The following is a 555,645-nucleotide window of genomic DNA, read 5'->3' as shown; positions in this document are numbered from 1 at the left end:
TTATTTTTCATTCCCTTCCTAATAATTCCTAACATCCTGTTTGCTTTTTTGACCACCACAGCACATTGAGCCGATTTCAATGTAATATCAACTATGATGCCCAGATCTTTTTCCTGGGTGGTAACTCCTAAAATGGAACCTAATATTGTGTACCTACAACATGGGTTATTTTTCCTTATATGCATCACCTTGCACTTGTCCACTTAATATTTCATCTGGCATATGGATGCCCAATCTTCCAGCCTCGCAAGGTCCTCCTGCAATTTATCACAAGCCACTTCTGATTAACTATTCTGAATAATTTTGTGTCATCTGCAAATTTGATTGCCTTACTCATCATAGCTCTTTCCAGATCATTTATAAATATATTAAAAAGCACCGGTCCAAGTACAGGTCTCTGAGGCATGCTACTGTTTACCATTTTCCATTGTGAAATCCTATTCTGTTTCCTGTCTTTTAACCAGTTTGCATTCCACAAAAGGACATCACCTCCTGTCCCTTGACTTTTTAGTTTTCTTAGAAGCCTTTCACGAGGGACTTTGTCAAACATCTTCTTAAAATCCAAACACACCACATCTACTGGTTCACCTTTATCCGCATACTTATTCACCCCTTCAAAGAAATGAGGGAGATTTGTGAGACAAGACTTCCCTTGGGTAAATCCATGCTGGCTGTGTCCCATTAAAACATGTCTATATCTAAATGTTTTGTGATTTTATTCTTTTTGACAGTTTCCATGATTTTTCCCAGCCCTGAAGTCAGGCTCACCATTTTATAGTTTCCCGAATCACCTTAGGAGCCCTTTTTATATATCGGGGTTACATTGTCCATCTTTCAGTCTTCAGCAACATTTAGAAATTGCCATGCTAAGGGGAGGAAGTGACGTCATCCGACGTGATGGCAGCCTGAACCCTGAGCTCCTTCCCCTTCGCAACGAAATCGAACTACATCTAGCTCCAAAAATAACGCAAACTTGGCGAAAACTCCTACCCTGATCCTGGGAGATCTCTAGATGGCAACGAGAAAGAAAATCGCGGATCTGAAGCAGTTTTTGTTCACAGCCGCGGTGGAGCAAATTCGAGCCAACATGGCCGACCACAAGGAGGGAGAAGAAAGCGCCAAGCTTCCCCCTGCCGCTAAGAGCAGCAGTAAGCCGTGGGAGGAAGAAGAGCCCAAAATCACTCGTGCTGACTTCCAGAAGTGGTTCGGTGAGCTAAAAGAGGGCATGGGAAATTTAAAAAGTGAAATTCAGCAGATAGCAGCTGAGCTCCACCGCGAATTCGCAGGACTGGGAGACCGCGTGGACTCTCTTGAGATGCAGGCAGAGGAGCAGGGAGAAGCATTTACTGCTTTACAGAAAGAAATGGTTCAGCTAAAGCAAGGGGCTGACGAGCATTCCTGTTGGCTGGAAGATCTAGAGAACCGTTCTAGAAGGGGAAACTTACGCTTCAGGGGCGTTCCAGAAGGTGAAGGCTTTCAGGACTGCACAAGAATTATTCAAGATATTTGTGCTCAGATACTGCAATCCCAGAACACGGAAGAAAACCTCCCTGCAATCAAACTGGATAGGGCACACAGGGCCCTCACTAAATTGAGAGGAAATACACCCAGAAATATAGTGGTCTGCTTCCATGCCTACGACCACAAAGAAAAGATCTTACAACAAGCAAGACAGATCACGGACTTTCAGTGGTATGGAGCCAAAGTGGAAATCTTTCAAGACTTATCTCCCATCACCATAAGAAAAGGCGCGAATTTCACAAAGTACTCCAGGTTTTACGGGAAGGGAACTATCAATATAAGTGGTTATTCCCTTTTGGACTCCAATTCACAATACAGGGGAGGGGGTCTCATCCAGAGTGAAGTCCATTACCTGCTATTAATTAAGTTGACTTAGATAATAACCACTGCCATTACTAGCAACTGTAACATGGAATAGACTTAGTTTTTGGGGTACTTGCCAGGTTCTTATGGCTGGATTGGCCACTGTGGAAACAGGATGCTGGGCTTGATGGACCCTTGGTCTGACCCAGTATGGCATGTTCTTATGTTCTTAAATCCGTGGAAGAAGCCTCCAAATTATTAAGAGCTGCTTGTCTATTGAAACATCCACTGGAAACAGATAAGATCCAAAGCACGGGCCCCCCAGTGGGAACCCCACAGAAATGGCAGAGAGTTCAGCATGGGGGAAATCGGCTCAGAAGACAACTGGATGACCAGAGATTCTCCAGGGACAGTGTGTCGTGAGCTAAATGAGACTGTTTGCCATATTACTACTACTCAGCTAGCAGCTGGGGGTTAGGGGATCTAGGTGATCTGATATCAGGATGTACTGTTTGCTTGGACTATATGGCACATGAGTTATACCAGATTATACATAATACTGAGAACAAGTTATAATTGAAAGTTAAATGAGTTAGGATGTTCAACATATAGCATCGACTAAGGCGGGGAGCGGTGGACCATTCAGGTGCCGGACAGGTCTTGAGTGGCGTTAGTCCTCCTGGAGCGATAGACACATACATAGGGGGGGAAGGGGGAGGGTTAAATGACAACAAGCAGTTCTATCAGATACCATCCATCAAAGGAGGGAGGAGGAATGATTGCTATGCATTCTTGTGGGGACATGAGTTACTTGGATACTCTGAGAACTGCAGTATATCACAGGAGGGGGTGGAGTACCGATCATGATGGGTGAGTTACGAATGATGTCCTGGAATGTTAAGGGGCTCAACTCCTTTTACAAGAGAAAACGATTGTTGCAGGATGCTATTAGGGAAAGAGTGGATATTCTCCCTCTGTCAGGAGACACATCTTAGAAAGAAACATGAGAAATTGGTCTCTCAGCAATTCCCTTCTCAATTCTTTGCTGCTGCAACAATGGGACACAAATATGGGGGAGTGGGAATACTGTTTTCAAAAAATGTGACAGTAGATATTATATCCATAATGCGCGACACAGAAGGTAGATATATCATAGTTAAGTTTAAATTAGGTAAAGCCATTTATACTGTTGTAAATATCTACGCTCCTAATACAGGACAAGGTCCATTTTTTTAACAACTGGCTACAACATTGCAACAATGGGTAGAGGGATCCTTAATAATAGGGGGGGGGGGGAGGAACGACTTCAATCTAACCCTGTATCCCTTTTTTAGACACCAGTGGGGGAGGAGGTAGTCATTCACGCCGTCACAGAAAAGGTCTGAGAGCTCTTATGAGAGATTGGAATTTAATAGATGTGTGGAGACTTTCCCACCCTTCTGAGCATAATTACACTTTTTATTCAAAAATACATAAGACGTACTCAAGAATTGACTACTTCCTAGTGGACAAGGATCTAACCAATAAGATTAAAACTACAGCGATCTCTCCCATAACATGGTCAGGTCATGCAGCCATCTCACTCACATTCTACAAGTTGGGCATTCAGTTCGGAGAAAGATTTTGGCGTCTAAACGATAGTCTACTAACTGATACTGAATTTTGTTCTGAACTCAGAAAGGAAATGGAGACGTCCCTAGTGGAAAATGATACAGGGGAGATATCAGCTAACACTTTATGGGATTGTTTTAAAGCTGTGGCAAGAGGCAAATTAATAGCACGGGCATCCTTTGTTCAGAAAATTAAGCACAATAGGCGAACTGAGATTATGTCCCAATTGAACAAACTTGAAATTTGACATAAACAATATGGAGATCAGGGGGTCGCAGACAAATTAGAAAGATTGAGAGAGGAATTGAAAAATCTATCCATGGGAGAGATAGTGTTCCAATTGGACAGAGCTAAACAGGAATTTTTTGAGGGAGGAAATAAAGCTGGAGGTTGCTTGCTAGAAGGCTAAAGGCCCGAGACACTCAGAACCAAATTTTAAAAATCAGATCAGAATCCGGTGAGATGTTTTCGGACAATGAGAAAATACGTCAGAGATTCATTCAGTTTTATCAGCAACTTTATTCTCAAAGGAAGGACATTTCACAAGGGGATATAGATTCATACCTGGGGAATATTCACTTACCACGAGCAGAGCAAATCCAACAAAATTATCTTAATAAACACATTTCGGAAGAAGAAGTTTCAAAGGCTATCAAAGGCCTAAAAATGGAGAAGTTACCGGGCATAGATGGATTCACTGCCAGTTTCTATAAATCATTGAGTACCATCATAACTCCTCCCTTAACAGCGGCTTTCAATAATTTGTGACTAGAAGAGGAGATTGCAGTGAATGCCAACAGAGCGGGGATAACTATCTTGATGAAACCAGGATGGGATGTTACGCTATGTGGATCCTATAGACCAGGGGTCAGGAACCTATGGCTCGGGAGCCAGATATGGCTCTTTTGATGGCTGCATCTGGCTCGCAGACAAATCTTTAATGAAAAAGTAAAAATCTAACAAAATCCCCACCCTCCTGATGCCCCCCAAGACCTCCAAAATTAATTTACTACAACCCCCATCCTCCTGACCCCCCCATGACCTGCCAAAAGTCCCTGGTGGTCCAGCGGGGGTCCAGGAGCAGTCCGGGAGCAATCTCCTGGACTTGGGCTGTCGGCTGCCAGTAGTCAAAATGGCACCGAAGGCCCTTTGCCCTCACTATGTCACTGGGGTCGACCAATGGCGGCGGTAGCCCCTGTGACATAGTAAGGGCAAAGGGCCGTTGGCTGCCAGTAATCAAAATGGTGTCAACGGCCCTTTGCCCTTACTATGTCACAGGGGCTACCGCCGCCATTGGTCGACCCCAGTGACATAGTGAGGGCAAAGGGCCGTCGGCGCCATTTTGACTACTGGCAGCCAACAGCCCAAGTCCAGGAGATCGCTCCCGGACCCCCGCTGGACCACCAGGGATTTTTGGCAAGTCTTGGGGGGGTCAGGAGGGTGGGGGTTGTAGTAAATTAATTTTGGAGGTCTTGGGGGGCGTCAGGAGGGTGGGGTTTTATTAGACTTTTACTTTTGTATTAAAGATTTGTTTGCGAGCCCTGGACCCCTGCTTGATCACCAGGGACTTTTGGCAGGTCTTGGGGGGGGGGGTGTTAGGTGGATGGGGGGGTTGTAGTAAATTAATTTGGCAGGTCTTGGGGGCATCAGAAGAGTAAGGGGTTGTAGTAAATTAATTTTGTAGGTCTTGGGGGAGTCAGGAGGGTGGGGGGTTGTAGTTAGTATGGCTCTCACGGAATTACATTTTAAAATATGTGGCGTTCATGGCTCTCTCAGCCAAAAAGGTTCCTGACCCCTGCTATAGACCCATATCACTTATTAATTTAGATCTGAAATTGTTAGCGAAAATCTTGGCCACATGTCCATCCAGACCAGACGGGTTTTGTCCCTGGCAGGCTGGCGGCAGACAACTTGAGGAGAGTAATTGATTTAATATGGTATGCTCGGACCACTCAACAACCCATGATATTACTCACCATAGATGCAGAAAAAGCGTTTGATCTTGTCCACTGAGAATATCTTTTCTCTGTTCTGCAAAGAATGGGCCTGGGTGGTAATTTTCTGACTTGGATTAGAAAATTATACTCCAACCCCAATGCTTGTATAAAAGTCAATGGGGGATATTCGAAGTCTTTCCCGATTGAAAGGGGGACCAGACAGGGCTGCCCCCTTTCCTCACTCTTGTTTGCTCTTTACTTAGAGCCTCTAGCCACGACTATCAGAGCTTCGCCAGCTATTCAGGGAGTCCGTATAGGGGATCATGAATATAAACTTTCTTTATTTGCCGAAGACTTACTCTTTACCGTTGTACAACCCTCATATTCGCTCCCACATTTGGTGCAGGAACTGGGGTGTTTCAGTGGTGTATCTGGATACAAATTAAACATGGAAAAATCGGAATAGTTAAATATACCTTAAATCCTAACAAAGTAAAAGCTTTGCAACAAAACTTCCCATTTAAATTAGTCAAGAAGTCCATCAAATATCTAGGAGTCAGAATTGGTTCTGAAATTGGGGATCTATTTTCTTTTAATTATGACCCCTTGTGGAAAACCATAAAGGACGACCTACAAAAATGGGAATGGTTGGAACTCTCTTTCTCCTCAGTCCATCAGCTCCTGGTCACTGAGGAGAAATTTCCATCATGACATCTTATTATCTAAGCTAGTTTCTGTCCGCCTGCTATATATCAGGAAGACCACAGTATTTACATGTTAAATTTGATCCCAGTTCCTGTAACCCTTGTTTGATGTAAGGCATTTGTTTTATGCTTCCCTTGTTTTGCTGTAAACCGATATGATATGTACTGTTTTGCATATGAGTGTCAGTATATAAAAAAAAAAGTTCAAAATAAAAAACTCGTGATTGGGAAGAATTTCCACCGTAAAAATGAATATATTACCAAGGTTAAGCTACTTATTCCAAACCTTACCAATCCCAGTCTCAGTTGTCGATTTACGTAATTGGCAAAAACACTTGTTTCACTTCCTATGGAAAAGACGGCCTCCCCGGGTTAGTGGCAAAGTTCTTTACCTTGCTAAGGCAAGAGGGGTCTGAGGGTCCCAATCTTGCTGTTTTACTATGTAGCAGCACAATTGCGCTTCATCATTGACTGGCATGCAGAGGACCAAAATAAGCGTTGGGTACAATTGGAACGGGATTTGTTAGAGGGCATTCATCCTCAATCCTTAGTATGGCTACCACTCAACTATCAGAAACTACTGAAGTGTATAGCTCCTGCTATAACACATACCTTACACACTTGGGATAGATGGAAAAAGGAGATGATAGGTGATAGAGCCTTATTTTTCAAATCCACAATTTCCTATAATATGGCATTTCAGCCCGAAAACTCCACAAGCATAGCTCACCGGTGGGCCCAAACAGGGTGCATTTGCATTGAACGTGTGGAGTAGGGGGGAAATTAAGGAATATCTGAGCTTGCCGAGGAATTTAAGCTTCCATCGGCTGATAACATTTTCTATCTACAATTAAGGCATTACTCGTCACAAAAAGCAGTGCGAACTGACTTAAACAGGGGTAAATCACTCTTTGAGGGTTACTGTGACCATGCAGAAAAGCTTAAAAAGGTAATTTCTAAAATATATATATTCTTCTCAATAAAGATATTGAATCTCCGCCATTTCATATTGTTCAATGGGAGAAAGACTTGCAGGTTAAGTTAGAACCTCAAGAGTGGTTATCATGTTATAACTCAGCTAAGAAAGGCTCAATCTCCACTTTGATAATGGAACAGAATTATAAAATGTTGTACCGTTGGTATTTAACCCCGGAGAAACTACATAAATACTATCCCTTATCAACAGATATGTGTTGGAGGGGGTGTGGAGATAGGGGGACATTTTTTACATATTTAGTGGGATTGTGAAACTATACAGGGATATTGGAATATGATACTAGGTCTTATATATGACATAACGGAGGTACATGTCCCTTTGCAGCCAAAAATATTTCTCCTCAACATATATCCTTCTAAACTTTCTGAGCAGAATAATTTATTTGATACAACAGGTTATCCAAGACGCTAGAGCAGAGATTGCAGGCTCATGGAAAAAGCGGGAAGCTCCATCTCGTGCAAGGGATCTACAACGATTGACAAAAGTATGGTATCTCAACAAGCTGAAGCCATTAGAAGACAGCTACTTAAAAAGCATCTGACCCAATGGAATCGATTTGAATCTTGGTGGAATAAACAGACGTATCCATCTACAATTGAAACTATTAACCCTTCGTGAACCTCCATTCTTCTTCATTCTCCCTTCTTCTTCATTCTCCATTCTTCTTGAACTTTGGACTGTTAGGGGGTTGGGGCCTTGGGGATGGGGATAAGGCTTAAAATCCACATACTGTTTGCATTGTTTGCTGTTGCTATACTTCTATGGCAGGATTTATTCTGTTTATATACTGCTACGCGAACATATGTTGTTTGACTTGAAAAATTACAAATAAAAAAAAAAGAAATTGCCATGCTGGGTTGGACCAAGGGTCCATCAAGCCCAGCATCCAGTTTCTAACAGAGGCCAAACCAGGCCACAAGAACCTGGCAAGTACCCAAACATCAAGAAGATCCTATGCTACTGATGCAATTAATAACAGTGGTTGTTCTCTAAGTAAACTTAATTAATAGCAGTTAATGGACTTCTCCAAGAACTTATCCAAACCTTTTTGAACCCAGCTACACTAACTGCACTAACCACATCCTCTGGCACAAATTCCAGAGCTTAATTGTGCGTTGAGTGAAAAAGAATTTTATCCGATTAGTCTTAATTGTGCTACTTGCTAACTTCATGGAATGCCCCCTAGTCCTTCTATTATAATGGATGACTTTAATTATAGGTTACAAATTACTTGTAATATGTCTGAAATTTCACTTTTTTTTTCTTTAAGAACTTTGGGATGTGTAACATCCGGTCCAGGTGATTTGCTACTCTTCAGTTTGTCAATCTAGCCTACTGTGTCTTCCAGGTTCACTATAAATTTGGGTCATTTCATCTGAATCCAACACCCTTGAAAAACGGCTCCAGAACGGGTATCTCCCCAACATCCTCCTCAGTAAACATTGAAGCAAAGAATTAATTTAATCTTTTCGTGATGACCTTAGCTTCCTTAAGTGTCCCTTTAACCCCTAGATCATCTAACAGTCCAGCTGACTCCCTCGCAGGCTTCCGGCTTCAGATATATTTTTAAAAGTTTTTATGATGAGTTTTTGCCCCTATGGCCAATTTCTTTTCAAATATTCTTTTAGCCTGTCTTATCAAATTTTACATTTAACTTGCAAATGCTTATGCTGTTTCCTGTTTTCTTCAGATGGATCCTTCTTTCATTTTTGAAGGAAGATCTTTTGGCTATAATAGCCTCTTTTACCTAACCTTTTAACCATACCGGCAATCATTTGGCCTTCCACCTTTCTTAATCAGTGGAATACATCTGGACTGCATTTCTAAGATGGTATTTTTTTTTTTTTTTAACAGTCTCAATGCTTGTTGTACACTCTTAACCTTTGTAGCTGTACTTTTCAGGTTTTGTTTGTTTGTTTTTTTTAACTATTTCTCTCATTTTATCAAAGTTTACTTTTTGAAAGTTTAGTGCTAGAGCTGTGGATTTATTATTATTATCCCCCTTCCAGTCACGAATTCAAATTTGATCATATTATGATTACTATTACCAAGTGGCCCCACCACCGTTACCTCTCTCACCAAATCCTGCGCTCCACTAAGAATTAGATCTAAAATAGCTCCCTCTCTTGTCAGTTCTTAAATCAATTCCTTCATAAAGTTATCATTTATTCCATCCTGGAACTCTCTCTCTCTAGTATGTCCTGATGTTAAAAAATACAGAGATAGAGAAGGAGGGTTTCTTGGTGTAGGGTTTCCTCTTTCCCCCGGTCTTCGTGCTCGGCATGCCATTCCAACATTCATCTCGCTCCGTGGGAGGTTGAGAGACATGGGCAGCCTGGCAGGTTGAGCTGCCTCTGTAGGCTAGGCTCCGCTCTGAGTCTTTTTGCTGCTTGCTGCGTGGTGGGCTTCAACAGCGTTTCTCATGCTTTCTTTAGGCTGTTCTCTACAGGATTGTCGGTTCAGTGTGTGCATCCAAGTATGCATCCAAGTTGTGTGTTCAGTTTTTGGATGCTTAGGCAGACCTAATAGTCTGTGTCCAAGTTAAGCAGTGCCTTAAGCATCCGCTTACTTGTGTGCACAAGTTGTGTTGATGTGCGCTTAACTTTTTTACGGCACCTATACACCTAAGTGTTGGACGCCTAGAATTTTTGGATGCCTTTAAAAAAAAAAAAAAAAAGCTAGACGCATGCCTCTGGCCACTGATCAGTGCGCTGCCAGTATAATGGCACCTATATCTAAGAAACCTAAGCGCCTTTCTCTTTGCACTGCCTGTCATATTCAGGCATCTCAACCAGGAGTGCCTGCTGACTGGTGCCAACAATGTTTGGAAGCTCAGAAAGAATTATCTTCCTCTGATTTCACTAGGCCTGGTTCTTACCAGCCGGATGTAGGTTTGGGTAAAGATGTTTCAGGTGGAGCACCTGATTTTGGAACTCCCCTAACTGGTTCTTCAGCAGGGGAAGGTAGCTCAGTGAGTACGCCTCAGGTACCTCCTGCTTTGGATACTTCTATATTTTATGGGTAGAATTTTTCCAGGGATTGCAATCCTTTCTTCAGGTGCATCCTCATCCTTGTCCAATGCTCCCAGGAGGGAGTCGCAGGTGCAAACCTTGTCTGGACCTACTGTTAAGCACCGCAGTACTCCTAGAGTGGCAGTGGGTCTGCCTGATAGAGATCTGGATGGCACGGATGACGACGTCGATCCCATCTCTCTTGAGAATGGTGAAATTCCTTAAGGATTAGAACAGTATAGGACTATGCTACAGTTCTTCCATAGACATGAACTGGTGGCCCTGATTTCCCAGACCTTGAAAATTCGAGGAGTGCCTGGGGGAAATTCCATGTATGAGCCAAAGAAAAATCCCATTTTGGTCTCTCTGCGAAAAGCCTCTTGTTTTTTTTTTTTGTTTTTTTTTACCTGTGATGGAGGTCATAATTGGTCATGAGTAGGGCGCCCCAAAAGCTAATTTCAAAGGAGGTAGGGTTTTGGAAGGCCTGTATCTTCTGGATCCAGAGGTGAGAGAGCATTTACGTTTTCCAAAGGTGGATGCAGTTGTATGTGCAGTCTCCAAGTGGACGACTATCCTCGTAGAGGGAGGAGCGGCCTTGAAGGATGTGCATGATAGGAGGATTGAAACTATCCTTAAGCAGGCTTTTGAATCAGTGGCAATGACTTTACAAATAGCGTCTTGTTGGTCCCTGGTGGCTCGCTCTTGTTTATTTCTCTCTCAAGAGGTTACATAGAAACATAGAACATAGAAATGTCGGCAGAAGAAGACCAAACGGCCCATCAAGTCTGCCCAGCAAGCTACGCACTTTATCCATTTTTTTCCCCTTTTTCTCTCTCCCACCTGTTACTATTGGCTTCCAGTACCCTCCAGCCCTAATTCCCCACCACTCCACCACCAATTTAGAGAGCAGTTCCGTATCTGCATCCAAGTGACATCCAGCTCAATTAGGGGTAGCAACTGCTGTAACAAGCAGGCCACCCCCTTGCCCCATACTCTTACCTACCCCTGTTTTTATTTTATTTTTTGGAGATAGCAGCCCTTCATCCTTCCGCTCCGTGAAGGTGGAACACTAACTACTGGCCACTGGCATCCCGCTCCGTGAATGCCTCTGTGGCTACTGCCGATCCGTGCAGTGTTTGAATGCCTCTGTGGCTACTTCCACTCCGTGCAGTGTTTTGCTGCCTCCACTTTATTCATGCCCTCTAGACTTGATGGATCCACAGTGTTTATCCCACGCCCCTTTGAAGTCGTTCACAGTTTTAGACTTCACCACTTCCTCCGGAAGGGCATTCCAGGCATCCACCACCCTTTCCGTGAAGAAATACTTCCTGACATTGGTTCTTAGTCTTCCTCCCTGGAGCCTCAGCTCGTGACCTCTAGTTCTTCTGATTTTTTTCTGACAGAAAAGGTTTGTCGTTGTCTTTGGATCATTAAAGTTTTTCAAGTATCTGAAAGTCTGAATCAAATAAATAAATAAATAAATATCACCCCTGCTCCTCCTTTCCTCCAGGGAGTACATATTTAGGTTCTTCAATCTCTCCTCGTACGTCATCCGATGAAGACCCTCCACCTTCCTGGTTGCCCTTCTCTGTACCGCTTCCATCTTGTCCTTGTCTCTTTGTAGATACGGTCTCCAGAACTGAACACAGTACTCCAGGTGAGGCCTCACCAAGGACCTGTACAAGGGGATAATCACTTCCCTTTTCTTACTCGATATTCCTCTCTCTATGCATCCCAGCATTCTTCTGGCTTTTGCCAGGTTGATGACTCTGGGGTGAATTCCAGGGCAGTTATGGAGCTAGCGGCCGTCTTCTTGGCAGATGCAGGCTGCAGTTTAGTCTGCACCTCAGCCAGAGGGGTGGCTTCAGTAATAGCGGCCAGGCATCTGCTATGGCTGAGAAATTGGTTAGCTGATGGAACCTCCAAGGTTAACCTCAGGAAATTGCCCTTTAAAGACTCACTCTTTTTTGGGATTGAGTTGGAGAAACTAGCCAGTAAGTGGGGCAAATTACTGGTTCCTTGATTACTGGGGGATAAGAAGCAGATACCGCAACTCCTTTGCCATAAGAGGTCTTGCTAGGGGGATCCAAGCATTTTCAACCCTATAGAGGAGCAACCTTTCAGAAGATTTGACCTTTTGGTAGGTCTCAGTCCTTTCATCCCAGACAGCCCGGAAGGGGCACGGGCTTGGGTAGTAGATCCTCCCAATGAAGATTTGCCAACTCCCCCGGGAACAGGAGATAGAAGAGAGAGAGGCATCCCTGTATCAGAGGTGGATTGAGATCACATCGGATCAATGGGTCCTGGAGGTGATACAAGAAGGATATGCACTGGAGTTTCACAGTATTCCTTGGAATGTGTTCATGATCCCTCCCTGCCAGTCCCCACAGAAGAAGCAGGCAGTAGAGGATACATTAGCAAGGATCCTCAGTCTGAGGGCTGATTCCAGTGCCCACGTCTCAAGAAAATATGGGGCGATACTCAGTTTATTTCATTGTGACCAAGAAAGAGGGATCCTTTTGTCCCATCCTGGATCTTAAAGGTGTCAGCTGTCATTGGTGGGTGATGCATTTTTGCATGGAGGCGTTTTCTCAGTGATAATGGCCATGCAGTTGGGGGAATTTCTGACTTCTTTGGACCTGTCCAAAGCTTATCTTCACATTCCCATTCGGCTAGAGCATCAATGCTTTCTGTGGTTCGCAGTTCTGGGATGCTATTATCAGTTTCGGGCACTGCCTTTTAGTCTGGCCACCCTCCTAGGACCTTTTCCAAGGTAGTGGTGGTAGATGCGGCAGAATTGAGAAAGGATGGGATCCTAATACACCCGAATTTGGATGACTAGCTGATTCAAGTCAATTCACTGGAAGAGAGTGGCCTGGGACTTGCAAGGTGATCTTCCTGTTGCAGGAGTTAGGCTGGGTGGTGAACCTGGCCAAGAGCAGTCTTCAGCCTGCTCAGTCATTGGAATACCTTGGGTTTCAGTTCGATGCGAAGCAGGGCAAGGTTTTCCTGCTGGAAGCTCGTATTCAGAAGTTGATGGCACAGCTACATCTACTGATGAACACTCTGTGCCCGACTGTATGGTCCTACCTGTAGGTACTTGTTTTAATGGCAGCAACTCTGGAAGTGGTACCGTGGGCAAGAGCACATATGTGTCCTCTTCAACGCTCCTTGTTATCTTAGTGGAACCTACAGTCTCTGGACTATTCGATTCAGCTCCACCTGCCTGTGGAGGTCTTCTCCTGACTGTAGTGGTGGCTACAGCCAGTCATCTAAGGAAGGGAATTTCCCTAGCACCACCAGACTGGCTAGTACTGACAACAGATGCGAGCCTCCATGGTTGGGGAACTCATTCTCAGGAGTTAACAGTGGAGGGGCACTGGGATGCAGAAGAGTCTCTCTGGAACATCATTTGGAAGCTAGGGTAGTCCAGCTGGCATGTTTGCAGTTCAGTGACAGGCTGCAGGGTCGAGCAGTCTGGATAATGTCAGACAATGCAACGACAGTGGCTTACTTAAATCGGCAGGGAGGAACTAAGAGCCAACAAGTGTTGCAGGCGATCAACTTATGAAATGGCCCAAACTACATTTCCAGATGATCTCAGCCTTGCATGTAGCAGGAAAAGACAATGTAAGAGCAGACTCTCTCCGTAGGGAAAGTCTGGACCCAGGAGAATGGGCGCTATCAAACGAGGCGTTTCAGCTAATTTTGGATCGCTGGGGTCTCCTGTTTTTAAGTCTGCTAGCAACTTCTTGCAATGCGAAATTTCTGCGCTTCTTCAGTCGCAGAAGAGACCTGAAGTCATTGGGGATAGATGCCTTGGTGCAGGAGTGGCTGGAAGACTAGTTGCTGTATGCTTTTCCTCTGTGGCCCATGTTGGGCAGATTAGTCCGAAGGATTGAGTGCTACAGAGGGATGATGCTCTTGGTTGCTCCAGGTTGGCCCAGGAGACCATGGTATGCAGATCTGCAGCGGCTCCTGGCGGATTCACCCCTTCGGCTTCCGGCGCACAGAGATCTGTTGCAGCAGGGTCCTATTCTTCATGAAGATCTGACTCAATTTTGTCTTACAGTATAGCCCTTGAAAGGGCTCGTTTGCTGAAACGTGAATACTCTGCGGCAGTGATTTCCACCTTGCTAAGAGCTAGAAAGTTCTCCACTTCCTTGGCCTATGTGCAGGTTTGGCAAGTGTTTGAAGCCTGGTGTGAGGATCAAGGTACTCTTGTTCGGTCAAGATCCCGCTCATTTTGTAATTTTTGCAGGATGGCTTGAATAAAGGCTTGGCACATAATTCTTTAAAGGTACAAGTAGCGGCTCTCACCTGTTTTAGAAGTCAGGTGAATGGTGGATCCTTGTCGGCTCATCCTGTGGCGGCCCATTTCCTGAAATGAGTGAAACATCTCCATCCTCCTTTGCGGTTTCCAGTACCCTTATGAAGTCTTAATTTGATGTTGGATTTCATAGTGGACCCTAAGTTTAGACCGATGTGTAACTTGACCTTGCAGTTACTGACCTTGAAAACGGTGTTTCTTGTAGCAATTTGTTCTGTGTGTAGGATTTCCAAAGTGCAGGCCTTGTCTTGCCAGGAGCCAAGCCTCTGGGTGACTCTAGGGGCATTACTTTTCTACTGAAGATGGTCACTGACTTTCACTTGAATCAGTCTTTCTCCCTGCCATCTCTAGACAGAGAAAGGGATGCAGAGGAGTATCATCTGTTGCAACCCTTTGATGTCAATCGACATATTGTCCGGTATCTGGAGGTTACTAAGCCTTTACGGAACACAGAGCGCCTGTTTGTCCTTCATGGCGGTTCTAGGCAGGGAGAGCTGGCCTCGTGGGCTGCTATAACTCACTGGATTAAGGAGGTAGTCACGGCTGCATACGTTGATGCTAGGTAGCTATTACCTGGTCAGGTTAGGGCTCATTTCACTAGGGCTCAGGCAGTGTCATGGGTGGAAGTGAAATTGTTGTCTCCTGTCGACATTTTCCGAGCTGTGATGTAGTCCTTGTTACACACTTTTTCCAGGTATTATCATCTGGATGTGCAAGCCCGGGAGGAGACAGCCTTTGCACGTGCGGTTTTGACTGGACTGTGGGCAGCTTCCTGCCCTATTCCAAAGTAGCTTGGGTACATCCCACTCGTTCTGGATCCATCTGACTAGACGCTAAAAAATGAGAAATTACTACTTACCTAATAATTTCCTTTTTTTTTTTTTAGGACAGTCAGATGAATCCAGCTTCCCTCCTGTAGCTGCTGAATGATTGTACTATGGTCCTCCTCCATGGCTACATGTTACAGGGATTACTGGTAAGGGTTCGTCCAGTCCCTAGACTAGTGTTAATACATTCTTGTCTGAGCTCAGTGTTGGCTGAGTATTGAAATTGTTATCTTTTTAATCCAGTTTTGTTAGTCTGTGCACAGTTACTTTTGAAGAGAATACTGATAGGGGTATATACTCGTATACTGTGACATTAGTTTGCTCCTTCTCCATCTGCTGATAGAGGTACATAACCCACTTGTTCTGGATTCACCTGATTGTCCTAAAGAAAAGGCAATTATCAGGTAAGTAGTAATTTCTCATTAGTAATGTGCATGCAAGGTTCCAAGTTCACTTTCCCAAGGCAGTGGAAAAAGCAGAAAATAGACAGAAACAGGTATTTATATAATGAAATTTTTTAATATAAAATATAAGCTTGTTACAAATTTTATATTATAGAGAATTGTGCAGCTGTTATACCAAAAGAGAGAAAGGGAGAAGGTGTGATAAGAATGAGTGGTGAGGATGATAATATAGGATTTGTTAGATTGCCATGAAATTAATTGGAGGTCAGGTCTTTGTGTCTAATGTGAATGTCCTTTTTTTGTTTCTTTTGTTTTTAACAGCCCCAAATGGTTCAGTGATGTAATTAAGAGAAAAAGGGATGAGATAGATATTTATTTATTTTTTTTTACTTTTTTTTGGAAAAAAAGATCATATGTGTTTCCTTCAAGTTAAGATCTGTCTTTTGATTGTTCTTGATGGTTTTAACCTTTGTTAAACTAAGGCTGTAATTAGGTCATTTTGTGAGTCTTTGTAAGCCTTTTAGCATATAGATGGTTCCTTTAGAACTTGTTTAGTGTCTCATCAAACAAGCCATTATCTCCCACTAACGGGCCGATGCAGTATGGTGCGCTCGACCGAGCGCACCATTTGGCCGCGCGTTTTCGACGTGCTATTTTTACTCCTTATACAGTAAGGGGTAATAGCGCATGGAAAAGGCGCGGCCAACCCTCCCGAAACCAATAGCGCCCGCAACATGCAAATGCATGCTGATGAGCCTATTAGTCCTGTGCGATCCAGAAAGTAAAATGTGCAGCCAAGCCACACATTTTACTCTCAGAAATTAACTCCTGCCAAAGGCAGGAGTTAATTTTGGCCAGCACCAGGAAAGTGTACAGAAAAGCAGAAAAAACTGCTTGTCTGTACATCCTCTAACAGCCCACGGGTTGGAAAACAGATGCTCAGTTTTGCCGGCATCCATTTTCCGAACCGTGGCTGTCAGCGGGTTCAACAGACGCCGGTAAAATTAAGCGTCGGCTGTCAAACCCGCTGACAGCTGCCGCTTCTGTGAATAAGGAGGCGCTAGGGACGCACTAGTGTCCCTAGCGCCTCCTTATTACCATGGGCCCTAATTTGCATACCTTTGCTTAGTGAATCGTGCGCCCGGGAGAGTGGCCTGGGCGCGCGTCAGGAGAGTGGGCACTCGCCATCTCTCCCGCACAGTTTACCGTATCGGCCCCTAGATAGGAGCCAATGAGTCAGAGTTTTTCTTGTGCAATATTTTTTCAGAAGCATCAGTTCAGGCCTGATTAGGTCCAGTTATGTATATATGTATTGTTACTTAGGCCTTGCTGAATTACAATGTGGATATGTACAATACTCACATTTCATGCTTTTGTATGTGTGGGAGAATGCAAAAGCAAATTATTTGGTATCTGTAACAGAGAATTAAAAGACTAGATTGCCTTGCATACAGCAGTGGTCAATAGCACAACACAGCGCTTGTGTCATACTTATGATACCTCTAACAGTCCCAATAATATGTACCCTACTATTTTAGCAGGGTCCCCTGACTTGCACAATATATTCCCCTTAGCCATAGAGGTAAACAAGTCCCATTATGAGTCCAAACCTTGTATCTTAGGTAGGGCAGCCACTACAGGGCAGGGTAACCCAATATGCCACCTCAGCGCCCATCAGAGAGAATAAACAGTACATAAGGGATGTAGAAATTTTCTGATGAAGCTCAAGGATAATGGTACTCATGGTGCATGAGTGAGGGTATGTTGGTATGGCAAGTAACAATATATTAGGGCTGAATCCGTGAAGAGATAAAACTGGACCATGCCTGGATTCAGTGGCAGATGCTAAGAGAGACAATAACTAATCAAAACACAACGTAAACTATAAGGCAGATGATAACCTGTATAACATGTGTTGCAGGGAGATGTATATCTGTTTCATCTTACACCACAAGAAAATCGTAACAGTGCATAGTAGAATTTGTATAACAATCAAAATACTAGGAAGAATGAGAAATTTAAAAATATGATCTGCAGTAGGTAAGTATTCAGACTCTCCTATGCAGGAGCATGTGGATCCTGTACCAAGTTTACAACAGTTTGTAAAATTCTGAAGATGATCATTATAGACATACAGTTCTGTAAAGTTTAACAGTTTGTATAATATCTTTTCTCCCATCCCTACAGGAAGCAGGTGCTCAGCACAAGAGCTAGTCTGGAAAGTCAGTAGAGTCATTGGTAACAAGAAGCATGGGATATAGTTTTTGGATACTTACCAGGTACTTGTAACCTGGAGCCACTGTTGGAGACAGGATGCTGGGCTTGATGGACCCTTGGTCTGACCCAGTATGGCAATTTCTTATGTTCTTATGAATACATTGTGTCATCAAAGTAGCTGAGGACAGTGGAGAATTGCTGCACCAAGTATCATTCAGTACTTAGTAGCATTAAATGTCCTTAGGAAGACCAAGGCCATATACTTTGAACAATAGAAAAGGAAACATTCTGGGGAGAAAATAAATGAAAATGAGTATCCAGGTCCCAGAATAAAAAATATGTGAGGTGGTGGGTGAGGATGAAAGTTTTTGTAGCTATGATCTAGTGCCTGTACCTATGTGAGATATTGAGAGGGTACTCCATTATTTACAAGAGGGTAAATAATAATATTTGGCCTGACCTTATAGTTCCTCTGCACTCAGGCAGGCCAATCCCCTACCAGCAGATGAAGATGGAGTAAAAGCTGATGTCATGGATATATAGCTCTGCCCTGACATTAGCTCGCCAGTATTCTCCATCTCTAGCAGATGGTGGACATGCATTTCCCTATCGGGGATTATCTATAGTAAAAAAGAAAAAAAAAAAAAAAGGATTATTGCACTGCTTGTTCTCCTGAGGTGACACCAATGGGTCCCCTCCCTCAGTTGAGTGCCTTTGGTCCGGTAGCCTTTTTCAGGCACGGACTTAAAATAAATAAATAAATAAATAAATTGATGAAGTGGCTGTAGGACCAGGGAGGATCGGCAGTGAAGAGGAAGCGACTGACAGACAAGGGAAGCTTAGCAGTGAAGGTTTTCACCCTCTCCCCCTCCCCCCTCCCCATAGCCAGAGACCCGGTCGTACTCTCAGCCAGGTAAAAAAAAAAAATAAATTAAAGCATGCGAAGATGAGCAGAAGGCAGAGAGTAGGGAAGTTTTATTCCCCTATTCCTTTTGTACTGGGTCTTCTTTTCTCTCTCTCACTTCTCTGGGGAGTTTAGTGAGGTAAGAGGCATCGTGGGTTGAGCAGCCTCTGGCTAGGCCTCGCTTCCACGCTTGTTTTTTCGAACTGTGTGGTAGGCCACAGCAGCACTTTCACACACTTGTTTATGCACATGATTGCTGCATGGCAGTGTGGTGTCAGATGCACATATGTGCACCTATTGGTGCGCACAAGGTCGTGCCTATTTGAGACTGAGTGAGTACCTACCTGAGCGTGCATTGAGCACCCGCTTGAGTGCACATTGAGTGCTGTCTGAGCGCATATTGAACGCCTGAGTGCGTACTGAGCACGCACTAAGCGCCTACTTGAGCATTTGCTGAATGCCTACCTGAGTGTGTAAAGAGTATCTAATTGAGTGTGTACTGAGCACTGACTAGTGCACGCTGACTTGGGAGCGCACTGAGTGCCTACCTGAGTGCGTGTTGTGACTGTGCTTGAACACGCTTTTTATTTGGGTCCCCAACTGAAGCGAGGCACTAGGGTGACAAATGTGCTGCTTGCCGTATAAGGGCAATACAGCCAAGAATTTCTGCAAGTTTATGCCAGCGCTGCCTGGCTGCTGGGCCGACCCCTTGGTCAGGGGGGACTGGAGCTGAAAGTATCCCCTTCTTCAGTTGACCCTAGGATGGAAACATTCGATATTCAATCTGAGGGTAACAGATTGAGGCCTATAGGGCCTCCTTTAGGCCATCTTCCTTTCTTGGGTGGGATTTTCCAGGGAATATGTACCCAGTGGTTGTTGCCACATGCAAGCTCCATGGTGCAGAAGTCCCTGATGATTTGTAGGAGGATGTGGATACAGATGTTTCTGGCAAAGATGTGGGTTCTCCACTCTGGCTGAAAGGGAAATCCCTCTGGATTTGGAACCACATAGATCTTTGTTCCGTTTTTTTTATGCTGATGAATTACCGAGCCTGCTATTTATTTATTTTATTTATTATTAAAGGCTTTTATATACCGACTTTCTTGATACAAATCAAATCGATTTACATCGAACTAGGCAGTAACTATAACCAACCAATCAACAAGAGACAATTTGAAGGAGTATAAAGTTACATTATAACAAGGATGCCTTAACTGGGAGTAGGAAACAAGAAAGGGGGAACGAAGATAAAGTACAATATACAAGAGTGTGTGAGGGAGGCAAGGAGCTGTCCTCATGATAACTTGTAACATGATTTAGCGTTTATTTACATAATTGCTGGAACAATTATGTAAATAATTGTTCCAGCAATTATTCAGACTCTGAAGCTGCTTGGCGTGACTGGGGGTGTGTGTGTGACTCTATGGGTGCGCAAATGACACAAATCCCTTTTTGATCACCCTATGCAAGCATCTTGCTTCTTTCCCCTCATGGATGCAATTCAAGAACTGATTGCCCTTATATGGGACACTCCAGAAATAAACCTTAAAAGGGGACATGCTTTGCTGGACAGTACCCCTCAGAACTCTTACATTTTCTGAAGGTGGAAGTGCTGGTGTGTTCTGTGTCTAAGCATCTTTCCAGTAGAAGGAAGCGCAGCTTTAAAAGATGCTCAAGATAGGAGAATTGAAGTTATCCTTAAGCAGGCATAGAGTGTCACATGTATGATTTTTTACCCACCCGTAAGAAGTTGTACATGTGCATGCGATGCAAAAAGCTCCTGGCTCTCAGAGAACGAGTCCGAGCTCTGGAGTCTAGAGTGGCAGACCTGGAGGAGCTGAGGCAGACAGAGAGGTATATAGATGAGACCTTCAGGGACATAGTAGTCAAGTCCCAACTTCAGACTAGCAGCCCTGGTGCTGTCTTGGAGGAAGAAGGTCTCATGATGGGAGAGCACCAACCAGGTGCAGCAGGAAAAGATCCTGTAGCAAGGACCTGCTCTCCAGGTGATGCATTGTCCTTTCGCACTGAGGATATCTCCCCAAGGCCTACTGCCCAGGAGGGAAGGGTTAGGTCGGCCGTCATAGTTGGTGATTCAATTATTAGGAATGTAGATAGCTGGGTGGCTGGTGGGCGTGAGGATCGCCTGGTAACATGCCTACCTGGTGCGAAGGTGGCGGACCTCACGCGACACCTAGATAGGATTTTAGACAGTGCTGGGGAGGAGCCGGCTGTGGTGGTACATGTGGGCACTAATGACATAGGAAAATGTGGGAGGGAGGTTCTGGAAGCCAAATTTAGGCTCTTAGGTAGAAAGCTTAAATCCAGAACCTCCAGGTTAGCATTCTCTGAAATGCTCCCTGTTCCACGCGCAGGTCACCAGAGGCAGGCAGAGCTCTGGAGTCTCAATGCGTGGATGAGACGATGGTGCAAGGAAGAGGGATTCAGTTTTGTTAGGAACTGGGGAACCTTTTGGGGAAGGGGAAATCTCTTCCGAAGGGATGGGCTCCACCTTAACCAGGGTGGAACCAAACTGCTGGCGCTAACCTTTAAAAAGGAGATAGAGCAGCTTTTAAACTAGAACAAAGGGGAAAGCAGACAGTCGCTCAGCAGCGCATAGTTCGGAGAGAGGTATCTTCAAAGGATACTAATGATGCATTAGAATTAGGGCATCCTGACAGTGAGGTTCCAATAATTAGAAAAATAGTCCAAGTGCCTGTAACTAAACACTCACCTGAGCTAAAAAATTCTAACTTATCCCTATCAATTAAAAAGCAGAATGAAAATACAAACAAAAAACAAACTTTGAAATGTTTGTATGCTAATACCAGAAGTCTAAGAAGTAAGATGGGAGAATTAGAATGTATAGCAGTAAATGACATAGACTTAATTAGCATCTCAGAGACATGGTGGAAAGAGGATAACCAATGGGACAGTGCTATACCGGGGTACAAATTATATCGCAATGACAGAGATGAGCACCCGGGAGGAGGTGTGGCGCTTTATGTCCGGGATGGCATAGAGTCCAACAGGGTAAACATCCTGCATGAGAATAAATACAAAATTGAATCTTTATGGGTAGAAATCCCTTGTGTGTCGGGGAAGACTATAGTGATAGGGGTATACTACCACCCACCTGGTCAAGATGGTGAGACGGACAGTGAAATGCTAAGAGAAATTAGGGAAGCTAACCAAATTGGTAGTGCAGTAATAATGGGAGACTTCAATTACCCCAATATTGACTGGGTAAATGTATCATAAGGACACGCTAGAGAGATAACGTTCCTGGATGGAATAAATGATAGCTTTATGGAGCAATTGGTTCAGGAACCGGCGAGAGAGGGAGCAATTTTAGATCTAATTCTCAGTGGAGCACAGGACTTGGTGAGAGAGGTAACGGTGGTGGGGCCACTTGGCAATAGTGATCATAATATGATCAAATTTGATTTAATGACTGGAAAAGGAACAGTGTGCAAATCCAAGGCTCTCGTGCTAAACTTTCAAAAGGGAAACTTTGATAAAATGAGAAAAATTGTTAGAAAAAAACTGAAAGGAGCAGCTACAAAAGTAAAAAATATCCAAGAGGCGTGGTCATTGTTAAAAAATACCATTCTAGAAGCACAGTCTAGATGTATTCCACACATTAAGAAAGGTGGAAAGAAGGCAAAACGTGGAGGTGAAAGAAGCTATTTTAGCCAAAAGATCTTATTCAAAAATTGGAAGGAACCAACAGAAGAAAATAGGATAAAGCATAAACGTTGGCAAGTTAAATGTAAGACATTGATAAGACAGGCTAAGAGAGAATTTGAAAAGAAGTTAGCTGTAGAGGCAAAAACTCACAGTAAAAACTTTTTAAAATATATCTGAAGCAGAAAACCTGTGAGGGAGTCAGTTGAACCGTTAGATGATCGAGGGGTTAAAGGGGCACTTAGAGAAGATAAGGCCATCGCGGAAAGATTAAATGATTTCTTTGCTTCGGTGTTTACTGAAGAGGATGTTGGGGAGGTACCCGTAATGGAGAAGGTTTTCATGGGTAATGATTCAGATGGACTGAATCAAATCACGGTGAACCTAGAAGATGTGGTAGGCCTGATTGACAAACTGAAGAGTAGTAAATCACCTGGACCGGATGGTATACACCCCAGAGTTCTGAAGGAACTAAAAAATGAAATGTCAGACCTATCATTAAAATCATCCATTGTACCTGAAGACTGGAGGATAGCAAATGTAACCCCAATATTTAAAAAGGGCTCCAGGGGCGATCCAGGAAACTACAGATCGGTTAGCTTGACTTCAGTGCCAGGAAAAACAGTGGAAAGTGTTCTAAACATCAAAATCACAGAACATATAGAAAGACATGGTTTAATGGAACAAAGTCAGCATGGCTTTACCCAGGGCAAGTCTTGCCTCACAAATCTGCTTCACTTTTTTGAAGGAGTTAATAAACATGTGGATAAAGGTGAACCGGTAGATATAGTATACTTGGATTTTCAGAAGGCGTTTGACAAAGTTCCTCATGAGAGGCTTCTAGGAAAAGTAAAAAGTCATGGGATAGGTGGCGATGTCCTTTCGTAGATTGCAAACTGGCTAAAAGACAGGAAACAGAGAGTAGGATTAAATGGACAATTTTCTCAGTGGAAGGGAGTGGACAGTGGAGTGCCTCAGGGATCTGTATTGGGACCCTTACTTTTCAATATATTTTTAAATGATCTGGAAAGAAATACGAGTGAGAATCAAATTTGCAGATGACACAAAATTGTTCAGAGTAGTTAAATCACAAGCAGATTGTGATAAATTGCAGGAAGACCTTGTGAGACTGGAAAATTGGGCATCCAAATGGCAGATGAAATTTAATGTGGATAAGTGCAAGGTGATGCATATAGGGAAAAATAACCCATGCTATAATTACACAATGTTGGGTTCCATATTAGGTGCTACAATCCAAGAAAGATATGTAAGCGTCATAGTGGATAACACATTGAAATTGTCGATTCAGTGTGCTGCGGCAGTCAAAAAAGCAAACAGAATGTTGGGAATTATTAGAAAGGGAATGGTGAATAAAACGGAAAATATCATAATGCCTCTGTATCGCTCCATGGTGAGACCGCACCTTGAATACTGTGTACAATTCTGGTCGCCGCATCTCAAAAAAGATATAATTGCGATGGAGAAGGTACAGAGAAGGGCTACCAAAATGATAAGGGGAATGGAACAGCTCCCCTATGAGGAAAGACTAAAGAGGTTAGGACTTTTCAGCTTGGAGAAGAGACGGCTGAGGGGGGATATGATAGAGATGTTTAAAATTATGAGAGGTCTAGAATGGGTAGATGTGAATCGGTTATTTACTCTTTCGGATAATAGAAAGACTAGGGGGCACTCCATGAAGTTAGCATGGGGCACATTTAAAACTAATCGGAGAAAGTTATTTTTTACTCAACGCACAATTAAACTCTGGAATTTGTTGCCATAGGATGTGGTTAGTGCAGTTAGTATAGCTGTGTTTAAAAAAGGATTGGATAAGTTCTTGGAGGAGAAGTCCATTACCTGCTATTAAATTCACTTAGAGAATAGCCACTGCCATTAGCAATGGTAACATGGAATAGACTTAGTTTTTGGGTACTTGCCAGGTTCTTATGGCCTGGATTGGCCACTTTTGGAAACAGGATGCTGGGCTTGATGACCCTTGGTCTGACCCAGTATGGCATTTTCTTATGTTCTTATGCCTTGTGACCATAGCAATGAATTTGCAAATTGCCTCTTGTTGCTCCCTGATGGTTTAGGCGAGTCTTTGCCTCTTCTCTCAGGAACCTGAGGGTGTGGGGTCGAATAGCAGAGGATTGTTGCAACCAGTGCCGCTTTCTTAGCAATCTCATAAGTTTCTTCCAGGCCCATTGGATAGGTTGAATCAGAGCACACCTAGAGTCACCCATGCCTCTTCTATGATGGTGCGTGCAACAAATATTTCAGGTTTAGTGGCACAGTCAGATTTATCTGCCTCCAAATTTATGCAATCTGATTTATCATACAGCCAATCACGCAAAATTCGGAGTAAGCTAATAAAATTATACTCCCTTAGATCTAGTAATGCTAGGCCTCCACACTCCCACGTATCTTTCAGACACCCAGGGGGAATTCTTGGCTTCTTACCTTGCCATAGATATTGTGTTAATCAGTCATGAACCTGTAAATCTTTTTTTAACAAATGAAATGGCAAGTTTTGGATAACAGAGCCATCTTGGGAAAATGACCATTTTATATAGATTAACTCACCCTACCAAGTTGAGCAGTAGACCCTTCCATATTTGAAATTTATGCACAGCATAATACCCCATTAGCCCATTTCAAAGAGAAAGTTCCTGCCCACTGATATTTTTTTTTTTTGTAAAATATATTTTTATTGCATGAAAACACAATTAACACTACAATAAAAGAGTAATATAATAAACATTTCTTATCCCCACATGGCATCAGTGTCACTTTTTAAACTTTTAAGCTTAGTTTGGTATAACCCTGAAACTTGTTCATCTAAACATATGGTGATACTACATCCTCACTTCTCCCCCACTTCCCCAAGGATAAGGTGATCCGAATAACATAATACAGTGGTGACAAATAGCATCCGGCCATCCACAGTGAATTTCCCCCATAGCTCATGCTGCTGTGACCAGATTAGGAGTAATTAGCTAGATGTCCCAGACTTTACTCAAAGGATCAGATCAGAGGATAGGAATTATGGCCTTCAAGTCCAACAGATTCCTTAAGGAAGCCACCACTGGGATAGTATTGGATTTCCATTGAGCCGCTAGCTCATATCTTGCTATTATAAATATAAGGTGTACTAATCTACTTATCGGCATGGAGCTCTCTAGGTAAATTGAGTAATGCACATTCGTGTGTACATGTCACTGACTGACAGTATTTCATGTATGACTGTCGATATCTCCCAAGACAGATATTTTGGGGCATTCCCACCACATGTGGGAATGCCCCAAATGCACCCCTTCCAACATAAATCAGCCCTCTGAGGATAGGCCTTTTGAATTCTTTTAGGTGTGAGATACCATCGTAGTAAAACCTTGTAACTATTTTCAGATAGTACAGTCAAGAAGGAACATTTCTTAGTATTATACAAAAATCCTGTCCCATTGGTCCTCTGACAGAGAACAAATCCTACTCCCAAGCTTTGACAAATGTTGACTTATCCATCAGGTCTGCGTTAAAATACTTATTATAAACAAGAAATCAGGCCTTTCATTCTATATGCATGATCACACCAGTGTTCAAATTGTGTTCTACCCAGGGATACGTCTTTTCCCATTCCTTCTGCATTCAGAAAGTGGCGAATTTGAAGATTGGGGAACACATCTGATGGGGGTAGATCAAATCTATCTTTAAGAGTGGAAAAAGCTAAAAGAGTGCCTGATTCCCAGAGCTGACCTATTCGGGTGAGCCCTTTCTCTGCCCAGGAGGAGAATGAACCAGTATCCCATCCTGCTGGAAAGACAAGATTATATTGAAAGGCAGAGCTAAAGAAATATCGTCGAGTGCCCACCAGTCTTGCTTGTTTCTTGGCTGCTGGAGCTATTGGCGGCAGTAAGCGTGTTCTGTCGGCTCGTGCTTAAACTTTTATGTGCACAGATTTCGGGCACCTAGGTGGGATGTAGCGAGGCATATGCACAGCCTGTGCACCCAGCTTTACCTGTATTCTGCGCTTAGTAGGTTGTGTGCGTTATGCGCACAGCCCATGCACAAAGCCAACATACTGCATGTACCGATGGTTATATGGAGGGCAATATGGCATGCACAGATACATGCAAGATGGCGCCGATGTGGCCTTCTACATGGTGTTCCGGCCAAGCCTAAAAGCAGGGCCTAGCCCACCGGAGGGCCGCTCAACCCGCTCAGAAGCCCATTTCCCCTTACCCCAACAGGATCGGGAATGACGTCGGTACGGTGGGCAGGGAGGTAAATCTTCTCTCTCTTTTTTTTTTTTTTAAACTTACCTGGGCTCTGCTGTGTGGAGAGAGGGCTTTGGCTGGTACTGCTGTGCTCGGCTTCCTGCAACTGCTGCCTTTCAGCTGCTTAAGCAGCAAAGTCCACGCCAGGAACCGGCTACCGGACCAAGGCACACCTCTAAGGGATCTTGGAAATCACCTCAGGAATTCTCAACTGAGAGAGGATCCTTTAGGTATCACCGCAGAAAAGCGGGGATCAATTTTTTCCTCCAATTTAAATGTAGAATATTTCCTTCCAAAAGGTACAGCAATTCTCATAGGGAGAGGTACGTCCATCATGTGTTGGAGACAGAGAAATACTGCAGGGGTGTATATAGGGTGAAATCTGACTCCGTCTCCATCTGCTGGCGGGGGAGCATAACCCATTGGTCCTGAATCCATCTATCTACAGGCTAGGGAAGCTTTTAAATCTTGCTCTGCTAGTCGTCTTGATCACATCCTCTGGCAACAGATACCACAGCTTGATTGTACAGAATGAAAGTATTTTCTAGGATTTGTCTCAAATCTGCTGGTTGTTAGTTTCATGGCATATCCCCTTGTTTTAATATTATTTGAAAGGTTAAATAACTGCCCTCTATTTACCTGGTGCACTCCACTCATGGTTTTATAAACTTCTATCATATCCCATCTCCGCTTTCTCTTCTGCAAGCTGAAAAATCCTATCCTGTATAGTCCATCATTGGTAATGGTTCCTGCTGCTTTATCATTTTTGTTGCTCTCCTCTGAACTTTTCCTAGTTCCGTTATGTCTTTTGAAATGGGGTGACCAGAACTGCCCACTCAAGGTCACTCTGTAGATTGATATTGAGGCAATATGATATTTTTTGTTTCATTCTATTCCTTTTCGGATAATTCCATTTGCTTTTTTAACCACTGCTGCACAATGTGCTGAGGATTTCAATATATTGTCCACAAGGGCTTTGAGGACCTTTTCCTGGGTGGCAACTCCTAATATGGCACCCAGCATTGTGTACTTGTAATTGTGACTATTTTTCACTATGTGAACCCTTTTGCACTTTTCTACATTAAATTTCATCTGTCCAGTCTCCTTGTCTGAACAGGTCCTTCTGCAGTTCCTCACAATCTGGTGTTTTTTGTTTGTTTGTTTTTAATAACTTTGATTAATTTTATCACCTGCAAATTTATCTCATATATATTCACTGCAGATATCCTGAAAACAAGATTGGTTAATTGTGCCTCTAAGACAGAGTTGGAAAACACTGATATACATGCACAGACCAGGAACCATAACAATGAAAGCCAATCTTGACACTTTTGGTTAATTACAAACTTGCAGAATTCTATAGTTCATACTATATTCATCAGATGGTTGCAAAATGCAACAAGCTTAGTCCTATTCAATGCACTTGGAGCTCTATTAGCAGTTAAAGCTCAGAACTGTTATATTTGTCCAGCTGAGTAATGACAGCAACAATGGAAAGGAATTTCATTAACTCTTACTGATCTGTGTTAAGAAAATGAGCCTTTAGTACCACAGTAAATCCATAACATTTTTTTTTAAAGTATGCAAACTTCCAGATGTCAAAAATAAAAACCAAACACATCAAAGGATCTTTCTGACCCAAAATGTTTATTAAATAGTTGTGAAGACAAGTATATAAACTTTTTATTAACCAGCTATGGGGTTCAGCGACTATGACTGGGCCATCACTCTGCCAGTATCCAACATCACAGTAAATTTATCGGGTATTTACCTATAAAGAAATGTAAAAAAAAAAAAAAAGAGAATTTTCTTTAAAAATTACATATCACCAATTTGTATTTTATGCCTTAAGGAAATCAAGAGTTTTGCATCTACAATATCACTTGCTAAAACTCAGATACTGAATTGTTAATGTTACGTCTGGAGACAAAATCACTGTTCTATAAAATGTTTCAAGGGAAAGTAAACAACCAAATAAGAGACACAGGAAAGTGAAAAATCTAAAAAAAAAAAAAAAAATGTTTTCAGAGAGCTAAAAAGAAAATATTGCCATTTGCACCATTATTGTCAGCATCCTCCGAGATTACAAGTCATTGCACACCTCTTATTAGGAAAGAAAATTCAGGGACACAGCAAGCTCTCCTTACACAGTGATTTTAAAAGCAAACTATTCTCAACCATGTGCTCTGTAGCATTTCCAAAGTATTTATAACAAGCAGCAATACTTGAAATGAATTGTTTCCTTTTAAATTATCTGAATTCTTTAGCTTGCTTCCCTGTACTGAGATGCTCGCAAATGACACTGTAAACACCTATCTGACAGCTCCCAGGAATTTGAGTGTCATTTGGAACTTTTGCAAACATGTCAACTCCCAGAAGTAAAAAGTAGTTATAGGAATATTAGCAACATCAATCAAGACAAGCAAAGTTGCTTATTTGTAACAGGTATTCTCTGTGGATAGCAGAACAACCCGACACACAAGTTGGATGAGGTCATCTGATGGCACCGAGTCAGGTTGCTTTATCTCAAAGCCCAGAAATTTTGATATTGCTTTTTCAGCATGCATGGGCCTTCTCGCACTAGCATCCCTATGTGTGCGTCTCCTATTCTTTTTCAAAGCTAGGTAAACTTCCCAGAGACGTATGGCTGTTTGTTCCGTTTTCCACAGGGAAAGCAAGTGTTGCTTACCTGTAACAGGTGTTCTCACAGGACAGCAGGACGTTAGTCCTCACATATGGGTGACATCATCAGGATGGAGCCCAATCACGGAAAACTTCTGTCAAAGTTTCCAGAACTTTGACTGGCCCCTACTGGGCATGCCCAGCAGGGGTCCCCCTTCAGTCTTATTTGATAGCTACAGGCAGTGCCGAAAAAATAAAACAAAACGTTACGAACCCAACACCGTGGGGCGGCGGGCGGGTTTTGTGAGGATTAACATCCTGCTGTCCTGTGAGAACACCTGCTACAGGTAAGCAACATTTGCTTTCTCACACGACAAACAGGATGGTAGTCCTCACACATGGGTGAGTACCGAGCTGAGGATGTCCAAACATGCACCAAATGTACCCAATGGCGTGCAACAGGCACAACAACTGGGGTAGAATTTGGTAGAGGGCATCCTGAACCCCACCGGGCAGGCGGAAGGGTGTTGGTACGTCACGTTGGAAATAGGTTACGCAGGACAGATTGGCCGAAGATGGAATCCTGTCTTCCGGCTTCGTCCAAGCAATAGTGGGCTGCGAAAGTGTGGAGAGAGCTCCAGGTGACAGCCCTGCAAATATCAGGAAGCGGCACCGATCGTAGGTGTGCTACTGAAGTCGCCATGGCCCTCACAGAGTGTGCTTTAACACGGTCTTGAAAGGAATGCCTGCTTGCTGATAGCAAAAGATATGCAGTCCGCCAACCAGGAGGAGAGAGTCTGCTTCCCCACAGGTTGCACTAATTTGTTGGGATGGAAAGAGACGAATAACTGAGTGCTCTTCCTGTGGGCAACTGTAAGGTCTAGGTAGAACGCTAGAGCCTGTTTACAATCGAGGGTATGCAGAGCCTGTTCCCCTGGGTTGGAGTGGGGCCTGGGAAAGAAGATAGGTAGTATGATGGATTGATTAATGAGAAACTCCGAAACTACCTTAGGCAAAAACATAGGGTGAGGGCGGAGTACCGCTTGGTCCTGCAGGAGTTTAGTGTAAGGCGGATAGGTAACTAGGGCCTGTAACTCACTAACCCTGTGAGCTGAAGTGATAGCCAAAAGGAAAATCACTTTCCATGTGAGATATTTTAGGTCACAGGAGTGAAGAGGTTCGAACGGTGGTTTCATGAGCCGCCCAAGAACCAGATTAAGGTTCCAAGAAGGGGCTGGAGGACATAAAGGTGGCTTGATATGGAGCAATCCTTTAAGAAAACGTGTTACGAGGGGTTGCACTGATATAGGGACATCCCCGACACCTTTATGGAAGACGGCTACCGCACTGACATGCATTCTGATTGAAGAGTGCGTCGGTGATGTGGACAATGGTTGACAGAGGCTGAGTCACTTGAATCCATTGTGACCTCAGAGTCCAATGCATGACTCTCATCGCCAGGCGGGCCATTGGAGTGAGATGGACTGAGGACGCCATGTGTCCTAGAAGGACAAGGAATTGCCGCGCCATTGCTGTATACTGAGACTGCAATTAGTGAGCGAGAGACACGAGGGTTTGCACTCATTGAGGTAGAAAGGCTTTTGCCTGTAAGGTGTCCAAGTCTGCCCCAATGAAAGACAAGGTTTGAGATGGGGCTAAATAGGATTTCTTGTAATTGACGAGAAATCCTAGAGAGATTAGAGTCAAATCCAGGGATGACCGAGCGGCTTGCTGGGATGGGGCCCTGATTAACCAGTCGTCTAAATAGGGGTAGACGTGAACACCTTCTTTCCTGAGAAAAGCTGCGACAACTACGAGACATTTGGTAAAGACTCGTGGTGCCGATGCTAGGCCGAATGGAAGCACCCGGTATTGATAGTGCCTTGGGCCTACTAAAAACTGGAGGTACTTGCGATAAGCTGGAGATATCGCAATGTGGGTGTATGCGTCCTGGAGGTCCAGAGAGCAGAGCCAGTCTCCTCTTTGTAGAAGAGGTAGAAGCGAGCCCAAGGTTACCATTTTGAACTTTTCCCGCTGGAGGTACTTGAGGGCACGTGGGTCCAGAATTGGACGAAGCCCCCCGGATTTTTGGGGGATCAAAAAGTACCAGGAATAGAACCCTAGGCCTTGTTGTGAAAGAGGAATGGTTCTATTGCTCTTAACTGGAGAAGAAGGGAAACCTCCTGCTCCGGAAGGACAGAGTGGTCAGTTACTCTCCACGCTTGTAGAGGTGGGGAGTCTGGTGGAACAGCAAGAAAATTCAGATGGTAACCCTGAGCAATGATTGCTAGCACCCATTGGTCGGTTGTGATTGATTGTCATATTCCATGAAAGTGGCATAATCGGCCTCCCACTGGTATGCTTGGCAGAGGGATCAGGCTGCTGCTCTCCAAGTGAAAGTCAAAAACCTGAAGCAGGCCCCGGCTGGGGAGCTGCTTGTGGCTTTTGCTTCCGGGGCTGGCGAGGCTAAGATTTTTGATAAGGCCTCGTAACTCGGGACCTTGTTGGTGGGGGATAGTACTTCCTTGGACGGAAGAATGACTTCTTGGAGTCCTTCTTGAAGGGCTGTCTAGAAGGGAAGTCAGAAGGCATCGATGAGAGCTGTTTGAGGGTCTCATGATGGTCCTTTAACTCAGCCACAATTTGCTGAATTTGTTCACCGAATAGATTATCTCCTATACAGGGCAGGTCAGAAAGCCTATCTTGTACTTCTGGGCGAAGGTCAGAAGACTTGAGCCAGGCCCAGCATCTTGCCGAAATGGCAGTTGCAGACACTCTAGTGGAGGTGTCGAAGATTTTGTAAGCTGTTCGTATCTCATGCTTCCCTGCCTCAAAGCCCTTGTTGACAAGGGTTTGAAGATGTTCTTGGAATTGGTCAGGCAGGGTTTCAGAGAAGTCCTGTATTTGCTTGAAAATGACCCTATTGTATTGGGTCATGTACAGCTGGTAAGAAGCAATTCTGGAGATGAGCATGGCCCCTTGGAACACTCGTCGACCAATATTGTCTAGGAACTTGTGTTTCTTAACAGGAGGGGTAGAGGAGTGTGGCTTCGTCCGTTTCGCTTTCTTTTGAGCTGATTCTACCACAACTGAGTGGTGGTCAAGCTGAGATTTTTGAAAGCCCGGGGCTGACTGTACTAGATAAGTAGTGTCAGCTTTTCTGTGTACTGGGGCAATAGATCCAGGATTTTCCCAGTTCTTTTTGAGGAGGTCAAGAAGAACTTGATGAATGGGAATAGAAGTGATCACTTTAGGGCCAATTCCGACATTTCCTTCACAAAGTTAATGAAAGAGAAGTCCTCTGGAGGAGAACGCTTTCTACTTTCAGTAGGAGAAGGAGGTGAAGGTAAATCATCAGTGTCTGTGGAAGTATATTCACCCCAGGTGTCATAAGGATCAGCTGACTGACCTGTTGGACAAGAAGGGGGTTGAATACCTGACAGGCCCGGCTGAGGCTCCGAGAAAATCGAAGGAATCGCCGGGGGCACCGCGGATGCCCTGGGGGGCATCGGTGCTGGCATCGAAGGCATCGATGTGCGTATCGCCCCTGATGAATGAATGGGTGGCGAGGGACGACATGGCATCGATGGCTGAGGCAATACCCCCGAAGGAGGAATGCGGAAAGATGTTTCTCCACCCGATGAAGCAGTCATCGGGGAGCGCACCGGAGCCATCGGAGACCCGGGAATCACCGGAAGGGCTGTCATGAGCACCTCCATTCGGGATAGCAGCGGTGCCAACGCTAGTTTCTGCCCAAGAAGCTGCTTGCGCTCTGGTAGAGTGAGCCTTGACCCGTAGAGGTGGTGGTTTTCCCGCATCTACGTAGGCCGTCTTGATAACTTCTTTGATCCAGCGGGCGATAGTTGCCCGGGAGGCCGCTTCCCCTTGCTTCTTCCCGCTGTGAAGGACGAACAGGTGGTCCCGTCTTTCGTACTGCTTCTGACATTTCCAGGTATCTGGACAGTAGCCTGCCAATGTCGAGATGGTATTCGAACTTCTTCCGACTTCTTCAAACCTTCCGTGGTAGGCAAGGTATATGGTTTGGTTGAGGTGGAAGTGTGAGACTACTTTGGGTAAGAAAGAAGGAACCGTGCGAAGATGGATAGCCCCGGAGTGATTCGGAGAAACGGATCACGGCAGGACAGTGCCTGTAGCTCTGAGATGCGGCGTGCTGAGCATACAGCCAGCAGGAACATCATCTTCAAGGTTAACAAACGGAGGGACAGGCCTCGAAGTGGTCGGTAGACGGGTCCCGCTAGAAAATCCAAAACTAGGTTGAGGTTCCACAGGGGCACTGGCCACTTCAGTGGCGGGCGAATGTGTTTGACTCCTTTCAGGAAACGTGAAACGTCTGGGTGTGTGGCAATGCTGTTGCCGTCACTCCGGGGACCGTAGCAGGATAGCGCTGCCACCTGAACCTTGATGGAATTGAGGGACAGACCCTTCTGAAGTCCATCTTGCAGGAAATCCAAAATGATAGGGATCTTAGCGGCATGTGGATTGGTGCTGTGAGTTTCGCACCAGGCTTCAAATACTCTCCAGATCCTTATATAAGTTAGCGATGTGGAGAACTTGCGTGCTCGGAGGAGTGTTTCTATTACCGGCCCCGAGTATCCTCTTTTCTTCAGTCTAGCCCTCTCAATGGTCAAACCGGAAGAGAGAATTGAGCTGGATCCTCGTGGAGGATGGGACCTTGCCGCAGCAGGTCCCTGTGTGGAGGCAGGGGTAATGGATTCCCTGCCAGTAATCTTCTCATGTCTGCGTACCAGGGTCTTCTTGGCCAGTCCGGGGCCACTAGAAGAACTAGGCCTCTGTGCCGCTGAATCTTGTGTATAATGGCTCCCAGCAGGGGCCATGGAGGAAAGGCATATAGCAGGATCCCCTGAGGCCATGGCTGTACCAGGGCGTTGATCCCGTGGGAGAGAGGATCTCGCCTGCGACTGAAGTATCTGGGTACTTGCGCGTTGGACCGGTCCGCTAGTAGGTCCATGCCCGGAGTCCCCCACTGATCCACAATCATCTGGAAAGCTGTGGGCGACAGCTGCCATTCCCCTGGGTTTAGGCTTTCTCTGCTGAGGAAGTCTGCCGTGGTGTTGTCCTTCCCGGCGATGTGGACGGCGGAGATGTCCTGGAGATTTGCTTCCGCCCAAGTCATCAGGGGGGCTATTTCTAGGGATACCTGTTGGCTTCTGGTTCCACCCTGTCGGTTGATGTATGCCACCGTGGTGGCGTTGTCTGACATCACTCTGACCGCTCTGTTGCGAAGTCTGTGGGCAAATCACAGGCACGCTAGCCTGACTGCTCGTGCCTCTAGTCGGTTGATGTTCCATCCTGACTCTTCTCTGTTCCACTGCCCTTGGGTGGTGAGTTCTTCGCAGTGTGCTCCCCATCCGTTCAGGCTGGCATCTGTAGTGAGCAGGGTCCAGGTTGGGGAGGACATTCTTGACCCCCGGTGCATGTGGCCGGGCTGCAACCACCACCGTAGCTGATTCCGCACTCTGGCTGGTAGAGGTAGGTGTACGGTGTAGTTCTGTGATCGTGGGCTCCACCGAGATAGGAGGGCGCGTTGTAATGGTCTCATATGAGCCCGCGCCCATGGTATCACCTCCAGAGTAGATGCCATAAGGCCGAGGACCTGTAAGTAATCCCAAGCTGTGGGTCAGGTGGCGCTCAGCAGGCGATTCCGGAGCTTTGATCTTCTCTTGGAGGTCCGACTGACCTTGTCTTTCTGGGTGTCGAATTGAACTCCTAGGTATTCCAGCGACTGAGAAGGCTGTAGGGAACTCTTGTTCAAGTTTACTACCCATCCTAGGCTTTCCAGAAGAGATATAACTCTGTTGGTTGCCTGGTGGCTCTCCTCTGGTGACTTTGCCCTGATCAGCCAATTGTCCAGGTAGGGATGGACGAGAATTCCTTCCTTCCTGACGCCGCCACTACTACTATGACCTTGGTAAAAGTTCGTGGCGCGGTGGCTAACCCGAAGGGTAAAGCTTGGAACTGGAAGTGTTGATTCAGGACTTTGAAGCGTAAATAGCGCTGATGATCCCGATGGATTGGGATATGCAAGTAGGCTTCCGACAGATCTAGGGATGTGAGAAACTCCCCTGGCTGTACTGCATTCTTGACAGACCGCAGGGTTTCCATGCGAAAGCTGGGGACCCGTAGGTGTCGGTTGACCGACTTGAGGTCCAGGACGGGCCTGAAAGTGCCCTCCTTTTTGGGCACTATGAAATAAATGGAATAATGCCCAGAATTTATCTCCCCTGCAGGCACTGGGATTATGGCTTTTAGGGACAGGAGCCTCTGCAAGGTAACTTCTAGTGCCGTCCTCTTGAGGGGTGAACAAGGAGATTCCACAAACTTGTCCGGCGGGAGTCGAAGAAAGTCCAGGTAGTACCCTTCTCGGATGATGGCGAGGACCCACTGGTCCGAGGTAATCTCGACCCACCTGCGGTAGAAGAGGGTTAGCCTGCCCCCTATGGCTGCTACCCCCGGATGGGTCGGCTGATTGTCATTGTGGGGTACGGCCGGGACCCGAACCCGAGCCTGTTCCCCTCTTATTGCGCTTAGTCCGAAAGGACTGGTTCCTGGCCTGCGGACGAGGTGCTTGGTAGCGAGTCCTGTAAGGGTTGAAGCGCTGAGAGTTTCTACCTCTGGATGGTCTAGGAAAAGGGCGCTGGCTCCTCCTTAGCCTGTCTCCTGGCAGACGGGGTAATGGAGAGGCGCCCCATTTATTGGCCAGTTTCTCGAGGTCGCTGCCAAACAGGAGGGATCCCTTAAAGGGCATTCTCGTGAGACGTGTCTTGGAAGAGGAGTCGGCCGACCAATTACGTAGCCAGAGCTATCTCCTGGCTGCCACTGCGGAAGATACTCCCTTGGCTGCCGTAAGAACTAGGTCGGAGGCTGTGTCAGTGAGGAACGAGAGAGCTGATTCCATCTCTTCTCCCGGGGTGTTGTTCCTAGCCTGTGATAAACAGGAACGCGTCACTAAGGTGCAGCAGGTCGCAATTCGTAGGAACATGGCTGCCACCTCAAAGGCTTGTTTCAGAATGGCGTCCATGCGCCGGTCATGTGTATCCTTGAGGGCCATCCCCCCTTCCACCGGAATGGTGGTGCGCTTCACAATTGCGCTAACTATGGCGTCTACCTGAGGTCATGCCAGCATTTCTTTAGCTGCCGGTTCTAAGGGGTACATGCCAGCCAAGGCCCGACCCCCTTTGAATGAGGCCTCCGGCGCATTCCATTCCAGATCGATTAGCTGCTGTGCTGTTTGTAGGAGGGGTAAATGGTGAGTCATTTGACGCAGGCCCTCTAACAGGGGGTTCATTCTCGGTTCCCCTGGGGTGTCATGGTCCGGAAGAGCCAGTTCCGACAGGCATTGAGAGATCAGCCTGGGAGATCCTCTTTCAGAAAGAAGCGCCTCATGGTCCGATATGGTTCCGTTAGAGTTTGGAAACACGCTCAGCGAGCGTGAGGTAGCTCCAAACTGCTTTGGAGACGGAAATTACTGAATTGCTGCACTTCCTGCGAGGGTATATGTACATGTGCTGACGTCAGATCCGTCTAACTGCTAGCACGAGCACACTATACCCACTTGTTTTGAGTCCATCTGCTACACGCTAGGAAATCCTTCATTTCTTTGTTTATTTATTTTTATTTATTTATTTAGGTTTTTTATATACCGGCATTCGAGACAGCAGTCACATCATGCTGGTTCACATAAAACAGGAGTGCATAATAAACTTAAACTTAAATGGAGAGGCGTTACAACCACTAAGTTACAAAGTCCAGTTTAACTGGACTTTGTAACTTAGTGGTTGACTGAGTTGGTTCCACTTGCTTTTTAGATGCCACTGTGCTCGTCTCATTTACAGTCGTGCTACTGGCGTTACATGTATTGTTGAAGCCATGTGTCCTAGTAGTCTAATGAACTTCTTGGCAGTTATCTATTTCCTCAATTTCACTTCCTGTGCTAAACTGATTAGTTTTTTCACTCTTCATTAGAAGACATGCTTTTGCTTTTATCATATTAAACTGTGCACCTATGAACATCAGATACTGCCTTGGCCCGCATGTTGATTTTTCGTAACTGACGAGGCATCAGAGTTATTGCATTGTTCCTATAAGTATATTTTTTTAATCTTCGATTGAGTCTTTAGGATGGGCTCAATATTAGCTAGTCTAAATATGGAAATACTAGTAAGTTCTGTTTTTGTAGGTAAATTGTTACCATTGCTTGGCATTTGTTGAATACCCTGGGCACTGCTGCCAGACCAAAAGGTAACACCTTGTTCTGGTAGTGATGGTCTTGCAGGGTGAACCGTAGGTATTTTCAGTGAGCTCTGTTTATTGGGAGGTGCACATAGGCATCTTTTAGGTCCAAAGATGCTATCTGGTCCCTTTTTGTAGTAGTGTCAATATAAATACACATAAAACAAATTGTGCCTACTGAATTCATCTTGAACTTACTTTTTTTTTTTTTTTTTACCATAGATTTTTTTGTATTTTCTACAGCAATTTATATTCCGCCTAGAATACTTGTTCTTGGCAGATTATAAAATATCACATGAAATATATACAGGGAGAGCATCATATATAACATAACCAGTTATAAAACATAACATTTATAACAAAATTACTTTCAATACAATACATTAATTCAGCATGACAGCCTTTAAAATAGATCAAGAAATAGCAAAAGCGCAGTCAAGAACTGAATTTAAAATTTGTATTCAAGTTAAAAAAGGCTTCTTGATAAAGATGCGTTTTCAATGTTTCCTAAATATTTTCACATCTTCAATCTGATGCAGTGATAGTGGAAGAATATTCCATAGCACTGGAGCTATTCTCTGAAAAACTCGATTACAAGTTTCCTTCAGTCATATATTTTTAACTCCAGGGACAGATAACTGGGAATTTGCTGATTGTAAAACATGGGCAGGCTAATACTGCTCTAATGTTTTTAAATAAATAGGATCATCATCATTTAAATCCCTGAGATCTAATATTGGGTGAAAATCTCCTGGGGTTTTGTTTTTTTTTGCAACCAGGAAGTATGTGGAATAAAAACTTGCTTCCTTTTGAGAATGGGGTACTGGTTGAATTGCTTTTATTTGAAGAAGCAACTGATGTTTTTTCTGCAGTATGGTAAGCTGATCTACTGAATGTTGCTGGTAAATCAGGGGATTTGCTCAGGGCAAGCTTTTGAAGTTTAGAAAATAGCCTTTGTTTATTATTTTCAAAACCCATTTGTCCGATGTTATCAGATTCCAGTTCTTGAAAAACTGAACTCTTCCCCCTAGGTATAGGTCTGGAAATGGGGTTTGTAGGTATACTTGATCAAAGTCAAAAAGGATAGAGTGGATCTCAGGGGAGGCTGGTTGCTTTGCCTTTCCTGAGATCTGTCATGATTGCAGCTGTTGCTGCAGGATTACAGGATGATGTCTGCAGAAATAGTAAGGGTTATACCTTGTACTTTTGTATGGTTCTTGTTTCATTCTTATGTGGAAGTGCCTTAATGAGATGAAGTGAGAGACTGTACAGCGGTATTCTGATTTATTGCATCAAATGCTTTTACTTTATCTCCAAATAAATTGTTACCTGTGCAAGGTGTATTCGCCAATTTTTCATTGATATGATCTGAGGCTCGACATCTTTAGCCATGCTAAGTCTTTTCACTACAATAGCTATTGCAGATACCCTGTAGCCGTGTCAAAGGAGTCATAAATTAACCAAATCATATTTCACACAATCTAGTATTTGGCAAGATTTCATTGAAAGGTTGTTCTTTGTCAGACAACTTTTTCAATCATTTTTTTAAGTTTCTCTGTTATTATAGAGATACTGGATCATTTGTATCTGATGTGCACCGATTCTCACTTGATATACTCTTTCCCAAGAATTCATAGATCTATATTTGGTGGTGAATTGGAGTAAGATTTTGTCTTTTTAGCTTTTTTTCCAATGTAGATTCCACAATAATGGAATCATGAGGAAGCTGTACTCATGTCCTGGACATTTTTATATCCTGTATTTCACATCAATATTTTTTGCTACCAGTGGTCCAAAGACCACTGGTCTAACGGAGGTTGGATGAATCTTAGGACTCCTTGTAAGTCACTTACTTCTGCATCCTCTTCTAAGCTGAATGGTATTGCTTCTGACATCTTCAAAAAATCTGGGTATGAAGAATCTTCCGGTGGTGTTAAACTCCAGGGCTGTTCTGATGATGGATCTGGTGATGGCACATCTGATTGTATTAATAGGGAGTCATGTGAACTACATGAATCGTCAAATATAGTATGTGTACATGAAGCCGTTTCTGATATATGCTTCTATTTTCCTCTCTTCTTAAAAGAAAAAGATGGGAGTTTTAATTGTAGGTGCTCTTGCAATTTCTCTAGTATGAGTTGAGTTGAAGATTTGGTTGATTAGGCACTTGCTTCATGTGTGTATTTATTAAATCTGCCCATAATCTCTGAATGAAGGCATGACATTTCTGTACAGGCTGCTGTGGTAGGATTTCTAGATTTATTTTTGTTGATTCTGTGTGAGGCTCCACTGTATGAGGTTAAGTCATATTCATGTTTCTGTATGTTCTCTTTTTTGTATGCTTTTTTCCTACTTTAATATCTGAGAAAGAACTTGATAATGAAGATCTACTTTGTGGCGCGAAAGCACATCAGTGGAGAGGTTTTGGCTCTGAATTGGAACATTTTTCCTGTGCTTGCAATTGTCTGTACGAATGCTTTGCTCCTGGTGAATCTCAGCAACCATATACTGTATCTATTGTTCTGTGCCGAATTCTTTCAGCACTGGCGACTCATAGCTCTGATGTTTCGATTCGGAATCTATACTGTGCCTCTTTTGAAGATGGTTCTCAGCTCCAATTGACTCAGCAATCTGCCTCTTAGGCATAGGTGCGCCTCCGCTTTTGGCATCACTTATTACTCCCAGTTTCCCTGGCATGGAGTTGTTTTTGAACTGTTTTTTGATTTACTCTGTTTCAATGAGCTTAGGTGCTTATATTTATAAACTAGCATTCTTGGTGATATACATCCATAGGTGCCACAGCTAGAAGAATCATGATTTGGTTCCAAGATTTCAGACAAAGGGAATATAAATCTAATACAGACATTTTTGTGTCCATATTGCTGACATTTTTTGAATGGGTTTCTTTCTTCTCCATAGACATACTGAAATTTTGCAGTCATGCTGAAAGAGAGACTATGTCCAACTGTTTGCTGTAAAGGACAAAATAAATGACTCGCACATAGGGATGCTAGCGAAGAAAGGCCTGCACGTGCTCAGAAAGCAAAGCTGAACTTTCTGAGAAAACAACCTGACTTGGCACAGTCAGATGATATCACCCAACTTGTGTGGCAGTTTGCTATGCTTGTCCACTGAGAAAGATCACTACATGAAGTAGTACTTAAAATGCAATGCAGGCTGGTCCAGTGGAAGAGCCATTGGGAGGACCTGGGTTCAGGTCTTCTGTTCCCAGACTGGCTGGTGCTGGGGATACTGCAGAGGCAGCATTAACAGGCTCTGAGAGAAGCAAGTCTCCACTATTGATCAACAGTGATACCTACTGGTTAGAATTGGAATTCACACATACCAGGATCTAATGGGAGATGTGGTTTTGGTCCCTTGACTGAGAATTGATGCAATGGCAAGGGGATGGGGGGGGGACGGGACGGACGGACGACAAGAGGGCATGTAATAAGGAAAAAACACTTGGTAGTTATGAATTAAAACTCATGGTGCCGTAACCTCCCACCCACCAAAAAAAAAATAAAAATGCAGTGCAAATATAAACTACAAATACATCTTTTTATAAGATGAATGTAAGTTACAGGAAGAATACCAACCACATCATCAATCTTGAGAATACTGCGCACAGTTTCTGTAGCTAGTGTCAGAGCACTGACAGATACCAATAAGGGTTGCACCACTAGCTCCTCCAGAATGTTAGAAATTCCACCCTAGAAAACAGAAGCATTAGGTTATCCCCTAGCCTTTTAGTACATTTTCTTTAATTTTATATAGCAACTGTTCCCTAATTGCCACTTTATAAAAACACAGAAGGCATTTTCATAATTATAGTTATAAAGCACTGTTAATGTACACAGACCCACGGGTATCTGTGCATTCTTCAAATGTATTTATAAAGATAGGATAAAGTAGGACAACTGATAGCACATATACTGCAAGTATAAAATCTTATCTACTAGTGTGATTTTCTCTTCACTATATATTCCAGGCCACACCACGACATTTTCCTTTAACGTTAATGCATCTATGATTGCTTGTTTGATCATAACAAATTAAAATTTCTAAGGTCCAGCATCCTCTTTTCTGGTGTGCTGCATAGCTCCTCACACTGGGGCAGGCTAGGTTGCTATTGGCTAGCCTGGAGGGACAGGGAAGGTGTCGCCACCCACAGCTGTAGGCAGCTCAGTCTTCAGTGTATTAATCGGTTAACGATTTATATTTTTGTAGTTATGGTGTTTAAAATATATTTTTTAAATCATTAGCCAAATTGAGCAACTTAGGGGAGGTCATTGTTTTTCAAACATACCTGGGAGGAAAACCACTTCTATTTTATATCTTTTTTCACTGTAGGTCCTTTGAAATGGCAGCTTTCTTTACATTCTCACTCCTGTTGTAAATATGGTTCTGGCATGCATAGTATGCCACTGACTTATACTTAAAAAGACCTCATTACATACCACTGTCAACATGCTACCAGGTCTCCCCCCCTACCCAACACTGGGCCACCAAAGAAAAACATACCTGCAAAGCATCCCTTCCGAACCACAGGCTGATCTCTGCAGTGCCTTGCTGGCTTGTTTTTTTTAATTGTTCCCATCTGACCAGATGGGCAAAATTTAAAGGCACCATAGCTGCTCAAAGGCAAACCCCCCCCCCCCCCCCAAACAATATAGGATGACATTGTAACATAGAAATAACAGCAGAAAAGGACCAAAGGGTTCATCCAGTTTGTTCAGCAAGCTTATGGTAGTATCTGCCACGCCATGCAGGTTACCCCCATGTTTCTCTTAAGGATAGCAACTAAGGTTGGTAACATCGGATGTTTTAAGTCCATGTCGGATAAATAAGAACACATTACACCAAATATTGTGTTTTTATGAACAGTTTGTTTGTTTTATCAATATATATATATGAATGGATGTAGTGAGAATGGATGTGCACAATGTATGTAAGTCATTATTTAAAGGCAAGTTTTGCCATTATTTTCCAACTTCTTCCAAAGTTTTGCCTTCAAATAATGACTTATATGGGATAAATATTAGAAGTTGAAAGAGAAGAGTGGTTTGATTTCAAGGTTGACAACAGGGAAACGTTTGTAAGCAGTTTGAAAATAACGGCAAGATCAACCTTTTAATAATACCACTCACAAGGATAAATATTAGAAGTTGGAAGGTTGGTAACATCAGATGTTTTAAGTTCAAGTCGGATAAATAAGAACACATTACACAAATATTGTGTTTGTATGAGCAGTTTGCTGTTTTTGGAGATCATTGTTTGTTTTATCATTTTATATATATGTGAATGGAAGTGGTGTGAATGGATGTGCACAATGTATGTTATGGAGAAGTTGTATATGTGATAATTTTTTATATTTTAGTGACAATAATGTTTCATAAGATTACAAATTTTATGTATTAATGCCACTTAGTTTACAATATATATAGTGTCAATAAATATTGAAAAGAAAATTTTCGTTCCTGTAGGTACCACGGATCAGTCCAGACTCCTGGGTTTTGCCTCCCTTTCAGCAGATGGAGACAAAGTTTTGACACTCTGCTTTATATGCCAAGGTGCCACCCACAGTCTGCCAGTATTACTCAGTGTCAAAGCAGAATGGTTCAAAACCAAACTATATACAGGAATCATAAACTCAAACCGGATCACTAACCCCCAACTGTGAACCAACTCCATTAACCAGGATAAATAAGATTGATCTGCAGACTCGAAGGAAAACAAATACTGAATGAGCAGACTCTCCATTACCTCAATGCGCTAAGCGGGCGGGACTCTGGACTGATCCGTGGTACTACAGGAACGAAAATTATCAATTAAGAACCAATTTTCTTTTCCCTGTACATACCCGGATCAGACCAGACTCCTGGGATGTACCAGAGCTTTTCTTACCTGGGATGGGATCCGGAGAGGCCTGCTCTCAACACACCTACTCCAAAATTTCCGGCACCCGGAGCCTGGACACCCAGCCTGCAATGCCTCGCAAAGGTATGCAAGTATTTCCAGGTAGCCGCTCTGCAAATCTCCTGTGGTGAAATCTGTTGACATTCCGCCCAGGAAGCCGCCTGAGAACGTGTAGAATGCACCCGAAGCCCCACTGGTAAAGGCCTACCATGTAGCAAATACGCGGAATTTATCGCCTCCTTCAGCCACCGGGTTATCGTGGTTTTAGACACCATATTACCTCTTTTTGGACAGCTCTAGAGTACAAAGAGGTGATCCAAGACCTGAAAACTGTTGGTAACTTCCAGATAACACAGCAGAGCCCTGCGAACATCCAACTTCCTTAGGTCCCTAGAGAGCAGATCCGACCTGTCCAGATCGAAAAAGGACGGGAGCTCCACCGATTGATTCAAATGAAAGGAAGAAACTACCTTTAGAAGAAAGGAAGGAACCGTTCGCAAGGACACCAGAATCTGAAATTCTTAAGAAGGGCTCCCTGCATGACAATGCCTGAAGCTCGGACACTCTACAAGCAGAGGAAATCGCCACTAGAAACACCACTTTCAACGTTGCCCTTTTCAAAGGCTCAAAGGGCGCCGCACACAAAGCCGTAAAATCCGCATGAACGTTGTCAACCCCGGCTATGTGGGATGCCACTATGCTGAGTAGGTTCTGCGTCACCCAGCTGATTAACAGGTGACCTTCCACTGCTACTGGCTGGCTCTTGGTTCCTCCCTGGCGATTGATGTAAGCCACCGTGGACACATTGTCCGACAGCACCCTGACCGACTTCCCCTTGATAAGCGGGAGGAAGGCCTGCAATGCCAGCCATACCGCCCTGGTCTCCAGACGATTGATTGACCATCGAGACTCCTCTGGAGACCACTGCCCCTGCACTGATTTCCGCAGACAAACTGCTCCCTAACCAGAAAGGCTGGCATCCGTGGTGATCACCATCCATTCCGGTACAACCAAGGGAACGCCCCGGCTCAAATTGTCCAAGAGCAGCCACCAATCCAGACTGGACCGTGCGGACTCAGTCAGCGGCAGGAGCCGATGGAATTGTTCGGAAACCGGATTCCAGCGGGAAAGCAATGCAGATTGCAAAGGCCGCATGTGAGCGAAGGCCCATGGAACCAATTCCAGAGTCTAAGTCATGGAACCTAGAATCTGCAAGTAATCCTTCGGAGGATGCTTGGACAGGAATACCCTCACCTGTCCTTGCAATTTGACAATGATGTCAGATGTTAGGAAAACTCTCCCTTTTCAGGTGTCGAACAAAGCCCCCCAAAATTCTAATGATTGGGAGGGGATTAGATGACTTTTGGCCATGTTGACCACCCAGCCGAGCGCATTCAATAATTGCAGTACACGCTGGATCACTGCCTGGCAAAGCGCTTCTGACTTCGCCCTAATAGCCAATCGTCCAAGTACGGGTGCACCAACAATCCTTCTCTGCGTAATTGCGCTGCCACCACCACCATTATCTTGGTGAATGTCCTGGGGGCTGTAGCAAGGCCGAAGGGCAGAGCTTGACCATAATGTCTCCATGCGGAAGTGGGGTATCCGAAGACATCTGTTGACCCACTTTAAATCAAGGATGGGCCAGAAAGACCCCTCTTTTTTTGGCACGATGAAGTAAATGGAGTAACAGTCCTTTCGTTGTGCTGAGGAACAGGAACAATTGCGCAGAGATTGAGAAGCCGCTGTAATGTCTGCCTTACCGCTCGACGCTTTGTGGCATACCCGCATGGTGAGATCAGAAACCGATGGTGGGGTCGGCGTGCAAAATCAAGCGTAGCCGTGTTTTATCACAGATAGAACCCACTGGTCCGATGTGATTTTGGTCCATTCCTTGTAAAACAGAGACAGTCTTGCCCCCTACCACTGGAACCGAGGAATGGACCGGCTGCCCATTATAGTGAAGATTTACCGCCTTGGGTAGACTGGGAGGTACCAGGTCTACTGAAACGTCGCCCACGAAAGGGCTGAGACCATGACTGCTGCTTGCCAGCATTCTGCTGAAAGGAAGACGTGGGCGTTCAGGCGCTCGAGATCTTCGACCCCCACGAAAGCGGGACCTAGAAGAAAAAGATCTTTTTGACCTTGGTCTGTCTTCTGGTGGCCGATGAACCTTATTCTCGCCCAAGGACTGAATCATGTCTTCCAGCTCCTTTCCAAACAGCAGCTTGCCCTTAGAAAGGCAGGGAACCCAACTGGGATTTGGAAGAAACATCCGCAGACCAGTTTCATAACCACAATAATCTACATGCCGAGACAGCGGAGACCATGGACCGAACGGACATCCATAAAAGGTCATCCGCACTATAAGCTACCACCGCGTCGAGGCGCCCTGCCTGAAGAGCTTCTCCCTCAGAGATTCGTTGGCCTGTAACTGTTGCACCCAGCGGAGCCCTGCTCCCAAAGCAAAATTACTACACATCGCTGCTCTGACTCCCAGCACAGAGACCTCAAAGATCTTCTTAAGCTGCAGTTCCAGCTTCTGATCCTGCAGATCCTTGAGGGCCGTGGTCCCCGTGACTGGTATAGTAGTCTTTTTTTGTGACCGTGGACAATGCTGCATCCACCTTTGGAACTCGAAGAATCTCCAAAGCCTCCTCTGGCAGAATATAAAGCTTGTCTATTGCCTTTGTGACCTTCAACCCCAAATCTTGGGTGTCCCATTCTCTGAATAGCAGGTCCGTAGCCGAGAAATGGAAAGGGAAAGACGAAGGAGGACCCCTCAGGCCCAAAAACACAGGGTCCATAGATCCTAAGCGAGACTCTTCCTGAGGCGCCTCTATCCCCAATTCCCCCAAAATGGCAGGAATGAGGGGGTCCAAGATCCTCTTTTCGGAACAGGCAGACCACTTTAGGGTCAACTCCCGAGCAGCACTCTTTGCTGGTTCCCCTTGCCCTCCACCCCCCTCGGGGGCTGGGCTGGTAGGTCCTGACCATCCGGGTCTCTGTGTTTGAGGACGTGTCCGAATCAACCTGTGGTGCTATAGTCCTTAAGGGGCGCTTTGTTTTTGAGGACCCCCCCCCCCCATGTCCCTCAGACCGGGGTCGCTTTTTGGCCTTAGAGAGTGGTGCACAGAAATTCACCGTGTTAACAGACTGCTTTTTACTGGCCTTCCTGGCCCTAAAGGCCTTATGCATTAATAAAATAAAGTCTGAAGAAAACGAAGATGAAGATCCATCAGAATCCGTCCCCGTATCATCCCCTGTGCATTTGAATCTGAAAATCACAGGAGATTTAGGCCACGGAGCAGGCTGTTGGGGAGACAGCGGGGGCGGGAGATTCCCCTCCCCCATCGCAAATTGAGTCGCCACGGTGAAGGAGCCTAAAATGGCGCTGGTTCCCGCACTCAGCGGGAACGGCCTGGAGGAAGGAGCCAGCAGGTCTCCAAATGCGAGCGACACCGACCTCCCACGAAGAACAACCCCCCCTGGTGGCCTCGGAGGTTCTCTCGCCTCCAGGGATGCAGACTGAACACAGCCCATCTCTCGGGAGGCGCACGCGCGACTGGAGCTGCAAGCTCGGCACGACGCTCTGCGTGGCATGAGAGAGCCAGGAAAAGGAAACATTTTTTTTTCTTTTAAACAGCAAAACGACGGCAATAAAATATCAAACGCTCCCTGACCGCCACGGCAGAGAAGGAAAAGGAGAGCCCAGGGAAGAACGAAAAAACAAAACTGGTTAGCCAAAAAAAAAACCGCTCCCCCCCCGTCCCGTTCGTAGGTCCTGGTCCTGCTGGGGTGAGTGATCCGGACTCCCCGGTATCACCCCAAGCTCTGCTGCACTGTGGTAAAAGAAGGGTCCTCGACCTTTAGCCGCAGCTGCCTCACACATCAGGGGGGGATGGTCCCCTCAGGACCTGCCAAGCCCCTGGGAAGCTGAAGGATGCTCTCCTTCTGAGTCTGGTTTTGTTTTGTTTTTTTTAATGTAAATTAACTTAAAAGAAAACCTGAATAAACTACTGTCTTCTTTTTTTTCCTTTATACGATCGAGGTCCTCACCCAACAGCAGTTTCCCCTGAAAGGGCAGATTACAGAGCTGCAATTTTGATGACAGATCCGTTGACTAGTTGCGTAGCCACAAGTGTCGTCTGGACACCACCACCGACACCATAGCGCGGGCCGTGGTTCTCACCAGGTCATACAAGGCATCCGCGCCATAGACAACCCCTGCCTCCAGGCGGGCCGCCTGGACTGGGGAAAGAGTCCCGGTGGCCAACTGCTCCTCTGGCTTCTGGGCCCAACACAAACAGGCCCGCTGCATCACCCTTGCACATACTGCCGCCGCAGGCCGAGCCCCAGGACCTCAAAAGCTCGTTTGAGATGCACTACCAACTTCCAATCCTGAACATCCTTCAGAGTGGAAGCTCCAGCCACTGGAATAGTGGTCTTCTTAGTGACTGCTGAAACAGCCACATCCACCTTTGGGAGCTTGAGAACGTAGAGATGGTCCTGCAGAAGCGGACAAAGCTTGGACATCGCTCTGCCAACTCGCAGACTCGAGTTGGGGGAATCCCACTCTCGGTTGATCAATTTCTGGATTTTCTTTGGAATTAGGAAAGTGCTGGGGGGTCTCCGTAGGCCATCCAGAACCGAATTAACCCCTTCCGCATCTGAATCCTCCAGGGTAAGCTTAATCCCCAGCTCCTCCAACACCTGAGGTATAAGCGGGCGAAGCTCCTCTCTCTTGAAAAGCCGGATCACCCGCAGATCAATCGCCTTCAGCCTCCGGACCCTTCAAGGGCCCCTGTTCAATTTTAGAGTCCCCTGGGTCTAGAGGGGGACCCCCAATCGGGTCCCCATCCTGATCGGCCTCCGAAGAGACCTCATCCTCCTACTTAGATTCGTCCGAATCTTCTGAGTTCTAGCCATACCTCGGGAGGCAGAGTTTGTGGGTCCACGGAACCTTTAGGGGTGACCTTCCCCCGCTTTGCCGAACCCGTCGGGCCTTCTGTGACACCACACTTACCTGCGCCTAGCCAAGAAGGCCTCGTGCAGTAAAAGTACGAATTCGGGCGAAAACCCCCCTCCCCCCCGGGGTCCCCGAACGGTGCTTGGGGCTGCTAGGGCCTGAGACATCTGGACCTTTTTCCCTAGGTCGATCCATGGGAGACAGGAGCAGCGGCGGGGAGACAGGAGCAGCAGCAGCAGCGGCGGGGGGGGGGGGGGACGGACCCCCCCCCCCCCCCGGGGAAGAAGCCCCCCTATCCGGCTCTGCTTCTGTGGTCATAGCCACTCCCCTCCTGTGATCCCAGCACCACCACCGCAGTTCGCGAATGCCTCCGCGGCTTTGCTTGCCTTTCAGACCCCCCCCCCCTTCCCAGCACACTCCGTGCAGAGGAGGTGGTCATTCAGACAGACTGACAGGCTACCACAGGCCCTGCAGGTCTCTCTGAGCTGCCTGTTTGTTATAACAAGCACCAAGAGACAAAGCAAGGCAAAATAAAAATCCAAACAGGCAATCCTATGCTTGCCGCACTTCCACGTGGCCCTGATTGTGGCCCTGAAGAGGGCGTACTGCCCCGAGAATTTCCCACCGGCGCAGTGAATAGGCCGCTGCTGCGACTGAAAGCCGCACGGCTCATTCGGGAGTACAGCCAGCCCCCACCGGAGTGAATCTGTCCCGACCAGGATCACTCCGAATGATCCCCCGATCCGCCCACTTACTGCCCGGCCTGCACCCGACGATCTCGCCAAGGATTTCAGCCAGCCAGGCCGCCCAGCCTGCCAGGCCACACAGCCTGCCACATGCTTCTGCTATTGCATTCAGCCTACTAGGCCGCACAACCTGCTTAGATGCGGCTGTTGCAAAAAAAAAAAAAAACCAGCTGCCGGTGATTTTTTTTTTTTTTTTTTACAATAAATGTTGAAAGGCCCAGACACACAGGAAAGCACAAAATAAAAGTAAGGGTACTTCCCTCTCCTGGGCAGGCGGCGGGGCTTCGGGCCCCCCGAGGGAACCAGACCACTGGCTGTCAGGGGTCCAAGGCTGAAGCTGGCCAGGGGCATCCAATCCCCCATTCGCCTGGCTTAACTCAAGGGATGACCCTTCTTGCAGGAGCCTGTCACCTCGGGGAGCAATTTTCCTTAAAATATCCAGTTAGGACTGCAGGGTTAGCACCTCTACCATCTGCTGGAGGTAGAGAAATACTGAGGAACTGCAGGTGGCACTCTAGTATTTGTGGCAGTGCCCAAAGTTTTGTTCTCTACCTCAGTCTGCTGGTACGGATGAATAAAACCCGCTTGTCTGGACTGATCTGGGTATGTTCAGGAAATATATATTTATGTTAATTGAGAGTTGTGTGTAAATCCACCTGGTTATTTTTTTTTTGATTGGCCTTTACAGATTTTCTGATCTGGGTACGTACAAGGAATTACTGTTTTCTAAAATGACCCATGCTCTTGGCTCTGATCTACCTTAATGACTGAGTAGAAGTCTTCAGTGTGATTTTAAGTGTCAGCAAGCTACAGAAATGTTACATAAGTTTAAAAATTGTTGGTAGATTCTCTTGATCTTTGAAATCATCATCATGCTTTTTAAAGACAAATTACCAAATTGCAAATCTAATTTCTTAACAGTCGTTGGCAGATGTTACCTTTCGCACATTAATGCCAGCAGTTTTCTCTCCTTGGGCATGCCTGTTTCTCAGTTCCGTTACAGTGGAAATAGGGTTAAGGCCTGCATTTTCTGCCAGAGTAGAAGGAATGATTTCAAGGGCATCCCCAAAGGCCCGGACACAGTAGGAGTCCATACCACTCAATGTACGTGAGTATTCATTCAAACGAAGGGCCAGTTCTATTTCTGGAGCACCACCGCCTGCAATCAGAGCTCTGAAATTCAAAACATGTGGAAAAAGAGCTGGCTGAATACAAAATGGTTTTTGGAAGGAAAACATGTTCAGTACAAAATTGTGTTATTCTATACTATGATATACCTTTTTTTCACTAAGCAGCGAATGACACACAGAGCATCGTGAATGGAACGCTCAGCTTCTTCGATCACTAGTTTGTTGGATCCACGAACCACAATAGTAACAGTTTTTCCAGGGTTTGTACAGCCTGTGATCTATGGCACAGAAATACTACAATCAGACTATGAAAGACAAGAGTTTGCTACTTAATGACTGGCAGAATGCAACCTTACCTTCACCAGCTTGCCAGAACCATTTAAGCTGACCTCCTCTGCCAGCTCAGCAGATCCCAACATATCAGGTGTGAACTGCTCAATATGTGCAATTGGTTTGGTTCCGATTGTCTGAAAAATATTAATATACTTTATATCAATTGCTGGCAATAGATCATTCTGATTTTTCAAAATGAGACTAGAAACATAAGAGCAGAATACAACATATACCACAGTTAAACTGCAGAATTTAAAATAGAACAGTACAGAAAAAAATCTTTCAGCTTTTATGTGGTTTAAAACTGCAAGAATTAAGAACAAGTGTTCCTAATAATATATACATACACATATACACATGCATGCAATTAGTGTCTCAATGTTCTATTAAATCTAACATGTATAATGAAGATGTAGCAGTTTTTTTTTTACCCAGTTTCCTCCTGGATCTTTAGGCTTCTCTCTCAAATCGGAGTCACAGCTGAGATCTGACTGTATGAACCTATCTACCTAGGGAGTTGACCCCCTTATTTTATGGTTTCCTCCCCTTACTTAGTCCAGCCAATGCAGTGAACCCTCAAATCATGAGCCTTATTTCTGGCTAAAAGTTGTTGCGATTGCCTCTGCAGCATCCCTAGCCCATCTGGGGAGCGTAAGACCTGAGCTAGGAATCAAACCCAATCCTCTGTATGGCAATGCACAGCACCAACACCGAACCACCAGGCTGGCCCCAAATTTTTCCACACTAAAATATAAGTTAAAGAAGAAAAGAATCAATTTTTCTTGAGTTCTTTATTTTCACAAAACTGGATATTTAATTCCATTTTTATGGAAAAAAAAATGCAAGTACACAAAACATTCAAGTACCCAGCTGTGGATATGAAAAGTGAGATAAAACTATAAAATGAATGCATGGTCTTACCTTACAGATAAATTCAATATCTTCTCTTTCAATATCTTTGATCACCATGATCTTCATTTTATTCAGAAAATGCAAAGCCAGATCACTGAGGGCATCCCTAGAAAAAATTGCAAGGCAACACTGAACACACAGATCTGAACCCAATTAACAAGAGAGATTATCTTATTTTTGTGTGCTCCTTGTTTTTATCACAGACACAAAATGGAGAAATTACTTACCTGATAATTTTGTTTTCCTTAGTGTAGACAGATGGACTCAGGACCAATGGGTTATGCTCCCCTGCCAGCAGATGGGGACAGAGTTAGATTTCAAATCTGACATCACCTCAGATACACCCCTGAAGTGACCTCAGGCCTTCAATATTCTCTTCAAAAGCCACTGTGGACATACTATTGAAAAAAACTTGATTTAAAATATGATTAAAAACAGATAATCATAATTGTACTCAACCAATTATAAACATTGAACCCCAGTAAGAATATAGATGTCCTGATCTAGGGATTAGATGACGGCTTACTCGTAATCTCTTAGAATCGATATCCACTCCACAGGTGAATCCTTGGCACCGTTCTTGGGTAGCCATGGGCAGGATGCCAAGTCCATCTGTCTACACTAAGGAATATAAAATTATCAGGAAGGTAATTTCTCCATTTCCTAGCATGTAGCCAGGTGGACTCAGGACCAATGGGATGTACAAAAGCTACTCCCGATCGGGGTGGGAGGCTGCTCATGGTCCGGTTAACACCACCCTTGCAAAGGCTGAATCCTCTTGGGTCTGTACATCTGTACGTCTGTACATCCGGGAAACTACAGACTGGGTAGCCTGACTTCAGTGCCAGGAAAAATAGTGGAAAGTGTTCTAAACAAACATATAGAAAGACATGGTTTAATGGAACAAAGTCAGCATGGCTTTACCCAGGGCAAGTCTTGCCTCACAAATCTGCTTCACTTTTTTGAAGGAGTTAATAAACATGTGGATAAAGGTGAACCGGTAGATACAGTATACCTGGATTTTCAGAAGGCGTTTGACAAAGTTCCTCATGAGAGGCTTCTAGGAAAAGTAAAAAGTCATGGGATAGGTGGCGATGTCCTTTTGTGGATTGCAAACTGGCTAAAAGACAGGAAACAGAGAGTAGGATTAAATGGGCAATTTTCTCAGTGGAAGGGAGTGGACAGTGGAGTGCCTCAGGGATCTGTATTGGGACCCTTACTTTTCAATATATTTATAAATGATCTGGAAAGAAATACGACGAGTGAGAATCAAATTTGCAGATGACACAAAATTGTTCAGAGTAGTTAAATCACAAGCAGATTGTGATAAATTGCAGGAAGCCCTTGTGAGACTGGAAAATTGGGCATCCAAATGGCAGATGAAATTTAATGTGGATAAGTGCAAGGTGATGCATATAGGGAAAAATAACCCATGCTATAATTACACAATGTTGGGTTCCATATTAGGTGCTACAACCCAAGAAAGAGATCTAGGTGTCATAGTGGATAACACATTGAAATCATCGGTACAGTGTGCTGCAGCAGTCAAAAAAGCAAACAGAATGTTGGGAATTATTAGAAAGGGAATGGTGAATAAAACGGAAAATGTCATAATGCCTCTGTATCGCTCCATGGTGAGACCGCACCTTGAATACTGTGTACAATTCTGGTCGCCACATCTCAAAAAAGATATAATTGCGATGGAGAAGGTACAGAGAAAGGCTACCAAAATGATAAGGGGAATGGAACAACTCCCCTATGAGGAAAGACTAAAGAGGTTAGGACTTTTCAGCTTGCAGAAGAGACGACTGAGGGGGGATATGATAGAGGTGTTTAAAATCATGAGAGGTCTAGAACGGGTAGATGTGAATCGGTTATTTACTCTTTCGGATAGTAGAAAGACTAGGGGGCACTCCATGAAGTTAGCATGGGGCACATTTAAAACTAATCGGAGAAAGTTCTTTTTTACTCAACACACAATTAAACTCTGGAATTTGTTGCCAGAGGATGTGGTTAGTGCAGTTAATATAGCTTTGTTTAAAAAAGGATTGGATAAGTTCTTGGAGGAGAAGTCCATTACCTGCTATTAAGTTCACTTAGAGAATAGTCACTGCCATTAGCAATGGTTACATGGAATAGACTTAGTTTTTGGGTACTTGCCAGGTTCTTATGGCCTGGATTGGCCACTGTTGGAAACAGGATGCTGGGCTTGATGGACCCTTGGTCTGACCCAGTATGGCATTTTTCTTATGTTCTTATCCAGGCGATAGAACCTGGAGAAGGTATGTAAGGAGGACCATGTCGCCACTCAGCAGATATCGACAGGAGACAGCAGTCTAGCTTCTGCCCATGAGACCACCTGAGCTCTAGTGGAATGAGCATTAACCTGAAAAGGTAATTGCTTTCCTGCCTCTACATAGGCTCCCGTGACACCTCCTTATGGCAAGCTATGGCAGCCCACAAAGCTGGTACGCCCAGCTTCCTTCCACCGTGAAGGACAAACAGGCAGTCCGTCTTTCGGACCAGTTCTGAAACTTCCAGATATCACACCCAAGTCTACTGACATCCAAGTAACGGAGGAGGTGTTATTCTTCTGCATCATTGAGCTTATCTAGAGATGGCAACAAAATGGACTGATTCAAATGAAACTCCGAGATTACCTTGGATAAGAAGGATGGAACAATACGAAGCTCTAACGCTCCTGGAGTCATCCGGAGGAATGGTTCCTGACACGACAATACCTATAATTCAGAGATGCGACATGCTGAGCATATAGCCACCAGGAACACCGTTTACAAAGTTAATAAACGCAAGGAAAGACTGTGCAGCGGCTGAAAGGAGGGCCCTGCCAAAAATTCTAACACTAGATTAAGATTCCACAAAGGAACCGGCCACGTCCAGATAGGCTGACAGGCAGGTTCCGTTCACCTCGCCCCTGAAACAGGAAAGCGCTGCTACCTGGACCTTCAAGGAGATAAGGGTCAAACCTTTATTCAAGCCATCCTGCAAAAATTCCAGAATTAGTGGGATTTTGACCGCCCAAGGGGGGACACAGCGTTCCTCGCATCAGGCCTCAAATACTCTCCAGACCCGTATGATTGAATTGTAATTTCTTTACTGTCTATTTATTTGTATTGTAAACCGCTGTGAAGGCTTGCTGAGACAATGGTATATAAATGATAATAAACCTTAAACATATGCTAGGGAGGTGGAGAACTTCCGAGCGTGGAGTAAGGTGGCAATTACTGCCACAGAATATCCTCGTTTCATCAGAAGATCCCACTCAAGGGCCAGACTGTAAGACAGAATCGAGTTGAATCCTTGTGAAGGACCGGGCCCTGCTGTAGCAGGTCCCTGTACAGTGGGAGGCACAGGGGGGTCTCCACCAGGAGACTCCGCACACACAGAATCAGGGAACCTTCGCATTGTGAGATGTGGCCAGCAGGTCGATGGATGGGAGACTCCAGTGATCTATCAGCTGAAAGGCTATTACAATTAATTGCCTCATTGCTTTCAAATGCAAGATACATCTGCCTGATAATTATACTGAGTGAATAAATACCTTTCCTACTCTACTACGGTTTTTGTGCCTGTAGATGATTCATCTGATCTGACACACCTCTGTATTATTTGGAATTCTCTGTTGGTGTGTCTTGCTTTCCACTTGTCTGGTGGTTTTCCACCAGAAAACCTGTCTTCAAGGTAAGCAGCTGCAAGGAAAGAGTACGCAGCAGTAGAAGAGTCAGACCAACCAAAAACTTAAAATCCCACAGAGGCACCAGAAGCCGCAATGGGGAGTGAAGATGTTTAACTCCCTGCAAGAAACAAGACACATCTGGATGGGAGGACAAGGTCCTCCAATGGCTCTTCCCCTATAACAAGCTGCGACTTGAATCTTCAAAGTGCTAAGGGTCAAACCCTTAAGCAAGTCATCCTGTAAAAATTCCAAAATCAAAGGAATATCTACCTTGAGCGGATAAGTACCTTGCTCAGAATACCAGGCCTCAAGACCCTCCAAACTAACCTAGGCTAGAGAAGTCCAAAGAAAAGTAGAAATTGCAGCAGGTGAAAAACTCCGCTTCAACAGCCAAGCCATTTCAAAGGGCCAAACCGTAAGAATTGCCCCAGATCCTCTTGCAGAATGAGCCCCTGATGTAAAGGTCTGTTCGAGACAGTAGCCTGAGAGGGCTGGCCACCATTCCAGAAGTCCACTTCTGGAGTGCAAACCAGAAGGGAAAGAAACAAGAAGCCTTGCATAGGGTGACCAAAATAGGAACTTTCTTCTGCCTTCTCAAGGAGTCAGTCCCTGCCACTCCGAAGGTCTTCAATAACAGAGACCAAACTTGGCAAATTATCTCTAAAAAGGAAAGAGTAGAGTTCGATTTGGCTCCAAAGGTGGGTAAAATGTTCCCCATCACCGGGACCGTCATCGGTATCATTTTGATTCATCTGCATTTAGTCAGGCCGCATTGTACCAGACGGGGGATCACTTGGAACACACAGACCAACCTTAGTAGGCACTGGCGATTCAGAAGACCAGCCCTGTAGAAACGTCTACTAACCCTGGAAGAATTCTACCCAGAAAAAGAAAGTCGGTCCATTCCAGGCCTAGCCCCACAGGCTCAAACATGGTGTCCTGAGAGCTAGTGGCTCGTGATGACTCAGTCCATGGATCAACCAAAAGGAGGTGATATCCTCATCGCGTTACCTTCCGTCCCAGTCCCCACAGACTGCAGAGATAGACCACGCCCGGCAAAATCAGAAGGGGGTAAATCACCCAGAGCGTTCAAGCAGCGCTGACACAGGCCTAAAGAAAGCTGTGGCTGAATGACCCTGAAGTGCCACGCAGCACAATAGATAAGTGTTTAGGCTTCCTCGCCACGGGCACCATAGTTATAAGCAAGCTTAACTGTGAAAGCTCGTGCCTGGAATATGTGCACATAAAACCTGTGCCCAAAATGGGCACCCAAAAAGTGTGCATACACATGTACATGCATGAATATGCGCCTAGGCCACACACCCAACTAGGCGCCCAATCTGGGTGCCCAGTAAACCAAGGCACCTAAGCAGAACGCACAAATGGTTGTACGGGGCACACGCCAAGCAGCCCACAGCACAAAAAATGGGTGCAAGAGCCTCGCGATCTATCATGCACTCAGAAAGGAAGAAGCCTGCGAGCGGGGCCTAGCCACATGGCTGCTCAACCACCATGCCTGGACTGTTTCCTCTGCTCACAGAACTCTCCAGAGACGTGAGCGGGCTAGCCTATGATTTTTTCTCTCTCTCTTTTTTTTTTTAATAAGAAAATTATTCACCTGAACCCAGCACTCCGTGGCTGAGAGTAGCAACAGGTCCCCGCTACGGGAGAAAAGAGCTAAACCCTCATCTCTCAGCCTGCAACCACTAAACGCACTTTAGGTCCAGGCCCCTCAAGGCTACCAGACTGAAGCACTCTACTTAGGGAGGGCCCCACATGGTATCTCTCAAAAGGCAAATGGTGCTATAGCCATTTCATCCCAAAAAAAGATGTCAAAGTTGGGTGCACAACTGGGTACGCAGGAGTGCACAGATTCCCGCAGTAAAAAAAAAAAAAAAAAAAGCGCAAAATCAATTTGTGGCCTATTGTGCACCAAAGGAAAAAACCTGGAAGCGAGGCCTAGCCAAACAGTTACTTACCTGCCCTGCCTGCACTACCTCCTCACCTCAACGAACTCCCCAGAGATATGAGCGATACAGGCAAACGTCGAAGTTATAGACTCTTTCTCCTGTTTTCCTCTCGCTGTTACATTTTCCTTTTTTTTGTTTTTTAGGTAGCCAGCTTTCCCTGGCTGAGAGAAAAAAACAGGACCTGGCTACGGTGGGGGGAGGGCTAAAGCCTAGACTATCTCTCTGCTTGCAACCGCTATTGGATTTCTGCTCCACGGCAGTCAAGGCTATTGGACTAAGGGCACTCTACTTAGGGAGGGAATCGCACGATATCACCTCAGGAGGCAAGCAGTGCTATACAGATGTCTTGACTTTCTAAAATCTCCTTTCGATTCATTCTTCATCATTTTTTTTTTTACTCACAGGCAATCCCCCGAAGGGAAATGTATGTCCACCATCTTCCGGAGATGGAGAATACTGGCAGGCGGATGTCAGAGCAGGACTATATGGCTGTGACGTCAGCTTTAGCTCCATTTCCATCTGCTGGCAAAGGTGCCTAACCCACTCATTGGGACTGACCTACCCGAACGCGAAGGAAGCAAAGACTGTCACCTCATTCATTCAGCAAACTCTTCAAACAGTAGGCTTCATTATATTTTCAAAAACTAAACCTGGATTTAACTCAGTTGAACTTCATAGGGACCTCACTGGACATTATGAAAATAAGTTTTTGAATCATGGAAAGTAATACAAGTTCAAACTATCAAGTAGCAAGGTATACGTTAAAGGAGAGGAACTGCTAGCCTTTACCAAGAGACATGCAAAACATGAAATGTGACAGTTCTTCAGAGAATACTCTTCACTGTAATTCATTTTCTGGGCAAAGAAAATTTGGCAGACTCCTTAAGTTGCTGCCTTCAACCACATGAATGGTCAGATGTCAGCACAGTAAAAATTCTTTTTTTTAGCAAGAGTGATTCTTATTGGCCATTTCAAATATAGCTCTTTTGGCACCACAACCTAGCAGCTGCTCTACCTATCTACTCAGAAATTTTCCCAGACTTGATCACCCAACACAAGGAGTCCCTTTCTACACCCCAGCCTTCCATCTCTCGCACTTACAGCTTGGATATTGAAGGAACATTAATCCAGGCTAGAAGCCTTCCTTCAGAAATACAGAAAGTTATTCTAGCATCAATAAAACCTTCTATAAGAAAACAAACATTTTAAATGCAAGTTTTTTCCATCTGATGTACAACATAAAATGAGGATCCATTCTTCTGTCCAGTTTCCCTCAATCTTCAATACTTGTTATGTTTACGATTCTGAACTGAAGATATTTGATGCTTATACTAAACGTTGGAGGACCTCCCAGTATCTTTTTGGTGGCTAAACTCATGAAAAGCCTGCATTACTTGCATCCTCCAATAAAAAATCAACCTACACTGTGGATTTTGAAGTTGTCCTGGCTCAGCTTATGAAACTATCTTTTTTTAAAGCCTTTAGTAACAGCAGACCTAAAATATCTTTTTTGGAAAGTATTTTTAATAGTAGTGGCTTTGGCATCTCAAGTGAATGAGTTACACAAATTTTCAAGAACAGGGTATTACTAAGGACATTCAAAGCTTCTACCTACAGTGGTCTCAATTTAATTTAAATCACTTATACTACCTTCTTTTCCCTCCCAAATCATATTCTAAATAGACGAACAAACACTTCATATCCTAGACTGCAGAAGAGCAGCTTTATTTAGAAAGTCATCTCAGCTGTTTTATTTAATCCAGTAAACAAGGAGACTCAGTCACTAAACAAACTGTCCACATAGTTATCAGACTGCATTTTGTTCTGCTACACTAAATCAGAGCTCCAAATTCACAAAGTGAAGGCACATCAAGTTCGAGCCACTTCAACTTTACCAACATTATCTTCACTCCACTTCTAACGAAGAAATCTGCAAAGCAGATACTTAAACATATATAGAAACATAGAAATGACGGCAGAAGAAGACCAAACGGCCCATCCAGTCTGCCCAGCAAGCTTTCACACTTTTTTTGTTCTCATATTTATCTGTTACTCTTGGCCCTTATTAGCAACGTTTTGGTTCTAGTTACCTTCCACCCCCGCCATTGATGTAGAGAGTAGTGCTGGAGCTGCATCTAAGTGAAGTATCTAGCTTAACTGGTTAGGGGTAGTAACTGCCGCAATAAGCAAGCTACTCCCACGCTTATTGGTTTACCCAGCCTGTGCAATTCAGTCCTTGTTGGCTGTTGTCTGAATATAAATCTTTTCTTCATTCCCCCTGCCGTTGAAGCAGTGAGCTGCACTGGATATGTATTCCAAGTGAAGTATCAGGCTTAATTGATTCGGGGTAGTAACCACCGTAACAAGCAAGCTACACCCATGCTTGTTTACCCAGACTAATTAATTCAGTCCTTTTTGGTTATTGTCTGAATATAAATCCTCTTTTCTTCATCCCCCCTGCCATTTCCTTTCTACTGTCATGTTTCCATGTTCCTAAATTAGAAATGGCTTCTTTAAAGTTTATCTACCAGGCAACCAAGGTTTTAAGATAATAAATATTGAGCACACATGTGGCGTAACTATTTTGCCAATACATTTGTACATACCTGAGAATGGATTTCTGAATGAGTAGTACATTGCAACCAGCTTTCTTAATCTGTTTAACCAAGTTTAGGATATAGGCTCTCTCTTCACGCAGTACTCTGTCCATTTGAGCATAATCCGAAACGACAATTTGATTATCCATCTGCAACAAAAGAACCCAAATAATAAAATAAAGCAGGTCAAGTTGAAGAAGAGATCTCTCTCGAAACTGGCAGTGTATGAATTTGCTGCCAAATGCTATTGTTGAGCTCAATGTACTAATGATAATAGAAAAAAAAAAGGAAAAATATTCTCAAAAGATCACCTGATTTTGCACAGCTTTCTTGAAATTATGAATGAGATCTCTACATTTCCTTATATCTTGATTACAAAAACATTCTCTCTGGTCTCTCCAAGTCCTAAATCTCATCTCTGCAATGCCCAGAACATTCCTAGCCATCTCCTCACACATTATAACGGGAAATTACTTCTTACCTGATAAATTCCTTTCCTCGAATACAGTGGAGTCAATCCAGGCAAGATAAATGGGTTATGCAAGTCAACCAGCAGAAGGTGACAGATCACCAGGCTCCTGATTTCACCTCTTATATACATACATCTGTTCTGACATAGCCTGCCAGTATTCCTGTAAACAAGCTAAACTGTGGGCAATTTCAATATTAAAAAAAAAACAAAACTTTTTTTTTTAAACTTTTGTTTAGGAGTGGTAACCAATGAACTTCCAGAAGGAAAGTAGAAAACAAAGGAAGAATTTTCAAACAGTAAATAAAACATGACTCACCTGCAACGAAGTATAAGGAGAAATTACTACTTACCTAATAATTTCCTTTTCTTTAATAAGGACAGGTGGATCATGCACGTCATCCAGTCAGACCAATCCAGGCAAGAAAAATGGGACGTACCCAAGCTGCTCCCTAATAGGGCAGGACACTGCATGAACCCCTCACACCATCACCGAAGCAAAGATGGCTTCCTTTCTAGCCCTGACATTCAATCGGTAAATGCTTAGTAGATGTATGCAAAGACAACCAAGTCACCACTTATAGATCTCTAAAGGAGAAACCAACCACAATTCTGCCCATGAAGTTGCTTGCGCCCTTGTGGAATAAACTCATACCTGCTTCGGCAAAGGAGCACCAGAATCCACATAAATTGCGGTAATTGTCTCTTTAATCCAATGTGCCACTATAAATAAGAAACTGCTTCAATTCTCCAAGTTACACCACATAAAACAAAGATGATCGGAATGCCTGAATGCGCTAGAAAACTTAAGATATCATAACATATCTCCTCAAGTCTAAGGAACACAGGAGTGCATAGTCTTCAGAATGTGCTCATTTGCTAAATGAAGGCCAATTCAAATGGACTTCTGAAAGCACTTACGGTAGGAAAGAGGGAAACCGTACAAATCTGGATCTTTTCTTACATAACCAATAAAAAAGGCTCCCTATTAAAAAGTGCGTGCAATTCAGATACTCTTCAAGCCGAACAAATAGCAACCAGAAAGACAATCTTTAATGTGAGCAGTTGCAAGAAAACAGTCTTAAGGGGAGCAAATTGTGATTCTGCCAAAAAGGACAAATCCAGATTCAGATTCCAAGGCAGGACCAGAATCCAGAGTGGAGGTCGAAAATGCTTTATGCCCCTCAAGAACCAAGAAACATATGAATGAGAAGCCAGTGTCTACCTTGAATACAACCTCTATAGTAAGAGAGCTGCCATGTGTTTTTTTTTAAATTTAATCTTTATTGAATGGCTGAATAAATATTTATACAAAAAAGGCAATCATCCTTATTTAAAGATACATAAAAATAAAACCAGAAAATAAACAACCCCCACTCCTCCCCCACCATATGCTAAGTGCACATTTAATGTACTAACAGCCAAGCCCTTACAGAGACACTCTTGCAAAAATTACAGAATGAAAGGAATCTGCATTATGCCAGGGGAACACAAATACCCAGAACACCAATCCTCAAAAATTCTCCAAACCCACACACAAGCTAAGAAAGTGGAGAATTTCCTAACTTTCAGGAGTGTAGCCATCATCCTTGGAGAAAAGAGTCAAGGAAGGATCCCTAAAGGCTAGAAATAAAGAAAAAAAAAAAGAGTGCATGGGGGTAACTTGTTGGTGTAGCAGTTGCTACCCTTAACAAATAACAGTATCAAGGCTTAATGCGACTCCATCATTGCTCTCTGCTTCAATGGCAGTGAGTGAGAAAAGGGGAATTGGATTCAGACAGCAACCAACAATGGCCCCAACTTTTACGGTTTGGGGAACAAATGAACATGGGAGTATCTAGCTGTTGCGGTGCTTACTACTCCTTAATAACTAATCCTGATACTTTTGATGCAACTACAACATTGCTCTCTGTTTTTAAGGCAACGGTTAAGGGAAATTGGATTCAAACAGCATCCGAAGGCCCTGACTGGTAAACTGATAAGCATGGGGGTAACTTGCACAGTGCAGCAGATACTGGCTTAAGCTTGCTGGGCAGACTGGGTGGATCATTTGGTCCTTTTCTGCCATCATTTCTATGAAGCGTGCTCTCCTAAGGGCCAAACCATAAAGCAAAATAAATCCAGATTCTCATGACAAACATCAGACCTTGGGAGAGGGAACCTTAGAAGGCAGATGTCAGAGATATGCATACCATAACCAACAATGCCAATTTGGGGCAACTAGTAACACCATCCCTGGATGCACAGCTATTCTCTGAAACAGTCTGCCTATCATGGTCCAAGGAGGAAAAATGTCCAACATCCTTTCCATTGGCCATTCCTGAACCAGGGCATCAATTCTGCATGAATGCACTTCTTTCAGCTGAAAAATCTGCTCATCTTTACATTCTGGCTGGACACCATCATATCTAAATCCAGCAGTCCCTATCTGGTGAGAATCAGATTGAAGAAATCTGCTTGAACAGTGTTTGCGCTGGCTATATGAAATGCCGACAAGGCCTGAAAATTCCTTTCCGCCCAAGGGAGGAGCAAGTCATTTTCCAACTAGGACTCAGTTCCCTCTTGATGATTTATATATGCTACTGCTGTAGCATAGTTGGACTTTACACGAATCAGCCACCAGACCAGATTCTCTTGCCGAGTCTGGTAGCAGCAGTCTCACAGAATAATCCTGGAACTGGGGATTCAACCTGGAGGACAAAGACCTTTGAAGAGGATGCATATCACTCTCACCCATGGCCCCAGATCCAAGACTGCCACCATAGATCAGAGAGTCTGATTCCTGCCTATCTACAACATCTGGATTTAACCACACAACTTCTGAACTCTATGTCCTGAGACGTATCGATCTACCTCCATATTGAAGTAAGCACCCAGATATTCCAGAGATGGCTGAAGATTGCTCTTTGAAAAATTAACAATCCACTCCAAGTCTTGTAACACTTGAATTCTCGCTGTGAGGCAGAGATGCTTTCCTGAAGGGACTTCATTCTTATTAGCCAATCATCCAGATACAAGTACAATAAACTAACTTCCTTGTGCAGCGTCACTACAACCTCCACCCATCACCTTTGAGAAAGTCCTTAGGGCCATGGCCAACCCAAAGGACAGGGCCAGAAACTGTGGTACTGGGCCGACATTTTCAAAGCACAGGAAGTGCCAATCCTTTTGGATTGGAATGTGAAGATAAGTTTCCATTAGGTTCAAGGATGTCAGAAATTCAACTTTCCAGGAAACACGGAACCCAATCCAAAGTGGCACAGAGCAACCAGGAAACAATGATCGGTAGAATAAAAGATTCCTTTATTGATCTAGTAGCAGTAGGAGCCTGACTCTGGCCGAGTTTCGCTCATTCAAATGAGCTGCCTCAGGGGCAACAATGATTTTTAATTAAAAACAAGTAAAATAAAATGTATAAATACATAAAAAATGACAAATACATAATTCAAATCATTAACTTAAACACATTTATAAACATATATAATGGCAAAATCCCAAACTTAAAATAATAAGATGCACACTTATCAAAAACAAAGGCACAAACAACTGCACGCTGAGAATAACAGCTTTCAACTGAATGAAGCTTTGTGCAATGTGAGGTTATCATTTATATCTACCTGTAAAGCATCACACTTGTTTTCTTAGTGGTTTAGCCACAATCAATCTTCCATTGTTAGAAGATACAAAGTTGTTCCTGCACATCTAAATTATTATATTATAGCGGATAGAAACATGGTATCAACATTCATAAACTTTTTATATCAAATTCCTTTAAAAATAGAAACATCTGTTACGTGAGGTGAATTTGTCATAATCCGTAAAAAACAAATAGCCACTCACAGCCCGATTTTACCTGTCAGTCTTATGGTGCTTATTTTATCTAAGCAACGGGCCGGATTTTAAAAGCCCTGCACGCGTAAATCCAGCCGGATTTATGCGCGCCAGTGCGCCTATTTTGCATAGGCCGCCGGCGCGCGCACAGCCCCGGGACGCACGTAAGTCCCGGGGCTTCGTAAAAGGGGCGGTGGAGGGGGCGTGTCCAGGGTCAGGGGGCGTGGCGCCGGCCTGGGGGCATGGTCGAGGCCTCCGGACCAGCCCCGGGTCGGGTGATGGCGCACCAGCAGCCCACTGGCGCGCGCAGATTTACGCCTGCTTTTAGCAGGCGTAAATCTGCCAACAAAGGTAGGGGGGTTTTTAGATAGGGCTGGGGGGGTGGGTTAGGTAGGGGAAGGGAGGGTGGAAATAAAGTTCCCTCCGAGGCCACTCCAATTTCGGAGCGGCCTGGGAGGGAACAGGCAGCGCGCGCAGAGCTCGGCGCGCGCAAGTTGCACAAATGTGCACCCCCTTGTGTGCGCCGACCCCGGATTTTATAAGCTACGCGCATATCTTATAAAATCCAGCGTACTTTTGTTCGCACCTGGTGCGCGAACAAAAGTACGCGCTCGCGCAAATTTATAAAATCTACCCCAGTGGTTTTTAAGCTTAGAAGAAAAATTACTGAGCAGCATACTAGGGCGCAAGAATTGAAAGTAAAATAATAAAATATTTAGGCATGCAAGAATATCTATGGAAATGATTTTTTTTTTAAAGTTTGATATTTCATAATTAAAAAAATTAAACGGAATTCATAAAAATCACTGAAATGATGGTGACAATGTTGCAGCAACTATACATTTTAATTATTTTATTTTTAATTTTTTAGGCAAATAAGTTGGAAATTACTTTACAAGTGAATAATAAACCCCTATATAGATGAATAGCACTACTTCCATAAACAATTTAGCATTATAAATTCCCATTTTTTAAAATAAAAATGTGTTTTTAAGTTTTCAAGTTATGTGTTGGCGTTTTATCAAACGCCAACCGTAGAGACCACATCACACCTACCCTAAAAAATCTGCATTGGCTTCCTATAAGCTTCAGAATCTTACACAAATATCTCACCATCATTCACAAATCAGTTCACAACCAAACCCCCATCAATATCCAATACCCACTCACTCTACACACGTCCCTAAGACCGATCAGAGAAGCCTACAAGGGATCGTTTCACCCCCCCCCCAGCCAAATCCACACTGCCACCAAAGAGAGAGCCTTCTCGACAGCGACACCGAACATTTGGAATTCCATGCCCTCTGACCTTAGATTAGAACCCTGTCTACTGACATTCAGAAAAAAAGTGAAGACTTGGCTATTCCAACAAGCCTTCCCTTAATCTGGGACCTCCCCATCTACAGACCCACTCCAAGGCCCTCTAGTCATCGCTTCCCCCTGGACCGCATTTGTAAATATTGCTGTATTGATATGGTTTAGTTCCGAATTCTTCTGCCATCTGGCTCCTCTTATTCCCAGTTTGAGTACCCCTGTTTTATTGTAACTTTCGTTTATTCTTGGATATGTTAATGTTATTTCCCCATGTTCCATGTAAACCGATCTGATTTGATCCTTATCAAGAATGTCGGTATAAAAAAAGCACCAAATAAATAAATAAATAAATAAAATAAATGTGTATCTTCAGGAATTGCTGTTTTTTGTTATTGATTTTTTAGTTTTATTTTTTATTTTCTTGCCTTTGAGATTAAGATCATTGATAATAAGTGATCTCTTGTAGAGTATAAGTTTTTAAGAAAGAAAGCAGTAAGCATAAATTAAATGAAATTTTGCAAATAATACATTTGACTCCTCCCGTCTGTCCATGTAAGTGTTTGACGGAGGAATAAAGTTATTTCAAATTTAAGGTATATAGGGCTTACAAGTGGAAGCAAGAAGAGTTCTACTTCTGCTTTTGGCAGAAGTCGTTATGTGCTCATTCTGACGATACACTGTTGTAAGTACTTCTTAATTTCATGTACGAGGCTATCTGTTTAAAAATCAACATAATAAAGAGCATTCTTGGGTGGACAAAGCTCGTAAACCCTTTGCCTCCGTTCTGAAACTATATGCAACATATTATTAAAAATTACTAGATATGTCTAGCGGTTGATTCAGATAAAATGTTCTGGTATTTAAGTACAAATTACAAATTGTAATAGCGTTTTGTTAAGCCGTATTGCCTGCCTTCATAATTTTATTTTTTTTTAGCTGAGAGGCAGCATAATGTAAGTTCTTGCCACATGACGCTAGATTTGTTTAACTATATTTTAGTGCAAGACTTATCTGAATCCCTTACCCAAGACTAAATCAATAACTGGAGACAGACATAATTTACATGCTTTTAAAGGTGCTCCAAAAGAATCAATGTTGGGAGTTCAAAGCAAGGGTACAACAATTATTTAAGAATCCTCAATTTGTCTAAACATAGCCCATGCATGCAGACGTAGCACTAAAATAATGGAAGAAAGTATAAAAAACAACTCATCGTGAATAAATAGGGCGAGTTTATTTCTTTTTATTATTCCTTATGCTATACATATTTTTATTTTTTTTATTTTTTAATAAGTTCAAAACCAAATTGTTACTCACCTATCACAGTTGCAACAAGATTTTTTTTTTATACTTTAAATTTTCATTAAAAAAATGTTTAACATAAAATTACATAATTATAACAAATAATCCATAATAACTGCATTCAAAATCCATAATTGGGGGAAGTTCAAATAAACATATTTGTTTACAAATATGGTAAAAAGAAATTAATCACAGAGAAAGAGAAGAGGGTATTATTACATTCTTTATTGGTCTCTTCCATCTCCTATGCTCTTATCAACCAAAAATGTTTCTAAATGATGCGGATCAGAAAAGCTATATCTTTTCCCCTGAAAGTTACAAAACATAAACAGGGATATTTAAGAAAAAAATTTGCCCCTAGGGCAACTAATCTACTTTTCAGAGACAGGAAATGTCTCCAGGGCCACACAGGCCAGAAGGAGACATCTGGAAACATATATACTTTTTGTCCGCAAAAATTCACATCTCTAAACTGAAAATAATTTTAAAATATTTTCTCTTTATCTGTTTCAAGTTGGAAAGAAAGTATTTCTATTTTCAATTATATCAACTGATTCTTCAAGAAATGTAGTTACCCCAATGCTTGATATTTCAACAGCTTGCCCATTTTGATTCTCAATTTTTTTCTCAGTTCTTTTAGGGAAATAGAAAATTTTTGAAATTAGCGGTAAATCCTTTTCATTATATAAAAGGATCTCCTTCAAATACTTTTCAAACATTTCCACTGCTGAGAGTAAATGGGTTTGTGGGAAATTCACTAACTGTAGATTTTTTATTCTAATCATATTTTCAATATTTTCTAGTTCCTTATGGATAATTAAACTATCCTTTATATGAGTTGTCTCAGTTTCCTGTAACAACTGTACTTTTGATGTCAAGGTGCCAAAATCTCTCTCTATATTAGAAAACTTAACTTGTCCATCAATCAATAACTTATTTTTATTAACAGTAGATGTTAATGTGTTCATTTGAGAAACATTTTGGTCTACTTTTGATAATATTTTCCATAAATCTATAAGGGATACATTGTCTGGTGGGTTGGCAGGCATTACTCCTTGCCTATCCATAACCCGACTTTCAATTTCACTCCTCATAAGCAACACTAGATTAGTTGTTACCTGACCAGTCCTTGGGTCTGGGCTGTCTTTCCCAAGAGCCCCCCCCCCCCCACTTGCTGGTACATTTTCTAATGTCTGTTTATCTTCATTTAATGATGTCATCAAAGGTTATGGAGAAGATGACAGCCCATCGCCGGGACTCAAGGAGGCAGCAAATGATGCCCCCACTCCATCCTCATTTGGCATTTCCACCAGCCGTAGTACATGATAGTCCATAGGGCCCTTATACGCTACTGGTGAGGATGCAACAATCTTAGCTTTCCTCTTTCTCCCCATCCCTCAAGGGAGATAGGTAAAAGACAGTATTTGAGACCCAAAAAAACATTCCTGAGAAATGTCACCAGCTCACCTCACAATCAGCTCCAGCTGGGTAGGCAGAATCTGCAGTTTTTTTTTCTCTAGCTGTGCTGTTGCTATCGGTACTGGACAACCCTCCTCTCCTCTTTCTCCAGCTTCCCCCACAACAAAAGTTTTAAACAGACATTAGCGTGTTTTAGTTAATTTTATTTTTTATTTATTTTTAATCGCATCAGTATGATTGTTTTATGTTTAATATTAACCCATTGGCTCAACTGTATTAAATTTTCCACTATTATTTTTATTATTAAATGTCACCATAAGACTAAATACATGTCCTTATAAACTTTCATTTTATAACAAATTAGCTAATAAGAGTGAGGTCCCGTGAGTAAAGCATCTCATGTTGCACAAAGCTTCATTCAGTTGAAAACTGTTATTCTCAGTGTGCAGTTGTATTGTGGTACTACAGGGACGAAAATTAGCAGGTAAGAACCAATTTTTCTTTCCCTGTATGTACCCAGATCAATCGAGACTCCTGGGATGGACCATAGTTTCCCTAAATGGGGTAGGATTGTAAGTGTCCCGCTCGAAGCACATTTTCACCAAAGCCCATGGCTTCTGGAACCTGGACATCCAAACAGTAATGCCTGGCAAAAGTGTGCAATGATTTCCAAGTAGCCAACCTACAGATCTCTTGCGGCAAAACTTGCTGACGCTCGGCCCAGGAGGCTGCTGGGAACGGGTAGAATGCGCTCTTAACCCGCCGGAACAGGGCGACCTTGACAAATATACACAGAGCTAATAGCCTCTTTCAACCACCTCACAACCATGGCTCTTGACGCTTTAATGCCCCTTTTTTTGCACCACTCCAATGCACAAAAATATGGCCGAAGCAACTTTCACCCTCCCTGAGGTGCCCTCTCCTCAGAGACACATCGAGAGCATCAGCCCTCAAGGGAGAGACATGTGCGCTTCTCCACAGACCAGCACAACCTGCGCGGCATGGAAACGTGGAGCCAAGCTGCGGCAAAGTAAAAAAAAAAACAAAAAACACCTCCAGAAGAATGGAAAACTAAGAGTAGAGCCGCCTGATCATCTGTGAGGAAGAACCAGGGCAAAGCTTGCTGTCCCACGGCAACCCCTTCCTTTCCTTAGTCTTTAAAAAAAACCAAAAAAAAACCAGGGAATCAAAGAAAAATCAACACTTCCCTTGACCAGCAGCAGGCTCTGTTCCTCCTGCAGGGTTGGGAACTAGAACCTCCAGCTTTCAACCCTGTCCGGTGACAAAGGACCGAGCAACAAAGGGTCTCCAACTCACTGGTTGTCCGCCTCACAAACCCTGGCGGGATAGCCCCAACAGGACCTAACGACCCCCTGGGAGGCAAGCAAACCTGGATGTTTGAGGTTTTTTTCTTTTTTCCCCTAATCTGAGACTGCAGGTTTTACATCTGCACCATCTGCTGGAGACAGAGAAATACTAAGGAGCTGCAGGTGGTACTTCTTAAGTGGGAATGTCAGTAAAACTGTCTCAGTTTCCATCTGCTGGAGGGAAGGCAAAACCGAGGAGTTTGGACTGATCTGGGTATGTACAGGGAATTACTTTTTTCTGGGTTCTTAAAAGTCTCTATAATTTGATGGATTGGCTATTTGGAAAAGCACAGTGGATTAATATAAAAAAACATTTTAGATTTTGTACAGTTTAGCAAGCATGTGTTCTGAGTTGCTGTTATCTCAAGAAGTGAATGTACTGTTAGATTTTGTTTGGACACCTTGTTGTCAAAATACGGAACGGGCTACATGCTGACTTGAAGGATGGATTGTGCAATGTTGCATCAGACTTTGCAACTGACAACTAGCATGATATAATTGATGACACCTAGTATGTACAAAAAATGGGTGTTGCTTCAGTATTCGGACTTGGTTACAATGGGACAATAAATAATTGGCAGTAGACCCTAAATTAATGAAACATATTAGGGATGAGCCCCAGAAGCTAAGGGGGAAGATCAGATTAATAGAACTGTGCCATAGCCATGTAGAATTTTATCTCTAATAAATATAATGAAAGATGAAGTGTTGCACATCAATTTTTTTCTCCTCTGTGAAACGGAAACTAAAAGTTGCTTGGTAGAGATGTTTAACAGCCAGGTCCTCCCACAGCTGCGATTAGGTTGGGAGGTTATTTTTTGTTTGGATTATAAATTCAACTAGTACATCAACCACAGGCAGTTTTATTTGGGATTGTATAAGGATCATAAATTCAACAACTCACACTGGGCCATGGAACAGACCTTACATACTCTAGATGCACTGCCTGCCTGCAGTTATTATGGCAGTTAGTGCAAGGTGCAGTTTTTCTCCTGCACTCCCCTGATGGCGCCATTTTGCTTATGCCTGTCCACCGTAAGAACACAGTTCCTGGGCAAAACATACAAAACTTTCCCCAAACTTACTGGGGGAATACAAAAACGCCATCCCCAAAGACCAAACCCAGTGTTGAATCACTGCAGCGATTCATAGCCACTGAGCAAGCAGACCTCCGTTCACAGCTGGGTTTTTTTTTTGTCCTTTTTAGGGAGGGAAGAAATGCGTCTCCAAAGCCCCTGGGTCCTATTTGTTCAACAAAGGGAAGGCATAAAAGAAAATTAGGTCTTACCTTTGATAATTTTCGTTCCTGTAGTACCACAGATCAGTCCAGACTCCTGGGTTTTGCCCCTCCTCTAGCAGATGGAGACAGAAGTTTACAACCAAAACTCCGCCTTATCTAGGCTGGTGCCACCTATAGTCTGGCAGTATTACTTAATGTCAAAGCAGGATAAAACCCAACTAATACACCAAACTATATACAGTAACCTAACAACAAGAACCAGCTCAACAAACCCCCAAATGGGAACCCGAGCCAACGATAACAGGATATAGGACAAATGATCAGAGCCTTCAACAGCACGGACTATCCTATGGCCTTGCAGAGTAAATGGTCCGGATCAGTCCAGACTCCTGGGATGTACCAGAGCTACCTCACATGGGATGGGATCCTGAGAGTCCCGCTCTGAGCACCCCTGCACCAAAATCCGAAAGTATGTAAGGACTTCCATGTCGCCGCCCTACAAATCTCCTCTGGGGATATATGGTGGCACTCCGCCCAGGACGTATCCTGGGAACGCGTAGAATGCGCCTTGACACCCATTGGGAAAGCCTTACCCTGCATTAGATATGCAGAACAGATAGCCTCCTTCAACCAGCAAGCAATCGTAGTCTTAGAAGCCGCATTACCTCTACGAGGTCCACTCCAAAGCACAAACAAATGGTCTGAGACGCGGAAAGTATTCGTAACCTCCAGGTAATACAACAGTGCCCGATTGACATCCAATCTGTGCAAATCCCTAGACAAAGGATCCGCCCTATCCAAATCCGAAAACGAAGGCAGCTCGACCGTCTGATTGAGATGAAAAGCAGAAACTACCTTCGGGAGAAATGAAGGAACCGTATGAAGAGACACCCCCGTATCCGATATTCGCAAAAAAGGTTCTCGACAAGACAGTGCTTGAAGCTCAGAGACCCGTCTTGCCGATACCATGGCTACCAAGAAGACCACCTTCAGAGTCAAATCTTTCAAGGTAGACTTGCGAAGGGGCTCAAAAGGAGCGGCACACAACGCTTTTAACACCAGGAAGGACAAGGGTTACGTAACGGAGGCCGTAAATGTTTAGCCCCCCAAAGAAATCGGAGAACATCCAGATGCGAAGACAAAGGCACCCCGTGGACCAGCCCTCGCAATGACGTCAGAGCCGCTACCTGAACCCGTAGCAAACTACACGAGAGGCCTTTTGCCAAGCCGTCCTGGAGAAACCTTAAAACCTCGGGCACAGATGTGCGAGTAGGCCCCATGTCACGCGCCACACACCACGTCTCAAACACTCTCCAAACCCGCACATAAGCTAAAGACGTAGAAGTTTTGCGGGACCGTAAGAGGGTGGTTACCACTGCATCCGAATAACCTCTGGCCTTCAGCCTTCTCCTCTCAAAAATCATGCCGCTAGACAGAAGCGGTCTACCTGGTCGAAACAAACGGGACCTTGCTGTAGAAGATCCGGAACACACGGAAAGCGGAGGGGCTCCTCCACCGCCAGGTTCAATAGGTCCGCAAACCACGGGTGACGAGGCCATTCCGGGATGACGAGCACCACTCTTGCCGGGTGCGACTCTATTCGCCGTAACACCCTGCCGATGAGTGGCCAGGGAGGAAACACATACAGAAGCACATCCGTCGGCCACGGCAATGCTAGAGCGTCCATGTCCTCTGCTGCAGTCTCTCTGCGACGAGCAAAGAAACGAGGAGCTTTCGCATTCTTGTAAGTTGCCATCAGATCGAAGGCGGGAGATCCCCACCGAAGACAAATGAGACAATACGCCTCTTCCGCGAGCTCCCACTCTCTGGGGTCCAGGGGATTGCGACTGAGAAAATCCGCATGAACATTCTCCACCCCGGCGATGTGAGAGGCCGCTATGCTGTCCAGATGTTCCTCCGCCCATGCGATTAAGAGCCGAGCTTCGGCCGCGACTGGTTGACTCCTGGTTCCTCCTTGACGATTGATATATGCCACCGTGGTCGCATTGTCTGACAGTATCCTGACAGCCTTCCCACGAACTAGCGGGAGAAAAGCCTGCAGAGCTAAACGAACTGCTCTGGTCTCTAGACGATTGATGGACCACGATGCCTCCTCCGGGGACCATTGCCCCTGCACAGACTTCCGCCGACAGACAGCTCCCCAGCCGTATAGGCTGGCGTCCGTAGTGACTATCGTCCAAGACGGGATCTCCAGCGGCACCCCGCGACTCAAGTTGGTGGGACACAACCACCAATCCAGGCTGTACCGAGCAACCTGGGTCAATGGCAACGGAAGATGAAAGTCTTCGGAAACTGGGTTCCAGCGGGAGAGCAATGCGGACTGTAATGGACGCATAGGAGCGAAAGCCCAAGGAACCAACTCCAACGTGGATGTCATTGAACCCAATACTTGTAGATAGTCCCAAACTATCAGTTCCTGTTTGGCCAACAATCCTCGAACTTGAGCCTGTAACTTGCACATTCGCTCCTGCGTCAGGGATACCATCCCTCGACGGGTGTCTAACAAAGCTCCCAAAAACTCCAGTGACTGTGACGGTACTAGCCGACTCTTGGCTAAATTGACTATCCAACCCAGATTGTGTAACAACTGAAGAACCCGTTGCACAGCCACTTGACAAAGCATCTCAGACTTGGCGCGAATCAGCCAATCGTCCAGATATGGGTGTACCAGCAGGCCTTCCCTGCGGAGCTGTGCAGCCACCACCACCATCAGCTTGGTGAAGGTCCGAGGTGCTGTCGCCAGGCCAAACGGGAGCGCCTGAAACTGAAAATGCTGTCCCAGCACGGCAAACCGAAGGAACTGCTGGTGCTCTGCCCGAATGCGGATGTACGCTTCCGTGAGATCCAGAGATGCCAAAAACTCCCCCTGTCTGACGGACGCGATCACGGAACGCAACGTCTCCATCCGAAAACGCGGAATCCTTAGACAGCGGTTGACCCTTTTTAGATCCAGGATAGGACGGAACGTTCCTTCCTTTTTTGGTACCACGAAGTAAATGGAGTAACGGCCCCTGCGGAGCTTGTGGCTTGGCACGGGAACAATTGCGCTGAGTTCTCGGAGCCGGTCCAGAGTTGCCCGCACTGCCCGGCGTTTGTCTGAAAACCCGCAGGGCGAGACCAGAAAACATGGGCGCGGCCGGCGAAAAAAAATCTAAGGCGTAATCGTGTCTTATCACATCTAAGTCCCACTGGTCTGACGTGATCCTGATCCATTCCCCGTAAAATTGACTCAGCCTGCCCCCGATTTTCGGGACGGGGGAATGGACCGGCCGCATATCATTGTGCAGGCTTGCCCCCCTGCACAGACTGACCGGTTCCCTGACGACCGAAACGGCGCCAGCGAAAGGACTGCGAATAAGATTGCTGTCTGTTGGCACTGTGACGAAAAGAGGACACCGCTCCCCGAGAATTCCGAGACCGATGGCCGCCGTGAAAGCGAGGACGAGAGGTCTGACCTCCCCTGGACTTTGGTCTGTCCTCTGGCAACCGATGCACCTTGTTCTCACCAAGGGACTCAATAAGATCCTCCAATTCCTTGCCAAACAACAACTTGCCCTTAAAGGGCAACGAACCCAACCGGGCCTTCGATGTCACGTCCGCTGACCACTGGCGAAGCCACAGCAGGTGCCTCGCGGAAACCGCGGATCGGGCCGAGGTACGAAGCAGATCATAAAAGGCGTCAGCACTATACGCAATCACCGCCTCCAAACGACCCGCCTGACGTGCTTCCTCGGGAGATAGAGACTCGTTGGCCAGCAACTGCTGCGCCCAGCGGAGACCAGCGCGCAAGGAAAAGTTACTGCAAATGGCTGCCCGAACCCCGAAGGCCGAAACCTCGAAAATTCTCTTTGAGTTGAACTTCCAGCTTCCGGTCCTGTAAATCCTTTAGCGCTGTACCCCGTCACCGGAATGGTTGTCTTTTTGGTGACTGCCTCCACCGCCGAATCAATCTTGGGCAACCGTAACAGCTCTAAGGTGTCCTCCGGTAGGGGATAAAGCTTATCCATAGCCTTGGCTACCTTGAGTCCTAACTCAGGGGTGTCCCATTCCTTAAAGAGCAAATTGGATGCTGAAAAATGCAAGGGGAAGGCCAAGGGAGGACCCTGTAAGCCCAATACCACCGGATCCGTTGCCCCCAACCGGGACTCCTCCTGTGGTACCAGGATGCTCAACTCCTTCAGTATTTCTGGAATGAGGGGACCCAGCTCGTCCCTGCGAAAAAGACGAACCACTTTCGGGTCATCTCCCTCCGACCCATGGGCCCCCCCGAGAACCAGTGGACAACAAGTCCCCGTCAACCCCCCTCAGGGGCTGGGACGGTCCATCCGTATCATCTGGCTGTTCATCAGATCCATCCGTGTCCGTGGTAGAATCTGGTTCCCCCCGGACTACCCTAGGCTTACTAGGTTGAATGCTGTCCACACCCCCCGAGGCCGGATCGGGATGAATTTGCTTCCCCCGACCCCCACAGGGGTCCGAGGCGGGGACACCGCGGGACCTCTTCCTTGCCAGGCGCCGGGCCTTGAACGCCTTGTGCATCAAAAGGACAAATTCTGACCCAAAAAAAGAATCAGAAGAGCTCTCCTCTGGATCCCCCTCAGGGACCTGAGAATCTTTGCCAGGCTGGTGCCCTGCATGCCCGTCCCCTTCAGGGACCCTGTGCTGGGGCGATAGATGCGGTGGGGGAACATCCTCCCCCCGCTCCGACCCCGACTCGGCACCCGCGGCCCCCCGAGGCAACAAAATGACGGCCGTTCCCAGGTTCCTTGGGAACGGGCCTTCTACCTCAAGCGGCAGCTCCCCTGGACCTTTGGCACGCGATCGCTGTCGGCTCCGCGGGCGAACGGAGCCCGAGGACCCCCCCCTCGCCGCCCGACAGGCAGGAGGAGCAGAGGCTGTCTCGGGACAGCCGAGCTGATGAGGAGCCGCAGGCTCTGCTCCGATCCCTGCTAACAGGAGCGCTACCCGCGAAACTCACAACTACTCCCCCGCCGGCGAAAATGGCGTTCGGCCTCCCCCCCGCGGCAGAGCAGAAGAGATCCCTACAGACAACGAAAACAAAAGAATTTTTTTTTTTTTTTTTTTTTAAATGCTACCGGTACCTCAGGTCCTGGGCCAGCTGGAGGGCGTGAGCCAGGCTCCCCAGTGTCACCCCCAGCTGCGAAGATAGGCTGGTAAGTGGGGATCCCCCACACCTCAGCTGCCTTGGAAACCAGAGGGGCTGGTCCCTTCAGGACCTCGCAACCCCCTGGGAGGCACGAAATTCCACCTGCAGGCAAGCCTCTGCGGTGCGGAGAAGACGGCTAACCCTATTTCCCCTATTTCTTTTTTTTTTTTCCCCCGAAACACCTAAACCTAGGCCTCAGCTCAGACTTTAGGTTTTGCACCCTCTCCACCTGCTAGGAGACAGAAGAATACTGCCAGACTGTAGGTGACACCAGCCTAGATAAGGCGGAGTTTTGGTTGTAAACTTCTGTCTCCATCTGCTAGAGGGGGGGGGGGGGGGGGGGGGGCGCAAAACCCAGGAGTCTGGACTGATCCGGGTACATACAGGGAACCACTATCACTTCTGTCTCAATGCTTTCCTTGTTTAGCCTAAAGGCCTGAGCCCACAGCAAGGGATGTTTGTCAACCAACCTGATGTGGGTGCTAAGGGCCTTAATACAGTCATAACATCTGATGGAGAGTGGTGAAAAGGCAATGAAACACTTTTTGGCATGCCACAGAAGTCATTATTCTTGTTCTAAGTTTTTGATCATAAATAGCTTCATAATTATTCATAAGTATTCTATAGCATTTATGCTTAAGTTTTGGGCATTGATTTTGCTAGACAGATGTTAGATACAAATGCCGCTTAAGATAGAAAGTTACTGGGCTACAGTATTACAGTTATATTTAGAATACATCAAGGCAGATGCTGACACTTCAGTTTAGCTGCAAGCTCAGATAACATTTGCATACTGAGCAAGAACGAATTTACATATAGCCACTTGGACTGTTTAAATAAATTAAATAGTAAATCATAGAAATATTTTGACAATTGTGTAACCCGAATCTATTCTAAAGTATTAAAGCCAATATTCAAAATCATTCATTCTAGTAACACAGGTATGATAGATAAGACATTACAACCTCACACACTGCAGCAAACACTAAGATCCCAAAACATAGGACTACTAACTGTTCCCACAATATGAAGCACACACCTGACGCATGTAAGAGATCGTGTGTTTTCCAGAGCAGGTGCAAAACTTTGGAATTGTTTACCTGAAATGTTATATTTGATTCCAGATAGAAAGATTTAAATGTGAACTAAAAACATGGCTATTCAAAAATGCATACAACCTAACAAAACAACAGAATGTAGAGATCTACAATAAACAAGTAGGACAAGAGATACTATTTGATCCATGAGAAACAAATTAACGAGAGATTGTAAGAATCTCAATACAACGCACAGAATATGTGAAATTTATTATTTTATTTATTTCTGTGCTTCACGCATTATGTCCTTGATATTTATTATGTATTTGAACAATTCAATTGATAATTGTTAACATCTGTTTATGAATACCTGCTATATAGCCCGTCATTATTGATGATTTATACCTATGAATGTTATTGTAAACCGTTGTGATCTTTACATGGAACGACTGTATATAAAATGTCTAAATAAAGTGTAAACCTTTTATAATGCCTGGTATCAGTAAAATCATCTGAGAGAGAGCTCCATACTGGTGCTTGCATGGCACTCTGTCATACACTCTCTCCATAAGGTATACTTTATTATATTATTTGTAGGCTATTTATTAAAGGATTTTTCTCCTCAGCTGCTGGCTCTAAGCGTTTGAGCCACAACAATCTGCTGGAGAAAAAGAATACTGGAAGGCTATCAGAACAGATGTATATAATAGGTGCCAGGGAGCCTGTTGAGCTGGTTAGCATACATCACTGATTTGTCTTCCCTGGATTGGTCTAACTGAATGAGAAGGAAAAAGCAGAGTCATACCCTGAATCCCAACATAACTATACTGACGACCTCTCACTTTTAGAGTCCACTTAAAAAAAACAAAACCAAAACACACACACACACACACTCCTGCTTGCTTTCTAAATGCATTATGTACATACTCCTGCCTCTCTTTCATACTGCCTTCCTTCCTATGAAGCATTCCTCCTCATTCTTTTGTCTTCTCACAGTCCCATCACACAAACTGTGGGTTTGTTATTTATACTGTTGGTATTTGAAAAACATTAATTAGCTAACTAGCTGGCCAACCATAGTTGGTGGCAGACCTCTATCTGCTGTTACTAGCTGCAGGTATCTATTATTTCTTAATGTCGCCAAATGCTTCCTCACAGGTCTTGAGATGTCTTCTTTCTTGCTAATCAATGCTAATTCTTATTCTAATCTGCAAGTGTAGGGATGATACATTTCACTCTAAAAGCTATATAGATGTAACTGAAAATTTGGGAAATTCTATATGAAATATGATTTATAAAAATACATTTATTTTTAATTTTGGATGAACCTTACAAAATTCAATATTACTATTTTGGGAAATATACCCTATTGCTTGCTTGTTTTTTAATCTATAACTTCTCAGGAAGTCAGTTTACTGATGAGAAGAAACACCTCTTTTCAAAGTTAGAGGCTGGATGAAGAACAAAATGCTAGAGAGGTGATGCTGTGTGTTAACAAAATAATAAAACAGATAAATGCTACAGTAATTCTAACACTATTTCTAGAAACTTTGACCGGCACACTGAGCATGCCCAGCATGCCATTAACTAAGCACCCAACAGTGCTTAGTTAGTGGCATGTCTCGTAACATAGAATTACAAAAAAATAAAATAAACACAGGAGAAACCCAACTCTGCAGGGTGGTAGGCGGGTTTCGTGAGGACGAAAATCCTGCTATCCTAGGAGAACACCTGTTACAGATAAGCAATTCTGTTTTCTTCTAGGACCAGCAGGATGGTAGTCCTCACACTAGTGAATCCCTAGCTACAGGTTTACCCCGAAGACAAAACGACCAACAGACACCTAACCACGTGCCAAAGGGCACAACAACAGTTGTGCTGTTGGTAACAGACAGCCTGAACCCGAAAAAAGGGCTGTAAGTAGGAAGAGTTGGGTTTTACAGCTGAAAGATTCCGAAGGTCAGACTGGCCAAAGCTGCTGTCGTGTTAGCCATCCCTGTCCAGAAAGTAGTAAGAGGCGAAAGTGAGGAGAGAACTCCATGTTGAAGCCTTATCTCGACCACGGGGACTGCTCTCAAGTGGGCCACTGAGGGTGCCATGGCTCTGACAGAATGAGCCTTGACACGGCCCCCAAGCTGCAGGCCCACCTGAGTATAGCAGAAGTCATTGCAATCTGCCAGCCAGTTGGACAGGGTCTGCTTAGCAACCACAATTCCTAATCTATTTCTATCAAGAAGAGATAAACAGCTGCGTATGGCCTGCTGTTCGCTCCAAACAGAAGGCTAAGGCTCTCTTGTAATCCAGACTGTGCAGAGCCTGTTCGCTTTAACGCGAATGAGGGCTGGGAAAAAAGGTGGGCAGGATGATTGACTGGTTAAGATGGAAATCCGTCACCACCTTGGGCAGGAATTTAGGGTACGTGCGCAGAACCACCCTGTCGTGGAAGAACTTCATGTAGGGTGGATACGTCAACAAGGCCTGAAGCTCACTGACTCTGCATGCTGATGTGACCGCGACCAAAAATCTGTCCTTCCAGGTCAGCTACCTGAGGTCCCAAGTATGCAGTGGCTCAAAAGGAGCTTTCATGAGCTGAGCCAACACCACACTGAGGTCCCAGGACACAGAGGGTGGCCGCAGGGGAGGCTTCAACTGCAGTAGACCCCGCATAAAGCGACCCACTATGGGCTGCACAGAGATGGGCGAACCATCCACACCTTGATGGTAGGCACCGATCGCACTCAGGTGTACCCTAACAGAGTTGGTCTTTAAGCCAGCATCCGAAAACCGCGGGAGGTAGTCAAGCAGTTTCGGTGTGGAGCAGAACAGGTCCAAGGCGTGGCGCTCACACCACATGGAAAACTTCCTCATGGAAGGCTTCCTGGAAGCCACCAGGAAACAAGACACATCATCCGACAGGTCAAGGGACTGTAGAATTAACTTTTCAACATCCAGGTCATCGGGGACAAGGCCCTGAGGTTGGGATGGGCAGCCTGCCCTGATCTGCGTGATGAGGTCTGGGGAAGTCCCCAGACTGAATGGGTCCCAGAGGGAAGGATCCTGCAGGAGCGGGAACCAGATCTGCCTCGGCCAATGAGGGGCTATGAGGATCATGGTCCCACCCCCCCGGACCTGTCGGAGCTTCAGGAGAGTCTTCATCACCAGAGAAAGCGGAGGATATGCATACAGAAGTCCCTTGACCCAATGGCGGGCAAAGACGTCCGAGGCTGGCTTGCTGTCTCCTTGTACAGGAGCAGAACTAGTCCACCACCTTCCTGTTGCAAGGGAGATGCAAAGAGATCCATGTTTGGGGTGCCCCAGAGACAGAATATCCGATCTGCCACCTCCTGATTCAGGGACCAGTATTGGGGTCAGAAGGCCCGATTCAGCCTGTTCGCTACCACATTCTCTGTCCTGGCTAGATACATGGCTCTGAGCACCATACCCTGGGACAGAGCCCATGACCAAATCTGATCTGCCTCCTGGCACAGGAGGAATGACCTTGTAACTCCCTGCTTGTTGATGTACCACATCACCACCTGGGTTGTTGGTCTGGATCAGGACCGCTTTGTTGGTTAGCATCTCTGAATGCCCAGAGCGCATATAAGATCGCACGGAGCTCCAGGAAGTCGATTTGACACTGTGCTTCCTGTGTAGACCATAGACCCTGGGTACGGAGTCCTTCCACGTGGGCACCCCACCCCAGGGTGGATGCATCCGTAGTGAGCACAATCTGGACAGGGGGTGCCTGAAAAGGAACCCCCTGCTCCAAATTTGGCAGTCTCTCCCACCTCGACAAGGAGTCCCGGAGAGGCGGAGTAAAGTGGATGCGAACATAGAGGTCCTGGGTGGCCTGCTGCCATGGGACCGCAAGATCCATTGAACTCTGTGCATATATAAGTGAGCGAAGAGGGTAACATGGACAGTTGGGCCATGTGACCTGGGAGCCGAAGCATGCAGTAAGCAGAGACCCGCCAGCTCCATTGGACCACTCCCACAAGGGATGCCAGCCCCTTGAGGGAGTGGCCCCGATCACGAGGGAAGAAAAGCTCTGGCTTGAGCAGTGTCTAACGGGCACCAATGAAGCTCAACTGAGGCAACGGAACAAGCTATGACTTCAGGTAGTTGATAAATCCCAGGAACTCCAAACACCCAAACGGTCAAGTGCAGGTATCGTAGCACTCCCTCCTGGGTGGTGCTTCTGACAAGCCAATCGTCCAGGTACGGGAACACCTGCATCCCCAGTCTGCGGAGGTGCGCACCCACCATGGCCAGACACTTGAAGACAAGTGGGGCTGAGGTGAGACAGAAGGGCAACACCCAGTACTGGAAATGCCACTCACTCATGACAAACCGGAGATATTTCCAGTGACCACGGAAGATCTCGATGTGGGTGTACATGTCTTTTACATCGAGGGATCAAAGCCAGTCCCCGTTTTGCAGGAGGGTAATCAGGGTGCTCAGAAAGACCATCTTGAATTTTTCTCTTTTTAGAAACTTGTTCAAGGCTCTCAAGTCTAGAATAGGATTGACTCCCCCAGTAGAAATCAAAGATGGTTTCTTCAAACTCCACCGAAATGAATCCCCCATCCAAGTCCCCACCATCTTTTCCCACCCAAATCCCTCCCCAGCTACAATGTCATTTTTTCTAAATACCCTACTTAAGAAACAACCTATACAAGTTTCCATGTTACTATATTTATTTTAATAAAGTTACATTGATTATTTTATACAAGTTACATTGTTTATGTTATACAATTTACCATGTTCTCCACATTACCCTGTTACAATGTAAAAAAATGTTTCCATGTTATCTTGTTACAATGTAAAATAAGCAGTTCTGGTCTTATTTGTTTAGTTATATGTAAACCGATGTGATATCTTGATCGAATGTCGGTATATAAAAGCAATTAAATAAATAAAATAAAATAGAATCCCCGCCTCCGCAGCGGAACAGGCTCGACTGCCCTGGCCATTACGAGGGCAGAGAGCTCAGCCACAAGTATTTCCTGATGTGAGGACAGACCCCAAAAGAGGGACAGGAGAGTCCGACAGGACACCCAGGAAGTTCAGCAGATACCCTCGAAGCACGATGGACAGAACCCACTGGTCCGAAGTGACACTGGGCCAACAGTCCACAAAGAACCGCAGCCAGCCTCAGACTGGGGATTCCGGCGTCATGGGCACAGGCAACTGGCTGATACTCCCTTGCAGCCAGTCAAAACCCCGTAGCAGGGCTTGTCTGGGGATCTGCTGCTGTCTAGGACAGCCCCTAGAGCCCATGTGCTGGGAATGGGCGCGAGAGGCAGCAGGATAATGGTTTTTCTGGCGATAAAAGGACCTCCTTGAGCCTTGTTGAGAGGACTTCCTGGCCGAAGGCAGGACAGACATACTGGCAGAGAGTTGTTGTAGGGTCTCATGGTGATCCTTCAATTTGGTTGGACAACACAGTTCTGAAGGAGTGATTCCCCTGAGGCAGGACCCCTTGGTGGTCCGAAACGCGATCGTGTTGGGACTGAGATTGAGACACCATTTGCGACGAGTATCATCATATAATTTAGTTGAGACTATTATTAAAGCTTAAAATAAGAGCTACTGAGGAGACGTTATATTTTGAAGTTCAACAGCAAACTTTACTTAAAAGATAAAATACAAAAAAATAATGTAAATAAATTAAAGTGACCTGATACCATAAGAAGAGTCTGTTACATTGTACTGACTCTAGGAGTAAGGGTCCTACAAAATTTGCAGTTTGAAGGTGGATGGCTTTATAATACATGTATAAATTTAGATACCAGTTTAACCATACATTGGATATCTTTGATCCTTCAACTGAGCCTCAGCATCCCTCACCTTGTCACCAAAGAGGTTTTTGCCAGTACACGGCAGGTTCGCAAGCTTCTCCTGCGCCTCTGGCCAGAGATTAGAAGTTCAGAGTCAGGCCATCTTGTGGGCACCAATTCTCATGGCTGCTACCCTTGCCGCCAACTCAAACATATCATAGGTGAAGTGCACCTCATGTTTTCTATATTCAAGGCCCTGTTGTACAACCACCAAAAAAGCATCCTGCTGCTGGGGAAGGCTCTCAGACAGGTCCTGGATCTGCTTCCAGAGATTGAGAATATTGCATCATTTACAGCTGGTAAGAGGTGATACGGGTGATCAGCATGAAGCCCAGAAACACCTTCCTACCCAGCACACCCAGAGCCCTGTGCTCCCGTCCTGGAGGGGCAGAGGCATGGATGTGAGAATGCTTGGCCTTCTTAAGAGTGGACTCCACCACAACTGACTATTATGGGAGTTGACTCTTCTCAAACCCCAAAGTGTGCTGGACCAAGTAAACCGCATCAGCCTTTCCATTCACTGGAGGCACAGAGATGGGATGTTCCCAAATCTGAAGGAGCAGCTCCTTAAAAGATCTCATGGATGGGAACAGCCACCATCTCCTTCGGAGCATCCACAAACTGGAGAACCTCCAGCATCTTGTGTCTGGCATCCTCTTGTTAGCAGATGGAACAGAATGGTTTCTGCCATGGCCTGCATGAACTCAGCAAAGGTTAAGCCCTCAGGTGGAGACGGGTCCAAGGGAAGGTCACCGGAGTCATCGGAAGAAGACTCTAAGTATCATCCCCCCACGGATCATAAGGGAGGGTCATCATCACGGAGATTGCCCAGAGACACCAGTGAAAGGCCCCTTACCAGGACCCGTGGCTTAGGTGCCAAGGGCATAGAGGGCCCTGAAGGACCCAGAACAGGACCAGGCAACGCTGGACATGAAACCAAAGGCCTCGACGGTGCCACAGGCTTCGAAGGGCCTTCCTCCTTAGAGGAACCCACAATGGGGATAGCATCAGAAGGAGGCAGCAACGGTGGCCGCCAAGGTATCAATGGACCCCTGGGCACCGCCAGCTTGGGGAGAACACAGAGGACGACGTCAATGTGATCCAGCAGCAGTGGCAACAGAGGGCGCAGGCTCTGGCACCAGTGGAGCCAGTGGCTTGATGCCCCGCAGGGCTCTGACAACTTCCAGTTGCACCCTACATTCCAACTCCTCCTGAAAATCCGATGACAGGACGGACGGAGGAGGGGGAGGCATAACCGGATATCCCCTGGAGTCCCGAGAGAGATCAGTGCCTGATACTGGAATCGGTGGGGGCACCGCCCTCCATTGATCCCGGGATCAATGGAGGGCGGTGCCTCCTCACCTCGGGGTCATCACAGCAGGCACCAGTGCTGACCTGAGCCCAGCAAATTGTGAAGAGAGAGACTGATGGCGATGCTTCCTGGGCTTCCCACGGCACTTGGCCCTGTCTTTCCCCATCGCCAAGGAGGAAGGAGACAATCCAGAAGTCCTTGAGCGAGAACAAACAAACAAAGGCCGATCCCCAGCACCCCTCTCTACCGAGGGTCCCGGTGAAGGGGTGGAGATCGAAGCCTCTGTGTTCATCGGTTCCCCCTTGGTCTTTCAGATTCGATGCTCCTGAAGCTGGAGTCGAGGGTTCAGATTTCTTCGACCCAAAGAGCTTCTCCATTTTATCCAGGAAGGCACGCTGACCCTTGGGGGGTCATCTGGTCGCAAAAATGACACTCCCAAACATCATTTTATTTATTTATTTATTATTTTTTATATGCCGACATTTGATCTCAATCGGGATATCACATAAGAAAATTATTCCTTACCTGCTAATTTTAGTACCATGGATCAGTCCAGATGGTGGGTTATGGCCCCGTCCAGCAGATGGAGTCAGAACAAAAACTTCTAGGGAGGTCCTACATAACCTCACCTCCCCTGCCTCAATTCTCAGTAACTGGACTAGCAAAGCCAAGAAGAGAAGAGACAGAGGGATCAAGAAACAAATGCACTCAATAACGGTTGTCAAACTAAAGACAACAACTGTATTTGGAAACAAAAATCCTAACTGCGAACAGAACTGCGAGCATAAAGATCCTGGCGCACCAGGGAGTACAGGAGGAGACAGGTAAGCAGGGATGTCCCACAACAAACCCCCAGACTTAGGGAGGGTGTCTGGACTGATCAATGGTACTACAGGAACGAAAATTAGCAAGTAAGGAATAATTTTCTTTTCCCTGTACGTACCAGGATCAGTCCAGACGGTGGGATGTACCAAAGCTTCCCTATTATGGGCGGGCCGTAGACAGCCCTGCGCGATGACCCTGTCCCCGAAATGACCGCCCATCTGTGCACGAACGTCCAGGCGATAATGCCTCGCAAAAGTATGAAGCGTCGCCCTGCAGATCTCCTGTATGGAAACCAAAGTACTCTCTGCCCAAGTCGTGGATTAGGCGCAAAGGGAGTGAGCCTTAATCGCCAGCAGCGGGGACTTACCCGCTCCAAGATATGCAGCGACGATCGCTCCCTTCAGCCGAGCGATGGACAGTTTGGAGGTCATACGCCCTTTCTTGGGTCCCGACCAAAGGACGAACAAGTGGTCAGAAAGACGAAAATCATTCGTGACCTCCAGATAGTGCATCAGGCATCGCTTCACATCTAATTTGCGCAGGTCACTGGGATCAGACGAGGAAAAAGAAGGCAGCTCTACCGATTGGTTGAGATGAAAAGCCGAGACCACCTTGGATAGAAAGGATGGTACTGTGCGCAGCGAAACTCCGTCAGCCATAAATCGGAGCTATGGCTCTCGGCAGGATAACGCTTGAAGTTCGGAAATCCGTCGTGCCAAGCTGATCGCTACCAGGAAGATGGTCTTGATTGAGGATGACGTCCTTGATGGTGGCAGCACGAAGAGGCTCAAAAGGTGGACCACAGAGGACACGGAGTACCAGGTTCAGAGGGACAAGGCAGTCGTATCGGAGGCTTCAAATGTCTCACCCCTTTGAGGAAACGTAGGACATCCGGATGGGAAGAAAGTAACACATCGTTCCCGCTGTGAAGGAAAGCCCCCAAGGCCGCCACCTGAATCCTGAGCGAGTTATAGGCGAGTCCCAAATCCAGACCCGCTTGTAGGAACGAGAGAATCTGCGCCACCGAGGCATGGGTCGGCTGAATGGTATGTGACACGCACCACTCCTCAAAGACCTTCCACACCCGGACGTAAGTGACGGAAGTGGATGTCTTACGTGCCCGCAATAGATTCGATATGACGGGCTCAGGATACCCGTGATGTCTCAACTTGCGCCTCTCAAAAGCCAAGCCGCAAGACAGAAGCGATCTGCCTCCTCGAAAAATATTGGTCCTTGACGGAGGAGATGAGGCAGGTGGCTGAGCCGGAGCGGACCCTCCGTCGCCAGGTTGAGGAGATCTCCAAACCACGGCCGACGGGGCCACTCCGGCGCCACCAGAATTACCGGACCCTGATGAGCCTCTATCCTTCGGATAATCTTTCCCACTAGGGGCCACGGGGGGAAGACATACAGTAGGCATTGACGTGGCCATGGTAGGACTAGAGCATCGACCCTTTCCGCACTGTGCTCCCTTCTGTGACTGAAGAAGCGAGTGGCCTTTGCATTTCCGGCGGTTGCCATGAGATCCATGTGTGGGGTCCCCCAACGATTTACTATCAGATGCATTGCTTCCTCAGAGAGTTCCCACTCTCCATGATCCAAGTGTTGTCGGCTGAGGAAGTCCTCCTGTACATTGTCCACGCCCGCAATGTGAGAGGCTACCAGGCGCTGCAAATGGAGTTCCGCCCATTCCATCAGCTTGTCGGTCTCCAACGAGACGTGACAGCTTCTCGTGCCCCCCTGGCGATTGATGTATGCCACCGTGGTCGCATTGTCTGATAGAATCCTGACTGCCCGATGGTGTACCAATGGGAGGAAACCTTTCAATGCTAGGCGGACCGCCCTGGTCACCAGCCGGTTGATGGGCCACCGTGTCTGCTCCGCCATCCATCGACCCTGGATTGAACTCTCCCGACAGATCGCCCCCCATCCGGCGAGGCTGGCGTCCGTGGTGACTATCACCCAGTCCGGGACCTCCAGGGACACTCCCCGAGCCAAGTGACGAGGGTCCAGTCACCAGCGGAGGCTGAACAGAGTTGGCCTCGGGATTGGAAGGACCGCCTGGAAATCCCGCGACACCGGTTTCCACCCGGATAACAAGGCCCTCTGGAGAGGCCGCAGGTGCGCAAAGGCCCACGGGACCAGCTCGATGGTGGAGGCCATGGTTCCCAGGACCTGCAGTAGTCCCACACGGTGGGGGCCTCGAGCGCTATGAACCGGTGAATCTATTAGAGAAGCGCATGCGCCTGCTCCGGACGCAGGAACACCTTGCCTTCCTTTGTGTCAAAACGCGCCCCCAGAAAGTCCAACGACTGGGATGGGATCAGATTGCTCTTGGCATAGTTGACGATCCACCCCAGGGAGTGGAGCAGCTGCACTACTCTGTCGACCGCCTGGAGACCCTGTATCCTGGATTTCGCCCGTATAAGCCAGTCGTCCAGGTAGGGATGCACCAGGATTCCTTTCCTGCGTAGTGTAGCCGCCACTACCACCATGACCTTTGTAAAGACCCGTGGAGCTGTGGCCAAACCAAAAGGAAGAGCCTGGAACTGAAAATGCTGTCCCACTATCTTGAAACGAAGACAGCGTTGATGGGCCTGGTGGATCGGGATGTGAAGATACGCCTCCGTGAGATCCAGCGAGGCCAAGAATTCCCCTTGGTGCACTGCAGCCAACACTGAGCGGTGAGTCTCCATAGGAAAACGAGGAACTCTGAGGGACTTGTTGACGGTCTTGAGATCCAGAATAGGACGGATTGTGCCTTCCTTCTTGGGAATCACGAAATAGATGGAATAATGACCTCGGCCCAGCTCAGAGGCGGCAACCAGCACTATCGCGCCCAGTGATAGGAGACGGTCGAGGGTCTGCCGGACGGCCCTTTGTTTGTGAAGGGACCCGCAAGGGGAGAAAAGAAACCTGTCTCGGGGCGTGCGCACAAAATCCAAGGCGTAGCCGTGTCTTAGAATATCCAGAACCCACTGATCAGACGTGATTTGATCCACTCTAAGTAGTGTACTGAGGACGCCATGTGTCCTAGCAAGACCAGAAAGTGTCGTGCAGTAGAGTGCTGTCGAGACTGCAGCTGATGGACAAGAAAGGAGATGATGAGAGCTCGTTCGAGGAAGAAATGCCTTTGCCTTGAGGGTGTCCAAGTCTGCTGCTATGAATGACAGGGTTTGTGATGGGACCAAGCTGGATTTTGGATAATTGATGAGAAACCCTAGAGAGACCAGGGTGTGCAAGGTGAGATGTAGAGACATCAAAACAGCATGCTGCGTGGGAGCCTTGATCAACCAATCGTCGAGATAGGGGTAGACGTGGACTCCTTGAGTTGAGAAACGTTGCTACTACGAGGCACTTGGTGAAGACTCGTGGAGCAGAGGCTAGGCCGAATGGTAGCACTCTATATTGGTAGTGCTTTGGGCCTATGAGAAATCGCAGAAATCTGCGATGAGACGGAGTTATTGCAATATATGCGTAAGCGTCCTGAAGGTCTAGAGAGCAGAGCCAGTCTCCCCTTTGTAGAAGGGAGAGGAGGGAATCCAAGGTCACCATCTTGAACTTTTCACTTTGGACAAACTTGTTTAAGGCCCGAAGATCTAGTATCGAGCATACGCCACCTGACTTTTTTTGGGATTAGAAAATACAGAGAATAGAATCCGAGGCCCTGTTGGGAGTAGGGCACTGGTTCTATCGCTCTGGACTGGAGGAGGAGGGACATTTCCTGTTCCAGGAGCGGTGAATGGTCTGATGTTCCCCACGTCAGTCGAGGTGGGGAGTCTGGTGGAATGGCAAGAAAGTTGAGATGATAACCTTGAGTTATTATGGTGAGCACCCACTGGTCTGTGGTGACTGAGTGCCAGATGTGGCTTAAGTGGCACAATCGGCCTTCCACTGGTACATGCTTTAGTGGAGTCTGAATGCTGCTCTCTAGAAAAAAGTCAAAAACCAGATGCTGGACCTGGTTGAGGAGTTGTTTGCGGCTTTTGCCTGCGAGGTTGCATGGACTGGCCTTTCTGATAAGGCTTAGTAGAGCGAGCTTTGGACGGAGGAGGATAAGATTTCCTTTGGCGGTAAAAGGATTTCTTGGGCTCCTTTCTGAATGTTTGCTTAGTAGGATATTCAGAAGGTAGCAAGGAGAGTTGGCGAAGAGTCTCATGGTGATCCTTGAGTTGCGCCACTGTCTTTTGTATTTGCTCACCAAAAAGATTATCTCCATTGCAAGGCAAATCAGATAGCCTACCCTGGACCTCAGGCCGTAGGTCAGCCGACTTCAGCCAGGCCCATCGCCTTGCAGAAATGGCTGTTGCTGAAACCCTGGAAGCGATGTCAAAAACGTCCTAGGCAGATCTTGTCTCATGCTTGCCTGCTTCTAAACCCTTTTGAGTTAGGGCGTGTAATTGGTCTTGAGACTGTTGAGGTAGGGACTCAGCAAAGTCCTGTATTTGTTTAAAGAGGACCCTGTTGTACTGGGTCATATAAAGTTGATAAGAGGTGATGCGGGATATAAGCACAGCCCCTTGAAAGATATGACGACTATAGCATCCAGGAATTTTTGTTCCTTTCCTGGAGGATAGGAAGAATGAGGCTTGGATCTTCGGGCTCTCTTTTGGGCTGACTCAACCACCACTGAATGGTGGTCCAACTGGGACTTCTGGAAACCAGGAGTTGACTGGACTTGGTATGTAGTGTCAGCTTTCCGATTGACTGGTGCCACAGAACCAGGATGTTCCCAATTTCTTTTGAGAAGATCCAGGAGGTCATCATGGATGGGAATAGATGTTAGTTCTTTAGGAGCATCTAAAAATTGAAGAAGCTCCATCATCTGATGTCTATCATCTTGTTCTGTCTGAAGTTGAGAAGGAACCACTTCAGCCATTTCCTTCACAAAATTAATGAAGGACAAGTCCTCTGGCGGAGAACGCTTCCTGCTTTCAGCAGGAGAGGGTGGCGATAGCAAGTCATCGGTATCCTGGGATGAATCGTCAGTCTAGGTATCGAAGGGATCATCTCCAGCACTCCCAGTGTCCTTGGAGGGATGAAAAATTGGTATACCTGAAGGTCCCGGGTGAGGCACCGAAGGCATCGATGGACGGGATGGTGGCACTGATGGAAACAAAGATGCAATTGGTGAAACCGATGATCTAGGCATCAGAAACACTCCCGATGGCGTAAGGAATGGTGTTTCTTCTTCATCTGCCGATGAAAGAGGAAATCGGAGAGGAAGGCACCGTGTCCATTGGAGGAGTCAGCTCCCTCGGAGGAAAAGCAGCTATCAGCGTTTCTATTCTCGTGAGTAACGGTGCTAGCGCTACTGGAATGGGATCGGCTACCGGTTCAGGCATCGGTATAGGCATCGTTGGAACCTTGAAGCCTTGCATCGCTTTGCTGATGGCCTCCTGAATCATCTGATCCAGTTCCTCCTGGAAACCTGGAGCATGGAGCCCCGATGCTGGAGGAGGAGGCGGCGTAGCCGGAGGGACCACCGTTAGAGGTGGAATCGTGGCTCCTATCACCAGTCCTGGTGAAGGTTGCCTCGGTGACCCTGAACCAGATAGGGAAGGTGTCTTTTCTGGACGGGCTTTCTTCGATGGCGGTTCAGATGATGATGACTTTGAGGCCTTGCCTGCATCGACGGTCTGAGACCTGCGATGTCGATGCTTTTCTCGGTCACCTCTGTCCATTTCATGAGTGGGAACAGAGGGTGTTGATGGCCGTGGAGTCGTCAATGCTGGTCGGATACCGGCTGGTGCCGGTTCAGACGACGTCGATGCTATGGACGGCGTCGGGGTTTTTGACCAAAAGAGAAGTTCCATTTTCTCCATACTAGCCTTGCGACCTTTAGGTGTCATAAGAGCACATTTGGTGCAAGTAAGGACATCATGCTCACTACCCAGACACATTATATATACCTAATGAGGGTCAGTAATGGACATTGTGCGGGTGCAGTCTGGGCATCAACGGAACCCTGACGCCATGGCCTGTGAAAAAATTTAGCCGTGGTGTGGTCGATGGCCAGTAGGCCATGAAGGCCAAACTCGAAGGGAATCGACCAGAATTGGGTCAAAAAAAAAAAACAAGAGCGGATGACGTCACCGCGCAGGCGAGCGGATGACGTCACCGCGCAGGCCGGCAGCTTGAATCCTGGGCTGCTCAACCCCCGTTCTTAATCGCATGCCATCGGCGTTTCCAGGCCTCGTTTTTTGCTGAAAAACCGCCCAGCCGCAGCCCCAGGAATAAGGATGACGGCTGCGAAAAAAAAACTGGATCTAAAAAGATTCTCCTTCGCGGCTGCCGCGGCTGAAACGGAGCCGGAGGAGGGAGCCAAAATGGCGGACGGGCCGCGCTCTCCAGCCGCTTCGGCGGAAGAGGTATTGCCGGGGCCCCTGGGATCAGGGGATAATCCGATCCCCACTAGAGAGGAGTTTAAGGCATGGTTTGGGGCCCTTCATGAAGAAATGTCACAGTTTCGTCGGGGGATGGAGGACATAGTTGCGGGCATTAAAACAGACGTCACTGAGCTTCTGCACCGTGTGGAGGCCACAGAAGATAGTCTGGAGGAACATCAAACTACCGTTCAAGCTTTAAACACTGATTATAAAAAAATGCAGGACTCACACGAAGAACTGGCCCGGCATGTGGAGGATATGGAGAATAGACTGCGCAGATCAAATCTTCGGTTTCGGGGCATCCCTGAAGAAGCGGCATTTACTGACAGTGCTAAGGTGGTACAGGAAATATGCATTCAGCTGCTAAGGGCCAATGACAGCCAAGAAGATGTCTCCAGTATTTTGTTAGACAGGGCACACAGAACACTTGGAGCGCCGAGGAACAATCAAGCCCGTGATATAATTGCCTGTTTTCATAATTTTGCCATTAAAGAAAAGGTGATGGGGATCGCCAGGAAGCAAGGGTCGGTGACCTGGAAAGGCCACAAGGTTGAAATTTTTCAGGATCTCGCCATCACCACTATCCAGAAACGGCGTGAGTTCAAACCCGTGGTCCAGGCGCTCCGTGAGCAGAACCATCGTTATAAATGGCTTTTCCCCTTTGGACTCAGCTTCACTATCAATGGGATAACTTCAAGGGTCCAGAAATTGCGGGAAGCAGAGGACATCCTGAGAGCGGCAGGCATTTTACATGGGGGAAATAGCTCCTCTGCGGCGGAGAGCATGGATACTACGCGCCCACGAGAATACCCCCGGTGGCAGAGAGTACCCAAAGGAGGGAAACGGCTAAGGAGGCATCCAGAAGAACCCGCCACTTCTAAGGGCCTCGGCTGAGGCGAAGGGACACTTGTGAGCTTATGAGGGCTCAGGTCACATATGGACTTTGAGTAAGGTTCTAAAGGTGAATCTTTAAGGGGGCTAAGATTCGGTTTTGGTTAGCATGGTTTTCAGCAACCAGTTACGCGACTGTTGAAAGGTTTATATAGGTTTGGTTACAAAAGGGGGGGATGGGGGGGGAGCCTGCCCGCTGACGTCATCGCTCTCGATAGGCGCGATCCACGGTTGGGTGCGTGGATCACTTTGGGATGGGGAAGGGAAGGGGGGGTGTGGGTGGGGACAGGGCAACACATCTCTCGTCATGGCAACTCGGGGGCATACATATGGAGCTTGTGGCGTGGGACAGGTGCGAATTGCAACTTCTTCCCACAGGTTTGTTTTTCAACCAACCTGGGGGTCAGACCAGTGCGTTTTCTGTTCTTATCTAGGTAGATGGCTAGTCTGAAAATAATATCCATAAATACTAAAGGGTTAAACAACCCGAGGAAAAGGAAAACATTTATTCATGATATGAAAACGCAGGGGGCAGATATTATATTCTGTCAGGAGACCCATATGGCAAAAAGATTTGAGAAACTTCTGACTTCTCAGGAGTTCCCCCAATATTACCATGCAGCCGCCGCAAAAGGCGGTAAATATTGTGGAGTGGGCATAATGCTATCCAAGCATCTAACCGCAGAGGTGGGAACGGTTCTCAGAGATGTAGAAGGTAGATATGTTTTGTTGAAGGTGACCATACAAAACACACTATACACACTGGTTAATATATACGCTCCCACCGGTGACCAGATGGACTTCCTCCAAAAGATCTCTAAAATAGTTGGGGAATGGACGGAGGGTCACCTAATTTTAGGAGGGGATTTCAATATCACCAGGAATCCCTACCTGGATAATACAAGCACGAGACATGGAGGGGGTCAAAAGGGGAGATCAGCACTACTGCATCTTATAGATGATAGGGGACTCACAGACATCTGGAGGTTACTTAACCCCTCCACCCGAAACTACACTTTCTACTCCCACCCACATCAGTCCTATTCAAGAATTGATTTCTTTTTAATAGATAAAGCGCTGGTGAGCCGAGTGCTGGAAACTGACATCGGCAGTATTACCTGGTCGGACCATGCCCCGATCTGGTTAACATTGAGCCAGGCGGGAGAGAATCAGGGGACACGCTTTTGGAGACTTAATGACCGCTTACTAGATGACAAAGATTTTGTAGAGGAGATAAAAAAGGGCATACAGGATTTTCTAGACACTAATGATGATGGAGAGGTAGCGCCAGGTACGCTTTGGGAAAGTCTTAAGGTGGTATTGCGGGGCCTCTTTATATCTAGGGCCACTCATGTTAAACGTGAATCGGCAAAGAAAAGATTACGTATTTTGGAATCCATTGAAGCCCTTGAGCTGCGCCACAAGCAGCGTAGGGATAGCCACGTCTTACAGCAATTAAAGGAGGCTCGTAGAGAGTTGCAAGATTTGGAGCTGGGCAGGCTTGCATATCAGCTTGATTTACTTAAACAGCGCCACTTTGAATTTGGGAATAAGGCGAGCAAACAGCTTGCAAGGAGATTAAAGGAACAAGAGGCTAAATCCCAAATTACCAAAATCAGAGATGTAGATGGCCAATATATCCATTCCCAGGGGAAGATTGGGGAACGGTTTAATAGATTCTATCAAGAACTGTATGACTCGGATGGGGCGATATTAGATTCGGAAGTTGCTCACTATCTAGAAAACTTAAATATCCCTGTACTTGATGGGAAAAATAGTGAGCTCTTGGATAGAGAGGTGACAGTTCTAGAAACGATGCAGATCATCAAAGAGCTGAAAATGGGGAAATCACCGGGACTGGATGGTTACATGGGGAAATTTTATAAGGTTTTTAGTCAATCACTTGGGGCTCCTCTCACACACATGTTCAATGGCTTAAGGACCACAGGACGGATATCCCCGCAAGCTAACACGGCAGGGATCACTGTTTTGGCTAAACCGGGACGTGATCACACTCTCTGCGGGTCATACCGTCCAATATCACTCATTAATATAGACCTGAAGATCTTGGCCAAAATTTTGGCCAGACGTCTGGGCCAGGTAGCACCGCTTTTAGTTGCGCCTGATCAGTCGGGATTTATACCGGGCAGACTAGCGTCTGACAATGTCAGACGAGTGGTTGAGTTGGTTGAATATGTCCAGATGAATCACATACCTGCCACTCTTCTATCTGTAGACGCTGAAAAAGCCTTTGACAGGGTGCATTGGCCATTCCTTTTTCAAGTCCTTACCAAGATGGGCCTAGGGGGTCAGTTTACCAATTGGGTGGCTAAATTATACGATCACCCCCCAGGCACGAATTAAGATTAATGGCGCGTACTCATCTCCCTTTGAGGTCAAGAGGGGAACTAGGCAGGGATGTCCGCTTTCCCCACTCCTGTTTGCCCTCACATTGGAACCCCTTGCTGCACAGATTAGAAGCTCCCAGGCTATTCGGGGTATATCCGTGGGGGGTAGCGACTATAAAGTCTCTCTTTTTGCGGATGACCTGCTGTTCACCATCACTGCACCTGAGATGTCCTTGCCTGAATTGACCCAGGAAATTAGGACTTTTGGAAAAGTGTCCGGATTCAAAATGAATGAGGACAAATCTGAACTGTTGAACATTTCCATGGATTCGGTCCAATATGAGGAGCTAGCGGGACACCTTCCCTTTAAAAGGGCTAAATCGTGGGTTAAATACCTTGGGGTTAAATTATGCTCTAATATCACACAGCTGTACGCTTTAAACTTTGACTCACTAAACAAATCTATTCAACAGGATCTAGGCAGATGGGATAGATTGAATTTATCCTGGCTGGGGCACATAGCTGCTGTAAAGATGTCCGTTCTACCCAAATACTGCTACCTGTTTCAGACGCTCCCTGTTAGGGTCCCGGATAAAGCCTTGAAAGTGTGGCAGAGAAAGCTGTTCTCCTTTATATGGAAACGAAAACCTCCACGGGTGGCTCGCACTGTCTTGTACAGGGACAAGTCGCGTGGCGGCCTGAACGTTCCTAACCTATCTTGGTACTATTATGCTAGCCTTTTGGCGGTGGTGGTTAGTTGGCATGGTAGAAGTTCCCCTAAACCGTGGATATCGATAGAGCGGACCCTGGTGGGGGACCCTCCCTTAACCTCTAGAATTTGGTCACCCCAACAACTACGAGGGACGACCCTTACCTCTTTTACAGAGGTGGTGCTTCAAGCATGGGAGAAATGGAGGAGGAAACTTATTGGGGACAATGTTTTCCACCATAATACTTCCTTTCTGTACAACCCTCTATTTCCCCCAGGGATGGAAGGGCCCTTTATTAAGAGATGGCAGAGCAAAGGAATCACCACACTTGGTCAATTGTGGAAAGACAATAAATTTGTATCTTTTAGTGACCTGCAGGCTAGATACTCTCTTGAAGCGCCAGACCACTATGCATATGTGCAACTCGCGCATTTCTTTTCCACTTATCGCCTAGGCACAGTGCTGGGCCAGGAGAAAACCCCGTTTGTTAGGTTTTGTGACAATGCTGATCACTTTGGGAAACCCATTTCCAATATCTATGCACTTTTAAATGGACAACCAGGAGTAAAACCAGTATATCAGGTGAAATGGGAACGAGATATTGGTGTCCCTTTACCGGCCCCAGTCTGGGAGAAATGCCACCTCAGTATAGGCCGTAGCTCCGTCTCGGCATCACTCAAAGAAAATGGTTATAAGGTATTATATCGATGGTATCTCACCCCTGATAGGTTGTATCGGATGTCCATTCGATCAGATGACAAGTGTTGGCGACAATGTGGGATGGTTGGTACCTACCTGCACATGTGGTGGGATTGCCCTGCAGCGAAACATACATGGCAGGGGGTTCAGAACTACATTCAGCATACTTTAAAGATATCAGTGGTCTTAACGTCCCGCACCTGTCTGTTGCAGGATGTCTTGGCTGGGGGTACGCTTTGTCAAAAGCTGTTAGTTGCTCAGGTGATCTTAGCCACCAGGTGCGAGATAGCCTTCTGGTGGAAGAAAGTTGAGATGCCGACCCTGAGTGATGTGCTAGCCAGGCTAGATAAAGTATATCATCTGAACCACCTCACAGCTATTCGCAATGACCAATTGCCCAAATTCCAAAGCATATGGGAACCATACCTTTCGGGGAGGCACACGGCATCACAATCTGGGGGGAGTAGTATTGCGGATAACGCCGGAGCTTCTGTGTGAGCTCTCTATGGCGGGAGGATATTGTATTTCATTGGGTACACAAGAAGTAGCCCTCACTGCTTCAAATCTATGAGGTTCATCACTGACACACCCACACTGGTTGATTAATTGCTTTACCTGTTGCAATCCTACACTACTATTGCTCTTTTATATTTTGTGTTACTGCTCTTGAGTTGCGTTGGTCCTGCTCTCATAGGAGCAGAGGGAGGAGATGATTATTTGCTAGAAGCTGAGAGACTAGGGAGGGGGGGGGGGTTTTCGGGGGGGAAGGGAAGATCGGGACGGTTCCGCTATGTAGTATCACTGGATTCATTGCTGGTACCTACTCAGTCGTCGGCTTGTTTACGATATGTTTACTAAGCAGTACCAGCACTATAACAGGCTCAATCACATTTTTATGCTTACATCTTGTTTGCATTACTATACGGATACTGTATGTTTGTATATCCTCATAATGTCATGCTTTGTAAGATTTGGTACCATGATCCAAATATTTATCTGCTTTTAGGGCTTTGACTGCTGTTTATTGCCTGTATCTGTTATGGTGTTGTGTTGTGGTTCTGTAATGTTTTGCTTGATATAAGACTAATAAAATCATAATTTACAAAAAAAACAAACAAAAAAAACAAACCAAAAAACAACCACAAACTTACCGGACCACTGCGGACGTAAAAATGAAAGTGGGGGGGCCCTGTGGGGTAAAAAGTTGTATAGTAATTCCGTGAGTAAAATTCCTGTCAGGAATCTCTGTGGAGCTCCTTAAGCCGATTGGCTACTGCTGCGCGAAAAAAAAGAAGACTGAAGGGGGACCCCTGCTGGTTGCAGGGTTAGTGCCATCCTGGGCATGCCCAGTAGGTGCCAGTCAAAGTTCTAGAAATTTTGACAAAAGTGTTCCGTGATTGGGCTCCATCCTGTGATGTCACCCATATGTGAGGACTACCATCCTGCTTGACCTGTGAGAAAGTAGTCTCCACCAGTTAAAAAAGAAAGATATTCCTTTTCCTCTTCAAAATTAGGAGTAACAATTTTCATGCATGTTTTCTTAATAGTCTCCTATATGCATGCACTATTCCACAGCCATGTCTGCATTACACAAAATGAAAACACTATTTCTGCAACCTGATGAAGTCTCTTATTTTGACTTCTTTTGGAATGTTCTGTTTTTTCTGATTTATTAGACTTAGCTTCAGGAATACTGTTTTAAATTATATTCTTGATGGTACATAAAAAGGATCTGAGGATATCCCAGAGAGCTCTCTCAGCAACAAAGGCTGAAACAAACAAGGTCTGTCAAATTGCAATAGGGTGTTGATCACAGCACAGGTCATCAACCAAAAAGAAGTTGAGGTAGGTATAAATGGAGTAGAAGCAGTTTAACATTGAAATTAAATGCATTCTTGATACAGAAAAGTTATTTCTTGTGCTGCAGAGCAGTCCCCAAATATCTGGTTTACTTACGTCTGTCTTTGGAGCAGACAAGCAAAACTGAATGAGACCAATCTTTGCCTTTTCAACACGGGTTACACCAGTATTTGCCACTTTCTGAGTGAGGACTAAACCTTCAATCAATTCACAATCATCAATTGTACCACTAAAAAGAAGGTAAATCAGAGAAGTGCATCTCCATTAGCAATTTAGGAAATGGGCTAGGTCAGAAAAACATATTTAAAGTTTATAGAAAAAAAATAGATAAGAATAAGAAGTGTAACTTTCAAATAAGCATTTGAAAGGCAAAATATTTTACTTTACTTGGAAATGCCTCAAGTACAGATTTCTCACCCAAGCTTTTTAACAATTTTAATGTCTCTGAGATCCACGCTGGTAGATGTTAATGGGTCAATCACCTTCATCACCGCATCAACACTTATTGGAGAAAGCAGACTGGAGTACTGAGATACTACCTAAATCATTTAAAATAAAGAGCAAACATGAATATCTGATGTATTAGGAAACAAAATGGTGCATTACACAATACCTGAAACATTCCCAGAAACAGCAATAAAAAGGAAAATTAAAACAAACACATTATATATCAGTTATGACATTAGCTAGAACAGCACAGGACATGCATTTATACAAAAAATATATCCAACAGTATCTAAAACCAAGGGTCTAGTGAAGTTTAAAAGGCACAGTAAAATGAATTAGGTGCTCTCATTGAAAACCATCTTACAAAATGGGCCACTTTTGTACAATTAGATGCCCAAGGCTGAGCTGCTTCTCTGCAGTAATTGGGGGTGGGAGGAATTCCAAATCAGGCACTCAGATCATCAGTGAGGAAGCTGCCCAACCACATTAAGGGGCTGATTTATTAAAGCGCAATGATGCATGTTAATGCACTTTAGTAATTAGACCCCATGCTGTAGGCATCTTGCCACAGATCTGAGGTTAACTGGAAAAATAACTGACAGTAAAACAGATATGGTCAACTCCAGTCCTCAAGAGCAAACAGGCCAAGTTTTCAGGATATCCACAATGAATATGCATGAGATAAATCTGCACACAATGGAGGGAGTACATGTAAACCTCTCTCATGTATTTTCAATGTGGATATCCTGAAACCTAAGCCTAATTTGTGATTCTCAAGACGAGAGTTGGCCACCCCTGACAAAGCAAAGAAGGAATCGCCAGAGTGGAAGTATTAAAACTGCATTCTTTTCATATATTTATTCTACATCATTTATTGATTGCTTAATGCTAGATTAAAGTTATAACAATTCTGGGGAGAGATTATGCCACAATATTTTATCATGGAATGGTCAATATCATGGAGGGGGGCATTCCCACAATATTTAGCCCCTTCCCAGAAAAATATTGCGGCAGTTTCCCATGATATTTATCACCACAAAAAAACCCCCAAGATGTCAAAAAATCGCAGGGAAAGGCTGACATGTGATGGAGGCCCACTTCACCCAGCCGCCATCGTCTTAAAGGGTCAAGTGGCCAAAAATAATGTCCCCACACTGTTCAAAAACACCTCCCTGGGGGCCTACCCACCCTCCTGCTGCCTACTGAAGCTCCTCAGCAGGTCCAAAAGTTTAAAAAAATTTAAATTTTATGTTGAGTGGCAATGCCCTGCCCCACCTTCCTAAACCTCTCCTCTTTATTCAAAGTTACATCTCACCCCACCAAAAACCATAATCCCTGGTAGTCTAGAAGCCCCCCTCCCCCAACTGGTTACATAGAAAAGTGACTCTAGTAGTAGGAAAATGATATCAATTGACCCGACGTGAAAGGGATCTCTGGGCCACCACGGATTAATTTCTTAGATAAGGTGAGGGATACGACTAAGTAGGGAGATTGGGGATCAGACACTCCCCTAGACCACCAGGGTCTATTTTCTATGTAAATGGGGTGGGAAGGAGGAGGGCCACTAGACCACCAGGGATTATGGTTAATGTTTGGGGGGGGGGGGGGAGGGGGTTGTCTTTGGTTAAGGCAGGGGATAATTCTGAACAAAGACAAGATGTGTGGGAAGAGCGCTGCTGCGCAACATTAAATCATTTAAAACAAAAAAAAAAAACCCAACAACTTTTCGGCCTGCTGGATTGCCTCAACAGGTGGGTGGGGAGGAATGGAAATGAATAGAGGTCGACTCAGACTTTGGAAGAGGTTTTTTTGAACGGTGGGAGGGTATTATTTTTGGGCCATGTGGCCCTTTAAGAAACATCTTGGGTACAACAAGATGCGCATTAGTGTCCCAATGCACCCGAAATCTTATCTACAACTTCTGAATTTGTATTAAAATAACATGGCTTGCTCTTTTTGAGGCAAACCGTGTTACTGTATTTGCACAGAATTACCTATGCATTAGTTACTTTGCATGCATTAGTGTAAATTGTATGCATGCAAAAGCAGCTAATTTCAATACGGGACATATTTTAGGGGGAAAATTGGGTATATCACACTATAATGGGATAGTCCAAGTACTGACCATACTAGACTAATGGTCAGTCCTTTAAAACAGGCCTCAGTGGAAAGGTCATTGACCCCCCCGACCCAGCAATCATAAGATCTTTGTTAATATTTACAGAAATAAGGAAGGTCACTGAACTTGTGAAACCTAAAGTTGTGGTTAGGCTAAGGGAGGGCGATGCTTCTCCCATTCCTGAGCTGCAGCTATTTTTGTACCGAGAAAACTGTATAAAAATGGTCAGAACTGTGATCTTTTTAAGCAACAGTCTTCTGGAAGGGGCAGAGCCAACCGATTCCTTGGGCTCTAATCAAACTTTGTAATGAATGCTTTGCTTCATATACAACTGTATTAAATTATTATGACTGTTGTATTTATCTGATTATTGCAATCAACCATTTAGTGTTGTTTGTAGCGACTCCCATTGTCTAATTATTGCTATAAACTCATAATAAACCCACTGCTATTTCCATGGGATACAGAGGTGTTTCAACTTGGTGTGTATATGAGAGAGAAAGTAGTACTAAGGTAAGACCTGTCACAGTGATCCTAGTCTCTCGGTCTGAACATGATAAACGCTTTTTTTTTTGTAAGTTATAAGCCTTATCGCACCTTAGCAGTTCTCCTTACTGGATTGCAAACCTTTAGATAAACTGCAAATGTAATTGAATTCTTTATAAATATAAAAGTATTGCAATTTAAGCTATCTGCAAATTTCACCCTGGCTATTCCATCTCTGTTTTATATTTTTCAGTAATTTTTCCATTTAATCCTCAGTTCTGCAGAGGGATTCCCACTCAAGCCATGTTAAAAATTGACTTAATTTCAGGAGTTATAGCAACTGAATTTTAGCACAGCTTAATAAATGCACCCCAGTTTATTTTTTATTTATTTGGCATTTTTTTATATACCGACATCCGTTTGCACATCATATCGGTTTACAATTAACTTAGAACTAATAGGCGAGGCCTTCACATGGAACGGATGTACACTGCTTTGATGTACACTTCACAGTGTACATCAAAGCAGATTACATTCAATTACTCTAGGTATTTCCCTATCCCCACAGGACTTAAAATCTAACCCTTTACCCCTTCGTTAGAGGCTGCCAACCTGAAAAGAAAACATAATACTATCTCATCTGTTCTTTCTTTAAAAACATCTAATGGTGACACCTACCTTTGAATTCAAGGAAGTAGTTGCACTGTTAAGCAAGGTTTCTCTATCACTCAACTGAACAGGCTGGCTCATGCTGATTAATACTTCTATTCCTTTCTCTAGTGCCTTCTGGAAGGACTCAGAAATGGTGGTGGGATGAATTCCTAGCAAAAATAAATAACATTTTAATAGTAGATCTTTACTGAATCATTAACATTTCTCTTTCATGGATAAAACTTAACATAAAGGATATAAGAAAATTATTCCTTACCTGCTAATTTTTGTTCCTGTAGTACCACGGATCAGTCCAGACGGTGGGCTATGTCCCCCGTCCAGCAGATGGAGTCAGACAAAGCTTCGAAGGGTGCTACTTTATAAACCAGTGCACCCTCTGTCAATCCCCAGTATGAAGAACATCAAAGCAGGAGAGAAAAGAGGTGGATGGATCAAGGAAACCAAACACGTTTAACTTTGAACCGTGAATATGAATACACAACAGGCGCCAACAAGCAAACTTGCAAAAAGAACCATTACATAGGTTACAACAGACTTATGTGAGCAGAAAGGCAATTTCAAAAGTATTCGAAAGTATTTGAGCAGGAAGACAGAGTATATCCCAGAAAAATCCCATATATTCTTAGGGAGGGCGTCTGGACTGATCAGTGGTACTACAGGAACCAAAATTCCTTGTACGTACCCGGATCGGTCCAGACAGTGGGATGTACCAAAGCTTCCCTACACAGGGTGGGCCCCGGATATCCCTGCTCGAATGACCCTATTGCCAAACAAACCAAAGGACGTCGACTGCAGATTCAAATAATAGTGCCTCGCAAATGTATGCAAGGATTTCCAGGTTGCTGCATGGCAAACCTCCTAGGCCAAAACAGACAGGCTCTCCACCCAGGATGCTGCTTGCGCACGAAGAGAGGGGGCCCTGATGTCCGCGGCCACTATGGCGTCTTTCAGCCACCAAGCAATCGTCTTCGTAGCCTTGGACCCCTTCTTTGGACCAATCCAGAGAACAAACAAATGATCCGACAAGCAAAATTCATTAGTGACTTCCAGATAGCGAATCAAGATACGCTTGACATCAAGCTTGCGGAGATCTCTGGGATAGGCAGCTGAGAAAGATGGAAGTTCAACCGTCTGATTCAAATGAAGAGAGGAAACCACCTTGGGAAGGAATGAGGGCACCGTGCGCAAGGTGACCCCCAAATCTGTGAAGCAAAGGTAGGGCTCCCTGCAGGATAACGCCTGGAGCTCCGAAATCCAGCGGGCAGAGCAAGTGGCCACGAGAAAAACAGCCTTGATGGTGAGATCCCTGAGGGATAGAGGGCCGCCCAAGATCCGGAGAACTAAGTTGAGGCTCCAGGAAGGACAAGGGGCCTGAACTGGGGGTTTCAGGTGTTTCACTCCCTTGAGGAAACGGACGATATCCGGGTGTGAGGAAAGAGGCATTCCTTCTCGTTGATGGACTAGGGATCCAAGTGCAGCCACCTGTACCCGTTGCGAATCGTAGGCTAAGCCCTTCTCCAGGCCGGCCTGTAGAAATGAAAGAATCTGCACCACGGATGCAGTTCGTGGGGATGCCGCTGTGGAGGCGCACCACGATTTGAAAACCTTCCAAACCTGGACATAGGCGATGGATGTAGAAGTCTTCCAAGCCTTAAGGAGTGTCAAAACTACGGCTTCAGGGTATCCACGTTGTCTCAGTCGGCGCATCTCAAAAGCCAGGCCACAAGACAAAAGTGATCTGCCTGGTCGAAAAATACTGGACCCTGATGCAGTAAGTGTGGCAGATGACCCAGGCGAAGCGGCTCGTCCACCGCAAGGTTGACCAAGTCTGCGAACCACAGACGATGGGGCCATTCTGGCGCCACCGGTATCACTGGACCGTGGTGCACTTCTATTCTCCGGAGGACCTTGCCCACGAGCAGCCATGGCAGAAAGACAGAGGAGAATGTGACGTGGCCATGGGAGGACTAAGGCATCTACTCCTTCTGCGCCGTGCTCCCTTCTGCGACTGAAGAATCGCGGTGCCTTTGCATTGCGGGAGGTGGTCATCAGATCCAGGTGAGGGATCCCCCAACGACGGACGAGAAGGCTCAGCGCTTCCTCGGAGAGTTCCCACTCTCCGGGATCCAACTGTTGTCGACTGAGGAAATCGACCTGAATGTTGTCTACGCCTGCGATGTGAGAAGCAGCCAGCCGAGATAGGTTGGCCTCCACCCAAGCCATCAACTTGTCCGCCTCCAGCGAGACATGACGACTCCTCGTGCCCCCCTGCCGATTGATGTACGCTACCGTGATTGCGTTGTCGGAGAATATCCGAACCACTCGGTGAAGCATGAGGGGGAGAAAACTCTTCAGCGCCAGACGGACCGCTCTGGTCTCTAAGCGATTGATCGGCCAGGTGGCTTGTAACCTCGTCCACCACCCCTGAACCTAACTCGTCTGGCACACCGCTCCCAGCCAGAGAGACTGGCATCCGTGGTGACAACCACCCACTCTGGAATGTCCAAGGGCGTCCCCTGTGCCAATTGAAGCGGGTCAAGCCATCAGAGCAGACCGTCCTTGACCAGTTGTGGGACTAGGACAATCTGTTACTCCTGAGACACCGGCTTCCAGCGGGAGAGTAAAGCTCTCTGTAAAGGACGCATATGCGCAAAAGCCCAGGGTACCAGATCGATGGTGGAAGCCATGAAGCCCAGTGCTTGTAGATAATCCCAAGTCGTGGGAAGGGAAAGGCAAGAGAAGCGCTGCACTTGCACTATGATCAACCGGACCCAGTCTGGGCACAGGAAGACCATGCCTGCTGTGTCGAAATGTGCTCCCAGGAAGTCCAGAGACTGAGATGGGGTAAGGCTGCTCTTGGTGAAATTGACAACCCAACGTAGGGATTGGAGCAGCCGTAACACTCCTTTGTCCGCCCAGTGACACTGGCTCAAGGACTTCGCCCGGATGAGTCAGTCGTCCAGATAAGGATGAACCAATATTCCCTCTTGGCGAAGAGCTGCCGCAACCACCACCATTATTTTCGTGAATGTCCGTGGAGCGGTCGCCAGGCCAAAGGGCAGCGCCTGAAATTGGAAGTGCTGTCCTAGGATCTTGAAGCGGAGGAAGCGCTGATGCGCCTTGAGGATGGGAACATGCAGATAGGCTTCCATCAGATCCAGGGATGCGAGAAATTCTCCACGGTGCACCGCCGCAATCACAGAGCATAAGGTTTCCATCTGAAAGTGGGGTACCTTTAGCGACTGGTTGACCATCTTGAGATCCAAAATAGGGTGGAAGGAGCTCTCCTTCTTGGGAACCACAAAGTAGACTGAATAATGGCAGGACCCGACTTCTGTTGGTGGCACCTCGATGATCGCTCCAAGGGTGAGGAGTCTGTCGAGCATCTGCTGCACGATGATTCGTTTTTGTGGTGACCCACAGGGGGAGAAGAGGTATCTGTCCCTGGGGGGGGCGGGGGGAGGTGTCGAGCAAATTCGAATGCGCAGCCGTGCTTTAGATTATCTAGGACCCACTGATCAGACGTGATCTTGGCCCACTCCTCGTAGAAGAGGGAAAGCCATCCCCCTATCCTGGGGATCAGGGAATGGGCCAGCCTGGCATCATTGTGAGGACTTGGGTGGATGTCCCTGGGGTCGGGCCATCACGTGTCTGTCTCCGGCCTCGAAAGGAATGGGACCAGGACTGGGAACGTGAAGAAGGCGGACGAGGGGTCATATATGTCTTGTGGTGCAGAAACGTCATTGGCTGCGGAAGCAGCCTCTGGAGGCACTGAATGTCCTAGCAGTCCGCGGCCGATCTTCCAGAAGCCTATGCACCGCATTCTCTCCGAGGGACTTGATAATCTGGTCAAGGTAGTCTCCAAACGGAAATTTGCCTTTGAAAGGTAGTGAACCTAACTGTGATTTAGAGGAGGAATCCGCCGACCAGTTGCGGAGCCAGAGGAGGCGTCTGGTCGAGACTGCAGAGACCATGGATCTGGCCAGAACTCTGAGAAGGTCATACAGAGCACCCACTCCATACGCTACGACGGCTTCCAGGCGGTCTACCTGTAGCGCCTCGTCTGGAGGCAGGTCTTGGGAGTTGAGGAGTTGTTGAACCCAGCGAAGGCCCGCTCGCTGCGCTAGGGAGCTACAGATGGCGGCTCAAACTCCCAGTGCGGACACCTCGAACACTCTTTTGAGATACACTTCTAGCTTCCTATCCTGCAAATCAAGCAGAGCTGTACCTCCCGTCACCGGAATGGCTGTTCTTTTCGTGATGGCTGAAACTGCCGAATCCACCTTCGGAACCTTTAGCAGATCCAGGAAATCATCCGGGAGGGGATATAGTTTTTCCATTGCTCTGCTGACCTTAAGGGAGGCCTCAGGGGAATCCCATTCCCTGGATAACAGTTGAAGAGTAGGATGGGTAGGAAAGGACTTTGATGGAGGGCGTAAACCTGCCAGCAAGGGGTCTCCCTTCTTCACCGGAGCAGTGGGCCCAGGTGGTTCCTGTGGGGCCTCAACATCCAACTACTGCAGGATATGCGGAATAAAGGAGTCCAGCTCGCCCCTCTGGAATATATGCAGAACTCTGGGATTGTCCCCTTCCACCTGCGCCATAAGTAAAGGATCCTCCTGGTCTGGATCCGGAGCGGTATCAACACCCCCCACAGGTGGATGAACCAAACGAACCCATGCAGCCCCCTGAGGGGCCGCTATGGTGCTCCTGCCCCATAGCCCTCGACTCCCTGGGTGGCCCCCATGGGAGGAGGATCCGCTATCCTGATGATTTTGGGAGGAGGTGGCCCTGCCGCTGGATCCAGACGATGGCTCATCCTGGCCAAGTAGGCACTGTGCAAGAATAGCACAAAATCCGTGGAAAACAGAGGAGGCCCCAAGGGAGGTAAAATGGAGGGATCCCCTGCCAGAGGACATGGACAAAGAGGCGGCACCAGCGTTAAAATCGGCAGAAACAGCGAAAAAAATCTCCTCAGGATCTCCTCCTGGGTTCGCAGGAGCAGCTGGCTCTGTATCCAAAATGGCCGCCGTTCCCGCTGCACATCAAGATGTGCCTGAAGGTGCGAAACTGAGCGCCCCCGCCAGCTGCGAGGGGCTCTCCCCACCAGGGAGGTACCTTGTACAAACCCCCTCGCGGGAGAGCCGCGATCCGGGTTCCCCCGCACTCCAAACATCGATAAGCTCTTGGCATGGCAGGAGAGGGGGAAGCCCCGAGGAAATAAACTGCAAGTGCCGCGAGTAGCAGGAAAACATCTCCGCTTGAAAATAAAGCAATCTCCCTCACCGACCCAATAAGGAAGGAGGAAACCCCAGAGGAATGTACGTCTCTGTAGCTGGCTGCCCCAAGGAAAATGGCATCTCGGGGCAGCGGCAAAAGGGGAAGAGGTTGGAACCTCCAACATAAACCCCCGGGAGAGCAGAGTTAGCGAGCTAAATCTGTGAAGGAAAGAAATACCAAAACATACCCAGTACACAGTTAAAAGAGAAAGCAGAGAAGGGAGACTGCGAGAAAAAACAGTTCAGGCTGCAAGTTGGAAGCTGTTAGCTTTTTTTTTTTTTTTTTTTTTTTTTAACTACAAGAACTTGATCCATCCAACAAACAAAAACAAGTAAGCTTAGAAATAGAGAATAAGTCTAGCTTGAAGCTATGCCCTGGGGGGAGCAGAGGTTCCCCCACTCCTATCTGCTGGAGTCAGAAACATACTGGGGATTGACAGAGGATGCACTGGTTTATAAACTAGCACCCTTCGAAGCTTTGTCTGACTCCATCTGCTGGACAGGGGCCATAACCCACCGTCTGGACTGATCTGGGTACGTACAGGGAATAGAATTTTACCCTAGGAAAGTATAACATTTCTACTTATTAGTCCCTTACTAAATGCAAGACACTATTCGACACTTCCATTACAATGAAGACTTAGGCTCACCAAAAGCCAAGTGAATTTACTGGAATGTATGTCATATTCAATCATTTCCAAATTTATGCATGTGAACCGTTAACAAAACATACCTTTTTGGAGCAATTTAGAGCAAGCATCCAACAGGGCACCAGCAATAACAACAACAGATGTAGTGCCATCTCCAGCTTCAATATCTTGAGCTTTGGATAATTCCACCAACTAAAGAACATAAATTAGAAGAAAAGAACAATGAAAACTATAGGGCAGAGGCAGATAAAATATTGGTGTGAGCAGAGTACTTTGGCTTAACTATGGATTACCTAAATGTCAAAACTGATTTTGAGCTCCTGTCTCACACCATTGTAGTTTAAGGCAAGATGTGCTCACAGACTACTATGTCTTACAATGCAAAGCCACCATACAATTTAATATGAGTTTCAACTTCAGCAATAACCTTGTTTGAAAACCTAAAAACATGTTGTAGATCAAAACAAAGGTGCACATGCAGAACTTTCCTGGGTAATTAGCAGAAATCCATGTTTCCATGTGTGTGGCCAAGCATGCTGCACCTCATGACACACCTGATCCAGGTGGAACCCATACTACTGCTGCTGCTGTCACCACTTGGTCCCATTTGTGCTAGCCTGCAAACATGTTCAACACTTGCATGCTAATCTCACAGTACACAAGCCGTCAGCATAGGCTTTCGCTGTTACCGTGATCTCCCCTGTTTCCACCACTTGATTCAGCTACAGACTTAAAAATGACATGGGGCTGCAATTTAAGAGGGGCAGTGCCAAGTAAATAAATTAACTTGAGCCACTGGCTCACACATGTATAGGTGAAGGAAAGCTCAGCAGGGAAGAGACAGGAGGAAGATGGTGGGGTATGAAAGCAGGGGAGAAGATACTGAGGACTGAGGAATATAAGTTCAATGCTAGGTCAGACCAATGAGAAATCCAGCCCAGCAAACCATCTCTGACGGTGGCCAATCTGGGTTACTTGCCTAACAGAGCCTAATGGTGGATCCCTTCCCTGTTGCTCGTTCCCAGAAGTAAAAGATAGCTAACTGCAAGTCTCCTTGGCTAATTATTAATGCATCAGTTCTTCAGATACGTGTCCAAACTTTTTAAAAATCTAGCTACATTACTAGCCTTGACCATATTGTCTGATAATAAATTACAAGATTAAAAAGAAAATTATTCCTTACCTGCTAATTTTTGTTCCTGAAGTACCATGGATCAGTCCAGACCATGGGTTATGTCCCCCTTCCAACAGATGGAGTCAGAGCAAAAACTGAGAGGGCGGCCCCTCATAACTGGTGCGCCCTCTGTAAACCTTCAGTATTAAGAATATCCAAGCAATAAGGAAAAACACCTTGGATGGATCAATACAAAACTGAATATTAACTGTAAACAAGTCTAAGCAAAAAACTTGCAACCTGAACTCTTAATCAGTCCCAAACCGATCCTGAAATAAATTACACAGTCGAGCTGAAAGATTATCCCAAAGAACCCCTAACAATCCGTAGGGTGGGCGACTGGACTGATCCATGGTACTACAGGAACGAAAATTAGCAGGTAAGGAATAATTTTCTTTTCCCTGTACGTACCAGGATCAGTCCAGACCGTGGGATGTACCAAAGCTTCCCTAAGTAGGGAGGGCCACTGATAGCCCAGCTCGAATGACCTGAGCCCCAAAGGAGCCCACGATCGGTGGTTGAAGATTCAAGCAATAGTGACGCGCGAATGTGTGTAACGACTTCCAGGTAGCCGCTCTGCAAATCTCCTGCGGAGAGGCCTCTTGGCTTTCTGCCCAGAAGGTGGCTTGAGCTCGGAGAGAATGAGCCTTCATACCGTCTGGCAGTGGACGCCCAGTGCCAAAGTACGCCATAGAAATTGCTTCCTTTAGCCTGCGAGCAATGGAGGTTTTAGAAACCTTGTTTCCCTTCTGGGGACCACTCCAGAGGACAAGAGGTGATCAAATAAACGGAAGCATTGGTAGCCTCCAGACATCAAAGGAGGATGCACTTGACATCGAGGCGTCCAAGCTCTCTGGAATCCTCATCCTGGAAGGACAGCAGCTCCACCAACTGATTCAAATGAAAGAACGAGACCACCTTTGATAGAAAAGATGGTACGGTACACAAGGAAACCCCTGAATCCGTAAAGCATAGATAAGGCTCTCTACATGACAAGGCTTGAAGCTCCGAAATTCTGCGAGCAGAACAGATAGACACCAGGAATACTGTCCTGAGAGTGAGGTCTTTGAGGGTAGCTCTCTTCAGAGGTTCAAACGGTGGACCGCCTAGAATTTGAAGGACCAAATTCAAGGTCCACATCGGTGGCTTCACATGCTTTACTCCCTTTACGGACCGGACTATGTCAGGGTGCGATGAAAGAGTAGTTACATCCTGATGATGGAGGGCACCAAGGGCTGCCACCTGAACTCTGAGGGAATTGTAGGCTAATCCCATCTCCAGACCTCGCAAGAAAGATAAGATCTGGGGTATTGTCGCACGACGTGGAGAAAGTTGTGTGGACTGGCACCAAGACTCAAAAACTTTCCAGACCCGGACATAGGGCATGGAGGTGGAAGACTTCCTAGCCTTGAGAAGAGTGGCGATAACTGCCTCTGGGTACCCTCCTCTTCTCAGCCGGCGCTGCTCAAAAGCCAGGCCACTAGACAGAAGTGATCTTCCTGGTCGAAAAATACTGGGCCCTGTCGGAGAAGGTTCGGCAGATGTCTCAGTCGAAGCGGGCCATCCACCACTAGGGTTGAGCCAAGTTTGCAAACCACGGCCGTTGAGGCCATTCCAGAGCTACCAGGATCATGGGCCCCTGGGTGACTCTATTCTTCGGAGCACCTTTCCCACTAGGGGCCAAGGCGGAAAGACGTAGAACAGGAGGTCCCGCGGCCACAGGAGGACTAAGGCATCGACGCCCTCTGTGCCTTGTTCTTCTTCTGTGACTGAAGAAGCACGGAGCCTTTGCGTTCCTTTGAGTGGCCATCAGATCAAGATGGGGAGTCCCCCATCGCGTGAAGAGGAGTGACACTGCTTCCTGGGACAGCTCTCTCCCCCCAGGATCTAAGCGTTGGTGACTTAAGAAGTCCACTTGAACAGTGTCTATGCCTGCAATGTGAGACACCGCCAGATGGGACAAATGGAGTTCCACCCACGGCATTAGCTTGTTCATCTCCTGAGCGACATGGAGACTCCTTGTCCCTCCCTGACGGTTGATATCGCCACTGTCGTTGCATTGTCAGAAGACTCGGAATGCTCGGCCTTGGACTAGAGGCAGAAAGTGCTTCAGCGCCAGACAAACTGCTCTTCTCTCCAGACAGTTGATGGGCCACACTGACTGAACCGACTTCCACTGCTCCTGCGTCGATCGGCGTCCACACACAGCCCCCAAGCCGGCGAGGCTGGCGCCTGTCGTAATGATCACCCACTGCAGAACCTCTAGGTCCACTCTTAGCAAGTGATCCAGGTTGAGCCACCAGGTCAGGCTGTCCTGGGCTAGAGATAATAGCGGCAGAAGTCTGAAATTCCCGAAACACCAACTTCCAACGGGAGAGTAATGCTCTTTGCAAGGGACGCATGTGGGAAACGCCCAAGGCACTACATCTATAGTGGAGGCCATGGAGCCCAGCACCTGGAGATAGTCCCAAGCAGTGGGAAGTCGGAGATTCCGAAAGCATTGAACCTGAGAGAGGAGAGATTGGGCCCGATCCAAACAAAGAGAGACTGTGCCCACTTTGGTGCTGAAATGAGCTCCCAAAAAGTCGAGTGACTGCGCCGGAGGGAGGCTGATCTTGGCAAAATTGACGATGCAGCCTAGCGACTGGAGGAGACGTAATACTCTTTCCACTGAGTGCTGGGACAAATCCATGGACTTCGCCTGGATGAGCCAGTCGTCCAAATAGGGATGGACCAGAATCCCTTCCCTCCGTAGGGCCACCGCCACCACACCCTAACTTTGGTGAAGGTGCGAGGAACGGTCGCCAGGCCAAATGGCAGGGCCTGGAACTGAAAAAGCTGCCTTAAAATCTTGAAGCAGAGGAAGCGCTGATGCTCCTACAGGATGGGGATATGAAGATAAGTCTCCATGAAGTCCAAGGACGTGAGGAACTCTCCCCGGTGTACCGCCGCAATCACTGAGCGCAGGGTTTCCATCCTGAAGTGTGGTATCTTGAGAGTCCTATTGACCATCTTGGGGACTACGAAGTAGACGGAATAATGACCGAACCCTTGTTCCGGTACCGGCACCAGGAGAATGGCACCCAAATCCAGGAGCCGATCCAGTGTTTGTCACACTGCACACTGATGAGACCGCACGGAGAGAAGACAAACCTGTCTCTGAGAGGTCGAGCAAATTCTAAAGCGTAACCGTGCCGTAGAATATCCAAGACCCACCGATCTGAGGTGACTTTGATCCATTCCTCGTATAAGAGGGAAAGATGTCCTCCTATCCTGGGAACTGAAGAGTGGACCGGCAACGTTTCATTGGGTAGATGTAGCAGAAGCTCCGTGCGTAGAGGAGTTCCGAGCCAGTCTCCGGCCTCGAAAGGAATGAGACCTGGACTGCGACCTCGAAGAGGGAATCCTGTGAGGCAAGGGTCTAGTCTGACAACAATGCCATTGGCCTCTGAACCGGGTCCGCGTAGTGACGATCTTCCGGCAATTTATGCACCTTATTCTCTCCAAGCGATTTAATGATCTGGTCCAACTCGTCTGGGGCGGACTCAATGATCCCGTTTGCATCCCCAAGGAGAAGATCCTGCGACCCAGGATCTGGCAGATTAGAAGCTAAAGACCCCGAGGAATTAACAGCTGTCCATCCTGACTGTACCCTAGAGGGATCCAACACCCCTGATGGCCTGGGGACCTTTGCTGGTATAAGTCCCTCCTCCTGCCATTCAGCCTCCGCTTCTAAAAAAAAAGCTTTGTGCATTAAAATCACAAACTTAGAAGAAAAGGCCTGCTGTCTCTTTAAGGTCCCCCCCCCCCGTCCCCCCGGGGGAGAGGCCGCATCGGGAGGAGAGGCAGGCTCTAAGTCTGCTGGTTGCACAGGGCTTAAATTAGGTGTAATGAAAGTACAAAATCAGTAGTAAAATGAGAATTCCCTTCCCCCATCTGACAAAGAAACATGTGCAGCAGGCTGGCTCTCAACATGTGGATACAAAATGGCAATCGAGGCATCAGGAGGGAGGGGGGGGTGAGGAGTTGCCGCAGGAACGGCAAAGTCCTTCTGTGTCTGGCTGATGCAAGCGGGAGAGAGAGAAAACTGCTCTGCGCTCCTTCCCCCGTAAGCTGCTGGTCCTCGTACAGGGTACGGATTAATAAAAAGTAAAAACCTTTCCTCTTTTTCCTTTCCCCTCCAGACAGCCGTGACAGAGGAATTTTACTTCTCTGATGAGAGACCTAAGGTATGGAGCTTCTCAGGGGTCTCCACGGGGAAGGGACTGAACCACCCCTCCCCCTGCACCCAGTTCCTCACAGGAACAAGAAATTCAGAGCTGCTACCTGTCAGAAATGACCCGCTCTCCCGTTCAGTCAGAGGAATGGCGCGTCTCTAACTGTAAGGCTGCCCCCGAGGAAGAAACGGCATCTCAGGGCAGCAGGGTGTCATGGGGGAGAGGTTGGACCACCAACATTCACCCATAAGGCAGCTGAATACTGGCTGTAAGAAATAAGTAAACACTTACCCCCAAAACAACAGAATAACATAAGACGGCATGTACAAAACAGATCTGTCACTGAAAACAAAGTTCTGCCTGCAAGTCTCCAGAGAAGCTGAACACTTTTTTTTTTTTTTAACTTTATAAAGAATTAGAGGAAAAACAAAGAATAAAGAAATTCTGTAAACTATCCTCTAAATGAACTAGGGAACTGAAGGTGCAACTGCCATCTGCTGGAGTCAGAGAAATACTGAAGGTTTACAGAGGGTGCATCAGTTATGAGAGGATGCCCTCTCAGTTTTTGCTCTGACTCCATCTGCTGGAAGGGGGACATAACCCACAGTCTGGACTGAACCTGGTATGAACAGGGAACTGTGTATTGACTGAAAAAGCACTTTCTGAAATGGAGAAATTACTTACCTGATCATTTCGTTTTCCTTAGTATAGACAGATGGACTCAGGACTCAGGACCAATGGGTTATATGCTCCCCTGCTAGCAGATGGAAACTGAGTCAGGTTTCAAAGCTGACATCACATTAGAGACATACCCCTGCAGTGACCTCAGCATTTTCTTCAAAAGCCATTGTGGACATACTCTTGACAAAACTGATTACAACTAGAATAAAACTTAATAAAGGATAACTGTACTCAAGTAAACAAATGTTGAATCCCAGCAAGAATATAGATGCCCTGACCTAGGGATTGCCTGAAATCGAAATTCATATCACGGACGATACCTTGGCCCCGTTCTTGGGCAGCTGTGGGAGGGATGCTGAGTCCATCTGTCTACACTAAGGAAAGGGAAATTGGTTCTTATCTGCTAATTTCCGTTCCTGTAATACCACAGATCAGTCCAGACTGCTGGGATGCACTTCTACCATCTGCTGGAGATGGAGAAATACTGAGGGACTGCAGGTGGCACTCTCGGTTATGTAGCAGTGCCTCAAGGTTTTGTTCTCTGTCTCCATCTGCTGGTAGGAATGCATAAACCCATTTTTCTAGACTGATCTGGGTATGTTCAGGAAAACAAAAGTATCAGGTAATTTCTCCTAGCATGTAGCCAGATGGACTCAGGACCAATGGGATGTACAAAAGCTACTCCTGATTGGGGCGGGAGGCTGCCCGCGGTCCGGTTAGTGCTGCCCTTGCAAAGGCTGCGTCCTCTCGGGCCTGAACGTGAAGGCGATAGATCCTGGAGAAGGTGAGTAAGGAGGACCACGTTGCATCTTGGCAGATGTCAACAGGAGACAGCAGTCTAGCTTCCGCCCAGGGTACTGCCTGAGCCCTTGTGGAATGATCTTTAATCTGAAGGGTAATGGCTTTCCTGCCTCTACATAGGCTCCCGCAACTACTTCCCTGATCCAGGGAGCTATGGTAGCCCGCGAAGCTGATTCAACCTGTCTCCTTCCACTGTGAAGAACAAATAAGCGGTCCGTCTTGTGCATCGGTCCTGAGACTTTCAGATACCGCACCAAAAGCTTAGACATTTAAATGGCGGAGGAGACTGTATTCTCCATGTCCTCGAGCCTATCTAGGGACAGTCCCAAATTGAACTGATTCAGTGAAACTCAGAGACTACCTTGGGCAAGAAGGATGGAACAGTATGAAATTGTAAGGACTCCTGGAGAGATCCGGAGGAACGATTCCCAACACGACAGTATATCGATACCAAGAACACTGTTTTCAGGGTTAATAAGTGCAAGGAAACACTGTGCAGCAGCCGAAACTCCAAAACTAAATTAAGATTCCTTAAGGGAACCAGCCACCATAGGGGTGGCCGGAGGTCCTTCACCCCTTTTGGAAAACAGGCATGTGGTTCCTTTCACCTCGCCCCTGAAACAGGAAGAGTGCTGCAACCTGGACCTTGAAGGAATTAAGGGCCAATACTTTTAGTCCTGATGGAATTCTGCGCTGATGTGGAGCGCAGAATTCCCCCCCTGCGCAGAATTGCCAAATTCTGTGCACAAAATGTCAGAGGAGACCCCGGCATGCTGCGAACGGAGCGTGCCGTTTGCGGTGAAGGCGGCGGCCCCTGGTGCGCCATTCGCAGCAAAGATGAAGGCCCCCCCATGCCTTGGGACCCGCTCCACTTGCAGCAAAGATGAAGGCCCTAGTGAGAGTGAATGTGTGTAGAGAGGTGTGTGTGAGGAGAGGGGTGTGAGAGAGGGAAAGGGAGGATGATAGAGGGGAGGGTGTGAGAGAGAGAGAGAGTGGGTGTGTGTGGGGGGGTGCTTGAGTGCAGAGAGAGGGGAACCTATTTGAGGAGATTGTGAAGGAGTGTGTGAGAGAGAGAGAGAGAGTGTGCGTGTGGGGGGGGTGCTTGAGTGCAGAGAGAGGGGAGCCTATTTGAGGAGATTGTGAAGGAGTGAGAGAGAGAGAGAGAGAGAGACTGGGAGCTGGTGTGTATGAAAAAAGGATCCTGTGTATGTGAGGGTGCTGGCCTGTGTGAAGGGATTGTGTATGTGTGAGAGGGAGCCTGTGTGAAGGGGGTGCATGACAGAGAGACATACATAGCCTGTGTGAGGATGTATGCGTGAGAAAGGGAGCTTCTGTGGGTGTGTATGTATGAGGGGATGTGTGTGCGAGAGAGTGAGGGAGCCTGTATGAGGGTATGTGTATGTGTACTAGAGAGAGGGAGCATGTGTGTGAGAGAGGGAGGGACAGAAGGAGCCTGTGTGAGGGGCAGTACTAAGAATGGGGTCAAAATCTGGGATTGGCGATAGAGTGGAAGGGGTTGAGCCTAGAGGTGGAGGGGAGAGATACTGGTAGCTGGAGGAGTTGGCCAAGGGAGTAGAAGAGCGCGTGGAAGGGACACTATTACAGTGAATCTCTAAGTAATAACATTTTTCTGTATTAATTTAAAATGTAATTAAAGACTGTCATGTAAATTGTGTTATTCTGACCCATATAAAGTTTGCAGAATTTTACTTTTTTTTTTTTTGCGCAGAATTCCCCCAGGAGTACCCTTTATTCAAGTCATCCTGTAAAAATTCCAGAACCAGTGATATTTTGATGACCTGAGGGGCAAGACCGCGTTTCCTTGCCCCAAGCACCTTCCAGAGACGTGAAAAGAAGACACAACCTTAGGCAAGAACGACAGTACCATCCTAAGGGAGACCCCTGGATCAGAAAAACGGAGAAACGGCTCCCTACAAGACAATGCTTGGAGTTACGACACCCTCCTGGCGGAACAGATAGAGATGAGGAAAACGGTCTTGAGAGTCAGATCCTTAAGCGTAGCCCGCCGGAGGGGTTCGAAGGGTGCCTCGCAGAGAACCCGAAGCACCAAGTTAAGGCTCCACGAGGGACAAGTAGCCCGGACAGGCGGATTCAAGTGCTTGGCCCCCTTGAGGAATCGAATGACATCCGGAGCCGCCACCTCGTAACCATCGATACTACCTAAGAGAGACCCGAGAGCGGAAACCTGTACCCGTAAGGAGTTGAAAGATAAACTCTTAGAAAGGCCATTCTGGAGAAATGAGAGGATCTGGGATACCGGAGCCTTGATTGCCGGCACTCCGAACTCAGCACAGACACTCTCAAAAACTCTCCAATCCCGGACGTGAGCGAGAGAGGTAGAAGGCTTATGGGCCCGTATCAGAGTGGATATAACTGCTTCTTTATATCCCTTCCTTCTTAGTCGCTGCTTTTCAAAAGACAGGCCGCTGGACAAAAGCGATCCACCTGATCAAAAAATAGTGGACCCTGCCGGAGCAGGTGTGGAAGATGGCAGAAGTGAAGAGGACCATCTGTTGCGAGGTTCACTAGATCCGCGTACCATGGTCTGTGGGGCCACTCGGGTACCACAAAAATGATGGGTCCCCGATGAAGTTCTATTCTTCTGAGGACTTTTCCCACCAGAGGCCAAGGGGGAAACACATACAGGAGACCATGGTGAGGCCAGGGAAGAACCAGGGCATCCACTCCTTCCAATCAGTGCTCCCTTCTGCAGCTGAAGAACCTGGGAGCTTTTGCATTGTTCAGAGTGGCCATCAAGTCTATGTGGGGGGGGGGGGACCCCACCTGCGGACGATCAGCTCCATCGCTCCGGACAGCTCCCACTCTCCGTGGTCTAGACGCTGATGACTCAGGAAGTCGGCTTGAACATTATCCTTCCTCGCAAAGTGGAAAGCTGCCAAGCGATCCAGGTGACCCTCCGCCCAGGTGAACAGCTTACTGGCTTCCAGAGCCACCAGGCGACTTCTGGTGCCCCCGGTTGATGTAAGCCACCGTGGTGGCATTGTCCGAGAGAACCCGCACCGACTTGCGACGGATCAGAGGAAGAAAGACCTTGAGGGCCAACCGGACCGCTCGGGCCTCCAGACGATTGATGTGCCAGTGGGATTGGGCTGGGGACCAGCATCCTTGCATAGATTGTGTTTGACACACTGCTCCCCAGCCTGAGAGGCTGGCGTCCGTCGTGACAATGATCCACTGAGGCGTCTGTAGAGGCATCCCCTTCAGGAGGTGTGCGAGTGAGAGCCATCATTGCATGTAGGCGATGGTGGAGTCTGAGCGCGGGAGGAGCGTCCAAAACTGTTCCGACACTGGCTTCCAGCGGGACAGTAAAGCTTTCTGTAATGGACACATATGCGCAAAAGCCCAAGGAACCAGATAGATAGTGGAAGCCATGGACCCCAGGACCTGAAGGTAATCTCAGGCAGAGGGTAGCGAGAGTGATAGAAAATTGTGCACTTAATCCATAAGTTTGATCGCCCGAGCGTCCGTCAGGAACACCTTGCCGACCCAGGTGTCGAAGCATGCTCCCAGAAATTTTAGAACCTGGGAGGGCTGGAGATTGCTCTTGGAAAAGTTGACTATCCACCCAAGGGAGGCGAGGAAAGCCAAGACTCTGTCGACCGCCGACCTGCAGAGAGCCTCCGACTTGGCTCGAATGAGCCAATCGTCCAGGTAAGGATGAACCAGGACCCCGTCCCGGCGGAGAGTGGCTACCGCCACTACCATGACCTTGGTAAAAGTGCATGGCGCCGTGGCGAGCCTGAACTGGAGAGCCTGAAACTGGAAGTGTTGCCCCAGAATGTTGAACCGGAGCTGCTTCTGATGGTCTCGGCATATCAGTATGTGTAGGTTAGCCTCCGTTGAGTAAGGCCAGGAATTCACCTGAGCGAACCGCCGCTATCACCGCCCTCAGGGTCTCCATTCGAAAATGGGGAACCTTGAGGGCCCGGTTGACTCTCTTGAGGTCCAAGATAGGACGGAAGGATCTGTCCTTTTTGGGCACAATGAAGTAGATGGAAAACTGGCTGGTTCCTTGTTCCTCCAGCAGTACTGGGACTATAGCTCCGAGCTCTTGCAATCTGACAAGAGTCTGGCAGACCGCTGGACGCTTGCGGTTTCCGCAGAGAGATTATGTGGAGGTCTGAGAGATCCAGAGCAAAATCTAAAGCGTAACCTCTTTCTATCACCTCAAGGACCCACTGGTCCGACGTGATTTTGACCCATTCCTCGAGAAACAGGGACAGACGTCCGCCTAAGTTGGGAACGGAGGAATGGGTCGGCCTTATTTCATTGGGAAGAGAGCTTTGCGACAGAGTGCTGTGGGTTTCCCTCCCGGAAGGGAATTCAGCCATGAAAGGAATGAGACCAGGACTGGGATGTGGAGGAGTTACCTCTAGGAAAGGAACCCTTCGCTCTGCTATCGAACTGGCGCTGACCTCTAAAACAAGAACGTGAAGGAAAAAAGGACTTGGACTGCTTCGGGCGGGCTTCCGGCAGCTTATGAACCTTGTTCTCTCCTAAAGATTTGATAAGCTGTTCAAGATCCTTCCCAAAAAGCAACTTGCCCTTGAAGCGACTTAGAGGAGGAATCCGCAGACCAATTGCGCAACCAGAGAAGACGCCTGGGTGACACCACTGAAACCATGGCCTTGGCCTGCACTCTGAGCAAATCGTATAGGGCATCCGCCCCATATGCCAATGCTGCCTCCAGTCGTTCTGCCTGCTCCGCCTCTGCAGATGGGAGATCCTGGATGCTGAGCAATTGTTGAACCCACCTAAGGCTTGCCTGCTGTATGAGACTGCCGCAGATTGTCGCCCGGACCCCTAATGCCAGGACTTCAAAGATTCGTTTGAGATAAAGCTCGAGCTTGCGGTCTTGAATATCTTTCAGTGCCATCGCCCCCACCACTGGGATGGTGGTGTGTTTGGTGATCATGGAGACGGAAGCGTCCACCTTGGGAACTTTAAGAACATAAGAACATGCCATCCTGGGTCAGACCAAGGGTCTATCAAGCCCAGCAACCTGTTTCCAACAGTGGCCAATCCAGGCCATAAGAACCGGGCAAGTACCCAAAAACTAAGTCTATTCCAGTTACCATTGCTAGTAATAGTAGTGGCTATTTTCTAAGTCAACTCAATTAATAGCAGGTAATGGACTTGTCCAAGAACTTATCCAATCCTTTTTTTCACACAGCTATATTAACTGCACTAACCACATCCTCTGGCAACAAATTCCAGAGTTTAATTATGTGTTGAGTGAAAAAGAACTCTCTCAGATTGGTTTTAAATGTGCCACATGCTAACTTCATGGAGTGCCCCCTAGTCTATTATCCGAAAGAGTAAATACCCGTTCCAGACCTCTCATGATTTTAAACACCTCTATCATATCCCCCCTCAACCGTCTCTTCTCCAAGCTGAAAAGTCCTAACCTCTTTAGTCTTTCCTCATAGGGGAGCTGTTCCATTCCCCCTATCATTTTGGTAGCCCTTCTCTGTACCTTCTCCATCGCAATTATATCTTTTTTGAGATTTGGTGACCAAGCATTGATCAGGGAGGGGATACAGCTTGTCCATTGCCCTACCCACGTGGAGTCCCACCTCGGGAGACTTCCATTCCCCAGAGGAGCAGTTGCCTGTGCATAGGGTGAAACGGGAACAGACGTGGAGGAGTCCTAAGACCCGTCAGGACCGGGTCCACGTTAGCTGCTAAAGAGGGAGTAGCAGAATCCTCCGGTGACACTTCAATGTCCAGCTCATCCAAAATAAAGGGAATGAGCAGGTCCAGCTCTTCCCTTTGGAACAAACGGAGAACACGCGGGTCATCACCCTCTAGGGGAGGCCCTGGGAGCAAATCAGTCCAGATCAGGATCAAGGAGTGCAGCCGGTTGGGGGGGGGGGGGGGGGGGCGGGGGGCTCCCGGCACCACCCTGACTCTGACGGAACCCTGGCCATCTGGAACAGCAGGGAGCTGTGAAGCAGATACCCGAGGGGCTTTAGCTGGGGGGGGGGGGGGGGGGGGGGGGGGGAAATCATCCTCTTCCTGCAGGCTAGCTAAATAGGATTTGTGCATTAAAAGCACAAATTCAGTTGAGAAATGAGGTTTAGGCTTCTTGGGAGGGGGGGAGGTAGGGTCAGAAAACCCCTCCGGAGAGTGAACGGGGAAACAGTTAAATCGGGTTCTCCTTCCCGCCCTAAATATGAGGTAAAAACCTCCCCCAAAATGGCCGCCGTTCCCGCAGTTTTTCGGGCAGGGAACGGCCTAGCCACGCGCCATCGGTCTTGGCGCTGCTGCGGAGGGACCTTCCCTACCTGGCAGGCACCCGGAGCAGAGCCTGTCGCAAGGAGAGCCGCAAAGCAGGCTCCTCGCAGGCTAGGCAGGCAGAAGAACGCGGCATGATCAAAGGGAGCCGCCACTGAGACATTCAGATGAGCCGGGCTGCAGGGGTAAGCCTATGAGGACGAATGAACCCTGCACGCAACCCCTATGAAATCAGAGCAGGGAGAAATTAAACCTGCTTTGTCTGCCAAGGTAATTGCTGTTACCTTTTGAGCAATTGCATGGGAATTAATCTTCCTTGCTGGGAGACCAGAGGTATTAGCTTCTCAGGGTCAGTGCAGCCAGAAAAGGGGGAGTGACTGGACCACCAGTATCGCCCCAAACAGCAAACAGGTCTCTGGGAAAGGGAACCTAGGCTGAATAATCAAGGAGCAAGCCCCCTAGGCTCCCAGCAGAGCGAGGAGACAGAGCTGTCTCCGTTAGAGCAGAAGTTTTGAATGCAATCAGAGAAACAGTGCATAAAAACAATTTGGATCCTTTTTTTTTTTAATTACAAAAAGGATAGTGAATACTTGCTTGATCTTGCAAAAAAATCTGAGAAGAAAACCCCAAAGGGAAAGAGAAATTGAGGAAAAGAAGGGAACCACAGGGTCTACTGTCTGAATCTGCTGGAGACAGAAATACTGAAGGAATGCAGGGTAGGCTCTGTCCTGATATAGGATACCCTTTCAGTTTTTCTGTGTCTCCATCTGCTGGACAGGAGGCTCAACCCACTGTCTCATACTGTCTGGACTGATCCGGGTACGTACATGGAAATAGGCTATTGTGGGCAGAAGGGAACATCTTTGGTGGCTCTGTCAGTATCCTTTTTCAGGCTGCAAAAACATTTTAATTTTTGTTAAAAACTTCACCATGTCTGCTTTTAAGACAGTTGTCATGTGGGTTTGCTGCACTAATTCACCTTACAGAGACCAAAAAGAATTAGGAAGAATTCAAGTTTCAAGTGATATTCATTGAATGCTTGCCCACAAGCACAGCAAAAATTACAATTGTGTAGTTAAAACCCTGACAGATCTGTCTTTATCTTACTAAGTACAAAAGCCCAAGAGGAGAAGTACCTGGGAAAGCAAATGTGGTATAAAACACTTAGGCTTCAACAAATACTTTTAGCAGTAAAAGCTGACAGACAGTGTATCAACCAAATCACTGCAGTGCAATGGTCTTCTAAATTCTGCAGTGAGCACTGTTTTTCTTGGAAATTGCAGAATTTGTGTTTTATAAATAAATAAATAAGCATGAGGGCATTTTGCCTGGATATTTATCCAAGTCTGGTGCATTCTGAAATGTTCCCTCCTCATACAGATAAAAAAAACTCCCAAGCAATTATCTCCTTTATGACACCCCTACAATCCAAAAGGTACAATCATATAACACTCCTACCATCCATCCTTCTCTCTACCTTGTGACCTACTGACTTGTTTATTCTTGCCCCTTTTGCCTCTCATCTAGACTTGTATTAAAGTCCGTTAGCTGTGCTTTCTGTCTTCTCAGCTCAATTTCTTCAAAATTCAGCAGCTGGTCTTTTCCAGTTATCTGTCTTCTCCTCCCTCCTGTTCATCTTTAACTAGTCACCAATTAAATAAAGAAATCAATTTAAGATTCCAGTCATTAAGTGTTTTCTTGATTTGGTGCCCATTTACCCATGCTCTCTTGGTGCTCACTAATTTCCATCTTGTTCTTTATGTTCCTAATCCCAGATTTTCCTTACCTTGCCTCATAACCATTCCTTCTCCTTCTTAGGCCTTCATTTCTGCAATAGCCTTCTTACACTCCTACAATATTGAGGACTCTTCTACTATACCCACAATCTGCTCTTACTTGAGACAAACCAATCTCCTCATACCAGATCTACAGCATTTATTGTTTGCCCTTTGTACCGTCTACATTGTCTTTTCATGCTGTTATTGTGATGTCTCTTGTGAAACACCAGGTTGAGAGTGCTATATAAAGAAAGAAACTTACCATTTTGGCTGCAGGGTGCAGAACTTGCATTTGTTTCAGAATGGTAGCACCATCATTTGTAATGGTCACATCTCCTTTTCCATCTTGGATCTGAAAAATATGTTTCTAAATGATTACTAATTCTCATAAAGCAATTGCTTGTGACATTAGAAATTTAACAAAAACGACTTATGGACAGCTCCTTACCATTTTATCCATTCCTTTTGGTCCAAGGCTTGTTCTAATGGCATCAGCAACAGCTGGAGAAAAACAGAGCTCCTATTATTTCTAGCTCTACAAGATGTTTATTTTTAGCGCCCAATAGGCCTTTTCACGTCGATAAGCACGATTTAAACAGAGAAAGAACGTTTGCTTACCTGTAAATATTGTTCTCCATAGACAGCAGGTTGAATTGGCATTATGCGAAAGTGATGTAATCTAACTGCACCAACGCAGATCTAGCCCTGAGGCTAGCTGTTTGGAGTACAGTTAGTTTCCCTCCCCAATTTAAAATAAGTGGTCATAACATTAGCTTATTGCCTCAGGAGTTTAAAAAAAAAAAAACTAGCTTGTGTGTTAGCAAAACTATGCACTGAATTTCAGCATAGTTTGAACACTCAGCTTTCTAATCAGCCACTTAATGAGATGTGCCTAGTTTAGTGCACCTTTGTTTTTAATACCTTTTTAACACACCATTTTATCGGTTAAACTTTACTCGTGACTTAATGAGGTTTATAGCATGCAGAAAGGTACACTAAAAAACATAGGTAAAAATGTGTGTTGAACTTTTTGCATCTCTATGCAAATCTCATTTTAGTAATAGATTAGATATTGCTCCCCAATGCAGTCAGGGCCATTAGATCTGGAAATTTTACTCTTGGTTCAGAAATGGAGAAAAGTTCGGACACATTTCTGGTGTGTTAATCTATGGTGCTGTGCCAGTGTGGTCCTGAACCTGGGGTTCCTAGACTCAGATGCCCCAGGTCTAGGGTGGATACCCAAGAGTAAAATTTCTGACATAACCTACACCCTGCCAGGTTTGGGACCCCTGAGCCAACCCACTGTCTCACACCGTCTGGGACCCCTGATCCCACTCCCCAATCTAGGCACTCTACAAGACCCCATATTAACCCAGGAGTAGGTAACTCTAGTCCTCAAGAGCCAGAAACAGGTCTGGTTTTCAGGATATCTATAATAAATATGTAAGAGATATTTGCATGCACTACCTCCATTGTATACAAATATAGCTCATGCCTATTTTTCAGGATATACACAATAACCAGACCAGTTTACAGCACTTAAGGGCTGCAGTTGCTTACCCCTGTACTAACCTGTACTGTAGAATGACTGCTCCTTTTTATGCTGCCAGCAATTTAAAAAATGTCACTGATTCAGCTGAAGTCAGTACCATTTTTTAAATTGCCAGCAAGATAGAAAGTAGCAACCAACCTACAGGTTAGAATATGGGATCCTGAAGGGTGCTTAAAGAGGGGGATTATGGGGGAATGGGAACATGAGTTAGTGGATATGCAGTTAAGTGCGTGGAGAGTTGGGGCCTCTTTGGTCCTGGCAAAAAGTCCCTCTGACTTGGGTGTCCTGTTAAAAACGACATTAAAGTGCAGTGTTACTTTACTACCATTTTTAGCACATCTTTTGTTTTAAGGCACTTATTTATACTGCCAATGCATTTGCATACCATTTTCTTACTGAATTGAATGAGAAATTACTACTTATCTGATAATTTCCTTTTCTCTAATGAAGACAGGTTAATCCACATCAGTGGGTTATGCACCTCTACCAGTAGATGGAGTCAAAGCAAAGCTAAAGTCACAGTATATATACCCCTGCTCTGACATCAGCCCACCAGTATTCGCTGCAAAGGTCAATTGTGGACAAACTAGCAATACTTGATTATAACCATTAACAGACAACCAATCAAGCACTCAGTAACAGGAAATACTGAGCTCAGAAAAAGAGTGTAACATCACTAATCTAGGGACTGAAATGACACTTACCAGTTATCCCCAGAACGCAGCCACTCAGGACAATATAATCAACTGGCAGCCAGGTAAGTAGTAATTTCTCAGCATTCAGAAAGGTTAATCCACATCAGTGGGATGTACCCAAGCTACTCCTGAAAAGGGAGAGAGGCTGACCACAGTCCAACCAACACTGCAAGCACAAAGGCTGCATCCTCCCAAGTCTGCACATCCAGACGGTAATATCTGGAGAAAAGTGTGTAAGAAAGATGTCACCGCTCGGCCAATTTTGATGGGAGACAAAAATCGAAGTTCCGCCCATGACACTGCCTGAGCCCTAGTGGAATGAGCCCTAACCTGCAGGTCTATCCAGTAAAGTGCGGCCGCGTTTACCCCGCTCCTAACCCACGTTCTACTCACTTTCCGGCCGCGTTAGCACTTCCTGCAATCCCCAATCCCCTTTAACCTACTCCTACCGCATCCTAAAATCCCCGGGCAACCCCTTCCGCACGCGGCATGTAAACGAGCGAATTAGCTATTCCCTACCATCCAGTAACGCGCGCCCCGACTATCCCTTTTTTACCCTGCCGTTTTGCCGCGCGTTTAACCTGCTAACTTACCGCCTACCCCTACCCCTGCGTTAGAGGCAGGGGTAAGGGTAGGCAGCAAACTTTCCCCCAGCCCCTGCTCTCCTGCCCTGGCCACGTCCATGGGTGCTGGTCTCCGGGGCAGCCCCAGTCCTCTCCCCTCCTCCCGAAGCAAAAAAAACAAAAAAAAAAGTTGCAAGAGAGAGAGGGGAGAGGACGGGCAATCCTACGCTCGGGATTGCCAGTCCTCCCTCCCCTCCTCCCGAGGCAGGCGCGAAAAGCAGCCTTGCTCCGGGAGGAGGGGGGAGGGGACTGGCAGTATAAAGCAACTTACTTTTTGCAGCTCCCCATCCGGACATCAGCGAAGACGACCGTGGCTCCCCTCTCCTGCCTCCAGCTGCTCAGGAAGATGGACGTCACGTCTTGAGCGGCCATCAGCAGAAACGGATCGCGGCTCCCCTCCCCTGCCTCCCGGCGAAGATGGACGCCTGCACAGGGGAAAGCGGCCCCTGTGCGTGCAATTGGCCACTCAAGACGTGACGTCACATGCCGTGATGCCAAACGTCGTGACGTCACGTCTTGAGCGATCAATTGCACGCACAGGGGCCGCTTTCCCCCCTGCAGACGTCCATCTTCGTCGGGAGCAGCGATCCGTTTCTGCTGATGGCCGTCTCCTCCGGAGGGCTGCAAAAAAAAGTAAGTCGCTTGGTCGCTTCACACTGCCAGTCCTCTCTCCCCTCCTCCCGGAGCAAGGCTGCTTTTCGCGCCTTGCCTCGGGAGGAGGGGAGAGGGACTGGCCATCCCGAGCGTATGATTGCCCGTCCTCTCTCCCCTCTCTCTCTTGCAACTTTTTTTTCGCTTTTGCTGCTTCGGGAGGAGGGGAGAGAGGGCTGACAATCCCGAGCGTCGGAGAACTGTCCACTTCCTGGTACCTGTCATTTCAAAGTAGGCGTGCGGAAAGAACAGACTGAGGAGAATCTGTTACTTTCCTGTGCGGGAACACGCGCGCAGCCGCAGAGACAAAAAACTAAGCCTCTGCTTAACAAGCTCCGCCTCCCGGATCTGACTGACAGATCCCATGACAGCATGGCTAATTCAGCCCTGCTATCAACGGGAAATCATCTCTTCTTCAAACTAACAAAAAAACCTATAACCTTTTCAGCCTTTCATAAGGGGGCCTTTTCCACCCCTTCATCATAAGAACGTAAGAAGTTGCCTTACTGGATCAGACCGAGGGTCCTTCAAGCCCATCATCCTGTTTCTAACAGTGGCCAATCCAGATTACAAGTACTTGGCAAGTATCCAAACATTAAGTACGGTAATCCCACGCCACTAATGCCAATAATAGTAGTAGCTATTCCCTAAGTCAACTTGACTAATAGAAGTTAATGGATTTCTCCTCCAAGAACTTATTCAAACCTTTTTTAAACCCAGCTACACTAGCTGCCCTAACCACATCCTCTGGCAACAAATTCCAGAGCTTAATTGTGTGTTGAGTGAAAAAGAATTTTCTACAATTTGTTTTAAATGTGCTACTTGCTAACTCCATGGAGTGCCCCCAAGTCCTTCTATTATCCGAAAGAGTAAATAACTGATTCACATTTACCCTCCTAGATCTCTCATGATTTTATAGATAACTATCATATCCCCCCTCAGCTGTCTCTTCTCCAAAATGAACAGCCTTAATCTCTTTAGCCTTTCCTCATAAGGGGGCCATTCCATTCCCTTTCTCTATACCTTCTCCCGTGCAACTATATCTTTTTTGAGATGCGGTGACCAGAATTGTACACAGTACTCGAGGTGCAGTCTCACCATGGAGCGATAGAGACATTATGACATTTTCCATTTTATTCACCATTCCCTTCCTAATAATTCCTAAACATTCTGTTTGCTTTTTTGACTGCCGCAGTACAATGAGCCAACTATTTCAATGTATTATCCATTACGACGCCTAGAACCTTTTCCTGGTGTTAACTCCTAATATGGAACTTAACATCTTAACTACAGCATGGGTTCTTTTTCGCTATATGCATTACCTTGCAATTGTCCACATTAAATTTCATCTGCCATTTTGGATGCCCAATCTTCTAGTCTCACAAGGTCCTCCTGCACATTATGACAATCTGCTTGTGATTTAACTACTCTGAATAATTTTGTATCATCTGGAAATATGATTACCTCACTAGTTGTATTCCTTTCCAGATCATTTATAAATATATTGAAAGCAACGGTCCAAGTACAGATCCCTGAGTCACTCCACTGTTTACCTTTTTCCACTAAGGAAACTGACAAGTTAATCCTGTTTCCTGTGTTTTAACCAGTTTGTAATCCACGAAAGGACATAATTTCCTATCCCATGACTTTTTAGTTTTCTTTGAAGTCTCTCATGAGGGAATTTGTCAAAAGTCTTCTGAAAATCCAGATACACTACATCTATTGGTTTACCTTTATCCACGTTTATTAACCCCTTCAAAAAAGTGAAGCAGGTTTGTGAGCCAAGACTTCCCTTGAGTAAATCCATGTCTTTCTATATGCTGTGTGCTTTAGAATAATTTCCAGTATTTTTCCAGGCACTGAAGTCAGGCTCCCCACTCTATAGTTTCCTGGATCACCCCTGGAGCCCTTTTTAAATATTGGGGTTACTTTGGTCACTCTCCAGTCATTTTTGCTGGCCTTCTATATATCTTTTTTTGAGATGAGGCACTTCTGCCTTCCTCCTCTTTCTGCAGGCATGGGCCAAATTCTGTGAAAAAAATACATAATTCTGTAGCTGCACAGGAATTCCCAAGAGCAACTAGCTTTCTTGATCATATTCATCTGAAGGAAGCTGTATGATCTGAAAATTTCATACCCTACAGCATACATTTTTTATTTTGTTCAACAAGTGGGCTTTTGTATACTTGTACATCTTGGGCTGCCCAGAAACTATTTTATCTACAGTGTGGTCGGTTTCTCCCAGACCATAAACAATTATTAGCTAGACAGACTTGGGGGGAAGCCACTTTTCCTGGAATGAACAAGGAATGGATCTACTCTTTAGGATTTTTCGGTTATTTCCTAATAACCTGGCCTGGCCACTGTAGGAGTCAGGATGCTGGAATTGACGGTCTTAGGTTCTTAACTAGAGGGAAACACCTCACCAAAATTGCTAATTCATAGAAATATAATTTTTTACCGACAGTCTTATACTGACACGGCGTTGCCATTTTATGCACAGCTAACCTTAGAACACTAAGATTTAGTAGTAATTCCCCCCCCCCCAAAAAAAAGTACAAGTCAAGACCAGCTACAATGAGGGAAAGAGTAAGGTTCCAGATCAGCGACCTTGGTTCTCCGTTTTACACCCCCAGACGCAGTCCACAAAGTCCGAGTCTTGCAGCCTGAGGCCACTGTATAGGAAACAACCTTCGCCACACAAGACATTTCTACTGATGTGAAATTATCTTTTACTAACATGTCATTTTTGTTGCTGGTTTGTTTTTTTTTTCTTCAACTGGCTGTCAGCAAGATTACTGAGAGATGGCGGTTTATGTGAAAGGGAAATGAAGGATGCCGACTCCTTCTTCCTTGGGCCTTGCTGGGAGAAAGGCTGCGACAAAGAAGGTACTGGCGGGCTCTGATCTACTCAGCACCCTCCCCGCTCCTTACCTTTCCCCGCCGTGATATTGCTGAAACGTATCTGAGCCGGTTTGTCGCGATCCTGGTAAGCGCTTTTATTCTTGGCGGTGGTAGCAGCCACCAAGCCTTTGGGAGCGGCATTTTCCGGCATCTCTGCTCTGCCGCACTTACAATCCGAACGTCGGTACTGCTTGCGTGGAATGGATGGCTAAGGATTCGCTGCGGCCAGGGTTCTCACGCAGAAGCTTCCAGAGCCAGACGCCGGTTGCAAGAGGGCCTAGCGCAAACTTTGGCGGTGGATGATGATGTAAGACTAACGTCTTGCGCGGCGCCTGCCTGCATCATTTCCGCACACTATTTCATGTGTAGGGATAGTAAATAAAGAAATGTCACTTTATCTCAATGAGGAAGAAATATACTATAAATATGTGTGTGTTTAAAAAACGAAATCAATGCATTTAGAAAATTGACCCTGCCATCTTTTCCCAGACAGAGCCAAATAAGGAGACGATTGGCGTGGAGCCCTGACGGTTACCATGGCAACGATTGCGCTCATTGCCCTCACCCTTCAGACTGTAGATTTCACTCCGTGCATGGGGCTGAAAGTGGTACTGCAGGAAAACATTTTTTTATAAAGATTAGTAGGAAGTAGATATTGTTACGATAATTCTTTTTCGTTACGATTTGTAGTTATTGTTTGAGAAGATATATTTGTGTTTAAAGCTTTGGAAAACCTTATCCTGCTTCTTTGCAATCACCGACTTGGAGGTACTGGAGGGAGCCACATGTGTTCTACATGCAGGAATCCCGCTGATGATCTTACAGTACGACTAGAATGAACAACTGAATCATGGACACAAATTTAATCCGCCCCACCCACACACAGAGCCTATGACTTTAGTAAAAATGTCACACTATAACTATAAAAAATATATTACTGCAAAATCCTCTTAATGAAATATATAAATAAAAATCCAGAGAGAAAGCAGTAGAACAAGACAGGACTTCAAGTACTGCAGCTTTACTGTTTTGCTGTGAGAAGTGTAAACCTTTTTGGTGATACCCCCAAGATACTGAGTCTTGCATTATGCTTCTTAGATTTCAATTATATTGGTACATCTGGGCTGTAACCCCACCTAAAGGGGGGGGGGGGGGGGGTTTACAGCCTAGACAATTCAAAGCGAATTAAATTCTGATACCTAGCCTGGTCATTGCTATGATAGTCCTCAGCCAGGAGTCATGCACCAGAGGGCTTCTTGCAGAACTCTTTCCCTGTACGTACCTGGATCAGTCTAGACTCCTGGGTTTTGCTTTCTCTCCAGCAGATGGAGGCAGAGAAGTTTTGACGGACTCTGCCATATATACCAGGATGCCACCTACACTCTGTCAGTATTACTCTGTCTCCAGCAGATGGCGGATGCAAAACCTACAGTCTGTGAAGTTACTTAGTGTTGGCTTAGGGTTAGGTATAGCCCAGTCAGTTTTAAGGTAAAGAGGTATTTGATCTTAAGTTAAAAAAAAAAAAAGAAAAAGTTTGGGCTACAGGAGACAGTCTTCAGCCTCCCAGGGGGTTGCTAGGTCCTGAAGGGACCATCCCCTCTGGTTGTAGAGGCCGCTGAGGTGCAGGGTTGAGGACCCTATTTCCAGCTAAGTACAGTACTGGGGGTGATATTGGGGAGCCCGGCTCACTCCCCCCAGTAGGTTCAGGACCCGGAGGCTTTGCGGCAAGTAAAAAAATTTTTTTTTTTCAAATTTTGCCTTTTTCATCTCTGGGCTATTGCGTTCGTGCCTCTTCTCGCCCCTTGCTCCACCCTCTCTACCTTGGGAGTGACTTCCTTCAGCTCTGATGGACAGTTGCAGCCGCGGCTTCTCCCTGCCTCTTGGTCCCGATGTCCCCGGGCTAGCTTGACGCTACGGATCCACCATATTCCTGATGATGTAAGGGCGCGCGCGCTCCAGACTTGTACCAGCAAGGGCGCAAACCTCGGGGGCGTCTCCCCGAGGTGAAGTCATCCATTTTCACTTTAAAAGGTCTTTGTTTGCTAACCTCTAACGAGTTAGCAAGGAACTCCAATAGGACTTGCTTCGGCAGTCCACGATACTTGCAACAACGATCCGAGTCAGTGAGGGGAATCCTTCCCCACTGCTCGGCCTTTTCAAACTTACCAGGAGTACCTGCTCCATGGGGGCTCCGCTCTCTCTTCTTGATTTCAGATTGCCTGTGAATACTCAGAAGACTCCTCATTGCCTGGAAGTGATCGCAGACGTGAACACAGTGAGTCCTATTGTAATAGGAATCAGTACTCGCTCCTTGAGGGCCTACATTCCTATAGCTCTGAAGACTCCCTTCCGTCCTAGACGTTATCGCAGGCACAGGAGATCGTGAGTTACATTGGCAAGATTGCAGATAGGAACCGGTACTCACTCCACGAGGGCCCATGTTCCTAGAATCCTTTACAGATTCTCTTCTACTCTAGAAGCCATTTCATATACAGCTATTGTGAGTTTTTATTACAGACTGTTTGTGGGAACCAGTGCTCGCCTATGGCTCCTGTTCCTAAATATACTGAAGACTCTCTGTGGCATAGAGACCATCGCAGACATCTCCTATTGTGAGTGTACCATCTTGTATCCAATATACCCTGTCTACTCACTACTTCTAGTCTCTCTCTACAGCTCAGCAACCCAGAGATTATATTCCAGTATCAGAAGGACTTCAGCCCTGCCGAACATATCGACTCACTACTGCCACCTCTGGTGGTCCAGCTTCCAGCCTAATAAAGAACTATTTGTGTTTATCTCATATTCTAGCCTAGCCGGTGGTTCCTCTCAGGATCTCCTCCTGGGGGCGCTGTCATCTACCATTGGCCCAGGGATTCACCATTTCCTCTATGTGGTCATTTCTTACACTACTATCACACTGTGGGAGCCAACCACTACAGACCACTAACACCACTTACGGAAGTATTATATATATAGCTAACTTCTCTTTCTATGGGACTTGCCAGCAGCCTATATATAACAGATTACTACTCCGTAGTGGAGGCATGATAGATTGCTATCTCTGTAGTGAAGTACAATATACCTATTGTTAGCTCCTCTCCACAGAAGAGTATCATTGAAGAGATTACCAACTCCTCTTCACTGGGGAGTTGACCCATAACAGATTGCATCTCCTTCCCTTACAGAAGCATCTACAGCAGTTCGCTACTAGATTACTAACTCCGCCCTCTGGGCAGGGTAAGCACTAACTCCTCCCTTCTGGAGGAGCAGATCATGACAGATTGCAAACTACTCCCCCTTTCAAGAGAAAAGCCAAACAAGATTGCTAACTCCACCCTCCTGGCGGGGTGAGCAATAACAGACTGCTAACTCCTCCCCTCTGGAGGAGGAGAGTGTAATATGGGCTCTCCCTTTCCCTTTGATCGCTTTTGGGCTTCCCTCGCTCCATTTCGCCGCATTGTCGTCGGGTTGTGCTGAGGAAAGCTTGGGAGTTTGATTCTTAGGCAATGCCGAGGAGAGCCATGTGTCAGGCTTGTGGCGCCGCACGCGCGGGGCTCTCAAGGGAAGGATTACAGTGGGCTCTGGTAGAATTAGACCTGTGATGCGGAGACACACACTGTATCAAGTGCAACAAGTACAAAAAGCCTTCTCTGTATTAAATACTGAAGAAGTTCTTGAGAAAAAGATTGAAGTGTTAACTGAAAAGAAAGAAGAAACCCAATGCATACAGAAATTCCATAAAACGATCAGTAACCAAAGGAAAAAGCTCATTGTGCTGGGTGACTCTGTCATCAGAGGCACTAATCTTTTCCTTTGCACAAAGGGAAAGGGTGAAGTGGATAACAAAACTCAACTAAATAAGTCACAAAAGGAGTCCAGGAAAAGCAGTAACCTGAATGAGAAAAGCTGGAAAGCTATGAGCACAAATGCTCATAGTCTGGGAAATAAAATCCCAGATCTGCAAGCCCTAATGGTGGAGGTGGACTTGGACATTGTTGCTGTCACAGAGAAGTGGTTCACGGAATCTCATGATTGGGATACAGCAATACTGGGCTATAACTTGTTAAGGAAGGACAGAGAGGATAGGAAAGGGGGAGGAGTGGTTCTTTATGTCAGAAACAATATCCAATATCCATGTGGTGGACTATGATAATGAAGTGTTACGTCAGTTAAATGATCCTCAATTTTATATTGAGACAGATGAAATAACATGTAGTAATGTGTGTCATGTGATTCAAGACCAATTGAAAAAAATGGTAAAAGATAAAATTATTACTAGAAAAGAATTCCGTTACTTATATGTGACACATCCTAAATTGGCTTACTTTTACATCTTACCGAAGGTGCATAAATCGCTTGTCAATCCTCCTGGGAGACCAATTGTTGCAGGAATGGGCACGATTTTGGAGCCATTGGCTAAATTTCTTGATCGATTGTTACAACCGAAAGTCGAAGCTATAAGATCTTATGTTAAGGATTCAACTGACTTTATTAGACAGCTAGATTTGTTACCATGTGTTCAAAAGAATTGGATCTTAGTAACAGCAGATATTGTATCGCTTTACACTAATGTTCCCCAGATATCAGCTATGCATATGATAGAAGTGGAATTGAGGAAGATGGACTTGTCAGAGGGGAGATTACAATTTTTATTGTATATTACATCGATGGTATTAAACAAAAATTTCTTTACATACAATGCTCGATACTATTTACAGATCAAAGGTATCCCAATGGGATCGCCAATATCCCCTAGTGTTGCATGCATGTATGTAGCTACATTTGAAGAAAAATTTGTTTATAATTCCAACTGGTTTATTAATGTAGTAACCTGGAAAAGGTACATTGATGACCTCTTTTTTGTATGGCAGGGTAGTCTGGATGATTTACAAAGTTTTTTGATGATGTTAAATTCGTCTGATGTTAATCTTAAATTTACAGTAAATCACAGTATATTGGCAGTAACCTTTTTGGATATGATGGTGTATATTGATAAACACAGATTAGTGACAACGGTTTATAGAAAAGAAACTGATCGCAACACGTTGTTGCACTACCAGAGTTTTCACCCTAAACTATTGAGGAATAATATTCCCACCGGACAATTTTTGCGGTATCGCAGGTTGTGCACCTCTGATAAGGAATTTGAGGTGAAATCCCGTCAATTATCTGAAAGATTTATGGAGAGAGGGTATAAAAGGAAGGTGATCAAGAAGGCATATAAGAGGGCACGGTTTGCAAACTGGGACAATTTACTTATATCACAAAATAAAGAGAGAATAGAACGGGTGGTGTGTACCATTCCAAACTCCTCAAAAGTTTCAGGGATTAAATCGAGTATTCTTAGACACTGGCACATTTTGTCATCGATTTCGGGTTTGGTGGATAAACCTGTGTTTGCAATAAAAAAGTGTCAGAATTTAAAAGAAAAATTAAAATATCGCCCTCTACAACGGAGTAAGGACGTAGTACTTGGACAAACTAGTTGTGGAACTTGCTCTGTATGCTGTCATGTGATTGAATGTGTGGAATTTTGTCATCCATCATTGAAGAAACCATTTCATTTGTTGGGGTCATTTTCATGTAATTCAAAAGGAGTTGTTTATGCGATCCTGTGCCCTTGTAATTTAATTTATATTGGCCAGACTGCCAGGATGATTCGTGTTCGTATCATTGAGCACAGGAGCAGAATTAATGGTTGTGTGGAAAATGCCCCACTTGTAAATCATTGGATTGAACAGAAACATTCTGTAAGTGATTTGAAATTTGTGGTGATTAAGGAAGTACAGGCTTCTAATGGTGGTGATATATCGGCAAAATTACGGAGATTGGAACAGCGTTTAATTTTTCAGTGGAAGACTATGAGTCCTTATGGTTTGAATGGACCTATTGAATGGCAAGCCTTTTACAAATAATTTGGAGGTAATTGGGTGGTTGAATATATTAATTGGCTTTGGATGGCTATAAAATTTACGAAGGTAGAGCGGTCCGTCACCACGTTTGAACATGTGATTGACGTCACGTTGCGTATGCGCCATTTTTGATGAGTGTGAGTAGTGACGCTGGTGGGGGTTGGAACGGCTTTAAGAAAAGGTAAATTGTAAGAGAAAAAAATGGTCTTTATGTGGCTTGTTGACTTGTTATCTTGTAGGGATGTATGCGGTGGCATACTCTATCAGAAATTATGAATTGAAGCTGTTGTTTGGGAATCGTAACATTGATGAAATTAAGGAGAAGACTGTTAAATAAGTAATGTGGAAAATTTGGGGTAGGTATCTATCTAGAGCAATGGGGGATGGGAATAGATGTGATTTGTGAAGAGCTGAAGGATATATGTGTTTAATTCTAGAAGTGAATATTGGTAATCGATAACGGAGGAGTGGATTACCGTTAAGCGATACATGAGTCCCTGAGGAAGCCCCAAGAGGGGAGAAACAAAGATCTTTTGTCGGACATATTGGACATATTTCGGGTGGAATTAATATGAAGGAAAAACTTCAGTTGAAATAAACATTGTTAATGGCGAACAGTAAATAATTTTGAAATAATAAATGATGTTGCTGTAATTGAGAGTTATACAAATTGTTAAATATTTTCTTCGCAATCACGATGTATGGAAAATGTTTTTAATGTGATTTTAGGTGTGAATGAGTGTGTTGAGTGAGTTAGTGAGTATTTTATTGTCTAGATAGATTGAGAATACTAATAAAAAGAATTTTTTTTGCACATAAATTTGTAAAATCAGAATACTCCTTTTGTGTATGTAGAAACAATATCCAAGCATCTGAGATGCAAGGAAGATGGGGCAATGAAGAAGCACTATGGGCCAACCTAAAAAAAGATGATGGGGCATCCATTTTTATTGGAATGGTTTACAGGCCTCCAAATCAAAAGGAAGAGCTTGACAGAGATCTGGTTGAAGACATCCAAAAGATGGGAAAGAAGGGATAAGCGTTTATCGTTGGAGACTTTAATCTGCCGGATTTAGACTGGAGAATCCCTTCTGCAGAATCTAACAATAGTAGAGAAATAGTGGATGCCCTGCAAGGGGCTCTGTTCAAACAAATAGTAATGGAACCCATGAGAGAGGGAGCTATACTCGATTTAGTGCTCACTAATGGAGATAATGTCTCTGACGTCCAGGTGGGCGCCCACCTCAGCGTTCAGCGTGACCATGCGAAGCAGACTCCAGGCGAAGAAGTGGAACTTGAGACTGGAACATGATGAAGATTCAGTAGAGGCCTGCACCGGGGCGTGCCCTACACAGCCAACTGTGGCTGGTCGTGGACCACACTGAAGCGGAGCAGGTTCTGGCAGAGTCTTAGGCATGGACGGAAGCAGGCACAAGGGTCTCCAAAGACCGGGACAGGATTCAAGACTCAGGATTCTCAGAAGCAAAGCATTAAAAACAGAAGTCTTCCGGAGGCTTGCGCTGCAGATGAGAAGAAGGCCTTGTACCATGAGGCTCCCTATACAGCCCCCAATGGGCTGGTCATGGACCATGACGGCCACACGCCAGGAAAGGTGGACAGACGAGGGACCTGGGAACTGGACGAAGAGCTGAAGATGAGATGGATGGAGTCAGGACAGGAACATCGGACATCAGGAACAAGGAAAAATGGCACCTCTGGACACGGGACATCAGGACATCAGGAACATGAGACAGGCGACGAGGGAGCTCCAACGAGGGACGAGACCAGGAACATCAAGGATACGAAGTTCAGGAACATGAAGAACAAAGATCCATCAAGGCACAGGAAGACCACGGAGGACCTGGATCCATAGAAGAGCACAGACACTGTGACGACTGGATCCGAAGGCCCTGTGGAACAGAAGCAAGGCCCTTTTAACAGGTTGATGACATCACTGACGAGGGCCGCGGGGCTTTTCCCACCGCTGGCCCTTTAAATATCAAGGAAAGGCACGCGCCCGCGCCTATGGACACAGGCAGTGGCAGAGGCAGCTTCCCTGCTGCTCAGATGGAGGACCCCGGCAGCAGCACCAGCCGCAACGGAGCAGGAGCGGCAGCAGCGGCTTCAGCCGCAAAGGAGAGCTTCCAATGGCGGCACTAGGACCGTGGGGGAGCCAGGATACAGCGGCATGGCCTGCCGTGAGGAACCTGCGTTGGCGGCCTGGCTACCCATGGAAAGGTAGGGGACTGCCTGCGGCTCGGCCAGGAGGCAGGATCCTAACACTCTGAGGTCAAGTTTGGAGAAGATCTTCGCCCTTTGGAGTCTGTCGAAGAGCTTGGAAATGAAAGGAAGAGGGTAACAGTCCTTCTGAGTGATCTCATTCATGCCCCGGTAGTCAATGCAAGGACAGAGTGAACCGTCTTTTTTCCCAACAAAAAAAATACCCGCTCTGGCGGGAGACTTGGAAAGGTGGATGAACCTTTTGGCTAGGTTCTCGCGGATGTAATCGGACATTACCTGCATCTCAGTTAGGGATAGCGGGTTAATCCTGACCGGAGGAGGCTCTGTATTGGGAAGTAAATTGATGGCACAATCAAAGGCTCGGTACGGAGGTAGGGTGTCAGCAGCCTTCTTAGAGAATACATCAGCAAACAGTGCCTATTGCGGAGGAAGGCTGGGAGGCAGAAGTGAAGTATTAAGACAAAGCTGGGGAGAAACAGGCTCCAGGCAGTTGGAGTGACAGGAAGGCCCCCAGCGAGAGAGTTGCAGTGTGGCCCAGTCGAACTGGGGAGCATGTTTTTGTAGCCACGGTAGGCCCAAGACCACTGGGTGAATGGCTTTGTCCAACACATGAAAGGAGATGGATTCCATATGCAGAGATCCCGTTTGAAGGTGGAGCAGGGCTGTAATATGGGTGACCTTGCCAGGGCAAGGGTTCTCCGTGGATAGAGGAAAGAAGCAGAGGCACCAGGGTAAGGACGGTGGGGATCCGAAGGTGTTCTGTGAGTTGCTTCAACCTAAAGTTGCCTCTGGCTCCAGAATCCACCAAGGCCAAGGTATGGAATTCTTGGTTGTCAGTTTTAATTGAGACCGGCAGGATTAGTGGAGGAGATGGAGAAGTCAGGCCTGCCGAACCTAGGCCCGAGAGTTTCCCGGACGCACGGGACAGGTGGTTAATGCATGTCCGGAATTTCCGCAGTAAAGGCAAAGGCCCGACCGCTGGTGTCGGCGTCATTCTTCAGATGAGAGCTTACACCGACCCATTTGCATGGGCTCCTCTCCTGTTTCGTTTTGGGGAAGTGAGTCCACCCTGGGAGATGAAGAGCGGTGAACACAGCGCAAGCTCGCCGTAGGTTTCTGGCTTGCTTGGAGTTCCTGTGGAGACACCAATCGATATGACCAGCGAGGTCAAATAGGGAATCAAGAGAGGAAAGCAACTCACGGGCCACCAGCTCGGGTTTGCTATTTTATTTCATGCGTAATATTAGAAACATTTCTTGAAATACTGAAACCACTTTAACATCTACAGTTGAATGTTTAGAAATTCAGATGGTTAGCCAGAAACAAAGCAAAATGCCTGTTGATGATAGGCTCCTCACCACTATGTATCAGGGAGGGTTGCATAAGTTCAAGAATCTTATGCGGCACACCTCTCCCGAGAGAGGTGAGGACTGTGAGGTAACAGTAAATGGAAAATAATATATATAAGACTGGGATTTTTTTCTGCAGTAGTTGTCAGTTGTAATGGTCGAGTGGTCTAAAGTGCTGAACTTATGTGTTTCTTCTTCTCTGTGCTTGGTGTTCTGTTTCCTGATGGAGTTGTGGGTTTGAATCCCACTTCTGATGTGCTCATTTTTCAATTTGTTTCCTTGATCTTTCAATTCATTTTATTTTCTAATCGAAAAAGTAGAATTCTTAAGAGCCAAAGACGGTCCCTTCCAACTCCAAACATAATGAAAAAATCCCTTCTGTGGTGCTCCTTTCCAGACCTAAGAAGTGGCAATCACCAGGACTGCCTGCCTACAAGTTCTTAATGGACCTGTGCTCAAGAATCTTCTCCACAGCTTTTTATTTTTAAAACTGTCAGAGGGATATCCCATCCTTGCCTACTGGCAGCCCCAATCCCGATCTCAAATGGATACTCAGCAGCAACCACGAATTGTATGACAATGACAGCAACTCAGGAACCAGAAACCCCATCAGAAACCCAGATGCCAACTCTGTCCACTTATTAACCCAGACAAAACCATCATAGGACCCTACAACATCCGGGCCTCATTCACGGCTCTTCTCCCAAAGTAACATATGCCGTCACCTGTCGGCCATGTCACTCTGAGGTCTACATAGGACAAACAAGTCGATCTATAAGGAAAAAATAAATGGACATAACTCTGTCCTTAGAAATGGCAACATTGAGAAACCAGTACCGGAGCATTTCAACCTTCCTGGACATAATCTATCTGACCTTAAGGTGGCCATACTCCTACAGAGAATCTTCAAAGGAGAATTCCAGCTGAAATGGAGCTCATTAAAAAATGTAACACCATCACCCTGGCCTCATGACTCACTACAACTATCTGTGAACTTAACAGTTTTCAGCTCCTGCTGTTTTTTCACAAATTGTACAACAATGACAGCAACTCAGGAACCAGAAACCCCACCAGAAACCCAGATGCCAACTCTGTCCACTTATTAACCCAGACAAAACCATCATAGGACCCTACAACTTCCGGGCCTCATTCACGGCTCTTCTCCCAAAGTAACATATGCCGTCACCTGCCGGCCATGTCACTCTGAGGTCTATATAGGACAAACAAGTCGATCTATAAGGAAAAGAATAAATAGATATAACTCTGTCCTTAGAAATGGCAACATTGAGAAACCAGTAGCAGAGCATTTCAACCTTCATGGACATAATCTATGTGAGCTTAAAGTGGCCATACTCCTACAGAGAATCTTCAAAGGAGAATTCCAGTGTGAAACTGCTGAAATGGAGCTCGTTAAAAAATGTAACACCATCACCCTGGCCTCATGACTCACTACAACTATCTGTGAACTTAACAGTTTGCAGCTCATGCTGTTTTTTCACACTTACTTCAGTTGTCAGTAGGCTATTCTATAAGGCTGTTAGCACGCTGTCCATATCACTTCCTGTCTAATCCAATGCCTTCTCTTTGTTCCATATATATTTTGTCCATCTCATTGAAAAGCGTATTCACTCTGGAGCACTGCTGTATATCAGTGTGCAGCCATGACTCTTCGATGGCCTCTTCCGCTGTTGCAGACATAAGGAGGGCTAACAGAATGAATCAACATTTATTTATTTATTTAAATTCTTTTTCTATACCGACGTTCATGACACAAGTCATATCACATCAAACGGAGGTTTACATCAAAATAAACTGTGAAACCGGGATCAACCGTGAGGAAAGCAGAGATCGCAAGCAGGTGAGTTCCCAGTGGAGAGTGTCTCTGAAATGTGATTTCTAGAAACTTTATTTCTTTTGCTATCATGTCAGCTGTATTGGCTTTCTAGCATGCTAAGAATCACCATGATTAAAAAGGCCCTTGAGCACCACAGCAATGATATCAGCACGTCCACTTTGATCTGTGCTGTAAAGATCGAGGCTTTGTTAGACTTAAGTCCTGATTGCTTACATCATATCTGAACCTGATGGTGAGAGAGCAAGCCAGAGATGCAGAGCAGGATTCTTTCAGCTCTAATCTCTGAAAGGTATGTTATTTGCATATTTGGTTACTAGGGTTTCATGCGGGAGTTTAATCCCTCCAGAAAGATGACTTGAAGGCAGTGAAGGTCCCAGTGCAGCTCGGAAGCCAGAGTGCGGAACTCTATGACGTAGTCAGCTAAGGACTGGTCACCTTACCGGAGATAAAGAAGCGTGGATCCGGAGACGGAGTGTCTGCCAGGGTCGTCGAAGATGGAGTGGAACAAGACAAGAAACCCGGGGAGATCTTTGAGGATGGATCTGCATGCTCCCAAAGTGCAAAGTCCAGGCCAAGGCCTTGCCACCCAGGAGGGAGAGGATGTAGGTGGTTTTTGTAATGACGTCTGGGAAGTAGGCTGGTTGCAGGCAAAAATGCATATTACATTGATTTAGGAATCCCCTGCACATCAGAATGTTCCCAGAGAATCGAGGAGGTGCCGGGAAAGGATCCGTCAGTCGTGTATCCGGCATGGAGGCCGAGGTGTTGGGTCTAGAAGATGGCGTAGTCACTGCTGCGGCGGCGTCCAATCAGTTACTTAAGTTCTCTACTGCAGCCGCTAAGCACTCCAGAATCTTCTGCTGTTCAGTGATCTTTTGTGCCAGGCGGGGAATGGCCTAAATTGCCAAGGCCTCCGCCGGGTCCATGGACTTGGCAATCTGTTAGGAATTGTGGGCCCTTGGCCTGAGGTGGGGTTGTTGCTACCTGAAGGGTTGGGCCCCACAGGTCCCCACCGTTGGAAGGCGAGGCTGGCCGGAAACAGAGGCAAGCTGGAACTTCACCTGTGCCGAACCTCGTTCCCCTCAGGTTAAGCCCTTGGGTGCCGGGGCCGGTAGGACTTAGGAGTGCCCCTGTGTGGCTGGTCCCGGAGAGGGTAGGCGAGCGGGTGCAGAGAGTGTCAGAGAGGCTAGGCACAGTTCGAGACAGGAGCACTCTCGGAGGGAGGAGGAGAATGAGTCTCAGCGAGTGCAAGGCCACTGCAGCACTGAAGGGAGTAGAGCAGGACCACGTGAGAGTAGCCTTGAGGAGAGAAGGTGCAGCTGCGGAGCCACAAACTGTAACGTGCAGGAGGAGAGCTAGAGCGGGTAACCCACTGTAGCCGATGCCTGAAAAGTAGCAGCGCAGGGGTACTGCCTGGGGCTCGGCGAACCGGTGGTAGGACCTTCTGTAGCAGCAGCGTAGAGGGCTACCCTGAGGAGCGGGGCTCCGAGGCCCAGTCTGAAAGTGTACTGCGCTGAGCCAACTCCCAGAGAGAGAAGGCACTGTAGCAAATGTCCTCCAGGAGAAGTACCATGGGAATTCCCAGGAGCCACAGGCACTGCTGTTGGAACTCCCAAATAGGCTGGCGCTGAGCCTGGCCCCAAGGAGCGGGAAGCACTGGGAGAGAGTCCTGATAGGTTGCACTGAGCCAGGACCCACAGAGCGGGAAGCACTGAGAGAGAGAGTCCTGTTAGGTTGTGCTGAGCCGGGATCCGCAGAGCGGGAGGTGCAGAGAGAGCATCCGGGTAAGGTTGCACTGAGCCTGGCCCCGAGGAGCGGGAAGCGCACAGAAAGAGTCCAGTTGGATTGCGCTGAGCCAGGACCCGAGGAGCAGGAGGTGTAGAGGGAGAGTTCGGATAAGGTTGCGTTGAGCCTGGCCCTGAGGAGTGGGAAGCGCTGAGAAGGAGTTCGTTTAGGTTCTGCTGAGCCAGGACCTGCGGAGCAGGAAGCGCTGAGAGAGGAACCCGGAAGGAGAAGTGCAGAGGTCCGATGACAGGAACAATCGGTCCGTGGAGAAAGTATGGCACCAAAAGGAACCATGAAACTTGTTGCCAAGTTGGTTAGTGAAGGCTACAGGAAGGGCTTAAATATCCCAGGTCCATGATGTCATCAGGCGGGGACAAACCCGGAGTTACCGCCAAGGTCCCTTTAAAAGTAGAGCATGTAGCACGTGTGCGCCTAGAGGCCCAGGACTGGAGCGCTAGTTGGTGGCGTCCCGGCCGCCACATGGAGTGCAGGGAACTGGGAGAAATGCGGCGGTGACTGGCCACCGCTGCGAGAGCACCAGAGGTGGAGGGCCAGGTCAGACATGCGGTGAGATGGGCTTGCTGCGGCCGGTGGTCATAACACTACCTTTCCCTCTCATAGCTCCCTACATCTCTCCTCGTGATCTCCATTCATTGAGAAAACTGTTCTTATCTATGACCTTCTCATCCTGTTATGGTTTTGAGGTATTTGGTGGATTCTTATGTGCTGCAGTGATGGCTCCACCCACGGGGAGGAGCCCCATGGGGAACTGCAGTACCGGGTTAGACTCAGATGCACAAACACAGAGATAGTCTTTATTGTACAGCTTGTAGAATTCACCAGAGGTGGCAGTAGTGAGTAGATTCCTGCAGCAGCAGTCTTGGGTCCTCGGCTGAGGAGACCCGTCCCACAATGGCGGAATAGGGAGCTCCAATGCAGATATCCAATGAGGAGCTGTAGGTGAGACAGACTGGTAGATGTTAGATTACTCACACTCTTGTAGTTGTAATGGTGGAGTTCCCAGCAGGTAGAAGTAATGGTAGCAGGCACCAAGGTAGACAACTCAGGCCCTCGAGGAGCGAGTACCTGGATACTGGATAGGCACCTGGAAAGAAGCATAGGGCCCCCGAGGAGCGGGTACCCAAGTTAGTAAAACCCCGGAGGGTGGAGAGAGCTTCCAGCAGCAGCAAGAAGCGGCAGAGCAGCTTAGACCGGATGAATCCAATCCTTGCTAACTCTAAGTCAGTCAGCAAATGGGCAGCCTATATACCCGGATGATGTGACGTCACTCGAGGGGGACGCCCCCGAGGTTCGCACCAATGTTGGAATATAGACATGGGTAGCGCGTGTGTGCGCACCCTAGGAGGCCCTCAGGTAAATCATGGCAGAAAGCCTTGCCATAGCCATTCTGGGGATGCCGGAGAGTGCGGCAAACAAGACGCGGCGGTCGCCATTTTCCTGAGGCTGGTGGAGAAAGCGAATATTGAGGTGAGGCATGTGGGATGAAGCTGTCTGAGTCCGACAGATGCAACACATCCACTGCTAATTCTAGACTCTGCACTTTCTATCTTGTGGCACATTTGCCTTGAATTGCTTCCTGAGATGATCTCTCTTGCTCCTTCTCTGTCCATATTCAAATACCACCTAAAAATCCACCTATTTGAGATTCTTTTAAAGCCCAAATCCTGGCTCAGATCATTGCCTTTCTCACTTGAAATATTTGTAGCAGGGATCCCCAAACTTTTAAAAGCAAAGGGCCACATATGACATTTCAAACCACGGAAAGAACTGGGTGGGGCATCCCTTGGAACTTTGATGATAGTGGTGGGTACCCTTTGGCTTGTGATCTTTTTGGTGATTTGACATTTTGAAATGTTGAGAAAGGGGGAGGTAGGGGACAGAGTTCTCACAGAAGTATAGCATGTAGGGTATCAGTAAAAGTTTCTAAGAAGTTGGCAACTGTGCCACACCCCTGAAAACCCTATCACCTGTGTCCCCCTTCTTCACCTGCCTCTCCCCTTCTCCTGAAAAGCAGCATGGAATCTATCAATCTTTTGGGATATTGCCAGGTACTTGTTATGGTTTTGAGGTGTTTGAGTGGATTCTTGGGTACTGTGGAGGTGACCACACCCATGGGGAGGAGCCCCGTGAGGAACCACAGTACTAGGCTAGACTCGGGACGCACAAACACAGAGATTTGTTTTGTATTATACAGCTAATGTATACCACCAGAGGTGGCAGTAGTGAGGTGATCCAGAGGTAGCAGTCCAGGGACCCTTGGCAGAGGGGACCCATCTCACAGAGATAGTATAGGGAGATCCGGATGCAGGTTCCCAGCGCAGCAGAGCTGTAGGTGAGACAGACTGAGAATGTTAGATTATTCACTAAATTGGTAGCTGTATAGGTGGTGATCCCAGCAGGCAGAAGTAGTTGCACACAGGCACCGAGCCTGGGAGAGCAGGCCCTCGAGGAGCAAGTACCTGGGCCCAGATAGGCACCTGAAAGAAAGCAAAGGGCCCCCGAGGAGCGGGTACCAAGGTTAGAGAAATACCCTGAAGGGCAGAGAGAGCTTCCAGCGGCAGCAAGGAAGCGGCAGAGTAGTTCAGACCGGAGGCTTTCCATCCATTCACCATCCTTGCTAACTCAATGAGCTAGCAAATAAGGGCAGGCTAAATACCCAGATGGTGTGACGTCACTCGAGGGGGACGCCCCCGAGGTTCCCGCCATGACGTGGATAAAGACGTGGGTGGCGTGCGCGCGCACACCCTAGGAGGCCCTTAGGAGAAACATGGCGTGAGGCTTTGCCATAGCCGTTCTGGGGACGCCGGAGAGAGCGGCTTGCAGACGCAGCGGTAGCCATCTTCCCAAGGCTAGCGGGAAGAGCAGAGAGATAAGAGTGACACAAAAGTCGAAGCCATCTGAGACCGACGGATGCAACATCTTATGTTCTTATGCATCTGTACCCTGGAGGAGTGGGGTGGGTGTGTTTTTGGCACACTCTCTCACACACACCTATACACTTTTACTATCTCTCTACTTCCCTCCTGTTTCTTATCCCTTCTTTTCTAACCCCTATTTTTAACCTGCTCATGAAATGTCACTCTCATAGGCACTAGTTGGGTCGGTATTTGAATATTTATTTATTTATTTGTAGTTTTTTATATACAGATAACCGTTTTCACATCGTATCGGTTTACATGGGACATGGAAACAAAATGCCAATTGCATGGCACAACGAGTACATGGCACAACGAGTACATGAAATACAAAAGAAAAAATAATATGCTCCAAACTGCTGCCAGCATTACTGCTTTTTAACATAGTATTACTAGGGATATGCAGTATTATACAGACATGTACAAGAGACAGTCCCTGCTCCATGGAACAGAGTTCCCACAGAGGTATAGCATGTAGGGTATCAGTAAAAGTTTCTAAGAAGTTGGCAACTGTGCCACACTCCTGGAAACCCTATCACCTGTCTCCCCCTTCTTCGCCTGCCTCCCCCCTTCTCCAGAAAAGCAGCATGGAATCTATCAATCGTTTGGGATTTTGCCAGGTACTTGTGATCTGGATTGGCCATTGTTGGAAACAGAATACTGGGCTTGATGGATCTTTGGTCTGACCCAATATGGCAAATCTTATGTTCTTATGCATCTGTACCCTGGAAGAGTGGGGTGGGTGAATGGCAAGGGTGCTGTTTTTGGCACTCTCTCTCCCAAACACACCCATACAATTTTGCTATCTCTCTACTTCCCTCCATCCCTTCTCTTTTCTAACCCCCCTCTGACTCACTCCTTTTGACTCCTCTCTCTCACACATTCCTGTTTTCTCTGCCCCTCCTTCTCCCTCCTCACATTCCCTTCCTCTCATACCCCTCCTCTTCCCTTATATAACCCTTTTCCCCTTTTCTCCCCTCTCACTCACATTGCTCCCTCCTCACCCCATATAGGGCTTTTGCTGGGCCCAGCTTTGTAGCCTTTAGGGCACTGTGGGACTTCCACATCAGCTGGCAGGGGTTGGGGACTACATTAGCATATGTTGTCAGACTTCATCTTCTGCTGGTACCAGTACCGAAGCCTTTACCTCTGCCATGTATGGGCAAAAAAAAAAAAAAAATCCATTGCTCCGCAGGTCGACGTGGCCACGGGCAGGGAAAGCTTGGCAAGCTGGGAAAGGTTGTTCTGAGGGCCTTAGTTTGGGGTCTCCTGGTTTACAATTGTGATTAATATAAATTTGTGTTGCTTGTCTCGACTGGATTGTTAAGTTCCATGGAGCAGGGACTGTTTCTTGTACATCTCTGTACAACACTGCATATCCCTAGTAATACGATGTTAAAAAGCAGTAATGCTGGCAGCAGTTTGGAGCATATTCAAATACCGACCCAACTGGCGCCTATGAGAGTGACATTTCATGAGTCAGTTAAAAATACTAAAGAGAACTGCAGTGGAAGGAATTGAGGATGCAGCTCCTAGGATGCTACTGTTTACATGACACACTGATAATAAAATCTCATATTTTGCAGCTGCAGCCCCTGGGTTTCCATTTGCATATCCTAAAGCTTATGGTCTGAGAAAACATTCTAGCAAAACTTAAGCCTGGTAGTACGATATGCATCCTGGTGCAGAGTACATAGATCAGCCTGAGCGTTCCCTACATCAATTGTTGCAAGCAGCGAAAAAAAAAAAAATACACACGCAGTTAGCCATCATTAGTGCGCACGCGCACACTCACCATGTGCCTGAGTTTTGACGGCAGCAGAACAGCGACCGACTCTAGATGGCAGATTCACGTGACTTGATCTCATGTGATCTGTCATCATGGCGGAACTGGATGGCTCCAAAACTTTGAGCGCGCTGCTGAAAGGGATCGCGCAGTGCAACTACTTTAACAACCCGGACATTAGCGAAGAAATGCTTCAACGTGAGCTCTATCCGCAGTTGCCTCCGCACGAGTTCCGGTCACTGTTGGAGAAGATGAGGGGCGTGCTTAAGGTAGGTTGGTTGGTCCTACATTACATTAACTCTTCTGGTAAGATCAGGAACTCCAAAGAAAGCTGGTGTGGAGGGTGCTATTCCTTGAATAGTAGAGTGTCCTTGTCAAAGTGATTTTCTGCCACCTTATATGGACCGTGCTGCAGATTAGAGAATGCTACATAAAAGAATCAGGTCAGAGAGTCGACTGAAGGATCTCATGGAGTAAAAAAAATTACAGAGCGTAGCCGTGTTGTCTGATAGAAAAGAAAACAGAAGAGTCCATTCATCAGAAGGTTCTCAGTGCTCTTTGAGAAATGGCAGATTTAAATATTCATTAGATTTATAAAGATATTGCCCCCATTCAACTTCCTGGTTTTAAAACCCCCTTTAATATCGTTATTTCCTTTTTTCTTTATAAATAGTAAAATAAGGAATGTTATCACCTTATGCACTTGAATATACTGTTAGCTTTCCCTATTGCTTTATGGAATGACTACTTTGAGATCATCTGAGATTATTTCTAGCTTTTTCTTGTTTGATAGATTCTAACTTTTGTCCTTGTAATAAATGACTATTGAAGTTTTGCCTCCCAAATGCCTAATTACTATGTATTGCCCTGAATAAAAAAAAAAAGGAAATCTGATGCACATGGGAGTATTTATAGACTTCTTCAACTCTGGGGCAAAAAGGTGGATTTAGGCATGATAAGAGGCATCACCAGGATGGAATACAACAAATGAGATGTCCAACTTGTAGATGACTAATCTACTGCATCTAGACTGTACCTACCTATTGTAATGTCAGCTAAGAGTGGAGAAGTCTTAGATGCCTTCAGGCAACTAGTAGAACAATGTTCTCAAGTGGAAGCTACCCTGGATCTGGTACTGACTAAATGAGACAGTATCATTGACCTTATGGTAAGAGAAAATATAGGGTCTAGTAATCATTGTTTCTCAACCACTAGTTTGTGGACTGGTAAAGGTCCCTAGCAGCATTTCTGCTGGTCCACAGAGTCGCACTCATTGCAAGAGAAAGTAGATGCTTGCTGGACATGTCTTCTGTGTTCGCACAAGTACAGGCTTCTACCTGTTTGCTCTCAGCTATGAGTGGGACATTCTCTACAGGTCAAAATGTTCTAATAGCAGCTTCACTCCAGACCCTACAGAACTGCACATTGCTGATACTTCTAGGTGTAGAGATGCACTTTCCTGCGCTTTACTATCACTGGCACTTATCAGTTGATCAGACCAGCAGACTAAACATGAACATTGGGTTCAATTAAGTCCTGGACTGCCCCCACTCCAGCTCTGTAAATAAAGAAAAAAGGACTGTTGGCTTTACAGCCACAAAGGCTGTTGCAAGCACCAGACCTTTTAAAGGGGAAGCTTCTAACTCCACTGCTTTTAAACTAGAACAAGGGGAAAGCCAACAGTCACTCAGCATGTTAAAAGTGTACAACAGATGTTGACATTGTTTAAAAATACCATGTTAGAAGCACAGTCCAGATGTATTCCACACATTAAGAAAGGTGGACGGAAGGTCAAACAATTACCAGCATGATTAAAAGTTGATGTGAAAGAGGCTATTTTAGCCAAAAAAAGTCCTTCAAAAATTGAAAGAAGGATCCATCTGAAGAAAATAGGAAAAAGCATAAGTATTATCAAGTTAAGTATAAAACATTGATAAGACAGGCTAAGAGAGAATTTGAAATGGTAGACTGTAGAAGCAAAAACTCTAAATAACTTTTTAAAATGTATCTGCAGCAGGAAACCTGAGAGGGAGTCGGTTGGACCGTCAGATGATCGAGGGGTTAAATGGGTTCTTAGGGAAGATAAGGCCATTGCGGAAAGACTAAATTATTTCTGTGTTTACTAATGAGGATGTTTTTATTTATTTATTTATTTAACTTTTTTGTATACCGACATTCGTTAAGAAAACACATCGGTTTCCATCGAACAAAAAATTAGCCAACAGGGCTTCACAATGAAACTGATAATGTAACAGGGGGTGGGGGAGGAATTATAAGAGACCAGGAGGTTTACAGTACAATCATTAGATGCAATGCAAAGTTAAATAAGGGTAGGAGAAACTGGGTATATTTACAGTACAAAACTGGGTATATTTACAGTACAAATTATTAAATGCAATATATAGTTAATTACAAAATGTTTTGGTTATATACATATGTGTGTGGGGGGGAGAAGGGAGGCGGGGGATGAGGGAGGAGAAGGTGGGAGGGGCGAGGAGCGGGGGTGGCAATAGTGAAAGGGGGCTCATGTGTAGGCTTGGGTGAACAGCCATGTTTTATTTATTTTATTTATTTAATATTTTTTAATATACCGATGCTCAAGACCATGTCTTATCGAACCGGTTTACATGGAACTAGGGTAAAAAGAACTGCAAAACCAAATGCAAAGGAAGATAAAAAGTTACATTAAACAGGGAGAAAAAACATGGGCTTCGGAAGACAGGAAAGAATATAAACTAAAACAACTGGAGTGACATAATGTTTTGAGGTTTTGTCTGAATTTCTTGGTGCATGTCTCAAGGCGTAGCTGGGTGGGCATTGAGTTCCATAAGGAGGGTCCAGCAAGGGAGAGGGCGCGTTGTCTGGTAGCTGTTAGATGGAAGAGTTTGGGGGAGGGAGTTTGAATGGTTGCTGTGTAGGGCGTTCTGGTGGGTCTGGATGAGGAGCGGATGTGTAGAAAGTCTGAGAACCAGTGCAAGTCTGTTGGGGAGATACCAGTTCCAGAGACAGTTTTCAAGGATGATGATTCGGATGAACTGACCCAAATTACAGTGAAACTGGAAGATGTAGTAGGCCAGATTGTCAAACTAAAGAGTAGCAAATCACCGGGACTGTATGGTATACAACTCAGTTTTCTGAAAGAACTAAAAAATTAAATTTAAAATCTGTTAGTAAAAATGTGTAAGCTATCATTAAAATCATCCATTGTACCTGAATACTGGATGGTAGCCAGTGTAACCCCAATATTTAAAAGAGGCTCTGGGGTGATCCGGGAAACTATAGACGGTGAGCCTGACTTCAGTGCCAGGAAAAATAGTGGAAACTATTCTCAAGATCAAAATCACAGAGCTTGTAGAAAGACATGGTTTAATGGAACACAACATAGATTTACCCAAGGGAAGTTTTGCCTCACAGATCTGCTATGTTTATTTTGAAGGGGTGATCAAGCATATGGATCAAGGTGAACTGGTAGATGTGATGTAATTGAATTTTCAGAAGGTATTTGACAACGTCCCTCATGAGAGACTTCTAAGAAAACTAAAAAGTCATGGGTTAGGAGGTGATGTCCTTTCATGGATTGCAAACTCATTAAAAGAAAGGAAACAGTAGGATTAAATGGTCAATTTTCTCAGTAGAAAAAGGTAAACAGTGGAGTGCCTCAGGGATCTGTACTTGGACTAGTGCTTTTCAATATATTTATAAATGATCTGAAAAGGGATATGATGAGTAGGGTGATCAAATTTGCAGATGACACAAAATTATTCAGAGTAGTCAAATCACAAGCAGATTGTGCTAAATTGGAAGAGGACCTTGCGAGACTGGAAGATTGAGCATCCAAATGGCAGATGAAATTAATGTGGACAAGTGTAAGGTAATGCATATAGGGAAAAGTAACCCATGATGTTAACTCCTAATGTGGAACCTAACACCCAGGAAAAAGTTCTAGGCGTCATAGAGAAACCGTTGGCTCAGTGTGTTGTGGCAGTCAAGCAAACAATGTTTAGGAATTAGGAAGGGTATGGTGAATAAAACCTAAAATGTCATAATGTCATAAATGGTAAGACCGCACCTTGAGTACTGTGTACAATTCTGGTCACTGCATCTCAAAAAAGATAATGTTACACTGAAGAAGATATAAAGAAGGGTTACCAAAATGATAAAGGGGATGTAATAGCTCCCTTGTAAGGAAAGGCTAAAGAGATTAGGGCTGTTCAGCTTGGAGAAGAGATGGCTGAGAGAGGATATGATAGAGGTCTATAAAATCATGAGTGGTCTAGAACAAGTAAATGTGAATCGGTTATTTACTCTTTCGGATAATAGAAGGACTAGGGGCACTCCATGAAGTTAGCAAGTAGCACATTTAAAACACATCTTGGAAAATTCTTTTTCACTCAATGCACAATTAAGCTCTGGAATTTGTTGCCATAGGATGTGGTTAGGGAAGTTAGTGTAGCTGGGTTTAAAAACATTTGAATATGTTTTTTTTTTTTTATAATTTACAATTTTTATTGAAGGAAAGCACATGTAAGCAAACATCAGAAAGGACAACCAAAATGCTCTGATCATAAACAGATCCTGACAGTAGCATGGGATAGACTTAGTTTTTGGGTACTTGCCAGGTTCTTGTGGCCTGGATTGGCCACTGCTGGGAACAGGATGTTGGGCTTGATGGACCCGTGGTCTGACCCAATATGGCATGTTCTTAGAAAGGGACACATATGCCACCTTAAGATATCAATACATAGGGGAGGGGTCCAAGATGGCCGACAGGACCGGATATGTGTAACTTGGGCTCCGAGGGTAAATATATTCCGCAAGGAAAAGGACAGCAAAAGAGAGAGAAAGTTTGGGAGCAATATCGGAGGGTCGAATTCAGGGCCCAATGGATTCACATGTAATACGGGAACAGAAACCGGATGGCAGCTTGCAGCGGGGAGAGCGAGTGGAAGAGGGAACCGCCTCCCCACATGAGCTTCAGACGACCTTATCCCCGGTTTTTCGGATGCCCCCAGAAAATACCGCGGCCTTACGTGAGGTGGACGGGAGCGGTCTGTTTCGGAGGAGTGAGAGCAATACCGCCGGAGGGTCATCGGAGGATGAGGAAGGCGGAGGAGAGAAACAGCTGACGCTGTACTCAGACGCAGAGACCGGCCTGGGAGACGCTGAAGGCTGTACGGAACAGCTGCCAACAAAAAGGAAAGTACTTTTTAAATTACCTAAAAAGAAGGAATTAGTAAAACTGGAAGCCTTTTCCCTAGAGAAAATTTGAGAAGCTGTGCAAACAGTCAGTGATAATCTCTTCAATTAAATTAACCCGTTGGCCTCTTTGATAAATAATACCATGGAAAGAGTTTGTAAGGTAGAGGATGAACTGAGAACACAAAAGGTTAAAATTGAAAAGGTTGAGACGGACGTAAAAGAAATGAGAAATCTTCAATGTAATATAATCAAAGCAAGTACTATTCTGATGAATCGTATGGAAAATCAAATAAAGGGGAGAAATTTATGATTAATAAATTTCCCAAAAGACCCTTTGGGGATCCCACGAGATATGTGGAGACAATGGGGTAGATTTTCAAAAAACGCGAATAGGCGTACTTTTGCTGGCGCATCAGGCGCCAGCAAAAGTACGCTGGATTTTAGTAGATACGCGTGGAGCCGCGCGTATCCACTAAAATCCTGGATCGGCGCGCGCAAGGCTATGAATTCTGTATAGCCGGCGCGCGCCGAGCCGCGCTGCCTACCCCCGTTCCCTCCAAGGCCGCTCCGATTTCGGAGCGGCCTTGGAGGGAATGGGGGTAGGCAGGTGTAGGCAGGGGGTAGGCAGGGAACGTAAGGGAATCCTCTAACGCCCTCCCCTCATCTTCCCCTCCCTTCCTCTATCTAACCCACCCGCCCGGCCCTGTCTACACCCCCCCCTTACCTTTCTCCGGGGATTTACGCCTCCCGGAGGGAGAAGTAAATCCCTGCGCGCCAGCGGGCCTCTTGCGCGCCGGGCCGCGACCTGGGGGCGGGTACGGAGGGCGCGGCCACGCCCCCGTACCGCCCCGGGCCGTAGCCACGCCCCCAAAACGCTGCCGACACGCCCCCGAAACGCCACGACGACCGGGCCCGCCCCCGACACGCCCCCCTCAGAGAACCCCGGGACTTACGCGAGTCCCGGGGCTCTGCGCGCGCCGGTAGGCCTATGTAAAATAGGCTCACCGGCGAGCAGGGCTCTTAAAATCCGCCCCAATATCTCTTACAAATATTGAAGGTTCCTGAAGCAGTGATCCCCCCAACATCCAGGGCCTATTATATACCTTTCTTTAAGAAAAAAGAGAAAGAAGGGGAAAAAGACTTTCAAGTGTTGACTCCCGTGATACCAGTAGTATCAGAAACTCCAAGATTGGATATAACAAATATAATTGAAACATCACAAACGGAGCAAGTGAAGCCAGCGACATTGATAGTAATGTTCCTCCTTGAATCTGATAGAGACTGGATTTTAAGATCATACTTTCGAAATCGAGCTGAATTATTCTTGGGGTTAAAAATTAGGATATTCCCAGATTTGGCTAGATGTACTCAGCTTAGAAGGAAGCAGTTCTTGAATCTGAGATCTCAAGTTCAAAAGTTGGGAGCTATGCATATTCTAAAATATGCATGTAAATGCAGTATAAAATATAGAAATATTTCATATATATTCTTTCAACCTGAACAGCTAGAGAATTTTTTTAAAAAGTACTCTCTTGAGATATTAACATCTTCTCCATTGTTGGAAGGCTAAAAGTACTAAGAGCTTTCAGTTGGGTCCGTATAGAAATATATAATACTTCAGTATAGGACCTGTCTTTTCTTTATATACAATGATGTATTTCCTAAGGTTGAGTAAAGAATCTCCCCATAGACGAGGACTTTAAAAGCATAATGATATGGGAGAGTATTTTTATTGTGTTTATAACATTTACTGTAAAATGCTTTCTACACAAGATTGTTTTCTTGATGTGAAAATTGATAAATAAAAGAAAAAAGATAACAATACATAAACTCATACCACACAAAAATTGTCATTCCACATACTATATTCCTTACGGCCCTAGGACCTTATAGTTTTAGAACAGCATGTGCAACCCTCATTTCAATATTTTCCATAACTCCCTTCAGAATACCCCGACCCCTCCGCCAAACAGTATTGCTCCTTAGAATCTCAAGAAAAGTCCTTGCCAAGAAGGTTGACACCCACCAGGATCCACACTATCGTAGGCTAGGCTCACAGGAACTCTGAGGTATCTGATGATATAATTCACAGTCACCTAAATCCCTTATTTTCCTTTCCAACCTATATAAAAGACCCATATTTTCTCAATTTTACCCAGAATCTGCCATTTATAAGCTGTTATCCTACTCAGGAGATGTATCACATTTAGACGATTAATAACCATAGCAATAGTTGGGGTCTTGGGCTCCCTCCAAGCTGATGCTAATACGCACCAAGCTGCCAGTGCTACTTGTTGAATAAACAATTGCATATTCCTATCAGCTTGCTTCACTGGTAGGTTCAATAACACATTTTTGGGGGATAGAGTAAAAGTTGATTTAGTAATTCAATCAACATATTGACCTCCTTCCAAAAATCCTTAAATTTACACTCCCACCATATATGAAAGAATGTCCCCACCTCATCACAGCCTTTCCAAAACCAATCCACAACCTCAGAAGAGAACTATGTAAATGTTCTGGAGTTAGATACCATCTCATAAGCACTTTGTAACTATTCTCCATTAGATTGGCCAAAATGGAGCATTTACCTTTGCGCAGAATGATTAAATCCCATTCCTCTTCAGGAAGAACTTCACCCAAATAATTTTCCTATGCTTAATATGGGTTGGAGAAATATTTTTCATATCACCCATTTGATACTATCAACATTGCCATACATGGCCTCAAAATAAGATTTCCCCATGGCCAGGTCAGCTTTTAAATTCAGTGAACCAATAAAATGTCTAAGTTGCAGGTAGGGAAAAGCCTTATCAGGGGAAGCCCATACTTATGTTCAGCATTTCAAAATCCATCAGTCTCCTGTTGACCCAAATATGCTTTACTTTATGTATCCCATCATATTTCCAATGACGAAATGCACTTAATGGCAAACCTGGAAAGAAGAAAACATGAGGAAATAAAAAAGGACTATAAAAATACTCCCAAGACCCAACCAAATTGTGCTTCCAGTGCGACCAAATGTTCCATGAGTTTTGTAAAGAAGGAGAGGTGTTACCCAAAGGTCTCCATAATTTTTTGGGTTGCCAAATCAATGCAGTAATGGGCATTAAACACAACCTTGCCTGCTCTGTGTGAATCCATTGTATTAACTCCACCCTCTTATGCCAATCCACAACTGCTTGAAGTTGTGCTGCCCCATAGTACAAAGAGATATTGGGTACCCCAAGCCCCTCCCCTGCTTATTTTTGGCTGATATAAAACTCTATGTGCCACCCTAGGAGGCTTTCCTTGTCAAATATACCACATTATTCTTTGTTGCCACTGTTTCATCAAACCGTTAGATACTCTGACAGGCAATGTTTGAAACAGATAACTTAATTTAGGAAGAAGAGTCATTTTAACTGCAGCAATTCTACCCAGCCAGGAGATATGAAACCTGTTCTATTCTTCCAAATCTTTGATAACAGAAGACCACAAAGGGGGATAGTTAAAATGGAACAAATCCTCCAACTTTGCCCCGATATTCACTCCTAAATATTCGATCTTCTACTTGGCCCATTTAAATGGGAATTTTTTCCTCATACTCTGTTCATCAGCTGGCTGGACAGTAATATTTAAAATTTCAGATTTATCCCAGTTTATCTTAAATCCTGATACCCCTGTAAAATTCTCAAATTTCCTTCACTATACCCTCCAAAGCAATTACTGGATTCATAATGGTGAAAAGAATGTCATCCATAAATACTGTCAACTTAGAAGAATAATCACCGATGCCAACTCCCGTGACTTTCGAATTCGCTCGAATCGCAGTTGCAAATGGTTCTAAAAAGATTGCAAATAATAAAGGGGAGAGAGGGCATCCCATCCTTGTACCCCTACCAACCTGGAAAGTATCTGAATAACCACCATTAATTTTAATACAAGCTTTGGGTGCCTCATGTAATTTCCAAATCCTTTGTATAAAAGAACCCCCAAATTTCATCTTCTCTGTTTTGAACAGAAGAGGCCAATGAACCATGTCAAATGCCTTCTCTGTGTCAACAGCCAAAAAAAGAGATGGTATGTTTTGCTTTCTCACCCACCACATATTATCTACAATTTTTCTTGCATTATCAACTGAGATTAATCAAGGAAATCGGGGTATAGGACCCGCAAAATGAGGGATCTCTACCAGATTTGGCCGAGATGGTTATCTGGTAAGAAAGAGCAATCGGTTCTTAATAATTAAACATATTTGTCAGAAGTGGTATAAGACAACCAGAAAAACATTGAGAAAGTTTGGCAGTAAATCTTTCCAACCTGGGAGATTTTCCCAATTTCAAATTCTTAATGGCCTCAGCCACCTCCAGCTGCAAGATTTCCCTATCCAAGCTACCTGCAATGATTCTGACAACATTGGTAAGTTAATATCCTTCAAGTAATTATCTATCCCATTCTGCTTAATGGGATGACAATCTGTACCACAGAGATCAGAGTAAAACTGTAAGAAACAGGATCTTATATCCTTATTAGCAGTCAGCATTCCCATTAGAATCTTTAATTTTGACTGCGTTATTCTGAGCATTTAGTTTCTTTAGTTTACAGGCAAGCACTTTCCCAGCTTTATTACGCCCCCTCAAAAAAGGTTGTTGTACCAATTCAAGATAATGTGCTATATTATCAAAAGTGATGGACCAACGAAACAAGAGGGTAGGCTATCTAAAAAAAGCCGTGACAACATATAAAGAATATGTCTCCACCCAAAAAAGATTCGTATCTGACAACCCCTTGGCGTCTAACCTATATTATCAGAATCCAACTCCATAAGTCTTCCCTAAGACTAGATAATTGGCCGTTCACTGACAGATCTAAGGAACTTTTATGTATCTGTTCCAGCCTTCAAAACATTCCTGGTTTTATCCTTCTCCTTTCTTTTAAATGAGGCTCTAGATATAAATTTTCATCTGGCTTCTGCCTTTAGGCAGTCCCAAATAACCACTGGACTATTTTCTTTATTATCATTAAACTTCAGATATTCCTGAATTTCCATCTCAGCTGCGCTTCATAGTGCTCGTCCTCTAACAGAGAATCATTTAAATGCCAAAATATTTTTCCTTTATTGTAATTATTAAACTCAATAGTTACCCATACAGGCACGTGATCCGACCACATGATTAATAAGACTTGCCAAACTGGGTCAGACCAAGTATCCTGTTTCCAACAGTGGCCAATCCAAGTCTCAAATACCTGGCAAGTACTCAAACATTACATAAATCTCAAACTACTATTGCTTATTAATTAATAGCAGTTTATGGATTTTTCATCTAGGAACTTATCCAAACCTTTTTTAAACCCGGTTACACCAACTGCTATAACCATATCGTCTGGCAATGAATTCCAGAGCTTAACTATGTGTTGAGTGAAAAAGAATTTTCTTCGATTTGCTTTAAATGAGCTACTTGCTAACTTCATGGAGTGCCCTCTAGTGCTTCTATTATCTGAGAGATTAAATAACCGATTTACATTACATTTTCAAGTCCTTTCAAGATTTTGTAGACTTCTATCATATCCCCCCCTCAGTCGTCTCTTCTCCAAACTGAACAGACCTAACCTTCTTTAGTCTTTCCTCATAGGGCAGCCATTCCATGCCACTTATTTTGGTCACCCTCCTCTGCACTTTCTTTAGTGCAACTATATCTTTTTTGAGATGCAGCGACCAGAATTGCACACATTATTCAAGATGTGGTCTCACCATGGAGTGATATCAGGCATTATGACATCAATTATTTTATTTACCAATCCCTTCTTAATAATTACTAATATTCTGTTTGCTTTTTTGATTGCCACAGAACACTGAGCTGATGATTTCAATGAATTATCAACTATGACACCTAGATCTCTTTCCTGGGTAGTAGCTCCTAAGATAGAACTTAACATATAGGGTTGTTTTTCCTATATGCATCAATTTGCACTTGTCCACATTAAATTTCACTGCCATTTGGAAGCCCAATCTTCCAGTCTTACAAGGTTCTCCTGCAATTTATCATGTGGGAGAAAGAGATAATTTGAAAGGAAGTGACTGGTGTGTGTGTGGGAGAGAGACAGGAATGGAAAGTGTCTGAGTGTTTGGGAAAGACTGACTGGTCAGTGAAGTAACTGGTGTGTGTGTGTGTACGCAATAGACACTGGTCAAGGATGTGTCTTGAGATTTAACTGCTCTGCATAATTTTGTATCATCAGCAAATTTGATCACCTCATTTGTCGTACACCTTTCCAGATCATTTCTAGATATATTAAAAAGCACCAGTCCAAGTACAAATCCCTGAGGCACTCTACTGGTTACTTTTTTCCACTGTGAAAACAGACCATTTAATCCTACTCTCTGTTTTCTGTCTTTTAACTAGCTTGCAATTCACAAAAGGACATCGCCTCCTATCCCATGACTTTTTAGTCTTCTTAGAAGCCTCTCATGTAGGACTTTGTCAAATACCTTCTGAAAATCCAAATACACCACATCTACGGGTTCACCATTGTCCACATGTTTATCAGGGTTACATTGGCCATCTTACAGTCTTCAGGTACAACGGATGATTTTAACGGTAGGTTATAAATTAATTGAAACAGGTATGAAATTTCATTTTTTAGTTCTTTCAAAACCCTGGGGTGTATGCCATCTGTTCCAGGTGATTTACTACTCAGTTTGTCAGTCTGGCCTACCACATCTTCCAGGTTCACTGTGCTTTGGTTCAGTTCATCTGAATCATCACCCTTGAAAACCGTCTCCGGAACTGGTATCTCCCCAACATCCTCTTCAGTAAACACCGAAGCAAAGAAATCATTTAATCTTTCCACGATGGCCTTATCTTCTTTAAGTGCCCCTTTAATCTCTCGATGATCTAATGGTCCAACTGACTCCTTAGCAGCAGGCTTTCTGCTTCAGATATATTTTAAAAAGTTGTGAGTTTTTGCCTTCTTTGCCTACCTCTTAATCTCTATTAATCTACCCCTTATCCACCAAAAAAAATGTATAGTTCCTCACTTTTGGTTTGCGAGACCGCCATATATCAATTAAATTCCACTGATCAATAAAGAGTTTAGTTTACCACGTGCCAACTGTGAATCTGAAGTGCGCCCCATTGAGTTATCCAAGCAAGGATTCTTAGTGAGATTAAAATTACTCCAGTCCCTTGGATATGTGGAGATTGGTTGCTAAGGTTGAGAATAATTTATCTTATTCAGTGCCCCAGATTCATATCTTTTCAACAGAAGTTATAACTAAGATGGAAGATCAAGAAACTAGGATTAAAAGCATAGAGGGTTCTATTTCAGAAATTAATTCTCGGTTAACTTCAGTGCAAAATGCTTGTACATCCTTTATTAAGGATAAGTTTATTGTTAATAAGCAGCTTGAAGGATTAGAAAATGAAATGATATCTTGTATTCTATGCTTTTTAAACTTTCCTATTTCTAGGATACTTTCTCCTAGACTAGAGAATTATTTAGGGAGTATATTGATGAGGAGTTAATGTTTGAAGAAGATAAGGTTCCTGCTCTTTCTAAATTGTTATCTTTCTAAAGGGGAACAAGGAAGGAGAAATGGATGCCCAGGATAGTCCAGGGATTTCTTCTTTTTTAGAAGATTCAGTTGACAATATTCCAACTAGAGCTACTCTGTTAGTTTCCTTTTCTTTTAAATGAGATAAAGATCTAGTCTTTCATAAATATTATGAATGTAAAGATTTTTCCTTTTGTGGGCCAAAAATTCAGATCTTTCCTGATGTTCTAGGGCTATTCAAGTCTGTAGGAAACATTTTCGCTTTTTTAAATATTTTTTATATAAGAAGATCTTCCCATTTCCATACCAGACGGCTGCCTTGCAATGTTCTGTATGCAATCTTTTAGTGAGTATCTATGAAAATATTCTATTATGTCTTTAGGCTTATTCGGGACCCTCTGACCCATAGCGCAGTGCACTTTTTCCAACTCGATGGACAGATCTTTATCCTGATTTACTGAGTTATCCAAAAGAAGAATAGATTTACAAATGCTGATCACCACAGCTGTGCAGTTGCCATTTTTTAGGAGTCTCTGGCACTCCCCGGAACCGCAGGTTCAGCTAAGTTATCTATTATTAAGGTCCTCTAACTTATCCTGCAGTTGCACACATTCATCTGTAATATCTTTCTGGACGTTTTTCATTTTAATTATAGAATTGGCCTGGGCTTCCACTCTGGGGTACATTTTCAAAAACAGCGCATGCGCGTACTTTTGTACTTTTGCGCGCAAGGGGGTGCACATTTGTGCAACTTGCGCACGCCGAGCCTGGCGCGCGCTGCCTGTTCCCTCCGAGGCCGCTCTGAAATCGGAGCAGCCTCAGAGAGAACTTTCCTTCCACCTCCCTTCCCCTACCTACCCCCCCCCGGCCCTATCTAAACTCCCCCCCTACCATTGTCGGCAGATTTACGCCTGCCTCTGGCAGGCGTAAATCTGCCGCACCAGCGAGCTGCTGGCGCGCCATCACCCGACCCGGGGGCTGGTCCGGAGCCCTCGACCACGTCCCCGGGCCGGCGTCACGCCCCTGAGACGCCTCCCACCCCGCCCCGAAATTTGCGCCGCCCACCCGACATGCCCCTGACACGCCCCCTTTGTAAAGCCCTGGGACTTACGCGCATCCTGGGGCTTGTGCGCCGCCGAGCAGCGGCCTTTTAAGAGGGTTACACGCATAACGAATGCGCGTAACCCTTTTAAAATCCGGCCCTCTATTTTCAGTTTCCTCAACCCTTTGGCCTAATTCCATCATCTCCTTGAAATCCACCATCATTTCTAAAATTTTCTTTTTATTATTTTTTAATGTCCTGGCGCAGTTCGCAAAACCAGCCTCTAAATTCTGCATGGGTACTGCATCTTCGGGGCCTCCTTGGGAGTTCATTTTCCATTGATAAGTAGGCTGAATTAGCCATGCTATTTGAGTGACATCATCAGACATTATCTCTTCAAAGACAGAACTTTGATCTGTTGTGCCTGCGTGGCACTTCCCACTCGTACTGCATCATCAGTCTCCTCAGGCTTCTTTTCCATGCTCATGCACAGCCTTTTTTTTATTTTCTTATTTCTTTCCATCGTGTCTCCTGATTGAGAATTCTTCTGTCCTTTTCGTGCTAGTGATACTTCAAACAGCACTTTTCAGTTCTCACCAAACATGTCAAAGAAGCCGAGGTTTAAAGTATTGTCAGAGCGGATATCTGTCCGCCACTAACAACCATAACTACTGCTACCTCTGCCTCAGCTGAGATCATGACTGGGCATCGTGTCGGCACTGTGGCTGCATGTTTCCACGAGCACAGAAGCAGAGGGCAGTGAAGATAGCTCTTCTCTCTGACAAGGAGGGAGCTTCTTCCCCTTCAGGGAGTTATACCCCCTCCCTGAGGCACTCAACTCACTCTTCCCTGGGCCCTAAAACCGTGCCCCACGATGTCCTCAGGAGGTCTTCATCGATGGAGCCTCAGGTAGAGTCCAAAGGCAAGCACTTGGCACCAGTGGGTGACGAGGTTGCTTCGACAGTGGGGATGTGATCACGCACAAAGCGTCTATGTGATGGGACAAGCTTTCAACAATACACCGTTGCAAAATTAAACCCCTGAAGAAGTCCACGAAACACAGACGTGTCGGGTTCATGCCGGTGTTCTTAGAAAAGCTGTCACCTATGCACGCTAAGCATACAACGATAAGTGATCGGTTTCCATCTTATTTTTTACTAAAATGTAAAATTTTCAAAAAATTGCAAAAGTATTGTTAAAATTAAGTGATTGGTGATACCAGTGATTATAAACAAAGAAAGTCTACACAGCGTATAACCTTGTTCATACATTGTGGTTAACGCTTGAAACGTGACTTTGTCTTACAAGAGAGCACCCTCTGACAAACATTGAGAGGCTCTATACGTTTATGAGGTATCACAATCTCACACACAGCCTTTATTTATGATGTTCTTTTTGAAATAAGTATTATTATATACATCATTATCATACAGTTTTTTCGGTCTATCTTGTATTATGAGCATTATTTAGTAGAGATGTGAATTGGAACCAGAATCGGTTCGGATTTCAGTTCCGATTCACATCTCTATTATTTAGTACTGATGTTGTCTTACAGCATATATATGAATGTTGTTTTATTTTTGTACTAGCGAAAACTGCCCGGCATTGCTCTGGTTGTTTAGTCCATAGCAACTATAAATTTCATAACTGAACAAAAGTGAAAACAATAAATACGGTATTGTTTTATTGAAAGTATTTAACAGCAAGCATGTAGAAACTTAGAGAACTTTTCCATAAACAACATTGACAGTATATTAAGATGTCTCATTGCCCAACTCTAGTGAGTTCTAAATAGCATTTGTTATTGAAGAAGATTAAAACGCACCGGTTCCAGCACAGATCCCTGGTGCATTGCACTATTTACTATCCTCCATTGAGAGAACTGACCAATTAGCCTTACTCTCTGTTTCCTGTCTTTTAACCAGTTTACCATGGCCCATCATCTTAAGGCTCTGGGTCATGCAATCGGGGTTGCCAGACACCAGAAGAGGCTTGCAGGATTGCTACCATGGTTCCCATCCTGCAATGGCCACAGAAGGAGAGGGCTGCCGTGGACCTCATCCCACAGCAGCCAAAGGAGGAGTCTGACAGTGCCTGAAGAAGACATATTTTGTGTGTGTGAGTGAATGGGAGCCTGTGTGAGTGTGTGTATGCACATATGTATGTGTGTATGGCGGGGGGGGGGGGGGGGGGGTGCCTGAAAGACAGGGCTTTGCAGACAGAGCATATTGTCCTTGCACAGTGCACCTTACACTGTTCAGGGTACCACTTGATGGTCACAGAAAGACATGACAGTGTGACCGACCGACTCAAGCCTTTTATATATTTTATAGATTTGTCTGACAGGATCTTCCCCTGGTAAATCCATGCTGCCTCTGGTCCAGCAAGTCTCCTAACTGTAGATAGTTCACTATTCTCTCTTTCAACAGTGACTCCATTACTTTTCCCACCACCGAGGTGAGGCTGACTGGTCTGTAGTTACCAGCCTCTTCTCTGTTCCCACTCTTGTGAAGAGGGACCACCACCGCTCTTCTTCAATCACTAGGCACCACTCCCGTTTCTAAGGATCTATTGAACAGGTCACACAGCGGAGCCGCCAGCACATCTCTGAGCTCCCTCAGTATCCTGGGAAGAACCTCATAAGGCCCCATGACTTTGTCCACTTTCATTTTCCCCAGCTCTTCCCATACATTCTCTACTGTAAATGGAATTACATCTACTCCATTCCCCTCCAGTTTCTTGTTAACTAGCGACGGTCCTTCTCCAGGGTCCTCTTTAGTGAACACTGAACTGAAGTATTTGTTTAATATTTCTGCCATTTCTTCATCTCTCGCCACACATTGATCCTTGTCATCTTTTAATTTCACTATACCACTTTGGACTTTTCTCCTTTCACTGATGTATCTGAAAGATGTTGTCACCTCTTTTTACCTCTTTGGCAATCCTCTTCCGCTTGACTTTTTGCCGTCTTGGTTAATTTCTTCGTCTCCCTCAGTTCTACCAGATATTCTTCTTTGTGCTCCTCCCTTTGGGATCTTTTATATTTCTTGAACGCTGTTCTTTTAGTCTTTATTTTGTCAGCCACCTCCTTTGAAAACCAGATAGGTTTCATTTTTCTTTTTCTTTTCTTTACTTTTCTAACATATAGATTAGTTGCCTTGGTAATTGCTCCTTTTAGTTTGGTCCACTGTTGTTCCACATCTCTCTCGTTCTCCCATCCTACTAGGTCGTCCTCCAGGTACTTCCCCATTTCATCAAAGTCTGTGTTTTTGAACTGCAAAACCTGGGTCTTTGTGCTTCTTTTCCGTATCTTTTTTGTGATATTAAACCATACTGTATGATGATCACTGGTGCTGAGGTGGGCGCCCATCTGGACATCAGAGACATTATCTCCATTAGTGAGTACTAAATCGAGTATAGCCCCCTCTCTTGTGGGTTCCATTACCATTTGTTTGAATAAAGCTCCTTGCAGGGCATCCACTATTTCTTTACTATTGTTAGATTCTGCAGATGGGATTCTCCAGTCTACATCTGGCAAATTAAAGTCTCCAATGATCACCACTTCTTCCTTCTTTCCCATCTTTTGGATGTCTTCAACCAGATCTCTGTCCAGCTCTTCCTTTTGGTTTGGGGGCCTGTAAACCACTCCAATAAAAATGGGTGTTGGGTAAGAGTATAGTGATAGGAGTATACTACTGTCCACCTGGACAAAATGGTCAGACAGATGATGAAATGCTAAGAGAAATTAGGGAAGCTAAACAATTTGGCAGTGCAATAATAATGGGAGATTTCAATTACCCCAATATTGACTGGGTAAATGTAACATCAGGACTTGCTAGAGACATAAAGTTCCTGGATGTAATAAATGACTGCTTCATGGAGCAATTGGTTCAAGAACCAACAAGAGAGGGAGCTATTTTAGATTTAATTCTTAGTGGAACGCAGGATTTGGTGAGAGAGATAACGGTGGTGGGGCCACTTGGCAACAGTGATCATACATGATCAAATTTAAACTAATGACTGGAAGGGGGACAATAAGTAAATCTGCAACTCTAAAACTAAACCCTCAAAAGGGAAACTTTGATAAAATGAGGAAAATAGTTTGAAAAAAACTGAAAGGTGCAGCTGCAAAGGTTATGTTATGAACGCACTGCCTGCGGGTGTTCCCGCGAGCAGGCTTACTCACCCATGCTGCTTTTCTTCACCCGACGCGGCAGGCCGCCGCCGTCGGGCCTCCCACACGCCCGGAGCCATGGACTAAATCACTCTTTGCGGCCTAGAGGCCACCTGTGCTGCTCCTCTTCACTGCGGCCGGAGCCGCGGACTTCCCTGCTTCCATCGCGGCCCGGGACTGCCGCCAATGTCAGCGTCTTCTTCGTGGCACTAGGCCGCAAGCCCCGGTCCCATCTGGCGGCTGGAGCCGCCCCCGGGGCTCCCTGCAGCGGCTGGAGCCGCTGCCAACGTCGGGCCTGCTCCTCAGGCTCAGCCCTGCGCTCCTGGCATCTGATGTCGGTGCAGGCCGCTGTCCGCGGTCCTGTACAGCTCTCCTGCTGCTCCTTAGGCACCGGCGCGCGCCTCTCTTCTGGATTTAAAGGGCCAGGCACAGGAAGTGTGCTGGCCCCACCTAGGGAGTGGACTTCCTCTACCAGCCCTATAAAAGGGCTGCTCCGTCAGTCTGTATTTGCCTTGCATCGGAGTTGCTTCACTCTGGAGGCTCCTGCCTGCCAGAGCTCCGTCAGGTCTTCTTCGTGGAGCTCCTCTTCGTTTCGTCTCGCCATGTCAAGTTACGTCTTCATGCTATGTCTTCGTGCCTGAGGTCCTCGTCCTGGTGTTCGTCTCCTGGTGTCCTTCCCCCTTGGTGTTCACATCTGTGCTCCTGATCCTTCTGGTCCTGTCGGTCCTGCTCCCTCGGATGACGTCTTTCCCGGGTTGGAGAGGCCTGCAGGTGGACTGGTGTCCTGAGCTCCTGAGCAGTCCCGTCCTGCTAGCCGTGTTGGTGCTTCGGATGACATCGGCTTCGTCGTCGAAGTCCCACCTCAACTGGATCCTTCCTGCGCTTGTCCCGCTCCCAGCGTGGTCCGTGACTAACCTCCTCGGGCTGTGTAGGGCGCGCAGTGGGACAGGGTGGTCCGCGACTCAGTCCCGCGGGTGGCCTGAATAGGGCGCCCTGAGAGACGGTGCCAATGTCCTCCTGCCCAGCGTCTTGTCTTGTTTGGATTTCAAGTTCCTCGTCACGTCTGCATTTCAGAGTTTGGTTCCTGATGCCGTCACATCAACCACTGGTCCGGGATGCCGTCGCATCGACCAGCGTGGTCCAGGATGTCCTCGCATCAGCCTTGATGTTATGTCTTCCATAGTCTTGGTGTCATGTCTTCAAGAGCCCTGGTGTCACGTCTTCACCTTCGTCATAGTGTCACGTCTTCGTGTCAAGACCCGTCTGCCCTCATCCTTAGGCTAGGCCTGCTGCTCCATGTCGATCCAAGCGGCAGGTCCGAAAGGGCTCGGAATGGTCGGAGGACAATTCACATTCCAATATCATCCTGTTGTTGGCCTTGGGAGCTTGCAGGCCTGGTGGAGGGTAAGACCGTGTTCTGCCATGCTGGGACACGCTGTCAACCCTCGGTTCGGCCCTGGGGTCGGGCCGAGGCCCAAGGGCACACTAAAACACCCATTTCTCAACAGAATGCAAGGCCTTTCGAGGCCCTTTCTCAACAGGCATGGACATTGTTTAAAAATACAATCCTAGAGGCGCAGTCCATATGTATTTCACACATTAAGAAAGGTGGAAAGAAGGCAATACGATTACAATCATGGTTAAAAGGTGAGGTAAAAGAGGTTATTTGAGCCAAAAAAAATCCTTCAAAAATTGGAAGAAGGATCCATCTGAAGAAAATAGGATAAAACATAAGCATTGTCAAGCTAAGTGTAAAACATTGATAAGACAGGCGAAGAGAGAATTAGAAATGAAGTTGGCCATAGAGGCAAAAACTCATAATAAAAACTTTTAAAAATATATCCGAAGCAAGAAACCTGTGAGGGAGTTGGTTGGACCATTAGATGACCGAGGGGTTAAAGGGGCTCTTAGGGAAGATAAGGCCATTGCAGAAAGACTAAACAAATTCTTTGCTTCTGTGCTTACTAATAAGGATGTTGGGGAGATACCAGTTCCAGAGATGGTTTTCAGGGGTGATGAGTCAGACGAACTGAACGAAATCACTGTGAACCTGGAAGATGTAGTAGGCCAGATTGACAAACTAAAGAGTAGCAAATCACCTGGACCAGATGATATGCATCCTAGGGTACTGAAGGAACTCAAAAATGAAATTTCTGATCTATTAGTTAAAATTTGTAACCTATCATTAAAATCATCCATTGTACCTGAAGAGTGGAGGGTGGCCAATGTAACCCCAATATTTAAAAAAGGCTCCAGGGGCAATCCGGGTAACTATAGACCAGTGAGCCTGACTTCAGTGCCGGGAACAATAGTGGAAACTATTCTCAAGATCAAAATCGTAGAACATATAGAAAGACATGGTTTAATGGAACACAGTCAACATGGCTTTACCTAGGGGAAGTCTTTCCTAACAAATCCGCTTCATTTTTTTTTGAAGGGGTTAATAAACATGTGGATAAAGGTGAAACGGTAGATGTAGTGTACTTGGAATTTCAAAAGGCGTTTGACAAAGTCCCTCATGAGAGGCTTCTGAGAAAACTAAAAAGTCTTGGGATAGGAGGCGATGTCCTTTCGTGGATTACAAACTGGTTAAAAGACAGGAAACAGAGAGTAGGATTAAATGGTCAATTTTCTCAGTGGAAAAGGGTAAACAGTGGAGAGCCTCAGGGATCTGTACTTGGACCGGTGCTTTTCTATATAAATAAATAAATAAATAAATGATCTGGAAAGGAATATGACGCGTGAGTTTATCAAATTTGTGGACGATACAAAATTATTCAGAGTAGTTAAATCACAAGCGGACTGTGATACATTACAGGAGGACCTTACAAGACTGGAAGATTGGGCATCCAAATGGCAGATGAAATTTAATGTGGACAAGTGCAAGGTGTTGCATATAGGGAAAAATAACCCTTGCTGTAGTTACACGATGTTAGGTTCCATATTACGAGCTACCACTCAGGAAAAAGATCTAGGCATCATAGTGGATAATACTTTAAAATCGGCTCAGTGTGCTGCAGCAGTCAAAAAAGCAAGCAGAATATTAGGAATTATTAGGAAGGGAATGGTTAATAAAACGGAAAATATAATAATGCCTCTATATCGCTCCATGGTGAGACCGCACCTTGAATACTGTGTACAATTCTGGTCGCTGCATCTCAAAAAAAGATATAGTTGCGATGGAGAAGGTACAGAGAAGGGCAACCAAAATGATAAAGGGGATGGAACAGCTCCCCTATGAGGAAAGGCTGAAGAGGTTAGGGCTGTTCAGCTTGGAGAAGAGACAGCTGAGGGGGGGATATGATAGAGGTCTTTAAGATCACGAGAGGTCTTGAACGAGTAGATGTGGCTCGGTTATTTACACTTTCGAATAATAGAAGGACTAGGGGCATTCCATGAAGTTAGCATTTAAGACTAATCAGAGAGAATTCTTTTTCACTCAACGCACAATAAAGCTCTGGAATTTGTTGCCAGAGGATGTGGTTAGTGCAGTTAGTGTAGCTGGGTTCAAAAAAGGTTTGGTTAAGTTTTTGGAGGAGAAATCCATTAATGGCTATTAATCAAGTTTTCTTAGGGAATAGCCACTGCTGTTAATTGCATCAGTAGCATGGGATCTTCTTAGTGTTTGGGTAATTTCCAGGTTCTTGTGGCCTGGTTTGGCCTCTGTTGGAAACAGGATGCTGGGCTTGATGGACCCTTGGTCTGACCCAGCATGGCAATTTCCTATGTTCTTATGTACATGTTTTTGGGTGCCAAAAATGAAAGGGACAAGAATGTACAGAGGCCTGGATGATTTGTCTTGAATGTCCTGCTGGTGTACCCCTCAGGGACTGGATTTTTGGGGTCATAGGCAGGACCAGAGAGCAGGGATGGAGAGCATCAGAGTGCTGCAGCAGTGACCCTTTTGTAATGCTTGGCCCTAAAGAAAGGGGAAGCAGGCTTCTTGTTGGCCTGGATATTTGGCATCCCTGGCAGTTGTTTATATCTAAATCTGGGCCTGGCACCCTTTGGGAGATTTGAGGAGAGGCTGCTGCTCTGCTGTAGCTCAGTCTCTATTGGAAAGCTACATGAACTACTTGCTACTTTTCTGGGATAACGTGGTATATAAAAATTTTAAAATAAATAAATGATGCTGATGGGAGCCAGAGGCAAGAATTCCATGGGATGAAGAATACTCACATTGGAGGAATGTAACAATCTTCCAAAACCACATTGCCAAATATCTGGTTATCATCAAGTTAAGGATTGGAGCCCAAATTTTTTCTCCTGTCTGTTTTTGAGAGTTTAATTGAAAATCCTTTTTTTAGCTTGGCTTTTGCAGATTCTGCATTTTATTTTCCTAATTTGCCATGACTCCTCCTTCATTCCAGTGCACATGCTGACCATGAAATAATTTAGAATTTAAGTTTACCCTGAAGAATGATTGGAAATTAGGAAACGTGAGCCAGTAGCTTTTTAAATGGTTTAAAATAATCCCAGGCCTTCTGCATCAATTAGCTTTTTAACTAATCTAATAAAAGCAAACTGATAGAGAATGCTTAAAGGATGTGCAGGCTTTTAAATGGCTAGTGGTTATTGCTGTGAAAAATAACCATGCCATAAAGTTTTATTGTCCTTAGGGGGAGAAGAGGCACTGTGTGTATTCTCAAGACAAAGAACTGCCTGACAATTGAGACTTTTTTTTGCAGCTGACTGGCTGTGAGTTTTTTTGTTTCTATATATAGAAACATAGAAATGACGGCAGAAGAAGACCAAAATGGCCCAACCAGTCTGCCCAGCAAGCTTTCGCACTTTCTTTTTTTTCTCATACTTATTTGTTACTCTTGGCCCTTAGTAACCTTTTGATTCTATTTCCCTTCCACCCCCTCCATTAATGGAGAGAGCAGTGTTGGAACTGCATCTAAGTGAAATATCTAGCTTAATTAGCTAGGGGTAGTCACCGCCGCAATAAGCAAGCTACACCCATGCTTATTTGTTTACCCAGACTATGTAATTCAGTCCTTGTTGGTTGATGTCTGTATATAGATCCACTTTTCTTCATTCCCCCCCCCCCCCTGCCGTTGAAGCAGAGAGCTACGCTGCATATGCATTGAAAGTGAAGTATCAGGCTTATTTGGTTTGGGGTAGTAACCGCCGTAACAAGCAAGCTACTCCCCTGCCCCCTTTTTTTGTGAATGCAAATCCTTTTTTCCACATTTCCTCTTGCCATTGAAGCTTAGAGTAATATTGGAGTCGCATTAACCGTGTATATGTTTATTGAATAAGGGTATTATCTCCAGGTAGTAGCCGTCATTCCCGCAAGCCACCCACTCTTCATTCACATCCTCTAGACTTTATGGATCCACAGTGTTTATCCCACGCCCCTTTGACATCCTTCACAGTTCTGGTCTTCACCACTTCCTCCGGAAGGGATTCCAGGCATCCACCACTCTCTCCGTGAAGAAATACTTCCTGACATTGGTTCTGAGTCTTCCTCCCTGGAGTTTTAAATCGTGACCCCTGGTTCTGCTGATTTTTTTTTCCAACGGAAAAGGTTTGTCGTTATCTTTGGATCATTAAAACCTTTCAAGTATCTGAAAGTCTGTATCATATCACCTCTGCTTCTCCTTTCCTCCAGGGTGTACATATTTAGATTCTTCAACCTCTCCTTATAAGTCATTCGATGAAGACCATCCACCTTTTTGGTCGCCCTTCTCTGGACCGCCTCCATCCTGTCTCTGTCCCTTCGGAGATATGGTTTCCAGAACTGAGCACAGTACTCCAGGTGAGGCCTCACCAAGGACCTGTACAAGGGGATAATCACTTCCCTTTTCTTACTCGATATTCCTTCTCTATGCAGCCCAGCATTCTTCTGGCTTTAGCTATCGCCTTGTCACATTGTTGTGCCGACTTCAGATCGTTCGACACTATCACCCCAAGGTCTCTCTCCTGTTCCGTGCACATCAGCCCTTCACCCCCCATCGAATACAGTTCTTTCGGATTTCCACACCTCATATGCATGACTCTGCACTTCTTGGCATTTAATCTCAGCTGCCATATCTTTGACCACTCTTCCAGCTTCCTTAAATCCCATCTCATTCTCTTCACTCCTTCCGGCGTGACCACTCTGTTGCAGATCTTAGTGTCATCCGCAAACAGACAAACCTTACCTTCTATCTCGTCCGCTATGTCGCTCACATAGATATTGAACAGGACCGGCCCCAACACCGATCCTTGCGGCACTCCGCTTAACACCGCTCTCTCTTCAGAGTAAGTTCCATTTACCATCACACATTGTCTTCTGTCCATCAACCAGTTTGCAATCCAGGCCACCAACCTTTTTAAATGTATTTTATTTAAAAATGTTTCTATACCGCTTTTCCAAAAAAGGTTTAGTGAAAACGGTGTACAAAAGATACAAATTATAAAAATAACATAACATAATTAAAAATTGCACAAATCTTATAATAGAATAAAAATACTATAAAACAAGTTCATAAGTTTTTAAATTTCATCAAATTAAACATAACAGAAAACAAGATAAGTGCCAACTTCTACAATATAGCGGTATATGAGGGGAAAAAACTGAAAAATGGATGGTTATGTGGTGTGTAAAGTGATTAATGTTTGTTTGAAGTAATTTTGAAAGCAATCTGAAACAGGTGGGTTTTTACGGATTTCTTGAAGTGAATTGGATTGGATATTAATCTTAATGAATCTGGCAATGCATTCCAAAGGATGGGACCAGCTACTGAAAAGGCCCTTTTTCTTGTGATATCTAATCGTGCTTGCCGAGGTGAAGGGGTGTCTAAGAAGTTTTTTATTAGCGATCTCAAATGTCTAGTGGGTTTGTAAATATGGAGTAGAGAGCAAAGCGAAGTGGAAGAAGAGTTATGGATGAGTGAATGGACAATGGTAAGGATTTTGTACTGTATTCTAAATTTTATTGGTAACCAATGATAAGTCTGAAGTATTGGAGTGATGTGATTTCTAATGGAAGTACCTGATAGGATACGTGCTGCCGCATTCTGGGCTATTTGTAATGGTTGGATGGTGTTATCGGGGAGACCTAGATAAAGAGAGTTGCAGTAATCGAGACCTGAAAAAATAAGAGATTGAAGGATAGTACGGAAATCCCGAAAGAAGAGTAATGGATGAAGACGCTTCAGAAGTTGTAGTTTGTAGAAAGAATTTCTTGTTACTTGGCACTAACTCCTAAGCTTCTCATTTTATTCACCAGCCTCCCGTGCGGGACCGTATCAAAAGTCTTGCTGAAATCCAAGTAGATGACATTGAGTGCTCTTCCTTGATCCAATTCCCTAGTCACCCAGTCGAAAAGGTCAATCAGATTTGTCTGACAGGATCTTCCCCTGGTGAATCCATGCTGCCTCTGGTCCAGCAATTCTCCCGACTGTAGGTAGTTCACTATTCTTTCTTTCAGCAGCGACTCCATCACTTTTCCCACCACCGAGGTAAGGCTAACCGGCCTGTAATTACCAGCCTCCTCTCTGCTCCCACTCTTGTGAAGCGGGACCACCACCGCTCTTCTCCAATCACTCGGCACCATTCCCGTTTCTAGGGATCTATTGAACAGGTCACACAAAGGACCTGCCAGCACATCTCTGAGCTCCCTCAGTATCTTGGGATGAACTTCATCAGGCCCCATGGCTTTGTCCACTTTCAGTTTCCCCAGCTTTTCCCACACATTCTCCACTGTAAACGGAGTTACATCTACTCCACTCCCCTCCAGTTTCTTGTTAACTAGCGATGGTCCTTCTCCTGGGTCCTCTTTAGTGAACACCGAACTGAAGTATTCATTTAATATTTCTGCCATTTCTTCGTCTCTTTCCACACATTGATCCTTTTCACCTTTCAGTTTCACTATACCACTTTGAACTTTTCTCCTTTCTCTGATGTATCTGAAAAATGTTTTGTCACCTCTCTTTACCTCTTTGGTAATCCTTTCTTCTGCTTGACTTTTTGCTGTCTTGATTACTTTGTTCGTCTCCGTCAGTTGTACCAGATATTCTTCTTTGTGCTCCTCCCTTTGGGATCCTTTATATTTCTTGAATGCTGTTCTTTTATTCTTTTCGTTTTTATTTTGTCAGCCACCTCCTTTGAGAACCAGATAGGTTTTATTTTTCTTTTCTTTACTTTTCTAACATATAGATTAGTTGCCTTGATAATTGCTCCTTTTAGTTTGGTCCACTGTTGATCCACATCTCTCTTGTTCTCCCAGCCTTTTAGTTCTTCCTCCAGGTACTTCCCCATTTCATCAAAGTCTGTGTTTTTGAATTGCAAAACTCGGGTCTTCGTGCTTCTTCTATGTATCCTTTGTGTGATATGAAACCATACCATTTGATGATCACTGGTGCTGAGGTGGGCTCCCACCTGGACATCAGAGACATTATCTCCATTAATGAGCACTAAATCGAGTATAGCTCCCTCTCTCGTGGGTTCCATTACCATTTGTTTGAACAAAGCCCCTTGCAGGGCATCCACTATTTCTCTACTATTGTTAGATTCTGCAGAAGGGATTCTCCAGTTTACATCCGGCAGATTAAAGTCTCCAACGATCACCACTTCTCCCTTCTTTCCCATCTTTTGGATGACTTCAACTAGATCTCTGTCATGCTCTTCCTTTTGATTTGGAGGCCTGTAAACCACTCCTATATAAATGGATGCCCCATCATCTTTTTTTAGGTCGGCCCATAGTGCTTCTTCATTGCCCCATCTTCCTTGCAGCTCAGATGCTTGGATATTGTTTCTCATGGAGTAGAAATTCTGCTAAGATAACTCTTACAGTGTCATATATTGGAGATGTGTATGACCATCATATCTTGTCTAATGTAAGTGCACAATATATGATTACAATAAGTGCACCATTCGATTAATTTATAGTCATAGCTACTCTCAGCCGCAATAAGAATACTTTCAGTGAATGACCGATGATTAAGCTGGGTATTGTGCTCTAAGGCCACACAATAAGGGCCAAGTGCACCACAAACACCAGGTCACTGTACCAGAAAAGGCTTTACCGAAATAGCCATTAGTACAGTAGACATGATATGATGGTCATTCACATCTCCAATATATGACACTGTAAGAGTTATCTTAGCAGAATTTCTACTCCATTGTTAACACTAAAGTTTCTGCTTTTTTTGGGGTTTCTATATCTCTGGATATTATTTCTGACATAAAGAGCCACTCCTCCCCCTTTCCTATCCTCTCTGTCCTACTCCCCACCAGGCCTACTCGAACAAAACCCCTCCTCCCTCATTGAATTTATCACAGACAACATTAAATCTGACACTCCTGCTATCATATTAGGGGACTTTATTCTCCACGTAGACTCCAGCCCTCCCACCTCCTCATGTGACACAATATTAAACTCCCTTAGCGCACTCTGTTTTAGACAACTCATAACTTCCCCCACACACAAAGCAGGACACGCTTTAGACCTCATATTTGTTAACTCCAGAATACTCTCCCCTAACTTCCCTCACTGCACCCCTGTCCCTTAGTCTGACCACGCCCTTCTCGAAGCCTTCCTCTCCATAAAGACCATAACTCCTCACAACCCCCAACACAGTAACACCATACAATTCAGACATCCTGTTCCAAAAAAGAGTTAGCCTCATCCCTCTCCAATACCTTCTACAAACTGGACCTTTCCAGTCCCGATACGGCAATCTCATCCTGGAATAACTTCACTAACAACATTGCCAATGACCTATGTCCAATTATTAACAAAGTAATACGCCACTCCCACAATTCTAAGAAACCATGGTACACCATAGAACTAAAAAATCTTAAACTTGATCTCAGAACAAAAGAGTGAAGCTGGCGCAAAGACCCCACCCCCAAACAATCCACCATATACAAATCCATCCTTCACACCTACAGAAACACCATACAGAAGACCAAACGTGATTACTTTGCTACCAAAATCCATGACTAACAGTTCAATACAAAGGCCCTCTTCGCTATAGAAGCAGAACTCACAAAGATAGGCCCCCCCCCCAATCCCTGACAAGGAATCAAAAAATAAATGTGAAGAACTTGCACAGTTTTTTAGCAACAAAATTGAAAACCTATTGCTCAGTTTCCGCTCAGCCACCCCCCCTCACATACTCCCTTCCAAAAAACCACAACGCCAAACTAGAAGCACTCGACCTTACATCATCCAAGGAAATAGAATACATCCTTAAGAAAATTAAACCAGCCACCCACCCATCCTATACCATTCCCATTAAATCCCTCTTATCTATCCCTAATACTATCTCCAAACATCTAGCCGGAATAATTAACTGTACCCTCTCCACTGGCAATGTCCCAGACTCTTTGAAACAGGCTGTTGTTAAACCCCTCCTCAAGAAACCTTCCCTTCCTGTCCAAAGTCATGGAAAAGGTAGTTAATTCACAAATAACAGACTGTTTAGAAAATCATAATTTACTATATCCGTCCCATTTCGGATTCCGTAAATTCTACAACACTGAAACCCTTTTAATCTCCCTTTCTGACACCCTCCTTAAAGGTCTCGACCAAGGTCAATCCTACATCCTTGCCCTCCTAGACATCTCGTCAGCCTTTGATACTATATGCCACAATATCCTAATGAAGCAACTATCAGACATGGGCATCACTGGCTCAGCCCTCCTCTGGCTCATATCCTATCTAGATAACAGAACCTACAGAGTCAAAATTGGTAATGTGGAATCCACACCCATCCACTTAACCAAAGGTGTCTCCCAAGGATTCTCCCTCTCCTCCACGCTTTTCAACACATACCTTATGCCCCTTTGCCAACTCCTCACTGACCTTGACCTCATACATTATATTTATGCAGACGATGTTCAGATCCTCATTCCTATTCAAGAATCCTTACCCAAATCACTCAAGATCTGGGAAAACTGCCTCTCAGCCATAAATTCCCTTCTCACCAACCTACACCTGGCATTAAACACTTCTAAAACTGAACTTCTAATTATATCTCCACAAAATAACATACTGCCTCCCACTGGCTGTGACCTCCCCCCCCCCCCCCCCCCCCCCAATCAATCTCCCACACAGTGTACGAGACCTCTGTGCCACCATCGACCAATAATTCAACATGAAAAAACACATCAATGCCACCATAAAAGATGGGATCTTTAAATTACAGGTTCTTAAAAAAACTTTAAACCCCTGCGTCACTTCCATGACTTTCGCACTGTCCTTCAAGCAACCATCCTCTCCAAACTGGACTACTGCAACTCCCTCCTACTCAGCCTCACTTTCACCACCATTAAACCCCTCCAGATGCTACAAAATGCAGCAGCCAGAATACTTACCAACACACGCAAATCCGACCACATTACCCCTGTCCTCAAGGAACTCCATTGGCTCCCCATCTCCTCACGCATAATCTACAAAACCCTCACCATGATCCATAAAACTCTACACACTGACAACATCCATTGGCTTGAAAACTCCCTGCACTTTCTCTCCTCTGACCGACCCACCAGATCCGCCTACAGAGGCTGCCTATTCACTCCCTTCCCTAAGACCACACACTTCATCTCCACGAAACAATGAGCTTTCTCCATCGCAGGCCCCGCCCTTTGGAACTCCATGCCACCCGACCTCCGCTTAGAGCCATGCACACACAAATTCAAAAAGAAACTTAAGACATGGCTCTTCAAGCAGGCATACCCTGAATAGACTCCACTTTACCTCCTCCCCGCCCCCTTCCCCCCCTCCTTCCCCCTGCTTCTCCCCCCTCCTTACCCACTGTACGATACCCTGTTGATATCCTCTCTATTCCTCCTATCTCTTATCCACCTCCCTTCCTTCTACCCTGCATACCCGTTTTACATTAGATTTTCATTCTCCTCTGTATATAAAATGTATTTCCCCTTATTTCTTTTAGTTTCAGCATGCTGTGTTCCTTGACTTCCCCTGTTCTCCCCACCCTTGTTTTTTGTAATTTCTTTTAAGTTCTTTGTAAACCGATATGATGTACCCACGAATATCGGTATAAAAAAACTGTAAATAAATAAAATCCTGTTTCCAAGAGAGGCCAAACCAGGCCACAAGAACCTGGCAAGTACCAAATGCTAAAAAGATCCCATGCTATTGATGCCAGTAATAGCAGAGGCCATTCCCTAAATCAACTTGATTAATAGCAGTTAATGGACTTCTTCTCCAAGAACTTATCCAAACCTTTTTTAAACCCACTGTTACGCCTGTTGGTCGCAGACAGCTGCGACCTCTCATGCTCACCTCTTTTTTTTTTTTTTTTTCTTTTTTCCTTCAATTCTGGGAAGAGTGGCAACCTCCGCCAGTCAACGCCAACCTTCCCGGCATCCCCGGGACGGCGTGGGCAATGCCAATCGCCATCTTGAACCTGGAATCACCTAGGCGCACGAGGGCGCACTTTGTACACGTCATGGCGGGAACCTCGGTGGCGTCCCCTCCGGATGTCGTCAGCCTGATGCCATACTTAAGCCGACCAACCCTCTACACAGACGAGTTAGCAAGGAGTTTCATCATTGCTGAATCCACTCTACACTGGAGTTCCTGTTCCAGACTTCCCTCTGGGTAATTGGACACTTTGAGGAAGGGCCCCGAGGAGTGGGTACCCATTCTCGGCTATCCGCTCCTCAGAGGGCCTTGCTACCCTGGGAACTCTCCTGTTCTACCATTGGACTTCTCTTGGACCTCCACCTGTGAGTACTTCTCAGACTTCTACGAGTGAAGCATTCACTGAAGCCTTCCTGTGGGTTACCCCGGACCACTACCACTCCTGCTTCGGTGAAGCCTATTACTGCATAGCGTGACCTATTGGATATCCATTCTTTAGCTTCCAGTTCCGGGTTCTACATCTCAGTCATCTCATCATCTGTGCAGATTCCTTGGCGTACCCCGCTCCGTGGGCCACTACCGGATCATCAGCTGTGGTATTTCATTGATATACCTTCTTGCTCAAGTACTGTGTTTACTAATAATCCCGTTTCGCGGGTTCTACTCTCTCTCCTCATAATAAAGTCTCTAACTATAGCCTTGTCATACGCTGTTGAGACCACACCTGTTGCTGGTGAGGCTCACAGGGCTCCTCTCTGTGGGCGGAGACAACGCTCATCGCAATCCAAGGGTTCACATCTACCCATAATCATAACACCCAGCATCACTAACTACACTCACCACAGCGTCAGTCAGCACATGGGATTCGAGGTATCAATGTTAAGGAGTACCAAAAGCTCAAACCATGCAGATACCTGCTGCAGAATACCAGGAAGGCTAAGACCTATCTCTTTGGGGAGGGGGAAGGGGGGAAAAGATAGTCCAATGATGATACCTTCACAGCTGCAGGCTTGGGTCACCCAGCCCAATGATAAGCAGTAGATCTGCCTGTGATGATACCCATAGGCAGTCACTGATGACATTTCTACACAGATGAGACCAACATTATTTCAATCCAAGGAGTATTAGACTTCATTTGAAGAGGCTACTCCTTAGAGTTGAAGACCCTGGTTTCACAGGATTTAATGACTTAACCTTGTGTGTCTCCGAACAAATGGGAGATGATAAAAGCCACATTAGCAAGGCTTTAGGACAGGTCTTATCAAACCTGTATTGGGAACTCCACAGTTAGTCAGATATTCAGGATATCCAAAATGAATATGCATGAGATAAATTTGCACATCATGAAGACTCTGTATATGCAGTTTTATCTCATGCATATTCATTGTGGATATCCTGAAAACTCAACTGGCTGTGGGGTCCCTATAATTGGTTTGGGAAGCCCTGTTTTAGGACCTTCAAACTATTGTCCCAGGCCCCATTGGGAACAAGGTAGTGGGACATAATCAATTGCTGTAAACTGTTGTGATTGATAACAGAATAACGGTATATAAATATAATAATAAATAATGCAATTTCATCTATGTCTATACGGCAGGAGGAATTTCTAGCATCCCTTGGCCTGGCAGAAGCATATTTTCAGTTTCCAATATGGGATTCCTATTAAAATTTGATTCATTTCAGCATGCTGGGCAGATAATTTAGTTTCAGGCCCTGTCTTTCAGAATCGCAAATGCCTCAAGAACCTTCTCTTAGGTAACAGCGATAGCAATGGCACTGCAGAAGCAGGGCATATTAGTCCACCCTTATCTGGATGACTGGCTTATCATTCTAGGAGAACCAGTGGCCCTTCAGTACAGTTACAGCACACGGGATGGTAAACTATGCAAGGAGCCAATTGCGTCTTACCCAATCTCTAGAATTATAGGGTGGGGATCTCTATAATATAGTAGAGAGCTGAGTAATCTTTATGAACAAAAGAATGGGAAAATTGATATCTTAGGTTCAGAGTTTCCAGGATCTAATGGCACCCAAAGTTTGGGTCTATCTCCATCTCTTGGGGCTGATGACAGTCACACTATTCTGAGTCCCATGGATCAAAGCCCAAATATGCCTATTATAGCAATCTTCATTGTCTCTTTGGCCTCTAGAATTAAGGGACAACGAGTCTCTCCTCCCTCTATCCTTAGCAGAAGGGGAGCGCTTGGCAGGATAGGCAGATCCTATCAATTTACTTAAAGGAGTAGAATTCATCTTTCTCTCGTGGACCATCATAACCATGGTTTGCCAGAAGATAAAGTAGGCAAGCCCCATTGTGAGGGTCAAATATCTTAGGGACAATGGGCAAGGAAATGTTTTAGATACAGGTTAGAGATAATAGCTTTCAAGGAGCTCATCACTCCTTCCTGCCTTTGTTAGAAGAGAGTCCATTCAGAATCCTTGCAGACGTAGTGTACATTAACCAGCTAGAAGGCACACGTGGCCAGATTTTAGCAATTGAGACAGCCATGATATGCAAGTAGCCAGAACTGAAACTGCATTCCTTATCTGCAGCTTACACTGTGGGAGTTGAGGACATACAGTTCGACTTTCTCAGCAGAAGCAGGCTGGACTCCCTGGGAATGGGAGCTCAGCTGAAAAGCATTTTAGATAAGCTAATGGGGGTAGCCGGTGATGTGTTGAGTAACAACTTGGCTGAATGCAAAGATATGCAGGTTTTTCAACCAGTGGAAGAAACCAGGGTTCAACGGGATAGATACCTGATAGGACCCTGGACGAAGGATGCTCTGCTTTGTGTGTCCACCCTGGTCCCTGATAGGGAGCACATTGAAGAAATTGGAGGATTGTCCATCCACGATAATCCTGAGACCTCCCCCTGAAAGATGATGATCTGTGCATTTTAGATTGCATATCAAGCATAATATAAATAAGTCATTTCATCTAGGCAAGTTTGGATAAAGGGTTGTCCCTTAGTGTCTGGACATCGTCCATTTTTGCAAAGGAGCGAAGTGTATTAGACCCTCCCCCCCCCCCTTTTTGGGCCAGTAGGCTCTGAAATAGGACTTCAGTTCAGTAAGTAGGACTCTAACAGGACCTCCCTTCAAACCAATAAGACAAGCATCTTTAAAGGATCTCTTTTTCAAATCGCCTTGCCTTTTTTCCCCCAAAGTAATTTCTCCTGAATTAGATGGTGTCACTTCCGGCCTTAGGGACAGCAAGTCATGGAGGAAGCACCCTGAACTTCATCGATTGGAACTCCAGTGTATACTATTAGGGTTTCAAAGTCATGAATCCCTTCAGAAAGTGGATAGGCTATTTTTACTGCACAGAGATTGGCGGAAGGGTGAGGCAGTTTCTAACCCTACATCAACCAGATGGGTTAAGAAAGTGTCTCTTTAGTCTACACTCTCTGAGGGAAAACAGGTACCACTTGGGCTCCAGGTACATTCCACCAAAGTGTAGACATTGTCATGGGCAGAGGTATCATTGGTGGCCCCAGGTCTCTAGGGCAACCACCTTTGCATTACTTTGCCAAACATTACAGATTGGATGTATCAGCCAGGGCAGATGCAGCCTTTGGAACAGGCATCCCTGGGGGCAGTACTGTCTTCTGCCTGAGGGAGTAGTAGCTTGGATACTTCCCACAAGTAATGACTAATCAAGCAGGAAGATAAGGAAGGTGAATTTTTAATCTTATCTGATAACTTCCTTTCCTTGAGTCCAGTTGGACCAGTCCAAAGTCCTCCCTGAAATAAGCTGCTACCTAGTATGGCATAGAAACTATTCATCTTCTCCTTCTGTCTGTCTATCCAACTTCTATCCCCTCAAGGGAGATAGAAGTACCAATCTTTGTACCCTCCTTTTAAAAAAGAAAAGGGAAAGGAGTGGATTAAAACAAAAGGGATATCCTTTTATTGTACATATATTGTATATATAACACAGGGATATTGATATCGGTGGCATGGAGAGTGAATTAAGGCATCTCTCTCTCCTGCTCTCTGGGGTGTGCTTAGTGGTTGGTTTTTCACCTTAAAATTTATGTTGAGTAGTTGTCTTTCTTTCTCTGGCAGAAGTTTACTGGCAACTGCCAAAGGCCACACCTCCCTTACAGCTGACGTGACGTTAGGGTAAAGATAATGTTAATATTTATTTTTATTAAGTGATTTTCATAATGACTTCAAAACAGTGTACAAAAGCTTAAAATAGAAAAATGTTACATCAAATTGTAAACAGTTTACAGTAACTAAAGATAAAACAATACATCAAATTATTGAATACTAAGATTCAATGATAAAAAAAACCCCTTAATATCACAGAAAAACTAATTAACATGACAATTGAGACAAAAGCCTTTAACATGTTGCCAGAAATAAACATAATAGAAAGTCACAAAATCCCTAAAATTCAAAAATCCAGTGAAAACATCAGTCAAAGACTTGGTTAAAAAGCCAGGATTAGAGCAGTTTCTGAAATTTCAGGTAGTTAGCTGAATGTCAAAAATCCATGAAATGTTCATTGCCTTTTTCCTTCCAGATAAATTTCTTTTGGGGAAGGCAGTCTCAATAGAACCTTTTGATGATCTCAGACTACATGTACATTGAAAAATGATCAGCAAATTAAAAAGATAGTCAGGAGACCCTTTGAAGAGTGCTTTAAGAGCCAAACATAGAACTTTGAAGATGATTCTGCAACACACAGGAAGCCAATGTACTCCTTTAAAGAGTGGGGATATATTGATTAGATTTATAAATCCCCTTGATCCCACCTGTCCTCAGTGTTCTGAAGAAGCTGCATTCTCTTCAGAATTATTTTAGTAATACCCAAATAAAGAGAATTATAGAATAATTAATCTTTGAACTAAAGTTCATGACACACAAGGTTTTAATCTACGAATCATTCGTAAACTAAAAAATACTGACTTAGACAAACAGGAAACCTGCTTGGACATGGATAATTTATGTTCCAAGTACATCCCTAAAAAGGATAAAGAAAAGGAGGATGTATCCTCTGTCTCTGGCAGCTCGGAGAGGGAAATACCACAAATAATGACTGGTCTAGCGGGACTCAAGGAAAGGAAATTATCAAATACATTTAAATTTCATCTTAACACACGTTAGACATCTGCATCACATACTGCTGGGGAATTCTCTTCCTGTGTATAATTTCCATTTTCTGCACAGAATTTGGAGCAGGCCCCGGCATGCTGCAAGCGGACCCAGTTCCGCTTGCAGTGAAGATGGTGCAGACGCTGGCATGTTGCGAGGGAGCTCATCCTGCTCGTAGTAAAGATGGAGCAGGTCCCGGCGTGTTGCGAGCAAGAGTCCATACCACTGGCGACGAAGATGGGGCAGGCCACAACAGTCACAAGCAGAGCCCATCCTGAAAATAGAGCAGGCTCCAGCATGCCGCAAGTGGAGCCCATCTAACTCATGGCAAAGGTGGTGCAGGCCCCAGTGAGAGAGAATTAGTCTATGTATAGAGGAGGGGTATGTGTGTGAGAGAGAGAGTGCATGGGTGTGTGTGCAGAGAGAGGGAGCCTATGTGAAAAGACTATGAAGGAGGGTATGTGTGTGTGTGTGAGAGAGAGAGAGAGAGCCTGTATGCAGGGGTGTATGAGAGAGAGTCATAGGTATCCTGTTTGAGGCTGTATATGCGAGAGAGAGAGGAGCCTGTGTGTGTGTGTGTGTGTGTGTGTGTGTGTGTGTGTGTGTGCAAGAGAGAGAGAGAGCTTGTATGAGGGTGTGTGTGTACTGTGTATACAAGAGAGGGAACCTGTGTGTGAGAGAGAGGGACAGAGGGAGCCTGTGAGAGAGGCAGTACTGAGAGAAGGGTCAAACTCTGGGAGTTAAGATAGAGTGGAAGGGTTGAGCCTAGAGGGGGAGGGGAGAAATAGTGGAAGGTGGAGGAGTTGGGGGCCTGAGAGGGCAAAGAGACTGGCCAGGGGAGTAAGGAGAGAGGATGAAAGGGATACTCTTACAGTGTACTTTTATGGAAATTCTACTCAAAATATTTAAAATTCTGCAACTGTCATATATATTGCTATTTTGACTAATACAAAGTAAGTAGAATTTTGTAGATTTTTAAGTTTTGTGTGCAGAATTAAAAAAATTTTTTTACACAGAATTCCCTCAGAAGTAATTGCAGATGCTAATACTGTGTATACACGTTAAGATGGTTTTGGTCAAAGTAGTGTGAGGAATAGCTGCTGTCAGCATACCAATACTAAGGTGATCAGAAAGTACCATGTCAGAAGGGACAAGCTAAGTCAGTCCTGGTTTTACCTCAGTGCAGTGCAGGTGGTCCTGCTTTTCCTGAGCAAATGAGAACTAAAGGTCCATTGATGCGCTGGGATAAAACCAGGACTGGCTTCAAAAGAAACTAAATGGTCACCCTATTCAATAATTTTTCTTCCTTAATAGAACATCACTCTGAAGTCAGCTAAAGCAGTGTTTCTCAACCTTTTGTATGCCAGGGACCGTTTTCTGTGCTGATGAGCAAAGGTGGAGGGGAAGCAGGATATATTCCCTCCTCCGCCTTGTCCTTAATCTCATGGTCAAACCTGCTGTTGGTCTGTGTCATTTTAAGAAGGTAACAAGACAGTTAAAGAAGGCTGTGTAATAAAAAAAAAATAAAAATAGTAGTTTTCTGTTTTTCCTCTTCATTCCTTCACCCAGCCAGCCAACAGTATTGTCTTCAGAAAAGAGAAAATACTTCTCTCTCCCTCCTAACCAACCATCCACCAGCTGATCACTGAATTAAAAGAAAAAATATCTATCTTTTTCCTCAAATCAGCTACCTTCTCCTCATTAAAAAAAAATCCCACCCTCTATTGTACTTCCCCCCATCAACCAGCAATACTACTTCAATTAATACCCCTGCACTGTGTAGCCTGTCCAGAGGCCTGACCTCTGGGAGAGTAGCAACTACAGCTGAATATTACAAGCCAGTGTTAGATTGAGACAGGGTCTCTTCTCTGCTCCCAGGGCCCTGCCCCCATCTGAATTCTATATGGAAGGTGGGGCCTGAGAGTGGAGCAGACCCTAACTCTGACTCACACTGGCTTATTTTAACATTCAGCTGTGGTTGCTCCCCTCCCAGAAGTAGGGCCTTAGGATGTGCCCCAAATGGGGATTAAAAAAAAAAAAAAAAAGTCCACTGCACAAAATGGGAGGTTTAGAGAAAATCTCTGCTGTTTATGGTGCAGGACGCTGTGCAGCTGTAGTACAGGTCTTTCTTCTTCCTCCTCATCCTCCTGCATTCACAGTCCTTCTGCAGACTGCCAGCAATGCTGCTGGGGCCTGGTCATTGAGAAACACTGAGCTAATGAACAGCTGCAGCACCCACTCCCCACCTGACTGTCTGTGTTTGATAAGAAGGAGCAGGTGGCTGTACTTCATATCAACAGGAATGATCAAGTAGCCATATTTAAATGAGATGCCCCTCTTTGCTTCCAATCAAGTTATATCCGATACCAAAGAGAGACTCGAGAAGGCAAAAGCAACACTCTAGATCTAATCTTCAGGCATACCCAGCCGGTCTGGTTTTCAGGCTATCCATTATGAATATGCAAGAGCGAGACTTGCATGGCCTGCCTCCACTGTATGCAAATCTATTTCATGCGTATTCATTGTGGAGAGCCTGAAAACCAGTCTAGCTAGGTGCAGGGCTGGTGCAAGCTTTGTTGCAACCCCGTGCAAACAATTACTGTGCTGCCCACCCCCCCATGATTCATTCAGTGTCTATCCCAGGCCTGTCAAATAAAACCCAGCTCCCTCCAGCAATTTATATTTTTAAAAACTGACACCCATCTGCTCCTCCAAAAAACCCCCAAATATTTCAAAACAGCAAAAACATCAAATTATACCCAATAATTATAACTAAAGATTAAAAAATCTCCTGCTTTCCATACCTGGGATCTTTTGTTAGCCAGTCACCCTGAGATTTTTGTGGATTTGGGGAGATAGAGAGAAAAGGTAGAGTTTATGCTTTTCTCTTTCTCTCTCTCTCTCACACTCACTCACTCACACACACACACACTAACATTGATTCTCTCACACACTCCCTGTCTCATATATGCATTCTCCCTCACGGACATACAAAATGTGTGTGTGCATGTCTGTGGAAGGAAGGCAAAATGATTACCGGCATGGTTAAAAGGTGAGGTGAAAGAGGCTATTTTTGTCAAAAACAAACAAACAAACAAAAAGAATCCTTCAACAATTGGAAGAAGGATCCATCTGAAGAAAATAGGATAAAGCATGAGCATTGTCAAGTTGTGTAAAACATTGATAAGACAGGCGAAGAGAGAATTTGAAATGAAGTTGGCCGTAGAGGCAAAAACTCATAATAAAAACTTTTAAAAATATATCCAAAGCAAGAAACCTGTGAGGGAGGGGGTTAAAGGGGCTTTTAGGGAAGATAAGGCCATTGCAGAAAGACTAAATTAATTCTTTGCTTCTGAGGATGTTGGGGAGATACCAGTTCCGGAGATGGTTTTCAAGGGTGATGAGTCAGACGAACTGAACCAAATCACTGTGAACCTGGAAGATGTAGTAGGCCAGATTGACAAACTAAAGAGTAGCAAATCACCTGGACCGGATGGTATGCATCCTAGGGTAAAAAATGAAATTTCTGATCTATTAGTTAAAATTTGTAACCTATCATTAAAATCAGCCATTGTACTTGAAGACTGGAGAGTGGCCAATGTAACCCCAATATTTAAAAAGGGCTCCAGGGGCGATCTGGGAAACTATAGACCAGTGAGCCTGACTTCAGTGCTGGGAAAAATAGTGGAAACTATTCTAAAGATCAGAATCGTAGAGTGTATAGAAAGACATGGTTTAATGGAACACAGTCAACATGGATTTACCCAAGGGAAGTCTTGCCTAACAAATCTGCTTCATTTTTTTGAAGGGGTTAATAAACATGTGGATAAAGGTGAACAGGTAGATGTAGTGTATTTGGATTTTCAGAAGGCGTTTGACAAAGTCCCTCATGAGAGGCTTCTAAGAAAACTAAAAAGTCATGGGATAGGAGGCGATGTCCTTTCGTGGATTACAAACTGGTTAAAAGCAGGAAACAGAGTAGGATTAAATGGTCAATTTTCTCAGTGGAAAAGGGTAAGCAGTGGAGTGCCTCAGGGGATCAGTTTTTGGATCTGTGCTTTTCAATATATTTATAAATGATCTGGAAAGGAATACAAATAGCAAGGTTATCAAATTTGCGGATGATACAAAATTATTCAGAGTAGTTAAATCACGAGCGGATTGTGATACATTACAGGAGGACCTTCCTGAAATGAGAATAGCCACATAGTGAACCATTGTGTTCAATCACGGACTCTCCCAACCGCATTAGACGACCCCACAAAATGTTTCCAACCTCTTTATTAAAAAATAAATTGCCTGACTCAAACCAACTGAATAAGAAACAAGCCAAATCTGAACTAACCAAAAGGAAGGCTATATAATCGCTTTGTACTGTCAAAACAGACTATTCCATTCAACCTCACAGTTTAATCTGTGAAGCATAACTGTATTCCAACTGAATATTAAACCTCCCCCCCCCCACCCTCGAGGTGAATGGCATTGAAGAATAACGAAAAATTTGAGACCATCAATAGAATGTTGATGAGTGATCCAGTGAACCACTATCGGTGCTGTTATTTTACTCGTTCGAATACAGCTCAGGTGTTCACATATGTGGATTTTAATACAGCGCTTGGTCTGTCCAATATATGGGTCCAATATATGCGCCCGATTTTATAACATACGTGCGCAGCCGCGCGCGTGTTATAAAATCCGGGGTCGGCACATGCAAGGGGGGTGCACACTTGTGCACCTTGCGTGCTTCGAGCCCTAGGGGAGCCCCGATGGCTTTCCCCGTTCCCTTCGAGGCCGCTCCGAAATCGGAGCGGCCTCGGAGGGAACTTTCCTTCCGCCCCCCCCCCCAGCCCTACCTAAAAACCCCCCTCACCTTTGTTTTACAAGTTGCGCCTGCCTGTGGGCGTAGGTTACGCATGCCGGCCGAGTGGCCCCAAGAAGGCCTCTGGCCACGCCCACTCCCCGCCCCTTTTTCCAAGCCCCGGGACATACGTGCGTCCTGGGGCTTGTGCGCGTCGCCGGGCCTATGCAGAATAGACTCGGTGCGCGTAAAGGTTTTGAAATCTTTCCCTATATGTTTACACGGGCAGATAATTTCATAAATAACTTGTTTGATATTACATGTAAAATGTCCCCTCAGTTTGTACTCTTAATAAAGTAACTTTGCTTATTTTATCTAGTTCATAGTATGAAATCCTATAAATAGCTACAATTATGTATATCACTAGGATATATTTGTAAACTCCGATTCATGTTTGTACCTTTAGTTACTTCAAAGTGGATTACATTCAGGTACTGTAGGTGTTTCCCTGTTCCCAGCGGGCTCACAATCTGAGGGCCTGATTTACTAAGTTTTCTCCCATTCTGTGTCGATGGGAAAAATGCTTAGTATACCTGAAGCAATGGAGGGTGAAGAGGCTTGCCCACGGTCACAAGGATCCGGCAGTAGGATTTGAATTCTGACTTCCCTGTTGCTCTAATCGTTAGGCTATACACAGTTAAACTGGGCAATTTATTTCCAGCGCAGTTGGGTTCAAGAAGGGCCTAGACAAATTCCTGGAGGAGAAGTCGATAAACTATTACTAGCCATGTAGGTCTGGGAAAGTGGCTAAAGAAACAAATAGCATGTTTTTCAAAATGTTTAACCAATTGGGTGAGCTATTTGCTTCATTGAAACTAAGGGCTTGTGAGCATCCATATCACCTCTGTTCCCATCCCCCCGACCTCTCTCTCCTTGCTTCCCAGTGATTTCTTTTTCATCCTTCTCTTTCCCCTTCACCCCCACAAATCCCCTCTCATCCCCAGCTCAGGACAGGATGGCAGGGGCTGGAATAGGATAGAGAGTAGCTCTTGTTTGCTCTGCTGTGTGTTCCAGGCTCAACCTCTTCTCTCCTGTTCTTGAATGGCAGGAGAGAAGGGATTGGATTAGATAGGAGATCAGCTCTTCATTTTTCTGTGCTGTCTGCTCCAGCCTCGTTCTCTCCCCTTATTAAGTTCCTGCCCTTCAGATACCTACAAGGCTCTCAAGCAGGGCCAAGTTCTGGTACAGGCTAGGAAACACCCAGGAATATTAGTTTCACTCCTATAGATGGAATTCTGGATTTTGGAGTTGGTAGGAGCATGAGCTGGAGTGGTACTGGATCCAGAGCTTGGCTTACAAACCAGGAACTAGGATCAGCAGGAAGGTTGCAGTACTGGGGCAGATACTTAGAAGTAGGCTGGAATTGTAATTCAGGAATAGGAGTCAGGAAACTAGGTTCCAAGTAATAGCAGTACTAATAAACATTAGAATTAATAGAACTGCAGGAAGGCGTTGAAAAACTTGAATTACAAGATTGCAGTGACAGACTAGAACCAAAGTCTTGACACACAGTCTGTAGATCTGAGATTCCGCAAGTAGTAAATCCGATTGCAGCAACCCCCAAGTCTGATGCGCCTTCTTGCTAACAACTTCCTTTTCCTCTGCAACCCCATTTGATTGAGCCCCAGCCAGTCTCTGACACCTGGAGGTGTGAGGCCTTGCAGGCTCCCTGAAGCAGTCTTCTCCAATGCTTCCCCTTGCTGGAGAGAGCCTAGTGAATTATTTAATTCTTTATTTATTCATTTTAATACATAAACAAAAAATTTTGCTTATAAAGAAATATTGCGATTCCAATAACAAATATAGAAACAAATTATTTTTGCCACCTTCATAAACTCAAAAACAGGAACATACACCACCAAGGAATAACTTATTTAGATACTTTCTAAACACCGGTGACAAAATACTTAAATAATTTCAAACATTATTTAGTGTATTGAATCCCGCACCCAGCAGAATATTAATTTATAGATCCGGAAATCTTTAAAGGAACAATTTTAGGAAAATAAATCAATATTTAAACAGACTGTTCGTAACAACACCTCTATTTTCTTACAATTTAGGTTAAGATGTTAATTTTCCTGGCCTCAATAAACTCCTTTAATTGCTCAGGAATAAAAAATACATAACGTTCATTATCTTTCATGAGAAAACATTTGCAAGGAAACTGTATTTTAACAGTATAGCCCAGCCCTATGGCCTCTTGTCTGAGGGTTATAAACCCCCGAAGCCTGGCCTGTGTGGCCGGAGCTAAATCAAGAAAAACTTTTACTACAGCCTCATGAAAGTTATGCGGATATTTCCGAAAGTATGCTCTCATCACTAGACGAATATCTTTGACAGTAATAAATGACACCAACAGTGTTCCCCTGTTTATAACTTGTAGTGTAGAATCTTCAAGGAACCCAGTTAGGTTCCCTGCAAAGGGAACATTTGCAGGATCTCCTGTATGCGTCGATGTAGGTAAAAAAAAAACAGGAATTTATAGAAGGTAGATTTTCTTCAGTTATCTCCAAGTTCATTTGTATGAATCTTTTCAAAGTTGTGTAAGGGATTTCTCCCACAACTTTGGGAAAGTTGGTAAATCGTAGATTCAAGTGTCTAGATTTATTTTCCATAAATTCCACGCGTCTGGAGATAGCTTGAGAATCTTTAATCGCTGCGATTTTGTACATTTGAAGCTGTTTATTTTCTTCTTCTATTTTACTTATTTTCCCTTTCATACCGTCTAGTTGTGTTTGCACAGCATCAACTTTATGAACGCTCTGCGAATTAAAAATCTCCATTTTTCCATTCATGGAGTTTATTGCCGAGGCCATGCCCACCATAAACTCCCAGAGGGAGTCTAAAGTCACCTGCGCAGGCCTCTCAGGAATGGCAATTAGGTCTTTCTTTGTGCTATTTTCTGTGGACATACCTTCACTCAGACTCGTGCTGGTTACGGTTAGCCCCTCAGATCTTAGCTTCTCCACCGGGCTCGATGTTAGAGGTCCGGCTGTTGCCCCGTCTGGAATCAGTGAGGTAAACCCTGGAGTTTGGCCGGCTTGAATCACTGCCGTACCTCTACTCCACATCTCCTCAACTGCGCTCTGCGTAGGTGGCTCCCTCTGCTCCGGGCTTAGAGACACCTCCCCCGTCGGCAAGGTTAGCCGTTCCACGCTCTCCTGCACATCGGTTTCCTCAGCTCTCTGTTGAAGTGTTGGACTCACAAAACGGGTAATCTCTGTCTGGATACTCAGGGAAGGGTTTGTTTCGGTCGGGTAGGTCCGAACTTTGCCCTTCCTCTTAGCAGGCATTTTTCTATCCAAAAAACGAAAAGCAAAGGCAGAGCGTTCCCGTTTAGGTCTTAATGTGAGCAGCCATCTTGGATCCTTAGAGCCTAGTGAATTAAATTACCCAGCTTCCATTGTTAACACCACATATTGCTGCCATCATCTTTAGTCCACAAAACTTGCTCATGTCATTTCCACCAGCTAACAAACACATAATTGGACTCATGTCCCAATAAATATGTTAGTGCCCCTAAAAGATAAGACACCTACCTAGGAGTAAGACCAAATTAGGATACAATAGTGCCAAGAAACAGCAAAGTAGATATATTGAAGGTTAGTCAATACTATATTTTAATATTAGTAGTAAAAATTGTTTTAAACAATTTTAACCGAGTTTGTACCTCATGGAAACACAAATTATTATGTGATGACCGTTTTATTTTATATATGTTACATTTTCTCTATTTTCCAATAGGTGGCAATAGAGTACTATAAATGTGTTTGAATTCTGCTATCTTGTGTAGGCAAGAGATCTGTTCAAAGACAGGTTTGGAAAATGGATAATTACTGTGAAGTAATTTAATTGTATTAATAACAAGGTCATGTTCATTTTTAACTAAGGCATATTTTTGAAAACACCCAAATGTTCATATCCCCACAATTCTTCCATCTGCTTGCCCCCTCCTTTAAAGTCCTTTCTCTAAGGAGCAATGGTGGTAAATCAGTTGGCAGTAGTGATCAGCATGCAGTTCATTTTGATATAATCACTGGAGGTAGAATAATTAAATATTAAAGACGGTGGATATAAATCATGGATTGACCGAGAAAGCGATTGTTTAACAGTGTGTCTCTCTGTTTTTGGACTCTTGTTTCTTGATTGTTTAAAATACCATCTTGGAAATCCAGATAAAATGAATTCTCCAACTTAAAAGGTTTGAAAGAAGACCAAATAACAGCTAGCATGGGTAAATGGTGCTGTGAAAGGGGCTATTAAAACTGAAAAGGCATAATTTAAAAAAATGGAGAGCAAGTCCTAATGAAAATAGAAGAAAGCACTAGTAAGTTAGGTAAAAGTCATTAATAAGGCAGGTCAAGAGAATTAGAGAAGAAATTTGCCAAATACACAAAATCTAATAATAGAGCATTGAAACCAAAAGACCTCCTACCCAATATTGCCTAGAAATGCATGCAAGCTGTTTTGTGCCTCACTTTCTGGATCCATATTCCAAGGTTTCAATATGCCAGAATCTCAACAAAACATTAACTTATCTTTCTATAAACAAAGGTGCACTTCCCCCCCCCAACACTTGAAAACCTTTAAAGATTTCAATCTTCAAGAGGCCCAATGTGGAACTGTGTTTTGAAGCATATATCTTCTTTAGGGCCAATTCACCGCTACACTCTAAAAAGCAAAAATCAAAAGTTTGAAAATATTCCTGTAATCTATTCAGATTCTTAACAAAAAACACTTATAGTAACCCAATATAAACAGCCCTGAGAAGCACACAGTCTCTATTTCTCTTTGCCGCGAGCAGGATAGGCCCCGCTTGCGGCCCCACGTGGCTGCTCTTCGGCGCCCCCTACGGCTCGGCCAGGTTTGTCCATTATCCCCATTTCTGTTTGCCATGGTCATAGAACCGTTAGCAGAATGAATATGTAGATCAGGGGATGTGCATGGAATTGAGGAAGACGATATGGAATTCAAGATTTCTCGCTTTGCTGATAATATATTTACTTTCTCCCAGCATTTTTTTACTTTTATGATTTTAATGAGGGAACTTTTTGGATTTTGGGAAAGTATTAGGTTTTAAAGTTAATATGGGGAAATCTGAAATTTTAAATATAAATCTTCCCCATGAATGGATGGTTGATCTGGTGGCTCAATTCCCCTTTGGCGTGAGTGTGTGTAATTTATTTGCGGATTGGTGGGAACTTTATAGATTTAACTATATCCCATTGCTTGCCCATTTTGGTTTATTACATGGTCCAAATTTAATTTTTCCTAGTTTGGTCACATTGCATCTGTGAAAATGACCTTATTGCCTAAAATATATTATCTTTTCCAGACACTTCCTATTTTGATTCCTGATGCTGCGAGCTACTACAATTTCATATGCAGTCTTATACCAATAAAAGGGTGTGGGGGATTGGCAAGTCCCAATTGTTAAATATTATCTTGCTGCACAATTGCAAGCTGTATGTGAATGGAGGTATAACAAGCAGGTTAAGCAATGGGTTCATATTGAATAATTCTCATTGGTAAATATTCCATTGTAATACTATTGCTGGTTACCTAAAACATCTTGGAACTTGATTTCAATTGAAAATCCCTTCCTACTTTTCTCACTTAAACTTTGGAAATTACATCATTCTAAGATGTCTTGTCATAGGGATTATTCATCCCTTACTTCGATTGCTTTCAACAATGATTTCCTGCCAGTTAAGACTTGTCTATCCTTTCGCAGATGGATAGCAGTGGGTTTGAAACGTTTTGGGTCAGTTGATTCAAGTTTCCTTTTTAAGGGAGAAATTTGATTATACAGAGACCTATCATTTTCCCTTCTTTCAAGTGAGGCATTTTTTGATGAATAAAGCTATTCGTTTGGAGATGCCATGTAGTCATTCTCCCTTTGAGATTCTTGATTCCAAGAGTTCTTCAAATAAAGGCTAGTTTTCTAAGATTTATTCTATATTTAAGACCGGATTTTAAATACTCCCCGCGCGGAAAAAACGGGGGTTACGCGTGTAGCCCCCGTTACGTGCACAAGAGCCAGGCCTCTGTGAAGGGGTGGTCCGGGATAGCGCTATGCCTCGCCGCCGGCTAGCTGCCGGCCCACACAAGTTACTTCAGGTCGGGCCCTGAAGTAACTTGAAAAATAAAAGATAAAAAATATTTAAAAATGGTTTTTAGAGGGTGGGGAGGGGAGGGGAAGGGAGGTTAAGGTAAGGGGTAGGAAAGTTACCTTCCAGTCCGCTCCTAAATTGCAGCGGACTGGGAGGGAACTGGGGAAGGCTCCAATGCATCACTGCACGAATGTTGACCAAATCACCCTCCCTTTGCCTGCGCCGCCAGTGATTTTATAACATGTGCGCACTGGCGCGCCCATGTTATAAAATCGCACGTCCATGTGCTCGCGCCAGATAGCGAGCGCATATGGACGTGCGCGCATATTTTTAAAAAATCTGCCCCTTAATGCTGAAATCACCAAAAAAACTAAACATATGAAATAATGGGAAGGAAATCTGGGTTGTGAGTGGGTGGCAATGGAATGTGATAAATGCTTTCTTTTTTCTCTAAAAGTTCTAATTCTATCTACATTGTTGTGAATGATTATAAAACACATTTTTGCTGGTATTTGACACTTTTATCCTTCAGTTGACAATTCTTGTTGGTGTTTATATGGACAGACTAGAACCTTTTTCCAAGTATGGTGCCTATATGAAAAAATCCAGTCATTTTGGAAGGAACACTTAACCTTGATTCATCAGATCCTGAAATTCTACAGTTAGCCTTATACCCTTCAGAAATTCCTAATGGTAAATTAAAGTTACTGTCTCAATGTGTAATTGCTGCCTGTTGTGAAATTGCTGCATCTTGGAGGAAGGCAACTTTACCTTCTCAACTAGCTCTGAAGATTTGCATTTGGTCCATGTTCTATATGGGGAAACTGACTGTGATATGTACGACTTCACTACCAAAGTATATGAAGATGTGAGAGCCATTTGTACATTGGAGGAATATGCATTCCTAGAAATATTAGTAGTTATATTGCTAGCCTATTGAAAACTATTGATCACTATATTTAACTCTAGCTAATATTTCTGGGATGGGGGTTATAGTCATAATAACTTGTAACCACATGGCTTTGATTTTACATTCTGTTTTTCTGATCTATGAGTAAGATGCTAGATGATTCTATAGATTTATTTGTGGTTCTACTAAACACTGAATTAAAAAAAAAAGATAGGAAGGTCTGGGGGAGACTGGGGGCATAGGGAAGGGTGCAGGAGGTATTTCCTGTGGGGCAGAGACTAGACAAATATTTGTTTTGTTCTGTTTTCATTTCTTTTTTTCGTTTTATTTTTTGTTTGTTTTTGAAACAAAAGAAAGCAATGTGGAAATCATAATGAAAAGAAAAAAAATGTCTGTGCACACCCCTAATTATGACATGGGTTAGAAATGCTTTGATGACCCATTAAGGTTATTGAGCTTGTGACTGATTTGTAATATCCCCCCCATATTTATTTATTTATTTAAGCATTTTGCATACCATCATTCCTAATAAAGATCACAACAATATAGTTCATAGAGAGCAAAACAATGCATTTTGGAGATAGCTTTTTTGGGATACAGTTCATACTATTAAATGTATGTGAGTTATTTTTGGGGTTTATAGATTTGTGTGTGTAAGATACGTATGTGCTTGGGTTAATTTTTTGATTAGATACATGAAATATTTTTCTAATTAATGGTCTTTGTAAAAAGCATGCTTGTTTCAGATTTTGGTCACTATTCTCTTTGATAATTTTTACAATAGCTATTCCATTTTAATTATGTTTATCAATTAGTTATTTGGATTATTATGTTTTATTATTTGAATTGTTTATGTTTAGTTATTGTTGTTATGTGGATATTACCATGTTTTTAATCATTGTATATTTCTACTTATGTGTCGTCGTTTAACCACCTTGGGCCCTGTCTCAGTGGTAAAGCAGTCTATTAATAAAAGATGTTGATGATGGATTAGCAGATTTGGAACAAATTTAAGAAAGTACATTTTTAGTCAGACTCAAGTTGACTCAAGGCAAGTTGTATACCTTTAAAAAATAACTGGAGAGCAGGTCCATTAACAGTTATTAGGTAGACTTTAGGTTTATCACCTCTTACTTCTGGGTGTGAGAAACAGAGAATGTATCTCCCCATTGGGATCTGCTGGATACTTCCAAGTGACTCAGATTGGTCACTGTTGGAGATAAGATGTTGGGCTTGGCGGACCATTGGTTCTTATGTTCTTCTCTTCCCTCTTGATCCCTTTCAGAGTCCTCTCCTTTAATCCATGCCCCCTCTTCAGGATGTTCTCCCTTCTCCCCATCCTCCATTTATTTATTTATTTATTTAAAAGAGTTTTTATACCGTCTTTACAAACAGTGTTTAATCAAAACGGTTTACATAACAAAATAAAAACAAACATAAATAAAATTAAACTTAGAAGAAACATAAAGTTATAAAATTATAAAAGGGGAAAATTACAAAAAATATTCATCTCCTTCAGCCTCCCAGACCTTTGCCTCAGCAACAGTTCGACTATAGCCTGCTGTAGTGTGAGTTGCTGTGTTCAAGCCTCGTCTCTCCAGCCTGTTCCAGGCTTTGTCTCTCCAGCCTCACCCTAGCTACCTCATCTCCACCTCAGATGGATTACTGATATTGATCTTAGCCTGGACTTCTTGTTACCCTAGCATGCTGCCTGCCACCAACCTTAACCTGGACTCTCGTAACCCTTGCCTATTGCCCATATCCAACCTCAGCCTGACCCCAGATCTTCTTATCTGTCTCTGACCAAGAGACTGCCTCCTAAGATGTTCTGGCCCCCCGGAACCCAAAGGCCCAACCCAAGGTGAAAGGGGCTGGTATAGGCGAGGCTCCAGTTCAGTCTCTGCACAGTCTGCTCCAGAATTTGGCGGTGAGGTCCTACAGGGCCTCCCTTCTAGTATGCATCAACCTCATCCCAACACAAGGGTCCACAGTCCTAACACTCCATAGAGCTCTTTTGGATTACTGCACCCCAGTGAACTCTGCACTTCTTGGCATTGTATCCCAGCTGCCAAATCTTCAGTCACTCTTCAAGCTTTCTTACATCACTTTTCATTCTCTCCATTCTTCTGTACAGGTTAGTATGTCATGATCTTTGACACCTGCAACATACTCTAGAATTTTTCTAAATTTAGATGTTTCTTCTTCGAGAACCTGAAGGACAGTTCAGCATCATCACCTCCGTATATAATTAAAAAATAAGAAAAGAAAAAAAAAGAACCTATTCATCTCAAACATCACATAACAGGTTGTTCATATAAAAAAAATAATTGCCCAATCAAATGTTCTGATGCTGTACTTTGCAGCTGTGTAGAAGTGAATAACTGGGCCATCTACAAAATTAATGAAACACTTTTATAGTATGTTAAAACATTTGTATACTTTTAGGTTCTGTTCTCCAGGAAATGTTTTTATGTTTCTAAAAAAAAATGTCAGTGCACTCTTCATTGTATTTTCCATGTTGTAGGTATATCTTATAACAACATCTGGAATCTCCGACTTCTTTCCAGCAGTGGCCATTGGTCTCAGCAGGGAGGATTCCTTGCTGCCTGGTCTTCCAGATACCACTGTCTGGAGGTCTACCAGGCAATGGAAGGGTGAAGGCCCATTTTCTGGCACACACTACGTTATTTTCTCTCCCACCTGATAGCACCTTTCACACAAAATCTGGTGCTGAGGATGTCTTTTATCTTGAGCTCTATAATTAGTTGTACCACTGTACATTGTTCTTTGTACTTCTCCCAAATAACTCTCTCTAGCTGTCTAGCAGTATTCGTAGACTTATCGAAGATTCACAGTGCTTAAGAGAAAACCCTCAAACTTGCAATTCACATTTATTCTATCAGTTTCATACTACTTACCCATCACATCATATTAAAAGTCTTATTCTTCCCACCTTTTTTTTGATCCTTACATAACCCACTCCCCCATCCCACACAGGGATGCCTGAGTGACACGAGTCCCCTCACTTGCATCGAGAGATGAACATAAGAAATTGCCATGCTGGGTCAGACCAAGGGTCCATCAAGCCCAGCATCCTGTTTCCAACAGAGGCCAAACCAGGCCACAAGAACCTGGCAATTACCCAAACACCAAGAAGATTCCATGCTACTGATGCAATTAATTCTATAACATATACCAATACAAGGGACGCTTGTGTTCTGGTATTACTTATGTACGGTGGCTGTTATTCAAGGACAGCCAATTTTGTGGGTGTCCTTCTTCTTAGCCCCGTCTATTAATCTTTATTATCCAAAATTCAATGTAGATTTTCGTGTTTTTCTATTTTTTCATTTCCTTTTTATCTAAAAAGATCCCCTTATCTCCCCGTTTTATGAGGCGACCCGCTACTTGTTTGTCAATACTTATCAGGGCATCCGTCTCAATTGCTTCTCGCGGGAATCGCGTCTGCCTGCCCGACATGGGCCATGTTTTGGCACTCTTGTGCCTGCTTCAGGGGCTACGGGGGGGGGTTGTGCTGTGTCCTAAACAGGTACTCGATATCTGTTAGTTCTCCAGTGTCATGTTGATAATGTTCAACATGACACTGGTAGGCGCCGTCCACGAGTAGGAACATTATCAACATGACACTGGAGAACTAACAGGTATCGAGTACCTGTTTAGGACACAGCACAACCCCCCCCCGTAGCCCCTGAAGCAGGCACAAGAGTGCCGAAACATGGCCCATGTCGGGCAGGCAGACGCGATTCCCGCGAGAAGCAATTGAGACGGATGCCCTGATAAGTATTGACAAACAAGTAGCGGGTCGCCTCATAAAACGGGGAGATAAGGGGATCTTTTTAGATAAAAAGGAAATGAAAAAATAGAAAAACACGAAAATCTACATTGAATTTTGGATAATAAAGATTAATAGACGGGGCTAAGAAGAAGGACACCCACAAAATTGGCTGTCCTTGAATAACAGCCACTGTACATAAGTAATACCAGAACACAAGCGTCCCTTGTATTGGTATATGTTATAGAATTATTATTGAAGGGAAGAGGTTGGTTGATGAACTGATGCAATTAATAGCAGTGGCTATTCCCTAAGTAAACTTGATTAATAGCCGTTAATAGACTTCTCCTCCAAGAACTTATCCAAACCTTTTTTGAACCCAGCTATAGTAACTGCACTAACCACATCCTCTGCAACCAATTCCAGAGCTTTATTGTGCGTTGAGTGAAAAAGAATTTTCTCCGATTAGTCTTAAATGTGTTACTTGCTAACTTCATGGAATGCTCCCTAGTCCTTCTATTATTCGAAAATGTAAATAACTACTCGTTCAAGACCTCTCATGATCTTAAAGACCTCTATCATATGCCCCCTCAGCCGTCTCTTCTCTAAGCTGAACAGCCCTAACCTCTTCAGCCTTTCCTCATAGGGGAGCTGTTCCATCCCCTTTATCATTTTGGTTGCCCTTCTCTGTACCTTCTCCATTGCAACTATATCTTTTTTGAGATGCGGCGACCAGAATTGTACACAGTATTCAAGGTGCGGTCTCACCATGGAGCGATATAGAGGCATGATGACATTTTCCATTCTATTAACCATTCCCTTCCTAATAATTCCTAACATTCTGTTTGCTTTTTTGACTGTTGCAGCACACTGAGCCAACAATTTTAAAGTATTATCCACTATGATGCCTAGATCTTTTTCCTGGGTGGTAGTTCCTAATATGGAACCTAACATCGTGTAACTACAGCAAGGGTTATTTTTCCCTATATGCAACACCTTGCACTTGTCCACATTAAATTTCATCTGCCATTTGGATGCCAAATCTTCCAGTCTTGCAAGGTCCTCCTGTAATGTATCACAGTCTGCTTGTGATTTAACTACTCTGAATAATTTTGTATCATCCGCAAACTTGATAACCTCACCCGTCGTATTCCTTTCCAGATCATTTATATATATATTGAAAAGCACCGGTCCCAATACAGATCCCTGAGGTACTCCACTGTTTACCCTTTTCCACTGAGAAAACTGACCATTTATTTAATCCTACTCTGTTTCCTGTCTTTTAACCAGTTTGTAATCCACGAAAGGACATCGCCTCCTATCCCATGACTTTTTAGTTTTCGTAGAAGCCTCTCATGAGGGACTTTGTCAAACGCCTTCTGAAAATCCAAATACACTACATCTACCGGTTCACCTTTAACCCCTTCAAAAAAATGACAGGAAAGAGGTCTCTGAGATAAAACCCTCAGTCTCTGAGATAAAACCCTCAGTGCTCCTACAGGGCCACCAAAGTAGTGGCAGCCAACTTCTTGCTGGGCTTGAGCACGTCACCCCTATGTTGCACCACCCGCTGCTGGCTTTGTCAGTCAGGAGACTCGAACATGAGTTTTCTTTGTAACAGCACACAGTGCTGCAGCTTAGCTTAGGTTGTCCCTAAAAATCTTTGTGTTTTCAGCATTATACAACTGACCCTGCAAACCTCAGCCCCTCCAAAGAACACACTCTTGCATACTGATCATATTATGTATGAAGACCAGTGCAGAATTATGTCAGCTGTGCAACCATTTATTTCATCCTAGCAGTGTGATGTGATCCAGTGAGTTGTCTTGCCTGATGGAATCTTTGTAAAAAGTAATTTAACAATGTGGACCGTCTAACATAGAGACAATTTCTAAATAATACATCCCCCTGAACTGGATTTAATTATGATGAAATATTGAACTAAGACTTTTAGTTTTAAATCCAGAAAATGTATTTTCTAAACAGTGTTTTTTTTTTTTTTAATGTTGTAATACCTTAGCTCTGTTTTCCTTTTGTTTTAGGAGCCTGGAGTAAAACATGGCCTTCTTAATTAACTCTGTGAGTTAAGTATTTGTGTGGGAGTTATAAGTATAGTTTAAGCTGCTTCTTGGTTTCCAAATAAGGATAAAATGTTCCATCCGGTTGTAATGATGTTTATCATTTCTTGCCAAGGATTATCATCTCATCCTGCTGGGTGGGTTGCTCCTCGATCTGATTTGCAGTTGCTGGAAGCTGGTGGCGTGATTTTTTTTTTTTTTTTTTTTTGCAAGGTCTGTTTTCCAATTAATGCCAAGGGTAATCTGTAAAAGACGCGTCTTGGTTTACAAATGTCGAGTTGGCCGGGTTGTCTGACATTATATCAGCAGCGTGTGCTGCACTTGCAGGACAATACTTTAATCACATTAAAGGCCAGATGTACTAAGAGCTGCAGTTTCCTAAATAAAAAATATGACCTTTTGCTCGAGCTGTTTTGCGCCTATCAAGTGGAGTGGGAAAAGCTCTAGGCAAAATAGTGCTGCAGCTTTTGATTCTGAATGCAAATAAGGCCCCAGAGCTACAACGTGTACCAAAGGGACTGGACAAGCTGAGCATCCCATGCAGTCCTTAAAGAAGACACATCTTTCTGCATGTGCAGTACCTGGAGTTTCTGAGCTGTCACTGATCTGACTTTTAGGTAACCCAGACAAAGAAAACCACTTATAAATCAACAATATACTAAAAGCTTTTAACAATGTTATAAATCATTTATATGCATGAAATAATACCAATGAAATAAATATAAAAATGGTTATTTGTAAAAATATAACCAGATTAAAACTAAAATACTGATGTAACCATGTGGCACCATGAGGGTTCAGTAGTTAGGTAGAAAAGAGACTCAGGCAGGACTCTGGCTCTTTTCTCATAAGCTTTTTATTACTCATAGAAAAATGTAACAAAAGCAGCTCTCCTTACTTTAGCAGTTTTCAAAAGAAAAGACAACAGTATTGGCCTTCACTAGGCTTCTTCTCTTCCATGGCCCCTTGTTCTCCCTGGGCCTAGCTTCTTAGCTCCTTCTAAGAAGGCCCTCAGAGCAGAACTCCCTTCCTGTCTGTAGCTTAAGGTAGACCAGAATAAATGCCGGATCCTGGGCTTTTAAGGGAGAGTCTAACACTCCACACCATGTTATGGCAAATAATGCTTGTTTCAGGGGAAGGCTTAAAACAAATAATGTAGAAGATTCTCCTATTTGGATGATTTGTATTTGATGATTGTATTTAATTTTTAATGTTATAAACCACACCAACCAGATTCATTCTGTGGGAGCGCTATATGAGAATGAATAAGTACAATACATAAATAAATTGCATTTGTAGCAATCAAGGGACAAATCAGGTGACATAAAAGCCAACTTGGTATAAAAGTTCTTGTAGATCTTTTTGCCTCTAAGAAATCCTGGATGGTTTACCAGTTTGTTGATGTAGCTTCTCCTAAGCTTGTACAATCACATGAAAATACAGGCCACATTCTGTTTTTACTGATATTTTATGTATATAGATGATTTACAATATTTTCAAAAGCTTGTAGTTTTATATTTTCATATTTTGTAGTTTTTGATTTATAACTGAGCTTTGAAGTTTGGTTCATATATATATATATATATATATTTTATTTTTTTTTTTTAATTTCTGCCACTTTTTTTCTTTAGGTTACCAGTTTTGTGGTAGAATAGCTTCTCGGTTTGTTGGCTCTGACTTTAGGTCCTGATTGCTGAGTTTGTTGCTTTTAAAAATGACTTCATTCAATTACTGCATCTGTATCAGGAAACGTCTATTGCTTTTTGAAGGAACAGATATCATTAGACAGTAATTGTTAGATGCTTAAAGAGAATCTTCCTGGTCTTTGCATTCTATGACTGTACTGACTAGTGACTTTGCCCCTAGAGGGCTGCTTAAAAAGGAAGCTGTTTCTTCTATGAATAATCCAGTATTTCAAAAGTAATACTTACTTTCTATTGATAAAACATTTCTCTGTTAAACCATTATTGTTAATAATTTGTAAGCATTACCTTGAAACTTTGGGAGCAGCCAAGTTAACGTGCCTCCAAATATTAGTTATTTGGGGGAATGGTGCATGAATATGTGGTTAATGCATTTCATCCTTGGCGAGTAAGACCTGGAAGAATATTTCAAACCCTGCTTGTTTGGATTACTGCAGCTGTCCTCAGAGGTTCCAAAGTGTTAAACATCTGGGATAGTTAGAACTAAGGTATTTGTCCTGACATGGTGATAATTTGCATTGCAAAATCCCTGTATGGAGGCCTTGTGTGTGTGGTTTTCCTTCCTGGCAAGTTACGGCCCAGCTAGTTCATGAATTGAGGCAGCTGAAAGGGGCTGGTGGCCTTACAAAAAAAAATTGCCTGATTTCCGATTGGTTTTGCAAACAGTTCTGTTTAACAGTTTCAATTATTGTAATGCACTTCTTTTAGGGATTTTGACTATACATCTGAGGCCATATAATTATTTTAGAATTCTGCGGCCAGAGTACTAAAAGGGATTGCTAAATATGAGTGTATTACCCTAGTACTCTGAATTACAGTGGCTCCCAATTAAACTTAGAATGCACTATAAAATAATGTTATTGATATAAAGGTCACGTACAATCCAGAAATGGTATGGTTTGGGGACAAACTTACCCCTGTATACTCCACAACACTCCCTTAGATCTGCAAAATACAGGGCTTATAGAGGTGCCATCAATTCATAAAGCTCACTTGGGTTAGTGCAGAGCAATGTTGGCTGCTGGACCTACAATTTGGAATTCAATGCTTATGTCATTACGTACAGTGACTGATACAAGAAAGTTCAAAGCAGAGTTTAAAACCATGGCTTTTCAAGGATGTCTTTAAAGAGCAACTGTAGGAAGGAAAGACTTAAGGGGATAGATGTTAAATTTGTAAAAGCTTATCACATCTGATGTGTTTAATTAACGAGATATGTGAAGAAGTTTGTTTTAATGTTTATGTATGTTGTATGCCACCAGGATCAGTGGCGTGAGCGTCATAGAAATATTTTTAAATAAATAAATTAACTGATGCATAGTGTCTGAGGTGCCCACTAAGGAGTTAAATCACCCCTGTCATTTTGGACTCCAGGAAGCTATTGGTAGCTGAACATCGAGCTTTCCTAGATATCTACTCTTATAAAAAAGGAACATTTGACTCCTATTTGATGTGTTTTCAAATGCTCCAAAAGTTATTTTCAAGGGCCTGAATAAAGATATCCGGAGTGTGCAGTTTGCAGAGTCAATTATATTCTCTATTAGACAGCTCCTCTCAGTCTCCAGTCCTGCACCCATTGGTTTATTTGTTCACTTACATATGCACTTTTATTTCTCCCTCAGGACATGTTTCCTGAATATATTTACTGTAGTTCAGATCTGGAGTAAGTCCAACTGGCCTACATAGCTCTGATGGGAAGAAAAACTTTATTTTTAAAATGTTCTTTTCCTTGCATGGAAAATCACATGAGCTAGCCCATACCACACTATTTCATTTTGCTCTACTATTGGAATGGAATTGGATGTGTGTGTGGGGAGGGAGTCTCAGGAAAAAAAATACAAAAAAAGTTTTATTTGGCATTGCATTCAAAAGGTCTGTACTGTGATGGCTACAGTACATGGGGGGGGGGGGGCAGTTTTCTGTTGAAAAGTGGTGTTGAAGGTCACTATCTGCTCGCAATACATGATCTACACATGTCATTCCTAGTTCCTCTCTTCATTCTTGTGTCTTCATTGTAGTCGCTCCCCTCCTCGTGTCCTTATCACACATCCATGATAATCTGTGGAACAGACTTCACGGATTCACGGCAACCTGCTGGGATGTGATGTGAATGTTTCTGCTGTGGCCCCTGAAACTTGACTGAGATCGTCAACTCATTTCCCATAGGCTCGTACTCCTGCACTCTGGGTAGACTGAGTGAGTGTCAAAGACAGAAGAAAGGACAGTCGCTCAGAATACCTCATAGACAGATCTGAAAGCAGCAATTACAAAACAAGAAAAAAGGTAGCTCTGGCAACTTCAAGGGAATGCATGCATGTGATTTGACTCCTTAGTGGGCACCTCAGACACTGGTAGCATGTCTGTAGGACATTGATGCTTTGATAAAGCTGCTAAATGCTCTGGATATATATTTAAAGTAAAAGAGAAATGAGAAGAAACTCAAATAGAGTGAGGTTACAATTACACTAAAAAACATGAACAAGGAATGCAAAGGCAGGATACCCAGAAGGGAAAAGACATAGGGAAAATAATTTTTTAAGTGGGTAAAGTGTAGTACTTTATCCACAGAAACTATGGACAGTTCTTGCCTCCTGCCAGCAGGAGCCTCAGCGGCCATATTTACTTGCTGCCTAGTCCCCAGGCTCTGTGGCTTGGAGATCCTGCTGGTGGTCATGTTCTTCTGGCATTGCCATAGTTACGAGCCAATCTCGCATCATGCTCAGTGCAAGAGCATAGGGCTCCTAGTCTTGGTCCCAGTCCTGGTCTGTACCTTGTTCTTGCATTTTGCTCTTGTATCCTGTTCTTGGCTAATCTTGGGGTACAAATTTGATGCCTTACAAAGGTCCCCCTTTTGGGCCTGTGTATTCTGTGCTCCTGCTTTGTTTGTTTGGTATTTCTGTCTTGTTTTGCCTTGCCTTTGTGTTCTGTTCCTAGTTGTTTTGTGTTTCCTAGTCTTGTTTGTATTTTATACACATACCGTAGGGTATAAAAGTCCACGATTGTGTAAATTCTTTCTACAAAACTATAGGCACCAAATAGCAAGTGTCATCATATGTGTATGTGTAGTTTTGCTGAGGTATTGTCAAAGAAGACTTATGTGTGTAAGGCTTGTTAGAAAATTGGTGTAATTTATGTGCATGTTTTCCGGCTAACATGCATGATGTTACTAAATTACTCTCACGTTGTAATCAAGATACACTATTCAGGGAATACAGAAAAAGCATATGCCTTTCCATTGCATGCAAAAGAGAACTTAGCCTAGAACACAAAAAGGAAAATTGTCATAGTGTGCACACACACACACACAAGGAGGGAGCAGGCACTGTGTAAATAATACAAAACAACAAGGGAGAATAGCAGGTGCCACAGCAGAAGTTCAGACAAAAATGAACACAACATGAAAAGACATTTATATACACGCACACCCCTCCAGATACTGGGGCTGATGCAATATCATGTGCACAAAAAACGTGTATGCAGATCTATCTTATGCATATTTATTACGGATATCCTGAAAACCCAGCCTATTTGTGCCCCTCAGGGCTAGCAGTGAATACCACTGCTCTATCTAATGTGTTCATTGTGGTGGCAGATTACAAGCATTTAAGTTCACTCTTTTTATTAAGAAAAACAAAAAATCGTAACACAAATACTCAATAGTCGAGGGTATCGAGGGTAGGGTTACACTTCACCACCCTCGGCATGAACACTAATAATTTTCTTCTTTGTTACTATAAAGATATATGTCATATTGCTGGTCAATGTTACAATGTGATTCCCTCCTTTCACCTAATCCACCCTTCCCTCAAATCTCCCCCCTCTGCCTGTACCCTCCCCGATCCCCTTTTTCCTAGCGTGTAACCAGAAGGACTCAGAACCAGTGGGTATTGTGCTCCTCCGCTAGCAGATGGGAAATGGAGTCAGATTTTAAAGCTGACGTCATCCTGGGTACTTATACTCCTGCACTGACCTCACTTCCTCAGTATTCTCTTCGAAAAGCCAATGTGGATATATCTTTGCTTAAATTTGATTAAAACTTGACTGGTTCAACTGATTTCCAACTGGAGACCGCCAGTGCACTCAACCGATTAACACCAACACCGGACAATTGAGGGTGTCTTGAACTTAGGGGTAGGCTGTGGCTTATCCGTATTTGCTTAGTCTTGAGGTTTGCTATCCGAGGTTCTCCTTTTTCTGGGGCAGCCGTGGGCGGGATGCTTAGTCCATCTGTCTCACTAAGGAAAACAAAATTATCAGGTAAGTAATTTCTTCATTTCCTGGCGTGTAGCCAGATGGACTCAGGACCAATGAGATGTACAAAAGCTACTCCCGGACTAGGCGGGAGGCTGCCCCTGGCCCACTTAGTACTGCCCTTGCGAAGTCTGTGTCCTCCCGGGCCTGAACATCCAGGTGGTAGAACCTGGAGGACCATGTTGCCGCCTGACAGATCTCGGCGGACAGCAGCAGCCTGGATTCCACCCAGGAGGCTGCTTGGGCCCTCATAGAGTGAGCCTTAACTTGTAAGGGTTTTCCTGCCTCTATGTAAGCCGCCTTGATTTCTTCTTTGATCCAGCGGTCTATGGTCGCCCGCGAGGCCGCTTCCCCTTGTTTCTTCCCGCTGTGAAGGATGAACAGGTGGTCCGTTTTGCACACAGGTTCCGATCTTTCCAGGTATTGGACTAGGAGTCTGCTGATGTTTAGATGGCGAAGAACGCATGAGTCTTCCAAGTCCTTATGTTCGTCTGGAGATGGTAGCGAAATGGTTTGGTTCACATGAAACTGGGAAACCACTTTCGGTAAGAAAGAGGGAACAGTGCGCAGTTGTATGGTTCCAGGAGTGAACCTAAGGAACGGTTCCCGACAGGATAGTGCCTGTAGTTCGGAGATGTGACGAGCTGAACATATTGCCACCAAGAATGCCGTCTTCAATGTTAAGAGTCGTAGTGAAGGAAGCCCCAGCTAGGAAGTCTAATACCAGATTGAGATTCCATAGAGGTACCAGCCACTTTAGGGGTGGTCGGAGTTGTTTAACCCCTTTCAGGAAGCGGGACACATCTGGATGGGTTGATAGTCTGATGCCGTCCACATCGGCTCTGAAGCAGGTCAGCGTAGCAACTTGGATCTTGAGGGAGTTGAGTGACAACCACTTCTTCATCCCGTCCTGTAGGAACTCCAAGATCATGGGGATTTTGGCTGTCCATGGGAGAATGCCGCAGTCTTCACACCAGGCTTCAAACACTCTCCAGATTCTTATGTAGGACAGGGATGTGGAGAACTTGCGCACTCGGAGCAGGGTGTCAATCACGGCCTTCGAGTAACCGCGCTTCTTTAGGCAAGTCCTCTCAAGGGCCAGACCGTAAGAGAGAATCAAGATGGATCTTCATGGAGGATCGGTCCCTGCTGTAGAAGGTCCCTGTGTGGAGGTAGGCACAGAGGATTCCCCGCAAGGAATCTTCACATATCTGCGTACCGTGGTCGCCTTGGCCAGTCTGGGGCCACAAGTAGAACTAGACCCCTGTGATGCTCTGTCTTGCGGATGATCCTGCCCAATAGTGGCCATGGAGGGAAGGTGTACAAAAGGTCTTCCTCTGGCCAAGTCTGGATGAGGGCGTCAGTTCCTAGGGATTGTGGCTCTCATCTGCGGCTGAAGAACCTGGGGACCTGGGCACTGAGACGGGTGGCCAGTAGATCTATGGCTGGGAGACCCCAGCGATTTATTATCATTTGGAAGGCTGTGGTCAACAGTGTCCATTCCCCCGGGTCTAGGTTGTCTCTGCTGAGTTAGTCTGCTGAGATGTTGTGTTTTTCCACGATGTGGGAGGCCGAGATCCCTTGTAGGTTTATCTCCGCCCATGCCATGAGGGATTCTATTTCCAGAGATACCTGCTGGCTCTAGGATCCTCCCTGGTGGTTGATGTAGGCAACTGTTGTTGCGTTGTCTGACATTACCCTGATTGACTCGCCATGGAATCTGTGGCTGAATCACAGGCACGCTAGTGTGACTGCTCAAGCTTCCAGGTGGTTTATGTTCCATTCTGCCTCTTCCTTATTCCATTGCCCCTAGGACATCAACTCCTGATAGTGGGCTCCCCACCCTCGCAGGCTCACATCTTTGGTGAGCGAGATCCAGTTCAGTGGGGCTAGACTTACTCATCTGCTTAGGTGGTCTTCCTGTAGCCACCATTGGAGCTGGGTCTGAACCTCCGATGGTAGATGGAGGTGAATTGAGTAGTCCTGGGACAGTGGGTTCCATCATGACAGCAGGGAGCGCTGGAGCGGTCACATATGGGCCCTTGCCCACAGAATGACCTCCAGGATTGATGCCATGAGACCGAGGACTTGAAGGTAGTCCCATACCTTGGGGCGTGGATTGGTCATCAATCGTCGCAATTGTTCCATCAGTTTCCTTCTCCTTGAAGAGGGGAGGAAGACTGTTCTGTTTGGTGTCGAACCAGACCCCCAGGTACTCTAGCAACTGAGAGGGCTGTAGACTGCTCTTGCTTGTGTTCACGACCCACCCAAGCTCCTGCAGTAGGCTCTTGACTCTGCTGGTCACCTGCCGGCTCTCTTCTGAAGATTTTGCCCTGATCAGCCAGTCGTCCAGGTAAGGATGTACCAGGATCCCTTCCTTCCTCAGTGCTGCCGCCACGACTACCATAATTTTGGTGAAGGTCCTGGGGGTGGTTGGTAGGCCAAAGGGAAGCACCCGGAACTGGTAATGGTGACCCAGTATCGCAAAGCGCAGGAAGTGCTGGTGATCCTGATGGACTGGGATGTGAAGATAGGCTTTGGAAAGGTCCAGGGAGGTTATCAACTCTCCCGGTCGTTCTGCCATTATAACGGAGCGCAGGGTTTCCATGCGAAAATGTAGCACCCGCAGCTAATGGTTGACGTTCTTGAGGTCCAAGATGGGCCGGAATGACCCTTCCTTCTTGGGAACAATAAAATAGATGGAATAGCGCCCCATATTTTGCTGTGGTGTGGGCTCCGGAGTTATTGCCTTCAGACTGAGTAGTCTTGTTAGCGTGGTTTCTACTGCCAGTCTCTTGGCGAGGGAGTGGCAGGGCGTTCTCATTAATTTGTCTCTGGGGATGCTGTGGAATTCCAAAGAGTACCCTTCTCTAATGATGTTTAGGACCCATTTGTATGACATTGTCTCGACCCATCTTTGGTAGAAGAGGGCAAGTCGACCCCCTATATTTTCTTCCTGTGGATGGGTCGGTCTCTTCTCATTGTGGGGTACGGCTGGAGCCTGCCCCTGATCCTGCTCCCCTCTTGGTCTGTCTGCTCCGAAAAGACTGGGACCTTCCGGATGGGCGAGGTGCCTGGAACTGCGTGTTTTCTTCTGGGAGAGGGACGCCGAAATCTTTTATTCCTATCTTTAGGTAGTCGAGGTACTGGAGATTCTCCCCATTTGTTGGCTAACTTCTCCAATTCACTTCCGAATAAGAAAGATCCTTTAAAGGGCATTCTCATGAGATTCGCTTTAGATGTCGCGTTCACAGACCAATTTCTTAGCCATAGTTGTCTTCTGGCTGCCACTATCGAGGCAACTCCCCTGGCTGAGGTGCGCACTAGATCTGAGCTTGCGTCCATGAGGAAAGATGCTGCAGGTTCCATCATCTCCCTGGTATGAGGTATCTGTCTCTCTCGAGAGGAGCAAACAGGAACGTGCAACCAGTGAGCAGTAGGAGGCAATCTGCAGTGTTATTGCTGTTGCATCACAGGCCTGCTTCAGGATGGATTCCAGTCGTCTGTCCTGCGTGTCCTTCAGTGCCGCTCCTCCCTCAATGGGGATCATTGTTCGCTTTGAGATGGAACAGACCATAGTGTCCACTTTCGGGAAATGCAGGCGTTCCTTGGCTGCAGGTTCCAGAGGGTATAGGGCTTCCAGTGCTCGCCCCCCTTTGAAGCTGGCCTCTGGGCCATTCCATTCCAGGTCAATCAGTTCCTCAATGGCCTCCATCATTGGAAAATAGCATGAGGCCTTACGGAGGGACACCAAGATGGGGTTCTTCTTTGGTTCCGCCATAGGGTCCTTGCCTGGAATACCCAGCGTCTTTAGGGTCTGGGAAACAAGGGCTGGTAATCCGTCCTTGTGGAAGAAGCGGAGCATGGTTTGGTATGGTTCCATTCCTGGAGGGATTTCTCCTTTCTTCAGGGAGTCACTCTCATCATATGAGGTGTCTGTGTCCCTGTTAGAGAATTTCTTGGTTGGACAAGGCATGTCTCGAGGCATCCGAGCCGGACCAGGAAGATCTAGAGCCTCCCGTAAGTGTTGAGCCTCGTACGCAGCTGGGGCTGGTTGCGCCTGAACGAAGGTTTGAAGCCCTTTGAAAAATTCCACCCAGGAGAAGGTCCCTGGGTCCATGTTGATCCCAGGGAGGGGTGAAGTGGGGGCCCCAGAGGTGCCCTCCTGTGGGGAGGCCATGGAGATACATTGGTCTGGGGAGCAATCGTCGGTAGTTCCGGACCCCTCTCCCGACATTAGGGGTTCCGGCTTTGGTTCCCCCTGGGCTTCTTTGCAGTGCTGTCACAGGCAGGACTCCAATTCAGGCTGCGCGGCTCTTAGGTGGCAGGCTGAGCAAAGGGAGTGTCCCTTGGTCTTCTTGGGCGGCGGTACCATTGTTTTCACGAGTTTGTGCGTGTGGTTATGCGCCCGGGTGCGCTTAGCTGTGCGCGCCGGATACGCTCAGTTGTGTGCAGGAGGTGCGCTTAGTTGTGCACACAGCTATGCGCACGTCTATATTGGGCGTGCACAATTTAGGCGCATCGGCCACACGGCCTGCCCCGCGCATACCGCCGGTCGAGGAGGGAATATGGGGCCAACAACCCCGATTGCAAGATGCCGCCCCCCCCCCCCCCCAGGGTCTCCACATGTGTGGACCCTTGCTCCGGGTCGGGGCCTAGCCGAAGCAGGGCTGCTCAACCCGATCGGTGCCCCTTTAAACCTCGCTGGAAGAAAATTTGGTTACGGCGATCCGAGCTCTGGAGACTGGAGACCTGAATTTAAAGATTTTTACCTTACCTGGTCTTGGCGCTTACCAGTCGCGTGCTGGACGGTCTCCAGCTGCGGGGGGAGAGGGAAATACCTTCACCACCGCGCTCGATTCTGCACCCGCTGCCTTTCAGCCACCCTGGGGGCTAAGTCCACGCCGGGAACCGGCTACCGGACCAAGGCTCACCTCTGAGGGATCTCTGAAATCAGGAATTCTCAACTGGGGGAGAGACCCTTAGATATCACCGCAGGAGAGCGGGGCTCGATCTTCTTAAAGGTAAATTTATTTTCCTTTTTGCTGTAATTGTTAACACTATTCTAGTACGTGGTATAGTGTCCGCATCTGCTAGGAGACTGAGAGATACTGAGGAAGTGAGGTCAGTGCAGGGGTATATGTACCCAGGATGACGTCAGCTTTGAAATCTGACTCCGTCTCCCATTTGCTAGCAGAAGAGCACAATACCCATTGTTCCTGAGTCCATCTGTCTACACTAAGAAAAACGAAATTATCAGGTGAGTAATTTCTCCATTTAAGAATCACTCAAAGCAGTAAGTGTTAGAATACTTTACACAGACTGTAGCAGATATTGATTACTAGAACAAAATAAATGCTGGTAGAACTGTAGGGGAATAGTGGAGTTTGTGTTTCAAACCAGTCGGGGGATCCCCAGGCACAATTAGTTTGTGAGCGTACGTAGCAGAGGCCCCCAACTCACTGCTTTGAATATGTGAGATTTGCTGGCATCTCTGGTTTCTCTCACGCAGTACTGATGCCCTCTGGTTTCTCTCTCTCTCTTTCTCTATGTAATGAAAACACTTGCTCCTCTTCCAGCCAGGTGACAGGCAGAATCCTCTTTCTCTGCAGATAGCTGGTCTGGCTCTTTCAAAGAACTTGCTTAACACTGAATCTTTCTGGCAGGATCTTCCTAACTGATTTCCAACTCCAGAAGGAGAGGGCAAAGAAAGAAGGAAATGTTAGTCCTCCACTGGCTTACAAAGTCACCTGGACTCAGATGAACGCAGTGGAGTAGGTATGGCATTACCAGCTCAAGATATTAACCCTATCTCTACTGACTTTGATTTCAGGCACAATTTATCCAAAGCTAACAGCTGCATTCAGGTAGGTAGGTAGGTAGGTAGGTTGTAATAAACGTCCAAAAGTCTGACAACTCAAATCCTGGTAAAGAAACAGGATCTTCAGCCCCTTAAAATACATGCTCCTTTCTTCACATTCCATAACAGACACAGCCAAGGAGTCTTGTAACAAGCAAGGAAAGGGTTAAAGTCCTCCGTAGGGAAATTGGATACAGACAACAATCAGCATGGGCGCTGACTTTTATGGTCTGGGGTACTGACATGCAGACATCAAGGGGAAAAGCACAGAACGGCTTCTATGGCCAAGCTCCAAAGCAAAGAACATCAAGCAGCATTATCTGAATTATCAAGAAGGCTCCTCACCCAGTAAAAACATTGCTAGTAGTAATTTGTTAATGGTTTAACAGTTGTTTGGTTTTGACTGTAAATATTACTGCCCTTATCATAAGGCTTGGGGAGATAACTACACGGAGCGGCATTTACTACCCTTGAGAAGAAACATGGGGGTATTCTGCAGAGAGCGGCAGATACTACCATAAGAAGCTTTCTGGACAGGCTGGATGGGCAATCTGGTCCTTTTAAGAACATAAGAACATAAGAAATTGCCATGCTGGGTCAGACCAAGGGTCCATCAAGCCCAGCATCCTGTTTCCAACAGAGGCCAAACCAGGCCACAAGAACCTGGCAATTACCCAAACACCTAGAAGATCCCATGCTACTGATGCAATTAATAGCAGTGACTATTCCCTAAGTAAACTTGATTAATAGCAGTTAATGGACTTCTCTTCCAAGAACTTATCCAAACCTTTTTTGAACCCAGCTACACTAACTGCACTAACCACATCCTCTGGCAACAAATTCCAGAGATTTATTGTGCGTTGAGTGAAAAAGAATTTTCTCCGATTAGTCTTAAATGTGCTACTTGCTAACTTCATGGAATGCCCCCTAGTCCTTCTATTATTCGAAAGTGTAAATAACCGAGTCACATCTACTCGTTCAAGACCTCTCATGATCTTAAAGACCTCTATGATATCCCCCCTCAGCCGTCTCTTCTCCAAGCTGAACAGCCCTAACCTCTTCAGCCTTTCCTCATAGGGGAGCTGTTCCATCCCCTTTATCATTTTGGTTGCCCTTCTCTGTACCTTCTCCATTGCAACTATATCTTTTTTGAGATACAGCGACCAGAATTGTACACAGTATTCAAGGTGTGGTCTCACCATGGAGCGATATAGAGGCATTATGACATTTTCCGTTTTATTAACCATTCCCTTCCTAATAATTCCTAACATTTTATTTGCTTTTTTGACTGCTGCAGCACACTGAGCTGACGATTTCAATGTATTATCTACTATGACGCCTAGATCTCTTTCTTGGGTGGTAGCTCCTAATATGGAACCTAACATCGTCATTACTATGTTACTATGTAAACCTGAATACCGCTAGCCACATAGACAGCTCATCTCCTGCAAGAGGCAGACCTTGTTTTTTTGCAATGCAGTTTTGGGTTTGTTTTGTAACAGTTAAAGAAACTTGCTTTTCCTTAAGCGTTATGCACATCCTTGAACTTGGCTTATTCCAAAGTAGTGCTGTTCTCATACCAATAGATGGTGCTGGAAGAAGCCAAAGGGTGCAGCAGGGACCCAGGAGCAGAGCCCTGTAGCTGGTGAAAAGGAGGAGGAGGAGAGTGGCACAGTGGGTCAAAAGGAGTTTTTCCCTATGACCTAGAAGGAGGAAAAAAGCACCACAGGCCCAGGGGAATTCTGTCCAAGCAGCCTGGGAGGAGAATCACCATTAATTAAGGAGTTGATTACATGTCTGAAAAATAACAATGAGCCTTATGCATGTTATAACAAAGCTGAGAATTTTTAATGCTGGCCTAGAATCTAAAGTGCAGAATTTTGCCAGGTTTCCAAGATGCATGGGGGCTTCTTGGCAGCCTTTTCAAATCATACTATAAAAATAATTTTATTTGCTCGTGGCAGCAAAAACCTTTTGGTTGTAATTCTTTTCTACATATGTGTGAATCAAACCATAGTTGTAGAGCAGTTGGAAATTGATTATTGTATGTGGCTATTGAGAAAAGCAGTAGTCTGCAAAACTGAGACGTTTCTCTTCATATTTCTGTCATTCATAGACATAAATGCTTCTGTCTACCACCTGGCAGCTCACCCTTTCCTGGAAGATGGTATTTTCAGAAAGCCATTCTCTTATTCGTATCATTTGCTTTCATAGGCTTTAATTGACACTGCATCATACATATAAGGAATATATTTCATTAACAATTGAACTTCCATTTTTTTTGTCTTCGAAAATCAGCATGTTGGAAGGTCTTGAAACTATGTAGCTTTCTAGCTTTCCTGCATCAAATGGCAAACATTCCCATTAAAATGCATTAGGATAAAGTTGGTGCTCAACCTGCAGTAAATCTAATTTAGGAAATTCCTAAATAAGCCAAAAAAAATGCAGGAAAAGGAAGAAAATGGGAATGGGGGAGGGTATGGGGCACGGAGGGGCGAGAGATTGATTTTAGATGCTGGCTTGGATATATAAAAATATGAAACAATGTAGGACTTTTTCTTTAGTTGGGCTGTTGAGAATCTTTTTGTCTTGTTGCTCTTCCCTGATTCTTCGTTTTCTAAAAAAAGTGCCTCTTTGACAATGGTTCAGGCAAGGTCTCTGAATTCTGGGAGGAAGTGGGAGTCTTGGGCAGTCTTTGCAGTGGTAGCCCTCTAGTTGCCTCAGGGGTGAACTTGTAGCATGATAAAGGGGAAATTTTGAAGGTTAGGATTGTTTGGAGTTATGGCAGGTTTTGAGTAGGCTTAGATGACTCAAAAATGGAAGTGCTTTCTGGGGCATGTTAAGGTAATGTTCTTACATTTTTTTGAGATGCAGCTTACAAACTATGAGGTTTTATATTCTAGGTTCTTGTGATCTGTGATTACTTGGTACTGTACACCTCCAGAAGATGGCACCATTCCTCAAATGCTGTCTTTTTCAAAAACATGGTAGTTCTTCTCTGGTGCTGTCAGCTTGTGGGAGTAGAAAGTATGTGAATGGAACATGTTCCCTGGTGCCTTTCTCTGGGACAGAATTGCGTTTATAGCTGATCTTGATGCATCTGCTTCTACCGTGAACAGCTGCTGTGGATCAAGGTATACCAAAGTCAGGGCAGAAGTGAACACTGCCTTTAAACATTCAAATGCTTGTTGCTATTCAGAGCTCTATTTGGATGGGATTTCCTTCTTCAGAACTTCTGACAGTGGGACCATCAATTTGGAGAATCATTGGATGAATCATCTTTAAAAATGTGCAAACCTTAAGAAGTAAGTGTTGTATCCCCTTTATGTCCTTTGTGACTGATCGTTCTGCCACTGCTGAAATCTTGCCCAGGTCCATGCATAAGCATTCTAGTGATTATTATGAAGCCTAGGAATTCCATGGACCTTGTTGAATTCACATTTCTCTAACTTCACGAATAGTCATGGTCTGCTAGATTCTCCAAGAATATCAGAATGTCATCTAAATAAACAATTGTTTTCTGGTCTAATATGTCTCAGTCTGTTCATTTATAAGGTTTTGGAATGTAGCTGGAACATTTATTTATTTAATTGAAAGTGTTTGTATACTGCTTTTACAAATAAAATTTAATCAAAAACTGTTTACATTTTAAAACATACATAATCTGCTTAAATTAAAACAATAAAATAGACAAAAATGCAATGTATCTAACTAACAACAGAAAAACAGAACTCTGTTTTAAGTGCATTGCAAAGGTGCCAGGACCCGCATAAATCTTAGGCCGTAATTTGATGGCATTACTTGGTACTCAAGTGTCCCTATGGGTATGGAATGCTGTTTCTCATTCATCATCCTCACAGATGTGGACTAGGTTGTAAGCTCCCATAAGATCTAACTTAGAAATGCTCCTAAAGTGATTTAATGAGAAGGAGAGAGTACCTGTTATGGATAGTGACTGCATTAAGGGGTGGGTAACCCACATAGGGTCAGAGAGAACCATCTTTCTTTGATATGAAGAACATTGGGGCTCCTTCTGGGGAGGTCAGAGGTCTGATGAATCACTTCATCAGATCTTTTGCATAGTTATGTAATGCCTTAGCTCCAATTCAGACAGTGAGTCAATTCTTGCAAATGGAACCTCCATCCCTGGTTGCAAATCTGTTGGATAATCATAAATTGTATGAAGATGTACTATGTCCGCAGCTACTTTGTTGAAGACATTTTGAAATTCTGAGTATTCCCCTAGTAACTGTTGCATCGCCATATTATTAATATTTATTTAATTAATCACAATATCATACAAATGTAAATCAAAGTGATGTACAATAAACCCCACAATGCAGCTATCTCAATCCATTAAGGGCACGTATTACCATAATGTTGTCGAAGCATTGCATAGGGCAAAGGCAGCACTGGTCAAATGGAATTCATTCCCTTTGTCCTTAATGGGACATTGTGTGTTGTGACCCGCTGCCCACGGGCCCCCTCCCGCAAGCAGACTTACTCACCGACACTGCCCTTCTTCACCCGACGCGGCAGGATGCCGCTGTCGGGCCTCCCACGTGGCTGGAGCCGCGGCCTGTCCTTGCTCACGTGGCCCGGAGGCCGCCCTGGATTCTCTCCGCCCCCGCGGGCTGGGAGCCGCCACGGACGCCGTGACCACCTTCGCGGCATGGAGCCGTCCCAGGTCAGCCCTCGCGGCAGGGAGCCGCGACGCCATCATGAGGGTCCTCGTGGGACAGCCTGGAGGCTGCCCCGAAGTCTGCCTGCCCGTTTCCTGCTTCTCGGCGTCTGACGTCGGTGCAGGCCGCTGTCCGCGGTCCTGTACTGGTCTCCTGCTGCTTCTTAGGCGCCGGCCCGCGCCATTCTGCCTGATTTAAGGGGCCAGCCACAGGAAGTGTGGCTGACTCCACCTCTAAGTGGACTTCCTGCCTCTGCCCTATAAAGGGCTGCTTAGTCAGTCTGTTCTTCGCCTTGCATCAGAGTGTCACCCTTCTGGAGGCTCCTGCCTGCCAGAGCTCCATCAGGCCTTCCTGTCTTCTCCATGGAGTTCCTGTTCAGTTTTTGTTGTCTCGTCTTGTCTTTGTGCCTGAGGTTCCTGTCCAGATGTTCCGTCCAGGTATCCTGATGTACCTGTCCTGATCTTCGTCCTGATGTCCTGCCATGATCCTCTATGTCCTGATGTTCCTGCCTTCCCGGATGTTCTTCCCTGCGTCTTCGTATGTGCTCCCAGCCTTCTGACCTGTTGGGCCTAGGAGTGGCCAACAGGTGGGATCTGTCCCTGCGCTTGGAGCTTCTGTTCCCACTAGCCGTCGGAGCTTTGGATGCCATTTGTCCCGACATCAGAGTTCCTCTTCGCCTGGATCTTCCCTGCGCATATTCCGCTCTTCTCGTGGTCCGTGACCAGTCTTTGGGCTGTGTAGGGCGCGCAGTGGGACAGGGTGGTTCGCGACTCAACCCCGCGGGTGGGCTGAGTAGGACGCCCTGAGAGACTGTGGAACTGTCCTTCTGCCCAAGTGTCTTCTGTGATGTCTTCGTACCCGAGTCTTGCTGCAGTTTCTGCTTGGTTCCAGTACCCGAGCCTGCTACAGTTCCTGTCTGGTTCCAGTACCTGAACCCTGTTACCGTATATATCTCCCATTGTCTTGTCTTCGTGTCAAGGTCCTCGACTGCCCTCTACCTCAGGCCAGGCCTGCTGCTCCATGCTGTTCGCAGCAGGTCCAAAAGGGCTCAGAATGGTCGGAGGACCATTCAACTTCCAACATCCTCGGATGTTGGCCTTGGGAGCTTGCAGGCCTGGCAGAGGGTCAGCCGCCTGCCACTCTGGAATACACCGTCAACCCTCGGGTTGGTCCTGGGTTCGCCTGGGGTCAGGCTGAGGCCCAAGGGCACACTAAACAACGCCAGACCTTTGAGACCAACCATGACAGTATGCAAGGCCCTGAGGCCGACCGTGACAGAGTGCAGTAGTAAATATGGTCATCTTGCCCAAGGTTCTATATAGTTTGCAGATGGTGCCATTCCGGGTTAGAAGTGCAGAGGTTTGAATGTATAGATCCATAATAACCGCCTTTCTATGATGTAATCGGCCTGCTAGAATCAAGCTAAATACCCTGATGTGTGGGGAAAAAACATGGGGGCATAGGTACACCTTATCTGCGGATTTACAATGTCGTGGCCTTATTAAGATATGTTCAGGAGTGGGTATCTTTACATAAGAAATTTCATAGGGAAGAGTTAATGGCAGATTGTGTATGGCCTCATAATATGATAAATCTTCATTATTCTGTTGGGGCCATGCTTTAGATGCGCCTTGGGTTAATGCTTTTGTGAAAGCATGGAGATGGTGGCAAGTTAGAGAGAGTAAATCTACCAACTGTTCACTTTTTTGTTTTTTTACGGGAAATAAAGATTTCCCGGCAGGGATGGAAATAGCAGTTTTTTAAACATGAAAATGAAGGGGTCTGCATTGTCTTGGGCAGTTGGTAGATGCAGAAGAAAATTGTATGTACACATTTCAGCAATTGTAAGAGAAGTGGGACTTAACTGCTAATCATTTTTTTGCATCCCTACAGGTTAGGCATTATGCTACTACTGTTTCAATGAGAACTTTGAACACCATAGCATTTTCAGAGGATGAGGAGACTACCTCCAAATGTAATAAAGTCCGTACTTGGGTCCTCTCTCCAAAGAAACATGTAAACTTTACCCATGTAGAAAAGCTGCCACAGGTATGGCGCGCTGATCTGCGGTGTGATATTGGAGAAGAAGATCTTAAACATAGAAATAACGGCAGAAAAGGACCAAATGGTTCATCAAGTCTGCCCAGTAAGCTTATGGCAAAATCTGCTGTGCCTTGTAGGTTACCCCATGCTTATCAGTTTTCCACACTGTAAAAGTCAGGGCCCTCGTTGGTTGCTGTTTGAACCCAATTCCCCATTATACCTTGCTGTTGAAGCAGAAAGCTATGTTTGAGTTGCATCAACAGTGTCAAGGCTTATTGATTAAAAGTAGTAACCGCCGCATAAGCAAGGTTCATCCATTCTTGTTTTCCCAGATCATTAAAGTCGGGGCCCTTGTTGGTCGCTGTATGAATCCAATTCCCCTCTCCCCCCCAGCAATTGAAGCAGAGAACAATGGTGGAGTTGCATCAACAGTATAGAACATAAGATATGCCATACTGGGTCAAACCAAGGTTCCATCAAGCCCAGTATTCTGTTTCCAACAGTGGTCAATTCAAGTCACAAGTACCTGGCAAGTACCCAAACATTAAATAACAAGCTACTGTTGCTTATTAATTAATAGCAGTTTATGGATTTTTCCTCTAGGAACTTATCCAAAACTTTTTTAAACCCAGTTACACTAACTGCTGTAATCACATCCTCTGGCAATGAGTTCCAGAGCTTAACTATGTGTTGAGTGAAAAAGAATTTTCTTTGATTTGTTTTAAATGAGCTACTTGTTAACTTCATGGAGTGCCCCCTAGTCATCCTATTATATGAGAGAGTAAATAACTAATTTACATTAACTTATTCAAGTCCTTTCATGATTTTGTAGACCTCAATCATATCCTCCCTCAGTTGTCTCATCTCCAAACTGAACAAGGCTTATTAACTGTATCAAGGCTTATTGGTTAGAGTAGTAACCCCTGCACCAGCAAGTTACTCCATGCACTCTTCTTCATTTCCATCCATTAGCCACAATATTTATCCAATGCCCTTTTGAATTCTCTCACTATTTGGTTTTCACCACCTTCGGAAGGATGGGCATTCCACGCATCCACCACCCTCTCCGTAAAAAAAATATTTTCTGACTTGGTTCTGAGATGTCCTCCCTGGAGTTTCATTTTGTGACCCCTAGTTCTTCTGAATTCTTTCCAACAGGAAAGGTTTCATGTTTGTACATTAAAACCTTTCAGGTATCTGAAGGTCTGTATCATATCACCCCTCTCTTCCAGGGTATACATATTCATATCCTTTAGTCTCTCCCCATAGGTTTTCTGATACTGACCCTCATGAATTTGATAGCCTTTCTCTGAACCACTTCCATCCTGTCTCTATCCCTTTTGAGGTAAGGGCCCCAGAACTGAACACAGTACTCCAGATAAGGCCTCACCAAGGAACTATACAAAGTCATCACCACCTCCATTTTCTTACTGGTTATTCCTCTCTCTATGCAGCCCAGTATTCTTCTGGCTTTAGCTATCACCTTGTCACATTGCTTCATCATCTTCAGATTGCCAGACACTATCACCCCAAGACCCCGCTCTTGGTCCGTGCAAATCAGCCTACCCGACCCCCCCCCCCCCCCCCCTCCAAATCACATACAGCTCTTTTGGATTACCGCATCCAGATGCATGACTCTGCACTACTTGGCGTTGAATTCCAGCTGTAACCTTGACTATAAAATGGAATAGTCAGTACTTTAATCATATATCTAAATCTTTATTAAATTATTGTATCATAATAGCTGGACCACTTATTATATTAAAATTCTAACATGTAACCCTATTATATTGTTGTGAGAACTGAAGCGAAAGAAAAAATAATTTAAAAAAAGGAAAAGAAAAGTTAGAACCAGAAAGAAAGTAAAAATTAAATCATAGAAGTGCATTTTATCATCATACCACTTCTTTATTGTATTATTTATTATAAGACTCATGGACATAAAAGTGTCTCATTACCAAAGAAATTCTTTTCAATGCACATCTAATATGAAAGTGCCAAAAATAGAATATAAAAGAGAGAACTGGGATGCAAAGAGGAAAGATTATGAGAAAAAAAGAGGGCTTAATCAGTTGATGAACAAACATTCTAAAAGAAGAAAATTGTGATAGGTGAGGGAGAACTTGCCCTTCCCTTGAATAATATAAATATGTTGTAAAGTAGACTTAAAATGGCAAACATGAGCAATATACAAGCACTAGAAAGATAAATGAGGGAGTAGCAGAAATATGGAGAATAATAATCATTGAGTAACAGAAATAGCAGTATACAAACATTGAACAGCAGAGAACCCACATGAGTAAAGAAAAGGGAGAATCTTTAGCAGACAGATCCCCACACGAAGTCCGCAGGAAAGAGTACGACATAGGAGCATGCTACTTTGTTGCATTCTTTCATGCGCATGGTGCCTGTGGCATCAGCACATGTCTAATTAAGTGGCTGGCCCCATGATGTCATTGGGTGGGAGGGGCCATTCAGCAGAGTTGGAAGCAGTGGGAGTGACAACACTGAAAGGGGAAACTCAACACAGTTTGTACTTCTTCTGATCTTGCATCTGCTATCGCATATCCAGGTTCAGAATAACGCATGAGGACTCCTAAGCTTTTAGTCCTCTTGCCTTCACAAACTCTGCTGTAAATCGAATGTATTGGATATCTTTTAAAACCTAAATAGAAGCATAGAAACATGATGGCACAAAAGGACTAAATGGCCCACAAGTTGCCCTGTATATTATTTTTGAGCATAACCTATCTCAGGTGCATGGTTGCTGTGAGAATTAAATATAAAATTGCTTCCACTATTTATAAGCTTTTGGAACATGTTAATTCTTCATGGATAAGTGAGGTGTTTAAAATCATGAGAGGTCTAGAATGGGTAAATGTGAATCGGTTATTTACTTTTTCGGATAATAGAAGGACTAGGGGGCACTTTATGAAGTTAGCATGTAGCACATTTAAAACTAATCTGAGAAATTTCTTTTTCACTCAACACACAATTTGTTGCCAGGGAATGTGGTTAGTGCAGTTAGTGTAGCTGGGTTTAAATAAGTTCTTGGAGGAGAAGTCTATTACCTGCTATTAATTATGTTGACTTAGAAAATAGCCACTGCTATTGCTAGCATCAGTAGCATGGGATAGACTTAGTTTTTGAGTACTTGCTAGGTTCTTATGGTCTGGATTGGCCACTGTTGGAAACAGGCTGCTGGGCTTGATGGACCCTTGGTCTTACCCAGTATGGCATGTTCTTATGTCTTTAATTAATACCAGGATATAGGATTCATTGTTGTCAAACCCCTGTAGTACAGGGTCGGTTAAGGAAATGAGTAGGGTTTCTGTTGAGCAATCTGTATCCAAATCGGTTTGGGTATAGTATATTATTGTCTTCTAGGTGGCTCTCTAATTGTGATAACATTGCTTTTTCTAGGACTTTAGCGATGAAAGGCAGGTTGGATATTGGTCAGTAGTTGTCCCAATCATCGATTCTGCCAGCTTTATTTTTTATGATTGGCTTAATCACAGCTTGTTTTGCCTTATCGGGAACCAAACCTTCTGCTAATGAGTGGTTTGTTATAGTAGTGAATATCGGAGCTGTTATGATGTTTACTGTTTTCAGGGCACTTGCTGAGATAGGGTCCAGTGGGTGGGAAGCAGGCTTCATTTTTGTGATGATTTGGTTTATTTCAAATTTAGATACTGGGTCAAATGAGATCCATTTCCCTTGACCAAGTTTTTCTTCAGGATCTTTTGTTGGTAAGCATGTGGAAAATTGTGTTTTTAGTGTATTGAATTTGTTTAACAATGAGGTGGCATATTCATTGCATGAGTTCTTTGGAAAGACATAGTTATTTGAGATGGAGGAAGAAGGGTCTTTGATTAGGGTTTTTAATTGTTTCAAAGAGTAATTTGGAATTAAATATTACACCATGAATTTGCTTTATTGATTTGTTCACAGTATTTTGTTAATAGGGATTTGTATTTTTCTAGGGATTTCCATATATTGGCTATTCTGCCATTGCTTTTCAGCTTTCCTCAAGTCTGTTTAGTGTGTTTTAGCTCTTCGCTATACCAAGATTTCTTTGGCTTAGTTGTGTTTTCTTCATTTTGGAATGTTTTCTTTTTCTGTATTGGGCATAGGGTATCCACTATTTCATTGATCATTTTTTCCCAGGAGTCAAATGATGAGGCATTATCGTGATTGAACTCAGTTATTTTATTTTTTTTTCAATTTGAAACAGTTATTTTATTTTTAATTGCTTCTTCAAGTATTTCCGGTTCTATCTTTTTTCTGTATGTGAAAGATTGATTATTATGTGAGTTTGCTTGCTGTGTGGCGAGGAGAGTTACTTCTGCTTTTATTAGCTGATGATCAGACCAGGGCAATATGTTTTGAGAAGAATTGATTACACAGTTATTGTGATTGGCAAAAATTAGGTCAAGGATGTGTCCTGCTTTACGAATGGGTTTGGTTAGAAATTGTGACCAACTCATGGCTTCCATAATATCTAGAAAGATTTCACATGCTGTGGATATAGGTATGCTGTTTACATGAAGGTTAAAGTCCCCTACGATTAGAGTTGATTCTGCAGCTGGAAAAGCTTTTGTGAAGATTTTGATTAGAGGAGAGCAGTCTTTTTGGGCAATAGATCAGACCAATATTTAGAAGTGATTTTAGAATTGCAACCTCATAGGGAGGGTTTATCTCAACTTTGTAGGTTTTAAGATTGAGTTCTTTTTTACTGATTATTAAGAGACCTTTTCGTTTGTGTCTTGGGAAGTGAAAGATATCATAGTTGGGGTGATCAATTTGGTTTAGGAGGTCATTATCACTGTCTTTCAGCTAAATTTAGGTAATGCAGAAGTTAGTGGGATATAGTTCCTCAATTAGATCATTTATCATTGTTTTTTGGTTTTTTTTTAAAGCGATAAACATTAGGCATGAAGAAGTTACAAGAGAGATGTTAATTATCTTGGGATAGATTACGTTTTCACCTTCTTTTTGTTTGTATTTTGAATTCTCGGGCGATTTCCATAGTTTTCTCATCCTGTGATGGTTTCAATGAGGTGGACTGGCTCCATTTTATTATTTGTTTGGATATGGTTGAAGTTTAAAATTTGCTTCCTTCAGGTGTCTCTTCAGGGGCCCACAAAGAGGCAAGCTCCTTTGTTGCGCTTCCTTCGTGCATGTGCCAAAGGCACATGCCTTCGGTGCTGCCGCCGCAGATTGAAGGTGTTGGTGGGCGGGCAGTTGGCGGGTAGTGGAGTGGAGCAGTCATGTCGGCGCCGGTGTGTTCCTCTCACCTCTTCCTTCCATGGGGGAGGGGCACTCCCTGCTCACCTGCAGCGATGCTCTCGGGGCCTGCAGCTGACCTGGTGTTCCTGACCCTCCTGCTGCCTCCCGGTCACTCTCCCCGTCAACTGGTTACTAACATATCTAAAAGAAAGTCTTGTCCCCTGTTTACCATATTTGCTAGTTTTTCTTCCATTTGAAGTTTTGCATTCCTGACTACTTTTCTAGCATCTCTTAGCTTTTCCAGAATTTGTTACCTGTCTTCCACTTTTTGTGATCTCTTGTAATTTATTAACACCTTTTCAGCTACCTCTTTAGAAAACCATAGCAGCCTCTTTTTCTTCTTTCCTGGGCTTGATGGACCCTTGGTCTGACCCAACATGGCAATTTATTATGTTCTTATGCCATATATCTCCTTTTAGTTTTATTCACTTCTTGCCTGCTTCCCCTAGATTCTCCCCACCAGCTAATTACTACTTGAGATACTTCCCCCATTTTAACAAAGTTAGTTGTCATGAAGTCTAGGACACTTGTGTTTGAATACACCTTCATCTCTTGTGCTCTAATACTGAACGACACCATCTGGTGATCACTGGATCCCAGATGATCCCCATTGGCAAGCATTAGGTCCAATATTGCCCTCTCCCTTGTACGTTCTGTTGGCAGTTGATAGAGCAAGTCTCCTTGCAGAGAATCCAGGATCTCCCTGCTTCTAGAAGACACTGCAGCTGGGATGTCCAAATCAAAATCCCCTAACAATAACACCTCCCCTTTCATTGCAATTTTGTGAATATCTTCCATTAAATTTCCATTAAATACCTGCATGCTCTATTCTGGCTTATTGCACATCTGTTCTCAACTGGGAAGACAATTCTGTTGGTGAAGATAAAGGTCATCTGGTGCAGCTTCCACTGAATGTGCATGTCATGATTCATGGTAATCTCATGATGATTACAAGGTATGGGGTATAGATGAGGTAAAAATATACTACTTCCGGGTGGTCATAAATTTTTGTCATTATCAATAGCATAGTGTCTTAAAGCATCGGATGTGATGAGGAGGGGCATCAGTAGTCTCCACTACCATACTCATTCCCTTCTCGTGTAATGGAAACTTGTGTTGCTGGCTAAATGTGAGGTCCATGATTTGATCATGGTGAGAGCTTATAGTTCTTCCCCCTTCTAAGATAACCAGATTGGAATTGGCATAAGGTAGGTTTGAATTTCCAGCAATATGGTGGATCAGATAGGATTTCATGGTACTTGTCCTGCACTCCTTCCCGCTACTGGAATTGAGATTGTTTCCCTTCTTGCATGCTTTGGTGAGCTTCTGGCCTATTGGGTCAGCTGTCTCTCCGGTACCCTGCAAACGCACAGTATAGGCAGAGTCCTTCTCGATGGCATCTTTTTTTTTTTTCCCTCTACTGACAGCCAATACCCCATGCTGTCGATAATTGTAGACTTGTCCAGTAGTTGTTGCCTATTGGAGGGTGATGCATGACTCTCAGGAGTAGGTTATCTTGCTGCTTCTCCTGGTTCCATTCTGTTAGGCATCTGTCAATTCAGATGAAAAAGGTGATCAGAGCCTTCATGATTGCCAGAGGATCCAGTAATGCCAGTTCATTCTTTGTGGTTTTCAAGACCCCCTCTAATATGAGTCAGACGTTCTGGTTCATTCCAATGCAGATCAGTGATGAGGCAACAAAACTTTACCACTGTCCATTGAACTTGATGGACATTTTTAAGACTGTTCTTTGCTAACTGGACCTGGTCTGGTTCCCCGAAGGCCTCACAAATGGTGGCTATGAATTGGTTAAGAACATAAGAAGTTGGCATATTGGGTCAGACCGAGAATCCATAAGAAGTTGGCATATTGGGTCAGACCGTGAATCCATCAAGCCCAGCATCCTGTTTCCAAAAGTGGCCAATCCAGGTCACAAGTACCTGGCAAGTACCCAAACATTAAATAGATCCCAAGCTTCTAATTCTAGTAATAGCAGTGGCTATTCTCTAAGTTGATTAATAGCAGTTTATGGACTTCTTCTCCAGGAACCCATCCAAACCTTTTTTAAACCCAGCTACTCTAACTGCCCTAATCACATCCTCCAGAGCTTAATTGTGCATTGAGTGAGAGAGAATTTTCTTTGATTTGTTTACTATTTGCTAACTTCATGGAGTTCCCCTAGTCCTTCTATTATCTGAAAGAGTAAATAATCCATTCACATGAGTCCTCTGCCTCTTGACTTTCTTGAGGCAGATTGATGTGATAGCTGCCTAGCTTCTAATTTAGGAGCCTTCTAGAGATAAACCATGTCTGCCATCCTGTTAACAGGAGCCATAGAGAGGAGGTTCTCCTTAATCTGCATTTCTTGAAGAATTCCAAGGACTGGGACTGCCATGATCTCCTTAGGTGGCTCCATAAATGAGTATATCCATCATTTTTGTCCTGATTTCATCCTCTGCCTGCAAAGAGAAGGGAATGGCCTCCGCCGTTCTGTGAATAAAACCTGTGAGGAGAAGTCCTCATGTGGGGACTTCCTTCTCTCTAGGGAAGAAGAAGGGTCGAAAAGGAGACTTGTTAACTTCTCTTCTTAAGAGGCATTGACTACTGGGGCGATGACTCCAGCAGTGCCTGACCTTCATCCAAAGTCTCAGAGAGGGGGCATTTGGCTATTTTGGTCTGTATCTTGAGGAACGCAGGTGCCCTGAGAAAGCTTTCTTCTCCAACAGGCTGGAGATCACCAACAGGATGGCAGGCATCACCTAATAATCAAGGATCAGACCTTTGCTCTAGTAGTAGAGTGGCCCATGCCATTAAAAGTGGGCTGATAATGAAGGCCATTTTAAGAGATGCTGAGTTTATACTGACTGAGGAATCGACAGAACTACTTTCTTGTTCTGTCACATTTTTCTGGGAGTGATATTCGAGGATCATAAGCAGGTGAACATCCAGGGATGACCAATTTGAATTGGGTTAGGCAGCTGCAGGGTATTTACCTTCTGCTGTAAGCTATGGAGCTGGGGCTGCGTTATTTGAATGGCATTTAAGTCCTTGAGCATCCTGTCTGAATATTCCATTCCAGTGTAGCCTCTTGTTTTGAGCTGGTATAAGCTGCCAGGGTACATCTGTTTGCTCCCAAATGGTATATAGTGGTAGATATGTACCTGAAGAGGCTGACTGGCTGGATGAGGTTGAGCTAAGGCAGGTAAAACAAGTCCTAGCTTGATGGCATCTGTAATACTGGAGAGTTGGATGCAGAGTAGGAACAAGGCCAGAAGAACCAAAGTTCCAGTGGACATATCCTAATAGTCTGTTATACCAGCAGAGGTGTGGCTCTGTTACTTTTCGTATATACTTATATATCACCAATCCGGGCACATCCTGGGCTGAACTAATGGGAATTTTGAGGACATGTGTAACAACCTAGCAACTGGAGGGTAAATATCCCTCTGCCTTTTCCTGCTTCTGTATCTCTTATGCAACTTCCCGGCCTCTGACTTCTAGGATTGCTGGTTCAAACTCTGTTGATGCTGACAGTAGAATGGGGTATGAGCTTGCAAGTCCTAAGAGTTTTTCTGACTCATAATTTACTATTCTAAACTATGTGATCCTACTTATTTATAATAGGTCAGGCACAATATGTTCAATTTAACTTGAGGAGAAAATGGAAATGGAAAATTTATATGCCTCTCAGCTAGAGGAATGTTCCTTAAAGCCTGGAATAAATTTAGAAAGGTGGATGATTTAAAGGAGAAGGCTTAGCGCGCCTCTGTTATATACCTCCCTTATCAGCATATGCATATTTGCCAGAGCAGATTCTGGTTGGACTAGATGAACATAGATAGACAGAAGCTCTGGGATAAAAATAGGTTTTGGGGAGGGGGGAAGGACTCAACATTTTATTTTATAAATTGCATAAGGATTATACATTTATTTAGAAAAATAAAAACACAGTTGACTGTTTGTTTATATGGGCCTGATTCATTCAGGTTTATTTCCTTAGGTGTAGAATAAGTGAAAACCTTTAAATTGGCCTATTTAAATTGTCTTCAGTGGGAGAGCTGTACATTGTTGAAGATTTCAAACATAGAAACAACTTTTTTATTTATTTATTTTTTTATTGGCACATGAATTTCAATGTTGTTGCTAACTGAAAACTGGCAGTTGGGAGGGGGAGCATTGGGAGCTGGCAGGAAATGCTGGAAGCACTAGATAAAACTGGTGATAATACTGCTTTTTCCATTTCTGCAGGAAGGTTTAGACTTGTTCTATTGTTTACTTTTGGTTGGCGCAGCACTCGTCCTGATGCAAACTGAGAAACCTTTGTACTAAGAATGTTCCTCATAGATGGGGAAAAAATTCATTGAACTGGCAAGGATGGCATGGAATCAAGTGGGATAAAAGTTCTTCAGGAAACAAACTGCACACTAGAATCTCTATGGATAGAAATTCCATGCATTAGGGGAAAATAATTGCTAATGAGGATAATAGAAAAGAACATAAGGGGTAGATTTTAAAAAAGAATGTGCGCGTCCATGTGCGCATGCTACCCGGCATGCACACATGGACACGGGATTTTATAACATGCGTGTGCTGGCACGCGCATGTTATAAAATCCTGGTTGGCGCGTGCAAGGGGGGATAGAATTTCACTAATTTGCGCGACGACACATCATTGGGCTTCCCCTGTTCCCTCCCAGTCCGCTCCAATTAAGGAGTGGACTGGGAGGGAACTTTCCTACCCCCTACCCTAACCTCCCTTCCCCTTCCCCTCTCCTACCCGCCTCCCATCCTAGGTCCCCCCATTTTTTAATTTACATTTTGCTCCTGCAAAGGAGCTGTAGCAAGTTGCGCACACTGACACCGGCAAATGGCCGCTGTACCGGGCGCCTCTAGCCCCGCCCCATGGATCGCCCCTCTGCCGAAGCCCAGCTGTTGTGCGCGTAATGGGTTACGCTCGCGGCCGGGCCCCTTTTAAAATGCACGCGGCCGCAAGGCCCAGATGCGCGCGTAACCCTTGTAAAATTGGGCCATAAGTGCTGACGAATTAGATACAAAGCATTAATAAGGCAGGCTAAGAGAGAATTTGAGGAGAAATATCAAAGACACAAAAACTAATAATGAAAACTTTTTCAAGTACATTAAAAATGAGAAGCTTGTACTGAGGTAGACATGTTTGGCTATTAGATGACCGAGCGTAAAAGATGCACAAATGGAAGAAAGGGCCATAGCAGAACACTAAATGAATTGTATGCTTTGGTCTTCACTGCATATATTGGGTAGATGCCTACACTGGAACCAGTCTTTTTAGGCGATTCAGAGGAACTGAAACAAATCCATGTAAATTTGGCCTTTTGATGGTGAACTGGGTTTTCTGGCCAATTGTCATTTTACTATTATTTTATAGAAGTTAAAGAATTACCGTATGTTTAGCATTAAGTTTTACTTTTACAATTGTAATGTTTTATTTTTATTTTATTTTGATTGTTTTATGTATGCATTTTATTATTTGGAATGTATTTTAATTATCAATTTTGTATGTACATCACTTTGGTTTGCAATTTTGTAAGAAATGCAATTAATAAAGAAATACATTGAAATAGTGCAAAAACAAATCACCAGGACCTGATGCTGTTCATCCCAGAGTTCAAAGAAACTATGAAATTGCAGATCTGCCACTGATGATCTGTAGCATGTTTTTCAAATCTGCCTCTTTACCTGAAGCCTGGCAAAAACTAGTGTAATGCCAATTTTTTAAAAAGGGCTCTGGGGGTGATCCAGGTAATTCAAGTCAGTGTGCTTGACATCTGTGCAAGGTATAATGAAGGAACCTATTGTTAAGAACACAATTATTGGTTATGTGGCTTAATGGGGACTAGGCAGCATGGACTTAGCAGAAGGAAGTTGTGCCCTACTAATCTGTTAGAATTCTTTCTACTTAAGCACACAGTTAAGAATGAGCCAGTATATCTGGGTTTTCAAAAAGCATTTGATAAAGTTCCTCATGAGACTCCTGAGGAAATTAAAAAAATAAGAGGATAAAAACAATATTCTGTTATGGATTGTTAACTGGTTAAAGGATAGGAAACAAAGAGACCAAATGGTTAGTTTTCCCAGTGGAGAGAGGTGAATAGCAGAGTTCCACAGGCATCAGTGCTGGAACTAGGTTTGTTTAACATTAATTAATGACCTGGAAAAGGGAGCAGTAAGTGAAGTGATCTTATTTACAGATGAGACATAATTATTCAAAGTAGGCAAAACATGAGCAGACTGAGGATTTGCAAGAGAACTTGTGAAACCAGAGAACTGGTCATTTAAATAGAAGATGCAATTTATTGTGGACAAGTGGAAAGTGAAGTGATGCACTTAAAGAAAAATAATCCTAACTCTGCACAATGCTGGGTTTCACATTTAGAAGTTGCCACTCAGGAAAGGATCTTGGAGTTTTGTGGACAATATGTTCAGTCCTCAGCTCAGTGTGTAAGGGGTCAAAAAGCAAATAGAATGTTGGGAATTATTTGAAAAGGAAAACTAAACAAAATTGTGGGCCGGCCTTGTGGTTCAGTCTCTGATTTATTCCCAGATTGGGTCTTCTGCACTTCAGGTTGACTGGGGCTGGGAATGCTGTGAAGGGGGAGGGTTCATAGCCCCTCAGGGTAGGGAGGGAATTGTGGTCATAAACATGGGCTGTACCTGGTGGCTGAATTTAGACATCTAGGGGTAGATTTTAAAAGCAGCGTGCGCAGCCTACATGAGCGAGCGCTACCCGGCGCGTGCACATGAACACCTGATTTTATAACATGTGCGCGCATGTTATAAAATCCGGGGTTGGCACCATAAAGGGGTGCACAATTGTGCACCTTGCGCGCGCCGAGCCTGCTCCGAGCCGCGCTGCCTTCCCCTGTTCCCTACCCCCCACCCCACCTTCCCTTCCCCTACCTCCGCCGCCCTTTCCCCCCTACTTTTCACGTTTTCTTTTTTTTTTTTATTATAAAACTTACTTCGGCCCTGGGGCAGAAGTAAGTTGTGCGCGCTGGCCAACTGCTGGTGTGCGATCCCCGGCCCAGCGGCCATGCGGAGGCCTCTGGCCACGCCCTCTCCCCGCCCCTTTTGTAAAGCCCCAGGACTTACATGCATCCCGGGGCTTTATGCGCGCTGACAGCCTTTTTAAAATAGGCCCGGCGCATGTAACCTTTTGAAAATCCGGCCCCTAGAGCCTCTGATACAAGATTCTGGAAGAAACCTTCGGTGCATGGTTCTCGGCCTGAAAGCTGTTTGTGAAATGGCCAGACTAGGAACGTTTGGGGAGTGGTGAAGAGGGTAAGGTCCATTAAGATAGGGGAAGAAATCCCCAGGTAGTTGCAAATCAAGACTTCTGGCACCAGAATCTCAGTACTGGTTCTAACTGAGCTTGAAGAAGAAGAATAAAAAAGGAACTAATGGGCCATGGAAAAACAGAGAACAAAAATGGGAGTATAGTAATGTCTCTGTGTCAATCAGTGGTATGATTGCACCTTGAGTATTGTGTGAATATTTGGTTACCCTACCTCAGAAAACATTTAGCAGAACTAGAAAAGGTACAGAGAAGAGCAACAACAACAACAAAAAAAGGGTATGGAATGGCTACCTTATGAAGAAAGGCTTAACAGCTTAGGGCTGTTCAGCTTGGAAGAGAGATGACTGAGAGGGGAATATGATAGTTTTTAAATCATGAGTGGTGTGGAATAAGTTAATAGGGAACACTTATTTAACCTTTCAGATAGGACTAGGTGGCACTCTGTAAAACTAAAGAATAGCGGATTTAAAAAATATTTCAGAAAGTATATTTTTTAGTCACTTCATTATTAAGCCGTGGGATTAGTTCCCAGAGGATGTAGTCAAGGCTAATAGTATAGATAAGGTTTAGAAAAGATTTAGACATGTTCTGGAGGACATTAACAACTAAATATACTTGTTGATCACTTCATCCTTACTTCTGGGAATAGGCAACAGGAAATGGATCTCCCCTTTAGGATCTGCTGAGTATTTTCAAGTTACCCAGATTGGGTACTGTCGTAAACAGAATGCTGGACTCACTAGACCATTTGTCTGATCAAGCATAGCACTTCTTATATTCTCATGTAAACCCTTTAGTACATCAGACCCTAAATTTCTCAAAATATGATTTTTTTAAAGTTGTTTTATTGAACAAACATACTTTCTTCAAGAGACATACAATAATGACAAATATAAAAAGTCACAATATAAAAATATAAAAAGTCACAATAAGTCTACCTTATTTCAAATAATCCCCAAACCCCCTATCTCCCACACCTCCACCCACCTCTAACTTACAACAACAACCGTTCCACATCAGGTTAATAACATTTGCCAAAACATAGTTCAAAGGAGTCCAAATAGTAAATTTTGCAACGAAATATTTTTTATTACATCAACTTGCCCAAAAAATAAACTCTCCAAATATGCTGCTGTAATGAACCCAAGGATGGTAAGTGTGCCTTTTTCCAACCCCCTGCAATTTCACAACAGCCGGAATGATGATTTGTAATATCAATTTAATTATTCTAGTAGAAACATCAGGGGCAGAAAAGCCAACAAAATTATTTTTGGATCTTTCGTTAACTCAGTGTGGGTCACTTCTCTAATTAAACCTAACACCATGTCCCAAAATTGTTGAACCAATGGATATTTGCATAGATGAGAAAATTGAGGATATAATTTGAAAAGGACTGCATTTATTCCAGACAAAGTACTTGATAAGGGGGAGCATAAGGAAGGAGGAGGAAAAGAAGAGGAAGATCAAGGGTAAGGAGAAAATGGGAGAGAAGGTTCCTGTACAGTTCCATACATAGGATTGTAATGAAAGGGGAGATGGGAGAGTTTAAACTACTAGATATGGACTGGACCATTCTATCTGCAGAATGTTTTCATTTTAATTTTTAAAAGATTTGATTTATATTCCACTTTTTATGTCTGGTTAGCCACTTTAAAACAGCTTACATTCAGGTACCATAAGTATTTCCCTGTCCTCAGAGGGCTTACAATCTAATACCAAAATGCTATAAATGTAGCAGAAATAGCACCCGCAATGAAAAAGGGGCATGGTTAGGCTAAGTACCCTGCTCCCCTATAGGCAATTTTTGATAAATTCATCGCACTTGTGTTATTGAGAGAGAGAGACAGAGACTCTATAGAATCAGTCTCTCTCTATATGTACCACTGTTAGAGGGGCACTTTGAATCGAGGTGAGTTTTGGGTGGTGGGGGGTATTTAGGGGGGTGGTGTTACAGAAACATTCTGAGGTGTTCATAGAAAAATTGACATCACTAAAGATTTTAGTCATTATAATGGATGAAAAGTATGTAGATTTGTGTTGTATTTACTGTGAATACCTCAGATTTTTCTGTAATACCACCCCCCTAACCCCCCCCCCCTCACCTTCTGATACCCACCCCGATTCAAAGTCGCTCTCTACAGTGGTATATATATCGAGAGTGTCAGACTGACTCTATAGAGAGGTTCTCTCTCTCTTGGGTCCTATCGCGAAATGATAAATAACCCTGTAAGTTTGTACCTGAGAGGGAAGTAACTTACCCAAGGTCACACGGAGAGGCAGCAGGATTTGAACCTTGACGTCCATGGTTTACATCCTGTTGCTCAGTTAGAAATACAAAGATCTTGGGTTCCTTTGGAGGGGCAGTCCTCACACAAATGAGGGAGGGGGTGATAATGGACCTGATCCTTGCATTGCAGCTACAACATAAATCACTGTAGTTTCTGATCCACCGGCTTTTATAATTCTGCCCTGAAACAGAACCATGTTTTGAAATAATCTGCATTATGGGAAGCCATATTTGTGTTAATTGCTGTGACATTTGAAAAAACAAATAACTAATCAAATGGATACAAGAGAAAGTACTTCATTGGATAAATTATATGTCAGTCTCTGGATTATAATGCACGGTCCATTTTTACCACTTTATTTTCTCATTTAAACCTCCCAGCTGCATAGAACCTAAAGTGAATATCCAATATTAAGAAAGATTATTTTACTTGAGCTTCCATATTGTCTCCCTGCCAAGACGGAGTGACTTGTTTGATGACGGGTCCACTTTAAATCCTGAAAATTATATTTATATTCAATACAGTGTGTCACTGTCGGAGAATGTAAATTCTTAGTGTTAAGGCAACTGCAATGGTTTGTTAATCTAGTTTTGATCTCCTGCTTGGTATGGCCAACATCTATTTTATTACATGGGCTCACGATAGCATAAACCACCTGAGATAGCTGGCATCCTGCCTGCCCTTTTAAATTGTACACCACTGTGATAGAAGGACGCTTCTAAGTTGTACATTCTCATGTGTGATCACAAAAAGAACATGAGCTGCATGCTTGATGCTTCTTAGCTATGAATGAATGTCTGTCCCCTGCGTGACACAGACCAGATCCGACCCCCATGTTCTTTATATTGGTTCCTCGTGAATACACTATACGTGGAGTAACTGCAAACACTTGATGGTGCCAGGACATTCCAATGTTTTAAAATAATAGCCGCAATGTCTGACACTTTGTTGGAATAATATAGCACACATGCTAATTTAGAATCTGGCTGCAGTTGCCTGTATGATAATAACAATTGCTGATTTAAAGTATGGTGCTCGCAGATATGCATTCAATGTCAGAAAGAGGATAACCTCCTAGAAACTGCTGCAGTAAATCTTGAACTTCCTTTCTAAACCTTTGCATCTCAGAAAAAATGGGATATAATCTTAAAAATTTGCTCACTGGTATTTCCTTTTTTAACCTTCTAGAGTAATGGCTCTAGAACTGCAATAAGTTGTTGCAGTCGGTGGGTTTGTGATACAGTAATATCTATAAGGACTCCCGATTGTTGGTAATAGTAATATCCAAAAATAGTAGACTGAAGAAAAATGAAAATGCATGGAAAATTTAAGATTCTTATCCAAAGAATTCAACCATTCTGAAAAAAACAAAAAACAAATCATGAAGATCCAACTCTGAAGATTTCCAAATAAAAAAGAAGTCATTAATATATTGTTAATCAAAAATAATCCAAACAGGCTAGTATCAAAAATCAACACAAATCAAAACCAGCCACACTTTGAAAGAACTTGTTTTCAGAGAAAACTACAAAAAATATAATCATAGTCCCATTTTCTAAATGTTAATGATTATACCGCATGTGCAAATGAAAACTTTTAAAATTTACTTTAAATATTAACTAATTTCCCTTGTGCTGCTTTCAGTGAGTCCTCTTATACAGTGCCCGACATAGCTATGTTTTGAAATTCTGCCTCAGGAGCACCCATCTTCAACTACACAAAATCTTCAACTATACCCATCTTCAACTACACAAAATCACATCTGGGTTAACAGCAGCCATTTTCAACATCCCTAATCAATAAGAAAAAACACAGTGTTTGAAAAGATGAACCACGTCATCAGTATCCGATCCACTGGCACAAAACGATTACAACAAAGAATTCCATTCTTATTCTCTATTCATCCCATAAGGCTCCACAGTGCATAATCTGAAGATCCAAAATTGTTCTCTAAAATTTAAATAGCTCTGAAGATCTCCCTGCCAATGCGTTTGCACTTGGTCAGTAATAAACCACTTCGCTTGTTTAAATGCATGTGCATATTGAAGACAATGTGGTACCAGTGGGGCTTCCAAACATATCTGTTTCAAACAATTGCATGTTCCGCGAGTCTTACTTTTAAAGATGTTTCAGTACATCCCACATACAAAAATTGACAGGAACACAAAATAAATAAATTACCTTCTTATAGATACATATAGTCAAATGTTGACATTCAAAAAGTCTCCAGATCTTGGCTATTGCCACAAAGAACCTTTATAGATTTGTGAACAAAATTTACAATTACTATGTATGTATTGAGCTGCCCTGTTAAAACAGGAGACTAGGTAGAGCTGAGTGCACCATTAAATCATGTAAGTTCTTTGTTCGAGAGTAGGCAGTGCAAAGGGGAATCTTAAAAATTGAATGAAGAGTTAAAACATGCCAGTGTTTTAATACACTCCTATGTATTTCATGTGCTTTGTTAGAAAACTGTAAAATGCAAATCAATTCCTGTTCAGATGTTTTCATTGCCGATTCTAAAAGAAGATTTTGCTTGGAGTACTTTAGGAGTATCTTAGTATCTAAGGACACTCCTAAGATATCCTTGATTTGGCAAGTCATGAGTAAAAATGGCTGATTGATGTTTGAATTCACTCAAATCCATGCAGATGTGCCGAATTCCAAGGAATTGACAATTCTAAATAAGAAAACTGTTGCTTGTTCCAAGAAATAGAAAATTGCTCATGGGGTGTATTCATTAACACTTAGAAAATGGGACTGTGATTATACTTCTTGTGATTTTCACTTGATCATTATATCATTGCCACAGAACAATGTAATTAAAACATGCAGACTGATATAAAAAAATTCTCCTCAAATTTGAACATATATGAGCCATACATTGTTCTGAGGCAGTGATATATTGATCAAGTGAAAATCATAAAAAGTATAATCACAGACCCATTTTCTAAGTGTTAATGAACACATCCCATGAGCAATTTTCTATTTCTTGGAATGAGCAACAGATTTCTTATTTAGATATGATTAAGTGTGACAATTGTATTAAGACCATTGTATACTGGATAAGAAACCTACAGACAACAGTTTACTGCAGCACCAAAGTTGTTGTTCTTGAGCGTGATTTGCCCATATGTCAGTTCCATAGAATTTGGAATATCTGCATGGATTTGAGTGAATTCAAACATCAACTTATCCAGCTAAAGTTAGCTGGGGAGGGTAAGTAAGGGAAGTTCAGCCCAGCAGAACCCTTTTTTAACCTATTGGGTTGGGGCATGGGATTTGGGACCCAGGCCTGCATGTCTCTCTCTTTTTTTTTTTTTTCCCCCTCCACTGTGCCACTGAACTGGTTGTATCCTTTTGAATATAGCCGGATAAGCCTAAAGTTGTCCAGCTGCATGAGGCCAGATAACTTTTGGACTGCTCTGAGGCAAGCCTGAAGGTATCTGGCTAACTTATCCAGATTCAGCTCTTCCCCAGAATGTCTCTTTTTTTTAATGTGGCTAAAATTTGTTCAGATAAGTGCCCTAGATATTCAAAAGTAGGCCTTCAGCTAAATATCTCATAAGTTATCTGGCTAAATGCCTTTGAATAGAGACTTCTTAAAGATTAGCAATGTCAGGGGCTATCGCTGCCCTCATTGTCATACCATATATTTATTTAAACAATTTATATACTGCTTAGACTCTGTTCAAATTGGTTTACAAATTACACATACAGAAAATAAGTAAAACAAGAAAACAAATTCATAGTTAAAAAAACAAACTTTAAAAACTCAGAAACATAAAAAGAAAACATTTAAAAAATAATTAGAACAAATGTTTTCAGTAGTTTTTTTAAAGGTCTTAACACACACTGAATTTCTTGATTGTTCAAACAGGATGTTCCAGTAGACTGAACCTGCAAAAGAAAATGCCATTTCATGAGTTTCATCTAAATGCACTGCCTTAATCGAGGGAACAGCCAAAAGCCATAACTGAGACAAATGAAGCAGAATTGGGGGAACACAAATTTTCAACAGTGCACTTATCCATGGAGAATTAACATTTTCCAAAAGCTTATAAATAGTGGAAGCAATTTTATATTTATTTCTCACAGCAACCATGCACCTGTAGATAAGTTATGCTCAAAAATAATAAACAGGGCAACTTGTGGCCGAGCCCATAAGAAAAGACATGGGTTTCCTCTGTGGCCAGGAATGGCCTTCAAGAATAAATGCAAATAATATCCATGGCTGCCTCTTGGGGAATATTAGTATAGAGGGAATCCATATCTTATGATACAAGTATCATTTCTGATGTGATACCATGTACCTCACGCACCAGTCTTAATGGATGTGTTAATTCCTGGGACTGTAACTGAGCAGCAGATGATAAAGGATTGAGGAAAATATCTACAAAAATTAAAATGGGCTCTAACAATTTCCACTTAGCAGATGATATAGAGGTACCCAGAGGTTAATCTAAGAATTGTATGGATTTTGGGCACTGAGAGTATAACTGGCATTACATGGATGTTCCACTATTTAAAAAAAAAAAAAAAAAAAGTTTCTTTATTGGTTAAAAACCCTTAAGCCCCATGCCTCTTGGACTAATATATTAATTTGATCCTTAAGACAAGGGGTAGGATCATCCTGAAGTTTGCAGTAATAAGCTGGGTTGTTCAACTGATAAATATTTACTGCATACTGGGTACAATTTTGTGAAACTACCCAGTTGCCCTTGTCATTGGGTTTTGCTACAAATTCTTAGTTCCTGCTAATTCACACAAAGCCACCTTTTCCCCTTAAATTAAATTGAAAAATGTTTTACTTACATCACTTTCAATCGCTAACAAATCATTGAATACTAGGTGATTAAAAAAAATAGCAATATAAGCATCCATGGGTCCTGGAGGAACCCACTGAGACTTGGGATGGACAATAGAGGAATCAACTGCTACTCCTTCAGTAGAGATAAGAAAAGTTGAATTTGAAGTGATCTTAAAAATTGATTAAAAAAAATCAACCTGATTTTTAAAAGAATTGTGTGTGACCATTGTGTGACGTAAGAGAGCCCCTTATCGAAAGCTGAACATACCTCTGCTGAAACTGGCCAATCTGATAGATTAATCACTGTGGATCTCAGCACGTCTTTGACCCAGTAATCAGACATTTCCAGTTGTCTTTGCTTAGAACTGCCTCTGAATCTGTGGGGTGTCAAGATTTGAATTTACCTCGGCTGTTGACTAAAGGCTGGCATCTACTTCATGTGATACACTCCTCATTACTACTAATAGAATCATCAGATGATGAATAAAATGATAGAATTCTCTTGTAACTGACATTGCTGGCTGTGTTCTTATGTAGTTCACCAACAAACCATTTTATTGACTTATTTTGGTGCATCAACACAATTTTGAGATCCACTCATCAATGTTCTTGATTCCATTGTTAGATAATACCAGCTTTGTAGTAATTTGCATCCCATCTAAACTTAGCCATCTTACAGGGTCATTTAACATTTCATGTAAGGGCCTTAACGCTAGCATTAAGGCCTTAATGCACATGATAATGCTATAATGATTGTGTTAAATAACGCAACGTGCGATAGTATGCAAATGTCACATTTGCTATGCAAGTGGGAGGAGTTTGGACGGAGTTAATGGTAATGAGCAGCTCCTAACATCAAATATAATAGAGTAACATACAACAATACTGGTTTTAATGCCAAATATAATTACACTTTTTCTGTGCGTTGTGCCCGCGTTAGGTGTGCATTACTGGGAAAAGGTTTTTATCACACATGCCTTTCAGGGGGGGGAGGGAAGAGAGACTGTAGAGAACAATATATCACTCTACTATTTATATCACTATAAGAGGGGGGCACTTTTAATACGGAGTGTGGTTTGCAGCGTAGGGTAGGTTTTGGTGGAGGGGTTTACAATACACAGTAGGAGGTATGAACAGCAAAGTTGACATCATTGAAGGTTTTCTGCTGTTTGAACAATGAAGGGTACAAGAGGAATTGATTTGTACCATGCACACTCTACTTACCTTCAAACAAGGTAGGTAGAGAGGACAACAACCTAGGTAGAGAGTGCATGGTACAAATCAACTCCTCTTGTACAATTCATCGATTTAAATATAATTGCAATATCAAAATATCTTCTAAAAAAAAAAAAAGTTCTATTGTGAAGATGTTCCAAGATTATAACCACATATGCTGCAATTAGACGTGAGTCACAAACAATAGGTGCAGTCTGCGTCCATAAATATGATGCTCATATATAACACTAAGAGTAAGTCCTGGTTTACTCTTTTAGCTAGGGACAGTATAGGTTAAAGAGGTAGGGGATATACCATTCATATGCAGCCCCTCCCATTGAGGGTACTGGGATGGCTATCCCCCTGGATAGGATTTAAAAGCAGCTTTCTACTGAGACACCATGGGCGTTGCTTTTAGGTTTTGGAGAGGTAGGTGTCAGTGAGGAGTGCAGCTTTGTGCCATAATTTCATCTAATCACCCATCAGTAAAGATTTTTACTTTGGATACTAAAATCCATGCTTCCAGTGCATTTTTGTGGCACTTACAGCACACAATGGAGAAATACCTCTCTCCTATGGAGAGAAAAGTTGTAAAGAGTCACTCCTGTCTCGCCGGGCCCTGCAAGATGAACGTTTCTCCTCACCAGCAAAGAATCCAGACCTGGGAAAAGAGACAACGAGCTAGCCAGGAGGGGTTCCAGCACCGAAAAGACATTAACATTTTTTATGGCCCCATCAGTGGTTAGTACCCACACAAAGATGGGGTTACACAATGTTTAACTTTGTACCAAGAAGAGGTTGTCGGCTTGTGTTCACTTAGATTCATTGAAATATACAATTTGATCAGGGTGCCTAAACGTTTGCACACAGCTGTGGCAGGAGGCAGAATCTAAGGTAGCATGATTTTACCAAAGGGATATTGTGTCAGACAAATCTGATTAATTTGGGTGATGAGAGAAAGGGACGTCACACTTGGATTTCAGTAAAGATTTTGATGCTGTCTCACATAGGAGGTTCATTAATAAACCGAGCAGTCTGGGAATGGTTCCTAAAGTGGTGGACTGGATTAAAAACTGGTTGAGTGATAGATGAAAGAAGGGTGATTAGTGGAGTGCCTCTAGGATCCTCCTGGGACTGGTTCTGCTTAATATCTTTGAGCTTGATGGCAAAAGGGGTTAGGAGAAGTTTGTCTTTGTCAGATGACACTAAGATTAGTAACCGAGTGGACACACCTGAGGGAGTAGACAGAATGAGAAGTGATCTAAGAAAATTCAAGGATTGATCAAGTGTTTGACAGTTAAGATTCAGTGCAAACATGTGAATCGTGCCTTTGGGGTGCAGAACTCTAAGGGAAAGGTATATGAAGGCGGGAGATATACTAAGGTCATTAAGCAGGAGGGAGACCTCAGGGTGGTCAAGTCTGATGTCCTCAAGGTAGTGAAATCCTGTGATAAGGTGATGGCTAGAGCAAGAGGGATGCCAGAATGTATGAGGAGCAGCATAACAAGTAGAAAAATGGAGGTGACTGTACCTCTGTACACGTCACTGTAAAACTTCACTTACTTTATTTCTTCAAGTCAGAATTCTATCAGTTCTTGAAAGCTAGTCAAGAAATGTATTGTTACTCCAATAAAACCATATATATTTTCTTTGTTTAACCTTTATTTCTTAGAATATTGTATTCAGTTTTGCACATTGTTGTCATGGACTCTGAGCCCTTTTGGCTGTGGTGTGATTGACAAAGCCTGACAGGTGAGCCCACTAGACTCTCACTGCCAGCTGGTGGACACTCTCTAGCTGGGATGAGGTCTGGGCTTCACCCATACCAAACCCTTCCCCTGCAGGTTGAGCTATTGGGTTCTGGGACCAGCAGGCAAAGGTTCCGTAGAGAGTGGTCAGTCTGAGTCTAGAAGCAGGCCAAGGTCAGGGCAGGCAGAGGCGGAGATCAAGCAGTGTCGGTATCCAGGCAGAGGTCAGGGTAGGAGGAGATCAGTCAGCTTCGGTATCCAGGCAGAGGGGTGAGTGTGGCTAGTCATGGGGCCATCCCACAACCGGCCAACTATTACATTTATATCTCAGAAAGGATATAAACATGGAGGAAATGATCCAGAGAGAGGCTATCAAAATGGTGCAAACTATGAAATTAGGAACTACATTTGTATAGTGTAGAGCAGCGATTCTCAACCGGTCTGTAGCCAAGCACCGGCAGGTGTGTCGCGAGCTACCAGTCTCCTGCTGCTTTTCCTTCCTCTTCCTTCACCAAGCGAGAGGCAAACTATCTTCCACTGCTGCTGTTGCTGCCCGGGCTATCAGCACGTTCAAGCCCAAAGGGAACAGTAGCAGTGTTAGTGAAGGCTGACAACTGTGCTGGGCCTTTTCTTCTTCCCACACCTGCCTCCGTGGCCCGGAACAGGAAGTGATGCACAGTAGGGTGCGTGGGAAGAAGAAAGAGCCATGCTGCATGGAAAAGTAGCAGCGGCAGCATCGGCCCCGAGCAGTAGCGTGGGCCCGGAGCAAAATCCGAAGCAGCCAGCAATCGGCGAAGGAGACTGCAGCATTAGCTTCCGCGACCAATAGGAGTCTTCTTTCTTGGACTGTGGGGGCTGGAGGAGGAGGCTGCTGCAGCTACCATTTGTGATCTGTTGGGGGGTGGGGGGCAGGAAGTGAGAGAGAGAGACAGACAGCCAGCCAGCCTGGGTATAAGTGAGAGAATGTGTGTGTGATTGAGAGTGTGTATGTGTAACTGTGATTGAGAGCCTGTGTGTAAGTGAGAGAATGTATTTGATTGAGAGCATGTGTGTGATTGAGACATACACACATCACCTCTCTGACCAGTTTATGTGAAAGACAATAAAAGTGACTGGTCATGGAGATGACTGGTGTGTGTGTGAGAGAAAGAAAAAGCATGGAAGTGAGAAACCTGGGTATTGAGAAAGCATGGGAGTGAGAAGCCTGTGTGTGTTTATGGCATGAGAGAGAGAGAAACTGTTAAGGAAGGTGACTGATGTATGTGTTAAAGACTAGTCTGGAGATGATTGGTGTGTGAAAGACAGAGAGAATGGTCATGGGCCCTAAGGAAGAGGACCATGAGTACAGAGCTTAGCCACTACTGCTGCTTCTGGTGTGTGCTACGGCCTGCATGGAAGAGGAGTAGGAGAGCTGCTGGAGAAGGGTAAATAAAGGTGGCTTTTTAAGTTTATTTTTCTTGATTGACTGCCATTTTAATTATTTAATATTATGTGATGTGTCTGCTGTTTTGAAATATTTTATTGGTGTTTGGAGAATTTGTAATAGTTTTTATGAGTTTTTAATTGTTGGATGTTATTCTTTTCATAGCTGTTTTGAAACATTTATTCTGCTTATTAATATAGTTTTACAATTATTTCTGTGTGGGGATCTATAGCTGCTTGCTAGTTCTGTTTTCCTAATAAGAGGTGTATTGGTGTTTAGGGCCTGATTTAATATTTGTAGTGTTGCCTTTTCATAGATAGGGTTGCTCCTGTTTGAGTGTATTCCATAATACCCTAATACATAATTCCATAATATCCCTGCCAATAATTCCCTCCATGGTAACACGCTAGAGAACTATATAGACCTTCTCTAGAAATCACATGATCTTTGGCAGTCTAATATCTAATAACTTTATACTACCACCTGTTTATCTAGACATCATTAGGCACCATACCTTTTAATTATGTTATTAACCCCATATATCTTATTCCAAGTTAATTTGACCTGTTCATTGTAAGACATTTACTTGTCACTGTTATTGTTTAGAATGTAAACCGAATTGATCAATAATTCTGTTATTGGAAAGTCGGTATAGAAAAATGCTAAATAAATAAATAAAATAAATAAATACAGGTGTAACTGTGTGCGGATTAGTTTATGTGCATTACTACAGATCCTGGGAGTATGTTAGGTCGCTTCTGTGTGTGTTACCGAGGTGAGATATTTTACTAGCATGTAAGCGTATGTGTCAGTCTTATTTGTTGTGTTTTCTCAAGAGGATATGCATTGGTGGTAAACTGCTGTCTTTTCATAAGTAGGGCTGTTGAGCCTGGAAGTAGAAGGAGTTTGTGTTGCTGTTACTGAGATGACACCAGAATCAGAATATCTTTTTTATAGGATGAGTTGTATGGGGAATGTCATAATTCTGTTTTACATTTATTTTATTTATTTAAAGATTTTTATATACCGACATACACTGTGAGTATCACATCGGTTTACATTTTACTCTTTACATTTTACAGAGAACTCTTTACATCTGTTATTGTGGGTCAGGGGGGTTCCTGTGGATGCAGACTGTACTTTTACATCCAGCCCCTTGACGATCATGTGTTCAGTGTGTCATGCATGTGAAAACCATCTGTCAGGTGTGTCCTGACAGAAAAAAGGTTGAGAATTACTGGTGTAGAGGAGAAGCAAGGCAGGATGGATAAGAGACATTCAGATATCTCATAACTATAAACAGTTCATGAGAAGCCAACCTTTTCAGAGGAAAGAATGCTCTTCCATAAGAGATCAGAGTATGAGGCTGCAAGGGGGCAGATTCATGGAAGATCATGTTTTTGGCAGTACTTACTTCAGCCTACAAAGTCAGTGACCTATAGGACCTGGTGTGTTATATTCCTTATACTAAATTTCATTACAATAGTGTGGTGCTGCTCATGCAACCCAATTTCTGTCTAAGGTGGTGTTGGTTACAATGGAAATCCATTCATTGAGTCTCCCAAAATTTTTTCTAAGATCCCATGCTCATGAAGTGTGTATTGAAAGAAAGCCATTGCCATTTTAAAGAACTGGACCAATGCTTATAGCAGGATCCACCTAACTTTTTGTTTCATTTAACCTATCAGGCCTTTGCTTGCTTAACTAAGCATACCATTCCTGGTTGGATAGTAGATTATATCTCCTTTTGTTGTATCCAAGCAGGACTGATTCTAGAGTGGCATGTCAGGGCCATGGCTGTGTCGATAGCACATCTTAGATTGACATTCAGTCCCATTATTATTTAGACTAGCTTCCATGACAGAATGTTTGGTCAGTCTCTCCTAATGATTTCTGTTTCAGGATTAGAACCCACTCCATCCCTCAGGGCTCCTTTTTCTATTTCAGATTGTCCTTTTTTAAATATAGAAAAGGAAAAAAGAGAAACAGGGTTTTTACCCACAAAAGCTTATTGTTTTAACTGTTGTAGTTTCTTGCTGTAATTTTACTTTTTTTTTTTTTGTTGTTGAAAAGTAGCTCTTAGCTAGGGATTCCACTTGTTTGGTTGATTCATCCTATGTAGCAAACTAGCTGGGTCATTTATCATTTCGTGTTAGAGCCTTAACGCTAGCGTTAAGTCATTAATGCATGTATTAAATAGCGCAATGTGTGCAAATATGCAAATGTTATATTACTTATGCAAGTGGGAGGAGTTTGGGAGGAGTTAATGGTAATGAGTGGCTCCTAATATCAAATGCAATAGAGTAATGCACTGCAATATGGATTTTAACGTCGGAAATAACTACATCTTTTTTCTGTGCGTTTTGCCCACGTTAGTTGTGCATTACCGACTGAAAAGTTAATGGTAATGAGTGGCTCCCACTGCAAGAGGGGGGCACTTTATACTTGGGGTGAGGTTTGGGGGGTAGGGTAGGTTGGGGGGGGGAGCAGTTTGACATACATAGACAGAGGTATGAACAGCAAAGTTAACATCACTGAAGACTTTCTGTCATTTGGAGCGATGAAAAGTAAAAGAGGAGTTGATTTGTACAGTATGCTCTCTACCTAGCTTAATTGAAGCTAGGTAGAGAGTGCATCAAGCTAGGTAGAGAGTACATTGTACAAATCATCTCCTCTTTTACCTTTCATCGCTCCAAATGACAGAAAATCTTTATTTATTTATTATTTATTAAAGGCTTTTATATACCGACTTTCTTGATACAAATCAAATCAACTCGGTTTACATCGAACTAAGCTGTAACTATAACTAACCAATCAACAAGAGACAATTTAAAGGAGCATAAAGTTACATTATAACAAGGATGCCTTAACTGGGAGTAGGAAATAAAGAAAGGGAGAACGAAGATAAAGTACTATATGCATGGGAGGGAGGCAAGGAGCCAACCTCATGATAGCTTGTAAGCGTGATTTAGCATTTGTTTATTTACATAAGTGATGGAACAGTTCTAAGTCAGGCTGTGGGGCTTGTAGTGGAGAAGGCTCAGCAGAACAGCCATGTCTTTAATTTCTTTTTAAAAGTTTGTAGACAAGTTTCCTGCCTAAGGTCCGGAGGCATGGCGTTCCAGATGAAGGGGCCTGCGATAGAGAATGACCGGTCTCTGATGTTTGAGTGGTGTACAACTTTCATAGGAGGAACATGTAAGGATCCCTTGTAGGCATCCCTTAAGGGTCTGGCTGTCAAGTGCAATTTGAGAGGGTGTAGTAGATCAAGAGGGGTCTGATGGTGAATATTTTTATGGATAATTGTGAGTGATTTATGGAGAATCCTGAAGTTTACTGGGAGCCAGTGAAGATCTTTTAGAATGGGAGAGATATGCTCTCTCCGATTGGTATTCGTCAAAATTCTTGCCGCTGCATTTTGGAGCAACTGGAGAGGTTTTATCGTAGAAGCCAGGAGACCTTGCAAGATGGAATTGCAGTAGTCGATCTTGGAGAACAGAATGGCTTGGAGGACGGATCTGAAATCGTAATGGAATAGGAGCGGTTTGAGTTTTTTGAGTACTTGTAACTTGTAGAAGCACTCCTTTGTAGTGTGTTTTATAAAATGCTTTAGGTTCAAGTGACTGTCAATTATGACTCCAAGATCTCTAACATGGGATATTTGTAAGTTAGCTTGTGATTGGTGATGGCAGGAACTGCCTTCTGGAGTGATTAGCAAAAGTTCTGTCTTGGAAGTGTTGAGCACCAGGTTGAGGCTTGAAAGGTAATGGTTGATCGTTTGCAGGTGAGAGATCCATAACCTCAGTGTTGAGTCCAGTGAGTTGGATATGGGGATTAAAATTTGAACATCGTCTGCGTATATATAGAATTTAAGTTTTAGGTTTGAGAGTAGGTGGCAGAGAGGGAGAATGTAAATGTTAAACAGGGTGGGCGATAAGGAGGAGCCCTGGGGGACTCCGAATGGTGCGTTAGTGTGAGAGGATTCCTTGTTATTGATTTTAACCTTATAGCCTCTATTGCTGAGGAAGGAGTGGAACCATCTAAGAGCTGAACCTGCAATTCATATGTCTGAAAGCCGGTTTAGAAGGGTATTATGATTTACAGTATCGAAAGCTGCAGAGATGTCGAGAAGAGCTAAGAGGAACGACTGTCCTTTGTGAAAGCCAATGTATACTTGATCAAGGAGTGAGTTGAGGAGGGTTTTGGTATTGTGTTCTTTTCGGAAACCATATTGTGACGGGTGTAGAATATTGTGGTCTTCCAGGTAATTTGAAAGTTGCTTATTTATGATTTTCTCCATGATCTTAGCTACAAACGGGAGATTTGATATGGGGCAGTGGTTGTTAAGGTCGTCCGGGTCCAGGTTCGATTTTTTGAGTATGGGTTTGAGGGTGGCCAATTTGAGAGCATCCGGAAATGTTCCTTGTGAGAGAGAACAATTGATAATATCAGCTAGATGTTTGGAGATGTATTCTGGTATGAGAATCAGATATTTGGAAGGTATTTGGTCCAGAGGGTGGGACGGAGGTTTCATTCTTTTTATCAGGGTTTCCACCTCTATAGTGTGAGTAGGATCAAAGGATTCCAATCTTATGTCTGTGTTCGGTAGGTAGATGGTATCCGGAAGCAGTGAATTTGGGCTGGTAGGTAATTTGGCCAGGATGTTGGAGATTTTGTTCTGAAAGAATAAGGCCAGATCATTGGCCTTCGATTGGGCTGTATCGTCTGGGATTGTAGGGGGAGCAGTTTTGGTGAGCTCCGATACGTATGAGAAAAGAGCCTTCGCGTCATACATCATATCGTGGATACGGTGGGCATAGAAATCTCTTTTTGTTCGAAGCTTTGCCGTTCTGTAATGGTGGAGAGCAGCTTTGTATATGGATAGAGAAAGGGGATTGGGATTCTTCCTCCATTCTTTTTCTTTCCGTCTTAGGTTTTGCTTCTGGGTGCGGAGCTCATTTGAGAACCATGGCTGCTTGTTTTTTTTGAGAAGGATTTATGTTTTTTTTTGACAGTGGGCATAAGTTATTGGCTATCATTTCAGTGATATTTTGCCATGAGATAATAGCAGAATTGGGGTTAGATAGATCCAGGTTAGAAAGTTCTTTGATCAGAGAGTTGCCGAGGTCTTCTGAAGGACATGGTTTCCTATAGTACAGAGTGGTCGCCTGATGGGGAGCAGAAGATCCTGTCAATGACCTAATAGTGGAGGTGATCATGAAGTGGTCTGACCATGGAACCGGGAGGCATAAGGGAGGTGAAAGTGGAGTGAGGTTGGAATTTGTGAAGATAAGGTCAAGGGTATGACCTGCTTTATGTGTGGGTTGGTTGATGTATTGTTTGAAGCCCATGTCCGAGAGGGCTGATAGGAAGGCTTCGCAGTTAGAAGATCGAGGATTGGCATCGATGTGGAGATTAAAATCTCCAAGGATTATGGCTGGAGAATCTAGTTTTAAGTATTTGGCTATGACTTCTACCATAGGAGAAGCGTCTTGATCTAAAAGTCCAGGGGGAGCGTAAGTGAGGAGAATTTGGAGCGACTTAGATTTGAATAAGCCTACCTCTAGTTTAGGTATTGTATTGATAGGTTGTAGAGTGAGGTTAAGAAATTTTTTGGCAGCTATGAGGAGACCTCCCCCTTTTTTCTTTTTTCTGGGTAAGGAGAAGACATCATATATCTGTGTAGGCAATTGATTTATTAAAACTGTATCTGAGGGCTTTAGCCAGGTCTCCGTGATGGCACAGATGTCTGGCCTGGCATCAAGCAGATAGTCGTGAAGGATGTGGGTTTTTTTGGTAATTGACTGGGCATTGAATAGAGTTAAAATGAATAGTGCCAGCCCAAGTAGTTGCGTAAAGGGGGAGATCGTCACCGGAGTTAGATTTCTACGAGTTATGGGTTGGTATCGTAACGTTGGCTTCACCTTGAAGCAGGTGTTGTGATGTAGTATGTGTATTGGGTATCCTAGCATCATGATAGGACTAGAGAGATCGTTTTGACGGGTTTTGTCAGCAGATGGTGTCCTATGGGGTGATGGAAGTGGAGGATTGTGGAAGTATTCTTTGAGGGGATATGATTAATGTGCTTGGCTGTGCTGATCCTTGGCTGGATGAATGCTGAGTTGGCTGATTGAAAGCTTGAGTAGTTGGATGGATGCTGGAGTGGCTGGATGAATATTAAGGAGCCTGTGTAAATGTTGAGGTAGCTGGATGAGTGCTGAAGTGGCTGGATGAATGCTGAGGTAGCTGGTTGAATATTGAGGATCCTGGTAGGTGCCGAGGAGCCTGGATGAATACTAAGAGGCCTTGAAGGATTTTGAGGTGGCTGGAAGAAATACTGGGGATGAATTGAGCTAGGTGTGTGCAGGAATCTTTAGTGATGTCAACTTTGCTATTCATACTTCTGTGTATGTAAAACTGCCCCTCCAAACCTATCCCACCTCCCAACCCTCACCCTGAGTTAAAAGTGCCCCCCTCTTACAGTGGTATAAATAGTAAACTTACTTATTGGTTTTTACAGAGTTGCTCTCCTTCTCTTATATTTATAGCATTTTGATGAATCTATGCCTAGATTGGTTATCTGTGAGGGTGTTCTTCGTGGACAGCAAGCTAATCAGCTACATGTTCCTTCCTACCTCCCATTTTAGAGTTGGCTTTTGTTTTAAGCTGTTAAATAGGAGTGAGGGAGTGTTCCGGATGTTAACTTATAAACTGATGCCACCTTGTGGCTGATATTTCACTATTTTTCTACTTCCTGCCTCTACAGTTACTTTAACCTTATATGTTGCTTGCTGGATATTATATTACTCACTAGTCACTAACCAACCTCTTTCCCTTTTCAACAATTCACCAACTCGAGCGTACAAGGGAATCCTTGTGCGGTGGTAATCTTTGTACGGAGGTATTTGATGAGGATAACCGATTTGCAGTTATCCTTTCTTTTACCTCCGTCTATTATTCTTTTTATTAAAGTCAAAAATTATTTTTTATATGCTCTTTTGTGTGTTTTTTTCTAAAATCCCTTCTCCCCTGCTGCTTTTCCGTACCCCTGCTAATCATTCGTCATACTTATCAAGGGCATCGCCTGTGTTGATTTCTCATGGGTACGGAGCAGCTCATGGGTACGGAGCAGCTCCGTACCCATGAGAAATCAACACAGGCGATGCCCTTGATAAGTATGACGAATGATTAGCAGGGGTACGGAAAAGCAGCAGGGGAGAAGGGATTTTAGAAAAAAACACACAAAAGAGCATATAAAAAATAATTTTTGACTTTAATAAAAAGAATAATAGACGGAGGTAAAAGAAAGGATAACTGCAAATCGGTTATCCTCATCAAATACCTCCGTACAAAGATTACCACCGCACAAGGATATTATAGTACAGCATGGCACCTGTTCACTAGCAGATTTCAATTGGTTTTATTTGTAGACACGGAACAGTCAGCAAGTCAGAAAATCCAATGCAGGTCAAAAAACATCTGTCTTTCTGTAGCTTTCTAAGAAAGGATCTGTGTTAGACGAAGTTGCCCACTTCAGTGGCTAATTATTCTTCTGTTGACCAAGAACACCCATTATGGTAAACAACTTAGCTTACCCCATCTGTCCACTTTACTTTTAAAGGCAAGAGGGACCATTTTTCTTAAAAACAAATCAGAACAATTCTACCTTATTTTTCACCATGTAAGTGGTGTTTTGTTTTATTGCCTCCCGTGCCAAAACATTTTCTTAGAAGTAAACTATTTTGTGTTTCAGCTGCACTCATTGTTTTGAGAGCACCGTCAAGTAATGAAATAATTGCTGGGAGCATGCTGAGTTTCTCACGATGTATCCTGCTAAATTTAGTTTTCGTTCTAAGAATATCTGTCCCATGCTTGTGTGTCTTTGGTGTTGACCTGCCATCTATTTTAAAGTAAACCTTCCACAGTGACTCAGGTCAGGAAGTCATTTTCCAGAATACTTACAGGAGCTTGAAAAGTGAAATTCTCTCTTTTTATTGAGTGATGTTTCTACTAGCTTGGTAGAAGGAAAAATAAAGTTAGGTGCAACACTTTTCAATTTGGGTTCCCTGAATTTACCTTAACGAGTCTGCAGCATTGTTAGTTCCATCCCTGGAGTAGCTGTTCCCTTCTGGCATCAGGCAGCTCTGTGTGTTTGAATCACCTGATGCCCCAATTCCCACAATCTTGTGAGAACAGTGCAGGAATTTGGGCACAGTGTGGCTTAAATCACTGAGAGCTCTGTGGTGCCATAAAGGGACATCTGTTCTGGGGCCGGCAACATGTTTTAGTAGAAGGTGAGGGGGAAATAGCAAAGTGGGGGAGGGGATGTCTGACCTCAGGGTGGGCAGGGGCTAGAGGATGTTTGAGGCTAGAGCAGGCTGGGGAGGGGTACTGAGAACATAAGAACATAAGAAATTGCCATGCTGGGTCAGACCAAGGGTCCATCAAGCCCAGCATCCTGTTTCCAACAGAGGCCAAACCAGGCCACAAGAACCTGGCAATTACCCAAACACCTAGAAGATCCCATGCTACTGATGCAATTAATAGCAGTGACTATTCCCTAAGTAAACTTGATTAATAGCAGTTAATGGACTTCTCTTCCAAGAACTTATCCAAACCTTTTTTGAACCCAGCTACACTAACTGCACTAACCACATCCTCTGGCAACAAATTCCAGAGATTTATTGTGCGTTGAGTGAAAAAGAATTTTCTCCGATTAGTCTTAAATGTGCTACTTGCTAACTTCATGGAATGCCCCCTAGTCCTTCTATTATTCGAAAGTGTAAATAACCGAGTCACATCTACTCGTTCAAGACCTCTCATGATCTTAAAGACCTCTATGATATCCCCCCTCAGCCGTCTCTTCTCCAAGCTGAACAGCCCTAACCTCTTCAGCCTTTCCTCATAGGAGAGCTGTTCCATCCCCTTTATCATTTTGGTTGCCCTTCTCTGTACCTTCTCCATTGCAACTATATCTTTTTTGAGATACGGCGACCAGAATTGTACACAGTATTCAAGGTGTGGTCTCACCATGGAGCGATATAGAGGCATTATGACATTTTCCGTTTTATTAACCATTCCCTTCCTAATAATTCCTAACATTTTATTTGCTTTTTTGACTGCTGCAGCACACTGAGCTGATGATTTCAATGTATTATCTACTATGACGCCTAGATCTCTTTCTTGGGTGGTAGCTCCTAATATGGAACCTAACATCGTGTAACTACAGCTAGGGTTATTTTTCCCTATATGCAACACCTTGCACTTGTCCACATTAAATTTCATCTGCCATTTGGATGCCCAATCTTCCAGTCTTGCAAGGTCCTCCTGTAATGTATCACAGTCTGCTTGTGATTTAACTACTCTGAATAATTTTGTATCATCTGCAAATTTGATAACGTCACTCATCGTATTCCTTTCCAGATCATTGATATATATATTGAAAAGCACCGGTCCAAGTACAGATCCCTGAGGCACTCCACTGTTTACCCTTTTCCACTGAGAAAATTGACCATTTAGTCCTACTCTCTGTTTCCTGTCTTTTAACCAGTTTGTAATCCACGAAAGGACATCGCCTCCTATCCCATGACTTTTTAGTTTTCGTAGAAGCCTCTCATGAGGGACTTTGTCAAACGCCTTCTGAAAGCTTTATAGGTTTACTTCATCCTGAGGGGACCCCTGGAGGTTCGATGGGGGACCACCCCCTACCCTCTCAAGGGACATATGTTATCTCCTGTGGTCATCCCTTATGCTTAAAGTTCTAATTGAGGTTTCCTAATCTAACTTTTCACCCTATCTTTAATCTCTCCTGCATTGCTCAGCAGCAGCAGCTATCTAGCATGGTACAGCCTTCATATATTGGCATGTCATTGCTAGCACACAATAACCAGAGAAGAGTTGCAGGCCTTTCATATTCAAATGGGGAAATCTGTACTGCTATATAAAGAAATAGTAAAATGAGGGTTCTGTTTTATGAATAATTTTATTCCGTCAAGGCCGGTGGAAGCACTAGGCCTGGGCCTAGGGCGCCAAGTATTAGGGGGCGCTGCAAGCAGTGGTATCCCGAGGGGACCCAATGCCCCCGGGCGCAGGGAGGCTCGTGCAGCCGCCAGTGGACCTCATCCCACTAGCGGCTGAGCAGCGACACGCATATAGCAGGCAGATCGGCAGGGCCGTGGTGGAGCTCAGGTCACCACGGCCCGAAGAAAAAGATTGCGTTTAAACGCGCTGATGCTCCTCCTCCTTCCTGCCTGCGCGGCCCCGGAAGTAAACGTTGCCGGAGCCGCGCGGGCAGGAAGGAGGAAAAGCATCAGCGCATGCAGAAGAGGAGCAGCGCTTACGGGCCGCTGCGAATCCCAAGTCACAGCGGCCTGAGAAGAGGAAGAGGCCCGGTAGCAGGGCCGCTGCAGAGCCCATCCTGCGGCGACCTGCGAAGAGGAGGCCCAGAGGTGAGAGAGAGGCTGAGGGTCTGTAGCGTGTATGAGATGAGTTGAGAGATTGTGTGTGAGAGTGAGTTGAGAGACTGTGTGTGGGAGTGAGGACCTGAATGTTTGCAGAGACAGCATGTGAGAGCCTCTGTGTGTGTGAGAGAGACAGCATGTGACAGTGAGAGCCTGTGTGTATGAATGATTGTATAAGAGAGAGCATGTGACAGTGAGAGCCTGTGCTTGAGCAAGACAGCATGTGGGAGTGAGAGAGAGCCTGCGTGTGTGAGTCAGACAGCATGTGCCAGTGAGAGACTGTGTGTATGAATGATTGTATGAGAGAGAGCATGTGACAGTGAGAGTCTGTGTGTATGTGTGAGAGAGAAATGCATGTGAGAATGAGAACCTGACTGTGTGTTTGAGGGAAGAAGATGGAGAGAAAAGAAATAGAAAAAAAGACAATATAAAAGGAATTGGCAAAAAAATAAGCAAGAGAAGGTGGAAAAAAATAAGAAAGGGAAGGTGGGAAAAAAAAGCCTGTGACCAACCGATTAGAAAACTAAGATCAGACAGCAAAGGTAAAAAAAAAATAAAAATTACTTTTTAGTGACTGGCACATGTAATCTTTGGGAATGTGCAAGAATAGCACTTTCTCTATGCGGATCTCACAATGTACGAGATCAGCATGGAGAAAGTGGAAGCCCACGGGGCCTGCACAGAGGAGGCAGCAGAATGGGCTTCAGTGTGGATGGCTGGCAGGGCTTCCATCTACAGTTTGAATCTACTGTTGGGCTATCCTGCCCCTGCTGGCTGTGTTTGCTAGGCACAGCTAGCGGAGATTTTATTTTTATAATTTTTGTTTTGTGGTGTTGCATTTTGGGGGGAGGGGCAGGCCTGGATTTGTCAATAGGCACACTAGGACTGTGCCTAGGGTGGCAAAAGTCTGGGGGGGGGGGGGGGGGAGAGGGGCAGCAGGCTGGCGGAAGATGTGCTGCCTTTCAGCTGTGTTGAATCTCACTTAGCAGAGAACAGCCCTCTACTTCCTATTCCAGCTTCTCCCCTCCCAGGCAGTGTTCAGGGAACAGGAGAGGAGATGGGGCGAGTCTGCGGCAGGCAGAGCAAAGAGGGATCATTTTGGGGAGATTATGAGGGGCAGAGTAGAACTAATTGGAGAGTGGGAAGAAAGGTTGGAGCATGAGAAGGAGGATCAGCTGCTATGTGTGCCTCTGGATGAGAGAGATGGGAGCAGTGTTCATGTGTGTGAGAGAGAGAAGGGATTGGTGTCAAGTGTATGTTATATCAGGTGGGATGCTAGAGAGGGGATGCAAGAAGGAGCAGGACCGGAGTATGGAGAAGACACCCCCCCCTTCTCTCTTCCCACTCATAAGAACATAAGAACATGCCATACTGGGTCAGACCAAGGGTCCTTCAAGCCCAGCATCCTGTTTCCAACAGTGGCCAATCCAGGCCATAAGAACCTGGCAAGTACCCAAAAACTAAGCCTATTCCATGTAACCATTGCTAATGGCAATGGCTATTCTCTAAGTGAACTTAATAGCAGGTAATGGACTTCTCCTCCAAGAACTTATCCAATCCTTTTTTAAACACAGCTATACTAACTGCACGAACCACATTCTCTGGCAACAAATTCCAGAGTTTAATTGTGCGTTGAGTAAAAAAGAACTTTCTCCGATTAGTTTTAAATGTGCCACATGCTAACTTCATGGAGTGCCCCCTAGTCTTTCTACTATCCGAAAGAGTAAATAACTGATTCACATCTACCCGTTCTAGACCTCTCATGATTTTAAACACCTCTATCATATCCCCCCTCAGTCGTCTCTTCTCCAAGCTGAAAAGTCCTAACCTCTTTAGTCTTTCCTCATAGGGGAGTTGTTCCATTCCCCTTATCATTTTGGTAGCCCTTCTCTGGACCTTCTCCATCGCAATTATATCTTTTTTGAGATGCGGCGACCAGAATTGTACACAGTATTCAAGGTGCGGTCTCACCATGGAGCGATACAGAGGCATTATGACATTTTCCGTTTTATTCATCATTCCCTTTCTAATAATTCCCAACATTCTGTTTGCTTTTTTGACTGCCGCAGCACACTGCAATTCAGATCCTCCCTCCATTGATCTTGGATTCTATCCCCCAAATCCTGGAAGCTCCCTTCCTACCTCTCCCTCTCCCCCCAGATCCTGGAACCCACTCCCCAACCCTTCCTGTTAGCTGTTCCTCTTCCCCAGTCCAAGAACCTGCCTCTTTCTCCTGCTTCTTCCTCATTCCAGTTTCCTAATCTTCCCCAGCTCCCATCCTCCCCATCCCTTTCCTTCCCACACTCCTCTCCCTCTCCCATTCCTCATCTTTCTCCCTTCCTCTCTCCATCTCTTGAGGTCTCCTCCCTGTACTAATACTTGAGATTACTTTGCTTCACCATTAAAAATAGAATGAGTTATAAATTATACTAATACTTACACTGTAAAACCAATTTATTTTTAAATGTAATATAAAAGATAGAAATGTTTTTGTTTCAGAATTTGTAACTTTTTCCCACAAGAGCTGCCACAAGAAACTAGGGGACTGTGTCTTAGAGACCTTCTGCTCCCTATTGTTCAACCTTTGGGGAGGGAATTGGGGGGGGGGGGGGTGATGGGGGTCAACAGCCCCAACAATGCCTAGGGGTGCCAAAATCCTAAATCCATCTCTGGAGAAGGGCCAGTCTTTTAAACTGTGCGGATGGGGGAAACATCCTTGGGTGCATTTACCTGAAGATTTTGCACCAGTTTGCAAAGAGAAAATACACACTTGCTTTCCCTTTTGAAAAAAATTGCCCAAGGGAAAAATACTCCCAGAGATTAGCACCTGCTTCTTTCTGCAGAGACTTTTTCCCAGCCAAAGCAATGAAAATCCCAAAACTGTATGCATTGTTGCTTTCCCCAATCTAGCCCCACCTCGGGTACCTCTCCTAGAATTTGCGGGTAAAAGTACAGCGTCTGTACAGGGTAGCCAACCTTCAAACTGCCTGCTCACGGCTTTCAAATATTTCCCTCTGTGATTTTCTCATATTTGATTTAGTAAATTACTACAAAACCATGTGCTGCGTAGTATTTGGAAGTTATTAAAATAAATACGATAAGCAACAGAATAAACTTCTCCAATGCTGATGATGTCATAGTTTGTGTTCCTTTTGGGGGGTTTTTTTGTTTTGATTTTTTTTTTTTTTTTTTTAGCATAATGCAATAGTTTATTTTTTTTATATGGGATTATGGTTGGGGGCTACAGTTATAACGCTACACATTAACTTAACAAAATAATTCCATCATCCGTACAGGGGGAAAGGAGCTGGAAATCTGTTTAATGAAGACGATAACGCATCATTATTTGTAATTTCTCTTTCTTTGCTTAGCTTCAACCTGATTTTGTTTATGGCCCAACAGTTTCCTCCTCCTCCTCCTCCTTTTGGAGCTTCCGGCTCAATTGATACCAGCCTTTATTGGGCTACAGCACCATCAGCCTTCAGTCACGAGCACCTAGGGATTTTCCCACTGTTGTTTATATCCACCACTTAACCAGCCAACCCGTCATAGTGATGGTCTCTGTCTGGGGCTCATGAGCTGCGTGTGGCTCCATCTGGAACCTGACTCATTTGGGCCCCGAGTCTGGCCACTAGGGAAAGGGACCACAGCCACCGTTGAGCAATGGCTGAAACTCCCTCCACCAGGAGCTCTGAGCACTGGCTCTGTGGTATCCCTGGCTGGCCAGAGGAGCAGAGTCCTGACCAGGGACTTGGACCCAGGTCCTCCACATGGCAGAATGTAGCACTTATATTCTTAATAATAAGAATATAAGTTGCCTTAACAAGACTAAGGGTCCATCAAGCCCTGTTTCTTGTTTCCAACAATGGCCAATCCAAGTCACAAGTACCTGGCAAGTACCCAAACATTAAATACGAATATAAAACTTGCCATATTGGGTCAGACCAAAAGATCCATCAAGCCCCGAATCTTGTTTCCTGCCAGGTCACAAGTACCTGGCAGAATCCCAAGGGATAGATAGATTCCAAGCTGCCTATCCCAAGAGTAAGCAGTGGATTTCTGCAACTACCTTAATAATAATTAATGGAATTTTTTTTTTAATCTACTTTTCACACTTTTTTCAGCATTTCAAAGCAGATTACATTCAGGGTTTATAATCTAAGTTTCTACCTGAGGCAATGGAGGTAAAGTGACTTGCCCAGGGTCACAAGGAGCGACAGTGGGACTTGAACCCGCTGTTCTAACCACTAGGCTACTCCTCCACTCCCCCTGCTCCCTCCAGGACCTTTTCCAAACCTTTTTTAAACCAGCTACACTAATAGCTTTCACAACATCCTCTGGCAACAAATTCCAGAGCTTAATTTGCGTTGAGTAAAAACATATTTTCTTTTATTAGTTTTAAATGTATTACCTAGTAACTTCATTATGTGTCCCCCTGGTCTTTGTACTTTTCAAAAGAGTAACAACTGATTAACGTTTACTCATTCCATTCCATTCATTATTTTATAGATCTCTATCATATCTCCCCTCAGCTGTCTCTTGTCCAAGCAGAAGAGTTCTAACCTCTTTAACCTTTCTTCACAGGGGAATTGTTCCATCCCCGTTATCATTTTGCTCTCCCTTATCTATATCTTTTCTAATTCTGCTATATCCTTTTTGAGATGTGGTGATCAAACTGCACACATTGCTCAAGATGAGGTCACACCATGGAGCGGTACTGAGGCATTATGATATTCTCTGTTTTATTCTCCTTTCCTGTCCTAATAATCCCTAGCATTCTATTTGCTTTCTTGGCTGCTGCTTTACATTAAGCAGCGCATTTCAACGTATTTTCAATGATGACACCTAGATCCTTTTCCTGAGTGGTGATTCCTAATGGGGGGAATCTTGCATTATGTAGCTATAATTTGGGTTACTCTTCCCTAAGTGCATCACTTTGCACTTGTCCACATTAAATTTCATTTGCATGCCCAGTCTCCCAGTTTTGCAAGGTCCTCTTGCAATTTCTCACAATCCCCTTTGATTTAATAACTTTGAATAATTGTGTGCCATCTTCAAATTTGATCACCTCACTTATTGGTCCCATTTCCAGGTCATTTATAAATATATTAAAAAGCCGCGGTCCCCGAACAGATCCCTGGGGCATTCCACTAGTCACCTTTTTCCAGTGGGAAAATGTACCTTTTAGCCCGATTCTCTGTTTTCTGTCTTTTAACCAGTTGGCAATCCATAATAGGACACTGCCCCCTATCCCATGACTTTTTAATTTTCTAAGAAGTCTCTCATGAGGGACTTTGTCAAATGCTTTCTGGAAATCCAGATACACTATATCAACTGCTCACCTTTACCCACATGTTTATTTATGTCCTCAAAAAAAAAATGTAGCAAATTCATGTTGGCTTTGTCCCATTAAACTATGCATATCTATATGTTCAGCAATTTTATTCTTTATGATAGTTTCTACCATTTTGCCTGGCACAGACATCAGACTCACTGGTCTGTAGTTTCCTGGATAACCCCTTGATCCCTTTTTTAAAATTGGTGTTACATTGGCAACCCTCCAGTCTTCAGGTACCATCGATAATGTTACTGATAGCTTACAAATTTCCAGTAGCAGGTCTGCAATTTCATTTTTCAGTTCTTTCAGCACTCTGGGATGTATACCATTTGGTCCAGGTGATTTACTACTCTTTAGTTTGTTATTTTTCTCTAGTACATCTTTGAAGTTCACTGAGATTTGTTTCAGTTCTTCTGAATTATCACCTTTGAATATCATTTCTGGCATGGGTATATCTCTTACATCTTCCTCAGTGTATCCCGAAGCAAATAATTAGTTTAGTCTCTCTGCTATGGCTTTGTCATCCCTAAGTGTCCCTGTTACCCCTTGATCATCTAATGGTCCAACTGATTCCCACACAGGCTTTTTACCTCAGTTGTACCTGAAAAAAGTTTTTAATAAGAGTTTTTGCTTCCACAGCAATCTTCTTTTCAAATTATCTCTTTGCCTTCCTTATTAATGCTATGCATCTGACTTTCCAGTGCTTATGCTGTTTCCTGTGCTCTTCATTTGGATTCCTTTTCCATTCCGTGAAAGATGTTATTTTAGATATTATAGCCTCCTTCCCCTCACCTTTTAACCATGGCGGTAGTTGTTTAGCCTTCCTTCCACCTTTTCTAATAAATGGAATACATCTGGTCTGGGCTTCCAAGATAGAATTTTTAAACAAGATGCATGCATGAGCTAAGCTCTTAACCTTTGCAGTTGCTCTTTTCAGTTTTTCCTAACCATTTTCCTCATTTTGTCATAGTCACCTTTTTGAAAGTTAAGTGCTGTCATAACAAATTTCTTTTTTGCACTCCCTCCAGGTAAGTCAAATTTTATAATGTTGTGATCACGATTGCTATGTGACTCCAGCACTGGTACCTCTCGCACCAAATCCTGTGTTCCACTAAGGACTAGGTTTAAAATAGTTTCCCCTCTTGTTAGTTCTTGCAGCAGCTGTTCCTTGAAGCAATCATTTATTTCATCTAGGATCTTTTCTTCTTTAGCATGTTCTGATGTAAGATTCACCCAGACAATACTGGGGTGAAATCACCCATTATTACTGTGCTGCTGATTTTGTTAGCTTCTCTAATTTCTTTTAGCATTTCATTGTCTGATAGTTCATTCTGGCCAGGTGGACTGTAATACACCCCCATTACTATTTTATTCCCTTTTTCATTTGGAGTTTCTATATATAAAGATTCAATATTTTTTTGACTCGATGCTCTCTTTAACATATAGTGCCACCCCTCCACCAGTTTGGTCCATCCTATCATTTTGATATAATTTGTACCCTGGTATCACAGTGTCCTGTTGATTTTCAACAATATCGAACATTATACAATATTCTCAGACATATACAAAGATCAAAAAAGAAAAAAATAATTTAACCATATCAATGAACTTGCATCATATCTAAAGAAAATATTATTCATCTCTGAAAATCAAAGGAAAAAGGAGATCCAAGATGTAAAGAAGCAGATAACACAATAAGAATAAATGTGTAAATCAGAATAACATAAGACTCCCGCTGCTATTTCTACTATTACCTATCCTCCCCTGGGTCTAGTTAGGAGTGAGAGTCCAGATATTCTCGGAGGTATGATGGTTCTGAGAAAACATATTTAGTGTTTTGAAATACCAATATACACTTGCAAGGAAAACGTAAATTAAACTTTACCCCTCTAGCAACAACCTCATTTCTCATAAGAAGAAATTTTTTCCTTCTCTCCTGAGTAGCTTTTACAATATCGGGAAAAACCCGAACTACTTGACCATGAAATTGCTGATTTAAATTTCGAAAAAAGAGCCTCAGTACTGAGTCCCTTTCTGATATGAATGTAAAAGTCACCAGTAAAGTTGCTCTAGTTGTAAGGTTTGTCTTATTTTCAAGACTTTGTACATTTTTTTCCTGATCTTTTAACATTAATGTTATAGTTTTAATTGATTTGTCCATATCCTGCAATAACTTCCATACCTCTTGCAAAATTACTTTTTCTGACACAGTCCCCATACATATCTCTTTTATATCTGGCGTTGTCTCTCCTTCTTCCAAGGGATCTCTCTCAGCCGCTTCTGGATTCTTCTCTCTCTGAATCTCGTTGCATTGGCCCTTGGAGCCCTGCCTTGGGCTCACCGAGTCGGTTAACGTCCCGTTTCCGACTCTGTGGGCCAGCGAGGTCAGGGGGGTGTTTGGGTCAGATGTTCTCCCCAAATATTCATCCGATCTTTTTGGAGAGCCAGACGGCGGACTGGGTGTCCTAGGTGCACCGGGGCTGAGGGATGTTTCTTCGGTCAGTGCGGTCGACGTCTGCTTCTCGTCGAGCACGCAAGCGTCCCCTCCCTCCGGTCTCTCAGCAGCAGACCTCGCAAAAGCCTCCTCTATCCGCGGTTGTCTTACGTCCGATATCGGTGTAGAGGAAAGTACTTCATGAACCCGGGCTTTTCTTTTCGTATGCGGCATCATAAGGTAATGGTTTTAATCAAGAAAAGTGAAAAGAATTCGGGCAGAGATTCCACTGCGGAGCAGAGGTGTCTGCGTGTGCTCATGCAATCGCCATCTTGGATCTGACCAAGGTGAGGAATTTCAGCTTTCTACCTAAAACCCTGAATTTGGCTTCCAGAACCTCCCTCCTGCACTTTCTTGTGTCATTGATACCCACATGTACTAAGATAGCCAGCTCCTTCTTAGCACTATTTAAAATCCTAGCTATGTGATGTATGAAGTCCGCTCCTTTGCACCAAGCAATCCTCACGTCCACCAGCCAGCCATCTATTAACCTTCCTAATAACTGAATCACCAACTGTAATGGCCATCCTAATCCTTCCCTCCTGGGTAACGTGCCCTGGAGACCTATCCTCAGTGCGAGAGGGTACTACATCACCTTAAGAGCAGGTCCTAACTACAGGATTGCTACTGATGCTGGTAATAAACAGTGACTATTCCCTAAGTTAACGTGATTAATAGCAGTTTATGGACTTCTCCCCCAGTAACTTATTCAAACCTTTTTTAAACCAGGCTACACTGACTGCTTTAACTACATCCTTTGGCAATGAATTCTGGAGCTTAATTGTCCTTTGAGTGAAAAAGAATTTTCTCTGATTTGTTTTAAATGTGCTATTTGCCCCCTAGTCCTTATATTTTATTTAAAGATGGCTTTTTTTGTAAATTTCTGCATCTCTTGCCGTCATACAGGGCCAACAACAGTCCTGAAATCACTATGGAAAGTTCAGGAAAAGTAGCTGTACCCACTGGGAGAAGCAAAGGCATAACCTAGTGTTTAGAGTAGTGGGGTAAGAACCAGGGAAGCTATGGTTCAAATCCCACTTCTTCCACTGACATTGGGCAAATCACGTCACTCTTCATTGCCCAAGGTACAACTTAGACTATTAGCTCTTTGGGACATGGAAATACTTACTGTACCTTAATGTAATGCATCTTAAGCTTGGATTTGGAAAGATAAGTGATCAAATCAAAACTCCAAATCCATGTTTTTAAATGCCTTTCATTACTAAATCATTTCTTTGGAACATTTGCATACTTGTAAAGTTAAGGATATCTGTTGAAACATGGCTGTAATGTTCTTGGGCGGGAAACATTTTGACGCATAACTTGGCTTTTTATATGTTTATCATGACTAATTCACAGGTCTTGCCAAATTTACCATTACAAACTACCCAGTGTAGTTATAGCAGGCTGTAGCTTGCTATATTGCTGCTAACTTGTGATCTTTAAAGTTTCTATTTGGTTGTTTAAAAATATCCCTGAAACGGATTCATCTTTTAACAGAGAATTTTTTGTTTGGGGTAAGTGAATGATGCCAAGGGATAGTCTCTCTACACAGACTACATAGATGAGATGGTATGCTTGGCCAAGACTGTGCTTTCACATGATACAAAATTAGCTTTGATGATTTCTTTTCTTGTAATTTATTTCTGTCGAGTATTTTTGTAATTGTAAAGGATGAGAAGGTTCAAATACTGCTATCTTATTGGAACACGAACATCAAACCCAGGCGCATGTATGAGCATAATATCGGATTCCTTTTGCTTTCTGCTATGCTCAAATCACATTGTTCAGTATTAGGTCATCTGAGGTAAAAACTAAAAAAAAAAAAATGAAGTAAGGAGTGTTATAGCTTTCACAACTACTGTCAAGAACAAATTTAAGCAACCTTAATTACAGTTGGTCATCTGAATGTATCCCATACTAGTATATCTTAGAAGAAATGGGAAAAAAGATTAGAAGAACTGAGTAAGTCTCTTGTGTTGTAGTCCTAGAGCCAGTTTCTTTTTAAATGATATAACCACTGAAGCAATATTTTATTGTTGATATACTTCCTTAAATACATTCCATATCTAGGCCTTTCTGTGATGTTTGTGTTATACAGTTATAGTGACCTGCACTATTTGGCTGTTCTCCTTGAACCAGACCAACAGGGAAGTTTAGAAATTATCTGAGGGCCTGTGGATGCTACTTCAAATTACTATAAGAGATTGTTTAGTTTAGTTTATTTACCTCATTAATGGCTGTTTTAGTGTCATACCCAACAAAAATCAATGTCATTAAATTGGAGGAAAAACCAAACTCATCTCAGTGATTCCTCCAACTCAAAATATTTTGTCTTAACAAAGACCATCATAATAGGTACTGCCAGCAAAAAAACACCTTCAATTTCTCTTATAAGTAATCATTTGGTCAAGTCCTTGTGTCCTATTTCTTATTTTAGATTTTTTTGAAGTTTTGCAATTGAAACGGTGCACTTGTCTAGCTTCCAGCATCTTATCTTCAACGATGCCCTCGGTGTCTCCTCTGAAACTGATACCCCGACATGGGTCCGTGTTTCACAAAAGAATGTACATCAGGGGAATCTGTATTTGTTATTCATAATCATTGCTACTGATGGCGTCTCCATTCAATTTGGCACCAACATTTCTGGTGGGTTTTTTTTACCTTTTGGTAATTGTTGGTGCCAAAATGAGCAGGCACACCATCACCAGCAAAGGTATGTATAAGAAATACAAATTCCCCTGATGCACATCCTTTTGAGAAACATGGACCCGTGTCAGAGTATCAGTTGCGGAGGAGAAACCAAGCTTCCAGCATCTTATCGATTTGAAGATAAGATGCTGGAAACTAAATAAGTGCACTATTTTAATTGCAAAAAAATCTAAAAATAAGAAATAGGACACAAGGACTTGACTAAATGATTATTTACAAGGCAATTTGAAGCAGTGCCCCCATTTTCCCCTTTAAACCTGTGTGGGATCAGGCTGGATGCCTGGTCCACATTAATTCCCCTTGAGAGGGCCCAGCAAGGGAAGAATAAGAGCTGGAATCCAGGTAGGGTAATCAGACCAGACCTGATATCTCAGGGAGGAAGGCAACTCCTGTATACAATACTGTTCAAACCCTGAGACAGTCTATGGTTGTGCATGTTTGAAGTTATAATAGTTACTGTTTTAAGAAGGCTGGAGTCACCGCTCATTCCCACAGGCAAATTAAAGACATTTTTTGCTGGTAGTGCCTCCCAAACATTTTCATCCTTACCGGGGTATGGTGGCCCCAGGCTTCTCCTCTCTCTGTTTTAGCAGCACGTTCATGTTCTTGCACTCTGAGGTGCAGCCCTGCCCTGCACATTTGAGACTGCACCAAGCTAGAGAAGTTTTTCTGATGGAAGGCTGCTGCTTTTGGTGAGTAACTGTGAAGCCATGCTCTAGCTGATGATGCTTTAGTTTTAGCCCTCTCCCAGAGCTATATCAGTGGCCTGACCCTTCTCCTACTGGCAACCACGCTCTTCAACAAGAGCAGCTATGCAGGCCATCACGGTTTTGTCTGCTACTCGGTCTCCCTGCTAGCAAGGTCATCAGCAAACCTCGCTCACAGCTGCTATAGCCACCTCCTTGCTGATCACATGACAAGGCAGTTCCAGTCCTACTTAGGCCTAGCCTGTTCATCCACTCTTTGCCTCTTCATTTAGTCACCATGTCTCCTTGACCTCGCCATTCGTGCTTCCTTGCTTTGCTTTCCTGACTTGTGGCCTACCTAGGCCTCCTGCCTTACCTTTTTGCCTACCTTGGCCCCCTGTCTTGCCTTGTGGCTGACCATGGCCCCCTGTCTTGCCTTGTGGCTGACCTGGGCCCCCTGTCTTGCCTTGTGGCTGACCGCGGGCCCCCTGCCTTGCCTTGTGGCTGACCGCGGGCCCCCTGCCTTGCCTTGTGGGCTACCTTCGCCCCCTGCCTTGCTTTCTGGCCTGCCTTCACCCCTGCCTTGCCTTGTAGACTTCCAGGCCTCCTTGCTTTGCTCTGTGGCCTTCTGGGCCTTCCTGCCTTGCTCAGTGGCCTCCTAAGCCTCCCTGTCCTGTCTTGCAACCTTGTGCTCTGTTTGAGCCTTCTTGTTTATTTTTCCTGTTGTAGGCCTGCCCTTGTCTAGTCTTGTCTTGTCCTGCCCGATTTTGTCCCGCCCTGCCCAGGCCATTTCAGTCCCTTGTCTGTTTCCCAGGCCTTGCTCTTGTCCTCTGGTCCCAGCCTGCCCTTGATTCCAGTCCATGACTTCTGTCCTGTTTGTATACACTCCAACCTGGTCCATGTTCCAGCACCAGCCATGCTTTCAGTTAATTCCTATTGGCCATCAGAACTCAAAGGCTTAACTTGTGGGGAAGGTGGCTAGTATAGGCAGAACATCTCTAGACCTGCCCTGCAGCCCTGTGTTGTTTCTGTGGGGGTGAGCCCTGATTCCAGCTTGCCAGACCTTGTCACAGGCTCAGTTCTGTTGAGCTGATCTCCACATATCAGGAAAGCTTTTGCCTAATCAGTGGCTTTCCAGGTGCCCGGAAATTAGGTCAGTTGAACTGAGTCTGCAGGGAATCTGCTTGGTTCTGTAAAAGAGCATGATTATCATCGGGATATTTGAGGCATATTTTCACTACTTGGGGGGAGGCTCTTCTGCCCGCACTGGCTTTGGGGAGGTTTGGAAATGCTGCCTCCATATCTGTTGAAATTACATAAACTTAAGATTAAAATCATTTTAAACTCAAAATGTAGGACTCTATAAATACCACATCAACTGATAACCATTTGGCCACTGTGTAGTGTTCTTGAAGATATGACTGGACTCTAGTGTTGCTGCTTAGCACATCTCTTCCACAGAAGCATTCAAATTAGAGACTGGTTGCATGTAGCTTGGAAACTTGGAAGAGTTCTATGGACTTTGGTGTATGGCCCAGTGATACAAGAACTAATTTATCTTGAGATGTAAGTCTTGGAAGCTAGTAGATTCTTCTTACCATTGCCATGCAAAATGAATTGCTCAGAATTCGTGAACCAGTTTGTTTTACATGTGATACTTGAATGTCCTTGTGACACTGTGCGAGCGGTCTTAGGCTTTAGAAGGGATGGAAGACAGAACAATCTGGACTCCAGCCTTTTCTCCACAGAAAAATGCTTTATTCACACTATAGCAAAACAATAACAGAAACAGTCTGCTTCCTCAGCAGCATAAATCAAGACTTCCAACATTCACAATCTCAGCAATATATGTACCATCCTTCAAACCAGGCCCTCTCTGTTCCTTCCTGGGCCTGCTCTCTTAATCCCTTGTTCAAGGAAATGCCCTAGGACCAGGATTCCCTTCTGGGCTGTCTCTTAAGGTAGACTAGGCTAAATGTCTGATTCTGGTCTTCTGTACTCCCTTACAGCCCTCTTGGGATTTGGAGAGTTTCATCTTTTTAGGATTTTTGGGCTTTGGACAGAAAGTGGGTAAAATGATTTCTTGGTTAATGCAAAATGAAGAATTAATCTTAGGAATAAAATATGGAACAATATTTATTTATTTAGTTAAACATGGTTACTTGTCCTACACTTCCTGTAGAGTATGGAGGCAAGGAACACACTTGAGACAGCTTTCATCGCAGGCAGGAAGAGAAGGGAAGGGGTGAGCCCTCACGAGGCTCTTCCTTTTATTGTACATTCATACAAAGGCAGATGATGTGTCATTACATGATTGGCTACTTTCCCATAGCAACAGACGAGTCCCTACACTATTGGCTTTGGCTCAGGGGGTGTGCACGGATCATTTCATTGGCTGCTGAAATCTATACCTCCTGACTTTGTCCTGCCTCTGACTAGGGAACACCCAGCCCCTCCCCCAGGAATTCAGGGCTAAGCACAAGCCAGAGAAATACATGATAGTCAGGTATCCTTTCCTAGGCAGAGAGGCTTAAGCACAAGTGATGCTTTTATTCAGGCAAAGTTCAGGGAGAAGGGAAGTTAATGTTTAAACCCTGATGAAATGGCTTGCTGGCAAGCGCATATTTCCCACATCTCACCCTTTCTGTTTTTGTTTAGGCAGCTCAGTAAAGCTTTAGACCCTTACTGAAATCTGTTATGTCTTGGTATGGGCTGGAAATAGGGGAAGGGGGATTATGGAGAGAAGAAAGCTAATTCGACGTGGTGTGCCAGCTGCCGATGAGCTCCTGAATCTCCATATCACCCAGAGCTGGTGCAGGTGGTGTGCCAACGCTGCAGGGCTCATGATTCCCTATTAGGCATCTTACAAGACATCTTTATATCCGGGCTGAGAGCAAGGTTTCAATATGGATATGAGGGTTGGGTATGCACTGAATACAGCATCACAGGCAAATAATTAAGATAATTACAGTAATTATAATAGAAATCACCCTTTTGAGACCAGAAATATCAGGGAGTCAGGACCATAGCCAGTCCCATGGAGAAGTAGGTATTCTGTCTGAAAGTGGTGCATCAGCAACCATGGTTTCTATCTGCTCTATGGTATGTGTGAGGTTTGTTTTATAGTCTGATATGTACACACAGCAATGAGATCCAATTAATGCACAAACACCACCCTTTAAGGCTAAAATGGTTTCTAAGGTATAGCTGTTCTGTAATGCTACTTCTCTAATCTGAGAAACTTCTGTTGTGAGTAGTTTTAATGCATGGACGGTCTGATTAAATAGGGCAGTCGTCCAGTTAGCTAGGATGTGTAAGTCTCTGTAATTCATAGCTGTCCCCATTGGGGGAAACAGGCTTCTAGCTATCTGAGTTTCTGTATACTTTTCTATGGGATTATTTATCGCCTCCCTTTTGTTACGGAGCCTTGCTTTGGGTAAATTTTTGACTGCATAGTATGAGAGGAGGATGTAGCCTAAAGTGCATCTGTCTCTCCATCTTGGGGAAATGTACATATATGCTCTACGCCCACATAACATCCATATGTTTCCTAACAGATTAGTGGACATGTCATTGGTTATCATTTGGGCTATATAACTACAAAAGGTAAATCCTTCATCCCCTCTATACTTTCTGTACCTGCTTGGGTCTCCCACTGCACATCCTGAAATCTGCCAATTGCATACATATGTGTGGTATAATTATGTAAGTGTTCAGTGATTAATACAAAAGTTTGGTTACAATATGGATATTTCCCACCTGAATTCCCTTTCCATCCCCTGTATCATAGTCCCAACAAAGAGCGGCAGTCTCTTGAATACAGCTACCAATGTGTAGTATGGTATTATTAACTGGAGAGTTAATGAAAACACCTCTCTGTAAAGGATAATTAGTCCATACTGTAAGGTTAAATGGTACAGCATGCATCAGTCATTCTCCGCGGGCTTGGGTTGGCATGTGTGCGCAGATCCAACAGTCTGTTCGATTCAACAGGTGTGAAAAGTTCTGTGCAGAGGATGTACATGTTGTTCTGTCAGAGTCCTTGTTCTGAAATCGCCATAGCTGGAGAAATAAGGCAAAGGATGAGGGTACAGAACACAATTGTTAATGAGTTGGCATTCAGGCAAGAAAAAGCGGCTAATAAGTTCTCTGGAGTTTTCTCAAGGCCTTGCTGTTCTAAGAGTTGTGCAGATTGGTTGGATAGGGCCTTGATCTGTCCCCAGGTCATGTGGTGCTGCTTTTTGCAAGGAGTCCGGTCTCTGTCCTTCTGAGGGCTGTGGAGGCTCATGGAGAAGTTTGGGATCGGGTCCTGTAGACCTGGACACCTTTCCATCTTTCCACGGCTTGATATACCGGCTTGGAACCCCAAAGTGGACCTGTGGAAGCAAGCAGAGAAACATATCCTCGTTCCCCATTTTAAGGGAACGGGACCGTACCAGACATTAAATATTCTATACAAAACTGATGGCTGTGGGTGACTAACCCTAGTTCCATAATGATTACTCATGGCTGTGGTCTTAAATTTGATATGTTTGGATGATTTAAAGTGATTTAAAACAATACTTTGTTCTTGTTCAGCCAGTCCTTCTTAGGGGGAAATCCCTCCTTTTTCTTTTTGTTTGGTCCAGAGCTCTTAAGGGTATGATTGCTCTCTCCACAATGGCTTGCCCTGTGGTGTTGTAGGGGATGCCAAATACGTATTTAATGTTCAATTATTGACAAAATTCATGTAAAGGAATGGCTGCAGTAAATAGAGCCATTATCAGTTTTCAGGACAGAGGGTAGCCCCATTATCAAGAAAGTTTTTATGCAGTGATCAATTTTCATTCAGGAAAATAGCAATAAATGTAAATTAATCATTTAAAGGAAAAGTCATTTGCTGTAAGCTGAATCAAATGACAAGTATATTAGACATTACATTAAACATATGTTACACAAGACTGACATATATTCATATTCATGCATCCTGCAAATATTCATTTACACAAAACTGACACATATTCATATTCATTATGAGTTACATATTATCGAGTCTGCCTACTAAGAAAATTTTTTCCAATATATAAGTATCATCATCAACAAATAAAAACTATCCACCCATATTCTAACCCTTCCTCCCATTCCTCCAAAAACCATCCCCTTGAGCCTCAGCCCATCCGCCATCCCATATCCCCATGACCAATGTTCCTTCAAATTTTTGAATGACTGCATACGCAAACATTTTCTTTTTGTGCAACTTTTTATAAGCCAAGATAAAATTTGAGTACTACAAGCCAGTATAATGTGAATAGTATCAGGATTTCCTGTGCGTGCTATGTTTTGCTGTACGCACAGGATTCGTGACCTGTGTGCGTGCGCACATGCCCACAGCTTAGAGGGAATAGTGCCCATGACCCAATCCTGAACCACCCAGCATCACTCACATTCCCTCACTTCTCCACCCCATTATAACATCAATCAATATAAATTTAAAGCCATACATTTTCATTACTGTAACTATACTGCATCTCCCCTTAACAGCTAATTTAATCATCTAGCAAAAACCGCCACAAAACTCCATGATTTCAACTTTAATGCCACATTCTATGGAAACATTTTTTTAAACAAAAGATAACACTGAGAACAGAGCTTTTAGTGACCTTTTCTCCTGGCTGAGCAATTTGCTACTAAAAACTATACCTTAAAAGAGTCATATAATAAAAAGAAGCTGAACCAAATAGAGGTTTCATAAGAGCATTTGGCACACTATTCAAATTCCTTAATGCTGTATTTCTCTGGAAGTTTACCACTCTGAAAAATTTCAACATATTCATGAGAAGACAAATATCAGTCAGATCTTTGATACTGGAAATTGCAGCACATTAATGCTCGGTTGAGCAACATTCAGGCTTAATTGAAGGACTCGCCACAAAGGATGTGGAAGATATGCAAAGCACACCAAATAATATAAAAATGAGTGTGTTGCAGGTAGTTTTAAGGTCTGGTAAGTCATATAGTGACCAAAAACATGTAATTATGATGTCAAAGATTTAATCAATAACAATTGTAGGTAAATCAAAATCATCAATGTGGATCTGTTGATGGAAGAGGATATTTTTAGTTACTCTGGGACAGAGGAACATTAAAACACATTGCTGATTTTGATTTACCTACAGTTGTTATTGATTAAATCTTTGACACCGTAATTTCTTGTGTTTGGTCACTATATGAATTACCAGACCTTAAAACTACGTGCAACACATTCATTATTTTTAATTGAAGGACTGGAAATCAAAAAATTGAAACCTGGATAATCAAGGCTTTTAAGACCCTGCAAAACAAATCATCTTCAGAGAGCAGAATAGACCCTGACTAAAAGTTTTCCTTGCCCTCAGCAGACCTAAAATGACTTTATTAAAGTAGCTCTTGCATCTCATGTCATGCTTCTAGGCTTTGGATTAGGATGAAGACTAGGGCCTTGTCCAGAAACATGTAAAACTTCTTGGAGTTTGAGCAGTTCTTCCCCCTTCAAATCCAGCTACTCTGCAAACCATGGCCATCTTGATCAAAGAAAGTGCTTACCAGTACTGTTTTTTCTTTGCAAGATCTTATGTATATTACTACAGGAGGTGGCATTGGCCCTATTAATGGCTACTGTCCTATCAACCTTGAAACTACTGAAACCTAGAATATGATGGCAGATATGGACTGAAGGGCCCATTCGGTCTGCACAAACTACCTTTCATTGCATGACATAGTCTCCAGTTGATCACCGGCCTTCCTTCACTTCTAGGGGCCTTCTGTTTATCCTACCCATTTGCAAATTCTGCTATTATTATTGCCTTCACCACTTCTTCTAGAAGGCCATTCTCTGTGTCCACCACCCTCTCTGAAGTAATATTTTCTAATGTTGCTCCCAAACTTATAGGCTTGGAGTTTCCTATCATGCCCTTTTGTTCTTGAACTTCTTATCCACTTGAAAAGGTTTGTTTCTTGTGCATTATCTATACTTTTCTGGAATTTAATGTTTCTATCATATCTTTCCTTTTTTCTTTCCTCTGGGGTATATATACATAGGTCTTTGTTTTTTGGTACAGTTCTTGCACCATTTTGGTAATCCTTCTCTAGACAATTCTACTCTTGTCTCTATTCTTTGGGTAAGGTCCAAAGAAACAAACCGGAAACTGATCCAATATTGCAAGTAGCGACCAAATGAAGAAGAAGATTGGAGTTTATTAATATCTGTTGGCTTGCAGTAGTTACAAGACGCTTTGTTCACAGGATTTTTAGAGTTTTTTAGCACAATATAAGGAATGTAAGGACTTTGTATCCACATGAGGTGCTGCATACAGGCAAACACCCCTATCATTATTCAACAGCCCCTGAAGCAGCTCGAAATAGAGTGAAACTCGGCCTGAGTCGGGCTTTTTATAACAAAATATATTAATGAACTCCTTGGTGTTTACCTATATTTTTTGAAGCAGCTCGAAATAGAGTGAAACTCGGCCTGAGTCGGGCTTTTTATAACAAAATATATTAATGAACTCCTTGGTGTTTACCTATATTTTTTGGGGGCATGGCATCTAGAATTGGACACAGTACTCCAGATGAAGTCCCACCAATGTTCTGTACAAAGGCATTATCACCTCCCATCTTTTGCTGATCATGCCTCTCCTTATACACTCTAACATTTTATTGAATCTAGCCACTGCCTTGTCACAGTGTTTCATAGCTTTGAAACCATCAGATACAATCATTCTGAGGTCTCTTTCCTAATTGGTGGATAACAGTATCTTACCTTCCATCACAAAGTGCCCTCTTAAATTCCTGTACCTCAAATGTTTGATACTGTTTTATTTTTTTTTGCATTGAAATCTCAACTGCACAGTCAACCTTCAAACTTAGATCGTCTCATTTTGTCTACTCCTTCATGGGTATCCACTCTGAGTGCAGATCTTAGAGTTATCTACAAACAGACAAACATTTCTTACTAACCCCTCTACAATGTCGCTTGTAAAAATATAGAACAGAACCAACTGCAGGAAAGATTCCTTAGGCACCCCATGATGATCCCTGCTTTTGTCACAGTGAATGCTCTGGAAACATTGATGAAGGTTTTGATTTATTTTCTTTTTGAACATATTATTTGAACATATTGAAGGACAAGCTCTGCATCTGATTCCAAAGCAAACACTAAGAAGATCCCATGCTACTGATGCCAGTAATAGAAGAGGCTATATATACCCTAAGTCAACTTGATTAATAGAAGTTAATGGACTTCTCCTCAAAGAACTTATCAAAACCTTTTCTAAACCCAGCTATACTAACTGCACTAACCACATCCTCTGGCAACAAAGTCCAGAGCTTAATTGTGTGATGAGTGAAAAAAGAATTTTCTTCGATTAGTCTTAAATGTGCTACTTGCTAATTTCATGGAGTGTCCCCTAGTCCTTCTATTATCCGAAAGTGTAAATAACCGATTCATATCTACTCGTTCAAGACCTCTCATGATTTTAACCTCCATCATATCCCCCCTCAGCCGTCTCTTCTCCAAGCTGAACAGCCCTAACCTCTTTAGCTTTTCCTCATAGGGGAGCTGTTCCACCCCCCTTTATCATTTTGGTCGCCCTTCTCTGTACCTTTTCCATTGCAACTATATCTTTTTTGAGATGCGGCGACCAGAATTGCACATAATATTCAAGGTGCGGTCTCACTATGGAGCGATAGAGGCATTATGACATTTTCTGTTTTGTTAACCATTCTTGTTTTCCTTGTCAGTGTAGTTGCGTACAAGAGATTTTCTTGGTGATGTATTAAAAATGGATAATAAATAAAAAAGTAAAAAAGGTTGGAGAAAGACAAAATGACTGCCAGCATGGTTAAATGGTGAGGTGAATGTGAAAAGGACTTTTTTCAGAAAATGTAAAGCTGATCCAAATAAAAGAACATAAGCACTGAGTATCTTTCTAGATAAATCTGGAAAGACACTTATTCTATAATTTTAAAACAACTGATCTCTATACCTGAAAAAATAATTGAAGGACAAGCTCTGCATCTGATTCCAAAGCAAAATTAAGAGTAGCATGATATTTGATTGTTTAATCTGGACTTTTTATTTTTGGTTGGGGAATTAGAGGATCTAGAAGAACATGGGCTTGCAAGGATGGGAGACAGAAAAGTGGATCTGATCAATTCCTGTATTATGTATTCTTGGGATTTTCATCTTGTGGTGGAAATGAGCCTGCTTTTGGGCCAACAGAGAACTAAATGAGACAAGGCATTTTGGATCTTCATCTGTAATTGTGACATGCTGAAGTCCCAATTTTTATTTACATTATTTAAGGATACCAATGTTTGAAGACGAGTTAAATAGTGTTTTTATTATTGCTTGGTGTGGTTTTATGGTTTGTGCAATTACAAGAGCAACAAATCTATATGTTAGAAAAGTAAACAAAAGTAAGAGAAATAAGAAACTGATCTGGCTGTCAAAGGAGGTGGCTGATAAAATAAAAGCAAAAAGAACAGCGTTCAGGAAATTTAAAGGATCCCAAAAAGAGGAACACAGGGAAGAATATCTGGTGAAACTGAGGGAGATAAAAAAGAAAGCAAAAGGTCAGGTGGAAGAAAGGTTTGCCAAAGAGGTAAAGCGAGGTGACAAAACATTTTTCAGATATATCAGAGAAAGGAGAAAGTTTCGAAGTGATATAGTGAAATTAACAGAGACAAAGAAATGTCCAAAATATTAAACAAATACTTCAGTTCGGTGTTCACTAAAGAAGACCCTGGAGAAGGACCGTCGCTAGTTGACAAGACTGTGGTTGGGGGAGGAGTAGACAAAACTCCATTTACAGAAATGAAAGTATAGGAAGAACTAGGAAAACTGAAAGTGGACAAGGTCATAGGGCCGTCTGCTGAAGGACCTGTGTAATAGATCTCTGGAAACGGGAGTGGTGCCGCAAGATTGGAAAAGATCGGTGGTGGTCCTGCTTCACAAGAGTGGGAGCAGAGAGGAGGCTGGAAACTACAGGCTGGTTAGGCTCACCTCAGTGGTGGGAAAATTAATGGAGACTCTGAATGAAAGGTTAGTGAACTATCTACAATTCAGTGGATTGCTTGACCCAAGGCAGCATGGATTCACCAGGGGAAGGTCCCGTCAGACGAATCTGATTGATTTTTTTGATTGGGTGACTAAAGAATTGGATCGAGGAAGAGCGCTCGATGTGAACTACTTGGTTTTCAGCAAGGCTTTTGATATGGTCCTGCACAGGAGGCTTATGAATAAAATGAGAAGCTTGGGAGTGAGCGCCAAGGTGTTGCAGTGGATTACAAACTGATTGACTGATAGAAGGCAGAGTGTGATGGTAAATGGAACCTACTCTGAAGAGAGAATGGTGTTAAGTGGAGTGTCACAAGGATCAGTGTTGGGATCGGTTCTGCTCAATATCTTTGTGAGCGACATTGCGGAAGGGATAGAAGGTAAAGTTTGTCTGCGGATGATACTAAGATCTGCAACAGAGTGGACACGGCGGAAGGAGTAGAGAGAATGAGATGTGATATAAGAAGCTTGAACGGTGGTTGAAGATATGGCAGCTGGAATTCAAAGCCAAGAAGTGTTGAGTCATGCATCTGGGGTATGGTATTCCAAAAGAGTTGTATGTGATGGGGGGTGAAGGGCTGCTGTGCATGGAGCAAGAGAGGGACCTTGGGGTGATAGTGTTTAGCGATCTGAAGACGGCGAAGCAATGTGACAAGGCAATAGCTAAAGCCAGAAGAAGCTGTGCTGCATAGCGAGAGGAATAACTAGTAAGAAAAAGGAGGTGATAATGCCCTTGTACAAGTCCTTGGTGAGGCTTCACCTGGAGTATTGTGTTCAGTTCTGGAGACCATATCTCAATAGGGACAGAGACAGGATGGAGGCTGTCCAGAGAAGGGTGACAAAAATGGTGGGAGGTCTCCATCAAATGACTGACAAGGAGAGGTTGAAGGATCTAAATATGTATACCCTGGAGGAGAGGAGGGGAGATATGATAGAGATCTTCAGATACCTGAAAGGTTTTAATGATACACAATCAACAAACTTTCTCTGTTGGAAATTAGTAGAACTCTAGGGGTCACAAAATGAAACTCCAGGGAGGAAGACTCAGAACCAACATCAGGAAATATTTCTTCATGGAGAAGGTAGTGGATGCCTAGAATGCCCTTCTAGAGGAGGAGGTGGTAAAGATAAAAATAATGAAAGATTTCAAAGGGGCATGGGATAAACACTGTGTACCCCTAAAGATTAAAGGATGGAAATGAAGAAAAAAGCGCATGGGGGTAATTTGCTGGTGTGGCGGTTACTACCCTTAACCAATAAGCCTTCATACTGTTGATACAACTCCAGTATTGCTCTCTGCTCCAATATTGCTCTCTGTTTTAATGGTAGGGAGAAAAGAAAAAAAAAGGGGAATCCGATTCAGACATCAACCAACAAGGACACTAAATTTTAAGGTCTGGGAAAACAAATAAGAATGGGGATAACTTGCTGATGCAGCTGTTACTACCCTTAACCAATAAGCCTGATACTTTTGATGCTACCATAAGCTTGCTGGGCGGACTGGATGAACTGTTCGGTCCTTTTCTGCTGTCATTTCTTTGTTTCTGTGTTCTGTTGCTGCAGAATTGACAAGTCACATTGAATGGTTCTTGGAAAAGGAAAGTGGTCTAAAAAATGCATTAAATAATTAAACCCTTGATTTAGGGGTGCCAGTATGGGATATTCAGAAGTTCCCAGAATCTCAGGTTTGGCTTCTATGTCCTCAGAGTATGGAAAATCTCCTGTGTGTTTCTTGTCAGAATTCTTTCATACAAGCCAGCCAAAAGGACCCAGCTGCAGCACCTTGAAACCCCTTCTCGCAACCATTGTATTCTCTTCCTTTCTGAGTGTGCATACTCTGATCAGTCATAGTAAAACCTATCTTAATCCCAAGGGATGACTGAATGAGGAAACCTCAGTGTTGCAACTCGAATAAGGGTGTGGATCAGGCTCCCCCATGGTCTGGAGTACCCTGAGACTCCCAGGTTCATTCAGGAAACTTTTGCTGTGAACCTATCTCTATTTTGGGGAACCAAGGGGGTAGAAGGAGGCCAACTCTACAGTAATTAAATGTAATCCAGTAGTGCCGACCCAGAAGTTTAGTGGCAGTGCATTGCCATTCGTATAACGTTTCTGGTTTGATCCCTGAGTTTGGTCTTCTGCTTCCTGTGTCATCTGGGGCTTGGGAATACTACGGCGGGTAGCATTCACAGTCCCTACTGAGAAGTGGAGAAGGAGTCATGATCATTGCTTTGAGGGTGATTAACTGGATTCAGATCCCATAATTACAGGATTTTGGAAGGAGCCCTGGTGCATGGCCTCCGGCCCAGAACCATCACATTAATCTATGATTCACTTATATAATAGGTCAACAACATTTTTTGCTCTGATCTGCTCATTTTGTTTTGACCAAAGGAAGGGAGTGTATTCCCAAAAGCTAGTCAAGAAATGTATTAAGTTAGGCCAATCAAAAAGTAGCATTTTTTTTCCTTTTGAAAATCTGCAGTCTTAACTTGCATTGCTGTACATGTATTGGCATTGTTTTGGCTAGGAGGAGTTTTCTACCTTTATAAATATTCATGAAACCGATTCCATTTCAGAAACCTTAGTCACATACTTCTGCTGGCAAGTTTCAGCTTTGTGCTAATTCCACTCCTTTCTGTGTCCGATGTACTTACTAAATCCTCTTGCTTCATTTGAAGAGAGAATGAATTTATACCTTGCAAACTATCTGAAAAAGTGCAAAGCACTGTATGTAACCGGACAAAAGTATTCTAGAACTGAAGTGAATTTTGATTTTCTTTTCAATGCCTTGTCAACACACACATTGTTTATTAAAAAGGAATAAGGGAAGTGGAAACTAAAAGATTATAATGTATCGGAGACCTTCATTTTCAGTTTCTATTTTATCTTCCTTGGGAATGTATTGGTGTTTATTATAACCAACAAAATGGCAGAAAATTCCTCCTCCCCTCCCCCACCCAATGATTTTTTCCTCTCTTTTGTTGGTTATAATAAGCATCGATACATTCTTGGGGAAAATAAAAACTGAACTCAAAGGTCCCTACATAATGTGAAGGGCAGTCTGGGAAGTGATCCACTTTGCTTCTCATATTCCTGCATTTCTCATCTACTATTGTTATTAAAGTGAAGACTTGACCGGTCCAAATCGGTCTGCAATTCCCATTTCCCAGATATAGTTATTAACAGCAAAAAACATGATTGGGTAGGATGAGTTGGATTTGCTTATCAGTACCCTAGCAAATGCCCACCATTTCATTTTACTTGCTGTGTATAAAGTCTGACAAAATGAAAGTCTTATGACTTTAATAAGGCACAGTTATTATTAAAGTTTATAACCTTTTTTTTCGTACATGCCCAGCAGCATCAGTTGTACTTGTTTCAGAGGATCGCTTTATAAGCTGTGCCATTTTAGTACAGCTGACCTCAATATTAGCTATTTTGCATAAGCCAAACTAAATTGGTCCTTGCGGCTTCTCTCTTTGCAATAAGTGCATCAATCACAGTGCTCTGTCTATTTTAAAAACAAAACAAAACTGCACTTTAAACAGAATAGTCTTTGATGCCAGTTGGAAGAGTTTAGCCATTAGTCCGAATTCTGCCAGTGCAGAAAGCTGTTAAATCCAATTCTTCCTCAGAATGGAAATAGGTCAGAGAACTGGCCAGTGCTGTTCTCTGATTTAAGTACTTGTCATGCTGACTGATCACAGGAAGCTAAACGTAAGCATTACTGACATTGGAAAAAAAATCAGGGTAATGCATAACGGAGGTTACAAGGAATCAAGGTGAGGGAAAATGTTGAGGAAAACCTTTTTCTTTCTTTTCTTTTTTTTTTAATAATAATAAAATCTGAGGTAGATAGGAACAGGTCCTGTTTTTGGTTTAAGCTCAGCCTTCATGTATTTTTAGCTTGGCATAGCAAAGTAAACTTGCTTAATAGGCCCTACAGGTTGGATTAGTTCTGTTCTTTTCCAGTATTTAGTAAAGACTATTTCTGTTCTCATGTTAGAAAGGAAAACCAGAGCAGCTTCACGTTAACTTCAGACTTTGGTGTAGAAGCTGTTTAATATAAGGAATGATGCCTTTTGGCTAGGATATTTACTGGCACTTTTCTTGTCTGTGGGATTGTGGAGATTTTAAGATTTCCTAATTTACTAAAGGTCTGCCGATTCTTTTAAAATAGACAAAAATTATTCTGTTGCAGTTTAATTGACTTGTAATATTTACATAGTAAAAAGTCACATGGAAAAAAACCACACTTTGAAAAGGCTCTCAGTGGGCAGTCTCAAAATACAGTGATTACAGTCAATCTTATATAACATTTCTAAATACAAGGTCATCATGATAAAGCAAAGCATTGAAAGAATTTTATCTTAACTTGACCAAGTGCAGTTATATTTCTGCATTTTATACAAATACCGACTACTCAACAGGTCAGCCTTACCTAGGTTCTATTTGCAGTTTTCTTTAAGCCCAACACATTTTATTACTGATAGGAAAAGGTCACACATCATTATATCTATTTTCAAAAATTATAATTATCTTTTATCTTGTTCATGGAGCCAAAAAGTCTACCGATGTACAGCCTTGTACAAATTTGTTTACATATTTTTCATTCTTATAATCTAAATAGTAGCTTCTGTCTTTGTTCATAGCAGGCAGAGCATAAATCAGGAAAGCGCATTCTATGCTAAATTGAACTATATTGCACTACATTGAACAGAGAGATACAATAAAGCTTTTGACTTCCTCATTAAATTCCCTGGTTAGAGAATACTGATACTGTTGAAAGCTAAAATGTCTTGCTTCAAGTTTAGGGGGTTTTTTTTGTATTGTGTTTTTTTACAAGGTAACAAAACCTATTTTTTATTTATTGTGTCTTTAGCTCACACCTTTTCATTGGTGTTACATTCTAGTATAGTAAGTATTTTCCCTGTTCTCAAAGGATTTATAATCTAATGGTCTCATTTACTAAGCATTTTTCTCATAGTCACGGAATGGGAGAAAAGCCTTAGTAAATCAGGCTCTACTTTTGTACCTGAGATAATGGAGGCTGACATGACTAACCCAAGGTCACAAGGACTGTCAGTGGGACTTGAACCCTGGCTTCCCTCGTTCTCAGCCTGCTGTTCTAACCACTAGGATACTCCGTCTGTTTGTGACCTTGTATCAGAGAACAAAGTAAGCAATGGATTGGGTTGGATTTTTACAGGGGAGAAGTAGACACTAAGATGATTAAAAAATGGTAGGAAACATGAATTACCACATTTTGGAAAGAAAGTATCACCTGAACATACAGTCCTGCTCTGTATGTCAAGCTTTGGAAGGCTCACGTCTTTCTCTCTCGCAGTAACTTTAAGCCTGTGCCTGAGAAGGCTGGGAGGAGCCAGATCATCTACAGCAAGGGCAGGGGAAGCGAAGTGAGATGGACCCGAATAGAACTTAACTTACTATGCGTTAAAACCATTGTATCTAAGTTGCTTTAACCATTGTCTGTACATTTAAGAACATAAGAAATTGCCATACTGGGTCAGACCAAGGGTCCATCAAGCCCAGCATCCTGTTTCCAACAGAGGCCAATCCAGGCTACAAGTACCCGGCAAGTACCCAAACACTAAGTAGATCCCATGCTACTGATGCCAATAATAGCAGTGGCTATTCCCTAAAGAGTAGATTTTTAAAAAAATATGCGCGCGCTTTACCCAGTGTGCGCACATGGATGCGCGATTTTATAACATGTGCTCGCATGTTATAAAATCTGGGCCGGCGCGCGCAGAGGGGAGAGATTTGGGCAATTATGCACGGAGACTAGATTGTGCCTCCGCCAGTTCCCTCCCACCCTACCTACCTACCTACCTCCCTCCCTCTTCCCCTCTCCTCCCCAACCTCTTTGAAGGCCCTACCTTTAGTAGATTTCTTTATTTCTGAGCTTATGCCGGCAGAGCAGCAAATGGCCGCTGTACTGGCAGCCTCCAGCTCAGCCCCGCCCCCTGGACCGCCCCTTGATAGAGGCCTGGCTCTTGTGTGCGTAACAGGGGTTATGCGTGGCTGGGTCTCTTCTAAAATGCGTGCAGCGCGCAACCCCTGTTTTTTCACGCACCGGGGGGGGGGGGGGGGTTTAAACATCAGGCCTTAAGTCAACTTGATTAAGTGGCAGTTAATGGACTTCTCCTCCAAGAACTTATCCAAACGTTTTTTAAACCCAGCTGCTCTAACTGCACTAATCACATCCTTTGGCAACAACTTCCAGAGCTTAATTGTGCGTTGAGTGAAAAAGAATTTTCTCCAATTAGTCTTAAATGTGCCACATGCTAACTTCATGGAATGCCCCCTAGTCTTTCTATTATCTGAAAGAGTAAATAACCGATTCACATCTACCCCCTCAGCCATTTCTTCTCCAAGCTGAACAGCCCTAACCTCTTTAAACTTTCCTCATAGGGGAGTTTTCCATCCCCTTTATCATTTTGGTTGCCCTTCGCTGTACTTTCTCCATCGCAACTATATCTTTTTTGAGATACGGCGACCAGAATTGTACACAGTACTCAAGGTGCGGTCTCACCATGGAGCGATATAGAGGTTCTGCTTTTCAGGATCGCCACAGTGACTATTTTTGCATACATTTGGTCCAAGAGCTGAGGAAATTTGCATATTTTGGTTATGTAGCAATGGAATACTGCATGATGTATGCATAGATACGTTATTATATTGTTGTTCTGTGCCAGAAAAAGATACTGCGCTTAATCACATCTGGCAGTCAGTTAAAAAAAAAATTCACATTTCTTAGTTTTCTCTTTTGTACTTTAATGACCTTATTTCTATAAAACAGCTTTTAACTCTTACAGGTGCAGTACTAAGATGTAAATTACTGTATCTAGCTGTCAGAATTTTGATAGAGATGTTTAAAATTATGAGAGGTCTAGAGCGGGTAGATGTGAATCGGTTATTTACTCTTTCGGATAATAGAAAGACTAGGGGGCATTCCATGAAGTTAGCATGGGGCACATCTAAAACTAATCGGAGAAAGTTCTTTTTTACTCAATGCACAATTAAACTCTGGAATTTGTTGCCAGAGGATGTGGTTAGTGCAGTTAGTATAGCCGTGTTTAAAAAAGGATTGGATAAGTTCTTGGAGAAGAAGTCCATTACCTGCTATTAAGTTCACTTACAGGCCGATACAGTAAGGAGCGGTAGGAAGCGGTGCGTTACGCCCGGGCGCACCCGCGTTTGCCGCACGCACAGTTCGGATCACTTACCGTTCGATTCTGTATTGAAATAGCATGCAAATGCAAGCCGCGTCCAAGAAGCATCCGTGAAGCGCTAGGCCGCGCAATCCATTTTACTGTATAGAGCGCTATACAGCGCCTATATAGTATCCTGGGTGTGCTGGTACCTGTCATTTCAAATGTCATTTCAAATGACGTTTGAAATGACAGGTACCAGGGGGGATTGCGAGTCCTCTCTCCCCCCTTCCCGAAGCAAGGCGCAGGGCGAAAATTAAAACAAAAGTGAATAAAGTGTAATAAAAGTAAACTTACTGCATGTGAATTTTCTTTGAACAGTCCTCTCTCTCTCTCCTTTTCCCAAGCCGCAGCCCCCGCCGGCGAAGGTGAATGGATGTGCGCCTGTGCGTGCAATTTGGTCGCTCAAGGCGTGACGTCACGATGTTTGGCGTCACGTTGTGTGACGTCAGCGTTCACTAATGCACTGTCTTGAGCACCCAAATTGCATTCATTCACCTTCGCCGGCAGGGGCTGCTGGAAGCTGCTTTGGCTCCCCTGCCCCCGCCGGCGAAGGTGAATGAATGCACGCCTGTGTGTGCAATTTGGGCGCTCAAGGCAGTGCATTAGCGAAAGCCGACGTCACACGTCGTGACGTCATGACGTTTGACGTCACGGCGTGTGACGTCGTCGTTCGCTAATGCACTGCCTTGAGCTTCCAAATTGCATGCACAGGCGTGCAATCATTCACCTTCGCCGGCTGGATGAATGCACGCCCGCCGGCTCCCTCCGCCTGGATGAATGCACGCCCGCTGGCTCCCTCCGCGTTCGGGTGTGCATTCATTCACCGCCGGCGGGGGCTGCTGGAAGCCGCTTTTGCCGCCGGCTGCCCCCCGGGAGGCAGGGGAGCCGCAGTGCGCGCCTCGGGAGGAGGGGAGAGAGGACTGTTCAAAGAAAATTCACATGCAGTAAGTTTACTTTTATTACACTTTATTTACTTTTAATGACATGTCGAGCCAATTTTCGCCCTGCGCCTTGCTTCGGGAGGGGGGGATTTTGACCGGAGCCTGCCTATTGCTGTCACACCACACTAACACCAGGGTAAGGGTCCCGGGGGGTGAGGGGGTCGTTTGCCCATGAAATTTCGTCTCTCTGACCTGACGCTCCACACTAACGCAGGGGTAAGGGTAGGCGGTAAGTTAGCAGGTTAAACGCGCGGCAAAACTACAGGTTAAAAAGGAGATAATCGGGGCGCACATTACTGTATGGGAGGGAATAGCTAATCGGAGCATTTACATCTCATATACATGCTGCGGACGGAAAATGATTACCGGTTGATTTAAAGAAGCGGTAAGGATGAGTTAAATGGGATAGTGAATCGCGGGTTGGACTTACGCGGCCAAATTGTGAGTTAGAAGCGGGTTAGATGCAGGGTAACCACGGCTTCACTTTACTGTATCGGCCTGTTAGAGAATAGCCACTGCCATTAGCAATGGTTACATGGAATAGACTTAGTTTTTGGGTACTTGCCAGGTTCTTATGGCCTGGATTGGCCACTGTTGGAAACAGGATGCTGGGCTTGATGGACCCTTGGTCTGACCCAGTATGGCATGTTCTTATGTTCTTATGCCTGTTTTCTGGATGGATTTTAGCACAGTTGTTTGCACATGCATTATTTGCTTTTCAGAGCTGATGGGACTTTGGTAGCATATCTTCCAGTATTCCGATTTGGGATCGATCAGGTGCAGATTTGTGCGGGGAATTTTTCTCTGAGCAATTTTCAGATGTAAAGTTTGTGTGCACTTTTCCTTTGTGAACTGGCACAAAATCCACAGATACAAGTACCCGCAGACTTTGCATTTACCTAGGGTGTTTTTTAAAATTGCTCCGTCAAAGTCACTCAAGTGATGATAGCAACACACAGAATTTGGCAGAGGAAATGCAGGGTGCATGTTCATGGTTGTGATGGGACAAACTATGGGCAAAAAACCAAAAATCAATTGCCTGCGTGCCACTCTGCTAACTCCCTCTGTTAAATATTCTCTCAAACACATTTTTAGGCTGACTCCATATAAAATAATGGGGGAGGGGGGAAAAAGCAGCAGCCAGACACCCATAGATAATTTCTTAGGAAGGTACATAGATTGAAAACTGCAATCTTGAAAGGAAAACGTGTATGTAACCCCCTCCCCCCACATCTTTTTTTTTCATGTCTGTCTCACACCACCTTCCCCTTAATGTAAGAACAGCTCTCAGGTCCATGAGGGTATAACTGGCTTCTTAGATCTTTTGCTTACTTAGAGCATAGTTAGTCCCTGCAATGCTTTCACAGCCTGAGAGCTCACAACAGTGTACAACACAGGACAGCAAGAGTGTGGGCTGTAGGAAATGGCATCTCGTGTGCCCCACAAAAGGACTTCATCTCTGTATCACCAATCCTCTTAGGACTCTGCACAGGGCATATCCACCACAGCTATACTCATTCAAAGGCTGGGTGTTTTTATATGCCACACAAGGAAGGGCCCAGGAAACTTGCGCACCACCCCCATCATCCACATGGAGAAAGTGACTTATATGCTAGGTAATCACTTCCTGCATTTTTCGGGTCTGTAGGGGGCTAGTGCAGAGGAGATGCACGGTGCATTTCTCTTTGAAGAGAACAGTGGCTGCTGGGCCTCACTCTTGTTGTCCATTGAAAAAAATGAGCACAAGATACCTTTCAGCTGTGTCAAGTGAGCGGAAACAGACATGGTCTCTTAAAATCACTATTGCACTGTCCTAGTAGTGGCCGTAGTATAAAACCACATGGATCAGATTCTATTGCTTGACTGAGAGCCCTTTACCAGATTCCGGGACCTTGGAGATGTTCATACTTCTTATCTCATAGGCTTTTCTTTGAAGTAGGAATCTCGGAGCTCAGTCCTGCATCCAACTCCAAGTGACAGATTGATTAGTAGAATAATAAGAAACAAAGGTTCCTGCAGTGGATTTTGTCAAATGAATGAGCTGGCACTTAGATTACATTCTTGGTCACGGGGAGAAGGAGGAAAAAAAGTCCCCTTCCCAAATACAAAAGCACCTATATTTATGGTCATTTGCAAAGGAATGTTTTACTGGTTGAGGCCACTTGTTTTATCTGTACTCCTGCCACTCAGGCTGATGCAATATTTTATTTATTTATTTGTTCAGTTTTTCTATACCGTTGTACAGAAATGAGTTTCTATCACTACGGTGTACATATTAACTAAGAAATAAAAACATAAAAATATAATAATTAGAATAAAATTACATAAACCATCTTAATAAAAATAAATAAGACTAAAAGATAACTACGTTCATTACTAAAAGAATCAGTAAAAATAACACTCATATAAAATAGAACTCAAATAACTCTCGACCAGTGTCTTAGGGATCAACCTTAAACGCCTGTTGAAAATACCATGTTTTTAACTCTTTTCTAAATTTTCTCAGATCAGGTTGTAATCTCAGGTTTTGTGGTAAAGTGTTCCAGAGTTTTGGTCCTGCGATTGAGATGGCGCAGTCTCTTACCTCACTTAAATGGGCGGATTTCACTGTGGGAATTGTGAGAAGACCCTTGTTGGCGGATCTTAATTCCCGATGGGGTACATGAAGCCTAATCGAGTTCAACCAATCGGTCTTTTCACCATATAAAATTTTATGGATGATACATAATAATTTGTTTTATTCTAAATTCTACCGAAAGCCAGTGAAGGCTTTGCAAAACTGGGGAAATATGATCTCTTTTTTTGGTATTTGTCAAAAAATGGGCTGCAGTATTCTGGAGTACCTGTAGTGGGTGAGTAGTGGATTTAGGCAAACCTAGCAAGGTGGAGTTACAATAATCAATTCCTGTGAATAATATAACCTGGAGCACATATCTAAAATTCCTCCAAGAAATTAGTGGTTTCAATCGTCTCAACATCCGTAGTTTAACAAAACCTTCATTGACTTTCTTAGTAATATGAGCTTTCATGTTTAATTAAGTCAAGGAATGTACCCAGATAGTCTAAAAAACGCAGCCCTTAAACCCCTCCTGAAGAAACACAACCTGGACCCTAGCGAATTAGCCAATTTCCGCCCCATCTCCAATCTTCCTTTTTTAGCCAAACTTACAGAGAAACTGGTAAACACCCAGCTCTCAGATTACCTAGAAGATCACAACTTTCTGTACCCTTCCCAATATGGTTTCCGCAAATCACGCAACACGGAAACCCTTCTCATTTCTCTAACAGACCATATTATTATGGGGCTGGACAAAGGCCACTCTTTTCTTCTAATCCTCCTTGACATCTTGGCGGCTTTCGACACCGTCAACCACTCCATCCTCCTGAATCGCCTTTCAGACATAGGCATTTCCGGAACAGCCCACAGCTGGTTCAAGTCTTTCCTTAGTAATAGAAGCTTTAAAGTCAAGATTAACAATAAAGAATCGCCGTCGACAAATTCTTCCCGTGGTGTACCTCAAGGATCATCACTATCTCCCACTCTATTCAACGTCTACCTCCTCCCCCTCTGCCATCTGTTAACTTGTCTCAACTTAATTCACTACATTTACGCCGATGACGTGCAGATTCTGATTCCCATAACAGAATCCATTACCAAATCACTCTCGCTCTGGAACAACTGCCTACAATCTATCACCAGTCTCATCAGCAGTCTTAATTTAGTTCTCAATGCCTCAAAGACCGAACTACTCCTCATCTCCTCCAACCAAGACAACCTCACTCCACAGACCCAACGCACCTCACACCACAACTCCCATCTCACCCATACTCATGTAAGAGATCTCGGGGTCATATTAGACAACCGCCTCAATCTAAAGAATATGATCAACACCACAACCAAAGACTGCTTCCACAGACTACAGGTATTAAAAAGACTCAAACCTCTCCTATTTTTCCATGATTTCAGGACAGTTCTCCAATCCTTAATATTTGCCAAAATAGACTACTGCAGCGCTCTCCTCACAGGCCTTCCCAGCTCAACCACCAAGCCGCTACAGATGATACAGAACGCCGCGGCCAGAATTTTGACCAACACCAACCGGAGAGAACATATTACTCCCATCCTCTGAAACCTACCCTGGTTACCAGTCAACTTCAGAGTCCTACACAAATCACTCACTTTAATACATAAATCCATCCATAATCACCTCCACCTCGATCTCGAAATCCCTTTCAAACTCCATACCTCCAACAGACCGATTAGAGAAAACTACAAAGGAGCACTACAACCCCCCACAACCAAAGCCACGCGCCTCATTTCGACCAAAGACCGAGCGTTCTCAATAGCAGGACCAGCCATCTGGAACAACCTCCCAGCAGATCTCAGGCTGGAACCCTGCCTACTAACATTTAAGAAAAAACTCAAGACCTGGTTGTTCCGCCAAGCATTCCCGGACCCTTCAGACACACATTAGACGACGAACCGGCTCGTGAGCAAAGGAACCTCGATACCCCTCTAAATACTACACAAGCATCAGTACTTTCATAATAGCTCAACTAGCACTAGCACGGACTTTTAGGTCTTAGTTTCTTAATTTACTACCCTTTTAAGCCTTTCTTTCCAGCTGTTTAAGCTTCCAAGTTTTGCAGTCCTTGTTAAATGTAACTTTGTTTCTCCTGATTATAATAAGTTGTTTATGTTTACTGTTTACTGTTTTATGTCCCTGTTCGATGTAAACCGATCTGATAAGGTATTTAACCTTGAAGGTCGGTATAGAAAAATGCTAAATAAAATAAATAAATAATAAATTCAAAATCCATAATGAGACCCAAATTCCGTGCCGTGTCCTCTAGTTTAAAACTTGCGTTATTATTTAAAATAACCACTTTCTGTTCTAAGTTAACATTTTTCCTATCTAAAACCATAAACATAGATTTATCCAGATTTAAAATCAGTTTCACATGGACAATACCATGTGCTGGCCACAGTGCACAGCTCAACATGCGATTGAACACGCATCCATAACCCCCGATGCGAAACGGGGGTTAGCACTTCCAAAATGCGCATCTAACCAAGCACGTAGCTAATATGTAATATGTAGCATGTATATCCATGTTGATGAGGCTATTAGCTATTTTCCCCAATGCAAAAAAATAGTGGTAGATTTTCAAAGGGTTACGCGCATAGGTTATGCGCGTAACCCCCGAAAACCTACCTCAAACCCCTCCTGCGCGCGCCGAGCCTATCTTGCATAGGCTGCTGGCGAGCGCAAAGCCCCGGGATGTGTGTCGGCGGTGTGTTGCCGCCGGTGTGTCATCAGGGGCGTGTCGCGGCCGGTGTATCATCGGAGGCATTCCGGTGGCGTGGCCGCGGCCTCTGGACCAGCCCCCGGACCGGACCATGATGCGCCGGCGGCCGGCCCGGCACGCGCAAGTTACGCCTGCCTTGGGCAGGCATAACTTGTGCAACAAAGGTAGGGGGGGTTTAAATAGGGCTGGGGGGGGGGGGTTAGGTAGGGGAAGGGAGGGGAAGGTGTGGGGGGGTGGTGGAAGGAAAGTTTCCTCCAAGGCCACTCCAATTTCGGAGCGGCCTCAGAGGGAACGGAGGCAGGTTGCGTGGCTCGGCGCGCACAGGCTGCCGATTTTGGGCAGCCTTGCGTGCGCCGACCCCAGATTTTAACAGATACGTGTGGCTATGCACGTATCTATTGAAATCTGGCGTACTTTTGTTTGCGCCTGCTGCACGAACAAAAGTACGCACGCGCGTAGTTTTATAAAATCTGCCCCAATCATGAGCACCCTTTTTCCGTGCACTGATATTGCATTGGCCTGTTCTCAGCATGGCCTAATTCTAATCTTTACCTTTGCAGTAGGTTTTCTTTTGATGTGCAGGGTTCTTTTGTTCTCCCAAAACATGGCTGTGACTTCTTATCTCTGAAAGGAGACGCATTCTCTGATTACTGGTATTCCAAGGTCACCACTTTGCATTTGTGCAGCATATCGCATAAAACCATAGCTCTGGTCTGTGTCTGTTTATAGCACCAGGCCTTGCTGCACTGACACCCACCATGGTGACAGTGAGAACAGAGCCACCACCTCTGCGGCTGCTAGATCTGGACTGCCACCAGTTTTAAAATTGGTTTTGCTGGCCCACTACTGGAGTACCTCGAAGTATCCCTGCCAGGGCCTCCTGCCAACTGATAAGTGTTCATAAGCAAGGTTTTGGTATATTTTCCTTTCATGACATGTGATCAAGTAAAATGGCATAGCCTGTTTGAGCTAGGTTTCTTACTTTTGCCAGGAGAGTGAAGAAGAAAAATGTTACAAAATTTCTCCCATTGGGTATATTGGGAAGGGCTTAACGACTGCAATGGACTTTTTGGAGCTACATTAGCCTTGGACTGGAAAAATATATTTAGATTTAAATAGCATTTAAATGGGTGAGTGAATTACTCGTTATGGACTGGTCTGTGGGTAGAGTGGAGGACATTGAAGAGAGTCTGTGGATCTGCTTTTTTTTGAGCTTTCTGAATATTCCCCGACTAGATCTGTTTGCGATAGTTGCTATTTTGCAAAACTGAAATTTCCTGAGATATTTGTCTTCTGGAGCCCCAAAAGACCAAAAGTGATCAGTCCCTGTGCGAATAGGAATAGTAAGACACGAGAGATTTTTAAGCCATCCAGCAACCATTCTCATTTTGAATACATACTGAAACGCTGTGGTACATTTCTGCCCTGAACTTGTAAATTCATTCATTCTGCGTCACCTGCTGTGACTGAACGTCTTTTTACCTAGGCCTGGAAAATAAATCTCACCTAACTGAGCTTCAACTAGACTTGACAGTTCTTTTGAAAGTCTATGGGTGTCCTCCATCTCTGGCCTCTGGTTCTTCCCCTCTTTCTTTTATTGGCCTCTTAGAAGTAAGTTGGGTTTTAATAAAGACAGCAAGGCAGTAAGACAATGCAAACAATAAGGCAGATATTGGGATACTACTTAATGGGTCCCAAATTATGGTTTAATAGTTTTCTGGTTTCTTATCCATTAATCTCATGCATCTTCCCTAGATATTGCAGTCTTGAATTAAAGCAACCATCCTGCAAAAATTAGTGTTCAAGTTAGCAATTAATAGGATCATCAACTCATATTACAGGTGAATTAATCATTTATTTATTTATTTATTTATTTAACATTTCTTATATACCGATGACCGTTCGCACATCGCATCGGTTTACAGTGAACAAAAAACCATTGGGCAGAGCCCTTACAAATAACAGATAATATAGTAACTAGGTAACATCTGTTACCTAGTTACTATATTATATATATATCATCTGTTAATGATAGGTTAGTTGTTCTGACAGGTACTAAAGTTAGCTTCTAAGGTTCACCACTGTCAGTAAATAGTAATTTGGGCATTTTGAGTATATTGGAAAATATTGTTGCCAAGGTTTAGTTATTCAGTCTGTATATCAGCTGCATATATATTCTAGCAGGTACCTAAAAGCGATGTAGGTTCAATACACAGCATAACCCTATTGCAATAAAACGTAGTAATAATTTAGCTTAGAGGAAATTATTTATATATTTTAATTTTTGTATACCGATATTCCTAAACAATCATACTGGTTCACAGAAATACAAAATTCATAACAGCAATACTAAAAAAAAATCTTCATCAATATCACAATCAAAATAAAATACATAAATTAGTAAAAATGCAGTAAATACAATAATAAAACAATGAAAAAAAATAAAACATGTAATATAAAAAACAGTTAATAAAACAAGACATGAAATGGCCTAAAAAAAACTATTGGGACCTTGGATGTCATATATGCTCACCTGCCAGAATGACCAAGTTTTTAGGTTCTTTTTAAAGGTTTGAAAATTACTGTCAAGTCTTAAGTCAGATGGTAATGCATTCCATAATTTGGGTCCGGCCAGTGACAGGCTCTCTCTCTGACACAATTTAAGTGAGCCAGCCTAGGAGATGGTTTAGTTAAAAACAAACAAACAAACAAAAAAAACCCCCTTATTACTAGAGCGCAGATTTCGTTTGGGTGTGTGAAAATAAAGAGCAGCACTAAACCATTTGACATTATCGTGAAATAACGATTTATGAATCAGAGATAAAACCTTAACATTTCTCTATCCTAAAGTCAGAATATCTATTATTTTATTGGAATTTTATACCCATATTACAGATACAGCTTTAGTGTACATATCACATAGAGTAGAGGTGGCCAACTCTGGTCCTCAAGAGCCACAAATGGGCCTGGTTTTCAGGATATCCACAATGAATATGCTTGAGAAAGATTTGCATACAGTGGAGGCAGTGCATGCAAATCTCTCTCATATTCATTGTGGATATCCTGAAAACCAGGCCCATTTGTGGCTCTTGAGGACCGAAGTTCGCCACTCCTAGCATAGAGAATAGTTTTCTCTCTGAGATGAGATGTAAGGATCTAAATATGTAAATATGATCAGGTGTGCCATGCTTCCTTGACCCAAATAAATAAGTGCTTGACATTGATTCTTAGTTTAGATGCTGAGAAAGCATTCCATTGGTTAACATGGGATTATATGTTTTAGGCACTGGAAAAGTTTGGCTTTCAAGGTTCTGTTTTGACTTGGATACAAATTTTGTATAGTATTTCTACTGCGAGAATTCTTATAAATTTTATCTCTGCAAGTTTTCAGCTGTCTCCCCTAATCTTCATTCTAGCTGTGGAGCCTTTGGCGATAAAATTGAGACAGAATACGATTTTCCAAGGAATAACAATAGGTACCATAAATCTCAAACTTTCAATGTTTGCCGATGACATTTTGCTTTTTGTTGGAGATGCACAAAAAGGAATACCTGTTATAAAAGAGCTGTTCTCACAATTTCAAAGTTTCATTGAACATAAAGTTTGATAAATCTGAGGCCCTGCCCATAGATATAAATCTGGAAATATCCTGGCAAGGCCCTTTTCCCTTCAAATAGTTTATGGAGAAATTGAAATATTTAGGTGTCTGGATCCTTCGAGAACTAACTGCTCTATATAATGTGAGTATACCAAAAGTTATTTCTCAAATTTTGACACTCACACACTCACTCACTCACACACACACACACACACACACACACACACACCTTCACCCACACACACACACACCTTCACCCACACACACACACCTTCACCCACACACACACCTTCACCCACACCTACACACACACACCTTCACCCACACCTTCACCTTCTGGTATCTTGTATGGGTTGATGTGTCTTGCTGAAAGTGGTGATTATGTCAAAAGGTTTGTCTAAATTACAAATGTTACCATGCTGCTTAATGCACAAAGGACCTATCTCTCCTTCAATTGTTATTTACCACGGCAAATGTACTAGAATAAGCTATGCTAAATTGTCAAGGAGCTGGGAGGGCTTGGTGTGCCCAGTTTGCAATTTTACAACATAGGTTGCCAACTGCAGTTTATTTGGGAATGTTAGTTGGGGAGTTGTGTATTGCACAGGGTGATGATAGAAGCCATGGTCAAACCTTGTTCCCCATTATTTCTTCTCCATGTGAGGGATACTAAAATGGTTCAGGTAATCAAAATTAATGTCCTAGTTTGGACAGCTAATTATGGCTTGGTGATGGTTTTGTACTTGGAAGGGGGATGGAAAGCATTGCCAGTGGTGGGGAATGATGATTTCTCCCCTGGTATGGAATATAACATTTTTCAAATATGGAGGGATAAAGGGCTAAAATGCATAGAACATCTGTTTGCAGAGGATGGAGTTACGATTTTATCCTTTTTACAGTTTAATGATAAACATGATATTCCAACTTCACAATTTTATGGATTTCTATAAATAAGATATTATTTGACCTCTTTGCAATGGCTGTCCGGGGGTCTTCAGTTAAAAAAGAAGGTGATACATGAAATGCAAAGAGTAGGGGTATGAAGCAGATGTCAATTGAATATTCTATATCTTAATGGCATTTTGTTTTGCAATCAGAAATCTTCAAAATCAGTTTTGGAAGGCTTAAGTTACCATTGGGGTAAAGTTCCTGATCTGGAAGTTACGGCTGATGACCTGCAGAGGTATTGCATGAGTCTTCATAAAGACAATGTAGATATGAATATGAAAGAAATTAAATTGTTACATCATTTTTATATGTAACCCTGACTAGGGTCACCAAGGAGTGTGGTAGAAATTTAGCTTTCCAGGTTCATTAAGGAGTGTGCTCAGAAGGTTCCTGCCTTCTAAAAGGTTATCCACTAAAGGACGGAGAGTTCTGGAACTGTAGATCTTGTGTAGGTTACAGGGTTTTTACACTTTGCAAAGGTCCTTCCTGTTAGGGGAATTCAAGAGATGGTATTTGCCGAGGGATGGTTTTTGATGGAAGGTTATTTAAGATTCTTTTCCAAGCATCTTGGGGGAGAATTGGAGTTGAATGTATAAGGGCTCCTGAGACAGAAGGGATTGTTACTGTTTTGGGAAGCAGTTGTAAAAATGCCTACATCCATCCAGGAGGAGGGCCACAAAGTCAAAGGGATACTGTCCTTGCCGGGGAAGCTCCAGGAAAGAAGTTGATCCATGTTGCCCAGTAAATCTTGGGGCTAAGTGGGATTTTCTGTAATTTCTTCCTCAAAGAAAGTTATTTGAAGAAGAAGGCTTCTGCTGATCTTGTTTGTTTTTTTTGACTGTATCCTGTGATTTAACTGAAGATTTCTCCTGTGAAGAATCTTTGAATTTTCAATAAATGTTTGCATTGGAACCAAGACCTGGTTTGGACCTTGAACTTATTTGTGTTTATAGTAAGCCTTCCTTTAGGACCCTAGAGACTGATCCGGTCCATTCCGGCAATCCCTGGAGATTCCTGGATATGCAGCAGTGCAATCAATCCTCCTTCAGCCTCTGAAGGTGACTCTGAGGAAAAGGGGGTTACATATATAGATAATGTTAATAGATTTGATTCTATACCCAACTGCAACAAATATAAAAGTGAACTTGGCACCTTAATATATACATTGTTATTATGCAGCAAAATAATTCCTTTTTAGAGTGAGCTGCTTTTGGTAATGCAGCAATGGATGGGGATATTAGTGTCTCTCATTAGGGGACAATTCTATTATTGGGGGATTTATCCAAACTTAATAGCATCAGAGAAGACACAAAACTGTTTATTTTTCTGGCTTTACAGTTAGCTTGCAAATGCATGTTGATTAAATAGATAGAAGACACACTACTAGTCTTAGGTGCCTGGCAAGATAAAATGGCAGAACTCATGCAGCTGGAAAGATTGGATGTAAAATTTTCTAAGTGGAAACTACACAATGACTATGAGGGTACATGGATATTTTTCTTTGGTCTTTTGTGGGCGGACCTGAGGAAAAAGGTGACTGACCTGGGCTATTTATCAGATTAGAACAAGTGATTTATGATAGTATTGCCTTTTTCGATAGTGGAGCTTTGTTTTCTGAGGGTTGGGTGGCTACAGCAAATTTGATGTATAGGGTTTGCTGTCAGACTCTGTATGCATGAGTAAGTGTATGATTGTAGATAAGTGGGTTATTTTTCTCTAGTTTGAGGATTTATTTACAAACAATGGAAAACTGCATATTATATGCTGTGAAGGTTTCGATCATTATGGCAATATTCATATATATATATATGTGTGTGTGTGTATTGTTTTTAGTTAATTCATATGTTCTTGTATTTCCTTGTTATTGTCTTTGTAAAGAAATCTTTTTGTATGTGACTGTTATGGTGTGCACTACTGCAGAACAAAAATAAAAGTAAAATGAATAGAATGGGGTTTTATGTATGTGGATATGTGTGGCTTTTGAGTGAATGAGGGAGTTAAAATGGAGAAAGTTTTAATGTATCACATGTAGTTCTGCTCGTATACTGTTTGTTACTTATTTGAACTTGCAATGTTCTTTTATTCTGCTTTATTGTTATTTGCATGTTTATATAATGCTGCTGGACCGATATGTTCCTGTTACATTTCTTTGCCTGTGGTAATAAAACAGTTTTCAAAAAAAAAAAAAAGAAAATTATATCTATATAATTAGCTGTCTATATATATTTCTTGTTGGGATAGGTTCTTGTTGCCCACCATTTTTGTTATTTGTATTCATTTCTGTATTACAAAGGGATCAGAACTTGCTGCTTTGATTTATGCTCTCAGTTTAGAATTGAATTGAAAATGAGCATGGAATCTTATTTCTGTTAATAATTAAAGTCATTTTTACAAAGTATAACAGCATTTTGCCCACAGAAATGGACTGTTTGAAATTTACCCACTCTCACTGCATGTATTGTTCTATAACTTATTTAATTTATTTATCTGTGAGACAACTGCATAAAAGGTGGTGCTGAAAGGAATGGGAGGAGATCAGCGCACTAATGGAAGTGTAGATGGAGAAGAGGGCTCAGGACAGAGCCTTGAGGCCCATTGACTGACAGCAGAAAAGTGGTGGAGGAAGGAGGATCATATGGTCTCAGAGTTCTTTTAGATGTACTAAGGTCATGCAAACATCTAAAAACTAAAGTAAGATCTTAGACTAAACACTGAGACACTGGTAGCTAGTGCAAACTGTACAATGAGGAAGTAATATGTTATGACTCAAGACAATAGCCACAGAGTTCTGAAGAATTTGAAGTCTATGTATGTCTTTTTTGATAATCTCTAATAAACACCATTACAGTAATCAATCCATAACACAATTAAAAGCAATGATAGAATATATCATCTCTCTCTAAAAAGTTGTTTAATCAAATGTAGATAATGGTTAGAATTTCTGATTACAGAAGAAATCTTTGATCTCCCAATTTTACATTTGAGTCAATTAAAATTCCTACGAATATCTTCATCATTTTTATTTGTGTGATACCTTCCCAACTCAGTGCCCAAGGTGACTTGCAGCATAATGAACACAATGTATAGTACCTAAATAATATACCATTAATACACATCAAAATTGCATTATTACAAATTAAGACTTAAAACAAAGTTCTTTTGGGAGGACATTCCAAAGAACCAAACCTAACATGAAATAGCATGTTGTCATGTCCTTATCAAATGTATACCCTAACAGTGGGGATTTCTAATAAACCTTCAGAACCAAATCTTAAAGCATGCATTGTCATATACCTTTTAAACCAGTCACTGTAAATTAGTGTTACGGGAAGTATAACATAATAAAAGAAGCCAATTCTATCTTTGTATATAAAAATTTGGAATTATCATTGTTTTGGACATCAGATAAAATATTGTTAAACTTGAGAACAGATGACAATAAGTAAATACACATTATCGTATTATTAATTACAGTTTACCTAATGTATACTATATAAGTAGCTTCTCTCATAATATTGTCTAGGGATCGAGGCTAAAATAATAGTAATGTGGTACAATTCTAAATTCCTGTCTTTCATCTCTGCATTGACACTTACTCCAAATCATCCTGATGGACTAAGTTAGAGTGAGAGGGGAGACAATGCAGCAGTGTCTTCTTCCTTTGATCTTCTCTTTGTCTTTGAGTATTGCAATATTAATAGCACCTTTTTTATAATTTCTCAACACATTGTAGTTGAGAACAAGTGTCTCTGGATATGTGTTCTAGTCCTTTTTCTCATAAAAGAACTTCATGTACAAGTCCTATATGAATAGCCACACTAGATGTTGCTGCTAGCCAGATACATTCAAGGCTATAGGCATGGCTAATTTGTAACACATAGCAACAGCTGTCCATCTGCAGTATTTTTAAACAGATCAATGACTGCATCTTTGTCTGATGGACAGCATGCATGCTATTTTAGACCCTCAACAGTTCTTATCAATCTTGCAGTATTTCAGTGTCCATCATAGTGTATTCAAAGAAATGCAGAAACTTCAATAAAAATCTTCAGCCCTTTTTGTTATTAAACAATCATTTTCAATATGTGTGTGTCAAAGCAACAAACCCAAGAATCAATTACTTATTATACTACATTAGGATCCAACTCATTTAAGACCAAAACACTAAAACTAAGATATTAAACTGGGCACAGAAAAAAATTCAGCAGCCACTGAAACTTTTTCAGTATTGGAGAGAGGTGCTCCATAGCAGGTATAAACTTAGCTAGATAAGACTTATCCAGCTAAGTAGTGGCAAATATGGTATATTCAGCAGCATAGCAGTACCGCTGAATATCCTGTGTAAATTAGTTGGATAAGTCTTATCCAAGACAAGAATCTGTTCAGATGAAACAATCATACATAATATACAATCAATCACCATACAACAAGTCTGGACTTCAATGATAATTTCTATTTAAATATCAAAGACCATCATATATTATGAGACTCTGAATTGTACTCATTAACAGAGTGTTATTGAAGCCTTACATAGGCTGTGTCTAGAAGTATAATCATTGATTTGCAGAATATTGGGCACCTCTAATAAAATCTTCCACGGTGTAAGGTAGTCCCCTTGTTGTTTTTTGCGTTGGCTACGTGGGACCGCCTTCCGATTTGTTTTACTCAAGCAAATGCGCAAGGAGAACAAAGAGGCAATAGCTACTCTGTCCAGCTTGATGAGTGATCTGATCAGTGCCATCCAAAATATAGCCAGTGCTTTGCGTTCTCTGAAACACCCATGAGTATTAGCCCAATAAAAGTATTTGTTTTGTGTAAGCAATGAATTATGTTTCCTATTTATGGGCTCTTGTTTTGACAAAGTTCCAATCATCTGTAGAACCACGGTTATGGTTAATTGGGTCATGGTGGGGGTGGGAATCCCGTCCCTGAACTGTACACTAGGCTAGAGGGAATGGGTGGTGGGCTCCATTTTTATTTTTGGTCCATTATTTTGTCATTATGACCTTTTACATGCTACAATAAAACATCCTACAAAACACCTTCAATAAACTAGTCAGGGAAATTAATAACCAACATAAAACATGATTTTTAAACCATGCACATATAAGACATATCTGATCATATGGCACAATACCCACTTCCCCATCCTCAGTCTTTTCTCTTCTATTCACTCACTCTCCCGCCTTTTGGCATCATAGCCGTCTCCCTCTCCTCTTCCCCCAGCATCATTGTCATGCCTTTCCCCTGGTATCATCCTTTTCCCTCCCCTATCCCCACCACCACCATTGGCATCGGTAACATCACCTTCCCTCAACCAATATTACATCCCTCTCCCTCATCTCCTTTATACACAGGACAACCACCAACATATTTTAACAAAAATATTATTAGAACAAATAAATTCCAGCCAAAATATTTACAATGGAGGAGGGGCAGGGATGAAGAGGGGGAGATGGGGGATAAGGTCCATGGGGGCCAAAGAGGATCGTCACTGATGGGGAAATGGTGGCCAGCTTGATGGAACCCGGGTTATGGCCACCAGTGATTGAGCTGTTGCCATAGATTTCAGCAGCTCATTCATTTCCTGCTGGCCACTATCTGGACCACCTGGCCTTCTAGGACACCCAGGACCTGGAGAACCAGCACAGCATCCAGGCGTGCCTGGATGGGAGAGAGTCTGCCTTGCTCCTGTGGCCCTTCCCCAGATGCTGTGCCAGCCTCCAGGAACCGGTCTCCATGAATGGTGGGGTGGGAGAAATGGGTGCTGGGGGGGCAGGTGGTGGTAGTGGCATTGCTGCCTGCACCTCAGCAGTTGGTTGAGGAGGTGGTGGTGGCTTCTCATAGTTCTCCTCCTGTTCCTCTTTGGATATGCTGGAGGTATCTGAAATGAGAAATATCAAAGCGTTACTAAGATTCAACGGAGGGTAAAGGATCCTGAAGGGCTGGCTGGAGGGAGTTATTTGTCAAGATTTATCAATTTTACACAGTTGATAAAGGCCGGCACAATTTCAGGCAAACCTTTAATAGCCAAAAGTGATTATTATTTATAATTTTATTAAACATATATAGACCACAAGCCAGTGTACTTTACATGACCATTCTCTTTTTGTATTCTCTTTTTGTCTCGTGTTTTCTACTTTGATGTGAAGCCAACAACACATACCTTCCTGTTGTCCACGCTGAGCACATAGGGCCTGGATGTAGTCCCTGTCCTCTCATTGGAGCCTCCGGGCCCTCGTCTTCAAAGCCTCCACTTGGTGGGTACCAAAAAAAATAAAACATTCAAAAATGCAAGAAACTTGATGTGTGGCCTGCAGCTCCCATTTGGTTCATTAACTCGCCCTGCAGGTTTTACCAAAAAAGCATCAGCAATGAACAAACATGATAAATTGGTCTATGCTAGGAAGCTTGATTTTCTACACTATTATTATTATTATTAGCCCCCCTGAACAATTTCAAAGTTCCTGGAGCAAAAGGACAACTTCCTGGAGCAAAGGTTTTTAAACCACAATTGGCCATATTGACATACAAAAATCTGCAGGCAGGCCTCTAGGAATGGGCCTTATCTTCCCCACCTCAGAACTTACCTCTCTGGGGAAAAAAGCCTGAGCATTAAAACTCGCTCTGAGCACCAGCCCTGGTGCCCAGGGTGAAAATAGAGCTGCTTCTCATCTTGAACGATGAGCTCTGCCAGTAGCCTGACATCTCCCTCCTTGATGTTCGAAAGCCTCCTGCGTGGCATTGTAGACATTTTTTTTTTAACTGCCTCACTAACTAAAGGCACCGCCCAAAATGGATGTCTGGAAGTGACCACGGGGAACGGATGTCCACGATCATGCGCACAAAAAACCACTTATGCGTGGATGTCCGATATCTGCCTCAGAACCCTAAACAGACACCCAAAACTTGGATTTCGGCCCTTCAGATGCCTGAAAGGCCTTGGCCTTTCCAAGGCGTCCATCCTTTTGTTGCATCCGTCGGTCCTCGACGGTTTCGCCTCGTTTGCCTCACCTTAGTAACGGCTCCTCCCGCTTACCTGGGAAAGATGGCTACCACCACGGCTACAAGCCAACCTCTGGCGTCCCTGGAACGGCTATAGTGCTGCCTCCCGCCATTGCTCCTCCCAGGTACCTACTAGGGTGCGCGCGCAACCCATGTCTTTGTACCACCCGTGGTGCGAACCTCGAGGGCGTTCCCTCATGCTGAAGTCACGCCATCCGGGTATATTACCTTCACTAATTTGCTAGCTCCCCGAGTTAGCAAGGACTCAAATCCGTTCTTGTCTACACTAGTCTGCCGCTTCATGCTGCCGCAGGAAGCTCTCTCTCTCTCCCTGCCCTTCGAGGTATATGCTAACCTGGGTACCCACTCCTCGGGGGCCCTCTGCTTTATTTCAGGTGCCTTACAGGGAACAGGTACTCGCTCCTCGAGGGCCTGCTCTCCCTGCCTCAGTGCCTGTACCTTCTACAACAGACCTGGTGGAATCGCATAACAACAGCAAACACCTCAGTCTATCTCATCCACAGTATCTCCTCGCTGGGAGACCTGCTGCGGAACCTCCTGACGTCACCAAGGAGAGAAGGGCTCCCTCTGCCGAGGTCCCTGAGACTGCAACAACTAGACTGTCTCACTACTGCCACCTCTGGTGGTTCTCTTCAAGCTGTCTAATAAAAGAACTCTTGGGTTTGTGTAGTACGAGTCTAGCCCAGTTCTGTGGCTCCTCACGGGGCTCCTCCTCGTGGGCATGGTCACCTCCACAGCACCCAAGGATCCACCACACACACATAACCACAACACCTTAGGTGTCCATTATCTAGGGCGCGTGGACCCTTCACAGACACACGAAGCATGGACATCTTGGAAAGGCCTAGGCCTTGTGTGTTTGTTATCTAGGGCACACGGGCAAGGCGTCAATGCTTGGGCATCCGTAAAGGGTCCGCACATCCTAGACAGCGGCTGCCCAAGGCCGCACAAAGTATGGATGCCTTGGAGTTCGTTGTCTAGGGCATGCGGACCCTTCACAGATGCCCAAAGCATGGATGCCTTGCCTGTGTGCCCTAGATAACGGATGCCCAAGGCCTAGGCCTTTCCAAGGTGTCCTTGATGTTGCACCACACATAACAGGTTCTCAAGCAAGATGCTGGGAGAGGAATGCCAATGCAGGGGCCTTGTAAGAGGGTAAGTGGATGCACGCCTGCAATGGATGGGAGTTGCTGAGGGCCAGGATGACACATGGCAACAATGGCAGTAGCTGGTACAAGGGGAGAGGGATGTAAATGACATATCTATCACAGATAGATAAGAGAACAGAGTCCATTAAAGAAATTCAAAAAATTTATTGGCACATTTTGAAAAACATTATATATAATGCATTGGGTTACGGGTACATCCGTCGGCCTCCGATTACAGCTCCTGAAATAAAACACAAAACAGGATTTAGATATTGCACTCCAGTGATGGGATTTGTTGAGAGGCCGAAGGTGCAATTGTTAGGAGTAGCTGGGAGATTGTTCGATGGATGCCTACGCTTGCTAGGCTGAGATGACAGGACATATTCTGATTACGAGAGGCAATTAATCTACTGTTATAAAAAGAAAAATATAAAAAGATTTTGCATAGGTATTTTGTTGAATCAAGACTGGATCAATATCATTACAAAGGGTCAAGGGTTATTGGTAAAATTATAACAGTTTACACAAGAAATAATTGGCAATGATCCTTTGGTGAACATCGTAGCCCCTCGCTGTGTTGTCCACCTCTAGTGCCGGTTCGAGAGGTGGATATGGCGGCAAGTGTTCTGTGACCTCTGCGTCCAAGCTAAAACACAAACAAGTATTATGCAGCAGACTATAATAATGCTCACCACCTTTTCTGCTCTGTACTGCAGGGCTCCACTGGAGCGATCCAAACATCTGAATCTGCCTTTCAGTACACCAGAAGTCCGCTCTATCACATTTCTTGTGCTGTAATGAGCCTCGTTATAGCGTATTTTGGCCGCAGTGAATGGGGACTGGAGCAGCGTTAGCAACCAAGCTTACAGTCATAGCTGACATCATCTAAGTAATTATCTCTTTACAAATCTTTACGCCCCACCTTTCCTCTTTTTTCTCTCTCCCAGTTATCTTACCCCTGTTTTTTGTAGCTGCTTCCCCTTGCACAAGTTTAGTTCTACTGTTCTATGCACCCCTTGTTTCTATGTAAACCAGCATGATGTGACTTGTTCATGAATGCCGGTATATAAAAAACCTAAATAAAAAATAAATAAATCTATACCAAGATTGCATCAAAAAACACTAGAGAGACAACACCAAGAGCATACACTGATCCATATGGCATATACATATACTCATTTTATACCCCACCACTCTAACACTACAGTAGTTAATGAAATACTTTCATAAATTAACACAACATATTGCATGCCTTCATCCCAGCCCATAGCAAATGTTACTTACCGAGCAGGCAGCAATCACCGTATCTCCCCTGCAGGAAATGGATTCCAAGTGATGAATGTGAAAAAATGTAGGAATCATGGCAGCTCCCAGGAAATCTTACCACTACATTTAGAATTCAAAGGTGTACATCACATACAACTTGCACAATCATGACATGGAATTGCTTATGGTTACAGAATGAACTCTCCTCTTCCGACTTTGGGGTCAATGCGATATGAGTGCAGTCTATTGCGTCCAACACATTCGGCATCCCAGCAATTGCCATGAACCCACAGCGGATCTCCTGAAGTTGTGCTGGGTCCTCAGGAAACTCAATGTACTTTTTCATCTGCTTCATCATTGCCCTCAAGACCTGTGCGAAATGCCGTGAGACTGAGGACTGAGTTATCCCCACACCAACCAGATTTTGAAAACTTCCAGTGGCAAAAAAATGTAAAGCGCACAGAAGTTTCGTGAACCCAGGTACGACATGGTTGCGATAGACCATGTGTTCAAGATCACTGCACAGGTCTTCATAAAGGGTTAGAATTCCCAGTGAAATGAGCCAGTATTTTTGCACCACATTGTGCTCGGGCAACCCAAGGAGGGTTGTCCGTGGATGAATAAGTTGCCAGCATGGTCTACAGATGGCTCTGGCCTGTATAGAAAACAAAAGAACATAAGACATATCATACTGGGTTTAACCAAGAGTCCATGAAGCACAGCATTAGCCTTTCAAGTCACAAGTATTTTGCAATCCAAGATAGCATGTATGTAGGAATAAATACTGTCCACTAATCCATGGAAAGATAAAGGAACAGACAGTAGCCAGTATAAATTGTTTGGACATCCATGTACAGGCCTGTTGCTTCCCTTCATGGATGTCTCTGATTTGGATTTGGCATTGGTGTCCATTATGGGCCCTTCAGACATCCAGAATGGGCGTCCGTAATCTACGTCGCATGAACGCCTTGGAAAGATCGAGGCCTTGGGCATCCGTTATGAGCCCTTTACGGATGCCCCTCACAGACTCTCAATTCTTCAATGAGCTATTTGCTTACCTGTTCTTATACTGTCACCGGGTTCTCTTATCTCTCGTTTGTCTGAGCCTGGCATTCCTTATTCTTGCTTTCATGTGCAAGAGAAAAGTCAGCAGGACAAAAAAGTGCAGAAAATCTATTTGATATAGTAGGAATCACTCAAAAGCTTTCCCGATACGTCACCTAGCAATAGCGCCACCACATTAACGCCAGGGACAGCATAGGTGCTAAATTTTACACGTAAAAAAAGCTTGTTATGGACGTACTAGTTTTAGGCGCATGTTACTGGATCAGGAGTACCAGATACTCTAGTCATTAACATGCAATTTGCATGCAATCGGTGCTATTGCCTACATGCTTGTTAGCACATGCATTATGGACGCCCTAATGCATGTATTATATTGGACGTCCATCTAGCATGTTGAAAATGTGTGTCCAAACCAAGTAGCATGGCGTGCTGGCCAGAGCGCCTGATATTGGATCGGCCTGATTATGGTTGTGACACTCCAGGACTGGAGTTGCTTGTCCCTGAGTTACATGTAATTTACTGAAAGCAATGTGCCTGTTGTTAAACATGCTTTTTTATTTTTTATGTTTGTAGAATGGTTTTCCACTCATTGTCCAGGAGTAAAACTTAAGAAATCTTTCCTTGTTTTTCCCCAGTCTATAGTTTCGGCGGATATGGATCTGAACCAGCTTGAAGCATTCCTTACTGCACAGACCAAGAAACAAGGTGGAATCACAGCAGATCAAGCCACAGTTATTGCCAAGTTTTGGAAGAATCATAAGACAGATATTCGAGACAGTCTAATCACTCAGTCCAGGTGGGAGCACTCTCTGAAGACCATAAACTGGAGAGTTGATTTAAAGGCGCGGTCCCGGCACATGGATCATGGCAATACCCCTGTAGCTATAGCAGAGATAGAGCTGGGAAAAAATGAACAGGTAAGCTAAGATTGTTTTTTAAATGCTCTTTCTATCAGTAAGTGCTATATTTGAATTAATTACTCAACCTAAAAAGGGTAATACTTGTAAATACCAGTAGTAATTCTGAGTCAGTGCATTTAGGATTATGTCTCCTCCAGTAGATTTTTAACTACCACATGTTGGATATTCAATGAGATATATTATTTAGAAATGTAAAATTTCTAGTTTTGCTTTCAGAGCAATGTAGAAAGAGCTGGAGAGATGAACATTTATTATTCATAGCATTTATAGCTGTATTCTACATGCCATTCATGGTGTTGGTCTGTATTCACTTTTGAGATGTCAGCATTGGATAAGCAAGATGATAGGCTTTCAACTCTCAATCTGTTCCCTCCTTCAGCAATAAAACTAAATTAGAAAATATATACAGAGAATGAATAATCACTATAGATTATATATTATATAAATTGCGATGAGTCAGCAAAAAACGACTACTTGGTCTACCCATTTGTACCTGTCTTCATCCTGATGTAAAAAAGCATTCACAACACACCTTTATTTTTTGAGTGTTACTTGATCAGAAGATGTCTGATGCTGGCCACAGGGCTTTTTCTTGTGGTTGAGACAGGTTTTCTCTCAGCTCCTTGGGGCTGGGTGAGGAGAGAGGCAGACCATCCCACAGCTCTTGATGTTGTTTATGAAGAGGTTTAATTAATATATTAAAAATAAATGATACACTCTTGCCTATAATGGGGTCTCTACAATTTTTTTATGCAACTCCCATACAGTTCATATCCACTCTTTAAATTAGTCATGTTTGGAAGAGACTCACTGAATACTTTGGGGTAGATTTTATAAATTTACGCGAGCGCGTACAAAAGTACGCTGGATTTTATAAGATATGCGCGTATCTTATAAAATCCGGGGTCGGCACGCGCAAGGGGGTGCACATTTGTGCAACTTGCGTGTGCCGAGCCCGGCGCACGCTGCCTGTTCCTTCCATGGCCGCTCCGAAATTGGAGCAGCCTCGGAGGGAACTTTCCTTCCACCTCCCCTCCCCTTCCCTTCCCTTCCCCTACCTAACTGACCCCTCCCCCAGCCCTATCTAAACCCCCCCTACCTTTGTTGGCAGATTTACGCCTGCCAAAAGCAGGTGTAAATCTGCACGCGCCAGCGGGCTGCTGGCACGCCATCACCCAACTCAGGGGCTGGTCCAGAGGCCTCGACCACGCCCCCGGGCTGGCGCCATGCCCCCGGTCCTGCCCTGAACTGCCCCCTGACCCCCGGGCAGGCCCCGGACACGTCCCCTCCCACCCCTTTTACGAAACCCAGGGACTTACGCACGTCCCGGGGCTATGCGCGCGCCGGCGGCCTATGCAAAATAGGCGCGCAGGGCTTTTAAAATCCGGCCCTTTGTGTAGTGTGGATCTGACTAATCCATATTGACTAAGATGAACTCGCATATATTGCACGAGCCAGTGAGATATCAGTGAGTGTGGTATAATTCGATAGACTCTTCCCCATAAATAAATAAATAAAAGGATTCTCCCAGTGGTGCACGACAAATTGCAGTGTAACAACTATAAAATTAAAAAAATTAATACTTTATGTAGGCTGTTTACTTCATGGCTGTTTGTGTGATTGAATTTGCTTTCTCCTTTGCTCCCACCAATACACGCAATGGCATTCTCTCTCAGAACAACTCCCCCAAACACCTGATTACTTTTATTTCAAGAAGCAAGTAAAAGCCTGGTTCTTCCGCCAGGCCCTGAAAGTAGCTGAAACCTGTGCACTAGAACAAAACTGATTGACACCTTATTAGAATGCCTTGAACGTGCTACTCAAACCTATTATTTTACTGAGATGTTTGTATTTAGTATATGAGTGCCCTGTACATATTGCTACAACCTATTGTTTACTGAGATGTTTTGTATCTGTCTTATTCGTTTCGTGTTGATTTTAGTAAGATGTTTTGTATTCCTTGTCCTGTTATTGATTTATTCCAACTTTAATCCTGTTTTGCCTCCAGTTTAGTCCTTAAGCGTCTCATTCAGACTAAAACTGTTCAGTTGCTGTACTCATGGGTCTATGATTGTATGTTAACTTTCTTATGTGTTGTACTCCATCTTGGGTGAATTTCTTATTCAAAAAGGTGAGTAATAAATCCACATAAATAAATCTTCTGATCTCAACTTAAGCAAAATCAGCTTTACATGTTGAGTCTGGTGAGTGTAAATGTTTTTTGTGCTTGGCACATTTGGACTTGAAATACCATGTCTTTAACATGCTATGGTGATCCTTTCCCTCTAAATGTAGCAGGGAAAGAGAATGGAAGAAAAGCCTTAGTAAATTAAATTTGCATCTGAGGCAATGAAGTGACTTGTCACATGTATGTTAAGCATTCCTGCCACTGGGTGGTAACAAGCCTATGTGTCCTATAAGACAAAAATACCCCTATATGGGCCAGCCCCATGGCTCGGCCTGTAGCACTGTGCATTGTGGTGCAGCAGACATGGATTAGCCACACCGCTGAGGTGACTGTTAGTGTTCAAACTTTGCAAGAGCATTTAATTGCCAAGGTAAGTTTTATGGCTTTGTGTATCCCAGTTGAAGGCTTTGTAAGATTATTCAGTGTATGATGGCTTTAGGAAATATCACTGTATATCTGGGAGAAATTCCAAATTATTGTCAGGGTTTGAACTCGCAACCCTGGGGATTCCAGCTGTGGACAAAGCTGAGGAAGCTGCTGGCTCTCCAGGAAGTCCTAGCATTTTTAGAATAAGAGGGAAAGCCAACAGTTATTTGGCAGCGCATGGTTCAAAGGGAGGTATCTTTAAAGGATACTAAGCAAACAGTGGAGTTAGAGCATCTTGATTGTGAGCTTCCAGTAAAGCAAAAGTAGCTCATGTGCTATAAGTAAAGAGCAGACTGAATTAAGATTCCAAATTATCCCTTTTTAACTGCTAGGAAAGTTAATTATACAAATAAAAATATGTACCTTGAAATGTCTGTGTGCTGATGCAGAAATCTGAAATGTAAGATAGGAAAGTCAGAATGTATAGCACTGAATGTAAGATACCAAAAAGGCTGGCAGAGTGTTCCACTCGCATTGAAGGCTGGAAAGTAAATATAACGAAATACAACGCTACTTTGGAATTACCGGTCAAGATTTTTCTTCAAGTATATTATACCGACAGCAAATAAAAAGAAAAGCATCCCCTGAGGAAAGATCCTTCGGGATATGAAACGCGGCCTCGTTGGGTCACCATTTTTGATACAGATAAGTCGGGACATTACTTTATACCATCACAGCCGGTAACGTATTTACATTTTTTAGAAAATTTATTCTCACACTTTGTGCACGCTATACGTTTATAAAAACAAAAAAGTGGATGGAGGAAGAACGTTTTTGATTATAAACCTTATAGCACTCCATGTGGGGGGGCTGATAAAATGAAATATGAAACGTTCCTGGTCTCCATAAAAAATTTTTTCTTTCAGAGTTATTACCATTTTAAATAAATACACATAAAAGTATAACCCTACATTTGGGAGGTATAATAATTTTTATTGTAAAAGAGTTATTTGAAATATCCTTTTATCAAGAGGTGATATTTTTCCTTATATTTAGAACTAAATGTAGACATAATTGGCATTTTAGAGAACTGATGGAAGGAGGATAACCAATGTTTTACCAGGGTACTTATTATTAGAAAACTGTGCACGAAGTGAGGTGCCACCAAATGATCCCAAATATAAAAATACCAATAACTGCCACCCCCCACCATTAGGAAAGATGCATTTGATTTAAAGAATCAAATATTTTTCATTTATCAGGCCACACAAACTTTTTAATGACTTATTAAATCTCTTTTGCCCCTTTACTGTTGCTTATCCCTTGAGTCAGTGATCAGTCTCATTTGGGCCGATACAGAAAATCGCACGGAAGAGCCTGCGAGCGCCCGCTCTCCCAATGCGCGCACAGGCCACTCTCCTGGGCGTGCGATTCAGGAAGCCCAGGTATGCTAATTAGGGCACTCGGTAAAAAGAGGTGCTAGGGACACTAGTGCGTCCCTAGCGCCTCCTTTTTGACAGAAGCGGCGGCTGTCAGTGGGTTTGACAGCCGACGCTCAATTTTAGTGGTGTCGGTTCTCGAACCTGCTGACAGCCACGGGTTCGGAAAATGGACGCCGGCTACATTGTCTGTCTTCCAACCCGTGGGCCGAAGGCAGATTTAAAATTTATTATTTTTAAATTTACAAACTTTTTTTACTTTTGGAGCCTCCGACTTAATATCGCTATGATATTAAGTCAGAGGGTGTACAGAAAAGCAGAAACAACTTTCCCGGTGCCGGCCGAAATTAACGTCTTCCTTTGGGCAGGCGTTAATTTTTGAAAGTAAAATGTGTGGCTTGGCTGCACATTTTACTTTCTGGATCGTGCGGGAATGACTAATAGGCCCATTAACATGCATTTGCATGTTGCAGGCGCTATTAGTTTTGGGGGGATTGGCCGTGCGTTTTCGACGCACTATTACCCCTTACTGTATAAGGAGTAAAAATAGAGCGTCGAAAACGCACAGCCAAATGCGAGCTAACAGTGCGCTGTACTGGCACGATAGTAAGATGTAGATGATGGCAAATAAAGCCCAAACTAGTCCATCTAGTCTGCCCGGTTGAGATTAATCGGCTTTGGTTAGGTGAGCATACATATTACCACTTGCAGCCTAACACCAACTTCTGTCTTTTTCACCAGTTATCAAACCCACATTGTAAAGTGTGCTGGGTGTGGGCTTGGTGGCCAGAAAGCCATGAGTAAACTGAATAACAATTACAATATAGTAAACCTCCCAAACAAAAAAAAAAGCACTAACTGCCAGCACACAAAAAGTAAAAACCTAAGAAAAGACAACACTACATATATTACCCCAGGCCCTAAAACACCAATATACCTATTAGGAAAACAGAACAAGCAAGGATGTTGGAGATCCCACACAGAAACTACAAGCTTGCAGAATACTCTCACCTTGGTCACACATGTAAAACGCAGGCAGACCCTCACCAAATACAGAAAAAAAGTGAGCATAAACTATAAATAGCAACATGCAGCTGGAAACTGCTACAAGCCAAATTCTGATTATAATGCAAGAATGGAAAAAAAAAAATCACCATTCCTCATAAAACAAACAATAACACCAATAAAAAAATAAAACATCTTAATAGTAAAATTATATTTTAATATGATTCATTAAAAAAAATCTCATAGAGGTTAATATTCAGTGCCACTTAGCCAGATAAGTAAGGATTTATTCAACTAGATGGTGATGGCTGAATTTGTGGCTGCGTTTAGTGGCTGCACTGATATGGATACGTACTTAACTGCTTAAGTGTTGAGCAGGAAAGGGCATTTCAGGGAGGAGTTGTTTATCTGGCTAACTTACCCCCTGGATTCATCATTCCACGATGAGTACAGCAGAATGATGGCCCACGGTAAACAAAAGGGGCGGGGGAGCAAAAATGTTCAGCGATGCATTTTCGCCCACCACAGTTGCGAGCGGGCCGCACACTTTTGCACCCATAGTGCCACGGGAAAAGGTGTAGTTATTTCCTGCGGTGCTGCCGGCGATAATATGGAAAACATTATTGCCCACAGCGCTGCTGGGACATAACCCCACCAAAGCCCTGTCCACACTCCTCTCCTTCCCTTAGTTTGAATTGTACCATTGCGATGCGGCTGGTATCGCGTACGGTAGGGCGTTATCGCACGCGATAAGGCCACATCACGATTTGATGAATGACCGTGTTAGCTGGATAAATATCGATATTTAAACTTATCTGTTTTAAGTTAACCGGATAAATTAGAAGTTAATCGGATAAGACTTATTCAGCTAACTAGCAAATTATTCGGCAATATTTAGCAGCAAAGCCATGCTGCTAAATATCCCTTTTAAGTTAGCCAGATGCATCTTATCCGGCTAACTTACTTAACTGGATATTTCTCAATATATACACCATAGTGCCTTAAAGGTATTGTCTGTCATTCAGGGAAAGAAAGATAAGTGAGGGAGCAGTTATTAATCATACTGAGGGAGTTGATATCATTGGCCTGAGCCTTGTTCAGTAAATGCCTTTGATTGGTCTGGGTAGGAAATGAGCCTTGTCCTTAAGAGCAGACTAGGATACAATGTGCTACTAATTCAGGGGCAGGTTGTGTACAATTGTACCTATTAACCAGATAATAGCAGCAGATATTGTACTATATATCTGTATATTTTGTTAGCTAACTCCAAAATTGCACTGATGTTGTTTCCAGTTTTTATTCTTATATAGCAAAATGCTCATTGAAAAACACTCAAGATTCAGACATGTCAGACAGTGCTTACTGTTTGGAAAATTGTTGGCAATTAATTATAGCGACATAACAGTGTTCAGATTAATGGCTGTTATCTTTGTTCTTGTTTCAAGGTTAATGATAACGGCCTGCTGGATATTATAAACGGGTCTAGAATCATTCACCATTTGCATCATTTAGCTGTCACTTTCTCCTAAGACCAGTGCCAGATACCTTTTATCTTTGCTGAAGTGAGGTTATGAAAAAAGTTCTTCCCAGCTGGCTGCGACACAATGAGAAAGGGTCAAAATTACTTCTGCTGTTCACTTAGGACCTTTATAAATATGATGGGCCATAATAAACAGTATTTCCTTACCCCCTTGCCTGCACAAGGATAGATTTATGTACTGGGAAAAAAATCTTCAAATGGTCTAATCTGATAGGGTGAGTTGCCTTTTCCTAGTATGTATTTGTAAATCCTTACTGTTGTGGACTGCCAAGTTTGAATCAAATCCTTTGAAGTTATTTTATTCTCTTATTATTTATCATGAAAGTGAAGTAGAAAAAAATTGTCTGTAATCTAGAAATATGATGCAAAGTCCCAGTTTCAAAGAATGCCCTAAAATAACCCCTTAGTAAAAGTTAAAGAAAGCTTTCAGCCCCTGTAGCTGTATCTTTTCCATTTTGTGATCAATTTAAAGAGGCATTTTCAAGTTGGCATTATGCCTGCTAAGTTGAAATGCTCCTCTGCGTATGTATAGCTGTAAAATACAGTACTGTACACCCTCAAAGAAAAATGTACTTTTTATGAATTTTTTTGCTATAGTTTAGAGCTGCCTTTTATCCTCTATCCTGTCATTGAGCTTATAAGAAAGCTGCACTTAGGGGCATGTAGTTCTTTGATAGGCTTAGCAGGGTATTACATTGCTGCTGGGAAGGGAACAGGAATTTCTTTGGAATGTGCCAAGCTTCAAATCATGGAGAAAATGTCTTTATTAAAACACTGTTGGATGGAAATGCTATACATCTGTGAAGGCACATTTCAACTTGATGCACTTGAGCCTTACAATTCAAAGTTTATCTCCTTATGTCAAATATGGACCAATGTCAATAGGGAGACTGGTTATACTGTGAGTCAGGAATAGTACTGAAACAGCAGTTCCGATCCTCTCTTCTACTGATGCTGTGTGACCCTAAGAACATAAGAAGTGCCTTGACCATCAAAATGGTTCATCTGACCCAGCATCCTGTCTCCAACAGTGGTCAGGCTGAGTCATTTGGAAATAGCCATCAGATCCTAATGGGTAGACCCATTGGCTCTTGCTTCCACGCAGAAGTAAGATGTGATTCCAAAGACTGCTTGGGCAGATAATTATTAAAGGTCCTAGTCCTCTAGAAACTTGTCCAAACCTTTTTTAAATCCAGCTCTACCACCAGCCTTAACTCTAGACAAGTAACTTTATCTCCAGCTGTATCCAGTCAGTAACAACAGCAGCTTTTTGCCTTGTTCCCTTAACCTCTTTAGAAACGTTCTTAGCATTTGGGCAGCAGAAATTTATCATCTGGCCCTCTATCACAAAAGTGACTATACAGATCGTGAAAAATGACAGTATGCTACCACACATGCCGTCTCAGCTCCCCAAGACGGAGAAAGCCCTTTCATTCCCTTCCACCAGATACAGAACATCAGTTCAGAGAGCTCTATTAGGGCTGGCGAGAAGCCCGAGGGATGGCTCAGTGGCAAATGGAGGCTTGCATTTGATTCCTGTCTCAGGTGATCCCACTCCTGGGGCTGGAGATGCTGCGGAGGCAACTTTTAATAGCCCCTGAGGAGAGAGGGTGGTTACTTTGTAAGATGCTGACTGCTCACGGCGGTTATTTATATTTATTTATTTATTTATAGACATTTGATATTCCACCTTTTTCCATGAGTGGCCTGAAAGTGAATTACAAAAAAAAGCAGCACATTGGTCAAAGGTAATTTACAATCACAGTTGAATCAAATTTACAATGAGACGCCAGGATGTATAACTTTTACAGGCCTTACTTGACAGTAACGGGTGGATAGGTCAGAAAGACCGAGTGTGTCTGCTGAGGGGACTTTAAGTGAAGGTGTGGCCAAAGAGCCATGGTTTAGCTTTATTCCTGAATGTGAGGTAATGCGGCTTGAAGCATATGGGTTGTGGTACCGTATTCCAGATTTTTGGAGCATAGAAACTGAAGGATAGTCTAGCCGAAGCTAGAGGAGGGGAGAAGAGATGAGCCTTTTGGGAGGATCGAAGTTCTCTAATGGGAATGCAGGGGAAAAGAAGTTGAGAGGGATACTTAGGAGCTCCTTTTGATGCCTCTTAGCAACAAACAGCTGTTTTTGTATATAAGCTCGCTCTAAGGTATTCCTTAAAGAAGAGCTGCTATTTATGTTTTCAGCCTATTGAAGAGAGATTAGAAACGTTCAGCAGCAACCTTGTCAACAATCATACCATAGGGATTTTCCCGTATTATCCTGTTTTCTTTTCCAAGAGTGGAGAATCTTTCAGAAAGTCTCTCCACCCATGCTGTGTGGTGAGAACTGGTCACTGCTACACCATTGATGTGCTTTTGCCACATACACTGATACAACACCAGCACCGAAATCAGATGCTGGCAATCAAATAAGAAACATCATCCTGCAAGAATTCAATGTCAGAAAATCTGTGTTTTAAAAGACACTCACTCCAGTTCTTGATACTTTTATAATTTCATTGTATTTAAGCAAGCATCCTTCCTGAAGCAGGCATTATTGCCAAAACATGGCAATGTTGAGTTAATCTTTTATTTGATTTTGTATGAATTTTTAAAAATTTGATGTGCTTGGTATTTACTGTTTCAGTACATTCATCTTATGTTTGCATGTTAAATAAAGAAGGCTATTACAATTTAATTTTTTAATCACTGTAGGAACATATATTTTATGATTTGCCTTTTACCACCTTTTGACATCTCATAACAGTTTTCCAATATGAACCAACATCTTGCTAAGTCATCTTATCTGCAAGGAACTGTGCGAGGTGGAATCAGGAATGAGTTTTTTGGTTCTTCAAAAATAACATTATGCCAAACATATGCCCACAATGATTGCTGAGGACTGGGATCTTGAAGACCACCAGAAAAAATACAGAGACCAGCCCACATAGCATGTACACAATGGGGCCTGTATTCAAAAATAGACTTTAAAATGGCTTCTTTTATTGAAATTAGATCAAGTGGCAGATGTACTGTAAATACATTACATGAGCTGTCTTTCAGAAAAATGTAGGCAAGTATTTGTTCTTTTTTTTTGTTTTTGGCTGAAGATCAAATTCTGATAGAGAAGAGTGTTCCCAATTTTTCCACTTTGGACCCCGCTGTTTTGAAAAGACAAGTCAGGGCTTCTAAAGACTACTGCTATTGCAGAATAGAGCCAATGGTAGGTGTGAGGTATAATCCCATAGCAGCAAAATAAGAGTATACTATAGTGTAAATAGAGAAAATATGTTAATCCTTCATAGTCTTTCTAATGACATTAAAGAAGGGGATCTACAATTCAAGTATTTATTCCTTTTAACAGCAAAAATGTTAATAGCTTTTAACTACATGAGACACTTATGCCATAAATTCCTTAAACCCCCAGAGCAGAGGTTGTGTTCATAAAATCCAGCTTCAGCTCCTGCTAACTTTGAAATTTGTGTAACTGGCTACAGGGCTGCTGTTTTTTAAGAATGAATGAATAAAAAGAAATCTTAGAAGTAGTGACCCAGATCTGACTCAAAATGAGCCTGTACCATTTCCTCAGCGTTAACCTTAATACACTACAGAATAAGCAGAACCTTAACTGTAGTGCACTATGGGGGGTCTATGCAATAAAGTTTAATTCTCACATCCCCCTCCTCAACCCACTAATCACCTTCTACTCCCTGAATAGACAAGAAATGACCCTCCCAAATACCATCAAACTGCCTGATAGGCAGAAAATCAACCTCTTTATTACTATCACTCTCCAATGGCAAAAGATCCCCACTTCCTGATCCTCCACCCACCTTTCTGGCAACATGACTTAGCATCTCAGAGAGCTTGGATGTTTGAAGGCAGAAGGAATATTAGAGCCTACTTTCTTGCCCTACTGCTGCCAGCAAATGACTCCACTAGATGCTCTTTACTCATATCATATGAGGTGGCACACCTCTTGTAGTGTCATTCGTCCTGTCCATTAAGATCTACTGTAGCCCCTTTGCAATGGAAAGGCGTGTTTCCATAGGGGTGGGTGCCATTTGTAGGGGGAAGGGGGATTCCTACCTATTAGAAAGGCTGACGATGCTAGTAGAGGTTGTGGAGCTAGGGCATTTTCTCTTCATTAGAAGATGTCCTGCATGTTCAAAAGTGGCCCAAAAGTGAAAGGGTTAGATAGCATGTGGATTTCTGGATGCATTTAAACAAACATTAAACTTTTTTGTGTTAATGGCTATTTTAGTACTGCTGCCACATAACTAAGGGCAAGTTTTAATGTGTCCTTGGTAAAATTATTTGCATAGTGCATTCACTTGTTTTAATGTGCATGAATACATTTTACTAAGACTCATAGTAAAATGTTTTTACCATGAGTTTTATTGCATAGCCCACTTGTTAGATTTATAATGAATGTAATTCATCTAAGCCCCCGGCACCCTAACAAAAGTAAAACTCAAAAAGTTGCCTGTAGCATTGTGACAGTCAAGTGCTTGAAACAAAGCAATACCTAAAAATGAGATCAACACTCAAATGGCTTAAAGAATAAAGAAAAGAAATATAATACCAATGTTTCATTCCCACATTTGGAATTTTTTCATTAGGGAAAATAAACAAGTAAACAAATTATTTATTTATGGTTTTTTATATACTGTCGTTCCAGCGAATGATCACAACAGTTTACATAAATTGCATATAAGAACAGTGTAATATCACAAGATATACATATTCATTAAAGAAGAAATAATTGTTAAGTAACAGTTATAATATTAATGTGTTCAATAACATTAAATAGAGGATGCAACGCAATTCATAAGGTAAGAGTTTTTGTTAAAGTGTTCAAAAAGGATGGGAAGAGGTTCTGATATATTAATTTATAACCAGTAAAAAGATTTATGTTAGTTCATAGGCTTTTTTGAAAAGCCAGATCTTCAGTTCTTGTTTGAATTTCTTATTTTTTCTGTTAAAATTCCTGCAAAAGAGAATAAACGATCTCTTATATGAGATAGGTGAATGTTTTGATTGGAGGGAATTCTTAGAATGCCTTTATTTTTTGATCTTAGATTTCTTGGTGGATTGTATTGTTGAATAGAAATTCTGGGAGGAGATGGATCAATATTTTTGTTGATGTTGTAGATAAGTGATAGTACTTTGTATTGTATTCTATAAATTATAGGAAGCCAGTGAAGATCAATTAATGAGGGAGTAATATGATCAAATTTTCTTTTTCCAGTGACGAATCTGGCAGATGCATTTTGGAGTAGTTGTAGAGGTTTAGTGATATTTGCAGGGAGGCCAAGTAAATAGGGAGTTGTAATAGTCTATGTTTGAAAAAATTAGAGTTTGTCTGGAAGTCTTGTAGGATAAGTAGTGGTTTCTGTCTGTGAAGTAATCTGAGTTTAGAGTATCCAGATTTTATAATTATATTTATATGCTTTTTCATACTGAAGTTTTCATCTCTTTGGATTCCAAGGTCTCTTACTGCTTCTGATGGTGAAATATTTGCTATTCCAAGGTTTAGAAGTGGAGGTTTAAGGGATGTATTGTCTCTTCTTAGCTATATATTTGAAATGGAGGCTGTGGTTGGGGTTATTGCTAAAACTAACAGGATAGCATCAAATACTGAAGCACCTGCAATTATGGAACTCACTGATGAGCAAGGATTACATTATTGCTAAGTTTCTACAAGCTGTGTGGGTATCATAAAAGACAAAAAAGTGAAGAATGGTAACTGGGAGCAGCCACAGCTTGGGTAACAGCCAGGAAAGACAGACGGAGGCAGACTTTGGCTGTTTCCGCAACTTTATTTACAGTAACAGATGCACAAAAAAGCTTCTTACCTTTGCAGACCTTAACTTATTCACAGTCTTCAACATACAACCGCTTCCTGCCTTCTCCCTGGGGCCTCTCTAACCCTTCTGGGTCCTTATACTCCTACTCTGACTAGTATATGTGTACTGCTGTGTAGGGCGATATCTCATGTTTACCAATGAAACCAAAAATGAATTATAATAGGCATGTATAGGCCAAATTCTGAAAGGCCCCAGAAGGCACTGTCACAGCAAGAAAGAAGAAAGACTTTTACCCAGGTGAACTCTAAACTGCACTGTCTTAGTGGAAAATGAATAACATTTGTCCTGTTACTCTGAAGGATACCTTATCAGACGTGCCTGTTCACATGTTCCTGTGTCAGTAGGAGCAAAGCAGACAGAGAGGCAATGACTTAAGCTCCTAAGCAAGTATCAGGGATGGCCAGGTAAGCAAAGGTCAGAAGGACCCTCACCCTTTGGGGGGGGGGGCAGACAGCTTGGCATATAGATGTGGCAGTTCTCCCCCCCCCCCCGAAGAAATGGGGAGGGGGAAGAAGACCTGCAATGTGGCAGGACCCCTCTCCAAAGTAATGGGGAGGGGGGGAAAAGACCTGCAATGCGGCAAAAGACCCTCCACACACCACGTGGTTATGTATGAGCTTATGCATTTTTATCAGCTGGAAAAGTATAAGACGGGGGGGGGGGGGGAGGAGGGCAAAGACGAAGGAAGGAAGGAGACTGAAGGACAGACCCCCCTGGAGAGAGTGACCCTGAAACCAGAAAGAAAAGGCACAAACCCTGAACGCAAACCCTGAGAGAATACCCGGAGAGTGGACCCTGGGAGTGACCCTGAAACCAAATGGAGGGAAAAGGCAAGCGAAGGACCCCCTGAGGAAGAAAGAGAGCACAAACCCTGGGAGAAAACCCAGAGAGCGAGAACCTGTGCCGAGATGTCCCTGAAAGCAAAAGGGGGGGCAGAAGCAGACCAGCCCTCCCTGCTATCAAGAAGAGAGAAGGCCAGGTGATCAGAGAGAGGAGACCCTGGTGAGAAAAAGCCCAGACAGCTGGCAAGCCCCAGAGCCAGAAGCAAGTCTCCTTCCTGGACAACCTGCCCACTCCGTCAGTACCAAGCCCAGGAAGCAAGCCTCACCCCTTCCCACATTCTCCAGCTCTCCAAACAGAACCTGCTTCAGAGGTGAACAGAGATATCGCCTGATGTCGGGACCCAGGGTGAGTAAGTTAGCCCTAGGTATTAACATATTAAGCAGGCTAAGGTTGATGGCATGTTTTATTACCACCCATGATACAGAATTTTCTTTAGGGAAAACTGGTGCTTAGTGGCCAGGATGTTAGAAATAGTATTTAGAAAATAACAACAATTCCTATGACCTGCCAAATCTGATAAATAAAAGTCTATTTCTGAGAAGACTACATGTTCTCTTTTACCTGACTTAGGATCACAAGTAACGTGGGAGGGCACTTGGCAGTGTCTTATAGCAGACAGACCCCTGCACCCCTAAACCTGCTTACAGCTGGAGTACCTCAGGGATCCGCACTTTCAGTGGCTCTTTTTAATGTCTATATGCAGCCTTTGAGAACATTTCTGTTATTGTCTGGTCTGCCTCTTAAAATAAATGCAGACGATGATCAATTTTATATCCCCAGTGTAAAAATAGGTAAATTTCCATATGAAATGTTTAATAATTCCTTCTCACTTGTGAAAAATTGGTTTAGTATGAATGGCTTATTCCTTAATTGTGAAAAACGAATATTCTTTGGCTTGGGAAGAAAGAGCCACTGCTTTCTTGTGGTTTTACAGTTGAATTATCTTGCAAGATCAGAAGGCATTACTCTCAATCTTAACCTCTCACTTCAGTCGCAAGTAAAAAAAAAAAAAAGTTTGCTGGGGACTGCTTTTTACGAATTACGTATACGTAGACCATTGGGTGTGATTTTGTTAACAGAGGATTTTAGAACTGTAGTACAGGTGATTGTACTTACCCATTTTGATTATTGCAACTTATACAGTTTATGGATATGGCAAATTATTTGTGTCACATGTTGCATATAGTCCAAAATACAGTAATTCATATAAGGTTCCAACAAGTATATTCCCATATATGAGGGATTTGCATTGGCTTCCAATTTCTGCCCATCTACAGTTTAATCTTTTGACCTTGGTGTACAAACCAATTCATTTTGATAATTGTTATTTAAAAGTAAAAGTAAATTGGTATGTTACATCACATGTTTTAAGGTCATCATCCCAAGGACTCTTAATGACTCTGTGGTAACTTGGGCGGTAGCGGCTTGGGAAACAGCCAGGAAAACAAAGGAGGCAGACACTGGCTATTTCCTTATGTACACTTTTATTTACAGTGAAAGCAAAACAGAAATACAGATGCAGCTCACCTTGCTGTTCTGACAGTATTCAAACATCAATTGCAACCTGTTCTCTCACAGGAAGGCTTCCTCTCTGCTCTCTGGGGCCTCTCCCAACCCTCTGGGCCCTGGTCTCTTATCCCTGGTCTGCCGTGATCAACCCTAGCCTAGAATCCCTTGCTGGATTGCAACTTAAGGAAGACCAGTGCAGATAGCTGTGGCCTGTCCTTTAAGGTGTTCTGAGGGAGTTTCGTATATACTCACTCATATACCCTCCCCATCAGCTCAGCCTTGTCAGGCCGAGCGTCCAGCTGTACCCAGGATAATTCCCAGCTCCTCCTCATAGTCAAACTATCCCCAGGTTGGCTACCCTGATTTCCTGTGAGCTGGTGCTACAGGGCCACAAATTGGAGACAGTCGCATCCCAGAACAACCAGGTAAGGGAGATCAGGAAGGACTCCCACTTCTATAGCAACTTGTTCTGCCGGAGTTGTCAACAGGGCCTGACTAATTGGGTTCTCCTCTTTGTCCCCATTTACACAAGTAAGTGTCTCTTTTCTCTTGTACTTGATGTGCTCTTTATGGAGCAGGTCCTCATGAACGAGAGTCTTGCCAGTTCCACCTGGATCACAAATTCCTTATGAGGCTGGTGAGGAATATCCACTAAGCTATAATTCTGCAATTTTGCGAATGTGTTCGCCCACTCTTGTTCCCATGTTTCCTTCTTGTGCTGTTCCTCCTGCTTGTGTTCGCACTTCATGTTATCTAACTATGGATACTTTTCTATGATATGGTCCACCATCTTACAGAAAGAGCTTGCTCACTGGATGGGTTCTCCTTGGCTTTTAACATGCCCCCTTAAGGGCTCTTCAATTTCAGCCTTTCCAAAGGGGCAGCTGTCCTCCTGATGCCAATTCCCCGTTAAGAGGGCACAGACAATAAAAGTATCTGAAGTTTCATGCTTGGGGTGGCTTGAACACTCTGAGGTATCTTTCTTCTTTCAAGGTGAGGATCTTTCCGGCTTTGGAATTTTCCCTTTGTCCCCAGGAATTTTACTTGTCTTGTGGGGGCTGGGTCATTAAGCTGATATCCATAACTTTAGGTCTCTCAAATCGGCAGTCCCTTGCCAAATGACCTTTTTGACCACAGTTAAAGCATGTGCACGAGACTGTCACCTGGGTTCTGGGTCCAGAAGATGAATTGTCTGCCTCTGAGAGATGTTGTTGGGGACCTCCATTCTCTGTGCTTCACCAAGGAGTTTATGCAGTCTGCCTTTCTAGCCTCTATACCACATTGGGCATTAAGTATGCCTGGTGGAAGGTGTCCACCACTTCTAGAGCTCTTTCCAATATGAGCCCTGTGTGTCAGCAGATTCAGGTCTGCATAAGCTGGTCAAGCCTGTCTAAGAAATGCTCTAGAAGCACCTGTCAGGCTACTTGGAGGTCAATCTTTGCCTCTGGATGTAGCCACTTCCAGGTGGCATCCTTCAGGTGATAAAACAGAATTTGGGGGCTCTCCCTGGGCTGCAGGAACCCCCTCCAGAATTACTGTTGGTATGTTTTGGGTATATCCAGCTCTATCCAGGATAGCCTTGACTTCCGCAGCTTTCCCATTTGGGTTGGCTGCTTGGAACGCTGCTTAACTTCTTCCCATTAGCAAATTAGCCAAGTACATAGTCCAGTTTCTTTGGAGCTAGCTGATAGGTGGGCAGTCCTCTCAAAGTTTTTCAAGAAGACATCCAGGAACTTGCCTGCCTTCATTTTAAACAAGATGTGAAGTAATGGGGTTATCCTGGTCTCAGCAGTCTGCACGGCCTGTGCTATCTGGGTTAGCACAGTGTTTTGCTGCATATGTTGCCCTTGCAGTGCCTGCTGCTGGTCAATTTTTGTATGTATGGCGTTTTGCAATTGCTGCTGCCCTGTACTAAGGATCAATTGCTCCATCTTCCTTGCTTTGTGGGCTGCCTCCAGCTGGGCTATTTCTTTGGGGAAAGAGAGAGAGAGAAAAGCCTACTGGCCTGTCCACTCCTGACTCACTGCTTGAACCCTGACTCCACAGGCGGGGCTAACCCCCTTGGTCTTTGTAGCTTCATTTGGAAAAGTGGAACTGTGAGACCCCCCCCCCCAAAAAAAATTGCAGGTTTTTTTTCTTTTCTGCTGTGGCTGTGGGCTTCTGCTTGTGCTTCCCACTTAGGCAGATATCCCAATGCTGACACCATATGTGGTAACTTGGGCGGTAGCAACTTGGGAAACAGCCAGGAAAACAAAGGAAGCAGACTCTGGCTGTTTCCTTACGTACACTTTTCTTTACAGTGAAAGCAAAACAGAAAAACAGATGCAGTTCATCTTGCTGTTCTGACAGTATTCAAAATCAATTGGAACCTGTCCTCTCATAGGAAGGCTTTATTTCTGCTCTCTGGGGCCTTTCCCAACCCTCTGGGCCCCTGGTCTGCCGTGATCCACTCTAACCCAGAATCCCTTGCTGGGTTGGGACTTAAGGAAGACCGATGTAGATAGCTGTGGCCGGTCCTTTTTTTTTTTTTTTTATTATTATTTACGTTTTATTGAAGTTTTCAAATAACTTGCAACATTTTGCACATGAATATAACAATTCAACAGGATTAACAATCTGAACTTTGTTAGCATATATAAAAACAGCTGGAAGGGAACAGTAATAACTCAACTTGTACAAAAAGTAATATAATTCCAGCAATTGATTGAGTTCCTCAACCCATTCCCCCCCTCCCCTCCCCTTTAGGAACTGTCATTTGCATAACTCATAATGCCTTTCCACAAATTATTATTCTACTAAGACAGGTGTACAAAATCATTCCACAGGAATCTAAAAATAAAAGCAAAGTAATATGTTCCAAAGTCAAGCAGCCAGGAAGCATTCCAGAAATGAGTAACAACTAAGTATACGTATAATTCAATATAATGACATTTATATAACCGCTTTTATATAATAGCCTTTATATAATAGCTTTTGTATAATATTCCCCTGCAGCTACAAAATAACCATAAGGGGTTCTGAGACCAGGGCCACAACAAGGCCTAGAAGGACATGTCCCAGTTGTAGAAGAACATCAGGTTGCTTAGTAATAGAGAGACAATTTTTTAAGAATTCAAAACCCTTTAGGGTACCCAATCAATTAACGGTTGTCACACTTTATGAGATTTGGTTAGTCTATTATACTTAACTGCCGTTAAATGATGTAACCGCCTATACCCCTGTACTTTGGCTAGGGCTTCACCTAACTGTGGGATTTTGGTAGTTTTCCAATGTTGGGCGATAGAGATACGAGTAGCTATCAACAGAAAGATGCAAAGTTTTTGTTGAAATTGGTCTAGGCCATCGACAGGAGCATTTAATAATGCAGCCGCCGGATCCCATTGTATGGATATATTCAATAATTGACCCAACCAGTTAGCCACAGAGTTCCACAGAGGAATGATTTTCGGGCATGTCCACCATGTATGAAGGTAAGAACCTGTTTCCCCGCATTTCCGCCAACACTCAAAGGAAATGGTAGGATATATCCTGTGTAAGCGCTCTGGGTCAAAGTGCCATCTGTATATCATCTTATAACTATGTTCTTGTAATCTGGCAGATATAGCACAAGTAGTTGCTCTCTTAAAAATTGTGCCCCAGGCTTTTACTGTGAGTTGCCCCCCCAAATCCTCCTCCCATTTCTGAATATGAGCTGGAGGCTGATAATCTGTATCAAATAAAGCCTGGTATAACTTTAAGATCCCCTTAGTTAAATTGTCAGCATGTGAATAATAATTTTCAAAGAGAGATCTGGTCAGCCGGAAGTTCCCGACAACACTAGCCTCTTTAAGAAAGTGATGAAGCTGTGCATAGGCTAGAAATTGATTGGAATCTAGGGTGTATTTGGCTATTAATTGATCCCAAGGTAGTATCTCACCCCCTAGAAGCATGTGACCTAGGGTATTAATACCTGCTAACTGCCAAATCTGGAAATCCTTAGACTGATTTATTATAAAAGAGGGAGGTTGAATAATAATAGGAGTAATCCCATATTAATTTAGATTTCCATTGGTTCCAGATCTTTAATGTGGTGTGTAGGGTCCAAGGAGTGCGTGGTGGAAATCTCCAAGTAGACCGTGGTTGCCAAAGGAGTGCTCCTAGTGGCATGGAGCCCATTATGAACTGTTCAATAGAAACCCATTGCTTAAGTGTATGCACTCGTGCTATATCCAGTAGAGCCCGCAATTGTGATGCGACATAGTAAGCCTGCAAGTCGGGTACTCCCAGACTGCCTTGTAGCTTGGATTGGAATAAAGTACGACAAGCTACCCTAGGACGGCGCCGCCGCCAGATAAAGTCAAAAATTTTTTTGTATCCTGCATAATAGGTGTGAGGAAAGAAGTACGGGTAAGGTGGAAAATAGATACAGATATCTAGGGAGGACATTCATTTTTATAATGGCTATTCGCCCGAACCAAGTAAAGGCCCCTCTGTACTATTTATCTAAATCTCTGTCTATGTTTCGCATCAGAGGGACATAGTTAAGCAAATATAGATCTGTAACCTCCGCATTGAGATAAATACCCAAATATTTTAAAGATTTTTTGGCCCAACGAAATGGAAACTGAGTAGAAATATGTTGTAGCTCTGAAGGTGGTAAATTGATATTCAACAACTCTGATTTTTCAAAATTCACTTTAAACCCTGATACCTTACTGAAGGATATTAGTTCTTTTTCTACTCCCTGCAGGGATAGACTAGGTTCTGCCAGGGTAAACATAATATCGTCAGCAAAGAGCGAGAGTTTATGGTTGCAAGCACCCAACTGTATCCCTTGTATGGCTGATGATGTCCGGCTACGGATCGCAAAGGGCTCAAGGAACAGGGTAAAAAGCAAAGGAGATAGCGGGCACCCTTGCCGAGTACCCCTACCAATTACAAAAGTCTCCCCGTATCCTCCATTGACTTTTACCATGGCTTTAGGATTGGTATACAGTTGGGTGAACCACCTAGTAAAGTGGGTCCAAAATTCATCTTATGTAGAGTTTGGAATAAATAAGGCCAGTGAACTAAATCAAATGCCTTCTCTGAGTCTATAGCAAGTAGAACTGCAAGGATACATTCTTTCTTTGTCCACCATACTAGGTCTATAATTTTCCTCATATTGTCTGCAGCCATTCTTTGGGTACAAATCCAACTTGGTCAGAATGGATCATAGATGGCAAATATCTATTCAGTCGCATAGCAAGTATCCTGGCCAGTATCTTTAAATCTTGATTAATGAGGGAAATGGGCCTATAGGATCCACATAGGTTTGGGTCCCTGCCAGGTTTGGGCAACACTGTGATTCCCGCTACATTGGACTGAGCTGGTATGAGACCCCCTTCCCGTATATAATTAAAAAATGCAGTAAGTTGGGGAACTAGGGTATCAATCAGTACTTTATAATATTCCCCTAGTAGCCCATCGAGCCCTGGAGATTTGTTAGTCTTGAGGGATTTAATAATGGTTCTCACTTCTAATTTCGTAATGGGGTTATCCAAGGTGGCCTGTTGTTCCTCAGTCAAGGAAGGAGTTTCCACGATAGCCAAGTATTCCTCAATATCTGTGTCTAAAATGTCCGTATTGGAGTTATACAGAGTGGCGTAAAAGTCAGAAAAGCTTTTTCGAATTGCAATGGGGTCTGTTGCCAAAGAGCCATTAGCTGTTTTTATTTTGGTGATACTGCTCTGGGAAACCCTTGCTTTTAGCTGTCGAGCCAGAAATCTCCCTGCTTTATCACTCCCCTCGTAATGTGCTTGTTTATTTAGTTCTAGCTGATGTATAATTTGACTGTCATCAATCGCATTTAAGCATAATCTGGCCTCATTTAGTTTTTTATAAATTACTAGAGATTGACATTGAAAATGCTGTTTGGCTAGAGCATCAATTGTTTTTAATAATGAAATCCTATTCTGCTCTTTCTCCTTCTTGATAACTGTGGCTTTTGCAATGCAATGTCCACGGGCTACGGCCTTGGAGCACTCCCATAAGCAGCTCATAGATTCTACAGAGTGGGCATTAATATCAAAATATTCCTTCATATGTCGTATCAGAGCTTGGATAAACTGTTGCTCCCTAAGCAATGATGTATTCAGGCGCCAAAAAGTTTGTCCACCCTGTCCCCTCTGAAGAGATATGTCCAGGCGAACAGCACCATGGTCTGACCATGTAATAGGTTCGATTTCAATGGTTTGGACTTTCAATAACAGACTATTATCCGCTAGGAAAAAGTCTATGCGTGAAAATGAATTATGAGGCGCTGAGTAAAAAGTATATACCCTGGATGTTGGATTACAATGACGCCATACTTCAGTTAAGTTCCAGTCCATCATAATGGTGTTCAGTAAGGACTTGGTTTTTTAATTAAATAAAGTTGGGTTCTGAGTCCCCTGGTAAGAATTATCCAGCTTACGATTCATCGTTAAATTGAAATCTCCGCCCCATAATACCAATCCTTCGCCATGCTTATATAATAATCGTTTAATCTTTTGAAAGAAGGGTACTTGGTTGGATGTGGGAGCATATATTGAGAGGAGAGTAAAGAGTTCCTTCCCCAATTTAATTTTAAGAAGTACATATCTACCCTCCGTATCCACTAGAGTCAGCACTGGGTCGAATAGTCTGGCAGAGGAGATAAGAATCCCTGTACCTGTGTATTTTGAATGTATACTAGCTGCTGCATAAAAAACATGAGGAAAGTCACGATTGCTAAGTAGCCGCTCATGTCTTTTCCTGATGTGAGTTTCCTGTACGAATGCTATGGAAGTATGTAGTTGTTTCAAATCTTTATATAATAAATAATGCTTCCTATATGTATTGAGACCCTTTATATTAATAGTAACAAATCTTATCATTATTTATAGAGTCTAATCAGTCGTGATTCTCGAGAGGCTCTCAGTCCAGAAGGACTCAGAGAGATTTTCCAATAAATATGATACACCTGTGTGAGGCCCTGAAAATACCAGTTAGCAGCTTGTGGGAATAATCCAACTAAAAAAAAAAAAAAGTTCCCATGCCCCTAAGGGCAATCCCCCCTGTTTGACCCACTTAATAATCTCCGTGGATCTCTGCCTGTGGGTTCTGTCCACCCCTGATAGAAGGACATCCGTCCATCCGCCCCATCCGCCACCCCTACAAAATAGAATACAAACAAACAAATATGTTATAAGGTAAACCCTATATGGTAACCAACATTAGAACTAGAATCGCCATTCCATTATAATTGAAATGTCCCAGGTATTAAATGGACAGTACTTATCTAGCCAAGTCACCCTTGATCAGATAAAGTTTCTTGAGACTGATGTGAGCGCGTGGCAGGACGCCGCCTGTTTCTTTCCACTCGTCGCCATTTTAGCCCCGCGTCCCCCTCTAGGCAATGGAGCTGATGAAGAAGATGGCTGTGATATTCATATTTCGAGTCCAGCCTGCTGAAAGATGGAATTGGCTTCTCTTGTAGTTTTGAGCCGATAGGTAATGCCTTCATTTTGAAACGTTAGGGCAAAGGGATAATTCCATCGATACCGAATACCAGCCCGACGCAGCTCTTCCGTAACAGGCCGAAGTTCATATCTTTTTTTTTTAACGTGCTGGCAGCCAGATCTTGAAAGACTGCTAGTTCTTGATTGCGCCAGGACCACTGCTTCTTTTGCCGGGCGATGGTGAAAATAATTTCTTTTTGGCGAAAGCTGAGAAAATTAATTATGATATTCCTCGGCTTGCCGTTGCGGCACGCTCCCAAAGAACGGTGGGCCCTCTCAATCCTTACTTCAGTGTCTTCCTAGCCGCTAGCCATGTTTTGGTCAGGCGTTGCCTGAGATAAAATGAAGGCGCAAAAGTCTGCTGCTACGGAGAGGCAGTTGGTGAACTCAGCCGTTTTGGGTACGCCTCTGATCCAAAGATTTTGGCGCCTTGATCTATTCTCCATATCTTCTAGCTTATCATATAAAGAACTAATATCTGTTTGATTGCTTTTAGCGGCTTGCGTCAGGTCAGTAATATCTTTGGCATGTTGCTCCATTCTAATATCAATTTCGTCAACTTTCTGCCCTAATGCCAAAAATTCCCCCCTAAGCTCGGCAAATGAGTTTAAAAGTTCCTCCTTATTGTTTTTCATATTCGCGCGGAGCTCTATGAACCACTCCCGGAGCACTGATTTTGTAGGGAGATCAGATAAACTGGGCATAATTTCAGCCGAACCTTGAGGTGATAAGATCGGGGCCTCAGTGTCTGTCTCTTCCATGTCTCCTACCATACATTCGGAGATGTCAGGCCCGATCTTCCGCGATTCTGCCGCCACCTTAGTGAAGGAAATTTTCTGCAAATCGGCACCTCTTTTTCAGAAACATTAGCCTGATCGCTTGTGAGTGTCCTGGGATTCAAATATATAGTATTATGAATCGCGATTCTCTCAATAATGGGTTTGCGGGGTGGAGGGTAACCGGAGCTTTAGGCAAAGGCGTCCATCTTGCCTCGTGGCGAACAGCGTCCCCCCGTGGCCGGTCCTTTTAAGTTGTTTTGAGGGAGTTTCTTATATACTCCTATAAATCAATATCGTTTGCTGGAAACAAGAAAATGTTTTTGGAATTGCTGCTTTTGACCTGTGGAATTCCTTTTTTTTAAAGTTTCCATAATGAGCACGATTATTTGCGCTTTTGGAAACAGTTGAAGGCAATGTGTTATTTGCTCAGATATTTTCTGATTGACCTAAGGACCTTGGAAATGAACAGTTTTATTGGTATTCGGCTCCATTTGCCTCCCCGTGTAAGCTCCTCATCTCTGATCTGAAGTGACTCCAGCATAGCCTCTGGCAGCATGCTATTCCAAGGACCTGGGACTACCTTTCTAGGCCCCCTAGCTGGGAATTCTTGTGGCTCTGGCTGATGATGTCACATCCTCCAGGGGTATATAGGGAAGTCTCTTGCAATGAGCCAACACCTCAGCAAAGGTTTCCTGAGTAACCTGCTTCCTGATGCGTGTTGCTTGTTCTTGCCCTGTGCTTCCTGCCCCTGGTCCTGCATTCTAGTTCCTTGGTTGTGTGGTATCTACGCCTTCCTCAGTTCTCTTGTTTTCTTGGGTGTCCTACTTATTTCCTCTCCTACCTGCCCTGCTTCTTCGGATTGACTTCTTGGACCTGACCTCAGCCTTGGACCTGACTTATTTTGTCTGCTGCCTACCCTGACCCTGGTCTGTCTCTCAGATTTTTCCTTCTGCTGCCGGCCCCAGCCTTGCTTCATTCTCTTGCCTTCCTTGTTTGCCGCCTGCCTCGACCTTCGTTTGGACCCGGACATTCTCCCTTGCCTTGCCCCTGGGACTTGCCTAAGTCGTGCTATCCGTCCGTACCAAGGGCTCAACCTGCAGGAACATCAGTTGGTGAATCTCCAGCTAGCTCCATCCAGGCACTTCTGCCTGCAGTTGGTGTGTGTCACATGGGTTCGCCCGTGCGGCTGAGTGAACCACACCACTGCACAAATGTCCACAACCTTAGTAATTGGATTATATTGCATTATATTATTGTTTAATGTTTTAACTGTCTTATTTGTTTCTGTTTATATTTTAATTATGTATGTTTTTATTTAATCTGTTTTGAACATTATGGGCTTGATTTTAAAAAGCATTTACTTGACAAAAATTGGGTTTTACAAGTGTAAATGCACTTACTCATGTAAGTGGGCTTTTGAAAATTGCTATAATGTGTTATTGAATTGTTTTTAGGATTTACCCATGTAAGTGCCCTTTAAATGCGTAAAAGGTTTTTGAAAATTGCTACGATAGTATGTTACGTTTATATGTGTAACTCCTTTTAAAATTATCCTCTGTGGAAGTAGCAGAATAAATAAACTGTGCTGAGGGGAGAGAGCCTCCCTTCACCCATAATCCCTTGTGGGCTAGCACTTAAGGGAGGATCAGGTGAGTTAACTGTGGCCAGTCCTTTAAGGTGCTCTGAGGGAGTCTCCCTCTCAAACTCTCCCCCTCAACTCAGCCTTGCTAAGGTGGCCACCTGCCTTTATTTGGGCTACCTCCCTGGACCAGGGCCCTGTTTCCCTCATCATGAAGAGGGGGAAAGGCTGACATGTCATTGCCTGTTTCATCTTTAAAAGTTCCTGTGCAACCCTCCTTGTACTCTTCTACCAGTGTCTTAGGCCCTATATTCCTTGATGCTTGAGGCTGATTGAGGTACTTTCCTTGCCACTTCCTTCAGGGTTTCACCCTCCTAGGCTGCTTATGATATAAACTTGCACCCTCACACAGTGAGGTCGCCTGATAAAGACAGTTCATTACAGTCTGGAGGATTCAGACTAGATGTGAGGTAGCCCCAGAGTGTCTCAGACTGTGGGTAGTCCCATCCAAGTGCCACGGGCAGTATTCTCACCTTTAGGCTGACCTGACTAGCCGAGGTCATCAATATAACGTGGCCTGTCAGGTATTGTTTCTGGTTCCCATGACACAGGAGAGGGTTACTGTTTTTTTTTTTTTTTTTTATCAATGGCCTTATCTTCCCTACTTGCCCCTTTAACCCCTCAGTTATCTAATGGTCCAACCAACTCCCTTGTAGGTTTCCTGTTTCAGATATATATATATTTTTTAAAAAGATTTTATTATGAGTTTTTGCCTTTATGGCTAACTTCATTTCAAATTCTCTCTTAGCCTGTCTTATCAATCTTTTATACTTAACTTGACAATGCTTATGCTTTTCTTATTTTATTCAGATGGATCCTTCTTCCAATTTCTGAAGAATGTTTTTCGAATAAAATAGCCTTTTTCACCTCACTTTTTAAACATGCTGGTAATCGTTTGGCCTTCTTTCGCATTTCTTAGTGCATGGAGTACATCTGGACTGTGCTTCTAAGAAGGTATTTTTAAACAATTTCCATGCCTATTGTACACTTTTAACCTTTGCAGCTGCACCTTTCAATTTTTTCTAACTATTTTCCTCATTTTATCAAAGTTTCCCTTTTGAAAATTTAGTGTTAGAGCTGTAGATTTACATATTGTCCCCCTTCCAGTTATTAGTTCAAATTTGATCAAGTTGTGATCACTATTGCCAAGTGTCCCCATCACTGTTACTTTTCTCACCAAATCCTGCGTTCCACTAAGAATTAGATCTAAAATAACTTCCTCTCTTGTCTGTTTCTGAACCAATTGCTCCATGAAGCGATCATTTATTCCATCCAGGAACTTTGTCTCTAGCATATCCTGATGTTACATTTACCCTGTCAGTATTGGGGTAATTGAAATCTCCTATTATTACTGCACTGATTGGTTAGCTTCCCTCCTAGCATTTCATCTTCCATCTCATCATTTTGGCCAGGTGGACAATAGTATTCTCCTATCACTATACCTTTACCCAACATACATGAGATTTCTAGCCATATAAATTCTACTGTGCATTTAGACTCTTGTATGATCTTTATCCTATTGGACTATTGGGGAACCCTAAACCTCCTATTTCATTAGTATCCTCTGAACCATGCACTGCTGAGTGACTGTTGACTTTCCCCCTTGTTCTAGTTTAAAAGCTGCTCTATCTCCTTTTTAAAAGTTAGCGCCAGCAGCCTGGTACCACTCTGGTTAAGGTGGAGCCCATCCTTTTGGAAAAGTCTCCCCCTTCCCCAAAAAGTTGTCCAGTTCCTTACAAAACTGAATCCCTCTTCTCTGCACCATCGTCTCATCTACGCAATTAGACCCTGGAGCTCTGTCTGCCTCTGGGGGCCTGCACATGGAACAGGGAGCATTTTAGAGAATGCTACCCTGGAGGTTCTGGATTTCAGCTTTCTACCTAAAATCCTAAATTTTGGCTTTTGGAACCTGCCTCCCACATTTTCCTATGTCATTGGTACCCACATGTAGTATGACAGCCAGCTTCTCCCTAGCACTGTCTAAAATCTTATCTAGGAGACGCGTGAGGTCAGCTACCTTCGCACCAGGCAGGCAAGTGACCAGGTGGTCCTCTCGTGCACAATTATTTAATGAAAAATTAAGTCTTTGGAGAAATCCTGTAGCAACCCTAATATGCAATACTACTTATAGTCCCAAATTCCAAATAGTAACAACTGCTCTTGTTTAAAATCAGGCAGCTCTCAATTTCCAGATCATCTCAATATGGTTTACAAGCTTCTGGGTATTTCACAACAAATAATCTACCTTTCAATCAGGTCCAAAAACTTTAACCAGTATGATGAAAAGGTTTCAAGCAGATATCATGCTATTGGAGGCATCCTTTACCTTCTGTGCCATGATGCTAACACACATAGCATCCTTGTTGACCAGATCTAATACCACAATTATGGAACCTAATCCAGTCCTGAGAAAACTTTGTTAGGAGAACCACTTGGTTTGTGTGGTCAGACATTTAATCAAACTAATTTCCTCATACAGCAAGAGATTTTTGGCACACAGCTGCAACTCAGTCAGTTGCAATAGATTGACTTGCTGACCAGACCTATTTAAAAATCTGCAGACTCACTCATGTTGTTCGAAAATGCACGTTTGTCACAGTCAAACAAAAATAGGAGCTAACGTGTGATTTTTTTGGTTTTGTGCCTCTGTGATAAACACTTGAGGAAGTGGACCATCAGCATTCGGAGGATTGCCTCCCACTGGTACTGTATTTTACTGTCAGCTCATCACACATCCTGTATTTTACTGTCAGCTCATCACACATCCTTAAACATGACCTATACCCCTGTCAGATCAAATATTGAGGACAGTGAATAAAAATGAGCTACAGAACTCAATTCTAGTAGCAAAGCTGAAGATATATCAGGGTTGTTATGCTCCATTCTACAGTTGTCACTGTGTTTTGGAGACTGTTGCCAAGGGATTGTTCAGAGAGAAGCAGAGCAAGCAAAGACATGTCCACCACTTTGCAGACTTCCCGTGCCATGCACTCAATAGCCATAAAAATGATCCTACTACTCGTGAAAAAATGTAATGAACAAGGTGGTCTTTGCCCTCACATTTTGTTTTCTTTCTGTAGATATATGTTTACTCTTTGTTTTTTTCTTACAGTGCATTTAAGAACACTTCCTTGACCAACAGTCATATAAAGCCAAAATGCTTTATGTAAAAATGAATTGATTTGGGGCCAAATATTTTCCTGGTTAGTAAGCTGACAAAATTTACTGACCAAAGAAAAATTAGCAGCTTGCATAAAAAATGAAATTGTAACGGTAAAAGGAAATCATTCTTTCCGTATCGTCTTGATGGATTGTTAAAATCCATGATTTATGATTTTGAAAATAGCACAAACTCTAGTACCTCTCCTTTCTTTCCCCAGTCACCCCCTCCCCTCCCCTCCCAGCACATTTCCTCATTTCAATCTCACCCGGAGCATTTCTTACTCTTTCCCTCTCCTCCATGGTATGTCTCCTCCCTCTTTCCTTTCACATGGTAATTTTCCTTCCTTTCTTCTTCCTCAGTGGCTTTTCTTCCTCCATTCTCCTTCTGCCCAAATACAGCACTATAGAAAAAAGACCCCAAAAATGGCAAAAAGGAAATGAACTCAACAGGTTAATATATATTCTGCTATAACATGAAGCTCTTGTCCCATCTCTTAATGAAAGTATAATGCGACCATCATATAGTGTCACTCTGTGCAGATGGCTTATATATGAAGCTTATGAGGCACAAGGACTTTCTAATCATAGGTCGCTTATACGGAGCTCGTGTATTCTCCTGACTGGAGATATAGATGCATCAGAGAGTTGCACTGCTTATGAAAACGTAATGTGCACTTATCTCTGGAACGGGCAGTTTCTCATGTGGTCCTGAAGTCTGTCCTCCGACACTGCAGTGTTTCGGAGCATAAGACTCCTTCCTCAGGGAGCTTCAGGAGAGTCTTGCTGCCTGTGAATTCTGTACAGAGTTACTCTTGCGTGGTCAGCTGTATGAGCTGGTCAGGAAAGTTATACACGGTGCACCAAGCTCTGTGCTACCTACTTATATTTTCTTAGCCGACTGCTTCCTCTGCAGGACAAGCCCCCCCCTACTGGTTTAAATAGGCCTAAAGGCAATTCTGCCTACCCTCTAGATGCAGCCCTTTTCGCTCTCGGGCACCGGTGCCAGCAGCACAGGTCAGGAACTGGCTAGAACAAAACAAGCTACTCAGAAGTGTTCCGTGATGCTGCTTCGCAGGCCTCTGCTGGATGCAGCAGCCATGGCTTTGGAGAGGCTCAGAAAAATGTAATCGTAAAAAAAAAAAAAATTGCTGGCTTCAAGGGAGGAGGGGGTCACTTTTCAACTGTGTATCTGCACTTTTATTAACTGCCTGAAGCTCTGCTCTTCAGTGCACAGACCGAGCGAGCGGGACTCGGAAGGATGAGGATGAGACTGAGGACGAGGCTGCCATAAATCTCCTTGCTTCTACTGCCGCCGCAGCCCCCCCCCCCCCAGGGTGTGCTGCTCCATGCAAATGCATAAAATGTGAACAAATTTCTCACTTGTATTGGACTATGGAAAATTTAAAGGATTGTTTTTCCAGCAACCATCGTATGGCACAGGGTCCTGGATATTAACCTGGTAACCCTTTGGAGCTAAAAGCTTCTTTGTGCTGTAAGTGTCATCATCGGTTGCTTTGGAATAAACATAAAGTCTCTTGTAAGCTAGTGAAATACTTAGCTTTTAAAGTTGACAGAGATGACACTTCTCTGTAATGAATGCTGCTTGTGCGTCCATGTTGTGTCAGGTTATGATTTGACAAATTTATCACTGACGATTGCTCTGTGTTTGAGACCTGGTAAATAGCTTGTGCCACTGTGTCTTGTGCCTGTTGATTGTAATTCTTTTTGCCATAGCCTCGTGTGTTCTTGAATGGCTGACGGCGTCGATCTAAAAAAATTCTTCCCTTGTGTGCGTGCTTGCTTGCCTTCATTGTTGTCATCGCCTGATGAGTCATCTGATGTTGCAAATATAACCTTCTTTTGAGACTTCTGATGCGCATCTCCTTCTTTACGATCAAGCCACGGATAGACATTGGATGTTTCATAGTCTTGTTTGTCTCTCTTAAATTTGGTAATTTTATTACGTCTAATGTCAGCTTTAAATTTCTCAATGGAACTTTGTAATTCATCTAATGAATTTTGAAATGTTTCTAAAAGTATCTTTTGTCTGTATTCGTCTTCTAAAACTACAATTTCTGCCTTAATTTCTTCTGGGTAATCTTTGTGTATTCTATAATGAGAAGCATAAGGTCTAGAGAGCACTTATTTAGGATCGTAGCCCACTTGGATAGGAAATCTGCTCTGTCTGTGAACATGAGTGGTTCTTTTTGAATTCTGAGACCTCTAGGGTTAATCTGTTGTTTTATGTATTCAATGAGAGTGACTCCGTGTAGTTCTGCTCTCGCTGATCTTTTTTGTAATCTGGTAAGATCACCTATAATGTCTGTGGCTATGACTGGTGCGGATGTTTCGGAAAATAAAGAAAATTTTTGTGCTATGTTGAGTAGAAGTTGATGAAGGAGTGGAGCTTGGTACCATTTGGCAAATGGGGTTCTTAGGAGAACATTCAGGAACTACTTAGTTGGAGGCTTGGGGTTGGTATCTCAATTGCCTCTTGAGCCTCCGTAACTTCCATTTTAGTTGATAGCTGTTAAGCCTCTCACCTCTGATCCGTAGCAACTCCAGCATAGCCTCAGGCAGCATGCTATTCCAAGGACCTGGATAGAACTTCCTCCAACTCTTAACTGCCTTTATAGGTCCCCTAGCCGGGACTTCCTATGGCACTGGCTAATGATGTCACAACCTCCAGGAGTATATAAGGAAGTCTCTTGCAACCAGCCAGCGCCTCAGCAACATGATGCACTTGTGGTCCAGTGTGTGTATTGCTAACCTTGGCTTGTTCTTGCCTTGTTCCTGCTTTGTTTCCTTGTGTTGTCCTTCTGTCCTCATGCTCTGTTCCTTGTCTGGTTCCTTGCCTGTCTGCCCTTGCTTCTGGCCCTGCTTGTTTCCCTTCCTTGCTTGAATTGTTGGCCTTCTCTGTCTTGTCAGCTTAGCCCTAGGAACCCACCTAAGTCCTGTTGGTCACCAGAACCAAGGAGCTCAACCTGCGGGGGAGACAGCTGGTATAGGTGAAGCTCCAGCTGGTCCTGCATACGGGCTTCTCTGCCAGCTGCTGGTGTAGGCCTAGTGAGTTTGCTCACTAGGTGGCGCCAACTGTGCCACAGCTGCAAGAGTCCACTTCCTTGACAGCTTCACAATAGCTTTAATAGATTTAGCATCAGAGGGGCACATGTTTGCAGTTATTTCGATGGTGGATCGGGATCGGGGTGGGGGTGGGGGGGGGGGGTCAGTGATAGCCAGAAGCCTGGAAGGGCAGGTAGATGAGTTTAGCTAAGTCCTGGAGATTGAGTGCAGTGTTAAAGGCAGGGGGAAGACCTAACCCATGGGCAGGTTGTTCATTAGTGACGCTTAGATTAAAAGTTTTACTTTCTGTCTTGAGGTTCAATCTCTCTCCACAGCATGTTCCTCAGATGTGCATGAAGGGGCACGCTAAGGGTCATGCTCATTGGTTGTACCCCTTCATTAGGCACCACTGGTAGCATGGCTCCTTGAGTTGTGGTGGCTCAGGTCACTAAAGATGCTGCTGCTTCTGCTGAGGGAGGCGGAGGCGCAAGGCAGGCCACATGGACACTGCAGGGGGGAACTTGCAGGATCCAGGCTGATGTGATTGCTGGTACCAAACCTCCCCCTCCCCCCCTTGTCTTTATCTGCCTCCAGTTCATGCTTGGTTTACTATTCATGATACATCAGAAGAAATCCTGGACTTTTATAGGTAAGAAATACACTAGAAATGTGTCCAGAAAGTACCTAAAACTGTAGGCCCTGCAATGCCCTAGAACCCTCGATAGCCCCTCCATCGCCAGCCTTGTATGTTTACCCTTGCAGTTTTACTGCATAACTCCTCCTCTCAGCCAAAAGAAAAATCCTGGAGCTAAATCTATAGGATTGCTCCTTCTCCGTCACAGCAACTCGCCTCCCCACCATAGCATCTTCTTTCCTGTTTTTCTCTCGCTTTTTTATTTTTTCTCCTCCCATTTCCTGGGCTCTCTTCTCCTCAGATAGCTCTCTTAGGGCTGGATTTTCTATCTTCGCAGGGCTATCTGAATCTCGCGGGAATGGGGGGGGCAGGGAGGCGAAGCGGGGGTCGGGCCTGCGAAAGCCGGCAGCGATCGCACCACCGCGGTGTTATCGCTGCCGGCTTTCGCACCCAATAGCGCCACCGTGAAAGGTGGTGCAATTGGGCGTGCTACTGGCGGCGATAAGGGGGTCTTACATTTTCGCCGCCAGCGAAGTTTCCGCGGCGTCCGCCCCGACGCAGCCCCAACAACTCCTCTTCCGGTGCCGACGCCGCCCCCGACTCCGCCCCTATCTAACTATTGCACGCGAAAAGGGACAGAAAATGACCCCCTTAGAGTCTTTCCTGCCTGTACTTCAGACCTTGGCTATATCTGTCTTTTCGTCTCTATGCTACACCCACCCTTGGGAGCTGCTATTATATATCCCGAGGATAAATCTGGGCAATTGCGCATCACAGAATTTGTGCAGAATTCCCCTCCCACACAAAGGTTTGTATTTGCCTTGCAGAATTTGGCCCAGGAATCAGGAGTTGTCAGTGTGGGCCAGCAGGAGGTAGTGTTGATATTGGCCTATGTAGCCAGAGGGAGGAAACAGCAGTTATCAACATTGGACCATGCAGGCCAGAAGACAAAGGAGGCTGTGGCCACAGGTGCTGGCCTGCCTGGGCCCAAATAGAAGAGGCCATAGCAGTCCACCCCTATGGGATGGAGAAAGCAGTGAGGGTGGAGCTTAAGAGACAGCTAGTTAAGAACGTGGGGGGGACGGAGAGTGTGAACAGAGTGTGAAGGGCTGAAAGAGCTTTGCCCTTCGCAGCTGAAAGATTCCTGCTGATTTCTGCTTACTTTTCTCTCCGTGGAGGTTTGTCAGCTACTTCCTGGTTCCTGTGCCTGACGTCATCAAGGGGAGGGGCTGGTAGTGCTAAACCGGACCCCCCCTCGGCAAGTATTCGGGGACGGAGAGTGTGAACAGAGTGTGAAGGGCTGAAAGAGCTTTGCCCTTCGCAGCTGAAAGATTCCTGCTGATTTCTGCTTACTTTTCTCTCCGTGGAGGTTTGTCAGCTACTTCCTGGTTCCTGTGCCTGACGTCATCAAGGGGAGGGGCCGGTAGTGCTAAAACCGGACCCCCCCTTGGCGCGCAGTCGCCGTCCCGGCGCGTGGTCGAAGCCGCTTTTCCGGGTTACTTTAAAGACTGAAATCGGAGAGTGAAAGTAAATGAAGAAGAAGTAATGAATATTAAGTAAGTTGTAATATTTAATTTCCCCTTCAAAAGTTCTAACACTCTCTGTCCCTCACTGAAGGTCTCTATATTATTAAATTAAGGTGATGTCTGAGAAGGATATAGCCTTATTAAAGTATGCCTCATACTAAGAGGAAGGGAAGATTGCGTCCAGAGACCCCGACTGTTCCCAATCTAGCTTCCTCCCAACCGCTAATTGAAAACTTTCTCAGAACATTAAATGCAGATACTCCGGGTGCATCCGAACTAGATATGGAGCAGGAGCAGCTACCATTATCTCAGGAACAATTTCAGACTTCTTTAAGCCCCGGAGCACCTTTGACTCCAGAACCGCCTAAGTTTTCACTCATTCCAGGTTCAGAGGGGTTGAATCCTACCAAAGATGTGGACTCAATGCCCATTCTCGGGGAGGGACTTGGAAATGGAGTGAATATAGGAGGAAGTTCCAAAGATACTTCGTTGGTAGTAGTAGAGGAGAACAACGAAGGAAGATCTATATCTTTGGATCCCTCTACATCAACACCTAAAGGCGCTAAAGGAGGGGTAGGGCTTGGTAACTACTCACAACCTGGTGAAAGTGTCATTAAGAAAAGAAATCCTCAATTTAAGGAAAATTGTGGTGTCGCACTTGAAAATATATGGGAAGTTTTAATGGATTTAAAAACATCTATGAAAAATCTAGAAGTGAAAATGTCTGAAGTACAAACACAAGGGAAAATTGTAGAAGAAAAAGTTAAGAAAAATGCTGAGAAATGTGAGATTTTAGAGAAACAATTAGTTCAGATTCAGGAAGTACAACTAGGGCTGATAAAAGGAGAAACCTCTAACTCTAGAAGGTTAGAGGTACTTGAAAATAATTCTCGTTATAAAAATCTGAGAATATTGAATTTCCCCTCAGTTAAACTAATATCTCCTTTGGAACAATTTAAGAGATTTTTGATTGAAAATTTATTAATTACCTCTGAGAATATGCCCTCTTTAGAAAAATTTTTTTATATTGTTTCAAAAAAACAAGAAAACTGTGATGTGTTAAATCAGACCCATCCTTTAGTAAATCTTACAGACTTTATTGAAGAATCAATGGAAAATCAAATTGAGTCAAGAGGTACCTTATGTGTGAAGTTTCAAAAGATAGAAGATAGGGATAATGTGTTAAAATTATTCCTAAGAAACCGGGAAAAGCTATATCTTAATGGGAAAATTTGGATGTACCCAGACATTACAAAAAATACACAGATAAGGAGGAAAAGCTTTCTTCAGATGGGTCCAGATGTTAAGCAACTGGGAGCCCAGATGACAGTTTATTTCCCCTGTAAATGCATCGTTAAACATCTAAATGAGCGATACGTATTTTTAGAACCATTGGAACTCAAAAAATTTATAGACTCAAGAGTTAAAAAATGAACTTTCACCAGGTTGGTCATTGGTTTATATATTTGTAATTGCATTTAAACGCACCTATTCCTTAAGTAATTTTGCTTACTTATGCTCCAGATTAATTGAATTGGGGCCTTCCTTTTCCTTATAACTGGCAATGTATAAAGAATTTTCCTTTAAATTGTTTGTCTTGCGTACTGATCAATTTGATCAATTATATACATAAATTGCCTTGTAATTGACATGTTTATTTGCTGTCAAAATCTTTTTAAACTGCATAAATAAAAATTAAAAAAAAAAAAAAAAAAAGAACGTGGGGGTAGGGGAGGAGAGAGAGAGAGAACTAGGGGAAAGCTGGGGGTAGGTAGGATGAGAGCTTGGTGATAGGGATGCAGAGAATGCAGGGGGGTTTAACCTGGTGGAGCAGAGAGAGCTGGGGAGGCAGAGAGGAAGCTGGGGGTCTCGCTGTGGGATGGAGAAGATTTGGGGCTGAGGGGGGGAACAAAAAGAGCTGGAGAGGGGGTTAAGACTAGGGGGCAGTGTGAGAAAGCTGACAGTCTTGCTGGGAAAAAAAATGGGGATTTGAGCCAGGGAGGGAGAGGGAGAGAGAGAGAGGAAGCTGATGGCAAAAGAAAGAGTTGGGGGGTACAAAGCTGGGGGGTGGGGCTTGACCCTGGGGGGAAAAGGAGGGGTTCAAGACAAAAGAGCTGGTGAGTGTGTCTAGCCTGAGGGAAAGAAAAGCTGCAGGCTGAGCCTGAGGGAAGGTGAGAGCAATCTGCGGAAAAGGGGCCAGGCCTCATGATGGGGAAATTCTGCTCAAAATACTTAAAAATGCTAAATGTTTAATAACTTTTTTCTGTATTGCATTGTAAATTAATTACTGTTCAAAGACACTGCTTATATTGTGTTACTTAAACAAATAAAGTCAGCTGAATTTTAAAGTATCATGTGCAGAAATTTTATTTTATTTTTTTTTTGCTATTGCGTTGAACTATGTTGGTGCTCCCTCTAGTAGAAAGCAGGAGGCTGGTGGTCAGGACCATTTTTAATTTTCCTGTCTCCTGCTAGGGCTGTACTAATGTTAGATTAGCAGGGGTGTGCATGCAAAAAGATTTCATATTGGGGTTTTTTGTTTAATTTTTCCCACTTTTTTGTTTTGTTTTTAGTGCGCAGAAATTTTGAGTTAGTGCGCACCAAAAATGAAACACCCCCCCCCCTCCCAAAAAAAAAAAAAAATGCTGCACATGCCTGTAGATTTAGCACATCAGTAGCTGGAAAGCCTTTTAGAGTCAAGGAACTTAATGTGGCGGGTGTGTGGCCAGCCAGATAAGAAATTCCTTAAGTAGCGTTAACCTGCTCCAAAAAAAAAGGAGAAGCTACTGGACCACTGCTGAAGACAATTACTGTGAACCTACTAAAATTAATAGTAATAAAAGAATTGGGGAGGCAGCTTTCACAGCCCCAAGTGAAGGTGATGGGGGTGGGGGGTTATGAATATTGCTTAAGGGTGAAACCTGATAGCCGAATCCAGGGCCCATGATTACAGCAGTCAAGAGGGAGCCCCTGGCCCAGAACCATCACTGTAATGACCAAACTTCGGTACATTGGTTGGGGAGGGGGGTGGAAGGATATATAATTCCCTGCAAGTTGTATATAAAGGCTTTGTGGTACCTGATCCCGGCCCATGTTCCAAAGAAGCAGGAGAAAACTGCTGGTCAAAATAAAACGTGCTAAAATAGTCTACTATAAGTTCGAATAAATAGAAAAAAAAAACAAAGCTGCCAGGTGGATGGTCTGTTTTCACTTTTTTTCTGGATAAAACTTAATTTCCTATCATAAAGCGCTGCTCGTCAATGTTAAAAGCCCTTTTAATCTCCATGGCACCTTAGTACTCCTGAGGCAGTGTGTAAGCCTGGGCGCTGGCTGGGGCCCCTCAGGGCTTTGCTTGCTTTTAGGGAATCATCTCACCTGTTATGTCGAGGTGGTTGTATACAACAGGGAATACTTCCTTTTGGTTAATTCCATCAAATTTGTGTTGGTCATTATATAAAATTAAATATATTCCTTATTCTCCAGACTTGATCTCTTTTTTTTTTTTCTTTTTTTTTTCTGGCACGGTTTGAGAATGCTGTATGATTCCCTTTTCTCCGAATGCTTCTGCTGTGTGATGGTGGTGGTGGTGGGGTTCACAGAGCAAAAGTCAGAGGCCTCTGCAGAGAAGAACAGCAGTGACATCATTCAGGATCACCGGGATCCGTGCGTGCCAAGTAGCATGAAAAGGGAGAGCAGGAACTGCTGCTGAGAGGGGCAGGTTAGGTTAAAATGAAATGGAAATGTTTATGTCCTCTCTGTAAAATCTGTGTTATGCTAATAACTACTTGTGTCGACTAACAAAACAGTGAGGTTTCTTATAGTAGCTGTGTCTTGTACTCAAGGCAAAAATGAAGTTCTTCTGCAAGTGAAAAGGTAGCCCTTTTATTAATAATAAAGGGGCCAAAATGGCCCCCAAGATTTATTTTTCTTTAAGCTGGGTTTATTTTCAGAAAAGCTGTGGATGTGGAGGAATTTATAGGGCCTTGGAGCTGAGAAAATGTCGGTCAGGCCTTCTTGTTCTGCCTCTCCTTTCAATCATGTGCCTCGCCACTGAGTTTGCTGGAGAAGGACGAGTTAAGGCAGTGGGGTGGGCTCTGACCCCGTTTTCCGACTTCCACTTAACCATGACACAACTTCCTTAAAAATCACCATTTTAGAAAAAAAAAAAAAGTATCTGCAGTTCTCCTGCAACAGAATACTAAAAGATCCTCTCAGTTATACCATGTCCATGAGGCCCTGCTGCCTGAATGGCAAAAACAGATTGTTAAGGGAATAATTTTTCTGTGCTGGGTTCACTCTTCATGCTTTCACTCCATTGACAGCATGTAGAGCTCATGTAGTTGCCATTGTAACCTTTATTTATCCAGGCCCAGTGTTTTGGAAGACTGGAAATGGCTCACCTCCTGATTGAAAAGAGGAATATACTGCCTTTTCAGCACTTGTATTTAATTACAGGGATTTGTTTACCAGTATGTTTGCTGTAAGTTATTAAATCAGCAAAACTTCAGATAAGTAACTGCCAAAGATGTGGAAATTACCATTTCTTGCTGCAAGGCTCCAAGCTTTTTTCCTCGTAATTTGCACAGGTGAAAATTGTTGGCATCTCAGAAAATTGCAGATTCATTTTTCCTGAAAACCTCTGAATTTTGACCTCTACCTTCCTTTGTTGCACTTCTTCTGAAGTTGGCAAAGCAGAAAACTGCAGAGCTGTGAAGGTTCTGGGATCACAGTGGGAAATTTTCCCCTCCTGGCTATCTTAGCCATAGACACAACCACAAATTTTAGAGAGACACCAATTTAAATCAATATTTTATTTATTTGAAATACCCACATATATCCCTACATAGACATTTAAAACTAAGCTAGCACATTCACACATTCATACCCCACAATAAAAATGCCACATGAAGTTTGAGATGTTAAATGGAAATTATCAAGTGTTCTTTTCGTCATAAATACACGTATTAACCTGATTATTCAATAATACAAAGTGTAAAACTTATAAATTATCACATATGAAATTATTGATACATATCATTTCCCTCAATCGTCAATCCAGTGGACTCAGTGAACATATGATCCTGAATAAATGAATGTGGATACATTATAGACCATGTGATGATTGATGATCATTACACATGTAATTGAGGGAAATGATATGTATCAATAATTTCGTATGTGATAATTTATAAGTTTTACACTTTGTATTATTGAATAATCAGGTTAATACGTGTATTTATGACGAAAAGAACACTTGATAATTTCCATTTAACATCTCAAACTTCATGTGGCATTTTTATTGTGGGGTATGAATGTGTGAATGTGCTAGCTTAGTTTTAAATGTCTATGTAGGGATATATGTGGGTATTTCAAATAAATAAAATATTGATTTAAGTTGGTGTCTCTCTAAAATTTGTGGTTGTGTTTATGACAGTGAGATAGGGAGTGGTATCCTAAAGATTACCCTTTGTGTTGTAATATCTTAGCCATAGAGGCACACTGAAATTTTATAAAATACAAGAAGAGATTCTGCAATAGATATGGATTTTGTAAATAGATGGGGGCCTGAAATTGTTAGAGGCTCTGATATTTATTTTATTTGGTGCTTTTCTATACCGGCATTCATGATACAATCATATCATGTCTGTTTACATGGAACGGGGGTACAATAACCTTAGATATTAACAAAGTGAATAGAAGCAGAAGTTACAATAAAACCGGGGTGCTGGAACTGGGGGAAGAGGAAGACAAAGCATAAGTAATTCAACAGTAAGAAGAGCAATTATTTACATTGTGCTGAATGTACAGTAATGATTGCTATGTTGATTCAGTGATATGTTTTATTAGCAAATAACGGTATGGCATTGTCATGTTTCCTGCCTTTTTTTAAAAAGGGAAGACATCTTAAAATAAACCTTTATCATTTTATGTTAAAAAAAAAAAATCCCTTAAAAATTAAGCGTTGCACTCTCCCTGAATACCCTGCCTGGGTGAAAGGTGCCTTGCTTCACCTGCTGGCTCCAGGTGGGAAGGACTATCTCTCCCTTCATCTCCTCTTCTCTGTAGTTTTTCTTACATACTTCATGTCTGCATGTGCACGTCTTCCTTTCTCTGCATTGAGCCTCTGTTTTCCTTCTACTACTACTACTACTACTACTACTACTACTAAACATTTCTATAGCACTACATGACATACGCAGTGCTGTACAAACATACAAAAAGACAGTTCTACTCAATAGAGCTTACAATCTAACAAGACAAACACACAGGATAATGGGGTATTTCATAAAGCAAGACAATGGTTAAAAAGAAAAAGATAGTAACAAAACTGAAAGCAGGCAATTGGGCATAAGATTTAAAAGCAGTTTCAAAAAGGTGGGTGTTTAGATGGGATTTAAACATGGCGAGAGAGAGAGCGTGATGCACCAGTTCAGGAAGACTATTCCAAGCACACGGCACAGAGTTGGGAAATTGGCAGTAGAGGAGAAGGGCACAGAAAGGAGTGACTTATCCGATGAGCAGAGTGCATGAGGAGGGGTGTAGAGAGAGAGGAGAGGTAGTGAGGTGCTACAGAGTGAAGGCATTTGTAGGTGAGAAAGAGAAGCTTGAACTTTATGTGGGAGTAGATTGGGAGCCAATGCAGTGACTTCAGAAGAGGGGTTATGTGAGCATAGCGACTTTGGTGAAAGATAAGTTGTGCAGCTGAATTTAGGACAGGTTGTAGTGGAGAGAAATTGCTTGCCAGGAGACCGGTGAGGAACAGGTTGCAGTAGTCTTATGTGGCAGGAAATGAGAGAGTGGATAAGGGTTCTTATAATGTGTTCAGAAAGGAAAGGATGGATTTTGGCAATGTTATAAAGAAAGAAACGGCACATTTTAGCGGTGTTTTGGATATGCGTAGAGAAGGAGAGAGAAGAGTCAAAGAGGGAATCCAAGGCTAGAGGCTGATGGGACTGGGATGACGACAGGAGTGATGACCTTCAGCAACACTGCACCTCCTCCCCCACCCTCCTGTCTGCCCTTTAACCACCTCGGCTTTCTCTTTCTCATACTCTCTCCTTCTCTTGCCCCTTTTGCTCTCTGTCTTTCTTTTGTTCCCTATAACCCCACTTGCTCTTTCTCACCCTCCTTCCCAAGGGCGTAACCAGAGCTGAATTATTTTTGGTGGGGAGGGGGCCCCCAAGGTTAACATGAGAGGACACCGTGCTAGCCCCCCTACCTTCACCTCTTCCTATGTGGGTCTTCATGGCAATGGCTTCAAATTCCTTTAATATTTGGCAGCACTGTATCTTCTGTCTTTTCACTCTGTCCTTGCCCTAGCTATCGCTCACTCTTCCTCTGTGGTTATGGCCACTGCTTTATGCACTGGTTAATCTTTCAGGCTGCTATAGAGCAATTATGTAAACAGGCTTCCAAACGTGCCAGGGATTTGTGGGGATGGGGGGAATAATTACCTGCCAAAAGAAAACAAAAAAAAAAAAGTGCCTCAAATCTAACAGTGTTAGCCCAAGGGCAGAATTATTTCCCTGTTCAAGTTAGCCTTTTTAATGGCTCAGGGGATAATTTACTGTCAGTGATTCCAGTGCCTCCGGGCCCTCTAACTACTGTACTTTTAAGGGCTGACTCAGATGTGACGTGATTTTGCTGCTAGAAGGAGGGGGTCAGAGATGTGAGAGGGCACAGGATCCCAAGTCCGCCGCATAGCTCCCCCCCCCCCCCCCCAGTTCTTTTGCTCTCTTCCACCTTCTCTCTTGCAATGTTTGTAACACAATGCCACATCGATGTTCCAGAACAGGCAGGACAGCCGCGGGAAGGCTTTCGGCGGGCATTGCTGTCTCCTCCTGCAGCCTATTGACCAGTAGCACCAGTGTCGAGAGCCATTAGGCTATGGGAAAAGATGGGAATAGCTGTACATGACAGATGCTGCCTCTAAAATACCAGTGCAGTTCTTAAGCCACAAGTACTTGCCTGCTTTGACTTTTCTATTTTTGGTTCAGTAAAGGTTTACGTGGTTTTGTGATTGTGGAATTACAGTTGAGCAAGCACTAAGTAGAAAAGACGAGTTCTCTTTTATCTGCTGGTTTAATGTATTATCCGGTTTACAATGTAGAGAAAAGTTCTGTGTGGAAAGCCTTTTATCTTTTTAGGTCTATTACAAGATTTCTCTTGGATTTGAGGTTGGATTGGAGAGCTGCAAGAATTGTCAAAAGATGATGATCTAGGGAAGGGACGACGATTGTTTCCCCTTTCTGCCCTCCATAAATCCAACTTTCTCTGGATTGGTGACGCTGTGCGGTGGCCAATGAAAACTTCAGGAACAGGAAACTTTTGTGATCATTTATTCTAAGTGAAATATTTGGAATTTGATTTGGCCAAGGACTCTTTGATTGCAGCTGACATACTGGCCCTTTAAATAGGTAACAACATAATAAACAAAAGCCTAGCTCCACTTGCAGCTTAATTATTATTCTTCCTGCCAAGGTCAGGAAACTTTTGTTATACCAAGATATTGCAGAGGCAGCATTCATAATCCCTGGGGGAATGGAGTCTTTGCCATCATTCAGTGGTGGCACCTAATTGCCAGACTCGGGGGGTCCATATCAGCCAGCTTCCATCTTTCCACCCCACTTTAATTCTGGGTATCTATAATCTATTGTCCCCCCTGATAAGGCTCCCTTTTCCTTCCTCGCTAACAATTCCTGGTTTTCCTTCTTCCTGGAAGCATTTTCCCCATCCTGGGTACTTTTAACCTCCGTGTAGATGACCCCTCTAAAGCTGCTTTTAAAGCCTAAACACTTCTCTACAATAAATACACTCCCCACAGGCTCATGTTTGTCACGATTAGATTGTAAGCTCTACTGAGAAGGGACTGTCTTTTATATGTAATCTGTTCAGTGTTGCGTATGTCTAGTAGCATTTGAAAAATGATAAGTAATAATAGTTGTAGTTCCTGCAGAAGTAACAGTTCGTGGCTCTTGGCCAAGGACTGTTGCAGCAGCTGGGCTGAGCTGGAGCTGGGAATATAAAAACAAGAAAAAAAAAAAACCCCAGGCAGATGTGAATTAAGGCTCTGGGCACTGTAGCCCGACTGAGGTCAGTTCCAATTCAGCTAGAAGCAGGAGGGATAGTACTGCCAATTTCTCCCCCACCCCCTCCCCCTGTAATTGAAATAATGCACTTTTAAAGCAATATCTCAGCATAATCCAGTACAAAAAAAAAAAGGTTAGTATTGATTTAAAGGTTTGGATGCTTCTTGGAGGTCAAAATAATTTAAGTAGGTTATTGCCTCAGTTGTTTTCAGAGCAGTGAATACTTTTCTGATGCCTCCAATTATTTTCTTGAGCACTGTCAGATATCTGGCACTATATCCTAGCCTATGACAGAGTCAGTCAGGAGTGCAGGAATAGAAAATATATTTGTTTTCTGCTCAAAATAAGTCTTACTTCCACCTTCTATACATAACTGAGCATTTCGACACTACTTTTATTTAGATGTGTTGAAACACTGGTTTGAGGAAGAGGCAGAATATCCTTCCACATTTGTGTTTACTCTTCACAGTTTGACAGATAGTACTCAGTTCTGAGAACTCTGGTGAATTAGCAGAGGAAACTTGCTGGTTATTATTTCTTGGTGAATCTGCTGATCTTTGCTTGTCTTGCTTTTATATTTAATAGTTAATTTCTGCCTGTTTATAAAAAAAAAATGTTCTTAATCTGTTATCTATTTTATGTGCACTAAAGCTGTTGGTTTCATACTGTCTTGCCTCACTTTATTAAATATAAGGGTTTAGAGATTTGCTAATCCTTGGCTGCTTTTCCCTTTAATTGTTGAGTGCTTTTGAAAAATTGTACATATCTCTCTATTCAAATTTTAAATAAGTGTGTTAGAAAAGAGAGTGCAGCTTTCTTATAGAATCTGGTTTTAGAGAAACAAAGGTTTTGTTTTCTTTAGGTGTGCTTCCACTCTTCTGGGGGCGGGGGGGGGGGGGGGAAGCTTTTGCATAATATTTAAGAAATTTTGTTTAGGGTTTAAAGTGCATTGACACTTAAAAGCCCTCCACCGTACCCCATCCCCCACCCACCTCTGACCTTGTTTTTCTTATATAGCCTTAGGACACACGTACAAGGGTGATTAAAAATGATGTGGTAAACAAGGTATTTAGAAACTCCGTATCACAATGCAGGCGTTCTGTAGTAAAACAAATCTACAAATGACTGCCATTCTTTGTGACAATTGTGGTGTCTTAATCTTAAGACAGTCCATCTTAGAAGTTCAAGGCATGTCCCATTGGTCTTCAGCTGTCTGCAATAAAAAAAAAAAGAAGTTGACTCAACTGAAAGAGGAATTGTCTGTGCTTAAAAATAAAACCTCCCAACTGTGCAGCATACAGAATATCTGCCCCCCACCCCCACCTCCCACAGAGGATTCGGAAACCTATGGGCTCTGGAAGGGCAAGTGCTGTGACAAGCAGACACCCGCCCTTCCCAAATGATACTCAAATAAAAGACCTTTTCTGCACTGGAAAATGAAGATGCAACAAAAATGGACATCGAAGTAGTATGTGGAAAGAGAGTCACTGAAGGCGCGCTGAAACCACCTAATGCCGTCAGGCATCGAAACAGAATGCCCGTTTCGCTGGGAGACAATCGCAGCAGAGTTCAGCAGAAACACAATACTACCACATGCCCTAACAGAAAGCTCCTTCTATTGGGAGACTCTGTCATCAGAGGCACCAATCGCAGCAGAGTTCAGCAGAAACACAATACTACCACATGCCCTAACAGAAAGCTCCTTCTATTGGGAGACTCTGACATCAGAGGCACCAATCGCAGCAGAGTTCAGCAGAAACACAATACTACCACATGCCCTAACAGAAAGCTCCTTCTGTTGGGAGACTCTGTCATCAGAGGCACCAATCGCAGCAGAGTTCAACAGAAACACAATACTACCACATGCCCTAACAGAAAGCTCCTTCTATTGGGAGACTCTGTCATCAGAGGCACCAATCGCAGCAGAGTTCAGCAGAAACACAATACTACCACATGCCCTAACAGAAAGCTCCTTCTATTGGGAGACTCTGTCATCAGAGGCACCAAGCTGGGGACTTGGTTTGAGGGACACAGAATAGTAAAATGGCTGCCCGGCCCCTTAACTGGCAGAAATACAGACCAGATTGTCAGTACCATTAAGGAAGAAAGTAAGGAATATAAAACTGATGTTATCATCCATCAGGTGACAAATGACTTTGTAAGAAACCGCATCCAAGAAGTAAAGAGAGGTTTCCAGAATCTTGGGAAGCAGTTTGGACACATGGCACGGACTGTTGCCTTTTCAGAAGTGTTACGTGTTCACGGAAAGGGGCGGGAAAGGTTAAATCATATACTCAACTTCGATATAGGGCTCAGAACCTGGTGTAAAGGAAGAGGATTTGGATACATTGGAGAGCTGGGGCAGTGTATGGAATAAGTTTGTAGAGCAGAGGTGGCCTGCATCTGTCTGTGGCAGGAAAAAGGATGTTAAGTGAGAAATCTAGAACATGTCATCCGGCTTGTAAACTGAAGAATGGGGGTGGCAGAAGGAAGTCAAAAAAGAATTGAAGTGTCACCCCCAATGCGTAAAAATACTGAAAGTGCTTGGAAAAAAAGAACAAAATGAATCCATTTTTAGGCAAAAATGCAGAAAAGGTGTCTGGAAGAGCAGCAAGCTGAGGGGGAAAAAAAAAGCTGGCAAGCTATGTACGCAGATGCAAGTTCCAGATTTGCAGGCCCTAATGGTGGAGGCAGACTTGGATATTGTAGCTATCTTGGAGACATGGGTCAGTGAGTCTCCTGAATGGGATATGGACAACCCCGGACTATAACCTGTTGAGGAAAGATAGAAGAGGCAAAAAAAGGGGGAGGACTAGCCATTTATGTCAAAAACAAGATCCTACCAAATGAAATGCAGGGGATGTGGGGAAAGGAAGAAGTGCTGTGGGTTGTCTCAGAAAAATATGATGGCACTTCCATTTACACAGGGGAGAAGAAAAACTAATTCCATTTACGCAGGGGAGAAGAAAAACTAATACTTCACGCATATCCAGCATAGCTCTATACTTCAACGGCAGGGGAGAAGAAAAACTGATACTACACGCATATCCAGCATAGCTCCCTGCTTCAACGGCAGGGGAGAAGAAAAACAACCAATAAGGGCTGAATAACCCATAAACATGGGTGTAGCTTGCTTATTGCAGCGGTTACTACCCCTACTACCCCTAACTAATCAAGCTTGATATTTCACTTGGTTGCAGCTCCATCACTGCTCTCTACATTAATGGTGGGGGTGGAAGGGAAATAGAACCAAAGAGCTAAGAGAAACAGATAAGTATGAGAAAAAAATGTGAAGCTTGCTGGGCAGACTGGATGGGCCGTTTGGTCTTCTTCTGCCGTCATTTCTATGTTTCTATGTTTCTATATATGTTACACTGGTGTGGTCTGCAGGCCTCTGAATCAGAAACTAGAACTGGACAGAGATTTGGCTGAAGACCTCCAAATAGTGGGAAAGAAGGGAAAAATTGATGGAGATTTGAATCTGCTGGACGTGGATTGAATATCCCTGCTGCAGAATCTGTAAGCAGTATCACGGCCCGCTCTGCTGGAGAGTGCTAGTAGGTATAGTGTCTAAGCAGGGAGTGATTCTTGGAGAAGCTAGGCATCTGGGAGTGAGCATTCCTCTGCCCAGAAGGAAGAGTAGCATACACGAGCGAGACCGAAGACCAAAACCAGAACAGGAATCAAGAGAGTAACCAGGGATCAGGACTGGAGCAGGAACTAGGAACCACAGGAACAAGTTTAGGCAACAGGAAATCCCAGAGTGGGCTCTGGACTGGAGAGAAGCCAGGGAAGAAACCTGTAGAACAAGAGCGCTAGAAACATGGAGACCAGTAAGACAACAGAAACTGGATAATGAAGGCAGGAATATATTATAAGGCAGAATAAAAACTTAGAACACAATTCATACTAGGAACACCGAGTACAGGACAGGAAAAACAGAATACAATAGGACTGGGACAAGGTTACAGGTCAGAAACAGCAGACAAACTAATAGTGCTTCGGTGGGGCGGATGCCAAATTAACTTTTGAACCAGCACTGTGTGCCTTCCGAGTATGCCTTGCACACTGCTGGGAATATGAGGCACACCCAGTGCTGCTCCAACTGGGAGACTGCAGGGGTGTGTCTGACTCTCCCAGGGAACAAGACAAATACACCAAGGCTCCTGAAAAAGCCAGCAGCCTCGCAGCAGATTCATGGCCTGAAAGTGCCAGGATCATGGATATCAACCCTGTCGACCCTGCCAAGAAATTAGGGAAATTGTGGATTTTTTTCAAGGGGCTCTGCTTAGGCAAATGGTGATGGAACCCATGAGGGGGAGGGTGATACTGGACCTGGTTTTCACAAATGGATATAGTATCTCTGATGTCCGAATAGGTGCCCATCTGAGCCCCAGTGATCATCAAACAGTATAATTTGATATAGCAGCTGAGAAGGAGAGAAGTCACACAAAGATCAAAGTCATGGATTTCAGAAATGGGAGAAATGGAACAACAGGGAGGCTAAATTAAAAGGAGCTATAACAAAGGGGCAAAAAATGAATACAAATAAGAGGAAAAGGAAACCGATAAGGTTCTCTAAAGAGGTGACTGAAAAAATAAAGGCAAAAAGCAATCTAAGAAAACGAGGAGTGGTCGAAGCTTTGGCAGTTGGGATTCAATGCTAAGAAATGCAGAGTCATGTATTTGGGGGTAGAGCAATCTAACGGAGCTCTATGTGATAGGGGGCAAAAGTCTGACACTCATGGACTGGGAGAGAGACTGCAGGCTGATAATGTCTGGTGACCTGAAGGCAGCAAAGCAATGTGACAAGAGAGTGGCAAAGGACTGCGGGATGCTGGACTGCATAAAGAGAGGCATAACCAGCAGGAAAAAGAAAGTGGGAATGCCCCCTGTACAGGTCCTTGGTGAGGCCTCATCTGGAGTACTGTGTTCAGTTCTGGAGAGCCTAACTCAAGAAAGGATATGGACAGATGAAAGCAGTCCGGAGAAAGGCAACCAAAATGGAGTGGGGCCTGCACCAAATGAGATGAGATGTGTACACCGGAGGAGAAAAAAGACAGAGGTGATGTGATACACACTTTTAAATACCTGAAAGGCATTAATGCATAGGAATCAAACCTTTCTCAATGGAAAGAAAGCTGTAGAACAAGGGAGGGAGGGGGGAGGTCATAATATAAAGCTCCGAGGGGAATTGACTCAGGACCAATATCAGGAAGAATTTTTATTTACGAAAAGGATGGCAGATGCATGAAATGTCCTCCCAGAAGGGGTGGTGAGATCAAAGACTATAATGTAATTCAAAAGAGCATCAGATAAACATAGAAGATTCCTGGTGCCTAAAGGATGGAGGCAAAGGAGCGGTGACTCGTTTTGACTGCAGCAGGTAACCTGCGCAGAGCAACAATTGCCCTAAGAATAATATTTAAAACATTACTATGCAGACTGGATAGACCTTCAAGGCTTGATTCAACCCAGGTTACTCTCCATTTGTCTGTCTTTTCTAGATAAAACAAGGAAACAATTGAGAGGCCAAGACGCCTCTCAGGCTATGACTGGTATCATAATCTGTGATCTTTGCCACCAACCACGGCTATAATCACCGGGAGTTCAATCTTCTGATGCTCTGTATTATGCTTGATAAATTTGTATTTTCCTTTAAACACTAATTGGTTCTCAGATGACTTTACTTGCATCAGAATTTAAAGAAAAGAGTAAAATTTATCATTCATAATGCAGGGTGTCAGATTGGTAAATGATTAAACTCTTGGTGGCTGGGATAACATGTTATTTATTTATTTATTTAAATGATTTATATACCGGAGGTTCCTGTATAATATACATATCACCCCGGTTCACAAGGAACAATAACTGTCGCTACATTTAGCGGTTTACATAGAACAGAATAAGAATAAAACAGGAGTTTTTACAATTGAACATTGAAAATTAAGTAAACAAGTTTTAACATTGTACAGATTAATCGAAGTAGGTTACATTTTCTTCAACGTGTTCTTAGCTCTAGGGGAAAGCTTGTTTGAACAGCCAAGTCTTAAGTTTCTTTTTAAATGTAGGGTGGCATGGTTCAAGACGAAGGTCTGGAGGTAGCGAGTTCCAAAGTGAAGGGCCTGCTGTGGATAATGCACGTTTCCTCAGAACGGATTTCGCCGGTTGAGTGATTAGTCTGTTCTGATAGGCGCTTCTGGTTGGTTTCACGGATGTGTGTAGTTGAATTTGAAATGTTAGGTTGAGAGGTGCGATGTTGTGTAAGGCCTTATGTATCATCATTAAAGACTTGAACTGGATCCTGAATTTAATCGGAAGCCAGTGGAGATGGTGGAGGATTGGGGTGATATGATCTCTTTTTTTGGCATTTGATAGAATTCTTGCAGAGGCGTTCAGGACCATCTGAAGTGGTTTGATGGTGCATGCTGGTAGGCCTAGGAGGAGAGAATTACAGTAATCATATATGTAATCATATATGATATGTAAAATTTTACATGAATCCCGGTAGAAAAAAAATGTTAAATAAAATAAATAAATAATCCAGCTTAGTGAGAATGATGGCTTGTAGAACCATGCGGAAGTCTCTGTATAGGAGGAGTGGTTTAAGTTTCTTTAATGTTTGAAGTTTAAAGAAACATTCTTTTGTTGTGTTGTTGACGAATTTGTTGAAATTGAGTCTGCTGTCTATGATGACTCCCAGGTCTCTAACTTGTTGTGTGGTGGAGAGCCCTGCAGTGTCCGGATGTTGATTAGTGTTATAATGTGAGGAGGGGGTATAGTTTTCCGGTGCTAAAATGAGGATTTCAGTTTTGTTTTTGTTTAGAACCAGGTTGATGCTGGCGAGTAGATTGTTGATAGCTGATAGACATTTATTCCAGTATGATAAAGCTTTGTGTAGGGAATCTTCTATAGGGATGAGGATTTGAATATCATCCGCGTATAGGTAATGTCTTAGCTTAAGGTTGGTGAGAAGTTGACAGAGTGGGAGCAGATAAATGTTGAAAAGAGTCGGGGAGAGGGATGATCCTTGTGGTACCCCCCTCTTGGATTCGATGGTATGAGACTCTTTGTTATTTATCTTGACCTTGTATGATCTGTTCTCCAAAAACGATTTGAACCAGTTAAAAGCTACTCCTGTAATGCCGATGTCTATTAGGCGTTGCAGGAGGCATGAGTGGTTTACGGTATCAAACGCTGATGAGAGATCCAAGAGAGCGAGGAGGCAAGGTTGGCCCTTTTCTAGGTTGAAAATGATAGTGTCGGATAGTGATGTTGATAATGATTCGGTGTTCATAGTTTTACGAAAGCCAAATTGGTTTGAGGCGAGGATATTGTTTTCGTTAAGGTATTCAGTAAGTTGTTTGTTTACAACTTTCTCCATGACTTTGGAAATGAAAGGGAGGTTTGCTATGGGTCTAAAGTTAGCTGGGTCTGTGGTAGGTAAGTTAGGTTTTTTGAGGATCGGCTTGAGCATGGCTAACTTGAGTTGGTTCGGGACATGTCCTTGGGTGAAGGAGCAGTTAATGATGTCTGTTAAAGGTTTGGCTATGGTGTTGGTGATCAGACTCAATTTGTTGGATGGAATATGGTCTGATGGATGGGAGGATGGTTTTATCTTTTTGAGAATATTCTCTATTTCTAAAGAGGATGTGAGTTCAAAAGTGTTGAGCACTGGTAGTGAAGTGTTGGGTTGTTTGACATTTGGGTGTGATGGTTGTTGATCTGTTGGGAGTGGTGGTTGTTGAGCAGTTGAGTGTGGTGTTTGTTGGGCGGTTGGTAGCGATGATTGGGGGCTGAGGTTGATTACATGTATTGGATGTGTAGATGGTCCCTTGAGAGGGGCTAGGAGTGAGGTGATTTTGTTGTCGAAGAAGTCTGCCAGTTCGTTCGCTTTATTGAGTGCTTGATCGTCTGGAATGGTAGGTGCCGGGGGTTTTGTGAGGGTTGATACAAAGGAGAAAAGAGCTCTTGAATCAAAAATGAGGTGGTGGATTTTTTTGGAGAAGAATATTCTCTTTGTTGTGTTGATGTTGTTTCTGTATGAGTTAAGGCATGATTTGTAGATGAGGAGGGTGGTTGAAGATGGGTTTTTTCGCCAGTTTTGTTCCTTGCATCTCAACTCGTGTTTATGATTTTTTAGCTCCGGTGTGAACCAGGGTCTCCTGTTGTCTTTGTTTGGATTGATGGATTTAGTTGTCATGGGGCAAATTTGATCTGCAACCTTTTTAGTGATGTTGGTCCATGATGAAGTTGCTGAATTTATGTCGGAAAGGTCTAGGTGTTCAAGTTCCTTGGCCAGGTGTTCACTGAGTTGGTCTCCTGAGCATTGTTTCCTAAACGATATAGTTATTGGTTGTGTGGATTGTGGTGGAAGATCTTTTATTTTTAATACCGATGATATAATTCTATGGTCTGACCAAGGTATTGGAGTGCAAGTTGGAGTGGTGTGGGTTGTGATACCTTCATTTATGAATATAAGGTCCAGCGTATGGCCTGCTTTGTGGGTAGGTTCAGTCACTATTTGTCTGAAACCCATATTGTTGAGAGAGGAGAGAAGAGTTTTACAGTTGGTAGAATGAGGTTGGATATCAACGTGCAGATTAAAATCTCCCATGAGGATGGTAGGTTTTCTGGAATTTAGGTGTTTTGCTGTAAGTTCTATGATGGATGATGGGTCTGCTTCCAGTATTCCGGGGGGAGCATAAATTAGGCCGACAGTCAGATGTTTTGAGTTGAATAGGGCAAATTCAATCTTTGATATGTTGTTGGAAGTCTGTAATGTCAGACCCAGTGTTTTTTTGGCTGCGAGGAGAAGTCCACCTCCTCTTTTTTTAGGTCTGGGAATAGAGAGAACATCGTATTCCTGTATGGGTAGCTGATTTATTAGTGCAGTGTCGGAGGGTTTTAACCAGGTTTCTGTGATAGCACAGATGTCAGGTTTTGTATCGGATAGGTAGTCGTTGAATATATGACTTTTCTTGGCGATTGATTGTGCATTAATCAAAGTGAGTGAGAAAAGAGTTAGTCCAAGGAATTGAGTGACAGGTGTCAGCAAGATGGGCCTGAGCCTCTGTTGACGATTGTGATGAGGGGGGGTAGGGGGCTTTGGTATTCTCCATTTGGGATTGTGGATGATGGGAATTGTGAGGGGGTGCATGTTGGGATGTAATTGGTTGAGTGGCAGACTGTAGGAATTGTTACGGTCAGAAAGGAGTGTTAGGAGAATGTTGACTGGAGAGAGCTGGACGAATGCGGTTTGAAGAGTGCTGGGCGAATAATGTTAGAAGCGTGCTGGATGTATGATGGGCGTGTGTTGGGCGAGTGCAGTCCAGAGAGTGATGGGCGAGTGCAGTCCAGGGAGTGATGGGCGAGTGCAGTCCGGAGAATGATGGGCGAATGTTAAGCGGCAGCAGACCTGGTGGCGTTGGGAGGATGTATAATAAGATGTTTTAAAGTTCCTCAGAGAGGTTTGCTGGCAATTCTGGAAATGCCACGAGCTTTCGTTGTAAAGTTGGCTTGGTAACTGGGGTTTGAATATTAAAGCCGTTCTTTGGTGATGTTTGTGTTTTGAATTATTGGTGCTGATGCTATGTTGTATGAACTGGTAGGTGGGCAGTGAAAGATGGTAAGGAATTTATAGACTCAGGCCAAAGATCAAGATGTAGACTCGGGGCTTCCTCGGGGCTGCGCCGAAGGGGCGAGACAAAGGGGCAGGCCCCTTTGTCGCGCTCCTTCGGCGCGCGGCGTCGAAGGTGTGTCTAAATTTAAAGCCCCACAGGGCTGGTACCTGATTGGAGGCGCTGTTGTAGTAGGCGGGGCTTAGCGTTTTCGGCGCGATTCGCTTATTTTCCGCTTTTAGCTTTTCTTTTAGGAAGCTTTCACTTTTCACTTTTTTTAATGTCTGCCGCGTTATTGGCGTCGAGGCCGGCTGGGAGGGGAGAGATTTCACAGAGACCTTTATCATTCATAATGCAGGGTGTCAGATTGGTAAATGATTAAACTCTTGGTGGCTGGGATAACATGTTATGATACCAGTGACAGCCTGAGAGGCGTCTTGACCCCTTGATTGTTTAGTTGTTCGTTTGGGAGGAGGGGCAAGTATTTTTTGGCTTATCATAGTTTTTGGTATATCTTTTCTAGAAATCCATAATTCAATCGTCTTAAAAAAAAAAAAAAAAAAAAAAGTCTACCTAAAGGGTGAGTATCTTTTACATTTACTTGCCTCATGCTCAGGTTAGAAATGCCTGGGCATTCAAGCAGCAAACTCTTAAGAAGGAGGTTGAAGAGAAGCTACTTAAAAAAAAAAATAATAATAATAAAAAATAATTGCTTCTTTCCCAGCTCCTCCCTGGACAATCACATCCACCTACAAACCTGTTCCCTTTTTGATAATTATATTTCCCAAGGAAACGCCTTAAGAGTTTCCAGTCATTTCTGTTCCAAGCACTGAAGTAGGCAAATGTGGCATTTGCTCTCCATTTTAGATAGATTTTTTTAAAAAGATGATTAAACTGCGAATTTATATGAAAGATGTGCAAATAGACAGTACCCAGAGTTTGAAACCTTGACATTTGGCACCACTGCTCACAAGTTTCAGACTTGTGCTAATTCAACCCTGTTTGTGTCTGTTACCATTTGACCAATATATGTCCACATATTTTTCTAGAGTTTTAAAGAAAGAGATGGTAGCAAGAGATTTTGCATGAATAATGCCCACAGTAAGGAAAAGGAGCGTGGCTATGAGACAAAGAGAGACTCTTTATAAGGCTCTCATAGTAGCCAACTATTTATACCACTATAGGAGGGCAAGCTAGTAACTCGGGGTGAAGTTTTGGTGGTGGTCTAGGGTTTTGGGGCCAGTTTTACATGCACAGTGAGACGTACGAACAGCACAGTACACATCAGTGAAGATTTGATGTGATTTTGAGTGAGGAAAGGTACAAAAAGATGAGATTTCTACAATGTACTCTTGCCCTAGCTTGATAGTACCCTGGTAGAGAGTCCATCAAGCTAGGGCGAGAGAACATTGTAGAAATCTCATCTTTTTGTACCTTTCCTCACTCAAAATCACATCAAATCTTCACTGATGTGTACTGTGCTGTTCATACGTCTCACTGTGCATGTAAAACTGGCCCCAAAACCTCACCTCGAGTTACTAGCTTACCCTCCTATAGTGGTATAAATAGTTGACTACTATGTGTGCTAATGACAACAAAATAAGGGATATAGCTAGTATACAATTGTGTGAAAAATAATGACTAGCTATATAGAATATGTAACAAGTTGATCATGATGTATATTAGAAATAAACTGTATATAGATCTAACTATAGAGATAAGACCTCAGTTTTGGCAAGAGATCTGAATTAACAGAAACTTCTATGGCCAATAGGTCCAATCATCGGTCTTGTAATCTCTAATATAAATTTATTAGTTTTGTAAAATTATTTTAATTATGGACTGTTGCTATAAAGCATACTATCTTTTTATTTTGATTTTTAATTTTTTTAAAATTAAGCACAAATGAGGCAACAGTGTGGTTGATTTTAAGTAAATTGTTTAAACACTTTTTTCAATTGTTAATGGAATTAATATGAATCATTCAATGTTTCCTCTTATTTAAAGATTTCAATGAACTGACACGTTTCAAAGAGTAAAAACATGATATTGTTGTTTGGCAACTTTGTAACTTTTAGGAAGATGAAGTAGCGATTCTTTTACTCCATCAACAAATAGTTGCAATCTTACTATATTCAATTGTCCCAGTGAAGTAACAATATTAATGTTCCAACAACTCGATGATCTTAAATTAATTGCTGAATGACTCAATATATAAACCACAAAAATAAGCTGGTAAAGCTGTTACAAGCTAATTCAATCGCTTTGTGTCTCAGAATGCCTCAAGATTTGTAGCGGAATCTTATTCAACCATGAATATGATGCAACTTGAACATTGAAATTTCAGTCTTATAATTAATAGCAGGACGGACGGTATAATTCACCCCGTCTCTTCTCATAAAGTCTTTTTCCCGACAATGTTAATATACGGCATAACACTTATCTTAATTCAATGAATTTGATGATCACTGGCATTGCAGATAGTTTGTTCACTTTGTGCTGCCGTATAGGGACCCAAAGGTCTGGAAACCGCTGCCAACGCGGCCGGCGTTTCGCAAAAAACGCTGCTTCAGGGCGGACTCTAAAGTTAAGCAACAATTGAAAAAATCATTTAACCTTTTGAAAAAACGACAAAAGTAGCGTTGAAATGCAATGAAAGTCACTTACACTTTGTAGAGAAACCTTCTTCTAGTGTAGTCGGGTTCAGACTGAAATTATTTTCAAAAATGGCCGCGCTAGATTTAAACAATTGATTGGCTTAAAAAGTCACCAATCAGTGTTCTCCATTGTAAGCTGCCAACGTGCTGACGTTGTGCTATGCCGTCGAAGCCATGCGTATTGTTACAATGTAACACTTACTGCTTGTCAATAAAGATCTTTGAAGTTAAACTCAATCACAAGCCGTCATATATCTATTGTTCAAAAGTGAATGAAACAAGGTAAATGATGATAACTTGATAAAAGAAAGTGATTCAATGAATGAGACTATTCCATTCTATTTTAGAATTCAAACCATCCGGTTCTTCACATTTTAATTTAAAAATCCATTCTTGTTCTTTCTTGTATAATAGTCTCTCTCTGTCACCTCCTCTGATGTCACGTTTAACATGTTCTAGTACAAACCATCTCAGCTCTTTAATATCATGGTTTTTCTGTATGCAATGCAGAACAATAGGAGCAGATATCTTTTTGTTCTTCAAACAACTTTTGTGTTCTCCTATTCTTAATTTAAATGATCTTGTTGTCTGTCCAACGTAAATTTTATTACATGGACATCTTATAATATATATCACATGATCTGTCTGACAAGTGGTGAAATTGTACATTTTGTATCTATATTGTGTGTGCGTACAAATGTACTCCTTCAATTCCAATGTTTGGTCACAGATCTTACAATGCCCACACCTAAAGTGACCCAATGGTATTGTGCCATCTATTGTTTGAGAATGTTCAACGTCTTTCAACGTTGATGGACTTAAAATTTCTTTCAAATTTTGTGATCTCGAATAAGCTGCTCGAAATTCAATGTCCTGCATGCCAGGTATCATTTTAATCAAAAACCAATGATGACGCATGGCTTGTATGATTTTACGTGACCAAGGTGAGTATTGAGTGACACACGTGATCATATTTTCATCTTGAGATTTTGATTGTGGTATAAGGAGCGCATCCCGATCATAATAAAGTGCTCGTTTAAATCCTGTTTTGATGCATTTATTGGGATAACCTCTGTTCTTCAAATCCAATTTGAGTTTTTCTGACTGTTGTCTATACAATGTAGTATTAGAACAATTCCGTTTGTATCTCAGGAATTGTGAAAAAGGAAGACTATTCTTCAATGGCATGGGATGTGCACTATCAAAATGTAACACTGTGTTGCGATCAGTAGATTTTTTGAATACAGTGGTGATAATGGCACCATCTTCCATTTTTTTCAATAGAACGTCCAAAAAAGAAATCTCTACAAAATTGTAATTTAATACAAATTGTATGTTTTCATCACAAGTGTTAATCCATTTCTCAAATGAGTGTAGTTCTTGTTCAGTACCACTCCACAAAATAAAGATGTCATCTATGTAACGCTTGTAAAAAACAATCTTGGAAACAAACGGAGAATAGTGAATCCACTCCTGTTCAAATTCTGTCATAAAAAGATTGGCAATGGTTGGAGCCATTGTAGCGCCCATAGCTGTTCCAGAAATTTGCTGATAGTATTTACCTTGAATATGGTTGAAAATTTGTCCGTCAACATTAAAGATTTATGGTTTGTCACCTTAGATATTAAATCACTATACACTTCAATTCCACAAGAAGAGGCTCTTAAAGTAATTAAAACATATCTTGACAAACGTTTCAGACCACACCGGGTACCTAGTGATTTTTTATTACAATTGGCTTCCATCGCTCTTAAAAAGAATTTTTTCATATTTCAAGGTAAATACTATCAGCAAATTTCTGGAACAGCTATGGGTGCTACAATGGCTCCAACCATTGCCAATCTTTTTATGACAGAATTTGAACAGGAGTGGATTCACTATTCTCCGTTTGTTTCCAAGATTGTTTTTTACAAGCGTTACATAGATGACATCTTTATTCTCAAACAATAGATGGCACAATACCATTGGGTCACTTTAGGTGTGGGCATTGTAAGATCTGTGACCAAACATTGGAATTGAAGGAGTACATTTGTACGCACACACAATATAGATACAAAATGTACAATTTCACCACTTGTCAGACAGATCATGTGATATATATTATAAGATGTCCATGTAATAAAATTTACGTTGGACAGACAACAAGATCATTTAAATTAAGAATAGGAGAACACAAAAGTTGTTTGAAGAACAAAAAGGTATCTGCTCCTATTGTTCTGCATTGCATACAGAAAAACCATGATATTAAAGAGCTGAGATGGTTTGTACTAGAACATGTTAAACGTGACATCAGAGGAGGTGACAGAGAGAGACTATTATACAAGAAAGAACAAGAATGGATTTTTAAATTAAAATGTGAAGAACCGGATGGTTTGAATTCTAAAATAGAATGGAATAGTCTCATTCATTGAATCACTTTCTTTTATCAAGTTATCATCATTTACCTTGTTTCATTCACTTTTGAACAATAGATATATGACGGCTTGTGATTGAGTTTAACTTCAAAGATCTTTATTGACAAGCAGTAAGTGTTACATTGTAACAATACGCATGGCTTCGACAGCATAGCACAACGTCAGCACGTTGGCAGCTTACAATGGAGAACACTGATTGGTGACTTTTTAAGCCAATCAATTGTTTAAATCTAGCGCGGCCATTTTTGAAAATAATTTCAGTCTGAACCCGACTACACTAGAAGAAGGTTTCTCTACAAAGTGTAAGTGACTTTCATTGCATTTCAACGCTACTTTTGTCGTTTTTTCAAAAGGTTAAATGATTTTTTCAATTGTTGCTTAACTTTAGAGTCCGCCCTGAAGCAGCGTTTTTTGCGAAACGCCGGCCGCGTTGGCGGCGGTTTCCAGACCTTTGGGTCCCTATACGGCAGCACAAAGTGAACAAACTATCTGCAATGCCAGTGATCATCAAATTCATTGAATTAAGATAAGTGTTATGCCGTATATTAACATTGTCGGGAAAAAGACTTTATGAGAAGAGACGGGGTGAATTATACCGTCCGTCCTGCTATTAATTATAAGACTGAAATTTCAATGTTCAAGTTGCATCATATTCATGGTTGAATAAGATTCCGCTACAAATCTTGAGGCATTCTGAGACACAAAGCGATTGAATTAGCTTGTAACAGCTTTACCAGCTTATTTTTGTGGTTTATATATTGAGTCATTCAGCAATTAATTTAAGATCATCGAGTTGTTGGAACATTAATATTGTTACTTCACTGGGACAATTGAATATAGTAAGATTGCAACTATTTGTTGATGGAGTAAAAGAATCGCTACTTCATCTTCCTAAAAGTTACAAAGTTGCCAAACAACAATATCATGTTTTTACTCTTTGAAACGTGTCAGTTCATTGAAATCTTTAAATAAGAGGAAACATTGAATGATTCATATTAATTCCATTAACAATTGAAAAAAGTGTTTAAACAATTTACTTAAAATCAACCACACTGTTGCCTCATTTGTGCTTAATTTTAAAAAAATTAAAAATAAAAATAAAAAGATAGTATGCTTTATAGCAACAGTCCATAATTAAAATAATTTTACAAAACTAATAAATTTATATTAGAGATTACAAGACCGATGATTGGACCTATTGGCCATAGAAGTTTCTGTTAATTCAGATCTCTTGCCAAAACTGAGGTCTTATCTCTATAGTTAGATCTATATACAGTTTATTTCTAATATACATCATGATCAACTTGTTACATATTCTATATACTATGTGTGCTATCCTAGAGGCTCTCGCTCTCTCCCAAAATTAGAACAGATTTTAAGTATATGACCATATTCAAAACACACCCTTTTCCCCTCTTTTTATAAAAACACCCTAACCGAGACAGGTGATATATGGCCCTCACTGTCCAGGAAGACTGAAGAGATGTCTCTTCTGAGATCTACTCTCTGCATTGTTTACCCAGCATGAGTTGCTGCAGCTCAAGAGAGGGCAATGCAACTATGTAACATGAGTCGCCAGCCCAGGAAAACTAGAGTGAGATTGAAAAGGTTGTCTTCCCGCCCTCCCCAGGACTGAGTGCATCATGTCTGCAGCGCACCTAATCCCTGCCAGCCCTGACAAACTTAAGTCATTTAGAAACTATGGCCTGAATCACAGGACCAATCCAAGTCTGCACCTTTTAGGAAGCACACACAAGGAAATAACATAAGAGATAACAGGAAACCTAGAAATAAAAACCGATCAATAGAGTCAAATATCGATTAAACAAGCAAGCAAAATTTTTGAGGACCTTTAAGTGTGCTGCTTTTACAATAGATGTTGTGATCTTTGTTCAGAAGATGGAGGATCCACCCACATGATCTGCCTTTCTAGTGAAGCCATTTCTATAGCAAGCAGTTGGAGCCATAAATAAATCAAACTTCTGCCTAGTTCAAAACACACTGCATTACCCAAACAGAAACTAGGCTTTTGTTGGTTGTTAGGGACCGCTTTTTCTTCTTTTATTAGTATATTGTGCTTTAATTGATTGGAGTTTTATTTTTGTTCAGGGGTTGCTATGTAGATATATGGTTTGAAAGATATACCATACAGTTTGCTTTATATGAAGAAACAGCCATGTAAAGCAAATTTTATTCCACAGTAAAGCAGTGGTCCTTAAAATTAAACCAAGGTAATGTTTTAAAGCTGACTTTTGTACTATCATCATGGAAGAAAATGTAGCAGAACTGGTGATATCATTGCTTTGCCATATTGATTTTCACTTACTATAATTATACAAATGTATAAAATAACTTCTGCTAAAGTAAAGCCAACAGGATACCTCCCACAGACACTGCAAGAATGAAATGTTTTCAATCAGCAGCTAAGACCACTATAAAAGAGCAGAGGAGTGCAATGAAATAATACCTTAGAACGGTGTTTTCCAATCTGCAGTCCATGAGTCTATCACAGAGGCTCCGCAGGACTCGGGAAATAGGGAAAAGACTGATCATGAAGCTGTAATCCCTATGGAGCATGGAGATCAGTGGCAACCACCCCATGCCAAAAGCAGCAGCAGAAATCAGGGTCATCCATGAGGGTCAGAAGCCGGCGTGGTAGCAACTGATATAGGCCAACATCTGAAGCAGTAATGGCAGATTTAGCAGTAGGGACCTGTGGTGAGATTAACAGCAGGCTGGGAATAGCACTTGTGGCAGCGGGAACAGGAACTGCAGCGAGATTAGCAGTGGGTCAGCAATAGCAGCAATGGCTGAATCAGCAGTGCAACAGTGCTGGAGCTGGGAGTGGGGAGACAGAGTGGTGGATGGTTGGGGAGCAAGCCAGAGAGAGAGACTGGTGGGTTGGGGGGGCAGGGAAGAGACAGACTAGTGGGGACGGGCTGAGGAGATAAGAGAAACTTGTAGGGAAAGGCTGGGGGAAGATAAGAGGGACTGTGGTCACAGGCTGGGGAGGAGAGATAGACTTGGGACTGGCTGGGGAAGGGGGAGAATGAGATAGGATGGGCCTGGGGAGTGAGTGAGACTAGTGGAGATAGGCTTGTGGGAGAGGCAAGAGAAAGAGTGGTGGGGATGGACTGGAGAGGGGGGAGAGGATCCTCAAACGTTTTGGAGGTTGATAAGAGGTCCTCACAACCTAAAGGTTTGGGAAGCTCCGCTGTAGAATATTGATAGAAAGCTCTTTGTTTGAGAAAGATAAAGAATAGCTCGTAAGCTGATCAACTTAAATACATTTACTGACACGTTACTTTTTTGATGTCAACTTGACCTCTGATCCTGTTTCAACTGTATGCTTATTATTATTTTCTCTAGGTGTTAGCTGCAACCCTCTTATTATACACATTAGTGGGCGGATTTTAAAAGCCCTGCTCGCGTAAATCCGCCCGGATTTACGCGAACAGGGCCTTGCGCGCCTATTTTCCATAGGCCGCCGGCGCGCGCAGAACCCCGGGACTCACGTAAGTCCCGGGGTTTCTGAAAAGGGGCATGTCGGGGGCGTCGCCGAGTGACGCCGCGTTTGGGGGGCGTGGCACGGCATTTGGGGGGGCGGACCCGGGGCGTGGCGCCGGCCCGGGGGCGTTCCGGGGGCATGGCCGCGCCCTCCGGAATCGCCCCTGGGTCGGGTCTCGGCACGCCAGCAGCCCGCTGGCGCGCGTGGATTTACGTCTCCCTCCGGGAGGCGTAAATCCATGGATAAAGGTAGGGGGGGGGGGGTTTAGATAGGGCCGGGGGGGGGGGTTAGGTAGAGGAAGGGAGGGGAAGGTGAGGGGAGGGCGAAAGAGAGTTCCCTCCGAGGCCGCTCCGATTTCAGAGCGGCCTCGGAGGGAACGGAGGCAGGCTGCGCGGCTCAGCGCGCACCGGCTGCCCAAAATCGGCAGCCTTGCGCGCGCCGATCCAGGATTTTAGAAGATACGCGCAGCTACGCGCGTATCTTATAAAATCCAGCGTACTTTTGTTTGTGCCTGCTGCGCAAACAAAAGTATGCGATCGCGCAGTTTTTAAAAATCTACCCCTAGGCGTGTAACTATATGCCTATTATTTATTCACTAACGGGCGGATTTTCAAAGCCCTGCTCGCCGGCAGCCTATTTTCCATAGGCCGCCGGCGCGTGCAGAACCCCGGGACGCGCGTAGGTCCCGGGGTTTTTGGAAGGGGGCGTGTCAGGGGCGGGTCGAACGACGCAGCGTTTTGGGGGCGGGGCGCGGCGTTTTGGGGGCAGGCCCGGGGCGTGGTTTTGGGCCGGGGCGTTCCGGGGGCGTGGCCGCGCCCTCCGGAATCGCCCCCGGGTCCGGTCTCAGCGCGCGTGGATTTACGTCTCCCTCCGGGAGGCGTAAATCCATGGATAAAGGTAGGGGGGGGGTTTAGATAGGGCTGGGGGGGTGGGTTAGGTAGAGGAAGGGAGGGGAAGGTGAGGGGAGGGGAGGGCGAAAGACCGTTCCCTCTGAGGCCGCTCCGAAATCGGAGCGGCCTCGGAGGGAACGGAGGCAGGCTGCGCGGCTCGGCGCGCGCCAGCTGCCCAAAATCGGCAGCCTTGCGCGCGCCGATCCAGGATTTTAGAGGATACACGCGGCTACGCACGTATCTTATAAAATCCAGCGTACTTTTGTTTGCGCCTGCTGCGCAAACAAAAGTACGCGATCGCGCAGTTTTTCAAAATCTACCCCCAGGCTTTTTGTGACTATTATGATGCTTTTTGTAACTATTTTGATGGTTTTCTTTTATGCTCCATTTCAATTGCAATTAAAATGCTCCATATTAATTGCACGGTATCATGCGCCTTTCTATTTGCTCTGCTTTCTTTGTAAACCGATACGATGTGCAAACGCCAATCAATATATAAAAATCTTAAAATAAAAAAAATAAAAATATTTTTTTTGATCTGTTGAATTGAAACCTATTCTTCACTTTTATGAACTAGCAGTTGTAGGCAGCATTTCTAGGGCCGGTGCAAGAGAATTTAGCATACTAGGTCATGCACCCCCTCTGCAACTTACCTATTAGTGGCAGCACCAGCACCGAACTCCTTCCTACCGACGGCAGTGGCTGCAGCACAGTGCTCCCTTCTTTAGCGATATTAGATCTGGCAGAGCAGCCCTGAATGCTTTGCGCTGGCAGGAGTTTGCTGCCCCCAAAGTTTTGGCACTCTAAACGACTGCCTAGTTTGCCTAATGGAAGCACTGGCCCTGGGTGTTTCTAAAGTATAAATCTCATTCACTGGTAAGTCTCTGTAAAATGCTTTTTCAGTGAGCATTTCTTCATTATTCAAAGCAGGCATGTTATCCCTCCAGAAACAATGACCCCAGTGGAGTGAAGCCCTTTCTGGGTCTGGTTCCAAGCACTTTTGAAAATTCCATGATATCAGTGACTAATGTGGAGAATGAGATGATTACATTTATTGCTCACCAGACAGCACAGGGCTGACATGATCTTCACGTCATTTCTGACTTCTCTTGTCTTGTCCAAAACATAATAAATATTCTTTGTCGTAAAACAAACATCTTGTTTCCCTTCAGTGAGCAAGTTAGGGAAAGGTTCTTCTGGTCTGAGCTAGTGGAGATGCATTCTTTGGATTGCTGGCAGTGGTACTTGCTAGGTGTACTCACGTGTCTGGTCTTTGCCTGTCAGATTTCTTCTGTTCATTCCCACTCTCTTAAAGCTGTTTTGTACATGCACATCACCATGTTGTCTTGACAAAATATGGACCTGCTGAGGTCCACATTCAAAGCCTTGCTGGCTAGGGCAGTCAGCCAGATAAACTTATCTGGCTAACTTAGCCGGGATATTCAGTGGCATGGCCATGCTACGGAATATATCCAGTAGTAGATCTAAAGTTTACCTTATAACTTAACTGGATTAGTTACATTCCCATCCCGCCTACTAGTTAGTCGGCTAATTACTTAGCAGATAAGTAGTTATCCAGCTAAGTGACGGCTGCTGACTGTAGTAAGATATGCAAATGCAACTTAGCCGGATAAACTGGAACCTATCTGGCTAAGTGGCACTGAATATCTGCTGGTCTGTGTTTTGAGGTACTTTTCTCAAAAAAGAAATTTCAGACCTTTTACATGCTGAGGTAAATCTTCAAAACATACGCGCGCATGAACAAAAGTACACCAGATTTTATAAGATACGCGCATCTTATAAAATCCGGGGTTGGCATGCACAAGGCTACGCAAAATCGGCAGCCTGTGCGCGCCGAGCCGCGCAGCCTGCCTCCATTCCCTCCGCGTCCCCCACCTTCCCCTATCTACCCCACCCCCCAGCCCTACCTAAATCCCCCCCCTACCTTTGTTGGGCAAGTTACGCCTGCTTAAAGCAGGCGTAACTTGTGCGTGCCGCCCCGGCATCCCCCGGCACAGGCCGCAGTGCCGGGGAACTCGGGACCGCCCTCCCGGCCTGCCCCGGACCGCCCCCTGCCCCCGGACACGCCCCTCGGGCATTCCCCTTCCCGCCCCTTTTACGAAGCCCCGGGACTTACGCGCGTCCCGGGGCTTTGTGCGCGCCGGCAGCCTATGCAAAATAGGCGCGCGAGTGCCCTGCACGCGTAAATCCTTCCGGATTTACGCGCGCAGGGGTTTTAAAATCTACCCCTTAATTTGTAACTTATGATTAAACACATCCATTGTACCTGAAGACTAAAAGGTGGCCAATGTAATGTAACCCCGATATTTAAAAAGGGCTCCAGGGGTGATCCGGGAACTATAGACAGGTGAGCCTGACTTCAGTGCCGGGAAAAATCGTGGAAACTGTTATAAAGAATAAAATCACAGAACATTTAGATAAACATAGTTTAATGCTACACACCCAGCATGGATTTCCCCAAGGGAAGTCTTGCCTCACAAATCTCCATCTTTTTGAAGGGGTGAATAAACAAGCGGACAAAGGTGAATCAGTAGATGTGGTGTATTTGGATTTTCAGAAGGCATTCGACAAAGTACTTCATGAGAGGCTTCTAAGAAAACTAAAAAGTCATGGGATAGGAAGTAATGTCCTTTTGTGGATTGCAAACTGGCTGAAAGACAAACTGGTTAAAAGGTGTAAATATTGTTTGCTTTTTTGACCACCACAGCACAGTGGGCTGACGATTTCAATGTATTATCCACTATGATACCTAGATTTTTCTTGGGTGGTAACTCCTAATATGGAGCCTAGCATCGTGTGACTACAGCAAGGGTTATTTTTCCCTATGTGCATCACTTTGCACTTGTCCACATTAAATTTCATCTGCTATTTGTACGTGCAATCTTCCAGCCTCACAAGGTCCTCTTGCAGTTTATCACAATCCACTTGACATTTAACTTATCTGCATAATTTTATGTCATCCACAAATTTGATCACTTAGCTCATCATACCCCTTTCCAGATCATTTATAAAAAGGTAAACAGTGGAATGCCTCAGGGATCTCTCTGTACTTGGACCGGTGCTTTTTAATATATTTATAATTGATCTGGAAAAGCATTCAATGAGTGAAGTGATCAAATTGGCAGTGGTCTGACTCAAACAGGACTTATTGCTACATCTTAAAATGGCATTTTTCTAGCATAAGAACATTACACATGCCATACTAAGTCAGACCAAAGTCCATCAAGCCCAGCATCCTGTGTCCAACAGTGGCCAATCCAGGTCGCAAGTTCCTGGCAAGTACCTAGACATTAAATAGATCCCAAGCTACTATTCCTTATTAATAGCAGTTTATGGACTTCTCTTTTAGGAACTTATCCAAACATTTTTTAAACCCAGATACACTAAATGCCATACCCATATCCTCTGGCAATGAATTCCAGAGGTTAATTATGCGATGAGTGAAAAAGAATTTCCTCTGATTTTTTTAAATGAGCTACTTGCTAACTTCATGGAGTGCCCCCTAGTCTGAGAGAGTAAAAAACTGATATACATTTACCTGTTCAAATCCTTTCATGATTTTGTAGACCTCTATCATATGGCCCCTCAGCTGTCTCTTCTTCAAGCTGAACAGCCCTTTACCCTTTCCTCATAGAGGAACTGTTCCATGTCCTTTATCATTTTGTCCACCCTTCTCCATACTTTCTCCAATGCAACTATATATTTTTTTTGAGATGCAGCAACCAGAAATGCACTCAGTAGTCAAGATGCAGTCTCACCATGGAGCGATATAGAGGCATTATGACACCTACTGTCATAATTATTTGACATTGCCTTCCTAATAATTCCTAACATTCTCGAATGTACTAGTTTTAATTGCTAAATTGCAAGGAAAATATTCTCTGTCCCAAATAATGGATAGAATGATAGGAGCTAGAGACTGACTAAAGTGCCAAGTCTGCTATAAGGGGAAAAAATCATCTGCACTTTTTTCTTAAATGCTTGCTATATGACAATTAATGGTTTAATTAGTAGGTGGGCTCCACAATATAAAGCTTTGATGTTTTTAGTTTTATTCATCTTTGACAACATTCTTAAAAAAGAGCCAGATGAATGAAATGTAGTCTCCATTTCAAGTCATTCGGCATCTTTAGTATGCTTGTAATAATGTACCATCACTTTAATCACTGCTACTTTATAGTATAAATTGAAATTAGAGCATTCCATCACCTTTTGTTCTCTGAAGCTGCAGTATTTCTCCCTTCATGCCAGCTTGCTTACTTCTCCAAGCATAAGATTTAAGCATCTTCAGTCTGGCAAAAATAAGTTTGCCAGAAGTTTAATAGGCAGCATACTACAAAAGCATAATCTATGCAATACTATTATTTTAATTGCTGTCATCCTCCCTGACCAGTGCACCAACAAACGACATTTCCTGTAAGATGTGCAGAAGATCACCAACACCTTTTCTTCCACTTGGCAGGCTCCAACTGCCCCATGTTTTAAACTGTGCAGGGCCCTGTAGTCTGTGGGAATTGCTGGCCCCATGCAATTTAAATATTTGGATAGCTGGTGAACTCCTAGCAGAATAAAAGGTATCTGCAATCACAAACACCACTTAGTTGAGATATAGTCAACAAGGGACCTCATCCATCTAAATCCTACTTGATGTTTCTCTAGCCGTGGTTTAGAATTTAGATTATACAATTCCCTTAAACTGGAGATGTCTGTGTACATAGGTATTTTATAGACCTCCATCACTGTGGATAGATGTATCTTGAGTTATACTCAATGACTAAAGCTTCCATTTTTCCTTGTTGATTGTAAGTCTTCAGATCACAGAGACATCAATTTCTTTATGAGGTTGTGAAATACCTACTTCAAGTTCCTATCACAATTATATCGTGCACATACAACCGAACATTCAAAGCTGTCTTTGGCACGCTGTGCACTTAAGTGGGCCCACAGAGATTTCTGCTAGTATTTTATAAATTGGATGATGGAAACTGTACACTTTACAAAATACTGCATATTTCTTTCCAGAAAGTATGTGCGTATGTTTACAATGCAGAAATGAGAGTAATTTCTCTACCCATTTTATAAAAATACACATGTTTATTTTACACTTTAATAATTATAACAGTTCATAAGTAATCCAGAATTTAATACAGAGTAGGTATAACGTATGCACGTTCTCTACTTCTAAAATTAATTGCACGCATACTTGGACTAACCAGTTTGACAATTCCTCCATTAGTTCATCCAGACCTTCATCAGTTCACCTAGACAATCCAGCACTTTACCCAGAACCCCCACTGGTTCACCCAGACCACTTACCTAAAAAATAGTAGAGAAAAACACGTCCACTTTCAGTTTCGCAAGTCAGTCAGCAGGTGTAAAAGTGTTCAGATAAGTTTGGTAATGTATGTGTATATACCACTTACTAAATTGCGACTTGCATGCATACTTTTGACCTCCACCTTGATATGCTCCTAGACATCTAGGCATCAAAGTGGATAATACTTTGAAATCATCAGCTCAGTGTGCTGCGGCAGTCAAAAAAGCAAACAGAATGTTGGGAATTATTAGGAAGGGAATGGTTAATAAAACGGAAAATGTCATAATGCCTCTGTATCGCTCCATGGTGAGACCGCACCTTGAATACTGTGTACAATTCTGGTCGCTGCATCTCAAAAAAGATATAGTTGCGATGGAGAAGGTACAGAGAAGGGCAACCAAAATGATAAAGGGGATGGAACAGCTCCCCTATGAAGAAAAGCTGAAGAGGTTAGGGCTGTTCAGCTTGGAGAAGAGACGGCTGAGGGGGGATATGATAGAGGTGTTTAAAATTATGAGAGGTCTTGAATGAGAAGATGTGAATCGGTTATTTACACTTTCAGATAATAGAAGGACTAGGGGGCATTCCATGAAGTTAGCAAGTAGCACATTTAAGACTAATTGGAGAAAATTCTTTTTCACTCAATGCATAATTAAGCTCTGGAATTTGTTGACAGAGGATGTGGTTAGTGCAGTTAGTGTAGCTGGGTTTAAAAAAGGTTTGAATAATTTCTTGGAGGAGAAGGCAATTAACTGCTATTAATCAAGTTGACTTAGGGAATGGCCTTTGCTATTACTGGAACCAGTAGCATGGGATCTTCTTGGTGTTTGGGTAATTGCCAGTTTCTTGTGGCCTGGTTTGGCCTCTGTTGGAAACAGGATGCTGGGCTTGATGGACCCTTGGTCTGACCCAGCATTGCAATTTCTTATGTTCTTATGTTCTTACCCCTTTTTTCCCCATGTTAGCATTCACATGCGATACATAAGTATGCGCGTACTCTCAAAGTTTATAAAATAGCATTTAAATATCCTATTGTGATGGGCCCCTAAATCAGACCCAATGTCACTAGTATATTGTACTTGGAAAAAATCTGGGTGGGAAAGTCCTTTGATTGTTACTTGGGGTTTTGATGAGGGTTAACAGTGTTAGACATCTTTGTGGTACTGTAAGAGTTCTTCAGTATGGCTATTGCTTTTTGGAAATTACCTTTAAAGACTGATATTTTTGACTATGTTTAAACAGAGGTTTGGATTTAAGAGAGAAAAAAAAAGGACTGATGCAGACCATTTACCCAGACATTACAGTGGAACATAAGTAAGGGCCCATCCTCAAATAAAATGTTGGGTGATGGTATTCAGCCAGAGTAAGAAATGGCTGTCTCTCATGGTAAATATTGGAATTATCAGTGAAATATAATGTGGTATTGGAGAAGATTTATTTGGAGTGCCAATTGCCCTTAGGGGTGTGTTGACTAATAGAAAAGTCATGTTGGGAATATATATTGTGTGTTCTACTGGGTGTCCCCTTTAAGTGTCAGTGGAAGTGATAATATAGCTGAGGTCTTTATAGTTTGTTTTCAAAGTGTTTTTGATATGGATATCCAGGGTAGCCACCAAGAGGCTGAGGTGCCTGAAGTGCATCTCCTCACAGAGAGGGTTCTTCAGTGGCTTTCTTCCTTAAGGGGAAAGGCTCCAAGACTGAATGGACATTTCTCCTCAAGGGAAACTACTAGGGGACCAGGATTGGGTCCTAAGATGGAAGAAATGGTTTGGGGCTGCACAGTACATGGAGGGTCCCAGAGTGTTGCAGTCCAGAAGGACTAAAGCAGGTGTGGCCAACTCTGGTCCTTAAGAGCCAGAAGTAGGCCTGGCTTTCAGGATATTCACTATGAATATGCATGAAATAGATTTGCACGTACTGCCTCCATTGTATACATGTCTGTCTCATGCATATTCATTGTGGATATCCTGAAAACCAAGCCTGTTTGTGGCTCTTGAGGATGGGAGTTGGCCACCCCTCGACTAAAGCAGGGAAGCTTGGCGAATGATCTAGAAAGGAAACTGTGCTCCTGGACAGGAGAAAAGAATTATAAAACTGTCAAGAGTAGAAGTCTGTGAAAGAAAGAATGTGGATACTGAATGTCATCTGTAGTGAGGAAGAATGGGGAGCATTTAGGGTTCTCTACTAGGTAACTGAAGATTTGAAGGAAGAAAGGTTTTTGATTTTGCTATTGCTAATGCTGCCAAAATGTCTGCTGTGATAATCTATATACCCTGATTAATTCAATGCCTTTTAATATTTATTGTGCACTCTGACTGATGTAAAATCCCAGAATGCCCAAAAAAGGTTATGTTTGAAGATCTGTGCGAGTTGCTTCTTCAGCCAAGGTGTGGGGCAAGGAAGAAACATTAGGGTACAGGTCTGTCTGTTTATCCTCCCATACCCTTGGTTGCAAAGAGCTTGATAACGCTCAGAAGGGACAAAAGAACTATGATTTTTATAGCTTCATTTGACAGAGAGAAATTTAGGTTCCACTCCTTTGAGAGATATGTGTCAAGACACCAATTAGATTTGGCAATTCACTAACTCCTGATTATACATACTTCATCCCGGCATCCAGTTTTTGGCCCTCACAACATGGATATTGAGAACAAACTGATTTGTTCCTTTGGAATCTCTAATTAAATGTCTCTTATCCTGTCTTCTAAAAAGGAATCCACCAGAATATTGTATGGGTTTAAATGGAGGAGATTTGCCATCTGCTGCGTGGGCATGTCCCTGGATCTCTTCCCTTGCCTCACACACAAACTGCATGAATACCTTCTACTTTCAGAACCAAAACCAACACTTAGGATTGATTTTAGTGCAATTAGTGCTTATTAGGAGTATGTAGAAGGAAACCCCCATCTTTGCCCAGCCTGTGGTTACAGATTCATGTCGGGCATGTTTTAGATGAACTCCCATGAAGCCCCCCAGTGTGTCATGGGCCCTCAACATGGTAGTTACTTAGCTGATGAAAGCCCCTTTAGAGCCTCTGAACTCTTGTGGGCTCAAGTTCCTAACCTGGAGAGTCATTTTTTATGGCGATTACTTCAGCCTGTAGAGTCAGTGAGTTCCAGGCCTGGTGACTTATACATCTTATAATGAATCTCACTATAATAGGATGGTGCTGCACATACATCCCAAGTTTCTGCCTAAAGTGATGTTGGATTTCCACATTAAATAGTCTTCCTGCCAACATTTTTTTCCAGACCCTAGGTGCATGGAAGTGATCAGGCCCTGTATCGTTTGGATTGCAAGAAAACCATTGCCTTTTACCTACAGTGCACCAAAGCCCATAGAAGGTCCACCTAACTTTTTATTTCATTAGACCCAAAACATGCCATTTATAATTGGATAGTATATTGGATCATCTCTGTTTATGTCCAAACAGGTCTGATGCTAGAGGGGCATGTCAAGGTTTAAAAGAGCCATGACTGTTTTGTTAGTCCAAATAAGACCAGCATATATTGAAATTTGCAAGGCTGCAAACTTGGACATCGATTCTCACATTTACTTTCCATTATTTAGATACTGCTTCCCAATGCGACTCCCCGACTCTATCCTTCTTAGGGTTCAAGTCTTATTATTTCAGATTGTTCTTCCCTAAAGAAAATGGTTTTTAAAAAAAATATATATTTTCCCTGCCCATTGGCATTTCTTCCTATTTCCCTTTTTTTGTTGAAAGCAACCCTTAGCTAGGACTTCCCACTTATGTGGCTGATAAATCCTGCTTGTCAATGGAGAAAACTAAGTTGCTTACTTGTAATGAGGGTTCTCTGTGCTCAGTAGGATAATCAGCTGCACATTGCCTCCTACTTCCCCATTAGGATTTAGCTTTTATAAGCTGTTATATAAAATTCAATGACTGAAGGGGCTTTGCCAGGCCACAGCAGGGGAAGAGTGTCCTGTGCAAATCAAATAAAATTTTCTAGGCTTTTCTTGTAATAAATCTGCTGTTAGTTAGACTGCGGAGTAGCAATCTGATATGAATGAGCTTAGTTGACAAGCTAGGAGTAGCAATCTCTTATTATTGGCTCCTAAAGAAGGAGGAGTCAGCAATCTTGTAGTGTCTCAGATATCGTCTTGCTAAGGAGTAGCAATCTGTAATGAATCTGATATAGTTGTGGGTGGATTCCTGGGCCGGTGGCAGATGACCACGCCCCCGGGAGGATATCCCGAGAGGGACCACCGGCTAGGCTTGAGTATGGAGACAGACACACATTAGTTCTTTTATTAAACAGGTTTTGGAAACCACCAGAGGTGGCAGTAATGAGCTGATATGCCCAGCAGGGCTGTAGTCCTTCAGGTACTGGAACAGCGATCCAGGATGGCTGAGCTGTTGAGAAACTGTAGAACGTGAGTAGGCAGAGTTCATGAACAGAACTAGATGACACAACTCACATAAGGTCTCAAGGAAGGTCAGGAGCTGGAAAGGTTTAGACTCTCGAGGATCGAGTACCTGGTTCCAGGGAAGGCTCTGAGAGAGCGATGGTAACTCACAAATGTTTGTAGCAGCGATAGCTTCCAGGCAGTAGAGAATCTTCAGAGTGTCCAGGAACATGGGCCCTCGAGGAGCGAGTACCAGTTCCTATCTGTAATCTGAAAGTAAAGAAAAAGAGCAAGGCCCCCGAGGAGCGGGTAATTCTGGTAAGTCCGAGGAGGCAGAGTAGCTTGGGAAGTGTAGCCGTAAGCAATCCCCTTGCTAACTCAGTTAAACAGAGACCTCTAAATATTGGAAGCGGATGACATCATCTCAGGGGAACGCCCCTAGGTTCGCACTCTTGCTGGTACTTCAATCAGAGCGTGCGCGCCCTAGATCTTCAGGCAACAAGGCAGATCTGCAATGTCGAGCTGGTCCGGGGACGCCGGATGGAGATGGCATGGAGACGCCGTGGCAGCCAGCCGTCCATCAGACCCGGAGAGAGTTGCCACAGAGATAAAGAGGGCGGAGTGAGGACGTTGAACAGCGACAGTCGCAACATTTCTACAGCTTTGCAGAACTGCACCCTGTTGACACCATTGGATAACATCACTCACTTGTGTGGCTGTTTATTTTTTTCTCCACAAACAACACCCATTCCCTGTACGTACCAGGATCAGTCCAGACAGCTGGGTTATGCCTCCTGTCCAGCAGATGGAGTCAGAGAGAAAACTGAAAGCACCCCCTAGATATACTGGTGTGCCACCTGCGATCCCTCAGTATTATCTCTGACTCCAGCAGATTGAGAGGCATAACCTGTGGTCCTGGCCTGGTCAGTTTGTCAGTACTGGGAAACAAATTATTATAGTACGCTAGTTATACTTTGGACCGGATCAAGTGGTTTCTTCTCTCTCTTGTTGTGTTATTCTTGTTAGACTGTCTGTTTCTCTCTCTCTCTCCCTAGCAGCGCCGGAGCTTAGAGCGTGGCAGGCACAGAGGGCTTGCCCTCTTATTTTCCCCGGCTTAGAGTGTCCATGAGGCTGGGGGAGAGTTTACTGGTGGGCCGGTCACCCTCCCCCCATTTTCCAGGGTCCTAGCCCTGAAGGGGGTTTAGAAGGAGAGCAAAGTTGGAAAAAAAAAAAAAAAGACAAAAAAGTGTTTGAGCCATTTAAGGCCTGTTGGTGACAGGCAGTGAGCTGGTTTGTTGCTTAGCCCCGGCCTGCCAGTGCCTCTACGGACGTTGGAAGGGGTGGCTGGGTCACCCGGCGCAGTTCTCTGGTACAATTTACTTACCTTCTTTTTTGGCGCGCTTTTCTGGCAGCTCCTCTGCCGCCGCGATGCAGCGTTCTTCGGCCTGCACGGCCTGTGGGGGGGCGGGGGCGCGACTCTCCCGGGAGGGTCTCTGCTCCCACTGTCTTCCCGGGGGCGGGGGACCCTCCCGGGGGTCGAGCGCTGCCCGCAGCGATTCTTCTCTGCCCCCGACGCCACGGCTTAGCACAGCTCCGAGCAGCCATCCTCCGGCCCCTCCTCCTTCGGGGAGGTGAGCGGCGGCCATCTTGGCCACGAGGCAGGCGGATCACTCGGCTGCAGAGGAGGAAACCTCTCCTCCCCCTTCCCTTCCCGACCTCAGCCCGCGTCCACGGGGCGATTTGGGGGATTTCGGAGCCCCCCCTTCTCCCGGGCTCACATAAGTTGAATTCAAAAACAAAAAACAAACAAAAGAAAAAAAAAAGGTCGGTGCCGTTTTCGTCTGTCTGTGTGCTCCTAAAGCACAAAGCTCTACTGCAGGCAGAATCTGGTGGGGAAGCAGCAGGTCCCTCTCCCCCGAAGACTCCCAGGACAGGAGACCCCGCTGGGGGCGGGGATCTACAGAGACGCAGGCCACCCGCCCGAGGGGGGGGGGCCGGGAGTGCGGGGGACTCAGTAGCCGCTCCGGGCCCTCCAGGGAGGGCACCAGAGTTGCATGCAGCAGACGACCTAGAGGTCTTAGAAGGGATGCCCCCAGGTGCTACATTTATTTGGGAAGGATGAGTTAAGTCCCTCATCCTCCATGTCCTGCAACGGCGGGAGCTGCCTGCTCCACCTTCCAATGTTGCTACCTCCACGGGGGATATTGCTATGGCCAGCCTTCGGGCCCCCCGATTTTCCCTTTACATCCCAAGGTTTTCTAAATTTTTTCTAGGGAATGGGAATTACCGGAGGCTTCCCTGCGGATGAACAGGGCCATAAATAAAAAAAAAAAAAAAAAAAATTTTGTATTCGTGACCCGCGGTATATTTGGATCTGTTCCAGACGCCCGCGGTGCATTCAGTGATCACGGCTGTGGTCAAACATACGGCTAGTCCGGTTACGGGGGGAATAGCCTTGCAGGATCTCCCGGACCCTAGGTTGGAGGCCTTATTGAAACGCATTTTTGACGTGGCGGCCTTGGGGGTACGAGCAGCCGCGTGCAGCAGTCTCGTCCAGAGGGCCATCCTGCGCTGGGTCCAACAGCCTTGACCGCGCAGGAGCTCCCTCCGGCTGTGGCGGAACGGGCAAATTTGTATTGAAGCGCCGGTCGCATACGCAGCGGATGTTTTATATGATTGCTGCGCACTTCAGCGAGACTTATGTCCTCTACAGTTTCAGTGCGGCAGTTGTTGTGGCTCCGTCGTTGGTCGGCAGACGCCTCCTCCAAGGCCAGGTTAGGCTCCTTCCCCTCTTAAGGGCAAGTTGTTATTCGGTGAGGAACTAGATCAGATTATTAAGGACCTGGGAGATAAATAGGTTTACAAATTGCCCGAGGACAGGCCCCATCGGTTTCGGCCCTCTGGGAATACCAGGGCTCGGTTTCTGGGTCAACGGCGTTTCCGTACGGGTATGGGTGATTTCTTCCACAGATGCAGCAACCCACGACGTCCCAGTCCTGGTCTTCTTCCTTTCATGGTAGGCGGCCTCCGCGGGGAGGTGCCTCGCAAGGATTTCTGCCGGCAAGCCCGCTCATTGAAGACGCGCAGTCCCGCTCCTCCGTTCCTTTAACCGGAGATCGGCTGTCCCGTCTTTGGGAGGAGTGGGTCCGAATAACTTCGGATCTATGAGTGCAAGACGTGACTCAGCGAGGTTACGAGTTGGATTTTGCACGTTCACTCCGGGATCTCTTCATAACATCGCTGGCGGGCCCCCGGAGAAGCAGCAAGCTGTACTTCAGTGGTCCCGGTCCCACCGGACGACATCAAGACAGGTCGGTATTCCATATACTTTCTGGTTCCCAAGAAGGAGGGCACCTTCAGACCGATCTTGGATCTCAAAGGGGGTGATCAAGGCCTTACGCGTGCCTCGTTTTCGGATGGAAACACTACGGTCGGTTATTGCGGCCGTTTACAGGGGAGACTTTTGGCTTCTTGGCCCTGGCCGAGGCGTATCTTCACATCGGTATCCGAGAGCGGCATCTGAGGTACTTGTGGTTCATGGTGTTGGGACGTCATGGCCAATTTTGTGCCCTTCCATTCGGGCTGACGACCGCTCCTCAGGTATTCACCAAGGTTCTCGTAGAGGTTGCGGCCTCTCTGTCGGCAAGTGGTTCTAGTGCATCCCTATCTCGACGATTGCTTCCTCCGGACGAAGTCGCGAGACTCTTGCAATCGGGCGGTTCCTTGGTGGTGCGGCAACTTCAGTTGTTGGGTTGGGTGGTCAGCCTCACGACGAGTTGACTCGAGACGACCCAACAGTTGAAATTTTTGGACGCTCGCTTCAATACCCTAAAGGGCAAGGTTGTTTCTCCCACATCAACGCATGCTCCATCATGGCTCAGGTGGGGCGCCTGATTGCCCTTCCCATTCCTACGGCTTGGGATTATTTAAAGATCATTGGTCCTTTGGAGTCTACTGCGGAGTTAGTGCAGTGGACTTTTGCGCAAATGCGGCCGTTACAAACTGCATTGCTTTCTCGTTGGGATCTCAGGTCCGAGGTTTATGGCCTGGAACTGCCCTGGCTGGACCCGGCCCACTCCAGTCCTTCCAGTTGGCTAACTCCCGGTCTTCTCCTGCAGGGTGAGGACCTGGAGCCTCCGTCTTGGATTGTGGTGACGACGGATGCCAGCCTATCGGCCTGGGGGGGGCGTTCTGTCAGGCCCGAGCAGTCCAGGGCGCGTGGACAGCGCTCCAGTCCACTTGGTCCATCAATCGCCTGGAGACCAGAGCGGTGCTTCTGGCCTTACGCCGCCTCCTCCCGATCGTCCACGACCGAGCGGTCCGGATTCTGGGGACAATGCGACTACAGTGGCGTAAGTAAATCGACAGGGGTGGCACTTGTCGAGCATAGCGGCCACTCACATTGCCGGCGTGGACAACAGGGCAGGCGGATTCTCTCAGTCGTCGGCATCTAGATCCCGGAATATGGGAGCTGTCGGCGGAGGCGATGCACCTCATCGCCCAGCATTGGGGGACCCCACGCTTGGATCTGATGGCGACCAGACTAAATGCGAAGACGGTGCGTTTCTTCGGCCGCAGGCGGGACCACGGGTCAGAAGGAGTGGACACGTTGGTGCTTCCGTGGCCCCGTCAGTTTCTTCTTTACGTGTTTTCCTCCATGGCCTCTGGTCGGAAAGGTGTTGCGGCGCATAGAGTATCACCAAGGCCTAGTGATTCTTGTACCTCTGGAATGGCCGCGCCGTCCGTGGTTTGCAGTTTCGTCAACTGGCCGGTCGACGGTCCACTACGGCTGGGGCATCTTCCAAATCTTCTCCGTCAGGGCCCGGTGTTTTCGATCTGGTGGATCACTTTTGGCTGGCGGCCTGGCTTATCAGCGGAAACAGTTGTGGTAGAGAGGCTATTCAGACGCGGTTGTTTCAACTCTCCCTCAGGCGCGAAGGTCTTTGGAAGATTTCCACGTTTGGTGCGCTGCGCTACCTGTTGCGCCCCGTCATTCGTCTGTGGGTCACATTCCTTCGTTTCTGCACGATGGCCTGCAGAAGGGGTTGGCGTACAATTCGCTCCAAGTTCAGGTTGCGGTGTTAGGTTACTTGAGAGGCAAGGTCGAGGGGTTTTCTCTTGCGAGTCACCCTGCTGTTGTGCGGTTTTGTTTTGAGAGGTGGTCGGAATTGGCGACCTCTGGTGCGTGTTCCTTGTCCTTCCTGGAACTTGAGCTTGGTACTCCGTGGCCTGTGTGCGGCACGTTTGAGCCTATCAGGATGGCTTCCTTGACGGACCTACCTCTCGAGACGGTTTTTCTAGTGGCCATCTCCTCGGTCCGTCGTGTTTCTGAGCTGCAAGCTCTTTCCTGCAGAGCACCATTCTAGCATGTTTCCACGTCGGGAGTCTCCTTACAGTCCGTACCCTCCTTCTTACCTAAGGTGGTTTCTTCGTTCCATGTTAACCAGACGGTTGATTTGCCCTCTTTCTCGGAAGAGGAGCTCCGGTCGGCTCCAGGCAAAGACCTGAGGCGTTTGGACGTCCGTCGGGTCCTTCTGCGTTATCTGGAGGTTATCAACGACTTTAGTAGGTCAGACCACCTGTTTGTCTTGTGGAATGTGCCCAAGAAGGGGCTTCAGGCGTCCAAGTCTATTATCGCCGCTGGTTGAAGGGCGCTATCGCGTCCACGTATATTGGTTGCGGTAAACCGGTTCCAGATGGGCTTATGGCTCATTCTTTGCGTTCTCAGGCGACTTCGTGGGCGGAAAACGTCAATTGGTCTCTAGTCAAGAGATCTGCAGGGCGTCCACTTGGTAATCATGGTATACGTTTTCCCGGCATTCTCGGTTGGATGTCCGTGGTCCGTCCGCTCAGTCGTTTGGGAGCAGCGTGATTCGAGCGGGACTCTCAGGGTCCCACCCCAGTTCAGGCGGCTCGGATACATCCCAGCTGTCTGGACTGATCCTGGTACGTACAGGGAAAGGAAAATTAGGTTCTTACCTTTGCTAATTTTCGTTCCTGTAGTACCAAGGATCAGTCCAGACGCCCGCCCACGGTTCTGGGAGTCCGCTCGTCTTCTCATATTCCACGGTCCTTCCTTGGCAGATTGTGTTCGCTACGTTCGGACCAGTTTTTAAGGGTAAGTTGTAATTCCTCAGTTTGTCTTTTACACTATTTGTGTTGTATTAGTTCTACCTGGTCTTCTATGTTGTCCAGGAAGTTTCTGTTTGATCTAGTCTTTAAGTACCTACATGCCTACAAAATTACAAGGGGGTACAGGAAATTTTTGAGGAAGTTGTCTGAAGTGGTCAATTACTTATTTCTGCTTTGATATCACATATACTGAGGGATCGCAGGTGGCACACCAGTATATCTAGGGGGTGCTTTCAGTTTTCTCTCTGACTCCATCTGCTGGACAGGAGGCATAACCCAGCTGTCTGGACTGATCCTTGGTACTACAGGAACGAAAATTAGCAAAGGTAAGAACCTAATTTTCCTTTACAGGAAAGCAATTTAATTTACCATTTGTTCAAACTCCCTTGCAGAGATTTCCTACCTTTTTAGGAAAAGGCTGTCATGTAATGCTTGCCAGAGCACTTGTGTGAAAGCATAAATAGGCAGGTTTTATCTGAGAGAGGTGCTACAGAAGAGGATCAGTAAAATGAAGAAATTCAGTTCCTTAGTAGCTGTCTGTCATGTTGGCAAATCTAGTATTACAGTTAACCCATTGTCTGGATTGGTGGATCTGAGTAAAAGAAACCCAGTTTCCAGCGTATGAAGGTTTCTTTTAATTAGACGATGATAAAACTAAATAGACAGGGGATGTCATTCTGAAAATACTGTCTTTGGTTATTTATGCCATATTACAGGGGCTATTGTGAACCTGTCAAATGCACCCACTTTATAATCCTCTTCCGCAGCGTGCTAGACACATGACTGCACCCATGTGTAGGGCTTGTTAGGATATTGAGTAAGAGGCCTCAGAAGAGCAGATAATGGAATACGGGAATTAGATCCATAAACAGTACTCTGAATGATTTGATGAACATCTTGCCATGGAAACTAACAACATCTCAGACTTAAACATTTTGCTGGAAGTAATCACTTAAGAGGAGAACAAAGAATTGTCTTTTTTTTTCGTAACCATATTATACAATGAAATTCCATGCATGATCGATAAAGTATGCTGACCTTACAGATAAAAGTCTCCAAAACACTGGCAAATATTCATAGCTGGGCAAGGTAGGGTTATTCTTTGTATGCTTTTTTTCCTGGACAGGAAGTCTCGTTAAAGCCTGATGTACTAAAATCTTCCCTCACTAGTTCTAATTGCATTTTACACTCTGCAAAACAACCCGGTTCTAATCTCCAAAGGCTCATTTAGTTGCTCTAATGCATCTGTGTGGTCACTGTGAAAAAAAAGAGAAAAAACAAGAACACTTAGCTTGATTTCCTTCAGCAAGCAGCCTTCCCCATGATTTATGCGCGTGTTCTGCGTGGATGGACCTGCAGAGCTTGGCATAGTTAAAGGTACAGCAGGCGGTGTTTTTACTCAGCAACAGTCTTCACAGTCATTACTCTGGCAGCCCTATTCAGATGTTTTCCCCTTTCCTGCTGAAGCTGAATGCACTGTCAGCTAAACATCAACACAGTATTAAACAGAAAAAAGCCCAAGTGTTAATTTTTTTTCTTTTTCTCAATAAACGAGACATAAACCAACTGCCCAGAAACACATACAACATATTTTCCATACCCAGACCCAAAAGAAAAGGAGGCGGACTACTATTCTTAGCACACAAAAAACACAAATTCTCCTCCCACTCACTAAACCTTCCACCCCCCTTTGAAACCAACCTATTTAAATCAAAAAACCTCCAAATACTCCTCTTCTACGCACCCCCCGGTCTCCTTCAGCACAACCTTTCCCCCCTAATTGAAACCATCACCTCCTACATCAACCTACAAGAGCCTGCCATTATACTAGGAGACTTCAATCTCCACATAGACACCTACCCCCATCACCCATCAGTGAACTACTCCTATCCACCATGTCCGCCATTGGTTTCACCCAAATCATCAACACTCCCACCCAAAATTCTGGCCACACCCTTGACTTACTCTTCATCAACAACAAAATATCCACAACAGGACCACCCACAGTAACCCCCACCCCATGGTCGGACCATTGCCTCATTCAAGCCACTTTCCAGCTCCAAATCACCCCACCGAAAACAAACAACCACATCATCAAATTCACCAAACCATACTCCAGTGAAGACCTCGCTGAACTACTGCCAGAAGCTTTAAAGACCATTAACTTAAATGACGCCAACTCCGCCACGAACTCATGGATCTCCATTAATGCGGATATGGCGAAAACACTATGCCCCACAATAAGAACGGAAATCAAAACCTCTACGAAGCAAAAATCCCCATGGTATACCCCAGAACTAAAAATCTCAAAGCGAACCCTAAGACAAACAGAAAAGCTATGGAGAAAAACCCCCACGCCAAACCTGAAAGACAGATACAGAACTCTACTTCACAAATACACAACGGATCTCAACACAGCAAAGCGCAACTTCTACGCAACAAAAATACATGAATTTCAATTCAACCCCAGGACCCTCTTCTCCTACGTCAAAGACCTAACCAACCCTATCCAACCCTATCCAGAATGATTCAACGCCAAGCTCCACCACCATCTCCAGCGAAAAACTAGCACAATTTTTCAAAGGCAAAGTTGACAACATCATAGCCAAGATCCCCCCAATCCACTCTGACACAACAGATATCCTCCCACCCAACCCCACATGGTCAAAATTCACCCCTGTCGCATCAACAGAAATCGAACCCATCATCAAAAAAACCAACCCCACATCCCACCCCTTAGACCCCATCCCTATCAAAACCTTAAAACTAATCAGCAAGATTATTGTTAAACCTATAACAGACATCATCAACCTATCACTTGTACAAGGAATCTTCCCTGACAAACTCAAAAACGCCGTGGTCAAACCAATCATCAAAAAACCTCAACTCAACAAAGCCGATCCAGCTAACTACAGACCAGTTTCCAACCTCCCATTCATAGCAAAAATCATCGAAAAAAACAGTCAACAATCAACTTACGGATCACCTTGACTCACATAACATCCTACATCCTACACAACATGGTTTCAGAAAATTTTTCAGCACCAAAACCCTCCTTCTCACACTCACCGATACCATCCTCAGAGGTCACGACCAAGGCCAATCATTCCTCCTGATACTCCTCGATATATCCGCCACCTTTGACACCATCAACCACAGAACGCTCTCACCAGACTCAAAGAAATTGGACTATGAGACGCTACTATCAAATGGTTTGAATCATACCTCACAAACAGGTCATACAACGTAAAGATAAACACATCGGAATCCACCCAAGTACCACTTACACATGGTGTCCCACAAGGATCTTCCCTATCCTCAACCCTATTCAACATATACCTCCTCCCAATCTGCAAATTCCTCTCAGAATCAAACCTCACCTATTTTGTATACGCAGACGACATACAAATATTACTCCCCATAAACAAATCCATCGAATACACCTTGGACAAATGGAATGAACTCAGCTCGAACTTAACCCAACTGCTATCACAACTATCACCCTGCTTCAACCAATCCAAAACCGAAATCCTTCATATCCCTGACGATCGCCCCTCCTCACCTCTTGGCAACAACACCACAAAGAACCCAGGGGTCAACCTCACACCATCCACAAGGAACCTAGGTGTGACCCTCGACAGCCAACTCAACCTCAAACACCACATCTCCAACATGATAAAAGATGGATTCTTCAAGCTGCAAACATTAAAAAAACTCAAACCCCTTCTTCACGCTCAGGATTTTCGAACAGTCCTACAATCAATAATCTTTTCAAAACTCGACTACTGCAACTCATTACTTATTGGACTCCCGGAAACTTACATCAAACCTCTTCAGGTTCTGCAAAACGCCGCTGCCAGGACCATCACAAACATAAAAAAATGCAATCACTGTGGAACTCCCTCCCACCCCCTCTCAGAAATGAACCCTCCACCCAAACTTTCAAAAAAACAACTTAAAACATGGTTATTTAGAAAAGCCTTCCCGCCAGATTCTTAACCCCCTCCCTGAGTTCAACTCCTCTCTACCAATGAAACCCTCCCGCCAGATTCCTCACCCCCCCCCCCGGGTTCAACACACACCCCTAAATAAACCTCCCTTCCTGCCTTCTCCCACTACGACACCACCCTTTTTCAGCTCACGCCCCACCGATGTAACCCCCCAGCCTCCCTTTATTTGTCTCTCCCCCCCCACCCCCCCCCCACCCTCCTTAGAAGCCTCCTCTACCTAGCCTCCCGAAGCCCCCACCCTAATCCTCATCCAACCATATTTTCCCAACCAATTTTATCTTATCCTATCAGAAATATCTCTCCAATCCTAACACAAGTCACCTCGTTGCAATGTAAATTGTTATAAATTACAAAATACCTCATTACGATGTAAGTCCGTATTTATATTAATATATTATAAATGTTATTTTGAATTGCTATTACTTTAATATCTTATAAATGTTAAAATATATACTCATCTCTTTAATTCCTAGACAAGTTACCATGTTACAATGTAAAATAAGGCAGATCCTGCCCTATTCACTCAGTTATATGTAAACCGATGTGATCTCTCAATCGAATGTCGGTATATAAAAGCAAATAAATAAATAATAAAAATAATAAATACCGGAAACTTTTCACCTGTGTTGTTTGATGGTATTGATAAAGTAAACTCATTGAGGGTATCAACTAAAGTTTAACTAGTGTGAATCAAACTGTCTCCATTGGTTTCCTAGCATTTTCTTCTTGGTTGGATGGCAGTCTTACCTAGCCTCTCCTTAGCCACTTTTAGTGCCCTTGGATCAGCAGCTACTGTGTTCCTTCTCCATGAACGTTAAAACCTTCCTAGTATTCGTTGATACTTGAGCCAGGTTTAAAAGGGAGCTTTGGTTCACAGACCTCACACAGAGGATTCATGTCGTGACACCAGGACCACAGAGGGAGGTGATGGTAATTATGAGCAGAAATAACTAGGGGCCCTGGAGACTAAAGGAAATTGGCACAGACTTATGGAGCCTTTCATCTGTAGGTCACTGGTTCAGATCCAGCTCAGGTATCAGGGACTCGAAAAGGTGGCTTACAGGAAGCGATTTCCTGGTCTCGGTTCAGATCTAAGTGAATGGCTGCTCACATTACTAAAAAGCAAAGTACAAAATTTCTGTCTGCCAGCTAACCACTGTCCGAAAGAAATGGAGAGTTAACTTGCTGGTGCTAGTGACACAGCCGCAGCCACAGGGCTCAGGCAGCAGCAAGTGCTTCTCTCAAGGGCTACTCTTGCTATAGCTCTTGGCTCTTCCTTTGGCCTGATCGTTGTTAGTGCAAGTGCTAATAGTGTCTAGGTTGTAGGAGGAGGAGAAGAAAGCAGCAGTGCCTGAGAGAAGTGCCATATGCCTCCCTCTCTTGGTTTACTTATGGTGGAGTGATGTCTCCAAATGGGTTGATTTTGCGCATACCTTGACCAAAATGAACCTTGCTTGTAAGCCATGGTATGATGAGTATGTTTTCAATCTCTCAGATTCACTGCTAATGCCCTTCTTAATGCTGGCATTGAACCAAAGAGAGCTTCCTTCTGTATGAGCTGTACGAAATAGTAGGGGAACGAGAGAGAGCAGTGGGGATGCAGACGAAAGAGAGCAGAAAGGGAGAGTAAGAGGGTGGGGTTGGAAAAAGAAAAAAAGTAACAGAGCAGAAGAAGAGAGTGAGAACAAGGGAGGCAGAACAAAAAGATGAAGAAAAAAGAGAACAAAAGTGAGGAGGAGGATGTAGCTATACCTGGGAACTTTTGAGCTTTTTTTATCCTTGAGAGTAATGGAGGGTTTGGCGGGGTTGAGTATCAAAATTAATCTCTTATTTCCTGGTACACATGGACGTAGCAGAGATTGCTGTGTAGGTGCTGATGTACCCTTTCCTGCAGATGGATGCTACCAATTAGATTGATTTTTCAGAGGACAAGCAGGATGACATTCTTCACACATGGGTGAAATCAACTGATGGAGCCCAGCTCAGAAAGCTTATGTTAAAATTTCTAGAAACTTCACCTTGCCTAACAGTGTGTTGCTTTGCATGCCATTATGCCATGCATTCATGCGGGGGCCCCTCAGTCTTTTTCCATGGAGCCCACAGATCGCAGTTTTTTGCCTTGCTCCTACTGAACGCCTTCGGGCATATCTGGCCGTTGATCCTGGGGCTCCGCAGTTGACTTTTCTGGTAGTTCCTTAGATATGTTTTTCAAGTATTTTTTTGTACATTTTGTTTCATCTTGGTTCAATGGCAATGCATTGTCTGTGCCCAACAGGCATCCTTCCACCATCACCATTGAGGCTGATTATGGGAAACATGAGGAAGGACCTAGTAAAGCTTGAGGAATGGTCTAAAGTTGAGCAGCTAAGATATAATGCTAAAAAAATGCAGGGTCATGCATTTGGGTTGCAAAAACCCAAGGAAGCAGTAGACTATAGGGGGCGAAGTTCTTCCCTGTTCAAAACAAGAGCAGGATCTGGGGGCGATCATATCTGATAATCTTAAGGTGGCCAAACAGGTTGACAAGGTGACGGCAAAAGCCAGAAGGATCCTTAGGTACTTAGAGAGAGGAATAGCCAGAAAGAAGAGGAAGGTGATATTGCCTATATGTAAGTTGTGTACGATTTTGGAAGCTGCACCTTTAAAAGGATATAAACCAAAAACAGTCTATCTAGAGGGCAGCTACTAAAATGGTCATCTTATCTTTATCACAAAGCATATGGGAACAGATTTCAAGCTCTAACCACACACACCGTGGAGGAAAGAAGGGAAAGGAGAGATATGATAGAGATAAAGGATAAGGATAAGGAATAAATGCACAGGAGGCGGGCCTCTTTCAAATGGAAATGAGACTCTGAAACAAGCGGGTCATGGGGTGAGGATGAAAGGGAGAAGACTCTGGAGTAATATAAGGAAATATTTTGGGCGGTTATTACTAAACTAATAATCTTTCCAAGGCTTCGGTCTTCTTTTGTTTTTCTCACACCCGGGCTACCTTAGACCGACTACCACTTTGTTTTTGGAATCCTTCCTTAAATTCGAGAGAGCATGGGACAAGCACTGAGGGAGAAGAGCTGGAGACATGATGGGCAGACTGGATGGGCCGTATGCCATCATGTTTTCTTTCTTTGTTTTATATTGACATCTTAGGAACTTTGACTTTCATGCACAGACTGCCCACTTTCCTTTTTTCTTCCATGTGGTACTGAACTCCTTGCAACCAGTTTTCTTCCATGTATATAGGAGATGATTCATTTCTTCTTGTCAATAGAATTAAGCCTTCTGCCACTCCAAAATAGCCTGTCAGTTTCCATGTTTTCGGTATATCCTCCAGAAATGTTTGCAACAGGATTTCTGTCTTTTCTAAAGAAGAAATGTAGCAAATGGTTTTCTGTTTACTGTATGTTTATTAATTGTTTTCTTAATAAAACACACTATTTTAGTTATTGTTCCTAATACCATTTTGTTCAGAGTATTGATGCTCCTCGATATAATGTTTTACTAGACTTGCTTTCTTATTTAAAAAAATATATTTCTGAGTATTTTTTGATTATTTATATATTAGTACCTTAAAATAAAAATGAAACCCTTCCACATGAAGCTCAGGCTTCAGTGATATCAGTGACAGAGAAAACGTATTCTATTTCAGTTCTGTTTGCAGCTCACTGGTTCAGGCCGTGTAACCTGAGTAACTGTAAATCTTTCAAAGAAACCATTTTGTGATCAAAACAGCAGTATGCAGCAATTTGTTAAATCCTGGCAGTAAATCTGCAGTTTGACATAAAAATGTGGATGAGCCTTAAAACCCATGGGCCCATTATTCAAAGATATCCTGTTATCTAAGTTATCGGGATATTACTTATCCCGATAACTTAGAGGGGATATTCAGTAGCACAGCTATGCTGCTGAATATAACCAGATAAGATCTAGTTATCTGGATAAGTTATGTCTGGATAAGTTTAGACCTGCTGTTGAGCAGGTCTAACTTACAGCTCGATACTGTAAGACCGCGGCAGAAAGAGTGCAGCATTGCCAGGCGCACCCTTCCTCCCCGCACGCACAGTTCTCTTGACCTAGCGCCTGATACTCTCTTCTAATTGCATGCAAATGCATGCCGCGGCTGTGAAGCGTTAGGGAAGGGTTATGCCCGCGCAACCCATTTTACTGTATAGGCGCTTAATACAGCGCCTATACAGTAACCTGGGTGCGCTGGTACCTGTCATTTGAAATGTCATTTCAAATGACATTTCAAATGACAGGCACCAGGAAATGTAAAAAAAACCCAAAAAACCAAAAATATGTAAAAACCTGAGTGTTATAAAAAAAAAAAAATTTTTAAATACCTGTCACTTTCATGCGGTCATCCAGGCAGCGGTGTGGGTCCAGGCAGCCGGCGGGCGGCGGCGGGAGCCGGGTGTTCGATCGAGGCCGCGGGCGGGTAGGCGCGTGTTTGATTGAGCGGGCGGTGGCAGCGGCGGCGGGATCCGGGGGGCGGGAGGGCGCGTGTTCAAACGAGGCCGCGGGCGGGTGGGTGCCTGTTCGATCGGGCGGCGGCAGCGGCGGCGGGATCCGGGGGGCGGGTGGGCGCGTGTTCAAACGAGGCCGGGTCGCACAGGCGCGCATTAATTCACTGCTGGTGGGGGTTGCCGGAGGTCGCTTTCGCCGCCGGCTCCCTCCGCCTGAATTAATGTGCGCCTGTGCGACCCAGCCTCGTTTGAACACGCGCCCACCCGTGCCCCGGATCCCGCCGCCGCCCGCCCGATCGAACAGGCGCCCACCCGCCCGCGGCCTTGTTTGAACACGCGCCCACCCGCCCCCCGGATCCCGCCGCCGCTGCCGCCGCCCGCCCAATCAAACAGGCGCCCACCCGCCCGCGGCCTCGTTTGAACACGCGCCCACCCGCCCCCCGGATCCCGCTGCCGCTGCCGCCGCCCACCCAATCAAACACGCGCCTACCCGCCCGCGGCCTTGATCGAACACCCGGCTCCCGCCGCCGGCCGCCTGGACCCACGCAGCCCTCCGGCTCCCACCGCTGCCTGGATGACCGCACGAAAGTGACAGGTATTTAAATTTTTTTTTTTTCTGACAGGTTTTTATGTGTCCCACAGCATTACATTTTCTCGCTCATCTCTGTATCGCTTTTTTTTTTTTTTTTATTGTGTTTTATTGTGTTTGAGTATCTTAAGTGGTGTCGATGGATTTGTTACTAGACTCACAGTCCTAACACCTACTAGGGGGAGGCGGTAAACTAACACGTTAAGGCCGCAGCAAAACAGCGGGTTACTCAGGAGATAATATCAGCGCCCGTTACAGTATCGGAGGGGAATAGCTAATTCCTTCATTATACAGCTAATTCGTTCATTTACACATCATATACATGCCGCGTGCGGAAAGGGTTATGCGTCTGTTTTAAGAAGCGCTAAGGACGCGCGAAACTGGAGACTGGATCGCTGGATCGCCTTGCGCGTCCGAATTGTGCGCTCCGAGCACGTTACAGACGGGAAATCTTCAACTGAACGATACTGTATCGAGCCGTTATTTGGTTAATTTAACCGGATAAGGGTGAATATAGGCACTGGATAAGTAGCACCGCCCCCGAATTGCCCATTCCCCATCTGGTTATCTGTTTAGCCTGATAACTGACTTATCCAGCTAAGTAGCATCCACTGAACATAACCGAGTATTCAGATAAATCCTACATATCCAGCTAAGTAGCATTTCAATATTGGGCTCCATGTATTTCTGGTACATTTAAATTTATTTCTTTCAAATTTATTTTACAGAGGAAAAGCATTACATACTTTCCTTAGAATTCAAATTTTTGTGATTATAACCTATAAGATTTGCATAATTCAAACTTGGTTACCTGCTTAAAAAGTAAAGAATTTCTGTTGTATTCTGTTGTATTTCTTAGGATTCTCTGTTTCTCCAGTTCTTAACGACTGTTTAAAAAAAACAAAAACCCACAGATGAGACATCATAAAACAGTATATGAGAGAGGGTAAGGCCCAGTTTGCCACGTTTCAAATCTAGACCATCCCGTGGAAGTGTTTAGAACAGGAATCCTTATGATTTTAATCCGATAAATTAACCGGGGTCGAGTAAATCCTTTAGATTATGCAGGTTGTACAAAATGCGATACTGCATAGTTTAGTTTTTCAGCTGTTTGAGCTTGCTGGACTAAAGAATGGCACTGAGCAAACAAGTTACTTTAACTCTGTGAGTTCTGTCCAGCTGTATGTGATTTGTTGCACAATGCCCTGGGTTAGGGCCATATAAACACATGCATGAATGAATGAATGTATACATAAATGAGTAAATTAATACATAAACGTACCAGTCAGCTAACTATTCATCCCTTCATATCTGGCAGCCAAGTCACTTTCCATGATACATGCACTTCTCCAGAACCTGGAGCTGTACTATGCATACATGTTTGTTCTTTCTATCCATTTCTGGGTGTTGAAGGTTAGGCGATCACAGCATTTGTCACCTTTTCTTGGCAAAATACTTAAGAGATTTGCCACTGCCTTTTGCAGCCCACAATGCCATGTATTCCCTGGTGATCTGTCCAGGTAATAGTCAGGCCTGACCTTATTTAGCTTCCAAGATCTAATAAGTTTGGGCTCTGCTTTGCTAGGAGTCTCAAAGAACAAATGAATAAATGTATTATTGATGCTATATTTTAACAAGGCACAGTGTGAGTCATCAACAGGGCTGGGTTTTAGGATTGCCACAATTAATATATTCATGATATATGTTGTGAATGAGGTTAATTTGTTTATTCAGGGTTTCCTGAAAACCAGTCCTGTTGATTCATGAGAATGGAGTCTGAGGACTATTGACCTGTTTTATCATTTATTGGTAAATATGGCTAAAGTAGTATTAGTAAATTAACAAAGTTTAACTCTTGCTTTCTGAAAGGGCTTGAAATGTAACCCTGTTGTCCAAGATGGCACTGGCCAACTGCCTACAGCAGAAACACACTGAAAGCTTGGGAACATGAAAACAGGAGGTGGCGAGAGTTGTTAGATTTTGTCTGGCATCAGGAAAGGGTTGGAATGAAAGAAGAGAAAGATGAAGTGAAAGTAGAGTGGTGGGCCCTTTTTTTTAACTTTTAATTTAACTGACAGCAATGTAAACAAATTACAATTAAATCATCAGATCCAAAGGTCAATCAAAGTTCATATATTTTGGCCTTCACTAATGTCAGAATAGTGAGGATTATTCCCATGGTCTTCTCAGAGAGTAATAAGCTGAACCTATAGACCCCCTTCGCTGGGCAACATATTGCCAGTAACGTTTACAAAGCTCTTTTTGAATAGTACATAAGCAGAATATACTTCTTTTAGAAAAGGTACAGGGAAAGGCAACAAAAATGATAAAAGGAGATGGAAAAACTACAATTTAATTTGACATTTATATTCCACTTTTATGAGGAGTATCTCAGTTCAAGGTGGATTATTACAGTACTAAATCAGTTCAAATCATCCCAAACACAAAAGAATACCATCGCAGGCATGACAGAGTACAAAACCCAAAAAGCACAAACTAAGGGGATAATTTTCAAAATAATTTCCATACTTAAAACTGGATTTTACACATGTCAATGCATTTTACATGTGTAAGTGGGCTTTTGAAAATTGCTACAATAGTATGTTACATTTACACACGTAACTCCTTTGAAAATTATCCCCCCTGCATATAATAAATTAGATTTCAGAGTAAATCAAAACTGCTAACTGTAAATATAACTTCAAGCATTTAGACTCAAATCGTGAAGAAAGGCTAAACAGGTTAGGGCTCTTCCTTTTGCAGAAGTGATGACTGGGAACTGGACATGATAGAAGTTTATAATACTGAGAGTGGTGTGGAACAAGCAACTTACCTTTTCAAATAGGACTAGGGGACACTCCATGAGACTAAATGGTAACACATTTAAAGCAAAATTTTAAAAAGTATTTTTCTATGCAATGCACAATTAAACTGCGGAATTTCTTGTTGGAGGATGTAGTCAAGGTTACTAGTAAAACCAGGTTTAGAAAAGGTTTGGGCAAGTTTCCAGAGGAAAGAGGTCCATTAACAGTTATTAGTCAAGCAGACATGGGGATCGCCATCTCTTACTTCTGGGAATGAGCAACAGGGAAGGGATCTCCCAATTTGGATCTGCCAGGTACTTCTAAGTGGCTGAGATTGGCTGCTGTCAGAGGCTGGATGCCGGGCCAGGACCATTGGTGTGAGCCAACATGGCATGTTTTATGTTTTAGGATTTCAATATGCCAGTAGAGAAAAAAAAGGATAATACATATAGACAGCCTAAACATATATATATAAAATTAATAAGAAAATATCGAACAAGAATTAGAATTTTAGGACTATTTCCTCAACAGGATCCTATTGCACTTTAACAGTTATAAAGAGAGAAATTTTCAATAGCGCACCTAACTGGCACTCTCTGCACTTACATTTTAGCCCAGCTGATTTTATCTATGTACATTGAGATAGATATTCAAAAGCCATTTAGATGGATAACGCCGTCTAAATAGCAAATGTGGCATATTCAGCCACATATCCAGCTAAATTATAGCCGGATACGTAGTTATCTGGCTAACCTAGCTGGATAAAAAAAAGAGATGTTTCAGGGGTGTCCCGGGGAGGGGTTGACTTATCCGGCTAAACTAGCCGAATATCGTGTACATCCACCTAGGTTAGCTGGATAACTTTAGACCTGCTTCCTGCCAACCAGCTTACTTACCCATTTATGCCACTGGAGCGACATTCCTTTCCCCCAGAAATCTAGCTGCCTAATCCCATAGTTAGGTGGGATTATTATTCCTCCGTGTCTGCAGGAAGCATATCCAACTAGTCAATGGTTTAAATTGCTTGATGTGCATCTTGAAGAGCTAAACTTAGGATGCGCCTGTATGTGAGAGACACTTGTGAAATAAAAACGTTTCCAGGCAGGGCTTTAAGTTAAATGCTTGACAACTCAATAATAAAAACAATAATGGACATAGTCAACCTCTCCCTCACCGAAGGGATATATCCTGAATACTTAAAATCTGCAATCATCAAACCATTAATAAAAAAGAACAACCTAGACCCGGAAAACTTTCAAAAGTAGACCCATATCAAACCTACCTTTCATTGTAAAAATCATAGAAAAAATCATCCACTCCCAACTATCAGAATACTTAGAAACGAACAACATACTTCACCCCGCACAATTTGGTTTCAGAAAAAATGTAATTATGGAAGCATTACTCCTATCACTTAATGACATAGTTCTTCGAGGATTCGACAAAGGGATAAGTTACATTTTATTACTCCTAGATTTATCAGCTGCCTTTGACACAGTCAACCATTCCATTCTACTCGACAGGCTATCTGAAATAAGGATAACAGGCACTATACTAAAATGGTTCACCTCCTATTTATCTCAAAGAAGTTTCCAAGTATTATTCAACAACAACCTATCAAATAAAGTGAACCTAAATACAGGAGTCCCGCAAGGATTGGCCCTGTCAGCTACACTTTTTAACATCTATCTCCTACCAATCTGTCACACACTGGATCGCCTGGGATTGACCCATTTTCTATACGCAGATGACATTCAAATACTGGTTCCAATTCAAAATACGCTTGAAGAAACCTACGAGAAAATAACCTTTTATCTCTCAAAAATCAAACAATGTCTTTCCAACCTAAAACTCATAATAAACATCGAGAAAACTGAATTAATCATCCTTGACAAAAAAATCAATAACTCACCCATACAACCACTCAAAACAGAAAACCCAGAAACAATAATCTCTCCTGTTGACCATGCCAGAAACCTTGGAATTACAATTGACAAAGAATTATCCTTCAAAACCCACATAACAAATAAAATCAAAGAAAGTTATCACAAATTACTGACACTCAGACATCTTAAATCTTTCCTCACACAAAGGGGTAGATTTTAAAAAAATGCGCGTTTGCGTACTTTTGTTGGCGCACCAGTCGCAAACAAAAGTACGCTGGATTTTAGTAGATACGCGCGTAGCCGCTCGTATCTGCCAAAATCCAGGATCGGCGTGCGCAAGGCTGCCGATTTTGGGCAGCCGGCGCGCGCCAAGCCGCGCAGCCTGCCTCCGTTCCCTCCGAGGCCGCTCCGAAATCAGAGCGGCCTTGGAGGGAACTCTTTCACTCTCCCCTCACCTTCCCCTCCCTTCCTCTACCTAACCCACCCCCCTGGCCCTATGTAAACCCCCCCTACCTCTGTCCAGGAATTTACGCCTCCCGAGATGCAACCCGGGGGTGGTTCCGGAGGGCGCGGCCACGCCCCCGGACCGCCCCGGGCCTGAAACGCCACGTCCCGCCCCCCAAACGCCTCGTCGATCGGCCCCGCCCCCGACACGCCCCCGACAAAAAACCCTGGGACTTGCGCGAGTCCCGGGGCTCTGCGCGCGCCAGCAGGCCTATGGAAAATAGGCGCGCCGGCGTGCAAGGCCCTGCTCGCGTAAATCTGGGCGGATTTACGCGAGCAGGGCTTTTAAAATCCGCCCCAAAATGATTTTAGAACAGTCCTGCAAATTCTATTATTTACAAACCTAGACTACTGCAACGCTCTACTCCTTGGCCTCCCTTTTACTACCATCTGTCCACTCCAAATACTGCAGAACGCAGCCACCAGAATTCTTACAGGAACTAAGAAACAAAAACATATTACACCAACTCTCATCTCCTTACACTGGCTCCCAATAAAATACAGAATAGAATACAAATTTTTATCAGTCCTCCACAAAATAATCGCAGGACAACAAAACTACTGGCTAACCAAACACATTGAATTACATGCTCCAAAAAGGAACATTCGCTCAATGAATAAAGGCCTCCTCAAAATTCCTCACGCAAAAACCACGCATCTATCATCAACCCGAGAAAGAGCCATATCCATCGCTAGCCCCTCTCTATGGAACTCTTTACCCCACAATCTAAGAATTCAATTTGACACCAAAACCTTCAAAAAAGAGTTAAAAACCTGGCTATTTACCAGAGCCTTCTCAGACGCACTTAGGAGTAGATTTTATAAATCTACGCGTGCGCGAACAAAAGTATGCCGGATTTTATAAGATATGCGTGTAGCCGCGCGGATCTTATAAAATCCGGGGCCAGCGCACGCAAGGGAGTGCACATTTGTGCAACTTGCGCGCGCCGAACCCTGCGCGCGCTGCCCGTTTCCTCCGAGGCCGCTCCGAAATCAGAGCGGCCTCGGAGGGAACTTTCCTTCTACCCCCCTGCACCTTCCCCTACCTAACCCACACCCCCCCCCCGGCCCTATCTAAACCTTCCCCCTACCTTTGTTGCTAAATTTACGCTGGCTGGAGGCTGGCGTAACTCTGCACATGCCAGCGGGCCGCTGGTGCGCCGTCACCCGACTCGGGGGCTAGTCCGGAGGCCTCGACCACGCCTCTGGGCCGGCGCCACGTCCCTACACTCCCCTGGATCGCCCCGAAATTCGCGCCGCCCACCCAACACGCCCCCCAGAACTCCCCCCTTGCGAAGCCCCGGGAGTTAGGCGCGTCCCGGGGCTTGCACGCACCGCCGAGCCTATGCAAAATAGGCTCGGCGCGCGCAGGGGGGTTTTAAAAGGGTTACGCGCGTATCTTATGCGCGTAACCCTTTTAAAATCCGGCCCTTAATCATCAACACATGAATCTTCCTCCAAAATAAAAGGGTAGCATTAATTGACTTCCAAAATCTTTTCTTTCTCATTTGTAGTCTGTTTTATAATTCTGACTTTTGGTAAAACAAGGATACAACCACATTTGAGCATCTGGAATTATTCTGATTTCCATTTATAATATAGCTAGACCCCTGTTCTGAACTCCCATTTCCCACATTTGGAATTCATTCCCTGAGCTTGTTCAGGCTGCTTAATGGCAGGTTTCTCTCCTCTCTGCCTTAGCATCCATAGAAGTGAAAGCCACAATCCCTTTGAACACCACGGCAACGTCAATACTGGCACAAATAAATCAGGAGGAATGAGCAATCTACAAGGTCGGAAAGCCTCTTTTCTGGTGCAACAAAATGTGTTTGTAGTACAGTGTTTGCTACAACACAATGGCAATATCTTCCTCCTGCATCCCTTACTGCTTCTTAAAATTAAAAGTTCCTGTGTCAGACTGTGTTGGCTGGAAAGAAGATATAGTTCTCTACCAAAAAACTGTTTCACTGTTATCGCTGTTGTCTTTTCCAAGAAGATGCTGGGCCTGGACCATTGGTCTGAGCCAACATGGCATGTTTTATGTTTCAGGATTTCAATATGCCAGTAGAGAAAAAAAGGATAATGAAGTTAGCAAGTAGCACATTTAAGATTAATCGGAGAAAATTCTTTTTCACTCAATGCACAAGTAAGCTCTGGAATTTATTGCCAGAGGATGTGGTTAGTGCAGTTAGTGTAGCTGGGTTCAAAAAAGGTTTGGATAAGTTCTTGGAGGAGAAGTCCATTAACTGCTATTAATCAAGTTTACTTAGGTAATAGCCATTGCTATTAATTGCATCAGTAGCATGGGATCTTCTTGATGTTTGGGTACTTGCCAGGTTCTTGTGGCCTGGTTTGGCCTCTGTTGGAAACAGGATGCTGGACTTGTTGACCCAGCATGGCAATTTCTTATGTTCTTAAGATCTTTCTGTATACAGGAAAACAAACATTTGTGGCTTGTCTTTCAAGTGTAAGAAGTTTGAAAACTGAAGCAGAGCAGCAAAGTATCTTCCCGATCTAGTTTTCTGTGAGCATGGGCTACCAACCTGCTGTACACTGCGAGTTCATCTGAGCACTGTTCATTAGCAGAGTGAGAGTCCACCTTGCAATGAAAAATTATTCGCAAACTGTAGATTTTGCTACTATAGAAAGCTTTGCAAGACATTAGCAGATCACTCCTAGACCTCTTTTTGTCTAGGAACAATATAAAAACTTTCCAGTGGGCTAAGGATGGACCTTTCTTGGCCGTTTGGCTGAGACTGAGAATCTGTAGAATATGGTGGCGAGAGAGGGGGTTTAACACCCTGCCACACATCCGCACTGATGATGTTACCACTGTTGCCAGAGCAGGAGAATTAAGTGTGTATTTAAACAAGTAAGGGAAGCAAGTGGTGCATGGCTTTGGGAATGCTTTGCAATATAGATTTGTAGAAGGGTGCGTGGGGTGGGGTGGCCTTGTGATGGGGTTGTGTTTCAGGCGAATGGAGGATTTGGGTGTATTACCTGGGTATATTTATTTAAAGTCTTTCTTGGCCAGTTTACAGTTAAATATACTGTACATGGTAAAATACAGACTGCATTAAATATTTCATGGCGGAATGAATCAGCATAGAAATCCAAATCAAAGCAAAATGATGCACCATCTTCCACCTAAAAGGTTTTAAAGAGCACACAAAACACCAAGACACACAAAAAATAAAATTAACATCATATGGCTTAAGGACAGACTAGATGAGTTCACTGTGCTGATCTTGAAAGTGCTGGTTCATCTTCAAATATTACTCTGTCCTTGAAATGCTTGCTTAGAAAACAGCTTTATAACATCTTTTTGAAAACGTTTGAAGTCTCAGATGTTCTGGTCGTAAGTTCCAAATCTTCAGGCCAGCAGTTGAGATCATGTGCTCTCTTACCTCACTTAAATGTGCCTGATTCACTGGTGGAGCAACTAAAAGGCCTTTATGGGCTGCTCTTAAATTCCGTTGTGCAATATATAAATGCAGTGCAAAATGTACCCAAGAAATTTCTGTTTTATTAGTTTTTGAATAAGTGTTAGTACAGTACTTTATATTGAATCCTATGTTGCATAAATAGCCAATGAAGTCTTTCTAATATAGGTGTGATGCGATCATATTTGCTCATTCCCATTAAAACGTGAGTAGCTACATTCTGAAGCAGTTGTATAGGTCTCAAAGTGCTTTCTGGAACTTCTAACCAAAGTGTGTTACAGTAGTCGAGACCTGAAAATATAACTGTCTGTAAAATCAATCTAAAATCTTACAGGTGGGATGCGCAGGATGGGATTGGGGGAGATCTTTGTGCATGGATGGATGGGTGTGGGTAGTGATGTGTGTTTGGGGATGGGGTGGAAGTATGGGGGTATAGGCTTGTAATTAGTGTTTGTATAGGAGGCACTACTGGGGGGATAGATGTGTTGGTATTTTTGGTGGATACCGGGTTGAATATATGGGCTTATGGAGTGTGTTTTTTGGCAATATGGCTGTTTGTTTGTAAGTAGTGGATGTGGTTATGAGGGGCTGTGTGTATGGATGTTTATGGGTGAGTACTGTATATGGAGGTTGTATGGGGATTATGGGGTATGTGTAGATGTAAATGTAGATGTAAATGGGTATGTGTAGATGTAAGTAATGTGTGCCTGTGTGCTGGGAGATATAGATGTGTGCGTTAGGGTAAGTTTTCATGTATGTCTGTGGGGTAATGTGTGGCAGGGTTGTGTGTATAAAGGGAAGATGTGGGCTTTTAAGGGGCATGACTGATGTAGGTGGGGATGTGGTTGGAGCAAATGTGTGTGTGTGTGTGTGTTGGCGATGTATATTGAGAAGCAGCATTTATTTTCTCTATCTTGGAGGGGGGGAGGGGTGCAGGTGTGGATGGGTGTGCATGTGCTGGGAACAGGTCTGTGTATGTGATGTGTGTGGGGAGTATTAGAAATGTGTATGCGTGTGCTGGGGATGTACATTAAAAGCATTGTTTTGGGCCATCCTTTGCCAGTTGCTTCAGTTATTATCTCTCTCTCTCGGCCTGTGTTGCTCTGTGACAAAGTGCCAGCAGGAATGGAGTGTAGGTCAGCATTCTAACAGTTCCAACAATGATGATTTTTTTCGGGAGCTCAGTTCTCTGATCTGATGTTTCTGATTTTCAGACTTGTCTGGAACATTCATATTTTCTTCCAGCATGACAAATTTGACAAATTATCCTTTTTGTTGGAGTGTTATTTTGTCTACAGACGGACATCAATCTCTCTTATATAATTCTTTCCAGTATTTCATAAGTTGGAAAGCATAAACAGCCCAAAACAATTTAACCTACTCCTGTTTTGTCTGGTCAGTTCTGCTGTGTTGTCAACATGTGCTTTGTACTGAGCTGTACTGAGCTTTACTGAGCTTTGTCCTGAGCTGTTTACAGTGCCCTCCATGTATTACCTTTACAATGTGCTCCTGTTGACTTTTCCCTCATCCGTCCCCGGTTGAGGAACCGTCGTTCCCTGTAAATAGTTATCCAGTTTCCATATGTTCATGTTTTTCTCTTGTATGCATAGTTTACTGTTCTATGTAATGGCACTGCCAAAAAGTTTTAAGTTATCTGTAAACCGACACGATGTGCAAACGATTGTCGGTATATAAAAACCTATAAATAAAAATAAATGTGCTTTGTACTGTATCTAATGATGTGGAATAAAGTTTTCCAAAAAGGTGAAGCAATGACGTAAGAAAGGAAGAGCCTGGCGGGGGCGAGGGAAGAAATCCAGCCTGTTATTAGACCCACTTTGTTGTCAAATATCAGTTTCTGTTTTTCCAGACATTGTTACTAGCCTTCAGACTTCAAATTAATCAGTAAATTATGTTCTGCATTTCCAGTCCATAGGAAACAGTAAACAAGACATTTTGTGTCATATTTGTGATTTGTGCTGGTTTTATATCTGTGCCTTTTGGATTGCAGTGCATGAAGGGCTTTCATCACTGCTATTAGAGAAAATTGGGGAGGGAACATCAAATCCTATGCACATTCCGCTATTCCTTGAAGATTTCTTGCTCTAATTGGATAAAACGGATCTCATACCAAAAGAGGCATCTCTCGCAGGACATATTGACATACACAAGGGGCGATTTTTAGATTCTGCTGCTTTCTAGCTGTGGGACCTGCAAGCTCACTTTCAAGGAGAAACTCTCCATGGCGTTTTCTTTGGAAAACCCACCCATGCACACCCCTTCCTAACTCTGCCTCCCTTTCCCTGTGGGTAAAAGTGCACGTTTTGTGAAATAGTACGCAAACCTTTACTCATACTGAAGGGAAGGGGTGTCATTTTCAAAAGCTTTTTACCTGCCTAATTATGTTTGGGTTTTGTTTCATAAAAACGTTTGCAAATTGTTCTCAGGATGTACAGTATTGCAGTGTTGTTAAATACTGCATTGTTGATTATGCCAAGAGAGTAAGAGAGTTGACCAGTACTTGGTGACAGATGTTAGAGATTTTTGATACTTGCTGATGGTGTAAAACATGGGTCCCCCGAGCTTTTTATGCAAAGGGATGCAAACGATATTGCAATTTGCCAAGAAAGGAGGGGGTGGAGGGAGGTCTGCCTTAGAGTTTCTGTGAGAGGGCAGGAGGAGATTCTCCCTTGGAGTCTGGCCATTACGGTGCTTTGAAATGCTGTGGAAAGGGGGAGGCAGGGCAGGGTCAGGGTTCAGACGGAGGCAAGATGAATAGGGGGGGTCAGGAAAAGTATTTCTGGGAAGTGGGCAGCATGTCACACCCCAGGACCCCTACTGCGTGCCTCCCCCCTTACTGAGCATCTGCCTCCCCTAGGGAGGTGAGTGAATGATAGGGTGGCGTGTTTTGTGGCATGCTCTTTATCCCTTCACTCTTGCCCTTCTTGCCTCGTCTTTCTCACTCCTTTTCTCTACCTTCTCTCTCTTCCCTTCATCCCAACACCCTTTCCCATTCCTTCCCCTCACTCACATTCCCTTCCCTTGCTTTCACTTCATCCCCTCACTCACACTCTCCTTCCTCTCACACACCTTCCTTTCCCCCTCTCTCTAATATCTCCACTTCTTCTCCCTCACATACTCTTCCTTTTCTATCATTCTCCTCCCCTCTCACTCATAGCCCTTCCCTCTCAACTTGTGCGGGGCTTCCTCTTTTCAGCATTGCAACCTTGGGTTCCATGACCCTCTCCTGCCTACTCCTTACCTGTGGCCTGCTTCTTATGTACCAGTCTTGGAGGTCCCCTCTGATAACATACTGGCAAAGGAGGTCCTGTGGTGGTTGAGAAGGCCCCCTGCTGATGACACTAACTACACTTCAATCAGCAGAAGAAGATTTATTTTTTTTAATGTACCCTGATGCTCCTGACTGGGCCACATGACACTGGATGTATTTTAAATTGAAGGTACGCAGGCTAGATTCAAAGTTTGGGGGTCCCTAGTATAAAATATGCAAAGGATCACCAAGTGATGGAGCAAAAGTGCAATCAAAGGTGGTTTTATTCCAAAAACAGTGCATTGATTTGCAGTATGTGATATATAATCATCAAATATTATTGATTAAAAGTAATTATCTGGGTTTATTAGTATATGTGTATGTGTGTATATATATATATATATATATATATATATAAGGTGTACTGGTAAATTTTGAAACCTCATAACATTTTAAAATAGGAAGTCTAGCTTCAGCTAAAGCATTTAATAATCACATGCAGCACTATAATAGACTGCTGACTTGGCCCTGCACAGTCTGGAACACACTTCTCAAAGTCAGCTATTTGCAGTCAAAACATCTTTATTCCATGTTTCAGCATTTACTTCATATTCTCTCCTGAGATATCAGGGTCACCCCTATAAGGTACATTAAAAGTCAGTTTTAGGCCAGTCCAATTTCCTAGGACCATATAGCTCGTACTTCCTAACTGTACTGTTTTCAGATTCAAAAGCTCTAACCAAAGGCTGCAGGCAGCTCTACTTCTGTGTACAGGTAAGCCCTTTTCCTCAGGGCTCCTTATGTGGCTCTGTCTGTCTGTCTGTCTGTCTCTGTCTCTGTCTCTGTCTCTGTCTCTGTCTCTGTGTGTGTGTCTCTGTCTCTCTCTCTCTCTCTCTCTCTCTCTCTCTCTCTCTCTCTCTCTCTCTCTCTCTCTCTCTCTCTCTCTCTGTAAGGCAATCTTCTCTCTGGCTTAAGATTCATGCTGATTCTGTAAAGTAGCCTCAGCTGTCTCTCCTAATTAGTAATAGACCTGTCCCTGATTGCTTTCTTGATCCTAACTGATTCTCTGCCTAGGATTTCCAAACTATATTTCCCAGCAGCCCTGTGCTTCCTGTTCCTTCTGGCTTTGCAATCCCCTATATTTTATGTAATTCTTTATATACTGAATGTAAAATGAATATTTTAGAAATGAGAAAACATTCAGCTCTCCATTTCAGAAAATAATCTCAGGAGACAGTTTATTATTGATTAGTGACTCAGTGATTATGAAGCTCTGAAGCATTCCATGCTGCTGGGCAGGGCTCTAATGCTATCATGTCTTTACCCCTACATCACTTGTTTGCAGCTGCTAGATCCTTGCTGACTGAGGGCTTGAAGTTAAGCCTTCTCTTAGGCTAATCCCTTTAGTATCCTTTCTATGCTATCAGTGCATGACCAACACTACTTCTCTCTCATGCCTCCAATGATCAAAAGAGTAACTTTCAAAACCTGTTTATTCAGGTAAATAGCTACTTACCCAGGTAAAAAGGTCTTTTGAAATGTGCTCCTCTCCCAATGGCTAAAAGAACACATGTTGAGTGGAGGCATTCCTGGGACATAGGTAGGGTGGAGAATGCAACTGCATGCAGGGTTTTGTATTTTCAGTGTTAGGAAAGGAAAAATATATGCATAAAAAGGAGTTATATTTTCCCTAGGCAGTTTTCAAAAAGAAAGTGCATGCATACTGTCCCTTTGAGAATTTGTGCAAAGTCTGTTGGGGGAAACATACCTGAGGACTTTGCAACTACCCATGGACATTTGAAATTGTTCCTAAAGTTCTATTTGTAACAACACATTTCATTAGCCACATTAAATGTTTTTCTTACCAATTTCATAACGAACAGTGATGTAGATGTGTATTTTTTGTTTATTTAATTATCTATATAAATAAAAATGTTAAATAGTTTGTACGTCTTCGCTAATCTCGCCAACCGCTTAACCGAATGCGTTCAAATTTGCACATAACATTCACTTCCCATACGGGAAGGATCTTATACACTTACATTACATATAGGTCACACCTGTGACAGGTAATACAAGTTTAAAAATTGCTTACACAAAACAGCGACATCTGGTGGCCGTCAGCGCAAGCGCAACCTCTTACACCTTTCACACACACTTGCACACCACACCCCACCCCCACACAGGGCTATTGTCTTTCATTCACACTCCCTCATAACACACAGAAATCCACACTCATCACACCACACACCCCCACCCACACGCCTGCCAATGTCACTTACTTCACCCACCCTCCCAAAACACACCAAAACACGAATTCCTGGCTGCTACATTGGGAAGCCACGCATTTCACACACCCTCCGATTTTAAATTAAAGTACCCTCTTCCACCCACCCACGCACTGCACTCCGATCACACACTACACCTGAAACAAGTCCGTGCTTCTCCGCCGGCACCACAGGAACGGTCCGGGACACATCGCATTCAGTAGGGCCGTCAGATGCCAGCAAACAAAATGGCGCCGGCGGACCTTGCCCTTACTATGCTATACGGAGACAACAATGACGTTGGTACACCATGTGACATAGTAAGGGCAAGAGCCCGTCGGCGCCATATCCTCAGCGGACATTTGCCCTTACTAGGTCAGGAATCCTGACGCACCGGTGAAGTTTTGCAACATGTCAGCCGGCAGAACAAACCCTAGCACACACCCTTGCCACCGGCTGGCAGTTTACACAGGTAGCCGGGGAGGAGCACGGTGGGGGACCGTTCTTATTTTCCGCTGCGCGTTTTTCACCGGGGGGGGGGCACTCATTCTCCACATCTCCCGAGAGGGGGGCTGTAGCGTGCGTTACTCTATTTCGCCGGGTTGGGGGGGGGGCCAGGAAGGTGTGCTTGCATATTTAAACTATTCTTTGCTGGTGCTGTTCATTTGGGGTACAAAAAACAAACAAACACACAAACTGTAACCTTTACTGCTCTGTTCTGTTTTTTCAACGTAACCAGGCTCAGCCACAGCAACGCATGAACCGATTGCTTTCAAATTTGGACACAAGCTTCACCTCACATACGGCAAGGTTCATCTACACTTACGTTACATATATGTCACAAATTTGAAAGATCCGGAGGTCGCATAGAGCAGAAGTTAGCAACCCAACAAATAATTTCAGTACTCCAGATTTGATGGAATTAATGCCTGCACCACAGATCAAAATGCAGAGTGACCAAGCAAAGATTGTAAAGGTCACAGCAATCACAATTTATAATAACCAGATTTGACTACAGGCTTAATTTGATCATGCATCTATAAGTTTTTATCAACGATGACTCCTAGACTTTTTGCATGCATCGCAATGGGAATCTCCAAATTCTCAAAAAGAAAAGAGGACAGAATGCTAACATTATTTAGCCTCTGCAAACAACCACTTCTGCTTTTTTCAAATTTAACACCAGCATGTTATGAGCCATCCAGCATTTTACAGCTGAAAGACAAATGGAGACCATTTTGAAAGTGGCAGACCATGATGATAAAATGGGGACAAACAGGCCGATGCAATACAGTTCGCTGAGCCCAGCACACTGTATAACATGTAGTTGGACGCGGGTTGTAGAGGCACTAACTAATCCTCTTATGCAATAAGGGGATTAGCGCCTCTACAACGCACGGTCCAACACGGAGTGAAACTAATAGTGCTCATCACATGCAAATACATGTGAATGAGACTATTAGCTATTCACTCCCTATGCAAAAAAAAAAAATGTGCGTCCCCTTTCAGGACAGCCTTCTGAAAGGTGATTGGTCCTTTCACTGACATGTGACAGTAATGGGACCAATCCGCAATAAGTGAAGGAGTGAATAAATTAATATTAAGTGCCCGACACTTTAATATTGATTTTATACACTCCTTCTGGTGCCAGTAGTCAGGTTTGGAGAATGGACGCTGAATCAGCTTCCATTTTCCTAACCCCTGCATGTGCGCTGGTTAGGAAAACGGGAAGCTGATAAATTCAGCATCCATTTTCTTAACCGACGGACAGCCACCACAGCAGACCTCTTTCCAGCTTGCGCTGTCAATGAGGCGCTAGGGGCACACAATCACCCCTAGCGCCTCCTCGACAACATGAGCCCTAATTTAAGTATTGCATCACGCCCCCAGGAAAGGTGCCTGGGGGCGCGTTATGAAAGTGGGCGCTGAATACAAAGTGGCTGCTTTCAGCGCGAGTTTTTCTCCTAAACCAGGGAAATTGTATGATCTCTCACCTATATACCAGCACAGTAAGTGTTGTTTTCCAATAGCATTCTACTGGGATCCCTGAGAGAATTCCAGAGACATTTCCAGGAAAATGGTTCAGATAGCTGCTTGGCTTTCCAAGGATGCCAGAAGAATCTGTATATCCTGTGGGGATTCAACTTGACCCTATAACTTCTCTGCTAGACCCTCTATCCAACTGCAACCTTGACCAACAGGACTCTCACTGGCAGACGTTGCCTGTAATCTAGTAGACATGTCTTACCATAATTTCATGGGATCTGGAAGTAGATATTATCTGGGCCTTGGCATCCCTAACCAGCTTTTGATCATACTCCAGTGGGGAAAAAAGTGACAAACCTGGTGTTTTGACATGGTATTCAGAGAATATCACACTGCTGGATCTAACTACATGGGCTGGATATCAATGGAACCATTTCTGTCCTAAACAAAAGAATATCCCCTGTGTTCTGGAACCTGCTGACTGAAACATTAGTTAAACCCATTGGAAAGTCTGCACCTTTGGCATAGAGAAGCAGGAGGAGAGCAGAAGACACCTGTTCAGCACTAATAGGCATTCTGACTGTAAATGGACTGTCTAATATCAAGCTGCTTTAACTACCAGCTACATGTTTACCTAAAGATTGTGAAAGATCAACAAGCTGTAGGTGATACCTTTTTTATTGGACTAACTGAATACCACGTAGCCAAATGGACTAACATGGCAAATACAATTCTTTACTTAAAAATTAAATTGCATTTGGAGTACACTTTGTTTAACAAAGTTAAAGAGTTTAGTCTTCCTCCACATCAGAGACCTAAATAAACATCTCCATGACCTGCTATGGGAAACACCTTGAGCCTCTGCCCAGTAGATAAAACTGAGCACCTGCTCTCTACACTGTTTTTAAATTATTTTTGTAACATACCTGCTTCTACACATCTTGCCATTATTACAAAAGTTCAGATGGCTCCCTGTCCAGTTTAGAGTAATGTACAGGTTGCAATGATGGTACATAAACTCCTAGCGTTCAATGCAAGCCCCCGGGTTAATGCCCTGCTAAGGATTTATAATGCAACTCGTGCACTATGCGTTCCTCTCAAAGAGGCTTGTTGGAAGTTCCAACAGTGCATCAGACTCGACTGGCTGAGACGAGAGAGCAAGACTTTTCCGTGGCCACCCCTGTCTTGTGCAGCTCCGTTGCCTTTTGAACTTCGCATGATGAATTGCACAAAAACATTCAGACAACAACTGAAAATCCACCTTTTTGGCTTGACATTCCCCCTCATGATTTGGCTGAGATGGTCCCCTGACATGTGAGAACTTTTGGCCTTTGTTGCAGTGGTATTATGTTCATTTGCAGCTGTCTTTTTTTTTTTTTTATTGTTTTATGAGATATTTTAATTGTGTATGATTTATTGTACACTGCCTTGGGCTTTGAATTGGGCGGTTTATAAATAAATATAAATACAAATCTTCTAGGGCAATTCAATTCCCTTTGTCAGCTGCTATCCAGAACTATACCCTTCCCAAGACTGTAACCTTTCAATGCCTTTTGACAACAGCAGAAGTTAACATCTTCCCTGCTCCTGGAAACCAAGCATATCTACTTATAGCACTATTGAGCCCTGCTGATCCCAGCAGAAAGAAGTTGGTTTTCTCATGCTCTGTTACAGGGTACCTGTTTAATGAGTTACTTGGTTATGGATGATATTGTGAAGAAATCACCTAATTTCTGTGCTACTTAACTGCAAATGTAATACTTAACGACAAGTTTTGTAATCCCTGCTTGTTGAGACTTGCTTTAAAATTATAAACAAAATCCTCATATAAACATTGTAAACCTTCTTAGTATAGTGAATGAACAGATCCACCGTTTCCATGAGGATAGACATAGTCACAATATAGTTGGGTTGACTTTTTAGTGTGTAATAGATTGAGATCTAAGAAAAAATGCAGGCAGACCCACTAAAACATAATTAAAAAAAAAAACCTTTGGGGGCAATTTTTACAACCCCACTGGGGGATAATCTAGCCACCTGTTTTCTGGCCAGCTAGATATGAGAGAATTTTTTTCTGGAAGTCATCTAGTCAGCTAAAACATAGCCAACTAGATTGTCAGTGTTATCCTCGTGTCCAGGAATAGCGCAAGACTTAGCCAGCTTGTGCTGACATTTCAGCCCTAGCCAGCTAATTTCTCCCTGGATCCTAAGAACACCTCTAGGGCCACTAATTTAGAATGGCTAAGTCTAGCTGCCGAATGAAACTCCCTGTCTAGGCGCAGTTGGTCTGTGGCGCAAGATTTTTATCCTCAGGATCAAACTAGCTAGATGCCACTGAAGATTATCCGCCACATTGCTTTAGTTTTATGCTTAATATTTTAAGTAATTTTGTTGTATAGGTAAAGAGATAATAACAATATATGACTGAGGGTGTCAAAGGCTGCTAATATATCTAATAAAACCAGAACATAACATTTAACCATCAGCAAATCTTCCACAAAATAAATCTAGGCATGACAACAGTAATGTCTCTCTGTACTGAAAGTTTTATTTTCATATGTGCCTGTCTTACAGCTATTTTTGAATGGAAAATTAGCTACAAGGTACACATGTACATCGTGCCCACATACATTTGTACCTCCTATTTTTGCAGGCAATGAATCGGAGGGGGGTAAAGCTCCATATGTGTACATTTGGCACTCCAAATGTACACGTGCTGTTTACTCCCCAGACTTAAACATCCTCTCCTCCACTCAGGGAATGCCTCTATTCAGTCCAGCTAAAAGCATGTGTGCCGTGATAGCCCATTCATACTTTTATCTGCTCTTAGGGGGATAATTTTCAATCAAGGTAATCTACCCAGGTAAATATCTAATTCCCAGGGTCAATTCCTTCTAAACTTGTCCTCTAAATTTGAATTTTCAGGTATGCATTGACACACAATAAAAAGGATCAATTTCTGTTCTATTTTCTAATTTCTAAATGATTAATGTTGTTTTAGAATTAATTGTAACCCAGTCTTTATTCTTTTAAGGAAGATTGGCAGCTTTTCACCAGAGTTAGACACAAATGTGCTGGTTAGCACTGAGAAAGAGAAATGTGAAGGTTTTAATCTTAATATATAAGTCCTGCATACTATTCAAACAATTACCCTTTTCTTCTGTCAAACCTCCAGGAACAGATCACATTAGTGAGCACAGAGTGCATATTTCACATAAACAGCAGTGGTTTGAGTGCTTAACCTGGTTGCAAACAGGCAGTTTATGGCTCCAAGTTTAACCCACTCTTAAAGCAGACCAGCCCTGGGTTTTCAGCATTTTGTAGATCCTTCTACAAAATTACACCTTTAATCTTTATCGTTTTTCTAACTCTCAGCCAAGGCCAAATTCAGCATCTCCTTTCAATCTCTGAGCACAAAATGTCTCTTATTCAGCCTTAATTAGAGTCCAAGGCAACCAGAAGGTGTGCTGGAGAGTTATAAAGACTCCCTCTTCCCCACCCAGGGACCTATTTGAAAACATGACTGCCTCTCTTCTCAGTGTGATTAGCGGTGAATACGGACCCCAGGGAAGAATTTATCATCTCCCATCAGGAACAGATCCTTCTTTGGCTGCTTTCACATACAACTTGTCCCATCAATAGGCTTATAGCAGCTTAACACCATAGACTTCATGGTGTAGGGTCTGCCCACCCTGTTGCTTTAATATAAACTTTAGCCACTGGATTTTATTGTTCCCAATGACTCCCACTCTTTTCCTGCAGGAGAAACATTGGTCATTTTTATGTTTACCTTTTAAATAAGGGAAACAAATTTGGGTAGAGTTGTATAGAATGTGGTACTCCCTTTAATAGTATTTTGCTTGTTAGAAAATAGCTACTGGTACAAGGAAAAACTATTGAAAGTGGTAGTACTACAAATATTATACATTGATGAGCTTCACAAACAAAGATTTAAAAAGCTGATGTGCATGGTTATGATTTAAAAGGGATCACATTAAAGTACACTTTGGGTACAGTTTTTAATGCTTTAATTTCAGTGCTTTTTGTTATGGTTTTTCCAGTTCTTATTAGAGATTGGTGACACAAAGGAGTTTGTTTAGATATTTATGATTATTTACTTGCTTAATTGCCATTCTAAGATAACATAATCATAGCAGTTTTCAAATTCTTAGAAACTTTACAATCAATCAAAACCAATTAAAAACATTGCAATCAATTAAAAAAAAGCAATATGTATACACATTCTAAACATAACATACATAAATAATTATTAAACAGAAAAGACAAACTAGACAAACAAATGGAGATTCATATTCAGAAGCATTTAGCCAGATAACTCAAAAGTTATCCATCTAAATGAATGCTTGGGAACTTATCTGGCTAAATTCTAGCCAGATAAGTTATTTCTGGTTAAAATTTGGCTGGATAAGTTAAGGGCATTCTGGTGGCATAACTGGGTGGAGCTGAGTTAGCTGGATAAGTTATTGTTTTCATTCTTATTCTGTTAGACATATCTTCTGCTTTTGACACTGTTGATCATACATTCTTGTTCTCTTATTTGGATTCTTTAAAACTTTCCGGTATAGTTATTTCCTGGTTCACAAATTTCTTCACTAATCGTTCTCACATTTGGTTCTAACACGTTTTCTTGGTTCTCTTTTTCCTCTGGTGTACCCCAAGGCTCAGCATTGTCCACAGAATAATTTAACATCTATTTGACCCTCCTCTGCTGACTTCTGGTGAGCCTTGGGGTACACTACAAATTGTATGCTGATGACATGCAATTTTCTTTCCAATGAAATCTTCTTGGGCACTTACCGAATAATTCATTTTCTTATGCCTGTACACTATTCAAGAATGGTTACAACATAACAAACCTTCCTTGAATATTAATAAAAGTGAAATCATGATTTTCTCTCATTGTAATTCCAAGAAGTTTCCGAAAAAATTCTTTCAAAGGTCAGTCCATTCCTATTTCTAAATCAGTTTGTAACCTTGGGGTTCTTGTTAACAGCTCTTTATCAGTGCATGACTACATAACATTCTTAACGCAGTCTGCTTTTTACAAATTGTTTGCTATGCCATCTGAAGCTCTCATTAGAACCCAAAGATTTGTTCATCTAGATAAAACTAGAGAACGTGCCTTTTCCACTGCAAGCCCTGTTCTCATCAGTTCCTTACGGCTGAAATAAGGACTTTGACAGATCCAAATTTTTCCTGGGAAGCATTAAAAATATTTCATTTTTTGAAAGGCATATAGCAAACCAGAATAAATTTTATGCTAGCAGAATCTCCATGTGGCGATGAATTTGTCTCCTGCATTTTATTGTTCTGCATGTTTGTACTGATTTTATGAATGCATTTTTGTACCCCGCCCTGAACATTGGAAGGGCAGGCAATAAATCTTTTAAATAAAATAAAAAATGTTTCTTGTTCTAGTATAGTGCTCTGTTGAGATTAGATCTGCCTGGATATGGTATCAATGTTGAATATATGAGATGTCTTGTGTGTTACTATAGCAAATTATATGTTTTATTTTTTGAAAAAGTATAATGTGGTACTGGTTATAATATGTTTTCTTTTTCTTAGAATTGTTGCTGCTTATATTATCTGATGAAATTCTTTGTATTCTATTTTGTATTGTTTTTATACAATTTTTGTGCCATGTTATAGACAAAAAAAAAAAAATTATTCCACACATTAAAAAAGGTAGAAGGAAGGACAAACGACTGCTGGCATGGTTAAAATGTGAGATGAGAGAGGCCATTCTAGCCTAAAGAACATCTTTTTAAAAAAATGGAAAAGGAATCTGAATGAGAAAAAACAAGAAACAGCATAAGCACTGGCAAGTGAGATGCAAAGACAGAATTTGAAAAGAAGCTTGCCGTGAATGCAAAAATTCATAATAAAAACTTTTTCAGGTATATTCAAAGCAAAAAGCCTGTGAGGGAGTTAATTGGACCATTAGATGATCGAGGAGTAAAAGGGAGGACAAGCCCATAGCAGAGAGATTAAATGAATTCTTTACTGAGAAAGACGTAATAATATTTAACGGTAATGATTCAGAGTAACTGAAACAAATCTCAGTGAACATGGAAGGTGTAATGGGACAATTCAACAAACTAAAATGTAGCAAATCACCTGGACCTGATGGTATACATCCCGGAGTTCTGAAAGAACTGAAAATGAAATGTATTTAATTTATTAAAATATTTGTAGGCCACATAAGAACATAAGAAAATGCCATACTGGGTCAGACCAAGGGTCCATCAAGTCCAGCATCCTGTTTCCAACAGTGGCCAATCCAGGCCATAGGAACCTGGCAAGTACCCAAAAACTAAGTCTATTCCATGTTACCATTGCTAATGGCAGTGGCTATTCTCTAAGTGAACTTAATAGCAGGTAATGGACTTCTCCTCCAAGAACTTATCCAATCCTTTATTAAACACATCTATACTAACTGCACTAACCACATCCTCTGGCAACAACTTCCAGAGTTTAATTGTGCGTTGAGTAAAAAAGAACTTTCTCCGATTAGTTTTAAATGTGCCCCATGCTAACTTCATGGAGTGCCCCCTAGTCTTTCTACTATCCGAAAGAGTAAATAACCGATTCACATCTACCCGTTCTAGTCCTCTCATGATTTTAAACACCTCTATCATATCCCCCCTCAGTCGTCTCTTCTCCAAGCTGAAAATTCCTAACCTCTTTAGTCTTTCCTCATAGGGGAGTTGTTCCATTCCCCTTATCATTTTGGTAGCCCTTCTCTGTTCCTTCTCCATCGCAATTATATCTTTTTTGAGATGCGGCGACCAGAATTGTACACAGTATTCAAGGTGCGGTCTCACCATGGAATGATACAGAGGCATTATGACATTTTCCGTTTTATTCACCATTCCCTTTCTAATAATTCCCAACATTCTGTTTGCTTTTTTGACTGCCGCAGCACACTGAACCGACGATTTCAATGTGTTATCCACTATGACACCTAGATCTCTTTCTTGGGTTGTAGCACCTAATATGGAACCCAACATTGTGTAATTATAGCATGGGTTATTTTTCCCTATATGCATCACCTTGCACTTATCCACATTAAATTTCATCTGCCATTTGGATACCCAATTTTCCAGTCACTATCCCTAGTATTAGTAATCTGTAAACCATCATTAAAATCAGCTACAGTACCTGAAGGTTGGAGGGTGGACAACATAATGCCAGTTTTTAAAAATGTTCCAGAGAAGATCCAGGAGACTACAGACCAATGAGCCTGACATCCATGCTGGGAAATATGGTTGCCAGTTGAGAGATGAGCTGTGGAATTTTGGATTATTTGTAAAGGGCAAGTGACATAAGCAGCTATACCAACAGAGCATTGCAAAGTACAAAATTATTGACCATATAAATAGTCATAGTTTAATAGGATAAAGCCAAAATGGATTTAACCAAGGGAAGCCTTGCTTCACCAATCTGTTAAATTTTTTGAAGGCATGAATAAATATGTGGATAAAGGTCATCCAACTGATATAGTATATTTGGATTTTCAGAAAACATTTGATAAATTACCTCATGAGTGACACTTGAGAAAATTAAAAAGTCATGGGATAGGAAGCAATGTTCTACTGTGGATTGAGAACTGGTTAAAAGATAGAAAACAGAGAGTAGGGCTAAATGGTCAATTTTATCAGTGGAGAAAGATGAATAGAGGAGTGCCCCAGGGATTTGAAATGGGACCACTGCTTTTAAACATATTTATAAAATGACCTAGATATAGGAATAATGAGTGTGGTGATCAGGTGTGCTGATGATACAAAATTATTCAAAGTTGTTAAATCAGAAGAGGATTGTGAGAAATTACAAGAGGACCTTGCGAGGCTGGGACACTGGGCATCTAGATGGCAGATGACATTTAACGTTGACAAGTGAAAAGTGATGCACGCAGGGAAGAGCAGGGAAGAGCAGGGAAGAGCAAGAAGAATGCCTCAAATCTTTCAAGCGGAAGCTCAAGACCTGGCTCTTTGCAAAAGCATACACTTAATTTTTCACTATACCTCACCACTGTTCCCACTCTCCACACTCCTCCCCTGTTTCCCATTCTACCGCCCCTCTCTCCCCTCCCCTTTTCTCTGCCACCTTCTTTTCTTTCTCTCTGCCCCCCTCTTTCCTCGCTCTCCTCCCTTCTCTTCCCCATCTTATCTCCTAGCCTGATTAAAATTAACCTCATAGTTTTCTTTCTTTTGTACATATGTATATAATTGCAATTCTTGTTTATAATTTTATTGCAAAACTTCCCATATTATTGTTCCCCCCTCTCGTTAATGCCTTGTTATCATGTTTTTACTGTTCAATGTAAAGCGCCATGCCGTGCGTTTGTTTTTGCGTTACAATGTGAACCGATATGATATCCTGGATGAATGTCGGTATATAAAAATTTTAAATAAACAAACAAATAAATAAATAAATAAAATATGGCTACACAATCCAAAGTTCCACATTGAGAGTCACCATCCAGGAAAAGGATCTAGGCATCATCGTGGATAATATGTTGAAATCCTCTGCTCAGTGTGTGGTGGCCAAGAAAGCAAATAGAATGCTAGGAATTATTAGGAAAGGAATGAAAAATAAAACCAAGAATATCATAATGCCTCTGTATTGTTCCATGGTGCAACCTCATCTTGAGTATTATGTGCTGTTCTGGTCACCATATCTCAAAAAGGAGATAGCAAAATTAGAAAAGGTACAGAGAAGGGCAACCAAAATGGTAAAGGGAATGGAATGACTCCCTTATGAGGAAAGGCTAAAGAGGTTAGGGGCTCTTCAGCTTGGAGAAGAGATGGCTGAGGGGGAACTATGACAGAGATCAATAAATTAATGAGTGGAGTGGAACAGGTAAACATAAATCAGTTGTTTATTCTTTCAAAAAGTATAAAAACTAGGGGACATGCAATGAAGTTTACTAAGTAATACATCTAAGACAAACAGGAAAAAATATTTTTCTCCAAGGACAAGCGGGATGGCAGTCCTCACACATGGGTGACATTATCCAATGGAGCCCGGACCGGAACTTTCATCTCAAAAATTCTAGAGCTTTAAGTATGCTCTACTGAATATGTGTAGCTGTAGCCTCCTCCCTGTCGCCATGTGATTGTAGGTTCACCTTTGCTCTCCTCATAGTTAATGCTGTAACAGTTCTGGAGCTGCAAGTAGCTGTATTTTTAGGTAGAGCCTTGGTGTTGTTTTTTTTTTAATTTTCCCTCCATTCCCTTGCGGTAGTTTAGGTTTACTTTGTTTTTTCTCTTTCTCTTTCTAGCACCTCTCTGTCAGCCGCATGGGGGGCCTTGTGCACTGTGCAGTCGACAGAGTTTTTTCCCCTTTAATAAATACTACAACATTTGTAGCTTATTTCTGTTTCCTCTTCTTAACTTGTCTGTTTTTTGCCTTTGGGCTGCACATTGCCTGTTCGGATTGGCAATGTGCAGCCCATTGTGGTCTGAATAGGCCTCTAGCCTGGGGACTTGCCTGAGTTTTTATCCAAGCAGAAGTTCCGGGAAGCTCTGTCCAATCACTGGGAAATGACGATGGCTCAGACCATGAAGGAATTCAGGACCAAATGATTCTATGTGGAGGAGAGAGCTCATCCTTCCCCCACTCCTGGGAACTAGTCACCTTGGCTGATGCCCTGGATGATGTAGCCTCCCCTCCTGCCTGTCAGATCTATCTGGCACTGTATCTCCTTCAGAGAGAGGGTGCACATGAGCCTCTGCGATGAACTTCGTTGATGCACCATCAGTGCTATGCCCGGCATATATTGCTCATGCACATCTATACTAGAGCACCAATGGTCCTAGGAGTATGTCAAGAGCCACGGGCGTCATGGTCGCTTTTGAGTGCCAGGGGCACTGTCAAGAGCTGGGGACGCTGTTGAGCGCCTTGGACATCATCAAGTGCCATGGCTGCCACAATGCCATCGAGCACCATGGACCCCAGGTAGCAGCCTGTATCGAACATTTAGTACTGTCTAGAGCAGGGGTGGGCAATTCCAGTCCACGAGGGCTGCAAACTAGTCAGGCTTTTGGATATTCCTAATGAATATGCATGAAATTGCATACAAATGAGGCAGAGTGCATGCAGATCTCTCTCATGCATATTCATTAGGGATATCCTGAAAACTCGACTAGTTTGAAGCCCTCGAGGGCCGGAATTGCCCACCTCTGGTCTAGAGGGTTGCCATGGGTCCCATTGTTTACCTGGGTTGCCATCAGTTACCTCAACATTCCATGCACCGTGGACACCGACAGGTGCCATAGATGTCATCAAGCACTGTAGGCATCTTGGATGCCATCAGACGCCTTGGATGCCATTGGTGCCATTGTGCGCCTATTGTGTGCCATGGTCGTTGAGTGCATGGGTTGCTGTCAAGCACCATGGTTGCCAACAAGTGCTATGGATTATTCATGTGCCAGGGATGCTGAAGGATGCTGGGGGCATCTTCCATGTTGTTAAGCACTGTGCGTGCTCTCTTCTTCATCCTCTTCTTTCTTTGGCACTTGTAAGACAAAAGACACCATCTGCTGCAGTTGCGCAGGAATTAACTCCTCATTAATTTAGAGATTTGTGACACAACAGAGGTTTTTTAGATGAGTGAATGCTTTCAAACAAGCCAGGAGATGTATTTTTTCTTTGCAAGAGCAGTAAAGCAGCACTGCTTTTATTAAAAAGTTAAATGGAGCTGTAAATAGCCAGTAACTCAACTTACACAGAAACAGGAAACAAGTAAGTACACATACAGAGTAGTACGGAAGCCATAGTAGCTCAAAACAGTTCAGTATTAGATAACTCAGTACATTCAACATTTCCAGCACTCCTGAATGCTTGTGTAGTTCTCAAAATGTTTTTAAAACTGTCAGTTGACACTCGGGCCGGCAAAGGTTGCCTACCCCTGGTTTAGGATAACATTTCATGGTCTAGTCTTGAACCTTTGCTACCCATACTGCAGTTGTATTCAACTGTAGGCAAACAGAAAAACTGATATGCTAGCCAAAGACATAAGTCATTTAATTCATATAGTCTCTTGATTGTAAAACTATAGTATAATAAAGCAACTCAAGAAAAACAAACTTATTATATCCAACAAATTAAGGGGTAGATTTTCAGACCGCGCGAATAGGCGTACTTTTGCTGGCGCATCAGGCGCCGGGATCGGCGCGCGCAAGGCTATGGATTCTGTATAGCCGGCGCGCGCCGAGCCACGCAGCCTACCTCCGAGGCCGCTCCGAAATCGGAGCGGCCTCGGAGGGAACTTTCTTTTGCCCTCCCCTCACCTTCCCCTCCCTTCCCCTATCTAACCCACCTGCCCAGCCCTGTCTAAACCCCATCCTTACCTTTGTCGGGGGATTTACGCCTCCCGGAGAGAGGCGTAAATCCCCGCGCGCCAGCGGGCCGTTAGCGCGCCGGGACGCGACCTGGGGGCGGGTCCGGAGGGCACGGCCACGCCCCTGGACCGCCCCGGGCCGTAACCACACCCCCGGACCCGCTCCCAACACGCCCCCAAAACGGCGCTGCGCTCAGTCCCGCCCCCCGACACGCCCCCCTCCAAAAACCCCGGGACTTACGCGAGTCCCGGGGCTCTGCGCGCGACGGTGAGCCTATGTAAAATAGGCTCACCGGCGCGCAGGGCCCTGCTTGCCTAAATCCGCCCTGATTTGGGCGGATTTAGGCGAGCAGGGCTCTTAAAATCCGCCCCTAAGAAAGCATCCTGGTCTTTGGTGTAGTTTGCTTACAGTCACTGCATTATACTTTAATCTATTGAGTCTAAAGTGTAAAAACATAGCTGTCTTGATCAGGCAAAATGAGCCTTTTCATTTTGTTGCAAGAATTGTCTTTCTGACCAGTTGATAAAAACTAATTTTGAAGAAATGTATAAGGCCAGAAACCCAAGAGATAGCTAGGAACTGAATATGAGCATCATAAATATTGAATATATATGTCCATATTTCAAAAATGGATAATAATAATCAATTCTGTTAGATTTCAAAAGTTTCTTTGGAGGTTGTGAGCTATTGTCATCAAAAGAGTCTATTGATTTAAATGATATAAGAGTTTCATCAAGGATTAGTATTATAGTCAGTTAATCAAATAATGGAAATTGTTTAATCATGATTGGCCTTTCATTATAGGTATAGACAGTAGATAACATTGCTGATCTCAACCTGCATCATCCATCTGGAAAAATGCTTAACTACTCAAGGCTATCTGTTTATATATAAAACATTATGGATAATGCTTTTTAAGGTATCTTGTAAAGGCCCTATACACTGCTAGGTATAATAAAGGCTGATGAAGCAATATGTTTAATGTGGATGTCAATTAAAATTTAATGTGCATGGTAGAATACTACTTAATCTAGTATGCAATAAGTTTTTATTATTTTGGTGTTTATGTAGCACCCTAACCCAAAGTGATTTACTACAAATTACATACAGATACAGTGAGTCCCTGCTCCAAAATGCTTGCTATTTTGGTCTTTATGTGCCATCATTTACTATGTTACAGTTTGTTCACATTACATTTTTGGCAACCTAACTTGGCCATAGTAGTAGTGTGCACAGAAACAAAACACATTAACTAGCCAAAACCTCCTGAAGTGAAAGGCCTGGTTTGCATGGAGGATTTCCTCCCATCTCCCCCCTTCCAACAAAGAATGAAGGGACCATGGGGTCCTGTTAGACTCCCTCCCTTCCCCAGAAGAAAAAGAGTAAGTGACCGTGAAGCTCATCCTTCTCCCCCATCTCTGAGCAAATAAGAGGCTTAATCTCCTCTTCCCTCCCCTTCACTCTGAATAGAAGAGTAAATGGCTGAGAGAGCTAATCCCCACTCAAGCAGAAGGCCCCCTGATGCCCAATCCCACTGCCCAGCAAATGTCAAGGTCAGTGGAGGCTCAACATCCTCACTTGACTCCTCCCAGCCTCTTAGAAGCCCCCCACCCCCATGTTCTCTGAGGTGGGGCAGGAGGAGATCAGGGTAGGAGCTTGCAGCCTGTTGTCCTGCCCCACAGCTGGTACTTTTAAAAATGATGTCAGCTGAACTTTCGCAGATTCCTATTTCTAAATTTGATGCTGGCAAAGATTCTTGAGAAATGTGTCGTCCTGCAATTAGATGAGTATCTTAATGACAACAGTGTCCCAGATGCACAGCAGTTCAGCTTTAGAAAAGTCTATAACACTGAACTATTATTGCTTTCTCTTATGGACACCTTATATTGCAGGCTAGAACATGGTTGCACTGGTATTCTGGCACAATCAGACATTTCTGCCACATTTGATACCATTCACCATGAATTGTTAATTGGTAGACTGCGTAATATTGAGTTACGTGGGATCATCCTGTCCTGGTTTAAATCTTTTTTCAGGAAAGGAACCAGCGGGTATAGATGAGGGTTGTCTATTCATCTTGTCATCCTTTGTTATCAGGAGCTCTGCAAGAGTCTAAACTAATCTCTGTTTTATTTAATATTTATCTGGTACCTTTAGGGAATCTACTCAGAGTTGGGAGTAAATTATTTTATAGCTCAGATGAATTTCAGTTTTATTGGGTGTTTTTGCAATAGGAAAGGTGTTTTCCCTAAGTAATTTTTTGAAAAGTACATGATACAGATTAAGAGTTAGCTTTTAAATATGCAGCAGTCTAAACTTTTATGGGCTGGTAAGCAACCTCTAGCAGCCTGATTCAAAAGCACACAGCACTGCTAAGTGATTTGTTTCAAAATATTTATATATCTTTCTCTCTTAGTGTGCACTTTAGAAGTTTTTATGTTCTGCTGTTTAATCCTTTTCTCTTGCATATGCGCGTAAAAACTGCTAAAGCCCTGGCCGAAATATGTATGGGAGGGGCATTTTAAATGATATGCAAGCACAATTTAACATTGCATCTGTCCGCTTGCACGCTGATACACACATTCCTTTTAAAATTACCCTGTTAGTGTTGCACGCCCCGGCCGCGTTGGTGCCGCGACCGGGCCTGCTAACCTTGCAATCCCTTCCACCAGCTCCAGCTCTTCGTCTTTGGCCGCTGCAGCCATCTCCCACCTTCCGCGTCAGACCCAGGCTTCCCCAGGCTTGTCGGGGCCTTCCGATTCTCGGCGCTTCTCACGCCGGGGCTTGGCGTCCTCCCCAGCGTCGGCCTCACCCCTAGGCGCGCACACGTGGACTGCATGTCCTTTTAAAGGGCCCAGAGTGGGAATCCGGTCCGTGGTGCCCGATGATGACATCACATAGTTCCTGTATATAAGGCGAAGTCCCGTCCCCAGAACCTCGCCTTGGCAATCGGGTCGACTCTTCGGTGTAGCTAGTTTGCTGTTCCTTGTTCCTGTGTTCTCCTGCTTCCTCGATCCAGTCTCGTTCCAGTGCTCCAGTGCTCCTGTGCTCCTGTCCTCTTCCAGTGCTCCTGTGTTCCTGTGGTCCTCCTTGTGTTCCAGCGTCTCTCCTGATCCCTGCTCTTCGTTCATCCTCCTGTTGTACCTTCTCGGACTGATTCACGTTACTGACCTTTGCCTGCCTTCTGACTACGTTTGACCACTGCCTGGAACCAACCACTGCCTGCCTTCTGACTACGCTTGAACGCCGCCTGGAATTGACCTCTGCTCATCTTGACTACGTACGGACTGATCTTGGAACTGACCCTTGCTTTGGTTGACCACCCTCGGATGGATACCCTGGCTCTGACCCTTGCGCTACATTCAGACACTCTGTTCACTTCCATGACCACCAGACCGGCCTGCTCTGATACTACCTGCGGCCTCTCCTTGACCAGACCAATAGGCGTTGCCTACCTAGCCCGGAGGACCTTCACTTCCTGTCTCATCCAAGACGTCTCCGGTGACCCTATCTTCATCAGTCACGCACCTTTGCTCGTGGTGGGCACACTCCTTCGCTACTCTCTGGGAGACCCTCGGAGGCCTACCTAAGTCCAGGCGTCTGGGTACCCAAGGCCTCAACCTGAGGAAACCCCGGATTGCTATTGGTGAAGCTCTAGCTAACCTCTGTCTCCTTGTGTGCTCCGCCTCCTGGTGGCAGGCGCTCTCTGGGTCCCACCAGAGGGCTGTACCATTCCTGCACCAGGCCAAGGGTCTACCTCCAGCGCAACAGTTAGTGTGTACTATTAAAAGATGTTTTTTTTTCTGCAGCTGTTTAATCCCTTTATTCTGCATTGGAGTTTATTAACTTGAGCTATTCCATCTGTATATTTTCACAGTGAACTTGCTTGTAGACTAGAACTCTCCAGCTGATAAATTATTAATAGTTCTCTGTGCTACATTGTTTGGAATAGACCTTGCCAACTGATCTTAGTATCATCCACAAATAGATAAACTTTACCTTCTATCCCTTCTGCAATGTTGCTCACAAAGATAGTGAACAGAGCCAGTCCCAAAACTGATCCTTGTGGCACTCCACTTAACACAGTTTTCTCTTCAGAGTAGGTTCCATTTACCTTTACCCACTGTCTTCTGTCAGTTAACCAGTTTGTAATCCACCAGCTTTCAAGCTTCTCATTTTATTCACAAGCCTCCTATGCAGGACCATATTAAAGGTTTTGTTGAAATACAGATAAATCACATCGAGCGCTCTTCCTCGAGGCAATTCTCTAGTCACCCAATGAAAAAAATAAACCAGATTTGTCTCAGAGGACTTTCCCCTGGTTAATCCATGCTGCCTTGGTGTTGCATCCGTTGGTCGCAGACGGCTGCGACCGCTCTACCTCACCTCTCTTTTACCTTTTTCCTCTTCCATTGGAAGGATGGCTGCCTCCACTTCTGTTTGCCGAAACCCTCAGCGTCTCCGAGCCAGCATGGGCATCCCCCCGTCCTCCATGCTTCTTCCTGAGTCCTCCTAGGGCACGCGCACGCATGCGCCTACGTTTTTGAATACATCATGAACATGTTTTAAATAAAATAAAATTCAGCCATTCTACCTGCTCCAACTTTTGAATAGCAAATATTTTTATTGGTTGGCTCGCCTAATTAGTTGAGTCTGCCTGGCAAATAATGTGTTATGGAATTTCCTCCAGGAACTTGTCCAGCCTTCTTTTAAACCCCACTATTCTAGCCGCCCTGATCACATCCTCTGGCAACAGATTCCACAACTTGATAGTGCGCTGAGTGAAAAAGTACCTTCTATGATTTGTTTTGAATCTGATGGTTGTTAGTTCCATGGTTTGTATCCCCTTGATTTAGTTTTATATGAAAGGGTAAATAAATGTCCTTCCACCTCACTCATGATTTTATAAACTTCTATCATGTCCCCTCTAAGCCCTGTCTTTTCCAGCTATTATTTGTTTCACATTCAGCAGCCAAACTTGTTATATTTCGTAACTGAAAGCATGCACTGAAATTTAGCATAATGCATTTGAAATCCTTTCAGCTCAAATGTAATCTTGGCATTTGTTTGAGTATTACTGTTTCTGCCATAGTGTACATTCCAAAGATATTCGTTAACCAAATAGTTTCTGTGGTGAGAGAAAGAATTAAAAATGTGGTGGTATTATACTATATTATATAATATAGTATAATACCACCAGACAGCTCTCCAGCTTTTAAACTGCTTTTAAACAACTTTTAAAACAGCTTTTAAACTCTCCCTTGGAGTTAGTTGGCACAAAAAATCAGTTCAAACTAAAAATTGGGGCATAAAGACTGTTTTTTAAAACAATTGACCAAAAGCAAAGGCAACAGTCCAGAAGTGACGTAATCTAACTTGGGCAAGGTATTCTTAGAGGAGGGGAGCCATTGTGTTCCTGTGCACAAGTTGGAGGGGTTTTTCTCTTGGTGGACGTGTATATTACATTGTGAAATCTGCATTGTGGCTAAGTATATCCTTTATTGTTATTACTATTACTGTAGAAAGTAATTACTATTACTGTAGAAAGGTTCTGTGATTATTCCTGTCTGTTTTTAATTTTCTTTATAGTCTGTGTTTCATTTCTTTATAGTAAGTTATTATTCTAGTAAGTTGATTTGCTGTTTGAATAAAGCTAGACGAAAAAAACAAACAAAAAACCAAAAAAGAAACCTCCAAACAGACAGCTCTCCAGCTTTTAAACAGCTTTTAAAACAGCTTTTAAACTCTCCCTTGGAGTTAGTTGGCACAAAAAATCGGTTCAAACTAAAAATTGGGGCATAAAGACTGTTTTTTAAAACAATTGACCAAAAGCAAAGGCAACAGTCCAGAAGTGCCCTGCTTTTCCCAGCTTGTCCCAGGCTAAACTGTTTGACTCACTCCCTCCCTACCCCTCTACCCACCCACCCCTGGGGCTTGTTTTCTAATAAAGACTGCCTAACTTCCCTTTGGCAGCGAGATAAAGTAGTACATTGGTAACAGTCAAGGAAATACAAATCACAAACTACCAAGATGAGGACTATCCAATGTAACTGCTGTGGGGCCTTTATTCTGAGGGAAAGCATCTGGAAACTTAGAGCTTGCCCAATTTGTGCACAACTCTCTTCCTTGAAAATGGAGCTGACTGAGATAAAAGCTCAATTAGCTTCAATTAAAGGTAGTACACCCACATTGCATTACACAGATAATAATTCCCCAATATCACGGAAAAACCAGGAGTCAAGAATAGGAGATCCATTAGGCTCAGGTAGGACCCACAGTCACCCATTCTTGACAGATGAGCAGCCAACAGGTATACCCCCCCCACTCAAACAAGTCATTAAAAAATTCTTTAAAATCCAGGAAGACAGTGGGCTCTGGTAGAATTAGACCTGTGATGAGGAGACACACAGTGTACCAAATGCAAAAAGAACAAGCCTTCTCTATATTAAAAACTGAGGAAGTTCTTGAGAAAAACATTGCAGTATTACCAGAAAAGAGAGAAAAAACACAATGCATGCAGTATTTCAAGATCCATAACCAAAAGAAAAACCTAATTGAGATGGATAACTCTGTCAACAGTGGCACAACTATAAACAGAAAGAGTAAAGTGAATAACAAATCTCAACTAATATCTCATAAGGAGTCCAGGAAAAGCAATAACCTTAAAGAGAGTACCTGGAAGGCTTTGACCACAAATGCTCATAGTTTGGGAAATAAAATCCCTGATCTGCAGGCCCTAATGGCTGAGGCAGAATTGGACATTGTTGCTATCACAGAAACATGGTTCACAGAATCTCATGAATGGGATACAACAATACCAGGCTACAACTTGTTAAGGAAGGACAGAGAGGATAGAAAAGGGGGAGGTGTGGCTCTTTATGTCAGAAACAACATCCAAGCATCTGAGCTACAAGGAAGTTGGGGTAAAGAAGAAGCTCTATGGGTCGACCTAAAAAAAGATGACGGAGTGTCCATTTATATTGGAGTGGTTTACAGGCCTCCAAACCAAAAGGAAGAGATGGACAGAGATCTAATTGAAGACATCCATAAGATAGGCAGGAAGGGAGAAGTGGTGATCGTGGGTGACTTTAATATGCCAGATGTAGACTGGAAAATCCCATCTGCAGAAACTAAAAATAGTAGAGCAATAATGGATGCCATGCAAGTATCTTTGTTCAAACAAATGGTGTTGGAACCCACGAGAGAAGGTGCTATACTCGATTTATTGCTCACTAATGCAGATAATGTCTCAGATGTCCAGGTGGGCGCCCACCTCAGCAGCAGTGATCATCAAACGGTATGGTTTAATATCACTAATAGAATAGGGAAAAGAACCACAAAGACCCGAGTTTTACAGTTCAAAAACACAGACTTTGAGGAAATGGGAAAGTACCTGGAGGAAGAACTTAAAGGATGGGAGAACGAGAGAGATGTGGATCAGCAGTGGACCAATCTAAAAGGAGCAATCACCAAGGCAACTGCTCTATATGTTAGAAACATAAAGAAAAGCAAAAGAAAATTGAAACCTATCTGGTTCTCAAAGGAGGTGACTGACAAAATTAAAGCTAAAAGAACAGCATTCAAGAAATATAAAGGATCCCAAAGGGAGGAGCACAAAGAAGAATATTTGTATCAACTGAGGGAGACGAAGAAAACAATCAAGTTGGCAAAAAATCAAGCAGAAGAGAGGATTGCCAAGGAGATAAAAAATGGTGACAAAACATTTTTCAGATACATCAGCGAAAAGAGAAAGGTCCAAAGTGGTATAGTGAAATTGAAAGGTGGTAATGATCAATGTGTGGAGACAGACGAAGAAATGGCAGAAATATTAAACGAATACTTCAGCTCTGTGTTCACTAAAGAAGACCCTGGAGAAGGACCATCTCTACACAACAAGAAACTGGAGGGAAGTGGAATAGATGAAAATCCTTTTACAGTAGAAAATGTGTGGGAAGAGCTAAAGAACCTGAAAGTGGACAAAGCCATGGGGCCTGATGGGATTCATCCAAGGATATTGAGGGAGCTCAGAGATGTTCTGGCGGGTCCGCTGTGTGACCTGTTCAATAGATCCCTAGAACGGGAGTGGTGCCGAGAGATTGGAGAAGAGTGGTGGTGGTCCCGCTTCACAAGAGTGGGAACAGGGAGGAGGCTGGCAACTACAGACCGGTTAGCCTCACTTCGGTGGTGGGAAAAGTAATGGAGTCTCTGCTGAAAGAGAGAATAGTGAACTATCTACAGTTCGGAGAATTGATGGATCAGAGGCAACATGGATTCACCAGGGGAAGATCCTGTCAGACAAATCTGATTGACTTTTTTGACTGGGTAACCAAGGAATTGGATCAAGGAAGAGCGCTCGATGTCATATACTTGGATTTCAGCAAAGCTTTTGATACGGTTCCGCACAGGAGACTGGTGAATAAAACGAGAAGCTTAGGAGTGAGTGCCGAGGTGGTGACCTGGATTGCAAATTGGTTGACGGACAGAAGACAATGTGTGATGGTAAACGGAACCTTCTCTGAAGAGAAAGCGGTTTTAAGTGGTGTACCGCAAGGATCAGTGTTGGGACCGGTCCTGTTCAATATCTTTGTGAGCGACATTGCGGACGGGATAGAAGGTAAGGTTTGTCTTTTTGCGGATGACACTAAGATCTGCAACAGAGTGGACACGCCGGAAGGAGTGGAGAGAATGAGACGGGATCTAAGGAAACTGGAAGAGTGGTCGAAGATATGGCAGCTGAGATTCAATGCCAAGAAGTGCAAAGTCATGCATATGGGGAGCGGAAATCCGAATGAACTGTATTCGATGGGGGGGGGGAAAGGCAGATGTGCACATAGCAGGAGAGGGACCTTGGGGTGATAGTGTCTAATGATATGAAGTCTGCGAAACAATGCGACAAGGCGATAGCAAAAGCCAGAAGTATGCTGGGCTGCATAGAGAGAGGAATATCGAGTAAGGAAAGGGAAGTGATTATTCCCTTGTACAGGTCCTTGGTGAGGCCTCACTTGGAGTACTGTGTTCAGTTCTGGAGACCGTATCTACAAAAAGACAAAGACAAGATGGAAGCGGTACAGAGAAGGGCGACCAGGAAGGTGGAGGATCTTCATCGGATGACGTACGAGGAGAGATTGAAGAATCTAAATATGTACACCCTGGAGGAAAGGAGGAGCAGATATGATACAGACTTTCAGATACTTGAAAGGTTTTAATGATCCAAAGGCATCGACAAACCTTTACCATAAGAAAAAAATCAGCAGAACCAGGGGTCACGATTTGAAGCTCCAGGGAGGAAGATTCAGAACCAATGTCAGGAAGTATTTCTTCACGGAGAGGGTGGTGGATGCCTGGAATGCCCTTCCAGAGGAAGTGGTGAAGACCAGAACTGTGAAGGACTTCAAAGGGGCGTGGGATTAACACTGTGGATCCATAAAGTTAAGAGGCCGCCAATGAAGAGTAGGTGACTCGCCAGAATACTTCACTCTCGACGCATATCCAGCATGGCTCTCTGCTTCAACGGCATGGGAGAAAGACTGATACATCACGAATTTCCAGCATAGCTCTCTGCTTCAACGGCAGGGGAAAAGAAAAACTGATACTTCACGCATATCCAGCATAACTTCAACGGCAGGGGAGAAGAAAAAAAGGATTCACACTCACAAAGTGGGGAGTAGCTGGCTTGTTACGGCGGGTTACTACCCCAAACCAAATGTGCCTGATACTTCACTTTCGATGCATATCCAGCATAGCTCTCTGCTTCAACGGCAGGGGAGAAGAAAAAACTGATACCTCACGCATATCCAGCATAGCTCCCTGCTTCAACAGCAGGGGAGAAGATAAACAACCAATAAGGGCTGTATAACATAATCTGGGTAAAAACAAATAAGCATGGGTGTAGCTTGCTTATTGCGGCGGTTACTACCCCTACTACCTCTAACTAATCAAGCTAGATATTTCACTTGGATGCAGCTCCATCACCGCTCTCTACATTAATGGTGGGGGTGGAAAGGAAATAGAACCAAGAACCAAGAGCTAAGAGAAACAGATAAGTATGAGAGAAAAAATGAGGGAAGCTTGCTGGGTAGACTGGATGGGCCATTTGGTCTTCTTCTGCCGTCATTTCTATGTTTCTATATGTTTCTATATATAATAAAAACACATTTCAACTTACTTGTGATTAAATTGAGAAATCAGCTTAAATATAATTTCTTGTATCCTACACTAAATGGTGAAATTAGAACAAGAGCTTCTAAATCACAATGCATTGTATTAAGAAAGGTAGGGGCAGTTTTATGGCCAGTGGTTAGTGCTCTATATTACTAATCGGAAACTTAAATTAGCTTCCCTCTTTAGGGACATGGTTATTGGCTTGGCCAGGGTTTGAAATTGCTGCCAATAGAAGTATTAAACCAAGTATTTTATAACAATTATTCTGGTCTGTTTCATAAAAGTCTTTTCCTGTAGACAAAGAATGGGGAAAACTTTTTTTTTAAGATCCAAGGCACTTATTGGTCAACTGAGCAAGTAGCTCCAGAGAGATGCACATTCTTGCTTATGTATTTCACATGTATATGGGAAGGAATTTTGGAGAAAACAGGGAGCATCCTACATGATAACTCTGTGGTGAGAGTCAGAAAGGAAGGCATAAGAAGAAAGACACTGCATGGAAGGGTAAACAACAACAACAACAAAAAAAGTGCTCCCTGTAAGTACCCGGATCAGTCCAGACTGCTGGGTTATGCCTCCATTCCAGCAGATGGAGTCAGAGAAAAAAACTGAAAGGCCACCCCCTCTTAGCCCGGTGTGCCTACTGCGATCCTTCAATATTTCTCTGACTCCAGCAGATGAAGGTGGCAGAACTTGCGGTCCTGAATCTGTAATAAAAAAAAAAAGAAAAACATAAGAATAAGAAAAAGAGGGGTCTTTGAAACTTTCGCTGCCTCTGGCTAGATCAACTAGTTAAAAAAAAAAAAAATCAGGAAGAGCCTAATTGCCTGGAGTCTGTTCTCTCAACCCGGTGAGTAGGGGGATTTACCGGTGGGCCGGTCCCTCCCCCTAGCAGCCCAGAGACGTGGATATTCCTCTGGTGGGAGCCTCTGTTGATTAGCTCGGACCCAGGGACGTTTCATTCCCATGGTTGATTAATAGCAACAACAAAAAAAATCTGCAGGCATCCCGGGTTTCCGGAGGGGATATTTTTTTGTATCCAGCTGCTTACTTCATCGCGGCTCAATGTTAAATGTCGCGTGGATCACGGTGCTCAGCCTGCGGGGAGCTGGCAGTGTGGCTCTCCCGCGATGACCTCTGCTCCCGATGCATTCCTGGGGGAGAGGGCCCGTCTGAACTGCCTACCGAAGGTAGGGAAGCGTTTAACACTCAGTCGCAAGGTGCAGGAAGAGTTCTGCAGGCTCACAGACTTCGGCCCGCCCCGTTCCCAATCAGCACGGGAACAGCGGCCATTTTAGCTCCTCCAGTCTCCGAGGCAGTGCACAGCTCGGGGGGAGGGGAATTACCACCGCAGCTTTCACCACCCAGTTTGAGCCCTGTAAGGCCTCTGGATTCAATTCCTGATTCTCCCTCCCCCCCAATCCGAGCCTTCCCCCGGGGGGGGGGGTGTCTTAAAGCGACAGCACCCTTTTCCCTTCCAATTTGTGCTTTTGTTACACAAAGCCTATATGGAGTTGGAAGCTGATTTAAATTTACAGGAGCCTCCTCCAGCGAAGGTCCCTAGGCCTGCTGAGGGTCCAGACACTCCTAGAGTCCGAGTGGTTCATGTGACCCCGGACGTGACGGTGGCTCCGCCAGACACAACTGATGACTTTGACAAACCTGCTCCAGTTCAAGGGGATGATCCGCGAGTGCTCCGCTTGTTTCGCAGGGAGGAGCTGGACCCTTTGATTCCCCATGTGCTGTTAGAACTGGATATTCAGGCTCCGCAGCCGATGGCTGAGCCTTCCTTGGAGGATTCTGTTCTGTTGGATCTTTGGGCTCCCCCTAGCACTTTTCCTTTTCCCCTGATGCTCTTACAGCTCGGTTCATCTCGGGGTCATCTTCAGGGGCAGCACCATTATTATCCGGGCAGAGCCCCATCCTTTGCTCCTCGGCAGCAGTCGGCGAGGTCCCAGGCTTGGGCTCGTTCCTTTCGCAGCCGGCGGCCAGCTCATGACGAAGCCTCCCAAGGCTTCTCCGGCAATAAGTCTACCCAATGAAGATGCGCCAGCCCACTCCTCCGTTCCGGAGATAGGAGGTAGTCTCTCTCTGTTTCGTGAGGAATGGGCCAAGATCACCTCGGATCAGTGCGTTGTAAACATCATAGAACACGGTTACGCTTTAGATTTTGCTCGACCGCTCCGAGACCTTTTTTTGGTGTCTCCTTGCGGGTCTCGGGCAAAACAGCATGTGGTAAATCAAACCCTGTGTTGTTTGAAGGCTCTGGGAGCGATTGTTCCAGTTCCATCGACCAAACGCCAGACCGGCAGGTATGCCATTTATTTCGTGGTCCCCAAAAAGGAGGGATCTTTCCATCGATATTGGACTTGAAGAAAGTCAACAGGGCGCTTCGGGTACCTCGCTTTCACATAGAGACTTTGAGATTAGTCATTGCAGCCGTCCACAAAGGTGAATTTTTGGCCTTGTTGGATCTGATGGAGGCTTATCTTCACATAGGAATCCGAGATCATCATCAGAGGTTTCTGCGGTTCATGGTCTTGGGTGAGCACTACCAGTTCCAAGCACTTCCTTTCGGTTTGGTGACGGCTCCCCGCGTCTTCACCAAGGTGATGGTGGTAGTGGCAGTGGCTCTCAGGCGGGAAGGGATCTTGGTTCATCCCTATTTGGATGACTGGCTCATTTGGGCGAAGTCAGAAGAGCTTTGCAAGAGGGCCATTCAGTTGGTCTTGCATTGTCTTCACTCGCTCGGATGGGTCGTCAATTTCTCCAAGAGCCAGTTGGTCCCAGCCCAGGTGTTGGATTTCTTGGAAGCCCAATTCAGTACAGCTGTGGGCAAAGTTTTCCTCTTACAGGAGCAGATAGACAAGCTGACGTCTCAGATTCATCGACTGTTGGCCCTCCCGATGCCCAAGGTATGGGATTACTTACGAGTTCTTGGTTCAATGGTGTCTATGCTGGAGTTGGTCCCCTGGGCTTTCGCTCATATGAGACCTTTGTAGAGGGCATTCCTTTCCCGCTGGGATCCCAAGTCGGAAGAGTTCCAGTTACCCTTATCACTCCTGGACCCAGCCAGATCCAGCCTTGGATGGTGGTTGGTTCCGGAACATTTGCGACACAGAGTGGACCTCGAAGACCCTCAGTGTGTGATTGTGACGATGGATGCCAGCCTCTCTGGTTGGGGGGCAGTTTTCCAATCGCAGTCGGCACAAGGTCAGTGGACGTGTCAGGAGGCAAAGTGGTCCATCAATCGATTGGAAACGAGAGCTGCATCGGGCGGTCCGGATTCTTTCAGACAACACGACGATGATGGCGTATATCAATCGCCAAGGGGGAACAAGAAGTCAGCTGATAGCCAGGGAGATGGACAAGCTAATGGTATGGGCAGAATGCAATCTGACTCGACTGGCAGCTTCACACATAGCCGGCATGGACAACGTGCAGGCAGATTTTCTCAGTCACCAACAATTAGACCCCGGAGAGTAGGAGCTGTCCGATGCGATGCAGCTCTTGACTCGCAGGTGGGGAGTGCCCCGTCTGGATCTGATGGCGACTCGGCGGAATGCGAAAGCATCTTGTTTCTTCAGTCGTAGAAGGGAGCATGGAGCGGAAGGAGTGGATGCCCTGGTCCTTTCATGGCCCTGCGACATTCTGCTCTATGTTTTTCCCCCCTGGCCATTAGTGGGCAAAATCCTAAGAAGAATAGAGGCCCACCCAGGGTCGGTCATTCTCGTAGCTCTGGAATGGCCATGGAGACCATGGTTCGCAGACCTGACCAACTTGGCAGTGGATGGTCCAATACGTCTCGGTCACCTCCCAAATCTGCTTCGGCAGGGTCCAGTATTTTTTGATCAGGCGGCTCGCTTTTGTCTAGCGGCTTGGCTTATGAAAGGAGGCAGTTGAGAAAAAAGGGTTATCCGGATTCAGTCATTTCTACCCTCCGGGCACAAAAGACTTCTACTTCGCTCACCTATGTTCGGGTTTGGAAGGTTTTTGATTCATGGTGTAGCAGGTTGAAGGTTTCTCCGAGGCGAACCATTATCATGCATATTCTCGCCTTCTTACAGGAAGGATTGAAGAAGCAGTTGGCGTGCAGCTCACTCCGGGTTCAAGTTGCGGCTCTGGGCTGTTTAAGGGGGAAGGTTGATGGAACATCCCTTGTGGAACATCCTGATGTGGCATGTTTTCTGAAGGGTGCCAGGCATCTAAACCCCCCGGTTCGTCCAGTATGTCCTTCTTGGAGTTTGAATCTGATTCTTCAGGAATTGTGCGGTCTTCCTTTTGAACCTCTCAAATGAGCTATGCTAAAGGACTTAATGCTTAAGGCTGTTTTCCTCATGGCTATCTGTTCGACCAGGTGAATATCTGAGATTCAAGCATTATCCTGCCGGGGGCCGTTCCTGCGGATTTCGAAATCCAGGGTATCACTCCGAATGGTACCTTCTACAAAAATAGTGTCAACTTTCTCAAATTTAGATCATGATTCCCCTCAGGCTCACGACTTGAGAAAATTGGATGTCAAGTGGGTTCTCCTGCAGTATTTGGAGGTGACGAATGATTTTTGGTTGTTGGACCATCTTTTTGTCTTATAGAGCGGTTCTAAAAAGGGGCATAAGGCATCAAAAACTACCATTGCCCGATGGCTGAAAGAAGCTATTACTTCAGCGTACATATGTTACGGGCACCGGATGGTCTGAAAGCTCATTCGATCAGATCTCAAGCGGCATCTTGGGCAGAAAGCCAGTGTGTTTCGCCGCAGGAGATTTGCCAAGCAGCCACTTGGAAATCCTTACACACTTTTGCCAAGCATTACCGTTTGGACGTTCGAGCTCCGGATGTCGATTGTTTTGGCAGCAGTGTGCTTCGAGCGAGACTCTCCAGGTCCCACCCCATTTAGGGCAGCTTGGGTACATCCCAGTGGTCTGGACTGATCTGGGTATGATCAGGGAAAGGAAAATTGGTTCTTACCTGCTAATTTTCATTCCTGTAGTAACACGGATCAGTCCAGACGCCCGCCCAGGTTATTATGTTCTGGAGAGTCCACTCGAGTTTCGATTTTAGGTTCTATTTCTGCAGGGTGTATCGAAGAATACGAAGATATCGAAAAATGTCCAGCGTGACATGTTCAAGTCAGCACTCCTTACGTGTACATGGTTTTCAAAGTTTATTGTTCAAATCAGTTTTTAGTCTAGCCATTGATTGTTAAATTTCTTCATTCTGCTTTGATATTGATTATACTGAGGGATCTCAGGTGGCACACTGGGCTAAGAGGGGGTGCCTTTCAGGTTTTTTTCTCTGACTCCATCTTCTGGAAGGGAGGCATAACCCAGCGGTCTGGACTGATCCGTGGTACCCAAAAAGCAAAGCGGAAGCCAATCCAGTTGGCTGTACAGCAGTAAAAACAAAGAGAATCGGTAGTTGAAATGCCCTTTATTTAATGATGCCCGACTCTATGAATGCTGCTGGTGGACGGTGCTGTTTCAGACCGTGATCGGATCACCATTGACGGCTGCTGATACAATCTAACTTAGATGCTGCAGGTATTTCATGAGTCTACAATTCTTTGTGGCAATTGCCCTACAGATATCAGTCCTGTTCCAATTGATTGCCCCTGAGGCAGCTCTATGAAAGAGAGCGAAACTCGGCCAGAGTCGGGCATCATTAAATAAAGGGCGTTTCAACTACCGATTCTCTTTGTTTTTACTGATCCGTGGTACTACAGGAACGAAAATTAGCAGGTAAGAAACAATTTTCCCTTTTTGATGTAATGATGAAAAGCATGAAAAAATGGTAGTGATGGCAAATCATATGTAACCCCTTTTCAGGGTCTCCCTTTGGGCACTGCAGAGACCAAGCAAATTCTCTGCAGTGTCGGGGCTTCTCCAGAGGAGAGGGAAGCAACTAACTTCTAGGCTCAAGGGAATCAATTTCACAGTCACTCAAAAATGCCCTGGCTGTGTGGGGGACGTTTTGGACTTACATGGATGCCAGTTAAAGGCAGCCTGCATTTCTTTGTTTTAAGCAATTGATCTCTGTCACTGACTGCTTTCCTGTTGTTATTGTACCCACCATCTCACGAGCTTTGAAACGTGATTCTTTGTTACTGAATGGATTACGTGACACTGTCCTTCATTGATGCTGTACTCTCAGATGCTCCAAGTTTACGCCATTTGTTAAGTATAAAAAAAAAAAGCCCTGCACACACACATTTGTTGTTTAAGTCAATAGAGAAAGGTTTACTGACGCAAAAGGTAAAGTGGCAGGAAATAATATCTTCTTCTAAAATTATAAATCTTTCAAAAATACAGTCTAGCAAAAATTTATTTATTTATTTATTTATTTAACACTTTTTTTATACCCGACCTTCATAGTAAAACCATATCGGATCGGTTTACAAAGAACAAGGGGATAACTAAGACAAATAACTGAGGATAATAACAATAGAGGTGAATAAGGCAAAGTTACAATTAACAAGGAGTAAAAACTTGGAAGCTTAACGCTGGAAGAAAGAACAGATAAGAAAGAAGACATGTAGGAAGAGATTGCTACATGGTACAATAGTGCAATACAGATTATTGTATACAGTACAGTATCAATGAGGGTTAAAGCTAAAGATGATTAAAACTGGAGGTGCCAAGGTCTGCCGATTTTTGAAGGTGCCAAGGTCTGCCGTTTTTGAAGGTGCCAAGGTCTGCCATTTTGGAGGTGCCAAGGTTCATCGTTTTGAGGGAGCCAAGGTCCATCGTTTTGAAGGATAGAGGGACCGAATTGGCCAAGAAAGTGTAGGCGATTAGTGATTGTCTGGGGGATCGGGGAAGGCCTGGTGAAAGAGCCACGTCTTGAGTTTTTTTCTGAAAGTTGAGAGGCAGGGTTCCAGTCTGAGGTTTGAAGGGATGTTATTCCAAATGGATGGTCCAGCTGTTGAAAATGCTCGGTCTTTGGTCGAGGAAAGGCGTGTGGCTTTCATGGGGGGGAAATTTAAAGTGCCTTTATGAATATCTCTAATAGGTCTGTTGGAGGAGTATAGAGTTAAGGGAATTTCAAGGTCGAGTTGGAGTTGATGATGAATGGACTTGTGTATAAGAATGATTGATTTGTAGAGGATTCTAAAGTTCACTGGTAACCAATGAAGTTTTCCGAGGATGGGAGAGATGTGCTCTCCGCGGCTGGTGTTTGTTAGTAGTCTCGCTGCCACATTTTGTATCATCTGCAGAGGTTTGATAGTGGATTTAGGGAGGCCTAGAAGAAGGGCACTGCAGTAGTCTATCTTGGCAAATAGCAACGCTTGGAGGACTGTCCTGTAGTCTTGGAAAAATAGTAGTGGTTTGAGTCGTTTAAGGATCTGGAGTCTGTAAAAGCAGTCTTTGGCTGTGGTGTTAACTGTTTTCTTTAGGTTTAATCTGTTATCCAGAAATATTCCAAGGTCTCTCACATGCTTGTGGGAGAAGTACGAGTTGTAAGGAGATGATGAGGTAAAATTTTCTTCATTTGAAGAGATGAGGAGGATCTCTGTCTTTGCAGCGTTCAAGACTAAATTTAATCTATTGAGTAGATTGGTGATGGATACAAAGCAGTTTATTCCAGTGGGCGAGCGCTTTTGAAATAGAATCTGTGATAGGAATTAAGATCTGCACGTCGTCTGCATACAGATAGTGAATTAGATTAGATCATTTAGCAGTTGGGCAGGAGGGGAAGGAGGTAAATATTGAAGAGGGTTGGGGATAGGGGAGGAACCCTGAGGCACACCAAGATTGGATTTAGTTAAGGGTGATTCTTTATTATTAATTTTAAACTTTGAAGGTTCTGTTACGGAGGAAGGACTTGAACCATCTGTGAGCTGCTCCTGAGATACCAATGTCTGCTAGGCGGTCCAGGAGAATGGAGTGGTTGACGGTGTCAAAAGCCGCCGAGATGTCTAGCAGGATTAATAGAAAGGAGTAGCCTCTGTCGAGACCCATCATGATGTGATCTGTAAGTGAGATAGGAGGGGTTTCCGTACTGCGCGATTTGCGGAAGCCATATTGCGAGGGGTATAATATATTGTGGTCTTCCAGGTACTCTGAAAGCTGGGTGTTTTACCAGTTTTCTCTGTCAGTTTGGCTAGGAACGGGAGATTGGAGATGGGTCGGAAGTTGGCTAGTTCATCAGGGTCTAAGTTTGTGTTTCTTAAGAAGAGGTTTGAGTGCTGCAGTTTTTAGGCTGTCAGGGTAACTCCCTTGGGTTAGAGAATGCAATTAATGATACTTGTCAAAGGACCTGAAATCGGTTGTTTGAATGAGGAGAAGAAGTTTCGATGGAAATTATCTGCTGGATGACTAGATGGTTTCTGTCTTTTTAGTAAGGATTCAATCTCTTGTGGAATGGAAATTGATTCGAAACTATCGAGTTTGGCACTTATGAGGGAGGTGAGGATTCTCTTATGATGTGAGAGGAGCAGTGTTAGGAGGGAGAAGGGCGAGGGTATTCAGAACCTTCTGTTGGAAAAAAGAGGCAAGTTCATTGGCCTTGGAAAGTGCTGTTCGTCTGGAATAGATGGAGGCGTAGATTCGTGATTTGAGATACGTATGAGAAGAGGGCTTGGGCATCATACTGGAGATGATGTATTTTATTGGCATAGAATTCCCTTTTTGTTAATAGTATAGAGGTCCTGTAAAGATGTAGGTAACCTTTGTACTTTGCCAAGGACGCTATGTTGGGGGTTTTACGCCATAAGTTCTCCTTGTGTCGTAGTTCCTGTTTCATCTGTTTGAGTTTGGGAGTGAACCAAGGTTGATTTCCTTTTTTTGTAGGATTAATTGTTTTGGAGATTATTGGGCAACATTTGTTTGCCACTGATTCGGTGATCTTCTGCCATGAGGATAGCGCTGAGTCTGGATTGGAAAGGTCAAGGTTCATAATTTCCTTGGCGATCTGGTCACTAAGAATATCGGAAGAGCATGATTTCCTGAATTGAATAGTGGAGAGGTGAGGAGACGAGCGTGTCTGTTTGTCTATGGAGAAGGCTGATTCTATTAAGAAATGGTCTGACCAAGGGATCTGGGAGCATGAAGGTTCGTAGGTACAAGAGAGTTTGGAATTGATAAAAATTAGATCCAGTGTATGTCCTGCTTTATGTGTAGGGTTGTTGATGATCTGCATGAGTCCCATAGCACTGAGGGTGGACAGGAGCGCTTCACAGTTTGATGAGCGAGGAATGGCGTCCGTGTGAAGGTTGAAGTCCTCTAAAATCATAGTTGGGAGGTCTAAGTTGATATGCTTCACAATGGATTCTATGAGTAATGAAGGTTCTGTTTCAAGAATTCCTGGGGGGGCGTATACTAGCAGAATTTGTAGCTGTTTTGATTTAACAAGACCCAATTCCAGTTTGGACTCATTCTTAATAGTATGTGCAGAAAGGTTGAGTTCTTTCTTAGCCGCTAGAAGGAGGCCACCTCCTCTTTTTTTGTGTCTGTTGAAGGTGAAGATGTCATATGAGTGAGTAGGAAGTTGGTTGATCAGGGCGATATCGGTGTTTTTTAGCCAGGTTTCTGTGATAGCGCAGATATCTGGGTTTTTATCCTGTAGGTAATCATTGAGGATGTGTGTTTTTTTTTGTTAGGGATTGTGCGTTAAAGAGGGAGACTGAGAGTAGTGTAAGGCCAAGAAGTTGGTTCAGTGGTGACGTCATGATTGGAATAATTCTTTTTTGTATATTGTTGGTAAGGTTGATTATGGAGCGTCTCCTTCGGTTATGAATGATTGGGATGTTGTAGGTAAGCATGATGAGAGGAAAAGTGTTCTGGAGAAGGTGATTTGCGATTCTGAGAGACATGTGCTGTGTGCTGGTAGAAGGCGGAGTTGAATGCTGGTCGGTTAGAATGCTGGTTGAATGCTGAGAGCTAGGCAGTTATTGTTTATTGTTGGTTGAGTGCTGGGAAAAATGATTGGCTGCTGAATTGAATACTGGTAATGTTCTGGTAATGTTCTGAGTGATGGTAGAGTCTGGGCAGGAGGCCAATATAAGCGGATGCCGTTGTGAAGATTTTCCTGGAGCTAGGGGCTGAAGGCTAACTGACGATTTATATATGCATTTGAGATTGTTACAAACGTAAATCAGGAACCGTAGGACTGTAAGGGGGCTGCCCTAAGGGGCGCGCTAAGGGGCAAGCCCCTTAGGTCGCGCTCCTTCGGGCGCGCGACGCCGCTGATGGCCTCTAAAATTTAAAGGGCTTCTCCTCTTGCCCTGATTGGCTAGCGTCTCTTTCGGGGGCGCGGCTCGGAGGTTACTCACTGCTTGCTGTAGCCGGGCTTCAGGCGATTCCCTCGTAGCTGATCTTCGTTTAGAAGCTGGGATTTTCCTCCCTTCTTTCTGTCTCCTCTACACGGCTCGCGGTATGTGGCGAGCGGGCTCAGGCCTGGTATGACCACGTGAGCCCCGGCAGAGGGTATCAGGAGGAGGCCGATGCAGGAGGAATAGTGGCGCGAAAAGGGAGCTGCCGCCGATCGTCTCTAAAATTTAAAGAGCTTCTCCTCTTGCCCTGATTGGCTAGCGTCTCTTTCGGGGGCGCGGCTCGGAGGTTACTCACTGCTTGCTGTAGCCGGGCTTCAGGCGATTCCCTCATAGCTGATCTTCGTTTAGAAGCTGGGATTTTCCTCCCTTCTTTCTGTCTCCTCTACACGGCTCGCGGTATGTGGCGAGCGGGCTCAGGCCTGGTATGACCACGTGAGCCCCGGCAGAGGGTATCAGGAGGAGGCCGATGCAGGAGGAATAGTGGCGCGAAAAGGGAGCTGCCGCCGATCGTCTCTAAAATTTAAAGGGCTTCTCCTCTTGCCCTGATTGGCTAGCAAAACAAAACATTTAGCGATGCTAGCCCTAGGTGTCTCTTTTGCATCCCTTGTTTCCAAGACTTTCCCAGCATCAGTTGTGGATATCCTCTGTTACTACAGATTCTCTCTTTTACCTGTAAGTATTGCAGCCCCTCTGTCATGGCTCTGCTCTCCTTTCCTTGAGATGAGCAGCCTGTAAAAGGTTTCAGTCACAAATTTCTCCTTCACGAGTATAGAATGTAGCTATATAAACGTGGCTATCCAGTACACTACCCGAGATCTATAGCACCAATAAAGATTTGCGGAGGGTTGACCTTTGTCAGAAAAAGGGGAAACTCACCCACTCCCAAAGATAGTAAGAAAACACCAAAACAGGCCCACGGTGTCTGTGTGGAAAGACGAGTGGCATTTCCATTGGAAAAAATGAGACGTTTGAGAACCGCTCCAGGGAGCAGGCCAGCACCCACACTGCCTGTCCCAAACCCCCTGCGAACTTCCAGAACAATTGTTTCCAAGAAGGCTGCTCCAAGGCTACTTTTGCAGCTCCCCTTAGAGCTCCTGTCCTATGCACTTAAGAAAACTCTTCCCATAAGGATGGATTTTAGAGTGGAGGAGTAGCCTAGTGGTTATTGCAGGGGAGACCAGGGTTCAAATCCCACCTTCACTCCTTGTGACCTTGGGCAAGTCACTTTATCCTCTATTGACTCAGGTGCAAACTTATAGGGTCATTCATCAAAATGTGTTATGCCATAATGCACGCAATAGTCGTGGTAGTGTGTGGTGTGAATGTACATTTTTCAAAGGGGGGGGCGGGATTGGGGAGGGGTTTGAGCGAGATTAATGAAAATGAGAGGCATTATCGCACTGTGCGATAGTGTAACGCACGCTTTTTATGTCAGAAATAACTACGTCTTTTTTTCCTGAAATGGCCCGAAACGGCCGTAACGCAATTCGCAATAAAGATTGCAAATTGCATTTCGGCCATTTCTTAGCGAGAGGAGTGGAGGGTAGAGAGAGAGAGAGAGCCTCTGGGGAGGCCTTCACAGTATTCACCTATTTATATCACTATAGGAGGGCCAGCTTAATACCACGAGGTGAGGTTTTGGTGGTGGTTTAGGGTTTTGGGGCCAGTTATACATGCAGAGTGAAATGTACGAACAGCACAGTACACCTTAGTGAAGATTTGACGTCATTTGGAGTGAGGAAAGTCTCACAAAGATTAGATTTCTACTCTCTCTTCCTAGCTTGATGGTACCCTGGTATAGAGTCCATCAAGCAGAGGTGGAGGCAGACGGCAATCAGGTTATGTCAGAATCCAGGCAAGGGACAGGTAACCAGCTGACAGTCTGAGAGGTAAGGGCAATAAGAACAGAGGAAGGAGCCAAGGACTGGGACTGGCAAGGCAAGGACTGGAACAGGCAAGACAAAAATGGAACACATGCAACCAGCGCTACAGGCAGAAAGCACTGCAGGGGACCTGTTGCTGAGGCACTGGGTGGTGGAAACGAGCTTCCTTATATACCAGAGCTGGGATGACATCATTACTTAGTGCCCACAGGAAATGCTGGCTGCATGGTCTATAAAGGGCTATAGGAAGTGCAGGTGGTTTCAACCAGCCCTAGGATTCAGCATGCTGCAAGAAGCTGTGTGTGGAGTTAAGGGGCATTACAGGTCTGGCCTGGTGACTTAGTGACAATGTTCCACGCTGCCATGTGGAGCACCTGGGTTTGATTCTAGGGTCAGTCTTCCATTCCATGGGCTAACCAGGGTTGGGGATGCTGCAGAGGCAGCATTCACAGTCCCTGGGGAAGTGAGAATCTTAGCCATTGTGCACCTAGTGATTAGATTTAGGGCCCATGACTAAGGGAGTTCCCAAAGGGGTCCTGTTGCATAGCCCATAGCCCAGGCCTCTCACTGCAGTATCAAAGCTAGGTGAGTTTGGAAGTGATATAAAATAGGATAAAAAAGGTAGATGAGAATGAACATTGGATTCCTGCCCCTGTTCCAACTAAGCTACAAAGCTCAAAGGAACAGGAGAAAACTGCTAGACCCAAAAGAAAACAAGTCTAAAATTGCATGGCAACTTTAAAGTGTGAGTTTTATAACTCTGTGACCTACATGTATATGTGAATGTCTATGTCTTGCTGAAGCGTCAGGGAGGATGTGTGTTTGTGCTTGTCTCCCTCTTGCAGTTGTTCTTGGGGGTGGTAGGTCATTAGTACTAGGATTGGGGGTGGGGGGTTGATGGTGGTGTATGGGTGTGAAACATTCTCTACCCCTTGCATCCTCTCTACTTCCCATGCCATCCCCTTCCCTCTCTCACCTCCCTAATGGCAAGGAGGTAAGATCAGCTAGGGTCTGTTGCTTTGCACTGGGAAGGAGGTGTAGGAGCCTAGATGGGCTTGATGCTCCTTATCTGTTAACATATTCTATTATACTGGTAGGAATAGAGTTGGAAGGTTGCAGTATTACAAACAATCCATCCCTCACTCCCATGAGAGCAAAGGCAAGGGGGAGAAGTGATAACAGTAAAAGATAGGGCAGATAAATGCTATTGCAGGCCATGGAGTAGCCAGGTCAGTATCAGCAGGCTGCAGTGACTCAGTAACCAACTGTATCAAAATGAACAGGTTGGTCATAGTGAAATACTGTTCAGCAAGACTGGTGGGACCTAGGAAATCTGATTTTGAAACAACAGCCTCTATAGTTTTGGTAATTATCACAACATGTAGATATAAAACATGGGGGTGGGGTGGTATGTTCGATTAAATATGGGATCTCATATGCTGATCTACCCAGGGAGGTTAAAGAACCAAGGAGAAAGAAAACAAAAACTGATTAAATAGAGCTATCCTACAAGTTGTCATGATTTCATGGCTGGCAACTGGAAATATATCATTGCAATGTAGGAATAACTGGGCAGACTGGATGAGGAAATTGGTCTTTTTCTTCCATCATCTACTGTATTCCATTTCTTTCAGTTCCTTGAGACATCCAATCTCCCTAGTAATTTTAGCCTAGTTTCCGATAGGGAAACAGGCTTTATATGTTCATTATGTTTGTGTGACTGTCTGTTCCCCCTTAATTGCTTTTGAACTATTCATCCAACTTCACTCAGATTTCTGCTAGGGTGCCCAGTGACCCTTGGCTCACACTTTTAATGTGCCCTCAATGCTCCTATAATTTAAAAGCTCTTTTTAAAATTTTCTGTAGGGCATCATGTCAGTTCGTTTTGATATCACTGACCAGATTGCCCTGTCATTTGTTGAGAGCTAATAACCATTGTAAAGAGTCAAGTGTGAAATGCAAAAATTATGAACAATCACATTCACATGAATGCCATTTTTGTTGATTTGTTGAGAGCTAACATTTTTAAATCTGCTCGCTATTAGTTAGAGCCTATGGTTGCTCACTGACTCCACTTCTTGCCTAGTTGCTTATAGGGAAAATTCATCTCTATCATTTAATAATGTACTTGTTGCACAGAATTCTTTGTAATATTGACATAACCATGGGCATATTTCTGGACTATGAAAGGAAATCAGACTACACTAAATGTTCATAAATTGTTTGATTAATATTAGGCTAACACTGTACTAATATGGTACCTCATAGATTTATTTATTTATTTATTTTTACAGTTTCTGTGCATGGATGAGTGCATCTGTTTTGTGTGGTTTCAGTGTTACCCAAATATGTTCGGAAACCAAAAATCTCTCAGTTTGTGCAGCCAAAAGTGTTGCTCCTTGCAGAAGGAATTTTTTTTTTTAATATTATTTGTAATGTAGAATCCACCCTGAAATCTCACAGATTAAATATTTTAAAAAATTTCCAAAGGAAGGACTAATTCCAGGAACATCAAACTACTGTCTGCCCTTTGATATTTTACAGCAAATTTAATTGAAGTGCTTTTACATTATTAACTTATTGAACATTTTCCATCAACTAAATGTTTCTTCATCTAGCATTGTCTGAGAGGTAAATGAGTGCCAGGGGAGGAGAGAGAGAGAAATGAGTCACGCATACTTCATATATTATAAATGAGCTTTCTTCTTCCATATATTTGTGAAACAGCTTTTATGCCATTTTTCAAAATCAAGGATAATTTCATGCAGCATTTGGTAGTATTTTCTTTAGATGGCAGCTTATGATGAACTGAGGGCTCTCGTTTGAAGCACATGCACTTGTTTGGTTAGTCTGGATTTGTAGGCCATTAAATCTACCAGACTCAGCACCTGGGATGCCATGTTTTATTCTGCTCTTCCAAGTAATGCATTTGCTTTCTCTCATTCCACATGTTCATTGGAAGTCACATCTTTCATGCATTATAACTGGGCCATTGCCTCAAGGCGTGTTAGAAGCAGATCAAACCTGAAGGCGGCTTTCAGAAGACTGGAGTGTTGTCATCTTGCTCAGAGTTTGATGCAGGCTATACATTTTTAAATACATAAGAACTTTTTACTAGCAGTGTAAATATATGGAAGGGGTTCACCAAAGTGGTCTCTTACTAGTGACTTTAGTGTCTCCAAAAATATTGGGTGACGAGGTAAGAGAGAAGGCGGGTTAGTGGTGTATTTGACATTCCCCAGCGGGAGGTGTTCTGAGTTACAAAACTACTGAGCCCTTGTGGTTCAAAGTTCTTTTTCTTCAGAGGTTGTCTCTCCAATGAACGACAAGGTTCGAGATGGGATTAAGTAGGATTTGTCGTAGTTGACAAGAAATCCTAATGAAATTAGAGTGTGTAAGGTTAGATTGAGGGACGACAGAGCAGCTTGCTGAGTGGGAGCCCTGATTAACCAATCGTCTAGATAGGGGTAGGCGTGAACACCTTGAGTCCTGAAGAAGGCTGCAACTACTACGAGGCATTTTATGAAGACTCGTGGCGCAGACGCTAGGCCGAATGGAAGTACTCTGTACTGATAGTGTTTGGGGCCTACTAGAAACCTCAGGTATTTGTGATGAGATGGAGTTATCGCAATATGAGTGTATGCATCCTAGAGGTCCAGAGAGCAGAGCCAGTCTCCTCTTTGTAGAAGAGGAAGAAGCGAGTCTAAGGTTACCATCTTGAATTTCTCTCGCTGGAGGTACTTGTTGAGGGCCCGTAGGTCCAGAATAGGATGAATGCCTCCCAATTGTTTGGGGATTAGAAAGTACCGGGAATAGAATCCTAGGCCATGCTGAGAGTAGGGTATGGGTTCTATTGCCTTGGACTGGAGAAGGAGGGAGACCTCCTGATCCAGAAGGATGGAGTGATTGGATGTTCTCCACGTAAGTAAAGGTGGGGAGTCTGGTGGCACGGAGAGAAAGTTCAGATGGTAACCTTGAGCAATTATCGCCAGTACCCATTGGTCTGAGGTGATTGAGTGCCATATGTTGTTGAAGTGGCACAGTCGACCTCCCACTGGTATGTGAGGCAATGGAAGCTGGCTGCTGCTCTCTAGGTAGAAGTCAAAAACCTGAAGCAGGACCTGGTTGAGGAGCTGCTTGCGTTTTTGTTTCCGTGTCTGACGAGACTGGGCTTTTTGAAAAGGTCTCGTAGAACAGGATCTGGTTGGTGGCGGGTAGGACTTCTTCGGGTGGAAGAATGACTTCTTAGAGTCCTTTCGGAAGGGCTGTTTTGAAGAGTAGTCAGAAGGCATCAGAGAGAGCTGTCTTAGGGTCTCGTGATGGTCCTTAAGTTCCGCCACTGTCCGTTGAATCTGTTCGCCAAACAGCCCTCCAAGACCTCTACGCTACTCTACTCTACTCGACTCCAAACACCCTAACAGTCCACTTTGAACTGAGATTCAGACTCAGTCTCTGACTTTTCTCCGCTCTTCAGGATTCTATCTCCACCTTCTATGGCAAAATGCACCCATTCGCTATCCCTATCATCAGGAAGAATTTCAGAACCCATACGAAACCTACATCTCCAACTACCACACGTCAACAAAGGCTTATCCATATAATGATCTCTCCACTCACTCAATTTCTTGGTCTCTCACTCTTCACTCTAACCCTTTTCAATGCTCAGTCACTCTCTAAAAAAACCCACATTCTCAATGACTACCTGATTGATGTTAACCCAGACATCTGTGCAATCACAGAAACGTGGCTTAAACCCACCGACACAGTTCTACTGAATCAACTCCCCACTCAATCTTACGACTTCTTCTCAGTCCCCAGACCTAAAAAAAGAGGTGGAGGCCTCCTCCTAGCCGCAAAAAAAGGTTTTGGCTTAACCCTCCAACCTACTAATTCAACATAAAGATTGAACTCTCCTTCTTCAAATCTGCGCACCTTCGTATCTGCCTCATATACTCCCCTCCAGGAGCCCTAGAATCAGACCCCTCTCCCTTGATCGAGCTCTTAGCCAAAACATATTAATGCTGACAAACCAGCCATAATCCTGGGAGACTTTAACTACATGTTGACGCCTCCCCTCGATCCCACAACTGCGAAACCTTCTTTCCTCGCTTAGCCATATGGGTTTCACTCAAACTATAAAACAGCTCCACGCCACCAAAGCAGGCCACACATTGGACCTCATCTTCATCAACAATAAAATCACCATTGTCTCCAAGCCCACCTGCTCACTAGTCCCTTGGTTGGACCACCGGATCATCTCCACAGCCCTAGAAATCAAAGAGCAGCCACCTCTATCCTACCCTAAAACCTCCATCCAATACAGGAAACTCTGCTCTCCAGACCTTCTCAGCGAGCAGCTCTCAAAGGAATTATCGCACCTAGACCTCTCAGACGCAAGCGCAGCTACCACTTCTTGGATCGATATCACACCAAAATAGCAGACCAATTCTGCCCGTCCCTACAAAGTTCTACAACCACCTCCCCAGACAGCAGGAAACCTTGGTTCACACCAGAGCTAAAAGCTCTCAAACAGAACTAAAGAAGAGAGAACAAAGGTGGAGAAAAAAACCCCTCCACCACGACGCAAGCTACCTACACATTCCCCTCCTTAACATCTACAGAAATGCCATCCTCAGAACAAAGAAAGATTTCTACTCGAAAAAATTCACAACTTCATTTTTTATTCTAAGGCACTATTTCCTATGTTTCATCGCTCACCAAACCTTCCCCCCCCCCCCCCCCCCCACCATCATCCCAGACAACCAAGCTCTCAACAAGCCAGTGAACTGGCCATTACTTCCAGAAAAAAAATCACCACCCTGACTGATCCGCTCTCAACTCTCAATCTCCGCCTAGCTCTGCATTTGGATCCTGCCTCAACCCTACCGCAAGTCTGGAATCCTTCGAGCCCATTCCTTCCTGGAGATAGTAAATATTCTCAAGAAACTTAAACCTTCCTCTCACCCCTCGGACCCACTACCCACGAACTTTCTCATCTCCATCCCGAACACTATTTTCAAACCTATCTCAGAAATCATAAATATCTCCCTAAGCCAGGGCCTAGTACCAAACCAGCTAAAGCTTGCAATTCTCAAACTATTAAAAACCAACTTGTCACCTATGACCCAGCCAACTTCCGCCCCATTGCAACTACCTATGATGGCCAAACTGATGGAGAAACTAGTTAATAAACAGCATTGGAATATCTGGAAGAAAACAACATACTCGCCCCCGACACAGTACGGATTCTGCAAATCTCTGAACAACGGGAACTCCCTCCTATTATCACTCACAGACACCCTCCTCAATGAATCTGGATACAGTCAATCCTACCTCTTGTTCTTTAGACCTATCTGCAGCTTTTGATACAAGTAAAACACCACTCTTCTTTAGATCGTCTAGCAACATTGGCATCAAGGGAGCTGCCCTCAGCTGGTTTAAGTCCTTCTTAGGCAACAGGTTCTTTAAAGTTAGGATAACATAAGACTCTCCTCCCATCCATTCAGACCAAGGAGTCCCCCAGGATCTTCCCTCTCTCCCACTCTTTTCAATATATACCTTCTCCCACTCTGCCAGTTACTCAACTAATCTTAAGCTAACTCACTACCTCTACGCGGACGATGTTCAAATTCTCATCCCAATCACAGATTCCCTTCACAAAAACCTGGCCATTGGAATGTCTGGTCTGCAGTCAATCAAGGACTTACTCGCCACTCTCAAGCCTAGTTCTCAATTCCAATAAAACTGAGATGCTCATCATCTCTCATGACGACACTTACATCCGGCTCAACCCTCCAAGCTCCTCCCAACCCACAACCCCTAACCCAATCCTTCCATCCGCTGTCAAGGACCTAGGAACCTGGCTAGACAACCAGCTAAACCTAAAAAAATTTATAAATAACACCACTAAGGAATGCTTTTACAAATTGCAAGTCCTCAGAAAGCTTAAACCACTCCTTCACTTCAACGATTTCCGTCTTGTGCTACAATCCATCATCCTATCCAAGATTGATTATTGTAACTCCCTCTTGCTCGGCATCCCTACCAACTCCATCAAACCACTACAAATGGTACAGAACGCCGCCTCCAGAATCCTCACTAACTCCAATAAAAGAGATCACATCACCCCTATCTTACGTACTCTTCACTGGCTGCCCGTCAAATACAGGATTCTATTCAAAGTGCTCACAATCATACATAAAGCAATGCACAACCTCTCACCACTCATTTTAAGCACCCAACTGAGACCTCGCACGTCATCCAGACCCATCAGAAGTGCATACAAAGGCACACTTTATTCCCCTCCAGCGAAAACCTCAAGAAAAAAGTGGGCTCTATCTAAAGCTGGCCCTCACCAATGGAATGCTCTCTCCCTCCTGACCTACGACTCAAAACCATGCCACTTGACCTTCAAAAAAAAGCTTAAGACTTGGCTTTCCTCCAAGCTTCCCCTGACACTTAATCCTTGCCCTGGTTTTTAATAACAGTCTCGCCCTTCCCATTTCTTCCCTTCCTCTCCCTTATGTTCTCAATGCTAATCCCTTCCTATTCCATGAAGCATATTTATTTTTCCCGCATTTGTCTCCTGTTTCTTGTTGATTGTACATCAATATACGAGACGGTCGTCCAGACCGGTTTCACAGTTTCTTCCTGTACATTACCTCCAACTCCACTGCCTGCTCCCAGCTCCTTTTCCACAAGTTTTATATACCTATTGTATCAGCTCTAGTTTTCTATGTACCAGTTGTATCAGTTGTACCTGTTCTACCAGTTGCACCAGTTGTACCGTTTTAGTATTCTTCTGTTTTATGTACTGCCTCTGAGCGAAATTTTCTGTTTATTGTAAACCGAGGCGATCTGTATCTCATATAGGAACCGCGGTATATAAAAAAATAAAAATAAATAAATTATCTCCTACACAGGGTAGGTCGTATAACCTGTCTTGTACCTCAGGGTGAAGGTCGGAAGACTTGAGCCAGGCCCATCTCCTTGCCGAAATAGCGGCTGCAGATATCCTAGTAGCAGTGTCAAAGATATCGTAAGATGATCTGATCTCATGCTTGCCTGCCTCAAAACCCTTGTTTACTAGGGTTTGCAGCTGATCTTGAAATTGCTGAGGCAGGGAGTCTGTCAAATCTTGTATCTGCTTAAAAATGACCCTATTATATTGGGTCATATAGAGCTGATAAGCGGCAATTCGGGAGATGAGCATTGATCCTTGGAAGACACAGCAACCAATGGCATCTAGAAACTTCTGTTCCTTGCCAGGGGGAAAAGAAGTGTGAGGCTTTGATCTCTTTGCTCTTTTCTGTGCAGATTCTACCACTACAGATTGGTGATCCAATTGATTTTTCTGAAAACCCGGAGCTGACTGCACTAAATAGGTAGTGTCAGCTTTTCTGTGGACTGGAGCAATGGAGCCAGGATGTTCCCAGTTCTTCTTGAGGAGATCCAGAAGAACCTGGTGGATAGGGATGGAGGTTATTTCCTTGGGAGCATCCAGGAATTGTAGCAACTCCATCATCTGATGTCTAACATCCTGTTCAGTCTCTAATTGGAAGGGAACCAATTCAGACATTTCCTTCACAAAATTTATAAAGGAAAGGTCCTCTGGAGGAGAACACTTTCTACTTTCAGTGGGTGAAGGTGGTGAAGGCAAATCATCAGTTCAGGTATCATAGGGATCAGCACCTGCCCCTCTAGGAACTAGAGGATGACGGGGTGGTGGGATACCTGAGGGTCCTGGTCTAGGCTCCGAAGGAATCGAAGGAATAATTGGAGGCACCGATTAAGGCATCAAAGGCCCCGGCGCAGGCATCTAGGGCATCGATGGATGGCTCGGTGGCGCCAACGGGCGTATCGGCACCGATGGTTGGACTGGTGGCAATGGACGTATCGGCATCGATGGCTGAGGTAAAACTCCCGGTGGAGGGATACGGAACGGTGTTTCTCCTTCTGATGACAGAGTAAGCGGGGAGAGCACCGGAGCCATCGGCGACCCGGGGTCCATCATTGGAAAAGCGGCAATGAGTGCTTCCATCCTGGAGAGCAGCGGTGCCAACGCTGCCGGAATCGGGTCAGTGGTTGGTTCCACAATCGGTACCGGTGTTGCTGCCGGAGGAACTTGGAGTCTTTGCATCGCCTTGTCGATGGCCTCCTGAACCATCCAGTCCAGTTCTTCTCGGAGACCTGGAGCAAGCAGCCCCGGCTCCGGAACAGAAGAAGGAGGCAGAGGCATAGCCGGAGGGACCACCGTTAAAGGCCCTGTCGGGTGAGGGTTGCCTTGGTGACCCGGTCACCGAAAAGGTCGGTGCCTTTTCTGGACGGGGTTCTTCGATGGTGGCTTGGACGATGGCAAGGTCAATGATTTTGCTTCCTTGATGGTCCGAGACTTTTGATGTTGATGGCGATGTTTGATTCTACAATCCCCTCGGTCCTGAGGGGGAGTAGAGGGTGTCGAAGACCGAGATGTCGTCGACGCCGGACGGTCACCAGCCAGTGGTCGATGCTGGCGCGAAGTTAACGGAGCTGGTTCTGACGACGTCGATGCAATAGATGGAGTCAAGGTTTGAGCATGGAAGAGAAGTTCCATCTTCTCCATTCTGGCCTTGCGACCTTTTGATGTCATTAGGGCACATTTGGTGCAGGTCAAGACATTGTGCTCTCGTCCAAGACACATTACACAGACTTTATGGCGGTCTGTGAAGGACATGGTGCGATTACAGTCTGGGCACCGACGGAACCCCGACGCCATGGCCATGGAAAAAATTGAGCCACGGTACAGTCAATGGCCAGTAGGCCGCGAAGGCCAAACTCGATGGTAATCGACGGAGAACGGGTAAAAACTTACCAGAGTATCGCGACCAGAAAAAGTTAAAGGAGGGACCCCTGTGGGGCAAATTAACTTTTAGTAATTCCGTGAGGAAATTTCCTGTCAGGAATCTCTGTAGAGCTCCTTAACCGCGAGGTTACTGCTGCGCGGAAAAAAGAAGACTGAAGGGGGACCCCTGCTGGCTGCAGGGTTAGTGCCATGCTGGGCATGCCCAGTAGGGACCAGTCAAAGTTCTGGAAACTTTGACAAAAGCGTTATGTGATTGGGCTCCATCCTGTGATGTCACCCATATGTGAGGACTACCATCCTGCTTGTCCTATGAGAGAGAATTTTCTCCGATTAGTCTTAAATGTGTTACTTGCTAACTTCATGGAAAATCCCCTAGTCCTTCTATTATTTGGAAGTGTAAATAACCGATTCACATCTACTTGTTCAAGACCTCTCATGATCTTAAAGACCTCTATCATATCCCCCCTCAGCTGTCTCTTCTCCAAGCTGAACAGCCCTAACCTCTTCAGCCTTTCCCATAGGGGAGCTGTTCCATCCCCTTTATCATTTTGGTTGCCCTTCTCTGTACCTTCTCCATCGCAACTATATCTTTTTTGAGATGCGGTGACCAGAATTGTACACAGTATTCAAGGTGTGGTCTCACCATGGAGCAATATAGAGTCATTATGACATTTTCCGTTTTATTAACCATTCCCTTCCTAATAATTCCTAACATTCTGTTTTCTTTTTTGACTGCTGCAGCACCCTGAGCCGACGATTTTAAAGTATTATCCACTACGATGCCTAGATCTTTTTCCTGGGTGGTAGTTCCTAATATGGAACCTAACATCGTGTAACTACAGCAAGGGTTATTTTTCCCTATATGCAACACCTTGCACTTGTCCACATTAAATTTCATCTGCGATTTGGATGCCCAATCTTCCAGTCTTGCAAGGTCCTCCTGTAATGTATCACAATCCGCTTGTGATTTAACTACTCTGAATAATTTTGTATCATTCGCAAATTTGATAACCTCACTCGTCGTATTCCTTTCCAGATCATTTATATATATATTGAAAAGCACCGGTCCAAGTACAGATCCTTGAGGCACTCCACTGTTTACCCTTTTCCACTGAGAAAATTGACCATTTAATCCTACTCTCTGTTTCCTGTCTTTTAACCAGTTTGTAATCCACGAAAGGACATCGCACATGCAAGTTCGCTTTGAAAATTATCTCACCAAATCTACCTGCATAAGAACATGCCATACTGGGTCAGACCAAGGGTCCATCAAGCCCAGCATCCTGTTTCCAACAGTGGCCAATCCAGGCCATAAGAACCTGGCAAGTACCCCAAAACTAAGTCTATTCCATGTTAATGTTGCTAATAAAAGCAGTAGCTGTCAACTTAAATAATAGCAGGTAATGGACTTCTCCTCCAAGAACTTGTCCAATCCTTTTTTAAACACAGCTATAGTAACTGCACTAACCACATCCTCTGGCAACAAATTCCAGAGTTTAATTGTGCGTTGAGTAAAAAAGAACTTTCTCCGATTAGTTTTAAATGTGCCACATGCTAACTTCATGGAGTGCCCCCTAGTCTTTCTATTATCTGAAAGAGTAAACAACCGATTCACACTTACAGTTCATCTATTCTTTGGCACATGTAAGTCCCAACCCTGCCTAGACTCCATTCCCTGGAATGCCTCTCCCCTATGCATATGGTGTGCATGCATGTCATTTTACACACACATCGGTCACGCTATTTTCCAAAAGGTCATTTTTGCAGGTATAGCTCTACTTTATCCGCTGAAGTCCCCCTTTGAAAATTGCCCTCAATGTGCATCTGGATATGTATTGTTGTTTGTTTAATGCATAGTAAAACATAGTGAAGCACCAACCAATGGTAAAGCTTAAACACATTATAATGTCTTACATCTTCACAGGGAGGATACCTTTCAAGCAACTGCACACGGCAGCATATATGCATGTAGGTGGTCGTGCATTGTTTTATCATAGTATTTTATAACATGTACATGTCACATGTAAATATTATAAAGTACACTTATGTGGGCCAACACACAAATACATGTGAGCATTTCAGTGCATTGAACATGTGTAATTTACCTACCTCTTTTAAAGATATACATGCATATATATTGTATGCGAAAATTAAGTTGAACTTACATAAGTCGAGATTTACATGCATAAATCTGTGTATTTTAAAGCATATGCGCGTGCATGAAATTACCATTTTAACCAATTAATCCACCAGTTCACCCAGTCCTTCTCCAGGTTATCCAGGCCCTCCAGGTTCTTCAGCCTGAATTCTCCCCAGTTCACCCAGACCTCCCCTCCAGTAAGTAATACACAATAAACACATTTAATATCACTTACGCCGGATAAGTAGCAGATGTAGAATTACGTAAAATAGCAACTTTTGCCAGTAATTATTGGCCCCACCCAGGAATGCCTTTAGATTGCCCCTTTTTGTACTTGTGTATACGTGAATCCAAATATGCATGTATTTTGGTCTTTTATAAAATATGGAATATGTGATTAGAGGCTACGTAAGGGCATATATGCTAATTTTTATGCGCATAATATTTTGAAAATTCATCTTTTAGATTTCACCTTTGGTCCTGAAAATATGTTTTAGAAAAAATAAATGTCAACTCTGTTTTAAAACAAAATAAATATTTTTGGTCCCAGGATTTGTAAATGCAGTAACTATACTCCAGAGCAGTGGTTCTCAACCTTTTTTCTGTCGGGACACACCTGACAGATGGTTCTCACATGCGTGACACACTGAACACATGATCGTCACAGGGCTAAATGTAAACATATACTCTGTATCTACAGGATCCAGCCTAACCCCTAACAATGGCTACAGAACAGAATTACGACATTCCCCATTCAATTTACCATACAAAAGAGATATTTCTGGTGTCATCTCAGTAACAGCAACATAAACACTCTCCTACCAGGTACAATAGCCCTCCTTATGAAAAACCTGTAATTTACCACCAATGCATGTTCTATTGAGAAAACACAAAAAATAATATTGATATAAATGCCTACATGCTAGTAAAATACTTCACCTCGGTCACACACACAGAATCAACCTTCACCAAGTACAGAAAGACCACAAATTACAAATATGGAAACAGAAACCGGAATGGAAACCCAAAAAAGCCACTCTGCGTTCTGTGCAAAACAAAAATATATCATCTATCAGACTTCCAGGATCTGAAATAATGTACACAAACTAATGCGCACAAAGTTACACCTGCATTATGGAACTCAAACAGTAACAACCCTACCTATGAAAAGTCAGCACTGCAAAAATGACACCAGGCCCTAAACACCAATACACCTCCTATTAGGAAAACAGAACAAGCCAAGATGCTATATATCCCTACCAAGAAACTACAAGCTCGCAGAACACCCTTCGCTGGGTCACACATGCAGAACACAGACAGACCCTCACCAAATACAGAATAAAGTGACCATAAAGCTAATGTTTTTGTTTTTGCGTTGTTGCACTGCATACAGAGTTTGGCTTCTTGCTGTTTCCAGTTCAGTTTTTGTCTCCACATTTCTATTTATACATTCCTCGAGAAATATAAAATAATTCTAAAACTAGAATATAATAAATGTTTCAAAACAACTAATAAATGGAATAACATCCAATCATTAAACATTTTCAAAATTATTAAAATTCTCCAAACAACAATAAAATATTTCTAACTGCAGACACATCACATAATAATCAATAATTAAAATGGTAGTAAATCAAGAAAGATAAACTTAAAAAGCTTTTACTTACCTTCTCCAGTAACTCTCCTCCTCCTTTCCCTTATAGGCTAATAGCACATACCAGAAACAGCAAGGGCTGCTGAAGCTCTGTCCTCACATTCTTCTTCCTTAGGGCCCATGACTAGTCTAACACACACACACTCTCACACACTCACACTAACTCACTCACACACTCACTCACTCACACACACACACACACACTCCCTGACCAATGTCTCTCTCTCTCACACACACACACACACGCCATCTCTCATACATTTATACACATGCTGACTCACTCACCTCCACCCCAACTCCCACCCACAGCACACATGGCAGCTATAGTACAAGGTAGCCGGTATGCTGTATTAAAAGCAGAGTCCTGACAGGCTAGAAACTGCAGCAGGAATGATCTCCCCGTCCCGCAGTGGTAAAATGGCAGTACTCAGCTGATTGTTTGTGCTGCTATCACAGCACAGAGCAGTCAGCCTAGAATGTAATTCTATGCTTTTTCTTCTCCTCACCCCAGCCTTTTATTTTTTTTGCAATTTGATTATTATTATTTTTATGTTTTCTTGCTGGTGTTGCACTGGCGAGAGAAGGGAGGTCAGAGCTAGGCCGGGGGGGGGGGGGGGGGCAGCCGGCACCGTACTCCTGCAGCCCCTGGCAAGTTGCCAGCCAGCATCGATCTTCCAGCTCTAGGGTCCGGGCAGCTGATGGACAACTTTCCCCAACAGTTGCGTGGCAGGAAATCCCAGTGGCCACATTCTCAGCAGACTGCTCTGTGCCGCGATGATCGCAGCATAGGCAAACTGCTGAGTGTAGCAGGGCCAGGGAGAGCTTTGGGGTGCAATTTCTGCAGCAGCCCTTCCCGCGTGCCCGGTAAACATCACTTCATCTTCCAGGCCACAGGGGGCGGGAAGAAGAAAAGGTCACGTTCCTGTTGCCGGCTTCCACAAACACTGCTGCTGTTCCCCCTCGGGGCTTGAATGTGCTGATAGCCCGGGCAGAAATGGCAGCAGTGTTTGTCTCGCTGAGGAGAAATGGGGTGAAGAGCATCGGGTGCGCTACACACCTGCCGATGCTTCACGACACACTAATGTGCCGCGACACACCGATTGAGAACCGCTGCTCCAGAGAGTGCATTAAAGGATTTGAATACAGTTCCTTTATGCTGAATTCACTCACATCCTGTCCTCATACATCATATTTCACATAAGATATGCATCCAAAACCTTTAGGGTCTAATATTCAAAGATATCCAGTTATCTGGATAAAACTTATCCAGCTAACTTAGAAGTGATATTCAGCGGCACAGCTATGCTGCTGAATTTAACCGGATAAATTCTAGCTAGCCAGATATGTTATATCTGGATAACTTTATACCCACTATTGAGCAGGTCTGACTTATTTGGTTAACCGGATTAATATAGGCACTTATATGATTAAGATAACCAGGATAAGTTGCATCGCTTCTATCCGCCCGTTGCCCGCCCCCAAGATATCTGGCTATCTATGATCTCTATTTATCCGGCTAAGTATATACACATACCGTATTGTGTACTATTGCTTATGTGTTTGAGTATCCTTGAAGGATCTACATACTACCCAAGGAAAGTTAATGTATTGAATACCTTTTTAAACATATTATACATGCAATTTTTCTATGAGAAAAGAAAGAGAAATATCTTTGCCTTCTGAGCACAATCCTTGGTTTGTTTTTAATGGAGGCAATACAAATGCATTAAAAACCCACAGTTACAGAAAATAAATAATTCACATCAGATACTCAGTCTAAATGGAAGTCGTGCCCTAGCCCAGCAATTGCTACAGTTCTTGTACCTATACGTAATGTTCAACCCTATCAGTTATCAGAGACATACAGTATTGTATTGCATTTGTAATTAGCAATCTTACGTTACCTAACATAATTGAAAAATAAACCTACCCATAACTACTGTGAATAACCTGTAAGACATGTTGCTAGGGCACTTCATAAAAAATGGATTCTAATCTGGTGCATCTATTTCATTAGCTGTTTGGCAATAAAAAGCAGCCTTCTCGTTTAGTATTTCTATAAAGCAATATTGTTAAGGGGAACAAAAACCAGATGAAGGACATCTTATCGTTCAGATAGAAAGACCTTGCCAGTCAGTACTGTTTGCCTTCTCCCAGGGTTGATTAAGTAGTGGTGAAAATATTGAATTAGTGTTCTATATTGGTTATTGTACAGTGGTACACTCCTTCTAGTGGACTTGATTAGTTTTAAAATATTAAATTAAGACCAGAATATACCTGCTAATTAAAAAGTGGTAAGCTACTGATAGCATTTCATTAATGCTATACTTTGTGAAGATGTAAGGATGCTATTCATTAAAAGGTAGATTTTAAAAGCCTTGTGCGTGCGTAAGTGGCTCGAGTGGGAGTGAATTTTAAATAGCTGGAAAGGGTGCGCCTGAAAAGTAGGTGGAAAAGGGACAGGGCATGGGTGTTGCAGAGGCGGGGCCAGGACTGACGTGCGTAATTCCAAATTTTCCTCAGCCAGCGTGAGTATGTTACGTGCGGCACTTTGCTATAGCTCCCCATTAGGCGTAGGAGTCTGGTGAGCATATGACAGACAGACAGACTCTTTATAGGGCTCAGTCTGATACTCTATATATTGACCATTGTAAGGGGACATTTTAATTTGGGGTGAGTTTTTGGGAGGTGGGTTGGGGTTAAGGAGGTGGTGTTAGACACATTCAGAGGTATCCATTGTAAAACTGACATCATTAAAGATTTTTTGATTTATAAGTGAGGAAAAGGAGTTGATTTGTACAATGCAGCTAGCAGAGACTGCAGTGTACAAATCAACTCCTCTTTTTAGCAAATACAGTAAAATGGGAAGAGAGGACAAGACTATTTTTTATATATGTTAGTGATGGAAGGAAGTGCAAAAGGGATAGTGTGAGACTCAAAGGTGAAGGGGAGGAATGTGTAGAGGCTGATAAGGAAAAAGCAAAATTGATTAACAGATATTTCTGTTCAGTGTTCACTGTGGAAGGGCCTGGAGCAGGACCACATAAAACAAACACAAGACTAGAAGTGAGGTAAACCTCAATCAATTTTCAGAACCGTGTGTTCATAGGGAACTAACTAAACCTAAAGCAGATAGGGTAATGGGGCTGGATGGGATAGTTCTGAAGTTACTAAGGGAACGTAGAAATGTCCTGGCAGCTCCACTGGCTGACCTTTTCTTTAGTCTGGAATAATTCTGGAGAACTGGAAAAGGGCGGATGTGGTTCCTATTCATAAAAGTGAAGTAAGAAGGAGGCTGGGAACTACAGGCCAGTCTGACATCTGTGGCAAGCAACCTAATGTAATGGCTGCTAGAACAGAGGATAGTTCAGTTTTGGAATCCAATGGATTGCAAGATCCGAGGCAGCATGGTTTTACCAGAGGTAAATCTTGTCAGATGAATCTGATCAATATCTTTAATTAGGTGATCTTTGATTCGGTGACCAGAGAGCTGAATCAAGGGAGAACGCTAAATGTAGTGTATTTGGATTTCAGCAACGCCTTTGATATGGTTCCAAGACTTAATAAATAAATTGAGTGTCCTTGGTATGGATCCTAGAAAGATTAACTGGGCGTTGTTATTAGTGATGTGCCTCAGGGTTCAGTCCTTGGACTGGTTCTTTTCAATATTTTTGTGAGCAACATAACTGAAGGGTTGTTGGGAAAGGTTTGTCTTTTTGCGGATGATACCAAAATCTGAAACAGGGTGTACAGCCAGGAAGGAGAGGAAAACATGAGGAACGATCTAGTGAAGCTCAAAGATTGGTCAAAAGTCTGGCAGCTAAGATTTAATACAAAAAATTACAAAGTAATATATTTAAGATGGCCAAACGTTTATAGCTTTTTGATTATTTGGTACAAGCTAATCCTACTATTATGAAGCTGAATTCACTAAGCATTAATTGTTCACCCACTACTAGGGAGCGTAAACTGGGATTACACCATTGTGAAACAGGTTTGTTTTACCCTACTGATGATGTATTGTTGCAATGGTAATCTTGCCCAGTGTGAGAGGAACCAAAAGTTCAGACATTTTCTGTATGTGCTTGACTTGAGAACCAGTGGCGTGAAGCTACAATCATTGGGGCAGATTTTAAAAGGTTCGCGCGTAGCGTATATTTGTGCGCGCACAAATGTACGCCCGATTTTATAAAATGCGCGTGCAGTCGCGCACATGTTATAAAAGCAGGGGTCGCGCGCACAAGGGGGTGCACAGCTGGCTTTCCCCATTCGGAGGGAACTTTCCTCCCCCCCCCCACCCCCCACCTTCCCCACCTTGCCCCAGCCCCCCAAAAAAAACCACCCCGTACCTTTATCTCACAAGTTACATCTGCCAGCCGACTGCCGGCGCGGGATCCCCCGGCCCAGCGGCCTTGCAGAGGCCTCTGGCCACACCCCCACCCCAGACTGCCCTCGCCCCTGCCCTGGACCGCCCATTTTTTTCAAGCCCCCGAGAGTTACACGCGTCCCGGGACTTTACATGCACCGCCGGGCCTTTTGAAAATAAGCCCGGCGCACGTAACCCCCCTACGCATGTAAATCCTTCGAAAATCTGCCCCATTGTTTTTAGAGTGCATGAAAACCAGTGCAGAAAAAATGGGCTATGATGTGACAGTTTATTCCAGTGTGATGCATAAGAGTTCATTTTTAAATGTTGAGATTCTTCAGTGTTTAGGTTATATGTCCGAGAAACTAATTTCTATGACTCTATCATCTCCTGCTCCTTCTGCCTGTTGCTATGGTGTACCATTTATTTGTGTGAACTTTCCGGTCTATTGGAGTGTATAATAAAGACACTTGGGTGATGATTGTGTGTTTTGCATTACTAATTTACCAACAGGCTAGTGTAGATTGGTTGTAAAGATGGTATCTTCTCCATGTAGCTGTTTTACTAGAGACTTTATCTGCGGTGATAATATGAAAAGTGTACCTTAGCAGAAAGAAACAAGCTTATTGGAAATTGTATTGAAGGCAAAGGGACATTTGTGTTACTTGAATATTTTAGTTAGTTTAGTCCAAAGTTTTTGGTGCTTAACATTTAAAGTTGCAGTTCAGCGAAGTGACAGTGATCAGAAGATGCTGAACTTCATAACCATAGATGTTAAGTACCTCAGAATAACAGCATGAAAGGAAAATAGCACTATTTTAAAATCCTGGAGTCTTGGCATATCCTTTCCAGGTGATATGTGTTACCTGATGTTCTATATTCTGTAGAACAAAAAGTTGGTTTTGATTTAATTCATAGCAAATATGTTTGCAAATTTTTGTTCTGATTTGTATGTTTTAGTCTGCGATTGATTATCCTAGTGTTAGGAGTAAAGTTCTGTATCTCTATGCCAAGCCTGTGAGCAATACAATCCTCTTCTCTTGGCTTAAATCCACGAGGCTGCTATGCTCCCCAAGCAGGACATTATGAAAGACACCACTTACTGGTAGGAAACTGCTACACAGGGACAAACCGGCCCTGCTGGTAGGTTCTGGGTTAAGCAGAATAGCCCTTTCCCCTGTAGTTCTTGATGGGCTTCTTTCTCTTCATGCCTGTCGTCCCGAGGTGCTGGTTTTCAGCTCCACTTCCTCCTGCACACACAGCGGCCTTCTCTTGTCCATTGAAACACATGGGATGTCTTCCTTCAGCATTTTGTAAAGCTTTTGGGTGCAGTTTACAGGCATGGAATACATTGGCGCCCACCCAAAAGCCCCATCATCCCCCCACGTTGCTGGACACCATTTTTATGGAGACTACAGAGCACTTCATGGTGCGGCATCTGGAAAACTGGATTCTGATAACAATTATCTGCCACACCCCTGTGATCCCTGCCTGCCTCCTTTGCCATCATTTCGAATCACAGAAAGGGCCAAACATGGTGGCCCCAGCAAACAACTCAGAGGGGCTTCTCCCCATTCCTTCCTCCTCCCCTGGCTCAGCAGATTGTGAGGAGACCCTCCGCACACCTGGATCTGCCTGTGCTTTGAAATGCGTAGCCCTTCTATTGAAACATTTGGGGCCTCTGCTGTTCAGTACCTGACCTTGCTACTTTGTAGGGATCCCAGTTGTAGCAGGCCCAAACGTAGATCCATCACAGTTCTTACTCAGTTCAAGATTGCGAAATGCTATTTTTAGTGCACCTTGAATAAAAGAGTGGCAAACGACTTTGGACATTCCTCGTTTTTTTCATATGGGAAGGCCAGGCCAGCCCTACGCTCAGAATAAAGGAAAAACATTTAGAACCACACTGAACAATTTTTTTCTGGCAACTTATATCACATTACTTTGCAAAAAGCAAATAAAAAATACAGAAAATAAAATTAGATAGCAAACTTATGAATGACAAAGACATTCAGGTGAAATACACTAAGTGGCTTTCTTAGTGACCCCCCCCCCCCAAAGCACAGAAGGGGTCAAATCATCAAGAGGGGCAAGGGGGTAGGGTCTCTTTATAGTCTGGAGAAGGAGGAAAGCAGGGGCCAGAGTTCCCAGAGGAGTAGCAGAGCATTTCTAGGAAGCTGCCAACCCTGCCACACTTCCAGGAACCCTGCCACCTGTCTCCCATGTTTCCCCAGCATTTGCCCCTGGAGTAGTGGGGGATGGGTGAATCATAAGGGTCTGTGTGTGGCAAATTCTCTACCGACCTAGTGCAAGGGCATCAGGTGCTCCAGGTGAACCTTAGAGCCTTGTGACCCCTCCTTCCCAGCCCTCACCACACAAAAGAGTTTGCATTTATAATAACCAATTTTACATGAAAAGATATTCAAAGTATAGTTTTCTGAGATAAAAATATCACAACATGCATATTATTTTTACATCCATTACTGTGGTGCCATCCAGAAAGCTCTACAAAAAAAGCAAACACACACACTCGGCATGCATATGGTATTAGGCCTATGGTAATGCATGTTGGGTGTGGGCTTTGCTTCCAGAAAGCCATAAGTAAACTGAATTACAATTACAGTAGTTTACCTCCCATACTAAGAAAGAACACTAGCTGCCATCACTGAAACAGTAAAAACCTTAACTATGAAAAGGAAACACTATAGATTACCAGGTCCTAAAAATCAGTACACTTTGCATGAGGAAAATGGAAAAAGCCAGCCTGCTATAGATCCTAAAATAGAAACATTAGCAGGATACTTCACCTCAGTTACATATGCAGACCACATACAGACCCTCACCAAATACAGAATAGAGAGACCATACAGCATAAACAGAATCATGTAGACAAAAATTGAACTGAAAACCACAACAAGCCTCACCATATGCAATACAACAGTGGAAAAACAGAAATGCCATTCCTCAAAACAATAAAATCAAGAGATATGAAACAATCATAATAGTAAACCGTACTAATAAAAAGAAAAAATATTTCAAAACAGCTAATGAATAGTGTAACAACCAATAATTAAAATCTTATATAAAAATTATAAAATCTTTCCAAAGCATTAATAAAATATTTCCAAATAGCAGACGCATGAAATAGTACCCAATAATTAAACCTAGTAAGAATTAAAAAAATCCATACCTGGGATCTTCTGATTTCCAGTCATCCTGGGATTTCTGTGGATTAGTGGGAGAGGAGGATGTGGTAGCAGGAAAGGGGGAACTTTCTTTTTCCTTTCTCTCTCACACACACGTTTATTCACACTCATACACACAAATGCTCTTACACAAACACAGATTCTCACTCTCCACGCATGCTCACACACATAGATGCTCTCGCAAGCTCTCTCACACACACACATATACATGCTTTCACACACGCTCTTCAAACACATACTCACGCCCTCTACCTCACTCACATGCTGTCAGACTGTCAGCAGATGAGCTCAGCAGTCAGCTGTAGCCTCATATTTTCTTCTGCCACGGTTTAGCCTAGTCTCTTTTTTGGCCATATGTGGGGTCTTGGGGTCTTTCCTACTTTGCTGCTGGGCAGGTCCTTCATTATCTATCTGCCATTGGATAGTTGAGCTCCACCGGAGGCCCACGGCCATTTGTTGTTTTTCGGCTGCCAGCAGGTTGGGCTCGGCTGGTGGCACATGAGGCCTTTGTTTGTTCTTTGGCTGCCGCTAGGCCTTATTCTTTACCGCCGGTCAGATTGGGCTCTGCCGGTGACCCGCTGGGCCTTTGCTTATTTTTCGGTCGCCGGAAGGTTGAGTTTCACTGGCAGCCGCTGACTCTTCATTTCTTTGCTGCCGGGCAGGTTGGGATCTGCTGGCGGTCCACAGGGCCTTTGCTTATTTTTCGGCTGTTGGCAGGTTGAGTTCTGCTGGCGACCGCTGAGCCTCTTCTTTTCTTCGTTGCCGGGCAGATTGGGTTCCACCGGCAGCCAATGTACCCTCTCAGGACTGGGTAGCTGTGTGAACAAAAATGTTTGGTTTCTATTGGTTTTATGCTCAAAGCAACCCAATCCTGAGAGAGAACATTGGAGCAGCATGCACACAAACTTTCTTACATACACACAATTGCATATTCACTCTCATATTCTTTCTCACATATACATGCTCATTTTCACAAATACACACTCGCACTCTCATGCCTCCCATTCACTCCCCAGACTCTCATGCACATTCATACTCACTCAATACTCCTCCTCTTTCACACACATACTCATCTCAGTAACTGCAAACCTCTGCAAAAAAAAAAAAAAGATATCTAGAACCTTGCCATATCATACCATACCATATAAGCACTATCTCAGGACTCAAACAGCAGCAGCAGCCTTATCTGTGAAACGGCAGCAATACAAATATTATACCATGCCTTAGAACACTAATACACCACCTACTACTGCAAAGCCCCACGGAAAAACTACATGCCAGTAGACATACTGCACCTCAGTCACACACGCAGAACACAGACAGATCCTTACCCAATACAGAATACGGGACTACAAATTAGAAACAGAAACAGGTAAACAAAAATAAAATGGAAAGCCTGAGAAACCAGACTCTGAACAGTGGAATACTGAAGAAAGAACAAAATACAAATATGTAATGCACATTCCCAAAGATAACATATGCCAATCACCAAAAATTCAAAATCATTTTTTTTTTACCTTTGTTGTCTGATTTTATTTCTCTAATTGGTTGGTCCCAGGCTTTTTTTCCCCCATGGTCCCTTTCAATCTTTTCCCAATTCCTTTTACAGGATTTCTTTTTTTTTTTTTCTCTGTTTCTTTTCTCTCTACCTATCCTCTTCTCTTCCTACCTCAAACACATACTCAGGTGTGCATTCTCACACGCTGCCTCTCTCTCAAACACTCTCTCACACTCAAACAGGCTTACATTCGGCTCTCACTTTTACATGCTATCTCTCTCTCATACATACACATCAGTTCTCTTACATGCTGTCTCTCACACACACACACACATGCACTCACTCTCACTGGCTCTCACACACACCACACATATACCCCCCAGGCAAGCTTCCATTCATTCTCTCTCACATATACCCAGGCAAGCTCCCACAGACCCCCAGGTAGGCCCCATTCATTCTCACACACAAACACACACACCCAGGCAAGCCCCCATTCATACACACACATAAATACACATACACACAATCACCCAGGCAGGCACCCATTCATCTCTCTCTCATACACACACACACACACACACACACACACACTCCCCCAGGCAGGCACCCATTCACTCACACACACGCAAGTTCCCATTCATTCACCTACTTAATGAAGTCTCCGCTATTTCTTTTGCTGGGAACCTCTCTCGCTGTGCTGCATGGCTGCTGGGGAGGAGCCAATTGCTGCTACTGGCACTGAAGCCTATTCTGCTACCTTCTCTGTGCAGACCCTACGATATTAAAAATTGCGGGGCTAGCACTTCCTTCATGCTGATCTCATGCATCGTAAGATCAGCATAGGGAAAATGCTACTCCTGCGAGTTTTTAATACTGCGGGGTACCCGGAGCTTTGGGGGTCTCGTCTGTACTTTGGACTGTGTTGGGATGAGCTCTACCATGGCCCTACCGGTCTTACTGCGTGGGGGTAGAAAAGTTGGTTTCATTTTCCAGCTCTCAGAGAGGGGAAAAAAAAGAAAACTCTTTGCCATCCCATAGACATTGCCATGGTAAAGCCATAGTAATGCTAGTCAACCCCAGGGTCTATGCAAGGCAGCTGGGTGGTCAGGTCTGCATAATAACATCAAGTTGATGCAAAGCACAGAAAGATTTAAGAAGTAATTTGCCTTAAAAGAATGTTTTGAACATACTAAAAATTATTTTGAAATCTATGTTCCTTAGTTAAGTTTTCAAATGGTTTCTTGGTGGATGAGAAGGTTTTTTTTAAAGTAGATGAGAACTATTTCTTGAAGAAACTTCAGAGGAGTAAGGATCTCTTCTGAGGATGTTTTCAGAACACACGTGGAGACTGCAGAGAGTGCTGGCTGGAGCCTGAGGCAGGGCTATGTGCTGGAAATCTGAGATGGAGGCAGGGAGAGAGCCTTTTTGGAACTACAGGCAGGACTGCTGGAGATTACAGAGAAAGCCCGTACAGCCTGAGAGAAAGTACATGGAAACTACAGAGGACACTGTATGTTAGAAGCTGCAGGCAGACAAAGCTGTTTGTGACAGTGTGAGAAAACGGTGCTTATTGTAATTCTGAGGTAAGAAATTAGTTAAAATTGAGGATAACTTCCTATAGCTGGTCCACGTTATTTTTGCAGCTTTGGTAAATGAGTGGATGTGAGACAAGTGGATGATTGATGGTCTGATACTGAGCTGATTTAATTGAAGCGCATACTACCTCAGAAAGAAAAATTTTCATTGTCCCACAGACTTCAGATGGTGTACATTCCACTTGTAGATAAAGGTGCTGCAATGTTTAATCACAGGACCTGTAAATAAAGGTATCTCTGTGTTGTTTCCTTAGATTAAGAAAAAACTTTGAAATAACTTGGAATGTAAAAAGTCCTACAACTTGTTCCTGTCTTTATTGGCAAATAAGTGTGGAATGTAAGAGAGTGTGATTAAATATTTTCTTTGTGAATTCTCTCAAAGCAAGCATTCTTAGGCAGGGTTGAATTATTTTTTAATTTCTATTAGCAAGAACTCCAGTGTCATTTATACACACACACTAGCAACATTATAGACTGAAAGATTGGTGTGTAAGGCAGTCAGTCTTTATTATTGATTTGGTTTGAGATAGCGTAGTAGGTGAACCACTGTAGCCTGAGACTTCGTGGTCTTTTTTGGTAGATCAGGTCCAGTCTGCCTCATCAAGCAGCGTGAGCTATTCCTCGATCACGGGCTGCCAAAGCTTCACATCATTCCTGGGTCAGTGCTCTCTACCCAGCGTTCACAAGCAGCACTCTCAAAAATGATTACCCAACAATCAAAGATAAGTGTGCACCAATGAACTGTGACACAATTTTGGTACATTTCACTTGTGCAACACACATGGACACACTAGAGGTCAAAGTCATTGAGTTAAATCAGTTTAAAGATAAAAGTTGTTAATACTTACCTGGAGACTTCCAGAATTGCCTAAAGAGCTTGTAATAACAAGTTAATACAAAGAATCAGATTTCTTGAATTAAAGTTGAAATTCAACATTTGTTCTTATTAAGAAGTAATCTTTGATTAGGAACCGGTTTCTATTCCAAATGGTGTTAAGAATTAGAGTGAGAGTCACATATGAGAAATTGTTTTTGTGCACCAGAAGTAAATTATTTCTCATTGAAATTATTGACATTATTGAAAGGTTTGTTTGTCCAATAATTACACTTGTTTCTAGAGGTGAAGAACCTAGAAATGTATCCATTTGCCAGAAAAATAAAATCCTTTAATTAGAAAAGTGCTTCTGAAATCATTTTTCAATTTTGATTTATTTTCTGGTGAAGATATTCTCCATACCATCTTTAAAAGCGGAAACTCCAATAGCCTTACCATCTGGCTACCCATGTGACAGTGCCCGAAATAGTTTGGTGCTCAAGGGTGTTGACACACATATTGGCATTTTTTCCAGTGTGTTCCTCGTACTGCTGCAGTTGCATCAAAGTACATATAGTAAAGAAGACTGACCATGTCTTATGAGATTTTTTTTTACCACTGTGTTACTATTGAAAGGAATATATATATAAAACTGCTTACTCCCCTTAAGGCTAAATAAGTAGAGTGGTAGCCTTTGGTTCGAGCAGTAGGCTGCAAACCAGGGAAGCCAGGATTCAAATCCTGCTTACGTTCCTTGTGACCTTGGGCAAGTCATTACCACCTCCATTTGCCCTAGCTACAAACTTGGGGTAACTTTCAAAAGGTTTTGCGCACCTAAAACTGGTTTTATGCTTGGAAATGTAATTAAATTGCTATGATATATTTTATTGAATTGTCAAAAGGTGCTTTGAGTGTAACTGGGCTTTTGAAAATTGCTACAATATACATGCGTAAATCCTTTTGAAAATTTCCCCCTTCCATGGTAAGCTCTCCGGGGACAAGGAAATACCTCCAGTACCTGATTGTGATCAGCTTTGAAGTGACTGACCAGTCACGAAAGAAAGAATATAAAAGCAGTTGCACCCTAGAAGGGACTCTTAGTAGTTTCAGGATATGGGAGATTTGATTTTGCCTCTGAAGCCCGATTTCCCTAATGAGTGCACTAAACAATGATTCTATGAGTCAGGCTCTGGCAGACTATATTAAAATTAATCTCACTAACATAGGTCAGTGAATCTGATTAAGCCTTCTTTAGATAATGTAGGATTCAATTATTTGGCCATCCCAATGCCCAGGCTTGGAACACCTTATTACACTTACTTCAAGAAAGAGATTTAAAAAGATTAATTTATTCTAATCATATTGGAGAATATTTCAGTGGTGAAACCTTTTTATAAACTACGTGCTGAAGAAGTAATATATTGCATTTGCCCCAGGATCTTATTTTATGCCTCTTTGGGACAATGTATGAAGGTACAATGCTTCTGTGCACAAATTTTAATTTGAGCTTTAGTGTCTAAGGAAACTTCAAGGAAGATAAACAGTATAACATTAGAAAATAAATACAGTGATATAAATTACAGCAGCAATTCTGTTTGTGTGGCATTGCGTTATCTGTAATACTAGTGTTGCACAATCATTATCTCTGCTACATCTTATTTCTGGCTGTGAAAGATGTCAACTACATCAGTTTCCGTTCATTGCCTTTGAAAGTGTCAGCATTGGTGTCAATAGTACTACTCTTGATCACATTGCTGACGCCTATGTGCATACTTAAAACACTGAAACAAGACATTTCTTTGGTACAATTGTATTGCCCCAGGTCTCGGGTCTTCGCTATGCCTCCTGTCTTTCTCTTAGATTTCAGGCCCTACCTGCAAGCTACTGTAAGCGCTCAGCCGCATTGTTGACACCTGTATACCTTGTTTAATCCTTGAATCAAGATGTTCTGCGGTGTAACTACATCGCCCCAACTTCAGGTCTTTTTCTCTCTCTGAGGTTCCTGAATCAAATCTGCACAAGAATGTTTTGCTTGAGGCCTTCTAACAAGATCTTTATGTAAACATGAGCCCGGGATTCCGTTCTCTAGGTTCCTCCCAACGTATCCCTATTGGCTTGTTGGGGGACTGAAGGTTTTTGAAGACTTCTGAATAAACCCAATTGTCCAAGATTAAGAAGATTCTGTTTATTTTATTTTAAAATTGAACGGGTCCATTTTTTCACACACCCCTTGCTATTGAATTCTGAGAGCCATAATTTTCACAGGAGGTCCCTTAATCCTTATCCACATATCGATTGGGTTATGCTTTAGGCCAGATTTTAAAACCCCAGCGCGCATAAATCCCGGGCCTTACACATGCCGGGTCCATTTTCAAATGGGCCCGGCCTCGCACGTAAACCCCGGGATGCGTGTAAGTGCCGGGGCCTTAAAAGGGGGCGGAGCAGGAAGGCCCGGGATAACGCCATTCCTCGCTGTCCTGGAGCCTCACGTGTCGGTCGGGCCCTGAAGTAACTTGCAAAATAAAAGGTTAGAAAGTTTTAAAAAGGGTTTTAGAGGGTGGGGAGGAAAGGGAGGTTAGGGTAGGGGGTAGGAAAGTTCCTTCCCAGTCCACTCTTAAATTGGAGTGGACTGGGAGGGAAGGCCCCGATGCGTCGTCGCGTGAATGTAGACATATTTGACACCCTCCCCCTGTTGCGTGCGCCGCCGCCGATTTTATAACATGCTGGCTGGGTAACACATGCACATGGACGCGCGTATCTTTTTAAAATCTACCTCTTTGTGTTTATATTTATTAATGCTGTAGTTATCAGGCGTCTTATTAATGATTTTGTTAGCTCTTTGTTCCACTTTTAAAATAAGACTTCAATAAATTTCCTTCAGCAATATAAATGTGTTTTATATGGGACAAAATGAAAAATTTCAGAAGAAATCAAATGCAAAAATATTACAGCATTTGGCAACCTCCACTAGGTTGGATATGAAAGCGCTTGGAACATTGAACATATGACATAGATTTTTGATAAGATTTTTTTGCTTGTTTAACCAATGACTTGATAAAATTCCTTATATATATCACAGAAAAGATCCAGAGCCAAGGCCAGCCCAGTAGCACCATCATACAGAAGTCCTAGGTTTGATTCCTGGGCCAAACTCTGCTCCTTGGGCTGGATAGAGCTGAAATGGCTGGGACTCCCTCCCAGTGCCGATATCTGGTGGTCAGACGTAGGACTTGTAATTGCAGGGTCTGCAGCCGAGAACTGTTGCTGCAGTGACTGGATTTTCTACCTCTGCAGTTTGCATTCCTAGTTATATGTTGGTTTGTCTTCTCCCACCATGCCCTGGACATATGTACTGCAATTCACGTCTTTCCCTGTAATCCGCCTTGTGCCTTTCCTAGGAAAACACAGAAAGAGCAAATATAAATAAATCAATGAGTTGGAAGGGAATATCAAATAGGACAAAAGTAGTAGTTGCAAATAAAGGCTTATGGTGCCAGATCCCAGCTCTTGTTCTGACTGAACTGGAAGCAGAAAGAAGCAGAAGTAAAGTGCTAGGACCAAAAAAAAAAAAGAATTTAGAGTTGACCTTATGGTGCCACCCAAGCAGCACCTGTGAAAAATTGCCTTAAATATCTGAATGTAAAACTTATAATGAATTATATTTTTATGAAATGTGCAAATGTGTTATTTAAACAATATCTTGTTCTCCAATAAAAACATGCCAAGTGATATGTATTTCTCCTATAGATATGAAATGAGAAAAGCTGCTGGACAAATATGGCTATGTACTTGCATTTTTTTTTTCTTAAATAATGTAGATCTTGTAAAACCTGTGACATTGACCGAGTTGGAAAATGCAGTCATTCACTCTGTGGATGCGTTGTTAGAGCAGCAGTGCAGTCCTCACATAGAAGCCGATGCAATATTGGCTTACGTAAAACTGGGCACTCATGACTGAGCGTCCACTCTCCTAACACGCGCACAGCCACCTCTCCTGGGCGCACAATGCATTATTTAAATGAGGGGGGGTCACGCTAAAACGGACGCGCTAGGGATAAATTGTGTGTCCCTAGAGCATCCATCAATCCCAACTCCAAAAATATTCCGTATAATTGTTCTTAATTAATGTTCTTATACTTTCTCAATCTGAGACGTTATCTCTTTGTTTTTATTGCGGTCTATTCAAAATCTCAAAACAAATATTATTAAAGGAGAAGGTGGAATGTTTCATAAATTTTATAATATTACTACCATGTAATGTAATGAATCGTTTAATCATAAACTCTCCATCTCCATCCTTTGTTCTTTTTTATTTTATTTTATGAATATGTGAATTAAAATAAATTTAAATTAAAATAAATTTAATATCCAGTGAACAGATCAAGAGCGACGCATAACAACGTCTGTGCCGTTAAAATATTTGGAGAACCAAAAAAATTTTTCAAAGATATTTATTTTAATTCACATATTTATTTTAATTCACATATTTATTTTAATTCACATATTCATAAAATAAAATAAAAAAGAACAAAGGATGGAGGTGGAGAGTTTATGATTAAACGATTCATTATATTACATGGTAGTAATGTTATAAAATTTATGAAACATTCCACCTTCTCCTTTAATAATATTGTTTTGAGATTTTGAATAGACCGCAATAAAAACAAAGAGATAACGTCTCAGATTGAGAAAGTATAAGAACATTAATTAAGAACAATTATACGGAATATTTTTGGAGTTGGGATTGTTGTGGTATTTAATATTCCAAAAAGTTTTTTTTGGGAGGTGCAAGGAATCCTAGCGCATCCATGGCATCGTGCGCCCAGGAGAAGTGGCTTTGTGCTGGTTAGGAAAACAGATGCTTAATTAATGGGCGTCCATTTTCCTAACCTGACTGCCGGAAAAAAAAATGTTTTTCATGCTGCGTCCTATTGGGACGAAGAACCACAGAAAAGCAGTATTTTGGGCTTTTTTGTGGGTTTGGGCTTTTTTGTTTGTTTTTTTTAAGACGGCTTGGAGTGTGTAAGACTTAATGCCAGCCCTGGGGCTGGCGTTGAGTTTTCCATGTTAAAACATGCGCATGGGCGCATGGTGATTGTTTGGCATCAAGAAGTAATATCTAATAACCTCGTCTAAATGCCTTTACATGTGGTGAGCACTATTAGCTACGCTCTGGTTTGGGTGCATGTTGTGGAGACGCTGATCCCCTTGTTGCATTGGATGTTAGCCTAGTGCGTCCAAGAGCTCGTTAGTCTGTGCGCTAGGCTCAGCGTACGATATAGCATCGGCCTGACAGTGCTCTGCTGATATGCAACAACCTTGGTCTAGAACAGCTGTTCTCCACCAGTGTATCCCCAAAAATTTGACATAGCAAGCCTATACTTTCTATAACAGCCACATGTGCCTGCTGCTTGAGGAGAGTGCAGAGCAGGGAGTACCTGTGTGTTTTTGGTAGTCTGAAAAAGTACCCGAACAAAGAGCAGATGTAAGTCTGTGCAGGTACTTTTCCCAGCCCATTTTTCAAAAGGGAATATTTTCCCTTTGGAAATTGGCATAAGTCTAAGGGTAAAGACTATCTACAGACTTTATAATTTTGTGCACAATTTGAAAGCTGCTCAAGAGAGTCTGGCTTCTTAAGATTTCAGTATTTGCATATTTCTGTTTTTAATTTATGGTCTTTGTAGTGTACTTAGGCCTGCTGCAGCCCCAGGACTAGATCAGGAATACAGTAAGACTGGACCAGCTTAGTTAGGGTGCAGGTATTTATTTACAGTGCTTCAAAGATACAAGAATCAAAATAGTAGCTCACCTTGCCTGAGGTAAACGTCCACTGTCTGAGTGTATCGTAAGGTCCCACCAGCTCCCTGGGGGCCTCCTCAAGCTCGCTAGGCCTGTGCTCTTAATGGCAGGGTGAAGGGAACCTCCCTTTACCCAGAATCCCCTACGGCCTTCTGCCTTAAGGAGACGTGGGTTAAAAAGCTGAACTGGGCTCCATAAGGTAGAATGAGGACGTTGTCTGTACATTCAGTCACATACCATCACCCTCAGCTCAGGCATGTCCGTTCAAGCATCCAGACATGCCTGGGGCACATCCCGGCTCTGTCAAGTGCCTCCACCCTCTGGCTGTATTGTCCCCAAAACCCATGATTTGTCTCCATAAGATTGCAAAATGAGGATAATCTTGACCCAGGACTACTGGGTACGGAAGCTCGCAGAGGACAGCTGCTTCTAACACGGCTTGCCCTGCCGCGGTCATCAAGAGGACATGGGAAGTTGAACACTTTTGTTTGTCCCCATGTATACATGTTGCTATCTCTATTTTCTTATCATTAATATGTCCTTGAAAAAATAAGTCCTGGTGAATGAGGATTTTGTTGCAGCCAGAATCTACCAAGGCCTGGGCAGAGGCTCCCTCCAGTTTCACCTGGATTATAAAGTCCTTAAATTGTGCACGTGGGACCCCCACAAAATTGAACTTTGGAGGTTTGACAAATTGTGATCCCAAGCGTTTTCCCACATGTCTTTAATATTCTGTCCCCATTTCTTTGCTGCTTCTCACATTGTTCCGCTATCTTGCATTCTAACTCCAGGTCCTCAAGCCAAGGACATTTTTTCTTTGAATGACTTTCTGTTTTATAGAAATCACACTCCCGTAGGGCCGATCGGGTTTCTCCTATCTGGTGCACTTAAAGACTCTTCGGTCCCAGGCTGCTTATATGGACAGCAGTCTTCTTCGTGCCCGTTCTCTGCACAAAGGGCACAGAAAGAGAGGATCTGCATTGCCCCATTTCCAGGTTGTCCCGCCTCTCCGGATTCCCCTTTTTTTTCCGGGTTGCGGGTTGTCTCTGCATCAGAACGTTATTTTTAAGTATGTGTACTTCTTCCTTTGGTGTTGGCTGGGTCAGCAGGCTAACATCCATAGGGTCACTTCAGCCAACTTTTTTATAAAAGCAGTTATTGATATTAAAAACATTTTCTTTTATTTGCATCATTTTAAATAATAAAATTTAGTATGGGTTTGTTTTTTTTTTAGTTCAGTTGCAGAATGTCGTGTGCAGTGTGTCAACGTGCGTGAGCATCATCTGTCAAGTGTGTTGTGATGGAAGAACAGGTTGTGAACCACTGCTCTTATGTTTAAACGTTTTTTATTAAATTTTCCAACGACAAGTAATACAACACTGAGGTGAGTGGTACTCTGAACCCCCTCAGAAATAAACGCCAACACTATACAACCCCAAAGATATCCCTCCCACTCTTCCCTCCCCTCTCCCCCCCCTTTTTTTATTATTATTAGTGAAGTTCACAAGTGAGTATCAGTCCACTTAGTCAATAAAGTATGTCCTTGCACTGGCTATAACATAAGATGAACAAATCAATCATTGATGATAAGGCTGCGTGCTCAGTGCAGGAGAGACTGTAAGGTTGCCACACCTTAAGAAATAGCCGCCAATGTTTTGGGGAGGTCCTTTGCGCCATACATTCCATATTCATCATATCATGAAAACAGTTCCTCCAAGCCCAGAAGGACGGGGCATCAGTAGTTCTCCAAACCAGAAGAATCACCTTCTTTCCTACAAGACAAGCCTTATGTAAAAGCAGACGTGAGCCAGAATCTCGAATCCTAATCGGGGATATACAGCCAAATAATAACCACAGAGGAGTAACTGGAAAACCTACATCCAACAGGTTAGCCATATAATCTGCCAATCGACGCCAAAACTGCTGTACCGAGGCGCATGTCCAAAAAGTGTGTGACAATGTACCCGTAACCTGACCACAGCGGGTACAAAGCGCCGAAGAAGCTATAGTCAGTTGAAAAGCTATTTAAGGTGACACATAGGCCCAGCTCAAAAATTTGTATTGTAGCTCTCGATAATACATATTGATCGAGATCCTGGCTATACGTCGAAAACATCTCTTGAGAATAGCGTGGGTTACAACAAAGTCACCATCCTGGTTCCAGCGAGCCTCTAGGTAGGAGCACGTGTAAACCTCCAACTTCTGTCTTAGAAACTTATAATAAAAGGACACCGATGGAGTCACTGCGTGGGCAAAGCGAAACAGCCTATCAAGGGCCCTAAACACCAAGGGGTCCTTCATATCCACCTCCAATGAGTTTATATAGTGTCTAATTTAGAGATAGGGAAAAACATGTGTTGCTCCAAACCCATAAACTCCCTGGAATTCTTTAAAATGAAAGAGTTTCCCTTCTGTCGTTAACAAGTGACCCACCAGCCTGATACCCCTGGATTGCCAATCCCTAAAAGGAACAGACTGGGAACCCAGGGTGAAATCTGCATTACCCATTACTGGTAAAAAATAGGCACACTGAGTAGGTATCTCTAAAAGCTTGGTCAATCTCGCCCATGTCTGCCGAATTGGCTTCACAAGTGTTGTCTGATTAAGAAAGGATGGAAGCTGTCCAGATTTAGCCTGCACTATATATTCAGGGGCCATCGGGAATAACAAAACTTTTTCTGCGGGAAGCAGTGTATATACATGTATGTCCGTTAGCCAGTCCCTTACCAGGCGTAAATTACAAGCCAGATTATATGCCGCCAAATCCGGTATCCCCAAACCTCCCCTGCCCCCAACGCGCTTTTAGCCATGAAAGCGGGAGACGAGATTTCTCCCCTCTCCAAATAAACCTGCGTAAAGCGCTGTCTAACTTTCTAAGGTCCGCACATTTCAAAATTACAGGCAAATTTTGTAAAAGATAAAGCCATCTGGGTAAGACTGTCATTTTGAACAAATTAATGCGCCCATTCAAAGAAAGAGGCAAGGTCTCCCAATTGGCCAGGCTCTCTAGGGTGGATTTCAAAAGTGTGGGGACATTGGCCTTGTAAATTTGTTCCGGATCAGCTGGGAGCGACACACCCAAGTAGTGAATCTGGTCTGCAGCCCACTTTAATGGAAACTCATCAGGCCAGCTAGCTGGCAAGGTAGACAGGTAAGGCAGCGCAAAGGACTTAGATTCATTTAATTTAAAACCTGAAAAGATGCCGAACCCCCAAATCAAGGATAATAAGGAAGACACTGAGTCTACTGGGTCCGTAAGAAAGACTAACAAGTCATCCGCAAAGGCTACACTTTTAAAAATGCTATCACCAAGGCGGACTCCGCGAATCTGACGTTGGTGAATAGCCAGCAAAAGGGGCTCTAATTGCAAGATAACTAGTAGTGGGGACAGGGGGCACCACTGCCTTATCCCCCGCGTCACTGCAAACGTCTCTGACTGAGCTCCATTAGCGAGAACAACCGCTCTGGGATCCTTATACAGCAATTGCACAGCTTGCAAAAATAGACCCTCAAATCCCATTTCCTGCAGGATGTGAAATAAATAAGGCCACTCCACCCTATCGAAGGCCTTCTCGGCATCAAAAATTACAGTAGTGAAGTATAATATAAACTTGCAGTTTTCTTATTTTAAATCAAGCAATGCAAAAATAACACTGGATATGGCCTGTTAGCCAGGGCAACTAACATACTCATACGGATAATAAAAAAATAAGGAACGCTAATAGAGAAAGGTTGGGGAAAAATAGTGAAATGCACAGCTTTCAGAAATTGTCTTTATCCCTGAGTACTCAAAAAAGGGGGGAGGGGAACAGATCCACACCAATGTCACCAGTTTGTAAAGGGTGCACCCTGTCCCAAACCCAAAATTGTGGGGGAAGAAAAAAAAACAAGAAAATGAAGAAGGCCCTCTTGATGGTGGAGCTGGCTAGATGACAAACCACCTAGATGAGCACTGCAGTGTGTGGAAGGTCTCTCTCTCCTGGGGAGCTTCCTCAAATGGTTTACTTGGTACTAAATAGAAAGCAGACGTGGTTTCAGTCTTACAGAAAGATCATGGTCCATCAGCTTCTGTTTCCGTGCCCTAACTCATGTGGCTGTGGCAAGGGTTTATGCTTGACTTCGACTGAAAGGCTGAAGCAGTTAAGGCAATGAAATAAACTTTCTCCCTCTTCTGCTAAGATACACTCTGTGCAAAGTTTAAATTAGTCTTTTAGGAGAGTGATTCAGCCATGTGCTCCTGGGCTTGGATATCTCTGGAAAGGAAGTGCTTCAGCTCCTGGCTCCTCTGTCCCTTGTTGGGATTTTACATGTAGCTCAGTTACGAAACAAGAACAGCTATCTGTCTCTCTGTTTCCTCAGAGCACAGACTTCTGTCTCTCCCTCTTGATAAGTAATTCTTCAGGAGAAGAACTGATTGCAGTGCTGCCAAATGCACTCCTCTCTTCCTGGATCCTGGCTCCAATTCCTGGCCATCCCGCCCCTCTCACACAGGCAGAGCCAGCCAGTTTGCACATTTTATTCCTTAAATGGTCTCCCAGCATTCCTTTGGCTTGCTCCTCTGCTGGGTATGTAGTGCTATTCTCTGGGCAGGCTAAACAGTACAGCCCTTTTTCCAACTTATTAACACTGTGAGTGCTGGATGCTGATTCTTGCAGAACATTTGTCATTCACAGGAGAGCACTCAGGGAGTTTTGACATTTTTATATTCCTTCACTTTACTGTGTCAGTTTGCAGTCTCTGCAGGGTTGAAAACCCCTTTTTGACAAGTTCAAAACACATCACTCAGATCCAGATGCAGTTCGGTCCACATTGTAAGGCTACAACACATGATAAGCTTGTGGGGGCAGGAACCTGGTTTATGGTAACTTGCTACATGAGGTTGAACAGCATCTGAGCTGGGATTGTAACCAAGATTAAACGGGATGGACTTTTGATTTCCCATGAGCCTAATTTACTAACAGGCCGATACAGTAAAGTTTGCAGGAGAGCGGGCGAGCGCACAGGCCAGTGTCCTGTGCGCGCGATACAGTAAAACAAAATATTTAAATTAGGGCCCGCAGTAAAAAGAGGCGCTAGGGACACTAGCATGTCCCTAGCGCCTCTTTTTGGACAGGAGCAGCAGCTGTCAGCGGGTTTGACAGCCGACACTCAATTTTGCCGGTGTCTGTTCTTGAGCCCGCTGACACCCACGGGTTCGGAAACCGGACGCCAGCAAAATTGAGCATCCGGTTTTCAACCCGCGAGCCGTGGGCTGATTTTAAATTTTTTTTTTTATTTTTATCTTTTTTTAACTTTTGGGACCTCTGACTTAATGTCGCCATGATATTAAGTCGGAGGGTGCACAGAAAAGCAGTTTTTACTGCTTTTCTGTGCACTTCCCTGGCACTGGCAGAAATTAACGCCTACCTTTGGGTAGGTGCTAATTTCTTAAAGTAAAATGTGCGGCTTGGCTGCACATTTTACTTACTGTATCGTGCGGGAATGACTAATAGGGCCATCAACATGCATTTGGATATTGCGGGCGCTATTAGTCTCGAGGGGGTTGGATGCGCGTTTTCGACGTGCTATTACCCCTTACTGAATAAGGGGTAAAGCTAGCGCGTCGAAAACGCGCGTCCAAATGCAGGTTAACAGTGCGCTCCACCGGTGTGCACTGTACTGTATCGGCCTGTAAGTTATTATTTAAATTAGTTTACATAGGAAACAAATTAGATGGCAATGCAGGAGTCATTTTCTGTAATAATGACATCACAACCATGTTTTAATAATTTATATTTTGCGGAATTGTTTCTATTTCAGTAGTGTTTCCTTTAGACAATGCAAACATCGGGGGATTTATTGGCCATCACTGAAACAAAACATCACTAAGTCGAAGAGCTCTTTCCATCGCTGGTCCTAAACTTTGGAACTTTCTCCCACCAGACCTTAGAAATTGTACAATCAGCACCTACTTTTAAAAAGAGACTCAAGACCTGGTTGTTTAACCAAGCATTTCCTTAACCCCAACAACCAAGCTCTTAACCTCATCACTATCGACATCAGCCTCGACATAGTACCAGCAATTATACCAGCATTTATACTCATTTTTTTAAAAATATATTGTATTTAAATTGTATTTAAATTATAATTCCCATGTTCATTTTAATTTATTATTATTATTTATTATTTATTTATCCAAGTTCATCCTACCTTGTTCATTGTAAGACATTATTCTATATATTGTCAAGTTATTTGTTGCAATGTAAACCGAAGTGATTTGTAACTATGTTACCAGAACGTCGGTATATAAAACTGTCAAATAAATAAATGAGAGATGGGGATTTAGTAATCCCAAAAACCGGGCAGCCCAGACACCCATGGTTCTATCTCGCCTCCACCCAGCCTAGCTGGACTCCACCAATTACACATAAGGAAAATGTGATATAATTTGGATGAAATGGCTGCAGCTGTTTATTAGAGTCCCTAACAGGAAAGTCTAATTTGCCGCTGGGTAGGTGCCAATAACTCTGACATTTCTGCCCAAGCAGAACCGTGGAATTCTCACTCCCTGCGAGCCCCCAGACAGGCGTCAAGACTGCCAAACACTGGAGGGGATTTTGGCCCAGCCAACATACAGCAAGCCCTGATGGCCGCCCCTCCCCTGACGGCAGGATCATGTGCTCCTCCGGGCCAATTGGGTGGCCGGCGTTGGGGCACATCTTGATGATGTCACCGCTTCCAGTGTCGGGCCAACCTGGAGGAGTGGTGTCAGAAGCTGCGCCACTGCAATAAGGAATCCCGTGGCGCCAATAGCATGATGCCGGAGCCATTATGGTCACCACGCGGAGGGGTGAGGAATGCACCCCCGCTCCACCCCACCCCGAGCAGAGGTAAGGCCCAGGCGCATCAGGGGCGGCAGCCCACATGGGTGCATCAGTCACCTAGTTATTCGCAAGTGCTTGCACATCCGTGCTGGGAGAGCCTCCCATTAAGTCAATCCCCTCTTACCATCTTATTTTTCCTACTAGGCTTGTCGTTGTGAGTATGCTCTTGTTAGCTGTTCCTCTTGATGCTTTTATCTCTATCTCTCCTGATCATTTGCTTACTTAAGAGTAACGATGCTTGATTTCACATTTTATTTCAATTCTTGAATAGATGGGGAATTATTCTTCACATTTCTTTGTACTACTACAATCACCAACAGTCAGAACCTGTGGATTACTGCCCTCTAGAACCGTAAGAGACCAGTAGTATCCCTGTATTCTGACGTGAAATGCCTTTCACTTCCCTCCTTTCTGCCTCTCTCTCTGCTGGTCTTGAAGGTATGGAAAGACTATAGCAGATTTAATTTTCACATAATTTGCCCTGGCAGTGCTTCAGTTGGCAACCCATGCTTTTGTGTCTCCTGGAGCCGCCATTTTAGGCAGATGGACTGCATGGTGAGGCCTCCATGGGATTGCCATCTTAGATCGGCAGTAGCTTCTAAAACAGTGAATAAGGGCACATAAGCCCTAAGGTATTTGTGTGGGTATGCAATTTTTTTGTCCTTTTCAAGCTGTAGCTTGTAGAGCATGCCTTTTTTTTTTTTGGCATGTTTTGAGCCCTGCCCAGTTTGCAGTTCCCTCCTGTATTGTGAAGCTTCCTGTGTCACTCCATTTTCTAGTGTAAGGACCGCAGGTGGGCTCCTTCCTGTTCTTGTCTTGGAGTATGAGAAAATCAGGTCCGCGTGCCTTTCCTGGTCTAGTTTGGGAGATCTTAGTACTCAGACCATGGGAGTACCTGGATTGCACCCTTCCCCAAAAGACTGAACTGTTTTGGGGGCGCCTCCAGCACAACACAGAACAAAGCACAATCTAAAAAAATAATGTGCCCCTCCCCCTCCCCAAACAGAGAGGTATTATACTGTATATGAGACCAGGCCTCTACTGCCAGGTCCTTCTGTTTACAGTGTAAGGAGAAACGGTCAGAACACAGCATGAGTAATACTTCTCTATTTATTTTCTCCATAATTTACTGTACACACTTCTCATAGCTCCTTTAAGTTGTCTGTTTCCAAAACTCAAATCCTTCGGTTTTGGATGTTGTTCTATATCCTTAATCATCTTTGTTCCTGTCCTGGATGTATCATGTCCTGCTTTTGATTTTAAGAAATTGTACAGGAGAGAAGGGCAGAAAGAATTTGCTTCAGAGGTTGTGATTGTGGAAGCAGTAGTGTCTCTTAGTTGAATGGAAGACTGGGGATTTAGAAAATATGAAATCTACCACTTGGATGATTAAATGTGCAGTGGTTGGTTGGTTTGTTTGTTTTTTTTAGTCAAGAACAGCTGGTTAATCAGATTTCTAAGCCCAAGCTATTCGTTAATGATTACATGCTAATTGTTTTACCTTTTATAACTGCTAATGTTCTCTCGTTTTATGAAAAATGAATTGTTGGAAGATGGCAAATATATGCAAGGGAAAAAACCATTGCACTTACTATTTGTACTGAAGGCTGTGACTTTGCTTTTCCTGCATCTGACTCAGTGATTTGATTCTGCATTCTCAGTTCTTCCTTTTGTTTACAGTAGATTTTTCAATGTATGGAAGTTACTGGAGACTGAACTAGATGGTTTTGTCCCTCCTGTCCTTCAGAGGAACCCTTAATTTTCCCACCTTACCTGCGCTGTGAACATTTCTAGGTGGGCCGCTTGACCTCTTTTTATTGCAGTAGGAATTACTCAGTGCTGTTATTTCTAGAACTTTAGCAGACAGAACTCTTAAGGGTGAGTTCAGCAGGTGGGTCTCGGATGTTCCTATTTCCTGTCACGACTTCTCACTGATTCAAGAGGCTCCTTTCCTCGGAGAACTCCTGGTCTGTAGCACATTGTTTGCTAAAACCTTTCCTGTTGGAAAAAATGCATTTTCTCTTCATGAAGATCAAGTCGAGGCTTCTGCTAAAACTGATCAGATTAGAAAGTATCGATGTATCCTGTGAGTATGTGTTGTGTTAAGGTAGGTCACTTTGCCCACGTGAAGACCTTGGTTGTTAGAAGCTGGCGAGAGCATTTAATAGACTCTGTAGCTGAACTGCCTGTACAAACTATCCATTTCCAAAACATTCTGGTGATCTGGAGGGACAAATATTTCAAAATATTGTAGCCACCAACAACAATATGAATCACATAAACCCCGAGGTACCTGGGAGTGTCAGTTCTGTCTTAGTTTAGGAATAGTGCATCACATGTTTTCAGAGTATTAATGACTTACTTAATTTTTTATTTTGTGCCTTTCTCTCTCTCTCCCACAGAATTTCTTCTTCTCTCCAAATTTCCTCCCCTGCCAACCCCCTGAAGCTATGGCAAAAGTCACTCCACCATTCTCACCTGAATGCAAAAGCGAACTCTTCATCATATAACTGCTTTCTTTTAATTTCATTACTCATGTTTTCTTTCGCTGGCTGTGGGGAGAAAGCCTTTCCTGGTTTCCTGTTTCCTTTTGTTACCTTTTGTATGGAAGCAATATAAGGAAGTGGGAAGCTGGAGGACATTTTCAATTAGTTGAATATTCTCTCCCTGATCTTACCTTTTCCAGAAGGGCATGCTCTCATTGATAGTCATTCATCCCTTCAACTCAAAAAAATTAAATATCCTCACAAGTGGGCCAATACAGTAAAAACGCGGGAGAGCGGGCAAACGCCCGCTCAGGCCACTCTCCTGTGCACGCAATTCTGTATTTAAATGAGGCCCGGCGACTAAGGAGACGCTAGGGACACTAGCGCGTCCCTAGCGTCTCCTTTTGGACCGGAGCGGCGGCTGTCAGCGGGTTTGACAGCCGACGCTCAATTTTGCCGGCGTCGGTTCTCGAGTCCGCTGACAGCCACGGGCTCGGAAACTGGACGCCGGCAAAATTGAGTGTCCAGTTTTCGACCCGACAGCCGCGGGCCAACTTCAAATTTTTTTTTCTTTTTTACTTTTTTTACCCTTCGGGACCTCCGACTTAATATCGCCATGATATTAAGTCGGAGGGTGCACAGAAAAGCAGTTTTTACTGCTTTTCTGTGCACTTTCCCGGTGCCCGAAGAAATTAGCGCCTACCTTTGGGTAGGCGCTAATTTCTGAAAGCAAAATCTGAAATCAGACATGGGAAAGGGATTAGAGATTATTTCCCAGTTTCTATCTCACTGATGAACAGAAAGACTATTGAATGTGCCTTATATGAAGAGAAATTACTTTGACTTCCTGTGGCTTTCAGAATTTAACAGAAATAAAGCTCATACCTAAGTATAGCAAAAGTTAAGCTGAATCAGTCCGTTGTGCTGAAACATTTTATGTGGAATGATTTCAAAGGTTTATCAGCATTAGTAGTGCAGCATATTGAGTCTTCATGTTTGGTTACAGTGCCAAGCAAAACCTAGGCCATTTACACTTGCAAATACTCTGAGCAGATTATGAGAACTTCATACCAGTACTGCAGTGTAATTCAGACCTGACTCAAAATTAGGAATACAAATTGTTTTTTGAACTGTGAGACTCCTAAATACTGTCATTCTGGAGAGCCAGGGTTCAGAGATGTATGTTATTCAATCATCTCTGAAAACCACAGTTGCTTAGTGCTGTAACATGATCGTGCAAACCCTATGGTATATCCCTTTCAACACGGAACTGTGAAAACACGCACATTACTAGGCTCCGTCTTACTGAAAACAGTGCAGATTTGTAAAATTGAGGCTAGCAGAAAGTTGGCATTGGGGAAGGAAGGTGTAAGCACTCCCCAAAATGTATCTGGCACTCCAATAGGCAAGCACTTGCTCCCACAGTAACGATGAATATGCATGGAGCTGGAAGCAACAACAGAGAGACATCAACCATGGGTCATTATAAAGACGCTAAGCTAGTCCTAGGTTTGTTCTCTAGCTCTTGATTGCCTTAAAAAAAAAAAGGCAGCATGATAGACTTGTAGCTATGTATGGTAATGGGATAGGACTGGTTTAATAACCCTAGATAGGGGAGAGGTGCTGATAATGAAGGAATCCTATAAATGGAGATGAGGATTGAGGAAGCAAAAGGAAATACAGGGAAAAATGTCCAAGAGAGGAACAAGCTGTGTAGAAGAAGGCCTGAGGAAGACTTTGCAGGAGAAATAAAGAAAGGGAGAACAGGATGGAAATAGAGAGGTTGGAGCTAGAAAGACAAGCAAGAGCTTTAGTCTGTGTATGCAAGACCAGGAGTGTGTACGAGAGAAAAACCGAGGACATGGGGAGACTGAGAAGTTTGAAGAGATTACAGAAAACATAAACAAGATAGAGCGCAGTGTTAAGCAAGAAAGAAACAAAACAAAGGAAAAATGGCATAGAAAGAGAAAGAAGAAGACAGAGCAGCACGTGTGGAAAAAGCACAGTCAAGAATGCAGTAAATAGCACTCATGAAATTACCGGTAGTTGCAGACAGATGAAAAAATCACTGACGGTAACTTTCAAAGCAGTGCGCAAGCGCACAGGTATGCACGTTCGTCAGCCCGCTCCCAGGGACGCAGTCGTTTTGTAACCTATGCACGTGTGGCAATCCTGCATCTACCATGTAAGAGGGGAAATTTTTACAAGGGATGCGCGCTGACATCATTGTTACTCTTCCCAGTTCATTCCCAGTTCACCCTGTTAAGGGATAGGACTTCCAAATCCCCCTAGTTTAATTGCCTCTCCCCCCCCCCCGCCCCCCATTAGCCCCAACCCTTAAAGCCCCACTGGCTTCCTTAGATCTTTTTGGTTTCGTGACTTACACGTCATCCATAGCAGAGGTGAAGTTACCTGGCAGGGGACCCCAGTGCGCTCCCGTGTGCATAAGTATTTATGCGCTGAACTCTTGACCAGGCCCTGACACGCCCATGCCCCGACCACGCACACACTCCGCCCCTTTTTCTTCACTTTTTATTTGTGTGCGCAGCGGGAGATACGCGCGTACGTGGGCAGCTTATAAAATCCTCTCGGCACTCACCAGCCCGACTTGTACACGTATCTTCCAGTTTTGGCGCACACCGGGCTTTTAAAATTCACCTATTTATTTTCTAAAACAGATTATTATATTACTATTCTAGTTCCTTCCTTCCTTCCTTTTTTTTTTTTTTTTTTTTAATTACCAAGGGACTTTTCTGCTTTGGCAAGCTGAGGTCACCCTTTCCAAGGATGCGGAATTTTCCAAACTCTGGGTCCTAGGATTCAGAGAATGATGGTCCCCTTTCTGCTCTTAGAGCCTCAAGGACTTTATTACATGATCTGAGCGAGAGACCCCAGTCGTAGCCATACAGGGTAACAGCAGTTCTCCAGCTTCGTTCTGTTCCAAATTGTAGTCCAAATTGTGCCTTCTTAAATACAGGAAAATGAGCAGTCGCACCTGGTTAACCAACACATCTTGTTCCCTTGGGCCAACAGAGGCAGTGATAGCTCAGATGATGAAAGCAGATGTGCCTGCCCTCCTTCTATTAAAACCCCTGTGTTTGGATAAACAGACTAAGACAGCAGAAAATATACCTGCACCGTACATAACCTGTTTCCTACTTGAATGGAAACATAGGTTCATTGTTTTATTGTTGGATTGCTAACTTATTTCCTCTTGGACAAATGGACAGTTAAGTTGATTTATTTAGTAGGATGACAGCAGAGATGCCCACGATATGCACACTTGATTATTAGGTTACAACTAACTTGCTTAGAAAATCAGAAGCAGCCATCTCCCTGGCTTCCTCCCCTCCCCTTCCCCATAACTGGTTCCATTCCTGCTTTTAATTATGGATGCACAGCAAAGGGCTTTTCCATTATTAACCTTTTGGTTGCCACCCAGCATGCAAACACATCCCAATACCGATGACTGTTTACATCTAAACCCTTTGTGAGATTTTGTGGTACTGTCTCTAGTTTAAAAAAATGGGTTCTCTCTAGAGACTGCAGGCTGCACTATAGTTTTACATTTCAAGGGAGATTTCCCCCAGACTTTCTCCAAACTGCTCACCCGCGCATCGTATATGCACTTTTATTGTGCCACTGACCGTGTTTGCACAGCATTGACTTGTCCGAAATGACCGAATGTCTGAGTGTTCTTCAGAGTGAGTCCGCTGTTAATAGATATTTTGTTTTACTGTTGCTGAAAATCTGTGCAGTGTAAAAATCTTGAACTTTCTAAGTGTGAAGCACATCGGAAAATGTGCCTTCCCTTCTGTGCCATCCTGTCCCCACCACGTATTAAAGCCTGGGTGATAGCTTTCTATGGTCCCCCTAAAAATTATGGCCCAATCGGAACATATTAAACTACTCCTCATTGACCTGCTGAGGGGAAGGGGTACTCCAGAGATCCTTATTCTTGTTGCCTACACGTTTCCGACCCAATTCTTTACCTCTTCCACAGCCATATTCATCAGCTCCTTCCATGTCCCTGTAATGTAGGAGGTGGGGGGGGGGGGGGGGGGGTGATACACCGAGGTCAGCCAAGAGGTTGAGTCTGAATCTGCTGCCACCTGTCATCTGCAGTGCTCATAGCCTCAGGCCACCCAAGGAACAGGAGTCGGGGCCTGGGAATCAACCCTGGGTCTCCTACCACCGCTACTGAATTTCTGATTTCCACGTGTTCAGTTTGTACCTGCCTACATTTGAGAAACCTGGGGCATGGGGAGAGAAAAAATGACTTGCCAGAGGTCACAGAGAGTGAGTGAAAAAGCTGAGGTCAGAATCCAAGTGGCATGCTTTCATGCTCTTCCTAATAACTACTTCTCCATTATTAAGGTCCATGCACAGATGTAGAAAATATAGATAGATATGTCTGTCAGTCACACCGCTATGCTGTCCTGTATGAAATGTATGCATTTTATCAGAGCCTTTTCATCAATTGTCACCTTGTTGCCATGCAAAACACTGTATAACATGAAAATTAGTTTTTTGCATTGTGAGTGATTCCTCTAGTTATGTCTCACATCTCTATTCTCATTTGCCCACAGCACCAGAGGGCTGGAGATAATATTTTGAATGACAGTTATCAACTGTTTTCAGGAGATCCTGCAAGCTAAATAAAATCCTAATCTCAGAATTTACATTTTTTTGGTCATTACGAATGTGATCATAATAGTTCTCACATGAAAATGAATTCCCCTGTGCTCCCTCACAAGATAGGATTTGCAGTAATATCATTCCAGACATGAGGGAGCTGCACTGTAGGGGTTACAGTGAAATACAGTCAGGGAAAAGGAATGCAGAAGGATTCCATACATAGCAGAAAATGACAGTGCTGCTTGGTTTCCCCATCCATCTTCAAATTGTTGATATAAACCTAACATCCTGATTAAAAATTCTGCCGTAGCATCAATGTTTCATAAGCATTATTTGAAAAATCCTTCAACTGGAAGTATCCTTTATTGTCTTAGAGGGGTTGATCTTCAAAAATATTTAAAACCAAGTTTAATGTGTGTAATAACCTTTGGGCCGGATTTTCAAAAGGCCCGGCAACATGCGTACAGCCCTGGGATGTGTGTAAGTCCAGGGGCTTTACAAAAAGGGTGCTCTGGGGGGTGGGGCGCGGGCGTGGCCAGAGGCCTTCGTATGGCTGCTGGGCCTGGGATAGTCTGCCGGATGTTGGCCGGCGCGCGCAACTTACTTCAGCCCCAGGCTCAGATAGGGCTCGGCGCATGCAAGGTGCACAATTGTGCACCCCCTTGTGCGCGCCGACCCCGGATTTTATAACATGCGTGCGCCTGAATTTATGGGACAAAAGCTTTCTTAGGGTATCAAACGTTAATATGGAATATTTCAACTTCCAGTTAAGCTGGTTTGCTGAGAGGTCGCAGATCCGATGAGCTCTGACTGGGCTTCCCATTTCGGCACTAAATTTGGCTGTGGGCTGCTTTGAATTGCTCTCATTGGAATTAAGAAGAACCCTGTGGGTTGTTTGTTTTTTTTTTTTGCTTTTCTAACTCTTTTCAAGATATGACCACAGAGACTCTGCACACCTCTAGAGACAAGAACCAGCAGTAAGCTTCTAAGATGGCATCCGAAGCAGAATGCACACTGCTTGCATTAAAGGAGGCCGTGATTCAAGAGATTTCGAAGAATGTTACTGAAGCGATCTCAGACAGGCTAGATACGCTGCAATCGTCAGTGGATGTGATTAGAGAAAATATGAACAAACATTCTCACAAAAACGAAGAATTGGAGGGCCGGGTATTTAGCCAAGAAATGCAGTTGGATCAGGTCATGACACAGCTTGCAGCACTAAAAAGAGAGAGAATGCAGAGCTGACCAAGAAAACTAGGGGAGAAGAAATAATATATGGGCTAGTTGGCTTGCCAGAATCTGTGAAAGGTGCTAACTTGCTGCAAGTTATCCAGGTCTTGGCTGCCTGAGGTCTTAGGCCTTGCGAGAGTGACTGAACCGGTGACAACCAGACCAAGCCCCGACCCGGCTTTACATAAATTTTGAACTATGCCAATAAGCATAAAAGCCAGTGGCGTAGCCAGAACTGATTGTTTTGGCCAGGCCCAAGGTTCACATGGGTGGGCATTAAGCGTATAGGTCTGAGCCATGGCAGTTACACTCTTATTGATAAGTAATTCTGTGGAGTGCACCTGACAACAGATTTCTAAATAGTGGGCAACTGCTGTCATATTTTATAGGTGATACTTTAAATATTTTGAGGGTAATTTTCAAACAAACTGTATAAGGTTAAAGTGTGGATTTATGCACATAAATGGCTGTGTGCGAAACTATCCCAAAGTTACGCCTGCACAGGAGCAGGTGTAACTTTGTGTATGTAAATTTACGTGCATACTGAATAGTGCGTGCTCTGGTGTGTTAACCTAGCACATCTTTTTGAATAGAAACTATAGTATTTGCTGTGGATTTTGTATTTTTGTGACCCTAGGGCTTCACAAGACATCCAAAATTCTTGAAAGAAGTACAGTAGTCATGAAAGTTTGGCGGCCACTTCTCTTTAACATATTGCACCCTCCCATTCGGAAGTGCAGACTAAAAAAATAGAAAAAACAAAATGGATTGCTGCAGATCCCTTCACAGAAACATCACACTAGCAGATCACGTCACCTCAATCACACATGCAGAACACAAGATACTCACCAAATGCAGAATATATGACCACAAAGTAGAAACAGAAATACACAGACAAAAACTGAACTGGTAACCCCTAAAAGCCTGACTCTGCCTGCAGTGCAACACTGGAAAAAAACAGAAATCCATTTCGTTCCATACTGTGTATCAGAGATGCACATTTCCCAGAACTGACGGAGAAAGTCAAACACTACCCACACATGAATGAGCAGGAAAAACTCCTGGGAGATCATCACGTTCACAATTAGACACCGCCTTCCTCACCTAAAGGAGAACTTGGGAGATTTACAGCAAGAATATAAGTACAATAACAAGCATAAAACATGCAAAAATACATCATCAGAAAAGAATCTAACAAGTTACCATACTTAATCCACAAGTTCATCCATCCTCTACAGCAAAAACAAAACAGAGAAACAGCTGCAGCAGCTACAGCAACAAAATATGTTGTATCCTGCCACTAGTCTAGGCCAGAAATGTAACCTGACAAGGTGCAAAATGGACCTGTACCAGAACCTGAGAATTGTCCTTTCTGTTGTCCTTGTTTTAAACTGTAATTTTATTTTACTGTTATTACAATTATGTAATTTGCTCACATATGTTCCTTTTATTTTAATCATTTTATCTATTGTTTTGGTAACATATGTACAAATTGTGAGGACAAGATAGTTTCCTGACCTGGAATCTCTTAAGTCTATACCTCTGTCCCCAGCAGTCTCTCTCTCTCTCTCTGTCTGAACACTCCTTCACCAGGTGCTGATGCAAACTCTTAATACTCATCCTGCCATAATGAGAGAGACAGACCCTGGTAGAGAGGAGGGACATGGAAAGAGACAGCTGATAAGGGGCTGAGACTTGAAAGACTGCTGGAGGGCATGAAGGGGGAGAATTTCACACTCATCCCTTTCCCCCTTCCTCTTTCAGCAATCTCACACTCACCCTTCTTAAAGCCTCTCATTCCTAATAGTCTCACGCTTGCCCTTCTCCTCTCACCAGTCTCCATGAGTCTGGCACTCACCCCTCTCCCTCCTCCATGCCATCACCCAGCAGTCTGACACTCACCCCTCTCCTCCTCTTCCTCCTCCATCCCCAGTATTCTCAGTCTCACCCTGTACCCCAACCACCCATTCCTGACAGTCACACTCACTCTTCTCCGTGTTTCTGTCAGTCTCACTCTCCCTCCTCTCCCCCTGCTCACCCATCCCTGGCAGTTTCACACTCAATTCTGCTCCCCTTCCCACCCATCCTACCCACCCCGACAGTCTTGCACTCTCTCCCTAACCACCCATCTCCAGCAGTCTGTCACTCACTCCTCCTCCACCCATCCCCAGCAGTCTCATATTCATACTCTCCCCCTCCTCAACCATCCTCAACAGTCTCACATTCATCCCTCTTCCCATATCTCCAAAAGTCTCACTCTCACCTCTCTCTCCCTTCCCATTCATCCCCAACAGTCTTACCCTCATCCCTCTCCTCCTCCCCATCCCCAGAGTTCTCACACTCACCTCTCTCCCTCTACCCACCCATCCCCAGCACTTTCACTGTCACTTCTACCCCATCCCTGGCAGTCTCACGTTCACCCCTCTCCTCCTCCTCCACATCCTCACCAGTCTGCACTTTACCCACACCCCTTCCAACCTGTCTCCAGCAGTCTCACATTCACCCCTGTGCCTCCCTAGCAGTCTCACACGAGCTCCTTTCCCCTCCCCACCCATTCCCAGCTCACATCTCTTCTTCTCCCCCGTTTCCAATCTTCTACATGCTCACCCTCATACAACTGCTCAAGCTGTCTCACATTGACAACCCTGCTGCAGCCGTCTAGTCTTCCACTCAGGTTCTTACTAGCATCCGCATGCTTTTCGCATTGATCCCGGTGGCTGGCCTTAGTTGCATTATGTACTGCAGCACTGCTCAGTCAAGCAGCTTGAGGGCAAGCTGTCTTTCCTCCCCTGCAACACCCGTCTTCTGTAACAGGAGGGAGGCCTGATATGCTGATCGTCTTTCTGGCTGAAAAAGCTCCCGCAGAGTTGGCCATGAGCTCTTCTAATCCAGCTTAGGCCCCCAAGTGCAAGGATTCCACCCTCTGCCCTGCAGCTGCTGAGCTCACCTCCTGACTCCTTGCAATTGGCCCCTCACTGACGCTACCAGCATTCACTGGGGCCGCATGATGCCACTTGTGAAGCCACCATCAGGCAACTCTTTGGCTGCACCATGCTGTCTGTTTCCCATTGACTCCATGGCAAAACAAAGGAAAAAACTGGGTGTGCCCACCGATGGCTACGCCACTGATAAAAGCATGGCTGCCTATAAGAAGCAAGGTTTGCTGGAATACCATGGCCATAAACTCCTTTTCAACGACTACTCCATGAAGGTCTCAGCCAGTCAGAAGGCCTTAGCACCGGTATGCATAGAACCTGAGGCAACGGATGAAATGGTGCCCCTCCTCCTCCCTCATGGCCCGGTGCAGGGCACGGGGAAGGCAATGGAGGGTGAAGTGACTTGCCCAAGGTCATAAGAAATGGCAAAAGGATTTGAAGCCTGCTTCCCTTGTTTTCAGCCCTCTTCTCTAGCCACTCAGTTTTTGGGCCTGTTATTTTTTTTGTTCTCAGTCATCGGTGTCTGCACTAGGTGGTGCCGGAGAAATGTTTAGTGAAGCAGGGATATGAGAGGTTAGTGAATGGTGGGAGTCTGTGTGTGTGACATACTCTCTCTTAGGGCCGATACAAAGATATTAGATGCCCTAGACAAAGTCAAAGTACAATTTTCTGAAGTAAAAATATCACTTATAACAACATATATATTAATAAGAACATAAGAAAGTGCCATGCTGGGTCAGACCAAGGGTCCATCAAGCCCAGCATCCTGTTTCCAACAGAGGCCAAACCAGGCCACAAGAACCTGGCAATTACCCAAACACCAAGAAGATCCCATGCCACTGATGCAATTAATAGCAGTTGCTATTCCCTAAGTAAACTTGATTAAAAGCAGTTAATGGACACACTTTCAATAATAATAGTTTTATAGACTTAATAAACTACCTTTCTCATAGTAATCAAAGTGGTTTACTGGATCCCGTATGGTATTAGGCCTATGGTAAAGTGCACTGGGTGTGGACGGCCCCCAGAAAACCAGGAATAAACTGAACTACAATTCCAATATAGTAAGCCTTTCTTATCATAATTGCCAGAGCTCAACCTATGAAAAAAGAGTACTGCAAATATTGCATCAGACCCTAAACACCAATACACCTCCTATTAGGAAAACAGATTAAAGCCAGGTTGTTGTAAATCCCTACACAGAAACTACATGCTAGCAGAATACCTAAGGCCTCAGTCACACAAGCAGAACACAGATAGACTCTCACCAAATACAGAATAAAGAAATCATAAAATATAAATTGAAAGGTGCAGACAAAAACTGAATTGGAAATCACAAGAAGCCAAACTCTGTAAACAATGCAAGCACAATCAAGAAATATAAAACATTAAACATACCAAGAAAAAGAATGTCAAATCTGATGATAAATTCAGCCAATTTTAAACATGTATAAAAATGTTTAAAATACCAAACACTAATAAAGTATTTCAAAACAGCAGAATCATCACATCCAATAATTAAAACTAACAAGGATAAAAAAAAATCTCCCACTCTCCATACTGGGAACTTTAGATTTTCAGTCCTCCTGAGACTGTCGTAGATTGGAGGAAGGTGCACAAACTTTAACCTTTCTCACACACCATATATACATCTACTGTCAACCATACACACACATGTGCGCAAGCATTCTCTCTCATAGACACACATATACACATACATACACACACAAACACCCTCTCATATACACACCCCTCCACCACAATCTCATGTATAGACATACACACACACACACACACACACACACTCTCATACTCACACACACACACACACTCATACACACCCACCCACGTCGGGATAATTGTGACTCCTGCTGCCCGGGGTTAGGGATGTGTGTTGCCACTGAGCGGATCGGGCAGGCATTTGGTTTATCCCTGCCCAATCCAATGTTTGACTCTGGAGGCAGGGTGAGGCGGTGGCTGCGGTAGAGGTGTTTTGGAGGGACACTTTTTGCCGCTTTAAAATTCTGCTGCCTGAGGCTGCCACCTCACCCTGCCTCATGTTAGAACTGCCCCTGCACAGAACTTTTCCAAAAAGGAATTAAGTTCTCTTTGCTATTCCTTGCGTGCCTAAAATTTTTCTGCAATGGAAAATCTGATTCAACAAACGTGGGAACATATTAGTCAGTGCATGCAGAGTCTATGGTCCTAATGCCCATGTTAGATTGGCAAACTACATTACTAAGGTGTTCTACAGGAGGTTTCTCTCTGTGATTTCTCTTGTTCACTGATCCAATTGCTTGAGGTTTTGGGGGGGGGGTTATGTTTGGGATGGGTTTTTGGGGGGGATTATGCTATTTTTACATTTTTCTGATCCATTTCATTTCTTCCTGATGATCAGTTAAGATAACATCTCAACATGATGGTGCTGTGCTGCATTGATGAACTGCCGGCTTCAGATTTCAGACCTGCTTTGTGCATTTTTGCATATGTCATGAAGTGTCTGTTTTGTTTTAGATATTGGAATTTCCCATTGTCACTTTAGTTTTACATTGCATCAAAAAAAAATTTTTTTTTTCTCTCCTTGGTAGCCATATTTTTTGACTTGGGTTCAAGGACCATATTGATTATGTTCTGTTTACTGTGTTTTATCTGGCTGCTTTTAAAGTTCTCTAATGATAAGTCATTCATTTGCAGTCCAGCTTTGTTGTCTTAAGCCTCACAGGGTGCAATAACTGTGGGATCAGAAGAGTGAAGAATGATGATTGACCCTAGTGCAATGCAGTCCCTTGGAGACTATTGATCTTTGGGGTGTCTTTGTTTGTTGTGTAGCAGGCAGCTTTGAAAGGCCTTGCATTCTGTTGTGTAGCAGGCAGCCTTGAAAGGCCTTGCATTCTGTTGTGATGGGTTTTGTGTACCCTTGGGCCTCGGCCCGATCCCAGACGGATCCAGGGCTGAGCCGAGGGTTGACAGAGTGTCCCAGCATGGCAGAGACCTGCAAGCTCCCAAGACCAACAAGATGATGTTGGAAGGTGAATGATCCTCCGACCGTTCAAAGCCCTTTCGGACCTGCCACTTGAATCGGCATGGAGCAGCAGGCCGGCCTGAGGATGAGGGCAGACGGAGGCCTTGACGCGAAGACATGACACCAAGGCTGAGGTGAAGACGTGACACCAAGGCTGATGCGACGGCATCATAGACGAGGGCTGAAGCGAAGACATGTCACCAAGGCTGATGCAACAGCATCAGAGACGAGACGAGGAACTTGACGAAGTCCAGATGAGACGAGAAGCTGGGAAGGTAGACATTGGCACTGTCTCTCAGGGCGCCCTACTCAGCCCACTTTCACGGGCGGACCCAATGGGCTGGTCGCGGACCACCCTGTCCCACTGTGCGCCCTACACAGCCTGAGGAGGCTGGTCACGGACCACGCGGAGAGCGGGACAAGCGCAGGAAGGGATTCAGCCGAGGCAGAACTTCGACGACGGAGCCAGTGTCATCCGGAGCACCACAAAGGCTGGCAGGACAGGACGGCTCAGGAGCACAGGACAGAAGTCCACTGCCAGCATCTCCACAGACGGAGAAGCATCACCCGGAGATTCACAGCCGGCAGAACAGAAGGCTCAGGAGCACTGGAACAAGGACACCAAGGAACCAGGAACATCAGGAAGCGGGACATCAGATGACGAGACACCAGGACACCTGGACGGGGACCTCAGGCATGAAGACATGGCACGAAGCAGACGAAACGAGACGAGACGAGGAGCTCCATGAAGAACATCAAGAACCTGTCAGAGCGGTGGCAGGCAGGAGCCTCCAGGACTGAAGCAACTCCGATGCAAGGCAATGAGGAAATGCAGGAACAGTCCTTTTATAGGGCTGACACAGGAAACAGTCAGAAGGGGGAGCCCAGGGCATATCCGGCCGTGGGCCCTTTAAATCTGGAAGAGAGGCGCGGCCGCGCACCTAGAATGAAGAAGCAGGACTGTGCAGGACCGTGGACAGTGGCCCTGCACCGACGTCAGCACGCAGAAGAGAGCTGGGCCTAGGAAGCAGGCCCCGACGACGGCAGCGACTCCAGCCGCTGCAGGAGGCCCCAAGGGCAGATCCAGCCGCCAAGCCAGCTCGGGGCTTGCGGCCTTCAGCCCCGGAGATGGTCGGGACGTCGGCGGTGGCTCCGTGCCGTGAAGAAGCAAAGAAGTCCGCGGCTCCTGCCGCAAGAAGGGAGACCCGATAGGCGGCCTCCGGGCCGCAGGAGGAAGCTGAGTCTGCGGCTCCAACCGCATGGGAGGCCCGATATCGGTGGCATCTGGCTGCATTGGGGGAAGCAGCAACAGCAAGGTAAAGTGCCTGCTCGCGGGGATTAGCTCCGCGGGCAGGGTTCATAACAACGTTGACTATACGAGGTATGATAGTAAAGCATATGGAAACTTCTTTCAGTGAAGTAACTTTTTTGATTGAAACTTTTTATTGTTATTTTCTTTTGGCTATGTTACCTGAGCTGGGGAGTAGCATGCCTCAGTTAGATAGTTTTTCTTTCAGGATACTTGCAACTTCGTAGTTAAACTTTATATGTCAGATTTTAAAATTGTTTCTTTAAATGCTGTGGGCATTCATTTCCCTATTAAACAGAAAAATATCTTTACTTTGTTAAACAAAATGCAAGTTCAAGTAACATTTCTCCAAGAAACTCATTTATTAGATGATGAACATATCAAGTTTAAATGTGATTGACTTTGTCAATGTTTTTATTCCTGTTATTCTAGAAGGCACAGTGGAGTGATCACTGTATAAAGATTTACCATTTAGTTTGAACACTTTTTTATTGAGCAGTGAACAAAATACAAACGGAAGTCAACATGCCCGGGTGGCTGTCACTCTTAGCCCCCCAGGGCATCATTACTAACAAATGGCTCTTTTACAAGGAGCTCCCCCACCCAGCAGTCTCTGATCCCCTTCCCAACCCCCCCCCCCACCCCCGCTTTCCCCCTCCCCCACAAAAAGGTCCCGTTATGAATGATATAAATGTCTTTGAGGTCGGTCAAGGCGTTGTCAACTCACAGTAGAGGCTTGGTCAAGCTTTCAGCAAGGGACGAGATTCCCCAGAATCGTTGAGGATTTGGCTACGAGTCCGGTGTGGTAGTGATTGAATATACACCATCCAGGTTCGCACGAAACGGCATTGGTGAAGAGGTGATATATGGGAAGCCAAATTTTCCAGCTGTAGTAACTTATGAAAATTATTCCGCCACATCCAATAGGTTGGCACCACAGAGCCCTTCCAATGTAGCAAAATCAGTTTTTTCCCCACATAACATGCCTTCTGGATGAGGAGTTGTGTTTCCGCTCCTTTAATCTTAGTAGGGTTCATACAGCCAAACAACAGGGTGGCGTGGGAGAGGGGAACAGTGATACCCAACAGTTTCTCCAGGTATTGTACTACCGCCGCCCAGAAACGGTGAATGCGCGGGCAGCCCCAAAAGGCACACGATAAAGTACACGCATCCTCAAAACACTTAGCACATTGACTGGTTTCTCGCAGGTTAGCCCGAAAGAGAAACATGGGAGAAAGATATGCTCTCCACAGGAATTTATATTGCATTTCCCTATAATAGAAGTTAACCATCACACTTGAAATTTGTTTAAAACTGGAGCAGATCATCGTCTCCGAGATCTGAAAGGCTCCATCGCTGTTCCACCTCATTGCCAGCCGTCCCCAAGACCTCACAGAAACTAAATGTCTTAAACCTCAATGTGCTTCAGCTAGGGACAGTTTAGCTGTCTGTTCCAATCTCAAGAGCTTATTCAGTACCTCGAAGTTGGCGGGGTTCTTACATTCCACCGACAAGGAGGATACATAATGTTTTAGTTGTAAGTATGGGAATGGCTGTTGGGGTCACAATGTGTACAGCCCAATGAGGTCAGAAAAGGGTAACAGTGATCCCTCCCCATCCAGGACATGGCCCAGTTGTGTGATACCTTTGTGAGCCCACGTCCGAAAGTCAGAGGTCTGTGATCCCGGCATAAATTGCATGTTACCTTGCAAGGGCAATAAGTATGCACAAATTGTAGGGATAAGTAAATAAGTGCATGTTCTTTTCCACGTTTGCCGCATGGGCTCCAAAAGTGGGTGCCTCCGCAAGGATTCGGGCAAGTGGGAGCTAGAACACTGTAGCACAAAACGTAAATCTAAGGGTGCCACCAGAGTGTGATCCGCCGGGAGGTGTGTGTAGTGGGAACTGTCCAAAAGCCATTCCCTAATTATACGCAAGTTACTCGCCAGGTTATAAAGCATTAGGTCAGGGACTCCCATCCCTCCCTGTCCCCACTGCCCCTTCAGGGCGGTAAAGGGAATCCTGGGCTTCTTACCCTGCCAAAAAAATTTACTAAGAAAAGAGTCCAATTTTTTCAAGTCCTGCCAATATAAGAGAATTGGCATATTCTGAAGAATATATAGTCATTGGGGGAGAAGCACCATCTTAAAAATATTGATGCGTCCCCCCAACGATAATGGTAAGTTACGCCAATTGGTGAGTCTATCCTTGGTACGTTGCAGGAGGCGGGGAATATTAAGAGAATATAACGCACTGGGGTCCGTAGACAGCCAAACCCCCAAATATCGAAAATGGCCCTCAGCCCATCGCAAGGGAAAAGGCCCATCCCTTCTAGAGCGAACAGTATGTGGGTAGCCCAGGGCTTCAGACTTATCCCAGTTAATCTTGAATCCAGAGATCTGGCCATACTGGGAAAAAAGCTCTAAGAGCACACTTAGGGAGTCGACTGGTCTGGTTAGGAACAAGAGAATATCGTCGGCGAAGGCAGCATATTTAAACACCTGGGCTTGTAACTTAATCCCCTGTATCGCTGGAGTATCTTGTTTGGCGCGTAACAATGGTTCCAGCGTTAAGAGACATAGTAAGAGGGAAAGTGGACATCCCTGTCTTGTCCCCCTGGCCACCTGAAATGGCTGAGACTGACTAGTGTTGGCTATTATATACGCTGTCGAGTCCTTATAGAGCAACTGGATGCTCTGCAAAAAAAAAACCTCCAAAACCCATATGCTGTAATATAGTAAACATATAGCTCCAGTCCACACGGTCGAATGCCTTTTCTGCATCTAGGCTGACCATTAAAAAGGATTTGGCTACCCTTCTACAGAGAGCCATAGCCGTGGTCACCCATCGTATATTGGCGAGTGCGTATCGCCCCCTAACAAAGCCCACCTGACCCGACAGAATCAGAGTGGGCAGAATGGTGCCCAAACGCTCCGCCAAAATCTTGGCTAAAAGCTTTTGGTCGAAGTTCAGGAGGGAAATAGGACGGTAAGACTCCGGCAGTAAAGGAACCTTCCCCGGCTTGGGAATCAGCGTGACATGGGCAACGTTAGTATGAGCTGGATAGGATCCCCGTTGAACCAGGGTATTAAATGCTAGCGCCAACATGTCCCGTAACTCATAAGAACATGCCATACTGGGTCAGACCAAGGGTCCATCAAGCCCAACATCCTGTTTCCAGCAGTGGCCAATCCAGGCCATAAGAACCTGGCAAGTACCCAAAAACTACATCTATTCCATGTTACCGTTGCTAGTAATAGCAGTGGCTATTTTCTAAGTCAATTTAATTAATAGCATAAGAACATAAGAAATTGCCATGCTGGGTCAGACCAAGGGTCCATCAAGTCCAGCATCCTGTTTCCAACAGAGGCCAAAACCAGGCCACAAGAACCTGGCAATTACCCAAACACTAAGAAGATCCCATGCTACTGATGCAATTAATAGCAGTGGCTATTCCCTAAGTAAAATTGATTAATAGCCATTAATGGACTTCTCCTCTAAGAACTTATCCAAACCTTTTTTGAACCCAGCTACACTAACTGCACTAACCACATCCTCTGGCAACAAATTCCAGAACTTTATTGTGCGTTGAGTGAAAAAGAATTTTCTCCGATTAGTCTTAAATGTGCTATTTGCTAACTTCATGGAATGCCCCCTAGTCCTTCTATTATTCGAAAGTGAAAATAACTGAGTCACATCTACTCGTTCAAGACCTCTCATGATCTTAAAGACTTCTATCATATCCCCCCACAGCCGTCTCTTCTCCAAGCTGAACAGCCCTAACCTCTTCAGCCTTTCCTCATAGGGAAGCTGTTCCATCCCCTTTATCATTTTGGTTGCCCTTCTCTGTACCTTCTCCATCGCAACTATATCTTTTTTGAGATGCAGCGACCAGAATTGTACACAGTATTCAAGGTGTGGTCTCACCATGGACCGATATAGAGGCATTATGACATTTTCCATTCTATTAACCATTCCCTTCCTAATAATTCCTAACATTCTATTTGCTTTTTTGACTGCTGCAGCACACTGAGCTGACGATTTTAAAGTATTATCCACTATGATGCCTAGATCTTTTTCCTGGGTGGTAGCTCCTAATATGGAACCTAACATCATGTAACTACAGTAACGGTTATTTTTCCCTATATGCAACACCTTGCACTTGTCCACATTAAATTTCATCTGCCATTTGGATGCCCAATCTTCAAGTCTTGCAAGGTCCTCCTGCAATGTATCACAGTCTGCTTGTGATTTAACTACTCTGAATAATTTTGTATCATCTGCAAATTTGATAACCTCACTCGTCGTATTCCTTTCCAGATCATTTATATATATATTGTAAAGCACCGGTCCAAGTACAGATCCCTGAGGCACTCCACTGTTTACCCTTTTCCACTGAGAAAATTGACCATTTAATCCTACTCTCTGTTTCCTGTCTTTTAACCAGTTTGTAATCCACGAAAGGACATCGCCTCCTATCCCATGACTTTTTAGTTTTTGTAGAAGCCTCTCATGAGGGACTTTGTCAAACGCCTTCTGAAAATCCAAATACACTACATCTACCGGTTCACCTTTATCCACATATTTATTAACCCCTTCAAAAAAATGAAGCAGATTTGTTAGGCAAGACTTCCCTTGGGTAAATCCATGTTGACTATGTTCCATTAAATCATGTCTTTCTATATGCTTTACAATTTTGTTCTTGAGAATAGTTTCCACTATTTTTCCTGGCACTGAAGTCAGGCTCACTGGTCTATAGTTACCTGGATCGCCCCTGGAGCCTTTTTTAAATATTGGGGTTACATTGGCCACCCTCCAGTCTTCAGGTACAATGGATGATTTTAATGATAGGTTACAAATTTTAACTAATAGATCAGAAATTTCATTTTTTAGTTCCTTCAGAACCCTAGGATGCATACCATCCGATCCAGGTGATTTGCTACTCTTTAGTTTGTCAATCTGGCCTACTACATCTTCCAGGTTCACAGTGATTTCGTTCAGTTCATCTGACTCATCACCCCTGAAAACCATCTCCGGAACTGGTATCTCCCCAACATCCTCATTAGTAAACACGGAGACAAATAATTCATTCATTCCCTAAGAGCCCCTTTAACCCCTCTGTCATCTAATGGTCCAACCGACTCCCTCACAGGTTTCTTGCTTTGGATATATTTTAAAAAGTTTTTATTATGAGTTTTTGCCTCTATGGCCAATTTCTTTTCAAATTCTCTCTTCGCCTGTCTTATCAATGTTTTACACTTAGCTTGACAATGCTTATGTTTTATCCCATTTTCTTCAGATGGATCCTTCTTCCAATTTTTGAAGGATGTTTTTTTTGGCTAAAATAGCCTCTTTGACCTCACCTTTTAACCATGACGGTAATCGTTTTGCCTTCCTTCCACCTTTCTTAATGCGCGGAATACATATGGACTGCGCCTCTAGGATTGTATTTTTAAACAATGTCCATGCCTGTTGAATACTTTTAACCTTTGCAGCTGCACCTTTCAGTTTTTTTCTAACTATTTTTCTCATTTTATCAAAGTTTCCCTTTTTAAAATTTAGTGTTAGAGCTGCAGATTTACTTATTGTTCCCCTTCCAGTTATTAGTTTAAATTTGATCATGTTATGATCACTGTTGCCAAGTGGCCCCACCACCGTTACTTCTCTCACCAAATCTTGCGTTCCACTAAGAATTAAATCTAGCAGGTAGTGGACTTTTCCTCCAAGAACTTATCCAATCCTTTTTTAAACACAGCTATACTAACTGCACTAACCACATCTTCTGGCAACAAATTCCAGAGTTTAATTGTGTGTTGAGTAAAAAAGAACTTTCTCCGATTAGTTTTAAATGTGCCACACGCTAACTTCATGGAGTGCCCCCTAGTCTTTCTATTATCCGAAAGAGTAAATAACTGATTCACATCTACCTGTTCTAGACCTCTCATGATTTTAAACACCTCTATCATATCCCCCCTCAGTCGTCTCTTCTCCAAGCTGAAAAGTCCTAACCTCTTTAGTCTTTCCTCATAGGGGAGCTGTTCCATTCCCCTTATCATTTTGGTAGCCCTTCTCTGTACCTTCTCCATTGCAATTATATCTTTTTTGAGATGCGGCGACCAGAATTGTACACAGTATTCAAGGTGCGGTCTCACCATGGAGCAATACAGAGGCATTATGACATTTTCCGTTTTATTCACCATTCCCTTTCTAATAATTCCCAACATTCTGTTTGCTTTTTTGACTGCCGCAGCACACTGAACAGACGATTTCAATGTGTTATCCACTATGACGCCTAGATCTCTTTCTTGGGTTGTGGCACCTAATATGGAACCTAACATTGTGTAACTATAGCATGGGTTTTTTTTCCCTATATGCATCACCTTGCACTTATCCACATTAAATTTCATCTGCCATTTTGATGCCCAATCGACTGACAGGGTGTTGTAAAATTCCGCAGTAAATCCATCCGGTCCCGGGGCTTTAAGCCTGGGAGCCGAACGAATGGCTTGCGCTACTTCTGATACTGTTATGGGGCCATTCCGATAGATTTGCCATTTATTTCAGATAAATTCATTAAGGATCTAGGTGGTCATTTAATAACAATAAAGGGGTCATTATATCATTGTAACTATGTCTTTTGAAATGTCTATGCATCTAATATATTCTCATACTTTCTTTTCTCAGCTGGTTACTCATTTAAGACAATTTTTTGACTATCAATTTGTGGTGTGTGTATGCGGGGGAGGCGGTAATATGATTTTAACACTATTGTTGATTCCACTTTAGATGCTAAACCACCCAGATTGTCACAAGACTGCAATTTTCATGGGATTTCCCCTCTTAATGAAGGAATTGTAACTCATTGATATTTGGTGTAATCTGTATCCAAAGGAACTGGACTTTACTTTCTATTCCAGTCCTCCCAATAGTTATTCTCGCAGTGACTGTCTATTTTTTTTATCCTCTATTATGTTTAATATGGTTCAAAGAGCTGAAATTGTTACCCCTCTTCTCACCAATCATACTCCAGTTTCAATATTATTACGCTTTAACATCACTGAAAGAGCTTTTAAGTAGCGACTTAGCCCATATCTGTTTTATGACCACAATTTTAAGGCTCTATGAGAAAAGGTCTGAATACTTGGATCTTAATGATTCAGCAGATATGTCCACTGATATTATCTCAGCAGCAGGCAAAGCAGTTATGCGAGGTGAGATAATCACATATGTTGCAAAAAAACCCAAAAAACCCTGCACGATAATGAACTATTGAAGCTGGGCATGGAATTGCAGGTATTAGAGCGTATGCATGTCCACAGCATGACTACTGAAGTCAATTTTAAATTTGAAGATATTAAAACAAGTTTGAATCACTTGCTTCATTTGCGTGCTTTCAGAGCATTCCAAAGTATAAGAGGCTTAATGTTCTCTCAAAGCAGCAAGGCTGGTAAGCTTTTGGCATGCATGGTTAAAAGTGCTAAGGCTATGCAATATATTACCTCTATTAAGGACTCCCTTGGTAGGGAACACTTCGGCACTAAAGAGGTGACTGATATTTTTTTTTTAACTATTAACTCTTATTTATATTCAGCCTCAGAACCCTCTATTGCACAGCATGATGTATTTTTTTTCAAGGAGGAGCAGAGAGCTTGCTTATATTCCCCTCTCACAGAATTAGAAATTGATTTGGCTATAAAGCTGCTGAAACTTGGCAAGGTACCAGGCCTGGATGGGCTCACTTCTAAATATTATAAAATTTTGCAGTGTAATATAACAGCATCTCTGTTGAAATATTTCACCTGTATCTTTGCCAAGGGCTCTTTTTTAGCTGGGATAATCAAGTTCATATTACAGTTTTTGCCAAAAAGGACCCTAAAAATTTGGCATCTTACCATCCCATATCTTTGTTAAATGTCAATACTAAGCTTTTGTTTTCTATTTTGGCCAAGGGTTTGGCTTCTGTTTTACCAATTTTAATAGGATCCGATCAGACTAGCTTTATGCAAGAGAGACAAGGTGTGTCTAATGCGCGTAAAGCAATAGAAGCTCTTTGATCATCAGTTTGGTGTCACTAAACAGGGGTGCTTGTATGTTTTGATTCCAAAAAATCTTTTGATAAAGTTCAAAACAATTTAGTAGAACTAGGGGTCACGATTTGAAACTCCAGGGAGGAAGACTTAGAACCAATGTCAGGAAATATTTCTTCGCAGAGAGGGTGGTGGATGCCTGGAATGCCCTTCCGGAGGAAGTGGTGAAGACTAAAACTGTGAAGGATTTCAAAGGGGCATGGGATAAACACTGTGAATCCCTAAAGGCTAGAGGATGGGAATAAATTTTAAAAACGTTTGGGGGTAACCTGCATGGAGCGGCAGTTACTACCTTGGGAAGCTTGCTGAGCAGACTAGATGGACCATTTTGGTCTTTTTCTGCTGTCATTACTATGTTACTATGTTATTTTGGATATTGGAACAATATGGTTTTGTAGGGCCATTCTGCAGTGGGTTAGATTACTTTATGATTCCCCTCAGGCTTGGGCGATCATTAATGGCAATATCTCTGTCTCCTTTTGATTTGTTTAGTGGTATCAAACAGGGTTGTCTTCTATCTCCACTTTTATATGTAACTCCACCCCAGTGACCATGTCCTGCACGTGTGGGGCCATAAAATAATTTGTTTCTCTTTGAGGCTGGAATCACTAATTAGCAGGCCGATACAGTAAAGTGCGGCCGTGGTTACCCTGCTTCTAACCCGCTTTCTACTCACAATTTGGCCGCGTTAGTCCAACCCGCGATTCACTATTCCTTTTAATCCATCCTTACCGCTTCTTTAAATCAACGGGTAACCCTTTCCACCCTCGGCATGTATATGAGATGTAAACGATCGGATTAGCTATTCCCCCCCCATTCAGTAACGTGCGCCCTGACTATCGCCTTTTTAACCTGCAGTTTAGCCGCGCGTTTAACCTGCTAATTTACCACCTACCCCTACCCCTGTGTTAGAGGCAGGGGTAAGGGTAGACGGCAAACTTTCCCCCAGCCCCCGCTCACCTGCCCTGGCCACGTCCATGAGTGTCGGTCTTCGGGGCAGCCCCAGTCCTCTCTCCCCTCCCCCCGAAGCAACTTTAACCAAAAGAAAACCTAAAATCCCCTCCTCCCGAAACGACTCGACATGTAAAGTATTGTGAATAAGTGTAACCAAAGTTAACTTACTTTTTCTTTCTTTCAGCCCTCTCTGCCCTCCTCCGGAGGCGCACGCCGCGGCTCCCCTGCCTCCTGGGGGCAGCCGGCAGTGAAAGCGGCTTCCAGCGGCCCCCGCCGGCGAAGACAGATGAACGCACACCTGTAGTGCATGGGCATTCAAGCCAGCGAAAGCACATGAACAGGCGTGCGTGACGTCACGGCGCACGTTCATAAGCTTCGCTGGCTTGAGCGCCCAAATTGACGGGCCCCCAAGTCAGTGAAAGCGTATGAACATGCGCCGTGACATCACGCATGCCTGTTCATGTGCTTTCGCTGGCTTGAGCGCCCGTGCGTTCGTCCGTCTTCGGCGGGGGCCGCTGGAAGCCGCTTTTGCCGCCGGCTGCCCCCGGGAGGCAGGGGAGCCACGGCGCGCGCCTCCGGAGGAGGGCAGAGAGGGCTGAAAGCGCTGAAAGAAAGAAAAAGTAAGTTAACTTTGGTTACACTTATTCACAATACTTTACATGTCGAGTCACTTAGGGAGGAGGGGATTTTAGGTTTTTAGGTTTTCTTTTGGTTGAAGTTGGGATCCACTTCCTGGTACCTGTCATTTCAAATGACATTTGAAATGACAGGTACCAGCGCACCCAGGATACTGTATAGGCGCTTCATGGACGTGGGTTGGACGCGGCTTGCATTTGCATGCCATTTAAATAGAGTATCTAGCAGTATGTGATCCGAACTGTGCGTGCGGCAAACGAGGGTGCGCCCGGCACTGCCGCACTCTTTCTAACACGTCCTTACTGTATCGGCCTGTAGATCTTTCACAATCTCTTTTGCTTCTAAGGCCAAATCCTTTATAGGTGGGGGGAAAGATTTACTTTCAGGTCCCTTTGTGTTCCCTTTGGAGTGGGGACTTGTCCTTTTAGTGGGTACAATGAGTGTGAAAGAAATACTCTGGAGTCACCAAGTTAGTGCGCCACGCACATGTTATAAAATACGATATCCATGCGCACATGTACACCTGATTTTATAATCGGCATGCGCATGTGCGGGCGGGTACCCCAATCGCATGCGTGGGGAGGGATTTTTCAATTACGCACGGCGAAGCGATAGTCTTTTTTCCAGCTCCTTCCCAGTCTGCTCCAATTAAGGAGTGGACTGGGAGGGAACTTCTCTAAGTTAATCCTGGATCCTTCTTCCAATTTTTGAATGAAGATCTTTTGGCTAAAATAGCCTCTTTCACCTCACTTTTTAGCCTTGCTTGCAGTCATTTGACCTTCCTTCCACCTTTCTTAATGCGAGGAATACATATGGACTGTGTTTCTAGGATGTTTTTTTTAACAGTTATCCACACCTGTTGCACGCTTTTTACCTTTGTAGCTGCACTTTTCAAAATTTTTTTAAACTATTTTTCTCATTTTAGCAAAGTTTCTCTTTTGAAAGTTTAGTGCTACAGCTATGAATTTACGTACTGTCCGCCTTCCAGTCATTAATTCAAATTTGATCATATTATGATCTCTATTGCTAAGTGGCCCCACCACCGTTACCTCTCACCAAATCCTGTGCTTCACTGAGAATTAGATCTAACATTGCTCCCTCTCTCATAGATTCCTGAACCAGTTGCTTCATAAAACTCATGTATTCCATCCAGGAACTTTATCTCTCTAGTATGTCCTGATGTTACATTTACCCAGTCAACATTAGGGTAATTGAAATCTCCCATTATTACTGCACCATCAAATTGGTTAGCTTCCCTACTTTCTCTTAGCATTTCACTGTCTGTCTCACCATCTTGGCCAGGTGGATGGTAGTATATTCCCTATCACTATACTTTTCCCCAGCACACAAGGGATTTCTAGCCATTTAGTCTCTTGGAGGATCTTTATCCTGTTAGACTCTATGCCATCTCGAACATAAAGTGCCACCCCACCATCAAGATGCTCCTCTCTGTCATTGCGATATAAGTTGTACCCTGATGTAGCACTATCCCATTGGTTATCCTCTTTCCACCATGTCTCTGAGATGCCAATTAAGTCTATGTCATCATTCACTGCTGTACACTCTAATTCTCCCATCTTACTTCTTAGACTTCTGGCATTAGCATACAAACATTTCAAAGTGTGTTTTTTTGTTTGTATAAACATTCTGCTTTTCAGTTGACAGGGATACATTGGAATCTTTTAGCTCAGGTGAGTTTTTAATTATAGGCACTTGGACTACTTTTCTTATTATTGGAACCTCTCTGTTGGAATGCCCTAACTCTTATGCTTCATTAGTATCCTTCGAAGATACCTCCCTCTAAACCATGCGCTGCTGAATGACTGTCGGCTTTCCCCTTTGATTTAGTTTAAAAGCTGCTCTATTTCCTTTTTAAAGGTTAGCGCCAGCAGCCTGGTTCCACCCTGGTTAAGGTGGAGTCCATCCCTCGCAAAAGAGTCTCCCTTCCCCAAAAGGTTCCCCAGTTCCTTACAAAACTAAATCCTTCTTCCTTGCACCATCGTCTCATCCACACATTGAGACTCCGGAGCTCTGCCTGCCTTTGGGGACCTGCGCATGGAACAGGGAGCATTTCAGAGAACGCTACCCTGGACGTTCTGGATTTCAGCTTTCTTCCTAAGAGCCTAAATTTGGATTCCAGAACCTCCCTCCCACATTTTGCTATGTCATTGGTACCCACATGTACCATGACAGCTGGCTCCTCCCTAGCACTGTCTAAAATCCTATTCATTTATTTATTTGATGCTTTTTTTATACCGACATTCATGACGGAGTCATATCATGTCGGTTTACATAAAACTGGGGAACGATAACCTTGAATATATTAACATAGTACAGAAGTAAAACTTCTGTAAAAAAACATGCCTACCTGGTGCAAAGGTGGTGGACCTGTGAGGTCCACCACCTTCGCACCAGGTAGGCATGTTACCAGGTGATCCTCACACTTGCCAGCTACTCAGTTGTCTACATTCCTAATAATCAAATCACCAACTATGATGGCTAACCTAACCCTTCTCTCCTGGGCAGTAGCCCTGGGAGACACATCCTCAGTGCAAGAGGACAATGCACCACCTGGAGAGCAGGTCCTTGCTAAAGGATCATTTCCTGCTCCACCAGGTTGATGCTCTCTGATCATGAGACCTTCATCCTTCAGGGCTGCCAGACTGGAGTTGGAATCGGCTATGATGTCCCTGAAGGTCTCATCTATATATGTTTCTATCTGCCTTATCTCCTCCAGGTCTGCCACTCTAGCCTCCAGAGATCGGACTCGTTCTATGAGAGACAGGAGCTCTTTGCATTGGATGCACACGTACAATTTCTCACCAGTGGCTAAAAAATCATACATATGACACTCGATGCAGAAGACTGGGAGGCCCCCCTCTTGCTGCTGTACTGTGCCTTCATCTTAAATTTGTTCAGTTCCTAGTTAGGTTTTAGGTTGCTAAGGGAGTAGGGACTGCGTACAATTAGGGTCCTTTAAATGTATTAGTGTATTCACTATATATATCTGGTAGTGACCAAAAGGGAATGATTAAACTGTTGATAAGGTGTGGGGAATTTCTGAATTTAAGTTAAAAGGCTGATTTTGTTTTTTTAATTTTTAAACATTTTAAATGTTTTTTTAGTGTGAAAGTGTCAGCTGTCTATAAATTGTTTATCCCTTAACATTGTAACCTTCATATTTGTAAACCGTTATGATGGATTTATGATGATGAATTTGAATGACAGTATATAAAACCCGATAAATAAATAAATTAAAGGATGAGCTGGGGTGGATGGTAGGAGTGGGAAATATAAACATACAAACTTCTGGGGGTTTTTTTGCCTGCTTTTCTGAATACCTATTTAATACAAAACACACACACACCTGGTTTTTGCCTGCCTTTCTGACTACCTATTTAATACAAAACACACACAACCTCCTGGTTTTTGCCTGCCCTCTGACTAGCTATTCAATACAGACACACAAACACACTAAATAATATACCCCAATAGTTTTACTTCTCCCCAATACTTTTAAGTTTTAAAAATTTCCCCAAGCAGTACTTACTGATTCTTTTCAGCCACCAGCAAGGTGATCCTCTCCTCTCAGTGCTCCCGCTGGATTGTGGTATAAATTACGAATGGCTGACAGGCCCTCAGTTACTGGATGACCTATCAGTGTTATGGAGTACGGAGTTAGGACTTGCTGTTACTTCTAAAGAGTTGAAGGGTCTGTTTATACAGATTAGTAAAACTTTTATGGGCGCTCATTTCCAGGAAAAGCAATTCACACTGTTACATCATTCTTATATAGATACTGTTAAGGCTTACAAGATGAGTATTGCTCCTTCTGCTTCTTGTCTCAAATTCACATGGTTAATGGTACATTAACTCATAACTTAGCACTTTGTTCTAAGGTTTTTTTTATTTTTGAGATAATGTCTTTCATGTTATTGAATGTATCGTATCTTATAAATCTCCTTTCTGTTGTAAATAGCTACTGCTTGGTTCCATTACATGGGCCTTGGGACTTCCTAATAGGCATAAGTATTTTATTCAAATAGTGAGAATAGCAGGTAAATACTAAATCTTACTATTCTGGTAAAGATATCTCACCTTCCATTACACTCTAGCACCAGCATATGACCAATTGGATGCAATCTGAATATATTGATGTTTTTCATACCTCCAGGAGTATGGCCAAAGATTTTGTTTGCTTGGAGAAATGTTTATTTTCTTTTGCCTTTGGAAACAAGAGATAGAGAACAAGCTGTGCATTATTCTACAACTGGTTTGTTTAAAGTGAAGATTGTTACTTCGTATGCCTTAGATGAGTGTGAATGTGAGTATGTGTGGATGTCTTTGTGCCTGTTCTATGCTATCTAGGTAATATTTTGATATTTCTGGTTAAAACAGATGCAACATTGTCCTATTGTCTGTTCACTGTTTATACCTTTTTGCTGCTTTTTCGTATCTCAGTCATATGCTTGTACAAAGTGATCCTTGTATTTCTGCTCCTATGTACTTGTATAATGTGGCATCTCTATAAATAAATAAATAAGATAGACCATTTCAGTATTACTATGAGAAATTCTTCAAAGCAATGTGATATCTAGCAAAGGTATCAACTACACCCAAATACTTTGCTGGTTTTCTTTTAGCAAACATTTGGCAGCCTCATCTGCTCCCCTTCTGCTTTCATACAATATTAAAGTAGCCACTGCTTGTATATTTCCAGATATTATCCTTACTGTGGAATAGGGCTGAATTCATGAGTAAAATCAAATATTTAATACATGTTATCAAATGTTCTTTTGATTGCTTTGCCCAATTAAACGTTTTCCTTCCTTGTTTTCTAGGCATCAGAATTTCTTTGTTTGGAATTCGACGAGACCAAGATTAACCATATTCTGAAGAAACTGTCGGAAGTTGAAGAGAGCATAACGGCATTGACTCATGCCAGCTGATGTTTCAGCTTAACCTTGTTTTTCTTTGGTTTAATTAGAAAGATGATGAAAAATGCTTTTCCATAAACAATTTTCTATGAAGTTGTAAAATTGCCGCCACTAGCTTTGAACTAAATCTTATTAAATATAAATACATTATAGCATATTTGAATTTTCTTGGGCTTCTATTTATGTGCCATAGTCAACTGTTTGTCTTTCTATCAGATTCTAATAGTTGTTAGTTGAAACTATCATTCAACCTCCCCTCCCCCCGGGAACATTAAGCAATCTTGCAGAAGGTAGCTGAACAAGCTGTATAGTGTATAATAATTATATTGAATGATAGAAGTTTGTAGTTAACAGTGATGGATAACAGGAAGGGATCCTATGGAATAAATTACTTTGAATGCCTGGAATTCCTATACATAAAGAAAAGCAAAGCAAGAACCATGCAATGGACACAATTCAATAAAGTTTGTATCCCATTGTTTACACAAATGTGTTTCAAAATGTTTCGCAGTTACATATATATTCATGCAAAATATTAAAATGCAAAACATCAGGGCCAGCCTTGGAACTCAGGCCGCGGCATTGTGTCGTGAGTGGTACATGGGATCCATTTCTGAATCCCCCCATCCACAGGCCTAGGTACACTGAGGAAGTGGTGCAGTTAGGCCCAGGGAAGGAGGGAATATGGCAGCCACTACAAAGGTGACCCATGCCAGATAACACACAGCGCTGAGTCACAAAGATATCCCAAGCATGCCTTCTGGAGGAAAGAGGTGGGAGCAGATACCACCAAGGGGAGAGCAAAGAAAGAAAATCCAAAATATCACCACACTTTTTAACATTGACGCTCATAAGCAAAGGAGTGAATCTTGTACTGGAGAGTTGAAGAGGGAAGCAAAACAGACACTAGTAAGTCACTCAAGATTGAATGCAGCAATAGGAAAAGTTCTGCCACCAGCTGGAGCTGGAAGGTAACGGGGTGCAAGACTGTTTCAGTGAATTACAGCCTTTTCTGGTAATCCAGGTGAGGTTTCCCACTGAGCAGCCATGAAAACTGCACAGAGAGTCCTAACACTGAAAGACAGTGTGAGCCCGATTAGATGAAAGCATGCCCCTTTGAAGCTAAAGGCTGCTATCGCAGACTGCTGCCATGGCTAGCAACTGGCTATGGCCAGGCGCAGGGACGCTCCCAGATTAGGGAGGAGGCTGGGTGGCTCAAACAGGTTTGCTGCTGCCCATTTGTACAGTTGCTGAGGAAGATGGGCACATGCTGCTTGGGAAGCTCTGAGGCTCTAAATCAGAGAGAGAGACTGAAGAAGCTGTTACTTTTCAGACACTTTGCTAAAGTCTCTGCAGGAGCCTGCTAGGAAAAAAAAAAAAAGAGCTGCATAGTTAAAGACGCAGCCCTGCAAATCTCCTAAGGTAAAACCAAAGGGTAGCAGACTGAGCTAAGCGACCTCAAGCTTCCTGCAACAGTTACCTGTCCTGCCAGGGCCATGGACTGTTCATCAGGACACAGCCCTAGTCTGTGAATTACAAGATAAGCAGGGATCTTCATTTTCAGTTTTTATTTTATTTTCCCCAGAATTTATCAGTGTTTATATTACAACAAGAACAAACATGATATTTACCTGTGTTCTTATTGTAATAAACATCAAAAAATTCCTAGATAAAATAAAATAAAACAAAGGTCCCTATGGGTACCTTTTTCCTGAGTGTTTCTTGGACTAATAAAGGGGTAGATTTTCAAAGGGGTACGCGCGTACCCCCCGAAAACCTACCCCAAACCCCCCCTGCGCGCGCCGAGCGCGTAAGTCCTGGGGCTTGCATGGAGGGGCGTGCCGCGAGTGACGCGGCATTTCGGGGGTGGGCCCGGGGGCGTGGTCGAGGCCTAGGACCAGCCCCCAGGACGGGTGATGGCTCGCCAGCAGCCCGCTGGTGCGTGCAGATTTACGCCTGCTTTCCACAGGCGTAAATCTGCCAACAAAGGTGGGGGGGGTGGGTTAGGGAGGGGAAGGTGAGGGGAGGTGGAAGGAAAGTTCCCTCCGAGGCCGCTCCGATTTTGGAGCGGCCTCGGAGGAAACAGGCAGCGCGCGCTGGGTTCGGCGCGTGCAGGTTGCACAAATGTGCACCCCCTTGTGCGCGCCACCCCGGATTTTATAAGATACGTGCGTACATTTATAAAATCTACCCCTTACTGTTTTATGGCAAGTATCTGACATGCTTAGAAAGGCCTAGAGATAAAGTGAAACTGATGCTGTAGTTTGCCTATTGTTGATACTATGTTCTTTTGTCTTAAGAATTGTCAAAATAAAGAAATTTTGTTGAACTCTTCACTGATCTGACTGAGTTCTCCTACCTATGCGTCCACTGCAGTCTCCAAAAAGGTCCAAGAGGAGACAAAATAGAGAAGAAGAAGGGATTTTAGGAGTAGAGGTGAATAAATAATAAATATAGTGAGAGACATGGCAATGGAAAATGTTTTGAATAGGACAGCAATTCTGAAATCCACTGCAGAAAAGAGGGAGTCAGGCCAGTGGTGTTCCTTAAGGACTAGAGTGATATGGTTCTACCTTTTGGGATGGATGAGGTAGTGTGCAGCAGTATTTTGAACACATGATGATGCTGATGGAGTGGAGGAGTAGCCTAATGGTTAGAGCAGTGGGGTACAACCCAGGGAAACCAGGAAACCTCGGGCAAGTCACTCTACCCTCCATGGCCTCAGGTACAAAATTAGATTGTGGGGATAGGGAAATACCTAAAGTACCTGAATGTAATCTGCTTTGATGTACACTGTGAAGTGCCAAAAAGCAAACTATAAATAAATGAAAGGTTTTGATTTCAAGAGTTGTGTAGTGTCACTTCATCCCCACTTAGAAATATTCCCTACAAGCATGTATTTGCTGCTGCAGGTGAATAGAAATAATTGTATCCTGAATTTGAAAATGTTGCCAAGAGGGCCTGTGCATCTCAACAAGCCTGAATAAACTCATTTTATGCAGACTTCTAAGCCTGTGCCCTTTCTCCAACATGTACTTATTTACTGACTTCATTGCAATACTCATGGGGCTCATTATGCTTTTTCAGACATGCTGGGGTCAGCAACATCTGGAAACGAGTGGGGGAAATACAAGAAACAGCATGAGATCAGCATGATCTAATAACAAGAAACCAACAATTGCTTATTCACAGTTCAATTAGGGCCAGATTTTCAAAGGGTTACGCGCCGGGCCTATTTTAAAAAGGCCCGGTGATGTGCGTAAAGCCCCGGGATTTTGCTAAAGGGCTGGGGGGCAGGGCGGTCCGGTCCGGGAGCAGGGTGGGAGTGGGGCCAGAGGCCTCTGACACAGCGGCCATTGCTGCTGTATTGGATGATCGCGTGCAGGCAGGCTGCTGGCGCATGCAGCTTGCGCCTGGGTAAAATAAAAATTTTGGGGGGGAGGGGGTTAGAGTAGGGCTAGGGGGGAGAAAGGTTAAGGGAAGGGGTGGGAAGGTCAGGTTAGGGGGAAGGGAAGTTCCCTTCCAGGCCGCTCCGATTTCGGAGAGGCCTGGGAGGGGATGGGGGAAGGCAGAGCGGCTCGGCACGCGCGCAAGGTGCACAATTGTGCAGCCCCTTGCGCGTGCCCACCCCTGATTTTATAACTTACGCCTGTGTGCGCAAGTTATAAAATCAGGTGTACATGTACGCCCATGCACACCTTTTTAAAATCTACCCCTTATTGATCAGTCTCATTTAAACATGCACTGAATCACACAGCCTGACTTTCTGGGAAACAATAGGGACAAAAACAGCAGTGGTACATATGTCAAATGCTGCTGATTTGTCTTGAAAAAGTAAACCTAGTAGTGATTTAGGAAGTTAGAAAGCACGATGAAGTGCCATCAGGAAAGGCTAGCATGCATCCCAAATCAAAAATACCACACTTTGGCTCTGGTTTGCTAAGGCTTTTCTCCCATTTTGAGGTAGCTTTCAAAAGCTCAGTGCTCTCCAAAATTGGGAGGTATGTCCACAAGTTGGGCTTGCGAGCGCCCACCAGATGTTAAAAGCTGCCCAGATGCGCATCTCTCCCACTGCCTGCACATCTCAAAAGTTTTCAAAAAGAGGTGGGGGGGGGGGGGGGCATTTCAGGGCATGGCCAAAAGATGTATGGGCGTGTGCCCAGATCCCCTCCACATACATTTATTTCTGCTAGGGAAGAGGTGTAAATTTATTTTTTTTAAAACTAGCCATACCTAAGGGGTTTTAAGGATCTGGGGTAAATGGTAGCAGTGTAAGAAGGTTTGGAAGACCTGGCTGTTAACTGGGCAAACTGGTTCACTACCTGTTGAAACTGGCAGTGGCATTGATACGCACCCCTTTTAAAATTCCTCAACTTACACGGCAGAAGCAGGATTTGCATGCCTTTAAAATTAGGCACACGTGTGCACATCCAGGCTTTTTTATAACGTGGGCATATGTGCGTACAAGTTATAAAATACCAATATGTGCCCACGCACCGGTATGAGCGTTACCCTCCCTGTGTCTATGGGGGGAAAACGTTCAGTAAATCAGGCCCTTTGACAATTCTCCTTAATTGTTTTCATCAGATGGCAAACCACGGCTTTTTCTTACTCTAAGATTCAACGCTCCAGTTTTCTAATGCTAGACTTAAGACAGCCCAAGTTTGTACTAATGCTTTCAGAGAGAGAGAGAGAGAGAGAACAGGACAAAAGAGACACCTATTTTCCCAAATATTATTTAGAAATCAAAATTTAAAAAATAGTTAGTAGAGAACACCACATAAATAGAAAGCAGAGTACTATTAATTGTTAATTATTACACACACACTATAATTTTTTTAATGTATATACTATACACAATTTAAAATCTTCAAGTCATACTCTGATACCTAAATTGACAATAGCATGTCAATTCCTTTCTGAAGGAGAGAAAACCTATGCAATCACCCTGAGTGTGTCTGTCCCCTACAAATAACTTTCCTATTTGGCGTGTTATCGACAGTAAGTTTTCAGGGCCGAGGAGAGTCATACTTGGATTTTTTTTCTTCTAGATCCATGAATATGTGCGTGCAATTGTCATCCTTTAATAACTTTTTTGTTTTGTAACTCTTCTGCATTCGATCCTCTCCAATATTTTACCACATGGTAGAGGCTGTATGAAATTCATGACATGTATTTTTGGGAGGAGGATGAAGGGGGGGGGGGGGGGGGAGAGGGTAATCCCCACATTCCATGACATGAATACACATGTGCAATTATGTCACCTAATAATTTTGGGGTTTTGCATCCAATCCACATCACATTTTCAAAACATGTCGGGGGGAGAGAGTCCGACAAAGGTATCTTTTCTTAGAACTACATAGGCACATGCATTAAAGGTAGGCTTTATTCCAGGGTTGGCAACTCCGGTCAGCAAGAGCCACAAACAAGCCTGGTTTTCAGGATATTCACAATGAATATGCATGAAATATGTTTGCGTACAATGGTCTACTCTTGTTGAGTTTCTAGTTTAATATTTTTATTAATTCAAATCTGAACCAGTTACAAAGGCATATAAATATATTATTCAATAGTTTATTCAACTTGTATAAGCTCGCAGCATAAAATCCATCATATTCTGAATCAGATTTGCTTTTATTCCTGTGTTCCATATTTTCCCATACTTGCTTTTTTTCTCTGTTCATTTATCCATTCCAGATTCATTCATCCGCTATTCAGTATTCAAACAATAACATTTTCTGTTCATATGAGTGCTAAATATGTTGTCTTTCTGGAATTTTGAGTTGGCTGAAAAAGTGCAGCACGGAATTTGTCACACTTTCATATATTCCCCATCTTTGATCTGTTTCCCTATCCAATATATTTTCTCACCAACAGGGATGGTAACTTTCAAACAGGTGCGCAGGCACACATTTGCGCGCATGTGTCAGCCCACAACAAGGACACAACTATTTTATAACTTGCGCATATGTTATAAAATAGCTTGGCCGTGCACCAGATTTTAATTGGGTGTGTGCATGGGTGCACTGCTACCACGTAAGTTAGAGGATTTTAAAAGGGGCGTGCACCCATGCCATTCGCAGTTTACCAGTTTGTCCACAAGCTCACCCAGTTAACAGCTACATCCTTCAACCCCCTCCTGGTTTGATAGCCTACTCTCCCCCCAGTTACCCCAGACTCTTTAAACCCCTCTGCAATTACTCAATCCTTTTATTTTATGACTTACACATTATCCATAGCAGAAGTAGGGGCTGGGGAGCTTGGCATGCACCGGGACACATAAATATTTATGTGGAACTCTGAGCTATGCCCCGAAAGCCAAGCTGGTATTTGGATTTGGATAAGGTGTTTGACAAAGTTCCCCATGAGAAGCTTCTAAGAAATTAAAAAGTCATGGGATAGGAGGCAATGTACTTTTGTGGATTGCAACCTGATGAAAAGATAGGAAACAGTAGAATTAAATGGTCAGTTTTCTCGGTGAAGAAAGATAAACAGTGCCATGCAGGGACCAGTGCTTTTTAATATATTTATAAATGATCTAGAAAGGGCTATGACAAGTGAGGTGATCAGATTTGCAGATGAGACAAAATTATTTAGAGTAGTTAAATCAGAAGCAGGTTGTGATAAATTGCAGGAAGACAGTACAAGACTGAAAGATCGGGCATCCATATGGCAGATGAAATTTAATATGGACAAGTGCAAGGTGATATATATAGGGAAAAATAACACGATGATAGGTTCCATGTTAGGAGTTACCACCCAAAAAAAGATTTGGGCATCATAGTGGACAATACATTGAATTTGTTGGCTCAGTGTGCTGTGGTGGTCAAAAAAGAAAACAATGTTAGGAATTATTAGGAAGGGAATGTGAATAAAACAGAGAATGTCATAATGCCTCTGATTCCCTCCATAGTGAAATCACACCTTGAGTACCATGTGCAATTCTAGTCACCGCATCTCAAAAAAGATATAGTTGCACTGGAGAAGATACAGAGGAGGGCCTGAGGCAGGCGTAACTTTCGCAATAAAGGTGGTCCCTCGGAGGCCACTCCAATTTCGGAGTGGCCTCCGAGGGAACGGGTAACACGTGCAGGGCTCGGCGCACGCAAGGTGCACAAATGTGCACCCCCTTGTGCGCGCCAACCCCGGATTTTATAAGATACGCACGGCTACGCATGTATCCGGCGTACTTTTCTAAAATCTACCCCTTAGGAATACAGATACCTAGTTAGTAAGAGCCAGACAAGCCAGAAAGGTTTATTTTTAAATAATTTAATTTTTATTGAAGGTAAATGTGTATAACCACCCAAATTTATTATAACATAGTAACATATTACAGAATTCCCCCTCTGCTCCGATGGTACAACACTGTATTCAACACCACCACAGTTTCGAACACCTCAGATGGTCTGTTCTACAAGTGGTTTGAGTCCTACCTCGAGGGGGAGATATTTTCTTTTTTTTGAACCATCAGGAGCAGAAATTTATTTTTCATTTAAACCTTATGTCACGTCATGGTTTGAATGAACTGATTGGCTGGTACAGTCTGGTCTAACTCGGTCACCATTTGATGAACATATGCCACATTCCTGCAAGCTCACTTTTTAAAATGATTGACAGTTTTTTATTTCACTTCCTACCACTTCTATTTTAAAAACCGACACTGGGTGGAATTGTACCAGCTTTTTCTAGTCAGAAATGCTGTCATTCCAATGAGCGATACAGCTCAGCACATTCAACCAGCAAGATAAAAGCTAGTAAGTATTTTTTTAAATGATTGTGCTTTAAAGCATGGAGTTAAAATCTGCCTCTGTTTTTTCACTTTACTGTTTTTCTGTTTCAAATTAACATCAATAGACTTTATTTCAAAATCGACATTGATAGATAGTATGCTGGTTTTCTCTGCTGACATTTCAACGAGTGAAGTGTTATCATGCAAAGACAATACGACAGCTGTACTAGCAGTTAATAAGTGGTTTGTACACGAGTGTTTTGTAATTATTTCCCTCATCTTATTCATTTGTTAGTTTTGCCTTTTCATAGACTATATCTGTTGCGATCCCGGGTCGGTCCCGGGATCCCCGCCTACCCGATCGCGGCTCCGGCGTCGGTCCGCGTTCCCCAGGCCTCCGGGGACCCCCTCCGCCACGGCCCCGATGTCGGGTGGCTTTGCCCGGGCCTGCAGCGTCCTCCTCCGCCTCGTTCCTGCCCCGCCGAAGCAGCCGGCGTTCTTCGGTGGCTGGCCCCGCCCCCTAGACGCGCGCGCGTCTCTGCTTCCAATTTAAAGGGGCCAGCGCAGGAAACCCAGAAGACTGCCTCCGGTGACGTCAGACACTGCAGGGCTACTTAAGCCCTGCAGTTGCTCTTCTCCAGTGCCTTGCAACGAGGTTCCAGGTCTTCCTGTCTCCAGTTGCTGCGTTCCTGTATCCTTTGTCTTCTACTTGGCTTCTGACCCTGGACTGGCTTGCGGTGATTCTCTGGCTTCTGACCCCGGACTGGCTTGCGGTGACCCTCTGGCTTCTGACCCCGGACCGGCTTACGTTGACTCTTCGGCTCCTGACCTCGGACTGGCTTACGGTGATCCATTGGCCCCTGACTCTGGACTGGCGAGCGACAACTCTTCGGCACTCAAATCTTGGACTTCATCCGACTCGGCCCCCGCGGGCCCTCCTAAGTCCCAGCGGCCGGGTTCCTACAGGCTCCTCCTGGGGGGACTCCGGCTTCCAGGGTGAATCTCCTAAGTCCCAGCGGCCGAACTCCTACGAGCTCCTCTCGGGGGAGGATCGGCTTCCAGGGCGAAGATCTTCCCACTAGAGGACCAGCTCCGTCGTCTCCACCCTCCTCGCCAAAGCCCTTGGTCGCATAGGGCTTCCAGAGTTCCTCCTCCGGCCAGTTCCGAGCCCGTCTTTGCCGCCTCCCGGTCGGGACCACTGCTGCCACCATCTACAGCAACTCCTCCTCTGGTTCCGATCGGCCCAAGAGTCCACGAATCCAACAATATCATTTATTTTATTTTATTTATTTAAACCTTTTCTATACCAACATTCATGATGGATATCATATCATATTGGTTTACATCGAACAAGGGTAACGAGAACTTTAACATTAATCGTAGCTAGGAGGCTACTGGAGGGGGTGAAAGAAGAGATAAGATATAAGTTACATTGAATGCGGGTTACTGGAACTTGGAGGTGGAAGAGAAAAGGGGAGAGGAACAGTTGCATAATAATATATATATAAGAAAACGCTTAATGATATATATGAGATAAAATATAAAAGATATATAATAATATATATAGGGTAAACCATGGTAAGAGGAACAGTTGAATGAAATATGATAAATAATATGATATACTAATAATAATATAACAGATGACAAAAGTCCATCCTTGTCTCACTCCTTGCACCTGTCTGAAACTGTCTGCTTGTTGTTTATTTTTTACCTCCCAGCTGATGGATGAATACATGGATTTCATTACATCATAGATCACCCCCCCCCCCACCCCCCGACCAACCATGCCAGTTTGTAGTAATTTTGGGTGCGGCCAGGAAGCCACATAGAATCAAAGGCTTTTGCAAAGTCAATAAAACATGTCAATATTCTTCCTGAGGTGGTAGTGTTTTGTTTTTGTACATGTTTGTTGCTCACTCTCTAAGAGGTAAAGATGCGGTCAGTGGTTCTGTGTTTTGGAAGGAACCCAATCTGACTTGTTCATCAGAAATTTTAGTAGTTGTTTGTGGAGAACATTACAGAACAGTTTGCTAATGTTCTGTTGACACAGATCCCTCTGTAATCTGAGCTAATGGTATCCCCATGTTTATAGACCGGTGTAATTAACCCTTCTGATCTTGTCTTAGGGAAGTGGCCAGAATGTAAAATCAGGTAAAATAGCTTTACTAATGCTTCTTGGAGTTGCACATTGTTGTATTTCAGCATTTCATTTATTATCCTATCGGGGACCATATGCTTTTCCAGGCTTAAGAGTCTGGAGGCATTCTTTGATTTTCTGTATTGTTATAGAGATGGTGAGTGGTGTTTCTTGCTCCTATTTTCTTTTCCTTCTTCATTTATGGTTTTCTTAGCCAATTTAAATAAATTAGCCAATTAAGAATCTTTGTCTTGCTTTTTTCTTTGTCCCTGCTTCATAGAAAATTATTTGACCTTTTAGAACTGCTTTAGCTGCATTCCAGAGGGACTGACCTTCATATATCTCCCTTAACTCTATCTTTCCCCATGTCCTTTGTTGTTTTCCTATTTCTCATTTCTGCTACATGCTACCACGTTTTGTCTCCATTGCCCCTTCCAACTTTCTACCTTTCCCTTTTCCCCCCTCCACACTATATGTACTGCAAATTTTTGTGTTTATATATTTTTTTGGAATTCACAAGAATTTATGCTTGTGCATTTTAGTATTAGCAATCAACATATAAACTTTAGGCCTTATATACTAAGACACTTCTCCCAGTCTGCATTTATGAGAGAAAAGTTAGTAAATTCGACCCTGTTCCTGATTTCAGCAATTGAAGACTCCAAGAACAAATTAAGCTAGATTTTTAAACCCGCGCGCTGATTTTATAACCTGCGGGTCCGGGGGAGGATTTTTTAAAATACACGCGGCAAAGCGATCCCACGTTTTCCCAGTTCCTATCCCCCTAACTATCCTTCCTACCCTTTCCCCTCTCCTCCCTGATCCCTAACCCCTACCTACCTAGCTTTTTTGTTTGTTTGTTTTTAAACTTACCTGCTCTGATGAGCACAAGTAAGTTACACACGCCGGCCAGCTGCCAGTGCACACGTCCCCGGGACAGGGCCTAATGGCTGCTGTCCCGGTCAGCCCCCGCCCCTCCCCTCCCCCCCACCCGCCTGCCCCTTTCACATAGCCCGGCACTTTGGTGCATATCGGGGGATATGCGCGTGGCTGGGCCTTTGGTAAAATGTGAGCGGTGCGCGCAAGGGCAGACCACATGCATATATTTCCCGGTTTTTGCACTTGGGCTTTTTAAAATTTGGCCCATTCTGAATAGTTAAATTACCATAGAAGAAACATTTGACCCCATGAGTTGCATTCAGACTCAGTAAGAGGAGTCTGTTATTCAACTTTTTATTCCAACATCCGGTATTTCACACAAAATAACTTACTTCTTCCCAGTAGATCTAAAAACACTGATCAGCAAGTCATTCTGTCTCTTTGGGAAAAGACCTTGCTGAATCAAACTCTGCATATTAACATATTAAAAACTAATCATCTCCCTTTCTTCCAAACCAGTCTCATCAGCTCATGTATTCCAGACAAATTTCTGCATTTTTCTTTCCTTTTGAACATTGATCCTTCCAATTAATCCCATTCATTCATATGTAATATATATGTGAACCATTTCCCATATCATAACAACATAAGAAATTGCCATATTGGGTCAGACCAAGGGTCCATCAAGCTCAGCATCCTGTTTCCAACAGTGGCCAATACAGGCCATAAGAACCTGGCAAGTACCCAAAAACTAAGTATATCCCACGCTACTGATGCTAGTAATAGTAGTGGCTATTTTCTAAATCAACTTGAATAATAGCAGGTATTGGACTTCTCCTCCAAGAACTTATACAAACCTTTTTTAAACACAGCTACACTAACTGCACTAACATCCTCAGGCAACAAATTCCAGAGCTTAATTGTGCGTTGAGTGAAAAAGAATTTTCTCTGATTATTTTTAAATGTGCCACATGCTAACTTCATGGAGTGCCTCCAGTCCTTCTATTATCCGAAAGAGTAAATAACCGATTCGCATTTCCCCATTCTAGACCTCTCATGATGTTAAACACCTCTATCATATCCCCCCTCAGCCGTCTCTTCTCCAAGCTGAACAGCCCTAACCTCTCTAGCCTTTCCTTATAGGGGAGCCATTCCATTCCCTTTATCATTTTGGTTGCCCTTCTCTGTAACTTCTCCATTACAACTATATCTTTTTTGAGATGCGGCGACCGGAATTGTACACAGTATTCAAGGTGTGGTCTCACCATGGAGTGATACAGAAGCATTATGACATTTTCTGTTTTATTTACCATTTTGATGGCTGCATGCACATGCATGCTGGATTTTAAAATTCGCATGTACGTATGCGGGCAGCACACAACTCACGCGCTCAGGGAGGAATTTTCCAATTACGTGTGGTGCCATGATCGGCCTTTTTCTCAGGTCCCACCTAGACCGCTCCAATTAAGGAGTGGACTGGGAGGAAACTTCCCTATCCCCTTTCCTAACCTTCCACCCTTTTCCCCTCTCCTCCCCATCCCCTAAACCTAACCTAACTATCCCCAAATTTTTTATTTTGGTACTTACTGCTCCTCTGGCGCAGAAGTAATCATGTGCCTGCCGGCTGCCGACGTGTGCTTCCTTGGGACAGCGTCAAATGGTGCTGTCCTGGCCCACCCCTCCCCAACCAGACCCTGCCCCCCGCTCCGCCCCTTTGGAGAGGCCCGGCACTTCGGCATGTATTGGGGTTTATGTGTATGGCCGGGCCCGTTGTAAAATGCGCATGAAGTGCACAAGGCCCAGCCACAAGCGTTAACTCTGATATTTACACATGTAGCCCATTTCAAATCTACTTGATTATGAGTATTTTGTTATGTACCTCCAAGACTATCATAAACTAAACTTGTAGACTCTCCAATGCTATCCACCTCCACCCATCAACAAAAAGTGTTATGTTTTAGACCCAATGCAAAACAATTTCCCTGGAAAATTTAAAGATATAATAGATACTGAGAATTATTGTATATATATGTAGGACCATATTAAAAAAGGTGCCTCATTATAAATAGGATTCAATCCAAATGACTAAATATTATATATTTTTTTAATCCAATGCAATTAAAAATGGATAGATAAATAGCACAATCCAAATTAGACATGGAGCAACAAAAATTCAAGTCCCGACAGACCTAGCAGAAGAAAACACTTAGCTTAACTCCGTTTATAACACCCCCAACATGGTGCCGTGTTTCGTTGAAAACTGCCTTAGGGAGTGTAATTCAAAATCATTGTAGATTCATGAAGTGATGTTTTCCCACCACAAATCAGTGAGTACTTCCTGTGACTGGGGAACATCTTCATATGAGTGTTTGCATCCTTTAGGTCAAGGGAGCCTAGCCAGTCCCCTTTTTGCAAAAAGGGGATCAAGGTGCCCAGGGAAGCCATCTTGAACTTTTCTTTTCTTAGAAACTTGTTCAAGGCCCTTAGGCCTAGGATGGGATAGAGTCCTCCTGTTCTCTTTGGAATCAGGAAGTACCTGGAGTAGAATCCCTGCCCTCTTTGGCCTGGTGGTATGGGCTCGACCGCTCTGGCCATTAAGATAGAGGAGAGTTCCTCTAGCAGTACCTCCTTATGCGCTACCAGCCCCCCAAAATGGAGGTCAATTTGGTGGGACACCCAATAGATTCAATTGGTACCCCTGGCAGACGATGGACAAAACCCACTGGTCCAAGGTAACATTGAGCCACTGCTTCATAAAGAACCACAGCCTTCCCTCGACCGGAGGGTCCATCACCTTGGGTACGGGCAACTGGCATATGTTCCCTATGACCCAGTTAAAACCCTGTCCCCAGAGTTGCCTGAGGAGCCAGATGGGGCTTGGGGGCTCTCTCCTGCCTCGGATGGCCATGGGAGTCCTGATGATGTTGATGAGAGTGAGGGGGCAGAGGATAGTACTTCCTTTGGTGAAAGAATTCCTTGACCCCGGCCTCCTAAAAGAGGACAGGTCTAGTTGTGGGAGGGTTTCATGAAAGTCCTGAAGTTAGGCCACCGCATCCCTCAACCTATCTCTGAAGATACTGTCTCCAGTACCTGGCACATCAGCAAGTTGTTCCTGTGCTTCTGGTCAGAGATCTGAGGCCTGCAGCCATGCTATTCTGCAGGTGCCTATTCTCACTGCAGAGACTCTCGATACCATCTCGCAGATATCATAGGTCGCATGGACCTCATGTTTTCTGCACTCCAGGCTCTTCTGCACCAGTGACATGAGGCTGTCCTACTGCTGTTGATATAGCTGCTCAGCCACCTTCTGCACCTGCTTCCAGATGTCCCGCGAATACTGGCTCATATAGAGCTGATAGACACCAATGCAGGCAATAAGTATGGCACCTTGAAACACCTTCCTCCCAAGAGCATCCATTGCTCTATGGTCCTTCCCTGGGGGCACCAAGGAATGAGTCCAAGAGTGCTTGGCCCTCTTGAGAGTGGATTTGACCACTACTGACTGATGGGGAATTTGACACTTGTCAAACCCAGCAGCCTTCTGGATGAAGTAGACCCCCGTCTGCCTTCTTATTAACGGGAGACACTGTGAGGGGGTGTTCCCATATCCTCAGCAGCAACTCCTTAAGGATCCCGTGTACCAGGACTGCCACAATCTCTTTAGGAGGCTCCACAAACTGGAGGATCTCAAGCAATTTGTGCTGGCATCCTCCTCCATCAATAATTGAAAAGGGATGGCAGAAGCCATCACCCTCACAAAACCTGCAAATGTTAAATCCTTAGGTGGAGACTTCCTTGCTCCTCTGGAGCAGAAGGTTCTGAAGGAAGACCCTCAGAGCCATCGGAGGAGGATTCCAAAGCATCATCCCTCCAGGGGTCATAGGGTTCCTCATCCTCACTGTAAGCCATAGGGGATGGGGACCCTAGGTCCTCGGCCTTCATCCAGAGGTGCAGGCACTGGTAGCACTGGATGGGGGGGGGGGGGGGGGGGGGGGGGGGGAGCAGGCCTTGGGGCATCTGCTGGCCTCGGTGGAGCTTCTTCCTCAGAGGAACTAGTGACAACCATCCTATTGGTAGGGGGAAGCCGACACCAATGCTGTCCTGGGAACCGATGACAGCTGAGTCAGTAATGCACTGATGAGCACATTGAGCTTCTCCAAAAGCGGTACAAGGACGGATGGCACTAGTTTCCAATGCCGTCAGTGCCATAGGACCAAAGCTCTGCAGTGCCCATTCCATCGCCAGCTGGAATCGGTGCTCCAGCTACTCCTCAAATGTTGCCAATGCCAACACTGACTGGGAGGAAGGAGAAGTGGCCAGATCCTCTTCGGACCCTCGAGGTAGATCGGTGACTGGATCAGGACCAGTGGATTTGTGGACCCTCAGCACTAATGGAAGATTGGCACTCCTCTTGTCACTTCGGTGACATCGTGGCAAAAGCCAGTGCATCAACTAGGACCATGCAGATGCTTCTTTGGCTTCTCTTGATGCTCGGCTGGTCCTTCCATAGTGCCAAGGCTGATGATGAGGAACCCAATGTCCTCAGCCTGGAGGAGATCGACGATGGTGGTCTCCGGTACCTCTATCAGCTGACAGCATCGACGGAACTGATGATGCTGCCAATGTTGATGGCTTGGTGTCCATCAGTCTGTCTCCTTGGTCCTCCAATGTCACCGATGCTGATGGCTTGGACTTCTTCAACCCAAAGAGCTGTTCCATTTGTCAAGTTGAAGCTGACGTCTTTTCAGAGTAATCTGGGTGCATAAGTGGCAACCCCGGACGTCATGCAATGCCCCCAGGCAGAGGACACATATCTAATGTGGATGCATGATGGACATGGTCCTTGGGCACCGGGGGCATCGCCAAAAACAAGACATGGACATGTTGGATGAAACAAAAGGGTAACAAACTGAAAATGATGGCAGTGGGGTGTCGATGACTGGCAGGCACCAATGCACTGCCACCATGGGGAATTGATTGTGAAAGGATACTTACCCAAATTGCCAAAAACCCTGACTAGGAGACATTTTGGGAGGGCACCAAAAGGGGCCCAGTTATTCTGTATTAGGTGAGGCTCGTTTTTAGTTCTGCGGCTCCTGCTCTTCTTGGTGGCAGCCTCAGGTTCTTCTCTCCATATTACTTCTCCAGGTTAGATCATGGCAGCTAAGAGTGAGCCAAGGATCTCTTGCATGAAGTTACTGCTTGTGTGGTGGGGTGGGTGGTTGGTTTCTGCGGTTTGGGGCTCCACACTCCTGCATGGCAGCAGTCTGGTTGTATACCCCCTAACAGACTTTCAAGTACCTCCAGGGGAATATGCACCCCAGTTGAAAACTAATACCCTATGAGACCACTGCAAAATAAATACAGATCCCTTTTTAATTATAATGACCTATATCATCATCATTTTATCCGTTTCAGAGGCCAAAACTAGAAAATTCCACCCCTCTTTTAATGGCTATAACACTCAGAAATGTAAAAATATCCCTTATAAAAGCCCTTTTGATATCATTTTAGGAATCCTACCAGATTTATGTTACTCCCTACAAGGGTGTAGGTAGTTTTGCGTCTTGATGGTCTGGCATCATTTCATTTAAAAAATATCAGGTTTCATTTTAAAAATATCAGTTTTCTTCAAGAGCATGGCTTTATTGTTATTATTCAGCTGTAAACCCAAACTTATAAAAGATACTCTTCTATTAGAAGAGTCTTCAACATGTATTAAATGTGCTATAGATTAACCAGAAAGATGCAACTTGTCTTAAAGTGCTCATCAACAGAAGAGGGCATAATACAACATTATTTTGATTATGTTGAAAGTGTATTATTTTCACCCAGCACAGCTGAGAGGACAACTGAGAGAAAAGAAAATTCAGAACAGATGCTGGAAAGTATTTTTTCCTCCAGGATAATAAACACATGGAATGGCTCAGTGGGGTCACATCCCTGTTTGGATACTTTCTTGGAAGAAAGAGATTGATTAAAAACAAAATAAAACCCTTGCATATAGGAAACTGCATTGCTCTTTTACTGCCATGAATTTGTTTCTTATATTTTGCTCTGTTTTGGAATCATAAATCAAAACAGATTTCCTGTGCTAATATCTGGTCTTTAAAGAAAACGATATCAGGATTAAAATGATTTTCGAGAAGCACTACCATAGCCTCCAGAATGATGGTGGTAGTTCTATGTTTATTTACATTTCTCATGTGTCTCATAGCTCCTGGTTGCAATGTGCAGGATTAAATGAATGCTGAGTTAGCAAAGGAAAACCCTCTATATAACCTAAACAAGTCTCCTCTACTCGCCCCGCCCCCATCCAGGCATTCAAGAAAACAAAGATGAAAACAGCTTCTTCACCTCTGCTAACTTGTTATCGCTTCCCCCTCCCCCACCTCTCATTTCCCCAACACATTCACACTGCCACTGGAAAACAGTTCTGGGTAATGAATAAGCAGGTTTCAGGAGTGCCCGATGAATTCCTCTGAGTTCTCTCAGGTAAGGCTTGAGTTGATTCTCCTCCAACTCCTGCATTTGAAAAGCTTTCACAGACAGATGTTCAGCGAGTCCAGTGATTTAAAAGCATTTGCAAGAAATTGAATATCAAAGAACTCTCTTACCTGCATATTTTAGTTGAAAATAACTATGGGCTTTATTTACTAACAGGCCGATACAGTAAAGTTCACGGGAGAGCGGGCGAGCGCACAGGCCAGTGTCCTGTGCGCGCGGTTCAGTAAACTAAAATATTTAAATTAGGGCCACGGTAAAAAGAGGCGCTAGGGACACTAGCGCGTCCCTAGCACCTCATTTTGGACAGGAGCGGCTGCTGTCAGCGGGTTTGACAGCCAACGCCGGTTCTCAAGCCCGCTGACAGTCATGGGTTCGGAAACCTGGCGCCGGCAAAATTGAGCGTCCGGTTTTCAAGCCACGGGCCAATTTCAAAATTTTTTTTTTAACTTTTTTTTTTTAACTTTCAGGACCTCCGACTTAATATTGTCATGATATTAAGTCAGAGGGTGCACAGAAAAGCAGTTTTTACTGCTTTTCTGTGCACTTTCCTGGTGCCGGCACAAATTAGCGCCTACCTTTGGGTAGGCGCTAATTTCTGAAAGTAAAATGTGCGGCTTGGCTGCACATTTTACTTTCTGTATCATGCGGGAATGACTAAATGCATTTCCATGTTGCGGGCACTACTAGTCTCGGGGGTGTTGGACGTGCATTTTCGACGCGCTATTACCCCTTACTGAATAAGGGGTAAAGCTAGTGCGTCCAAAACGCGTGTTCAAATGCAGGTTAACAGTGCGCTCTGCTGGAGCGCACTGTACTGTATCGGCCTGTAAGGCTGCCCCCCTCCCTTCCCCATTCTGTGGGTTGAAGACTCTCTACTAGGAAATCTGGATATGTTCTTACTAACCTCTGTGGTGGCAACTTTCAGACTCTGGGGCATACATTTATTTTTTAAAACTTTTTATTTAACATTTCAGGGACCAATATAGAAAACTAACATGTATGAATACTTTCAATAGAAAAACATCTGAAATACAGTGACATATTTCAATTTACAAAACATTAAAAAGAAAGAGAAACCTCTAGAACAAAAGAAGAATACATACATTAAAAAAAAATGCAAGTAATTGGAGGTACAATTTAAAAGACTATGACGAGGGTGCATGGCAGTATAAACAGCCAGATCATAAAGTCAGGAGCATATTCATATCTTTATATCTACTGGGACGCCTAGTGAGGTCCCCATTTCTTATCATATACTGAGGATCTATGATTTAATGTGTATGTTAACTTTTCTATTATTACAATTTTACACAACTGATTATGCCAAAGTGTGAGCAGGAATATATTTTTTTTATTTTATTTATTTATTTATTTATTTTTATTTTAGATTCTTTTTTATACCGAAATATAGCAGAATGCCTTCATTCTGGTTTACAATTAAAACAACTTACATTTTCCCTCATTATGTTCCTGTGCAATGCCTAGAATTTGATAGAATCTGGTGCACCTCAGCCTGTATTTTTTTTTCCAGAACACCTGCGTATAGAGACATGACCACCATATAACCTGAAGAGGATGTTAAGGAGATTCCTGTTCCAGAGACAGTTTTCAAGGTTGATGATTCAGATGAACTGAACCAAATTATGTTGAACCTGGAAGATGTAGTAGGCCAGATTAACAAACTGAAGAGTAGCAAATCACCTGGACCAGATGGTATACATCCCAGGGTTCTGAAAGAACTCAAATATGAAATTTCAGACCTATTAATAAAAATGTGTAAACTAGCATTAAAATTGTCCATTGTACCTGAAGACTGGAGGGTGGTCACTGTAACCCTGATATTTAAAGAGGGCTCCAGGGGATATCTGGGAAACTGTAGACCAGTGAGTCTGACTCCAGTGCCCGGAAAAATCGTGGAAACTGTTATAAAGAATAAAATAGATTATTTATATAGACATGGTTTAATGGGACACAGCCAGCATGGAATTTCCCAAGGGAAGTCTTACCTCACAAATCTCCTACATTTTTATGAAGGGGTGAATAAACATAGACAAAGGTGAACCGGTAGTTGCAGTATATTTGGATTTTCAGAAGTCATTCGACAAAGTCCCTCATGAGAGGCTTCTAAGAAAACTAAAAAGTCATGGGATAGGAGGCGATATCCTTTTGTGGACTGCAAACTGGTTAAAAGACAGGAACCAGAGAGTAGGATTAAATGGTCTGTTTTCACAGTGGAAAAAGGTAAACAGTAGAGTGCCTCAGGGATCTGTACTAGGACCGGTGCTTTTCAATATATTTATAAATGATTTAGAAAGGGGCATGAGTGAAGTGCTTACATTTGTGGATGATGCAAAATTAATCAGAGTAGTTAAATGACAAGCAGATTGTGATAAATTGCAGGAAGACCTTGTGAGACTGGAAGATTGGGCTTCCAAATGGCAGATGAAATTTCATATGGACAAGTGCAAGGTGATGCATATAGGGAAAAATAATCAATGCTGTAGTTATACAATGTTAGGTTCCATATTAGGAGTTACCAGCCTAGAAAGGAGATCTAGGCGTCAAAGTGGATAATACTTTGAAATCACCGGCTCAGTGTGCTGTGGTGGTCAAAAAAGCAAACAGAATGTTAGGAATTATTAGGAAGGGGATGGCAAATAAAACTGAGGATGTCATAATGCCTCTTTATCACTCCATGGTGAGACCGCACCTTGAATACTGTGTATAGTTCTGGTCACCGCATCGCAAGAAAGATACAGTTGCGATGGAGAAGGTACAGAGAAGGGCAACCAAAATGATAAAGGGGATGGAACAGCTCCCCTATGAGGAAAGACTGAAGAGGTTAGGACTGTTCAGCTTGGAGAAGAGATGGCTGAGGGGGGGATATGATAGAGGTCTATGGAGAATTAAACCTGGTCAGTCTCCTTACTGCTGGTGCTGTGGAGGGCAGGAAAAGGAAATTATTCAACTCTGTGCTCTTCACAGCTACATTCTCCAAGGAGAGCCAATGCACGGTGGAATTTCAAGTAAGCCAGGCTTTGATACAGCTTAGATGGGCAGCTCGCCCTCGACTTTAGATCAATATAGAGTTAATTTGATTAGAGAGGCCTTGCCCTTCCATATAAATTTAGACATACTGTTGCGGGTTCGGAACTGGGGAAGGGTAGTGGACACCACCTCCAGGATGGCTCAGGATGAGAGGGAAGACTAGAGTTAGGTTCGGCAGTCCGGTGAGGCTGGAGCAAGGTATGATATGCAGGCAGGGCTGACGCTCAGGAATGGAGCGCTGGCTGGACTGGAGCTGGTGGAGGAATATTGCACTGGAACACAGGAACAGACTGGAGCTGAATGGAGGTAAAAGTGAATTGGAACAGTGGAGGTGCATGGGAGTAAGGGTGAACTTAGGAATTCAGGGACAGACTGGAACACAGGACTCAGACAGGACAGAGCCGGAAAGGACAGGACAAACACAGAACATAAAACACAAAGCCAGAAGGCAACAAGAAGGAAGACCCTGCTGTCTGCTTCTGTGGGAGCTCTTGATTTCCAGTCACCCTGATATTGTCGAGGATTAGGAGGATATCCTCTCTCTCTCACACATACATACACATTCAAGCTCTTACATCCACCATAACCTCTCACTCTCACTGACACTGACACACTCTCAGGCTCTAAGACACTCTCTCCCCCTCCACACACAAACTCTTATTCCCTTGGATTTTCTCATACACACTCATGCTCTCACACTCACTGGCTCCCTCACATACACACAAACACACCCACCCAGCAAGCTCCAGTCATTCTCACACACACACACTGAACCTGACCCCCAGGCAGGCTCCCATTCATTTTCACATCACTCCCTTCCCCATCCCCCAGGCATGCACACATTCATTCTCACACACATACACACCCAGGCAGACTCCATTCATACACATGCCCATACTAAAGGCAGACCCCACTCTCTTTTGCCAGAAACCTCGGAAGCTCCTCATTCCTCTGCTGCCTCTGTCACTGCTGCCACATGGCTATTGGGGAGGTGCCGATTGCTGCTACTGACACTGAAGCCCATTCTGCTGCTCCTCTGTGCAGGCCCCGTGGCTTCCACTTTCTTCATGCCTGATCTCGTACATTGTGAGATCCACATAGAGAGAGGTGCTATTCTTGCACATTCCCAAAGATTACATTTGCCAATCACTAAAAAGTAATTTTTTTTTTTTACCTTTGCTGGCTGATCTTAGTTTTTCTAATCGGGTTGGTCACAGGCTTTTGTTTTCTCACCTTCCCTTTCTTATTTTTTTTGCCAATTCCTTTTATATTGTCATTTTTTCTGTTTCTTTTCTCCCATCTTCTTCCCTCAAACACACAGTCAGGTTCTCATCTCACATGCATTTCTCTCTCTCTCACCACACACACACTGTCACATGCAGTCTGTCTCTCACACACACACACAGGCTCTCTCTCACTCCCCACATGCTGTCTTGCTCAAGCACAGGCTCTCACTGGCACATGCTGTCTCTCTCACACAACACACAGAGGCTCTCACATGCTGTCTTTGCAAACATTTCAGGTCCTCACTCTCACACACAGTCTCTCACACTCAGTCTCCATACACACACTCTACAGACCCCTCAGGCCTCTCTCACCTCTGGGCCTCCTCTTCGCGGGTCGCCGCAGGATGGGCTCCTGCAGCGGCCCTGATCTTCTCGGGCCGCGCGGCCCTGCTACCGGGCCTCTTCCTTTCTGTGGGGCCGTTCGACTTGAGATTCGTGGCGGCCTGTAAGCGCTGCTCCTTCTGCATGCGCTGATATGCTCCTCATCCTTCCTGCCCACGCAGCTCTGGAACATTTACTTTCTGGGGCTGCACAGGCAGGAAGGAGGAGGAGGAGCATCAGCGCGTTTAAACGCGATCTTTCTCTCGGGCCGTGTGACGTGAGCCTCAACCACGGCCCTGCCGATCTGCCTGCTATACGTGTGTTGCTGCTCAGCGGCCCGCAATGAGCCTCCCTGCGCCCGGGGGCATTGGCTCCCCTCGGGATACCACTGCTCGCGGCGCCCCAGGGCCAGGCCTAGTGCTTCCACTGGCCGCGCCCGCAGGTTTCTCTTTGGGCTGCAGCACCAGCAGACCCTCTTCTTGTCTTTGGCCGGGAAGTTTAAAAAAAAAAAAAATCACGTGATGGGAGCGACCGGCCCACCAGGGGAAGCCCAATCCCCCGATAGGCCAATCCACCCCTGGCCTTGAGAGACAAGGCAGAGAGAGGCCTAGAGTCAAGGAAGAGACCTAGGGAGGTCTCAGGGCTAGGCCAGACCTGAAGGCCAGAGACAATGAAAGGCCTGGAGCAGGCTGCAAGGCAAGGGAGGTTTAGAAGGCTCACAGGCCACAGGGCAATGCTGAAGACAGAAGGCCAGATGGCCACAAAACAAAGCAGCGAAAGACCATTTTTTTGTGTGGTAGATTCTGTATGGAAAATAACATGCACAGACTCGCAAAGGTGATCTTCGTGCATTATTTTCTGATCCCGCCCAATACCTGCCCAGTGCTTCCCCTGAATGTGGCTAACAGTGTGCACATTGGGGTAGATTTTAAAAGGGTGCGCGTGGGCGTACATGGGCGTGCACTACCCGGCGCGCACACAAGTATGCCCGATTTTATAACTTGCACGCGCAGGTTATAAAATCAGGGGTCAGCGCACACAAGCGGGTGCACAATTGTGCACCTTGCACCTGCCGAGCCGCGCTGCCTTCCCCCGTTCCCTCCCCCCTAGCCTGACCTTCCCACCCCTTCCCCTAACCTTTCCCCCCCTAGCCCTATTCTAAGCCCCCTGACTTTTATCTTACCTTTTGCGCCTGCCTCTGACCAGGCGCAAGTTGCACACACTGGCAGCGTGTCGGCACGCGATCCTCCGACACAGCGGTAATGGCTGCTGTGTCAGAGGCCTCTGGCCCCGCCCCTTTTTGCAAGCCCTGGGACTTATACGTGTCGCGGGGCTTTATGCGTGTCGCCGGACCTTTTTAAAATAGGCCCGGCGCACGTAGGGCTTTTAAAATCTGGCCCATTGTGGAACACTGCGTGCCCTTTGAGTGAGGCCAATTTTTAGACAACTAAATTACATGGGTAAATCACTAATTACTTGTGCAAATGACTTTGAAAAGTGTCCTCCCTGTACTTTGAATATGTAATTTGATATATGACTTCTGATTTGGATTGTAACCCGGACTCTGTACTGCCTCTTACTGTTTGCATAGCCTTTGAAAATATCTATAAACAGTAGGTTTAAAAAAAAAAAAAAAAAAAAGAGCATTTGCAATCTACCTTAATAAACCTCTGCTGGAGCCTAACAGTATCAGCCTCACTTTATTCTCTTCTCTCTTCATTATCCCTTTGCAATAACAGCATGCACATCTGGAATAGGGGCAGGAGAAGCACTGGGCATGATCAAAGAAAATGCATAGAGCTACAAATGAATGCCCACCTCAGAGCAGGCCTGTATTTTACCCGGGTGAAAATATTTTCAGCCACATAGCTCCATAGAAAACAGTGTTTTGGATTAAAAACACATTGAGGTAAATTTTCAAAGGAATCTACCTGGCTAATTGAGGGCTCAACTCAGGGGAGGGGAGTCCCCTCCAAGGATGCAGGGTCAGGGGGAGCGATGGGATGTAGCAGTACTCCCTACTCCCTCTGAAGATCCACCATGCTGAAAGGAAAGGGGGAGGGCCTCAGACCTGGCTGCACTTTCTTCAGCAGCAGCAGCTCATCACACCTGCCTCCTTAAAAAGAGCAGGAAATGTTCCCGCCTAAGAACTCAAGAAATTGTCATGCTGGGTCACAGCAAGGGTCCATCAATCCCAGCATCCTGTTTCCAACAGTGGCCAATCCAGGCCACAAGTACCTAACAAGTACCCAGTCACTAAGTCTATTCCATGCTACAGATGCAATTAATAGCAGAGGCCATTCCCTAAGTAAACGATTAATAGCCGTTAATGGACTTCTTCTCCCAGAACTTATCCAAACCTTTTTTAAACCCAGCTACACTAACTGCACTAACCACATCCTCTGGCAACAAATTACAGGGCTTAATTGTTTGTAGAATGAAAAAGAATTTTCTCCGATTAGTTTCAAATGAGCTTCTTGCAAATTTCAGGGAGTGCCTCCTAGTCCTTCTATTATCTGAAAGAGTAAATAACCGATTCACATTTACCCGTTCTAGACCTCTCATGATTTTAAAGACCTCAATCATATCCCCCTCAGCCGTCTCTTCTCCAAGCTGAACAGCCCTAACCTCTTTCGCCTTTCCTCGTAGGGGAGCTGTTCCATCCCCTTTATCATTTTGGTTGCCCTTCCCAAAGCACCTGCCATCCTCATGGATTTTTTAGTTAGACTTTCAGTCAGGAGCTTGCTGCTTTCTGCTATGTAATTTTTCTTCTAATTTATGGGAAAGGAGTAAAGAAGTTCCCAATTAGGTGTCAGCCTTTCGTTGACTCATCTACCTGCCTATGAAGATTGTTCGGACTCTTTTAAGCCAATTTTTTATATTTCTCTGTGAGAGCCCACCCTCTATGTTGCAGTGGATTAGAGAGTATCTCTGTATTCAAGGCTGGATGTGGGGTAAGGAAAAACCGCTTGTCCTATGTCTCCTAGCGAGCATACACAGTGACACTGACCTGCTGTGGAGGAAGAATATTTTTGCATTAACTGTTTTCAGCTATCCCTTATGTTGGAAGCACGGAAGTTTTATTCCACCCTTCCTTCTTCTTGATTAATTTTTCTCCTTTGTGTTCAACTAATATTTTTTTCCACTTGGAGCTGATAACCCATGGTACCTGGGAGTCAGTATACCAAACCTTTGGAAGTCTTTCCTCCAGAAAGATACAGAGGAGTTACAAATCCATCGAAAGCAAGGGATCCCAGTAAAGCGCACTGATAGGAGAAACAAAGAAGCTGAATATGATCACAAAATCTCTCAGTTCTTCAGCAGACCTCCAATGGGCCACTAAGGGTGCCCCTTCCTTTCCCGTACAGATACAGCTAATATGTTCAAGTATCCGAATGCAAATACAGTGTTTCATCTGTCCAATATTTAATCACCCACACAGACACTCTATGGCATATACCACCGTTGATGATAAACAATTATATCTGTTTCTCATGAGCCTACAGGAAGTGCTAGCACCACGAGTGTTGCACAGTACCGCAGGGCTGGCTGGCACACGAGAAGGAGCCGCAGAACACCTCCCTCTTCTTCAGGCAGAGTGCGGTGCGGGTCTTTCCATTCTTCTGCTGCCAGTGGGATGGGGTCCACCAGCGGCCGCACAGGCATCTCTCTGCTCCGTTTTGTGGGCCCCTTCCACCCGCAGCCACTGCCCTCCCGGGGTTTGCTGCATCGTGCAATTGCATGGTTTGCACAACTGGTAGCACCGGGCCTGGTTCCCATTCCATAGCAGAACACCTGCGATTTTCGATAACTGCTGGCTTGTTGAAACTTCTTTCGTTTTCTGCTAGTCAGTGGTCATGTACAAATAATCTGTCATGCTATGGATACTTTGCTGGAAATTAGTTGCAGCTAATATTTATGTAAATCTCATTAAAATAACATAAGTGGAGGTAATTCAAATTATCTTCCAAAAGTAGATTTGAAGAATGTTTACAAATGCAACATTTCACAAGGGCAGTTCTCAGAATGATCTGTAAAATTCTTGTGAAGTAGCCATTTAGAAACTTTTTCTACTTCTTCGGGCACTACTATCATGTATTTTATGACTGAATGGAATGTAAAACTAATACTATTGATTATTTTGAATTTGCACTCTAATTCATAGTTAATGCTGTTCAAAGTAGCAGCAAAAACATTCTTTCTGAATAAAGATTGTTGGCATTGTAGAATGGTCTGGAAATTGGCTGGTTCCAGAAAAGGTTTAATCGCCACAACATTTAGAATTTGAAATAGCTACTTTTCATAACATTTCTAACATGTAGCTTCTAACTGAACAACCAAATCATGAGTGGCAGATGCTATAGGGATTTTTACACCATTAAAGTTAAAATTCGGTAGGACTTCTAACTCTGTGCGGTGAGATAGAAAGAGAATTTATTTTTATTATTTTATTTAACATTTCTTATATACCGATATCCGTTCGCACATCGTATCGGTTCACAATGAACATAAAACTTTGGGCATTGCCCTTACATATAACACATAAAGATGGTGAACTCAGTAACATATAGATAATCTTCGGGAGGAGCCCTTAGATAGAACAAGCATCAATGGGGAGATGCTGATTGCAACATTGCTGATGCTGATTGCAACATTTAATATGAGTTGGTTATGAAAAAAAAAACCACTTGAATTTATTTTGGTTTGGCAAACCAACCAAAATAAACATTAAAACAAACCAAGCAATGTATAACCCTCCCAAACTGATAAAATGAGCCAAAACAAATATTTTTGTGTTGCACATCCTTAATAAAGATCACACATTATTTAACCAAAACGTACTGAAGCATAATTTAATCCAAGCAAGACTGGAAATATATACTGCATGGAGTACACAGATTTTCCAATGGGGTTCTCTACCTCCAGCAATTATTTTTTAGGGGAGCTCTCATCCCCTTAGTCCATTCTTATCCCCTTCCCCCACCCAAAGAAAATGCCTTTCTCATCCCGTCTAGTCCTTCCTCAAGCCACCCATTCTGCTCACTGATTACTGAACTGGCAGAAGGATGAGAATGGCAGTGCACTGGGCTGTGTCTTCTTCCTTTGAAGCTTCGACCCGATGTGATTTGAACCACTTATGTTATGAGGAGTGTGTGTGGGTATGTGTGTTTGTGTGGGTGTGCATGCTTTAGTTGTGAGTAGGGGAATGTAGTGTTGGGGATATGTGTGTATGGAGCATTGTACACATGAGAAGAAATGTGAAAATGTTTGGAGTAGAAGTGGGAGGTTGGGCTATAGGATGCAGCATACCATTTATGGAACCAGTTGGTATTTGAAGCACATGTCAAAAAAATTAAGGGGTAGATTTTAAAACGAGCACGCGCGGTTCCCGGTTCACGCATATGGACGTGATCATTTTATAAAATGCGCACGCAGGGCCTGGCCATGCGCGTAAAACCCGTTTTTTTCATGCACAGCCCTTTTAAAATCAGGCCTTTGTTTTTTAGGAAGATGGTGAAGACAACTTTATTTACACAAGATTTAATTGACAGTTCTTAATCTTAGGTTTTACTGGGTTGTGGAACATTTAATGGTCCCGGTTTTATGATTTAGCTGCTGCTTGATGCTTCTACAGTATTTTTTATTTTTTGACCAAGTAGTTTCTTCCTGCTCTTTTGTTCTTAGACTTAGGGCTGGGATGTGGCACTAGGAACCTTAATTCACAGCTAATCAGTATTTTTTATTTATTTATTTAACATTTTTATATACCGGAATTCATGTAGCAAAGTTATATATCAATTCGGTTTACATTATAACATTAAACAGGCATGACCAAAAGCAGTGCAATTACATCGAACAGGAGATTAAACTTGGGTTAAGTAAACTGGGGGTTAAATAAATAAGCAAATAATAAAGAATATATTAAATAGAGAATACATTAAAGAATGAGTGGGGTTTTAGAGAGGACATTGCTAGATATGAAGTAGTCACTGTACAAGCTGAAGATATTTGGAAAGCTTGAGCGGAATTGTCATTATGGATTGAAAGCTTGTTCAATCCATAACGACATAATGTTGCTATATCTATTCTGATATGCCAGATCTTCAAAGTTGGCTTGTAAGGTGTCTGTGCTTGGTAATTCTATAAATTGGTAATTGGTAATACTGTGCAGTAATTCCCCCCCCCCCCCTATTTTATATCCTTCTCCCCCTAATGAATCAAATTTGGTCATTTTAGTGCTGGGGACTATGCATCAGGGCTCCATTTTGAACCCTGCAATCATGGGCTCTAAATCCTGCCACTGGGTGTTCCCTTAAGAAATTACCATGTCTCTTCCTTCCCCCAGAGGCAGTGAGCATTCCCAGCCCCAGCCAGCCTACAGAGTCAAAGACCTGGCTTGAAGATTGAACTGGGGACTTTCTGCATGTCAGTACATAGCACTTGCCATCTTAACCACCAGGCCTATTCCTATGTTTTGATTAGTGTTGATTTTTATTGCTTATGCTTTGATGTACTGATGTTTTGATAGGTTTTTATGTAGTTATGTTTTTATGTTCTTTGATGCTGCAATTTTATCTTGTTATCTGATATTATTTATTTATAGAGTAAGAAATTTTTAAATAAATAAAATAAATTAATTGATGTTCTGCTTTTTTTTTTTTTTTTAAATGATCATGTTGATTGTATTGATTTGATAATCTTGTACCTCATTGGAGTGCTTTTATAATTAGGCAACAAATAAATGTAATCAAATAAATAAGTGTGTGTGTATGTGGGGACTCTTGCTGCCAGCTCCTCCTGTTCTTCTCTTTTTGTGTCCATTTTTATGGGTATGCATGTAAAATTCCTGGCTGCAGGAAATTGCACATTGATTTCCTACTCAGGGAGTTTTCATCCATATTTTCTTACCTGCAGAATTTTACATTCATATTTTCCATAGTCAAGAATTGTATGCATGTAAATTGTCCACATATGTGCCCCTGAAAAAGGATAAAGATGGACATCATTATTAGGTGCAAAAGGCACTGCTGTACTACACTGTAAAGAATGCGTAAAAAAGAATAATTAGAATTACAACTAGGGTTAGTAAGGTTGATTTAGCTGAAGAGTAAATATTTAATAAATGCAGCGCATAAATGAATTACATCAGTCAAGTCAGAAGTCATTGAGTGCTAACTAGATTCTGACATTTTTGGTAAATATTTTACTTTGTTTTACAGATGGTTCTGTCTCAGATCATGAACTCTGGGTTCTCATCAGTGCTATGCATAGGGTCAGGAAATGCTTGTTCTTAGTTAAATTCCATGTTCCCTTCCCACATGAAAATAATAAATATGCAGACAAGGATAAAGCTAGGATAAACAAGATTAGCAATTAGCAGGAAATAGCATAACCAAAAACTGACAAATAAAACCCTTAGGGTTAATGGAAAATTAATTGTAAAGTCATGACATTTCTGTATGTATTATAAACCAAATGCACAGTCATAAGTGAAGGTATTTGTATGAGAAATATGAATTTTGGGGGTAACTCTCCCAGGAAACTAAGAGTAGAAGATAACTGTTGAACTTCATAAGTACTAGAAGCATGTCCAAATCTGATCTATCCCCTATCATTACATCTATTTTTTTTAAAAACAAACACTGACTGATGTGATCCAACCAATAATTTAATTTAATTTATTTGTATGTTAGCCAGCTCCCTTTTTACAATAAAAACTGTGCAAAGTGGTATATATAATATTGTACATATACACACTTAATACAAAGGACAATATGCCTATAGAGTACATAACAATACATTTACAACTAAACATCTTACTAACCAGAACTTCCTTTTATAGCCTCAAAACAGCACCAATCACCATGCAACCCTGAGAAAAACTAATGTAGTCAAAAACACCTACCGGAAATCCTACTCTGCCTATGCTCTCCATCCAAACATTCCAATTCCTCAGACATAGCCAAAAGTAAAAAAAAACAGGAGACAAGCATGTCAACACATGGCACCAATCATCCCAAATTACTGGTATAGTCAGCCAACATTATCCTTAGCTCACTGTCTACTGACCTGATGAAGGGAGCATTACCCTCGAAAGCTAGCCACAAATGTATCAATAAAAATGTTCAGTATTTAATAAGAAGATATTGTCTACGACTTATTTGCTGATCTTTTTAAGAACATAAGAAAATGCCATACTGGGTCAGACCAAGGGTCCATCAAGCCCAGCATCCTGTTTCCAACAGTGGCCAATCCAGGCCATAAGAACCTGGCAAGTACCCAAAAATTAAGTCTATTCCATATTACCATTGCTAATGGCAGTGGCTATTCTCTAAGTGAACTTAATAGCAGGTAATGGACTTCTCTTCCAAGAACTTATCCAATCCTTTTTTAAACCCAGCTACACTAACTGCACTAACCACATCCTCTGGCAACAAATTCCAGAGTTTAATTGTGCGTTGAGTAAAAAAGAACTTTCTCTGATTAGTTTTAATGTGCCCCATGCTAACTTCATGGAGTGCCCCCTAGTCTTTCTGCCTAGTCAAATGTGATTAAGTGATCAGATAGATCCATATCCTAAGGGACAGGCTAAACCTGTCCTGGTTTTATCGCAGGATTGTGGTGCTACCAGCTTTAGAAAAATATCTTTTAAAATTGTTACCGTAGGTGTCAGTTCTTCAGTTATTTATATTTATCCTAGTAACTGTCTTATGATTTGCCTCAGAGACAGCAGGGTAGTCAGATTTCTTTTTCTGGTAGGGCTTTCATTCTCACTGGAAACAGTACTGTGGAGAAAGGCCTGGTTCTGTGGAACCTAACATCTTGGGAAGTTCTGGGTTTTATCTACTTTCCTGTTAAGGTTGTGGTTGAGGGGAGGCAGCATCTGATAAAAATATTTAGCAGAATGAAAAAAAAATTAGGCACACTAAAAAATAAGTGAAAGGGACTTAAGGGTCATGGATCTTGTGCTTCTTACCACATGATGTCTACCGTTATATAGCTATTGGGGGTAATTTTCAAAAGGAGTTACATGCGTAAATGTAGCTACTATTGTAGCAATTTTCAAAAGCCATTTACTCAAGTAAAGTGCACTTATGTGAGTAAATCCTATAGACAAGTCAATGGCATATATTGTAGCAATTTTCAAAAACCCACTTACTCAAGTAAAGTGAATTTACTCCAGTAAACCTGGTTTTACTCGAGTAAATGCTTTTTAAAATGAGGCCCATTATGTTGAGGCTCTGTTAGATTACATCAAGAAGCACCATCAAAGTCGACCTTGAGGATTTACCAGAAATATAAAGTTTAAGGACCGAGTTAACATACGTAGGAGTAAGGCTATGAATTGCTTTAAAGACCAATAAAAGAAGTTTCAATTTAACTCTCTATCCAATGGGAAGCCAATGACATTTACACAGTTAGTTTAGTTAGGTTTAAAAAAGATTTGGCTAAGTTCTTGGAGGTGAAGTCCATTAACTGCTATTAATCAAGCTGACTTAGGGAATGGCCACTGCTATTACTGGCATCAGTAGCATGGGATCTACTTAGTGTTTTAGTACTTGCCAGGTACTTGCAGCCTGGATTGGCCACTGTTGGAACAGGATGCTGGGCTTGATGGACCCTTGGTCTGACCCAGTATGGCATTTTCTTATGTTCTGATGTTCAAAACTGGCATATTTGCCCTCAATGGTATACCAGAAACAACACGGGCAGCAGGGTTCTGTATAATTTGCAAAGCGTGCAAAGTAGATTGGGAAGCTTCACATATAGGGAATTGCAGTAATCTAGAGAAGACAATGCAAGATTAAACTCAAATCATTCGTAGACAGGAATTGGCTTTAATTGTCGCAGAAAGCATCATTTATAGAACAAATTGTTAACAATGTTCTTAACTTGGGGCACAAAAGGTAAAGATGATGAATCAAGCATTACACCTGGATTTCATACAGTACAAGAGATAGGAATTTACATTGCAACCATTATAAGAGCCGAAGGAATCACAGAAGAAGGAAATCTCTCAAAATAAAGAATTTCAGGTTTTTTTTTGCAAATTCCACACCAAGTTGTCCATTTTTTTAACAAATTGGAAACATATAGGGGTCGATTTTATGACCCTCGTGCCAATTTTATAACTTGCGCATGTCGCCGCATGCACGTTATAAAATATGGGTCCTGTACGCATATGTGCGCAGGATTTTCATGTCCATGTGCACAAATGTGAGAGGGTGACCAGCTCCACACATGGGGGGGGGGGGGGAATTTTAGAAAAATACGCGCAGCGACGCAATTGGGCCTCCCTCAGTTCCCTCCCAGTCCACTCCAATTAAGGCTTTGGGACCAATTTTCAAAGGATTTTGGCTCCTAAATGGATCTTTTGAAAATTTTCTAGGGCAGGGTTCCTAAGTTTAGGTTCCTAGTTTCATTAGGTACTTACCTTTAGGAGGCTAAAAAGTGGATGGCTACAGGGGCAGAGTTAAGGTGGAGAGACAAAATTAGGAGCTTAGCATTGATTTTCAGAACTAAACATCTAATTTAGGGACCTAAATCTAGGCAAATGAATAGCAGTCCTAAATTTAGGGTCCTGAATTTTGTGCTAAAAACTAAGAGGTCCATACTGAGTCACTGTCCAGATAGCAAAGTTAGCCAGATAAATGTATCCGGATAACTTTGAAGATATATTCAATAGTGCAGCTGCACTGTTGAATATAGCCAGCTAACTTAAAGTTAGCTAGCTAACATTTTCTGGCTAACTTTAGGACAGCTGTATGGCCTGACCAGACTTAACCGGCTAACTTAGGCCTATGTTTATCATTTTGCTATAAATTTTGCGAAAATAGCGCCCGCAATAAAAAAAAGAGGCATAAGGTGCATGGTTAGACTACTGCCAGGACAGGTTTAATTGCAATTTCAGGTTTCTGCTGGTGAGAGAGAGAGAGACTCTTTATAAGGCTCTCATATATGAAAACTTTTTATACCACTGTAAGAGGAGCAACTAGTAACTTGGGGTGAGGTTTTGGTGGTGGGATAGGTTTTGGGGGACAGTTTTACATACACATTCAGAGGTATGAACAGCACCGTAGATATCACTGAAGATGTTATGTGATTTGGAGCGATGAAATGTACACAAAGATGAGATTTGTACAATGTACTCTTGACCTAGCTTTCATCGCTCCAAATCACATAAAATCTTTACTGATGGTACCTGTGCTTTTCATACCTATGACTGTGCATGTAAAACTGCCCTTCAAAACCTAGCACATCACCAAAACCTCTCCCCGAGTTCAGAATGGCCCCCTCTTACAGTGGTACAAAAAGTTGACTAATATGTGTGCCTACCCAGAGGTTCTCTCTCTCTCGCTCCCTCTCACACTAGGAAAAAAGGTGTAGTTAAATCCTGCGATAGCATGCATTACATTAAGCACCCCTCATTTTCATTTACTCCTCCCACTTGATAACAATTTTCAAATTTGCATACACATCTCGTGATGCATTATTTATCACATGCATTATGAGGCTATCGCGGGTGTTAGAGCCCTAACGCCCGCGATAAGGCCCTGACTTGATTTGATAAATAATCCCCTAAGCTAACTTTGAATATTGAAGTTAGTTGGATAACTTAGCTGGTCCCTCAGAGTTATGCCCCTGGAACGTCCCCTAACTCAGCCGGGTAAATTCTAACCACCTAACTTATTAGCTGGCTAGAATTTAGACAGATAAGTGACAAATCTTCATTTATCTGGTTTACTTCTGAGTTATCTACTTAAATTCTTTTGAATATGGACCTCTAGGATCCTAAGTTCAGCTGAAAATAGGTACCTAACCTAGAAGCCTAAATTAAGGTAATCAGCTTTTTTTAAATATCAATCCCTTTATTATCTTTTTCTCTTATGTTATATGATCACATAATATGATCAAGCTTTTTTTTTTGTATTAAGGTAGGCTTGCTGTTACCCATTATGGATTCCTCTCCATTGTGGGCTGGCCTCCTCGGACTGTCTTGCCCCCGCTGGCTCATCATAGATGTGGCTGACCCAGGAACGCCACGATACCACCTGCCGCGGCTCCCTTAGGCACGTGTGCGTGCAGATGTGCTCTAGTTAAAGGGCCCACAGCAGGTTGAACGTCATCAAGCTTACCTTATTTAAGGGAAGCTTGACCTGTAACCAATGCCTCAGCTACAGGTTCCCCTGTCTGATGCGTCCTTCTGCTTGTTGCCTATTTCTGCCTTGATTTGGACTGTGCCTTGGATTCTTCATTGCTTGCTGCCTGCCCTTATTTGGACTGTGCCTTGGATTCTCTGCTGCTTGCCGCCTGCTCTGATTCGGTCTGTGTCTTGGATTCTCTATTGCTACCCGCCTGCCTTGACTTGGACTGTGCTTGGATACTCTTCCTTGCTGATGAGAATGGCCAGCCCTCGAACTGAACCTTGTTCTTCGAAGGGACACTCCACCTGCTGATGGCAAGAACCTTCGGGGCTGTCTTTGAAGGGCGTTCCATCTTGTCGCAGCCAAGGGTCCACGTAAATAACAGATTTATTTATTTAAAATTTTTATTTAAAATCTTTTCTATACTGTCGCTAAGTTAAATACCATCGCAACGGTTTACATGTAGGCACATAAATTAATGTAGGTGAGGGTGTACATTAGTTCATTCTAACAGGTGCCGCTAAAGGTTCGGTTACAATATATCATTAAAGACAATCAATTGTTTAGTGGAGTAGGTCATGACCAATTGTACCAGTAAGGTACTGTTCACAGGTAAAATTCACTATTCAAAGTGTTACAATTATGTTTATAGTGATGTAGAGTTCGTGGACCACTCTACTGTACACTCCTAAGTACTGTGCGCCGGTGTTCTTCTGCCTGTTTCTAAATATTTTCTATTCTCCCGTCTCTTTACAAAATGCTTGTTTGAAAAGCCATGTTTTTAAACTTTTCTTAAATGTTTTGAGATCTCTTTGCAATCTAATCTCTAGAGGCATTGTGTTCCAACGTATGGGGCCTGCTAGTAATAAGGCCCTTTCTCTCACTTGGGTTAGTCTTGCCGTTTTTACTGAAGGAATGGTTAAGAGTGCTTTATTTGCAAATCGAAGGTTTCTGTGTGGGACATGTACTCTTAATGCTGTGTTTAGCCAATCTGATTTCTCATCATGTATCAGTTTATGTATGGTACATAGGGTTTTGTATTTAATTCCTTGTGGTCTGGTTCATGGGCAGAGAAAAACGTTAATGAAGTGTCTATGGTGGCTCCACCTTAAATGCACTCTAAATTTCTTTCTCTCTCTTTTTTTTTTTTTTTTTTTAGCAGGGTCAGATATTTTTTGAACATGCTGCATATTTCCTGTATAGACCCTTTTACAACAGTTGCTTTCTAGTAAAACATGAATTTCCCCAAACATTCACCATTCATGTTTTGGGAGTCTCAGTTTAGTGGACCCTTGGGCCGACCTGCTGGAGACTAGGAAGAGATGGACAATGTCTCTGATGAACAGCAGGCCGGGAGGCAGATGTTCAGGCAGGACATAGATGCTCTTCACCCTGGAAGCTGGTGCTCCCCCGGGAGGAGCCCGTAGGGGCCCGGCTGCTGAGACTTAGGCGGGTTGTGAATCAGGACAGGTAACTGGAACCAGACTAGGACAGTAGTGATACTGTAACTGGGTACGGGTTCTGGAACCAGGCAGGAACTGTAGCAAGGCTCGGGTACTGGAACCAGGCAGGAACTAAGCAGGTACTGTAGCAAGCAGGCAGGAACCAAGCAGGTACTGTAGCAGGCAGGCAGGAACCAAGCAGGTACTGTAGCAAGCAGGCAGGAACCAAGCAGGTACTGTAGCAGGAACGGAGCGACGTAGCCAAGCGGGTCACTCCGGGGTGCAGCGCAACAGGAAACCAGCATGCTAACCCGTTGCAAGGCAAAGGCTGGATGGCCGCAGCCGGCTTATCAAGGCCGTGGCGTCTGACGTCAGGAATTGGGCGGAGTCGGCGGGAAACTGGCTACAAAGGCGCCCAAGTGGCGCGCGCGCCTAGGAGCAGGGCGTCCACCGGAACCTTCACGGCGGTGCTGCCCCGGCGGGGACGCCGCCAAACAGGCCGCAAGCCAGGACTCCGGAGGCGGGAGCAGGTCCTGGAATCCAGAGGTAAGGGCCTGGCCACCGTGCTCGCGGCCAGGACCGCAACAATTCAGAGTCCAAACACAAGGAGTGTGAATAGACCTTAAAGTTTCTGGCAATCCAAGTTTTCAATCAGTCTGTTTCTCCAGGGTATATCACCAAACATATGCCACACACCGCCACCAGCTTCCAGATTGTCTGATCTTCGCCTGACTAAACCCCAGTGTTTTCCCTGTCTTTGCTATTTGTACTTTCCGAATACTGTACAGTTCACAGAGAATACTCTCTTTTTAAATTTTTAACTCTGCCTGCAAATAATATGTGGCTACAGTCTGTGTAACTTGACACTGGCACTTGAGGACCATGCTCACATGTTCTACTGCGTGACCTGCCATGACCTCAGTGCAAAAATAGTGGCTGTTGACATTGCTTTCAGCATGGTGGCGCACAGGTTGCTCAGTATGCACACATCCCTGCTGTAGAGAAAGAATTCCAAAGACGTTTATTTAATGTGATCATTTTCATAGTTGTTTCAAGTTTCCCTCAGGCCAAGATATAAAATTAATAACTGCAAAGGTATGCAGAGGTCTTTCAGAAGCTCAAGTTATTAGGCAGTAGGATCTGCACAGAAAGATGTTGCTCTTGTTGTTGGTCGCTGTTCCCAGTGCTTTTGCTGGGGGGAAGAGAGCTGAATGTTTTGTTGAAAATATTTGCTCCACTTGAGGTTATGTAGCTGTACTTTGTTGTATTTTTTTTTTTAAAGGTGTATCGTATTGGGAGTTAATTTAAGCTATTTTGCTGGATTTATTACAAAAGTTATATTAAGGGGTAGGTGCAGTTTAGCCTTTGTTCTTTGATGAGTAGTTATCCAGGGGGAAAGCTAACCCAGGAGACTATATGCTAGGAAAAAAAGAATTAAAGCCACATGAGGTCTCTAATGTAGGGAGTCCCAGTCCCAGGGCCACACTCACTGTCCCACACTTTTCACTCTTTTCTCAACTTCTCTGCAGTAGTTAGCCACTGGAAGCCAGGGTCCAGCCGGCGGGGAGGTGGATAAGCCTCCGGGGCCCTATACTCTCGGGGGTGGATAGATACCCAGTACAGTTTCTTTCTCTATTTCTCCACTCTCCTACAGTACTTACACTTGTAGATTTCAACAGTTTTCAGCAGGCTGGTCCTCAGGTAGGAACGTGCAGGCAGAGACTTGGAGTGATGTTCAAAAAAAAGAAATATTTTACTGCAACTTAAAAAAATAGAATCCAGGCAAGAATGGGAAAACAAATCATCATCATAAAAAGAAGAATGATATCTCCAAGTGCTACAATCTCCCTAACCATGTTCAGTCTCTGAATCAGTGTCCAAAATCCCTTCCCAGTGACGGGAAAGAAAAAAACTTTCTCCTCCACAATTACAGGGAGATAGTGGTAGAAAAATATCTCCCTCCAACCAAAAGGAAAAACCAAAGCAGCTCTTCCAAAAAATCAGTTCTTACTCCTAGGACACCACACACTCCATTTTGAATGGGTGGAGGGAGATCCAATAACCCTGCTTCCTGGTGACTCTGCTTTGACTAGGCACAGAGCTCAGGAACCAAAATCCAGTCCTCTCAACAGGGGGATTTGCTCTTCTGAGCTGGAAGCTGGTAAAAAAACAAACAAACAAAAAAAACCACCTCTCTTAAAGTCAAAAATCCTCTCTTTGTTAATGATCTGATGCTCTGTTCCGGATCAGATGCTAGGAGTTAGCAATCTGTAATTGATCTGATGCCTGATGGGAGGAGCAATCAGATAGTAGTTAGCACTCTGTTCGAGATCTGTAGTTATATTTGAGAGTTGAGGGTGGATCCTTGGACCAGTGGCAGATGACCACGCCCCCGGGGGATGATCCCGAGAGGGACCACTGGTCAGGCTCAAAGTTAGGAGACACACACTAGTTCTTTTATTAGACAGAATACTGAACCACCAGAAGTGGCAGTAGTGAGCTGGTAAGCCCGGCTGGGCTGTAGTCCCTCAGATACTGGAACAGCGATCCCTGGAGGCTGAGTTGAAGAGAGACTGAGATATCATGAGTAGGCAGGATATGCAGATGGTAACACTCACACAATTTCCCAATGAAGCCCATGAGCTAGAAAGTATAGGCCCTCCAGGAGCGAGTACCTGGTTCCAGGGAAAGGTCAGAGAGAATGATGGTAACTCACTGATGTAGCTGATATAGTTGGTAGTGAAGACTTCCAGGCAGAGGAGTATACGAAGTAAGTATGGGATGAGGGCCCTCGAGGAGCGAGTACCGGTTCCAGACTGTCACCTGAAAAAACAAGGAGAGAGCGAGGCCCCCGAGGAGCAGGTACCTCTAGAAGTCCGGGGAGGCAGAGTAGCTTAGACAGACAAAGCGAGTCCTTTGTCAATCCTTGCTAACTTGATGTGTTAGCAAATTCCAAGACCTTAAATATCCGTCGCGGGTGACGTCATCTTTGGGGGACGCCCCCGAGGTTCGCGCCAATGCCAGTACTTCAATCGGGGCCGCGCCGCACGCGCGCCCCTAGGCCTCCAGGAAACATGGCAGTTGCAGCGTCGAGCCGCTCCAGGAATGCCCGAGGAGAAGTGGCAGGAGAACGCCGCGGCAGCCAATCTTCCCACGGACAGAGAGGGAGGTGCCAGACAGGTAAGGAAGGCGGAGAGAGGGCGTCAGGCACCAACGGACACAACACTCTTCTACTCTCCTTCCACATTAGAAGCCTTCAGGTCGGTGAAGACTCTAGCAGGGCTTCTGTTCTTGAGGAATCCCACTGGTGCAGGATGTGAGGCTTGCAGGGATCTACCAGAAAACCTCTCCTTCTCTCCAAAATAGAGAACGCCACCCAAAGCAAACCTCCAACCACACTGTGAGCATGCTCACCCAGTTTATACAGGGGAGCGCTGATCAATCCCAAAAAACAGGGAAAGGGGAGGATCTGAAAATACCAACATCTCCCAGCAGATGTAAAGTGTCTCTAAGGGTGCGAAGCCACCATTACACACAGTTCACATTGTTGCGGGTGCTTCTATTTTTCAACTTATATTAGTGGATCAGGGAAGTGCAGTAGATGTTAAATATCTGGACTTCAGTCAGGGCTGGTGCAAGGATATTAGGCACCCTCAGAAAACCTTATAGCCTTGCACTACCCATCCCCCTGTTGCACCCTCCTCCCACATAATAAAATAAATCATGTATCTATAAAAACAGATTTTACATGAAAAAAGATTTTCAAGGTACTGTCTTTTGAAGTGAAAATACTACTTACAAGTATATTTTTCTATATTTACATGCACTGCTAGGGTGCCAACCTGAAAACCCTGTAAAAAAGACACTTGGAGCCCATATGGCATTAATCCTTGTAATGAATGTTGGTGTGAGCTTGGCCATTAGAAAGCCATGAGTAAAATGAATTTCAATTGCAATTTAGTAAACCCCCCCCCCCCCCCGCAATACCAAAACAGCCTGAATTACTAGCACTCAAACAGTAACAACTCTACCTATGAAAAGGCAACACTGCAAATTTTATATCAGGCCCTAAAACACCAATGCACCTCCTATTAGGAAAACAGAACAAGCCAGGCTGCTATCAGTCCCTATACAGAAACTACATGCTGGTAGAATACTCCACCTCAGTTACACATGCAGCACACAGACACAGCCTCACCAAATACAGAATAAGGAGACCATAAAATAGGAATCTACAAATACTGAACTGGAAACGCAAGAAGCCATACTCTGTATGCAGTGCAACAATGGAAAAAAAAAAAAAAAGAAAATGGAGCAGTAGCCTAGTGGCTAGAGCAGTGGGCTACAAACCAGGGAAGCCAGAGTTCAAATCCTTGTGACCTTGGGCAAGTCACATCCCCTTCCATTGCCTCAGGTACAAACTTACAGAGAAATGCATCAAGCCTGTTAGGGCATTATTGTGCAACAAAAGCACTTTATCATGCAATGCTTATTGTGCTGTGCATTAGTATTAAAATGTGCACATTATAGAAAATTATGCAAATGAGGAACTCCTACAGCAATTCACAATAAATTATTGCATGACAAAGAAGGATTTAACACAGAAAATAGCACCTTTTTCATTTGTGGTACGGTAGGAAAAAAAAAAGATTTTATTATGAAATGGAGGCATTTATTGCACAACATCGTATTTAATTACATGATACGTTATTTAGGAAATTACCCTAACCACACCCATATTTCTATAATTTTTATTGCAGCTTAATGCAGTTAAGGGTTAGATTTTGAATCTTTTGGGGACAGGGAAATACCTAGAGTACCTGAATATAATCCGCTCTGAAGTGCCTGACAAGCAAAATATAAATCAAATAAATAAAAAATGTAAAGCAGTAATAGTAAAACCATACTAATAAAAAGAAAAAATATTTCAAAGCAACTGACAATAAAAATAATATCCAATAATTAAAAACTCATAAAAATTTGTCAAAAGCCAAAAAAATATTTAAAAACTGCAGACAAATGAAATAACACCCATAAGAACATAAGAAATTGCCATGCTGGGTCAGACCAAGGGTCCATCAAGCCCAGCATCCTGTTTCCAACAGAGGCCAAACCAGGCCACAAGAACCTGGCAAGTACCCAAACACTAAGAAGATCCCATGCTACTGATGTAATTAATAGCAGTGGCTATTCCCTAAGTAAATTTGATTAATAGCAGTTAATGGACTTCTCCTCCAAGAACTTATCTAATAATTAGAACTAATATAAATTTAAAAATTTTCCCTGCTCTCTACATGTGGGAACATTTACTTTCCAGATGCCCTGAGATTTTCGTGGATTAACAGGAGAGAGGGAGGTTTGTTACAAACTAACTTTCTCTTCTCTCTCATATATACACACACACGCTCAATCACACACAGACATGTTCAATCATACACTGCTTTTCTCACTCACTCACTTCTCCCCCCCCCCTCCCCTCCTACAGAAGCACAAGTTGTAGTAGCAGCAGCAGCAGCAGCTTCCTCCTTCAGTCCTGACCATGACAGGACCCTTCTTCCTTCTATCAGCTGCTTGTGCTATGCCGCTACTCCTCCTGACAACCAGCTGCTCAGATGCTGTCCCGCCTCATCTTCTCCAGATGGGGGTGGTCTGCGCAGCTCCCCCAGCTCCATCTCCTGATAGACGCAGGGCTAGGCTGCTGTAGCCTACTCCCGCTCAGGCCGCGCAGTCTGCTGCTCCAGGGCCACGTAGCCCTGCTCCACTTCAGCTCCCAGTGGCCAAAGCCTGTGGCGCTGCTCCAGTCCGGCGACTGCTGAGGCTCAGGGTGCTGCTCAAGCTGACAGCCACAATATCCCACTGGCTGTAGCAATCTCTTCCTTCCTGGGGCTGTGGGCTTACAGGACCCTGTGGCCCCCTCCCCCCCCTAGTTCGCTTAGTGCTTCCTCTGGCCCTGAGCTCAGTGTTGACAATGTACTGCACAGAGGACTGGTAAGAATCCCGGACAGTACGGGAGCGCGGGAGAAAGTTGTAAATTGGGTGAGAAACTGGTTGAGTGACAAGTCACAGAGGGTCCATGGAGCCATTTCTGATGATGGTAAAGTGACCACTGGGGTATGACAGCTCACCAAATGTGACCCACTCTGAACCTCTGCCCCATTGCCTGGCAGAGTGGAGTAGCCCTAGTGGTGAAAAAAGTAGGGCTGAGAAGCAAGCAAGCTGGGATTCAAATCCTGCTTCTCCCCTTGATAGTCTTTATTATTTTGGGCAAGTCGCTTTACTTTCCAATGTCCCTCAGGTACAAATTTAGGGGCCTATTTTTACTAAAGGTTTTCTCCCCATTGTGTGTCTATGGGAAAAATGCTTAGTAAATAATGTCCTTAGATTGTAAGGTCCTCTGGGGTAGAGAAGCACTTACTGTACCTGATTTGTAACTCACCTTAGCAAATAATTAAATCCAAGATTCCCCTCCCACCCAAAAAAAAAGAGAAATCGTATGGTCAAGCAGTTCACATGAACAATGTAATTTTACTTCTCTCTGGTCTGTTACTTCACAAGTAACAGCACAGTTCCAAAGACTGAGGCACCCGGCCTTCCAGACATAGAATAGGAGGTGTTTAAATACAGGCTGGCATAAATTCCATGCAGCAACTAAAACACCCTTTTCTACTTGTGCATTGTAAACCTGCTAAACCTTCTAGCAACAGGCTTATACAGCCCTTTTACGTGGTTGTACCCTACTGGTATGATAATCCCAGGGGGTTTATAAGGGTATGAAGCACCCTAGTTGAACCTTACAACCTTCCACCTCCAACCCCACCCTCCCCACACACAATTAAAAATGATGCATTTATAACAGATTTTACATTCAAAAAGACAAAGTGCAGTCTTCTAAGGGAAAAATATAATTCACAACAACATATATGGCCGGCGCCATCTTTAAATACGGCGGCGGCCATCTTTAAAGATGGCGCCGGCCAGCCAGTGCTCCTACCATGTGACAGGGGCCAGCCAATGGCACGGATACCCTGTCATATGGTAAGGGCAAAGGGCCATCGGCGCCATCTTTATGAGTGGCAGCTGACGGCCTGAGAACGGGAGATCGCTCCCGGGACCACCACTAGACCACCAGGTAATTTTAAAATGTTTTGGGGGGGATCGGGAGGGTGGGGGAAGCTAAGGGGTCGTTTTTAAAGGGTCGGGTGGGTTTTTGTTTTATCGGGCCATCGGCGCCATTTTTGAGTGGCAGCCAAAATGGCGCCGATGGCCTGAGAGCGGGAGATCGGTCCCCGTGCCCCCACTGGACCACCAGGTACTCATAAAAAGCTTTGGGGGGGTTCGGGAGGGTGGGGGAAGGTAAGGGATTCGTTTTATAGGGTCGGGGTGGGTTTAGGTTTTTTTTTGGTGTGCCGGTTTTCCCCACCCTCCCCCGATTTACGATTTTTCACGATAAATCGGGGGAATTTCTATTGTATCGCGACTCTTAACGATTTTTGACGATTTAAAATATATCTGACGATTGTTTTAAATCATCAAAAAACGATTCACATCCCTAATACCAAATGCCAGCACATGACCCCATTTCTGGACCCCCAGTGCAGACTTTGTGAATTCCCAAACCCAGAGTCTCCCTTCTGGATACGTAACCATTACCAGTTTGAAAACAACAACTGGTCAGCAGAATTTAGGTTTTTGTTTTTTTTTCTGTGAGCCTGCGGCCACACCAGCACCTCCAGTTCCTGACAATCTGCTGTTTTATATTTGTCCTTGTTGTCAGCTTCGCAATGTGGAGGTGCAATATTTAAGACATTCGCCCCACTGGATAGAGACCTATTCTAATTGTGGCACTCCCAAAATATCTTCCACTCCACAGGAACTAGGGCATGCTAGCCTGCAACATGCTAAGGGAAAAGAGAAAAAAACTGCGAGGGAGATCGGGCCCTGAATCAGAGAACACTTTAGTAGATTCCAGTGCCACTCTACATCAGCAGGGTTTAAAAGGAAAAGGGGAAAACAAATCTCAGAGGGGTAATTTATTCCCCATGGAGTTCAGCCCTACCCTGCAAGCATCAAAACCCTTCCTCAAGTCACAGACCCAGAAACCTGCTTGTATCCAGGCAGCTGAGAAAAGGAACCCAGCACCAAGGATTTAGAACCTACAGCCTGCCTGAGCATTTTAAGGAGCACAATTAATACAAATATTCTAAAGATTTTTAATCCCTTGCCTGCAACACCAGAGAATTACCATCAAATCCAGTTAACTCAGGCAGGATTTAATGAATCCAGCACTAATAATCAAAATACTTTTAACCCTTTATCTACAATAGAGAGAATTGCCATCTGATCCAGTCAATCTTGCTTTTGCATCTCCTTCTCAATCCACAGAACCTCTGCCACAGAGGGATGTTAATTAGTCCAGACCTGCAGTGCCTCCTCCTAGAGGAAGTAAACAATCAGTAAACCCTACCATGTTTTTGCTGAAACTAGCCTGCAGCTCTGTCAGCTCTGCAATTACTAAAGCTTTCCTAGATCAACAAACCCTAGTGAGGTGCCTCACTGCTGCAACCCTACCATTCAGTTAGAAAAAGAATTTATACTGGCAGTCCTTTTTCAGAACAGATGAAACAGCAAGGGAGGCTGTCTAACAAAGCCGTGGAGGCGACAATATAAAGAATTAGAAGCCAAATGTTCGATCTGGTTTCTTTATTGGACAGAAACACAAAATTTTCAAACAAGCCCGACTCAGGACGAGTTTCGCCCTCTTACAATGGGGCTGCGTCAGGGGCTACAACATACAACAAATAAGACACATTGATAAATAAATATAAATCATAAAAACGTAATAAAAATAAATATAAACATATAAAATGGTAACATATACATATGTGGTGTAACATATAAAATGAAAAGTGATATTGACTGTGTATCTGGTGAAGTAAGAGAGCATATATTGGTCAATAAAAAATATATATAATATATAAATTATATATATAAATTTGAAGACTACAAATTTTGTGTATTACATCAAGTTGTTCCCAATTGGAGAGGAGGCGATCTAGATAATATATTATTACAGATAGAACAGAAATATATATTTGATTTTAAGGCTATGGAACCTAATGGTTTGAATTTAGATATAGACTACTCTGTTTTCCTTTGAATTTTTACAGTGTGTTTCATATTTTATTGCCTTTTCCCAGTTTATCGTTTCACATCAATGGTTAAAAAAACATTTTTTGCAATTGTAATTATATATATTTTTTATTGACCAACATATGCTCTCTTTTGCTTTTAATTTTTCACATTTATATTTTTACAAGGTTCCAACATGTTTTAGAATTTTGCTGAGTACTAATCACCCTACAATTTTCATTTGCATTTTTTTATTTTATTGCCTTTTTCACTCTACTGTTTTACACTGATGTTCTTATTGTTTTTTTGTAATTGTCAGTCACATACACAGGCCCCCTTTTACATATTCTTAGTTTACTTGTCATAATTTTACTAGGTTCCCATATTTTTTAAGATATTGAGTATTATTCATATCATTCCATGCAATTTTATTATATTGTAACTTTTCAGTTTTTATTATCATTCCAGTTGGCTGTATATTGTAATTTTTCTTTCATATTTATTTCATTTCATCCCACTTTCATTCCATTTTACATCAAAGGTAAAAAAAATTTTTTGCAATTGTACTTATTTTGTATTAATCAACATATGCCTTTTTTTGGTTTTCAATTTTTCACATTTATATTTTTACAAGGTTCCAACATTTTTTAGAATTGTGCTGAGCACTAATCACCCCCTAGTTTTCTTTTGCATTTTATATTACATCATATTCTCATTTATATTTTTTTGTAATATAATATATAATTTTTAGTCACATACACATGCCCCCTTTTTGGTCTTTAGTTCACATTTTTTTAGTTTCACTTGTCATAATTTCACTAGGTTCCTACATTTTTCAATCATACCACTCCATTTATTCTTATCCAATCTTATTTTTCAATTTTTATCATTCCAATTGGCTCTACACTCCAATATTTATTTCATTTTATCCCACTGTCCTACTGATTTTATTGTTCCTTCAACATTTTTTTTAGTAATTAGGTAGCCCGATGCTTTCTACAAATGCCTGGTTTCATTTTCTAATCACAGCCAGATTCACTTTGAACACACAGGTATTTTTGTTCATGCCCCCTTTTTACTGACAACCCTTCGGCGCCATTTTTTGAGCCCTTTAAAAGATGCCAGCGTTTTCCAGAATTTTTCATTAAGATCATAGAGAGACAGAGATTGCCGCTGTGTGACCTGATTTCTTTCGGTGCATCGAACAGTAAGCACCACCTTTGTTAAACTCCAGTTTTCAACTTATTTACACTCTGGGGTACATTTTAAAAGAGAGTGCGCGTGCAAACAAAAGTACACTGGATTTTATAAGATACGCGCATAGCCGCGTGTATCTTATAAAATCCGGGGTCGGCGTGCGCAGGGGGGTTTTAAAAGGGTTACGCGCGTACCTTATGCGCGTAACCCTTTTAAAATCCGGCCCTCTGTGTCCTAATTTAAATAGCAACTTTGACGCGGTAATTTCTTATCAAGAAATATTTTGTATGTAAGTTATTCCTATACCAACAAAGATCTAGCAAGCTGTTTATGTGAATCATTTTGATTTTCTATAACACATGATTTTATATAGCAGAGCCATGTATTTAAATTAATACAATGGTCGGTCTATGCTTTTTCATATGACTAAGTGGTATTGAAATATTAACTAAGAATAGTGCTTTCATTTTTAAATGTTGTCATACTTGTTTTACCAATATTTATTATTATTTTTATTAATTTTATGAAGGAGGCTATTGTTTTAGGAATAATAATTTGGCTCATGACATTAACCTGCCAGTAAAAAATATTTTTCATTATCATGGCTTGGCTGTGTTTTACCAGGTTCAATAATAGCGACAGTCCTTTGCATTTGTCAATGCAGCATAGTGCTTGTTCTGTAATAGCATTGGTCCAATATTTTTGGTGGGTGAGCATGCAGACTCTAGTAATGAGCAACCATTACACACACAGAGGTGCGCGTACTTTTGTTCGCGCACCAGGCGCGAACAAAAGTACGCTGGATTTTATAAGATACGTGCGTAGCCGCGCATATCTTATAAAATCCAGGGTCGGCGCGTGCAAGGGGGTGCACATTTGTGCAACTTGTGCGCTCCGAGCCCTGCGCGCGCTGCCCATTCCCTCTGAGGCTGCTCCGAAATTGGAGCGGCCTCGGAGGGAACTTTTTTTCTATCCCCCCGCACCTTCCCTTCCCTTCCCCTACCTAACCCACCCCCCAGTCCTATCTAGACCCCCCCCTACCTTTATCGGAGAAGTTACTACTGCCTCCGGGCAGTAGTAACTTACACGCGCCGGCGCGGCAGGCTCCGACACAGGCCGCAGTGTCGGGGCACTCAGCCACGCCCCCAGACATGCCCCCGATCTCTAACTGTGCCCCCTGGCCCCGCCCCCGACCGCCCCTTTTTGCAAGCCCCGGGACTTATGCGCGTCCCGGGGCTTGCACGCGCTGCCGAGCCTATGCAAAATAGGCTCGGCCCGCGCAGGGGGGGGAGTTTGGGGTAGGTTTTCGGGGGGTACGCACGTATCTTACGCGCGTACCCCTTTGAAAATCTACCCCACAGTGTTTTTGGTTTAAAGCAATGTTATTTTTTAATTAATTTTTTAACATTCTTTACAGCATTGGAGAGCATTGTTTGTTAATAACACTGCGGCATAGGATATAATTATCAACCAGAGATATACACATTTTTTAATGAGATTAAATAATTACATACCAGAATTTCATTTATATTTTTAATGTACATTTTATTAACACTTGTATCCTGTTTCTATTAACATATTACAGACCATTTGATGCATATTTACAATTTGTAACCCGGACACTCAGAAATTCTAAAATGATAAAGCTGAGGTAAAGGCAATGCATTTTTACTGTTAATAATTAATACTTCACCAGATACACAGTCAATATCACTTTTCAGTTTTATATGTTACACCACATATGTATATGTAACCATTTTATATGTTTATACTTATTTTTATTACGTTTTTATGATTTATATTTATTTATCAATGTGTCTTATTTGTTGTATGTTGTAGCCCCTGACGCAGCCCCATTGTAAGAGGGCGAAACTCGGCCTGAGTCAGGCTTGTTTGAAAATTGTGTGTTTCTGTCCAATAAAGAAACCAGATCGGACATTTGGCTTCTAATTCTGTATTGTCGCCTCCACGGCTTTTTCAGAACAGGACTGCCTCTCCAGTCTCATATACAA

At 43.6% G+C, this 555,645-nt stretch overlaps 2 protein-coding genes across 6 annotated transcripts; one reads left to right on the top strand and one right to left on the bottom strand.

Moving 5' to 3' along the window:
- Positions 1-28,350: 28,350 nt before the first annotated feature.
- CCT4 (chaperonin containing TCP1 subunit 4) lies at positions 28,351-129,253 on the bottom strand. Its single transcript, XM_029593695.1, has 14 exons — positions 128,970-129,253; positions 122,963-123,015; positions 122,777-122,866; positions 107,668-107,776; positions 101,662-101,804; positions 98,349-98,470; positions 98,028-98,160; positions 59,900-60,039; positions 51,636-51,732; positions 50,738-50,848; positions 50,529-50,659; positions 50,190-50,424; positions 41,217-41,330; positions 28,351-28,495 (listed from the first exon to the last, which is right to left on the bottom strand). The coding sequence occupies exons 1-14, from the start codon at positions 129,088-129,090 to the stop codon at positions 28,481-28,483; spliced, it is 1,614 nt and encodes a 537-aa protein (XP_029449555.1). The 5' UTR covers positions 129,091-129,253; the 3' UTR covers positions 28,351-28,480.
- Positions 129,254-146,828: 17,575 nt separating this feature from the next.
- COMMD1 (copper metabolism domain containing 1) lies at positions 146,829-509,217 on the top strand. Of its 5 annotated transcripts, none has more exons than XR_003855403.1 (4): positions 146,829-147,075; positions 303,531-303,812; positions 471,946-472,095; positions 507,714-507,803. XR_003855403.1 is itself a non-coding variant. In XM_029593693.1 (4 exons), the coding sequence occupies exons 3-4, from the start codon at positions 303,549-303,551 to the stop codon at positions 507,819-507,821; spliced, it is 372 nt and encodes a 123-aa protein (XP_029449553.1). In that variant the 5' UTR covers positions 146,955-147,075; positions 302,025-302,310; positions 303,531-303,548; the 3' UTR covers positions 507,822-509,217. The 5 variants fall into 5 exon arrangements, 4 of the variants coding, with proteins under 4 accessions (XP_029449550.1, XP_029449553.1, XP_029449552.1 ...); XM_029593693.1 differs by lacking the exon at positions 471,946-472,095 and adding an exon at positions 302,025-302,310 and having other exon boundaries at positions 146,955-147,075; positions 507,714-509,217; XM_029593692.1 differs by lacking the exon at positions 471,946-472,095 and adding an exon at positions 298,543-298,650 and having other exon boundaries at positions 146,973-147,075; positions 507,714-509,217.
- The last annotated feature ends 46,428 nt before the right edge of the window (positions 509,218-555,645 follow it).

This window comes from Rhinatrema bivittatum, chromosome 3 (genome assembly GCF_901001135.1).
Source record: "Rhinatrema bivittatum chromosome 3, aRhiBiv1.1, whole genome shotgun sequence".
Lineage (NCBI taxonomy): Eukaryota > Metazoa > Chordata > Amphibia > Gymnophiona > Rhinatrematidae > Rhinatrema > Rhinatrema bivittatum.
The sequence above is the reverse complement of the archived record's forward strand: the minus strand, read 5'-3'. Positions and strand labels throughout refer to the sequence as shown.

Bases quoted from the DNA above. Each gene is read 5' to 3' on its own strand.
- CCT4 (XM_029593695.1), bottom strand. From the start codon at position 129,090: ATGCCGGAAAATGCCGCTCCCAAAGGCTTGGTGGCTGCTACCACCGCC. The intron at 123,016-128,969 runs GTAAGGAGCGGG...GTTTTTCTCCAG, and splicing joins CAATATCACGGCGGGGAAAG to CTGTTGCTGATGCCATTAGA. The intron at 122,867-122,962 runs GTAAGGAGCTGT...CATATTTTTCAG, and splicing joins CAAAAGGAATGGATAAAATG to ATCCAAGATGGAAAAGGAGA.
- COMMD1 (XM_029593690.1), top strand. From the start codon at position 146,902: ATGGCGGAACTGGATGGCTCCAAAACTTTGAGCGCGCTGCTGAAAGGG. The intron at 147,076-303,530 runs GTAGGTTGGTTG...GTTTTTCCCCAG, and splicing joins AGATGAGGGGCGTGCTTAAG to TCTATAGTTTCGGCGGATAT. The intron at 303,813-507,713 runs GTAAGCTAAGAT...CTTGTTTTCTAG, and splicing joins AGCTGGGAAAAAATGAACAG to GCATCAGAATTTCTTTGTTT.